The sequence below is a fragment of the Perca fluviatilis genome, chromosome 6 (genome assembly GCF_010015445.1).
Source record: "Perca fluviatilis chromosome 6, GENO_Pfluv_1.0, whole genome shotgun sequence".
In the NCBI taxonomy this organism is placed as follows: Eukaryota; Metazoa; Chordata; class Actinopteri; order Perciformes; family Percidae; genus Perca; species Perca fluviatilis.
Genome location: NC_053117.1, coordinates 18,216,006 through 18,781,974, shown reverse-complemented (window position 1 = coordinate 18,781,974; position 565,969 = coordinate 18,216,006). Strand labels below are relative to the sequence as shown.

General features: G+C 40.8%; 45 protein-coding genes and 1 pseudogene across 93 annotated transcripts; 25 read left to right on the top strand and 21 right to left on the bottom strand.

The window, feature by feature from the left end:
- Positions 1-39,575: 39,575 nt before the first annotated feature.
- mvk (mevalonate kinase) lies at positions 39,576-44,457 on the bottom strand. The gene is made up of 4 exons (XM_039803155.1): positions 44,087-44,457; positions 43,582-43,729; positions 42,975-43,119; positions 39,576-39,735 (listed from the first exon to the last, which is right to left on the bottom strand). Exons 1-4 carry the CDS (start codon positions 44,162-44,164, stop codon positions 39,576-39,578), a joined length of 531 nt encoding a protein of 176 aa, XP_039659089.1. The 5' UTR covers positions 44,165-44,457.
- A 111-nt stretch (positions 44,458-44,568) lies between these two features.
- Positions 44,569-46,553, top strand: mmab (metabolism of cobalamin associated B). 2 transcript variants are annotated; one of them, XM_039802314.1, is made up of 9 exons: positions 44,569-44,750; positions 45,096-45,154; positions 45,253-45,346; positions 45,441-45,498; positions 45,599-45,671; positions 45,768-45,865; positions 45,947-46,011; positions 46,114-46,173; positions 46,281-46,553. In XM_039802314.1, exons 1-9 carry the CDS (start codon positions 44,647-44,649, stop codon positions 46,333-46,335), a joined length of 666 nt encoding a protein of 221 aa, XP_039658248.1. In that variant the 5' UTR covers positions 44,569-44,646; the 3' UTR covers positions 46,336-46,553. The 2 variants fall into 2 exon arrangements, with proteins under 2 accessions (XP_039658248.1, XP_039658247.1); XM_039802313.1 differs by having other exon boundaries at positions 44,570-44,750; positions 46,255-46,553.
- aldh3b2 (aldehyde dehydrogenase 3 family, member B2) lies at positions 45,500-51,759 on the bottom strand. Of its 4 annotated transcripts, none has more exons than XM_039802310.1 (10): positions 51,429-51,759; positions 49,673-49,868; positions 49,468-49,578; positions 48,722-48,842; positions 48,540-48,625; positions 48,117-48,198; positions 47,615-48,004; positions 47,361-47,527; positions 47,161-47,260; positions 45,500-47,067 (listed from the first exon to the last, which is right to left on the bottom strand). In XM_039802310.1, the coding sequence occupies exons 1-10, from the start codon at positions 51,482-51,484 to the stop codon at positions 46,868-46,870; spliced, it is 1,509 nt and encodes a 502-aa protein (XP_039658244.1). In that variant the 5' UTR covers positions 51,485-51,759; the 3' UTR covers positions 45,500-46,867. The 4 variants fall into 4 exon arrangements, with proteins under 4 accessions (XP_039658244.1, XP_039658243.1, XP_039658245.1 ...); XM_039802309.1 differs by lacking the exon at positions 51,429-51,759 and adding an exon at positions 49,957-50,073; XM_039802311.1 differs by lacking the exons at positions 49,468-49,578; positions 51,429-51,759 and adding an exon at positions 49,957-50,074.
- A 275-nt stretch (positions 51,760-52,034) lies between these two features.
- On the bottom strand, positions 52,035-61,241 carry ube3b (ubiquitin protein ligase E3B). Its single transcript, XM_039802306.1, has 27 exons — positions 60,680-61,241; positions 60,340-60,507; positions 60,059-60,176; positions 59,791-59,850; positions 59,596-59,700; positions 59,405-59,501; positions 59,213-59,298; positions 59,007-59,089; positions 58,763-58,868; positions 58,542-58,662; positions 58,241-58,418; positions 57,633-57,799; positions 57,341-57,508; positions 57,061-57,232; positions 56,859-56,977; positions 56,646-56,760; positions 56,433-56,532; positions 56,231-56,350; positions 55,963-56,139; positions 55,754-55,864; positions 55,507-55,644; positions 55,356-55,421; positions 55,207-55,265; positions 54,890-55,072; positions 54,526-54,637; positions 54,341-54,433; positions 52,035-54,267 (listed from the first exon to the last, which is right to left on the bottom strand). Exons 2-27 carry the CDS (start codon positions 60,498-60,500, stop codon positions 54,076-54,078), a joined length of 3,207 nt encoding a protein of 1,068 aa, XP_039658240.1. The 5' UTR covers positions 60,501-60,507; positions 60,680-61,241; the 3' UTR covers positions 52,035-54,075.
- Positions 61,242-61,431: 190 nt separating this feature from the next.
- On the top strand, positions 61,432-66,554 carry kctd10 (potassium channel tetramerization domain containing 10). Its single transcript, XM_039802307.1, has 7 exons — positions 61,432-61,559; positions 62,815-63,028; positions 63,122-63,291; positions 64,607-64,693; positions 64,789-64,841; positions 64,959-65,154; positions 65,278-66,554. The coding sequence occupies exons 1-7, from the start codon at positions 61,557-61,559 to the stop codon at positions 65,494-65,496; spliced, it is 942 nt and encodes a 313-aa protein (XP_039658241.1). The 5' UTR covers positions 61,432-61,556; the 3' UTR covers positions 65,497-66,554.
- Positions 66,555-66,664: 110 nt separating this feature from the next.
- Positions 66,665-77,843, bottom strand: myo1ha (myosin IHa). Its single transcript, XM_039802308.1, is given in 33 exon segments — positions 66,665-67,032; positions 67,149-67,248; positions 67,331-67,428; positions 67,825-67,895; positions 67,986-68,121; positions 68,206-68,261; positions 68,332-68,425; positions 68,514-68,597; positions 68,687-68,849; positions 68,933-69,017; positions 69,102-69,170; positions 69,253-69,329; positions 69,412-69,525; positions 69,654-69,771; positions 69,860-69,965; positions 70,546-70,626; positions 70,951-70,997; positions 71,102-71,196; positions 71,683-71,774; positions 71,860-71,940; positions 72,066-72,138; positions 72,140-72,169; positions 72,390-72,457; positions 72,533-72,652; positions 72,763-72,834; positions 72,929-73,045; positions 73,124-73,222; positions 73,321-73,500; positions 74,216-74,296; positions 74,394-74,592; positions 74,697-74,812; positions 74,906-75,040; positions 77,784-77,843. Coding segments are annotated over 33 exon segments (3,090 nt in total). The 5' UTR covers positions 77,790-77,843; the 3' UTR covers positions 66,665-67,005.
- An 11,234-nt stretch (positions 77,844-89,077) lies between these two features.
- foxn4 (forkhead box N4) lies at positions 89,078-96,514 on the top strand. The gene is made up of 10 exons (XM_039802887.1): positions 89,078-89,904; positions 90,491-90,591; positions 92,941-93,107; positions 93,795-93,910; positions 93,999-94,109; positions 94,304-94,431; positions 94,549-94,645; positions 94,737-94,944; positions 95,059-95,451; positions 95,551-96,514. The coding sequence occupies exons 2-10, from the start codon at positions 90,512-90,514 to the stop codon at positions 95,799-95,801; spliced, it is 1,551 nt and encodes a 516-aa protein (XP_039658821.1). The 5' UTR covers positions 89,078-89,904; positions 90,491-90,511; the 3' UTR covers positions 95,802-96,514.
- acacb (acetyl-CoA carboxylase beta) lies at positions 96,512-120,818 on the bottom strand. Of its 8 annotated transcripts, none has more exons than XM_039802881.1 (55): positions 120,574-120,818; positions 119,719-119,885; positions 118,040-118,613; positions 114,748-114,880; positions 114,508-114,646; positions 114,170-114,279; positions 113,964-114,045; positions 113,763-113,861; positions 113,552-113,661; positions 113,329-113,439; positions 113,032-113,241; positions 112,769-112,939; positions 112,476-112,637; positions 112,227-112,390; positions 111,750-111,900; positions 111,552-111,655; positions 111,378-111,459; positions 111,143-111,288; positions 110,909-111,059; positions 110,678-110,812; positions 110,238-110,384; positions 109,973-110,161; positions 109,785-109,885; positions 109,595-109,683; positions 109,379-109,503; positions 109,177-109,290; positions 108,488-108,601; positions 108,308-108,397; positions 108,107-108,225; positions 107,717-107,740; positions 107,034-107,174; positions 106,829-106,928; positions 106,622-106,729; positions 106,463-106,519; positions 105,189-105,230; positions 104,849-105,064; positions 104,521-104,676; positions 104,112-104,315; positions 103,822-103,977; positions 103,618-103,740; positions 103,258-103,527; positions 103,031-103,128; positions 102,548-102,668; positions 102,352-102,462; positions 101,657-101,800; positions 101,432-101,552; positions 101,242-101,338; positions 101,037-101,133; positions 100,814-100,949; positions 100,550-100,727; positions 100,309-100,421; positions 100,022-100,176; positions 99,743-99,913; positions 99,292-99,428; positions 96,512-97,634 (listed from the first exon to the last, which is right to left on the bottom strand). In XM_039802881.1, the coding sequence occupies exons 3-55, from the start codon at positions 118,591-118,593 to the stop codon at positions 97,508-97,510; spliced, it is 7,305 nt and encodes a 2,434-aa protein (XP_039658815.1). In that variant the 5' UTR covers positions 118,594-118,613; positions 119,719-119,885; positions 120,574-120,818; the 3' UTR covers positions 96,512-97,507. The 8 variants fall into 8 exon arrangements, 7 of the variants coding, with proteins under 7 accessions (XP_039658815.1, XP_039658814.1, XP_039658813.1 ...); XM_039802884.1 differs by lacking the exon at positions 119,719-119,885 and adding an exon at positions 98,751-98,808 and having other exon boundaries at positions 97,513-97,634; XM_039802880.1 differs by having other exon boundaries at positions 119,719-120,818.
- Positions 120,819-122,145: 1,327 nt separating this feature from the next.
- Positions 122,146-139,104, top strand: pole (polymerase (DNA directed), epsilon). The gene is made up of 48 exons (XM_039802342.1): positions 122,146-122,441; positions 122,586-122,721; positions 122,831-122,911; positions 123,073-123,117; positions 123,201-123,293; positions 123,469-123,623; positions 123,707-123,851; positions 123,936-124,016; positions 124,114-124,221; positions 124,301-124,411; positions 124,533-124,618; positions 124,722-124,841; positions 124,967-125,099; positions 125,204-125,317; positions 125,398-125,610; positions 125,696-125,803; positions 125,942-126,070; positions 126,156-126,258; positions 126,416-126,562; positions 126,661-126,806; positions 127,043-127,191; positions 127,329-127,421; positions 127,787-128,089; positions 128,236-128,431; positions 128,599-128,813; positions 129,634-129,736; positions 129,845-129,925; positions 130,029-130,151; positions 130,394-130,603; positions 130,765-130,977; positions 131,080-131,223; positions 131,323-131,463; positions 131,594-131,747; positions 131,833-131,939; positions 132,054-132,230; positions 132,333-132,556; positions 132,737-132,957; positions 133,069-133,273; positions 133,402-133,575; positions 133,745-133,870; positions 134,711-134,843; positions 134,937-135,144; positions 135,219-135,350; positions 136,216-136,409; positions 136,512-136,712; positions 136,801-136,926; positions 137,602-137,691; positions 137,803-139,104. The coding sequence occupies exons 1-48, from the start codon at positions 122,374-122,376 to the stop codon at positions 137,923-137,925; spliced, it is 6,888 nt and encodes a 2,295-aa protein (XP_039658276.1). The 5' UTR covers positions 122,146-122,373; the 3' UTR covers positions 137,926-139,104.
- A 433-nt stretch (positions 139,105-139,537) lies between these two features.
- On the bottom strand, positions 139,538-144,281 carry p2rx2 (purinergic receptor P2X, ligand-gated ion channel, 2). Its single transcript, XM_039802345.1, has 12 exons — positions 143,975-144,281; positions 143,272-143,407; positions 143,068-143,139; positions 142,907-142,982; positions 142,724-142,820; positions 141,841-141,921; positions 141,493-141,646; positions 141,250-141,380; positions 141,049-141,139; positions 140,899-140,964; positions 140,719-140,796; positions 139,538-140,290 (listed from the first exon to the last, which is right to left on the bottom strand). Exons 1-12 carry the CDS (start codon positions 144,139-144,141, stop codon positions 140,192-140,194), a joined length of 1,248 nt encoding a protein of 415 aa, XP_039658279.1. The 5' UTR covers positions 144,142-144,281; the 3' UTR covers positions 139,538-140,191.
- A 652-nt stretch (positions 144,282-144,933) lies between these two features.
- Positions 144,934-152,008, top strand: pes (pescadillo). Its single transcript, XM_039802343.1, has 15 exons — positions 144,934-144,957; positions 145,185-145,264; positions 146,087-146,240; positions 147,450-147,559; positions 147,826-147,997; positions 148,089-148,178; positions 148,415-148,531; positions 148,746-148,823; positions 149,054-149,143; positions 149,645-149,775; positions 149,914-150,039; positions 150,382-150,566; positions 150,980-151,125; positions 151,215-151,382; positions 151,605-152,008. Exons 1-15 carry the CDS (start codon positions 144,934-144,936, stop codon positions 151,674-151,676), a joined length of 1,743 nt encoding a protein of 580 aa, XP_039658277.1. The 3' UTR covers positions 151,677-152,008.
- Positions 152,009-153,499: 1,491 nt separating this feature from the next.
- gal3st1a (galactose-3-O-sulfotransferase 1a) lies at positions 153,500-159,154 on the top strand. 2 transcript variants are annotated; one of them, XM_039802341.1, is made up of 3 exons: positions 153,500-153,944; positions 156,627-156,777; positions 157,044-159,154. In XM_039802341.1, exons 2-3 carry the CDS (start codon positions 156,650-156,652, stop codon positions 158,191-158,193), a joined length of 1,278 nt encoding a protein of 425 aa, XP_039658275.1. In that variant the 5' UTR covers positions 153,500-153,944; positions 156,627-156,649; the 3' UTR covers positions 158,194-159,154. The 2 variants fall into 2 exon arrangements, with proteins under 2 accessions (XP_039658275.1, XP_039658274.1); XM_039802340.1 differs by lacking the exon at positions 153,500-153,944 and adding an exon at positions 155,522-155,577.
- A 1,666-nt stretch (positions 159,155-160,820) lies between these two features.
- lztr1 (leucine-zipper-like transcription regulator 1) lies at positions 160,821-168,505 on the top strand. Of its 3 annotated transcripts, none has more exons than XM_039802338.1 (19): positions 160,821-161,494; positions 161,600-161,662; positions 161,753-161,809; positions 161,911-161,990; positions 162,120-162,228; positions 162,683-162,766; positions 162,849-162,906; positions 163,018-163,157; positions 163,232-163,433; positions 163,916-164,026; positions 164,192-164,284; positions 164,404-164,499; positions 164,745-164,916; positions 165,031-165,200; positions 165,352-165,635; positions 166,156-166,305; positions 166,633-166,738; positions 166,862-166,942; positions 167,382-168,505. In XM_039802338.1, exons 1-19 carry the CDS (start codon positions 161,343-161,345, stop codon positions 167,496-167,498), a joined length of 2,325 nt encoding a protein of 774 aa, XP_039658272.1. In that variant the 5' UTR covers positions 160,821-161,342; the 3' UTR covers positions 167,499-168,505. The 3 variants fall into 3 exon arrangements, with proteins under 3 accessions (XP_039658272.1, XP_039658273.1, XP_039658271.1); XM_039802337.1 differs by having other exon boundaries at positions 160,822-161,494; positions 164,742-164,916; XM_039802339.1 differs by lacking the exons at positions 166,156-166,305; positions 166,633-166,738 and having other exon boundaries at positions 164,742-164,916; positions 167,382-167,518.
- Positions 168,506-170,280: 1,775 nt separating this feature from the next.
- cldn26 (claudin 26) lies at positions 170,281-171,270 on the top strand. The gene has a single exon (XM_039802336.1). It carries the CDS (start codon positions 170,343-170,345, stop codon positions 170,997-170,999), a length of 657 nt encoding a protein of 218 aa, XP_039658270.1. The 5' UTR covers positions 170,281-170,342; the 3' UTR covers positions 171,000-171,270.
- Positions 171,271-172,032: 762 nt separating this feature from the next.
- Positions 172,033-269,466, top strand: LOC120560137 (apoptosis-inducing factor 3). 5 transcript variants are annotated; one of them, XM_039802324.1, is made up of 21 exons: positions 172,033-172,135; positions 179,083-179,273; positions 184,632-184,845; positions 186,165-186,274; positions 186,372-186,481; positions 186,585-186,629; positions 186,717-186,813; positions 186,935-187,047; positions 187,390-187,476; positions 187,587-187,678; positions 187,766-187,896; positions 188,495-188,610; positions 188,788-188,859; positions 189,625-189,688; positions 189,824-189,900; positions 189,976-190,093; positions 190,960-191,058; positions 191,233-191,308; positions 191,470-191,574; positions 192,625-192,645; positions 192,773-194,156. In XM_039802324.1, exons 2-21 carry the CDS (start codon positions 179,243-179,245, stop codon positions 192,813-192,815), a joined length of 1,821 nt encoding a protein of 606 aa, XP_039658258.1. In that variant the 5' UTR covers positions 172,033-172,135; positions 179,083-179,242; the 3' UTR covers positions 192,816-194,156. The 5 variants fall into 5 exon arrangements, with proteins under 5 accessions (XP_039658258.1, XP_039658257.1, XP_039658260.1 ...); XM_039802323.1 differs by lacking the exon at positions 172,033-172,135 and adding an exon at positions 174,840-175,128; XM_039802326.1 differs by lacking the exons at positions 172,033-172,135; positions 192,625-192,645; positions 192,773-194,156 and adding exons at positions 174,840-175,128; positions 269,415-269,466.
- On the bottom strand, positions 194,260-206,987 carry si:dkey-98f17.5 (uncharacterized protein LOC569123 homolog). Its single transcript, XM_039802331.1, has 12 exons — positions 206,839-206,987; positions 205,474-205,585; positions 203,798-203,891; positions 202,944-202,998; positions 199,647-199,787; positions 199,398-199,558; positions 199,198-199,296; positions 198,391-198,536; positions 197,833-198,004; positions 197,576-197,688; positions 196,643-196,730; positions 194,260-195,524 (listed from the first exon to the last, which is right to left on the bottom strand). The coding sequence occupies exons 1-12, from the start codon at positions 206,948-206,950 to the stop codon at positions 195,471-195,473; spliced, it is 1,347 nt and encodes a 448-aa protein (XP_039658265.1). The 5' UTR covers positions 206,951-206,987; the 3' UTR covers positions 194,260-195,470.
- On the top strand, positions 209,638-217,786 carry LOC120560140 (solute carrier family 2, facilitated glucose transporter member 11-like). Of its 2 annotated transcripts, XM_039802330.1 has the most exons (13): positions 209,639-209,769; positions 210,960-211,155; positions 211,275-211,373; positions 211,638-211,798; positions 211,898-212,022; positions 214,154-214,283; positions 214,390-214,538; positions 214,885-215,072; positions 215,900-216,010; positions 216,449-216,550; positions 216,688-216,763; positions 216,866-216,993; positions 217,129-217,786. In XM_039802330.1, the coding sequence occupies exons 3-13, from the start codon at positions 211,371-211,373 to the stop codon at positions 217,312-217,314; spliced, it is 1,359 nt and encodes a 452-aa protein (XP_039658264.1). In that variant the 5' UTR covers positions 209,639-209,769; positions 210,960-211,155; positions 211,275-211,370; the 3' UTR covers positions 217,315-217,786. The 2 variants fall into 2 exon arrangements, with proteins under 2 accessions (XP_039658263.1, XP_039658264.1); XM_039802329.1 differs by lacking the exon at positions 210,960-211,155 and having other exon boundaries at positions 209,638-209,769.
- On the top strand, positions 223,954-245,544 carry LOC120560142. 3 transcript variants are annotated; one of them, XM_039802333.1, is made up of 3 exons: positions 223,954-224,202; positions 244,240-244,501; positions 244,614-245,544. In XM_039802333.1, exons 1-3 carry the CDS (start codon positions 224,099-224,101, stop codon positions 245,091-245,093), a joined length of 846 nt encoding a protein of 281 aa, XP_039658267.1. In that variant the 5' UTR covers positions 223,954-224,098; the 3' UTR covers positions 245,094-245,544. The 3 variants fall into 3 exon arrangements, with proteins under 3 accessions (XP_039658267.1, XP_039658268.1, XP_039658269.1); XM_039802334.1 differs by lacking the exons at positions 223,954-224,202; positions 244,240-244,501 and adding an exon at positions 232,764-232,847; XM_039802335.1 differs by lacking the exons at positions 223,954-224,202; positions 244,240-244,501 and adding an exon at positions 232,867-233,268.
- On the top strand, positions 227,411-232,628 carry LOC120560138 (solute carrier family 2, facilitated glucose transporter member 11-like). The gene is made up of 12 exons (XM_039802328.1): positions 227,411-228,020; positions 228,139-228,237; positions 228,512-228,672; positions 228,775-228,899; positions 229,353-229,482; positions 229,604-229,752; positions 230,091-230,278; positions 230,915-231,025; positions 231,472-231,573; positions 231,706-231,781; positions 231,884-232,011; positions 232,147-232,628. Exons 1-12 carry the CDS (start codon positions 227,949-227,951, stop codon positions 232,315-232,317), a joined length of 1,512 nt encoding a protein of 503 aa, XP_039658262.1. The 5' UTR covers positions 227,411-227,948; the 3' UTR covers positions 232,318-232,628.
- Positions 269,467-269,697: 231 nt separating the features above from the next.
- Positions 269,698-274,488, top strand: LOC120560144 (annotated as a pseudogene).
- Positions 274,489-277,077: 2,589 nt separating this feature from the next.
- On the top strand, positions 277,078-284,012 carry LOC120560136 (probable RNA-binding protein 19). The gene is given in 27 exon segments (XM_039802322.1): positions 277,078-277,115; positions 277,201-277,314; positions 277,317-277,385; positions 277,475-277,588; positions 277,810-277,851; positions 278,075-278,125; positions 278,127-278,280; positions 278,808-278,857; positions 278,859-279,092; positions 279,188-279,247; positions 279,360-279,438; positions 279,575-279,646; positions 279,784-279,993; positions 280,087-280,217; positions 280,355-280,482; positions 280,626-280,722; positions 281,258-281,368; positions 281,469-281,669; positions 281,769-281,838; positions 281,957-282,099; positions 282,206-282,266; positions 282,469-282,548; positions 282,641-282,696; positions 283,005-283,121; positions 283,240-283,345; positions 283,451-283,571; positions 283,667-284,012. Coding segments are annotated over 27 exon segments (2,823 nt in total). The 5' UTR covers positions 277,078-277,079; the 3' UTR covers positions 283,783-284,012.
- Positions 284,013-284,113: 101 nt separating this feature from the next.
- On the top strand, positions 284,114-289,233 carry plbd2 (phospholipase B domain containing 2). The gene is made up of 12 exons (XM_039802320.1): positions 284,114-284,364; positions 285,282-285,375; positions 285,482-285,640; positions 285,722-285,822; positions 285,951-286,165; positions 286,799-286,893; positions 287,024-287,184; positions 287,588-287,683; positions 287,801-287,872; positions 287,955-288,107; positions 288,199-288,361; positions 288,526-289,233. The coding sequence occupies exons 1-12, from the start codon at positions 284,153-284,155 to the stop codon at positions 288,694-288,696; spliced, it is 1,692 nt and encodes a 563-aa protein (XP_039658254.1). The 5' UTR covers positions 284,114-284,152; the 3' UTR covers positions 288,697-289,233.
- A 334-nt stretch (positions 289,234-289,567) lies between these two features.
- zgc:158398 (uncharacterized protein LOC568894 homolog) lies at positions 289,568-293,813 on the top strand. Its single transcript, XM_039802321.1, has 7 exons — positions 289,568-289,760; positions 290,401-290,588; positions 290,789-291,044; positions 291,134-291,233; positions 291,375-291,516; positions 291,613-291,753; positions 291,938-293,813. The coding sequence occupies exons 2-7, from the start codon at positions 290,415-290,417 to the stop codon at positions 291,956-291,958; spliced, it is 834 nt and encodes a 277-aa protein (XP_039658255.1). The 5' UTR covers positions 289,568-289,760; positions 290,401-290,414; the 3' UTR covers positions 291,959-293,813.
- A 781-nt stretch (positions 293,814-294,594) lies between these two features.
- morc2 (MORC family CW-type zinc finger 2) lies at positions 294,595-311,820 on the top strand. Of its 2 annotated transcripts, XM_039802315.1 has the most exons (28): positions 294,595-294,720; positions 295,512-295,664; positions 300,350-300,403; positions 300,528-300,562; positions 300,662-300,730; positions 300,839-300,929; positions 301,026-301,134; positions 301,874-302,033; positions 303,652-303,763; positions 303,903-304,028; positions 304,109-304,188; positions 304,287-304,369; positions 304,559-304,644; positions 304,873-305,013; positions 305,120-305,274; positions 305,751-305,879; positions 305,966-306,071; positions 306,257-306,389; positions 306,465-306,548; positions 307,240-307,482; positions 307,582-307,851; positions 308,729-308,836; positions 309,151-309,208; positions 309,706-309,844; positions 309,932-310,099; positions 310,215-310,308; positions 310,520-310,708; positions 310,868-311,820. In XM_039802315.1, exons 2-28 carry the CDS (start codon positions 295,597-295,599, stop codon positions 310,934-310,936), a joined length of 3,159 nt encoding a protein of 1,052 aa, XP_039658249.1. In that variant the 5' UTR covers positions 294,595-294,720; positions 295,512-295,596; the 3' UTR covers positions 310,937-311,820. The 2 variants fall into 2 exon arrangements, with proteins under 2 accessions (XP_039658249.1, XP_039658250.1); XM_039802316.1 differs by lacking the exon at positions 308,729-308,836.
- A 458-nt stretch (positions 311,821-312,278) lies between these two features.
- LOC120560133 (acyl-CoA dehydrogenase family member 11-like) lies at positions 312,279-318,772 on the top strand. Of its 3 annotated transcripts, none has more exons than XM_039802319.1 (15): positions 312,279-312,348; positions 314,121-314,416; positions 314,534-314,757; positions 314,902-315,001; positions 315,655-315,772; positions 316,079-316,221; positions 316,314-316,466; positions 316,714-316,808; positions 316,907-317,006; positions 317,096-317,236; positions 317,323-317,415; positions 317,494-317,601; positions 317,702-317,873; positions 318,354-318,420; positions 318,507-318,621. In XM_039802319.1, exons 2-15 carry the CDS (start codon positions 314,138-314,140, stop codon positions 318,619-318,621), a joined length of 1,908 nt encoding a protein of 635 aa, XP_039658253.1. In that variant the 5' UTR covers positions 312,279-312,348; positions 314,121-314,137. The 3 variants fall into 3 exon arrangements, with proteins under 3 accessions (XP_039658253.1, XP_039658252.1, XP_039658251.1); XM_039802318.1 differs by having other exon boundaries at positions 312,342-312,440; XM_039802317.1 differs by lacking the exon at positions 312,279-312,348 and having other exon boundaries at positions 314,138-314,416; positions 318,507-318,772.
- Positions 318,773-319,645: 873 nt separating this feature from the next.
- slc8b1 (solute carrier family 8 member B1) lies at positions 319,646-326,748 on the top strand. 2 transcript variants are annotated; one of them, XM_039803231.1, is made up of 15 exons: positions 319,646-320,040; positions 320,985-321,137; positions 321,739-321,791; positions 322,214-322,271; positions 322,494-322,599; positions 322,764-322,931; positions 323,854-323,952; positions 324,036-324,107; positions 324,347-324,477; positions 324,589-324,730; positions 324,832-324,953; positions 325,545-325,698; positions 325,797-325,877; positions 325,987-326,051; positions 326,171-326,748. In XM_039803231.1, the coding sequence occupies exons 1-15, from the start codon at positions 319,894-319,896 to the stop codon at positions 326,360-326,362; spliced, it is 1,743 nt and encodes a 580-aa protein (XP_039659165.1). In that variant the 5' UTR covers positions 319,646-319,893; the 3' UTR covers positions 326,363-326,748. The 2 variants fall into 2 exon arrangements, with proteins under 2 accessions (XP_039659165.1, XP_039659163.1); XM_039803229.1 differs by having other exon boundaries at positions 324,033-324,107.
- A 150-nt stretch (positions 326,749-326,898) lies between these two features.
- tpcn1 (two pore segment channel 1) lies at positions 326,899-340,628 on the bottom strand. Its single transcript, XM_039803228.1, has 27 exons — positions 340,027-340,628; positions 339,469-339,470; positions 336,423-336,557; positions 333,501-333,677; positions 333,306-333,419; positions 332,987-333,117; positions 332,320-332,408; positions 332,116-332,150; positions 331,943-332,001; positions 331,653-331,752; positions 331,420-331,536; positions 331,110-331,234; positions 330,978-331,026; positions 330,825-330,888; positions 330,687-330,731; positions 330,533-330,589; positions 330,393-330,446; positions 330,179-330,251; positions 329,789-329,896; positions 329,450-329,611; positions 329,176-329,291; positions 328,710-328,756; positions 328,542-328,610; positions 328,272-328,368; positions 327,915-328,054; positions 327,740-327,820; positions 326,899-327,654 (listed from the first exon to the last, which is right to left on the bottom strand). Exons 1-27 carry the CDS (start codon positions 340,115-340,117, stop codon positions 327,508-327,510), a joined length of 2,484 nt encoding a protein of 827 aa, XP_039659162.1. The 5' UTR covers positions 340,118-340,628; the 3' UTR covers positions 326,899-327,507.
- iqcd (IQ motif containing D) lies at positions 338,957-344,299 on the top strand. 2 transcript variants are annotated; one of them, XM_039803233.1, is made up of 5 exons: positions 338,957-339,270; positions 341,653-342,280; positions 342,453-342,674; positions 342,861-342,932; positions 343,848-344,299. In XM_039803233.1, the coding sequence occupies exons 2-5, from the start codon at positions 341,654-341,656 to the stop codon at positions 344,127-344,129; spliced, it is 1,203 nt and encodes a 400-aa protein (XP_039659167.1). In that variant the 5' UTR covers positions 338,957-339,270; position 341,653; the 3' UTR covers positions 344,130-344,299. The 2 variants fall into 2 exon arrangements, with proteins under 2 accessions (XP_039659167.1, XP_039659166.1); XM_039803232.1 differs by lacking the exon at positions 338,957-339,270 and adding an exon at positions 340,864-340,975.
- A 485-nt stretch (positions 344,300-344,784) lies between these two features.
- On the bottom strand, positions 344,785-349,158 carry cfap73 (cilia and flagella associated protein 73). Of its 2 annotated transcripts, none has more exons than XM_039802175.1 (7): positions 348,986-349,158; positions 348,749-348,890; positions 347,749-347,841; positions 347,429-347,620; positions 345,454-345,675; positions 345,177-345,335; positions 344,785-345,087 (listed from the first exon to the last, which is right to left on the bottom strand). In XM_039802175.1, the coding sequence occupies exons 1-7, from the start codon at positions 349,012-349,014 to the stop codon at positions 344,953-344,955; spliced, it is 972 nt and encodes a 323-aa protein (XP_039658109.1). In that variant the 5' UTR covers positions 349,015-349,158; the 3' UTR covers positions 344,785-344,952. The 2 variants fall into 2 exon arrangements, with proteins under 2 accessions (XP_039658109.1, XP_039658110.1); XM_039802176.1 differs by having other exon boundaries at positions 348,749-348,878.
- A 13,602-nt stretch (positions 349,159-362,760) lies between these two features.
- tbx5b (T-box transcription factor 5b) lies at positions 362,761-374,627 on the bottom strand. Its single transcript, XM_039804356.1, is given in 10 exon segments — positions 362,761-364,488; positions 365,795-365,973; positions 365,975-366,046; positions 367,171-367,262; positions 369,163-369,315; positions 370,826-370,973; positions 372,433-372,552; positions 372,908-373,002; positions 373,242-373,415; positions 374,193-374,627. Coding segments are annotated over 9 exon segments (1,605 nt in total). The 5' UTR covers positions 373,410-373,415; positions 374,193-374,627; the 3' UTR covers positions 362,761-363,910.
- Positions 374,628-381,233: 6,606 nt separating this feature from the next.
- Positions 381,234-392,864, bottom strand: si:ch211-204d2.4 (uncharacterized protein LOC100003662 homolog). Of its 4 annotated transcripts, none has more exons than XM_039803607.1 (13): positions 392,641-392,864; positions 392,482-392,552; positions 388,087-388,234; positions 387,903-387,959; positions 387,276-387,324; positions 387,050-387,147; positions 384,878-385,009; positions 384,531-384,620; positions 384,308-384,376; positions 384,133-384,203; positions 383,301-383,364; positions 382,416-382,493; positions 381,234-382,306 (listed from the first exon to the last, which is right to left on the bottom strand). In XM_039803607.1, the coding sequence occupies exons 3-13, from the start codon at positions 388,225-388,227 to the stop codon at positions 381,854-381,856; spliced, it is 1,302 nt and encodes a 433-aa protein (XP_039659541.1). In that variant the 5' UTR covers positions 388,228-388,234; positions 392,482-392,552; positions 392,641-392,864; the 3' UTR covers positions 381,234-381,853. The 4 variants fall into 4 exon arrangements, with proteins under 4 accessions (XP_039659541.1, XP_039659542.1, XP_039659539.1 ...); XM_039803608.1 differs by having other exon boundaries at positions 388,087-388,231; XM_039803605.1 differs by having other exon boundaries at positions 392,482-392,864.
- A 2,857-nt stretch (positions 392,865-395,721) lies between these two features.
- Positions 395,722-399,026, bottom strand: si:ch211-113d22.2. Of its 2 annotated transcripts, none has more exons than XM_039803603.1 (3): positions 398,885-399,026; positions 396,998-397,138; positions 395,722-396,593 (listed from the first exon to the last, which is right to left on the bottom strand). In XM_039803603.1, exons 1-3 carry the CDS (start codon positions 398,931-398,933, stop codon positions 396,373-396,375), a joined length of 411 nt encoding a protein of 136 aa, XP_039659537.1. In that variant the 5' UTR covers positions 398,934-399,026; the 3' UTR covers positions 395,722-396,372. The 2 variants fall into 2 exon arrangements, with proteins under 2 accessions (XP_039659537.1, XP_039659538.1); XM_039803604.1 differs by having other exon boundaries at positions 396,998-397,111; positions 398,885-399,023.
- Positions 399,027-399,379: 353 nt separating this feature from the next.
- Positions 399,380-416,230, bottom strand: LOC120560725 (transforming acidic coiled-coil-containing protein 1-like). The gene is made up of 13 exons (XM_039803520.1): positions 415,706-416,230; positions 413,842-413,933; positions 407,682-408,102; positions 405,754-405,808; positions 405,565-405,646; positions 404,568-404,620; positions 403,341-403,475; positions 403,141-403,217; positions 402,953-402,996; positions 402,161-402,321; positions 401,697-401,803; positions 401,475-401,593; positions 399,380-401,304 (listed from the first exon to the last, which is right to left on the bottom strand). The coding sequence occupies exons 1-13, from the start codon at positions 415,810-415,812 to the stop codon at positions 401,234-401,236; spliced, it is 1,524 nt and encodes a 507-aa protein (XP_039659454.1). The 5' UTR covers positions 415,813-416,230; the 3' UTR covers positions 399,380-401,233.
- Positions 416,231-424,342: 8,112 nt separating this feature from the next.
- ddhd2 (DDHD domain containing 2) lies at positions 424,343-436,421 on the bottom strand. Of its 12 annotated transcripts, none has more exons than XM_039803104.1 (20): positions 436,302-436,421; positions 435,457-435,565; positions 435,167-435,356; positions 433,756-433,948; positions 432,669-432,862; positions 432,436-432,525; positions 432,168-432,288; positions 431,973-432,062; positions 431,742-431,883; positions 431,424-431,632; positions 431,272-431,333; positions 431,036-431,155; positions 430,727-430,822; positions 430,087-430,263; positions 429,954-429,980; positions 429,300-429,455; positions 429,010-429,112; positions 428,756-428,914; positions 426,367-426,535; positions 424,343-426,209 (listed from the first exon to the last, which is right to left on the bottom strand). In XM_039803104.1, exons 3-20 carry the CDS (start codon positions 435,272-435,274, stop codon positions 426,128-426,130), a joined length of 2,298 nt encoding a protein of 765 aa, XP_039659038.1. In that variant the 5' UTR covers positions 435,275-435,356; positions 435,457-435,565; positions 436,302-436,421; the 3' UTR covers positions 424,343-426,127. The 12 variants fall into 12 exon arrangements, with proteins under 12 accessions (XP_039659038.1, XP_039659039.1, XP_039659037.1 ...); XM_039803105.1 differs by having other exon boundaries at positions 436,395-436,413; XM_039803103.1 differs by having other exon boundaries at positions 436,244-436,388.
- Positions 436,422-437,451: 1,030 nt separating this feature from the next.
- On the top strand, positions 437,452-448,881 carry si:ch211-166a6.5 (clustered mitochondria protein homolog). Of its 2 annotated transcripts, none has more exons than XM_039803097.1 (28): positions 437,452-437,730; positions 439,299-439,408; positions 439,560-439,731; positions 440,899-441,036; positions 441,167-441,321; positions 441,411-441,565; positions 441,749-441,871; positions 442,003-442,135; positions 442,226-442,318; positions 442,444-442,610; positions 442,802-442,972; positions 443,081-443,518; positions 443,598-443,671; positions 443,779-443,883; positions 443,994-444,091; positions 444,199-444,351; positions 444,451-444,513; positions 444,643-444,878; positions 444,974-445,058; positions 445,220-445,373; positions 445,498-445,637; positions 445,963-446,043; positions 446,224-446,349; positions 446,463-446,572; positions 446,685-446,775; positions 446,865-446,990; positions 447,094-447,167; positions 447,969-448,881. In XM_039803097.1, exons 1-28 carry the CDS (start codon positions 437,685-437,687, stop codon positions 448,639-448,641), a joined length of 4,290 nt encoding a protein of 1,429 aa, XP_039659031.1. In that variant the 5' UTR covers positions 437,452-437,684; the 3' UTR covers positions 448,642-448,881. The 2 variants fall into 2 exon arrangements, with proteins under 2 accessions (XP_039659031.1, XP_039659030.1); XM_039803096.1 differs by having other exon boundaries at positions 443,991-444,091.
- A 4,556-nt stretch (positions 448,882-453,437) lies between these two features.
- Positions 453,438-455,011, bottom strand: srrd (SRR1 domain containing). Of its 2 annotated transcripts, none has more exons than XM_039803094.1 (6): positions 454,741-455,011; positions 454,605-454,645; positions 454,301-454,524; positions 454,101-454,199; positions 453,865-454,016; positions 453,438-453,778 (listed from the first exon to the last, which is right to left on the bottom strand). In XM_039803094.1, the coding sequence occupies exons 1-6, from the start codon at positions 454,887-454,889 to the stop codon at positions 453,538-453,540; spliced, it is 906 nt and encodes a 301-aa protein (XP_039659028.1). In that variant the 5' UTR covers positions 454,890-455,011; the 3' UTR covers positions 453,438-453,537. The 2 variants fall into 2 exon arrangements, with proteins under 2 accessions (XP_039659028.1, XP_039659029.1); XM_039803095.1 differs by having other exon boundaries at positions 454,301-454,509.
- A 45-nt stretch (positions 455,012-455,056) lies between these two features.
- Positions 455,057-460,421, top strand: tfip11 (tuftelin interacting protein 11). 2 transcript variants are annotated; one of them, XM_039803093.1, is made up of 15 exons: positions 455,057-455,275; positions 455,886-456,093; positions 456,414-456,585; positions 456,681-456,837; positions 456,948-457,075; positions 457,190-457,351; positions 457,588-457,779; positions 457,921-458,100; positions 458,226-458,360; positions 458,469-458,572; positions 458,672-458,840; positions 458,979-459,222; positions 459,354-459,496; positions 459,623-459,788; positions 459,929-460,421. In XM_039803093.1, the coding sequence occupies exons 2-15, from the start codon at positions 455,888-455,890 to the stop codon at positions 460,273-460,275; spliced, it is 2,505 nt and encodes an 834-aa protein (XP_039659027.1). In that variant the 5' UTR covers positions 455,057-455,275; positions 455,886-455,887; the 3' UTR covers positions 460,276-460,421. The 2 variants fall into 2 exon arrangements, with proteins under 2 accessions (XP_039659027.1, XP_039659025.1); XM_039803091.1 differs by having other exon boundaries at positions 455,057-455,392.
- A 404-nt stretch (positions 460,422-460,825) lies between these two features.
- Positions 460,826-468,600, top strand: thoc5 (THO complex 5). The gene is made up of 20 exons (XM_039803090.1): positions 460,826-460,946; positions 461,219-461,332; positions 461,847-461,990; positions 462,246-462,359; positions 462,734-462,831; positions 462,996-463,142; positions 463,242-463,356; positions 463,616-463,748; positions 463,853-463,930; positions 464,154-464,197; positions 464,887-464,986; positions 465,767-465,875; positions 466,081-466,182; positions 466,276-466,372; positions 466,460-466,571; positions 466,661-466,764; positions 466,872-466,959; positions 467,873-467,988; positions 468,109-468,299; positions 468,389-468,600. The coding sequence occupies exons 2-20, from the start codon at positions 461,234-461,236 to the stop codon at positions 468,450-468,452; spliced, it is 2,055 nt and encodes a 684-aa protein (XP_039659024.1). The 5' UTR covers positions 460,826-460,946; positions 461,219-461,233; the 3' UTR covers positions 468,453-468,600.
- Positions 468,601-470,341: 1,741 nt separating this feature from the next.
- Positions 470,342-475,077, bottom strand: LOC120560506 (neurofilament medium polypeptide-like). The gene is made up of 4 exons (XM_039803089.1): positions 474,292-475,077; positions 472,598-472,797; positions 472,363-472,487; positions 470,342-472,256 (listed from the first exon to the last, which is right to left on the bottom strand). Exons 1-4 carry the CDS (start codon positions 475,040-475,042, stop codon positions 471,011-471,013), a joined length of 2,322 nt encoding a protein of 773 aa, XP_039659023.1. The 5' UTR covers positions 475,043-475,077; the 3' UTR covers positions 470,342-471,010.
- Positions 475,078-478,112: 3,035 nt separating this feature from the next.
- On the top strand, positions 478,113-484,382 carry fancg (FA complementation group G). Of its 3 annotated transcripts, none has more exons than XM_039803087.1 (14): positions 478,118-478,297; positions 479,039-479,132; positions 479,248-479,373; positions 479,523-479,695; positions 480,166-480,319; positions 480,477-480,607; positions 480,734-480,880; positions 481,119-481,279; positions 481,558-481,624; positions 481,840-482,156; positions 482,241-482,281; positions 482,371-482,544; positions 482,961-483,075; positions 484,089-484,382. In XM_039803087.1, the coding sequence occupies exons 1-14, from the start codon at positions 478,217-478,219 to the stop codon at positions 484,189-484,191; spliced, it is 1,884 nt and encodes a 627-aa protein (XP_039659021.1). In that variant the 5' UTR covers positions 478,118-478,216; the 3' UTR covers positions 484,192-484,382. The 3 variants fall into 3 exon arrangements, 2 of the variants coding, with proteins under 2 accessions (XP_039659021.1, XP_039659020.1); XM_039803086.1 differs by having other exon boundaries at positions 478,120-478,297; positions 479,036-479,132; XR_005639489.1 differs by lacking the exons at positions 482,241-482,281; positions 484,089-484,382 and having other exon boundaries at positions 478,113-478,297; positions 479,036-479,132; positions 482,961-483,074.
- Positions 484,383-485,270: 888 nt separating this feature from the next.
- On the top strand, positions 485,271-494,686 carry LOC120560503 (valosin containing protein). Its single transcript, XM_039803085.1, is given in 16 exon segments — positions 485,271-485,424; positions 487,776-487,887; positions 488,043-488,215; positions 488,315-488,457; positions 488,584-488,900; positions 489,439-489,541; positions 489,804-489,937; positions 490,278-490,413; positions 491,473-491,585; positions 491,972-492,136; positions 492,245-492,367; positions 492,472-492,684; positions 492,867-493,175; positions 493,433-493,588; positions 493,717-493,871; positions 494,145-494,686. Coding segments are annotated over 16 exon segments (2,475 nt in total). The 5' UTR covers positions 485,271-485,407; the 3' UTR covers positions 494,251-494,686.
- Positions 494,687-494,692: 6 nt separating this feature from the next.
- Positions 494,693-499,605, bottom strand: akr1a1a (aldo-keto reductase family 1, member A1a (aldehyde reductase)). Its single transcript, XM_039803088.1, has 9 exons — positions 499,569-499,605; positions 498,812-498,909; positions 498,585-498,704; positions 497,838-497,989; positions 497,521-497,716; positions 497,346-497,395; positions 496,961-497,110; positions 496,701-496,860; positions 494,693-495,524 (listed from the first exon to the last, which is right to left on the bottom strand). The coding sequence occupies exons 2-9, from the start codon at positions 498,890-498,892 to the stop codon at positions 495,459-495,461; spliced, it is 975 nt and encodes a 324-aa protein (XP_039659022.1). The 5' UTR covers positions 498,893-498,909; positions 499,569-499,605; the 3' UTR covers positions 494,693-495,458.
- A 2,257-nt stretch (positions 499,606-501,862) lies between these two features.
- Positions 501,863-511,256, bottom strand: dnajb5 (DnaJ heat shock protein family (Hsp40) member B5). 2 transcript variants are annotated; one of them, XM_039804345.1, is made up of 5 exons: positions 510,930-511,255; positions 510,404-510,559; positions 509,231-509,508; positions 507,746-508,401; positions 501,863-503,926 (listed from the first exon to the last, which is right to left on the bottom strand). In XM_039804345.1, exons 3-5 carry the CDS (start codon positions 509,439-509,441, stop codon positions 503,693-503,695), a joined length of 1,101 nt encoding a protein of 366 aa, XP_039660279.1. In that variant the 5' UTR covers positions 509,442-509,508; positions 510,404-510,559; positions 510,930-511,255; the 3' UTR covers positions 501,863-503,692. The 2 variants fall into 2 exon arrangements, with proteins under 2 accessions (XP_039660279.1, XP_039660280.1); XM_039804346.1 differs by lacking the exon at positions 510,404-510,559 and having other exon boundaries at positions 510,930-511,256.
- A 2,137-nt stretch (positions 511,257-513,393) lies between these two features.
- Positions 513,394-536,474, bottom strand: epg5 (ectopic P-granules autophagy protein 5 homolog (C. elegans)). Its single transcript, XM_039803282.1, has 45 exons — positions 535,799-536,474; positions 534,773-535,429; positions 533,801-534,061; positions 533,497-533,695; positions 533,231-533,367; positions 533,006-533,113; positions 532,840-532,913; positions 531,688-531,796; positions 531,111-531,225; positions 530,731-530,881; positions 530,477-530,638; positions 530,231-530,388; positions 529,807-529,958; positions 529,351-529,491; positions 529,051-529,212; positions 528,843-528,965; positions 528,490-528,752; positions 528,256-528,396; positions 527,997-528,141; positions 527,671-527,868; positions 527,188-527,295; positions 526,966-527,088; positions 526,503-526,669; positions 526,047-526,283; positions 525,821-525,944; positions 525,556-525,700; positions 525,281-525,452; positions 524,960-525,122; positions 524,721-524,863; positions 524,424-524,580; positions 522,708-522,902; positions 522,409-522,622; positions 521,695-521,882; positions 521,379-521,562; positions 521,172-521,247; positions 520,598-520,701; positions 520,334-520,509; positions 518,757-518,981; positions 518,465-518,674; positions 516,812-516,956; positions 516,461-516,703; positions 515,854-516,067; positions 515,545-515,763; positions 515,342-515,456; positions 513,394-515,250 (listed from the first exon to the last, which is right to left on the bottom strand). The coding sequence occupies exons 1-45, from the start codon at positions 535,850-535,852 to the stop codon at positions 515,068-515,070; spliced, it is 7,740 nt and encodes a 2,579-aa protein (XP_039659216.1). The 5' UTR covers positions 535,853-536,474; the 3' UTR covers positions 513,394-515,067.
- Positions 536,475-537,201: 727 nt separating this feature from the next.
- Positions 537,202-542,667, bottom strand: LOC120560024 (protein limb expression 1-like). Its single transcript, XM_039802123.1, has 6 exons — positions 542,382-542,667; positions 541,649-541,845; positions 540,148-540,288; positions 539,957-540,052; positions 538,710-538,787; positions 537,202-538,592 (listed from the first exon to the last, which is right to left on the bottom strand). Exons 1-6 carry the CDS (start codon positions 542,455-542,457, stop codon positions 538,188-538,190), a joined length of 993 nt encoding a protein of 330 aa, XP_039658057.1. The 5' UTR covers positions 542,458-542,667; the 3' UTR covers positions 537,202-538,187.
- A 1,308-nt stretch (positions 542,668-543,975) lies between these two features.
- On the bottom strand, positions 543,976-549,247 carry riok2 (RIO kinase 2 (yeast)). Its single transcript, XM_039804525.1, has 10 exons — positions 549,038-549,247; positions 548,730-548,868; positions 548,511-548,627; positions 547,706-547,881; positions 547,483-547,571; positions 547,181-547,372; positions 546,990-547,082; positions 546,304-546,711; positions 545,932-546,031; positions 543,976-544,199 (listed from the first exon to the last, which is right to left on the bottom strand). Exons 1-10 carry the CDS (start codon positions 549,101-549,103, stop codon positions 544,038-544,040), a joined length of 1,542 nt encoding a protein of 513 aa, XP_039660459.1. The 5' UTR covers positions 549,104-549,247; the 3' UTR covers positions 543,976-544,037.
- Positions 549,248-565,969: the final 16,722 nt, after the last annotated feature.

The window sequence follows — 565,969 nt, the reverse complement described above, 5'->3', positions numbered from 1 at the left end:
ACTGATCCTGTGAGCTGAGCACATGTGGAGTGGACAACATGATTTATCCAGTGTGCTCCTCTGCTGTACTCAGCTGTGGCAGCAACTGGAGTGTTCAGATAGCATACATATATCCATGTTAAAACAGCAAACAGCCACTTCCTGGCATTCAAAAACACTTATCATTCAGGGACTGTCTGCTCAAGTCATATCACCATTACATCACCCAGTGCACAGGGTCGGGCAGACTTTGACATTCGATCACACTGAAAGTGTTGATGTTTTCTCGCTGTGTAAATCGACATTTGTGCTGACAAATCAACAGTAAAACCAGGCTGATTCAGCCCATTTCTCCAGTTTTCAGCTTCCATCCCCTTTTCATTTCTCCCCTCCTCTCAGGTATGATGACTGTCAGCCATAATGCCGGTCAGCGTGAGCCCGGCTGCAGTTGAGCAGAGTGCTGGAAGGCCTGTGCGATTACCCCTGCCCCCCTGCTGCGAGCACCGCAGCGGTGGAGGGACTGAGAGGGAGAGTGGTGAGCTTTTAATACCACGCACAATAGGGCACCTCAACCCCAGACAGGCACCATATTTACACTGAGCTAAGGCTCTCCCTGAGCCTTATGACAGAGCAGGCAGAATGATCACCCCTCGCCTTGCAGCCAGGGATCCATAATTCATGAGTAGAGGTGGATGGGGTGCAAACAGGGCATGCTTACAGAGGGGGGGGGGGGGCACCGCCTGAGGAGTGTGTCCTGAGCCCTGTGTGTCTAAGTAATTAAATGGGATTAGGTATGCGCTGAACCCATTTTCAGAGAGATTGGCTGGCAATGCCATTATTATTGGAAAGGATCAGAGGGGCTTATAGGCATTGGGGAGGAAGGTAACTGAAGAGAGAGGTTTGAGGAGATTTATTAAAAGAAAAAAAACTACTCTCTCAAATGTGGGTGGCAGGTTGGAGACAATGATCTTTTACGTCCCCTTCCCTCTTTGAGGGAGAAAGAGGTGAGAGAGACTTGAGCTTCCTGTGGAGGTGCGGAAAGAGACGCTAACACGTCAATGAAACCAGGCCTAACTATGTCCACAGACTCTGCACCTCTGCTCTGCCCGAAACATCCGTTTCTAATTTGTGTGACAATGCCACTGCGGATGGCACCTGATTTGCAAGAGGGTGCCCGGAGCAAAACCCATTTGAATAAGCACACATCCGAGTTATCAGGGATCAGGAGGAAGAGCTCGCAGGCAGACAGGGCGCTACCTCTTTCCTCAGTAGCTCAACACCTAGACACACTCAGCTAACAATGTGTCTCTATGGGCACCTGGACTTTAATCCCAACAATGCAGTTAACAAAAAGGTCCATACACAAATCATGTATCGTAACCCAAACATCTTATTCCTTATCGGAATGGATGGTAAATCACAGCTAGTGTGTCCTACTGAGGGATGATTTCCTCTTGCCAGAAGAGTTGAAGAAACTTCTTGTTTGTGCCTCCTTTTTCCCTTACAGAGTGAACCTTTTGGCGACAGCAACCCTGGGAAAGATGCAGAAAGCACGTCCCCTGGGGAGAAAAGCTGCCTCAGGCTTCAGAAAGCCTATTTACAACAAGCTGTGCTTGTTACTTTCATCAAAATAGAGCACTGAGCTTTTCTCCTGCCTTGTTGTTTTGTGCTTTTGGCAGGAGGTTGTTATTGTAAAGCACTGACTCCATTGTGCTCAGCGGTGCAGTGAAAGTCTAGCTGCCCACCGCCATGGAGAAGACAAGAGAGGAGAGAAGGTTGGACGGAAGATGCACCTTTTTTCCCCGAGACCCCGGCCTGTTTTAGAGACTCTGAAGGAGTGTCTTTGGGAGGAGTGGAGAAACCAGCTATGTCACCAAATTTTCCCAACCTTTGATCCTCAACCGTATTCCATCAAGTTCAATTAGAAGATCGGGGGTGTCTGGCGGGCACGTTTGTCATAATCTATTGGGTATGGTGCATTCCAGATGTTCAAGGAGAGGACAGAAAATCAATAAACTGGATTGGGCTGCCAGGCCCAGAGGGAGGTCTCCTTACCCCAGCTCGCGCGGCTCAGGCTCAACTCTCCTCCTCTGTTTGGGCCATCAAATTGAATTTCATCAAACGGTCTCAACGAAAAAGGGAAGACATATAGCATAAAGTCTTTTGTATTCCACAGACTCTCAATTTGCCCTCCAGACAAATATGCAATCGCATATAGTCAATGTTCAGGAAGGGCTCCTGTTTGCTTTTGATTTTATAAAAAGCAAACACCATCTGAGTTATCACTCCAGTAGTCTTTACTCACCAGTAGAGGATAGACCCTCACTTTTGTTTGTTATTGTCAAACACAGACACACATGGGGTTACGGGTAAAATTCTGAAGTATTTCACATTTGTGTTACATCTTAAATGTGTAGTGAGACAAAAAGTCTTGATCTGACAGATCTTTTGATGCTGCACGTTTGCTCTTATCAACCCTGAGCAGAGCGAACAAAAAGGAACTCTGGGAGGAATCAAGGTCAATGACTCCTTGACAACTGTTCCATCTGCGAAGTATTATCATTTCATTACCTGCTCACGTCAATAGGCACTGCTGTTTTCTTTTTGACTCCATTTCCATAGTAACTAGTGATTCATTGTTTGTAAGGGGCCAATCATTCTTTGACAATTGCCTCTTGATGGTGCAATATTGGTAGAAGTGTTCAGCTGTCTGACAACTATGAGTGTGTGTGTGTGTGTGTTCAGAGGACAAGGCTAAAGGCGATACATAGGGTCTATTGTTCCTGAGAGGTAATAATCATTGAAACAGTGCGCCATTCTCCCACAAGGCGGAGATTTTCATATACATGACTGACTGTGGAGCTGATCTGGTTATTGTCACTGTCACCATCAACCCCTGTGCTCCCTCCACCCTTTCTCTTTTTTGCCTCAAGTATGTAGAACAAAAGAGAAAAGAAATATCACCCAAAGGAGGTGGTCCACCTACAAAATCTATAAAGTCCTCCATCAAAATCAGCTCCCTCGCTTTATGAGGACATTAATCTGCTGCTGCAGTGCTCTGCTCTTCAAAGCACCTTGACAGTGTGATTGTCCTTTTTTTCTTCTTGTGGCTGCTGTTTCTTGTGTGCTTTGTTATACAAAATCTCAAAAGTTTATCAAACGAAGGGGAGGCTGTAAGAAAGAGACAGCGCCTCAGAGAGAAATAAAGGATGGAGATGAAGAGAGGACAGAGATAGATAGAGAGGAAGAGAGGAAAGAGCACCGCTTCTGAGTAACAGCCCTGCCAAAATAAATCCTCTACGGGAAAAACAAAACATCCTGTGAAATAAAACTCTGGCATCCCCTTCCAAAAATGCTGCAACCTTCATCTATTACTCTCAAGTGTCAGATAAATGTCTGAAAGAGATGGAGAAGTTGTCCTTGCAGTTGTGCTTTCTCTGCCTAAACTCTGCATGTACCCTCTCCCCCACAAGTACGCTACCCACACAGCATACACGCACACACCTGCATACTGTAGCTGGGTCAGTCGAGTGAGAGCATCCAGGTTGGACTGTATACCAATTTAATTGGCTGCCTGTAGGTGGGAAATGAGTGATATCTGTCAAACTAGTGAGCACAAAGAGGGGACAAAGTTAAAGATCCATCAGTCCTGCCGGATACTATTGTCTTCACATTGGTCATGATAAATGCAGCTCACGAAAGCTCCCCATCCGCTATTATAATCAGATTCATCTCTGGCTGCGCTCAGTGGCCCCAGTAAAGTCTGCAACAGAGATTCTTTACGACACACGAGGAAAGCTCTGCTCGGTTCTTTAACAGCTCTGACGGTGAGGAGAGCGTTACCGGGAACGTAAGCGGAGCTGAGCCAAAGGTGCTGCTCTGTTTAGTAAATAAATTAAGTGGGTAAATGAGATCAGCAAGCAACAAAAGTGGGACCCCACTCCTGTTAATTACAGCCTTAGCTGCAGCTCTGTTACTCCTGAGCTGAGAGGTAGGGTCTGGGATACTGAAGTTTCCAGGTGGGATTGCCAAATCAGGCCCCTCTGTGTGCTGGAAAGAGTGCTGGGGGATCTTCAGAAAGGATCTCAGACACATCGGCCTACAGTATGTGCTGTCAATGGAGAGAAGGCAAATAAAATGTGTGCAGAATAATCTTCACTAAGGAGGCTCCACTCCAGTCGTTTCATTTAACAGCCTGTCCTTTTTTTAAGATTCACTTCGTAATCACAGATGAGAGATGTGCACATCAAACAAGACGAGCGACTTTGGTCTACACAGCTGCCTTATAAAAAGCAAACAAGCTATAAATAAAAGAGAATTTTATAGAGGGGCGTCTGTCGGGCATGTGGGGTTGAAATAGAAAGAGACAAGTAGAAAGGAAAGGAAAAGGGGATCTGCAAGACATCAGAGACCGCAGTGCATGACATTACCTATTATGAATACAATGTGAAGCTATTTAAATGTGATGGTAGGAACAGGTTGGCTCAGGGTGGGGCTGGTGTCACAGCTCGTAATGAGATCCTTTGATGTGGCAGATAAGGGGGAACTGAATAAGGGAGAGAGGGCCCTCTGGGGAGGAGAGGTGAGAGGACACCCAGCCATAACCACCACAGCAAAGGAGAGAGGAAAAGGGGGAAAAGTGTGGGTGGAGACAGGAAGCAGTTTAACAGCACCCAGACAAAAGAAAGCGTCTAATTGTCTAGCTGGTGACTTTCGATTTCGTTGGCTGAAATGACAACTGTCACTGGCTTTTATCAGATGAAGCTAGCTAACTAATTACTTTAATGTTAGCTTCATGAGTTAGATGAAAACGCCCTCTCTGCATCTGCTGGACACATTTTTATATGTTTCCAGCAGACTCCTTTTAAAATGAGAACCATGTCAAATATGAACTTGATTGCTACATACATGATACCATGGTAACGCACAGAAGAAGACATGGAAATAAAGACAGTTGTTGGAGCTAATTAGTCTAATATACTGTAAGAATGATAAGGAAATGTATTGTGTATAGTGTAGTGTGTATTGTATGTATTGTTATTTAATTCTTCTTCATTTTAGCTGCTTACTTGGAGTAGCAAGAAGTTAAAACAGTATGTTTCCATTGTTACAAGAGAAAAGGCTTTTAGTGTGACGACTAACCAATGTTTTGGCGGATGTAACAGTCTTGGAACCTGTTTGTGGTTTCTGCTGGAGTGTAAACATCCCCAAATCCCATAAAAAGCAGGACAGAGCCGCTAATGTTACCCTACACTGGACCGGCTGCCTTATACAGTAGTGGGGAAATATTACACAGTGGATATGCTATATAGACTATCCCTTTAGTCGCTTGGCCTTTGAAATAAGACTTGGTTACTAAAAGTACATAGTAAGCTAATTAGCCGGGCACGCTAACGTTAGCAGCTTACGTTAGAGCAGAAAAGCACACAGTTTAATCCTTTCCTTAAACTACAGCTTTTTTTTTGGAAAGGTTGGAAAAAAGACGCCACCCTCCAAACTTTTAATATACTTGGCATCTTTCTTTCTTTGTACAGCCCCATGCTCACTGCTTCAACATGTGGAGAAATCAAAAGCTTGACAGACCTGCGGTGCCTAGTTATGGTTCCTAGACTATTTGCGGTTGAGAAAAGGAAGGGTTTTAGTTAACATCCAATTATCATTTATTCAATGAATGTGATGCAAAGAAACACAGCCTGTATCAAACATTATGCTATGCACTTTTTGTGGGTGTGTGTGTTTTGCATGTTGAACACACACACAAAGACAGGGGCATCAGTCTGATGGGAAAAAGGGACTGAGTAGGTCCATCATGTTAAGAGGGCCCACAAAGATACTAGAATGAATGGCCGCGAATGTGGGGAGGGGCCCATAGAGAAGGTCTATGTACTAAGCCCCTGTGCGCTTTATTTTTTGACAGAAATCAATCGTGCCGTCACAAGCCATCATCAGCTTGTGTTTAGGTGCACACCCAAGGTGCACATAAAATGCATGCACTCACACAATCACATATGCAAACACAAACAGAAGCCTGAAAACAACATGCGGGCCCCCTGCTTGATGTTTTTTTGATGGCAAACAAAGTGCAAAGACAGAGAGGAATAATTTGACAGAAAGAGAGAATGTGACAGTGTGTATTCGGAGGCCTTGTACTTTTGACACCTGCAAGTGAGGCAGTGTTATTGAAGCTTACTTTGAAGGCAAGGGCAGAACAATAATCAAGGCCTGTTTCTGAAAACACAGAGGAATTTCGGCACAAGATGTTCTTTCTGATTGAAAACAAATTGGTTTTATTACCAATGTCACCTCACATGATCTTACATACCAAAAGGCATTGGTGGTCTTTGATTTTTCGGTATGCATGAACACAGACTGCTTTCATCTCTAAGAAGTTTGTTTTCACCAACTGTTGTTCTTTAGATGATTTTAAGCTGAAGTATCTGCAGCTGATTAAGTTGCTTTTGTTTCTATCTCACCATCAGGCCAGGTGTGAGGTTATCGTGAAGGCGGCTGCCCAACAGAGCTTGTAATTCACTGGTCTACTGCAGACAAAGATCAAATGTCATAATCAATTATAAGCATCCTCCAAATAATCAGACAATCTCCTCTCATTGTTCCACGCAGACAGTCTAGAACACACAAAACAAAGGATAATAATCTACTGAGCTGTTGCTTTGTAATGCAACAAATCAGGAAAGTTTTCGGGAAGACGGTGAATAACACATAAGGTGAACTAACATGAAAGTCAAACCCCTACTTGTGTGGTGTAGACAACAGTAGGTTATTTACAGTCAACGTCTGGGACAAGGAGTTGCGTTTCACCTGGAGACCCATAAGCTCGCAGGATCATCAAAGCAACAACTGCCACAACCTGGCGTGTGTGGGCCCGTGTGTCACACCTCATTTCCCCCGAGTCTTCATGTCTGTTGGCAGGCAAATGACTCGAGGCAAACATTCACATTTACACACCAGAGGTTACGTGACTTTTCTTTATTTTACATCAGGAGCACATCATATGGAAATGTGACTAGTTAAAGCACTGTCAGCTCTGATTTAATAACTGTGTTGGTCATACCATTACAATGAATATTAATACAATTTAAACATATTTATTACTATCAGTAACAAAGAAAACATTGTAAGTAAATTTTGATTTCATTTGGATCAAATATTAGTACTCAACCCAATATTATCAGACTATATTGAGTTAACGGTTAAGGTGATGTTGACATTTAAGGATAAGGCTTTGCTTAGCTGCTACTCAATTGATCATTCTAAATAAAGTGTATTTCTATTAGCTTTTTGTCTTTTTTTTATCTTGTCTATGTTGTTATTGTATAATGATTATATGAGGATTTCATATGCTTATACAGAAAATGATACACGCTAGTGTCTTTTTGTCAAAGAAAATAGTGCTACATTTTGAAAAATGCCTTTTTGCTGACATCAACCTCATGTCTGCGCTTTAAAGTAGTGATAATCTATATTTTTATAATGACAATGTATCAAATGTACAATGTATGTGTGTCACTAATTTCCATTACCACCCAATCCACCATTCATTTCTTTAATTCCACCATCTTATTTCCGCCCACACTTGCTTTGTTACTTCCACTCTCCTTTATATACCATTCCTTTCTTTCATTTGCTTCCTAAAACACTTCCCTATTGTTTCGTGTAATCCATGTATATGTAGCACCAAACCACAAAAAAAAAAAAAAAAAATAAATCTTGCTGCTGTAACAAGAAAATCTGTATCTTAATCATTATCAACTTTTGCCTTAATTTATATCTCAAGTGTTGGGTTCACAACTTATCTCAACTGTGTGAAACACTTCTACTGCAGTTTTATGCCTAGGAAACTATGGATCGTTTGATATTTGTGGTAATATACTTACCATCTTCTTTCCAAGAGTTAGATGAGAAGATCGATAAAAAATTTTTTTACATTAATTTTTTTAAATTTCATTCTTTTGACAAAAAAAACTTTTGCTTCACAAATTTCTGTGTATCATAACTTCCACCAACTAATCAAAGTATTTTCATACAAAAAGAAAATTCCATTCAGAATCATTCAAATTTCAAACTATGTGTGTCCCTCCATTTCCTTAACTAATTAGCCAAAAGAATACTCCAATTTCTTTTCTACTATTTATGTAAACATGTTGTCTCATTTATCCATATTTGCATATTCTCTCCTACCAATTTTGAAAATATGTCTACCTATAATACCTTTACTCATGCTACTTTGCTGTCCTTCATTCCATGTTTATTTCATACTTCTCAAAAAAAAATATATATATATATCTCTCATACATATATATACACATATATATATATATCACATGCATATATATCTCACATATACATATATATATATATACATATATATATACATATATATATATAACATATATATACATATATATATACATATATATATATATATATAATACATATATATATATACATACATATATATATATACATATACATATATATATATATAAATATACACATATATATATATATAAATATAATATATATATATATAAATATACACATATATATATATATATATATATATATATATATATATATATATATATATATATATATATATAAAAACACAATCAAAAACAGAATCAGAATCAGAAAGGGCTTTATTGCCATTTACGTTTTTTGCACAAAAGAATTTGTCATGGTGTTGTTGCTGCATGTCACACATTCTCAAATATAAGAAGGATAAAAAGAATATAAACAATATAAGTATAAACATATACACACAGTATGTATTAATAACGGTAAAATAAATGTAAATAAATAATAAAATAAGTTAAACAGTACTAAAAAGGAACGCTACAGCAGAGTAGGTACAGTAGCATGAAGAGCCAGAGGTGGAGTGTGGAGAGAGTCAGGGTGGGTTCCGGGCCTTGTTGATAAGACTAGTGGCGGAGGGGAAAAAACTGTTGGCGTGTGGTTGAGGTCCTGATGGACCTCAGCCTCCTGCCAGAGGGGAGTGGCTCAGAGAGTTTGTGGCCGGGGTGGGAGGGGTCAGCCACAATATTTCCAGCACGCTTCAAACCTCTGTTGCTTCTCTCCTACGCTGTAAATATTGCCTTACACTATTAATCTCGTACAATATACAGAATAACAATAGCACTGATACTTTACTAACATTAGCTTATGCATATGTTTGGGAACCTGATAGCTGATGTTAGCAATGAAATGGTACCAAAATAACGTCAAACTATTATTACACTGGAAGGAACACTCAGGGACGAAGTCGTACTTCTTGTTATAATAAAAAGTAATTTTCAGTTGGTTGTCATATAGAATTTCACCGCTAGTTGGGAGAAATTCTTACACAATGTAGCTTTAACTATGAATCTAGGTCCAACAGGCACTTAGCATAGCTTGTCATAAAGACTGGAAACAGAGAATACAGCTAAAATGGTTTCCTGTTTCCCGTTGCATTGAGTCTTTATGCTAAGCTATATTTAAATGCAGGCATGACAGTGATATGAATCTTCTTATCTACCTCTCAGCAAGAAATCGAAAACACACAGTTCTCAAAATGTTAAACTCATACTAGCTAGCTAGCATTAAGACTGTAACGGGGAAACACCTAGCCTGGCTCTCTACAGAGTTACAAAAAAGAAAGAAAGAAAGAAAAAAGCCTGTAAGCACCTCAAAATCTCACAAATTAACACATATCTAAAGAAAATGTAAAATGCCGCAATTTGTGCTCTTAGGGGTGACATGTTGTCAGGCTTTAACCCATTTCCAGTCTTCATGCTAGACCAAACAACACCTGCTAAGGTTAATGATTCATGCACAGACATTTGACTGATATCATCATATAATCTCATATTTCTTCACCTGGATCTACTAATCTCTTACACTATATGAGTGACCCCTTACTCTTGCAATATGTTCCTGAATTGTCAGATATTATGCCAACATGGTAACTGTAAAAGCTTCTCTTATGATTGCAGAACATTTGCCATCTAGTTTTTATGTCAATACTTTGCTGCTCATGCAAGTCACTGTAAACACCGCAAAACCTGCAGCAGGAGTCAATGGGTCACAGCAGGGGAGGACAGAGGGGGGTCTCCAGCTGTGACGCTTTGGTACAAGTTTCACTTCCTGCCCTCCATCCTGACAGCAGGAGAGAATCTCTAAATCTTCCCTTCAACAAAACCCCAGGTTTTCACCCGGCCTGCCCTGAAATCCCCCGCACGCTGCAGCTGTGACCTCAGAGCTCTTTCTGCACCGCATGGTGGGAGGAGTGGCATGCAGGGTTGGTCTCTGTAATGTAGGCTATTTTTGTACACTCTCTCTTGATGTTCTCAGACCCTGCTTTTTCCAGAAATGTCACTGTTATGATTCTCTAATGTTACTGAAACCTATTCAAGTTTAAATTATGAAACAAAAACATTGAATCAAATGATTCCTTGAAAGTGGCTGGCACAGCTGATCCATAGACAGTAAAATAATGGACAAAGCGACGCCGTAGACTTCCACGGAGACCCGTGAAGTCAATTAGAAGCACTTTTCCGCTGATGGCTGAGCATTGCTGCGCAGCCTCAGACTGAGCTTGACAATGTAGATGTGACGTGAGCAACCTGTCTGAAAGTTGTAAGTCTTCTGGTTATGACACAATCGTTAGCCTATTTTTACAAAAACGTCTCCTCCTCCTAATGTGAGATACAAGGTGATGGAGCCTTTTATACATTGTCTCGTTTCTTTAGAAATAAACAATGGACAAATATAGTCTTTAAAAGCTTCAGATGTAAAGTTATTTGATGTCAAAGTGACACCAAAATGAATGGCAGTCAATGGGATGCTAGCGGCAGGTGATGGCTTGTCAGCCTCAGAAACTCCCCATTGGAGGTACGCTTTCCAGACGCTCGCTTACCCCCTTGTGCTGATCCCACTGAGGACAACAGTTTGTTGTTTTACAACAAAAAAACTTTTAGCTCATTGTTTTGGTTCACTACTCATCATTGGTGACTCAAATGGCTCTCATTGAAGTGTTTTTGTTTTTACAGGAGTTGGTGGACAAAAATGGAGCTGAAGTGGAGTGCCACGAGTACTAGACCTATTTCTATTTGTATACATTTGCAGAATCTCTAGTGAAACTTTGGCAACTCCTTGACACCACTTTTCATTAAAATGCAGTGCAATAGCTAATCATACATCTAGAGAGAGAGATCATCTAGTAGCAATCTACCATGAGTGGTTCACAGTTAATATTATTACCGACTGCTTTTATTAAAGTGATGGTTCGAGAGCACCATGACGCCGAAAGTTAAACACCTCGAGAGCTTCACCTGGTTAACTTGGCGAAGTTAGCGTAGCATTAGCCGCTGATAGCTTAGCGGGCTACTGGACTCATCGCTAGGTCTTTGTATACCTCAATAATTCCCGAAATGATACAAAGGTCTACACTAGTATATATAGGTTATGCACTCATAAAAACGATGGATTGGAAAGTTTGTTTGTACAACAGAAGTTTATGTAAATAACACTTGCTGCTGGCTGCTGCTCTCTGCTGTTGTTGTTGCTGCTGTGAGACGAGTGCCTTAGGGACATCTACAAATTACAACAACCGAAAAGAGATGCAACAAAAATATTTTTAATTTAACTTTATTTTTTAAAGTAAGTGCTGTAATATAACTAGCAGGAGACAAGTAATAATTGAGGTAAGTTTGGAGACATTACCTTATTTAATCATTAAATTAATTCATATTTTTGTTGTATCTCTTTTCGGTGTAGTAATTTATAGACGGCCCTAAGCACTCGGTAACTGCAGGTAGCAGCAGCAGCAGCAGCAGCAACAGAGAGCAGAAGAGAGCAGGCAAGTGTTCGTAAACTTCTTGTGTACTTACAAACTTTCCAATCCATCGTTTTATGAGAGCATAACCTATATATACTAGTGTAGACCTTTGGTATCATTTCGGGCATTATTAGTGGGGTCATTTAAGAGATACAAACGTGGGTCCATTAGCCCCGCGCTAAGCTACTCAGCGGCTAACGCTACTCTACGCTAACTCGCCCAGTGTTAGACCCAGGTGAAAAAAGCTTCTGGGGGGGTGTTTGGCTCGAGGTCATGGTGCAAAGGACCCTAGGGTAAATTACTCCGAACCATCACTTTAAGGTATACTTCATATATATCCATTAATAGAAATAGTCAATAATCAGTCTCTACCAACGTTTTTAAGCCAGTGCAGTTGTCAATAGTTTAGTGGACAAGCAGCAGAAACCTGTCAGCCTGTCTTTTTGTGGGAGTATCTCTTGAGTTGATGACCTCTGCTGCTAGATTTACTGTGGTGAAGTGAAAACAAGCTCCTTCAATTCCCACTGATCACCAGAGGGCAGAGCACGTTCCTCTCTGGTGGGTGGGGGCAGAGAAAGAAAAATAGATAATTCATCAAAAGGATTGTTTTCAGGTTTTGCTTGGAGACCAAAAGGTTCTGTAAATCATTACTAATCAGACAACAGAAAGCAAATTAAATCGGCGGAGGAATCAATGGCCTTGGATCGATAGGTGTAAAGGACAGCTGATTTGGCTCTAGAGAGTTGTGGAATTCCAAAGGCCATACAGAAGGCCTTGGATCTGTTTCCACTTTATAACCACAGCTGTCAGAGCTCATTCCCGTCAAGATTGGACCACCTTTGCTGAAGGTAGCTCAGCTGGGCTTAACTAAAACAAAACCTCAGAGGGCAGAGCAATATGGGGCACAAACCACTCTGATGGAATCTGACTGGATAGACAGAAGATTAAGGTAAGATTCCCCTCTGTCTGTGTCTGCCTCTCTGTCTCCCTCTCTCCTTCACTCTTCCTCTGGAAGTAGACAGATCTACAGTCTGCAGATGTGCAACAGATGGCTTCAAGTTCACTGATGGCTCATTTTCACATCTTTAAGGTCACATACAATGGCTTTACCAACAGCAAATGCAAACATTTATCACCATAAATGACCCCATAATGGTAGTAAAACATAATTTAGACAGATTGGTATGATATTTTGGCAGCACTGAGGATAACATGATTAAATTAATGATTCATCCCTCCATCCATCTTCCCATCTGTTTTGGATTTAAATTTTTTAGCCATGCTAGCGGCTCTATGGATGACAACGTCCATCTGTAAGTCGGTCGGCTGGTTGGTCCACCACTTTGGTCCAGAATAAAATATTTCAACAACTATTGGATAGATTGCCATGCAAGTTTGTAAGAAGATTCATTGTCACCAGAGGATGAAAACTTCTGTGATCCCTTAACTTTTCATTTAGTTAGATTTTTAGTAAAATATCTCAACACATATTGGATGAATTGCCATGAAATATGGTACAGATATTCATGTTCCACAGAGGATGAATCCATGTGACTTTAGTGATCCCCTAACGTTTGATTAAGCTCCACCATCAGAACAAAAATTTAATTTGTCCAAATAACTTGGGTTTATGACTAAATATTTACAAACTAACGACACTCCCATCAGCCTGAGCTGTACTTTGACTTTAGTGCTAATTGGCAAATGTTAGCTGCTAACACGCTAAAGATGGCAAAAATGAACAAATAAGTAACCTTATAGCTGCTAAACATTCAGCATGTTACATTAGCATTATCAGTGTGTGCATGCTGACATTAGCGTTGAGCCTTACAGAGCAGCTAACATGGATGTAAACGCTTAGTCTTGCTTTATACATCTTTTTATAGATGATATAACAGCCAAATTTTATTTGAGTAAACTATATGTTTCTGTAATGTATATGTGATCTATATGTTCGGTCAATATATCTTTACTGCACATAATCATAGCTAAATAAATGTTACAATAGCTTTAATATTGCCTCAAATGTTTAAGAGAAATAAAACTAAAACAACAAAAATAATTAGAAAAGTATACATAATTACAAAACTTAGACATGGAATTGCAGTATTGAAAATGGAATGTTACATTGCATTAAATGAAACATTTTTACAATAATCCCCCCACTTTTTCCATGACATGCTTCAGCATTAACCACAGGACATGCATGTTAAGTCCCACATATCAGACAGTGCCGCCTTCTCTATGAAAAATATAGTTGTGGATTCCATAAATGTTTCACCTTGTTAGGAGCTTACAATTATAGCACAGACCCCTGAGGCAAACCTAATCTCAAAGTGAAGGGAAATCTTCTATCATATCAAGTGAAATTGCTGTGAGCTTTTCTCAGCCTATTCCGATAAGATACCGATCAGCCAAATAGATTGGCTTTTCCATTATCTGGCGGAGATCTTGGAAGGCATTGGGTAGATAATTTGCTAATGTTTCCTGTGACCTCTCCAGATTTAAATTATGTCTTTGGCTACATGTCAACTCAATCCTTCTGTTTACCAGGGACCAAGCACTCAAAGAGCCATTAATATTCACTGCAACATAACTGTCTTTTCACATATTTCTCTGCTGCATTTACAGACTTTAAGGAAAGTGTTCTCCATGCTACTTGAAGGGTATGGATTGAGCTGGCTGAGTGCTTCACAGACCTTGTGGGTGTTCAGAAAATAAATGACAGAGCCTGAGAAAAGAGGAAAAATAGGAATAGTATAGAAGATGGGGACATAGGAATAGTAATATCATTTAGAAAGTGGAAAATCACCTTTGGCTGCCTTAGATGTTTTGGGGAAGTAAGTCCAATCCATATTTCAATGAACAACAGAAATCTACTCTGATATTTCTACATTTTGAAGTGAGGTTCAGTCTAGGTTTAATTAACAAAATGAGCTGCTTTGATGTCGGAATTTACAGAAATGAAAGTGGTAAAATAATTAAAATAATAGATTTACATTGTCTTTTTTCATTAAAGCAGTTGCTTAATTCCAAATGTGTTTTTAATACACGGCAGTGCTCCATAAACAAGAGAGGTTAGCTGCTTAAATGTTGCTCATAAACAATTTCATTTCATTAAAATATGCAAACATGTACACATTAAAAGCTAGGGTTGATTTGTTTTGTCATGTTCAATTGCTGCATTCCTTCACCTCAATATAAAATGTAGTCACTAACATTTACACCACACAGACATTTTGTATCAGATCAGTAGTGTTATAAGAGCAGACCTGTTATTGTTGGGAGTGTCAAAAAGTATAGCACTACTGCTAGCACTACTGGGAGTGAATGTCCTACCCCTGGTAGAGCATGTTCTCTGCTCTTGTACTGACACCTGCTTTACCTCTAAACAAATCCACCTTAATTACAACAAGGCCTTCCCCAGTGGAAACTTGTCAAAAACATCAGCAAGTCGGTCTGATCTTTCAAAGAGGACTTGAATTCCCACTGGCCCCAGCAGGGAAAGGGAAAGCAAGTAGTGTACTCTGAGTGCAGACAGTGCTGCATTGTGACAAACTACCAAAACTAGCATGACAATGACTGAATGACAAGCTCAAATTCAGCTGACTTGTATTACACAGCTAAGTAAAGGAACTCTGACCAAAGAGAAATAAGGGCAACTGCCATTTCATCCTGCAATTATATATTTTAAAACCTTGCTCAAATTTTCATTTAGCCCAGCGCCACCCCCTCCTTCTGGACTTATTAAATCAGCTTGAAGCAGTGCGGCTCTGTCACACAGTATTAGAACGCCATCCCCCCTCCTATTACCAGGTGCAGCCCTGTGATTTAAAGCTTTGATTCTGTTCAAATGACAACAAAGGTGAGCCCAGAGCTGACGCTCCTAATTCATCATTCCCTGCTTGATAAGAGCGGGATTAATGCTTTTAATGCGACGGTCGCAGGCAATCATCCATTTTAAAGCTGGCTCCCTGGAGGATGCAGCTAAAAAGGGAAAACACCTGAAACACAGGGTAGGGAGAGGGCACATCACAGGGATATTCAGAGTTCTATAGGGCCTCTTTATAGAGCCAGAGATGGTGCCGGTCTCCTCTTTGCTACCAGAAGCCTGCCCTGTGGCCTTGGCCTGCATCCCTGGAGCAGATGGTTTAAAGACCCGAGGTAAAATTTGACCTAAATGCTGAAATCCAAAATTAAAGAAGCACCAGAACTGCCCTCCTCAAAATCCATCCTCCGCATATCCTCTCCCTTGCCAGGACCACCGCAGGGGGTGAAGCTTTGAGATGGAGTCTTTGACCATTCGGATCTGTGTGCAAAATACCACCGTATTTAGGACATGTTTTCCTGCCTTAATAGCTCATTACATATTCACTCCATGCTTAATTTCACATCTGCTGACTCCTACACCCTGGCTCTCTATCCCCTAACTTGTGCAAACACATGGGAACTGGAATGAAAATGATCCATTATCCACATGTGTCTGGGCAGAGTGAGCACTATCCCAGCTTTTTTGTTCTGTAGCTGCGATCTCTGCTCTTCTAAAGACATCTTATACAGATTGAGGAAACAATAATGGGAAACAGGTCTCCTCTTCCTCACAACCCTTTACCTTCAGCCTCAAGAATGATAAACAAGTTGCAGAAGGATCAGACTAATGCCAATTAGTAACACAAAAGATGTTGTCATAGAATAAATGGAAAACAACATCCAATATTAGACATGCTACCTAGGGACAACCCTGTGATTATGAATATTATTATATTATCATCTTGAAGCAAATTCTTTTCCATTTTACATGATTTTCCTCTATATGAAACATTCAGTACCATGAGTGCCACTGTGTTGTTTTGTGGTTTATTTATTTCCATTTCTGAGAAGAAGGAAAAAGAATTGACTTGATCAGCATTTGATCCTGATGAATATGAAATGTAAGGATTTCTTCTCTGAGGAAACAGCCAAAACACAAAAAACATCACAGAGGATGAATACATTTGAATAAATGTATTAAATACATTGTGTGTCAATTACAAACTTGGGATTGTGATATTGTGTTTAATTCCATGAAATGAAATGTTGCAGATCTAAAGCAATCAAACCATGAGTTACAACAGACAACAGCTACGACTCATCTGTTTCACGATAGCCCTTATGCTATTGGCATTGGCCTATTTATAAAGAAGGGAACGACACACACCTTTGCTTTGTTGTTGCAGTCACAAATTATCTATAGGAAATGTAAAATCGTATTATTATAATTCATTATTATTTCAGGGACAAATTACTAAGTGTACTGTAAGTCTCTGTCTTGTGGCATTCATTTCTGTTTACCCAAACTTTACATCCAATATGACCGGAGTTCCATCGCATAGTTTTTCTTTTTACTTTTAGTATGTAGTGCAGTTGCACTTACAAAGTATGTACTGTTGCATGCAGTATGCATACTATTGGGACATACTACTTCTTCATAACATTGCACTTTGAACTTTGACCCTCTTGCTCATATGTGCTGCACAAAGGATTGTGGGTCAGAATAGGCAGAAAAGCATGCTCCGACCCGATGCAGTGGGACATCCTGATATTTTTGGTTTACTGCATTTGACATACTATGTATTGGGACATACTAATATTTTTTTTTCTGGCATACTACATAGTATGGTAGTATGGATATTGGAACGCATGGACTCAGCCGAGTCCAAAATGATAAGCACATGATGATGCTCTGACATAACAAAAAAACATTACTATCCCAATAATACATTTAGACAGGGTCACTGTCTGATGGCAGTAAAGTTCCGATGTGTTACAGTAAAAATGTCAAAGGAGGACCCACAGCTGATCTGACCCTCAATAACCTGCAGAGGGGAGACAGGAGGGCGCAGGTGTTTGGTTGACACCACAGTTCGGAGTCTGGATTCTATGTGTACGTCAGTCATCCATTTTATTCCATGCTGTTTCAAAAGATACACTTTGTTGAGCCCCCTGACATGTTTCAAGATGCAAGCAGTGACATTTAGGGCTTGCCAGATTATTTTTTAAAGAGGATAAGAGGAGTCAGGCAATGAGGATGAGTCACAGACTTTACACAGTTTTGTGTGTAATTGGCTTGTGTACAAACAGTGACCTAAGATAACTGTGATAGTTAATGTTCATTTACTAATCCTCTCAGCTCAGTTGTTATTGGAGGGGCCAGACAGTCTGTACTTTTGCCTGATGCATCATCTGATCAAAAATGTAAATTTTATGAGACACATCAAACATCAAAGGAGCCTGTGATCACCTAACATTTGAAAGCAGTAGCATGTTGGTGTGTGTTAGAGTATTAAGTATTGAGTCTAGGAACAACCTACAGAGGGACTGTGCTCCTAATCAGAGCTCCAGGCCAAAGTGAGGTGCTGCAGGCCCCAACTCTATGAGCTGTGATGTTTCATTATTATCCCCCTTTAGCTACATGGACAACACAGTAGGCTGCTTTAATTACTCTCCATCAGTAGGGGAGTCCAAGCCACTTCAGAGACACACTCTAATTCCCCCCCGTTCTTTTTCTCTGCAGGGCACTCATTGTCTCCTAAATATCATTTCCCTGAGCTTTATGCACACTATTGGATTAAAATGTGGAAGTTTTGCTGAAGGGGGTGAGGGAGTGGGGATGGGGGGGGTTGGCATTTGGGTATTTGAGCTTAGCCCGAGGATGTCTCTGGTAACAGCATTTTAGTTGCATCTGCTCTGCAGCCCACAGAGGAGACTCTGGCTCGAGTCGCTGTTCCTCAGTTAGCCCCACAGACACAGATTATGGCCCTTTGTGCACAAACAATCATTATTATTAAGCTCTTTGCATTTTAACCTCAGCGTTGTTACAGTGCAATTTTAGTTTTGAGCAACAATGTTTACTGTATTTCACTCAATATAGACCAATACAAGTATAGAGAGAAACCCTTAACATGTGTTTGTTTAAAGTTAGGCTTAATTGAAAGTGGGGAACAGTGGAGTAGGACAGATATCCTGTAAATATAAATGGAAAATAGACTGTTTAATGTCAATAATAATACCTATATCCACCCGACCTCCATCAACTATCAGCTGAGTTGTACAGCCAAGCTAGTGCTCATGTTAGTGCAGTTATGTTAACACTCAACTGAAGATTCTACTGAAGCGAAATCTTTAAATTGATACTTGATCACTTTACAAGCCTACACAGGCTTTGTTGTGTTTGACAGATTAATACATTGATTTTGGGCAGATTACCACTTTAATTTTCCATCAAATAGTTCACTCTACCTACAAACCAATGAAATTAAAAGCCAAAAAAGTGGAGGAAACATAACTGCAGAATCTTCCATACAGAGCTCGATGGTGTGAAAATATTATGAGTCATATTGCTATGACCTTTGCTGTCACCAGATTTTAATCTTACTGAACACCTATGCAGATTTGGGACTGATGTTTTCAGAGAGTCACCACCATTGTCATCAAAGCACCAAAAGAGCGAATACCCGTTGAACAGTTAGTGACAGACAAGCCCTTTAGACATACTGCTTTCATGAAAATTATGCGTATGTGGAAAGAGAAAAACATGATGAAATCAAAGTTGACATTTATAACCATTTACCACAACATATCATAAACAAGGTAATTGTTACGTGAGTGTAAAGATATAATTGTCTTGAAAAGAAAAGTGTGACTGTTGGTGGTATGGTAACTTCAGGGATAACGTACGATTTATCACTGCTACAGCTGTGCTGACTGATTCCTACTGAAGCAACAGTAGCAGCGTTGAAACAAGTATGCACTCATGCCATTATAAGCCACTTTGAAAAAAAAAGTCTTCTCTGTGAAATGGCTTGCAGGGAGTGTCTCTCTATAGAAGATAGGGATTTGAGTGTTCTAACATAAAACCGGTAGTAGGTCTGCATGTATCTATACGCATTCATTATCAATTCCCTATAGCAGCTCCTGTATGCTGCCCAGCTCGTATGCAGTCCAAGGCCTTTGTAACTGAATGCAGAGCCTATTCATCTCAGAGCGCACAACAGAACGCAGTAATAACACAGTCATGAGTTTTGACTGATGTCAGTGAGGCGCAGGGCTGCTTCTGTAAGCAGGAACCAGAGCTGCTATAGAGGCCCCTCTCACCTTCTCCTCATTGCTCATGTGGACCACCGAGGCTTGCTGACCTGTGCGTGGCCCCACTCCAACTTAAACGCTGCTGAGTCTTTTAAAGACTCAGAAGACCCAACAATAACAGCCGGGCTAATGCCAAATCCAGGTTAAACTCCCAGCCCCACTTGGCCCCTTGCCTTCTGTGGTCAAAAGAAGGCTGGGTTGATGTTTCTTGGAGCTATTTGTTCACAGCTAATGATGTGGAACAATATTGGTATTACTAGTCGTGAAGCATCAGCAAATCCATTTTTGCTTGGCAGTGTTGATTGCCACATACAAACAAAGAAATTACAGCTGCCCCAATTTTCTCCTAATATACTCTGCACATTGTATTCTGCTGTGTTTAGTTGCATAAATATGATGTTATGGCAGTATGGTAGCAGATGTTGTGAGCATCAAACAATAAAGAATGGGTTAGGAGCTGTCATTACTGGGAACTAGGTCACCATTAAAGCCGACTGGCTTGCATTGACTGTTTCGAGTGACTATTGATTTTCTGACTAAAGCAATGACATCATTAATATCACCATTAGTCTGCCATCTGACACAAATGGGTAGCTTGGCTGCTGGGCCAGACAATAATTCAAGTGGATATGAATCCGAGACTGGATGAATTAAACATACAGGCCATTTCAAAGCAAATGTGCATTACACATTGTAAAAGGTTGTAGAGCTCTTTCACTCGACCGTGTTCAAAACGAAATCACCAGAAAGAAACAAAGTCAACGTTACCTCCGCCTTAGCACGCACAAACACAAACAGACATTACCAGCAAATTCTCCTTTCGTCGTTCAATTTAAACTTAATCTATGAAAGATGAGAGATAAATCAACAGATCGCTTTTCAGCAGGTTTTTCAAAACAAAAACAACAATGAAAGAAGGATTATTTTCACTTTAATCCGGGGGCACCAGCTTAGCTAAAACAAAAGCATGACCATGGGAACGCATGGAGGAATAAGAAGGCTCACTCTACCCACCAAAGCCAGCTCTCCAGCAAACCACAAAAGAAGAACAATGTGTGTGTGTGTGTGTGTGTGTGTGTGTGTGTGTGTGTGTGTGTGTGTGTGTGTGTGTGTGTGTGTGTGTGTGTGTGTGTGTGTGTGTGTGTGTGTGTGTGTGTGTGTGTGTGGGGGGATTTGAGATCTATATTAAAACTGCAAATAGCTTTTAAAGATTAGTGACGGGCAGAAGGAGGTGACAGCAATGGGATATGTGAAAAGTGGATTGCCCCTCCCTACTGTGACTATTTTGATAGCAGACAAGCATCGACTTGATTGTGAGAAGGCAATGTACGCTGAAAGCCTTGACAAGTTTCTTTGAGGCATGTACAGATCTTTTGGTGACTGAAAGGAACACAAATCAGGATTATGCATTACACAGACACATTTAAACAGCTGGCATTAGGAGCTCTGAAGTGTCTGGCAAGATACTGTTCAAGGATGTGCCTTCCTCTTTTCTCTGTGTGTGTGTGTGTGTGTGTGTGTGTGTGTGTGTGTGTGTGTGTGTGTGTGTGTGTGTGTGTGTGTGTGTGTGTGTGTGTGTGTGTGTGTGTGTGTGTGTGTGTGTGTGTGTGTTGCGTGCTTGTGATGGCATGCAACCATGGCCTGAATACTCACATTCTCATACTCATAATCTAAATGTTTTACTGAACATTTAGTGAGCAAAATATTCTCTAAATTTGTAAAAAAAAAAGAAAAAAAAAGAAAATGTGACTGCGATTCTGTTTTGGGCCATTTTTATATTTTTAATGAAAATATCCAGATTTTCTTCACAGCACATGCAGCTTTGAATGTTAGTGCACGAGAGTACGTCCTGTACCCTGCGCTTATTTAAACCGATCACCATGGTCATCACAGGCTGTGTACAGTCGTTGCTCTGTTGTCAGAGATGTGTCTCACTCTGCAGCATTTGTCAGGATTAGACAGGAGTAATCCCTAACCAAACTCCAGAGGATGTAATTTGGAGATATGTGCTGGAACTGAAACTGTGTCGGCTTACTCCCACAAACCCCAACTTCCACCCAATCTGAGCCATCTAAGTCCTTTTTGCCAGGCCTCAGACACGTCCAATATTTTGAAATGGTAGAACATGTAAAAATATGGACAAAAAAAAAGAAATAAAAAAATAAAAAACTGAAAGAAGTGGAGCTGCCAAGTGCCCTTCAACTCACTTTCTCACCCCACTCCTGAACAAACTCTCCTCCAGGCAGGTGGGGTGCTCATGATGTCAGGCCCCATCGCTGATATCCGTTCTAATATCCCTCACAACACTTGGTTGTCGCATCACCACCCACCATTAAGTCATCGCTTGTGTCCGACACAGGGGCCGATCTGTGTGCTCTGGCCGACTCCCAGCCCTGTGCCTTTATCACACCCCAACCTCTCTGTGACAGACAGGACTGATCTCCCCTGCAGCAACCCTCCACCCTGCCAGTAAAAGGACAGCAGTGGAAAAAGCCCCCCGGGGCCCACTGAGGATGGACTCATGAATCAAACATGCGCCCGAAGCTTCCCTCTTATCACCGAGGTCAGCCCAGGCATTAATACGGCATGGCTCTAGGGAGCTACCTACTGTGACCTCCCCCAGTTTCCCTGAACAGAAGGGCACAGTCCTCAGGAGCCGGTCCAGTGAGAGAGGGCCTCCCTCCAACACAGTCACTTCACATTACGTCCACACACTGAGAGAGGGGGCGACGGAGAAAGATAGAGATGAGAGAGAACAAAAAGAGGTGCAGAAATGAAGCATGAAAAATCAAATAGACAAAGAAGGAGAGGAAAAAGAAAAACAATATTCGTTGGTGCAATGCTGTGCAGGGAGTAACACGTGGGTAAAATCGACTGTGTATACAGGCCCTTTCAAACACCACCAATCTTCATTGGCCAGACGGGGTGTGATATATGTGACTGTCTGCCAGCGTAAATTAGGCAGTCCAGCCCGCTGTGTGGTAAAGCATGACGGGGCCGGACAGTGCACTAACTCAGGCGGCCTGGTGCCATGCACACCAGCTTCTCTCTGCTTTGCTGTGCCATAAATCACCAGCTGGGGGAAATGAATCGCTGTCCGTCCGAGCTGGATGCACCAGCTGGCACCGCCATCACCTGACCAGCAGGAGCCCATGCCGACACTGGAGCGGCTGAAATCAAGAAAAATGAGGCATGGAGGCAGACGGAGCCATACCCCTGCGCTCTCTCATTAGTTTCCTCTGGGCTTCCTCCACACTGAGCTCGTCTGAAGTGAAAGGGCACACAAAATATATTTCAGAGTGTCACCTGAGGGGAGAAAAAAAGGGGGAAGAAATGATCACCCCTGGTCTCCTCACAAATCTATGTAGAAGTGAACTGGCAGACAGTATTAGTGTTTCTGAACCCAGAGCTCTGGGAGACAGCAGGAGGGACTGCAGCTTGGGGAAAAGTAGAGGCTGCATGTGGGGGACAGCTTGGTGTTCGCTCTTATTTAATGGAGTTATTTTACTGAAAGTAATGACTCAACCCTATTGGGGATTCCACTCTGCATTCAGATGTAGTTAACGGAAAAACATGTTGATGAATAGATTTTCACTTTTCAATATTGCTGAGTTGCTGGTGGAGGGCCCACTTATATGCTGACCGCTGCGTTTATGAGAAGCTGTGTGGGCGTCAGAACTGAGGCACTCATCAGGAAAATGGGTTGAAATTACATCAATAGAGCCACATAGAGAGTTGGAGAGATCTGGAATAATATATACTTGATCCTCTACTATGGACATAGGGATACTGGTTACCTCTGATGTTGAATTATGGTTTCAAAACATTTTCTGCATTAATCTCCACATCACGTTAAAGCAGCAACTTCTCAGCGAGAGGGCAATCAAAGTCAGAGATGGATACATTTGCATTATGAAAATAAGCCAGCGTAAATGAACAGATGCAGGCTAGATTGACATTAAATGTGAGGCCTGGGTTGCTGCGTATGATTGGCAAGGCCAATATCCTGTGAACCCCCCACAGCAGTTTTAGCCTAATTCCATTGGTCCTGTGGAGCAGCAAGTCTATCACTGTCTCAGATATAGAGGATTAGCTTCTCTTTCCTGCTCAGATGAATTTGCCTGTCATGGTGTGCTGATGAATGGCAGGAAGGCTGAGGAAATGTACTGTGGGCTCATTGGAAGTGGCAAGGTGAAGTCTGGCCTGGCAGCCTGCCCCAGGCTCGACCCTCACCACGGTTGTGACCGCCCACAGATGTCCAGGTGTACGTTCACATATCAGCAGCCGGCTCATCAGTCGGCTGGTCAGTCAGTAATGGACCACAGCATCAGTTTGACATCTGTTTTGACAAGGAATCCGATTCCATCAGCGTGTCTCAAGGTCCCCGGATACAGCAGATAGTGTCCACTGCTTCTGCTCCATTTGTGTGAAAAGGGTATGTTTAAAGGTCAGGCATACTTTAAGCACCTGCACCTGCCTCCAGCTTTAAAGCCATACATTTGATCTTATGCTGGATAACAATTAAGCTCAGTTGAACTCAATCTTTATTAAAACTGAGTCTTAATGAGAAAAAAAGGCTACAAGTTATGGAAATGTAATTACATCCAGCACAGTTTTATTACCGCTGGTGCAGAGGTATCAGTTCTTTTTCATCAAAACATTCCCATCACCTCTGTGGGTGTGGCTCAGTGGCAACAAAAACAACTGCTCTCCATTTCCTGTCCTCTTCTCTGCATCTGTTACTGTCACCACCTTCCACCCCCAGCCCGACCCTCACCACACTTCCATTTTCAGCTGTAATCATGTCACCATGCAAATGCTGTGCATTGAGAGGTTCATGTTGCCCTCTCCGGGACATCATTCCCAGCTGCCTGAGCCCTTGAGTTGACCACCCAGGGGAGGGAGAAGAGGAAGTCATTACTGCTATCAGAGTCAGGCACAGTCCCTATACTGCAAGACGGCCCCTCCAACTCATAAAGTCCTTGACGACTTCACTAAAACATCCAATTTCAGTCGGACCCCATTTATAATGACGAATAGAAATCAATCACTCCAACCACTGCACACTCCTACTGAATCTGTCTGCTTATTTGGCTGCCCAAAATGGCACAGAAAAAAAAAAAGAATCTTTTCCCCCCTAACGCTGGTATCCTATCCACATCTCCGGGATATTCATAATTCATCATGTTCGATTCCTGACATCTGCCACTGATTGTGCCGACGGGTTGGCTGGAATTAGCTGCTCCTGCGAGCGGCGTTAATGTGCTGGTGGGCCAGCACATGCACCCCGGCTGGGGAGGGGTTGCGGGTTGGGTGGAGGATTCAGGCCGGAGCGGCAGGAGCCTTTCACACTCCTAATGTGTAATTAGGAGCCATTTTGGAGCGCTGCCTTTTATTAATCACGTAGCCCAGTTCAATGGCACGATGGCTCTCCCTATAATCTAACACAAAATGTTCTTAATTACAGAGGGGGAGAGACAGCACAGAGAGGGGCTGCAGCTCCTGCACGATCCCCTTGGGTTAAATTTCTAAACTGCAGAACAAAGACAAATTGAACATCTACTGCAGCATAGCAGTCCACACGCTGTGTTAAAAATAATGGTCAATATTTTGTCAATCATTCTTTCAACCCGAGCATTACAGCCTACATTTGGCATGTTTTACATAATGGGTAGCCTATACATCATACCGAGCATGCAGAGAGCAGAACTCTCACAGCTCCCATTTGCATTTGCAGAATGTTAGCTCCACTTGAATGAGAGATCATACATATTATGTGATTACAAGTACCGGTCCTCCTTTGGAGAGTTAAGTGCTGTGACCCTGACCATGCTCATCAGTGCTGATGCCCTCATGACTAGATGAGGACTAAATACTTCAGTGTTCATCCTCAGTGGTTGTGTTTTTTTTTTTCGCATGCCACACATCTAATGGAAAAGATCACAAGTACATGAAAAGCAATCCAAGCAGGGGAAAAGTAATCACTGAATTCCTGAAGATGGATGTAATACATGATTGGTAAAGACAGGATGTTTTAAAATGTGTTCAGCAAGTGTTGAATCATTTTCCTGCTTAAAACAGAAATCAGTGGCAGTAATAATCTCTTGAACTGTGGAATTCATTATCACGTCCTTAAAAATGAATACATTTCTTTTCAAAACACATAGCAATGAAATAAACTGAGAGAGACATTGAATATGACATTTAAATGTAGTCCATTTAAAAACAAAACTACATTATTAAATAGGATATGCATGAGAATAACATACTATATTATATATAATATATATTATTTATACGGGAAAAAAATATTTTAATATTAATATTTCAAATTGAAATTATACTATTTAATATAATCAAAGTCAAAATGCGGTGAACGGTTATTCTGAAAATCTGATTTTCTGTTACCATTTTTTTATTTGTGTATAATCTGATGATAATCTGAACACACTGCATTATAGAAATCCTTCACACTGATTGCTTCCTGTCCTTTCCTTTCAGAACAGTCACAGATTTTGTGGCTAATCAGAGTTGATTTATTTCACAAGTATTTAAAATTGCTTCCTTCGCAATATTATCTTCCTGTAAGTAAATGCAATCATGCAAAATGGCCACTTTTGTGTTTCTAGTGTTTAACAAGGCCCGATCCATATTTATGAATATTGTTGTGCCAGCTATCCCCATAATGTGGAAAATGCATGAAATAAAACATGACAAAAACCTTAAAATAGCTATTGACTAAAGTTTCTCTGACGACCGAGGACCCTAACAGCGGAATAACAAACAATCATGACACCACTAATGTACAGCGGAGGATAAAGACCCTTTCCTGTCTCCCGATGGCACTGCAGCAGGACGATCACAGCACTGAGGTCATCTCTCACTGCAAGGCCGAGTGCTTTAGCATTCGACGGGGCGGCTGTATGAGAGGATAGCCTGCCACTCAAGCCTTATTGATGGTATCCAGTACAAAAAAAATCTGATGTAGGGTCAATGAGTGAAGGTCCTGGCCTATCTCTGCTCAGCTTGAAACGGTGTCCAGTGAAAACAGCAGCTGTCACAAAGTGCTCACACAGACATGGACAGCAGCTCTGAGAAATGGGAAAATGTCAACGCAATTTATGTATATGCAAGAACTGAAGGCCAAGCTGGGACTAAATTATACAACACCCTCTGAACATGTGTAAGCAGGGAGCCAGACTCATTTAACTTTTGAGTATTTTAAATAAAAAATAAATAAACACAATTTTGATCAAATAAGTAATCGATCAAACAAAAGCCAAACATAAGTGATCAACAAAAAGCTCCAACAATGTTTTTGATTTCCTACTGGATGACTCTAGGACTGAGAAATATAGCTTAACCCACGATATAAATATATATCAAAATATGGTACGTGTATCCAATATCACGTGGGAAACAATCAAACTGATTCAAGGTGAGTGGTGGAAGAGGAAGTCAGATCCTTTACTTCAAAGTTAAAGTAGAAACGCCATTTTACAAGTAAAAGTACTTTGACTTTTACTGGAAAATAAACTTTAAATATAAAAAGTAAAAAAGGTACTCGCTAAGTGTTATATTATTATACTATTTTTTGTATGCATCAAGAGGTGAACAGCATTTGGATGTAACAAGTTGACAAGGTACCAATTTTAACTACTTTATAAACTGTTGGGTAGTTTTATCTATAGCAAAGAATCAAATGGTATAAGTTGATATATCTTGTGTGCAAAATGTTTATCTGCAAATAAACTCATAAACTAGTAACTATAGTTAAAATGAAACAGTGGCATAGAAGTTCAGTGTAGCAGACAATGAAAGTAAAGATGTAATCAAGTAAGGTACCTGAGTAAATGTACTTAATACTTACCACCACATAGATTATAGATTACATGAGACTCTTCATAAAACATTCCACTGAATCAATAATTTGAACAACAGAAATTTGTAGAGTGATGACATAAGAATAAATGCTGCAACAACATAGAGATCTACATTAGATGAGAACTTTTGCTTAAAAAAAAAAAAAAAAAAAAAAAAGCTTCAGAAACAGTCATGATAATGGCACTTGCACTGTAGCAGTTGGAGTGTTATAATTAGCATTCAGAGTGAAAGCAGGTTCATATGACCATTGGCAGAGTTTCTAAGTTCTGGCCCAATGGACAGAGAGTAAACTCCACAGGGGAGTCCCCGGGGAGCGAGACATGCTGGGTGTGAGAGGGGTTATTGGACTGTGCTGTCTCTCTGACTGTGAGCCACTGGGGACCAAAGCAGAGCTGCCTGATGGTGCACTGAAGCCTGAGTGTGACACCTGGGCTGTCTGTCACGGCCACAAACACAGACAATGTGACACTTGACAGGATAGGAGTTGAGGCTGCAACACCAGAAGTCAAGACCCGGCTGACAGTAAGGATGAAAGGCTTGCAGTTCAACTCAATAATTTCCCCGACACACTTTAATCCAAGCCCGTTTGTCTCCTTCCTCTTTTCTCCTTCCTTTCACGTGTTTATGGCCCTTTAAATAAATTAGGGTACTGAGGAGGCTGAACCCATCAATTAGAGTCGTCTGATGAAACTGTGTGTGTGTGTGTGTGTGTGTGTGTGTGTGTGTGTGTGTGTGTGTGTGTGTGTGTGTGTGTGTGTGTGTGTGTGTGTGTGTGTGTGTGTGTGTGTTAATCAACAGTGTGAGGCTTGTGACAGTCTGAAAAGAGACATGAGGGGCTGCAGTGCCAGAGAGCTTTAAGAGGAGTTCTGACAAACAGGCTCTTACGATGAATTTCCCAGTCTGCATCGCTAAACTAAACTGATATCCAATTATGTTCCCCACATCGACAAGCTAACGGAGCAGCTGTGAGCAGCATAGGCTTGCAGTGTCAGAATTGGCCAGGCGCAAGACAGAGAAACCCAGGACCTTGAAGGAGATGTCACAAGGAGGCCGGAGTCAGCCGCTTGAGTGAGCGATGGTCCACACGCTTGCCTGAAAGCATGACATTGCCAAAGGGGGAAAAACACCATTTTATCATTCAGTGCGATTCGCACCCTCTCTCCCTGTCAAACATGCCATATGTCCCCGTCACAGGTCGTCTTGCTGGCTTATCGAGTGTGACAGGGCTATTCACACACTGCTCCCAATCAGACACCATCTCCTGCAGAAAAAAATCACCACCATAGCACAGTGACAGGCTGTCAGGCAGAGGGCACCAACCTCCACAGGGCCTTGGCTGAGAGTCTGCCCATGCGGGGGAGGGGGCAAAGGCCAGGGGTTGCGATGGGAGACACAACGCAGGCATCCACACGTCCACACACCTCCGACACACTCATGCTGTTGACAGTTTTCCTCCATTATTCAATCAGCAACAAGGCAAAGCTAAGCTCTAAGTCTATTTGATCAAAGCATGAAACAAAAGCTTTAAATGTTTTAATGAAGCTTTTATGTCTTCTCATTTCTTTACATGCTTTGAGAAATACATTTGACTAGATGATATAGATCATGTGAAACAGGTAATTTGCCTGGCAGGAAACAAAAAGGTGGTTAGTAAACCTCACCTGGGACTTTACCCTGCAAGCTGGTCACCAGCCTATTTTCCTAACCACCAGACCATACGAGCCCTTTATGTGTTATGCCAATCTGAGGCTACAAGTCAGAACGGCCAGAGGTCACTGAAATCAATGTGTAGGGCGCACAATCTCACAGCTTTGAGGAAGATTTGCTTCTCTCGATGCACTTCTGGAGTCTGCAAATGTTTACTTTGATGCCAAAGAATCTCAGTGGTACTTAGCCACTTGGCTCCAAACACAATAACACTGCAGATGCTGAATATATTCACTAAGTGAGCAATCAGTTGCAAAGTGGGCTGAAAATTACACTTATCCCGCACCCCATGATGATATGCATAGAGAAATAAATCAGAAAGCAAGAGAAGGAGCAGAGGGGAGAAGTGGTATCACCTGATCTGTCTTATCTTAAAAAGCGGCGGGATGTGTCACCTCAACTCTTCAGAAAAAGAGATAGAACCCTCCTGGCACATTTTTATATGAAAGATTTCTGTGAAATGATTGCTAATCTATGCAAAAAAGCAATCAGTGACTCATTCATAATGCATGAGCAACGAGATACCAATTTTGCAACGCTTTCAGATTATTAGATGTTATCGTGAATGCAGCAGATGAAATATGAACACTCCTACCTGTCCCATTGTAATTACATGACTGCAGTGGTCGAGAGATACACTGGAAGAGGGGAAAATGTGCAGAAAGAAACATACAGAAAGACAGACATCCATTATTATCTCACTGCAGATAGCTCTAAATGGGAATATTTGTTTCTAACAGCTTTATGTATCCATTTGTGCCCTATTTTATCAACCTAAAAGCTGTGGTTTTAAGTACATCTGGCTGACATTTTAATGGTCCATCAATCATGCGGTGTCATGTGATAACATTTTGAGATCATCCTCCTCCCCGAGCCTCAGAGATATAAAAAAAAAAAAACTGAATCCAATAAATTGGCTGCAATCCCAGGGAAATGATGAGAACCTATTTCTAATTCAAAGCAAGTTTAAAAGTATGAATGCTAGATAAGCTGCTTTTCAAATTAATGCAAATCATATTTCATTAAGGATATTTTTGTTCTATATAAACCCCTAATGCATTAAAAAATGTTATGTGCCAGTTTCTAAACTGCAGTTTAAAGCCTGACAAAAAGAAATGACAAATCCTGTTTACATTACTGGCGTCAGATTAATAAATGCAATATATTATCAAAGTATAATGTATTTCTTGTAAAGGAGCCATTAAGGCATACACATAAACAAAAAAAAAGAATTAAACCGATTTGAAAAATATTGCTAAACCTCCCAAAAACTGTACTTATTTTTTTTCTCCTAAAATCTCTTTATTTGAACAAAAAGAATCCAGACAAAGTGATGAACTTTGACCTTTCCAGTCTGATGAGGGTGTTTCCAACACAACCTCACATGCAACTGGTCCCATATGAGACAGAGCCTGGCACAATGTAGCACAGCCTCTCTTCTTTCTTCATCCGTTTAAAAAAAATAAATAAAAAAAAAACACAGAAGCCTGACTTTTTTAACTTCAGTATTAACGTGTATGGATTGCACCTGGAAGCCTTGTGAAAAGCGCTGACAGATTTCATACTTTTACATTCTGGGCAACTTCGACACAAGGGATTTGCTCTTAAAACGGAGCACAGCAAGGATGAAGGGTGGTATGAAAAATCAATGAGGCTTTTCAAAGGCAACAAGAAAAAGCAGCGCCTTAGCCTGCAATTAAACAAGAGCGCTCCTGGCACTGAGGGATGACAGAGTATGTTGCATGTGCCCTCGACTTCACAGAATCAATTACAGGATCGATACAATGACATGATACAATTCCATCATGGAAAATGGGACGTTGACTGGGATTCGCTCGGTCATGTGTTTCAGATGTTTACAATAATACAGCTCAAGCAGGTCTATACACTGTGGGCCCATTATGTAAACATGAGTGAAGCCCAGTTCTAGACCAAACAGATCCCCCACGTTTAAACTTCAGTTGAAATATTTTGTCTAAGGGAAGGAATGGGGAGAGGCTTTCAATCTGGGGGGGGTCGTGAGCACCACAATGGGTCAGAAAAAAAACCTGACGTGGCAGGAGATGACAGGACGTGACCAAATACCTGCAAAACTGATGACATTCCCATTAGCCTCAGCTGTACTTTGTATTTAGTCCTGGTGTATGTATATATATATACACACCAACTAATGATAAGGGGACCCAAGCTTCATTTTGAGGTCCAAGGTGGTTAATGCTGAAACCTGTATTCCAACTGCATATTTTAAGAAAAGCTTAGATGAAAAAACGTTATTTTGAGGAGCTGGGACTAAAGGAATAATTCAATGTTCCTCCCTAAAACTAAATCCTTTGGCAGCGCCCTTGTGCCCTGCTGTCTTAATTGGACCCCTGCTACTAACACCGCCCGCCACCCCCGACTTAACAAAAGGGCAAACACCCCCAGGAGGATCATACAGCCCTTCATGACAGAGAGGAGCTCATGATGTTGATGTCGCCTCTGTCAGTGCGGCAATATGAATTCTGGGAGTAGGTTTGCTCAAATCCTCCCTGCTGTGGCCAAATGCACATCCTCTTTCGACACAAATATCATGACATAAATTATAATACACACAAGTCATTTTCCAATATAACAACCAACGACATACTGTGATCCAGAGGCCTCTATATGTTAATGCAAATGCTCACTATAGGGAGTCAAACACTGAATCCTTGTTATTAAAACCAACGGCCAACAGCAACATGAGATCTTGTCAGTCAGATCTAATTCTGTGTTCAAACTTAATGGCTCCTGACAAGCAAATCACCAGTGGACTGAGGGACCAGAGGGAATGTGCCACAGTGAGCATGACCGCTCAACAAATTCACATTTAACATTTCATTCCTTCTGCTCGGACAAAATGAATTATACATCCTTGATTCTCCCACATTGATCCATCCAGAGAAAACTCCCTCAACGCTAAATGTTAAAGGATTTGTATGTCTCCTTCCTCACTACTGGGACAGCATCCCTCTCTCATTCTGACATTCTCCCTCTATCCTTGACCCCCTTTCCTCACTCCCTCTGTTATCTGAAATAATCTCAGGGCCTCTTTAGATTCTATTCATCAGAGCAGAAAGAAGCAGGCGCTGACATTGATAAAAAAAAAAATACCATCTGTGCCTTGCAGGGGTAAAAGGAGTGAGGGAGAATGAGACGGAAAAGAAAGAGAGGGGCTTCAAATGAAACAGGCTCTGTTGTCTCCCTCTTGTCCCCCCTCGTCAATGCCATTTCAATTGAAAAGCGCAGTGGTAATTAAATTCCAGCAGGGGTTAGGGGCAACTGTGCGGCACACTGACTGGGGGCTGCCCTGACATAAAGATGACACAATTCAAGAGGACAGAGGGGGCGCCAGGCGGAAAAGGAGGGAGGGTGACAAATGTTGTGTATTCACATACACTGCCAGATTCGTACTACTCAATCTTCATGACATTTAACAAATAGGAAATGAAATGGATATTCCAACTCAACTGAATCCCAATATGACCTTTTCCCCAAATCAGGGATATTCTAACCAGATCCGTCTTCTATATCTGCGGCATTTGCTGAATATTTCGTAATGCTTAAGAGGATGAGCAATTAGGTGGAGGAGAATTTAGTATTTGGGATGTGTGTGTGTGTGTGTGTGTGTGTGTGTGTGTGTGTCAGCACAAATGTGTGACTCACAGAAGGACGCTGGTTGTTGTTGATTCACATTATAGCGACGCTAATCCAGAAGCTCCAGAGAGGCCACGCACTCTCTGCTGTCCCCCTCTCCCCATCCTCTATTAGCAAAACAAAACAGCTAGTTGGTCTTTAACTGCAGAAACAAAAAGTGCGTGGCATGCATTATTTAGAAATAACATATTCACCAAACCCTAACAGATATTTCATATTATTTATTTTGAGAGATTTTAAATTCATAAAATCACTGAAAATGATTTGGTTTCGGCATTATTTTGCATTTAAACACTTTTACGTTACAAGTAGAGCATAGTAAAAACTGTAGGGTGGATGTTGATTCAAAGCAGTTGCAAACATCTGTCTTTATAATAATGTATGAGTGTGAAAGCTTTACATTATGTGCAAAATAGTTCTCAGAATATATTTATGACATTATTATTTTCTGGTTTCACCAGCACTGCTTATGATGCAGAGAAATATCAAAGCACAGTCACTTTGATAAACCTCTTTGTAAACTATGAAAACTCAAGAAAAAAAAAGAAGAAAAAAAGTAATTGGGTTTTGTTAAAGAACCAAAACACAATTTAATTTATCAAACGTTTACTATGCCATCATTTTCTGTAAAACGACCACTTTTATTCAAGCGGTTATCCACCAACACGTTACAATGCCAAGAGTGAGCATTAATGACTGACGGTTATCTAATCCATTAAGATATGTTGGCCCTTCTGCGTTAAACATTTGGATGAAAATATAAATGAATTCTGCCAGTGCTTCACTTACACATTAATTAATTTATCAAAGCCTCTTACCATAAATCCTGTTTCATAAAAAGCATTTGTGCAACTCTGATGCCATCTAGTGGACAAAGTTCTCAGTACATATAATTGTACCCATAAGCCATTTTCCCACAGTTCTAAATAAATATCAGTAATTTGTTAGAGATACAGTTGCATTGTTGTTAGTTTCAACAGGATTGGATTGTTTTTCAGTCAGGAAAACACAGGAAGCTCTGTCCAGCACCACTCAGTTGTTCCACACGGCTCACTTCATTGGTTGAACATACCTTCAGGTCTTGAGGTAAACAAAAGAACTGTCCTCTTGTTCAGCCACAGTCTCAGTAACGGTTTAAAATCTCCAGAACTTCCTCCTTAACAGAGAGAGGAGAGTGCTGCTGGACACCCGGCCCGCCAATACTTGTTTCCCAGCAGTCAAAGCCACAGTCCTTCAAGTCCTGCACAGTAGCCTGGACAACGGAGGAGTCAGTTTCTACAAAACAAACAAGCCATAATAAAGTTATGTAAAAACAATTAAAAAAAAAAGATATGTCAGGGTGGGCTATCGTTATACATCAAAAGATAAATGGATTGCAAGCTAACGAGACAGCTGCTGTTTCATGTTTAGTGTACACGACTAAACGGGCTACAGCGGTACTTTCAGAGATCAATGACCTAATAGATGTAGAACAATAAGGATTCTGCAATCGATGCAAACATCTGGCACTTCCCTGCTGTTTGTTGCAATGGAAATGGTCCAAAGCCCACTTTAGCTGCAGCTGCTATAACCACCATCTCTTCCTAAAACTATTCAGATGTTAAGAGGCGTTCACTTTTCAGTAAACCAACCAAAATTGGCCACGAAATTCATGATCCAATCACAGCATAACATCCTGCTTTAAATGTCTTCTCTCCTTGCTATCAGCTGTCTTTTCAGGCAAACGTGCAACCCTCCTCCTCCCCTTCCACCTCTGGTCATCTTCAACCACGGCAACCTGGGTCCCTTTCCGGCAGACAGCTCCTTTCGTTCGGTCTCCATGTTCCTCCTCTACCATCACCAGTGTCTAGGCTCCATCGGGGGGGAATACGTCTGGCTTCTCTACCCCTTTAAAATATTTTTAACGATGCAGTCTAATCCCCAAAGAATGTACATTTCATATTATGCTTATGTACAATAAATCTTTGCATATGTGCAACGAAGTCTCTCCTGATTGAAATACTAACGCTCACCACGCATCCAGCTAAATTTAAAGCTTCAAATCCAAGAGCAGCTTTAAAAACAATGATAAAATAACTCAACTTAGTGCTTGCTTCCTTAACTGAAAGAGCTTTAACACAAAGATTCTCTGAGAACATTAGAGACGACAGACACCAGATGATCCTTTTGGAAATAACTGCAATTCACACTGATGGAAATGCTTGCTAGGAAAACAAACAAAGAGCATTTGGAAATCTATTCAGAGGATTTTAAACTAAGAGAATTCAGTATGCTACAGGCTGCAGGCATAAACAAAGACTGAACTCGCAGGTTCTTTGATTGTTTTTTTTTCAAAGAGAGGTTGAAACAAGGTTTCCTTATAACCAATTCCACAGTAGTACCCACACACTAAAGGATCCTCCTAGTGCAGCCTTCTCATCATTTTCTGCCACTCAAATCATTGTTTCAGAGAGGAAGAGAGAGTGAGTGTTTGAGGATCACAGAACATTGAAGTCTGACAGTTTGGCTTATCAAATTCAAGACAAATCCATTAGAGGATGCAGTACAGCCTAACAAAATGTGTGATTAATTTCAATCAAATGCATAATTTAAACTGGAGAGGTAATTACAACAGCAGGTAAAGTAGGGCTTGGTATTTAATTAAATCATTGCCCATTTTTTCGGCTGTAGACCTTCCTCAGAGCATGATTAGTGATAGCCTATATCTACGACCTTCCACTTCCGGGATTGCTCCGTTGCCGCCGGAAATTTCACCGTATGTCCTTTTTTTTTTGGCCGGATGTCCGTTACCTTCCGCTTTCTTTGTGTTGGGATTTTAAACTCCAGTCGAACTATGAGGACCATGGTTAAGTGCTTAATGGCTTCTTTTTTTGGGGGGGAATTTTTGACAGGACAGCTGAAGACATGAAAAGGGAGAGAGAGGGGGAATGAGAGAGTCGAACCCGGGCCCGCTGCATCGAGGAGTAAACCTTTATATATGGGCACCTGCTCTACCAACTGAGCAATCCGGGCGCCCCCAGAGCACATTTCTCTTCCATCCCGGAATGCTGTGTGGACTAGCCAGACCCTCCTCCGCGGCACTGTGGAGGAAGGTCTGGCAATGTGAGAATAGTGATAACAGCAAATCACTCATCGACACGTTGTACAAGACAATAAATGCAATGACCTTATTCAACACAGGTGTTCAGCAGACTGCACCCAAAAGGGGCGCTAACCCTAAGATAGCCAGAAGAGGCAAGTGAAGGGACAGGGAGGGACCCAGTCTTAGTAACTATCTATTTATTTATTTATTTTTTTAGGAAGATTGTTTGGCATTTCTTCTTTTTATTCGATAGCAAGAGAGAGACAGGAAAGGCAGGGGAGAGAGCTGCGATAAATTGCAGCAAAGGGCCCTGGGCCAGATCTCAAACCTGAGATAGGACACCTAAATGGTACGCGCTCTTCCTGGTGAGATACTGTAGCGGGTGCCCGAGGGTTAATGACTAACAAAATACAATCTAGTGTAGAGAAAATAAATACAAGAATACAACAGATGTATAATGCATCAAATATTTAAAGAAAAACTATATGCCTGTGATTTGATATATCACTTCCTCTAATGAGACTCACTTTTTCAAGGCCAACGCAGAGAGGATGGTGAGCCATGTTTGGTCTCCATGTAATGCCAGGTTATTGCATAGTCCAGATTTCCTGCTCTGTTTGCTGTTTAATGCTCAGAAACACAGATTTTAAGAGCTCTTTGAAAGGCAGCTTCCAATTACCTTTGGAGGGTACCCTCTATTTCCAATCTGTTCACACATATCATTTGATTTTGACATTAAGTCAGCAGAAGATAAGCAGTCTCAAAAACCATAACTCCATGTAACCATACCCAACTCAGGCATACTATTCCCTTTGTGTGTTATAGGTGAACCTAGCCTGTAATGTAGAAGAGCATTATGGTACTGGTCTACTCCATAGCCTAAAACCTAATCATCCCTAAAAACACATGTGTGGCAACATGACATACACACACATACACATACATACACAACTCAACAATACAATACATATACCACACACACAATATATACAATATACACATACACAACACACATAAACAACATATACACACACATACACAAACACACACATATACACACACACACACACACATACACACACACACACACACACACACATACACACACAATACATACACATATACAAAAAACACACACACACATACACAACACAAAGAGAGCAGAGACAGAGAGACACAAACAGACAAAGACAGAGAGAGACAGAGAGAGAGAGAGAGAGAACACAACACACACACAGAGAGAGAGAGACACACAGACACAGAGACACCAGAGAGAGAGAACAGAGAGAGAGAGAGAAAGAGAGAGAACACACAGAGAGAGAGAGAGAACACACACACAAAACACACAGCACACACAGAAACAAAGATACACACAGAGAGAGACACAGAAAAAAAAAGACACACACACACACAGCGAGCACACACAGAACAAAGGAGGCAGAGACACACAGAGGGAGAAAGACACACACACACAGAGAGATGAAAGAGCACAGCAGAGGACACAGGACACCACACAGTGGACAGACACAGTACACACACGACACACACACCCACTGAAGGACGAGACACGACAAGTAGAGGAAGCATAGACACAGTGAAATTAGAAAAACAACAGTGGAACACACCAACATTACTAGCACTGAGACCAACACCAAAGAGAAGAAAATAACATAGAGGAGAATACAGATACACAAGACAGAAAAAAAAAAGATAACACAGAAAAAGAACACACACACACACACCACACACACACACATGCACACACAATGCATACAATCACACATACATACATATACATACATACACATACACATACACACACATATACATACACACACACATACACATACATATACATACATACACATACACACACACACACATACACACACACACACACACACATACACACACACACACACACACACACACACACACACACACACACACAAAAAAAAACAAACAAAAAAAAAATAAGAAAGAAAGAAGAAAGGAAAGATAGGAGAGTGAAAATGGCAGCACACACACAACAGTGAGAAGAGACAAAGAGACAGAGCCACATGAATAGACACAGATGAAACAGGGAAGAAACTGGAGGAATAAAAAAAAAAAAACACAAAAACACAGCACACACACAAACACGACACTAAGGAAAAAAGACAAAAACAACAACAACACAAAAAGCGCCAGCCAGACACACACAACACAACCCAAGACACACACAGCGAAACACCACCCCTCTCACTAAGCAACAGCACACAGGGGAAATAAATTGCAATATGGTGGAAGTGACACTCAACGCAAGGAGAGAGAAGTAAGGGGAGGAAAGAAGCATTAAAATGAAAGAAAAAACGGAAGTAACACACGGGGGAGGAAGAAAAATAGTAACAAACCAACAAGAGGAGATGGGAAAGGAAAGGAGAATAGGAGTTAGTGAAATACACAGATAGACTGAAACAGAAAATAGAGGAGAACACGACATTTAGAACAAGATATAAGAAAGGAACATGAAGGAAGACAATGAAAATGTGTACTCTTTAAAGAAAAACATATTAATAAAACAAAAAAAAAACCAAAGAAAAAACGCCAGTACACCCAACCCCCCCTAAGAATGAACGGCACACTATAGGGAAATCAAAATCATTAAATGGATAATACACAATGATAAAGAATAAGGGGAAAATGAAAGAGTATGGAGCCAAAGGAAGGTAGACCAAGAAACTATAAAAGGAAAAGTGAAAGGAAATGGAAACCCAAACAAACCAAAAAAATATTAGCAGGCCACCCCATCACAGCTTGCACCCTAAGGAACCAGGAGACACCCCAAAGCCCCAGCACACCAAACACCACTACATACATTAAAAAGGAGAACTGAAAAAAGGCTGGATGAAACGACAAAACTTACCCAATAGAATCACGTGAGATACAAAATATAGAGTAGCTACAAACAAAAAAAAAAAAAAAAAGGGAAAGCGAGACAAAAAACAAAAAAAGAAAAAAGGAATGCAAGCTAGGTAGGAGAACAGCGCGTCACAAACACCGGAAAAAACACAACGCAATAGGGCGAGAAAGCAAAAAAAACAAAAAACACAGAAAAAAACGCCCAACAAACATAACAAAACACACAAAACAAAAAAAACCCCCCCCGGCCACCTTAATAAATATTTTTATTTATTGTACTGCAGGCTTTTTGTATTGCATTATACTGCACAGGCATTCATGTTGTAGGGTACTGCACACAATATACATACACAGATCAGAAAAAAGAAATGTAATATAATATCCTCACCTGGCAGTGTTATCCCCCTCTTTGAGAGGAGTGGGGATAGTTCCACTTGCACAGAGCAGAGCAGCAGCTAAACACACGGAGTAGGCAGCACTTGACCCCAGTCCTGTTCCAGTCGGCAGCTCCGACCACACAGTCACCGACAAGCTGGGCAGCTCACTGAGGAAATAAACATGAAAACTGAGCCTTTGTTTGTATAAATTATACTGGATCTATGACCAACTTATTTAGTAATTAATGGATCATATCCCTTTCTTTACTTGTACTGTACTTAACCATATTGCTGGTATAGTTACATTCTATTCATAACTGTTTAATGTTAAGTAATCCATACACTGGGCGTCTGGGTAGCTCACCTGGTAGAGCGCCCGCCCAAATATAGAGGTTTACTACTCGACGCAGCGGCTGGGGGGGCTAGACTCCGACCTGTGGCCCTTTGCTGCATGTCATTCCCCCTCTCTCTCCCCTTTCATGTCTTCAGCTGTCCTATAAATAAAGGCCTAAAGTGCCCAAAAAATAATCTTAAAAAAAAAAGAAGTAATCCATACACTCCTCTATGCAACAGAAACTTGCTTGACATTGCTGTCAATGTCTGTCAGGGAAGCTGTCTTTCGGCATACTCTAAACTAATTGTCCGGCTTATCTCTCGAGGGAAAAACACATCCACACTTGTTAAAGGCTGCAGTGTGGCCCAGTGCCAGACTCTCATTAGTGGCCATCCTGTCAGAACCCATCACCTCTCTCAAACACGGCAGCACCATGTCAGCGCAGATTAAACCTCTCGACAACCTGCAGCTCTAATGTTCCTAAGCATCTTCCATGCTTGCAGCTGCTGGAGTCACTAAAACTAACATCTGGCCTTTCTGTCGCTCCCTCTTTACTATCTTCATTTATAGGTGGAGGCAATTTCTCAGATGCAGTGAAAATCACCCTCAAATCCATGATCAAATCTACATCAATAGTGAGCACATTTTTGCAAATAAAGCATTTCCAAAGGAGCTGGAATGACTTCTGCTAATGACCAACACATGTGACATTGTATAACCTTTTTATATTCTGCCAGTTCAGTATAATTTTATTTCAACAAAAACATCTCAACGTAAGCATGTACAGTGGTCACAGTACAACATGTAACATGTAATAAGCAAGGTAGCCCAACCAGGATATACTAGTACAGTACACAATACAGTACACCGTGCTACACATAATTAGCCCAATTAAATTTGAACTGGCTTGTAGCTCACACAATTCAGGTCTGGGAGGCTGTAAATGTTCCACAAGATTGAAATGTTTTGCCATAATAACATATTATTGTTATACACACCTATTGTCACACAAAGTAATAGCTGATGCAGTTTTAACAGTTGGGTCACCCGCAATGAAGGTTACAGCTGCAGTTTTTACCAGCCGCGACAGTAACACTGGTATTTTTGAGCGAGCGCGCGCGTGTGTGTGTGTATGTGTATGTGTGTGTGTGTGTGTGTGTGTGTGTTCATCGCAAAATGTGATCCTGGATACACCTACTGTAACAGGACCTGATGCAGTTACAAAACTTTAGGCTTAAAGTTATGGCCTTAAAGGTTAAAGAAGTGAGCTTGGAACCGGGAGGTCGCCGGTTCAATCCCCGGACCGGCAGGATAAAATCTGGGTGGGGAAAGTGAAAGAGCAGCGCTTGTCCCTCCCTCATTACCACCACTGAGGTGCCCTTGAGCAAGGCCCTTAACCCCAACCACTCCAGTGGAGCTGCTCAGTGGCCAGCAGATCAGACTGTGGTTGTACTGGGCAGCTTCCAGGTATTAATGTGGAACTGTGTGAATGTGACAGGTTGTTGTTGCAAATGAGAATTTGTTCTCAATCGACTTACCTGGATAAATAAAAGGTTAAAAAAAAAAAAAAAAGATGGGTGTGGTCCGAGTAAGGGCGCCGGAAGTATTGGGGTAAGAAGTAGGAAAGGGGCCATTGAGGGGGTGTGAGAGTCCTGTACAGTAAACATCACTGTCTCGTAGGGCTGGGCGATATGGAGAAAATCAAATATCACAATATTCTTGACCAAATACCTCGATATCGATATTGCTATCTTTCTAGGGTTGACAATTGGTGCTTTAACAAAATATCTTCACACTTAGATTTTAGATAAATAATCATTCATCATAATAGAACAGCTAGAACAGTCTGGTAAGTTCAGAAAATCACTTTACTGTAATGCAGCCTTTAAAACCAGTAAAAGACGACACTTATGTCATATCACGATATCTGAAATCTAAGACGATATCTAGTCTCATATCACGATATCAATATAATATCGATATATTGCCCAGCCCTACTGTCTCAAGAAAGTTTTAAAAAAACTGTGAGGGTAAAAAAACGAAACACAAACACTTAACTGCCCAAGGGTTTGTGTTCCTGCAAGAAGCTCAAGCACAAAGCACAGTCCCTCAGTCCTTTTTTCTCTTTCTTTCTACGTGAAATGATACTGCCTTCAAGTGTGGCCAGAAATGTCGAGATCATAAAACGATCTGACAGAAAACAATAATTGTAAAATATATAGTCTACTTGTGCTACATTGGGGGGTTAAAGAACACAATAGGACGACACACAAATGGGCCATTTAAGTGACACTCCCACTGCCGCACAACCCTGCGGCGAATCACTGGATCTCGGCTAAACACACCTTTAACCGTTGGGCAAGGGAGTCTCAAATCTAGTGAGGACCCCGTTCCTCCGGTTCTCCTCAAACTGCAACACTCATTGCCTGCAGGTGACGAAAGTTCCAAATCTGCAGGGCTAGGTTTGCGCAGACAATATTGCTTTCCATTGCCTGCAGATGGAGCACATTAAAGGTGCTCTAAGTGATGTGACGTTTGATGTTTTTAGGCTACAACATTTTTTGTCACATACAGCAAACATCTCCTCACTATCCGCTAGCTGCCTGTCCCCTGAACACACTGTAAAAAGACGCGGTCTCTGAAGAAGGAGTTGGTTGAGTCATGAATATGCATTGTGGAAGTAGCCTACGTGCTAACGCTGCTGCAGTGATGGCTCAACCAGCTCCTTTTTGTCGGTTATTGGCTGGAACACTGTTTGTTATGGTTCGTGGGGCAGTTTGTTTTTTTGCCGTTTGTGGAGCCTGGGCTGTTTACAGTGACCGCGTTTTTTTACAGTGTGTTCAGGGGACAGGCAGCTAGCGGATAGTGAGGAGATGTTTGCTGTATGTGACAAAAAATGTTGAAGCCTAAAAAACGCGTCACATCACCTTTAACTGGATGACATTTGCTGGGCCTGGCCTCTAGTTTTCCATAGTATCAATAAAATCTGTAAGGTGTAATGTGTTTTTTTGGCCATCTGAGCTTACTAGCTGCAATAATAAAATGAACAGAAGCTGAGAAGAACTATCTCACCCTGATCCAAACAGTGAGAGGTAGATGTAGAGGAAGGCTAGGATGGCCATGTTGCAAGTGTCCAAGTTTCCATTGGTGACACCAATAAATTCACGCAGTCTTCTTATAAGTTCCGCATCCAGACGTTTCGTCTCTTCCCTCTTACCTGTTAACATTAATTACAAGAAACAGCAATCATCAAAATCACTAGAATAATATCACAACAACTCACACTAGGCACTAGGTGTATGAAAAAGATACATGATAGTGTATATCTAATGAGAAATTATGATATTCATCTGGCAGAAGGAAAGCTGTCACAGTTAACGGTATGTCCAAAGACCAAAACAAAGTCCACAGACAATGTGCAGAAGATGGAGCTTATCGCTGCTTTGGAACCTAAATAGACATTATTTTAAAGCTGTGGTAACTAATATGATGATTAACGTTATATTGAAATGAAATGTTCATTAATACAAACACAAGTGTTTTTTTTGACATTGCAAAAAATATCAAAAGCAAAATGTCCCTGAGCGTACTGGACTATGGGATGCATGATGCAGATCCAACAGTAAAAATGACAGTGTATCTAGGCGTTAATGGTCCCCAGTGCGGCACCTTCCCTTACCACAGTAATAAGCAATAAGCTGCTTCAGTTCAGCTAGGTTCCAGCAGAGGAATGTGTCAATATTTGGGAGGTTGATGCAAACATTGCCAGTAGTGTTGCCTTTTAAATGTAAATAGGTTCTCATGTTCAAACTCACAGCAAGAGCCACCTGTAAAGGAGCATAGAACACATTGTGATTAAATGGTCAGACTTTTAGCCAATTTAGTGCACATCATTTCAAGCAATGTTCCAAGGGCATACCATAGTTTGTCGTCTATTGATTTTTTTACCTTTCTACCTTCCAGGATATTTATTCGATTACATTTATTTGCAGAAAGTAGGAAAATCAACTTTTAGAGATATAAAGTAGTTACAGCCTCTGGAGGGTAGGAAAAAAAATGCATGTGTTTTGTTGAAGACTGGCTAGACATTTGGTCCTGTATGGGTATCGTATCGTTTTTTGCTCTGATTGGTGTACCCATCTTCACTTTAAAAATCTCATACGTTAGCTGTATTTCCACGTTACCTTTCCGTGCACAACCGCATGCTCTCCGTGGAGGATCGCCTTCCCTGGAGCAGACACGAATACGTCCTTGAGTTGCATTTCGGTAACAGTTCCCAGAGTGTAAAGATCTGTCCACAACTGGGCAGCTTTAAGTTCAACTTGTGACTGACAGTTATTATTAGCTTGCTTTGCCACCTTTAGCTAATGTTAATCCTCTGAAGCACTAACCAGCAATTGACAAATCTGTCTCACAGCTCTACGTTTTTCATGAAGACTCGACAATAAAAGAGAGCTTAACAAAGCATCAGAGCAACAGAGGATCCTCAACGAAGCATTTTACAAACATGTTACAAACACAGACTGGAGACACTGAGGAGGGATATAGGTTTGGCTTCCAGTATCCAATCAGCGCAACAGCTAGTTGAACATATATTATTTTGTCCAATCAGCGTCCCGAGCTCTTAAACCACACGGTGAGTTGACCAATCATGCGATGAAAACGAAACGCCCATTAACTACGGACACCACGGAGGGGCAAAAGGCGTTTGTCCTTAAGCAGCTAGCTAGCCTTTAGCTTTAACATGGCATCGTTTGTTATTAAATCTGCCCACCTACGTTATGTTGTACGGACAGGGAAGCTCATGAACGGGAATTGGACAAGAAACACATTTTGTTCAGACAGAAGGTAGTTATACATCTCAGCTTATGTTCATGTCACTCATGTAACGTTAACTGTCTTGTGTATGTGAATAGGAAATATTACCAACTAAGTAACACTTACAAGGAATTTGCCTTGGTGGTTGGTGCATGCATACATAAACATATTAAAAGGAAAAATGTTACATATGTACATTATATACATGCATTGTTAGTGCTAGCGGTGTAGCTGCTACACAATGATACTTTAGCACAGTAGCTTAAGTCTTAGCTGTAGTTTTGGTTCTAACTTTAAAGACCCAGTTAAACGAAAAAATACATTATACAGGATTTTATCAAAGTCCTTCTCTTTTATTTTCCCTTCTCCCTACAGGTATGCCACTGAAGGAGACAACAAGGTACCCAAAATATACACCAAAACTGGAGACAAAGGTTGTTGTTTTAACTTAACTAGGAAAACAATACATGTTAAAGCACTGTTACCGTAGTGCTTAAAAAGTTGACTCCATTCTTGCTATACCCCCTAAAAGGTTTCTCCAGCACATTTACAGGAGAGAGGAGGCCAAAGGAAGATCATATTTTTGAAGCCTTGGGAAATACAGATGAGCTGTCATCAGCTATAGGGTGAAATGTCTACTATTCACCGGTCACAATTCACTTTAAAACTTAGTTCTATAATCTGCCTCACTTGAAATGACTGTTGAATTGTGCATTACAGCTTGGCCAGAGAATTTTGCCTTGACAAAGGTCACACGTTCACATATCAGTTGGACAAGGTTTGATTTTCATTTAGCATTTAATAACTTCCTTTATTGCAGACATTCTACCTCAGCCAGATATACAATTTCTGACGGTATTTTGCTTTTTTCATTGCAGATACAGTGCATTTTACAAGACGTGGGCTCCAATATTGCCACCCCTCAATCATCTGCAAGAGAAAGTCACATAAGTAAGCACTTGCTGGGTGGTCTAATGCAGTAAAATATTGTCTTGTTTGCTTGAATATCTCTTGGGTTTATTTATTTTTCTGTTCCGTTTTTGTAAGGGAGAACAAAATTTACTGCTCAGCCAATTGCAGACCTGGAAACCTGGATAGATACATTTACAGAAGAACTCCCTCCACTGACCAACTTCATTTTACCTGTAAGCAGATTTGTGCCTCTGTGAGACAAAGTTCTTATGAAAGTCCTGTTGTACTGATACTTAATGCTTTGTGTATCACAGTCTGGTGGAAAGAGCAGCTCAGCTTTGCACTTGGCTCGGACAGTGTGTCGGAGAGCAGAGCGCAGGTCAGTTGCAGCATGCTCCTTGCCTTTAATGGCGTAAAATTACCTCCTTTGGCTTGCTTTTCCAGCACAATACGTTCTGACAGAGCTTTGTTCTTACTTTAGTGTTGCTCCAATTGTGCGAGCAGGCGAGGCAGATCCAGATGTTGCTAAGTTTTTGAACAGGTCAGTTAAGTTCTTTAAAATAATATGAGAACATGGATCCTCTATTTAACATCTGATGAATATCCCAATATTTTCACTCAGGTTGAGTGACTATCTGTTTACCGCAGCCAGATATGCAGCCACAAAAGAAGGCAACGAGGAGAAAATCTACAAAAGACCTGAATGAACAGATTCTCACATGGGGAATAAGACAAACACCTAATTTGTTTTTTGGGGATGGTTGGTGTTGCAGATATTTCACTTTTATTGTTCATATATTAATAAATATGAATGTCTAAAATTGTTTTAATCAATGAAACTTTAACATAATGTTAAAGCATAATGTGAGACTACATGCAGTAATAAACTTCACTGTGGCTAAATAAACCATTCAGCCAATACATGTACCTCCTGGTTATTTAATTTTGCACAGGTAATGTTTCATCAAACACCTTTAGTTGAGTTTGTGTACAGTTATGGTACTGCAGCAGAGTAAATACTAGAGTTTTTCCTTTTTCTTGTTTGTTTTACAATTGTCATCACCCAAAAATTGAACAACCACTGTGTTTATAGCTCCTCCTCTGTTATATGTGGCTATACGCCATTAGGTTTTGTTCTCAGCTATTTATAATACATTTGCATATCAGGACTGTTGAGGGGTTAGGGGGCACTCTGCTTTCTTCCAACATGGCTCCGTTATTACCCTCCCACAGAGTCACAGGATCTGGCACCAGCCCTGGCTTCTCTGGGACAAGGTACAGGCCCATGACATTAAAGACAGATTGCGGTCCTCATAGGGCGGATAACGCAGATAGGTTACACACTCAAACCGTGTTCCTCTTAGCAGACATGATTTCCTATGAGAGAAGGTATCAAAGCTGTAGCGGCCATGGTAGGAACCCATTCCACTGGCACCTGTCAAAAAAGTGTTGGGACAGTTCATTTATAAGGCAATGTTATTCCACCACTATGTTTGGCATAATTTGTACACTGCTGCCACTGACTTACCAACTCCACCGAAGGGCAGAGCCACCATCAGACTCTGCAGGACGCTGTCATTAGAGCAAAAGCTTCCACTAGAGGTCTCACTCATTAGCCTTGAGATGACCTGCATTGTCAGAAAGGCCAATACATGATCAGAATACACTTCAGCAACACCCGGCTCATACAATGAATACAGAGTGTCTTAACCTGATGCTGTCATGTACCTCGTTGTTTTTGGAAAATGCATAAACACAGAGGGGTTTCTCTTGCTTATTAATGAAGACAATTGCTTCATCCATGTTGTTTACAGTCAGAACAGGAACAACTGGGCCAAAAACGTCCTGTTGCATGATGGGATCTGATTCCACAACCTCTGTCAAAATTGTTGGGGCTTCAGACAGAAAAAAAGGTCACAATAGTATTAAATTTATTGCGGATTGCTTTGTTTCAGAGAATCCCACACACACACGATGCTTACCGATATATTTCTCTGCTTCTATCACTTGCCCACCCACAGCCACTTTGCCTGATCTCCACAGCATGTCTCTCGTACGGTTGAAGATCTCTAGATTGACCATGCGGCCGTAACTGCGGGACTCTCTGGGATCAGAGCCGTAGAACTCTATCAGGTAGCACTTGAGGGCCTGCACCAGTTGTGCTTGTATATCAGTGTGGCACAGGATGTAGTCAGGAGCCGCCAAGCTCTGTCCAGCATTGTGAAAACGTGCCCAGGCGATGCGCTGTGCGGTGATGGCAATGTCACAGTGTTGGTCCACATAACATGGGTTCTTGCCACCCAAAATCAGGGTGACAGGTGTGAGTGTGCAAGCTGCAGCCCGAGCAATTCTGCTTCCCTCTTTCCTGTTGCCTATAGGGATTGACAGACAATTGACTTCAAGATTATTTCAATAAATAGATCACAAAATTATTTTATAGCTATAAAATCTTATAAAGTTAAACTAACATTAGTTTAGCTTTACCTGTAAAGAAGACATGGTCAAACCTAAGTTCCACAACTTCAGGCAAGTCATTTGCGCCTGCAAGAATCACATGGAAGCATTCCTTGAGGAAAAACAGGAATTTTAGATCAGACTTTACATTTTTATTGTAGCATTACTGCCAATTAATAAACGGAGTACAAATGCAGAATAAAAAAGTTGGAAATCAACTTTTGAGATAGCCTTTGATAGCAAAAGGTGGATGTTTCCATAGTCCCAGTTTTAACCACATCTGATCTTTTTAAAGTCTCATGTCACATTAAAACCGCTCATTTGAGTCTGAACGAATGACTTCTTTAAAAGCACAGATCAAAAGAAGTCCTTCTACTCAAAGTAAAAATAAGTTAGCCTTTGTGAGACCTTAAGACAAAAGTATGCCGTCTTCCCTGCTACGTAATTACTCACATTGTCCAAGTAGAAGGGGATAAGACGATGAAGAAGCTCTGCTGTGTGAGCGGTGTACTCGGAGGGGCTGATGATTGCACAGTTTCCTACACAAAATAGTAAAAGTATCATCACTAAGCCTGCGTGACGACAAATACTATAATTAAACTGATTATGAGAGGATATGTCTCGAGTCTCTGCACCTGCTGCGATGGCCCCTACCAGTGGCACCAGACACGTTTGGACAGGACTGCACCAGTTCCCCATGATAAACACCACCCCCAGCGGCTCACTAACCATCAGACACTCGTCCAATGTAGTGGACTACATCAGACAAGCTCAAAATTAGGTTACAAGTAAAACAGAACTCTCATGAGTGAAAGTTTATCAGGTTGACTTAACAGAAAGAAAAAGATGTCATTCAAAATACAAAAAGGGCAAGGCAACTTAAAGCTGCAGTAGGTAGTTTATTTTTGGCATCATTGGGAAACAGATTTATAATAACCTTTTAGCATATTGTAATTAAAGTGGCCTAAGAGAAAACTAGACTTCTGCAGCAACTCCTTGGCTCTGTTATCAGGCTTTAGAAAACCTAGCAGTCTCTGGAGACTTTGGCCAATCACAGGTCATTTCAGAGTGTGTTTGTATTGGCTGTTATGCAGATGCGTGTGTACGTCCCTTCGGTAAACACTCAGTTTACCATAGCAAATGGCTAAGGGCTGCAGCTCATTCAAGGCTAAACTATTAGGTATTACTTTAAATTCTGGTGTTTTTTTTTGCAAACTACCTACTGCATCATTAGGTTTTAATTTGCTTTGGCAGCCCGAGCACAATACTTTCACTTCTTTGTAATAGCGAGATGGAATGTGTAAATCATGAATAATCCCAATATTATGAAGAGGTTATTGGAAGAAAGAAAAAAAAAAAAAAAAAGGCAGCATGGTCTCACCAGGTTTCTTTCCACATACTGCGGCTGCATCCACTTCTTAAGGTTGTTGTTGGCATGAAGTGCCTCATTTTTGACAAGAATCAGTTCTGACACGACGGTCTCAAACTTTGGCTGGTTAAAAAATTTAAATTAAAAGCCTAATTGGACCATAGTCTCATGTTTTTAAACAAGCACAACCACTGTAGGGAACTGCTTCACCACTTACCTTATGAAGGTCCCTTCCAAGAGCATCCACAAAGCCACACTCGTGTTCCTCCAGCATCTGCACCACAGCCTCCAGCTGAGCCAGTCTGAAGCCCTCCTTGAGGGTGCGTCCAGCTTGAAAGGCGACTCTTGACCTCTTCAGCAGATCCACGCACTCCAGAGGATATGTCTTCAAACAGGGCTCCCCAAGCCTGGTCCTGAAACCACAGCCAAAATCACTAGTTTTTAACACAGGAGTACAATAAAAAACACATCCTCGGTCCTAGTTCATAACCATAGGCCTACCTTCTACATGTTAACCGGCCATTCCTCTGACAAGCATAGCATGCCCTTATTTTTCCACTCATGTCAAGAATTATCGACTGCTGGACTTTTTTCTGAATAGAGTTAGTGTGCAGTTAAGCCAATGCAGCAGTTAGCCTAAGTAAAAGCCCCACTGAAAGGGAGGGTAGTGAAAATCCTGACGAGTCCAGCCAATCAGGGAGTGACGCCCAGATTGAAAAGTGGCTGATGGAATGCCACTAGTGGTACAACGGCTTAAGCCGATCCCTCGAGTGGTACGCCACTCGTGTACCACCGGCCCATAGGCTATCGTTTCCTAACGGCACATGACACCATACAAAACGCTACATCGAGGAACATTAACCAGGCTTATGGCATAATATTTATTATTCACCATAAATAGGCTACTTTGAATGGTTTGTGGCATAAGCACAGATATAGGATATAAACCGCTAGGGCCGTAGCCAGGGTTTAGAAATTGGTGAGTTCCAGAATTTTTGTCTTTTAATAGTGCTTTTATTGCATTTCTGGATGAGCAAAATTCATACCAAAATGATACCTACAAACAAAACCCAAGCTATAAACAAACTATCTTTAGGGGGCCTGTTGGCAAAAATACTAACCCAAGTAGCCTACATTTACTCAAGTACAATGTCAGAGGGAAATGTACTTTTTACTCCACTAGGCTACATGTATTTGACACTAGTTACTTTTAATAAAAAAAATAAAATAAAAAAAAACATGATATGGTGCAGCAGTAGCCTACTACACTGGCTCCACAGTCCACACTGATGAACTATACAACAAAATGCTCTTACATGTATTTTGTTTGCAGTTACACCAGTATCCTATTCTATTTTTTCACTTTGAAAGGCGCCATTCTGCATAATGAGTAGCCTTCTTTAACTTTCGATACTTTAAGTAGGCCTACATGTTGTTGACAATAGCCTATTTACTTTTACTTTAGTAACATTTTGAATCGACTTTTACCTGTTAGGCTACTTAAGTATAATTTATATCAGTAGGCCTAGGCTCCTTTCACTACTGGTGACTTTGGCTAGTCTACATCGGTAGCCTACATAGGCAAGGATATCTGAAATGATGTTACGGTTTGTCACTTATAGCGACCTAACACTTCAATAATCAAGCCGTTAGAAAACGCCATGTGCAAGTGGAACACAAGCGGCATAGGCTACCACCACACAGGGTATGGCTTATGCCGCTGAAAGAGTAGCGGAATAACATCATCAGCCACTTTTTTCATCGGCGCAACAGGTAGGCCTAATGTATGAGTCTAATAATCTTTAACCCAGCTCCCCCCTCCCCAACGCATGAGGTATCTCATTAACTGACAGAGCTTGCACACAACACGTTAAAAAGCCATGTCGCCCACATAGACTGTAGACCATCTATGGTCGCTCCCAAAAAATTTAGGTCTAGGCCTACATTCGTGCAAACTGAATATTTAACGTTACCTTCGTAGCGCTTTGAACCATTTGGCTGGAGAAGGGCTCGTCGGCGGACTGCTCATGGCTAGGCCTACTCTGCAGGTTCAGGTGGAGAATTGTGAAAGTTCTCCCAGCACCTTTAACCTCTCATGAAAAGCCACAGGGACCGAGCACAATGGAGAATATGAATTAGGCTTGCGCATTTACACCGTAATCCGCCATGCACGTTTTTCAGGAAAACCAGAAAATGTGGTGTTATGAGACACTCTCAATCCCACAGCCATGTTGATGTTAAACGGAGTTTGCTGTCAATCAATAGGCCTACACTTTAGTCCTGTGCGCTGAGCCACACTGGTGTTGTTCAGACTCAGCAGGTGTTGGTAATAAACTAATTGCTTAAATGCAAAGAACTGAGCCAGTGCTTTGAGAGGGAAACACACTCATTGTGTTGTAAATAATTTAAAGTAAATTACTTTTATAATACTGGTGTATCCTATATGATTTAATAATTTTACAGGAGGGGGGGTTACACATAAACAAGTCTTACATGGGAATCTCCTTTTTCAACAACACGCTCCATACTGTAGTGCAGCCAGTCTCAGACACTTTAAAAAAGAGATGGAAACTTTCACAGGGTGGGAACATTTCCAGGATCATTTTTATTTTTTGTACTAAAAGAGCAGATAGTCAAAGGTCAGCTTTAGCAGTCCACTGTTACACTTAAAGTCTAGCCTAGTCTTGACATCATTTTTAAAACCGATGAGTGACCTCATCACGAGACAGACAAGCTTGTGAGGTATCTTTCATCTCTTTTGCACACTAACACACACCAGGTGTAGCATGTCGCATAAATCCATTCACAGTGTTTCCACTTCTTGCTGGAATAGATTAAAAGGAGAAAAGCTGGAGTAAGATCCTCAGGACTGATTTGTCAGATCTGAAAATAGTGTAATCTCATTAGTATACTGCAGGTAAATTCAATACAACCAGTCTTATATCATTATAATCACTTTTTTGTTGTTTTCCCACAAGTTAATCGCCATTATATTACTAGTTAGAAACAATAATGACCAGTATGCTCTAAAGCTTGTGTTACTTATTAACACATACTCATTCATGACAGAAAAAAACTTGTTTTGCATAATAAAGAACATGGTAAATATTTTCTTTTTAATCCTTTAAAAGTTACAGTCCTCTTTCTGCTAAATGACTAACTTCCTTTCCTTTATGATCTAATTGAACCCTGTGTAAAGTAGTATTTAGGCTGATGGGGTAACATTCACCCTCATGTCCCTTTTACCCCAACAGCCACAAACGGCAGAAAGGTGCGCAACATTTCCATCCAAGGGAACATTAAATCAAGCAGTCACATTTGGTTGACCAACCAGTCCATGACATCATGTTGAAAGGTTTTTAAACCTCAAAATTCATTTTCCGCATGGCTTAAAAAGTCCACAGAGATCCGAGGGCATCGTAGTAAAACCCTCCTCGGTTGTTGTTGTTCCAGTGGTAATAGAGTGGTTGGGTTTCTGCGCTTTTTTGTTAGCAGGAGCGAGAGATAAAGTCCAGGTACATAGCCCCCGTTTCTATGGCTTGTTTCCCATAAACGTGGTTATTGGTTACAATTGGAATACAGTCAGACGTGAGAGCAAAGGGGGGTGGCATTATATGAGGCACTCAGCGTTATACAAAGGTGTAGTGAGAAATCTTCAGTTTTTCTAGTATTTAGTATGAACACTTACATTATTGATTACCTTCACTACATATATTTTTTTTTTTTTTTTTTTTTTTAAGAGTGGTCAAGCACAGACGTGTTCCAATGAACAGCTGTATCTGCTTCGCTGGGCAGATACAAATAATGCCCAAACATTTCCAGTTTCTTTTTTACTCAAAAGCAAAAATGCTACAGCAAGGACATCTTTTCTAAATCAAACAGCATGATCCATTTTTTTTTTGTCAAGAAATTGTGCTGCTTCACCAGAACTGAGGCAGATGTTCAAACGAGAACATAAAAACCAGAGGGCGGACATCTTTCTCAGGGCACTGCAGCGTCTTGTAGTGGGGGAAAATGGAGTCAGGTCAAAATGATTCTCCTCAAAATGGGACATAATGTAATCAACACAGGATCACTGCTGTGAGCCACTACTCCATGGAGGTTGAACACAAGACATTGATTTGTCTTCCATTTATGAAAGCTGCATTATGTTCAGCAAAACATTTTAAGACTCATCCAATATCAGCTAAAAGTTGCTTGGATAATGGAGTCCGAGCTTGTAAGTATATTAACAATGCATCGCTTGGTTTTACTCGAGTGAGTTGACCACGTGTCTAATGGCTTGCATTGCATCTGTATTGCTTTCTAGTTCGCTTTAAATGGGAGTGCGAGCATGATTCTGTTAAGCCTGAGAAACAGAGATCTACCCACTGTATATCGATATTTCATCAAGATAAATAGGCCTACAAGACGTTGAATTTTGGCAAAGGGAGATGCAAAAAATTGGATTGTGCTGCAGAAACAGCATCCCCTTTAATGCAAGGGAGTGGGCTGATTGTTAAAAAAAAAAAAGAGACAAAAGGAGAGTTTGTAGGTCCTTTATGAATCCACTTTTGTTTAGGTGATGCCCCTTTGACTTGTGACTTTGACTCCTGTGAAGATTGTCCTGATGCAACTGAGTTAGGAGAGCTCAAAGCCTGTGTTCATACTGATAGCGTAGCGCAGCTTGTCGCGCAAGATGCTCTTCTTGCTGTAATTGGGCAATTTTAGCAGGTTGAAGCATGTTGATGAAGTGGGAAGTCGACCACCAGGCTCCTTCTTGCGGATTGTGAAAAAGCCCCTAAGAACACTGCCAAGGGTGTCTCCGGTGTCCTAGACACAGGAAATGCTCCGTTAGTACAAACGTAACACATGCTGCATCAATTTCCTCCTTTTTTATTCTTACCTGATCATCTGAAACTTCCACACAACGGATGGAGAAAGGTGGTTTGAGGTAGGCGAAACCTAGAAGAGGCGGCCTAGAGCAGCTGGTAACAAACTGTAAAAACACACAAGAATAAATGAGACCGTGGTAAACCACTTGGGGGTAGAGATGAACAGCTTTGGCTATGGCAGTTGCAAACACTTTACTTTAAGGAACATAGCCCTCTCTTCAGCAGTGAAGTCACTGGACAGGATGTCCCACAGCCAGATGATGACACGATGGCTGCTGTGAAAACCTCCATAGTAGACCGTGTGTTTCCTGAGAAAGCGAGGAGAAGACAACAAGGATGAGCATCTCTGTGCACAGGAAGCATAGATGAAGGAAAGTCTATTGCACCGCTCTAACAAAGTGTTTGGATTGAGGAGACTTCTGAATTAACAGGAACATCCTGCTAGATTTGGGACACATTTACTGAGGAAACATCCATTACAATGAGTACAACCGTTGCGGTGGCAACAGCAAGTAAAGAAGAAGAATTTAGTCATCAAAGATGTCTGAAATGTCACGTACTTGAGGTCATCCAGATCAATCTCGGCATTGTCTCCCGAGACAAGGCGCTGAACCTCGGGCGTGGAAAACATGTGCAGCCACTCTGGGTTAATGATGCTGCGGAAGCCTCGAATGAAAGCGCCCGTTTGCTCCTTAATCTGTGTGTGCATCCGGAAGTGAGCCATGAGGTGAATGTAGCTGATCCTGCAGGAAATGGTAGAGTTTACGTCAGAGTTAGACAGTGATCTCTTTGAGTACACGTCAAAAAAAGGACAACATTTCAAATTTAAAATGGGTCAGTAGCGTTATTTTTTCGATTGCATATAAAATGTACATACTTGTTTTCGTTGATGACTGGCATGGTTTTCCCCCCAGGTATCAACTCATGACACACAAGCTGTAAGGGAAGATAGAAAGCAGCTTTTAACTTGTGAATTTCCGGTATTTAACTACACTGTATCGTATCTTCCACATTTTCTGTTCTTACCTGCCCCATAACATCCTCATCATAGGATAATGTCAGTCCTAGATCCCCTACATCTCCATCATAGCGCTGAAGAAACGAATCAAATGAAAGATGTAAGATGAAAATGGGATAAATTAGTTCAAAAACAAAATTGTCTGTAATTCTAGCCGACCTTAATGGAAGTGAGGTTCTTGTAAAACTCAGAGTCCAGCGAGGGCAGCTCGTCGATGGAGCTGTAGAAAGTGCTGTGGTGGTGACCCAAGACTTGACTGAGGAAGAAGGAGGCAAAAGGGACGTCCACAACAATGCCCTGAGCATACAGAAGTTACAGTTACATATTTACCGAAGATCACCCAAAGCAGTGTTCAGAGTAAGATCAACAAATGGGGGCATTTTAACTTTTTTTTTAGAAGACATACCTCATATATGGCTTTCCCAAGCATCTTCCCCACAAACTCAAACAGCTGCAAATGATTCTCATGGATGTAAGATGTGGGTGAAGGATACAACCTTTCATTTCCACTCGTAGTCTACGGAAAATAAATAGCATATCATACAAAACAGTAAAATCAATGTCAGCAGCAGAAGTGTGATGATTTAAAAAAATAAATAAATTTGCCTGACTTACCCTGAACAGGTTGAGAGCAGGATTGAACACTTTCTTAATGATCTCCTCCAGAAACTCTTTGAACACACCATCCTGATCGATACCAGCCTCGTCTACTCCCAGGTCGTTGACAAACTTTACACGAATAACGCCTTTTATGGAATTTGCTGGTAATCTGCGGAGCTGGTCATATCCATCCTTTAGGACAGGGAAACACAAAGTGTTATTATGGAACAACTGACAAAGACATTTTTGCTCTCCTTCAAAATCTGATCTGTGGACTCCATACCTCTAACATCCGTGAGCGACGAATGGTAATATGGGTGACATGTGGTGAAGCAGAGCTGGTTTCTACCAATCCTAAACTTTCTTTTTCCTTTGTAACGATGTTCCTGAACAGCAGCACCCTCTAAAGTGAGAGGGAAAGTAAATATACAATTGAAAAATTTAAAAGACACTCTGCCTTAAAACAAAGGATCCTTTTTACTCACGTTTTTATGTGGAATGACATGCGGGATGTACTGTAGTAAAAGCTGGGCTCTTCTCTTGCCTTTCTCCAGCTCTTGGAACAACAGGCTGGGCTTCAGGTCCCTGAACGCAACCCCACAAAAGATGTAAAGGCGAGCTTTCAAATGTGACCACAAAGCAGAAACAGAAGGCCGATGTGTTTAGGATATTAACAACTATTCAGTGTTTGTATTTACTTGCGTAGCCAGTGATCATCAGGGGTGAATCGTCGCCTGCAGTCCCGCTCATAAAGCACCATCAACCAGCCATGAACACTGTGAAACAACTCCAGTTTCTCTCCTTTAGCGTTTTCTATTAAATACCAAACAACTTTTTCAGTAAAAAAAAAAAAAAATTCAATCAGGTGCCATCATCATATCCGTCAAGATTCAGTGAGGTCACGCACTCACCTAAGATGCCATCCCATATCATCTTGTACACAAATGTGTTCAGAAATGAAGAGATTGTGAGGAGTTCCTCGATCTTGAAAGATGTTTGTTCTTCATAGACTTCAATGTCATCCAGAATTCTGTAACACATTAACAGTGCGTCATGAAATATTGCTGCTACATTGGGCAACACATAAAAAAAAAAAAAACTACGTAAAATTACGTGATGAGGTGCCGTGAGCAGTCACAGAAGAGCATGAGCATAGCCAGGAGCTGCTTGGACTCTTCAGTGTCATTGTTCAGACACTCCATGAAGAGTTTGAGGCCTCCCTGAGGACCCAGCTCACAGATGAAGGCCCAAAGTTTGGGCAAAAGTTCATCGAGATGTGTCAGACCTGCAGATAATGCACAGTGACAGACTCCATGATGAACTTTCCAGGATGTTTCCCAAATACTGTATACGGTTGTATGACATTAAAAAAAAGAAAGATTCTGGTACTGACCGGTGAGTATCTGGAGTCGTATTTGCGTTAATGTAGACAGAGCAGTCTGGTAGAGCACACAGATGCTGCACACCTTCTGAACTTCAGCTGAGTCGACTCGCTTCCCTCCAACTGGTTTCAGGATGTTCCGTACAGAAGCCGACTTCTGAAACGCTCGCTTGAAGAGGTCTGTCAAAACACAGACACAATATATCGGGATGCAAAGAACCTTCAAGGACCTCTTGAAACCTTTTTTCAAACTCAACAGACTGTGCTTACCTTAAAATAGAATAGGTTTGGGTTTATCACTCACTTTTAACTGGTAGATTGTTTTGTGATGTGCTAGGCTGCGGGGGTGGGGGAGTGGGCTCCTGACTCTCCAGCTTTTTAGAGAGGACGTCGCTGAAGAGCGTCCGAATGACAGAAACACCCCACAGGTACTGGAGCTGTTTAGTGACCAGCGGCATCGACTCATTCAGACTACAGAGAACGGGAGACAGAGGAAGCAGAAGGGAGAAAAAGTCAAGTACACATATCTGGCATCCCTTTTTTTTTTTAAACAAAAGAATATTGAATCCACTTAAATACAAGTCAATCTGTTATTTGCAGAAAGGACACAAATAATGATGCTTTAAAAGGCATACAACACATGATGGCTTGGTATGCAGTCTACATAGACACCAAATTTCTAGCTAAAGCTCTTCCTCAGGAGGGACCAGGCAGTATATCAAGACATCTGTGTGTTCTGTCTTTTAAGCACAATTGATTTTTGTGCTTCCAAAGAAATTAAAATTTTAACTTTTGCATTTAAAAAGGGCCTAAAACCTTTTCTCTGTATATTTTTGGTCTCCTGGGAACCCCCTTTTCTGGTTAATATTAAGTTATTGGATTCATTCAAGCAAATTAAGGCATTTCACTGACCCGTAGTCTACAGTCTGAGAGAACCAGCCCAGGACAGGGTGCCAGTGGGTAAGGTTGGACTTCTTTTGGGATACATATCTCTGGCAGTAGGACAGCATGTCAGTCAGGTCCTTCACAAAATGATTGGCCTCCTCTTCAAGGACTTTCTCATTAAGGAAGCCCAAATGAATCAGATTGCCTATAAAACATGAGAAAGACGGCATCAGCAACTGTAAAATTAGCAATCCACAGGACACACAATGATTCTCCGTGCACAACTAGATTGCATCGATAAAGCGCATATTTATCCAAAATACTATACCAAGTAAGCAGAGTGTGTGGCTCCCCTCAAGACACACACAGATGTCCAAACACTGTTCTTCCCGGCTGAGAAACAGAATGAACTTCCGCAGCAGGTCATGCGTCTGGATGGACGCCATACACTGTGGAGACAGAGCCGATATTATAGCCTACTCTGAACTATCATTCAAACTATAATATACAGTACCACTATGCAACAACAGCACAGGACAGGGATTTTACCTCTGGAGTAAGCACATTGAGGTGAGATACAATGGCTGGAACTGACATGATGTGAAGGAGGAATGATCTTAGCAGGTTATCAGAAAAGTGAGCAGCAATGACTGGCCTGAAAAAAAATGGATTTAGTTAAAAGGACAGCCTGCAAATAAAAACACGAAAACACAAAGCTAAATGGATATAACTGAATTGGATATAACACGTCGAATAGCAGTTAAAACCATTACATTACCAGCTCTCGGCTCACCTTAATGACAAAGAGAAGATAGCTGTTAGAGTGCCTTTGGAGAGAGATGGTTTAGTACGAGCCAAGCCATTGGTCAGCAAGATCTAAACAAGAAAAAGTGAAGATGTCATACAATGTGCTTTTTTATTAAAATGACAGCTGGCACTGAAATAGAAAATAGGTGTTACGCTACTTCAACTAAAAAAGTATGAGCTGTAATACTGAACCTGGAGTATTGAATAGAATCCCTTTTGATTGAGATGGCCCATAATATTTTCACAAATCCTCGTCAAAGCGGGTCTTAGAGCTTCTCCTAAAATAATGAAGGGAAGCTATTATGTTTTTCTCTGCAGAAAGCATGTCCTGCAATAACAAAGTTATGTTTATAATAATGACCATCAGCTTGACTTTAGACTTACCCTTCCCTCGGACTATCCGCCAGGTTGAAGTGTCTGTGAAGGTCACCAGCATGGTGAGGTACAGCGTTACCAATTTATTGTCCTGAAGTATGTCAGGCTGCATATGACAAAACAGACGTGACGTGACACGTACAATTAAAGTCATGAAAAGAATTTCAAAACACATTTTCCAGCATCAAATCGAGACTAACCTTTAAATTTTTCAGTAGTTGACAGCAGGTCCACAGTACATCTTTTATCTGTTTGAGCCAAGGAATGGTGAGGTCTTTGGAGAGAGCCAAGGAAACATACCAGACCTGAGGGCCAAATGCAAGAACAGTCACTGAGAAAGGAATCACATTTTAAAGAATGCTTGGTATGTGGATGGGATGCATATGCACACTCACTTTCGGTTCATTTTCAACCTCCATGCTGGCAAGGATTGCACGACAGAGCTTCTCGAACCTCTGTGTATTGCACAAAATTACAGTCATTTGAGCCACACAGCACAAGAGACGTGTATAAACTTCTACTGTTATGTTTACAACAGTCTCTCAAATGTCTCCACAAAGGTAAGCATTAAAGGCTAACAGAAACAACATTAATATGAAAGTAATGACCTTGTGTACTAATGATTGTTATTAACGTAACCTGAATAGCATGGCTGCAACTCACCATCTTATCCTCTTGGCAATATACGAATAGTAATTTCCGAGCAATTTTGAAAATTGAAAGTGCATTTCTTTTTGATGTCCCAGTTTCAGAAGCTTGAAAATAGTCATCAACCTCTTTCCTGGTGAGACACAGACAGAAATTATTGAGCCAACGATTACATGAACATGAAACCAAATATTTATTATTTTACAATTGATATTCATGGCAACATACTGAAGTCAAAGGTCTTCAAATTGCAAATAACTAATACATCAGCAAAACATTTTAAGATTGGAGACTACCGTATTTGCTTCTGGAGTCTGCAGCGACAGAGAAATCTCCTGACCAGGGCTTGGATGTGGATTGCTGATTTTTCCTTGTCCTTATGTCCTCTCCTTTCCTCCCTGGCCTGCCTGGCTTTGTCCAGGAACTCGGACTTGGCGCTTTGAGGTACACTAAACATTGTGCACCTTGGAAAAAAAGAATTAAAAAGTACTTACTATACCCTGATGATCCGCATGCTTGTATTGATTACATTTTGACAGTGGCTTCGGAGCACATATTTGCGCTTTAAGAACATTGTGACTGACAGCATCCCAACAACTGCACATCATCACATTGCGTTGCTTTGAGTTAACTTACCTGCAATATTCCTCAAATTAAGATTTTGCCTGGCCTATAGGCGCCCCTGGCGCTATACCCCCTCAGTCATTTGGTTGTCCTTGAGATCCGAGCGGGCGGAAAACCAAACAAAGATGAAGACTAACTTGCCATCTCTGGAGCAGCGGGCGACACAGGAAAGATGGAGCTGGGATAGTTAGCAGACAAGGCTAGTTCGCCGCTGCTCCACTTGATACTGTCTTACAGAGAATCTCTTCACATTCATTTAGCGTTATTTATCATCATTGCGGGGTTAGGTTTGATCCCGTATCAATGACAGCCTAAAAAACACGGGTGACATACCGTTTAGAAATGTAAACAATGAGAGCAGATCCGTACATCGACTGCAGCCATTAATCCCTGTGCCGCACTAAATGCGTCCGGGTAGCGTTTGTCTAGAGATGTATAAATCGGGAGAGTATTTGTCGATAGAATGTCTAGCTATATGCCAACCTATCTTTGTTCGTTTTGTAACAACAACAACTTTGTATTTCTGCTGGTGGATAATGCTTTCGTCCAGTGTGTTAGGTCGGTGGTGGGGGGGACTGTTATCGCTGTTACTCCTTCAAAAACGGAAATGTGCAGGATAAGGCTAGTGTAATTAAAGCTGTTTTGCAATATGTTAATTAAAAGTAGTAGGACAGAAAGGGGGCTGAAGTGTGTTTAATTGTTACTTCTCATTTACCTCATATTGTACAACACTTTGTAACGTTTAACAAAATAATGTTAACGGTCCCTTTAAACAGAGAAGAGGAACGTTGACGTCGTGTTTATAACTGCGCAGCGTTGGACCGGAAGGAAGTGGGTGTTAGCTGACTGACGTTAGCAAGCTACAATTATAAAGTCTGCTGCGGGTTCTATGGTAAATATACTTATATTTGATCAAAGGCCAATTACAGACACGCTACAAACGTTATATAAAGTAAGATGTTTTAAAAGGCAGTGTCATGATATGTGTGACGTTATATTTTTCTTTTTACAATATAACGTAAGGTAACTTTAATTGATGCTAACTAGCAAGCTAACATTATAGCGGTGCTGGCTAAAATCAAATTACTAGCTACTTACTGGATTGAGTGATATCACGGATCAGTATTTTACCCTACAACGAGAAAAAAAGCCGTGGACAGTCGTACAAACGTAATAACGCGTGTTATTAGCGTTTTGAAAAAGGATAGAAGCCGCAAAGTAAGAGTCTTTAGTGCTGTATTTGACTTGTCCCTGTCCTGTTTAACGTTAAGCTTTAATATGGCAGCCATAATGAAAAGAGAAACGTCTCCTAAAATTGTACTAATAGTATGAAAAACCCCAGGACATGGATGGTTGTTTTTAAATATTTTCTAGTGACATATTGCGAATACACGTTCTATTATAGCTTATTGGACTTGCGATTTTGCCCCTAAAACCCATCATATGAATAAGACAATTGCGTCAGCCTTTATGACTTTTAGTGGTTTATTTTCGCTATCGGAAAAGTCTTGATAAAACTGAAGTATCAGAGTCCAGCGTCAGAAATGAAACAACGTTACATGAGTCAATAGCTACATTTATTGCAGTCATTTTGCAGATTAAAAGATTTAAAGGTGATATGCTATACATTTTTTTTCAAAACACTACCAACAATGAATTGATTGCCAACTGCATTGCAAAAGCCTGATATAGCTTTTTCCTCTGAGCCATAAACCTCTGTTGTTGCCTTTAAAAACATGTTCCTTCATCACAATGAACATGGACACATTCCAAGTTAATCCCACATATACTGTCCTGCTGGTATAAATACTTGCGCCTATTTTAAACTGATGATAAAACTATATTTGTGGCCTGATATAAAATAATTGCATTTTTAGTTACAACAAATGGTCTTGGGGCTGAGTGCCACAGATGGGTTAGGGAAGTCAGAAAATATTGAGAGATGGACTAGCGCATTGCTGGATTTGGTCAAATGAAATAGAATAACACTAGCCTTATACTTTTTAAAAAGGAGCTATCTACATTAACATAGACCTGTGTGTTAATATTCTAACTGTTTCCACTCACTAACTTAAACCAAGTTAATCCAGTGACACACCAGCCTTGATTGAGGTGTCACTCTATGTTTTTACCTTGTTCTGTCCCAGGAAGAGATGTCAGGAGAGAGCGTGGTGAGCTCGGCACTGCCGGCAGCTACAACCCGGACTACATCCTTCAAGGGCTCCAGCCCCAGCTCTAAATATGTGAAGTTAAATGTGGGCGGGGCACTGTACTACACTACAATGCAAACACTAACCAAACAGGACACAATGCTCAAAGCCATGTTCAGTGGCAGGATGGAGGTCCTCACAGACAGTGAAGGTGAGCTGTTGGTGAAAATGTTTAAGTTATATGCAGGTGTTGTGCTGGCCATGATCTAATACTAACTAATGTTTCACCATTTCATATCTATAGGTTGGATCTTGATTGATCGCTGTGGGAAACATTTTGGAACAATCCTTAACTACCTTAGAGACGGAGCAGTGCCGCTTCCAGACAGCCGACGAGAAACAGAGGAACTGCTCGCTGAGGCCAAGTATTACCTTGTCCAAGGCCTAGCTGATGAATGCACAGCTGCCTTGCAGGTACCATCAGCACAGAGGGCTGTCAGTTAGGCAGGGCAATATATTTGTACTTCATCTACCATCAGAATTGTTGTTAAATGAACTACACACAACCATTACCAAGTCATATTTCTTTGGAATGGTTTCTGAAATTCCTTAGCATTCCCCATATTCCCAGTGTACTGGACTTTATATCTGACCAATTTTGTCTAGTAACGTTTTTTGTTTGTTTTCTTAAAAATATTCTAAAATTAATAATAATGCATTTATTTTATATAGCGCTGTAGAGGTACTCTGAGGCACTTTACATAAAACAAAGACAGGAACAGTCAAAGCAGTAAAACGGAACAAAATAAAACTACAACAATGAGAAATAACAAAAATCATAGATGAGAAAATTAAATAGGCTGGTTTTGAAAGAGGGGAGTGGATCTGGGGTTGTTGGTAGCAGCATGTCTGTGTCAGTGGGGTAGGAGGGGGCGAGGTTGTGGCGGGCTTTGTAGGTGATGAGACTGTTTAACTGGATTCTTTGTTGAATGGGGAGCCAGTAGAGGTTTCAAGGACTGGGGAGATGTGATCTCTGGTAGGGAATGGGTGAGCAGACGGGCAGCTGAGTTTTGGATGTACTTTAGCTTGTTGAGGATTTTGGTTAATGTGCCGTACAGAATGCTGTTGCAGTAATCCAGTTGTAAAGTGATGAAGGTGAGGATGAGCATTTCAGCAGCTGAGAAGGAGAGGCGAAGAAGGGCAATGTTTTTGAGATGGAAGAGGGCAGTTTATGGAATATGGTTAACATGACCTTTAAAAGAAAAGGGTTTGATCAAAGATGACATAAGGTTATGGATGTGTGTGGAAGCTAGAACAGTGGAGCCATTAATGCAGAGGGAGAAATTATGGCAGGATTTGTTGAGGGATTTGGGGCCGATGACGAGGATTTCAGATTTCTTGAGGAAGTTAGCTTGCATCCAGGTTTTAATATCCGTGAGGCATTTATCTGTTTATTTTGAATGTTAAAATGGATTCATGGGTAAGAAAATCAAATGTACAAAACTACAGGTGAAAATGTTGTACTTTTTGTTATTTTAATTTTTCTACTACTATGAGGGACAAAAGAAATCTGGATGAAAGTGATTTGAAACCAATCTGCTTAAAAAGTCTAAAAAACAACAATCTTTAGTTATTGTTGGGGTGGGTGGGGGTTTCATATGCTTCATCCTCCTTAGCTATGCTGTTCCACCAGGTGGAATCCTTCTTTTTTATTATATACTGAATCTTCCAGTTTTTCAGGTGTAACATTTGTTAAATACAAAATTATTAAATAGTTTTTTTCCTACAGAACAAAGAATCGTATGAACCCCTTTGTAAAGTGCCTCTGATGACATCATCTAAGGAAGAGCAGAAGCTTATTGCAACCTCAAATAAGGTAGGTTATGTTGTTGTTTATAATGTGCTGTACTTCTAATGTTCAATATCAAGAGAAATTGTCCTTTCAAAATACAAACTTTTGTATCTTCACAGCCTACTGTCAAACTGCTGTATAACCGAAGCAACAACAAGTATTCGTACACCAGGTGAGTCCCTCTTCTACTGATTTCAGAAGCTAGCATGTCCAAATAAAGAAGGAACATAATGTGGTGAAATCATAAATGTTGTCTTAATAAATTATTATTATTTTTTTTTTCCTCCAGCAATTCTGATGACAACATGCTGAAAAATATTGAACTGTTTGACAAGCTGTCATTGCGGTTCAACGGTCGGGTACTGTTTATCAAAGATGTGATTGGGGATGAGATCTGTTGTTGGTCATTTTATGGCCAGGGGCGCAAAATTGCCGAAGTGTGCTGCACCTCCATTGTTTATGCCACAGAAAAGAAGCAGACAAAGGTAAATGTGCATTTGTAATATGCCCACTCTGAAGAGTTCTTTGCTCTGTTTTAAGCATAGAGCTACAGTATGTTGTTTAAATATCTCTTTAATCTCTTGTGTAACACTCTTCTTCCCTGCTAGGTGGAGTTCCCTGAGGCACGAATCTATGAGGAGACCCTCAACATCCTCCTGTACGAGTCCCATGATGGGAGGGGTCCAGACAATGCCCTGCTGGAGGCCACAGGCGGCGCTGCAGGACGATCTCATCATCTGGATGAGGACGAGGAGAGAGATCGAATCGAGCGAGTTCGTAGGATTCATATCAAACGACCTGACGACCGCACACACCACCACCAGTGACCTTTCTCCTTCGACCCGTCAGCCTGTGTCTCTGACCCTGGACAGTCTTTGCACCACGCTTGTGCCTTACATCACCCAGCGCCTCTCTGTCTCTCTCCCCAATCTTATTTTACCAGCTTTTCCTCCAGGAGAGTACTATGAGATGAGTGTCACACAACAGTGTGTAGTGGTGACGTGATTTTGTGTTTGTTTGTGTGTCATCTTTGTTGTGTGGTCTGACAGGCTGTAGTGTTTTGTTCTCCATTTGTTAGTCTTTATAACTTCTATTACTATGACTGCTAGTGTGCAGAAGCCCATAGACATGGGTGTTTGCATTCAGCACTGCAGTTGACCACAGTTTTACCTGAGTGTGTGAAAACAAAGAGTATTAAGAGCATTGTTGCAGTGCATCCAGGAGAACAAGAATTATGTCATGTAAGCAGCTAAAGATAAATGGTTAATAGTTTTGCTTCTCCTTACTATGGTTCTGACGGGTCCACTGTTAAAGTCATCAGTGGATTACCAAGGTGTTTCACACAGTGGGGCCACATGGTGGCACTATTTTACTCTTAGAAGATGTTACCAAGGCTATTTTGTAGCCTGCAGATAATGGCAATTAAACCTTTTTTCAATTTTATTAAGTTTTTGATACAGTTAAGATATCACAGGTGGATGCAAAATGTCACTGTAGTGCTTTTGCCATATTTAGTTTTAGCATTTATGCATTTTTCCCTTCACTCCACTAAATGATCATTATTTTCAGTGGAGGGAACTTGAGAAGTGGCATGAGGTGTTAAATGTACTGGGGTGATTGATGGATGCTGAAGCTGAAGTGAATGACTGTAACTGGAGATCTCCCTGGCAGGAAGGGAATCCTGTCTACAAGCTTTTAACACAGAGAGAAATTAGACCTGTCCATCACCACATTAATCAGAGAATGTACTGTCTGCACACAATAGGTTTTAGTTGAAATATGTCTAACAATCACAGTACTTGTAGGCCTGTTGTACAGAAGTGAACATATATGTATGTTTTATATTTATACATACTTTATCACAAATAAATTTCTACAAACATTCTTTTCTTCTGTTTTCAATTTGCATATTCCCATTATCAGTGAACATACAAAATGATCATGCATATGGCTTCATTTTAATAATCAGAATTGCACATTCTTTTAAGCTGTTCTGTTAAAGTGTTCTGTACATTAGAATAGTTTTGTAGATATGCAGTGCAATTTAAGGCTTTGCTTTGAACTTTAGTGCTCAAAACAGCAGATGCAAATCCTCAAACACAGAATTATGTTAAAACCTTAGCCTCTCATGAGAGGTTAATATTCTTTGGTGGAAAAGTAAAATTCATCATTGACTAATGCATACATGAGAAATGTGTTGCTGTACAACAAAGCAAGCTCATCCTGGGGTTCTCTTCTTGTCAGTTGGGTTTCCTGTATACACGTTGATCTTCCCTTAGGGGTCTCCTGATGAAATATGCAGGGGCTTCTTGTGTGTCTTCTCAACCCCACACACGTTACCGTGTCCGAGCCCGAGTGGCAACCTGCAGTGACAAACGGCTCGATTCATGTTGTATCCCTTTGTCTGCAGATTCATTCTAGAGCAGAGCATCATGTAACACACCAGGAGGCACACTCTTCGTCATAACACTCATCTCACCACCATGAGATGTCCGTTCTTGGCCTTGTAAACCATGGGTTCCTGTCCAGTGCTGAAGTCCACCGCACTCTCTTTACCTGCCTGGATTTCAATCTTGATGCTGAGAATCGATACACAAGAGTTTTAGATCGAAGCACGTATCACATCCAACCTCTTTGACTGTTTCTTAAACACAGACTTACCTGCCCTGAACCACTTTAATTGCATTCTGTTTGTTAGCAATGACAGCGAGTTTGGTCAAAGACTCAAACAAGTGGTCACACTGAATTACAAGGTCCCCCTGAAACAATCACAAAATAGTAAACAATCAATGTATGGAACCTACATTACAAAAGTATATTTTGTGTGTGGATTTAAGAAGCTTCTACCTGAAAATATTCTGTGTAAATGAGCTGTATGATTCAACAATTTACTTAGCTTTTTTTTTTTAATCCTTTCAACAATATCCAGTTGACTGAAGCTGCTTTAACACTGAAGGAAGTTCTCTCTTTATCTCTGGTAATTTGTACTTTAAATAGAATATCAAAAACCTTTATAAAGTTTTGATTTCTTCCGCCATATCTGATCATTTCAATTTACACTAAACAACTTTCCCAGTGCCATGTTTATGGCCCAGGTGAAAAAGAGGCACTTCCGACGAGCCAAAATATCTCCTGCGTGTTATATATTCACATACCTTCTGTTTACGGTCCTCGCATGTTATGTGGAATACAATCATGCCATCAGTCAAGTTACTGACCGAAATCCCTGCAATGAGTAAAATTGCAGAGACTTTTAGCCCAACACGAAAACATTATCTAATGATGTAATACTGTATGTATATCACATTGTCCTGACCGTTAAGAGAGGTATACAGAACTTTCTGTTTGATCTTGGCTTCCTCTATCACATAGGCAGCTGTCTTGGTGAGGATGAGCTGTCGTGGTCTTGGTTTGAAACCATTCCTATCATATTTAATCACCGGGACACTGTACTACAGCAACACAGAATACAATACAGTGAGGGGGGTTTGATGTGAGTTTGTATTTCCTCTGGGTGCATAATGACATTTTATTACCTTAATGTGCTCATTGCGTATCATCTGGAGAACCTTCATGTTTATGTCTTGTTCACCTGGAGATGTAACATGATGTGAAAATGTTGAAAAGAAAATGGGCATTATGTGAATGTATCTGATACTTACTGATTCTGGTGTCCACAAAAGGCTGAGCGACACTCTGTGGATAACTATCCTTTTTGGCCTTGAAGATAGAGCTGGTAAGAAGCTTCAGTTGAAACTGAAGGGACAACAAATACAAAGCTGATCACTGCAACAGAGATAATATGATGATGTAGTATTATATAATGTATTTTAATGTGTGTTACCTGAGCTTTTTTCTGGGGTGTGATTCCTCTCACATACTTCCGCACCATAAGACGGTAGTAAAGCTTACGCAGTATCTCTGATGTCTGACAAGAACAAAAACATGCACAGAGTCTAAATAAAAGCTAAGCTGGAATGTAATCGGTTTTGCAAAGAAGTTGGTTAATTATTGTACCTCTGTCAGCACAGCTGGTGGAGTTTGCCAGGTGGTTTTATCCAAAACTGTCTTTGGCAGGTTGCCTTTGAGCCTGTTTAAGTAATTTTGTCTCACAAAGGCCAGGTACTCCGAGTTATCTGTGCTTTTTGCTTGCCCTCTGGTCATGTAACCTTTGATGAATCTAAAGAAACAATTGCAAAATCAGTGAAAATGTGACAGTAAGCTTGAGAGGAGCTGTGTAATGATATTCCTCTTTTTTCTTACTTCTTGATGACTTTTACAGCCCAGGCTCTCTTATCTCTCTCCTTTCTAGCCTGCGCTCCTCTCCAGCAGGTTTCAATCTTAGTGGCTGAGGATATAAAAAAATATAATAGAAGGTGTGTAATTTCCTTTAACTCACATAACAAAAAAAATCATGCATTGTGGCATTTACCAGCTTCTTTCTGTTTTTTGAATTCTCCCTTTGCTTTGTATCCTTTGTATTTGGCTTGGAGCTTCGTCGCTGCAAATTCAGAGCATTACATTAACTCACTGTGTAACTACAAGTAATGACTAAGAATGAATCACACTAGATTTGCACTCACCCAGTTCATGTTTACATTTCTCAAAAGCATCCTCTGTGGCAAAAAGTGTCCTTGGATGACGGATGAATATTTTGGTACTATAACAAAGGAAACAAAAGTTTTTTGGCTACTCCTTAGAGTGCATACGCTCAGTTGTATTTAGGTAGGTACTGTCCTCACCGTCCCATTTTGTACTCATCTGGCAGGTAGCCCAGATGTTGAACCAGCACTTCTACTCCATCAGCAGGCACTCCTCTCCAGTGAGGCCAGGTGGCTGGGCACAGGGGTTTATATCTGCAAGATGCAGCAAGCAACCCACTCAGCATGTTTTAAATGCACTGGAGAGTAACTACTTAAACTGAGGGGTTTAATAACAAATTAAAAAAAATAAAGTGTAAGGTCTGAGCTGTGGTCCTTCATACCTCTTTAAGAATACCTCAAATTTGCGTCTGTATGCAAAACCAGCTCGTCTGACTCTGAGGTGCTCCATCAGGCCCAGGTATTTCACCTGGTGCCTGATCAGAGCTTCGTCAAATTGACCTGTGTTTGCGTGAGAGAGGCGAGAATCAAATCAAATCTCCATCCTGTTAAGAAAATAGCTTCATGTATTTTCTATTAATTCAAGTACCTGGCTGCTTGGACTCATTGGATTTTAGACAGCGTATGTACCAGGCCTCTTTAGCCATGAGGATCTCTGTCAGCTTCAGCAGGCTGCTCTTAAACTGGGTCGCCACCTACAGACACAACATGACGGTCGTAATCCCCAACAGTTCATCTGTCACATGCATATGGCTTATTGATGTCAGACTGCTATTGACAGAGCAAATTGACTTGCCTTTGTCTCAGTGTTCACTCTATCTAGACCACTTACTGATTAGTTTCTTCTCATTTATATTGATATTTATGTTTATTGTGCATGTTTTTTCTAGTTAAAAGTGTATCTCATATGTCCTGTATGGGCTACAGTCCTTTCTTTAGTACATTATGTGTCACATATGTGAATAGTACATTGTTAATCTGATAATGGGTGCTAGTTTGTATTATGGGATTTCCTAGTTGTAGATGGAGCTGACATTTTTGTCTATATGTATATATATTGTAGGTCAAAATGTTGCATCAATAGAAAATATTTTGGGTGCTTGCAAATTTGAGTGTGAAAAAAAACTATATATACCACTCTAGATAATGGCCAGAAAATGAATGCTTATACATGGCTTTTAACTGAGTCACAGCATACCGCTGATAATATATAACATCGGCTTCATTAGTGATACAGTTGAAGGATGTGGAAGGTCCAACATGGTGAGAACTCACTGTTTCTGGTCTTCGCCTGCTGTCTGGATCCATTGTGGAGAAGCACTCTCGGACAATAGCATTTTTAGACTGACAAATCAGCTATGAGAAGGTGGGATAACACACATAGATTATAACCAATTTGTATAGTAATGCGTTTGCCAACCCCTCCTGTATCGTTTACAGCAGTGGAAACTAAAGTTGAATAGACTTTTTTTTCACACTTGTCAAACACAGGTGTAACTAATAACACTGTTCATTTTTGCATTGTAATTATTAGAAACTTCTAAAATTATTAGAAACCAAGTTTGGAAACTTTACTGTAGATCCACACTACTGATATTAATGAATGAATGAATGAATGAATGAATGAATTATTAATTGAAAGAGTTCCCTCCAATATAAAATTATAATTTGCAGACTTACATCTTTAATGCTTTTATATAACAGGTCATTGTTTTTGTCCACGAAACCTAGATTGTCACACAAAAGCAAAAAGCTGTCAGTTTAAAAAAAACACACAAAAAAACGGTTTAGATGTTTGAGTAACAGGGTCTGACATTGTGGTTTCTTTTACCCACAACGCAGTAGGTGACCTCCCCGGCATAATGCAAGAGACGGAAATCTCCCCTCTCCAGAGTCTTGCGTGTCATTTTGTCAGCCAGTTTGTGCCTGCAGTGAAAGAGGTGAAGAGAGATAGAGAGATGAGCAGCTTTACAGCCCTATCCTAATCCTCCGTCTCTATCGGAGTGACACTGTCGGCTCACTCACGAGACACCGGTGAGCAAAACGTTTGATGAATGGGATTAGACTTTAGTTTTGAGGAGAAGCTTTGAATTACACAATATTGTTCAGCTGGATATCCTACTTAATTAAAACAGATAGTTAAAGGTCCCATGACATGGTGATCTTTGGATGCTTTTATATAGGCCTCAGTGGTCCCCTAATACTGTATCTGAAGTCTCTTTCCTGAAATTCAGCCTTGGTGCAGAATTACAGCCACTAGAGCCAGTCCCACAATGAGCTTTCCTTAGTATGTGCCATTTCTGAGACGGGGGTGGGGGACAAGGTGGAGAGTGTGGCCTTGACCAACTGCCACTTTGCTCTTTTGAAAGCCATGGTGTGTGTGCAATGTTAAGGTTAAAGGTTTTAACTAACGTGACAAAGTGAGGATGATTTCCCATCTTTTCTTCCAGTCTCTCCAGGAAGGTGAGGTCTGTGACATCTCCCGGCCTGAGACACTCCTCATCCTGCAGGATTATCATCAACACATGATAATATGTCAGCTTTACTGTTGTCTGTTCAATATACTGTTCTACTCCACTAAATACACACCAATATTGATATGATCCCTCTGTGTTTCTCCTCAACCAGGTCACAGATGATCTTGTTATTGAAGAATTGGACTGGCTCCCACTGGGGGTGGGGGGGGGGGGGGAATCATAAAAACAGATTGTGAATAGAAATCCATTCAACACCAGTCAGTGTAAACAGTGTAGTGAAATCAATAGTCTTTGATTCGTTATCCATCCCAGGTTTACCTCAATATCTTCTGCTTGATATTCCTCCTGCTCAGCCTTAAGTGTCAACTGGATAAAAAGCTGCTGCAGCTTCGTTGCAGTAGTTTATACAGAACTGCTCAAAACTGAGGAAATGGGTTGTGACAAACAGGTCAGGCTCAGTAAGAAATCATCACCACAGAATCACTCATGAGTTTGCAGTTATCCCAATGCGCTTCGTGAAGTGTTCCATGCAAATTTCAGCTGCTGTTGGTTAAAAAAAACTTTACAACAGCCTTCATGAGGGTGTCAAACATAATCAAAGAAGTGCCACAATGTTAGAATAGGAAGGAATGTTTTGCCTACCTGTTAACATAGAAAACCTCAAATCCATATATGTCCAAAAGCCCTATTACAGTCTTCCTTGAAGAGTCCTGGGAAAATAATATGAAGTCTGTACATATACTCATCCTCACTGCCTGGAATTGTTCACACACCTTTCTCCTCACCTTGTTCTCTATGGACTCGTTGATCCTGTTGACCAGCCAGGTGAAGGTCTGTCCATATATGGCTTTGGCCAGGGCATCCCTGGCATAGATGGCATGATCGATTGTGAATGGGCTAAGGATCTTTACAGTGAGACAAAATCATAGCTACATTTCAAACACTACAAGGGAAGTTTAAATAGAAACACAACCTTATCATAAATACAACTAAAGGACAATTTAACATGGTGCACCTGATCTTTTTGGGCTTCAATCTTCCTGTATGTGAGTCCCTCTTGGAGACGGTGAGCATCAACTCCTAGTAACTGTAAGAAAAAAATAACATTAAGGGAGTTTATTATTTGACTTTTTGTAATAATCCTGGATATCTAAAGACTTTTTTTTTTTCTATTATCTTACATTTGAGACCCAGCGCAGCTCTGAATTGTTGCTGTTCAAGAGGGCATGGCCTTTACTGTCGGAGTCAAACTGCACATTCCCCAAGTGGAGAACGCTTGCAACGGTCCCAAACAAGTGCTGCACAGAATGAAACTTTGTAAGTCAATGCAAAACTAGTTGAGAAGAGTGAATGGTTTAAATCAGCGTCCAACTTACATTAGTGTTAATCTCATCAATGTTGATGATTTGAAGTGCGTTTTTGACCGTTTTCCAGTCATTTCTGTCATTAATGGAAGACACAATGGCACACTCTCCCTGTCAGAAACAGCAAACATAGCAACATATTGTCAGTCTGCTATTGTCTTATAAATCGATTTTATTAAAACAGGATCACTGGGTTATACAGTATATACTTGGGTTAGGTAATTGTAATGCTGGCTGTCTCTCTCCAGGCCCAGCTGGTGCAGTAGGTCCTCCTCTCCTCCCTCCACTAGCTGGTAGAAGATGTGGAAGTTTCTCTCCCCGTGATTTTGATGCACAACCCTCGACTTCTCCAGCATGTAGTTCAGGATATGGCCTCCGACAGCATCCCCCTATGGGCATCATGATCCTAAAGACAGCAGCTCTACAACTTGCAGAAAAAACATAGCCTATGGTCCCGTGGACAGATTTTAAAAATCCTCTTTTTTTGTCTTATAAAAGGACTATTAACTTTCTCCTGTCATTTTAAATTTGTTTGGATGAAGAAATTATTCCTTGAGTTTTAAAAATTGCCCTTTCATTCCTTTTTTAGGCTTCTAATACATTTTTACAAACATTTTTACAATTAAATTTAAAACACTTTATTATTAAAATTTGCTTGTCAGTTTTATTTTACATATTTCAACCACCCCAAGTTAACATACATACTGTAAATGCACGTTGGGAACTCCCCCACCCCCCCCCCAGATTTTTGGATGGAAGTTCAATAGGTTGCATGAGAGTACTGCTGATTTTAAAACAGGAGAACTATGTGGCTGGGTTGGATCAGTGGTAGAGCAGGCGCACATATACTGAGAGGTTTATGCCTCAACGCAGAGGTCCAGGGTTTGAATCTGACCTGGGACAATTTCCTGCATGTCTTCCCCCTCTCTCTCCCCTTTCTCACATAGCTGTCCTATCAAAATAAAGGTGGAAAAAGCCAAAAAAATAATCTTTAAAAAAACAGGAGAACTATTACCTAAAAGACTTCTCATAGCTCTTTCTTACTTATAATCTCTTTATATATTTCTTGGAAGCCCTTCTGTGAATCTGTCCCTTGATTCTTACCTGGCTGTCAAACTGAATGTCCATATACTTCCCAAACCGACTTGAGTTGTAATTTTTCAGTGTTTTGGCATTGCCGAAAGCCTGTGGGGAAACACCAAACCACATTAAATAAATAATGTTGGCATGACATGCTGTTTGGTATTTCATTACAATGATGTTACATAAGTAACAATCAGACCTCGAGGACAGGGTTAGACATGAGCATTTTGTCCCTGACGGTGTTTAGCAGAGTGGTGCTCGGACAGCTGACAGCGTAATACTGCAGAATCTTTTTGGAGGCCTCCGTCTTCCCTGCTCCACTCTCTCCAGAGATGAGGATGAAGTGATTGTTGAACTCTGTCAGCATGGTGTGGTAGGCGTTGTCTGCCAAGGCATAGCTGTAGGGATGCAGAGCAATCACAATATTTCACAGATGAACCTAAGAACACTTGACACACACATGCGCAAATACTCATAGTTTTCATACAGATCATACACTCACATGTGTGGTGGAAGCTCAAAGAAGTTGACACCCATGTAGAGATCCATCTGTTTCATATTGTAGATGTCCAGCTCTTTGTATGGATTCACAGACACTAGCAATGTGCCAATATAGGTCTAAAAGAATGAGGTTAAATGATCATAGTAGTTGTTCAGATGCATATGTACTTGTTGACAACAGGCTTTCGAAAAGTCTTTTCCCAGACTCACATAGATGAGATCTTTGCTGAAACGTTTCTTGAGGTTACTGAGGAAGGCTGCCTCTGTGGTTTCATCCAGGAGGACAAAATCCTGGATTCCAACCCGGTCCCTGGCAGTCAGGGCGCCCTCCATGTCCAGCTGACCCTGTGCAACAAGTTGTATCAACCATAAGGTAGCCAAATGCACAACCTAAACGTAAAAGTCAAAATTCTTGGTGTTTAGCATCATAAACTGAGGGTTTCTCTATTTCACATTCAATATTTCACAACACCTAATTAACAACTTAGTCTATTTATTATTTATTTTTGCAAACTCTGCTGAGGTAACAATAACAAGTGTTTCACTTTTTACATGCATAATAATGATATTCAGAATTCTCCACCATGTATTTTGACAAATGCGGCTAGATGAATGCATGTTTGTATAAATGGCTCCATGGGTGAGTACGGAGCTGAAAAAAAGCACAAACATGGTCCCTGTTAGTTCTATTGAAATAAGAGGTCTAGAGGTCCTATGTGTCTTTGAAGCAAAGCTCTGTGATTGTGCAGACGAACAGACAGAAGCTAATGATCACTACACAGCACACAGGGACCTTGGCTGGCAGCCCGTAGTTCACTAGAGCTGACACACCAACCAAACACAACACACTGTGCAAATGGACTCGGGGAGCCCAAACCAGCGGCACATTTAAGAGGCATAGTGGGAAAAATTCCACCAATCTGTTTTGCATTCTCAGCACCAACACTAAGACCAAAGGTTTTCACAGCTTTTGTTGGTTTTGTATTTTTTTCTCTCCCTCCTTTGGAAGCAGAAGTCCTTTGATTCTCAACTCTCTCTGTAAAAACATTAAAAAAGATAATCCATTGGATCTAATTGACACAAAGCCCTCCGTCCCCCCTCCTCCCCTGCCTCTATCCTCCGCCTATGGCCCTCATTTCTTCTGAGAAAGGCCAAGTGTTTTTGTCCTGTAAATACCACGGAGCAGAGACAAAAAAGACGTCTTTAAAATGCAGTCTACAATCCATTACACATATTCCCCCTGCATATCCATTCAGTAATTATTCATTAGAAAACATTTAACGTCACAGTGAATTTCACACTAGGCAGTCGAAACACAATAGAGGAGATTTGGCCTATTTTGGGGTGAGGAGTTGGGGAGGGGTTGGCTGTACAGAGGAAGGGTGAAGGAGAAGGAGGGGGGAGGAGGGGAGCAGTATTTGTCTGATCTGAGAACCTCTGAAATGGGGCCGTCTTGAGACAACAGGACAGACTAAATAGTGCAGTAACGGTCTGTGCCCCGCTGCTTGCTGTGACACTCATTTAGTGTGCCCCGAGGGCGAACAATAGAGGCTTGTTCTTAGCAATCCTGTGCTGTAATTTGGACTTCATTACTTTGCTCACACGGGGCCCCATGGAAGGATAGAGGAGGCTAGTCAGATGAGAGTGTTTTTTTCCACCTGTCAGCCCACACCCCCAATGCTCTCACCCCTCTCCTCAACAATACCCCTCACCCCGTGTCCCCACCAATAACCCTCACCCGACCCCCTTCCCATAGCCTCCGCCCTCCCACCCACCCACTTTAAGCCAATGAGACAGGTGAACAATATCATTGAAGGAACCCTTTTTTGGACGTCAGAATCAATCTGGCGATGTGATGGTAGTGGTGCTGATGTGGGGTATCTGTGACACCCCCTTTCTTCATGGGAACAAACTTCTCTCAGGGCAGCACAAGCAGACAATATGCTGGGACAGCGTGACTTAGGGATCTGCCATACAGTATTACAAGTAATAACATGAACAGATAAGCTGCTGTCAAGAGGAGGATTAATGAATTCAGGGGAGATGATAATGCTAATGTTTTATGATTTCATTCTGCGCACTGACAACATCTAAAGGTTTGTTGATTTCCATTCAGGTTTCCTTTGGTGTTGTGCAGGTATTTCTTTTTAGAGAAAGCTGTCTGCAGCATGCACAAGTGTTTCTAATGACAATGTGCTAGAAAGGCTGAACATTAAATGGGCGTTCTTATTCCAGGAGGACAAGAAAAAAAAGAGTCAAAGAAAGCTTGACCATATTAAAAAAAACGTTCTCCTTTGCAAGTGTTATTTGTAGCTTTATACAATACAAAGTGCACTGGGTTGTAATTGTAGATATAATTGAACAATTGACAGCCCAATGAAATGCACAACGGAAAGAATGATTATGTAATGAATCCACTAAGCCATTGTCAGATCAGGTGAATTGCCTTGTTACCTCAGAGCACAACCAATAGTATTTTAATTAAGAGATGGTCCCTCATCTTGGTCTAGAGTGTCAGTGTTGCCTGAGACAGAGTGACCTCATCTGTGTGAGAAGTAGAGGTAGCTTTAGATGCGGGGGGGGGGGGCGTGCTAAAACACAGCAATTAAGCAACAAAGTAACAGGAAAGTTTAACACGATTCTGTCTGATCGTCTCATTTCTTGGTAATATTTCCACTTAAGCTGACCAGGGCCCTGTTTCCAAAAAATAACTTAAAGCAATATTTCACAACATTTTGGGAAATATGAATATTTACTTTCTGGTGGAAAATTTGACGAGAAGAAAGATACTACTCTCATATGTGACAGTGGTCCATCTTCTCATCTAACTCTCAAAAAAGAGCATATTTTGGAAAAATCAACTTTTTTTTTTTATGTGATCAGTAGCCCAAAGACTTGGGACAGATCATTCTAGCCTTTAGATGCCTTTGGAAAACACCACTCAAAGAACATAAATTCACACTGAACTGTCAAGCTTTCTGTACCAACATTGAAACTCTTTGACAGCATCTGATATGATGACTTGATATAAAAACTATAGCAAGTACTTTGAAATGCAACAAATTACAACACAAAAGAAAACTCAAACCTGCATTTCTGAAGTTGTATTGTTCTGCTGTCAGATACAGAATTTAAATGAGGATCCAAACTGTGAAAAAAAAAAAAAAAGAAATCTCCCCAGAGAAGTTAGACAAGAATAGCGTGTCCTCCTGTGTCTGCTTGCATGGAGACAATCAGAGTACCTGTAAACACTGGATTGTTGACAGCTTGTTGGCAAAAGTCCAGCTTTTATAATAATAATGAAAAAATCACTTTTACTGTCCTCTCCCCTGGTTTGTCTATTAGCTCATTCATCCAGTGTGCAGTAGTATTAGTGTTGGTGCTGCTGCTGCGTGGAGGCCTGTGTGCACATATGTTTCGCCACATCATCCTGACCCAGGCTCAGGGCACTGTGCCGGGTGCTTAATCATTCATGCCGTGGGAGGTGGAGGGACAGGGGGATCTTACTCAGTGCTTACCTGGGTATCTACTGCTCTACTGAGTGTAACATAACGATACAGAAACAAGATCCAAACCACACCAATCCAACCATCCCCCTAAGCTCCATTACATCACTACCAACAGCATAAATGCCACCAGTCTCCTTCTCCCTGCTGGCACAGTCTCTGGTCAGATCTGGTTACTGATCTTTGATTAGATAGATACATTGTGCAAGGGAGCGCTGTTGTTTGGAGCGTCAGTCTAAGCTGCCAATGTTTAGTGCTTCTGTACAATGCTACTGAGTTGATGGCCAATTGCAATTACCTCATTTTCTGCTTGGGTGTAAACAATTATCAACTAACAACTAATAATTCAAGTTAATCCGAAAGCATTCAAATTCTAAGTCTATAATTCTTGGTTGTTTGTTTTTCAATTTAACTCTCTTTATAAGAGTTGGCGATGAAGAAGGGACAGGAAATGAAGGGAAAGAGAGATGTGAAATGACAGGTAACAAAGGTCCTTGGCCGGACTTGAACCAGGACGTGGCGATTTGTGGTGATTTGTGGTCAGAACCTTAAACCCATAGGCCACCTGCGTGCTCCTTAAAGGGGAGTTACGCCCATTTTCAAAAATCATATGTTAATCCTATGGTGTTAGACAGTCCAGAAATATAAACTCTCTGCCAAATCCAAAAACTAGAGTGCTCAAAATTGTGATGTCATCAAGTATAAAGTCTGGAACTGCTGCATAGACAAGGAATGGAAAAGAGTTTCACACTGGCCGCAAGCAAATATTCTTGTCGCTTTAATGGCGTGAGTTTGCTGCGAGATCATATTGGGATAATTTTTGTTTAATCACGTTACTCGTGCTACTCATTTTACTCAAGCCGGTGTAAAGCTGAAGGCACGACGTTTCTTTCCATCATTAATATGGCCAAAATAACCGTGCTGCTCTGAACCGGTTGTGGAAGTCTCAGATACATTAGAAAATCAAACAGCATCATGTCTGGATTAATAACATCATCCGGGACGAAAAAAAGCGTGGTGAATTTAACTGGCCCCTCCAGGAAGTAGAAAGTATGACTGCTGCTTGATTTGTTATTGCAATAAACAGATAAAAGGTATGCCGAAATAACAAAATCATGATGCCAATTTGTATAAGTTCTGAATTTATGCTTGTCTTGTCCTCAAAATGACAAGCAAACAACTTTACAAATGCATATTTTTTTATTTTTTATGCTCTCTGTGTGTTGCTGATCTCACAATCCCTTCGTTACGGGAAACATCAACAAACTTCAAGTTACACACTGAAAACGGCAAGTTTTAAAGAAAAAATTGATCATGCAACAAGGCATGCATGGGTCTTTAGGTGAATAATTGTAAAGATATGCAAAGATATACTCTCCAGCTGGGACGTTTTGGGACCGATTGGCAGGATTGCTGTGGATGAAGTACACAGAGCAATACACTGATAAGAGCAAATTACATTTTAATGAAGTTGTATCCAGCTAAGTTAAACTTCTAACACTGCTCCGGTCAAAAATTATCGATTTACACATTCCCTGTACCATAAATATGGCATTATTCATCAGATTGCCTGAAGACCTTATGATATCCTTCACAAAAGGCATTTGAACACATAACATTCATTGTGACTACTTTCTTTGAATTTTGAGTGATTTATTCAACTTGGTCACACTTTTTTTGTTTACGGTCAAAGAAATGAATTGGAAAGAGTATAATTTTCATCCAGGAGATGAAAGGCATCTCTATACACACACTCCTACAACTTTCCTGTGCTTGTGTGCCCATTCTACACACACACACACACACATACACACACACACACACACACACACACACAGTTCATGTTGTCAGTTCATGTTGTCATGTTGTCACTTGTGCATGTGAACCACCAATGTTCGCACACACATGCATGCACGCACACACAGAAACACACACACATGTAGATGTTAATGTTCTAATAAGGTTATTTTTACAATAAATGTTCTATTAAAAATACTTTTTGTCATTTTTATTGCTATTTATGTTAAAATAAGAGCAGTTAAAACTGTCTGACTGCGAACAGTAAATTAAGGGGGGTAGCAACGAACGGTGTTTAAAGGTTAAATACCTCACCATCTCTCACCTCTCATCTCTTTCAGGATGCAAATGTTCCGCCAAAACAAGAGACTATTTTACAGAGCCACCGTTGAAGCGTCAACGATTGTGATTGGTTTAAAGAAATGCAAACAACCCAGAGCATTTTTCTCTCCCATCCTAGAATGCATCTTTTTCTTTCATATGGTGGTGAGTGTAGGAGACATGTGGCAAGTCATCTGCAGAGTCGGCTCTGCAGAGTCGGCTCTGCAGAGTCGGCTCTGCAGAGTCGTGTGAAAGAGATTGACCATCTGATGCAGGAGTTAAGCAGCCATTTGGTAATAAACCAAATGGCAATCCATTAAATAGAAGTGAAGACATATAAAGCGGAAAGGTCAACGTCATGGTGGCGCTAGAGGAAAAGTCAGGGGATCACCAAAGTCAGTGGGATTTATCCTCTGGGAACCATGAATATATGTACAGTAGTTGTTGGATCAGTCTGGACCAAAATGGTTGACCGACCAACATTCCCATCCCCATCAAAAATGGCCATGCCTTTATGTAGCTACGTCTTGTAGAGAGAGACCGAGTGGGAGTAAAAATGTGTTTACTTCTGTTACCTTGCAAACACCATTACAAAACATACACCCTCCAAACACAGGTGTCCATTTTCTCTACTCTGGTGACCTTAATGTGAGGAAAGATCAGGTTTCCTTTAATTTATGGATTGATTAATATTTAGAAAGCTTTCAGTCAACTGTCTGTGATGGGTGTTCAACACATTTGAATTATTCACTCTCCACTCCAGAAAAGTTGTCAAGGTTACTACCTCTGCCGTCGCCCCACCTCTCCCCCTGGCCCAGCAGCCCAGCAATGCTTGTCCAATCTTAACAAGCTTTGCGCTACCCACTGGGTTCTGATTCAGCACGAGACTCAGCAAATCCAATTACACAGGAGTCAGAGAGGTTGATTTTCCCATTATAGATTCCATGCTGAGAATGAGAGCTGATGATAACACTCACATCACACCACTACTGCCCCCTCTCTCTTCTCTCCTTCTCATTTTGTCTCCATTTCACTGTTTCCCTCCCTTTATATCTCCCTCTCTTCCTATCTAATTCCTCTTTTCCCAAAGACCTTCTTTCTTCCCCTGTCCCTTTCTTTGCATCTCTCCTTCTTTCATAGTGCATTATTCTAATTTTTCAGAGCAGCGTAACGAGGCCCGGACCCCATCATCATTTCAGTCACAAAATGCTGGTGTCAGTGCGGTTACTTCGTACCCCACATTAGACATTTGTTTTATTATATAAATTTATTTCTGATTTGCTTTAGAGACAAGAAGGATATACAACATCATTATGTCCTTCTTGTGATTAGGATTTTGTATTCTGTCTCATTTTTATGCACTGTACCTTTAAAATGTTTAATTACATTGCACTGGATTTCCAATCCAATCCAATCCACCTTTATTTATAAAGCACCTTAAAAACAACACTGTTGACCAAAGTGCTGAACACAGTCTAAGAATAAACAACATACAACAGAGGCACAACACAAAAATAATAAAACAATAAAAATAAATACAGCAATACAAAACTCAAAGTCAACCCTCAAACTGAATTAAAAGCCAAAGAAAATAAATGAGTTTTAAGACGAGATTTAAAAACAGCAAGAGACTCAGTCAGTCTGATGTGCAAAGGCAGCTCATTCCAGAGTCTCGGAGCTGCCACGGCAAACGCACGGTCACCTCTGGATTTACGTTTAGTCTTGGGGACGACCAGTAGTGCCTGGTCAGCCGAACGGAGCAAGAGAGGGTGTAAGGGACGAGACAGATTAGACAGGTACTGGGGGGCCAGGCCATGCAGACATTTAAAAACAAATAACAGAATTTTATAATCAGTGCGAAAGTGCACAGGGAGCCAGTGGAGTGATTGGAGGATGGGTGTAATATGGTCAAATTTTCTAGTTCCAGTTAAAAGACGAGTAGCTGCATTTTGGACTAGCTGTAATCGTGCCATATTTGATTTGCTAATACCAGTGTAAAGTGCATTGCAATAATCTAAACGAGTGGTGATAAAAGCATGGATTAAAATTTCAAAATCATGTCGAGATAGAACCGATTTTACTTTGGCTATGGATTTGAACATTTTCTTTACCTAATACCGCTCACCCACCAGGAATAAAACATTTGTCAGCTTGGATAACCTCTGAAAGTAATAATAACTAAATGCACAGTAATTCAATCAACTTGACTTTAGGGGTGTCTGAGTGCCATCCTATAACGGGACACCATGTGCCTGCTGTGACATGTAAAAAAGTTACTGAGAGCTCTTTTGAAAATGAAGCTCTTTTCCACTCAATCGGATATGGAAAAAGAAGTGGACTTTTGCTCCATCTTTACCCTTTAGGGCACTGAAAAGGACTGACCTCGCCTCAGACCAGAGGCTTTAGCGTTGACACAGGTCACTCAAAGGTCAACACCATTGACCTCTCTAAACCTTCAAGATACATTTTTCTGTGATCCTGCAGGACAATAGGATTGACAAGTCCGGCAGTCTGTCCGGAGAAGTCGCCTACCTTTAGGAAAGGCTGTATTGGACCTGCAGGGGCATTTTTGCAATACTGCAATATAGACTAATACTCTGAAAACTCATGCTTTTTAAATCTGGCAGTGGATAAACAAATATGTATATATTTTACTTAAGTGAGATTTTCAATAAGACACTGTGAAAACACTCCACCCGAAGTAAAAACCGTGTGTCTAAATATTACTGAATAATTACTTAATAAAAGTAAATAAAAATGTGTAGCAAAACATAAAGTATCAAAAGTATCCATAATGCACAAAAATGGTCTCTGTTAATGTTCCTATTATAAATTATGTTTATAATTGTTGGACAGTATAATCTATGACAATGCATCATATTTTATAAACTGATCATACATTTTGTATTAAAAATCTTAATCTGTATACAGTAGTATCTAGTAACTACAGCTGTTACGTGCTGGAGTAAAAAGTAAATTTCCCTTTGAGTTGCAGTGAAGTTTTTTTTTTTTTTTTCGTTTTTTTTTCTTTTCAGGACAATGCACATTTAATGAACATGTACAGCAGTACATGTAAAAGTGCCAGATTGTAGCCCAAAGGCTAATTTCCATCTGTAGTCCCATTTGGCAGATATAGATTACAATAACAGGGCATAAGAAAAACACTATTAACATTTGCTATTTAAATTAGGATAAAACAGAATGAAAGAAAAAAATAACAGGACAAATTAAAATACAAGTACTAAAAATTTTCACTGAAGTAAACTACTTGAATGTAAATGTACTTTTTTGTAAAATGCCAGCACAGTGAAGTCTGATAATACAATAATTAGTCACTAGGGCTACGTTCACACTGCAAGTCTTGCCCTTAGTGCATTTGCCCATATAGTTATTTTGTTCGGCTGTTCACATTATTTTTTAAATTCAGATTCCAGTGTAAACCGTGGTGGGTCGGGATTTGAATGGCTTCACTGAAACTGATTTCATCCAAAAATGTTAGGATGTCAAGGGCTACTTTTAAACACATCTGTCAGCATCTCCCCACAAAACTCTCGTGGCAAGACACTGAGTGCATGTGGCCCTTCTCCCTGAGAAAGCGTGCAGAACTTATGTTGTATTGGCTGGCAACAAGGCCAGGTAAGTGTGTGAGTGAGTGTGTAAAACTTGCTTGAATTCTGATATGACTGTGAAGACTGAGGTCGCATTGCAAAAAATCATATCTGTGATTTGTGCTATTCACAGATCTGAGTCACATATGAGCAAAAATCATTTGGGCAGCTTTTACATGTGTGAACATGTTCAGCTCATTCTCTTCAAAAATGAATGACGTCTGAGTTCCATTTAGCTGCTTCAGTTTTAGCGTCCAGGTATTGAGTAGCAATGCAATAACATGAGTGTAAACTGCATTGAATTAAGTGCATTTAGTGGACATCTGATTCCAAGTAAAACTAAACCTGTCTACATGGCTAAACACTGCTAGGGATTGATTGTTGCTTATTTTTTTGTTTGGGATTTGGGTAAACCGACTCTCTAATGTAAGTTCATCATATCATAACTACAAAAGTGTTGAGCTGAGAGGATTTACCTGCTCAGTTTCAAACTTCTTCTGTATAAAGATGTGAAGGGTACACATAAATGAGCATATGATTCACTATTAAATGAACGCCTTAATGCTGATGTTGTTGTGATATTTAATCATTGTTTTGTTGTGTCTTGCCTCTGTAAAGGTGTAAGTATACTGAAACCTGTTGTAAGTCGTCTCCGACTGACTGATGCTGAAGCTTCACTGAGAAAACAAAGTCTTTGGCAGGTCACTGATGCTGCGCCTTGGCTAAGCATGGCTGACAGCAGCTTCCTCTGTGTGGCCAAAGGGTCACTCTGGGTGACACGCTGTTCTGGGGGGACACTGTGTCTCTGCCTGCAGAGGAGATTAGAGAAGCGACACAGCTTCGCTCTGTAAAGGTACTTTGGGTGACATGCGTATGAGTAAACAACACACAGGAAAACAACACAGGCTACACACGCCGACCCACCTCTGGCGGTGATTCCATTGTTTTTGTTTTCCATTACTCCTGAACAGGCATGAGTGAGAAGGGCTGTCACTGTGTGTTCCTGAGCTGCAGAGTACTTGTGCTCTCTCCTGAAAGCATCACACACGGCCAGGACAAGTTCTCAGAGACATTGCCATTCCCAAACATGTCACTACCTGGCCATAAATAAATAGTTTGATATATATATATATATATATATATATATATATATATATAAATGAAACAATAAAACAAATGAACAATTCAAGTTAAAAAAGAAATCATGGAATCAATTTATAAACCAAAATGTATTCTAAATTTTTGACTCATCAAAGTAGCCCCCTTTGGCAGATATAACAGCTGAAGTTCTTCCCAACTCTGTTGCAGAAGTTCCCATAAATGTGTGGCACTTGTAGGTTGCTTTGCTTTTACTTTTCTGTCCAGTTCATCCCAAACCAGCTCAATGGGGTTTAAGTCTGGTGACTGTGCTGGCCACTCCATGTTTTTAATCTTACCATCTTGTTCTTTTTTGCTAAGGTAGTTCTGGCATAGCTTGGACTTATGTTTTGGGTCATTATCTTGCTGTAGGATGAACCCCTCACCAACTAGGCGCATACCAGAGGGTACTGCATGGCGCTGCAAAATGCTGTGGTAGCCGTTTTGGTTCAGGGTGCCTTTCACTGTGTACAAATCACCGACCCTGAATCCAGCAGAACAGCCCCAGACCATCATGCTTCCTCCTCCATGTTTGACAGTTGATGTCACACACTGAGGAACCATCCTTTCGCCTACTCGACGGCGTACAAAAATCCTGCGTGATGAACCAAAGATTTAAAATTTTGAGTCATCAGTCCATAGCACCTTCTTCCAGTCTTCAGTAGTCCATTGACGATGTTTCTTGGCCCAGGCAAGCCTGTTTTTCTTATTCTGACGTCTTAGCAATGGCTCTTTCTTACTATAACTCGACCTATGAAACCTGCAGCTCGAAGTCTTCTCTTTACAGTTGAAACTGAGACTTGCTTATTACGACCACTATTAAGCTGTGCTTGAAGCTGTTGTCCTGTGAGCTGCCTATCAAGCAAGCATTTGACTCTCAGAAACTTGTCTTCTGATTCTGTTGTGGCTTTGGGTCTGCCAGACCTCTTCCTGTCAGAGTTTCCCCAGTTTCTAAGTGCCTTTTGATGGTGAAGAATACTGTACTCACTGACACCTTGATTTCTTTTGCGGCAATTTCTCTGTAGGAAAGACCAACATTCTTAAGTGTTATGATGGTCTGTCTGTCTTCCATTGTTAATTGCCTTTTTCCCGCCATTTTTTAGCTAGCAACACTACTTTCTGCAGTACAATACTGTTCAAATAATGCTCACGAGGGTATGGTACCACAGTGTGTTCCAACAATACTTTTATACAAACAGAGGGGGTTGTAAGTAATCCAGACAAGTTGGAACACCTGTGGGAATTGGTAGCACCAACCTTCAAAGCTTGATCAACCTCCATTGCTGCAGAACAGCTTTACGTTGTTAACCCATTTCTTGTTCCCTGAAAAAGGCCTTTTTTTAGGTGTTCTAAAACTTTTGAACAATACTATATATATATATATATATATATATATATATATATATATATATATATATATATATATATATATATATATAGGTTGCCCACTAATGACAGGGTTGGCGGTTCAATCCCCAGCTCTTCCTATCCACATGTGAAAGTGTCCTTGGGCAAGACACTGAGCCCCACCTTGCATGGTAGCTCACTTTAGATGTGCTATTTATCATCAAGTGAACAGGGACAGAATAATAAAATCACCTGACAATAAAAGAATCACAATAGTTTTCAGAAGTTCATAATGTTGCTTTTCTATTGCGTAACAAGTTATGTAATGCAGTGAGGGGAAAACACAAGAACACTTCACTGGCAAAGAGAAACAGTTGACACAAGTCCAGTAGCTCCTCATGACTGACAATTTGCTCATCAACATCTGAAACTGCAGCTGTCGAAATGACCACTGACCTGACACAACACTTCTAGGACTTTTTTTTCTCATTTAAGGCTTAAACAAGCAAACAGCTATCTATTCTATTGTTTTTTGTAAGGTGTTTCTGTTATTGTGTATTATCAGGATATATATTCATGGGTAGATAGTATTATTTTACAGCTATAACTACTAAGGCTGCACTTGGTCAATAAGATAGTTAAGATAGTTAAAGTAGGATCCACTCGTGACCACAGTCATTCTTTGTTTTCTTGTGTTTTCCGTATGATGTCATGACTGAACTTAATGACTGCAATTGAAGATGAAAAGTGTAAATCACAATCACAAAGATAGCTGCACAACGGAGTCATATTGAGTTGGAAATTAATTAGCAGTAAGTGTCAGTTTAAACATACAGTAGTTCTGGCAATTACCATTTGTATATGTGAGTATTTGAGGCAACATAACTTAACATGACTTACAGAGGTCAGACATCAGTTGCAAAACACTGCAGGATTATGTAATGTGGTGGAGTTAAGAATGACCCAATCTTATCCTGTGCATTTACAGGGGTCACAATGCAATAAACGTACACCAGAGTGTTGCTTCACAACACTACAAACAACAAAAATGGCCGTAAAGTTGAATGGAAATCCACTAAAATCTCACTAAAACCAGTTCACATAAATTTGGTTTTGATTGCAGTGCTGCTACATTGTATTTCCAAGAGGGCTGCATTGATCAATCTTCCAAGTAGTTTCTCCATTAATCAATTAATTATTCATCCTTGGTCCATAAAACAGTAAAAAAAAAATAGTTGATGTAAAACCAACACTCCTAAACGTAAAGATATTCAGTTCACATAACATAACACAACACAAAGAAAACTAGCAAATCCTCACAAATGAGATGCTCCGACTAGAGGGGATGTTTTGCTTTATTACTTAAAGCAATACTGAAATTATAATCAGAATAGTTGCACATTGTCTCACTGTTAATCGACTAATTGTGTCAGCTGTAGTAAGATGTTTCTTTTTTGTCCAACCCTTGCATCTGGCACTAACAAACTGTTAAAGGACACTTTGGCTGATTGGCATTTATAAAGTGGTCATACTGCTACTGAAATTATGTCATCATCATCATCATCATCATCATCACCACCACCACCTATTGACCTACAGTACCTCACACAGTATGAGCACACTCACCGTGTTTCCAGATCCTAACCCTGCGGGCTTTAGGACCTCCAGGATCTTCTCTCTGAGGATGGTCTTGTTTTTTTGTCCGTTACGTTCATGCATGTAATCATTGATTGTGCCTATTGTGACAGGCCGATTTACCATCTGTAGGGTCCCATGGGTCTGATACTGCTGCTGTCACTGCATTCTCCCTACAGACTTTAAGGAATTCCCCTTTAATTTCCGGCTGCAAATTTTAATCTCCAACAGGTTTCACATTTAAGTCTGCTATTAAAAGACCATATAGCCTACCTGCTTGTGTTACCTCACATATATGTTTTCACTCTAATCCAGGAAGATTTCTGTCTTTCTATCGACTCATAAAACAGTTTAAAGTGAGATGTTTAATTTGGAAGACAACCCATTAAATTTCTCGTTAATTAAACAATGGATAAAAAGTAACTTTTTTTGTTGTTGGGGACCCCCTAGAGTCCCCATAAGGACCCCTGGGGTCCCAAACCCATGAATGCCAGTGATCAGTTACTAATGTATTTTATTCAGAAATGGTGGAAAGCTTAGCCTAATTAAACAAATACTAATGCAGAGAGCTACTTTTCAACACCAAGCGTCCCTTTTCACACAAAGTTAAGAATGAAACCTCTAGACTTCAGACATGGGGGAAAAAGTCACTTAGACTATAAAAAAAATTCTTGATATAGCTAGGCAAATGGATACTGATATTGTGTGTGTCTTATTGTGTAAAATAAATGATTCTCTATTTTGCATACAACTCAGAGAAATGCCTATTTATAATGAAAATCGGCAGTTGGGAGTGCTTTGTTTCTTTTCCTACACTTCAGCTCAAGTGCTGACAGAGTAAATTTTTATTTTCTGGATTGGTAGTGTACTGAAATGCGTTACCAACCCTAGTTTCATGCCACAGTTTTTTATATAGTGAAGTGGACCTGCTTTGTAGAAGAGTGTGTGCCTTTGCCGCCTCCTGCTGCAGCCCCGCCGGCCCCCTGCCCTCCCTACGCGCCTCCCCGGCTCTGTTTCCCACTGCTGAGAGGAGCAGGACGCGGCCACAGCGGCGGGAAGCAAATTATCTACAAGCACTTCCCTTAAAAAAAAGTTCACACTCACATACAAAGATGCCACCACAAGTAGCGACTCACACCGTCTTAGACCTGATCGAGGGAACTTACTTGGAATAACCTGACAGGAGAAACGGATATTTCATGTTAATTCTTTCATTACGCTTTTGTTAAATTTTTAATGTTGCTTTTAATGCGCTTATAGGCTGTTTTTTTTGTTGTTGCGGTAAATAGCCTCAACATGATTTGGGCCTGAACTTATGTAGCTATTTTGTGTTTTATTAAGACGCACCTGCGTGCCACTGGAGGAACAAGCGCACAGTACGGTGTAAGGCAGACAGAATAACTTACTTTATATATAATGTTATCTTTTTAATAATCATCTTATAAGAGGACTACAATGTCTGGATGGAGTATGACCTTACTTTAAATACAACAAACGTGTTGGATGCAGTGGAAGAGCGCGCCACGACCGCACTGTGACACTTAAAGTCCCCGCCATCAAAACGGAGAGAAAAATAAAATCTCGACATCGCTACTCCTACACTTGCTGACTGAAGTGTGGATGTTGTCGGGACTGTTAACAGGCACTGCATTAACAGCAGCTGTCAAACTCATGGGATCCTCCTGCCCCCCGGGCGACTGGGAGCTCTGTTGAAGTCTTCACTGCGCATGTCAGAGCGCTGGACAGCTCCAGAGAGGGAAATTTAAAAACGGTTTTTGGAGAATCAAATGCAACACAGTGAAATACAGTACAGGGGCTCGCGACCAGCTGACACATTCTTCAGTATCATCCAAAACAGGTGATTATTTTATTATTTCTCTCTTTCAGCACCATAGTCTTTGTGGGATTGTTGGTTTTTATGAGAATATTGACATTTTGATGATTTTTAGACTTGAATATAATTTTTCTATAGGCAGGCTAAATGACAGTTAAGCCTGAGCTAATGTGACCAAACTGTTATGTAAACCTTTGAACTGCGTGCTTATTGAAAGCAAGCTATATTATTCTTTGTATTTTTTATTCCATTCAATTAGGGAGAGTATGGGGAACCAAAAGTTTTCAAACGGTAAAATGGGCTTCAGCTACAACAAAGGCACACTGTTGCCAAATTAAAAAATTCTATGTGCTAGTATTATTTTGAATTTGTTTATCCTTGTGTTAAATGTTCATTTAACTTTAATTTGAGTTTAAAATGTTTGCTTTTTGTTGAGCAATATTATATTTTCAGATATAGCACATGCTGTTCCACCATATTTATTTACACAATAAATTGAAGTAATGTGATTCATATTGTGATCATCTTGTACATAGATTGTTTATCAAAGTTTGTAGACTCACTGGGGGGGATAACCTACAGTGTGTTCATTTTATTTATTAAATTGCAGTGGTATCACATATCCCAGGAAATGATAGAAGGTGGAATAACATCCAGGATGTCAGGAATAATTGAGAATGCTGGGCATCATCCGTCTCCACAGGACTACAGGTAAGACTTGTGATTTAAATTCTGTTCAGTTATATCAGGACTCTAGTTAAAGAATCTTCTAGCACTAAACAACATATTCTTTTTTTCTTGCATATTGTCAAACAAACTCAGGTTCAAATCTGTGACGCCTGAATAGATGAAAGGCATATTTGTTATTAATCAAACCCTTTAAGGTGTTTCCCAAATGGTCATGGAACAAACTGTCCAAACCCAGTGTGTTTAATCTAAAGGTAGATGGACAGCTCTTTTTGTGCATGGGGGGTTTCATGAAAAAGGAGAGAGAGAAAAAAAATCCTGAAGAATAAATGATTTTCAGTCTGAATGGATCTGTCAGAAACCATCAGCTCTGTTTACACTCCCGCTGTCGGCACACGGAGAGCCTGAGCCTCTTGGCCTGCCGGCTCAGGGGGAGATGGGCGCTCTGGGTCACCAGTATGCACAAGTGGCTCCCAATTAGAAAAGGAGGGAGAAAAGGAGGGAGGTAGGGAGGAGGAGGTGCAATATTTTGTGTTGTTAAACCTCTGGGAAGGCTTGGATGATACATGGAGACACCAGCTCAACATTTTTTGCATCAGTGAACAATTTCTATGCTGCTGGTAGGGAGAGAGGAGGGGAGGTGGGAATGCCCCCCATGTATCATCTATATGTTTCTATCAGTTTGTCTTGGGCTTTTAAAATGGGAAATTGCAAGCTTTGATTAGATTTGTCAAACAAAAGTGTAAAAGACCAGCTATAGTAAATATTGTACATAGTTGTATGCACACCTACTTTTGTGCTTTTCTTTAATACAAAACAAAAAGGAAAAAAGTCTCATCAGTCACAGACTCCCAGATTATTTTTATGCTGGAACATTATTTTTTCATTTTGTCCGAAGTGAAAGAAAACTCTCAGCAGCAAGCCAGAGAATAGGAAAAAAGAATGAAAGTCAGTCTCACAAATGGTACACTAAAATTTCAATGCTCCAGCTGAGATAGTGTAACACTTGACAATTCCACCTGCTGCAAAAGGATGATCACTCTAAATCATTTACTGGCACATGCAAGGTGTTTGAGGACATGTGCGGCTGATTCCTAGCGGCAATGATGTCACTTATTCAGACGGCAGACACAGAGCCCTGACCTCAAACTACACTTGCACCCCCTCTGGCCCGAGGCTCCGTTGATTTCCCCATTTAGGGAGGATAGGGCGGTGAGGGGGGGTGATGGTGTGGGTTAGGGATAGAGGCTGGAAAGGGACAGGGAAGCAGATGGCATCCTATTTGTCCCTCCTATGTGAGGGCTGTCATTCCAACAGATTAATGCAAGGGCTGTGTAAAGAAAAGAAACGACAGAGACAATCAAGGAAGGGTCTGGGGAAGACAATAGAGCCACGTGCCACTGGGCAGATTTGTCGTTTGGGACACAATAGGTGATCATTTTTCAATAGACAAGGCCAACTGTTTCAGGCAACATGTGCTGCAGTCCCATGTTTCAAACGATCTCATGCGTTGTTTACTTATGATTCAGCCAATGGTGTAAGGCCAGACCGTGGTCACCTGACACAGGGTTGATTTTTTTATTAGGAGATTTGGTGTGTGTATGAGAGGGGGGGGGGGGTACTCTTACACTGTCCACAGACCCTAACTGAATAGTATGTGTTGTCATAGAGACCCCAATTACTAAACCCTTGCACAGTAAGTGTGTGTGTGCAGAGAAGACTGGAGAGGATTCAAGAGGATTCCTCTCTTTTCTTTCTCTTCGAGGCTCACCACATAAAAGACGTAATGACTGAAAGCTGATTGGTACTGGCAGTGCACTGGTTAAACAGCAATCCTATATTTAATCCACTTTATAGCACATAGAACATTTATAAAATTCTGAGTTGAAAAAATAAATTAAAACATAAGTAAAACATAAAAGACTACACAAATTGATTTGCTATTTTGCATTTATTTTATTTATCAAATTTGTTTTCATCATCATCAAAAAAGCAAAGTATTAACCATGAGAAAAACAAAGATCAGTGTGCCACTCCTAGAAAATGAAAAACAATCTCAACAGATAATCAATTCTGAATGGAAAGCTTGTTTAACTCCTTCATTGTTGATTACAACTGTCACTGCTAAATAACCCTTGTAGTTAATCTACTTACGGTAAATCCTGGATGGCATGGGTAATACACGGCTTTGCTGAGCAGCTTTCATCTCTGTTTGCCCATATTCAGACTCATTACAGTGGTTTTGACTTTGAAGGACAAATTGTTCTATCAAGTGTTTAGATTTAAATTCCACTTGCGGTCTGTGTGTGTCTGAGCTTACAGCCGTGTTAACCCCCCCTCCCCAACTTCCCCCCTCCTCCTTCTCTCTTGAAGGCTTCTGACCACGGACCCCTCCCAGCTGAGGGAGGAGGACCTCCCTGGGGACCTGCAGTCTCTGTCATGGCTCACCTCTGTGGATGTGCCCCGACTACAGCAGATGGCTGATAGCCGAGGCCACAGTAACGGGCCCTCCCAGGGCAGCTTGTTGGAGCAACAGACAGGTGAGGTGAAGGGAGGGGACAGTGCAACATTCAAAAACCGCATCATCTCTCTGATTGGATAAATCAGGCCTGCTGAATTCTTTTGGATTTCTGGCCTCTGCATATATATGCACAGCTTTATAACAAAAGATAAAGACAAATGAGAGTACAAGATTGCTGTTTTTGCTATTGGTAATTGTTCTTCACTAAAAACCACATGCATTTAAAGTAAAAAAAAGAATCCAGATGGATAGTTTTAGTGGGTGCTGAAGTCTAAGGTATATGAAAAATCAAAGTGCAAACAATTATACTTGAAAAAACTCCAATACCTTACATTTCCAAACATAAGGAACTTACAAGACAATCCACAGACCTTAGTTGAACATATTAACATTTTTAAGTAACAATTAAGTAACAGTATTATTGAACAGTTTAATTGCAAAAAACTTCTCCTTTACTGTGGAGAAGACTTTAAACTTTAACTCTGCAAATGGTTATAACTTCTAAGTATAAGTGTATTATATTGTTTGTGCTATTAGCACCAAAAAAAAATGAAGCCCCATTCTACTGTACGCTCCAGATAACATCTTCAAACCGGAAATCAAACCATAACTCTCTGGAGTCAATAGAAAGAACTTCAGGTGGGGGCGGACAAGTTTTTCGGGGATCTTTCCTTTCTAATAACAGTCTTGCTGCTCCTTTTCACAGCTCAGCTGAGCAACATGACTGCGATGACAGCGGGTCAAGGCTCCATGCTCCACCTCCAGAGCAACATGCAGCACAGCCCTCTGGGAATCAGCATCATCAACACCCACAGCGGAAGTGTGAGTTTTAACAGCATTGCAAGACAAAATGTGTATGTGTTATGTTAAATAGGGTTGATTGACAAATATCCCTGTATCTGCTTCACAGATGTCTCCATTCTCCATGAATGGGCTGCCCTCTCCGAGTTACCAGTGCCCTACCTCAGTCTACCAGCCTACACACCAGCAGGTGTACTCTCTAACCCAAACTGGACAACAGGTACCAAACTAATAAAGCTAATAAAGTACTGTACTCATATTTTTTGTTGCTGATTTGTTGGTTTCCTTTTGCTTCTTGTGTAGATTGCTTACATGGACCTCTGTAGTCAATGCTACTTGATAAAAGCTAAATTGGTCACAACGGATAAATGCAAATGATAAAGTTCCTCATTATTTTCTCTCCTTTTCTCATAGTGTTCAACTGGTGGGCTTTATAGCAATGTATCTTTCAACAACCAAAGTCTATTCACACAACCTCGTCTGGCTCCACAAGAGCAGGAGCTGCAGCCCAAGTCTTTCCCCAAGCCAATCTACTCCTACAGGTCAGACCTCTTTTATGTAGCTAAAATATAATAAAATTCAATAATAGAAAAATTAGTTTTAATGTATTTCACCTTCTCTGCTTTGACCTACATTCAAATAAAGATTTTTTTTTTCAGCTGTTTGATTGCCATGGCTCTGAAGAACAGCAAAACTGGCAGCCTCCCTGTCAGTGAGATCTATAGCTTTATGAAGGAACACTTCCCTTATTTCAAGGTATGATACTATTAATATTACAGAAAATGACTAAAAAATAAGGTGCATGTAGATGAAGAGTGTGACTCATACCTCACCTCTCTCCCTGCAGACTGCACCTGATGGATGGAAGAACTCAGTCAGACACAACCTGTCCTTAAACAAATGCTTTGAGAAAGTGGAGAACAAGACGAGCAGCTCGTCCCGTAAGGGCTGTCTGTGGGCGCTGAACCCTGCCAAAATTGACAAGATGGAGGAAGAGATGCAGAAGTGGAAACGCAAGGACCTGCCAGCCATCCGCCGCAGCATGGCTAACCCTGGTTAGAAATTTATTTTGTTGAATATAAAAAGGTCTACTGCTCAAAAAGGCAATGAGTCATCAAAATTGGACGTCATGATGTAACTTTGTCTGATAATCTGCGTTTTTCCTGCAGATGAGTTGGACAAATTGATCACAGACCGCCCAGAGAACTGCAGACGTAAAGCTTTAGAGCCCGGCATGACCCGTCTGCCCAGCTGTCCCACTGGCCTTCCGCTTCCCGTCCCAGCACAGATGCAGCCTCAGCCAATAGTCACACTGTCCCTGCCCTGTTTACCTATGCACCAGCACCACCAGCTTCAGGCACAGCTCCACGCTCAGGCCCGCCTGGCCCCCATGTCCCCTGCTCCGGCCCAGACACCTCCACTCCACACGGTCCCTGACCTTTCCCACAGTCCACTCACCCAGCACCACAGCAAGCTGCCGGACGATTTCTACAGTGTGCACGGGGATACACACACAGAGGTGGATGCACTGGACCCGAGCATCATGGACTTTGCCCTTCAAGGTAAATAAATTTTTTTAAGTGTCATCCATGTTTTTTGTTTTGCTATATAATCCAAGGGTTGTTGCATCAGTACACTAACCTCTCTATCTATCTGCATAGGTAATCTGTGGGAGGAAATGAAGGACGACAGCTTTAACCTGGATGCTTTGGGTACCTTCAGTAACTCCCCCCTCCGACTATCAGACTGTGACTTGGGAACAGCCCACCTGACTCCTGTCTCCACTGGAACGAACCTGCAGCTGTCAGATGTGCAAGTGACGGGTCTTTACACCTCCTACACCTCCCAGGATCACCTGTCTTCCCAGTACATGGGCGCACCAGCCAACAGCAAGCCCATCGCCCTGTTATAAAACAGTCTCCGACCTGATTCATTCAGCTGTCTATGGATATATGTGGACGTCAGCTGAAGAAGGCTTAAGGCAAAGTCTGAATTGTGGTTTCTTACAAATCACACTGCTTTCCTACGGTCAGCTGGAAACTACTTGGAGAAGGATGTTTAAAAATCATTTCATTCTCATTAAGAACTAAAACTGCTGATAAATAAAGAGGTGGCTGTAAGAAAAAGTATGTAAGACTTAAAATATCTAGCTTTGCCAAGCAAAGACTCAAAGCTTGTATGAGTACAAAGACTCTATGTGAAGATGACCGTGTGAGTTAACAACCGCCAGTTTTTATTGTGTTCACTCGCGTTTTAAAGCCCTACCATCCTGTAGCTCCCTGTCTCTTGTCTGTTGTATTGTGGTAGACATTATTGCTGTGATGTTTTATTTATATTTATGAAAAGGCAGCTAGAGAAGGTGATGACTCTATCAATCTTTTGCTGTATATATTTGAATGTTTCGAACTGCTATTGCCACAGAAAAGCTTTCTTTCGACTGTATTTACCCACTTCTTTCCAAAATGCCGATGTGTGCCAACACTTTGAGTAATCCAGATTTTAAACATTATTCTTTTACGCAATGTGATTAGCATGTCTCAAAGTCAGATGTATATTATGTTCATTAACTTGATCATAATACAAATCAAATGGGTGAATAAAAGAAGTTTGTTTTGCCAAATATATATATCAATGACATTTATTAACAAACAGTCTTTGGTAGAATACAAGACACAGGAAAGTGTTTATATACATTCAAATGAAATGTCATGGCTTATGTTTTGATCAAAGGTGAGGCAAATGAAGCCATCACTTTGGCCATTATTTTCCAACCTGAGTCTTAAGAATTACTGTATTATATCGGAGATATATCAACAAAAATTAAAGAAAAGCTCAGAAGTATCACATGCAGTGTCACAGTATCTCCTATCATTCATAAAATTGTCTTAGCATACAAAACTACAGCATAGACACACATAAACAGACCGAAAGTGACAATGAAAAGATAGAGGTCCATAATACTTATTAGAAAATACTTAATCTGTTTCTATATTTCTGCATTACAATACTGGTAAAAAAAAATCATATTTTTAGTCAACACAGAAATGAAACAGAATTAATTATCGGCACATTTTTTCAATTCAGATATAGGATTTTGTTATTTTTGAAAATTCATCAAAATAATTGATCAGTTGTTTCAGCTACATTCAAAGTTTAACAAAGATTCTCTATTGAACATGACAACCAGCACCTAAATAGGAAGACTCCTACTTCAGGAATCTTGTATAACTGTGGCCTCAATAGACTAAAGAGCCTAGTAAGGCAAATTAAACACAGACAGACTACCTGTATTATGTGCAAATACAGCCAAGTGAAATGTGCGTTACAGTCGTAGTTTCTTGTTTGTGAACAAGAAAGTTCCTGGGTTGAGCAGCGGAAATGACTGACTGCTTACCTCACAAATGTAAGACAAACTCTCTGCCTGTCAGTCAAGAGTGGAACGGATTACGACGTCCCTGCGAAGACGCCACTCAACAGCAATGTTTACAACAGACAGAGCGCTGTAGTGGTTGTGTGGTTGCTGAAAAATAAGTCACTTTTCACCTCTATACAGTACAATCAACTATAACAGTGTTTTTAGTTCCTATCAATAATATAAGCTGAACAGGCCCCTTTGGCTTAGCTGGTGCTGGGGCTGTCCATAGTTGCCAGCAGATGCGAGAGCTTGGCCCTCTGGGATGGAGTGATATTCTGGCTCATGTGGATGATGCAGTCCATGGCTACATCAGGGTTGGCCTGCACCAGGCTGGAACACAAGATATCATTTAGCTATTAAATATGCTGGACTAATTTATTGTAAGTGGTGAAAATGCAAAGATAGTAAAAATTGGTTTAAACTGGTCTGCAGTTTATTCTGTCAGAAAATCAGACGTGTCTGACTCTATCAATATTAGAATACCTTGCCAAGCCCAGCATGCGTCTCAGTGAGGTTTCAATTATAGGATGGACATAACAGTTAATATATGGAAACTTCTTGCTTTACTTAGCCCTTAAATTATTTATGAAGATATCTGGTCAGTGTAGCTGCGGATTTAAATTCCTCAGGCCATGTTAGCTAAAACTGACCAAACTGATAGTCATTGTGCCTCTCTTGGCTAGTGCTTCATCCATTTGTTTAATGTATAAGCTAACATTCCACAGCTAAAATCATTCTAAGATTTATCATAGGGCTGGGCAAGTTAACACGTTATTATCGCGTTAACTCATTAATTAATTAACGCAGACAATTATTTTATTGCGCATTAACGCTGTTTTTATTATTTCTTTTATTATTGTAAAAGTCTTTTGCTCACAGGCTTTTATTTTGTAAAAGTCTGTGCTGACTGCTGCCGCGCTTACAGGAAAGAAAAGAATAAACAAACCAACAAACATGGAGAAAGGTACAGAACTATTACATGGCCATTTTCATTTTTAAGTTCTTCCAGACGGCACAGTCGACAGAACCAAGGTTATTTGTAACCACTGCAAAGTTGAATTTTTTTATCACCAGAGTTTCCAGTCTGAAATATCACCTAAATGCAATACACACCGTTGATACCAGCAAATCATTCAACGAAACAAACAGTGGCGCGAGGCTTCGGCAGACTACGTTAGATGCAGCGTGTGGGAGAAGCATAGATAAACAAAGGCAAGAGAAGCTAACAAATACCATAGCGAAGTGGATAGCTACAGACTGCATGCCGATTAGTGTTGTGGAAGACGTCGGTCTGAGAATTGCAACAAATGAAGGTAGGTATGAGATTCCCTCAAGACGCACCATCACAAGAAGAATACATGAGTTGTATGAAAATGAGAGGACTGCAAAAGTGACACCTTTACTCTCACTGGGGACTACTGGACATCACTGGGTAACCATAATTACCTCGGAGTTACAGTGCATTATATTGATGAACAGTGGGCGCTGCATTCACATGCTCTGACTGTAATGAAAACAGAGGAGAGACATTATGCTGAAACGTTTGTGCTTCACCTCACTCTAACAGGGACATTTGGTACTGAACATAGACTGGTTATGCTACTCCCTGATAAAAGAAAAAAAAAAATTTTCTGCTGTTTTAATGTTATGATTGCCGCTCAGGATTTTGTGGGCAGTTTTATTACAGATGTTAAGCGTTTGCAGAACAAATGTTATGGCACTTTCATTCGTATGGCAGAAGATTTAAAATAAAATTGCGCTATACAATACTTTTGAATTCATTATTGGATTTTGCGTATAACAATGCGATTAATCGCAATTAATCAGGGAAATCATACGATTAATCGCGATAAAAAATGTTTTTATCGTTGCTCAGCCCTAATTTATTAAGATGTGACCCTCAGCTTTTTGGCATTGGTAAGACTATGGCAATGAAAATAAGCCCACATCAATAGGTCACAAAATGTGTGTGAGTGTATCTGCATACCTGCGGATGTGTTTCAAAGTGTTTTCTCTTTTCAGGTACTCAATGTTCTCTCGGATGCGGGATCGAGTGCCATCCTCCTTGGTCAAATGCTTCTCAAGCCACTCAACTACTGCTTGGTTATTATCCCAGAGGTAGGCCTGGAAAAGCAGACAGAAGCTTTAAATCTCTCATCAGTTTTAACTAAAAAAGTGCTCAAAAACAAAAGCAACCACATGATTTGTGGGCCACAGGCAAAAACTGATACTGAATTTAGAGTACGCGTACGTACGAGTACGAGTAAGTGTTGATAATGTTCACAGTAATTAACTGGGGTAAAGAAAATAGCATCACTCCACAACTGTAATGTCACACAACTATTCCCCCATGCCCATAAACTTTGATAATTAAAATGTTTTGGGGCAGAATTTGAACCAATAACCCTACTTCAGGTGACAGTAGTCGCTTAACATACCTTGACTGTTCCTTCGGTTTCAACAAACCAGCGTCGCAGCATGGACTGCATGTGTCCGTCGCCGAGGTCCTTGGTGGCCTGCAGAATCTCACACTTCACCACCTGCTCCAACAGGAGCCGGCGCAGACGCCAGTAGAAGAAGGTCCGCACTTTCTTCCAATCCAAAATATCCTGTCAAGAGTATCAATGTAAAGTAAGTTTAAAAAGAATGAATCGTCTCTAAATACAAATTTATTTTCTGCATCTAATGTTACAGACACATTGCCAGTAATCACTCACAGTGATGACACCCTTCTCCTGCATCCTCCCTGGGGTGTCATGGAGATCTACGAACTGCACTGCCACCTGGTGGTAGATGGGCAACAGGAATTCCTCCCTGGCTTTGAGCTTTGACTCAAGCTCTCTGGACTGTTTGTCAGACAGCTCTGGGGAAGCTGAAAAGACAGAAATGAGTTACTACGTGACTCCACGTCTTGCCAGTAACGTTATGAACATCCCAGCTTTATTGCAATTAAAAGGAAAATAAATGCATGTGGTTCAGTGAGTTGAGAAAGAAAAGTCTTTACCAAGTTGCTCAACCAAACTAGCATAGACTGAATCCAGTCTTCTCATGGTCTTTAGCAGGTCCTTTCTCCTGAATTTGATCTCCACTGTACCCTCAGCCTCCAGCACACCACCTCTGGACACAAAAAGCACAACAGCAACAACAAAGGCAGAAACTGGTTATTCTCACACACACCTGTTGGTTTTGTTGGGAACTCCATAAAATAAGCATTAGAAAAAACATGATTGCTTCATGTACTGTACCTGCTCTCCCTGTCTGCATAGAGCTCCATACACAGTGGGTTGATGGTGGGGTCTATCACCACCCATGAGCCTCCTCTCAGCTCAGCGTGTGGAGGGATGTACACCAGCACCGGCTGATGAAAAGTCCGCAGGGCATCCACAATGTAGGCCCCAAACTTCAGTACCTGGTCATACATATCTGGGCAAAACAGAATTTTGTATTTAATGACAAAAGCTCTTGCATGTAATGCAGTCTCTCTGCAAAGTGTATTATTAATCGAATACCTTTCATTCCACCAGAGAAGCCCCTCCAGTTGGCAAACACCATTAAAGGCAGACGTTCCCGGTTGAAGTCACAAATCGCCTGAGCCGTTTTAAAGGCGGAATCTGGAAACCACACCTGGCCAGCCTGCTGCAGAACCTGACATGAACACACAAAAACATGGGCAGAGCTTAAATACTGTAATGTAATGTTTTAAATCATAAACACGTGGTGATATTTACTCACTTTAGATTCTGAATCCAGGTTTGCTGGATCTGCTGGGACAGTGAACTCAACTGTGCGCGTTTCAACGGCAATGACACCAAGGGGAATTCCTCCTAACCTGTTTTCATTCAACAGATGTATTAGGCGATTTAAATGTAAGGTTTAAAAAACACATACATATACATAATATTTTATGAGTGTGTACATTGAGTGAAAACAGATTTACCGTGCTCGGCCCACTACCACCGTCTGAGCCCAAGACTCCATGATCTCCATGAAAGAGCCGTGGTCGAAGAATCCACTCTGCCAGGCACCTCTCACCTCTCATGACACAAATGCAGACAAAAACGGAAATTAACAGGCTGATTACTGAAATAGAATGCTCTCAAGAGTGAAAATCGCTTCTTAGCACTCACTGGGATGAGGTCTCCCAGCCAGCATCCAGCGGGGGTCGTACGGCGCTTTTGTAGGAGTATATTCTATCTCTCTGTCTACCGGATCAGTAGTTGATATGACAGGCACAGGGGAGTGTTTGTTCTGTAAGGAGGAGAAGCATTATAGTTAGTGATCTGAAGGGTTATTTGGTTACTTTTATAGACCTAAAAGCCAAACTACATGAACTTTCACACATTCAGCGAAACCTTTGGCATATAGGAGAGCCACTGGAGGATGGTGAAGACGCCTTCAAAGTCATCCGGCACGGTGGTGTGTGTGACTCCATTATTATGCATGATCTGGATCCCTCCCAGCTGGTTGTTGGAAGTATAGACCTCTCTGCCCAAAACCTGCACAGAAACAGGGACCTCAATGACCACGGTCAGGGATTGTTTATATTTTTTTAACTGACCACAAATTGGGAAATTGCACATCAGCCACAAACATGTCATTCAATACTGAAGAGTTAAGGCGACAGTTTGCAGCTACAGTATAGTTTGTCCGGTCTTCCTCTTTCTGAAGTGTTCACCACCTTCTGTACCTCAAGTTGCTTCTGACCATTTGCCTATCTTGAAACAACCCCTAACCTGAAGTCACCAGTATCCATTAAGCCAACAGTAGATGTTAAAGGTTCTTAAGGAGACTGACAAAGTAATCTCCCTTTAGATTAGATTTGTCTGCAGCATGTTTTGTCTAGTTATTTCTCCAATTTGATGAACCATCCCACTGCAGACAACATTCACAACAGATGGCATGCATAGCAAAATATCCTAACATCTTGGGAAAGCCAATTTCTGGCACACAAACCCTGACGAACCAGGTCTAATATAACAAGTGTGTTTATTGTAAGGACTATATTTTGTATTTATCAATATCAGTCGCATTTGTTAAACCAACTCACCTTGTTAAGAGCACCTGCTCCAGTCAGGATAATGTGAGAGTTTTCCACCTGAATCACTCTCTGTCCCAAACGAACCAGATAGGCTCCGATTCCAATAGCACGACACGTCACCTGCAAGAGCATAAAAAGTGACTCAGGAAGACTTTACAGAGGATGGGCTTATTTTACTCAGATTTAATCAGATCCACATTCTCACCATACTGATTGTAATAATCTCATCATAGGCCTGAGAGGATTCTCCAGCAATGGTGCCAGAACCTCGCAGGTTCTCAACCCCGAGACCTTCTTCCTTCCCGATGACGTCAGTGATGATGTACCTGTAACAGATGGGCACAGTGATGAAGACCAAGAAGAACTAAACTCTATTATCCCACACGACTTAAGGGTGTCAAATATTTAAAGGGGCTGCGCTCGATATTCAGAACATTAATATATCAGTAAACAAATTCATCCTGACATCCTGAGCAGAGAATGAAGTCACACTTCCTCTGTGTGTTGTAATCCGCGCTTCTTTGTTCTTTGTTTTGATAGACGGGCCGGCCGCGCGGTCATGGGAGTGCCTTGTGCCTTGTGCCTTGGTATCTACTGCCAATGGCCATGACAAAGCGTCAGTATTTGACGAGTTGGGGTACACTCTGTGAGAGCCTACTTCATGAGAACAACCAGCGATTTCCTGTACCTGGACTCTCCTCCTTCCTCTACATGGTGACAGTGAACAGCGTTGGTGGAGCTGATCCGTGTGTAGTCCTGCGGTGTCAGGTAGAGGTACTTGAAACCCTACAGAGGAATGGAAATAACTTATAAGAAATGTGAAACTGGACAGATATTTCTACAGTATTCCCCAGGGGTCATTTCCTCCACTACTGTATAATGCAAACGTTAGGAGAAATACATTTCAGGGGTCACCTTGTAGGGGTCAGTGGGGTCAATCCAGGCCACCTGGAACATGTGTTTGATCTCTTCCGCGAGGCCGATGCGTGCTCCACTGTTTGCTGCGACGTAAATGCGGGGGATGCCCTCGGCCCGAGCCAACTCAGACGCCCTGAGGAACAGCTCATCCTCTTGAGGACCAAATGAGCCGATCATGTGAGTGATGTCATTGCAGATGACGATGATATCTCTGCCCTCTGGGTACTCCGGAGTCTTCATCCTCATCCTGAAGGCAACCATTCCCACCTGGTGAAAAATGGTTATAGTGATCATCAGCGTCATCGCACTAAGAAAGCATGGACATAAATGACATAAATGCTCTAAAAAGCGTCCTACATCGTTGTCTCCAGGCAGGCGGTTCATCTGCACAAGTAGACCTTGATGGTCCAGAACCAGCTCGGTGCACATCAGCACGTCTTTAGGGGACTTGTCCCCTGGACCCCACAGCTTAAACAGTGCCTACAGGGATATTTTTAGTAGGAGTCAGACACCTTAGGAAGAAAAAACAAAAAATAACCCTAATTCAGTGAGTTAGCATACCTGTCTGAACATCTCAGGGAAGTCATAGACGTATGTAGTCCCCAGAGTTTGAGCCTGGAAGCGCTTGGACTGAAGCAGGTCTTTGGTCACATACGGAGTGTTGATCAGCATGCCATGCAGAGGACCCTGCTTATCTCCGTATGACTCGAACATGGTCTGAAAAAGGAAATTAGTGATTCATTTGACCAAAAAGGACAATAAAACAACCTCCTGCAACAGACCAGATGTTTTGGTCCGCATTTCATTTCTCAAAATGCTTAAAAGGAGGCCACTGCAGACGACTGTCTCACCTGTCCAGAACTGGGGTTGGTGACTTCATTGTACAGGCTGATGTCCAAGTAATAGCCAGACTCATTAGTGAGGAACAGGCGGACAGGAATAGCATTCCCAGTTGGTGTCAGACGGATGTTGATCTTCAGCTCAGCCTGCAGGACCCGCAGCTTCCAAAGACGGCTGCCGTAGCGCATCACCATGGAGCGAACAGACTCCTCTATCTGAGGGTCCCAAGAAGAGGATGTTAAAAAAAAACTGCAAGTTAAAACGTTGTACATGAAGAAGTCATATTAATGTTATAGGGAACATAGAATGACACCTCTAAAACAAAAGCAAATTGACATAGATTGTGAGACCTGTGTGCAACCATGAATAATGATACTTGTAATACAGCACTATGGTAGCATAAACGTGCTGGACACTGACTTTAGAGGGGTCCATAATGACAGTTGGGACGAAGTTAAGGAAGATGTGGTTGCAGTCTGTGCGGACACTGGTGTTACTGAAGGCAACCTCCAACTCATCCATGGCTTCCAACAAAAGACGTTCTCCTTCATTTTGAAGGTATTCAAAGGAGGCTTCCTGGTTGTGTATAAAAAAAAAAAGAGTAATTAAATCCCCAAAATATCTACTACTAACCAAATATTACAACATTTTCTTTAATCAGGCAATAATAACCCTTTCGCTGTGGGAAAACATCATATCTATTTGTTTAAAGAATCAATAAGCTTTACTTTACCGTTGCTCCGCTTACCTTTGTAATGAGATCTGAGTGGCGGATAATAGCTCGTATGAAGAAGCGGTAGTCTGTGACTTCAGCCCCCTCCTGAACACGAGCAGCACCGAGGTACAGGTGCATCTTGTGGTTGGCACAGGGAACAGCTGTCATTTGAAAGTTCCTCATGCGGTTGAGCTCCAGCTGAAATGCTAAAGCCGGCTCCAGATTGCGGTAAATACGATCCTCCTGGAACTAAGGAGAGGCACAGATTGACACACACAGCTCCTCAAACAGCAGCATATCAGTTCATTAACTAACTGCAATCTGATTATGAATTCTACAATTACATGTTCTTTAATGACGAAAAAAAACTTACCCCATCTCTAGCTCTGAAAGTGAAGAACTTGGGGAATTCTCGCTGTTGAAATGACATTTAAAAATAATAATAATCAGATACCAAGCAAGGGTACTTTCAGAGTAAACGTCTACTTGTCAAAAGCAGTTAAACTGGGAACTTTACTGAGCGAAAAGAGTGCAGCAACTAAATATATTTTAGTATAAAAAGGGTATGAACGGACACACCATGCTGCATTACCTTTAGCTTGAAGACAATACAAGAATTTAACTGGAATTTGGATATATGGTTCACAAGAGAGGACAACTATGCTAAGAACAGAGTATCTACATTACACTATACATTAGATACACCTTTATTGCTCTCAAGTGGGAAAATTCAGTTGTTGCAGTACAACAGAAACAACATAGATAAATACAGATAAGAATAGAAAGTAACGGACACATAAGAGGTACATACACTAAAATAGAATAGAAAAAAAGAGATTACTTTAAACTATACAACGCATTTGGAGATAGATGACGTGATAAAGTGAGTGGTGTAAATAATAGCAGCAGAGTTTTAAAATATAATAGAATATATTGCAAGGGTAAATGTAACATATTAACATAGTATATACACACTATAAAAATATATATATACACCGTAGTATAGTATAGTGCAGCAATATAAAAATATAGTATAACTTTGTGATATAATATATGTTGTATAATACAGCTATATTACAGAATATAATATATAGATGTATGTTAGATATGAAGCAGTACAACAGAAACGACATAGATAAATACAGATAAGAATAGAAAGTAACAGACAAATAATAAGAGGTACATAAACTAGAAAAAAAGAAATAACTTTAAACTATACAACGCATTTGGAGATAGATGTCCTGTATCTCTTGTATTCTTGGTGAAACCAAAGAATAATGTTCACATCTGTGGATAGTTTGAGACAGGAAAGGGGAGAGAGAGGAGGGACGACATGCAGCAAAGGGCCGCGGGTTAGATTCGAACCCGGGCCGCTGCCAAGGCCTACATGAGGCGCACACTCTACTGGGTGAGCTAGAGGTCGCCCCACCAATTTTATTTTTAACGTTGCGTTACGTGCGTTTTGTGTCCAGTTGGCACATACTGTATGCATCACTTTTGTTTATCTGTGTTTGTTAAAAGAAAACATAATAAAAAGTAAATAACAATAAAAATTATTTAATAATAAATAATAAAATCTGAATACATACAAGTGATACAGTGGACCCAATGACAATAGTGGACCTGCTGAGATTGTTGTTGAATTACCTTCTGTGCAATCAAAAATGTGATTCTCCTGATTCCATATTCAAAGAGGACAAGTCTCTGTAGTAAAAAAACAACAACACAATTTTCAATTCAATATTAAATACTGAAACAATATCTCACATTTATAAGAATCAGTCATGTGTTAAGAAGCTAGCTCACCTTTGACTGAGCAAAAGCAGTTAAGGCTGTAACCAAGGCGTCGTCATCTTCTGCATCGGCTGTTTTTATGGACACGTTAATGATGTGGATTGGGTTCTCCCTTGTGTTCTGTAGAGGATGTAGGAGAAATTGGTAGCTGTAGAGATACAGATGAAAACAGACTTTTTATTGAGAAGTCAGTGACTCTTACACACCCACCATACTCACCTTGAAGTTCTCCTCCTCAAAGAGACTGGAGCAGGACTCTGAGAACGGGGCACTCTCCAAGACGGGTTCCGCAAAGCTGGAGAGAACTTCATCAAAATTCCTGCAAAAGAAACAGAAACACATCAGCATGCAATACATCATTTTTTACTTTGATCTATACATCTTTGCCAATGACAAATAGGAGAGAAAGACATATTATAGTGACCTTTTGAAGTCGTCAAAACACTGGAAAGCCACCATGGCGCCCATGCGCTGGCAAGGTGGAGACAAGGCTCCCTCCAGGAAGAGCTCACTGCTCTGCCGCCTCATTTGAAAATGGCTTGATCCACTCACTGGCATTGGAACCCTGAAAACAGGACAACAGAGCCACTATATTAGCACATAGAGAGGTTTGCTTTAGCAAAAAAAACACTGACCAGCCAAGAGTACAAATATTCTTACAAAGAGCAATTAAAGCAAGTCTGGATGTTCTTATCTATTTGACAAAAAGAAAGTATGATTACATACAGTTGATAGGTATATTTCATATATTCGATTGAATTATAAGAGCAATTGTTTCTATATCTGTCTGATGCTGGAGAATACAGGCTCCCCATTTGGTAGCAGTCAACAAAATCTCAGGATTTGAGGTTTTTAAGAGGAACATGGAATATATAAAGGATGAACCTCTCAAAAAGCTCAGTATTGCTAAGCAACAAAAATGAAAAACATATGGAGAAGCTCAGCTAAAAAGTGAATTAAAAAGGACTTGATAGAGGAGTCCTCAAAGAAATGTTTCTGGTTTCACAGAACAGAAGGGAAGAAGCAACACAGTGCATTGTGCATGCATTGCTGTGAGACATACACACGATCAGATGGTTTGGCTGGTTGGGAGGAGCTTTACTCTACCTGTTCAGAGTAGGGCTGCTCCCTCTGAAATCAGATGATTGACAGGTGAGTGTCAGCAGTGGATGATCAAACTGTAACTCTACCTCAAGGCATTAATTAGATCAAAGCACTTAACAAGACGCTGTGCACAATCACATTAATGTCCAGTGGGTGAAGGCATTTTGCATTCAATGTTAGCCATAAGCAGTTACAGCTGCAGTTTATAGGACTCCCAAGTTTGGTTTGATGAAATCCTGCTTGATCAGTGGAAGCACACACATCACAGCCTTTGATGCTGTGTTGAGGCAATACAGTGTCGGTCCAGTTTTGGAAGTGATAATGATTGAATGTGAAAAATGTGTTATTAAAATGGAGTCCTTTCAGCATAGTTTAGTGAAGGAAACCTTTTACCTGTTTGGATGGGATGATGGCAGCATAAACTGAAAGTCTACAGCGCAAGTTCCATCCTGCAGCTGGTGATGCTGGATGCTATTCAGCTCATAGGCGATGTAACCTCTGCGCACATACACCTGAAAGTCAAGACAGAACATGTGATTATCACTAATAAAGAAATAAAAATGCATAATAAATGTGTGAATCTACTGACCGTACCTCCAAGGCAGCCATGCAGACAACTTGATTGGAGTGATAGAAGAAAGTGGGCAAAACATCAAAAATGGAGGTTTCGGAGAGAATGAGTTTCTGTGCCAAAGAAATAAAGACAATATTCATTTGACATTCCAGCTGCTACAAAAAGATGATTGCAATGAAATTCCTGCACACAATGCTAACCTTTAGGTTTTCTGGACAAAACTGGTGGCCATACATGTCAATGGCTGACAGGAAGATGGACTCCACCTGGTTGTGCCTCAGTTCGTATGATGGTAAATGGGAGGCAATCAAGACCTACGACACATTTACAAATATAATATCAAGTCCATACAGATGGAATAACCTGATTGTTAAAAAGGGTGCATACGTTCATGAAATTTGAGAAACATTAGACAAGACTGATAGGGCTGGGTGACATTAGGATATATATCGTCAAAATGATATAAAAATGTGTCATCATTTTTTTTATATCGGTTTTATCGTGATGTCGAAAAACCAGCAGCCGAACTGCATAATGCTTTACGTTCTGATCCTTGCACGTTATGTTCATTTTGCACGTTTTGCAAGTTCTTGATACAATAAGAAAATACTCAGTACTTTTCATTTGTCAAGTATTAAATAAACACAAGTATACAAAAATAAATAGAAAAAAAAAATATATATTAAATTACCATTACTACTATACTTACTATAATAACAATTGAACATTTTGGCCATAACGCCCAACCCTTACTGATGGTCTCAAAAAAAAAAATCACTTGAATCCAACTTGAGGTGTCCTGTCTGCCAGCTTACCTTGATTAAACAATATACTCAAAACAGACAGAATAGTGTTAAACTGACACTTATCAGGCGGTCTTAGATGTTACCTGTCTGGCTCTCAAGGCCACCTTCGAGTTCTCCATCTTGCTGAGCTGTGTGAGCTCGTTCATAATGGCCATTAGCTCATCTGCCAGCATGGGATCCCTTCCACACAGTTGGTCCTACACAATGTTCAAAGTCTTTTCATTAAAACCTAAGTGCTGGAGGACTGTTTCATTTACTGTATGCATGCCAGTGTTGAGGCCTTACTATGAGCATTGTGACTAGGATGTTCTTCTTGGAGACCTGGGCATGAGAGAAGATGTACTCCAACACAGGATTCATGTCAGGTTTGTGCTGCTCTCTCAGGTTGATAACGCACTTGTCATAGTGAGCTGTTTGTGAGAACAAGAGTAAAATGATGACAAACAAACCATAGTTATTAAAGAAAATGCCTCATCTAGAGTATCTAGAGTATACCAGTACCTTGCTGGAACTGCATCTCTACTTGCAGGTATCGCGTCAGCAGATCGAGAACCACAGACTTCATGTAACCACGAATTCCACTTCGGTACCTGGACCAGACATATTCAAACATATGTCAATCAATGCAAAATTGTTCTATTTGTTATTACTGCTGTACAATCCGCATCTGACAAAAAAGAAAATAACTAACCTCTGTACCAGCTGAACGATGCTCTGTGTGTTCATGAAGAACACCTCTCGGTCAGCCTTCCTCTGTAGGGTTGCTGCGTGGCTGTCTAGAATATTTGCAATCTGAAATAAACAAAGAGAAACATGATGAGATTACATTGTATTTAAAGAACTGCTGCATCCAGCAGAATGTCACTGTGCTTCTCTCACCTTTTGGCTAGGGAACTGGCAGAGGACAGAGGTGATGTTGCTTGCGTACTGTGCCATGACTTTACGGATATCTTTCTCCACACTGGACGGAATGCGACTCGCCAGGCTCGTCATGATCTCCTGGAGTTCCAACAGCGGCAGTGAGGGGTCCCTTAAGGTCTTCATCAGCGTAGCCACCCACTGTTTCAGCTGCAGACATCAACATGCACATATAATTAATAAAACTGATGATAGAAGAATCTGTGGCAGAAAGCCTGCTGTGTACCTTGCTGCTGAAGAGGGGCTCTTCAAGGCAGTAGCCGTCCATGACTTTAACCAAGTTTTCCAACACACAGTGAAACACCTGGTGAAGCTTTTCCCCAACAATGGGCAGTGGTTGTTGGGGTGGCAGTATGGCCGTGTTGAGCTCCACCTATGACAGGAGGTGAAAGCAGGAAAAAAAATATTGAACATTAAAACATGGGACACATAATATAATCATTTGATTATCAAGCAGAGCTTAAACAAAAACAATAAACACTTTAAATATACCGTTTTTTGAGTAAATCTGGACGAACTCAGGCCAAAACGTGCCAAAATGTCTAATTTGATACTTTTTAGCAAAGACCCAAACATCAGAAGAATGTTATAAAGTTTTGTAAATTATGAGGCACAATTAAGAGAACAATTTATGCACTGGAAGATGTAATTTTCCAAATAATTTACTGGATGTATACTGCTGGGGTCATCCAGGTCTATATGTGCCACCACGCAGCCAGGCTGCAGAACCGCTCCAGGTCTCTTGACAAAGTGGACGCAACCAGACTGCTGCAAGGTCAACGTCATCACCATCTTCATCACCTGAAATCATGGCGCAAACAGCCAGTCAATAAAAAATACCAAAAGACACAGCATGCCTCAAGAAATCAAATGTACAAAAAAAGCTGTCACATTCACCTCGATCTCTGCATAGGTCTCTCCTGCATTAACGTGGCCTCCATCTTCGACCATGTACTGCAGCAGTTTACCAGCAGAGGGCGACCTCAGCACCGTGGGATCCTTCTCTTTTTCAAAGACACAAGTCTTGTTGCCAACAGTGACGCGGTAGCTGTGGGGATAAAGTAATTCAGAAGAAAATGAGTAAAACAAACACACAAATAAGCCCAGATCTACGGACTTAAGAGCTCTTGCCTATCCACTTCCTCCTTCATATAGCTGGTGTGGCTGCTGCCGACGTAGGACAGCAGGAGGCCGCCATCATTCAGCCTGTGGACATCTATCTCAATGTTGGAGCCGTTCATCATGATGACATAAGTTGTTGGTGATTGGCGAGCCACCTGCAGGCAGCAGAAATGATAATTTATTAATTGCAAAAGTTAAGAGGTTGAGTCAAACAAGGAACGTGTGAAGGGAACAAAGCAGATACCTTGAGGCAGAACTTGACTCCTTCATATATTAATTCCACATTGACAGAGTTGAGGAGACTGGCTGCAGGCAGTACTTGGCCTCTATAGATGCAGAAGTTATTATAAGTCAACTATATAAACATACAGTAAGAATTGTAGTGAGACATTAATAAGAGAGCACTGTGTCGACTGACCTTTCCAGTGAATGCAGGTAGTCAGACATGCTCTTTCGGAAGCTTGAATCAGCAACATGCAAAGCCCCACAAACAATACCCAGCATGGTATCTGGTCTCTCCGCCTGAAGGAAGAGCATGTGGCTTCATGAAACAAACAAACTACACACAGGTACCTATCCGTGTAATGATTTATGGCACAGGTCTTCAGTCTCCTACCTGCACTTTCTCCGCAATGAGATGATCCAGCCAGCCCGTGTCGATGTCATTGTTTCTGAAGCTTTCTGTCTCTAGTAACTTAATGAGGTATTCAACCGTGGTCCTGAAGTCACCTCTGATGGAAAGCTCCTTCATAGCCACCACCATGTTCCTGAAGCACATGGCAAATATAACACTTGATAAACACATGCATCCTATGGGATTTAGATTTTTTTCAAAATCAACCCTCTATTTCCTATAAAAACGTTGTGTTAGTTGCAAACGTATATTACACAATTGCCTTCGAAGATTGTATTATATTACAGTTGGCAGGTCATTGCATTTCCCACATTGTTTTATTACATCATGGGCAGTTACAACATTAGGACGTTACTGGCTTTTGCCTGAGAGGTGACACCTGAAAGCTTAATGGCTAAAGATCAGATATGACGGTATCATTGGAACAAAACAAAAAAAAGAAGAAAATAAATGGCTTACGAAATGGCTTCTTCGCGATTCTCGCCCCAGGAGAAACAGTGTCCAAACTGGGAGTCTGCAAATTCATGCAGGCCACCAGTTGCCCCCACGCTGAAATAACCCCAGACGTTTTTACTGCTGTGGAAGTTCAGCTCCTGCACTGTGCCAGAACTGGGCTTGAACCCCTGTGAGAGAGCGCAAGGATGACGAGTCAATGGTGCAAATCAAAAGAACATAACAAAACGGTTTGTTGATGAAATTGAGCTTTACCTCATCAGGGTTCTCACTGGTGATCCGAGCAGCTATGACGTGCCCTCTTGGACATGGCATGCAGTCTGGAGTCTCTAGGTTAATGACGGTGTCGCCCCACGGAGCTTCTCCATAAAACAAGCGGATGTCCTTAATTCTATAAAGGGGGATGCCCATCGCAATCTATGTGAGATGAAACAAAAAGTTAAAATGGAATGATTGGATCTCTGTCTATAGTCTCATTTGCAAGAGAATTACTCATTTTGTTCCTTTGGAAATAATTCTGCTTCTTCTTTTTCCTTTTTTTCTTTTACCTGAAGCTGGGCAGCTGGCAGGTTTACATCTCCGATCATCTCTGTACAGGGATGTTCCACCTGGAGGCGAGGATTCAGCTCCAGGAAATGGAAACTTCCATCTTCAGAGTAAAGATATTCCACAGTACCTGCACTCACATAGCCCACCATCTTGGCCAGTCGCACAGCACACTGGGACAAGAAAGAAGAGACCAAATGTCAAGTCTCAACCAAAGGAGCTAATTAGGGTTGGATAATAAACACATACGGTGACATAAACTGACCCGTTCCATTTGCTCAAATGTTGAGGGAGCAGCTATGGTGGCAGGAGCCTCCTCTATGATCTTCTGATGCCTTCTCTGGATGGAGCAGTCTCGTCCAAACAAAGAGATGGCGTTTCCATACTCATCAGCCAATATCTGAACCTCAAGGTGTCTGGCATGCTGAGCCAGCTGCATGATGAAGATAGGCGAGCCAGGTACCTCTGTTTGAACCTGCATTTAAAAAATAAAAAATAAAAAGTTAGCTGTAAGAATTAAATCAAATTCAACTGTATAAAATGGGTATGAATTACATCAAACCTGTCTAAAGAGACTTGGAAAATCCTCAGAACTTTCTACTTTGCGGATACCCTTTCCACCTCCACCCTCAGAGGCCTTGATAACAACCGGATAACCAATTCTCTCAGCCCCCTGCAAAGAAAAAACAAATAAAATATAACTCAGCAAAAGATACTTGCTTGAAGGGAATCATATTGGGGTAAATAAAAAAAACAAATGTGAAGGCTTTGCTTAATATGCTTACTGCCAGCCCATCGTCTACATCAAGAACGCAGCCCTTTGTGTAGATCTCTGGAGGAACACTGATTACATTGCCCAGGAATTGGTCGTCCTCTTCCCAGTCTACGCTCAGACCTAGAACACCACGACACACACAGAACAGAACATAAAAACACTGACAAATACTGAGTAGAGTGAAACAGTATGAAAAAACAGTGCGAGAGTTAAAGCATCACCTGAGCCGGTCCATGGTAGTGTGGGAATGTCAGCACTCTGAGCCACAATGGCAGAAGCTACTTTATCCCCAAGAGCCCACATGGCCTTACTGGACGGCCCTAAAAGAAATGCAGTCAGTTACCAATGACATCTGACACAGGTGCGAATAAACAAAATAAAAAATAAAGTTGAACTTTCTGTAATTTCAAAGTGGATTTTACCTAAGAATGATATTCCTGCTTTGTCCAGCAGCTCAGGCAGTTTGGGATTTTCTGAGGCATGACCCCAACCAGCCCACACAGCCTGTTAACAGTGATGCACACAGACATGTCATTTATCCCAGCTTTTTACAGGTAGGCAGGCAAGGTCAAAGAGAAAAAAGGTTACAGACCAGAAAGATGTTGTTTAGATGAATGGTGAAGAGTACCTGCACTGGGATTCTTTTTGCGATGTCCACTATCAGCTCTACGTTGGCGTAGTTGTTGTTGTTGGACCCACCGGGTACAGGCACATAATGGTCTGCCATTTTAATGTATTCTATAGGGGGAAAAAAGAGTAACATTTAATTGATGATTAATTCTAATAATTTATTTATTCAGTACAAGCTTACAGAGATCACATTCCATGTCCCTTTGGTCAAACAGCTTACAGTTAGGACACAGTTTATAGTGTTCGGACCGTAGAGGCCAGCGCTATAAACGTGAAAGTCTGTCACTGAGTCACTGAGTGAGTAAAAACAAACCGAAGTATCATGTTCACAATGACCTGCATTAGCTTTCAAGTCTTCAGGGGTAACCATGACGACAAAACGGATGGTCCTTTCATTGCGAAACATTTCGTAGGACCAGCGACGGATAGAACGCATACATTTGACAGCAGCTATCCCGTTGTTAGCAATCAGCACCTGTAACAGAAACAGAAACCACTTGTGAAGCTTTAAAAAAGGAAATGCTGCAATTATCATCAAGCAATGAAAAATAGAGATTGGAGGACTTTCATTCTTACTTTATCGATGACGCGGTTGCCACCAAATCGGGTGACAAACTCAGCAGGAGAGGCCACGGTGAAGTCCCTCTGTAGATCCATCTTTCTGTGTTTATGTCCTTTATTCACCAAGTGAAGACCAGACATGCTAGGCCTGGAGTATAAAAATCTTGGTTAGTAGTCTTGTCCAATAACACAGCAAAACACAATGACCTGGGTGTATTCTGCTCTGTTTATATCAGCTGAAACGCATGTCAAATAATCCAGGAAACTGCAGGCTGCATATCATCCTTCCTAACGTCAGACCCGAGCAGGTAAAACAAGCATCAGACTATAGGGCTCATCTACAGCCATGGTGGCAAACAGCAGTGTAGGGGAGTAATTAGTTACCAATTAAAAAATAATACCCAATAATAATAATAATAATAATAATAATAATAATAATAATAATAATAATAATAATACGTAACTGTAATCCGTTACAGTTACTGGGAAAATGTGTAATTGAATTACAGTTACCTGTAAATAATGTTCATGATTACATTGGATATTTTGGTATATTTTCTGTAAAATGCTATAGGCTATACTGTATGTTGAATAATATTTATGTTGTTGCTTTGCATGTTTTTCATGTGCACAATGTCTTCTTATGCCATTTCCAGCCACAGCTGTTTAGCAAAGTTTGATGCTATTCTGATTGGTTCTCCGGTTTGAATTTGCAGCGCTACCCATCTGACAGTTAAATTGGCTCTCAAACTGTCTGAAAGTTGCCACTATGGCTACGGATAAAAACATGTTCCAGTGCTGGAAATATTTAAAAAAAAAACTTTCATACAGAAATCTGAGAAGGGTTTGAACATAACAGCGGTCAAATGCTATTAATGTCAAAAGTGACATGAAAACATCTGCAGGTAGCTTACAGTAACTGCAAGCAGTCATATTAGGATGAGAGAGAGAGAGAGAGAGAGAGAGAGAGAGAGAGAGAGAGAGAGAGAGAGAGAGAGATATTTGTTTTGTTATGATTTTAAATGTGTGACCTCCACCACTCTTTCATTTTAAATAGGGTAACTTGTAAATCGGTAACCTATAACATTTCCAAAGTAACCCTCCTAACACTGGTAAACAGTTACATAACAGTGCGAGTATGGGACTGTGAACAAACTACAGTAGCACCAACAAGGGATCAACAGTACTGAAAATGAAAAAGCCAACACAAAGTTTAGACCCTCTCCTCAACAGGCAAAGACAAACTGTGGACCAGCCCATTTATTTCTGACCTTATCTTCAAATGAACACTGTGCAACTGCTCTTCATATGAAAGAATGTAATCTCAACAAACTAAAATATTTGCTACAGAAAAAAGGCCCAAGCGGTTACTCATGGGGTTCCTTTTTATCCGATGTTCACCGATAAACAGAAGTAGAACTAATGATTGATAAAAAAATATATATTTCAAAAATATTTAAAAAGATCTCAAATGAACCAGCCGTGCAAGTTTTAGGAAACCTGGAAGTTTGAGTGAGTACGTTGTTGCTTCTATTGTGCCATTCTTGAACACTAGATTAGATCATTCAACGTACCATGATTATCAGCTGGCTCATACCTTGTTCATTCCAAACTCTTGTTGCAATTGCACCACAAGCCACTTCATAGAAATGATGACCCATGTTCAGATATCACAGAGAAACACCTGAGTTGAATCAGTGAGCGATATGAACTTTAAACCTAACTCCTCCATTGCTCAGGAAATACAGATTGCACTCCTTTATTGAGCTAGTTTCTGATAAACTTTTCCAGCTCGTTGTCATGCCCTTCTGATCCCCTTTCTGATATTTTTCATGAGGTAGGGGTTAATTTACCTAGACACATATTTTACTGGATTAATGACTTAGGGACTAAGTCTTGTTGGCTTATAACTGTACTGCTTTGTGAGTAAGTTATTGTGGTGTGTTTTACTTTTTTCTCCTCTAGAGGGTACTGGAGTGTTTTTTATTTTTTTATTTCCTCAAACTTAAGTGCACCAAGACAAGATCTGTTCAGTTACATAACAACAGAATGGCCACCGGAGCGATCCTCTCGGTTGACAAACGTGCAAAAGTTGCTACGGTATCTATTCTACTTTCATGAAGAGGAATTACGGTATGCATGTTTTCATTATTTCTGCAGCTGTAACATTAACCATGTGATAACTGTGCACATAAACACTGCAGCTGACGTATCAAATTACAAAAAACTGAATCCAACTTTTAAAAGCACTTACTTTGGAGATATGAGAACAGTTTTCCTCCTCCATTATCAACCTACTTTATTGTCCTTTAGTAGTGAAACTAGATTTTAAAATCTAAGACCAAAACAAAGAAACCTCTACAAAGTGCTTCCTCTCATGTGCTCCCTCCCTTCTCCCCTCCCACATTTGCAGCAAAATAATTTACAGATCCCCTGTGACAGATCACAGGCTGTGTCGTCTAAATATACAAAGACGCAAGGCCAAGACCAGGACAAAAGTGTTCATTCTACTTCACTTCACATAAAAGAAAGCAACTAGTGTCCGGGCAACATCTGTAGCCTAAGTTTTTAGACATGTAAGGCTGAAACCTTCATGCACACATGTACAAATAGATTTATTTTCCAATAAACATCTCGCAAAAGTGCAACTTCTGCTGCATTTTTTTCCCTTGTGAACTGCAGAAAGATGATTCTAAGGTTGAGATTTGGGAGAGGAAAATCACTTACCTTTTTCCCCTTCATGATGCTTCACACAAGTCCCGCTAGCACGCATAGCTTTATGCATTTGGTTAAGTCAATGCAACTAAGCAGGTCAAGTTAAGCATGTAGCTTTGAGCACCAAACAACCCCATCTGATCATATACAGTACCATCACTGGGTATAAAAAAAATAACTCTCCACTATGCACTGTAAAAATAAGTTAAAAAAAGTTAAAAAGTGTTTTTGTTTGCCGTGCTGTGACCGAGAGTCACACCACAGTTTTCAAAGTCATTTGGTTCGGCCTCTTGTTCCAATAATAGAGCCGCGTGTGTTTGGCATGCGGCAATAAAGCAGATCAACTCCACGCAGTCAGGTGATAAGACACAGATTGTGTGAGTAGGAACATAACGGCCACATTTGACTTACACATTTTAAGAAAATACAGCCTCTGCAGACCTAAGAAAACAACCCAGTCCAGTTCTTATTAGTAGCTCTTTTAGCTTTTTTGGCATGAGTGAGATGCTTCCATGTTTCTAGAAGCATGCCAAAGATGCCTGACCCATAAACAGTTGACATTAAATTCACTTAAATAGAAACAAGGTCTTACTTCATGCCTGAGGAGCTGGACTGTGGCACTGCAGAGGACGCCTGCTGAGGAGACGATTTGGGGGCAGAGGTCGGTGGCTGAGATGCACCGCTTGGAGGTTTGGTGACCCGAGGTTCCTCGTCTGAAGAATTATCCTCCGATGCTCCGAGAATAAACTTGAGGCGTTCCCTCGCCTCAGGCCCTGAGCTGAGCATTGGCACTTTAGTTCTGGAAGGTCTCTGGGTGGTCGCTCGCAATGATGGCTTTTCTGAGTTTACCTCAGAGGATGCCTGCAGAGCCTCAGTGTCCACGGTTTCAACTTCAAGACCCACAGAGGCACTGCTGGCCTGAGGACGGTTATCCTCATGGTGTGTTGAGGTAGTAGGGACTGTTGACAGGCAATGTTCGCCCGGATGAGGTGACTGTGTAGCGGGCATGCCCTCCTCGGCTGCAGGCCGACCACAGCCAGAAGGAGATTCCTCTCCTTTCACGGGCATCGCTACGGCCTTGGTATTAATCCTCCACAGTAGCAACAATATCCATAGGATTAATCCTAAAACTGCAAAAGGGAGCATTCATAGACATCCTCCTGAGACTGCAACAAGAACAAAGTGAACATTATAAGTCACATGAAAGATGACAGTATCTACAACATCATAACCGAGCCAACTTAAAAAGATCATCTTATCTCTTTCACCCCACATAATAATAACTGTTGTGGCATTAAAATTAAAACATGTTTGTAATTGATGTTAAGTCTATGATCAGTAATTTACCACATTCTTTTTGGTCATGCAGTAAACTTTACACACAAAAACATCTTTCATTGTTTCTCGGAGGCTTTTGTGAAGCGGTGGGAACCTGATCTGCTCATAGCCGTCCTTGGAGCAGCATCCTTATCTTTTGCGAATAAGTATAAAATAAATGGCAGTTTTGTTTGGAATGTTATTGCAAATAGGTTCATCTTGCGAGTGTTAAAAATGGGCCCTGCACCCACGGATGATTTGTGGTTGAGAGACACACTGCATCTGGACTGAGACTGAGCTTTTATAATGAAGAGTGAGGAGATGTGTTCGATAAGATCTGAGACGCTGTACTGAAATTCTTTCAGGGTGAGGACTAATGTGTTGCATCTAATGTAAAGCACCTTGTGGGCATAATCGCTTTTTTCCTTTAACCCTTGTGTTGTCTTCAACCATGGGAAAAATTGACCCAGTCTGTTTTGCCTGTTTTATTAAGCATAAAGTATAAATTATCACCTAATTATGTGTTACATCTTCTTAGCCAACTTCATTCCAACTTATCACCGCTAGTTTTACACTTTATTTTGGAAGTCATGGTCAATAAACCTAATTCATATTAAATTCTGCCTACATTTTTTGTTGAAAGACCCAGAAATTCTGAATTATTTTAGCTACTATTTAAGATCAGAGGAACGTATGTTGATGCGTAATTACAGCCCATTTCATACACACATACAGACACTTTGAAAAGGGGTCAAATTTGACCAGAGGACAACACAAATGTTAAGTCCTATAATTGCGCTCCATCTATTCAGACAACTTTTTTCTTATGTTAAACAGCTTTTTGTATAGATTTGTTTTCTGTATTTATTGTTTATTTCATATTAATGATTAAAATGTTATGTCTGTTATGTATGCACCAATCACCAAGGCAAATTCTCATTAAGTGTAACTTACTGTGGCAATAAAACTTTTTCTGATTCTGATAAATCAAAATAGCAGTTTAACTATGCCAGCAGGGCCTGGCAGCCTACATTTCCCAGCCAGTGTCTGGTAAACAGCCTGTCTGTAACAGCTGCCATGAGGGCCAAGTGTGGCAGCTTCATATGGGGTAAAGGTCAGCACTAATGGAATAAAAGAAGGAGAAGGCCCAAACATCCACACAAACAGCATTAGGCAGAAGAGCATCTGAAGGCTTCAAAATAAAGAAATATAAATAAAAGGGATATATTAATATGAAATCTGTGTTAAACAAATATGGATTCCTCGTGTCAGCTTGCATCTGCATTTCATAAAAACAAAGAAAAATATATTAATATTGAATTCATGTGAAAGATTTGTCTTCTAGAGTCACTTAACAGATGAGGCAAAATATTCAAGAAAATGTCTTCATAAAAATAGCTTTCAAGATTTTTTTTATTTCATGCCACTTTCAAAGTTTCCTTTAGAAGCTAGTACTGCCAGTGATGATAATTTCAATTAAAAGTTAGTTATTCTACTAAATAATAAAAGAGGATAAATATAGTGAAAGTGTTATAACTGTATCTCCATGCTGACCTAACGTGGCATACTGAACTAAACAGATGCCAGTGCACGGTTTCCTTGCAATAAATTATCAACTTATGTGACAGAAAAAAAAAAGACTTTAAGAAGTTAAAACCAAACAGGATGTTCAAGCAAGTCAATTGGGACAGAAACACTGTTCAATCTTAACCAATCTTTTACCCAACAGGAAAATGAACCATGCCCTTTTAGATCAAACATGAAGTCTATTTGCGTCAGCAAGTTGTAAAAGCACGCAATTACACTCACCGCTACAGATAACGGACAGCAGCTCAGTCTTGTTGTTGTTGCTGCAATACTCACCAGGCTAGCGAGTTAGCACTCACTTATTATTATTGAGAATGTTTTTGCAAATTCAGAGTTATTTTAAATGCAACTACATGCTTCGCTTTCTAATTATCTCCACCGAGATCTCAAACTCCGCACAAACTGAACCGGTCCGCAGTTAAGGTTTTACGGTTTAAATCATGATCATGACAGCAGAAGGAAATGACAGCACACGCCCCCCCCCCCCCCCCCCCCCCTCCCCCCATTTTCCCCCCCCCCCCCCACACCTCCTCCTCCTCGCTGGTAAACATGTGCAGGGAGGGATTTATTTTAAGCTCCTCCCAGGAAGGGGGAAATCTTCCGAAGATCGTGTATTAACCATTGGTATTAACACGATGTTTCAGTCTGTGGTTAAAATCAAATCAGCAAAAGACGGTCCCTCCCTGAGACTTCTGCTGCGTTTAATTCATTCAGCCATTCATGGTTGATATGGCAAATATTCCCATGGTTGAGGCTTGCGGCCGTTTGTGTTACACAATCAAACACAATTGCTTGACTCCATAGTGCATTATCAGTAGAGCAAACTATCCATAAAATGTGGCTCTAAAATTACCCTGAACAATGGACTTTGGCTGATATGTGCGTTTGTATGCCATTTTCAGACACTTCCATTCCATGTGTGCTGTGATTATTCAACTAAAAATCAAGGTTATAATGGGAGAGATTCTGGGAATCCAGTGAATTGTTTTTTTTTGAGAGCTCCGATTATCCGACTTCACGCTTAGTGGCCTAATAGGGCCTAAATATGGAAATAAACATGGATGCCCCATTGAATATTTGCCAAAGTAATTAAACCACATTACCTATATTACCTATATTGTCAATGTATTTTAACCCTAACTCGACCAAAAAAAAAGCCATCAGACAATATGTATTATAGACATAGCCTGCAGCCTACCACACAATAAATATACAACCTTCACTCTTTCAAATAGCTCACTATGAGGGAATGTTAACTTTTTGACATATTGGAAAAAAGGACCACAAACCCAAATGTCATCCTGCAAACGTATGTATATGGATGAACCACGAATTGAAAGCCAAATATCTATCAATCTGATTAAAAATAAATAGGATATCTCTTATCCAGCATCTATGAGAGGGAGGTGTCGTTGATTTCCAGGTGGTCAAATAGGCTATCTCTGTCCAATATTAAGAAAGCCGAAATGTGTGAATTACATCTGCTGGAGACTTTTGACACCTATATTACAAGCTGGAGAAACATTCTTCATTTTTCTAATAGGCTAAATAAAGTCTTAGTAAAAATGTACAGTGTATGTTTACACTAGGCTATACTGTGTCTTGCACAGATTGAGGATTCGTGTGCCCTACTGTACAGTATTTAAACATCGGACAATGCTAATTACAGTATCACCCAAATGTCATGAACGCCGCATTTACATGATTGGCAGTGCCGTGGTGGTTAACAACGCCTTCACTGACCGTGAAGTGGTGCAGATTTCTTGGTCTGAGTGATTCAGCATTTTAAAAACCTATCTTTGTTCTTCCTCCTCTCTGCGCTGCTCTCGCGGCAACTGCAGGAACGCGCCAAAATAAGAAAACACAAGCAGCGTCAGTGACAGTGACAGAGAAAACTAGACGACTATCCTTTGAAATAACTTCGAAATCTTTTTCAAATGCTGCTTTCCTGACAGTCTTATAAAAAGAGAGCGGGAGTTTATTTTATTTCGCCGTGTTGTAGCCCACAGACCGCGACAGGAGATGGTTCTGCAAAACAGTGGACGGTACAAAGCGGAGCGAGGACAAGGTGGAGGAGACCAGGAAAACCAGTAAGTAGTTTCACCTCACAGGCAAACTGTTTGGCTCATTTTAAATTACTCTGGACAGCCACAATATGCTGTACGTGATACTTAGTAGATACACAGAAGTAAACCATGAACTTAATGTAGCTGTTATGTGTGTGTTTAAACCAGGGACGATGGATCTTCCATGTCGGCCCTCAAGCGGCTGGAGCGCAGCCAGTTCACCGACGAGATGGACGCCCGCTTCGGTTTCGACAGGATGAAGGAGCCGGGGGAGAAAACAGGCTGGCTGATCAACATGCATCCTGTAAGTCTATACAGTACACACATTGTCATGTGTGGAATTTTTCAATGTCTTTAGGAGAAAATGGTGACAATAAATGTGACACTGTGCTGTGCTTTTTTTCTATTTCTAGACTGAGATCCTGGATGATGACAAGAGGATGATCAGTGCTGTGGACTATTATTTCATACAGGAGGATGGGAGCAGGTTTAAGGTGGGTTGTGCTGTGAGACAACTGATTCAAACTTGTTACCACCCTTACATACTGGTCCCTTATACTGTAGACAGTAATTACTCTGTAATAATAACACTTGAAAAATGTCCAACATTTCCACTGCTCTAACATATCCCTCCTGACGTGTGTCCTGTCTGTAGGTGGCCCTCCCCTTTAAGCCATATTTTTACATTTCCACTAAAAAGGTAAGTCTGTGCCTTTTTATTTGGTTCTTATGCTGTGTAATCATGTTCAAAAATTATCTCCTTAAACACAACTTTATTTCCAGAACTGCGAAAGAGAAGTCATCTCATACATGTCTAGGAAGTTTCAAGGAAAGGTGGCGAAGCTTGAAGTTATCCCAAAAGAGGACCTAGATCTGGTGAGCTTTGTTTTTAGTGTCCTTTGACCGCATTAAAATGTTTCATATCATACTACAAAAATAAAAGTTGCCAAAGAAGATTTAAACACAGCAGCCACAAAAAAACACTCCTTATTGTACAGTTTGTTCTGCAACAAGACAAATGTGTTGAACTATGCTGGCCTGTTCTCCTCAGCCAAACCATCTAGTTGGACTGAAGAGAAGCTACATCAAGCTTTCATTCAGCACTGTGGACGAGCTCATCAAAGTCAAGCGTGAGATCTCGCCGGCTGTACGCAAGAACAGAGAGAGGGAGCAGTCCAACGACGTCTACACCTCAATGTTATCAAGGTACCACCAGTCCCAGTAGTTTCTAGCACACTGTTATTTCCAGCTTAATATTGACCTGCTGACTCCTTTGTTGGTTTTTGCAGTGCCTTATCGGGTGGCAATGTGACCTCAGCAGAGGAAGACGGGATGTCAAAGAATATTTCGGACCAGTTAGACAACATATTGGACATGAGAGAGTATGATGTGCCCTATCATGTGCGATTGTCCATTGACCTCAAGATCCACGTGGTAAAGATCGATTCCTGTCGTCCCAATGTTTGAGAAGATCTACGTGTTCTCCCTGTTCTAATCTATTCTGTGTTCATTTCTCAGGCTCACTGGTATAATGTTCGATACAGAGGCAGCGCCTACCCACCAGAGATTGTACGGAGAGATGATCTTGTGGAACGCCCCGTATGAGGATTTTATGAATTATGTTGCAACATCTGTCAATAATTCAGGTTCATGTGTGCCAGTGATTTCATTAAGCATTGTTTCTTGTTTGTTTGAGGACCCTGTTGTTTTGGCTTTCGACATCGAGACCACCAAACTTCCACTGAAATTCCCAGACGCAGAAAGCGATCAGATTATGATGATCTCCTACATGATTGATGGACAGGCGAGTTGTCTTCATAATATCTATTATTCTTTTATTAATATATGTGTCAGTTTGACTAACTTTGTGTTTCCTTTTAAAGGGGTTTCTAATCACAAACCGAGAGATTGTCTCGGAGAACATTGAAGATTTTGAGTTCACTCCCAAACCGGAATATGAAGGGCCTTTCACCGTTTTTAACGAAGATGATGAGGTAGATATACTGCCGTGTAAATAGAGATTGAAGCAGTTGAAGATCTGGTTCAGTATATAAATGTAATGCTCTGTGGTTGCATCAGCGTAATAACAATGTGATGATGTGACTTTGGCTACAGGCGGCTCTCATTCAGAGGTGGTTTGATCACGTTCAAGAAACCAAGCCTAACATCTTTGTAACCTACAATGGTGACTTCTTTGACTGGTGAGCTGTTATTTAGCTGCTTCTATAACATTATACATGAATTACTCATATACTATGATGTTAAATATCTTACCTCTCTCACTTTTGTTTCCACTCTTTCAAGGCCTTTTGTTGAGACTCGGGCCGCCCTTCATGGATTGAACATGCATAGGGAGATTGGTTTCCAGAAGGATAACCAGGGAGAGTACAAGTCCAGTCAAGCTATCCACATGGACTGCTTAAGGTTTGTATGACTCTGACACTGTTAAAATGATATCAGTGTATTTTACGTAAACTACCCTTTGGGATTCATTTTAGAATGAATGGATTTCTAACATCATCATCCAACCTGCTTCTCCTCTGTGTCAGGTGGGTAAAGAGAGACAGCTACCTGCCGGTGGGGAGTCATAATTTGAAGGCAGCAGCGAAGGCTAAATTGGGCTACGACCCAGTGGAGCTGGACCCGGAGGAGATGTGTCGCATGGCAACTGAGGAGCCACAGGTACAGAAATAAACTTCAGTTTTCACAGCTCGGAAAATAAAGGATTAAATTGTTTTAAAAGTTGCCATTTTGTTGACTTTTTCTTTTCTCTACTTTTCTGTTAGACTTTAGCCACCTACTCTGTGTCAGATGCTGTGGCCACATATTACCTGTATATGAAATATGTTCACCCCTTCATCTTCGCTCTGTGCACCATCATCCCCATGGAGCCTGATGAGGTTTGTCTTTGTGTGACTGAAATCTGAAATCCCCTAAATATAACATGCCTTTTGGTAATTAATCCTCTATTTTCTTCCAGGTGCTGCGTAAAGGTTCTGGGACCTTGTGTGAAGCTCTGCTCATGGTGCAGGCCTTCCACGCAAACATAATCTTCCCCAACAAGCAGGAGCAGGTCTTTAACAAACTGACAGACGACGGCCACGTCATGGACTCTGAGACGTACGTGGGCGGCCACGTGGAGGCGCTGGAGTCAGGAGTGTTCCGCAGTGACATCCCCTGCCGTTTTAAGATGGTACATCTTAGTTCAACTTAACAGCTGGTTCTTTGCTTCACAGCTGTTAGTGTGTTTTTAGAGTGACAGTCTGGTGTTTTGACAGAACCCAGCTGCGTTTGACTTCCTGCTGCAAAGAGTGGAGAAGACCATGCGCCATGCCATTGAGGAGGAGGAGAAAATCCCTTTGGAGCAAGTCACCAACTTTGATGAGGTATTTTGACTTTCCATTTTTTCCTTAGTGTTTCTTTTTTGTTAAGTTTCTCCAATTTGTGTCATTATTTTGAAAAGTCATACCAACTACTCTTAGCACTCTCAGCTTGAAGTTATGAAATGTCTTGTATTTTTTCAGGTTTGTGAGGAAATCAAAAAGAAGCTGACTTCGCTGAAGGAGGTCCCAAACAGGATTGAATGCCCGCTCATCTACCATCTGGACGTTGGGGCGATGTACCCCAATATCATCCTCACCAACCGCCTGCAGGTAAAAAAAAATCTAAATAAATATGCACGAGATAAAACCTTCAGAAAAGCATGGAATTAAATACTTTTATTTTCTAATTTTACAGCCTTCCGCTATGGTTGATGAGGCCACTTGTGCTGCCTGTGACTTTAACAAGCCTGGTGCCACCTGCCAGAGGAGGATGGCCTGGCAATGGAGAGGGCAAATCAGTAAGTTAATGGTGTTCAGTATAATTGTGTTCTTATAATTTGGATATGAGTCAAAGAATTGAGGTGCTAATAGAAAAGTATACTCACATCTTGCCAATATTGCTTCCACAGTGTTAATGTGGGTTTGAATACAGTAAAAGTTTATTTCTGTCTGCAGTGCCTGCTAGCCGCAGTGAGTTCCACCGCATCCAGCAGCAGCTTGAGTCTGAGAAGTTCCCGCCATTTTTCCCCAACGGTCCGCCTCGGGCTTTCCATACACTCAACAGAGAGGAGCAGGCCAAACATGAGAAGAAACGTCTGGCAGGTGCTTTCTTTTTCTCTGGCTCCTTAGATTTCGTTTATAAGCATTCTAAATTACGTGTTGCTTAAAGCATAGTTTGACTTGTCCTGTTGTTGTTTCAGACTACTGTAAGAGGGCCTATAAGAAGACACACGTCACCCGGCTGGAGGAGCGAGTCACCACCATCTGTCAGAGAGAAAACTCCTTCTATGTCGACACCGTAAGAGCCTTCAGAGATCGTCGTTATGAATTCAAAGGACTCCACAAGGTATGTTGTGGTATTTACAGAAGTTGAAATGACAGTCATCCCTATTTTTTACACTATTTTCAATTCATTACATATTTCTATATGTTTTTCTAAAACAATTGTTTTTTTTTCCTTAAATGTTCTAGCAGTTCAGCCTTTAAACACTCACACATTTGTAATTGCGCTCTGTACTTGAAATTCTTCTTGCCCATCGACATTATATGCTGTACTTTTTTTTTTTTTTACTTTGCTTTAAGGTGTGGAAGAAGAAACTGTCGGCAGCTCAGGACAGCGGAGACGCTGCTGAGATAAAGCGCTGCATAAACATGGAGATCCTGTACGATTCTCTTCAGCTGGCGCACAAGTGTATTCTCAACTCTTTCTACGGCTACGTCATGCGGAAAGGGTAGGAGTCAACTTTTTTCATCATTCAAATCATCAAACATCCTTTTACTTGCACTTTTACACTGTTACATGAGCTCTTAAGCCTCAACCGTCAGTGCTACCTAGTGATAACCGGCACTTTGTGCTGCTTTCCATCAGGGCGCGCTGGTACTCCATGGAGATGGCTGGCATCGTGTGCTACACTGGAGCCAACATCATCACTCAGGCCAGAGAGCTCATCGAACAAATAGGGTGAGTGTCCTATGGATAATGAGATACTTCATCGCAGAAATTACTTTTTTGGTCAATGCAAGGTCAGCTCCAGCTCAGGAAAGATGGAGCTGGAAGGGATCCACCGCATTGTTAAACAACGTTTCATCAGCCAACATTTGGGCTTGTATCCAGCTCCTGCAGTACTGTGTTTATCTTTCTTTTGATCCTACCCCACGTTTACATTGCAGGTCAGAGTTATGATTACATAACTGAATTAACCTCGAACAGCGGCGTGTTCTTGCCTGTGGAAATGAAAGGAATCAATAACCTTTCTAATATGTGAACTGAAAGAAACGCCCATTTCACACTCATCACGCTTTCACTTCTACTTCTCTGTGACTCAGGAGGCCCCTGGAGTTGGACACTGACGGTATCTGGTGTGTCCTGCCCAACACCTTTCCTGAGAACTTTGTGGTGAAAACCAGCAATGAGAAGAAGCCCAAGGTGACCATCTCTTACCCAGGGGCCATGCTGAACATCATGGTGAAGGAGGGATTCACCAACGATCAGTACCACGAGCTGGTGGAGCCCGCGTCCGTCACCTACAACGTCAGGTCGGAGAACAGCATCTTCTTTGAGGTGGATGGACCGTACCTGGCCATGATCCTGCCTGCCTCCAAGGAGGAAGGGAAGAAGCTGAAGAAAAGGTATAGCAGTGGAGGATTTTAGGCTTCTGACCCTGGACGATTGGATGGATTTGTTGTTACCGACATTAATGTATGAGCAGTCTAGCAAAGTTCATATTCAAATGGGCAGTGATTATGATGATTTAAGGTTTCTCTGTTCATTTTAGGTACGCTGTGTTTAATGAGGACGGCTCTCTGGCTGAGCTGAAGGGATTTGAAATCAAGAGAAGAGGAGAGCTCCAGCTCATTAAGATTTTTCAGTCGTCAGTGTTTGAGGCTTTTCTCAAAGGTACCTCTCTGGAGGAGGTGTACGCCTCTGTGGCCAAAGTGGCTGACTACTGGTTGGATGTTCTGTACAGCAAGGTAAAAACCTGTCATCACATGGTGTAAAACGTCATTCTAGTATTACAAGATATTTATTGTCTATCGAATATTTTAAAATACATTATCATTTGCGGAAATAGCTGACTCAAAATGAGTCCTTCTCTTCTTCACAAAAAGCTGACTGATTTATTTCACTGGTTTTCCAGGCTGCCAACATGCCAGATACGGAGCTGTTTGAACTTATTTCAGAGAATCGTTCGATGTCCAGAAGGCTGGAGGACTACGGAGAGCAGAAGTCCACTTCTATCAGCACAGCTAAGAGACTGGCTGAGTTCCTGGGAGACCAAATGGTGAAAGATGCTGGTCTGAGCTGTCGCTACGTCATCTCCCGAAAACCAGAGGGTTCACCTGTCACAGAAAGGTGGCTCCGAAAATAAGATTTTATAACTCAAACCGTTACAGTAGACATTCTTTAATGTTATGTATGTATATACTATATATTGTATAAAATATTAAGGTTATACTAATGTTGTTAGTGTAATATTTAGTATTACATAGTTGGAAACCCATGTTCACCCTTTCATATCGAAGCCAAGCGGTCTGAGCAGATTCAAGGCGAGACAGTCGACCGGTGCGAGTGGCTGTTTGTGGGCTCCGTCTGTCTTTTTCACAGCAGACATTTGACTTGTCATAAAAGGAAAAGCACAGGTGTTACTAATAACATTAATGATGGCTCCGTTGTCCTCAAAGTGTCCCAGTAAGACATGACAGTGATGTAACAAGGAAGATACAATTTCATCAGTCTATCTGGATGTACAAGAGAAATTCTATTGCAGAAAGGGTTATTCCATAAGGGCATCAGTACGCTCCTAAAGGTGTAAAGGTCACAGACTTTGGGGGCGTCTGGTGGTCCTGTTGTTTAGATGCAAACCATGTAACTGCAATGTCCTCAGTTCGATATTGGACAAAGACCTTTGTTGCATTTCCGTCACCCCTCTTTTTCCATCTATATCTACACAATATTTTTCCAGTTGTCCAATAAGGACACAAAATGCCAAAACCAGTAAAAAAACAACTTGCCATGAAAATACCACCATGATAATGTGAATTTCTGATGTTGGTGGGATCAAATAAAGTGATGTCAGAGTTGCCTTCCCACTGTTAAATGTTTGTGGAGAAGAACTACTGAAGTAAAAGCCTTGAATTTGACACTGATTGATTTGTGTGTCTGTCTCCATCAGAGCCATTCCTCTGGCCATCTTCCAGGCAGAGCCCAGTGTGAAGAAACATTTCCTTCGTAAGTGGTTGAAGATGCCCAGCCTGCATGACTTGGACATCCGCTCTGTGAGTTTTTAAGATTGTGTGCACTTAAGACGCAAGCTTTTGGCTGTCTGTGTGAATTTGCTTGTGTGCTCCCTCTGACATAAACATTTTCATTTGTTTCCTTTTCAGATCCTTGATTGGAGTTATTACATAGAAAGGTTGGGTAGTGCCATTCAGAAAATCATCACAATTCCTGCAGCGCTTCAACAGGTAAAACTTAAACATATTTCATAGGGCTGGGCTGGGCTAGTCTCTCAGTCTATCCTAGGTTTATGTACAGATTCCATTCCCAATTGTTTCTGTTCATCATCAGGTGAAGAATCCGGTACCCAGAGTAAGGCACCCTGACTGGCTTCACAAGAAACTCCTGGAGAAAAATGATATCTACAAGCAAAAGAAAATCAGTGAGCTGTTCACCAGTGAGGGCAAGAGACAGGTTTGTTTATTTCACAGCAAAACATTCTGTCACACTGTCAGCACAGTCCTCTGTCCCCATCAGTGGATTCATCGTGGGTTTGTAGAGATTCACTGCTTTAGTCAGACACTCTTGGGATACCAGATGTTTACCAAGCTGAGTTTCCTTTGGTTAAAGGACAGTGTCTCCAACTACTAGCCCACCCTGCTGCCCCATTATGCACTTTTTTTACTTCTCTAAATGGCCTCCTCCTTCTTTTTCAGGTGGCCCATCAGCCTCTTGAAGCAGGCCAAGCCGCAGACATAGAGGACTTTGGGATGCCAGCCAGACCTCTGCAGCCAGCCATACTCATCAGCACTAAGCGGAAGCGGGCTTCTCAGGGAGAGGACAGCCAGGTGGAGTCTCAGGATGTCGAGCTCACTCAGTCCTGGAGAGAGATCCTGGGGCCACCCCCACCTATGGGAAAGACACGGGTAAGCTTGCAGCAACGGGCACAAAGTGTTGCCTGTTGTGTCAGTGATTCCTAGTCTTTTCTCTTTTTTTTCATTTCTAATGCCTTCTGAATATACGATTTCACATTTGTTCCCTTATTCTGGGATATTACAAAACTAAAAAAACAATTGTCTGTTTGCAGGAGGAGCGTCTAGTTTGGCTGCGTTACCATAAGAAGAAGTGGGAGCTGCAGCTGAGGCAGAGGAAGGAGAGAAAGAAGAAGAGGAGGCTGCTGGATGGTGAAGCTCAACCCGTAGGGGGAGGAGTGATCCGAGGCGGACCCACCACCGGCCTGGGAAGTTTCCTCCGCAGAACAGCACGCAGCATCCTGGACATGCCATGGCAAATTGTGCAGGTGAGGAAAAGCCACTCCATTATCATCCTCAAGTCAATTTAAAAAATCAAGCAAATCATTTAACATGTTCTCTCATGTGATGTCCTGTTCCCTGCTTCTCAGATTGCAGAGACCAGTCACCCTGGTCTGTACAAGTTGTGGGCTGTGATTGGACATGACCTCCATTGCATGAAGCTCAACATCCCACGTGTCTTCTATGTCAATCAGAAAGTCCCAAAACAGGAAGAGGGAGCCACATACAAAAAGGCACGCAATAAGAAAATGCAGTAAAAATGCATTGCAGTTATTATAAATGTGTGGTAATTATAAGTTGACTTAATAATCTTTTATTTTTTTTGGCTTCAGGTGAACCGCATGCTGCCTCGCTCTAACATAGTGTACTACCTTTATGAGTACTGTGTGCCAGAGGACATGTACCAGGAGCACATCAATGAGATCAACGCTGACCTGTCTGCCCCAGACATTGAAGGAGTCTATGAAACACAGGTATCATATATACACCTCCAGTGTTTCTATAACCTCTCTCATGATACGCTTTATGTGTGTACAGTGTGCCTGTGAGTCCAATTTATTTGCCATTGTAAACAGAATGCAGCATTAACACGATCTCTTTCAGGTCCCGTTGCTGTTTCGTGCACTGGTGCAGCTCGGATGTGTGTGTATGGTCAATAAACATGTTGTGAGGGATCTGGCTGGCAGGGAGGCTGACACTTTTGACCTGGAGCATCTGGAGATGAGGTCTCTGGCCCAGTTCAGCTACCTGGAACCTGGTAAGACTGCAAAATGATTTTTTCTTTGCCTCCAAACTAATATTTGCGCTGATATCACAGAATTATGTTTTCTCTCTCTTCTCAGGGAGTGTTCGCCACATGTACCTTTATCATCACAGTCAGGGTCACAAAGCTCTGTTTGGCCTCTTCATCCCTTCTCAACGCAAAGCCAGCATCTTTGTCCTGGACACAGTAAGAATTATATAAGTTTCCTTATTTCTAAGTAATGCTGATATCAACTCCAATGCATCCCTTCCCAACTGAATAGAATAGCACTTAAGGTCCATCTTTATTGTATCTCCAAAGGTCAGAAGCAACCAGATGCCCAACCTGACTAACCTCTACACAGCTGAACGCACTGCTCTCCTAGAGAAGACAACAGAGGAGCTCCTGCCTCCAGAGAAACACAACTTTGAGGTCCGAGCTGAAAACAACGCAAAGGCTATTAACCGCGCTCTGCAACGCATACTGCTAAACTACAAGGTAAAACACACTGGAGCTATTTAGATACCTAATTAACTTCTAGTGATTACATACACATACATTATTTATGTTCAAGTGTCTGCTTTGTGTTGCTGATTACAGGAGGAGCGCCGTGGACCCACCCTCATCGCGGTGCAGTCAAACTGGGATTTGCGGCGGTTGGCAGCAGGGATGCCGGTGCTTGAGGAGTTTCCAGTCGTTCCAGTACATGTGGTTGATGAGATCAGCTATAACGTGCTGGACTGGCAACGCCACGGTGCCCGGCGCATGATCCGCCACTACCTCAACCTAGACAGCTGCCTGTCACAGGCTTTCGACATGGCCAGGTACGAACTACACACGGTTCCCCACTGGCATGCGCACTTGATTGCTTTAGTCTCTAATAAAGTCTGTTTTCAGTTTGCAATTTTTGTTGACAGCATTCAGATTTTGTTTCCACTTAAAAAAAATAATTCTTGAAACATTTTGAAGCTTTACAACTTGAATGAAATATCTCTCGCTTTTAGGTATTTCCATTTACCTGTGGGGAACTTGCCTCAGGATGTGTCCATCTTTGGCTCAGACTTGTTCCTGGCAAGACATCTACGGAAACACAACCACCTGCTGTGGCTCTCACCCACAGCCAGGCCCGACCTCGGAGGAAAAGAGGCTGATGACAGTCGTCTAGTTATGGAAAGTGATGACAGGGGCTCTGTGGAGATCAATGCTCAAGGATGCTATTCCACAGGTACTCGCACACTTAATCTGATTCCAAGAAGACTCCTCACACAGCAACTGTACACCTTTTTGTATTTTCTCTGTATTTACGGACAATCCTGTTTCTCTTTTTTTCTTTCAGTGTGTGTGGAGTTGGACCTGCAGAGCCTGGCGGTGAACACCATCCTCCAATCACAGCATGTCAATGACATGGAGGGCGGAGCTAGTCTGGGTGTCAGTTTTGATGTGATCCAGCAGGCCTCGTTGGAGGACATGATGTCAGGGAACCAGGGAGCCAGCGCTCTCGCTAGCTATGATGAGACTGCTCTCTGCTCCAACACCTTCAGGTATAAACATCTGTAGTGCATGACTATTTAAACCCACATGCATATGGTCTAACAATACAGGTGTGACAAGAAAGCATGTCATGTTTTTTTTTTTTTGTGTTTTGCTCACCTCTGTGTTGTATGAGCAGGATATTGAAGAGCATGGTGGTTGGATGGGTCAGAGAGATCACCCAGTATCACAACGTGTATGCAGACAACCAGGTGATGCACTTCTACCGATGGCTGCGCTCCCCCAGTTCTCTGCTCTATGACCCCGCGCTGCACCGCACCCTGCACAACATGATGAAGAAGGTGTTTCTACAGTGAGTGCCACATCGTCCTCTTTACTGTTAGAATCTATTGTATATTTAGTCTTAAAAGCTTTATTTTAAAATAATATTAAAATAAAAATTGTGTGTAATGTATCAGGCACCTGTTGATATCAGAGAGCATTTAGGGTCTTCTTTCATCATTCTCTCCTTCTGCTGTCAGGTTGGTTTCAGAGTTCAAACGCCTGGGCTCGACGGTGGTGTATGGCAACTTCAACAGGATCATGTTGTGCACAAAGAAAAGGAGGATAGATGATGCCATAGGCTATGTAGAATACATCACCAAAAGGTCAGACATTCACCCTTTGCAGGTGTTGATACATATTTGCATTGTAAAGGAATGTTGTCACTTGATTTATGCAATTAGATTTTATTAATAAATATGATCATTAACGAATACAAAATTATGGACAACCAAATTCATAACTACAACCATACATAAAAAATATAAATAAAGACAAATACCTGTAATAAGAAAATGATAATAGATAGAAATAATATTTATATGATTTTGTCTTCAGTAGTCTGAAGTAAAAGCCAAAACACTACTAAACCATTATTACCCATTAGAACAGTTGTCCGAGATGGTGTTGCAGTCTCCATTATGAAAAGTGAATCCTATAAAGCCATCTTAAAAGAGAAGAACCACCCATTAGACTAATGGAGGAAAGAGATTAATCAGGGCTCTGGAGTGCAACCAATTTGGTCGCAAATGCGACATTCAGTGCTAATGGCGACGCAAGGAAAAATTTGGGTGCACCTAAATTTTGTGCAGGTGCACCTAAATAAAAAAGTTAGGTGCACCAGTGCAACCAAGGCAAAAAGTTAGTCTGGAGCCCTGTTAATAATAGTGAAGTTAGGCCAATTTGTCAATAAATCAATAGTGTAACATGAAACGAAATATCTAATGGAATTGTGTTAATTGCAATATTCAGTGGTTACACCAAATGTTGTTCTGGCCTTCAATGCAGCATGATACTGGCATTTCTGAACGTTTCTGTGGCAAACAATGCTTTTAACTGATTGGTCAATATTGCTAATGATCATTTCTGAACATCTTCCTATGTTTTAATGTCTTTTGAAAGTACAGTTGTCATGAAAATCACCTTCCTAACTGTTTCTTCTGTAGCATCCACTCCAGAGAAATCTTCCACTCTTTGTCCATCTCTTTCTCCCGATGCTGGGAGTTCCTGCTGTGGATGGATCCGGCCAACTACGGCGGCGTGAAGGGCAAACTGCCCTCCAGCATCATGTATGGAGAGGTAATACTCTGCAATGTCTGCCTTACAATATATTTGCATTGATTAAAGTAGCAGAACACAGAACTCATGCCTCCTCCATGGCCCATTTTTTAGGAAGGAGCCCAACAGAAGAAAAAGAGCCGAGGGGAGGGAGATGAGGAAGGCAGTGATGATGAAGACGAGGATGAAGCTGTTGTGGATGAAGATGAAGGTGACGGAGAGACAGACGAGGTGGAGGAGCTGATAGAGAGCAACTGGAACATCATGCAGTATCTGCCCCAAACTGCCTCCTGTCAGAAATACTTCCTCATGATTGTCTCCGGTAATAATACATCTATATACACAATAGCTTTGGTTTTTCTTTCTACCAAGTCTTACACAAACTTTCCATGCCAGCCTACATTGCAGCCGTCTACCACAGCATGAAAGAGGAGCTGAGACGCAACGCTCCTGGAGCAACACCAGTTAAGAGACGTGGAGGCAGCCAGGCTTCCCAGCAGGCCGTGGGGGATTTGAGTGCTCTTCCTGGTAAGATGCTGTTTAGGAAGCGGCTTTAGTTACTTAAGAGGTGCCTTGTATTTTTTTAGAAACTTCACATTGCACTCATTAGAGTCACCGCAGACTAGTGTCTGTTACGCTTACGTGAACTTATAAAGGGGAACTATTAATTGTATTTAGATAGATTTTACAGTCAGATGTGAGTTTTTTTGTTTTTTAACTCTCCCCTAGGGCTGCTCGATTATGGAAAAAATAATAATCACGATTATTTTGGTCAATATTGAAATCACGATTATTTAACACGATTACTCATTAACATTTGGATATAATGGATAGTGTCCAGGGTATAATCTGTCCTTTATCTCACAGAAAGAGTCTTTGGATCAGAATAATCAGAATGTGAGTTGGTTCAGCTTTACAGATATCACACAATATCAACAATAATGTTGCCGTCAGTGGGCTTATTTGCTAGCTAACCTTAGGAAAAATCCAGCACATAGACTGTACCTTAGAGTAACGTTACGTGAAAACAGGTGATTTAACGTCCCTGCTCATTTACACACAGTTTTAACTGCAGGGTTAGCTGTTCCCAGACAACTGAGTTGGTTTCGCCTTTTTTTGCTCACCAAACGCTGCTGCCATCTTTACTCGCGCTGAGTTTTTAAATTCCAGCGGATGATATGCACAGCACACGACTTGCTTCCCTGACTGGCTTCGGCAGGGGCAGATGTGCGCATGCGGATGCGTGTGTTTCAGAACACAAGACAAAATAAGAGTGTTCTTGCAAAACAGAACATGGCAAAATAATCGTTTTTTCTCGATTATACTATTTTGGTGATCGTTGGGAGCCAAAATCGAAATTCAATTAATTGCACTGCCCTACTCTCCCCCACAGGAATGATCTCCTTCTCTCAGGAATATGTGTCTAGTGAGTTGACACAGAACTTTTTCACCATCACTCAAAAAATCCAGAAGAAAGTGACAGGTACCAGGAGTGTCAACCAGCCCTCAGAGATGTTCCCCGTCCTTCCTGGATCCCACCTGCCACTCAACAACCCAGCACTGGAGTTTATCAAATATGTCTGCCAGGTATATTACTAAGTACACAAACTTACAAAGCTCTTTTCGTGTGTGGCACATTGTCCTGATTTTCCTCTCACCACACGGCAATTCCATCTTTTGTGTGTCCAGGTCCTTTCACTGGACGCCAACATAGTCAACCAGGTGAATAAGCTGAAGAGAGACCTCCTGCGTCTGGTGGACGTGGGAGAGTTTTCCGGGGAAGCCCAGTTCTGTGACCCGTGTAACTCCTACATCCTGCCAGAGGTCATCTGCCACCACTGCAATTTCTGTCGTGACCTCGACCTCTGCAGGGACCCATCTGTGGCACAAGTGAGAGGAAATGCACTGATAGGCATAATATTTAATGCTGTTATTACTCCTAATTCCAGTTAGATAAACTGTGTTTTCCTCTCATCAGGATGGATCAGTTTTGCCTCAGTGGTTCTGCTCCAACTGCCAGGCGCAGTATGAGACGGAGTCTATTGAGATGGCTCTGGTGGAGGCTCTGAAGAAGAAACTGATGAGCTACACTCTGCAGGACCTGGTGAGTAAACAGTGCAGATGTTTTGTGCTGACAAGATAAAACATCCTAACAAAATAACAGTTTTGGGGTTTCAGTTGTCTTAGTGGTTAATTCATAGATCATAAACTGTTATGTTTACCTTTGTTGTATGTCATCACTATGGATGGGTCTCGAGACCCGGTTCCAAATTTCTCAAAACCCAAAAATCAATAAGGTCCGAGCATATTATGTTATGTCTAAAAATACAGTATATACGTGCGCAAACGGGAAAAATGATTTACGAGCACAGTGTGTGCGTAAAGACTAGCCTCCCCACCGCAAATCATTCAAAACATAGTCGGACTGGCTACCGAGAGCACCGCTCTGTGGGCTGATTAATAAGCTCGTTAAAACAGTGACAGAGACAGAAGAAATCAAACAGTCACAGACAGTTTTTGCAATAAAAGCAATAATAGTTCTGTTAAGATTAAGAATTTGTCGTCTCTTCTTTCCACCAAATATTAGACAAATATCGATAATGGTATTGATAGACTTGAATCGTTAAGCAGTCTGTTGCAAAGGTTTCACATCAGTCTCAACATATTAACCTATAAAATATTAATAATGAAGAACTTCATTAATGGTCCGCATCTGTTATACAACACCTGATCATTTTCCTAAAGCTGCCTCACTGCTAAAAACTCTGTGTGATTTTAGGTGTGTACAAAATGTAAAGGAGTGAAGGAAGCAAACATGCCCCTGTACTGCAAATGTGCCGGAGACTTTGACCTCACTTTCCCAGCCAAGGTTTTTACTCTCAATTACATTACATTGTTCAATTTAGTGATGAAAGCTCAACGATTGTTCCCATTTTACATTGTTCTCAAAAAAAAATTCTACTTTTTTCCATTTTTAAAGAGCTTCTTTGAGCAGATCACGGTGTTTCGGAACGTAGCGTCCCACTACAAAATGAGCTTCCTGGACGAGACCCTTGACTGGTTGCTTGTCATGAGCCCACAGATCAGCCAGAACGCTCACTGAACGTCACATCCGCCACAGAGATCCAACCCTCCTTCAGCTGCATCTGAGAAAACACTTGATTCTGAAACGTTTCTGCCCTTGTTCATCAGCCTTGGTAATGTCAGTTTCTATGCTGTTTGATGGTTTGGGATCAGGACATTGGTGAGGCAGGTTGGAGGAGAAATATGTGGACTGTAGATATGTCTGAAGTCTTGATTATGTCATAATATAAGTATGTATGTTTGTGAATTAATTTTGTTACTGTCAATAAATATTTTTCGAAGTGTTTGTACAGTGAGCCTGAATGTTTTTACTGCTTAGTTATTGTAACTAGTGCTGTAGAAATGGACTGAAGTTCTGCCTCAAAGGAAAAAAGCATAAACATCCTGAGTGCAAATTTTGGGGCCCTTTACTGTAATCAGCAGATTAGTTTCATTAATCAACAGTCACATGTCATCTGAGCTTCCTCCTCACTTGGCTACTAATGTGTCTGTTATGCCCTGTGATCTGAACTACTCCGACTTCACCCCCATTTATTCTGTCAACTCGCAGTGAAACACGTTAAGACATGTCTGATGCTGCTTTATTGCAAGTTGCAAGTCAAGGTTTTTATTGGTGTGGCAATTGTGAAGATAATTTTGGTTCTCCGATTTTGATTTTTATGTTTGATGAACTATCGGCCAAATGTGAACCTTAAAGTCTCCATCTGTCTTTTAATTCAGGCGGAGCTGTTTTCACAATGACCATATGAAAAGATCAGGAGTTTCTGGCTAATTGTGAATCCAGTTTTTACTATTATTCAATGTGTGAAAATCATTTGGTGATTACTGTGAGCTGGTCTGGATCAAAATGACCTTACCCATGCACATCCATCACTCTAACCTCATTGCCCCACAGATGCCTCACTTTGCCTGCTGATGGGCATCTCCCAGACAAGTAATCACATTTCAGACTAACCTGAGACACAATTAGATTGGCTCCTTAGAGCTTCTCACTGACACATTCTGTACATGTAGGTTGATAGATTAAGGAGCACTTAGAGGGCTTGTGACTACATTTTTAATCAAAACATATATCAGACAGCAGTTATTTAGCTTAGTAGTGGAATGGATTAACATACCCACTACCTTTTTTATATTTAAACATTTTTATTAATGTAAATACATATACATTACGTATAATTTTTCTGTAACATTTTCTTTGAATTGTGCTCTTCCTGTCTTTTTGACATAATGTTATATGAAAAAGAAGCATGGCAAAACCTTGTTTTGTTATGTTTGAAAATGATGATTTACAATAAAAACATTTGAAACATAACCACTATGCTTTAAGATATAACATTCTATGGATTTTCAGCTCTTTACATGTCGTAAACACAATTTCTAAACTGACCTGTGCTCCTCCAGCCACCAAGGTAGATATCAATCCATTAGACTTTATCCTTAAGTCATTTTTCACTGCTGACATTTGTATTGCTCTCAAGCGTCCCAGTGGATTCACACTTCCCCGCAATCTTGTTAGAGAAACCATTTTATGGGAAATGTCGGTGTTATTTGATTACTGCTCATTGCTCTCCTTGTATGTCTCTTGGCCGTCTCCTCCTGTATCTATCGTGCTGAACGCATCAGGTTGAAAGACAAAGGAAATCATATTTCCTTATATGTATATATATATATATATATATATATAAATACTGTATATAGTATATATGAAATATTTAGATTCTCCAAACGTGCAGTTTTATATCTGTAATACTGCAGATTTTTAAGAGCAGATGTCAGGGTTTCATGAAATAGGCTACTGTTCAGTAAAAGCTTGAGTTGATAGAAGACATTTATTGAACTGAATGTCTGTGATACATTGATAGAAATGAGCATAGTTTGTAATGTTTCTCATTACTGTGTATTTTTTTTCTGCTATGAAAGGGTTTTGTTTCTTTTCATTATTAGAAAATAAACACATGGTGTTACACAGTGGTGTTGCTGCAAGTCATGTCACGTGAAAGAGAAACAATTTACAGTAATTGTCGCACAGTTGGGGTACATCAAGGTTTGAGATGATATATGAGCTGAATCCACTGCACAGGCTGAGACTTTGAGACAACCAGCTGACCTCCAGGTGATGTCCTCTGTCCCTGGTTCTCTGTCAGTTTATGTCCTCTAACAACAGCATAGCAACTGCTGGCAGCCCATAACTGAGCTGTTGCAGACACCTGAGGATCCACTCAGTCAGCTGATGGAGGACTCCACACCTTTATCCAGCGAGGACTGAGGCAACTGTGACCACATTACAGTGGTACACCGTCTGACAGGTCTGAATGGTTTGAGCCGTAGCTGCTGATGTAGCTGAGCTCCGTGGGAATGGGCACCTTGGGCTCTTTGATAATCTGTGGACAACAGATATCCTTCACTTAGTGAGCCAGCTTGCACTCTACCAAGGACCTGAAACTGCTGCTGCTAAATGGAATTCAGCCATCATTGAGTTTACCATTTATTTCTGTGAAAAAGACGCATACACTAGGCTTCTCAAAATATGGAGAATCTTTCTTGAGAGTCCTGGTGTCTCTGCATTATCACTCAAGAACTAATTTAGAATGTATTATCAGTTTGGTAAAATGATGTTCCTTTGTGAAACAAAATGTTTTTAGTAAATACCATGACCACCAAGTTGGTAAAAAAAAACCATTTAATATATATATATTATATAGTAGCTGTTAGTTTTGTTCTTAAAACATGCAGCATTGTCCACTTTATAGACCTAGACTTAGAGGTATTCATATGAGTTGAGGTTGAATATATGATGCCTTTTACTCACCTCATCAAACTTTCTCTCGCTGTAGACTTCATTCTTGTCAATAAATGTCAGCATGATCCAGTCACAGATAATGGTACACTAGAGGGGTGACATGAAAAGGAAAAAACACTTTGTGATGCAAAGAGCCACAGTGTTCAATTCAAAGTCTCAAGAAAAAAAATGAATGTAGCAATTACTCACAATCCCAACTGAAGTCATTGCAGTCACCGTGCTGATGATGGTTGGGATGGGACTGAATTTACCAGCCTGAAAAAGAAATGACATGCGAATAATATAATGACATCCACAGTAAGTTGAAACCGTAGTGATGATGATGGAGTATCCACTTACATGTCCGTGAACTATGACATCCAGACGGATGCCGTAGGCCTTGATGAGCGTCCGAGACTCTACCCCATCCTTATTGTAATATTTGGCAAACCTAGAAAATTACACAGAAATTACAAGGGTTAAGGCTGGGAAAATTACCACAAGCTAAAGTGACAAAAGCAGTTTCAAATGCTGAACAAAATAGTCAGTGTTGGAGCTCACCTGTAATAGTAACCAGAGCTGGCCTGGTCCTTTCGGAGATCAAGGCGACGGAAGGAATATGTAGGTTTACAATGGGAAGGATCCAGGTCCAGGTTACACTTCCAGTTAATGAAAACCCCTATCACTCCTCCCTATCACAAAGTAGATCATTTTTTAACACATCCATCCTTAAAATATCATAGAGACAGTATGTGTTGTTCAAAATAAGATATGTATGGTTAAAGGAAGACATCTTTCACTCACAGTCCTGCAGAGCTCACCGAAATTCTCCCTGGCTTGATCTGCGATGTAGCCCAAACGGAAGTTTGGACAGTAGGCCTCTTTCTCTTCATTATAATGACACTTACTGAGGTATTTCTGCATGTCACGTTTGTTTGAAGCATCTTTGATATTTCCCCTGCCAAAGACAAGAACAGACATTTTAGTAGCTCTTCTAAAGCCCATACATTGGCTCCAGTGTGTGTGTGTGTGTGTGTGTGTGTGTGTGTGTGTGTGTGTGTGTGTGTGTGTGTGTGTGTGTGTGTGTGTGTGTGTGTGTGTGTGTGTGTGCGTGCGTGCGTGCGTGCGTGCGTGTGTGTGTGGGTACTCTACCTCAACACTTTAAATCTGGGGAAGTGGATAGAGTTCCTGATGAACACTGTGAAATTGATGGCCTCCACTAATGCTGGTTCTCTGTTGAAGACACCAAATCAGAATAATCTTATTCTTACATCTTATTATGTTTCAGATAAATATGTGCAATATGTTGCACACCTAATAATCTGTCCTTGGTTCTAACTATTGTTTACAGCAGCGGTTCCCAACCATTTTGGCTTGCGACCCCTTAGACACAAAGCTTTGTCTGCTTGTGACCCTTCATCACAAGTTGCATATCATGGGGGCGGCCTCTAGCTCAGCGGCGCAGGGTTCGAATCCGACCTGCTGCCCTTTGCTGCGTGCCATCTCTCTCCCCCTTTCATGTCTATCCACTTAGGAAAAAAATGAAGACTAGAAAAAGTTACAAAAACTAAATACAATTTTGTTAAACAGAAAAATGTTTCTTCTGATTTCCTATTCTGTTAATCATCTCACAACCCCTCAGGTTGAAGTATATAGTCTTTTTTTATGTGTAATCACTATAATTAAATTTTCGTCCAATACTGTTTTTCACAGTTTCCCATTTGCTTCCAGTAAATCTTCAAAGGCCAACTGCTCTCTTTATTAGACGTGTGTTTAGCTCACTGCAGCTCTGAACCTACTTGCATAATGACGCAAGAGAAATCTCTTGTATAATACAGTATTTATTTAGCTTTGTCCAGACCCCCACTATGCCTGGTTTTAGAATTGGCATAGTGTTCACAAGGTTTTTCTTATTTTGTTTATTGGTTTTAAGATATGTGGGGACTTTTTTTCCCTTTCCTTTTCTTTTGGATGATCCAAATAAACCTGACTTGAACTTGCAAACTTGAGGGCGATTATCCATCATCTGCCTTACCGTACTACAGCATACTCCTCAATAGGACACCAGGTTTGGATCTCACAGGTTTTGAAGGTGTGGTTGTAGTACTGAACACATCTGCCGGTCCTTCTGCCTGAAAGTGTTTAAAACAGACACAAACTGTGGAAAATACACACCAACGAGGCTTGAAGAAAGATTTCGTAAGGAATGAAACAGTACCATGGCCATCAAAGTTGACCTCTCCCTTGACACAGTCTGAGTCTCTCGTACAGTTGGCATTGGCAACGTTGAAATACTGAAGTGGAATAAAACAGATTATAGCATTGTCTGTTTTTGCATACTAGCAGATGTTATTGTTGAGAAAGCTTTTGTTCTCTCACCTCAGCGCAGGTTCCTTGCCTCTGATCATAAGTAACTTCTCGTCTCAATATTGTGCTAATCACACCACCACCCTGTGAAGAAAATGCCACCAAAACATTATTTTTCAGTGGGGTTTACTCCGGTGTGAAGACATAAAGTGATGCTGACAGAGTACAGGAGGTGAGACTTCCTTGATTGTATTGCAGCATTTGTTCTGGACTCACCTCTGATGGCCGAGCATACTCCACAGTGTCCAAGATATCATCTCCATGAACTGCTGTGCCTTTCATGAGCGTGTAAACTGAGCTCTCTGGACGGGTTTCACTCTCTTGGTAGGCTTTCTGACTTATGAAGACATACCTTCAGGATGGTAGAACAGACAGATGCAATATCACATTTTCTGTTATAACGTTGATTTATATTGGAGGTATCAGATTACCCTGGATCTGTTCAGCCCTCTTTGCTGAAGCCAAGACAAGAAGAAAAGATGACGCACTTCAGTCATAAAACTGAAGACATGTAATCTGAGAAATTATTTAAGATTTGAAACAATAAGATGAATAATAATATCTTCACAAAATCAAAGTCTATGAAAACTGCTCTCCTCAGTTCAAACTACATGTCTAATAATGGACAGAGAGAATCAATAGACACCTAACCCATCGACTGTGTCTCCATCAATTATGCTGTTTATTTGTTTCTAGTTAATTGCAAATAAAAAAGTATTTCCTCAATGCTTTTTCAATCCTTATACACTCATTTACACACATTACTGGCAAACACATAATTTTATACTTTACTTTTTTACTTTTTTTCTGGTAAAAAACGCATTAAAACTAACAGATGGCACATGTGATAACAAAATATGTAGATAGATTTTCTCTTTAGCACACAGTGGCCAGGCAAGTACACAAATATGAAGCTTACCAGATGAAATAGGTGATGACAAGAAACTGAACGCTTCTGTATATGACTCCAAGAGTTGTGTTTTTAACCACCATCACCTTTGGTGTCTCATAGTCCCAGAAACCAAGAAAATACTCCTTTATAAAGTCACGTAGCCCCATGATGAACTTGTGAAATATTTCACACATGCTGAGATGTCCTTGTCCTTGTGAAGTAAAACAATTTCTCTCTGATTCTGTCTCTCTGTATCTAGCTTTTTATTCAACTCTGACGATTTTCTTTCTCACTCTCTACTGCTCAGCTCCAGTCTGCATCTCTCTCAAGCATCTCTGGCACCAACCACAGAGAGGTAGGGGGTGGGGTTCAGCTGTGGTTAAATCATGCATTTTATTTCATGTCAGTTTATTCTGATGATTGTATAAGGTGTAGCGTTATGGTGTTTTAAGCGTTTCAGACTTAAAATCTGAACAAAGTGCATCTACAGTTCGGCACATGAACTTATTTGGTAGACATTTTAAACAATTATCTCAGTTTTTTTCTGACAGGTTGAACATATTGTATTATATTGTTCTCTGCCATGTCTGCATTGTGTTACAATTGCATACAAATAAAACCTTATTTTGGAGGCACTGGCGTATACAAGCTAGATGTAACAGTGTATACTGTTGATCATAGCAGTTGATATATAGTCAAGTCAAGTTTATTGATATATACTAAAAACGGATGTGCGTGTGCACTGTGCATTAATATACAACACAAGTTTGAAGAGCAAAACGAGAAATTGAGCTTTGATTTTGTTTTTTATACAGGCGGACGAAGGACCACCATCTGGGTCCTCCTCCATCGCCTTCTCCGCGCATGTCAAAGACACGTGCATCTGCTGCTGATCGTAGCGAGCGTTGTGTTCGCTTCTTAACAGCTTACTTCTTTGACAATTCCATTTACCTAAACTTGTGTAAAGGGTCACATATCCTTTGTAAATGGGAGGTCTTCAAAAGAAAAAGGTAAGAGTTGACGTCGTGTTAATGTCAGGCTCAGGCACGTTAACTCCAATAGTTACCTGGCTAGCTAGTTAGCTAACGGAGCTAGCTGAAGTTTGTTTTTCTGAAACAGTAAACTCTGTTGGGTGCAGGTTAGCGTTTTTAGGTCAAAGCATCTACTTAACCTGACTATGAATTTAAGTCTATGATTTATGTGGAATTGAATGTGGTCGTCTGCCCTTGTTTTCCAGTATGAGAGGGGCTCTGCCACCAACTACATCACCAGAAACAAAGCTCGCAAGAAGTTACAGCTGAGCCTCCCAGACTTCAGGTAACGCTGACTGTGTTGTTGATTGTTAGAGGATTTGGCGATATGTACTTTGTAAAATACTACGAGATGTTTGTTATATTTTATATTCCATCCCATTTATATCGAGGGTAGACAAAATAACAGAAGCAGCTCTCAGTATAACGCAATACAATTCAACAGCACTATAAACAGCATGAAGTGTCAATAAAGACAAGATATCACCTCTATAAGACAACAAAACACAACATCCTTCACGAAGGTAGAATGTATTGCAGCCGAGGCTATTGAACTGGCAGCTGGATGTAGGCTAAAATTAAAATCATTTATAGACCAAATAAACAGATGGAGTCTTTTTGTTTTGAACTAATCCTGTGAATTGCCACAAAACAGTCCTGTTCATTGATTTGCAACTATGTCTGCAATCTCCTTACAACCAGAGATATTAGGGGATTTCTACCTCTACCTTGTATAAACAGATATTAGTAGAAAACTGCACTTTAAAATCTACCTGTCATTCTTTTTTTAGTGGTGCCTTTTTATATTGAATTCAATGTTTAATTTATTTAATACAAATTTAATTTGTTTTAAATTCAACAAGCAATTTGTTCTATTTTTATACTGAAAGCAGCAGAAATGCAGAGCTGAGTACACTTTAATATGCGTTTATTATCGTAAGTAATATCGTTATCGCACATTTTTCTTATATCGTACAGCCCTACTCCCTAGCACATAAGATTGTTGAAACTCAGCTCTATATCAAGACACCTGAATGGGAACACACCCCCAAACAGCAGATATGTCACATACAAATAATTTCTGATCTCCCTGATTTTTTTCTTTAAGGCGACTGTGCATCCTTAAAGGCATCTACCCTCATGAGCCCAAGCACAAGAAGAAGGTGAACAAGGGATCTACAGCCCCAAGGACCTTTTACCTGCTCAAAGACATCCGCTTTCTGCTGCATGAGCCAATTGTTGGCAAGTTCAGAGAGTACAAGGTATCAAAGGCATATTTTTATTTTTTTCTGAAAAGGATATATTAATTGTATCGTGTTAAATTGGGGTCCTGTTGTGGATGAATAACTTCCTCAAATACAAAGAGAGTCCATTTTAACATAAGGGAAATCAATCTGTCTGAGTATTTTTCTGAAATTAAATGGTCTGTTTTTGCTTTTTTGTAAATGTAATTTGTTGCTTCTTACTGGTGTGACCAAACACTCAGCTCACGGGACGAGATTGGGTTCACGAGACAGGATTTTAACACTATTTTAAAGAGAACTTCAATGACGAAATATGATTGTGAAAATAGTCTTATTCAATGGAAAGCCACAAAATGAAAAATGGGCACTGTGAAAGGTTTTGCCACAAACTCAAATGACCGGCTTCTCTCCTGTATAACCAACAGTTACACCGTTACTTTATTCTATATGCATGGTGGCGAGAGAGTCTCTTCACTCAGAACCAAGGTTACGATACCAAGCATTTTAAGGCAGTAGTTGAGACCATTTGTTTTGTACTTGAAATTGTCATTGTACAGTAAAGAGAGAGAGGAAATAAAGCTTATTTCATGATTGTTTCCCAATAATAACTCTTTAAAGCACAAACAAATAACTATCAACAGATGATTTTTGTGGAGACGGATGCTCTTTTCTCCTCCCCTGCATTTGATGCAGCAGTAAACAGGGAAGTAGGCTGCTCTAGTATCGCTTTAAGACGAGGGGAGAGCTTTTTTATATTTAATATTAAAAGTAAAGTGAGATTTTGCTGTCTGCTTCCAACTTCCAACTCTTTTCCAAAAAGAGCGATTTGTGAAGTCAGCAACAAACTGAACTGCAGGCTGCAGTCCGTGTATCTCGGGCAAGAGAGACAGAGACCATCTAATGTTCCAGCGCTGGGTTTTACAGGCAGCTTTTTCCAATTGAAATTCGCTCTGCAAAAGTTAACTCTGAGTCTTTGGAGAATGGACAGGGGCCATCTTCTATGCTAATTTCGAGGTCAAGGCCAGACTCCGTCATGCTGGTTGTGTACTGATATCAACTTTTCGCCTCAATGAGAAATCTCGTCACGTTTTTAATATCGCAAGATCTCATGGGACGGGATGTCGTCACTCCTCTACTTGTTATAAGAAAACCTTGTTGTGGTTTTTTTTTTTTCTGCAGTAATGTTAGAAAATGTGAACTTATTGTCAAAATGTTTTATCTTAACAGGTTTTTGTACGCAAACTTAAGAAGGCTTATGGAAAAACAGAATGGTCTTCTGTGGAGAGACTGAAGGAGAACAAGCCAACCTATAAATTGGACCACATCATCAAAGAAAGGTGGGACAGTGTTATTCTCCTTACTCAACACAGGAGGGTGATGTTGAGCTTAACTGACTGTGTGTGTGTGGAGTCAAACTAGAGAGTATCAGCAGAAATGACAAATTGCAAATTGTGAGAAACACTGCTAGTATTTAAAACATGTAAAAGCATGTTTGCCTTTTAATTACTAATTAACTCATTTTATTTAGCTTTTTTTATGTGCCAAGTTTAAAACCCCTATTTTTCAAGTTTTGTTTCCTCCATGTTGCTCCTCCTTCTGGCAGGTACCCCTCCTTCATTGATGCTCTCCGTGACATCGACGATGCACTCTGCATGTGTTTCCTCTTCTCCACCTTCGCCCGAACAGGAAAATGCCACGTTCAGACAATCCAGCTGTGCAGACGCCTCACTGTGGAGTGGATGAACTATGTGATTGCATCCCGTGCTCTCAAAAAGGTGCCACTTCATGCTGCACAGTATAGTGACATGTCTTGGGTTCATTGACCTCTGTTCATTAGTGAACTTAACACTTGTCTGTTTGTGATAGGTTTTCATCTCCATCAAGGGGATATATTACCAAGCTGAGGTGATGGGACAGCTCATTACATGGCTGGTGCCATATCAGTTCTCCCATGATGTAAGTAAATGATGAAATGCAGTTCATAGTGATTATGCTAACCATAAGCAGTTACTTAACTTATTATAGGATTACACTGCAGGGCTCCACAGTGCAAGTCGCTTATAGCGAAGTTACTCTTTTGTGTAAATTGCGGCTGTTTTAAATGAGTTAACTAACTGTGCTGAGTTCGTTGTGTGCTCCAGAGATTATATACTCTATTATATACTTGAGAAATGCTGTTTTTTGCTCTTTAGCACCCAACAGATGTTGACTACAGAGTAATGGCAACATTCACAGAGTTTTACACCACTCTTCTGGGGTTCATCAACTTCAGACTCTACCATTCCCTCAACCTGCTCTACCCACCAAAGGTATCTTGGACTCTGAAACAATCACAAATGGCCATGTTGTATTTTAGATGAAAATCAAAAAAATTCTCTTATTGTGACATATTTTAGTAAGATTCAACTTGTGATGATATGAAGTGATAAACAGTTATGCTGCGTGATTACTGTAAGGATGTATTGCTATTTGGTCACCTGTTAGCACACCTGTACTCCATTAATGTCTTCCCTTCTTTTGCAGCTGGACGTTAAAGCAGAGTCTGAGCTGAAGGAAGAGAATGATGATGACTATGCCATGAATTCAGAAAGCTACTTAGAGGTGAACAATTTTAACCACTTTCCCTCTTTTATTTTTGATAATATCTAGGGTACCACATATCCTTCTGGACATTATCAAAAATATTATGTAAACTTGTGGTACTGCAAACTATGTGGTTTCTTTAACTGAACTAGTACCTTTTTATCTGGTTATGTAATGATGAGCAAGGTGGCATGTAAATATCAAAATTAGGAATTGTTGTTCTTAACCTATGGTTTTTGGCTGTGCAGAAACTGTCAGCTCTGAGTGCTAGTCTGGCGCGGGTGGTTTCCACCGCAGAGGAGGAGGAGGCTGAACTCGACCAGTTTCCTGTTGAAGGGGTAAGAAAATCAGTTCACAAAATATGATTTGCTCTATATTTTCTGTTTTGAAAAACAACAGTTGATATACTAATTGGTCTCTGAGGGCAGAGGTGAGAGTCCCAATATATCTGTGAGTGGAGTCGAAGGCTATCGAGGTGTAAGACTGGGGATTACAGCTTCATCTTTGGTTGCTAAGGATGTGAGGTTTCTCACATTGGGTAGCTATTTGTGCCCAGCTGGTTTGATATTCTCAACTAGTGGACTTGTATAACCACATGGACTTTCCAGGATCCCAAAAAACTTTTTTAGAACTCAGAAACTTCTGCATTTCAACAACATGAGCCTAGTTCCCTGATGGGTCCCTGAAGCCTTTAAAACTGCTGCAACTTGTGTACATCATTCTTTCAGACATTGCACAACAGTGATTTCAAAGAACTTAATGACTCTAACAAAACAGTGGCTTTTTAATCCTCCAACCTTTACAAAAACATGTTTACCTTTTTTAATGCTTCTCTTCAGGAGGACATGGCCAATATGGAGGCCAGGGAAAAGGAACAGAAACAGGAGGAAGCGCAGAAAAAGCTTTTTGAGGGTCTCAAGTTCTTCCTCAACAGAGAAGTGCCCAGAGAGTCGCTGGCTTTTCTCATCAGGTGAGTGAGAGCTGCTGCAGTGAAACTGACAGAAAAGTCAGACATTTTTATAAGGAGACATAAATAAACCATGCGCATACACCGCAAACTGATGTAAAGCTCCTTTTCTGTCTTTTGTGTGTTGCTGCTGACTTCCAGGTGCTTTGGTGGTGAGGTGTCTTGGGACAAGTCTGTTTGCATCGGCAGCACATACGAGGTGACGGATGAGACCATCACGCATCAAATTGTTGACAGACCCAACATCGGCAAACAGTATATCAACAGGTAAAGGAATGTTTAACATTTTCACAACAAATTAGATTTGCAGAACATAATAAAAATAAATACAAGCTGTCCATCTAAATACAAGAAGCTGATTAGTTGTGCTCCTCTCCTCTTGTACATGGCGATATCCTCTACAATGTCTCCTTTCAGAGTCGTCTTTCTGTTCTCGAAGCAACCCTGTTATTCATCATGTTTTGAAAGACCTTGTTCTTTCTTTATCTCCCTCTTCATTTCAAATTTCCATCATGCCTGCCAACTCCCTCATTCATGTATTTAGCAGAGAGGTAAAACCCTCACCCTAATGGGAGATGCACTGTTCTACTATGCTACTATTTGTTTTAGGTACTACATCCAGCCCCAGTGGGTGTATGATTGTGTCAATGCCAAAATCATCCTGCCTGTGGAGGACTACTTCCTTGGAGTGACTCTGCCCCCCCACCTCTCTCCCTTCGTGGAGGAGAAGGACGGAGACTACGTGCCCCCTGAAAAACTAAAGATCATGGCCCTACAACGAGGAGAAAAACCTGGTACAAACTCAAGCATTTTCTCTTAACGTCTCGTCTTTCACACAGTGCCTTTTTTATTTATTTTTTTTCGACAGTGTATCACAGTGTTTATAATTAGGGTGTATCTTTATTTAGGTCACACCTCAATTACACACAGGTGATTTCTATTCAGGTATTATGTACCTGTCATAAATTGGGTGCATCATAGTAGGGGGTGGGTACATGTAAAATAAAATTGATATTTGTGATACTTTTAGAGCAGTTTAAAGAGATTTGATACTAAAGAATATTTCTTCTATTGATCATAGTTTAAAAAAAAAATCCTACTCATGTCCCTTGAGAGTCGGTGTTGTAAAATGTAAACCTCTAAATGGGCTGCATGATAATTCAGAGACCATGGACACATCATTTATATATATTTTCTTCCATCATAGCCCATGAACAGGAGGACGAGGAAGAAGAGGAAGATGAGGAGGATGAGGAAGAGGAGGAAGATGACAACGAAGAAGAGGGAGATGACGATGAAGAGGCAGAAGAGAAAAATCTGAAGAAGATGGAAGAACAAAGATCCCAGGGCAAGGTAAGAGACTTTTGATCCCTGCCATATTTGTCGTTTTGCTGTTTTTAGAAACCGGTGGAACCTTACATCAACTCCTCTCGTCCTTTTAGTCTCTGCCAGTCAAAGTGACAGCTGGGAAAGTAAAGGTAGAAAACCCAGCACGCTTGGAGCAGGAGGAGAAAGCCGAGGAGAAACGTCTGGCCATCATGATGATGAAGAAAAAGGAAAAGTACCTCTACGACAAGATCATGTTCGGAAAGAAGAGAAAAGTCCGAGAGGTTTGTTCGATTTTGTTATTGATTATGTGTAGATAATACTGTTTGTGCAGATAACATTCTTACATGTTTAACAATGGATCCTTTATTTTCAGTATCGGACATCTTATCTCTTTAAACAGTATTCTATAGCTGCTGTGTGTAGAGTACATTCAAGCCCGGCGGTGACCCCCGGAGTTCACTGACCTCTAAAATGCCTTAACGGCTTTCATTCTCCTCTTACAGGCTAACAAGCTGGCTGCCAAGAGGAAGGCCCATGATGATGCTGAAAAATCTAAGAAAAAGGCCAGGAAATGACTCATCTGATGATCTGTTTGTCAGAGTGACTTTATGTATTTAAATTCTTGAGGTAGAGTGTATTACAGGTTAACGTGTCGTAAAACCTGTAAGTGCATTGGAGAGCTCTGTGAGTGAGTTGCATGCACCGTGACATGGGTGCATTGACCTCTGCGTAATTTCACGCTGAAATGCAGGATGTTTCATATGCTAATTGTGTTATAATTAATGTAAAAGTAACTGTTTGCCTTTTATGTTTGTATGAACTATTCTACATCACACATGATATTTCTTTCACTTCATTTTAAAATGCTCTGTTTAAAAAAACTAAGTATTAAAGTTACAATTGAATATCTGTTTCGTTCTCTTTGGCGGCACCTATGGCGATACGCAGTAATTGCAGTTTTGTTGTCTGTAGTCATTGCTCGTTTGTTGTTTGTTCGACCAACCGTTTATTCACAACAGTACGCAAGAGTTAAAGGCATACTATGTAACTTTTCCCTCTTCGGTCCCCCTACAGGTTGTCTCATGAGACAAATGCAAGGGCTTTAATCACTGGGCCATAGGCTCAATCACCATTGTGTTACCTCATTTGGCAATAGTGATTTAACAGATCTAAATCCAAAAAGATTTAAAGGAAAAGATTATTTCAAGCCTGTTACCTGTGATCTTGCAACATTAAATAAATCAGGTTTCTTACATTTTCTTTTTTAAACTATTGTGCGTGTTTCTCCACACTGCACTACTGGGCAGCATATTCAAGAAAGACTTTTGCTTCAAGCTGTCAGTCTCTAACTTGAGTTGCCCTCGGTCGTCACTTCACACAACTGTGGGATCAGAAGAGATGGCTCACAAAACGTGAAAATACATTATGTCCCATAAGACCCAGGAGTCCACATCTGTGCACTGGGCACAAGTTGAGGTCACTGTGCTGCTGTTGGTGGGTCATCTTGAGTGGTTTGTCCACACATGGGCAGTGGGCGTTGATGACGAAGGAGCATAAGCCCCTTTGCCCTCTTGAGATGCTGCTGTGATCGTGGTTCAAAGGCCAGGCCAGTCATGCTCCACTCCTCAATCTCCTTATTCAGTTTGTGACACTCCCTGCCCGCTCTCACCCTGATCTGCATTCCACGCATGCCCACCCAGTTCACGTCTCAGCCTGGCACTCTGGGGGCCTGCAGACTAAGGCACGCCCGTCTAAACAAAAGCAGCAGTGTTGTGCCTGAGCATGACGAGTGTGGGATGAACAGCACGAATGCAGTGTGCTTTCCAAGAATCAGGGCCACAGTATCGAGAGAACTTTCACGTAATGAATGGATGGAACGTTATGACCACATATTGCTACATTCTGCCTAGCTGAGCCAAATAGACTTGTCACTCGTAGTTGAATGTTCATTTCATTCTCTGTTGAAATGTCTATCTTGCACAAGAGATTGTATTGAGACTGGCACTTTTCACGAGCATAGGATACCATGTTTACTGTATGTCATGTTTACTCCCATTCTTAAAATATTGACAGCTTTTAATGCATAGATTAGAGAAACAAATTTAAACCATATTTCAGGCATCTACACAGTATTGCATGACAAACCAGGCTCTGTAGGTTGCTCAGTTTGTTTTGATGTTTTTTTTTTTTGGTAAACGTGGTGCAACAGGTAATAGCTGTCTTGTCTGTCTACATTCCTCCTTTAGCATGTATGTGTTCACACAGCTTGCTAAATAAGCATTATAAACAATGTAGATACAGTGGTCTTGATCAAGTGGTACAATTGGAGCCTTTGTGCTTTGGCTTTCTGCATTTGTTCTTTTTATGCTTTTCTCCACCCCACCTATCAGCTTACAGCTCAGACTCCAGTGTCTCCACTCAATAGCCCTCTGTATGTAGACACAGAATGGGAACTATACAGCCCCTCTCGTCTCCTCCCTTTTTGTCTTTCTCCCTGCCCTCTTTCTTCACATTGAATGACAAGTGCATGTCCCCTGACACACTTCCTGACGTCACAGATGGATAGATGAGCCTCCCTGCAGAGCTTTATTCAGCGAGGTTCGTTTTTAGAATTGAAAGTTGAGGGGGAGGCGGCAGGTGGCCCAAGGCATCAGGTGTGCATGTAGAGAGGCAGCAACCAGATGAATGAGCTCCGTAGTGCTGGGCATGCGACAAGGGAAGCACGGGACTGTGCTGCAGTATGTGCATGTCGAGATCTGACATAAGAACGGCTTGGGAAAAGAAGAGGACAATGCAGTTGGACAAGAAACACTTTTAGTTTTTCTTTGGATTTATGTATGAGGGTAAGACAATCTCCAGTGTTTTGTTTGAATGTGCTTTCTCTGCAGTATTATTTTGTCCTTGTAATATTGCTTATGGTCTTTGTCAAATGTTAGATCAACAAGTTAGTTCAGTTAGTTCATGTAATCACATTGAATGCCTACACGGAAAACTGTTAAACATTATCCTAAATGTACTCTTTATATTTAATCTTTAAACAATATTACTCTTGATCAACTAAGCTCCTACCATAACAAAACAATAAATCAGAGTTTGGTGTGCAGCCATGCAAAGCTCAGGGTAAAAGTGGACTGGAAAATTGCCTAAAGGAGGTCCTAATGTTTGAAAGGTGATTTTAGTAGGTGAAATTTCAAGATAATGAATTACAATTAAGTTTGTCCAGTGGAATCTCAGGTTTGAAGGTTATTGCAGGCATATCCCTGAGGCAGGAGAAAAACATGTCACTTGAAATTCACTCTGCATTTGCAGGCTAAAGTTTTCCACCTGAAACTAGCCCTGTCCTCAAATGTCACACAACAGAGTGGCTTCTGATGGCAGAGAGAAAGAGCTCTCACATGCCTCCATAATAGACCCTCATGGAGTCCTAACAAAGAGCAGACATAACCCTTTTAGCTGTATTGGTTGAGCAATGTTTGTATAATGCTCTGATGATAAGACTGAAATGTAACTACAATTTATGGGACCAAGGTGTGCACAGTAACTCAGGCCAATATGAAGGTTTAAGACATCAACCTTAAGCCATAACCCAAAGCTTTACTAAATACAAAAATGAATAATAAATGACACACTGGATACCATATAAAGGACATCATACTTAAGACTAGGATGGGATTACGTCTGGATTTTTCAAAAGGTTAAAAGGCTATCATAGTTTCAATTCATCATGGATTCATTAAAACTGGTGTGTGATTTGCAAAAAATGATCATGGACGAAAGTATTTTGCTAACAGAAAAGGAGGGTAAATGCCCCAAACATCAGATGATGTACAACAAACCCAACTCCGAACACAGACAGATACACACACACACACACACACACAAACACACACACACACACACACACACATATAGAAAGAAACAGCGGACAACTTGCACTCTATTTAAATTCTTTGTCTCTCCCATTTTTCATCTCACGACCACTCAGATTAGACTCAATTAGATCTTGTGATCCTTTGGAGAACTGAACTATATAAGTATTTTAAACTACGTCCAGCTCCAGCAGCCTCAACAGTAATAATACAGTATATACACAGTACTTTTACTTTCAACACATTTAAATTAAAATACTTATATACTTTTACTTAAGTAGGATGCAGTATTTTTACAATTTAGTGTTGGTTTGTATTTAATTATATTATTTTTATTTAAGTAAAGGATCTGAAAACTTCTTCCACCAATGGTTGTACCATATAATGTCCTCCAACCTCAACTAAAAAATGGTAACAAAGATATTTTCACTTTTTAATGATTTTAACTTAACTGAGCTTTAACTGATTTTAAGATTATTTGTTTGTGCCATTTTTTAGGCCTTTATTGGACAGGACAGCTTAGACATGAAAGGGGAGAGAGAGGGGGAATGACATGCAGCACTGCGTCGAGGACTGATCCTCTGTATATGGGCACACACTCTACCAGGTGAGCTACCCGGGCGCCCGAGCTTTAACTGATTTTAACTTTGCTCTGTTCTCTGCTGCAGAAGTATATTTTTCATCACAGTTTACAGTAATCAGGGTCCTTTCTTGGTGAGGGAAGCTCAGAATGTCATTTTTTCTGAGAGGAATTGAAGAGAGAAATGGGGAGGAAACTTAACTGATCTGCTGTGAGAAAAAATAAATTTAGAACACTTTCACTGAAATCTGATTTTCAACCAATTTGTCTGCATAATTGATTCAAAATATTAATAAACTATAAATTTAGTTATAAAAGCTAAAAGGCCCTCCTCAAACCCTGCTGTGTATTGGGGTCACATTCGTTCACATAATGCTGAAAATTCCAGGTGGTCAGTGACACTTTTTAACTGTGTAGCTGAGTCAGCAGGTGGCTCGTCTTACGGCAGTCAGCAGGGGGGAATGCAATATCACTTTCCACAGTAATGCATTATTTATTTTATGGGACAGCTGAGAAACACTATGTTAGTCATTTCATTTTCTAGCTCACCATACAATTTAAAGTACACCCTGTGTTTAAAATGTTTTTGAAGTAGACAACTAAGTGAAATGAGGCTAACTGTGAAACTGGTCAAATACACTGAAAATGTGCCTCCCTGTGGGTAAATAGTCATGAGTACCTTAAATGATGATGCACCTGATGACAGCACTGCACTGTTTAACAGAATACTTAAATCACCATATAGTTAAAATGGACACCTTACTGTTATATTACAATTTTAGGCTATTGCATTAGATTGCTTGCTGTATGTTATTTTTTCCACTCCAGTAGAAACCAGAGAGCAAAGATTGTAATCTATAGGGTCACTTTAATTTCCAAATCACCATCTAAATAAATCATTTAAAGTGGTGTCAATGTGTCCTCAAAGCTTGTTTTCTTAATAACAGAGATAACATAATAGAGGTAGAATAGAATAATAGAGTTTTTATTGTATCTATCTACTAATAGAAAATGTCTGGGCAGCTAGCAGGTAGAAAATGCTCACCATAATGAAGATGATGTTCTGTGTTTTTAAGGTAATCCTTGATTCTGCTGGACCATGGCTGGCAAGCAAGGGAGGCAGTGGAGGTCCATGTGCAAAGGCCTGGTCCTGGGTACCCTCCTGACCAGCTGCATGATCCTGCTTTACTGCCTCTCCACTCCCCAGATCCACTACACTCTGCCTGAGTAAGACTCATCACACTGGTGTACACGCGTTCTCTAAAAAACATAATGTTAAACATACAGTATGTCAGATTTATTCAGCAATTACTGTATTTTAGAGCTGAAATGATTAGTGATAATAATTAATGTCATTTTTCAATCAACATTTTTTTAATACAGCCTCTCAAATGAGATGTTTTGCTGCTTTTCTTCATTTTGTGTGAGTACATTTCATCAGCATTATCAGCACATTTATCATGTGATAGTTTTCCTTGTTTTCGTCTGTGTAGAGTTCCAGTGCCTTATTCCTGTGCCCATCGTCCATCCCAGCTCCATCCCAAACCAACCACAAACAGCTCACAACAAACCCCGGGTCAGACCTGCACTCCTAAGGTGGATATCATGTTCATGAAGACCCACAAAACAGCCAGCAGCACCTTCCTAAACGTCCTTTTTCGCTTTGGGGAGAAGCACCGGCTCAAATTTGCCTTCCCTGACAGCAGAAATGACTTCTTCTATCCATCTCTTTTCCAACGCTCCCAGGTTAAAGACTACAGACCTGGGATGTGCTTCAATATTATCTGTAATCACATGCGCCTTAATGCACCTGAGGTGGCCAAGTTGCTACCTATGGACACTTCCTACATCACTATTCTGCGAGACCCTGCAGAGCTTTTTGAGTCATCCTTCCACTATTTTGGCCAGCTGGTGCCTTTTACCTGGAAGATACCAGGTGATGATAAGCTGACTGAGTTTCTACGTGACCCCAATTACTACTTTGATCCACAGGGCTTCAACTCTTTCTACCTCAAGAATCTGCTGTTCTTCGACTTTGGACAGGACAACACTCTGGAGCTGGATGATCCGCAGGTAGAAGAGGTAATCAGATTCATTACTGAGCGTTTTCAGCTGGTCATGTTGGTGGAATACTTTGAGGAATCACTCATCCTTCTCAAGGATGCCCTCTGCTGGGAGCTGGACGACGTGCTCTTCTTCAAGCTTAACGCCCGCAAGGGATCCACTGTGTCTAAACTCACCCCTGAGCTGAGGGCCCGGGCTCTTGAGTGGAATGCTATTGACTGGAAGCTATACCAGCATTTCAACCACACCTTTTGGAAAAGAGTAGATGCATATGGACGGCGGCGCATGGCTGAGGATGTGGCAGAACTCAAGAGAAGGAACACGGAGATGGCATCCATCTGCATTGAGGGTGGTCGTGCTGTAGAAGCTGGCAGCATCCAAGAGACTGCCATGCAGCCCTGGCAGCCCATCGGACAGAAATCCATCATGGGCTATAACCTGAAGAAGAATGTGGACAAGGCACATCGAAAGTTGTGTCGAAAGATGTTGATGCCAGAGCTTCAGTACTTAACAGAGCTTGGGGTTAACCTGTGGATCACCAAGTTGTGGGGCCATGTCCGAGATATCCTTAACTGGTGACTAGACATGTGAGCAAGGGGGCCAACTCAACTCTGACAGAATGTATTGAAACAGACTGTGTGGCTAATAGAGTGAAATGTTTAAGTTTTCTGTCACATTTCAATCCTATGACCTGTCTTGTTTTGTTTAAATGTGTCAACATTGACTTGTTTGCTTTTCATATGATTGTGTGCTGTAATGTATCTGATGGATGTTTGAGAAAAACACTTCACAATCTACAAATACTGAACCAGTTTCCTAAACGCAGATGAGGCCTAGTATTGTTCTCTATGTTTGTGAGTCAATTATACAAAATGTAAATGTTCTTACTCTCAGATGTGAGCTTGTTTTAATGGAGCAGATGAGGGAACAATGACGTCTGGGACTACTTTGATAAGCTTTTTAATGGAATAAAGACAAAAATGTTGCCATCCCTGCCAACTTTAAAGGTTCTTTGAAGGCACAGAAAGAATGGTACTTTGCTTTGAGCTTAATATTGTCTTTGATGTCCATCCCTCAGAGTTGAAACATCTAAGTTCTAAGAGACTGAAAGACCACTAAGGGCTGAAGTACAGATGTGAAAATAGTGAATGTAAGTACTACATCCTACTTTACTGTCTGTGGAGGACAAAAACATCCATCGTTTTTAAAGTAAGTGAACAAATACAGACGTTTCTAATGGCAGACGTTTTCACATTCACAAGGAAAGCACAGGGGCAACAAATGATCATTCTGTTCCTACAGCTAGCCATCGTTTTTGTTATTAATTACACCTGTGCAGTAACATGTCAAAATGTCTGTCATGAAATAGGTCTGATCAATAATATTTAAAGGAATCAATACATTAGAAGTACAGCACTATGCATTCAAAAAGAAAAATAATTTCCTTATTCATTTACTTTTCTTATCCATTTTTATAGCATATAATGTGTTGTATGTTGAGCTTTCTGCCATATGATATAAAATGTTCCCTTCTTTGCAATTTTAAGCCAATTCTCCTTTCTCCTGATATCACAGTGTTAATCCTAGGAACATTAGCCCTTGCCAGGTGTTTTGGCAGGTACATTGATGATGTGGTTGAATAGTGAGCCAAAGAAAATCATTGCCAGCCAAGTATGGTAAATCCTATCAAGAAAGCTACTACGGCAATAACTAACCGTTAACACCACCTACATGTGTTTACACCACAGTTATGAAATATCTAAATAAATAAAAATATCGTTATTAAACAAACTAAATAAATAAATAAAAACAAACTAAACTGAATACAAAACTAAAGTAAGATGGTATTGCCTTATTAAAAAAATAATAAAGGTGAATGTCAAACATTTCAGTTTTTAGTTTTTTAGCTTTAATATTCCACTGCCGAAAAAAAGGAGACCTCATGAATTTCCGTTAACTCTCGTAACATTGAACCGCAGAAATTGAACGGACTGGCCATTCTGGCCAGGAAAGAAATTAAAAAGTCCAAACTAGGGCGCCCATATATAGAGGTTTACTCCTCGACGCAACCGGGCCCGTAGCCGACCTGCGGCCCTTTGCTGCATGTCATTACCCCCTCTCTCTCCCCTTTCATTTCTTCAGCTGTCCTGTCAATAAAGGCCTAAAAATGCCCAAAAAAATTATATATATAAAAAAGTCCAAACTAAACGAAAATAAAAGCTAGTAATTCTAAACAATTATTATAAGAAATACATCCATGTTTTTCTTGATAATGCATTGTGCTACTCATTTATTTCTTAATTTGTGTCCACACACACACACACACACACACACACACACACACACACACAACACACACACACACACACACACACACACACACACACACACACACGTATATTTATATGCATTTAATGTTTTGTTTATGGTTTTGCATTTAATAATGGATTCAGTTATTAATTAATATATCTGTAGTGTAATGATTTTGTCCTCCATACACCTCCCCATTATTTTTTATCCTCAAAATAAAGTAAAAAAAAAATTGCCTACATGTAAAATTGCATGTATTAGCCTAAACGTTCTGATTCATAAAATTGATAGTTTCCTTTCTATCTGTGACTGTGACTGTTTCATCCTTATTACTGTATTATAACAATTACCAAGATTGTTCTTGTTTAATAGTGTATGAATGTATATGACGTCACAACATTTTTGAATAAGTTGGAAAAATATTTCATTATTAAATTATGGACCAAGATAAACCACCAATGCCAGTGTTGGCAGGGGCCATTTGGGAATGAACAAATGTAAGAGGATTGTCCTGTTAAAATTAGTTTGGGATGCAGAAAATACACCCAAGTGGAAAACACGGATACATTCTCTAAAGGTTATTTAAAGCTTTAAATAACCCTTAGGGAACCTTTAGCTAACATTCCCCGAAGGTTACTTGTTTTGTTCGGTCACTCATCTCTATTCATTGATGGCACAAACATGTGAATGTGCATAGTGATGCCTAGTGGTAGCACTGGTAATATAACAAGCAGGCACAGATTTGGAAATAATTTATATTGATACTGAATGGTATAAAAAGTGCATCATTATGAAAAAGAAATAAAGCACTAAATAAATAAATGTCCTTCTGGTTGTTGATTTTTACATTACAGGAAGTGAGGTACTCACTGGTCTCGCGCTCGGGGGCGTGGTTGGCCGAGAGTGCTCTTTACCCACAACACTTGTCTGCTGCTCATACTTAGCTAAGTGCAAATGACGTTAGCTTTTGTGGCTACTAGTGCCTTGCTGCGAACTCATTCACTTCGTATGCATACTAGCGGAATGGTTGAACCGGATAAGGCAGATATTTTAGTGTGACGTTGGTAGCTATCCGTTAACTTTCTATTCGCTGCAACTGTTCGCTGTTGCTTGTTTTGCAGATTAGCACAAAGCTGGCTAGCTGTGCGGCTAATGTTAGTTTTTAGCATCGCGTCCTTTTATATATGTCAATGGTCGCGTCGCGGATAGCTAGCTAACTGTTGTTAGCCATCTGACGTAAATAACGCGGACTTTAGTTGTATCTTACTTAAAGCCAAGGTAATACTAGTGCACAGCTAAATTACAAAAAAACATTAGCTGTCACACTGGATGACTAACTTTTAACGATGGCGTTAACTGTGGAAGTCCCTGCTGATGAGTGGCCCTGAGAAGTGATTCCGCTGGATGAGTTAGCAACAATGTCCTGTAAATCAACCAAAGTGGCCCCGAGTGTTGATTTTGACCACAGTTGCTCCGACAGCGTGGAATATTTGACGCTCAATTTTGGCCCATTTGAGACTGTTCATCGCTGGAGAAGACTCCCTCCGTGTGATGAGTTTGTTGGTGCAAGGTAATATGTTGACAGATGAGTAGGTGCAGCTTTATCTGACTCCACTGGCTTAATCTTCAGGTTTACAGCCTTTTAATCACCCTGAACTTCATTTTCTCGGTTTAGGCGCAGTAAGCACACTGTTGTGGCATACAGGGATGCCATTTACGTGTTTGGGGGAGACAATGGGTGAGTAGTAGTGGGCAGTGACTGGCATTCTAACTTCATAATTATTGTCCACCACATCAAAAGCATTAAACATTTTGTGTCCTCTAATAGGAAGAACATGCTGAACGACTTGCTCCGTTTTGATGTGAAGGACTGCTCATGGTGTCGGTAAGATTGCATCAATGCACTATTCCACCTTAATTAGCAATTAAAGAATTTACAGACTGTGAGATATAATGTATTGTCCTTTTGTATGATATTCACTACAGAGCCTTCACCACTGGAACTCCACCTGCTCCCAGATATCACCATTCAGCTGTTGTCTATGGCAGCAGCATGTTTGTTTTTGGTAACTACTTTTTTTTAATTTATTTTTTATTTTTTAAGCTTATGTTCCTCATAATCACATGTCATTTATGCTACCCATTTTAAACTCGGGTGATATTGATCCTCTAATGCTTGACTTAATATTTTACAGGGGGCTACACCGGAGACATCTACTCAAACTCGAACCTGAAAAACAAAAATGACCTTTTTGAGTACAAATTTGCAACAGGGCAGTGGACTGAATGGAAAGTGGAGGGGAGGTAATGTGTGTTTTTAAGATGTTTTAAATTGTGTTTCTAGGATAGATGTTTTTGTCTTTTTTTCACAGCCAGTTTATGTTGGATTGTTTTAGCCTTTTCTAAAGCAAATCTGGAATTTATTGGTGTTTATTTTGGATTGTTTTTACAGGGTGAAAAAGGACACATTACCAGCAACGCTGTTTTTTTTGTTTTTTTTACGTTTCTATAATTAAAGGTTATTGTGAGCTGTCTTCGTTGTAATATGACCTTGTTAACTACAAATTGCAGGGAATAGTCTCTTCCTATACCTGGAAACATGACTATTTTGGGATGGAGGCATAGAATCTATGAGGAAATCAGTTTAAACCAAGCTGTTCCTTTTCAAAATGTTGGGTGTTTCTAGTGTGAATCTGTAAAAACCAAAAGCTCAGCCAGTTGAACATCAGATTTCACCCCCACTTTATCTCTGTTTCAGCTTGCCAGTAGCTAGGTCTGCACACGGGGCCACTGTCTATAGTGATAAACTGTGGATATTTGCTGGCTATGATGGGAATGCCAGGTATGTTTGACTTTTTTATGCTTTTGTCACAACTGACACATTATTTGCATAAAATGTTGACAGATATTTCCCCCTTGTGCAGGCTGAATGACATGTGGACCATCAATCTGCAAGATCGAGAACATGCGTGTTGGGAGGAGGCCAGTATAATACATTTCAATATATTATAACCAGAAGGACATTGAGAGGAGAACGCTCACCAACACTACTGTATGTGTAAACGTCTCTTCCTCTGCCTTTGGTTCCATCAGATCGAGCAGAGTGGTGAGATTCCTCCATCTTGCTGCAACTTCCCTGTAGCTGTTTGCAGGGACAAGATGTTTGTGTTTTCTGGTCAGAGTGGAGCCAAGATCACCAACAACCTCTTCCAGTTTGAGTTCAAGGGCCACATGTGAGTACACCCTTTGCTTGTGCCAGTGTTACATGCCAGTGTTACATGGGCTAGTCATTACTCCATCTTCTCAGGTGGACACGCATCCCGACTGAACACTTACTGCGGGGCTCCCCTCCACCTCCCCAGAGACGTTATGGCCACACTATGGTTGCCTTTGACCGCCAACTGTATGTATTTGGAGGTGCGGCCGACAACACTCTGCCCAATGAACTGCACTGCTACGATGTGGACTCTCAGAGCTGGGAGGTGATCCATCCCAGCATGGACAGTGAGGTATGAACCAAATGGATTTACAAAGAACTGTCAATAGACGATGGAAGTGGTTGAATGATATCTTAAATATGTGACAGGCTGAATTATAAAACATGTTGGTCCTTAACTTACCACCCCTACTGTAGCATTCTCTGTTTTATGTTACTGCAGCTGTTTAGTTGGATTAAATGTGTGTAAAAACTATTTATTTTTTTAAATTAATTTTTTAGTTCAGCTACCCTTCAAGCAACATTGTAGGGGACAAACTGCATTTTATTGTTAAAACTTATCTAGAAAGCCTGGTGATTGTATGATTATATCATATGTCTGGCTAAAGCACGAGTACATGGCAGCAGACTCGGTGCTTATCACATTAGTATGGGAGCTTCTTTAATGCCATCCTGGATGTGCATGCAAATACATCTGTTATTGAGTATTTAACTACTAAAAGTAATATTTTTGAACAATCTCCTTGCATCTCTTTTACTTCCCTTCCCCCTCAGATGCCCAGTGGGAGACTGTTCCATGCTGCTGCTGTGATTCAAGATGCCATGTACATCTTTGGAGGAACTGTGGACAACAATGTGCGCAGTGGGGAGATGTACAGATTCCAGGTTAGTGTCAACCAAAACCATTGTTAATATTTTGTTAAGCACCTGCATCATTTTGGACACTGGTCAAAAGCCTTCCCTGTCTAAAGAAAATATTATGGACTCGGTGTACTTAAACTGTCAAGCTTGTCTGGACAGTAGTTTTAATAGTTATGTATTTCCTCACAGTTTTCCTGCTACCCAAAGTGTACACTCCATGAAGACTATGGCAAACTGTGGGAGAATCGTCAATTCTGTGATGTGGAGTTTATTCTGGGCGAGGTGGGTTTGTATTACCGGAAGGCTAAGCCTCTGCTGATTTGAAATTACAAGGTGACATTCACATTATCCAACTAAAATGATTTCTCCATCTGTTTGACTCCTTGTTGTGTTGTCTACAGAGGGAGGAGAGAGTCTTGGGGCATATTGCCATAGTGACTGCAAGATGTCAGTGGCTGCGGAAGAAAATCCTGCAGGCTTGGGATAGGCAGCGACAGGTCAGTACAAGTACACTTTGTTTCCTCTGAAGGGAAGACAATCGGTGTTGTCAGATGATATTTATTTACACATTTGATAACTCAACTATCACATGTTGGTGTGATAGTTGAGTGAAATGATGCTAGCTAGTAAATGATTATCAAATTTCCCGAGGATCTTTACTCTATCACAATACTGATATTGTTTTGAAGCAAATAAAGTGGTGTTACAGTTTTACATAATCTTCTGTCTCTATGTGCAGAAGACTAAACAAGACAGCTGCGAGGAAAGTGACGAAGGGGCAGCTGGAGGGCCGAGGGATATCCCAGCAAGCAACAGACCGATGCTAGAGGTATCCATCAGGGAAGCGGAGGCCCAGCCTTTTGAAGTCTTAATGCAGTTCCTCTACACAGACAAGATCCAGTACCCACGCAGAGGTACCTCTCTCCTCATGGTTGCCCTGTTTATCACTTGTTAGATTCCAACTGCAGTAATCCCCAAGAGCGACAAGAAAAACTGATAATTCTTCCTTTCTTTGCTTGTCTCCAAAGGTCATGTTCAGGATGTTCTTCTAATTATGGATGTATACAAACTGGCCCTTAGTTTTCAGCTTTCCCGCCTCGAGCAGCTGTGTGTGCAGTACATTGAGGCTTCTGTCGACCTGCAGAATGTTCTCAGTGTTTGTGAAAATGCCAATAAGCTGCAACTGGACCAGCTCAAGGTACGTCTGGTTAACTGTTAAGTGTCATTTTTACTGCCCTCCAGTGGTTAAAGTTCATATTGTTTTCAGCACAATAACATGTTATACTTTCAATCAAAAGAGATCAGTAAAATAATCTATTCTTACGTTAACCATTTTTCTCTTCCTCTAGGAACATTGCCTTAATTTTGTGGTGAAGGAGTCACACTTCAACCAGGTGATCATGACGAAGGAGTTTGAACGTCTGTCCACCCCACTGATCGTGGAGATTGTGCGACGAAAGCAGCAACCTCCTCTCCGCTTGTACTCAGACCAGCCCGTGGACATCGGGACCTCCCTGGTCCAGGACATGAAGGCGTACCTGGAGGGAGGCGGCTTGGAGTTCTGCGACATTGTCCTGCTGTTAGACGGACAACCACGGCCTGCTCATAAAGCCATACTGGCAGCCCGATCCAGGTAGGGACAGCGCCGGTTTCATGATCCGCTTCGTGCACATGCAGCAGCTAGAGCAAGTTATCAGACCCCTGGATTTTTGTACATTCTTTGTTTATTTGTGGGAAGCACGACTTTTAGCTCTACAATTGAATATGCTTCATCAAAAAATTTAAGCTGCTCCTTACTGTCACAAGAGAAAAACACATTATCTCAAGCAGGTTTACCTCTCATTTTCATAAATGTGTTAGGCCTTTGCTGTCATTTGTGTTTGTGTTGTGATCCAAGGTTTAATAATAATTACATTCATGTTTATAGTAATTTAAAAAAAACATATTTTACGCTATACTTTATGCTTCAGTAATAAATGTGTTGTAAATATTTTTGGTTGAAAGAAAAAAGAAAGAGGTTAAAAAGTAAAAAATGTATTTTGCATCATGTGCAAACATTTTAGACCTAATTTTTTTTCTTCTCATTGCAGTTAATTTCAGTTTAGTGATTTGTCTGACACTTTTTTTTTAACATTTATATTTTTACCCCTCAGTTACTTTGAGGCGATGTTCCGCTCCTTCATGCCCGTGGACGGTCAGGTTAATATCTCCATCGGTGAGATGGTTCCAAGTAAGCAGGCCTTTGAGTCAATGCTGCGTTATATCTACTATGGCGACGTTAACATGCCTCCAGAGGATTCCCTGTATCCTTCTCAAATTTAGACTGCTTTATATTCATTCACCGGATTAAGTCTATTAAGGGGCCATTATTGGAACTGCACTTGTGTGTTGGACTTTATTCAGCCATTGCGGTCACTTCTTGCACAAGATACTATGCAGCAACAACATAAACATTTTGTAATCCTTTCATTAGCATTATAACTGTCTTCCTGTCCAGTGTTAAAGTTGCTTATGGGTTACATTTAATGAGCAAATACTCTGCTGTCTCATTCACATGAAGGTTATGTGCAAAGTTAAAATCACAAACTTTTTCACTGGAATGTTTCACTTCCTTAACCTGTGATAAACAGCTATCTGTTTGCTGCACCATATTACTATGGGTTTTCAAACAACAGACTGCAGGCTTACTGCAAGCAGAATCTGGAGATGAATGTCACTGTGGAAAATGTCTTGCAGGTATTTGTTTTCCCCGAGCTGGGGGGAGCAGTGACCCAATTTGACAATGTTGTCCCATACTTGAAGGCATTTTCTTATGCAGAGTGAATCATTTACTCACTCCTTTCTCCCTCAATACTTCAGATTCTGGAGGCAGCTGATAAGACCCAGGCTCTGGACATGAAGAAGCACTGCCTGCACATTATTGTCCACCAGTTCATTAAGGTGGGTGGGCTTGTATCCGGAGCCCTGGGGGTTTGCTGCCCAATCACTGCAGCTGAGCTAACCCTGTAGGCTTGTCTTCTTTGCGGGAGACTGACACCGTTGGCCTCCAAGTGGATCACCCTTCATCTTCTATGTAGAAAGAAGACTGTTTACAGCCGGCCGGCTGAACAAGCACATCATCACATAGCGACGAGGGTCATAGTGCCACTCTGGATATTGTTTGTTATTCAAACTAACAGCGAAGCACTCAATTCTCACCCTGCTTCACTGCAGTGTTAGCTATTGTTAATGTTTCTGCTTCTTTCTGTTTATCTTTATTTTTTGTGCATGAGCAATCAAGTGCTGCTTATTCCTCATTTCACTCTGTTTGACTCATTGTCTTGTCTTGATTTGTGGCTCATTTTTTCCCCCCATCTTTTGCTCTCCTCCCCTCCCAAAGGTATCCAAGCTCCCCAACCTGCGGTCTCTCAGCCAGCTGCTGCTGTTGGACATCATTGAGTCTCTAGCTACACACATATCAGACAAACAGTGTGCTGAGATGGGCTCCGACATTTAAGAGGACGCCAAGAGTCGGGCTCTTTTCTCTCACAGAAGCCATACATCTCTGCTCCACCTACTTCTAGTCATTCCCTCGTAAAAAAATGTTTAAGATTATTTTTTGGGCATTTGTAGGCCTTTTATTGACAGGACAGCTGAAGAAACGAAAGGGGTGAGAGAGGGGGAATGACATGCAGCAAAGGGCCGAAGGTCAGAGTCGAAACCGGGCCCGCTGCGTCGAGGAGTAAACCTCCATATATGGGCGCCCGTTATACCAACTGAGCTATCCGGGCGCCCAGTTCTTTTCTTTATGTTGGCCCTCGCATGTCTTGACCCACAAACAGTAGAAGGCTTTCATTCACACAGTATCAAATTGTTCTCACTCTGTATCTCAATGAAGAGTGAAATCATGGAAGAAACCGGATTTTAGCTCAGTTACAATTTGTTAAATGGTCTAAAATTCCCTTTTATGTTAAGTTAGTGATTTATTTATTTTGATTACAGAATTAAAACTTTTGCAAGGTTTAATTCTGCTCAGTATTGCTGCTGCATTTTTTTTAATACATTTAGATATGCAGTGGACTGTAATAACTCATACTTGTGACACTAGAAAGGTTCAAGTGTGGCCATCAGCTGTTATCTGCTCAGATACATTCTAAGTCATCTAAATGCAACTTGAATAAAGTATACTATTACATGGATTATTTATCTATAAAACTGTATTCATCACTCGCAGTATTCTCAGCTCTTACTCAGTTAACAAGCCTGGATAAAATGTAAGGAATCAAAATCATATGAAAATAATTAGAATGTATGTCTGTCTTAAAGCTCTTTGTTTTTGTTTAATGTTATTGTCACTGGTACACATCTTTTGTAATATGTATCACCTCTTAACCATTACTAACAGACTCTCTCTATCCATACAATATAGCAATGTGTATTTAGTGACCTCAGTATGCTGTTATTAAATATTTAACCATACGGATTTCATGTATTTAAAGCCTTAATAAATCTTATACAAAATGAGTCATGCTATACTGAGTCTCTATGGCCCCTCTGCACTCTGGACCCCTGTCAAGTACAGAGCCAGTGGAGGCTGAACTCACTTGATACCCACTCAAAAGTCTCATTTTCTTGGTTCCAATATCCCCCTTTGCTGTCTTTTGTGAGTAAAATACATTATGTAATTAATGTTTTTGCACAACCATCCTTTGGCAGTTTGCAATTAAAAGTAAAGTGTGCCAAAAATGTCCTATGGAAGCTCAGTATTCATATTAAATGGTGCTTTGACATACAGGCCCTGCAGTGGACATCAGACTGTGTTGTCATAAATCTACTGGACCCTCTGACCTAACTTACCTTTAAGATGAATTAAATTATACGCTCACCCCAAACAAAGAGCAGATACATGGCGAACTACATTGTATCTGCTTAGGCTATACTACAGTACAGTTGCTGGCCCCGCTGGCTTGAGTTTCATTTAAAAGCCATGGCCGACTCTACTCCAGCTATCATCTAGCTGTGAGCTACAATATAAAGTGTTACAATAGGCATGGATTAAAACCGATGTCTAAAAGTAAGCAATTTACAGATATGTTTTAAAAATCAATGCAGTTTCTCCCAAGTCTCACAGTGGAGTATTCACAAATATTTCTATATGGCTGATTTGCACAAATCTGAAATTCTTTCACAGACCTTTGCCATACACTAAAGCCATTGTAACCTATGTACATTGTGAAAAAGCTGAAGGTTAATCCTTGACCTTTCATCAAATTAGCCACGTCCTTCAGGGGTTTCAGTTTCCACAGATCTAAGGATGATAAGGTCAGACAAAGCTCCTTGGTTAGAGAGGGCGAATGCCTTTGGCTTCTGTAAGGTTTTGCAATTTTGATTGTGATTAACTCAAGTAAGCTAAATTAAAGTTGAATAGGTTAATTTGATTATATAAATAGCAACTTCTTTTTAAAATACTTGTACAATAGTCAATCAGGCCAGAAAGATGGTTAGGCCAACCCTAAACATTTAAACTACATTAAGTATAATTTGAATAAAATGGAGAGATTGTAAGAAAATGTTGCATTTTGTAAATGATTGTGGGTTTAGACCATTTTATTTCTAAGTTATATAGTACATTTTGCTCATGGGATTGAGAAATAAACGTTGACCTAAATTCTGAGGCGGTAGATTGAATTTTCTGTTAGCTGCCAGTTGTACTGCGAGATCTGTAAGGACCCTCAGTGGAATTCACAAAGTGTTGGACTCTTTTGGGCTCTGTTGTAAGTACCCTTGCAGTGAGCACAAAGTGCTATTCATGGTCCAGATACTTGAGACACTTGGCAAATCGAAAGCTCGTCCTTTGATTTTCTTAGTGTAAATGTCCTCACTAAATTAATGGCAAAGTCTCATCAGTGACATCAGTAAAACAACAACTCATCTGAAATAATCACAACTTAAACTAAAACACAAACAGGCCGCTATAGTAATTCCTGGAGTAGATTTTAATTCTTCTTCTTTTTTGAACCTCCAATGCCCAGCTTGCTCATGTTTCATTCATTTAAGTTCACTTATGCGCACACAGCCCAGACTCCCGCTGGACATATTTGGTTTCATCTAAAAACAGACTTCATTGTTCACTGCAATGATATTGAACACAAACAGTATGTCTGTTGTCATGCCACAGTCCCGGATTATCTCTCACTTATCAGGTGCATTTTATTAGGAGGCTGAATAAGTGGGCTGGCCCCGTTGGTCCTGTTAGCAGGTGGGGCGGGCCACAGAGCCACTCTGGATCTCCCAATCTGTTACATAGACCTGCACACTTGAGCAGGAATCACAGCACAGTGTGTATGTGCAGAGGCAGAAGATGGTTTTTCTAACAACTAAAATGATGCAAAGGACTGCACTTTTTGTGACGTTTGGGGGTTTGGTCACATCTCTGATCACCACCTTCCTTCCACTGTGGAAGACAATGAACTCTGACCTGAACGAGGTGGAGAACTGGTTCTCTGGACTGTGGCACACCTGCCTCTACACTGAGGAGGTGGGAGTTCAGTGTAAGGCCTACGAGTCCATCATGGGGCTGCCTATGGACCTGCAGATCTCCAGGGTGCTCATGTCAGTGTCTATTGCCACTGGAGGGTTAGCTCTGCTGGCTGCCTTCCCAGGACTGGAGGGGGTTGAGATGTGTGTGGGGCAGCCTGTCCTGAAGAGACGGCTCCTCATCCTCGGCGGGGTGCTGTCCTGGGTGTCGGGGCTCACTACCCTGGCTCCCGTCTCTCTTGTGGCCTACACAACTGTGGTGGACTTCTGGGACGAGGGTTTTCCTGATGTGATGCCACGCTGGGAGTATGGAGAGGCAATGTTCTCTGGATGGTTTGGAGGTTTGGCTCTGGTCATCGGAGGGACTCTCTTCTTTGTATCTGTGTGCATGGGGGACTACGACCAGAGGCCGCCAAGTGTGCCAAACAGCCCGCAGGCAAAGCACAGGACAAAGCACTACCTGAAGACAGAGGTTTTATAGATGACATATGCACATTCATATACTTCATATGGAGCTTTGTCAGCCTGTAGAGTGATGACATAATGACATTACTTGTTAAATACTTAAATACTACAGTAGCTCTATTTGTATGACAAAGACAGGAATACAATTTCTGACTGAAGTAACATTAAAGCCACATGTGTTTTATTTGTTAATTTCTAAGTCAAATTGTAGACTACATCTTTTCTTTAATCTCTGTTTCTGGTTAACTATGAGATTGTCATCAGGTTTTGACAACTATTAAAGTAATGTGACATAAGAAACTCCAGTAGTTGTTATTCCTTTGAAGTCTACAGAGTCTGGAAAAATATAGGAAGGCTTTAATTACCAGTAGACAGGCACCTATATAGTGTACATAAAACTTTTCTTTATAATACAATGGATAATAATTACTCAAAAATAACCTGTTAATTTTTTAGTTAAAACTAGCTGTGGTGCCATGTTAATGTATTTCAGTCCAGTTAAGTCTGATTATCAGGCCACTGACTCCCAAATTGATTGACTTTTAATTGAAGGAGAACTGACACTCCAGTCTGTAGTACATTAGTAATGCTCAAAAAACAGGCTTCAAGTGAGAAAACTACAGTTTTTCCACATATATGCTGATTAGCCTACATTACATACATATATGTGAACATATAATTGTGATTTAGAGTTGCATTTGTAATGATTTCTTTCTGTTGACTTTGATTTTAGAGGTATGTTTGAAGAGTACAATCTGGTTAAACTTTCATCACTGTAGCTTTCAAGAGATGAATAGGCACCTGAGCAATGGGGCAAGTGGAGCAAATGCATCCCCATTATTTAATTAGGGGGAGCAAAGTTATAGTTTTGCTGCATCCCACTTTTTGTCTTTTAAAAAAAAAACTATCATCAGTCCCTGCAATCAGGTGATTATATTTAAGCAGCCTATATCAATGATCACTTTACTATTTGCAGCAACTAACAAAAGCCAGTGACTAATTAAAAACAACAACAACAACAACACATTTTTAGACCACCCTTTGAGTTGGTTCAGTCTAACCCGTCACTGATGATCGCTTGCCACAGCGTGCTTTGGCTGTCAATCACAGTCTGTCAATCCCCACACGAGTCCGCTGAGACTGTTTAGGAAGGTAAGAAACATGCCTTTTAGCTTAACTCCGATCATGGACTGAAAATAGAACATAGTAAAGGGGTGAAGTTTAATGCTTGACCATTGTTGGTTTCCGCGGCTGTTACCTTCAATAGCACCGCGTCAAAGCGTCTATTTCCCCCAGTTTTAGGGTATGTTGGAGAGCCTATTTAGGCAGACGTTTCACAGTTTTGATCAGCTCAAACTCACCAAAAATGACGATGTCTTTCTAACGTCACTATGTAGTTTAGGGACCGTCGTAAAGTGCAATACGACACATTTCAATCTTTGATAGCTTTTTATTATTATTTTTTTTTACATAAATGTCTCAAACTACTGCCAAGTGTCACCCTTGAACATGTCACACTTGTGAGTTTGTAAAAATAAAAAATAAAAAAATATAAATACTCTTATCAGTAATCTATTGCCTAAAATATGCATATTTCAAGCATACCATAGCCAGCGATGAGGTCACCGACTTCCAGATCTCTGTAATTATTTCCTTAAAAGGAAACCACTTCAGCTATCAATGAGCTATCTGTGCAGGAGCCACACGCCTACCTGAGCAGCGCAAGTTGAAGTTAGCTAACCTTGCCACACAGTCCACCTAACGTTAACTCGCTGATGGGACAATGGTTCGGCTGTGGAAATGGGACGTTTTAAGTGTAACATGGCTAATATTTTGCATTAGCCCTGTTGATTTTATTATTTATGATAAAAAAATAATGTAAATATGTTATTGTTTTTGTATTATTATTTATTTACTATTTTGGGATCTAACGTAGACTGCAGGTGGCTGTTTCTTTAGGTGCTCTTTAGGGTGTTCAAGAGGTTAGGTGGTTTAGAAATACAGGAAATTTGATTTAAAATACACCCCCCCTCCAAATCCCCAGTTTGCTCCCCCATTTTAAAACATAGCAAGGCACCCAAGACATCATGAGTACCAAATTTAGTTTAAAATATAGCAAAAATAACAGTAACTTCGAAGAAAAAAAAAGTTCTTAGAAAATATGCATAACGATATACTGTAAAGCAGTACACTAAATACCTTCTCTCCAGCCCCAGGAGCAGGAGTCAATAGTTTAACAGTAGTTGCATTACAGTGCTGCAGCTCCTCTGTGTTAAATTTTGTTTCAGGGAGGGGGAATTTGGGACCGCCATTTCCCAGTCCTTAATAGACTATTTGGCTTTGGTATACTGTTGTACATTGTCATGATTATAAGTGATTTGGACATGTTTTGTCAGTTTCTTGGACATCACAACAAATCATGGAATGGTACAGAATAAATTACTGAGATCAATTTGAATGAAGCTGTGTTGTGAACAACATGCCCATTTGCTTAAATGACACTTAGATCTACTGTCAGGTTGAATCTACCCTAATAACAGCTGACAATAATGTTTTGGCAGGCCATGATTTTATATTTTAGCCCATGAATGATTCATTTCACTCACACTCGCCTCTCTCAATCTGGGTTTTTGGATGCTGCAGTTCTCTCTGGCCCCTGCAGAAGAGAGTCCTCCTGTAATTGAATTAAACTGAGTGATGTAGCAGTGCCTTTCTATGAGACCCTGATCAGTCCTCTTGTTGTACATGCCGCCTGCCCTGGCTTCCTCTCCATTGTTTTTACATGTGCTTGAACACACGTAGAGAGTAACACAAACATACTGATGCTGGAGCACATGTGCACGTGTCAGCTGTCAGCACACTGTAGAAATACAATCACTCCATGTGGCCAGTAGAAATCCCATCTGATAAATCTCAATTGTTATTATCGATTGATGGTAATCAAATATCATTTACTACCGGTTATCTTTTTTTCATTTGAACACATTAGAAAACAACATAACGGTTGTTAATTTAGAATTCAAAACATCATCCTGGGTCAATGCTGCCATCATTTCCATAGAAATGAATCTGAGATTATCGGGTGAATGACCTTGTCCCAGCAGTTATTTAAAGGGGAGGCACAGTTCCTCCCACAGTGGGAGCATAAGGAATGGAAATATCTTGGGAGCTCTATAAGACTCAGTATACCTTTTTAATCCTGCTTCACCCAACCCCCCTGACTGAAACTGGAATTTACTGCACCAACTGCACTTTAACTCTTTCTCCCTCTGCTGCACACACTGAAAGAAGTGCAGCACACACATACTGTAAGTTCTTATAGTGTTTTTATAGTTTGCAGCAGTCTGGAGATTGGTTTTATATGTCTCCTCGTGGGCAGTATAAATTCAATAAATGTCACTCTGGTAATTTTTAGCAATAGCTCATACTACTGCAACATGCATCACAATGCATGCACAGTAAGCAGGCAGTGTGATAAGAGGACAGTCAGACCGGGAGGGCAGCAAGTCTTTGATCAGCTTAACTGGCAAGTCAGGTCTTTGAAATCTGAAGGCGAGGCTGAAAGGGTCTGGACAGAAAAGCAAACAGCTTCAGAGAGAGAGAGAGAGAGAGAGAGAGAGAGAAGGGGAGGAAGAGAGCAGGGTACGGTGAGAATTCATGCTGTGTTAGCATCCCCTCAGCAACTCCATCAATACTGCATACAGCTGAGACACTGGCAAAGGTCCTCTGTGCTGCATTTGCAGGCTCGGCCACAGAAAGAGAGCAACTCCCACGACCGGTCTGCTCAGTCTGCTGCTGGAGGGGGGTTCTGCGAGGAGCTGAGCACACACACACACACACACACACACACACACACACACACACACACACACACACACACACACACACACACACACACACACACACACACACACACACACACACACACACACTCTAGAGCCTTTGCTGCATCAAGAGGCAGAAGAGGAGAGCGGAGGATTGTACGGAGGGAAACACAGACTGGGAATACTCCAGTGGACAGAGCCAATCCCAGAGAGGGACAGGATTGTTAGGAGACTCGTGCTATTATGCTACTGTGCTCCGCACTGGAAGCTGAGCACCAGGGAGTTTGACAGGATCTCAGTGCACCTGCTCCAAGCACATTGGTAAGGTTTATTTATTCCTTTTACAGTCAGGGAAATATAGCTCTGTTTTATTATAGTAGTTCCCAATATGATGTGTTTATGCGATGCTCTGTGTACAGTCAGACGTATGTTGGCTGCATTTGTGCCCATACTTGTATGGAAGTTGTTTGCTCTTTCAGATAACAGATCTTCCCTGGAGAACAATGTAGTGGTACAGTAAATCACAATACCAGAAACACAGAGTAGATTTACATTTTTATCAGTTCTGTTACACAAAATAAGACCATGTACAGGGCTGGTTACGATTTTAATAGTTGGTACATCATTGTACCTTATACCATGTCATGTGACAAATATATTGATTGAACTCTTTAGAAAACTGGGAGAAAATGAAATATCACACAGTACATCTCACATTCTATTTCTTTCTATTGGCGTGTGTGTGTGTGTGTGTGTGTGTGTGTGTGTGTGTGTGTGTGTGTGTGTGTGTGTGTGTGTGTGTGTGTGTGTGTGTGTGTGTGTGTGTGTGTGTGTGTGTGTACATGCTGAGAAACCGGTCAATAGCAGACTTATTATATGGGAGCACAGCTCCTCCTCTCTGTGTACACCTCTCTGTAAACCACAATTCTAGTTTCCATGACATCATAGACAGGTTATCGCTTAAAGCATCAGCAAATTGACCTGATAGATGCTGGTAGTTTTTGTTAACCAGCTTTAGCTTTACAGAAGAATATAATATACTGTACAGAATGTTAAGTTAAGGTCAACTTTTTAAAGAAAAAAATGGATAAAGTAATGCAAAATCTTTCACCTCGGTGAACTCCTTTGAGTGCCACAGTAAACAATGCTGAATGACGGTATAAGCTTTGTTTTCTAGAGCCACGTGGCATCTAACACTAAAGGTCTGGTTTTGAATTCCATTAAAAACTTAACCATATGACCTCTGTAGCCTGTTAAAACGTAGGTCAGACTTAAGAAATATTCCATCCTTTTCAATTTTTTTTACACCCTTTACATACTGTATAGGACCTTTATTAGCTGTTGTCAGCTCTCTTGAGCATGCCTGTAACATGGCAATATCCACTAGCATTTGTCTACAATAAACAATACAAACATTCGTAGAAACTCGGTCAAGAATGGTGTGAATGAACTTGCTCACGGTGTATGATTGTGTCACGTACTAGAGCTTCTTAATGGGGATTGTGGTAATCCAATCCATTCTTTTATATTTAGACACGTAGACAATGGAGTAAATAGAAATTAATCAAAAGCTTGTTGGCACATGCTGGTGACTCCATTCACGAAGGTGCACAAATCTAACTTCAATCGTGGAATGAAACGCGTGTCTTCTTCTACTGTGAACGATCAAAATAAGAAATACAGAAATAAGATCTTTATTGCATTTCAAAGACCCTCACAATTCCACCCATTTGTCCCTTAGATTGAATTCTTCCTTAAGATGACAGTAAACAAATAGATAACCACTAAGAGCCTGGTGAGAGAGCACTTTTGCTCAACTGTTTTCTTTTACGCAATCGTAAGAAAAACATGCAAACTGAGTGAGGGAAAGAGGTGTGGTCAAAATGTCCTTTATCAACAGAGGATCAGAGAGTCCTAATCGTTAACTCCAGGCTAACATACCTACTAAGCAAGTGTTTGAATAAAACAGAGACCACCAATTTGGATTGTTGGAGGTGAATGAGCCACTGAACCAGCAGCTCTTCTTTTATTCAGTTGCTGCTGCAAATCCAGTATTTATTGGTGGATCAGGTTTGTCACTGGCTGGGAGGAATATGGGACATTTGCTGTATCTTTGCATTACAGAGCAAAGGTCTTCAGCTGCAAGATGAGTTCTTTCTAGAGATTTGTGAAGAATGATGTCCCTTTTTGACAGTCTTTGTAGAGCAATATTCTTCTGCTGTAGAATAATTTTGTAGTTTTTCAAATGATGATGGATGTAGTGCTCAACATTCCTGCTTTTTTCACTCACAGTCAGTTTATAGATCGACCTGCTCACCACCAGCCAGAAGCTGCGTTTCGCTAATTCTCCCCTCTAACATTCCAGTAACAGGTATTACATTTGTAGGGAAATGAGTGAAAGTGACAGTTTGTTTGCAGGCAGGATTAAGCACTGCTTGGGGACAGGCCCAACAGCGAGAAAGCGGGATCTGCGTCATATGTTGGGAGGACCAAATCTGCTTAACCTACTTTAGTTTTTCACAAAATATCTCGGTGCTTGCTGGAACTCCAGGATGGCAGCTATTTGTGATCCAATTTGTTGTTCATCAAATGTATTAATTGACATGTGAGAGTGAAGCCTTCTCTCTTCGGGAAGTGGTTTGATATGTTGCTCTCTGTATTTAGTGAAACACAACATCACAGGGTCTGCTGTGTTAGCCTGCCTGTTAACTGAATGCGGTAAAATGTCAGTGCTTGGCACAGATATGTGGATGCATATCACAGGAATACGGACCAAAAAGACATGTTGTGGGAGATGCTAAATTTGGAAAATCTGATGTGATATTAGAGCCAAAAATCATCATTTGCTTTAATTAATTTTTTTGACTTTACATTACTTCCAGCAAACATGTTCAGCTAAATATGTCTCAAACTAACAGTTGTGAAAGAAGTATTTAGATCCTTTACTTAACTAAAAGTACAAACAGAACAAAACGTTATTTGTTCTGCAGAGGAATGGCCCGTGTGACTAATTTATTATTATATACAACATAATGAGATTGTTGATACTGATGCATCAGTTTTACTGTTGTAGCTGGCTGAGGTGAACTAGTTTTAACTACTTAAAATCAGGCAGGCAGTTGAATCCAGATGATTAATGATGAGAAGAAAGAGGAACAAACATCTGAAATATCACAAGACACATTGCTTTTTTTAAGAGGTCACAGGCCAAAAAGGGTTGGGAATCACTGATTTTAATTATTAGTTATTATTTTTTTATTAGTATTTATTTTATTTCATTTTACCAACAATCTTAATCTGCAAAGTCACTAGTAATTATAGCTGTCAAATAAATGTAGTTAAGTCAAAAGTTCAATACTTTCTTTTGAAAATATTACAAGTACCTCAAAATTATACTTTAGTACAGTACTTGAGTGAATGCACATAGTTACTTTCACCCACTGCAGTGCAAACAGATACATACAACTTTTTGTGGCCAGTCAGAGATCTTTCCATTTCTCATTTGTTCTCAGGAACTTTTTCTTAGCAGTGCTCCATTCAACACTGCACACTTCTTCTTTCAAGGACATTAAGATGTGCTCAGAATATCAAGCAGTCCTTTTGGTTGTACCTTTTAAAAAGGATCTTTTGGTGATGAATTGCACCATGTTGAGCCATACACCTTCCATCTTGGGTCTTCTCAGAATTATAGTAGCCAGTGCTCTGAGTAACTAACTACTGTATGTGTGGGTGAAATACCAGAGCTGGCAGAAATGTGAGGGCAACGTGGCAACAAAACAAGGGGGATTTTGAACCTCAAGGGGCCCCTGCTTCCCTTTAAAGCGCAGTGTGACAAGAAAGTTAATAGGTGTCGAAGTGTAGTTAATATTTAACGGTTTCCCATGCAATATGCATGAACAAAGGTAACAATGTGTGTGGAAATGTTCCTAATTAACACAATTGCTTCCTTTAAAGCACTGACATGTTTTATATAGACACACACAGAAAATAATCTGGCAGTCTAATCCAGACACTTCAGAGCAATATCAGCCACTTTTTGTGATAAATAACTCAAACATAGTCAGTGACTATGACTGATTAGAAGACCCAGGACCATAAAAAGTATGGAGACTAATGGGTGCCAAATGTTTTGTCAATTTGAAAGACAAAATTGTAAATGAAAAACAAAAATTTGAAACTGAAAGCATTCAAAAAAACAAACAAATACATCAGTCTGGTGTGTGTGTGTGTGTGTGTGTGTGTGTTTTGACAATGTCGTTCCCTATCTCCGTGTAGATTATGTGAAGCAGCTGACGTGTGCGATGGCCAGCCTGTACCTACAGGTTCTACACACAGCTCTGTGTTATTGTTACCTCCCAACCAAGCAGCCCAGCCCAAGGATCTGACCGCACCTCCCCCTCCCTCCCCCTGGGAGTCCCTCAACCCTAGGCCCACCATGGGAGGATGCTTCTCCAAACCCAAACCAGGTAACCAACATTTCTTTCCCCCAAATCTCAATAAGGGGTAGATGGGTTTAGTTTGAAAGAAAACGAACACCAAACAAGCACAATTACAGCTAGTTCAGATGAGGAAAAAACGGTGTTTCTAGAGTACTCTCACCTACTGTTAAGCTTACACTTGAAAATAGAAATGAACCCACTAGGTAGAGAAAGGCAGTTTTAAATGGTTTATTACCAAAAAAAGGAGAATTGCAAAAATGGGGATCAACGGGGAAGCTGGGCGAAGAGGACAAAAACAGAGCAACAGGTCAGACAAGCTGGGTAACAAAAACAAGCAGTGAGCAAAAATGCAAGCTAGCAGGAAAAAAGGTTTAAAGATAGGCCGAGATACCACTGTAGGTACAACGAACCAACGAGGAGTGGAGTGAGAGACCGGTTTAACCCTCTGAGGACTTTATTTACTATTTGATTCAAATATTACACTATTTTTGTGAACCCAATACAACCCAAAAATTCATTTCAAGCACCAAAACAATTGAGTTCAGGTTTGTTTTCACAGGAGATTTGAGAAATTTCAAAAAGCGAACATCAACCTTTCAGCTTTGGGGACAAATGATCTCTTTATACATCGCTCTGGAACAAATTTGGGCCTCACTTTACATAAAAGCTGAGTTTGTTCTGAACATGTTGATATGAAACACATGGGGATCAGTTGTATACAAATTCCCCTAAAAGGTGAATTAAAAAAAATACCCTTAGAGCTCAGAGGGTTAAATACTGCAATCAGTGCTGAGGTCTTGCAGGTGGTTTATTGAACTGGCAGGTGAGTGGGCGCAGATTGGCCACGCTCAGCCTCTCACAGAGACACAAAAAAAAAGGGAAAGCTGCAGATCCTAAAGGCCGTTTTATGCTTCTGCGGAGGCTCCACGCAGAGCTTTCGCCGTAGCCTACGTAAGTGGCCTGGTGTTTAAACTTGTGCACTGGTGTGTGCGTGGAGCCAGCATGTGTGTGTGTGGGGGGGGGAGGAGTGTGTGGTAGAGGTAGAAGTGAGAGAGTGACGGCGATTAGCTTCGGAGCGAGTACCGACTCTAGAATCATAGTGAGAGAAACAAAGTGTCTCCCCTGTGCTTCCCCTGTGAGACATCTTTAGCAGGACAAGTTGTTGTTTATGTTTACATGTTGTTTATGAAGAAGGAGAACCAGGAAATGAGTAGGGGGAAATGCAACGCTACCAAGCCACAGCCAAGAGACGTGCGTCGCTGCGACGTGTAGTTACATTTTTCGAGAGGTGCACATCAGGCTATGGCGTAGGGTCCGGCGTAGGTTTGTGTCTTCACATACCTACGTGCGTAGCAACGGCGTAGATTTTACGCAGAAGCATAAAACAGCCTTTACACCCACAGAGGGAGGACAAAATAACTAACTTGCTTTCAGTATATCTAGTAAGGCTGGGCAATATTGTTGAAATAATTCTCACAATACTAATAAAGATATTTCCACTCATTAATATGGAAATGTCAGCAAAATCACTTATAGGATACCATAATCAAAGTGACGCTCAAAGCAATGAACAAATTTATAGCATGAAACTTAAAAACTGATTTTGTTAATTTCCTTCTTTCTTTATTTGGACAACATACATTTGTAGAACAACAACATGGTAATATAATATCATCACATTATTATTCTACTAAAAAGTCAATCAATTATAATATTGAATTATAGCCCTGATTTGCTGTGTTGTGTGCAGCTGGATTATTAGTATTATTTCTTCTATTTATTTAAATAAATGTAGAGTAAACTAAAATTCTGAGTATTTAAAAATGGAGAATCCTGAGAGTTTAGTGTAATTTGCAAAAGTGGCTTCTCTTACAAATATTTTCAGCTGTTAATGTTATAATACAGTGATAATAGACAAATACATTGAATCCATTGAAATAATTTACTGTTCATACAGGGAAGACACTCAGTCAATCAAAATTTTTTTAATGTCAGTGAATCTAGCTGAAAACAGGTTTCCACAGTATTTCTTAAAAAAAAAAAGATTTATTTAGAGTTTGATCAGTTTGCATCATTTTCAAAGCTACATACCGCCTCCAAATCCTTTTATACATGTCATCCCAAATCCAGCCTCCTCTGTTTGTACCATGTTTTGTGTGTGGGAGGAATTTTAATGCTTCCTGTGGCATTTTTGGTCAAGAGGATTACATACTGAGACATGAATATCAAAATACGACACTGTGTGTGTATCCATATCAGTGTTAGCATGGCTTGGAGCTACCACGCTTTATTGTGGTCTTGCAGGTGATAATAACACACTACTTCGTACGTACTTCTGACTCAGGTGTACTTTGAGATCAAATCATCTGTTCAATGCATCATGTGGAGGAGGAGTGAGAAAGATGAGGAACTAGTTGTCTGCATACAAATGATGGAACCGAGGCTGCTGACTGTAAAAAGTCAGTGTCTACTGTAGCGTTTTTCTTGAATTTTTGAGAAAGGAGAGGCTTGGCCCAATGAACATTAACAAAAGGATTTAATAAGAAAATTGCATGACAAAACAAGTTTTACGCTGCAGTGGACTGAAAAGATGATTCTGTCTTGTGGATTCACATTTTACAGTTCCTAACGACCCTCCGCTTGTTCACTATATTCTCCTGGACATGTAGGTGGTTCCTTTTCCCCACGTGGATTAAAACCATTCCCATTGGTCCTTCGATGGCACGGTGGCATGTTGGGCGCATCTCATTGGTTTTCTTCGTCGCCCAAATAAGGAGGGCATACCTCTAACATAATGCATGTTTGATGTTACTCTCAGACATATATGAAAGGTGCTAACGTGTGGATGTCCATTCCTTTGAAGCTTACAAAAACAAATATCCCCGGTCTAATCTAGTCAGCACGACAGCAGGGGTTGGCTCCAAGACAGATAAGCAAAAGGTTTCTACCTGCCGTGTGATAAAAGCAGGGCTGCCCCCTTGACCATTTGGAACAAAGACCGACATGATCTAATTATCTTGAGAAACTTAGGAATCAGTATGAAACCGAAAGATATTGATTGGGTCTAACAGTATTGATACAGTCCTTCCACCTTAACCCAACTGCAGCGTATATTGTGAATACATCAAAACATAAAAGTACATTGATATCAAAGATCAGCATTGTTTTAACTTTTTAAAACTCAACGCTACTGAAAAACTAACAATCGATAACAAGTCAAACTTAACCGGAATGTCATATGAAAATATCTTTCACGCAGTGGGAAAGGTTTTAGACAGTTCTACAGATTGTCTTTATATCTTCTGGGCCGTCTCGACCATCAAGCGAGGGTCAGATCAAACAGAGTTACAGGAAGTTACAGGAGCCCGAACTGGAGCAGAACGCATGAAAGAAGGTATCTCTTCTGTTTTATAACGTTTCTAGGTTGTGTGTGACTTATGATTATTTGGGCAAAGGAGGACACGGCAGAGCAGCTCAGTGCTTTATAATTCTTCTGATCACTGATACTTCAATGGTATCCATGTTAGAAGTTAACCAAGTCTTACCTCAGTTTTATAGTAGGCCTATATTTTAAGTCTCATAAAATTCAGCTTAGACATATGTTTAATATGAATATCCTTGCCATCAAAGTGTCAAAATAAAGCAGCGATCCGGGTCCGTTGTGATGATGTTTACTATCTACAGGTATCTGAGGAGAGAGATTTACTGCTCAGTGCTGGAACTGAGTTTGTGAATGAATGAACTATCCAGCTAAAAATGTTTCTCCAGCATCTAAAACACAAAAGTCCTAGTCCAGGGCTGAAGTCACTTATGGGTTCAAATCAATCAAAGAATTAGATTGATCAAAGATAACATTAATATTTTGAACTTTCCAGAAAGAATATAAAAGCCTATTCTGAAACCTAAAATTGAAATAAAAACTTGCGTATTAATAGAAGGAATAGTAGTATTAAAGTTATCTCCCATACAGTAAATCTAGGGTTAGGGTTAGTAATTTGGCACCCTGACAGGGTGTTCGAGGGAGAGAGAACTTGTCGACATAGCTCATCGCGCTCCTCAATTGCATAAGAATATGAAGAAATTAAGAAAGGTTATACTGTGATATTATACATAAGGATCTAAACACCCTCTGCTCACTCACAGCTTAATACAATGTCCTTATTAAAGCTCTAAACACTACATATACAAATAAAAGCATTGCAGAAAATATTTTAGTACACATTTGGTTCCACACCAGATAATATTGTAGCACGGATCAAATGAAGCATCAGTGTGGTGAGGTCCCATTTAGCAGCAGATATTACAGCAGCATCTAGAGATTCTCTTTAGCTGTGGAAATCTCTCTCTTTCTTTTCTCCTGCAATTGCTCTCACTATTATGATTTTCCATTGATTTTAATTAAGACTTGCTCAGCAGGAGAAAATTCCAGCCAGATTACTGTGTAAGAACCGGATGATCAGCACATTTTTCCAGCCGAACAGATAAAGCCTGCTGCAGTGAAAAAGGAGTTACACAACCATTTCTTAATGTTAAGAAATATAAGCCCAACAGCAGCGCATCAGATGTCCTGAAAGAAAACTGAATATCTCCACAATACATTTACTAATCTACGTAATAGCTTGTTTTCGTTAAGCAGCAAAAAACTGTGTTTTGTTTTTTTGTCAGTTTCTTTTATGGAAATCCCATTATTTAAGTGATCATTACCCTTTCAAAATCTACATTTTGCAGCTTAGTAAATTGATTTAGATTGAGACAGATTTAGATGTAAATGATAAATGTGTGATTTATTTTAGAAATTAGTGGCAAAAAGTTGAGCTACCTGTCTAAATGTATTCTGATCTTCCACAACATAACTCTGGTAAATATGCAATGAATAGCAACAGCTTTAAAGTATGTTTAGCACTGCTCTGCATAGGAACGTTTTGGTGCTTTGCATGACTGATGTCCTGCTACTTAGAAGACAAAGTGTGGTGTATTTTAATAGCAATTAGAAAATCTGGATTTATATTGAATGTTGTACAATAGAATGATTGCTGTAATTATACTCGCTAGAAGCTAGAAAGGAAAAGAAAAGAAGACTACTAAGTTGCTCTCACACGTCTCCTTTCACCTGCTTCCTGTTTTCATTTGTTTCAGTTGTGGAGATGTCAGACTCAATTTGTCCCAAAGTCTCTCCTAGCTGAAAGGCAAAATACTTTTCCAAAGCAATGGTGAAGAATATTAATACAATAACAGAAGACAGGTATACAGGAATAATAGTGCAATCCACTGGTGATAGTCTGCCAGTGTTACTTAAATAAGCATCACAGCATCATTGCTGACATGCAAGTGTTCAGTCATGCAGTTTCAGACATTTTCTGAGTAAGATGTGTTTGTGTTGTGCAGTTGAAGTTAAAGTGGAACTGTCTCTCCTGGAAAAAGAAAAAGAGGTGGATGGGCTGTCACCTAATGGCAAAGCGAGTCCCTTTGCTGACAGCAGACCTAACGGGGCCCTGGGACACGGCTCTGATGATGACTCCACACCGCTCCCCCTCTACCACAAACCACGGGACTATGTGGAGGCCTCCGTCTGTCATGTTAAAGATCTGGAAAACGGACAGTAAGAAAATAAAAAACACACATACTCACGCACACATGCATGTTGAGGTAAATAAGGTGTTGCGTACTCTTATGATGTACACCAAACACACGTTAATTTTAGGCCAAAAATATATTAGAGTGAAATGAAGCTCAAGAAACCAGAAGGATATAAGGTCACATCCTAAAGGGACACAAAAACACAAATATTTTCATGCATCAGAGATATATCTGATATGTTGGCTATGTAAAGTTTGCTAATAATAGCCACCACAAGCTACTGGTCATACCAGAACAAGATAGGCTGTATCAGCCAAGCCACTGAGTGTATTGGATTTAATAAGGTGTGTTTTATTGCTAATAAATTCAACTTTTCAGCTAAGAGGAAGATTTTGTCAGTCCTTCTACAAAAAGTTACATTGTCTTGCCTTTAATCAGTCCTTCCAGAAAAATGCGGAGTTTTTTTATGATTGTTGCGGGCAAAAATCCTTGATTATGCGGCACGTTTTCTTAAAAAATGCGATGGAATATGCGGGATATTTATACAATTTTATGCGCTGAAATTGTGGGAACTTGCAAAAATTGCGGGAACTTGCAAAAACTGCAGTTTGATTAAAAAGAGAAAAAAAAAGTGATTTCCCCAACACTGCTTTTCGATGATGTTCACGTCGCGTAATTACGTCACGTTGCCATGGCAATAGGGGAAAATGGCTGCTCTTGCGTGAAGTAAACGCAACATTTTTCAACTTTCTGCTAGGATATATGTGACTTTTTTGCAATGGAAATGCGGGAATTATGAAATCATGCAAGCCCTGCATATTTTGTGCTGAAATCAGCAATTGATGCGGCGAAAGTGCGGTGTATTTGAAAAAATGCGGCCCCCGCATAAATATGCGGACTTTGGCTGATTATGCATTGAATTATGAGATCGCATAATCGCGTTTTTCTGGAGGGACTGTTTAATGCACAAATTACTTTCATGATTGACATTCAAGTGTTTTTGTGTGAACTGTTACTTTAATTCATGTTGTTGTTGCTACCAGAGTGTAGCTTAAATAGATAAAGGTAAGTTGTAGCTGTAGTTCTGATGCATGACATTTTTCTTCCAGGTTGTTTTTCACCTGTCAACTTTGTTTCCTCGGAAGGATTTAATCATAATACAGTGAATTTGTGTGTGTGTGTGTGTGTGTGTGTGTGTGTGTGTGTGTGTGTGTGTGTGTGTGTGTGTGTGTGTGTGTGTGTGTGTGTGTGTGTGTGTGTGTGTGTGTGTGTGTGTGTGTGTGTGTGTGTGTGTGTGTGTGTGTGTGTGTGTGTGTGTGTGTGTGTGTGTGTGTGTGTCAGGATGCGAGAGGTTGACCTGGGAAGTGGCAGAGCTTTGTTGATCAAAGAACACGGGGAGTTCTCCGCCATGGCCCACAAGTGTCCACACTACGGAGCACCTCTGGTCAAAGGTGAGTAATATATATATTTTTAGGTATGATTTTTTTTTTAACAAACTTAATAATATACATTATAATATACTTGATTTGTAATTTGCTGTCCTTCCAGGTGTGTTGTCAAAAGGACACGTGCGCTGTCCGTGGCACGGTGCTTGCTTCAACATTGCAACAGGAGACCTCGAGGACTTCCCCGGGCTGGACAGCCTGCCTACCTTCCAGGTGACCTTCCCTGCTGGTGCTGTCTCTTAACACATTCCCTGCTTTATCATGTCTCTAAGCACCATCAAAAAGTGTACATATCGCTCATGTCTGTTTGCTCCAGGTCAGAGTTGAAAAGGACAAGGTGATCATTCGTGCAAACAAGCAGGTAACGAGAGGAAGAATGTGGAGAATTTATGCAGGAAAATAAACGAACCACCAGATTAATACTTTTTTTTTTTTCTTTCATTTCCAGGCTCTTCAGTCACAGAAAAGGTCAAAGCCCATGGCCCGATGCTCAGCAGTTATTAACTCCAGCATGGGCTTCAGCCATGTTCTCATTATTGGCTCAGGTCAGTGTGTTTCTGTCACTCGAACAACAAGATTCCAGCTGTATTTGACTCTCTGATTAGCAGCATCTCCCTTCACTGTCTCTTTTCCAATATTATTTTCTTTGTTTATTGTGACCTACAGGTCCAGCAGGTCTGGTGTGTGCAGAGACACTGAGGCAAGAGGGCTTCACCGACCGCATCGTCATGTGCACCATGGACAGACATCCTCCATATGACAGGCCTAAACTGAGTAAGGTTTGTACACAGACCCTGAACACATAAACTGAGACAGAACTGAACTCTGCCAAGAAAGTTATGTAACAGACTGCACAGGAGCTGCTTCGCTCAGAGGTGCTGAAACAGGAGCTCTTACGGGAATAGCTACACAGCAACAGAGATTTAAAGAACCTTGACTTGTGCAGAAGTAAACGGACACAACTGAACCCAAAATGATGTGACTTTCCATTGCCATGAAAAGCTTTGAAAATGATTGAATATTAATAATTGGCTTACAGTTGTCCAGCTTTTGGAGATTGGAGATTGGATTCAGGGATTTTTGTTGTTTGATGTACTCAGCACTAACTTGCTGACCCTTAGTCCTTAGACAGCACAGCAGAGCAGCTGAGATTGCGCTCCATGGAATTCCTGCAGGATCATGATATTGAACTGCTCACAGAGAAAGAGGTGAGAGGCGGTAACATCAGATCAGTCAATTCATTAATTAGATCTAGATCGGTCTTTGGCAATTTCCACACAACGCATAAACCTGTATGACCCTGCCATGTGTGTTTTAGGCTGTGGCGATAGATGTGAAAACACGTTCTGTGACCTTTGAAGATGGCTTGAGGATGGAGTACAGGAAACTCTTTATTGCTACAGGAAGCAAGTAAGGACAGAAATGTTGTACGATACTTAAGCAGCTGAGATGAATGATTAAACTGACATCCGATTGCTTCCACTTCTTGCTTGAAAGACCCAAACCAATGATCTACAAAGGCAAGGACGTCAGGAACGTGTTTCACCTCAGGACGCCCGAGGACGCTAACAGCATAGCACGGCTGGCAAACAACAAGAACGCTGTGATTGTGGGAACGTCATTTGTTGGTGAGAAAAAGACACATTTATAAACACATTCTTCTCATTTGTGTTGATTAAGAGGAGAGACAAATTAAGGGAATAAAACACCAGAAAGTGAGTTAGTAGTGTCACAATGAGATCTGGGCTCGTATTTATGAAACCTTGAAAAATTACACTTAAGAATTGTCTAAAGAACCACATTAAAAGTAATATCTTTCTTTCTAATCTAGTATAATCTAATCTTTCTTTCTTCTTCTTTTTAGATTTAAATATGTATATATGTATGGAATACATACTTTAAATGCCCTTTTCTCAAAATGAGTTTTTTATCATACTCTGAGCCAGAAATTTCCACTTCAGTAGAACTTACATGCATCCAGTTCTATTCCCATCTATATTCTGAAGGTTTATACAGAGGGGTTTGTTCATATATCATTCATAGCTGGATTTATAGAGCATTTTATTTCTAAAAACATGGCTGTTGACAGTATTTTCTGATTTATGAAGTGATGAAAAGAGATATCCAAATTATTCCATTCATTTATTGATTTTCTCTTGTTTTTGTCTGTATCATCATGCATTAATTACAAGACATATGAACTGTATCCTGTTATTGTGTCGGCAGGTATGGAGGTGGCTGCAGCTCTAACTGACAAGGCCCACTCTGTCTCTGTCATCGGGATCGAGACAGTCCCCTTTAAAAAAGCTCTCGGAGAGAAAGTAGGGAAAGCCATAATGAAGGTAGGGACACAGTCTTGGTACAACGTGAAGCACCTCCAGAATACTATCATCGTTATTCTCTCATGGGGAACGAAAAGAAAATGGCACTACTTAAAATGCAAATCATCAGTTTTTCTGGGAAATACCCCAGCAAGACCACATTGTAACTGTGTTTGTGTTGTGTTTTGTCTTCGGCAGCTGTTTGAGGTAAACAGGGTGAAGTTCTACATGCTGAACGAGGTGGCAGAGATGATTGGCCATCATGGACAGGTATTCAGAAAGTGAGAGAAACAGCATGACATGATGCTCAGCAGCACTACCCTCGCTTGTTTAAAGCTGCAGCTGTTAACCTTTTTAAAAATAATTTTTTTTGTCATATATGCTGAAATTGTCACTATATACTATGCCTCCTCCTGGTGCTTCTAATGGCATTTGCAAAATTCCAATGCACCCAAAGGAAAACAAGCAATTACTGTTTAGTTGGTGACCAGTGCAAATCTACAAAGTACAGTACACTAGAATATGTTTCTGAAAACATTTTGACACTGCGTTAGGGACTCTGATTGGTTGTTTCCTTCGGGCACAGTGGAATCTTGCAGATGCCATTATGAACACCAGGAGGAGGCAGAGAATTACAGATTATCTGTCTCATGTGCTGTCAGGATAAAGTGACAGTTTTAGCAAATATGACAAAAAAGTTACCAACTGAACCTTTAATCCATGATGAAAATGAGTCGGAAAAAGAAACAAAAGAATATTAACCAAAATAAAAACTATTTGGTGTGTGTCAACTTTCAAATTATTCCAAGATTTTGATTCAAATGCTTTAAAACTCTGAGGTTGTGTTTGAAATCCCTCCCTATTACTATATCATGCACTAGATACTCAGTAGTTTACGCTATAGTGAGCAGCAAATTTAAGAATTAAAGTTTTTAGAGGTTATAAGAGTAATCTCCTGAATAGAAGTGTCAAAGCTGTTTACATTATTTGTATTTAGTACATGGCCTAGACATTTTGTTTTTCCTGTTTACACAGCTAAAAGAGGTGGTACTAAAGAGTGGGAAAGTTCTGCGGGCAGACGCGTGTGTCATCGGAGCAGGTGATGTCAACGTTGATGCAAAATGTACCTTCTTTAAAAATCTGTCCTCATAATCTGCAGTGATAAGGGATGAGACTCCCTTTTGATAAACTGTAGCAGCTCCATATTTAATCTGTTTTCTCTTATGTCTCTCAGGAAGTATTCCTGCAACAGGCTTCCTGAAACCGAGCGGCATCCACATGGACTCCAAGGGCTTCATCACTGTCAACAAGGTACCTTGCAAAGGACTGAAGCCTCAGTGAGTGTTTTGACCCATGTTGTTAATTAACACCTTTACTTTCTCTCAGATGATGCAAACAAGTGCTGAAGGGGTCTTTGCTGGAGGAGATGTGGTGGTGTTTCCTTTCCCACCACGCAACAACAAGAAGGTGAACATCCCTCACTGGCAAATGGCTCATGTACATGGTGAGTGTGTTATCCTGACTGCATTTCTACTGCATATCTTATCTATCTATCTATCTATCTATCTATCTATCTATCTATCTATCTATATATATATATATATCTATATATATATATATATATATATATATATATATATATATATATATATATATATATATATATATATATATATATATATATATATATAATGGTGCCCCATTTGTAAGGAACATGCATTTGTGGGATGATGTGGGTTGCGCCCATGAAAAATTTGCTATATCTTCTCTGCCAATGCCAAACAGCTTATTCTGCCATTGACTCTGGTGTTTGGTGGATTGGATGACTGAAGTTTGAAGAAAAAAGACATATTGGCAATTTAACAATTTATTCATTTCACAAACAGGAGCCTCAGTAGCGTGTGGAAGGAGGTGCCAGGCTGTTGTGGCTGTGTATGGTTCTTCCACAAACTACTGAGGCTCCTGTTTGTGAAATGAATGAATTGTTAAATTGCCAATATGTCTTGTTTCTTCAAACTTCAATCATCCAATCCACCAAACAAGTCAATGGCAGAATAAGCTGTTTGGCATTGGCAGAGAAGATATGGCAACTTTTTCATGGGCGCAACCCACAAACTCAGCGCTGCTGCTCATCCCACAAATGCATGTTCCTTACAAATGGGGCACCATTTGTAAGGGAACTAAACAGGCTTTCCAACGGTATAAGATTTATTGCCAAAAAGCATTGTTACCACAGAGAAATAATCTACCAAACACAAAGTTCCTTACTTTTTGTGCTAAGTTTATATATAATTATAATTGACTGTGATAAGGATTTAGGTGCTGAAAGACAAGCATGTAAATGTGTCTTGTTTTCAACCTTACTGACAGGAAGGGTGGCAGCTCTCAGCATGATGGGCAGAGCCGCTGAGATCCAAACTGTGCCTTACTTCTGGTCAGCCATGTTTGGGAAGACCATACGCTATGCAGGTAGATATCTGTCCATTTTCAAGAGTGTTGTTATGACGCAGACATGCTGTAAGAGAATGATCAGAGGTGACACCACTGCCATCTAGCTGTGAAAATATGAATAAAGACCTAAAACTGAGTGGACTGTTGTTTACAAATACACACATATAAGTGTATACTTTTTAATTTGTGAAGGTTATGGTGAAGGATTCGATGATGTCATAATACAAGGAGATCTGGATGAACTGAGATTCGTGGCATTTTACACTAGGTAGGTTTTATTTTTTACAATCTTAAATAAATGAAAAATGCAGATGTACTGTAGATGAATATTTGGTTTTAACGTGTTATCGTCACTCTGTATTTATTTTAGTCTTGAATTGTGACTTCCCATCTAGTTTCTGATTGTTTCCTCCTCTGGTCCACCCATAGGAGTGAGGAGGTGGTTGCTGTTGCTAGCATGAACTATGATCCCATTGTATCCCGAGTGGCAGAGGTCTTAGGATCTGGAAAGACGATTAAGAAACGAGATGTGGAGTAAGTCTCCTTCAAAGATTTAAATCTGGTCACGATTACAATAGCCGTTATGTTCTTTAGGTTTCTCAGGTCTCACTCTGAAGAAAAAACACGACACATGTTATCACTCTGACTGAAAACTCAGAGTTGTGGAGCGTGAGACTTTAATCACATGAAAAGTATTATAAGACTATGGCTTATCGAAACTACACGTCGACCGAGTACTACAGAAAAATAATTTAGCTTAATAAATACAGTGACGCTTTATTTTACATGTTACTTAATTTCGTAAAGATTTCTGCAGATGTTCCCTGGGAAAAAAAACTATGGCATTTAGTACTTAGTATAGGGAAAAGAGTAGGCAATAGTATAGACAAAGTTCTAAAACTGTATATTAGATACCCACTAATTTATTTGTTATAAAGAGGCAGTTATTAATTTCTAGAGAAATTGCTGATAACACTTAACTTTAACCCCCCCTATCAAGGATTAATAAGCAAATATAAACACTTAATACATTATTTATAATACACTATAATGTTGTTGTACACATATTAAAACATTTTTAAGTGTTTATACATGTATTATAAATCATCAACAACTGTCAACCAATACATTGATAAACACTAAATATTTGCATTATAATATCTTTTAGTGTGTTAGAAAATATTTATTAATTGTTTATGCTAATAAATGCTAAATTGGGAGGGAGGATTAAAATAAAGTGTATGTGAAAATGAATTGCTCAGCAGACTCGCTGAGCACTGACTAAAAGAATCGAGGTTCCACTAGGAAATAATTGTAATCAATTAATTTCCCATATAATTAGTATGACATGACATATTTCAAAGTTATTTAGATATCTGTTCCTTCATTATTACATTTGTAGATTATTAGCAAACTGGACCTGTAACATAAAGTGTTACCACACTGATATCATGTTGCTGTACTTATCTTTATAGCATACATTTCTGCCTGTTTTGTCACTGTGTTTTTGGTCTAATTTGACTGTGGTGTCCCTCCTGTTTCTCATGTCTTTCATTTCTAATAATGCAAACTCAATATTTGAAGGATGTTAGCACGGCTTGGCAAGTACGGACAAATATGAGCTTTTTCTATTTTCCATTTCACTCATATTGACCATGTGTAGGTAGCAATTGACTTGATAAACATGTATGTGTGGATGCTTGTCTCACAGCTGTTTTTTGGGGGTTTGCAGGACTGGAGACATTTCCTGGCTGATTGACAAAGGCTCTCAATGACTTCACATCTGAAGGACAGACCCAAAATCCACTAGACACCTCAATATGGACACTTATGGTGCTGAGACACTGAGCAGCTATCCCGGTCCACACACACACACACACACACACACACACACACACACACACACACACACACACACACACACACACACACACACACACACACACACACACACACACACACACACACACACACACACACACACACACACACACACACACACACACACACACACACACACACACACACACACACACACACACACGACCGTATCTGTTGGAGACACAGTGAGGACGACACTGAAACCTGCTTTTGTCCCTGAGAGACACTCTAACGTGACAAACAGAGCCATACACGTTTTGAATACACCGAATCGCTGTGTTGGCAGGTCTTTATGACAATGTTGTAACGCTTCACAAACAAAGCAATTTTGGATTCTGCCTCTGTGCTGCTGCAAGACGTATCTACTTGTACACTTTGTTTATAAGATGCCAGGGATGGGTATTGGCATTTTTTTGTACAAATAACATTGTATATAGATATAATCCTGAATGCACTGTAACAAAATAAGAACATACAATTTGAACTGAATTTTTCTAAGTTTTAAATAACAGCTTTGGTTGTATGCTCGCATACATGCCTTAGATCTGCATGCTATAATTTACTATAATAGGAGTTAAAAATAAGTCCCTAAACAGAGAGTTTTCAGTCTAGATGCATCAGCAAACAAAGTTTTTAAATGCTAAAAACAAACTGCAAGAACCGTGAATGCGGCTTTAACAGACTCACTAACACACACTTGCAGTTTTAATTCGTAATAAATGACAATTTCTAGAATTACAAAATATTTGTATTGGTTGCCATGCTGCTGTAGTAGATTGCACAAATAAAATTCAAATTATACTTTGATCAACCACTAGTGCTTGCACGATAGAATCATGAATTTTCTAAAGAATATCACCCCTTTAGACAAATCCAGTAGTAGTTTAAGGTAGCAAGTAGAAGTAGTTTCGATAGCGGTCACCTCCATTGGGATATTCTTTGTTACTAACTCAGGGAACTGAGGGTTGTCGCCTGGGCTTACAGGCAAAATAAGCAAAAATGAATTTGTGCTTTAATATTTTTTTCCCAGTTATTGTAATTTCACCGCTTCTCTCATGTTCATTCAGAACGGCTTGGAATGGTTGTAACATGGATGCTTGATTACATCCTGGCGTGCTGATCCCTGACACATGAGTCAACTCAGCGGTTTAAAAAGCATCTTTCTTCCTACAGAGAAGCCTGGAAGGGCATTTTTATAACTGAACTTTGAAATAAAAGTCTTCCAACAACAGGTAGTCACTGCTTTACAAAACGTCTCATTCTCTATGTTACTTCAGCTGTTGTTTATGTGTGCATTCTTAATTTTATTATAACCAGGAAAACAGTAAATAGTAAGAGTAAAAGTCGGTAGAAAATGTTTAATAATTTTCAAGGAAGTGACAGAGCATAGTTTGCAGGTTTATGACAAGTTTCATTCTTTGAGTCGGGATTACTTGAAAAAATTCTAGTCAGTTGAGCCTCGGTTTCATACAATAAAAATACATTATGGAAAAATTACACAGAATAGATAAATTCACACACAAGTTTCACAAAGAGACACAGTAAAAACTGACAGTGTTCACAATGATATTGCAAACAGCCCATAGAGGGTTTTCTACATTATTTGGGTAAAAAGCACTTTGAAGACTAAAATATATCTTAAAAACACTGGAGTGAAGGCATTACATGGTGTTGTAGTCATAAAAGATTTGAGTGACACCGATCTACAGACAACATGATTGAACAACATGAGGTTGAACTCAGAGATACACATCAGTGCAGTAACAGACTTCATTGCTCACCACTTTTCTAAATCACAAGTCTGACTGGTTTGTATAAATACTATCACATAATAATGCCTTGTCTAAGAAAATATCTGATGGCTGTACAAATCACGCAACAAAACAAACGTCTAATAGCAGGACAGAGACGCTTTGTAGGCAGAAAGGAGCTTGCAGTCTTATTGGTATGAAAGTAGTTTATAAAATGTCTGAACATAATGCCCAAGTGTCATCACACAGCATTGGTTATTGTATTGCTAACAGTCAAACACAAGTGTAGGACATTCTGGTACCGTATAAAGACAACATGACAGACTTCAGGACGGTGCTGTTAGATTCAAGGACCTTGACTATATGAGAACGGGCTTTACAGAGGACATTATAAAACCTTTTGCTGGCAGAAAGCAGCTGCAAGTTACTTATGAAGAAATTAAGAAAAAGTTTGTAAACACTTTGTATCTGGCATCAACCTATACTTACTACAAAAACTGAAAAAAAATCTATTCACATTATGAAATAAGTTTCTCCTGTACTGACTAATAAAGGCACTTCCTCTTTAATCGAAGCTCTTGAGATGATAAATATTGGCAGTGATATCTGCTGCATTTAGAGGTTACACCTGCTCGACTGAGAAGAGAAAAACCTGACCATTTGGTGGATGATCACAAGTCCCACTGATTCCACCATAAACACTAAATGATGCCCCATGGCAGATGATCCGCTTTTCACAAAATCTTGTAGCAATACACCGACATACAGTACGTGTACGTGTCTTCAGCTTACCCAGGCTCAGAGGTCATATTCTGCTGCACACTGCTGGAGGTACCATTCATACAATTTCCCCTGTGGATTAAAATTGACTGTGTGAGATTCATAAATTTTGACAAATGAAATTTAGTTAGTTAATTTAAACCTGCATTGAAGTTATAATCATTTAGATATTTATGACATTTTGGGACTGGATATGGTCTGCTTTTTTGCAATAGCCATTCAATATATTTACATTCTGTAATGATCACTCTACATAGCGGTTTTATATTACTAACGAGTCTGCCATTCTTGCGCTGGATTCAAGTCGCCTTCCTATTAGAGCTGGGGTGGGGGGAATCCAATTTATGTCCAAACTGTGCAATTTTTTTTTGCAACAATTTTTAAAATGGATTCTTTTCACTAGAATCAATATTTTTATTTATTTATTTTACCAATGATTCACCTAAATATTCTGTTTATACGGTACCGCTGACTAGCGACTACATCATATCAGTTTCCAGCAAAACAGACCGAAAGCAGAAAATGCTGAAAATACGTGTTATGTTCTTTTGTTACAAATGAAATAAATGTCAGACTGACATGTGATGTGCATTTTTCTTAGAATACTGTTTGTTTTTAGAAATGTCTCATGATATATTGTTTCTACAAGTGTATTATTCAACTTCTGTTTTTGTTGAAGGAAAAGAAAATCACAATACTTCTAGAATCGCAATAAATGAAAATCGCAACACAAATCGAGCTTGTAAGCCAGCGTTACCCTTTGTAATTACTTTTTAACTGATAGAGAGCTGCAACGACGATTAGTTGTCAACTAAATAACAATCAGAATCGTCATGGGCGGCGCTAAACCACTGCAAAATAGCCTCGGAAAGGAACTTGTTTTGGTGGAACATGTGTATGTTCAAAAGCTGTTTTAGTCGTGCAACAGAAAACTCAGATTGGACAGATAGTCTAGCTAGCTGTCTGGATTTACCCTGCAGAGATCTGAGGAGCAGTTAACCATAGACCTCATAAATTCCAACACAAAGAAAGCGGAAGGTAACTGACATCGTCGAAAAGACATGCATCTTGCGGAATTTCCTGCAGCACTGGAGCAATCCCGGAAGTGGAACGTTGAGGATATAGACTACTGCAGCTTTAACTTTTGTACTAGACATAATGCATAATGGCACAAAGTGGAATAAACTAACCTTCTTAGTTTTGACGATATCCTGGATATAATCACTGTACTCTGCCATCGTCCTCTTCTCCTTCTTTGTCAGAGTCTTATTCCCTCGGCTAAGAATGAAAAACAATCACCACAATGTTCACTCAGAATTTCAATAATCACTTAAGTGTGTGTGTGTGTGTGTGTGTGTGTGTGTGTGTGTGTGTGTGTGTGTGTGTGTGTGAGAATATACAAACATTCTCAGGTAAAACCATCCATGTTCCAGCATTGCAGTAGTAATCTTAGTACTTTCTTACATCTGGTTGCTAATACACCAGATGTAGTTATTATCAATGACGAGTCCAGGGAGGTGCATATTTTGGAGGTAGGCTGCAGCTTTGATTCCAGCATGGAGGAGGCTTTCTACACCAAGGTAGTTAAATACCAACCGCTCCTAAACACCATCTCAGAGCTGGGCTATAGGTGCACACTACTGGTTTTCATATGTGTGTGTGTGTGTGTGTGTGTGTGTGTGTGTGCGTGTGTGTGTGTGTGTGTGTGTGTGTGTGAGAGACAGAGAGTGATGTGAATCTACCTTAATATAAAACACAAAAGCTCCTTGACAAAATCGAAGAAAAACTTATTTAGACATTTCTCTGAGGGTTAAGGTTATTTATGTTTAGGGTTTCATTTAAATTACCCTGGTTCCCATATGGACAATGTGTGGTGCATGTGTGCAAATCTTTAGGGCTGCAATTTACAAGTTATTTAGTTTATAGTTATTTAGATCACTTGTTCTAAAAGAAATACAGGAAACAATTCATTTTTGGCTCTTTTTTTTGTGGAAGAAATTACTTAAATAATTAATTATCAAAATAGTTGCGGATTCATTTTCTGTTGATCGACTAATTGATAATTAAATTATTTGTTTCAGCTCTGCGCGTGTATATTTGTATTGCATATTCGTAACACTCACCCTGCAAAATACTTTGCTAGGAAAAGCAGGAGGTAGCAAAAAGCTCCAAAAAAGATGACAAACACTACTTGTCCATCTTCTGGTATCCAGTCCCATGAATACATCACTATTCCCTGTGAGACAAACGTCGAGAGACACTCAGAAAATCAGGCACACTTCAAATTTGTTTTTCAAAATATTGAATGAGATGATTATATTTCATTGCAATGCTATTTGTTATTTCTACAAATATCACCTGCGTGACTGTCAGGACTTACTGTAAAGATGGAGAGGGTCCGAGCCAGTCCTTCACCCAACAGTTCTTCCAGCTGCTCTTTAGAGAAGGTGTTCAAAATGAAACTGAGGATGAAGAGGGCGGGAAGGAAAATACCCAGAGCGCCACACAAGAACGAGTGAAGACGGACGCTTTTGTTGTGAGTCACATCAGCCCTGCATGCACACGGAGGAAATCTGGTTTCAATATCACATTTTCTACTGCAGAGAATATTATCAGGTGACTCTTATCTCCTCCGTATACACCTGATATGGTTTAATAAGGGGGTAATTCAAACACAGTAACACATGCTTTATGTTTTCTATACTGTTTGGTTCTGCCTTACATTTGCACTATTTAGAATGTATTACTGTATTGTACATATTACTTATTTAAAAAAAAAATTGTATATATATTTTATATTATACTTGTTGTACGTGTCCTTATTGCACCATGGGTCGGAGAGAAACGTATTTTCACTTGCTCTGTATGTCTGGCACATATTGCAGAATTGACAATGAAGTCGACTTGACATGCTATGCTGTAGGTTGAGAGGTCAAACCTGTCCTGCTCTAGTCTGCTGCTGATGGTGGAACAAATAAGGTCACAGTCTTTCTCCAGCTGATCCAAAGTCTTCTGAACGGCCTGGTTGATGGTCTTCTCGATGGTCTGACACACCCCATCGATCTGGTTCACACAGCGACTCGGCTAAACAAGACAAAGGCTCATAAGCGCATCGATTTTTGAATAATTGTACACACATGTACAGTACAGCTGTGCATTTCAAAGAGGGAAGGTCTGGACAACAAATCCTGAGGGTATTTTGACTGACAAGCCATGTGCACTTAGCAGGAAGTGAAGCTACGCTTACTCAGCAAAAATAAATTGGAGGTCGGGAGGTGTCCACAAATCTACCATGTGGAGTACAGCTCTGTGATTGTGGATCACAAGATGGCGCAGCAATAACTCAGGACTGGGGCTGCCTTTTTCAAAGGTGGCTTATAAAGGGCCATGGTTTACAACCCTTGCCCCCTCCTCCTCCCTCCGCTCCATGGACAACTCTCTCAGTCATCATACTGCAAAATGAATCATCCTGTTTCAGCCTTCAAGAGCCACCAGGAAACCTGGAGTAGAGAATTTACATTTAAGGATCAATGGCTGTTAAACCCCCAAGGTAGCAGAGAGCTTTAAATCTAGACCCAAGATCAGCCTTGATATGTTAAAGGAAAACACCAGAATCAGCTCCAATCTGCTGAGGGGACTGCGTGATATAGGATTTTAGGATATAGGATGATTTTGACTTCAATTTTATTTTTAATAACGCACCAATGTGTCATCAATGTAACATACAGCAAGCAAACAGCCTTACCCTCTGTGGGTTGGGGATGTATATTGTAGGCATCTCAAAACCACATTTGTTGAGACCTGGACGGCGACACAGCTCCTGGACTATCTGCATCATCACCCTCTGCAGCAATAAACAAATATAAGTGATATTTTTATAATTAACTTGACTTTTTCTTGGCTACAAATATATTGCAATTGAAACCACTTATTAAGTGAACTTACCTGTCTGTCTGTTTCCTTGCCAGCTTCATCTGCCTTGCTGAGGTAGAACAACAGTTTGTCTCCGCATTTCTCACTCAGCTTCTCCACGATGTTGAGTGTGCGTTTGCAGAGCGCCTGGCCCATCGGGTCGAAGAACACAAATACCAAGTCGGCCTGTTCTCCTGCACAAAATAAACAAACAAACATCCATCAGAAAGAAACACAACAGCTTTAGCGTTGACAGTAACACTTTAAGCTGCAAAGACATACCCAACCAGGTGATGGCGCTGTTGACATCAAAAGGGTAGACCATGTCCCCGTCCACCAAACCCGGTGTGTCCACAAATGTCACCAGACTGAACTTCTTCTGCTTGGAGGTGGAGATCTCAGCAGACAGATAGTCCATAAGACCTGGAATATACAAACGCTGTGTGTGTGTATAGGTGCATCTTTCAGGATAAATGAATAGTAACAAAGACGGTTTTGAGTCCCCTGCAGGAAATGGTCACCCCTAATGAGTATATTATTATGTGCTAGTGGAAGCCGCAGTGCGGTCAATACTTGGGAACCTGAGGGAGGCCAGTGACATTAAAGATCAAGAACACAGTTAACTTTTTGTGCTTGCAGGTTTGCATAAATTGTGATTGAATTGCAAAAATGTTCAGGATGACCTGGATAAAGATGTATGTGGGCTGCACACATGCATTAACACATTTGACAGAAAGCATTAACACATTCTGGTTAAATTAAAACAGCGGCCACACCCTCACAGATAAAAATGTCTTCTTCTCTCTTTTTTTTTTTTCACGTTTGTTAGGTGTCAGTTTTTCTCACCGTCCCCTCTGCGGAGCGGTCTGTTGTCATGGTTACACACAACAGCTCTTCAACTGGCAGCTTTAGCGTGGGGACGTGGGACATAAAGCTAGCCAGTGAAGAACGACTGTGAGGCAACGCGCTGTGAGGGTTTCAATACTTCACCACAACCACCACACACGAGTCCCCCTCAAACCCCGACTCTAAGCACCAGAACAGGATCACTATTTGGAGACTATTGACAAAATAACCCCACTCACCAACACGCACCATCCCATCCTCCACACACACACACACACACACACACACACACACACACACACACACACACACACACACACACACACACACACAACACACAACACACAACACACAACACACAGGCCTGGGATGACACTGAGGCTGTTTCATAGGAAGAGGCAGGTGTTAACAGCCAGTACAAATCCCATCCTTGTGCTGCAGTGAGCAGGGCCGCTACTGCTGAGGCACATTAGCATTCCCTTATGTTTCTCTTACATCAGCATGGTCACAGTATCAATACATCTGCCTCCTATGACATGTCTTAGAAGTGTATTCCTACAGTCTTGCAATAACAAGCCATTATTGTCACGCCCAAGGTGACAGGATGACTGTTGCTCTCGTAGGAAAAAGATCATATATATGCAGATGTTATCAAGCAGCTTCATGTCAGATCTCCATAAGGTCTATACTTCCCTTACACATGCATGCATGCATCTTCGCATTACTAAAAAGTCAATTAAAAACTAAGTAAATTAAATAGCCTCAATACAGACATATTCATCCACACAGTTGAAGAAAGTCCTCGGAGTCTCCTGAAAGGTGAAAAGGAAACAAGAGCAATACTCGTCGATGGGTGCTAAGTTCCGTGACTGTAAGTGAGAAGGCTACACTGGAGGTCCTGTGCACGATGAAAAGGGCAAAGGCTGCAATAATGCTGCATCGACCTAGTCTAAAAGAGATCTTGTTGGACTAAACAGGTCAAAGCAGATGCAGAGCAAATATATCTAAAGGAAATGAGTAAACAACACGGCCAAAAATCTTTGTTGTCTAACAATATAGAGTCATTTGTGGATTCCCATGCAGCATGTAGTCTAAACTCTTGACAACAGGTTGATAAGATAAAGACAAAAAGACAGATTTACATCCTTTATGTAAGTCTAAAACAATATTAAGAAGTATCTCCAGGCATATCCCAAAGGAGACCAAACTGTATAATCAGCAGCTACTCCCACATAAGGATATATGGTGCTTTTCTGATGAGTCATCCTCAGTCCATGTGACAGGTAAACAAACGCCTGTTATAGTGCATTTCCAGAGGTGGCGTTGAAGTTCAAATAAAAAGCCTGCTTGTATTCCAGCAGCAGATGGTTGGTGTTGCTCAGGGCCTGCAGAGTGGAGCTGCTGCTGCTGCTGCTGGGCTGTGCCGTCTCGAATGGCTGTGACATTTCTCAGCAGCTCCTCCTGACTCCACTGCACTGCTGTCGATGGGGCGTGTGACTCACAAGCCATACCGTGAGCGCTCTGGTCCGCACCCAGTGAACCCTCACTCTCTACACTACACACTCACTGTCAAACGCACGCACATACATTAACCCCCTTCCCCCCCCAAGAAGGCACACCCAGACTTTCTGCACGACCACCTCAACATCCAGAGGCTTCAGAATACTGCTGTCGCACACAGAGCCAAGACCAATTACCTTACAACAATATCCCGCTAACTACGTCTCTTTCTTCAATGTCAGAGCAATCTCGACTGCCATATCACAAAAACAAATGGCACAAATGTAATGACAGGAGTGTGGTCTGAAAAAAGAAAACTTAATAAGTCAAAGAGATGACTCCGCGTTGACTCATCAAGGTGAAGCACCTAAACTCAAATTACAAAAGACTAACGTGTGATAGCCAGAAACATATAAACAACAACTCATGGTTACATTTCATGAGCAACACACAGGACTTAACAGCCAGAATTTCAGTCAATGCTATAGATGAAATGTATATTTAAATTGCTTTATCTAAAATAGCAGAACTCATAACTTCTGAACTTGAGCTGAGTCTGTAACGTACGCTTAGATTAACTTTAACAGTTCCTGGTAGGAAATATTAATGGGCCACACAGCAGAGCACTATCTTAAACCTCAAAGGAGCAAATCTCTGGCTGCAGCTTATGATTACATTCATCTCCTGCTCACTATTCCTTATGCTGCTTCTTCCTGCTGTTCTAGCAAATTTGAACACTTTATGCTCTCTTTGATGTTTTCCATCATGATGCCAGAGCAGGAAAAAAATAATTAAAAAAACACACAATCACATGCATTTTCTCCATTGCACACACTACAAAAGGGATGATAAAATGTTTTCAGCATTATGGACAAGTTAATGAGCACGTGTTGTGCACTAAGACTGCAGTGCTAATCTTCTCATCACACAAAAGGAAGGCATACTTTATGCTTGTTTCAGTATCAGAAGCAGGGAGATGCAACCCCACTAGATTTAAGTGATTATCCTCGCATGGATTACATTAAACATGTACTTAACTGTTCTATTGTGTGAGATATGTGATGCATCTTATTAGAAACAGAGCAACATGTATACATTCTGGTTAATTTAGGAACATAAAAATGGATTTCAGTCACTACATTATCAGAAGAACCATTGCAAATACTTTTAACAGTGTAATTTTCAGAAACCCATTATTAGTTACAGATGCTAGTATAAGAAGAAAAGGCTTACCTTTGAACTCAAGGAGTGGTCGAAAGTGAGGGTAGAGATGTAGCGTTGCATTCCCCTGTGAGAGTTAAAAAGACACTGTGAGAAATAACCTGAGGAGACAAATATTGATCTGCAGTCCGTCTGAGCTCCCACCCCACTACAACAGAGTCCTCTCTCTTCTTGGTATTTCACACTCAGTCTTCCACTGGTGCAGCTCAGTGCGCTCACTTTAGGCTTTTCCTGTATAAAGGAGATAATCCTTCCACTCTGCAGTCCTGCACTGCAAATACATTATTCATCTTCATCACCACAGCAGGATATGAACAGAGAGGCAAAAGAATAGAGAAAACGGAGAGACAGGTGTCTCCAAAGCCTGTTTATATGCTGCAAAGAGGCGTCCTCTCTCGTGTGTGTGTGTGTGTGTGTGTGTGTGTGTGTGTGTGTGTGTGTGTGTGTGTGTGTGTGTGTGTCTAATCAACAAAGCCCCTCATTGGAGCAGCATACAGAATTAGAAATCACCACTGACTGAGGGAGTGCCTCCCCATGCAAGCTGACATCGAACGCATCGCCTCATCAACCTTTATGACGGGCTGCAGCTTCAGTTCCCATTACTGAAGTTAGAAATTCATAAAAATCCCTCATCCACAAAACTGAGAAGTACCATCTGAATATGAAATACTGTTAATTAACAAACATTGATAGGACCTGGAAATAAATTATAAAAGCATTCAAATGAAGTGTGCAGCACAAAGCTGGTTGTATTTATAATGTCTCTCTTTTCAAGCATTAGCTGGTACTTTTGTTAGAGGGCTTTTCATTAGATCTTATGCACAATAAGTTCTTCTGTATGTTGCCCGTCTTCATGCCGTTCTTACCGTCAATGACTCTTTTTTGCGACCACTTGTGATGAATGTAAACCCCTGCGTTTCAATGGCGACACCTGTTTTCTGTATGTGCTCCTCAGCATACCTTAAATGACAGCAAGAGGCATCAAATGCATCAAAAACGATGTTGCATTTAGAAGTGCACAAGATCTAAAGCACCGACCCCTTATTCCTACATTGGCAGGTCTGCAACTACCTTAACAATTATAATTTCACAACTAATCATTAATAGTTTAGCATTAAATGTCAGAAAATAGTGAGAAATGTGGCCGGGTTGGTTCAGTTGGTACAGCAGTTGCACATAGAGGTTTATGCCTCGACGCAGAGGTCCAGGGTTCGAGTCCGACCTGTGACAATTTCCTGCATGTCTTCCCCCTATCTCTCCCCTTTCTCACCTAGCTGTGCTGTCCATTAAAGGCGGAAATGCCCCCAAAAAAAGTTGAATTATCCATTATTGCTCTTCAGTACACAAAGTACTATGCAAATATTACAGATATTAATCATAAAAACTGTAAAGTAGTGCTTCCTGTCAGAAAGAGTCCCAATTATTTCCCTAACCAACAAGTGCTGCCATACAAAAAAAAAAATACTGATTCAACCAATTTAACAGCAGCACTGGAAATAAAATAATAGCATATCAATGAGTACTAATTTGTCTAATATTTCCATTTCTGTTGACTCTCAGCCTTAAACACAGCACATCACCACACCCCCCACACAAAAATTATAAATATATAAAATATGTGAGGTCAGCAACAATTAGCATGATTGACAGCTGTGCTCCTTACGGAGGCATTTCAAAACACATTCCTGAATTAGCTGAGAGGAACATTTCAAATATAGCTAAGAGTTTTTCAACCCCTCAAACAGACACTACAGTAGGGCTGTGCGATATAACAATATTTTACCAAAAGTATAGCCAAAACAATTAGTCAATTAATCATTTAGAGGGTAAATTTAATTAGCAAGAATCTGGTAAGTGATTAGTTGTTTAATTTGTTTTTCTACATAAACGGAATAACTTTAGGTTTTAGAAGTTTTATTTATCCAACTAAAAAAGCTATTTCTATTTCCCTTGAGCTCTAAGAACTTGTGATGGACATTTTTCAATATTCTCTGACAATAAAAATAATAGTGCACCCCTAACTACTGCATACCATAGATATTTTGCTAATGTGTTGTTAATAACGTAACTATAGTGGTCCCTATCACAATATTTCTTAGGTTGTATTAGACTATTGTGGCAAATGTTGAATATCAATATCACAATATATAAGGTTCTAGAGACATCAAATTATGTGATAGAGGATTTTCAATCATACTGCCTACTTCTTAATGCCCATGTTCAATCAGAGTAGCTCAAAATGGTAAAACTTTTAACTATTTTCTCCCCTTTTTGTTTTCTGTAGCCTAATTCTGCAAGTAGCTTTTGTCAAAACACTCAACTGGCAAACAAACTAGACTAGATTGTTTTCCCCTGTCAACTTTGTAAATCTAACAAATCCACATTTCCTGTGTCTAAACTGCAATACAGCATCCAAACCACTGAGTCATGTGAGAAGATGATATTTCTGTGTCACTCGTTATCAAACTCTTTATTTACACATGGAGCAGAGCATGTGAAGCCAAATGGTACTGTAGATCCCATCAACTATAATATGTGTTACCAGTTAATGAAGGAGCTTTTCCCTGCTGAGTGGTTCCCCATTATCATCACAATGATCTTCTTTCTGGGAGGCAGGAGACGGACTCCGAGGCTGCTGGCAATCTTCACCAGGCCTGAAAACACCCACACACACACACACACACACACACACACACACACACACACACACACACACACACACACACACACACACACACACACACACACACACACACACACACACACACACACACACACACACACACACACACACACACACACAGTAAGCAGGGAATGCAGCAATTACAGTTGGATCATCACAATGCAATGTGTGTAAATGTGTGTGTTAATGAGTGGTCCTGAAATAGAAAGCATTGCTCTCATCAATAACCTTGTGGTAAAACTTTATTTAAGAAATAAGAGGTTTCCTTGAAAGAAAGATGTAATATTTACAGGGAAAACAAATCCAATGAATTGCTCATATAACCCTGAAAGTTTTCTAGTCAGGACAGGGCATGTTATGTGTATTTATTTGTCTACAGGTAAGCCTAAAATGTAATATGAGAAATACAATTTCTAGTCATGAATACAAGTACTTACATGGGTATAAAATAAGTGTTTCCTACAAACTAATTAGTGCTAAAACAATTAATCGATTAGTCAAACGACAGACTATTTTAATGATGTATTACTTTAAATAATTCTTTAAGCAAAAAGAGTGAAAAAATGTCTGATATTCTCTGGTTCCAGCCTCAACTAGGACAATTCATTGTTAGATACTTCTCATCAGAGAGGCCCGTTCCTGTTTCTGCCTCCTCTGTTATACCAGAGTTTACTACTGGGTACTAAATAACTCAGACAGGACCTATGGACAGGGCACATGCTGTAGTGAGATAACTCATTGACCTGCTATAAGACCAAAGTCTGAGGACAGGACATGGTGAACTAAGCTAACTGTTACTCATTGTAACAGGATCATTGTTGAGGACAACAGAGTTCTCCAAATATTTACCAGGACCATAAAACCAAGCGCACCCCCAGGGCCTGGGCTGAACACCTTATTATACAGTATATTACAGGGGGGCTTTGTTTAAGCCCTCTACCTCGTCTTTAAATCAAGTCATTACAAATACAAATACGCGCTGCCCTTCGGAGCTGCAGAGGAGCCACACCAGTGTTCAATGTCATGTTTGACACTGACAGACAGCTGCTGCACACCGACACCTACTATACACACCAACCGAGCAGCGTTTAAACTTCAAATTTCAGCCCCACCAACCACTAACTAAAGTTACATAACATCACAACTATGCGTGCTTGGATCTGCATACGGTCCAAACTTCGCTACAACGTTGACTCATATTCATCCACGTTATTGATTATTTACCGTTTTTGCTGTCGACATATAAACTGTGGCATTCTTTCAGTATCCTCTCACTCGGTGTGGTGATCGCAGACTCCAGAGGGTTTGCCACAGACCGGGGCTTTCTGCCCGACATTATGAACACAGCCACCAGCCGCCTCTCTGTTGTTTTCTAAACCACCAGGGGAAGAGTTTCAGTGTTGCACAAGGACTGTCTTGTGCGGATAAAGCGCCCTCCTGCGGTCAACCACTGACAGGACATCGAGGACAGACCAGACAGGTCTTGAAATACATCCATGGGACAGATTCACTGAACAGGCAACATGACTGCTTTTTAAGGAATTGAACTTAACCCTTGGACCTGCCTCGAAAATTGCTGACTGGATTACCAATAAGGCAAAGCAGGCAAATGTCCAGCCCCCGGCCCTCAGGGGCCCAACTAGTTGTCAGGTATCGTATAGGCTACCAAAAAATGGTGTAGCCTACTGCAGTGTAGTACTGAGTGTATTTTGTGCACTAGGCCTACTATTGTAGCACAGTACTCATTTCTTGTCTTTTTTTACTTGTCTTGGTCATGGAGTAGGCTAAACGTGGAGTAAACATTTTCCTCTGAAATGTAGAGGGTTAGAAGTATAAAGTAACTAAATATGGAAATACCCAAGTAAAGTAGGCTACAAGTACATCAGAACTGTAGCCTACTTAAGTGCACTATTTTAGTAATGTACTTACTTTCCATCACTGCTTTTACACCATGTTGCACACAGAAAACCAGGATTCTACTTGCTTATCAATATCAACTCTGTGTGCATAATTATTTATTATATAATTTCATGCTATTGTATAGCTTCAGCTGCCCACTTTTAACATCAACGCTTTATTAAGATGATTTTTGGTCAGCAACAAATGAAGGAGTAAGGGTTAGATTAAAGAGAAAGTCCACCCAACACCAAAACTAATATTGTTCTTGACACATGATTTTGGAAAGTTGTTTATATTATTTATTTGTGGTGTGAACATACAAGTGCCCAGCCCACATGGACTTACATAAAGGACACTAAAATAACGTTGCAGAAGTGAAACAACATTATAAAACATATAACAATTACTTTGCAAACAGAAACTCCTTGCTCCCTTTCTAAAACTTATCAAAAGTCTTTTATAATCAAGAAGCCATGCAGAGATGAAGAACATTTAAAGTTATACTACAGCACTTACTTTAAAAAAAAAAAATTAAGTGCTGTAGTATAACTAGCAGGAGACAAGTAATAATTGAGGTAAGTTTGGAGACATTACCTTATTTTATCATTAAATTAATAAATATTTTTGTTGTATCTCTTTTCGGTGTAGTAATTTGTAGACGGCCCTAAGCACTCGTCTAACTGCAGGTAGCAGCAGCAACAGAGAGCAGAAGAGAGCAGGCAAGTGTTCATAAACTTCTGGTGTACTTACAAACTTTCCAATCCATCGTTTTATGAGTACATAACCTATATGTACTAGTGTAGACGTTTGGTATCATTTCGGGCATTATTAGTGGGGTCATTTACGAGATACAAACGTGGGTCCATTAGCCCCTGCGCTAAGCTATTCAGCTGATAAAGCTACACTACGCTAACTCTCCCAATGTTAGACCCAGATGAAAAAAGCTTCTGGGGGGGTGTTTGGCTCGAGGTCATGGTGCAAAGGACCCTAGGATGAAATTACTCCGAACCATCACTTTAACTAAAAACCATAGCCCTTAAATTATCATATAATGGCCAATAACACATAAAACACTGTGTCTTCAGTCTCACCTACATCACAGGCTAAATAATAAAGCCTATTCTCTTTGGAGATTAAAACTATGTGTTGCTGTGGATAATGGTGTACCTGAATGTAACTGTGCAAACAGAGAGACTCTACTACAGTTGTTTTTTGAGACAATGTGTTAGTAGGGTAGGTAAAAGTCAATTTATGTATTACTGAGTCTGGTAAGTCAAACATTTTTTGTTTTCTATTACACCCAAATGAGGTTTTATTTGGAAGAAAGGCTTTCAGCTGTGAATCACAGTGTTCCTGGAGCTCCTACAATTACATTTTTAACTGTGGAGCAAGCTCCAGGATCTGTCTGAGGATGACATCATCATCACACACTGCCTGCTGCTCACTCGATATACAAGAGTGGCGATATAGAATTGTGTAATTCTACTTTGGGGTGGATTTTTACTTTCAGGCTAAAATTGCCAGACTGTTGCATAAGGAAATTCTCAGAGACTCCTGTAGGATTAAAAGTTTTTGGCCGATACTCTTTGGGTCATGCATGCATAAGAGCATGCCGTTAAAACCCCTCATAGCTGATATTAGGAGCAATTAAGAGTAATTTATGTTGAAAATGTACTCGTGTTTAGCTATAAGTTGTTCTATTATATACCTAAAGCTATGTAACTCTTTGATGTGTTATAGAAGGCCATAAACAGAAACATGCATTCATGTTTTTTATAGTAATCAAATTTGATTTATTCTTACATTTTCTACTGACTTGATAGGTTGAAAGCACCTAAACAGACCTATTTATATGTCCACACATACAATGTATTAAACAAAATATATTATGCTACTAATTCCAAACTTGTGTATGAATCTTAGTGTACTCTAGTAGTCTAGTGCTCTGCTGATCATAATTTTTTCTGGCACATGAATGGAGAACATATGTAGGAATGGGTTATACATCAAGTAATGTGTCCCATTCAGTCCATTTAGACAACAAAGAAATTTTCTTTATTTGGGTCAGCAGTCTTTAAGGAGTTAATGAGTCTACCCCTCTGCAGCAGATTATATGCTGCACCTTACAATAGGCTGCCATTATGCAAGTGCTTCGACTGAAGTGGAACATCTATTATAAGTAGTCCATTCAAACATTATTTTACGACAGCTTCCAAAATGAGCATCTATGAGGAGTCTACGCAATCAAAGAAAGAGGTGAGTTCAAATCGACACTCAAAAACCATTTAATAATACCAGAGAAGGCTGCAAAGGAAATGTGTGCTTTGTTTTGAACTTCAGCTAGTTTTGTATGTTTGCCATTCAGACATCCAAAATAATTCTTTTTTTACTGCGATGAAATGTAGGCTATGTGGAGTAGTGGGAGGATTTGCATGACAGGTGTTGGGGTTTATTTTTATTTATTTATTTATTGTTATACTAATTGGATAATGCTCAAATGAAGGGTCGAAGAAAGCAGCGGAGCTTTGGCAGCTAAAATGTGAAATACGCCTCAGACCAAAAAAATTTGCAAAGTTGCACTACTTTGGACTGTCTTTGACTCTTTTCCTGCTATTGGTTGCTGTGAGCATTAGGCAGAACATAAAGTAATCTCTGAGATTATTCCTTCACAGTGCTGTGCAATGCGAGAAAATCTCAGAGCTGAACCGGGCAAACACAACACTTTTCATCAGACTCACCCCGGGTCAATTAAGTATAATGCTAACTAATAACATTACCGTCGCCAAAATACCCCCAAGAATCAAATCCCCTACTTCACCGTTATCTTCACCTCTGCTGAAATGTTAAATTCGTTAACGATCATACGACACAATGTCTCTCTCTCTCTCTCTCTCTCTCTCTCTCTCTCTCTCTCTCTCTCTCCCCGGCACACACACACACACACACACACACAAACGGTCCGGTTCTGGTGGTTGATGAACGGAGATATGTGCTGTTCAGCTCTCATAACGGGCCAGGTGGGTAGCGCACCGCCGTGAGTCAATGTCTGATTACTCCACATTTTCATTGTGATATTTTGTGATTACATTCTGAATCTGCCCGTTCTCTGTCAGGTAAACAGTAGTAGGTAGGCCTACAATGTCTTCCTCTGATGTAAGTAAGTGATTTGGGGTCCTTCTGTAAGTAATTTTGGGGTACAATTTGGTTTTGAAGAACACAAGCCAATCAATCGCCTGTTCCAAACAGGCACATTTTCAACAGACTCTGTAGATGTTGTCTACACTGAATTAACCTGCATTAAGAACTTTAAATTTTATTTAATGTTTTTTGGGAAATCGTAGTCTATGATGCAACTTTAGAATGCGTGAAATCTTGATAAAAACAGAATAATGGAGCTGATTCTCTAAGGACACTTCATGACAACAGATCACTTGTATCACCCTCAGGATTAACTCATCCGCCCGTCATGATTTAATTTGAGAGCAAACTCTATACATGGATACAAGGATAGACCTACTCAACGACAAACTACAAACAATATTGGACTTTAAACAAAACATCAGCAACAAAATGTTAAAAGAATTTGCGGATGAATATCAACCTTTGCTTATTAAAGAAACCAAAGATTAAAAGCAACCCAAGGTATGTGGATTATCAGAAAATAAGAGTTTTAAATTATCATCTGTAGACACGCAATGATGCAGCTTTCTATCCATGATTATATATGTAAATACTTGTTTTGTATCTCTTTTTTATTGCAGTTTCCCAACAAATCACTTCTGCTGGCTGCGTGTGCTGCGTGTATAGGGGGAACCTTTCAGTATGGATATAATATATCTATCATCAATGCTCCCACAATGGTAATAACCCTACTCTCTGTCACTGGACAGTATTAACACTATTGTAGCCTACTCATGTTACAAACCTAATAGATTAGTCAGTAGTTAGTTATTAATAAATGACACATAAGTGACACGTTTTCCATTATTTAGTAGGTCTACATATCCACTACATGTCTGGTAAATATGCATGCACAAATGTATCTTTTTAATATTTTAGATCAGGGATCATCATTTTTATTTCACCTGCTCAATGTGCATGTTGTGTTTTTCTTTTGTCTCCAGCATGTGCAGAATTTCATCAACCAAACCTGGAGGGAGCGTTACCAAACTGACATATCAGCAGATGTTCTCACCCTGCTTTGGTCCACTATTGTGTCTATATTCACCATAGGAGGACTTCTAGGAGTGACAGTCGGTGGGACATTATCTGTGAAGCTGGGGAGGTATACAGAAAGATGATATGGCATATTTTGGCAAAATTATCATATTTTCCATAGCCTATTGTATTTCAGTTATAAAGCTGTAATATAATGCTTTTCCAGGAAAGGGACGCTGTTGGCCAATAATATATTTGCATCAATGGCTGCTCTGCTAATGGGTCTAAGTTACCCTACAGGATTATTTGAATTACTCATCATTGGACGTCTTCTCACTGGAATTAATGCAGGTAAATAATCTAGAAATGCATTTAAAGAGTGTATTTATACATGCCAGTTATACACATCTCCCTATTTAAATAATCGGTAACACTTTACTTGACAGTACCGACATAACCATGACATGACACTGTCATAACTATGATATGACACTGTCATGAATGTGTCATAAACCTTATAAACAAGTCATCAACGTTTATGACTTCTGTCATTAAGTGTCTTTCGTTTTTTGTCATGACAAGTTGACATTGTTGGGCTTGTCTTGGTCATGACAACTTGACATTAAATTTGTCTTGATTATGACACTTCGACATTAATCAAAGTGTCATTACCAGAAGTTGTCTTGGTCATGACAAGTTGACATTAAATTAGTTTGGGATGTCTTTGTAATGACAACTTGACATTAACCAGGATGACATTACCAGAGGATGTCTTTGTCATGACAACTTGACATAAACAGAAATTCACCTCTTTTTGTATTCATGACATTTTGACCTAATGATTATTATAATTAGATGTGCAAGATTAGAGACCAATTCTAGCACTTTTTCAGATAGATGTCTGACAGGAAATTTCACAAAACTGGGTCTCATGACACTGTTATGACAGTGTAACTAATAAATATTTTGACCTCAAGTAGTCGTACCAATTGTATTTGTCATTAAGATATCATTGATAGGACTTGCTGTCATGACAACATTATGACAGTGTAACTAATAAATATTTTGACCTCAAGTAAAGTGGTACCAATTGTATTTGTCATTAAGATATCATAGATAAGACTTGCTGTCAGGACAACATTATGACAGTGTAACAAAAACATTCTTTGACTTCAAGTAAAGTGGTAACATTTTTATTTGTCATTACCATCTTATGACAGTGTAACAAATACATTCATTCATGACAGCAAGTCTTATCCATGATATCTTAATGACAAATACAATTGGTACCACTTTACTTGAGGTCAAAATATGTATTAGTTACACTGTCATAATGTTGGCATGACAGCAAGTCTTATCTATGATATTTTAATGACAAATACAATTGGTACCACTTTACCTGAGGTCAAAGAATGTATTTGTTACACTGTCATAATGTGGTAATGACAGCAAGTCTTATCTATGATATCTTAATGACAAATAAAAATGTTACCACTTTACTTGAGGTCAAAGAATGTTTTCGTTACACTGTCATAATGTTGTCATGACAGCAAGTCTTATCTATGATATCTTAATGACAAATACAATTGGTACCACTTTACTTGAGGTCAAAATATTTATTAGTTACACTGTCATGATGTTGTCATGACAGCAAGTCTTATCTATGATATCTTAATGACAAATACAATTGGTACCACTTTACTTGAGGTCAAAATATTTATTAGTTACACTGTCATAATGTTGTCATGACAGCAAGTCCTATCAATGATATCTTAATGACAAATACAATTGGTACCACTACTTGAGGTCAAAATATTTATTAGTTACACTGTCATAACAGTGTCATGAGACCCAGTTTTGTGAATTTCCTGTCAGACATCTATCTGAAAAAGTGCTAGAATTGGTCTCTAATCTTGCACATCTAATTATAATAATCATTAGGTCAAAATGTCATGAATACAAAAAGAGGTGAATTTCTGTTTATGTCAAGTTGTCATGACAAAGACATCCTCTGGTAATGTCATCCTGGTTAATGTCAAGTTGTCATTACAAAGATATCCCAAACTAATTTAATGTCAACTTGTCATGACCAAGACAACTTCTGGTAATGACACTTTGATTAATGTCGAAGTGTCATAATCAAGACAAATTTAATGTCAAGTTGTCATGACCAAGACAACTTCTGGTAATATCACTTTGATTAATGTCAAGTTGTCATAATCAAGACAAGCCCAACAATGTCAACTTGTCATGACATAAACCGAATGACACTTAATGACAGAAGTCATAAACGTTTATGACTTGTTTATAAGCTTTATGACACATTCATGACAGTGTCATGTCATAGTTATGACAGTGTCATGTCATGGTTATGTCGGTACTGTCAAGTAAAGTGTTACCAAATAATCTTTATACATATTTGTTTTGAACATTGCATGTCAAACCTCTCATATGTAGCTTTAATCATGTTTTATTTTCACAGGCATTGGCCTTTGTGTTCAACCTCTGTATTTGGGTGAAATAGCTCCAACTGCATTTCGTGGTGCCATGGGAATGGGAACTTCTATTTTCATCACTGGTGGGATCTTGACTGGACAAGTGATTGGCCTCAAGTAAGTTAACTCTAGGCATATTTGATTTTCACACAAAATATTAACCTTTCCGTAGCATCTGTGTTTGCAAGATTGATTTTGTTTAGACATGTCTGTGATTTCACAGAGAGCTCCTGGGTAAAGAAGAGCACTGGCCCATCCTGCTCTCCACCACATGTATCCCAGCATTGCTGCAGCTCCTGATCCTACCCTGGTTCCCAGAGAGCCCGCGCTACCTGCTCATTGACAAAGGAGATGATGAGGGATGTAAGAAAGGTAAATTTACACTGCAACTGCTGCACAGTTACTTCCTTTTCAAAAATATGTGTGATTTTATATTTGGCCTGCAAAGCTGGATGTAGTGCACATGACAGCGTAGTTTCAAAGGCTGAGGACTCCCTTTGTCTGGAATCACCAGAGGCAGAGAAACATTTGTCCTCATGGTAGTGAGTTCAAGCATGTGATAACATTCTGGTAACACCAAGATGATGTGAAATGGTTTGACGCTGGAAACCTTTTAACCAGATTCTCAATAACAGCCCCTGTAGCCTGACCTGATGACAAGAATAGTGTATGTGGAGAAAACTACAAGCACGCTTGTCATGTGTTTTCCTGCCTGCAGCCCTGAAGCAACTTCATGGTATAGCTGGCTGTGATGGCGAATGGGCGGATATCGAGAAGGAGAAAAATAATTTTGTGGATTTCCAAGCCAAGAAACCCTGGGAGCTCTTGACTGATCGTAGTGTCCGCAGGCAGCTTCTCACCATCTTGCTGCTCAACGCTGCACAACAGCTGAATGGCATCAATGCTGTACGTACACGATCATATACCCTGTTGTCTTTCAATATCCTCTGTCCTGCTGTCTCTCACAACGTGGAATCTATTTCTCAGTGCCAACATTGCCAACTATTAAGAAATACCAACAAAGATTACTAAAAGATTGTTTTTTTTAAAGAAAAAAATCTTTTTTTTGACTCCATGCGGGCGATAGCCGTGGCCAGAGACTAGATTATGTTTTTGGGTTATCCGTACTATTCCTGTGAACGCGATATCTCAGGAACGTCTTGAGGGAATTTCTTCACATCTGGCACAAATGCTCACTTGGACTCGTTAGATTTTGGAGGTCAAAGATCAAGTTCACTGTGACCTCACAAAACACATTTTTGGCCATAACTCAATAATTCCAACGCTAATAATGACAACATTCTCACAACTAATAGGATAAAATAATGAAGTGATGAGATTTTTTATCCAAAAGGTCAAAGGTCAACTTCACTGTGACATCATAATGTTCTGCGTAAACACTTTTCTGGCCGTTATTAAATACCACAACTCAGGAACAGAAACTGAGACATTTGTCAGATGGTGAATTGGTAACACTAATCTTAAACTGTGGTGATTGTTTGGATCTTCTGTGCTGCTGGGTTTAAGATGTGTGTGACATATCCACGTTTCGCCCAATAATAAACTTATACCTTTTGTTGAATTCCTTCCATGTCTTCTCTATATATATATATCTTATATGAGTCTGGACAGACATGAATGTAAACTGTGACTTGACTGGTTGGCAGAGGCAAACAACCGCTATTTCTAGTTTATTTGTAATGTGTTTTTTTTTTGGTCTATATTTCCTGTAGATTTACTTCTACGCAAATTACTTGTTCAGACAATCTGGTATCCCCGCTGATAAAATACCATATGTGACCGTTGGCACTGGTGCCTGTGAATGCATCACAGCTTTAACATGTGTAAGTATGAGTTTTAAATTATATTTTTGTGTCCATTACTTTCTTACAGTTCTGATGTTCCTTCATGCTACAGAAAAAAGATAAATAACAGTAGGTGCCAAACAACAAGGATAAAACAGTCAAGACCTTTCTAATAAATACATCAAGATTTGGACTAAAGTTTGGAAAGTTAGAGCACTTCTGAAATAGAGTAAAACAGAACACCAAAGTGGAAAATTTTCTTTTTTAGAAATACAAATAGAACAGGAACATGACATAATACTGTACATAAAGGAAACAAAACATAAAACACAGCAAGGATGAATAAAATTAGCAAAACGGCACATACAATGTAAAACAGGACAGAACAAAACTGACAATATCCCATAAAAGGTCAAAGTTAAATTCAGAGAAAGCCTGGAGAGTCTATTTAGTCTTGTGACATGCTGTGTCTCACAGGGTATGCTCATTGATCGTCTGGGAAGGAAAGTGCTCATTACGGGAGGATACACACTGATGAGTATCTGCTGCATTTTATTCACGCTGACGCTCTCTTTCCAGGTGACTAACCTCATTGTACAAAAATAAGATACAGTATTTAAACCATTGTTTTATGCAATATCTCACATTTGACCATTAAGAACATAAGACTTCTACTTTGTGCTAACATTTCTTTCGTGTGATTTTCTTTCTCTCAGGATGCCAGCCCAGTATTTCCATACATGAGCATGGTGTGTGTATTTGCTTTTATCCTGAGTTTTGGCTTAGGACCAGGTAACTAACTTTTTCATCCATTGGAGTCTTTCCTTAGCAGCTGCTGTTGCACCACAGTTATAACTAATGGGATTTCTTTTGTTGTTTGTTGGTTCTGTGAAGGTGGCGTGACAAACATTTTGACCACTGAGCTATTCACACAAACGGCACGGCCTGCAGCGCACATAATTGCAGGATCATTGAACTGGTTGAGCTTCTTCTTTATCGGCCTGGGCTTCCCTTTTATTGTGGTAGGAGTCCAGAAAGTATATCTTAATTTTTAAAGGTTTTGTCATTATCTTTGAAAATTTGGAAACAAAACTTAAAAGCTTGGATGTTTGAGAGATTTGGACTCACTTGTGTTTTATTCTGTTTTATTTGCACAGATTGGGCTGCAGCAGTACTGTTTCCTGGTGTTCCTGGCCGTCTGCTCCTTAATGGCGATATACATTTTCCTTTTTGTTCCTGAAACCAAGAACAAAACCTTCGTGGAAATCCAGAATGAGTTTCAGTCCAGAAAGGCCCGCAGTGCTGATGGGGCAGGGACGACACTGTTATCCACTTTTATATGAAATCCATCCATCCATCTTCGTCCGCTTATCCGGTGTCAGGTCGCGGGGGGAGCAGCTCAAGCAGGGGACCTCAAACTTCCCTTTCCCGAGCAACATTAACCAGCTCCGACTAGGGGATCCCGAGTCGTTCTTTTATAGGAAATCAATTAAAAAATGTTATGTCTCACAATATTTACATTATGTCACAAAGATGAGTAACTAAAAATGAGGATTTATAGTCCACATACGCACAACAAAATAGATGAGATACTGTGAATTTCAGAGATGTAGGCTTTACCGGGTAGCCATAATTACGTCTTTTTAGTTCACTTACAGATATAGCCGCATAAATCAAAGTTATCTTAATTTGTAATATTTTGGTATGATCAATGTTGGTTTGTATAACTTTTATAAAGAGTGCTCTATTGAGACTTTTCAATAAAGATCAATTTATTAAAAGCAAGCTTATGCTGTATTAGTGAACTTACAACTACTACAACTATGTCGCGACTCATTATTAAAAACCTCCATAATGGGTAAGTAGCTCGCCCGGATTTCAGCAGACATTTTGTTTCGTTTCAGTCCTGTAGATAACCTAACTGTATCTTGTGCGCAGATGAAGGAGGAGAGGTTCAGGACGATTTTTGCTGCTTTTGGCACCGTTACAGACTTCTCTCTGAAGTTTACCAAGGACTGCAAGTTCCCCAAGTTTGGCTTTGTGGGTTTCAAAGTTGAGGAAGATGAGAAAATATGTGTTTGTATGAATCTTAGTGTACTCAAGCAGTCTAGTGCTCTGCTGATCCGGATCTTTTCTGGCACATGAATGGAGCACATTAGGATTATGTCTGTATGTTTGAATAGGTTTCCTATTTAATCCATTTAGACAACAAAGGGTGAATATTATTTCTGTATTTGGGTCAGCAGTCCCTTGTTTAGCCTCAGCAGGAATGTGCTCTAAGAAGTTAATTAGCCTACCCCTCTGCAGCTGAGATCATATGATGCACCTTACAATAGGCTGCCATTATGCAAGTGCTTTGACTGAACATCCCTTATAAATGGTCCATTCAAACAATATTTTACAGCAGCTCCCAAAATGAACTTCAATGAGGAGTCGACGCAATCAAAAAGAGAGGTGAGTTCAAATTGACCCCCGAAAACCATTTTTCTAGCAAGGAACACACCATCAGCTAAAATATGTTTGAACAATTTATTTATGAAAGATGATTGCTGCACGTGAAGTCGCTTGTAGCTAGATAGATAGATACATTGATTTTTATTGATCCCAAAAATGTGAAATTACAGTGTTACAGCAGCAAAATATCAGACACACAGCACACATACAGAATATACATGAAATGATAGAATATAATGTACATGAAATAATGAATAGGATAGAATACAAGAACAAATATTTAAAATATATACAAGCTAGTTATCCGTTGTAGGGAAGCTTCGGTAGGGAATTCCCCGTAGCACCCAGGCACGACAGACTCTCTTAGGACCTTAAGGAGAGGAAGAAAAAGGGTGGTAGGGAGGGGCACAGAATGCAAAAGAGAATGAGAGGAGAGGGTTAGGTGAGTATTTATAGGAAACTGGTAGAGGCATGGCTGAGGAGTGGCCTTGCTCCCGAAATCCTGCTATGTAACTTTCATTCACAAGCAAGGACCACACTATCAACCATTTTTCAATGAAAGATGATTGGCGTGCGAGGCGTGAAGTCACTTGTTGTTATTGGTTTGCTGACTGTGTTGTGGGGAAGCTTTGGTAGAGAATCTGCTGTAGCAGCCGGACATGACAGACCCCTAAAACCTCCACTTACTTGAAAGGAGATAGAGTGGATCTGAGACGTTGTGATCTAATCGGATGTAGCAATGAATGACTGGGGGACTAATGGCCCATGATTTGTATTAATTGTACTGGTATGCCATGTTACATTACATTACATGTCATTAAGCTGACGATTTTATCCAAAGCAACTTCCATTAAGTGCATTCAACCATGAAGGTATAAACTCGGGACTCCATGTGGAAGACTAATGACGAGCTAAACAGATGTGAATGATTGTGAGGATCAACTGTCCATGATTTGTATTACAGTAAGTGTTCTGGGATGCCATTTCAGGAGGTTGAAATCGTGGCTCCAATCCTGAAGGAATGTCCGAAGTAATGAACTGGAGAACTGAGTACATGGTTGAAGTGCTGGTGGAACCATAATCGAGTAGTCACTTGGGCTGACGCAGAGATGAAGAGAGGCTCTGTCAATGTTATCTTTGGAATTTCCAGAGTTGCGAGTAGTTTGCAAGAGTCTCGAAAGGATTCAGTGATTGGACTTTGAAGTAAAGGCGAGTGTAAGCTGACCGGATTGATTGGCCTAGCTTGCTTTAAGAATAGCCTACCATGGAGTCGTTTGAGAAATAAGACTGGAATGTACGTGTGACAGCATGGCAAAGCAGTTTTGCCGCCTATCAGGTGTAGGCGGCTTAAGATGCTTTTGCTGCACCTTTATCCAACGAATCTAAATCTGAAATCCCAAGAATATAAATGTATTGATGTCGCTATACTACAGGCAATATATATTTATATCTATAGCTCTCATCTGGAAGAAATTGGAGGCACCTTCAATTGGTGCTTGGATCAGTATGGCGGAATATATGTCCATGGAGGGATTGACTTAAACTAAAAAACTAGGGATGCACCGAAATGAAAATTCTTGGCTGAAACCGAAAACCGAAAAAGAGGAAACCAAGACCGAAAACCGAAAACCGAAACACCGAAAGAAATTATGCCAATTATTAGTACCATTGCATTTATGGCTATGACTGTGTACTAACTTTACTAAAATCAAGGCATTGCAATTGTATAAATTAATATTAAAGTTTAATTAAAAAAATATCTAGCAGAAATATGGCTACAATCTGATAGTCACATACAGTATATAGTAGCCTAAGAACAGAATAGCTTACCTATTGTTATTATTATTTGAGGCACTTTCTTGCAGGATTTCACTGAACATATCAAACAACGAGGGTGCATGCCCCTCATCTGGTGCAGAGAGACGAGTCTTTTTGTCTGCGCTCTGAGCTCCTCCTGCGCTGGGCGCTGCTCCGTGCGCGCTCCGTCTCCACGCGGGTTCTCCACATCCATCGCGGCCTGGATCATTTCTCGTGCGCCGTGCTTTATTTCCGCATCCAAGTAATGGTCTTTATAATGTGGATCAAGTACAGTCGCGATGAAGTGCAGAGGATCCGAATAGATCTCACTGAAACGTGTGCTGACAGACTCTAAGGGCTAGATTTATCAAGCCGTTTGCGCCTGTTTCCAGGCGCTAATTGGTCGCAAAAACGGACGTAACCGATGCGGGCTATTTACAAACAAGGTGCACTTGGGTAAAATCGCAGATTGTCTGCCACATAAGCGAGAAGAGACAAGTTGCGCTTTCAATATGCGTTCGTGGGAGGGTCGTGGGGAAAGTGGGAGTTCCACCCAAAAAGGTGGGAGGATAAGCGCAAAGTGCACCTAATTATATATTCCGTGGTATTTACAAAGACTGTCAGTAAGAACGCGCCTCTATTCTGCGGGGGAAATTCTCCGCCTCTTAAAAGCAGGTCTAAACCAGCCGCAGTCGAGTTTCCTCGTAGAACTTTATATGCCGCTGGTGAAATGGCAACAGTAATTTGAGCAAGACGAAGACATAGGCGAGGCTGAAAATATTTTTAACACAAGAATCACACTTTGTCAGTGAACACAACATCATTTAGCATTACAGATCAAGCAGCCATGCAATATTAGAGTTACTGGAAGAAATCAAAGATGAAATTGCATCTCCCACTCAGCGTTCACATCCCATTCCAGCAGTTGTTAAACTCCTCGCTACATTACAAATATTGGCATCAGGATCATTTCAAACAGTCATAGCATCAGCAGTGGGAATATCGCAGTCTGCACTCAGCCGTATCATAGCACATGTACCGCTTTGCTACAGCGCAATTTACGGTCTAGTGGGCGGAGAAAGACGCTGATTGCCTGATGGGTGTCAGGGTTGATAAATACTACGCAAAATGTGGAAGCATAGCGTGCGCTATTACCGAACTCGCATAAACAGACGCAGCGCAAACTGCGCTAGTGTTAGTAAATCAGGCCCTAAGAGCGTACTTTTCATTGTTTTCACTCCGTGGTCCGTCTCAACCTCTTTGCTTAGGAGACGCTTTGCAGGTGGAACGGATCGGGTACTGACACACATGCAGGTCGCGGTTTCTGTTTGCATCATCACAACATTTCGGCCGTATTGTTTCGGTGATAAAAGTATTTCGGGCGAAAATTTTCGGTGGCCGAATATTCGGTGCATCCCTATAAAAAACTAATTGGGGGTGTATGAGAAAATTTGGAAACCATTTGACCAATTTATTTTTTTAAAACGTAGGGGAGCTACAGAGGGAAAATACAGGATAGGAGATCTAATATTCAATATGTGGTGAACCCCAGAAGGGCAAAGGACTGGGGCATGTCTTGGAGGGTAATAGCAGAGGTACAATTCTTGTGTATCATAGCCTTGTTGGAGGTGCCATTGTTCTGTGCATATGATACTGTCATATTGTTTGCATTTTGTTTTTTGGCTTTTGTAATACAGAAGATGTTGGAAGAGAGATTTTGTTGTGGGATGGGACGAGGGGTATTATTGTATTGCAGAGAAAACAATAAAAACATTGTTAAAAAAAATTACCGGAAAAGGAAAGTAATATTTAGAAATGTAAATTGAAAAGTATTATGTTAAAGAGCTGTTCGGTGTCCGTTTGTCTGTTATGAACATTGTTACTACAGCATTGCATTGTGGGATATGTATGTCAGCGTTGTGTCCAGTGTTTGCATGATGTAATATTTTACTGGAAAAAGTATGCAATTCACGTACTATTGGTTTCATGATAAGGTGTCGGATAAGGCATGGATACCCGGGCCGGGTTCGGACAGATATTTAGAAATTATGGTCGGGGTCGGGTCGGGTCGGGCTCGGTCACATCAGCGCGATAAGGAATTTGTTGTAAAATGGTGCTGCGGCTCCTTTTAAGAGAGCTTATTGCATGTGGGTTTGTGTGTGTGTGTGAGTGTGTGTGTGTGAGTGTGTGTGGTAAGTGGGCAGAAAAGAGATAGAAAAAGAGGAAGCAGACGTGTTGTAGATGCAACCGGAGCAGAGTTAGTGGTTATTCATGTTCTAACGTCGGCCCTGGAGGTAATGAGTCTCCCCTGGTTTTCTGATCATGGTCGGAAACGAAGCGATCAGGAGAGGTTAACACATTGAACATTTTAACAGCTGATTAATGTGCGCTTGTTGCCCCGTATGCGCTGATGCGCTCATCTGTTGACATTTCCGAATGCCTTCCTACAGTTGCTTAATAAAAAAGGGCTTTCCACACAAATAAACGTAGCCTACATGTGTCATTAGTATGAGAGGAAAAAAGATGAGATTTTAACTGTGTCGGGCCCGGGTCGGGCTCGGACATAAATTTCTTAATGCCTGTCGGGCTCGGGCCGGGTTCGGACACGGCTCTGTCGGACGTGGGCCAGGCTCGGACAGAAAAATTCGGCCCGATCCGGACTCTAGTGTCGGACATACTATAAATTTAATATCACCACATTGATATGTACAGTATTATGTCACTCTTTGATAAAGCTTATAGTTAGGGACCGTTCGGTATTTATGGAATGGACCACCGGAGGAAAATAGGGGAGGGTCATGTCTTTTTAGTCTTTATTGAGGGGAGGGTTATCCAACATTCTTCAGTCCAGAAGGGGTGGGGGGGGTCACCCAACTTTTGTATTCATGAAACAGCAAAATTTCAAAGTGGCTTGTTTGGTGCATATGTTTCCATGTAGCTCTTAATTTCCATGTTTATTGTGTTTCCACAACAATGTTAGTGAGTAAATCTACTGAAATGGCCACCACACCATAACAGAGAAGTGTGATGCGTCAGATCATTATGCAGAGGTTTAGTCACGTATGTCCTGGCTGTAAAAAAACAATGAGAATCTGTATATATTTGCCAAGCGCAAACCAGTACAGAAGGTATCGATAAGTTATTGGGGGAGGGTCATGCCTTTTTTGGCTAAAGGTCCCAAATCTCCTCCGGTGGCCCCTTAAATAAATAACGAACAGTCCCGTAGGTGTTGTGAGGAGTTGCAGCGTTCGCCTAGACCGGTGGGGGAGGGTGTATAGCTACAGACACGGCCTTCTCTTCTTTGCTTCTCTTCATATTCGTCAGATTAATCTACCAACCCTTATAGAACTGGCTCAGGTTTGCCTTGCACCAGCTCTTAATTATGCTGTTATAGTTTTAGACTGCTGGGGGACTTCCTTTGACACACTGAGCTCCTTTCTCCTCTCTCTTTCCATCTGTGTGCATTAGAGCTTAGATCGGGCCCAAAAAATCAAGATCGACCCAACCCGAGCCCGTGCACGTTGTGTCCAAGCCCGGCCCGGCCCGACATCTTAACTGTAATTATGAGCCCGAGCCCGATTTAAACCCAACACTTTAATATGTGGGTTATAACTGACATTCTCAACTACCGTTCCGAGTTGTTTGAACTGCAGAAATCTGTTTAGAATTATCTCAATGAATAATGCAACAAGGAAGAAGCATGTAAACTGTGTTGTTTGTTTATTCAGAATGGAATGGATAGCAAATGGATCTGAATGAAGAAACATAAAAATAAAACTCAACGCATTTCTCTGTGAGGGCTTGCCTCGCCCTCAGGGGTATGCTTGGATAAGTAACAAAAGAGGACGTTGAAGGCTGACTATCATCTTTTCTGCCATGGCAAGCCTGCTTCATGTGTCTGTTCATTGTCGAAGTCCCCATTTTTTTGCTGTCATAGGCGAGCAGCGTGCCGCACTTAATGCACTCGACAAAGCCAACACATATGTTATCACTGCGCACGACTTGTTTAGAATGGTTCCATACCTCCGACTTTCCTCCAAACTTGCACAAAGTTAATTCTCCTGTTTTTCTTTTTTTCTTTACAACTTAAAGCTCCATGTTGCACTTAAGCTACACAATACAGCACAGCAGGCCCGGTGTGAAATAACAGCTCGGGCTTGGGTTGGGCTCAGGCTGAGAATCTAAACTCTAGTGTGCATCCATGTCCCAGAAATGCTTGTTACTAACTTAACTCTGGGGAGCTTATTCTCTGGAGTCCTTATGTTTTTTTGCCCAGCAGTTTTCCTTGGATTATGGTGGCACCTAAATCATGGTTACAGCTGTCGCCATGGTCCTGCTCTGCTACACCCTGCTATGGTCTGCAGTGCCCTGCTACTCCCTGCTACGCCCTGCTATGTCCTGCTATGCCCTGCTACGTCCTGCTATCCCCTGCAGTGCCCTGCTATACCCTGTAACGCCCTGCAGTGCCCTGCAATGCCATGAACTACTACAACTATTATTTCTAGTCATAGTTCCATTATCTTTATTGTGACTATTATTGCCACTGTTCATCACACCCCCAACCGGCACCGTCAGACAGGAGCCAAGAGCCTGGGTCTGTCTGAGGTTTTTCCCTCAAAGGAAGTTTTTCCTCGCCACTGTCGCACTAAATGCTTGCTCTTGGGGGAATTACTGGAATTGTTGGGTCTTTGTAAATTATATTGTGGTCTAGACCTATTCTATCTGTAAAGTTTCTTGAGATAACTCCTGTTATGATTTGATACTATTTTAGCCTGTAAATAGCTTGCTAGTATGGAATTTCAGACGTAACCCCAGTGTTTTTTTGTTCTGGCTGGTGCCTCTGTTTGCTTTAGTTGCTGTTCTTTCTATAGCCTATTCTTTAAGATGGAGGACGGGACATGTGCCTTTGTTGACGTAAAAACGTTGAGTTGTTGTGAATTGCTTTATTTCGGGTTGCCAGGTTGTGAAAAATCTCTATGGCTGGTGTTTATCCTCCTTTAGCAGCACACTTATCTTTTTCATCATGAAGACTCCTCCGATGGACCTGCTGGGAAATATTAGCATAACATCTGGAAAATCAATTTATTAATTGCTTCTCAACATTTAAAACTGAAGAAATGATGAATAATGACAATCTGAGAAACCAATAAGCATTAACCAAACATTTCACCTGCATAATTACCGGATACATAAGATCAACACTAACCAAAGGGATTATTCCCAACCAAGCAAAACTTGTTCTTATTTAATAGACACGTGTTGGGCAATACTTGCAAACCCTCCCACTACTTCACATAGATTTTATCACAGTAATAAAAGGATGTCTTTAGATGTCTGGATGGCAAACATATTCACACAAAACTGGCTGAAGTTTAAAATAAAGCACACATTTCCTTTGCGGCCTTCTCAAAGGATAAATGGTTTTCGAAGGTCGATTTGAAATCACCTCTCTTTGATTGACTCCTAATTGAAGTTCATTTTGGAAGCTGTTGTAAAATAATGTTTGAATGGACCATTTATAATGGATTTTCCACTTCAGTCAAAGCACATGCATAATAATAGCCTATTATAAGGTGCGGCATATGATCTGATGCAGAGGGGGAGTATTATTACAGTTTTTTTCGATTGCTAAAGGACAGTGGGCACAACTGGAGTCACATGTGCAAAACTCTAACTACAGTCTGCAGCAGCAGTTCATGTGGACCAATCTCTAGTTTGTTTTGCATTGCTTGAACACAGTTTTCAAAACTCTACTCACTTATCCCATGACTTTAACCACAATGTGCACAACACTGTAGATTTACAGCACTTTGTTCAAATGCTAACACACTGCTGTCAAACCTGTTAACCTCACATTCAAAACAGAATAGATTTCAGTCTGGTGCCTATCAAACACTGCTGATTGGAATTTTAGCTGAAAGCCTAAGCAGGTGTCTTGTTTTAGACTAGTTAGTGAACATATATGGTATTTATACAGAGAAAGCTCAGAAAGCCTTTTTTGTATACAAACACCAAATAAGAATGAAACAATTATACACTGTACCGTTTGAGAGAAACAGGTAAAAGAGCAAATATACCAATATGTCCAGGTAAGATGTCTGAGGTTATGTACACAGCTATAAAAAAAGTGAAAAACACTATATCTTTACAATAGTAAAACTGCGTTGTTACTGTTTTTTCAGAAAGTAATGGAGGTGAAAGCAATGGAAACACCACATTCATTTGTATTTAGAGATGATGCAGACATCCAATGTGATGAAGAAAACTTGCTGCATGGTGCTGGAGAGAGGCAGGATTAGTCACACTATTGTTACTGTTACGTATGTACCTTTAGTTTTAAGTAATTCCATAAATTACCAGAGACAAAATACCATATTGAAGAAAACTGCTGATTTTCATTCCTTCTTGTTTACCTTACGCATAAATTGGTATATTATACAATCTATATCTTTTCCTTAAATAAACTATTGAGTAGTGTAAAGTCACTCAAATTGTTCAAACTGTAAAGATGAAAAAGTTTGTAATTTTTGTATTGGTGTTTGACGCTAGTGTTTTTACTCTCAGTATGTTCTGAGTTACGGTGTGTGTTATCTCAGTGAGGATTATTCATAGTGTTTGGCTGCACTGAGCCTGTTTTGAGACGTGTGTTAAGAGTTGTGTTGCTTTGAATGAGTTTTGGAGGTGATGTGAACTGTTTATCTAAGGTGACTGCTGGTAGTGCAGACTGTAGTTTGAGTTTTGCCCATGTGACTCCAGTTGTGCCCACTGTCGTTTAGCAATCGAAAAACTGTAGTATCACATGACATACTTCAAATTTATTTAGATGTCCATACCTTCATTATTAAATTTGTATATTATTAGCAAACTGAACCTGTAACGTAAAGTGTTACCTGATATGTTGCTGTACTTGAATTACCTAATTGTCATTGCATACATTTCTGTACAGTGGCCGAGACGGTTCAACACAAACACAAAAGCTACAACACAAACGCAAAAGCTACAACACAAACGCAATAGCCACAACACAAATGCAAAAGCTACAACACAAACGCAAAAGCTACAACACAAACACAAAAGCCACAACACAAACACAAAAGCTACAACACAAACACAAAAGCCACAACACAAACGCAAAAGCTACAACACAAACGCAAAAGCTACAACACAAACACAAAAGCCACAACACAAACACAAAAGCTACAACACAAACACAAAAGCTACAACACAAACGCAAAAGAAGACCAGTTATGAGTGACACAATTTTGGTGACACTACTCTGTGTAATAATGAAGCTATTAAGTTTTTATGTTGTATCTCTCTTCGGTGTTGCACTTTGTAGACGGTCCCTGCGCAGCGCGCACTCTTCTCCCAAGCCGGCTGCTTATATTTCAATTTTATTTGTCCAGGTCTGAGGACGACTCGTTTTGATGAAAACCAGGTTCTAGCTCGTTGTCTACCTTACGGTAGGAAAGAGGCGTCGTTTGTGTTTTGATAAGTTATTGATGACGGAAGTTTTGTGACTCATTCCAACTCACCGGACATGATGGGTTTATGTATGGTGTTAAATGGAGCCGATTCTCCTCACCTCGCAGTCACTCTATATGTCTTGACAACAGATCACTTCTCCTCAGGATTTGTTGAGAGCAAAATCTATACATGAAGGATATACCTACTCTGTGATAAACTACAAACAATATTGGACTTTAAACAAAACATCGGCGACAAAATGCCAAAAGAATTTGCGGATGAATATCAACCTTTGCTTATTAAAGAAACCAAAGATAAAAAGCGACCCAAGGTATGTGGATTATCAGAAAATAAGAGTTTTAAATTATCATCTGTAGACACGCAATGATGCAGCTTTCTATCCATGATTATATATGTAAATACTTGTTTTGTATCACTTTTTATTGCAGTTTCCGAACAAATCACTTCTGCTGGCTGCGTGTGCTGCGTGTATAGGGGGAACCTTTCAGTGTGGATATAATATATCTATCATCAATGCTCCCACAACGGTAATAACCCTACTCTCTGTCACTGGACTTATTGCACAGTATTGATGCACAGTATTAACACTATTGTAGCCTACTCATGTTACAAACCTAATAGATTAGTCAGTAGTTATAAATGACACATAAGTGACATATTTTTCATATGTAGTAGGCCTACATATCGACGACATGTCTGGTAAATATGCATGCACAAATATATCTCTTTAATATTTTTGATCATCAGTCATTTTAATTTCACCTGCTGAATTTGCATGTTGTGTTTTTCTTTTGTCTCCAGCATGTGCAGAATTTCATCAACCAAACCTGGAGGGAGCGTTACCAAACTGACATATCAGCAGATGTTCTCACCCTGCTTTGGTCCACTATTGTGTCTATATTCACCATAGGAGGACTTCTAGGAGTGACAGTCGGTGGGACATTATCTGTGAAGCTGGGGAGGTATACAGAAAGATGATATGGTATATTTTGGCAAAATGACCCTATTCTCCATAGCCAATTGTATTTCAGTTATAAAGCCGTAATACATTGTTACTTTTCCAGGAAAGGGACGCTGTTGGCCAATAATATATTTGCATTAATGGCTGCTCTGCTAATGGGTCTAAGTTACCCTACAGGATTATTTGAATTACTCATCATTGGACGTCTTCTCATTGGAATATATGCAGGTAAATAATCCAGAGTGTACATACCAGTGAAACACATCATTGTATTGTATGTGTAATAATCTTGATATATATCTTGTTTGGCTATAAGAAGCTACCTAGGCCAAAACTGAATACTTAACATACGTACTGTATACACCGGTACTAAGCACTATATACATACATACATACATACATACGCATGCACGTACATACATGCATGCATAATGTCAGAATGTATGAGTATGAGGTATATATGAATGTATGTATGTGTGTTTAAAAAGGAGGTTGGGGTGGATGGCTGGGGCAAACTAACGTGACTTTTACCCAGGAGACAGGTGTTCGTGTCATAGAACCTAGTACCGGTATATGTATCTGTAAGTGAAGTATTACATTTTGGCCAAGGCAGCTCCTTACAGTTTAAATGTTGCATGTAAAAATTCTGAAATCTTCTTTAATCATGTTTTATTTTCACAGGCATTGGCCTTTGTATTCAACCTCAGTATTTGGGTGAAATAGCTCCAACTGCATTTCGTGGTGCCATGGGAATGGGAACTTCTATTTTCATCACTGGTGGGATCTTGACTGGACAAGTGATTGGCCTTAAGTAAGTTAACTCTAGGCATATTTGATTTTCACACAAAATATTAACCTTTCCGTAGCATCTGTGTTTGCAAGATTGAATTGCTATATTGTGATTTTGTTTAGACATGTCTGTGATTTCACAGAGAGCTCCTGGGTAAAGAAGAGCACTGGCCCATCCTGCTCTCCACCACATGTATCCCAGCATTGCTGCAGCTCCTGATCCTACCCTGGTTCCCAGAGAGCCCGCGCTACCTGCTCATTGACAAAGGAGATGATGAGGGATGTAAGAAAGGTAAATTTACACGGCAACTGCTGCACAGTTACTTCCTTTTCAAAAATATGTGTGATTTTATCTTTGGCCTGCAAAGCTGGATGTAGTGCACATGACAGCGTAGTTTCAAAGGCTGAGGACTCCCTTTGTCTGGAATCACCAGAGGCAGAGAAACATTTGTCCTCATGGTAGTGAGTTCAAGCATGTGATAACATTCTGGTAACACCAAGATGATGTGAAATGGTTTGATGCTGGAAACCTTTTAACCAGATTCTCAAAAACAGACCTTGTAGCCTGACCTGATGACAAGAATAGTGTGTGGAGAAAACTACGCTTGTCATGTGTTTTCCTGCCTGCAGCCCTGAAGCAACTTCACGGTGTAGCTGGCTGTGATGGTGAGTGGGTGGATATCGAGAAGGAGAAAAATTATTTAGTGGATTTCCAGGCCAAGAAACCCTGGGAGCTCTTGACTGATCGTAGTGTCCGCAGGCAGCTTCTCACCGTCTTGCTGCTCAACGCTGCACAACAGCTGAATGGCATCAATGCTGTACGTACACGATCATATACCCTGTTGTCTTTCAATATCCTCTGTCCTGCTGTCTCTCATAACATGGAATCTATTTCTCAGTACTCACATTGCCAACTATTAAGAAATACCACCAAAGATTACTAAAAGTTCTGTTTTTATGACTCCATGCCGGCAATGGCCGTGGCCAGAGGCATTATGTTTTTGGGTTGTCCGTACTATTCCTGTGAACGTAATATCTCAGGAATGTCTTGAGGGAATTTTTTTAGGTTTGGCTTAGATTTAGGAGGTGAAATGTCACTGTGAACTCACGTCTCTCCCATTCTCATGACCGCAATATCTCAGGAACACCTTGAACAATGCCATAACTCAGGAATAGAAGGGAGACATTTGGTCAGATGGTGAATTGGTAACACTAATCTTAAACTGTGGTGATTGTTTAGATCTTCTGTGCTGCTGGGTTGAAGATGTGTGTGACACATCTACGTTTCGCCCAATAATAAACTTAATACATTTTGTTAAATTCCTTCAACGTCTTCTCTACATATATTATATGAGTCTGGACAGACTGTGATTTGACTGGTTGGCAGAGGCAAAAAAACGCTATTTCTAGTTTATTTGTAATATGTTTGTTTTTTTGGTCTATATTTCCTGTAGATTTACTTCTACGCAGATTACTTGTTCAGACAATCTGGTATCCCCGCTGATAAAATACCATATGTGACCGTTGGCACTGGTGCCTGTGAATGCATCACAGCTTTAACATGTGTAAGTATGAGTTTTAAATTATATTTTTGTGTCCATTACTTTCTTACAGTTCTGATGTTCCTTCATGCTACAGAAAAAAAAGATAAATAAGAGTAGGTGCCCAACAACAAGGATAAAACAGTCAAGACCTTTCTAATAAATACATCAAGATTTGGACTAAAGTTTGGAAAGTTAGAGCACTTCTGAAATAAAGTAAAACAGAACACCAAAGTGGAAAATTTTCTTTTTTAAGAATACAAACAGAACAGGAACATGACATAATACTGTACATGTGGTAAAAGGAAACAAAACATAAAACACAGCAAGGATGAATAAAATTAGTAAAACGGCACATACAATGTAAAACAGGACAGAACAAAACTGACAATATCCCATAAAAGGTCAAAGTTAAATTCAGAGAAAGCCTGGAGAGTCTATTTAGTCTTGTGACATGCTGTGTCTCACAGGGTATGCTCATTGACCGTCTGGGAAGGAAAGTGCTCATTACGGGAGGATACACACTGATGAGTATCTGCTGCATTTTATTCACGCTGACGCTCTCTTTCCAGGTGACTAACCTCATTGTAAAAAAATAAGATACAGTATTTAAACCATTGTTTTATGCAATATCTCACATTTGACCATTGATAAGACTTCTACTTTGTGCTAACATTTCTTTCGTGTGATTTTCTTTCTCTCAGGATGCCAGCCCAGTATTTCCATACATGAGCATGGTGTGTGTATTTGCTTTTATCCTGAGTTTTGGCTTAGGACCAGGTAACTAACTTTTTCATCCATTGGAGTCTTTCCTTAGCAGCTGCTGTTGCACCGCAGTTATAACTAATGGGATTTCTTTTGTTGTTTGTTGGTTCTGTGAAGGTGGCGTGACAAACATTTTGACCACTGAGCTATTCACACAAACGGCACGGCCTGCAGCGTACATAATTGCAGGATCATTGAACTGGTTGAGCTTCTTCTTCATCGGCCTGGTCTTCCCTTTTATTGTGGTAGGAGTCCAGAAAGTATATCTTAATTTTTAAATGTTTTGTCATTATCTTAAAAAATTTGGAAACACAACTTAAAAGCTTGGATGTTTGAGAGATTTGGACTCACTTGTGTTTTATTCTGTTTTATTTGCACAGATCGGGCTGCAGCAGTACTGTTTCCTGGTGTTCCTGGCCGTCTGCTCCTTAATGGCGATATACATTTTCCTTTTTGTTCCTGAAACCAAGAACAAAACCTTCGTGGAAATCCAGAATGAGTTTCAGTCCAGAAAGGCCCGCAGTGCTGATGGAGCAGGGACGACACTGTGATCGACTTTTAGAAGAATCAGTTTTAATTTTGTATGTCTCACAATATTTACAGTATGTCACAAAGATGAGTAACTAAAAATGAAACATACTCACAACAAAATAGATCACTGTAGACATACTGTGAATTTCAGAGATGTAGGCTTTACCGGGTAGTCATAATTACATCTTTTTAGTTCACTTACAGATATAGCCTCATAAATCAAAGTTATCTTAATTTGTAATATTTTAGTATAATCAGTGTTGGTTTGTATAACTTTTATAAAGAGTGCTCTATTGAGACTTTTCAATAAAGATCAATTTATTAAAAGCAAGCTTATGCTGTATTAGTGTACTTACAACTACTACAACTATGTCGCGACTCATTAAAAACCTCCATAATGGGTAAGTAGCTCGCCCGGATTTCAGCAGACATTTTGTTTTTTTTCAGTCCTGTAGAAAACCTAACTGTAGCTTTTGTGCAGATGAAGGAGGGTCGATTTTTGCTGCTTTTGGCACCGTTACAGACTGCTCTCTCAAGTTTACCAAGGACGGTAAGTTCCCCAAGTTTGGCTTTGTGGGTTTTAAAGTGGAGGAAGATGAGAACATATGTGTTTGTATGAATCTTAGTGTACTGGAGCAGTCTAGTGCTCTGCTGGCACATGAATGGAGCACATTGTGAATATGTCTGTATGTAAGAATAGGTTTCCCATTTAATCCATTTACACAACAAAGGGTGAATATTATTTCTGTATTTGGGTCAGCAGTCCCTCGTTTAGCCTCAGCAGGAATGTGCTCTAAGAAGTTAATTAGCCTACCCCTCTGCAGCTGAGATCATATGATGCACCTTACAATAGGCTGCCATTATGCAAGTGCTTTGACTGAACATCCCTTATAAATGGTCCAATCAAACAATAGTTTATAGCAGCTCCCAAAATGAACTTCAATGAGGAGTCGACGCAATCAAAAAGAGAGGTGAGTTCAAATTGACCCCCGAAAACCATTTTTCTAGCAAGGACCACACCATCAACTAAGATACGTTTGAACAATTTATTTATGAAAGATGATTGCTGCAGAGGAGCTCGGAGTAGAGCCGCTGCTCCTTTGCGTCGAAAGGAGCCAGTTGAGGTGGTTCGGGCATCTGGTGAGGATGCCCCCTGGGCGCCTCCCTAGGGAGGTGTTCCAGGCACGTCCAGCTGGGAGGAGGCCTCGGGGAAGACCCAGGACTAGGTGGAGGGATTATATCTCCAACCTGGCCTGGGAACGCCTCGGGATCCCCCAGTCGGAGCTGGTTAATGTTGCTCGGGAAAGGGAAGTTTGGGGTCCCCTGCTGGAGCTGCTCCCCCCGCGACCCGACACCGGATAAGCGGACGAAGATGGATGGATGGATGGATTGCTGCATGAGGCGTGAAGTCGCTTGTAGATAGATAGATTTTTATTGATCCCAAAAATAGGAAATTACAGTGTTACAGCAGGAAAATATCAGACACACAGCACACATACAGAATATACATGAAATAATAGGATATAATATACATGAAATAATAAATAGGATAGAATACAAGAACAAATATTTTAAATATATACAAGCTAGTTATCCGTTTGCTGACTGCGTTGTGGGGAAGCTTCGGTAGGGAATTTCCCCGTAGCACCCAGGCACGACAGACTCTCTTAGGACCTTAAGGAGAGGAAGAAAAAGGGGGGGAGGGAGGGGCACAGAATGCAAGAGAGAATTATGGTGGAACCATAATCGATAATCGAGTAGCCACTTGTGGTGACGCGGAGATGAAGAGAGGCTCTGTCAATGTTATCTCTGGAATTTTCAGAGTTGCGAGTAGTTTGCAAGAGTCTCGAAAGGATTCAGTGATTGGACTTTGAAGTAAAGGCGAGTGTAAGCTGACCAGATTGATTGGCCTAGCTTGCTTTAAGAATAGCCTACCATGGTGTTATTTGAGAAACAAGACTGGAATGTACGTGTGACGGCGTGGCAAAGCAGTTTTGATGCCTATCATGTGTAGGCAGCTTAAGATGATTTCGCTGCACCTATATCCAACAAATCTAAATCTGAAACCCCAAGAATATAAATGTATTTATGTCGCTATACTACAGGCAATATATATTTATATCTATAGCTCTCATCTGGAAGAAATTGGAGGCACCTACAATTGGTACTTGGATCAGGAATATGGCGCAATGTATGTCCATGGAGAGATTGACGTATACTAATTTTTTTTTTAAACGTAGGGGAGCTACAGAGGGAAAATACAGGATAGGAGATCTAATATTCAATAGCGTTCGCCTAGACCGTGGGGGAGGGTGTATAGCTTCAGACACGGCCTTCTCTTCTCTGCTTCTCTTCATATTCGTCAGATTCATCTACCAACCCTTATAGAACTGGCTCAGGTTTGCCTTGCACCAGCTCTTAATTATGCTGTTATAGTTTTAGATTGCTGGGGGACTTCCTTTGACACACTGAGCTCCTTTTTCCTCTCTCTTTCCATCTGTGTGCATTAGAGCTTAGATCGGGCCCAAAAAAAATCAAGCCCGACCCAACCCGAGCCTGTGCACGTTGTGTCCGAGTCCGAGCCCGGCCCGACACCTTAACTGTAATTATGAGCCCAAGCCCGATTTCAACCCGACACCTTATTATGTGGGCTGTTATAACTGACGTTCTCAACTACAATTCCGAGTTGTTTGAACTGCAGAAATCTTGCTAGAATTATCTTAATGAATAATGCAACAAGGATAGATTTGTTTATTCAGAATGGAATACATAGCAAATGGATCTGAATGAAGAAACGTAAAAGAATTCTCTGCATTTCTCTGTGAGGGCTTGCCTCACCCTCAGGGGTATGTTTGGAGAAGTAACAAAAGAGGATCTTGAAGGGGATCACATGACCGATGGATCGCATGGCTGCTCAGAACTGAAGCTTCTAGCCCCATCTCCACATTCTCTTTAAAAACAGGTGTATTCTTTTTTACTCTACGCCAGCTGTTTCGTTTATCACCACGGTAACTTAGTGAAATGCTTGGAGGAGTGAAAAAGCTGACCCTGCTGCCGTTTACCCGAGCAAAGAATTCTACCAACTCTGCTAACATGGCATCAGCTAGCGAGGTTTCGGATGCTAACGCGGACATACGTATGGAGGCATAGGCGCCGATACCGTGGGTGCTCCAGAGCTCGAGCACCCACGGAAAATACTGAGCACCCACTTGTGCCAGGCTGCCAGTAGGCTACATTCATTTAAAATAAAACATTGCAGTTGGTGCTGAGTGGAGCATCTGTCATAGTGTGATTGGTTATGTCGGTGGCATTGATTCTTAATTTCCCACGAAGCTGATCGCGGTTACGTGTCAGTTAAACTTCTCATCTCCAATCCTATCTGTATTTGTGAGAAGTGGTGCTGTCCTGAGTTGAAAGATATCCTACTTTACGGCTTTGTTATCGAGTTAATAGGCGCCGTGTTTGCGTCGGCTGCTGTCCATTGGTACCAGTGTTTCCGCTGGTAACTCTCTGTTATTGCGGCCACCACGGCGAAAAACACATTAGAAGTTATTAAATGCAACCAACTTCAGTTCGTTGAGTAATAGCGTGTAAGACGGAGCCTGCTGGATCATAGTTCATAAAAATGCAGCACAGTGACGATACAGACATTTCATAGCCTACACAAGACGTGTGTAACGCCGCTGATGAGTCAGCCGCCACTCTCTGAGTCAGCCGCCACTCTGAGTAGCATATGCTTCAGTCCATCGCGCTCCCCCTGTCTTTTGGTCGTTTTTTTTTTTTTTTTTTTTTAAGATTTCGGCCTTTATTTTGATAGGAAAGCTGAAGACATGAAAGGGGGAGGGGGGGGGATGACATGTATGAAAAGGCCGCAGGTCGGAGTCAAACCTCTATATTTACCAACTGAGCTATCCGTCTGTTATTGTTGTTGAAAACAAGTGAAGGAGCTTTCTCATACATACACACATACATATACATATATATATATATACACACATATATATACACATATATATATACACACATATATATATACACATATATATACACACATATATATACACACATATATATACACATACATACACACATATATATACACATACAAAAATTATATATATATATATATATATACACACATACACACATACACATACACATATATACACACACACATACATATAATACAGCAAGATAACATTACATTTCATGTATATTTTAAACTGGTAAAGAAACCCTGTTGAATTTAAACAAGTTTAATAAAGAGCTTGTAAAGTGGTGACTTAAAACACAACATAGCCCACTTTGTAAAAAACACAGAGCATATATCGTATCGCCATTCAGCTTAACGGCAGCGAGGAAAACTTTGGGTGCACCTAAATTTTGTGCTGGTGCACCTAAATAAAAAAAAGTTAGGCACACCAGTGCAACCAAGGCAAAAAGTTAGTCTGGAGCCCTGCTGCATGTAAGTTTGGCAACCTGACTTTTAAAGAGATGTTTGATGAGGCTGAAAACATGACGGACATGGACTGCTCAATTTACACAGCCTAAGAACATGATAAACACATGACTTACACTTATAATCTATATTTACTACTCTTACATGGTTGGTTACCCACATAGGCTATTTCATAGCGTAATAGCTGGTCGAATTACAATGTATGAGCTTGGGAGCCGAGTTATAAGGAGCATTTGATTTTGGCTACATTTTATAAGCTATGTCTATTACTCCTACACGGCTCCTTCATACAGTTTATTTCAGAACTTAACAGATGGTTGGGACTCAGTTTTAAGGTTTATTTGTAACATTGTTCATGTTTAACATAGAAAAGCTTTAGACCTGTTTCAATTAACCAGTTAACCTGACTTCAGACTGCCTGCAATCTTCACAACATAAGGTTCATTGAAAATTTTTATCTGTTTTGGGAACGTGGCTCTCTGTTCAGCAGGGATGGAATTCATCCTAACACACGGGGCAGCCAGATGCTATGTGGAAATATGCAGCATGCCCTGCAAACGAAGTGGAATGACTGACTGTTCACATCCCAAAAAAACACGCTCAAACACAATTCCCAGATGCGCTCTTCCATAACCTCCTCCTCCTCTACAACTAACTCTACTAGTCTGCAAAACAGCTATATCATTCCAGTTATTATTAGAAACAGACCACACAAAGTGGTGAAGCAGCAATACAATAAGACACATTCAACTACTAACATAGTCAATTGAGCGCTCATTCCCCGTCAGCTACAGCCTGCCACAAAAAACGATGCAGATACTTTTCTGAACACACTAACAATGGCTTTATTAAATATCAGATCCTTAGCGGGAAAAAAATTTTTAATCAATGATTTTATTATTCAACACAATCTTGATTTTATGTTTTTACCTGAAACCTGGTTGGATCAGAATAATAGCGCTGCTGTCCTTATTGAGTCAGCCCCCCTGGCTTCAGTTTTATGAATGAGAATAGAGTTAATAAGAGAGGAGGTGAGGTCGCCATTTTGTTTAAAAACTCATTCCTATTTACGCAAATATCCGTTGGAAATTTTGCTTCCTTTGAGTATGTGGCTCTTCAGCTAAGGTCCACTACTAGAGCTATATTTCTAAATATCTACAGACCACCTAAGTACTGTGTAGCCTTTTTTGATGATTTTGCTGAACTACTGTCTATGATCTGTGTTGACTTTGACTGTATAATTGTTGCTGGTGATTTCAACATTCATGTCGACAACCCTGAGGATAGAGGTACAAAGGAACTGTATTGTATCTTTGATAATTATGGGCTGACTCAATATGTGACTACGACCACACACAACAAGGGTCACATCTTGGACTTAATTATCTCTAAAGGTTTCAACATTTCCAAAGTTGTGGTGAATGATATTATTCTCTCTGATCATTCATGTGTGTTTTTTAACAGCTCTATAACTGTAAAAAAATTGTTCAAACAGAGGTAATCAGAAAACGATACATCACTGAACGCGCCAGTGAAAAATTTCATTCAGCTTTTCTCCTCCACAACCGCCCCCTCTGGAGCCTCAGTAACTATAATAGCTTGTAGATCATTTCAATTGTAGAATATCAACTATTATTGACACCATTGCTCCCGTTAAGGTCATAACTATCTCTAGCAAGAAAAAATCTCCATGGAGAAATGTCGCACCTGTAAGATCTGAAAAAAGACTGCTGAACGCAGGTGGCGAAAAACTAATTTCCAGGTCCATTATGAAATCTATAAAGAGAGACTTTGTATTTATAATGTGGAACTGAGGAATGCAAGGCGGTCATTCTTCTCTGAAATTATTGCTAAAACACTAATAATTCACATGCTCTATTTGCTACTGTCGATAGGTTGTCAAACCCTCCAGTACCAGTAGCATCTGAACTTTTGTCCACCAAAGCATGCAATAACTTCGCCATCTTCTTTAGTGAAAAAATTCAGAAACTTAGACTAACAGTCAGTGCATCCATATCAGGTAGATATGTCAGGATATGTGTTGTCTCATTGTTCAGGCAAAACAAGTTCCCATGTGACACAATTTCAAATGATTCACCAAGGTAACCTGGCGGATATCATACAAAATCTGAAAACCTCTCCCTGTTGCCTTGATATTTTACCAACTGGGTTTTTCAAAAATGTTTCGAATTGTTTGGTCTCAGATCTTTTACAGATTGTAAACATGTCTCTTAAAGCAGGTATCTTCCCACATGCGTTAAAAACTGCAGTAATCAAGCCACTCTTAAAAAATAACAACCTAGATACGTCACTAATGGACAACTACAGACCTATATCAAACCTCCCATTTTTAAGTAAAATTATTGAAAAAGCGTTTTTTCAACAAATAAACCTTTTATTGTCCCAAAACAATATTTGTGATGCCTTCCAGTCAGGTTTCCGACCACATCACAGCACTGAGACAGCTCTTCTGAAAATCTTTAATGACATCCACTTAAACACAGATAGTGGCAGAACTACAGTCTTAGTATTACTAGATCTCAGTGCTGCATTTGACACGGTTGACCACGACATATTATTAAACATACTGGAAAACTGGGTAGGCCTTTCTGGAACAGTACTAAAGTGGTTTGAATACTATTTAAAGAATAGAAATGATGTGTCAATAGGTAACTATGCATCTGAGCGTACAAGTTTGACATGTGGAGTTCCCCAAGGCTCCATCCTGGGGCCTCTACTGTTTAATATCTACTTGCTGCCCCTAGCTAAAATCATGGACAACAACAACATAAGCTATCACAGTTATGCGGACGACACACAGATTTATATAACCTTGTCACCCGGGAACTACAGTCCAATACAACAACTGGCCAGGTGCATTGAACAAACCAATGATTGGATGTGCCAGAATTTCCTAAAATTAAAACAAAGATAAAACGGAGGTGATCATTTTTGGACCAAACAATGAACTATTAAAAGTCAACGCTTATCTTCAATCAACAATGTTAAAAACAACAGACAAAACAAGAAATCTTGGCATAATTATGGACTCTGACCTGAATTTTAACAGCCACGTTAAGTCGGTACCAAAATCTGCCTATTATCACCTCAAAAATATAGCAAGGTTAAAAGGACTTATGTGCCAAGAGGATTTGGAAAAACTTATGCATGCTTTTATCTTCAGTAGACTTGACTACTGCAACGGTGTCTTTACAGGTATTCCTAAAAAGTCTATTAAACAGCTGCAGCTGATTCAGAACGCTGCTGCACGAGTCCTTACCAACACCAAGAAAGTAGATCACATCACTCCAGTTCTGAAGTACTTACACTGGCATCCTGTGCACCAAAGAATAGATTTCAAAATACTCATGCTAGTTTATAAATCACTAAACGGTTTAGGACCAATTTACCTTTCGAATCTGCTAATACACTATGAGCCGCAGAGATCTTTAAGATAATCAGGATAGGTCTGCTTGCCATCCCCAGTCGGAACAAAAAAGGGGGAAGCTGCGTTCAGCTTCTACGTTCCGTACATCTGGAACAAACTACCGGTAGGTTGGCACTAATTTCAGCTCTTTTAAATCAAGGTTGAACACCTTTATTTTTAACACTGCCTTTCCTTAATTCATTGCACTCCATTGCGAATTTACTCTTGTATTTAATCTACTTTTAATTGTTTTAAATTTAATAATTTAAATTTTTTTATCGTTTATATTTTCGTATTAACTGCTTTCTATTTGTTATCAATTTGTATTATTTTTTGACTGTGTCTTTATGTCTTAAAGCACTTTGAATTGCATTGCTGCTGAACTGTAGCCTAGAAATCTAGACGCACCCTAGTGGCAGCAAATTTATTCGATAAGTAGGATTTATAAATGCACGTTAGCAACATTAGGCTAATTCACGAGGGTGCTATTTCATGTTATCTGTAATATTTGCGCATCTGTTCATGTGCGCTTCAGGAGTTATGTTTCTGTTTGTTGAATTATGAATAAATATTTCCTCCATAGTTGAATGCGTTATTCAGTGCAAATATAACAGTGTAGTTTAATCTCAACAATGGTACAATGGGTTATTACTGTCGTTCCGTTGGAGGCAAATGTTTCACGTTGCTGTAGTTACGCAGATCACGGAGATTTTATTGAGTGTAGACTTGTGAAAGTAGGTCAAATTGTAATTAACTGCCCCTACCAGCAGGCGGCAGCATAGCCATGTAATACTGTCAATTTACAGAGGGCATTTGAATGTATGTCTGATAGTTTCTATGTTAATGTTAACTTTTAGCCCATATGCCTATAACTGGTAAGGATTTAGATATACAGATATACTGAATGCTGTCTACTTAATTTGGGACTAAGTTAATGGTTTATTTGTAACTTAGTTATAGGATCATACACAGTATTTACTTTGTACTTATATCATTTCAGAACTACATCTCCATGTAGGCATCCACATACTGTTTGAGAAATGAGCGTGTGTTGATTGTGAGGCAATAAAGGATAATTAAGAAGTGACACTTCTGGTTCTTATCAGACCTCCTTCAGTGGACTCGGATTCACTACTAACCAGTCAGTTACCGGTAGGTGGGTAGCGCCATCGTGCACCCGTATTTTCAATATGTACTACGATAAGGAGTAGGAAAATAGCATTTGTCTCAGTATATGCACCGGCTAGGCTACATATGATGAAATCTTTTTCCCACGCCTAACCAATGAATTGCTTTCTCTCTCACTAATTGTAGGGGGAGACATGAATGCGGTAGGCTACTAGACTTAAATCAGGATAGATCAGGGGTCAACCATGCACACGAAAGCCCCAAAACACATATCGGACATGTTTAATGCAGTTGTGGAATCCCACGATCTTACAGATATATGGAGAATGCACAATCCTACTAGCAAGGATTACACCTTTTTTTCCACACGTCACCATACCCACTCCCGCATTGATTATTTTTTGTGCTCCAGTGAGCGTATACGTTCCACACAATTAAGGCATGGATACCCGAACCGATCCTGATGGATCCCGACGGGTCCCGACCAGGTCCCGACGGGTCGGGTTTGGACAGATATTTAGAAATTATGATTGTGTTCGGGTCAGGCTCGGTCACATCAGCGTGATAAGGCAATTGTTGTAAAATGGTGCTGCGGCTCCTTTAAGAGAGCTCAGTGCGTGTGGTGGTGTGTGTGGGGGGGGAAAGTGGGCAGAAGAGAGATAGAGAAAGAGGAAGCAGACGTGCGCAACCAGAGCCGAGTTGGTGAAACAAGTTAATGTTTTGTACACAGTGTTTGCGGTGTCCGAAATAAACCACAGACTGAAAGCCAAGTTCATTCATTTGCTCACCAGAAACGGGATTTTATTCATTTTATAACGTCGGCCCTGGAGGTAACGAGTCTCCCCTGGTTTTCTGATCACGGTCGGAAGTGAAGCAAGCAAGAAAGGTTACCACATTGAACATTTTAACAGCTTAACGTGAGCTTGTTGCCCCGTGTGCGCTGATGCGCTCATCTGTTGACATTTCCGAATGCCTTCCTACAGTTGCTTAATAAAAGTGGGCTTTCCACACAAAAATGTAGCCTACATGTGTCATTAGTAGGCTATGAGAAAAAAATTGATTTTGGGCATCACCATCCACGCATCACAGCGAGTTGTCCAGGACAACTATGAAACTATACTAAGTAGGCCTAGTGTTCAAAAGGGATCTGACTAATTGGTCTGCGCTGCCGGCATCGCTACGGTCCAGGATTGCTGTTGTTAGAATTCATAGTTCCTTGTGTGAACTTCTTAAGTACAATTATCCCCTTACCCCCACGATACATTTCTGGAAGAAACTTGATACTTTTATATTTGGAATAGTAAACAACCTAAGCTAAAATACTCTAACCTTAAAGTGTACCACAGAGCCTTTCAGCTACGGGCCCTCAGAGTGTGGATGGACCCCTCATCTACAGTCCCATGGAGAGAAATAGACCAAAACCTTACTGGAAGTCTAAGACTGCAAGACCTCGCCTTTGCAGGTGTATGTCCAAAAAAAGTGTATGCTAGCCTGTGGCCGTATTATCACCAACACATTGACTAACTTTAAACAGGTGGAGGAGCTTCCCCTTAAAAGATTCGACAGAATCCACACCACGTAGCGAGAGAGGCAAGTCATTCCACAGCCTAGGAGCCACTGCTTGGAATGACCGATCACCTCTAGTTTTAAAATTAGTGCGGGGAACCATTAATAGCATCTGACCTAATGATCTCAGACTACGGGTGGGGGTATGTAGCTGTATCAAATCAGAGATGTATGAAGGAACCTGACCGTGCAAGGCTCTGAAAGTAATGACCAGGATTTTAAATTGAATTCTATACTGGACTGGTAACCAGTGAAGAGCTGCTAAAACAGGCGTGATGTGTGCTCTTTTGTTAATGTGCATTAAAAGCCTTGCAGCAGAGTTCTGAACAGTCTGGAGACGATAAAGCTGATTCTTACTCAGACAAGTAAAAAGACTGTTGCAGTAATCTAAGCGTGAAGAAATAAAAGCATGAATGATCATCTCTAATTCATCCTTAGTGACAAGTGGTCTTAACTTAGAGATATTTCTCAGGTGGAAGAAACAGTTCCTAACTAATAGTTTAGAGTGGTGATCCAACGACATAGCTGAGTCAAAAACCACACCTAAGCTCCTGAGACTCGGCTGGACAGACAAGCCTAAGTCCCCAATATGATGCTTTATCTCAGGGATACGACTTTCAGGGGCAATAATTAGAGTTTCTGTTTTTTCTGAGTTCAAAAGCAGAAAGTTGTCACATAACCACTGTTTGATACTAGACAAACAGCTTATTAAAGATGACAGTTTGGAGAACTCAGTTTCCTTAAAAGAACAGTAAAGTTGGATATCATCCGCATAGAGATGGTACGATATGTCTCCAAATTGACTAATTATCTGTCCTAAAGGAAAAATATACAAGAGGAACAGAATAGGTCCCAAGACAGACCCCTGAGGTACCCCACACGACAACTCTGCAGTTTCAGACAATATCTGATTAACCTGAACACTAAAACGTCTACCAGAAAGGTAGGATGAGAACCATTTTAAAACTGATCCAGACATAGCAACCAAATCACGAAGTCTATTTATCATAATGGTATGATCTATAGTGTCAAACGCATCATAAGAAGTAGAGGAGGGAGACTAGGCAAGGTGTGATTTCTGTTTGTTTTGTTTTCTCTTTCTTTTCCTCGAGACCACGGAGGGTGGGGGGTGCGAGACAGGGGTTGTTCTTGTTCAAGTGTGTTTGTCTGTTCTGTTGTTTAAAATGAAAAAATAAATAAAAAATCTTAAAAAAAAAAAAAAAAAGGACGTTGAAGGCTGACTATCATCTTTTCTGCCATGGCAAGCGTGCTTCATGTGTCTGTTCATTGTTGTAGTCCCCGTTTTTTTGCTGTCATAGGCGAGCAGCGTGCCGCACTTAATGCACTCGACAAAGCCAACACATATGTTGTCACTGACCACTTGTTATGGATCAGTGTATGTCTCCCTGTCCTGCTTGTTTTCCTCTTCCCTTTTCCGCTGTGTTTGTTGTCCGTGTGTTCGTTCCCACCTGCTGGCGAGAGGCGTGTCCTGGAGAAACTAGGTCAAGAGGCGTGGCCACTCTCCGTTTTCCAGCTCAGCTGCAGCACATCACCACTAATCACTCAGCAGTTATCTACCCGGGCTGTCCACCTCTACAGCGCCAGTTCGTTACAACCGTTCGTGGTAACGTGGCTCTACTCAGTGCACTAGAGAGTCTGTTCCTGGTTTCTCAGTTTCTAGCTTTATGTTTGTTTGCCTCATTGTGCTTTAGTTTACGTGTTCCTTTTCTGTTCAGATCCTGTCTCTGGACCTGCTGCTCACCTGCTGTCATCTGCTTCCTTGCTGCCTGCTCGCCTCACTGCTCCGCTCTCAACCAGCCATTCCACCCAGCCCTCGTCTTCGCTGCCTGGCCGCACACCCGCCTTCTGATCTCCGGCTTCAAGTGGCGCTGCAGTGGAGTGGGAGAGACTCATCACAAGGATCCATGTTCGCACTTCAACTTCAGCCCAGCAGAGTGCCTACAGGAACCCAGTCCGGGTTCAGACGCCGACGGAGAGAACCAGCGGTGCTGACTTCTGCTGACTTCCTGCGTGGTTTCCTGACAGAGCAAGGAGACTGGATCCCACCCCCTGACCCTGGGCCTGCTGACACACCAAAAAAGCTAAGGATGGCTTTTTCCTACAGGATGCAACGCTTGAATGCCAGCACAGCAAGAAGGACACCAACGCCAACAAGGGGAGCGAGGAGAATTGGGTCAGCAGTAAATCCACAATGAGACCCTGGGCTCCCCTCTGATCTGTCACCTTCCAGTCAACTGTTAAAGGGCCAGAATGTTCAGCCAATTCTTCGGACAGAAAGGATGAGGGCATTTTTTACAGCAGCTGCAGCCAAGCTAGGCGTGCAAATGTGACGTCAAGAGTGCGCCATAGCCTGTTAAGGTTTTTGGTGACGTTGCCCCCTGGTGCTTGTCAATGCTGGTGCTGGGTGCATGAGAATGAACCAGCAGCGATCTGAGATTTTGTCCCAATTTTCAGATTGGACAACAAGGAACTTTGAAAATCTTGATTTCAGACTCTTTTTTTTTTTTCCCCAGTGTGCATCTTTCACTACACAATGATGAAGAATGTTTTTCTGTGCTCGCTCCATCTGAACTGACAGCATATATTTAAGTATGTGTGTATCAGTTTTTAACTCTTTTGTGATTAGGATCACAAAGATCAAACCTAATGCATTTCTTCCGTAGGCCAGATAAAAGATATTTTCTGCCATTGAATAGATTTCAGCCCACCTGATTGCATTACAGATTTGAGACCACCAGTTATAACTTGTGCAGTATTTGAAGTGCAGTGTGGAATGTAGAATTTGGTTTTATGTTTTTTCTTTGATTTCTAAGATTTTTAAGATTGTTTTTACCTGGTCAACAACTTTTAACAGCTTCTGATTTAATTAAGTGTATCTGTTTTTGCTTCAATAGAATCACAGACACAGATCACTGTGTAAAACCAGCTAACATATTTTGTTAAGAGAAATAACCTTCTTGATGAGGAGACAGATGAGGTCAGAGAAGGACATGAATTTCTTTTATAAATTATGATTTTAGTTCTTACTTTTGCTAATGTCTATATTTTTGTTCAGTAACTTTTATAGTGATATTCACACATTTTTAAGGTGTGAAGGGGTGGACTGTTAGGTTGTAAAAGTTAAAACCATGCTTATGTTTTGAAAACATTGTTTAATGGGGCCAGCAGCTAAATCTAATCAAGTAACTACACTAATCAGCATTTGTCTGGCTCACACCAGGTCATATCAGTCATTTAGCATACAGGAGAAAGCTCCTTGTCTCCACACATGGAGATCTATTGTATCTGTTTTTGGGGAGCCACCCCCTGTTGGGCCAGACTTGTTTAGAACAAAGAAAATGTGTATCTCTGTAAACTTGAATATAATCAGCACTACCATGATAATTGACCTTTGTCTGTGACCTGGAGTTAATCTAATCAGAGGTGTGTCCTTAATCTGAGAGACCTCTGATCAATAGGGAAAGATTTAATTTGAGGAACCACCCAGGTGTAGGGAATAAATGTGGAATCCAGGGAAGGTCTCGGGGCTTCAATCTGTGACCCCGCAAGGGAAGCATTTTGAAGACCACTGTTTACAGTGTATTGTTTTGTTATGTCGCATGGCTGCTAACTGTGACCCGACAGGGGAAGCATGTTTTGCAGTCTGCTGCTGGCAGTGTTTTATGTTTTATGATTGATTGTGTTTTGACTGTTTATCGTGTTTTATTAAACCTTTTTCTTAACTTTCAATTCGACCCCAGCCTCTCCTTCCTCCAGAAATCAAACGATCACGTCTTTTAGAGATTCTCTACAGTACAGTATTACTGGTAGATTACAATAAGAGCATACAGTAGTTATACCAGTATCTGATTAACGTTACAGACGGTAGCTAGCTACCGGTAGCTTTGTTTCTAGCTCCAGGCTAACTTGTTTCCTCCCACCTCCAGCTAGCTAGCCGTGCTCTGCTCTTGTCGGCTAATCTTGTCAGCTCATCCTTCTGTTTCTTCCAGTATCGGATTCTCCTGGGGTCAATGTCGAAACGTCCCGCAGCTTTTTCACCCGAGTTTTCCTCCGCATACTTTAAAACTCTTTTCGTTTTGTTGTTGAAAAGTCCGTCACTAGCACCAGAGTCGGTCTTTCTCTGCTAGCACTAAATGAGCCCCGTGTTACATCCAATGTAGCTACTGCCATCTATTGGCACCTGTACGTTACTGCACACTACACCTGGCTGAGTTACACATACAGCCGCATAGGACAATAATCCAGAAAAACAAAGTGTGGAAAAAAACATGAACATATTGTTGAATCTGTTAAATTAAATTGGTAGAAATGTACAATGAACTTGAATTTTATTTTGACTTAATATTATATGAAAGGCATTTAGGAGATTATCCACACTATTTTTTCCCCGGCCTTAATTTGAGACCGGCCTTTATTTGTCCGTGTTGACCACGCCCCGCACACTAATAGAGGGCCCGGCTTTTAATTGACTCCGGTTTTATTTGAGGAAATACACGGTAATTGCTTTATTTGGGTTGCCAGGTTGTGAAAAATCTCTATGGCTGGTGTTTATCCTCCTTCAGCAGCACACTTATCTTTTCATCATGAAGACTCCTCCGATGGACCTGCTGGAAAATATTAGCATAACATCTGGAAAATCAATTTATTAATTGCTTCTCAACATTTAAAACTGAATAAATGATGAATAATGACAATCTGAGAAACCAATAAGCATTAACCAATAATTTCACCTGCATAATTACGGATACATAAGATCAACTCTAACCAAAGGGATTATTCCCAACCAACCAAAACTTGTTCTTATTTACAGTTTTTTTCAATTGCTAAACGACAGTGGGCACAACTGGAGCCACATGTGCAAAACTCTAACCACAGTCTGCACTACCAACAGTCACCTTAGATAAACAGTTCACATCACCTCCAAAACTCATTCACAGCAACACAACTCTTAACAAACGTCTCAAAACAGGCTCAGTGCAGCCAAACACTATGAATAATCCTCACTGAGATAACACACACTGTCACTCAGAACACACAGAGTAAAAAGCATCAAACACCAATACAGAAAATACTAACTTTTCATCTTTATAGTTGGAACAATTTGAGTGACTTCACACAACTCAATAGTTTCTTTAAAGAAAGGATATAGATTTTATGTAATATACCAATATTTACTTACATAAGCAAGAAGGAATGAAAATCAGCAGTTTGATTCAATATAGTATTTTGTCTCAAGTCATTTATGGAATTACTTGAAACTTGTGACTAATCATGCCTCTCTCCAGCATCATGCAGCAAGTTTTCTTCATCACATTGGATGTCTGCATCATCTCTAAATACTAATGAATGTGTTGTTTCCATTTGCTTCCACCTCCATTACTTTCTGAAAAACAGTAAGAACACAGTCTTACTATTGTAAAGATATAGGCCCTCATTTATCAACCTAACGTAGAAACAAGCGCGAATATGAGCGAAGAAATCGTCTTCACGACAGGCTTCACGTGTGATTCATGAAAGCGTTGTATCACACCAATCAGAGCGTAAGAATGGTCGTACATTGATAAATGCAGCCGGCTGGAAACGATCGTAATTTAAATACCAGCCCCAATATATTCTTAGTTTTGGGGCCCGCCCTACAATTTACAACATGGGCGGGCGTAATCCGGGCGAAGCGGCACTTTTCAGAGGTGGAGACTGAAACCCTGATATCTCAGGTTAATTTGCACTAACGTGTGTACTTTTTGGCAGCCTGAAACTGTTATTGAAGGCTTTAGAAAGAATGCGGAATGGAAAGAGATCACTGATGCGGTCAACATTGTTGCCGTAGTAAATCGGACTCCAGCTGAAGTTTATTTAATTTATACATGCTTGACATATATAGTCCTAATAGTAATACAAGCTTATATTGCAATATCTTAGGCCTACTAGGTGTACTTATATTTAAATAAACACAGCTGAGGGAGAGTGCGTGTCCCCCCCCCCCCGTGCTGGACCACCACCTCGACCCTGTCTCCAAAGCCAAGCCGAAATAACTCGGTCAATGGCAGAAATAAATTATTCACTTGAAAGAGAAACAAAAACCTGAAGAATAAATAAAAATGTTGTGCATCGTCATGTTTCCTAGAATATCATTGCCAAACATAACACTATAGGCTACCTTTTAAAAGCGAGGAATAATATCCTGTCTCCTTCGTATAGCCCCCAGTTGGGGCGCCGTGCTGGACACTGCTCTCTGGGCATCGGGTCATCTGGCTCCATCACTACATTTATGGCACCCTGTTTTCCTGTGCGATGTTGTGCAGAACCCCACAGGCTAAAACAATGTTGCAGACCGGCGCATAGATGTCTTCTAAAAGAGCCAGATCTGCCATTGCTGATAAGTGATCACCTGATGACTTCTCCTTCTCCTGTTAAACTGATTATATGCTGCACCGCAAGTCCACACTGACTCCAAAACTTGCGTACACGAGTTCAGACCAGACGTGAAATTTTTTCGCAGCCTAAGTGGGTTTGCCTATTACATTTCGTCTTCAAATTGTATCTCGGGGTGGGGGATACCACTAGTTGATGCTGTGATTTTAGCAAGGTGTTAACAATCACAAATTGCTGTAAACATAAATACTGCGGTGACCCCCCTGTGTGTAATGCTGCATGATGGCACTGCTGGCCCTGCAGGAGGACTGGAATGGAAGAATCAGGAGCGAAAGAGACTTCAGGAACCATGACGATGACTGGCTAATATGCCGATTTAAATTCCCTAATATAGCTGAGCTCTTGGATCCATGTACTGAATTGGGTGCAGTAGAGGGCAACGCGCCGGAACCATCCCGGTCAAAATACAGGTCCTCGCCACTCTGGGGGAAACCAGCTGTTTCCAGAGGGAAATGTCGGACAGCTACTGTTTGTTTGTTTGTTTGTTTGTGTATATATATATATATATATATATACTAACTAACTGTAGCTGTCCGACATTTAGGATATTGATTTTCAGCCATAATGTCTAAACCATCCAAGTTAGATTGACCACGAGCTACGAGGTTGTGAAAGGAAAGTTTCTGCTCCTATAAAAGCCACAAGGTATGAAATCAACCTTGTTATTTGCAATCTTCTGGAGAAATACTACATTACCCAGAATTCTTAGCAAAACACTGACGTCTCTGATTGGTCGAACTCGCGGTTACCATGGCGACGTTTACCGCCTCCGAGAACGGCTGAAGCGATCTGAAGTATAATACCGGTAGTTTATTTGTTTATATCTTTGCCTTTTTGCCGTTAGGTTAAAATGTTATTTTGAAGAAAATAATTTTAAGAGGAAATGAAACGTACATATGCCAGTGGTGCTGAAAAAACGAAAGATATCGGACAACAAAAGAAAAGCTTTATTCAATCTACCAAAAGTGACCTCTTTCTTTGGTCCAGCATCTGTAACCCTACCGGCGACAGCAGCGGCCGAACCCCCGTCACAGGATGCTCGCCAAAATACAGATTATCCGTCTTCAACTGAAACTGATGGCAATAATGATGACCAAACATTGTTAGTAGAACAAGAACATGACGATCAAGATCCTACCGCTGAGACAGGTGAGGGAGATGCCAGGGAGAAAGCCCCGTTTACAGAGACAGACCCGGGGTGCTGGCCGGAGCATATTGCCGATGACCAACGAATTGATATTGTTAGGAGTGGTCCCGTTCAGTTCAACTTCCCACAAAGCCAATCACACTGCCGTTTTACCAAGGACAGATATTTCATGAAGATGAAAAATGGAGAAAAGATACGCAGGTCATGGTTAGTGTACTCAAAATCATCCGATTCAGTCTTCTGTTTCTGCTGTACCTTATTTGGCAAGCGGACGAGTAGTCTCACTCACAGAGGCTTCAGAATGTGGGAACGACTCACTCTCACACTCCAGGATCATGAAAAATCGAATACACACCGTGCCAATATGGACAGCTGGCGCGAGCTGGAGAAGCGCGTAAAAACGCACAGTACCATTGACAATACCTATCAAGAAATGCAAATGTTGAAAAAAAGACAGTGGAACGACGTCATGAAAAGGTTAATTGCCATAGTCTGTCACCTTGCAGAACGAAACCTTGCTTTCCGTGGCCAAAATTCCAACCTACATGAAACCAACAATGGAAACTTTCTAGGTGTGGTGGAGCTGCTTGCAGAGTTTGACCCGGTGATGAGCGAGCATGTCAGACGAGCGGAGACAAAAGAGATTGCTGACCATTATCTGGGGAAAACGATACAAAATGAACCGATCACTCTTATTGGAGACAAGACAGTGGAAGCCATTATACAAGGAGTAAAACAATCCCATTACTACTCTGTGATAATGGACTGCACCCCGGACGCTGCACACATAGAGCAGCTCTCTGTGACACTGCGCTTTGTCAAGTGCCAAATCGGTTTCGGGGCTACTGTTGGAGAGCATTTTGTCGGTTTCCTACCAGTGCTTGACACATCAGGCGCAGGGCTAACAGATGTCTTCTTGAAGCATTTGGAGAAGTTAGGCCTGGATGTCGAAAAATGCAGGGGACAGTCGTATGATAACGGTAGCAACATGCGGGGGAAAAATAGCGGTGTGCAGAAAAGGGTGCTTGATATCAACAAAAAAGCACTGTTCATGCCATGTGCCAGCCACAGTCTAAACCTCGTCATTGTAGATGCTGCAAAGTCAACAGTGGAGTCTGTGAGCTTCTTTGGGGTGCTGCAACGTCTGTACACCATTTTCAGCTCCTCCACACAGAGATGGGAGATTTTCAAGACAAACGTACCACAGATGGCCCTAAAGGCCATATCCAACACGCGATGGGAATGCCGCGTGGAAAGTGTGAAAGTGCTGCGCTATCAGCTTCCTGCTGTCAGCGAAGCTCTTCTCTCACTGGTCGATCATGCAACAAAAAAAAAGGTATGTACGAGTTGAGTGTGTGTTATTTTGCTTTGTGACAGACAGTCTTGTATGATTTTGACTACTTATTATGGTGTTTAACTAATTTACGAACTTAAACCAGAGCCGGTGCTAGGATTATATTGAGCTGTTTCAGTACAATGGACAGCGGCGCAAGGCATTGTAAAGCGTCTTTAAATTGTTGAAATTAAAAAAAACAACATTATTGTTATTGTCAGGTGACAGTGAGACTACGTCTGCTGCCAGAGGCCTTGAACAGGAGATAACGAGCTGGAAATTCCTGCTTACTGTCATCATCTGGCACAACATTCTACATGAGGTCAATCGTGTCAGCAAGCTGCTCCAGAGCCCACAAGTTGGGATTGATGTGCTACAGTACGAGGTGGGATATGTTCTTAAATTCCTAAAGGAATACAGAGAGAACGGCCTTTCATCCGCCCAGAAAGATACTAGAGACATCGCGGAAGAGATGGAGATGCCAATGGTCTTCCCCACTACACGAGCCCCAAAATCCGGATCCTTCCTTGACAGTGACACCCGAGGAAAAGTTCAGGAGAGATGTTTTCCTCCCACTAGTGAACTCTGCCATCACAGGCACTAGTGAGCGCTTCAAGTTGATGGAGACATTTCATGGTCCGTTTGGGTTCATTTACAGAAGAGAGGAAATGAAAAGGGCCGTCGAAAGTTACACCCGCAAAGAAAGCTGCGCAAATATTGAAAAAACTCTCTGCGATGTGGATGCTGAGGACCTTGTGCGCGAGATCTCGGCTGCTGTCACTGCCGTGCCAGCAAAAGAAACCACTGGCCTTCAGATTCTGAGCTACATCTACAGAAACAGTTTAGTTGAACTGTATCCAAACCTCAGCATTGCTCTCCGACTCATGATGACAGTGCCTGTGACTGTAGCGAGCGGAGAGAGGTGTTTCTCTCGCTTGAAGCTAATAAAAACACACCTGAGGTCAACAATGCTCCAGGAGCGGCTGTCAGCTCTTGCTCAGATTTCCATTGAGCACGAGGTGACAAAATCGCTGGACAAAGATGAACTTAATCAGGGCATTCTCAGCACTCAAACACAGAAGGGTAGATTTCTAAAAAGGGCTCAGGTGAAATATACGCCCGCCGCCCGGTGAGCTGTCCACGGTGCTGAAAAAACGCAGAGCCCATCGTTATTTATAAGTTCGGTTCATTGTCCGTCAGACACTTTTTCTTCTTTGCTTTTGTTAAATAATTCAAGTTGAGGGGATGTTTTAGCTGTTTTTTTTAAAGTCAGCTCAGACAGCTGGAAATATACTGCGCAAATCAACAGAGAAGTTGGCGTCCGTGAAAGGGCGAGGCTTATTCCAATGTAAAAAGCTGTATTATTGTATATAGTTTTAATCAAATAAGGTTGGATTATTTCTATGTTGAGCTGCCTGTTTGTGAAGCTGAAAGTGCACGTAATAAAATAATATAGCCTACCATTTATGCAAACCAACAGGAATCCTTGCTTTTTCTGCTCCATTATGTTTATGTTTTACGTGGGTAGGGCCCCATATTAGTTATTGAAACGGGCCCCCAGATGCTTAAGGCCGCCGCTGTGTACAATATATAGTCAACCTAATAATTTTGCTTGGAAAATTCTTTATTCAAAAAAATCGAAGTTTATGAAAAACAAATCCCTTTTCAGTGTTTTTAAACTTGACTTAAAACAATTCTATAGATTGTATTTCTGGATTAGAGGGTGCAATGCTTATCTGATTTAACTTTATAATTAATTGAACTGCTATTTACTGTCCGATACTCTGGCTATGTACTTTTGTTGTTTATCATTTTTTTACTGACTACTTTTTTTTTTGTATAATTGTATAATTCTTACTTATTTTTTATTCTTTATGAAAAGAAAGAAAATGACGACAATGGCAACAATGACAAAATGATTAGTGTTCTACAAGTTCAATTTCCTTTTTTGACAAATAGAAAGAAATGTATTCTAAAAAAAAAACGGGCAAGAATAAAAAAAAAAAAAAAAAAAAAAAAAGGCCCCCCCCCCCCCCCCCAAAAAAGCTAAGCCGCGTCGACGTATCATTACCAGGAATAGCAGCGGCGAGGTGAATCATCTTGACGTAATTATACTCTCTTTGGTCAACACGGTGGAGTTTGGATATTTTGTCAACATACCGCTTCTCTTTCTGACTACAGCAGATAGGTAACGTAGGAAAAGAAGTGAATTTAACAAGGACATTCTTTTACATTTGGCTAAAAGTTAGTGAAAATGTAGGATTACAAACAGCCGAACTGGATGCTGTGAATGGGAAGCTGACTTCAGCGTCGTGTAAATGACCATATATAAAAAAGGTAAGATAAGGCCTCACTTACAGCTTTAAAATATCACGTTCCAGTTAACTTGTTACACACAATATAATTGTCTAAATGCCACTAATCAATGGTGGTATGTGTTTTATGTGTTACACGTTTACAGTCGTCAAGCACATGCACAGGTTTACAGCCGGCTAACGCTCGCTAACTGCTAAGCTAATGCAGCTAACACAGCTAACGGCATGTAAACCCATATACCGTATATAAGTGTAAACCGCTGCAGGATTTACCAAGAAAGCAACTACCGGAAGGAGAAACAGAGTGTTTTAGCCCAACGAGTGAGTGTTGAAGATGTTGAGCGGATAATTAGCAGCTAAAATAAAGAGAAGAACTGAACGAACCGAGAGCAGCAGCTCTCAACATGCTACGACCCGGAAATGAGACAATTACCTTACCGTAAGACAAGAACCGTCATCTCATTGGCCCCTTGTCTCAACATATTTATGGAGAGCGATACTCGGTTGTGATTGGTTAATTACAGCATGAAGGTATAGAAATAGCCCGCCCCGCTGCCTCTACTAGGGATTGCATTTTCATCGATAGCGATATCGATACCGTTACCGTTAATTTCTTATTGGCAATTTTTGTCAGTAAAAATATTATTACATTTAAGACAAATCAGAAGACAAATACAGACCATTTATACAAAATGTATTATGGTCAATACATAATAAAATTAAAATAAATAACATAAATATGAATGAAATAAATTAAATATGAACAAAAACATACATATTTTCACTTTTCTTATTTCTCAAAAAAAGACCAATCTTGGTAGTGCTGGGCTGGCCTTGGCTGTGTCGCTGTCGGCTGTGTCGCACGTTGACACTCATTCGCTCGTCTCCTGTCACCCTGTGTTCTATTAATACATCCATGGTATTATCTTAGGATAAATCTGAGGGATGGCTGCTGTAAAGCCTGTTACATGGATTTAAAATCATTAGCGTTTCCCAAAACTGCCGGGGCTATCAAGCTAAACAATGGAGTTAGTTAACTAGCTAGGTAGCTAGCTAACGTTAACGTAATATCTTACATGTCCCTAAGAGCCGATGTTGGTTTAGGTTTAAACACTTATCTTACGATACATCCGAGGGCTGTATGCTGCAAAGCCTGTAACGTGGATGAGAGATAAAGCCATGGATATATTAACAGAAGCTCTGTTCACAAAACTGCAGGCTAACCTAGCATAACATAATGATTACACCTCCTTGGTTGTCTAAATACATCCATCGTTTATTTAGATAATCATGGTAAGACCTTAAGTACAGACTACATTATTTACACTTCATATATTCTTTTTGCAATCAGTACAAATTGTATGGTCTTTTATTTCAGATGAATCCATTCCACAAGCAAGAAAGCATTTCAGGACAGAGCGTAAGTTAACATTTATGCATGCATTTAAGAAACCAGTCATATTTCCTACCATGGAACTACTGAAATTCAACCTGGTGCATATATACGTGACTGTTATAATGTATAACAACTAAAACCATTAATTATTCCATAGCCATGAGGACCCGCGCATTACCCGCATGGCACAGCGGATGGACACATTTGAGGAAACGATGGATGAGCTGCTCATGCTCTTAAGGAGCTCCCAGTCACCTCCCTCTGCCTTAGTCGATTATGTGTTGCTGTCGCCCCTGCTCAACAGTCATCGAGCTGCAGGAGTTCAACAGGAGTCTCGGTCAACAGGAGAGGAGGAACAAAATGGTAATTAAGTGGCCCTACCCTGCCCTAAGATAACACTATATAATTGCATAAATTAAAATATAATTTTAACTGAACTGACTTCTCTTACAAAATGAGATTGTACAAGCTCTCCACTTTGTTCTACATGTGTAATTTGTATTTCTATATTTGTTTTACAGCAACTTTTTCTGACAACCTTTCAACCAATGACGTAAAACCGAGTATACCTGCAGGGCAGAAAGACAAAGGCCTTCCAGGACCTGACAATCTGTAGGGTATAACAGGCAGGTGTTATTTTATTGTTCACATCAGTATTATGCGTAGCTTGGCTGATAAGGGGTTTTAATTTGACTTGTAACGTTGCTTCTTCTTGCTACTCTAGCGGCCTCTCAGAAAAACTTCCCCGCGCTGACTGCAGCAGACGTGGAGGACCCCCCAGTGCTCCCCCTCACAATATCCAACAGCCTAGTGTCAAAGGTCGACTCATTCAAGTTTCTGGGCTCCATCATTTCCCAGGACCTGAAGAGGGAGTCCAACATCCTTAAAAAGGCTCTGCAGAGGATGTTCTTCCTACGGCAACTGCGGAAGCATGGCCTACCACAAGAGCTGTTGGCCATCTTCTACACTGCTGCCATCCTCCTGCCTCCTCCCCTCTGGCAGGCGCTACAGATCCCTGTACACAAAAAACCAGACACAAGAACAGCTTCTTTCCCTCTGCCATCACTCTCCTGAACTGCTGATAAGTGGGGTTGTAGTAGCCTAAATGCAGCTAACTGATAAATGATTTTAATTTATGTGTTAAATGGTAATTTTCATTGTTCATTTATTTTGAGGAAATTAGGGGTAATATTTTTAGTTAATATTTACAGTAATGCAAGGAATTGTTTAATTATCTAAAATGTTCGTGGATAATTCAGAGTGCATTTATATTACATTGGTGATATTTTGGAAATATTGCATTGTTACTTTTAACCGTATACACCTTTAATTACATTGAATACTCTGCGAGAGTTCGTAAGTAAAGTAAGAAAAAGGGGTTATCCGAGTGGTCAGTCAGGCACGGATAGAGTGGAGCCTCACAGTTTTTGACCTTCTCTTTCTATTTTTTCCCTTTTGCCGTTAATAATCATTTTTATTTTTTGTACTACTGCTGTACTGAAGTTTATGTTGCTAACCGAGTAACCGGATATATTTTTTTCTGCAAGTGGTTTCGTGGATTTATTGATGTGGATTCGGAGGCAAAGGGAGTGGACAAAGCGTCAAGCTAGGGGCTTTACTCAGTGGAAATCTAATTTTTAGTCAAAAAACTTCGCTCTGCACGGATTATTGGACTTTGGAACTGCCTGACTGGAGACAAATGTCGACAAAGATGGAAGGAGGGAGAAACTTTCGCCGTTGAAACTGTAAGTTGAAGCCTTTCATGCTCTGGCGCGGATCGTTAACCGAAATACACGAGGAGGCGTTGGTGCTGCGCACCCGCCGTAACAGAGAAATAAATGGATAAAGGACGCCCGTTCGGCTGAACGGCGCAGTGGCGGCCGCTTGTGTGTGTTAAGCTCACCCTACGGTTTGACATTTGCACTATTAAGTGTGGAAACATTCGGTTGTTATGGATGAACAAGACAGTGGAAAACGGACAGTAAAATGACTGAGAAGGCTGTTGAGGAACACAAGTCTAGACAACTCAATGCACGCGAGTGTAAGCTAACCCAGTTAACGAGCATGGTAAAGCATATTGAGCAATTAATGGAAGATGACGAATGCTGACATGGTTAAAAATAAATTGCGTGTGGACTTCAGTGGTTTGCAGCAAGAATTTTCCGACTTAAATTCGGGTTTGAGAAGATTTATGTCTGAAGAAGAATTCCTGGATAATCAAAAGAATTGGTTTGATCTTAAAAATAAGTCAATAAATGATTTCTTCTGGAAATGTGAGGAATGGATGAAAGACGTCATGAAACGCTCTGAGCAGGCTGAAGAGTGTGATAAATAAGTGTTGCCCACAGATAGTAGGTCTACTTCATCAAAAACCACCACGAAACGCTCAAGCAAATCTGGATCACAAAGTGGAAGTGTGTCATCGTCATCCTCAATCAGAATAAAGGCAGAAATGGAGCGTTGCTTCATTAAAGCAAAGGCTGCAGCTTTAAAGAGAAGCTAGCAATAGAAAAGGAAGAAGCAGATTGGCATGCTGAAAAAAATGCAGGGAAGCTCAACTGCAAGCAGAAGAAAAGCGGCGAGCGGGGAGTTTGAGGCTGAACAAAAAGAAGAGAGGCTGCTATAAAGGCTAGAAAGGAGATGCATGCAATGCAGACAGCTCTTGCAGAGTCAGATGCAAAAATGGAAATTTTGCAAAAATATGAATGCACACAAGCAGCTGAGAGCAGTAAAGAAGCTAATGAACAGATTGCTGAAACAAAGGTGAACCCCATCTACCAACCACCTACACAGCACACTCCGCCTACATCCAACTTTGAGACCAAGGTTCAGCTAGCACGACCACAAAGAGCCCTGCCTGCATCAAACATGGACCTCAATGATGGACCAGTGCTTGATAGTTTATGCAAGGCTATCTCTCAGCAAGTCGACGTCACTGAGTACCTTGTGAAAAATCACAAAGCCGCGTACTCCCTGAGCTCACTATTCCAACATTCAAGGGTGATCTGCTTGAGTATAAATCCTTTATCAGATCTATTGAACATGGAGTAGAAGGTCGAACTGGTGACAATCGTGATCGCCTACAGTTCTTGTTGCAGTACACAAGTGGACAACCACATGAGTTGGTAAAAAGCTGCATTCACATGGAACCCTCAGCAGGTTATGCTAAAGCGAAAGAAATGTTGAAGGAGTTTTTCGGTAATGATTACAAGATGGCAGAAGCATACATGAAGGAGGCTTTGGATTGGAAGACAATCAAGCCAGAAGATGGTGCTGCACTGCAGTCTTTTGGATTGTTCCTCACAGGCTGTTGCAATACAATGACTGATATAAGCTACATGGAAGACTTGGACAACACAGCTAACATAAAGGCACTGGCTAACAAGCTGCCATTACAAACTCAAGGAAGCTTGGAGAAAGTCTGCATGCGACCTCAAGAAAAAACAAGAAAGAGGGTTAAGTTCAAGGATTTTGTCGAATTTGTCAACAAGCAAGTTAGATATATACTACATCCACTTTATGGGAACATACAAGAAACCACCACCAGGACAAAACATCCAGTACAACAGAAATCAAATCAACAGTATGCAGACACATCCAAACCAAAGAGAGTTTTCACAGCGGCCATTGTCTCCTCCCAAACTGAAAACAAATTTAAGACTGAAAATGACAAACAACCAATGCCAAAAACACAAAATGTATCTGTGGACACAAACAGCAAGCCTTGTGTTTATTGCAAGGGAGAGCATCACAATCTCATAGTCTGCAAAAAACTCAAAAGCAAGCCGCACAAAGAAAGATTGACTTCCCTCTCGAAGCAAGGGTCTTTGTTTTGCATGTTTGAAACATGGTCATATGAGCAGCAGCTGTAAAGAAAGGCTCAATGTCAAGAATGCTCTCGACTGCATCCCACACTGCTCCACATGAATACTAAAGGCTTGCGAAGAAACAGCAAGTGAGCGTTGTGAGCAGCAATCTGTTTCAAGCGCCCTTGTACACATGAAAGAAACTTTTGCTGTCACCGGGGCCGGTAAGGAAAACTGTGCTCTTTCGATCATTCCAGTGTGTGTCAAAGCACAAAAAGGGAACCAAGGCAGTGACAACGTACGCATTTTGGAACCAGGTAGCTCAGCTACTTTCGCTACGGAGTCATTAATAAACCAACTGAGCATGAATGGACGCAATACTAGCATTTTGTTGCAAACAATGGGGAACAAATCTGTTGTTAACACTTGCATTGTGAATGGCATGGAAATCAGTAGCTTGGATGGCAACCACTTTATTGAACTTTCAGAGGTGTTTTCACAGAAAAACATACCTGTAACCAAAGACAATATTCCCCGCCAAGAGGATATTGACTGTTGGCCTCATCTGAAGGAGGTGAAACTCCCCACTATCCAAGCAGAGGTTGGATTACTCATAGAAGCAAATGTTCCCCAAAGCGATGGAGCCACTGCAGGTGGTAAGGAGCATGGATGACGGTCCTTACGCCGTAAGAACAATTTTAGGCTGGACAGTAAATGGGCCACTCAGAGGTGGAAGCGATACGAGGGAGACAAACACATTGACAGGAGTCACCACCAATCGTATCTCAGTAGCCAAGCTAGAAGAGCTCTGGCAGCTGCAGTTCAAGCAGGACTTTCCTGATGCTGGACATTGACGACTCAGAGGTTAAAAAGGTAGTTCATGCGCATGTTATTCAGACGCAAGACCCCAAAGATGAAATGGAACAGTTGATGACCTACTACTCATCCTGGACAAAACTTAAACGCGCTGTGGCATGGTTTCTGAAACTTAAAGATTTGCTTAAGGAACTGAAAGCAAAGAGAAAGGAATCAAACTCACACGGAGAAAAACAGAATTAATCAGTTCAAGAAAGATTACAAAGGAACACACCTAACCTGTGAAGGTTTTGAATGAAGCAGAAAGAGAGATCGTGAAATACTGTCAAAATCAAAGTTTCAACGAAGACTTGACTATGTTAAAGAAACATCAAAAGGGTAAAGAAAAGTAGTTCTCTATACAAGCTGAACCCTGTACTTCAAAACGGAGTTATCAGAGTTGGTGGGAGGCTGAGCGCCGCAGCTGCGCCAGAGGATTCCAAGCAGCAAGCAATCTTGTCAAAAGATTCACACATCACAATGCTTGTGCTGAAGCACATTTACGATGTTACAGCTCATGCCGGGAGAAATCACATGTTGGCAATAACCGCGGCAAAGATTCTGGATTCCCGGGGAGCAAACGGCGCTATTAGAAGGTTTTTGTCCAGGTGCATCAGCTGTAAGAAACTACACGGAACGGCTGGTAGGCAACTCATGGCTGATCTACCAAGATGCAGAGTCCTGCCTGACAGTCCTCCATTCACAAGAGTCGGCGTTGACTACTTTGGTCCGTTTCTGGTGAAAAGAGGAAGAGGGAAAATAAAGAGATACGGTGTCATCTTTACATGTCTTGCCATACGAGCCGTACATCTAGAAGTCGCATCTTCCCTTGACACTGATGCATGCCTCAATGCAATTAGAAGATTTATTGCAAGAAGAGGACAAGTCAAAGAGATGTACTCTGATAATGGAACTAACTTCAGGTCGGCTGACACTGAGTTAAAGAAATCAATAAAAGAATGGAACACCAGTAAGATAAGAAAGAACTTCAGTGGCACTTCAATCCGCCAGCAGGTTCTCACCATGGAGGAAGCTGGGAGCGGCTGATCCGTTCAGTGAGAAAAATTCTGAACATCACAGTGAAGGAACAGCTTTTGGATGAAGAAGGTCTCCATACCTTGCTGTGTGAAGCTGAGGCCATCATAAACAGCAGGCCAATCACCCAGGTATCTTCGGATCTCAACGATTTGGAGGCCTTAACGCCCAACCACCTGTTGCTACTAAAGGTCAAGCCTGAGTTACCCCCTGGAGTGTTCAGCAAGGATGACCAGTATGCTAACCGCAGATGGAGGCAAATCCAGTACCTCGCGGACGTCTTCTGGAAACGCTGGTGTAAAGAATATCTTATGCAGCTCCAAGAACGTCAACGATGGTCCACTCCTGGAAGAAATTTCTGTGTTGGCGATGTAGTGCTGATTGTGGATGATACATCGCCCAGAAATTCACGGTCAATTGGAAGAATTGTGGAGATTTTTCCTGACAAGAAAGGTTTCGTTCGGCCGTCAAAATCAAGACTAAGAGCAACGAGCTTTGTGCCCCTATAAACAAAGCTATGTCTTCTTCAAGGGTCTGAGGACAATGTATAAGCTGTTCCAAAGGAAAGACCCTATTTCGGACAGGGCGAAGACCAAGAAGATTTCTTTAGTTAGGTAGCATGTAGGCTCCTTTTAATTTAAGTTTTGAGTAATTGTTTCAAGGACATTGATAACAATTAGGGGCCGGTAATGTAGTAGCCTAAATGCAGCTAACTGATAAATGATTTTAATTTATGTGTTAAATGGTAATTTTCATTGTTGATTTATTTTGGAGGAAATTAGGGGTATTATTTTTAGTTAATTTTTACAGTAATGCAAGGAATTGTTTAATTATCTAAAATGTTCGTGGATAATTCAGAGTGCATTTATATTACATTGGTGATATTTTGGAAATATTGCATTGTTACTTTTAACCGTATACACCTTTAATTACATTGAATACCTCGCAGAGTCGGAAGTAAAGTAAGAAAAAAGGGGTTATCCGAGTGGTCAGTCAGGCACGGATAGAGTGGACCCTCACAGTTTTTTGACCTTCTCTTTCTATTTTTTCCCTTTTGCCGTTAATAATCATTTTTATTTTTTGTACTACTGCTGTACTGAAGTTTATGTTGCTAACCGAGTAAACGGATATATTTTTTCTACCAGTGGTTTCGTGGATTTATTGATGTGGATTCGGAGGCAAAGGGAGTGGACAAAGCGTCAAGCTAGGGCTTTACTCAGTGGAAATCTACAGGGGTCATCCCCACTTTGGCCATTCACCTACACATTACATACTTTATCATTCCAATATGCATCTTGCACACTACATTTCTGCCCTGCAAAGGCAAAAGACCTTAACTTGCTAGTGTGAAACTGAGAAAAATGACTTTAAAGTTTCTGTTTTGTCCAGACAAAAGTATTATAGGTAAAACTCCCCAAAATTTGACAACTAGTTGCTATAATTAAATGTTTGTATGCAAAAAAGCTTGAGCTCAAAATTGACCTTTGACCCTTGTTTGGCAGTTCCTGTACTCTTCCTTTGTATCATGTGCCAAAAACAAGGAGTCATGCAAAGGCAAAAGGCAGTAACTGACATATACTTGCATCCGTTATAAGAACACCTAACCAAGGTCTAGTCATCATGGTATTTGTTTTAAATTATATAGAAAACCTTTGCTTGTTCCTATTTACTGCTATAATGATCAGGATAGTGTGGCAACACTAACGCAGTTTAACAGTAATGACAGATAAGTAACTTTGTGCAGTACAGTATGAAAAAATACAAGCAAAGTATTTTCTCAATAAAGATAATTTAATTATAATTGAATACAAAGGTATATTTATTGTTTAACAATAAATATGTAATGTTTAACACTACGGGCACCGCAAACTGCTTAAGATGCACAGTCAACAAGCTCGACTTGGATTACTACTTTTTAATTCTGAGATAACATTTAGGTTAGCATACTTTGTACGGACGTTAGCAATAACTAGCTTAGTGCTTTTATGCATGTGTGAGATTTGACATGAACACCTGCAAGAAGGAAATATAGCTCAAACATGTATGGATTGTTGTGGATACAGCAGATGACGTGTATTGCTATGGATTATATCTTCCATGGATTATATCGGATTGCATGGAAAGGTAGGATGCCAGCTGTGTATTTAATAATTGGTTTTCAGCGTCTAATGTGAGGCTCCGCCAAGTGAGGAGGTGTGTCAGCATCAATGTTAGCGCTGTAGCTAGAAATGTAGCTAGCTCCGGGCTGTCACTGACAGAATAGGAATCATCACTTTATTTGATATGTCATGTGTAACAGCTGTTACGGCGTTCTGCTGTGGTTTCTCGTATGGTTTTGGATGTTACGGTTGTCTTTATTTTCTTGTTAAAACAATGAAATTGACTCACGATATTTATTCACATGATAAAGGAGGTCTCAAATACCCCAAAAGTGACATTAACTAATTTTTGCCCAAACATGTTTTTCCTTTGTAGGGCAGATTTGCATTCTACATTTATACAATATATTGTGTTAATGTGCCTATATGTATGTTGTGCAGTATGTGTCTATATGGCAAATAAAACGGATTCTTATATAAAAATGTTTTTTTTTATTTTTTGGTACCATGGTTGTTAGTTTTTTAAAGGTTATGGGATTGTAAAAAACAACGTTAGGGGAACGTACCAATAAGGTTGCAACGGTGGGGGAACTTTAGGGGACGTTATCTAAAGGTTATAACGTTAGGGGAACGTTCTCTAAAGGTTACAACGTTAGGGGAACGTTCTCTAAAGGTTGCAACGTTAGGGGAACGTTCGATGTAACCAAAAACGAACGTTCCCAGAACGTTCAACCAACTTTCCATAATAACCAAAACACAACCAAAACCTAACCAAACCTAACCTTCAGGTAACGTTTGCGCAACCAAAAACGAACGTTCCCAGAACGTTCAACCAACTTTCCATAATAACCAAAACCTAACCAAACCTAACCTTCAGGTAATGTTTGCGCAACCAAAAACGAACGTTCCCAGAACGTTCTGGGAACAAAAAATTGTTAGCTGGGAGCTCACGTTCAAATTGATAAATGCCGAGCTTTGCGTAGGAATCGGCGTACGCCCGTCCTACGCCTGTTTTAGGTCGTACGCACGTTTCATAAATGAGGGCCATAGTGTTTTTCACTTTTTTTTAGCCATGTACATAACCCCAGACATCTTACCTAGACATATTGGTATCTTTGCTCTTTTACCTGTTTCTCTCAATTGGTACAGTGTATAATTGTTTCATTCTTACTGTATTTGGTGTTTGTATACAAAAGAAGGCTTTCTGAGCTTTCTCTGTATAAATACTAACTATTCTAAAACAAGACGACAGTGGGCACAACTGGAGTCACGTGCAAAACTCAAACCACAGTCTGCATTACCAACAGTCACCTGAGCTAAACAGTTCACATCACCTACAAAACTCAAAAAAACTAAAGGTGCAAAACAGTTATAAAGAATAGTGTGACTAATCTTGGCTCTCTCCTATGGGGTCATCAGTGGTAAGTTTTCTGTAGTCTGCATCGTCTCTAAATACTAATGAATGTGGTGTTTCCATTGCTTTCACCTCCATTACTTTCTGAAAAACAGTAAGAATGCAGTTTTACTATTGTAAAGATATGTATTTCACTTTTTTATATAGCTGTGTACATAACCTCAGACATCACAACAGTTGTTTCATTCTTATTTGGTGTTTGTGTAAAAAAAAGGCTTTCTCTTTATAAATACCGTATATGTTCACTAACTAGTCTAAAACAAGACACCTGCTTAGGCTTTCAGCTAAAATTGCAAAAAGCAGTGTTTGATAGGCAACCGGAAATCTATTCTGTTTTGAATGTGTGGTTAACAGTTTTGACAGCAGTGTGTTAGCATTTGAAAGAAGTGCTGTCACAATGTTGTGCATGCTACGGTGGCCGGGAAGTGCAATGCAACATTACAAAGAATGAAACACTTTTACAAAGCTTGAGACAAATTTACATTTTGGAAAACAAATTTACATTTTGGAAAACAAATTTACATTTTAGAAAACAAATTTACATTTTGGAAAACAAATTTACATTTTAGAAAACAAATTTACATTTTGGAAAACAAATTTACATTTTGGAAAACAAATTTACATTTTAGAAAACAAATTTACATTTTGGAAAACAAATTTACATTTTAGAAAACAAATTTACATTTTGGAAAACAAATTTACATTTTGGAAAACAAATTTACATTTTAGAAAACAAATTAACAAGATGCAAAACACTTTTACCAGTCCTGAAACAAATTTACAAATGACAGATTCTTCACGGAAAGGGAATGTACCACATACCGGAAGTGATGAGGTGTTGTATACATGTAGCCTTGACTACGGCAGTTATGGATCGAATCCGCCAATAGAGCGCCATCTTGGAACAGGGAGGCGCACTCCCTTATATATACTGTCTGTGGGCCGTCTTTAATGCATCAGCGTCAATGTAGGCAAAGGTCTAACGGAAATAAAATCACTATAAATCGTCAAAATCTCATGCGATGTTGTAGTTTTTTTAAACAAAAAGACAAAGAGACTAATTAAGGTGTTAATACAAAGAATATTTATTATAATCAGTTCACAGATATGAGTACAAACGGAAACTTCACCCTTCTGAACTAAGAGGTTCTGCTTCAAAGTGAAGTTTAAACAGACTGAAATGTCCAGGCTCACTCCCCACTAATGATTCATTTATTTCTGCATGTAGTTATTCATTTAACGAGACTTAAAGTCATGTTTCGTCATCCACAGTCCGAGTCCGCCAGACTCCCTTTAGGAAACCTGTGATTTAAACTTCAGCAGGTTGTGACAGTCCGCTCGCTCAGTCCTGGATCTGATTCTGCCGGGCTTCCCTTCCCTCCAGCGGGCCCAGCAATACGCCTGGGTCTCCAGCTGCGTGGTTCGTTTTGGCTCCCAGGAATGGGCAGTGAGCTCCAGGTCCTGCAGCTGCAGACGGACTCAGCTGCCCCCGCTGTAGCCCGATCCGGCCGCGGCGTCGATCGTTCCCCGTTTTTCCAATGTTTCTGTCAGGTTGCCGTCATATAAAACTCCAAACACCGACCAACACGTAAAGTCACCATAAACTTCATTCACGCCATATACTCAACAACACAAATTGACTGGCGCTCATCAGCAACACCCGCAACACCTCATCACTTCCGGTATGTGGTACATTCCCTTTCGTGAAGAATCTGTCATTTGTAAATTTGTTTCGGGACTTGTAAAAGTGTTTTGCATCTTGTTAATTTGTTTTCCAAAATGTAAATTTGTTTTCTAAAATGTTATTTTGTTTTCCAAAATGTAAATTTGTTTTCTAAAATGTAAATTTGTTTTCTAAAATGTAAATTTGTTTTCTAAAATGTAATTTTGTTTTCCGAAATGTAAATTTGTTTTCTAAAATGTTATTTTGTTTTCCAAAATGTAAATTTGTTTTCTAAAATGTAAATTTGTTTTCTAAAATGTAAATTTGTTTTCTAAAATGTAATTTTGTTTTCCGAAATGTAAATTTGTTTTCTAAAATGTTATTTTGTTTTCCAAAATGTAAATTTGTTTTCTAAAATGTTATTTTGTTTTCCAAAATGTTAATTTGTTTTCTAAAATGTAAATTTGTTTTCCAAAATGTAAATTTGTCTTGAGCTTTGTAAAAGTGTTTCATTCTTTGTAATGTTGCATTGCACTTCCCGGCCACCGTAGCATGCTGTGGTTAAAGTCATGAGATAAAAGTGTAGAGGTTTGAAAACTGTGTTCAAGCAATGAAAAACAAACTAGAGCTTGGTCCACATAAACTGCTGCTGTGCAGACTGTAGTTAGAGTTTTGCACATGTGGCTCCAGTTGTACATCTCTAAATACAAATGAATGTGGAATTGCTTTCACCTCCATTACTTTCTGAAAAACAGTAAGAATGCAGTTTTACTATTGTAAAGATATAGTTTTTTTTTATAGCTGTGTATATAACCTCAGACATCTTACCTGGACATATTGGTATCTTTGCTCTTTTACCTGTTTCTCTCAAACAGTACAGTGTATAATTGTTTCATCCTTATTTGGTGTTTGTATACAAAAAAGGCTTTCTGAGCTTTCTCTGTATAAATACCGTATATGTTCACTAACTAGTCTAAAACAAGACACCTGCTTAGGCTTTCAGCTAAAATTCCAATCAGCAGTGTTTGATAGGCACCAGACTGAAATCTATTCTGTTTTGAATGTGAGGTTAACAGTTTTGACAGCAGTGTGTTAGCATTTGAACAAAGTGCTGTAAATCTACAGTGTTGTGCACGTTGTGGTTAAAGTCATGGGATAAGTGAGTAGAGTTTTGAAAACTGTGTTCAAGCGATGAAAAACCAACTAGAGTTTGGTCCACATGAACTGCTGCTGGGCAGACTATGGTTAGAGTTTTGCACATCTGGCTTCAGTTGTGCCCACTGTCGTTTAGCAATCAAAAAAAACTGTAATAGACATATGTTGAGCAATACTTCTGCTTTCCATGCAAACCCTCCCACTACTTTACATAGATTTTATTACAGTAATAAACAGATGTCTTTAGATGTCTGGATGGCAAACATATTCACACAAAACTGGCTGAAGTTTAAACAAAGCACACATTTCCTTTGCGGCCTTCTCAAAGGATAAATGGTTTTCGAGGGTCGATTTGAACTCACCTCTCTTTGATTGCACAGACTCCTAATTGAAGTTCATTTTGGAATATGTTGTAAAATAATGTTTGAATGGACCATTTATAATGGATTTTCACTTCAGTCAAAGCACATGCATAATAGTAGCCTATTGTAAGGTGCAGCATATGATCTGATGCAGAGGGGGAGTATTATTAACATTACTGCACGCTGCTGAGGCTAAAGGATTCTAGTTTCTCATTGTTACCTACTCTGGTCCACCTAGAAGTGAGGAAGCGATTGGTGTTGTCATCAGAGTACTATAGAAAAATAGTTTAGTTTAATTATTACAGAGACACTTTATTTGTATTTTTTTTTTATGATTTCTATAACAACTATGTTATTATATAGTAATAAAGTTGTGTAGAACAGGGATCTTCAACAGGGGGTCTGGGATCCCTAGGGGGTCCTCAGAGTCAGTGCATTTGTATTTAAAGATGATGCAAATATCTAATGTGATGAAGAAAACTTGCCACATGATGCTGGAGAGAGGCAGGATTAGTCACACTATTCATTGTTACTGTTATGTACCTTTAATTTTTTTTTCCAGTAATTCCATAAATTACTAGAGACAAAATACTATATTGAAGCAAACTGCTTATTTTCATTCCTTCTTGTTTACCTTACGTAAAAATTGGTATGTTATACAATCTATATTTTTTCCTTAAATAAACTATTGAGTAGTGTAAAGTCACTCAAATTGTTCAAACTGTTTTTACTCTCAGTGTGTTCTGAGTGACAGTGTGTGTTATCTCAGTGAGGATTATTCATAGTGTTTGGCTGCACTGAGCCTGTTTTGAGACGTGTGTTAAGAGTTGTGTTGCTTTGAATGAGTTTTGGAGGTGATGTGAACTGTGTAGCTCAGGTGACTGTTGGTAGTGCAGACTGTGGTTTGAGTTTTGCACATGTGACTCCAGTTGTGCCCACTGTCGTTTAGCAATAAAAAAAACTGTAGTATCACATGACATATTTAAAAGTTATTTTATTTAGATGTCCATACCTTCATTATTAAATTTGTATATTATTAGCAAACTGGACCTGTAACATAAAGTGTTACCTGATATGTTTCTGTACTTGAATTACCTAATTGTCATTGCATTTCTGTACAGTGGCCGAGACGGTTCAACACAAATACAAAAGCCACAACACAAACACAAAAGCTACAACACAAACGCAATAGCCACAACACAAATGCAAAAGCTACAACACAAACACAAAAGCTACAACACAAACACAAAAGCTACAACACAAACGAGAAAGCCAAAACACAAACGCGGTGGATGAGGAGGAAAGTTTCGTTGTCACTCACTTCCGTTGTCGCTTATGTATTTGTGTTGTGGCTTTTCCGTTTGTGTTGTGGCTTTTGTATTTGTGTTAAACCGTCTCGTATTTCTGCATATTTTGTCGCTGTGTTTTTGGTCTAATTTGACTGTAGTGTTCCGCATGTCCCTTATGTCTTTCATTTCTAAGAATGCAAACTCAATATTTGAAGGATGTTAGCACGGCTTGGCAAGTACAGACAAATATGATTTTTTTTATTAAGTGTTTAGTACAACCAGCAGGAGAACAGTTAGTGATTCGTGAATTTTTTTTTTAGTTTTTGATACTCTGTATAATAATTAAACTGAATACTCTTTTACAAAGTTATGCATACAGTTATTTTTTTCAAAATATTGTTGTAGTAACCAGCAGAAGACCAGTTATGAGTGACGTAATTTTGGTGACACTACTCTGTGTAATAATGAAGCTATTAAGTTTTTATGTTGTATCTCCCTTCGGTGTTGCACTTTGTAGACGGTCCCTGCGCAGCGCGCACTCTTCTCCCAAGCCGGCTGCTTATATTTCAATTTTATTTGTCCAGGTCTGAGGACGACTCGTTTTGATGAAAACCAGGTTCTAGCTCGTTGTCTACCTTACGGTAGGAAAGAGGCGTCGTTTGTGTTTTGATAAGTTATTGATGACGGAAGTTTTGTGACTCATTCCAACTCACCGGACATGATGGGTTTATGTATGGTGTTAAATGGAGCCGATTCTCCTCACCTCGCAGTCACTCTATATGTCTTGACAACAGATCACTTCTCCTCAGGATTTGTTGAGAGCAAAATCTATACATGAAGGATATACCTACTCTGTGATAAACTACAAACAATATTGGACTTTAAACAAAACATCGGCGACAAAATGCCAAAAGAATTTGCGGATGAATATCAACCTTTGCTTATAAAAGAAACCAAAGATAAAAAGCGACCCAAGGTATGTTGATTATCAGAAAATAAGAGTTTTAAATTATCATCTGTAGACTATAGATGTTTATATATGTAAATACTTGTTTTGTATCACTTTTTATTGCAGTTTCCGAACAAATCACTTCTGCTGGCTGCGTGTGCTGCGTGTATAGGGGGAACCTTTCAGTGTGGATATAATATATCTATCATCAATGCTCCCACAACGGTAATAACCCTACTCTCTGTCACTGGACTTATTGCACAGTATTGATGCACAGTATTAACACTATTGTAGCCTACTCATGTTACAAACCTAATAGATTAGTCAGTAGTTATAAATATATAACTTTATATGTATTTTTCATATGTAGTAGGCCTAGCTACATATCGACGACATGTCTGGTAAATATGCATGCACAAATATATCTCTTTAATATTTTTGATCATCAGTCATTTTAATTTCACCTGCTGAATTTGCATGTTGTGTTTTTCTTTTGTCTCCAGCATGTGCAGAATTTCATCAACCAAACCTGGAGGGAGCGTTACCAAACTGACATATCAGCAGATGTTCTCACCCTGCTTTGGTCCACTATTGTGTCTATATTCACCATAGGAGGACTTCTAGGAGTGACAGTCGGTGGGACATTATCTGTGAAGCTGGGGAGGTATACAGAAAGATGATATGGCATATTTTGGCAAAATGACCCTATTCTCCATAGCCAATTGTATTTCAGTTATAAAGCCGTAATACAATGTTACTTTTCCAGGAAAGGGACGCTGTTGGCCAGTAATATATTTTCATTAATGGCTGCTCTGCTAATGGGTCTAAGTTACCCTACAGGATTATTTGAATTACTCATCATTGGACGTCTTCTTATTGGAATATATGCAGGTAAATAATCCAGAGTGTACCAGTGAAACACATCATTGTATTATATGTGTAATAATCTCAATATATATTTGGTTTGAGTATAAGAAGCTATCTAGGCCAAAATTGAATACTTAACATACATACTGTATACACCGGTACTAAGCACTATAATATACATACATACATACGCATGCATAATGTCAGAATTTATGAGTATGAGGTATATATGAATGTATGTATGTGTGTTTAAAAAGGAGGTTGGGGTGGATGGCTGGGGCAAACTAACGTGACTTTTACCCAGGAGACAGATGTTCGTGTCATAGAACCTAGTACCGGTACATGTATGTGCAAGTGAAGTATTACATTTTGGCCGAGGCAGCTCCTTATAGTTTGAACGTTGCATGTAAAACTTCTGAAAACTTCTGAAATCTTCTTCAATCATGTTTTATTTTCACAGGCATTGGCCTTTGTATTCAACCTCAGTATTTGGGTGAAATAGCTCCAACTGCATTTCGTGGTGCCATGGGAATGGGAACTTCTATTTTCATCACTGTTGGGATCTTGACTGGACAAGTGATTGGCCTTAAGTAAGTTAACTCTAGGCATATTTGATTTTCACACAAAATATTAACCTTTCCGTAGCATCTGTGTTTGCAAGATTGAATTGCTATATTGTGATTTTGTTTAGACATGTCTGTGATTTCACAGAGAGCTCCTGGGTAAAGAAGAGCACTGGCCCATCCTGCTCTCCACCACATGTATCCCAGCATTGCTGCAGCTCCTGATCCTACCCTGGTTCCCAAGAGCCCGCTACCTGCTCATTGACAAAGGAGATGATGAGGGATGTAAGAAAGGTAAACTTAAACTGCAACTGCTACACAGTTACTTCCTTTTCAATCTATCTTTGGCCTGCAAAGCTGGATGTAGTGCACATGACAGCATAGTTTCAAAGGCTGAGGACTCCCTTTGTCTGGAATCACCAGAGGCAGAGAAACATTTGTCCTCATGGCAGTGAGTTCAAGCATGTGATAACATTCTGGTAACACCAAGATGATGTGAAATGGTTTGAAACCTTTTAACCAGAACTCAAAACAGACCTTGTAGCCTGACCTGAAGACAAGAATAGTGTATGTGGAGAAAACTACAAGCACGCTTGTCATGTGTTTTCCTGCCTGCAGCCCCTGAAGCAACTTCATGGTAAAGCTGGCTGTGATGGTGAGTGGGCGGATACAGGGAGGGAAAAATTATTTAGTGGATTTCCAGGCCAAGAAACCCTGGGAGCTCTTGACTGATCGTAGTGTCCCGGCGGCAGCTTCTCCCGTCTTGCTGCTCAACGCTGCACAACAGCTGAATGGCATCAATGCTGTACGTATTAACGATCATATACCCTGTTGTCTTTCAATATCCTCTGTCCTGCTGTCTCTCATAACGCGGGAATCTATTTCTCAGTGCTCACATTGCCAACTATTAAGAAATACCTCCAAAGATTACTAAAATATTATTTTTTTAGGCAAAAGCTCTGTTTTATGACTCCATGCCGGCAATAGCCGGCCAGAGGCATTATGTTTTTGGTTGTCCGTACTATTCCTGTGAACGTGATATCTCAGGAACGTCTTGAGGGAATTTCTTTAGGTTTGGCTTAGATTTAGGAGGTGAAATGTCACTGTGAACTCACGTCTCACCCATTCTCATGACCGCAATATCTCAAGAACACCTTAAGCAACGCCATTTGGTCAGATGGTGAATTGGTAACACTAATCTTAAACTGTGGTGATTGTTTGGATCTTCTGTGCTGCTGTCGTTGAAGATGTGTGTGACACATCTACGTTGCCCAATAATAAACTTAATACATTTTGTTAAATTCCTTCAACGTCTTCTCTACATATATTATATGAGTCTGGACAGACATGAATGTAAACTGTGACTTGACCGGTTGGCAGAGGCAAACAACCGCTATTTCTAGTTTATTTGTAATATTTATTTTTTTTGGTCTATATTTCCTGTAGATTTACTTCTACGCAGATTACTTGTTCAGACAATCTGGTATCCCCGCTGATAAAATACCATATGTGACCGTTGGCACTGGTGCCTGTGAATGCATCACAGCTTTAACATGTGTAAGTATGAGTTTTACATTATATTTTTGTGTCCATTACTTTCTTACAGTTCTGATGTTCCTTCATGCTACAGAAAAAAAGATAAATAAGAGTAGGTGCCCAACAACAAGGATAAAACAGTCAAGACCTTTCTAATAAATACATCAAGATTTGGACTAAAGTTTGGAAAGTTAGAGCACTTAGGGAAATAAAGTAAAACAGAACACCAAAGTGGAAAATTGTATTTAAGAATACAAACAGAACAGGAACATGACATAATACTGTACATGTGGTGAAAGGAAACAAAACATAAAACACAGCAAGGATGAATAAAATTAGTAAAACGGCACATACAATGTAAAACAGGACAGAACAAAACTGACAATATCCCATAAAAGGTCAAAGTTAAATTCAGAGAAAGCCTGGAGAGTCTATTTAGTCTTGTGACATGCTGTGTCTCACAGGGTATGCTCATTGACCGTCTGGGAAGGAAAGTGCTCATTACGGGAGGATACACACTGATGAGTATCTGCTGCATTTTATTCACGCTGACGCTCTCTTTCCAGGTGACTAACCTCATTGTAAAAAAATAAGATACAGTATTTAAACCATTGTTTTATGCAATATCTCACATTTGACCATTGATAAGACTTCTACTTTGTGCTAACATTTCTTTTGTGTGATTTTCTTTCTCTCAGGATGCCAGCCCAGTATTTCCATACATGAGCATGGTGTGTGTATTTGCTTTTATCCTGAGTTTTGGCTTAGGACCAGGTAACTAACTTTTTCATCCATTGGAGTCTTTCCTTAGCAGCTGCTGTTGCACCACAGTTATAACTAATGGGATTTCTTTTGTTGTTTGTTGGTTCTGTGAAGCTGGCGTGACAAACATTTTGACCACTGAGCTATTCACACAAACGGCACGGCCTGCAGCGTACATAGTCGCAGGATCATTGAACTGGTTGAGCTTCTTCTTCATCGGCCTGGTCTTCCCTTTTATTGTGGTAGGAGTCCAGAAAGTATATCTTCATTTTTAAAGGTTTTGTCATTATCTTTGAAAATTTGGAAACAAAACTTAAAAGCTTGGATGTTTGAGAGATTTGGACTCACTTGTGTTTTATTCTGTTTTATTTGCACAGATCGGGCTGCAGCAGTACTGTTTCCTGGTGTTCCTGGCCGTCTGCTCCTTAATGGCGATATACATTTTCCTTTTTGTTCCTGAAACCAAGAACAAAACCTTCGTGGAAATCCAGAATGAGTTTCAGTCCAGAAAGGCCCGCACTGCTGATGGGGCAGGGACAACACTGTGATCGACTTCTATATGAAATATTACCTAAATGGTCGAGCAATTAAAGCATTTTTTATGTCTCACAATATTTGTGTCACAAAGATTAATAACTGCCATGAGGATTTATAGTCCACACACGCACAACAAAATAGATCACTATGGAAATACTGTAAATGATGGTACCTTGCTTAAACTTCAGAGATGTAGGCCTACAGAGTAGTCATATACCTTTTCAGTTCACATACAAATATAGCCTCATACATTAAAAATTACCTTGATGTGTACAGAGCTGTATAGTAATGAAGTAGAACTACTTCACTACTGTACTAAAAGGCTGTATCTGTACTCTACTGGAGTATTATTTATTTCTCCTACTTCCACTTTTACTTGAGTACATATTTTCGATGAGTTTAATACTTTTACTCAGATAGATTTTTTATGTGCTGCATCGTTACTCGTTACTGTTGTGAATGCCTCTCTACGGAGACTGTGTAGGTTACAGTGTGTTTAGTTACGGCTACGTTAGTTACGTACGATAATTACGTAAAGAAATCCCCAAGATAGCGTCTTTTCATTACGGTTGCCTGTTCAGAAGTCAGAGACAATGTAAATTTGTACTCTTTCTATTTAGTTATTGTTGCAGCAGATGAAGCTATTCCTGAGTTGTTTCAGTCTGCCATGAGTACTGAATGTTAACTGTTTGACCCTGTGATGTGAAGCTGCTAGTTTATCTGTATTTTGCTAGCTTGCTAACTTTCCACTACATCACACATTTTATTTCAGTATTTGTTAATAAGTGATTAATAACCTACTGTTATATCAGATAATAGTAGTTATAACAGCTGTGACATTAAAGTACCTTTTGGGGTTTATTTCAGAAACTTCCTTCATATCCAGCAATGAACAGCTTGTAACTGCTTTAATACCAAGTAAAAAGTTGAACTCCAACAATATGATATTCAAAATTTGACTGCTTTCTTTAATAACTACATAACACAATACTTGTACTTTTACTTTTAGTACTTGAGTAGTACATTTTAAAATAAACTACTTGCAATACTTTAGTACAAAAAATGTTGAATACTTTAGTACTTCCACTTAAGTGTTGTGCTTAAAGAGCACTTCTACTAAAGTCACTTTTTTGATAGAGCACTTGTACTTTTACTCAAGTATGGGTCTCAAGTACTTTATACACCTCTGGATGTGTAATATTTTGGTATGATCAATGTTGGTTTGTATAACTTTAATTAAGAGTGCTCTATTGAGACTTTTCAATAAAGATCAAGTTATGAAAAACGTTTCCTAATCAGTGTGAACAACCACAACATTGTATGCCATTTAGGCTGCCTGATATTTGAGTTTTCTGACCTTTCAGTGTGGCATGTGACCCAAAGAACAAAGGATTCACTGAAGTGTGTATCATGCATGTATTTACAGGGGCCGGAAGATTATTAGAAGTATTGATTTGCCCTGAGTATTACTCAAACAGCCAAAATATTATATGTATGAAAAATGCTCAAGTAAAAGAACTAATGTCGTTTTTGGAGAGTACAGTTAATAAGTTACATGTTTACTGTAAAATAGCTTGTGTGGCATCCTAACAGTAACTATTTCAGTATAAAGACATGCAGCAACCAACAAAATTTGAAGAAGTTTGACACAAACTTAACTGCAATATCCTAATAGTACAACAAAAGCATAAATGTAGTCCACTCTGTCATTGTTGCCTGTTTCAAAAGCACCATACTCTTTCTCACCATAATTATCTGTATGAGTGAAAGTAAAACTGCTAGAGAATATACTGCACAAGCAGGAAAAGGGGTATTTTCAATTACATTGCACGTTGTTGTCTCAGTCAGGAGCATCAACCATGCAAGGCCAGATTAAACCACAATGGTGAGATCATTTACTAAAGAAAAACTAGCAAAAGCCTATAGCAACATAAAAATAATCTATTACAATTAAAAGTTGTGCTCTATTAAGTCAAAAGTACTTCTGTATCACTAGCGAAATGTATAGTATCAAAAGTCCCTGGCCCCTATATTAGAAATTATTTGCGCTATACAGTATATATTATATTACTGGACTATTTTACTGATGCATGTATGTATGTACTATTTGGTAAATCTTTGTAATACTTTTGTAATCCGTTTGTCTCTCTGTAACTGATGTGTATTATTCCAAACCGGTCTCTTTTGAGAATGAGCGTGTGTCTGAATGATTACCTCGATAAATAAAGGTAAAAATTAAATTAAAAATAGCCTTAACACAAAGGTTATGACGGAATGAAAATACTCAAGTAAAGCACAAGCATTACCTCAAATGTAGAGCTATAATGTATGTTATTTTAATGCACTTTTACATTCACCATTGATCAAGGACAATATACAGTAATTGAATTACCAATTTAAAAGAAGCCGGTTTAGCAGACGGAATTTAGGCTACTTTGATTCTTATAGACTGTCTATGACTTTGATGCGGATATCTTGTCCTGCACGCTGCAGTCCAGCAGATGGCGGTAATGCGACTATACATTGTAAGACAGCGAAGTAGAAGAAGAAGAAGGCTCCTCCCATTCAACATGGCGTCCTAGAGGAGAGTCCACGCTCGTTTGTTGACATATATTTAAAAACAAGCTTATGCTGTATTAGTTTACTTACACTACTACTACTACAACATGTCGAGACTCATTGTTAAAAACCTCCCTAATGGGGTAAGTAACCCGCCCGGATTTCAGCAGACATTTTGTTTCGTTTCAGTCCACCTGTAGATTTAACCTGCCTGTATCTTGTGTCCAGATGAAGGAGGAGAGGTTCAGGTCGATGTTTGCTGCCTTTGGCACCGTTACAGACTGCTCTCTCAAGTTTACCAAGGATGGCAAGTTCCGCAAGTTCGGCTTTGTGGGTTTTAAAGGATGGAGGAAGATACAAACCAAGCCCTGAAACATTTCAACAAGAGCTTCGTGGACACATCCAGAATGACGGTATGGCTTCAGTCACGCTTAAACAAGCGTGTTGTTGACATTATTGTTGCTTTTCCAGATGTGATCCCCATGGTTGTCATGTATTCCAGGTGGAGATGTGTAAGGCCTTTGGAGACCCCACTAAGGCAAAAGCCTGGAGCAAACATACCCAGAGCTCAGGCCCGGACAAACCTTCCACTCCTGCTGACACTGACAGCAAAAAGGTACTTGCAGACACAAAATGACTTGGGAGAAGTTACATGAAAGTCATTATCAACAAAAGAAACAATAACAATTTCACATTTACATCTGCAATGACCAACTTTATCCTACTCGCAATCGTTCCTATGTTACCTTGCACAGTGCAATTTTCTTAGTCGAAAATCATGTCGTTAAGTTCTGCAGCACTGTCACTGCTATAACATGTTTTTGTTTCTGTCTCCAGAAAAAGAAACAGAAAAAGGAAACAGACAGCACACTTGGAAATGTGAGTAAATGTGTCAGTCAGCAACTATGTTTGTCTGCTGTTAAATATTGATTATATAAGATCGTGAATGTGGATAAGATGGAGCGAACTTCAGGATGCTTATCAAACGTCAATACTTCTTTGGTACCAACCAAAATGTGTTGTATAACAGAAAGTGTTATTTTAATTTTTTCTTCATGTGACATTTTAATCATTGCGCACGTTTACGTGGCGTGCGTCTCAGCTGGAAGAGGACCAGGGATTCAAGGAGTTTCTGTCAGTACATCAGAATCGGAAGCCAAGCACCGACCTGGGCGAATGATACTGTGCAGCAAACAACTGATCCTGACAGTGGACAGGCAAAGGCTCAGGGCAAGAAGAACCTTGCTTCAGATGACTACCTCAACTTTGATTCAGACCAGTCAGAGGATGAGGAAGATGAAGATGAAGGTTGGTAATGGTGGTCCCTTCTCAGTGTAGGTAGATGAAAGCTGTGTCCCAGCTTAGGGTCTGCATCCTTTGATGTCTGGATTTACACTGTGTTGTAGAAAAATAAGTTAAAGTATACATTTACCATAAACCAGGTACACTATCTGTCAGTTATCCATCATGTGTTTGCTCAATCTGTTTGTATATACTTCCCAATATTATGACTTTTCCCTGTTTACTACCAGTATTTACACTTTTCTGGCATTTTAGGGCAACTTTATAGCACTAAACCTGGAACACAATTGATGGGTATAATATAAAATTAAACGTCCTAATATACATAGCTGTATATGAATGAGATGGTGACAGATTAAGGAACGCGTGTGGGGAACTGGTTACAGTGTTCCAAATGACAAGCAATAAATACATGTATTACTATGTTACAAATACTTCACATCACAAGCACGAAATATACACTATGAATGAAAAAGCAAAGAAAAAAAAGGCTGTGCATGATTGACTGGTCTTAATTTTGTTGTTGATTCCAGGTGCCACTAAAGAAGCACTGAAGTCTGGCTTATCAGATATGGAGTACCTGCCGCTCTAAGGTGGCACAGACAGACGACACCATGGAGGAGAGTGTAGAGAAGGATGATGGAGAAGGGGGTGATGATGAAGACGAGGGTGATGATGAAGACGAAGTTTGTGGTCCTCGTGCAGCACACCGAGACGCATATGAGAGTGGTGACAGAGAAAACCTGTCAAAGACCAATACCTCAGTTGCCTCTGAGGATAAGAAGCAGAGCAAAGCGAAGAAAGCTACCAAACAAGTGGTGATTATTTAAACACATCTACACATTAAACATTACTGTTCAATACAGCACAATGTTTGCTTTCTGATTTACACACCCACAAACGTTTGTTGCAGATGGAGCCGACGACAGAGTTCACAGTGAAGCTGAGAGGAGCCCCTTTCAGTGTGAAAGAGGTGAGTGAACAAGAGCTTCCTGGTTTCAGAGATGCAGTGACGATATTCCACATTATATATTTCAGTGTCTGCATCTATGACACAAACATATTTTTATGTGTTACGTCAATAGCAACAAATCCGAGAGTTCATGACGCCGCTGAAGCCTGCAGCAATCAGGATTGGGAAGAATGAGAGTGGAGATAGAACAGGTGTGTTACTGAAAGCCGCCTTCTTAGCATAATGTACGCTGACAATATTTTTTAGGTATACAATCCTGTATGCCACATATCTGGTGGGTATGATAGTTGCCTTTATGTGTCTATGTTGACTGTTTGTGTGTTTCAGGTTATGTATATGTGGATTTGCACTCTGATGAAGAGGTGGAAAAGGCCTTGAAGAAGAATAAAGACTACATAGGTGAGAAATATTATGTCCTATTCTTATGTTTGTGCATAATTTTAGATTACATATTAAATTATCACCAACCCCTCTCCCCCGGGTATATGAAGACTGTTCCTGGCTGCCTGTGACATACCTCCTCTCTGTGTTTTCAGGTGGGCGTTACATTGAGGTCTTCCGTGTGGATGCCTCTGGGGGTAAGGGCAAGAGAGACAGAAAGGACAAAGAAATTGACAGAAACTTCACCAGGAAGCTGAAGGAGGATGAGGAGGAGGAAGATGTTGCAGAGTCAGGTCGACTCTTCATCAGGAACCTCCCTTACACCTGCACCGAGGAGGAGATCAAAGAGCTATTTGCTAAACACGGTGAATTTAAAAAAACAACAACTTTCATACACATCCAAGTTCACACGTTTGTTCACTCTTATCTGAGTGAGAATCATTTTACAATCTTTACAGGTCCTTTGTCTGAGATGCTCTTCCCTATTGACAATCTAACCAAGAAGCCGAAAGGATTCGCTTTCGTAACCTACATGATACCAGAGAATGCTGTGACAGCTCTGGCCCAGCTGGACGGACATATATTTCAGGTATTTGATCTGCAACTGGTCTTTGAGATACCTCTTTACACCACATGACCAGTAATGGCTTCTGGATTTAGTAGTACAACTTCATTTTCACATGATGCTGAGGCTGATTAGAAACATTCATCCTCTTGTGCTTTTAGGGCAGGATGCTTCACCTGCTTCCCTCCACATTGAAGAAAGAAAAAAATGACTCTGCAGATGCTGGTGGTCCTGGCTCTTCGTCTTACAAGCGGCAAAAAGATGCCAAAAATAAAGCTTCAAGTTCCAGGTAAATATCACTTTAACCCTATGCTTCTGTGTTTGTGGTTTCACTGAATATTTATTTACATTTCTTTTTAGTAATTGACCAGTGTCTGATCAATTACATAAGCCATCACTCATTCCTCTTATGAATGTAATGTTTCCTTCTAGCTCCCACAACTGGAACACCCTGTTTCTGGGCACAAGTGCAGTGGCAGATGCCATTGCTGAAAAATACAACACCACAAAAAGCAAAGTCCTGGACCACGTGAGTAACGCTGCATCCTCTTGTTTTACATGAATGCTCCCAATAACATGTTCCTCACCTCCGGCTGCAGGTGGGTGCTCAGACCGAATACATTCCGAGTGAGAGTGAGAGGATGAAGTACGCTCAAGGTCCTCTTAGTCCAGTTTGAGTAACAGATCCTTAAGTTTGAAGGCATTTTCAGATGCCCACACACCTGCCTATGGATTTACAATATTAAGGGAAAGGATTTTACTGCTCATCATTGCTGACATGTTTTATCTTTAGAGGTAAACATTAGAAACATGCATTTCACATTTAAAAAAGAATCTACCAGGAATGCATGCTTGCATATATTGGATTGGCCAAAGTAGGACCTTGCTGAATGATGTCTAATTTTTTTCATGTTTTCACACAGTTTTCCCATTCAAAAGAATGAGAGGGCAGTTGTCTGTGTGAATGTTTACTTCTTGATCTCTTGCAGCTACATCATCATGTGATCATCATGTGCACATTTAAAGTTTATTTGTACTTTTATGGTCCTTGCCTTCCTCTGCAGGAGTCAAAGGGAAGTCTTGCAGTGAGGATGGCCCTGGGAGAGACACAGATTGTTCAGGAGACTCGGCAGTTTCTACTAGACAATGGTGTCAGTCTGGATTCCTTTAGTCAGGTATGCTTAACACAAACTCCAATTTAATTGTTGCTAAATTGTCTATAAACAATTTACCTTGCCCGCGATCCTTGGTTAAGATAGTTTCCTGCGTGTACAGGCTGCAGCAGCGAGGAGTACAACTGTCGTCCTGGTGAAAAACCTTCCAGCTGAAGTGACGGCATCAGAGTTAGAGGAGCTTTTCTCACCTCATGGCTCTTTGGGCCGAGTACTGCTGCCGCCCTCAGGCCTCACCGCCATTATCGAGTTCCTAGAGCCAACGGAGGCGAAACGAGCATTCACTCGGCTGGCCTACAGCAAGGTGTGTATAGCTTCATACCAGCAAAACCTGCACATGCAGCATATGTTTCAGGCACTTTAAACGCGTTTACTGTACTGACTGTATCTCCGAAAACCGTAGTTCCACCACATCCCACTGTATTTGGAGTGGGCACCTGTGGGGGTGTTTGTGGCAGCCAAACCAGAACCAGGTTAGATCCCTTTAACACACTCATAAACATACAGTACTATAATAATATGAAACAATTGTAGTACTAATTTGTAAGTACTAATTTTAATAACTGAACTATCTTTGATCTGTCCACCAAGTTTTAGAAAAAGATGAGGCAATGAAAGAGGAGAAGAAAGATGAAGAAGAAGAAGAGGAGGAGGAGGAGGAGGAATCTGCTCCTGGTTCAACACTTTTCATTAAAAATCTAAATTTCAGCACGACCGAGGAGAAACTACAGGAGGTTGGTCAAATCATAAATTCAACCTTTAGTTACGTTTCATCATACTGAATACAGGTTTAATCATAGCATTAGATTTTTTTATATTGTTTTTCTTCATTTGTTGCAGACATTCTCCAAATGTGGCAAGATCACGTCCTGCACCATCTCCAAGAAGAAAGATAAAACAGGTACTAAACATTAAAAGTAGGATCTTTCACATACATAAATGTAACATGACATAACAGTGTATACCCTGGTTTTGAAACATTGATTTATAGATTTACCAAGGTTACATATGACATATTTCAACTCATGGGGTAGAATATCTGCTTTCTCAAGTTTTGCAAGAGCAGTTTGTAAACCACCTGACCATGTCGGTTTGATTTCCAGGCATGATGTTGTCCATGGGCTACGGTTTTGTTCAGTATCAGACAGCAGAGGCTGCGCAGAAAGCCCTGAGGCAACTACAGGTACCATCCCCATTTTCTTGTTAAAACTCTCACAGCCTTTCTCTACAACCTGGTTCTTGTCTAAAGTGTTTTCTTTGTCTCACCTCCACCAGCACTGTACTGTGGATGAACACCAGCTAGAGCTGAAGATTTCTGAGCGAGCCACAAGGTAAGAAGTGCACCAGAAGGGTTTTTATTGAACTTTGTGGTGAAGAATTAAAACAATGGTGGTCCTTTTTAATTAGGTTTACAAGGAAGTGTCTAGAATTTAAAATTATTTAATAAAGTGTATTAAATGTAAAATGTTAAGTAATAAACCAGGACAGTGTGAAATTTGCATGGGAATATCACTTATTGGTTAATGTGTATTCTTTCAAATGTTGACTGGGACTGTGGGGCAGAATTTAGCTTGCAGTTTGGCATGTGAACCTCACTTCTGTTGTCACGACTTACTCAGTCCTTTTCCACTGTGTGCAGGACTACTGAGGTTTCACGCAAGAAGAGGCAAGACGAGAAGAAACAGACAGGATCCAAGATCCTTGTGCGGAACGTCCCCTTCCAGGCCACTGTCAGAGAAATTAGGGAACTCTTCTGGTAACACGCACCAACACGCAAGCACGCAAATACAGTTTTTTTATTCACACCTTGTATGGAGAAAGTTTGGAGTAAGATCATTTAATAATACTACCATTTATTCCTTCTGTCCTTTCAGTACGTTTGGAGAGCTGAAGACAGTCCGTCTTCCAAAGAAAGCAGCTGGTTCAGGGAACCATAGAGGTTTTGGCTTTATTGACTTCCTCACCAAACAGGACGCTAAGGTTTGTGTGCTATTTAAGCTTTCAAACATGTATTTAGGAAATCTATTGTCCTCCATTGCTACATTAAAGATGGTCATAATTGCTATGCTCCTGTTTTCTCTATAGAAAGCATTTACTGCATTGTGCCACAGCACCCATCTGTACGGAAGACGCCTTGTGCTGGAGTGGGCTGATGCTGAGGAAACGGTAGAGACATTGAGACGGAAAACAGCCGAACATTTTCATGGTAAATCCACAAACTTTTGGAACAACATGCAGAAGTGAAAGCATCTATGCGGTTTATTCATTCATTTCTTGCATGTTATTTATCCTCTGTGACAGTGGCCACCAAAAAGAAGCGAAAAACAGAAGTTATGGAGGGAATTCTGGAGACAATGGAAACTGGAGGGGGAGGGGAGGGGAAGACTGAGTTCCCTGAACGCTGTTGTCTCTATTGAAGCCTCTACACAACTCTGACCAGTTTGCATGTGTTTTTGGGAACAAAATAAGGACCTGAGTGGCATGTGCAGAAGGAGCAATTGAATTGATGAAATTAACAGCTGGTCGAAGTTTTGGAGGTTTAAAAACCTCTGGATTTCTTACATTACACATGTTTTGTACAGAATTATGCCTCAAAGCAATATGATTTGACTGTCAGTTTTTATATAAAGTTTTATTTCATGCCTCATGATCTGTGTGTTTGTAGTGTGACTGACATAATGAGTCTTTTATTTTGAAAATAACATCTCTGATATTGTCATGTGACTAGTCACCCTTGTTATCATGTGACTAGTCACCCGCGTTATCATGTGACTTGTTCATGTAGACATGGCGTCCGGGCAAAACAAGACGTTTGCTGTTGGACGTTTTACAAAGGTTTTAGCAGTTTTATCCAGTTTGTCTTTTATCTGTGCCTCTGTTCGAGCTGAAATAAGAACCGCTGTTATTGACAAGCAAACCGGACAGCTGTCTGTCATTGAGGGCTATCGAGCAGATTTTGTGGCTTGGGCGAACTTCACTGATGACATTAAAACATCAGGGTGAGTTTTCATTTAGCGTCTTTTAATTAGTTAGATGGCCTCTTTAGCTTGGGGCTTTTGTTATAGAATGCAGCTGTATGTTGTTATATAGCCTGCAGCTATTAGCTATAGCTGAAACTATTAGCCTAGCTACATTAAATGGGTAAGGTCAGGGCTGCAAAGATTATTTTCATTATCTTTAATCAATACATTTTCTGTTATATAATATAACGGAATGTTTTGCCCAACGTAAACTCTTCAGTTGCTTGTTTTATCAAATCAACCAAAACATAACGAACTTACAATGATAACCGTAGTCAAACATCATACTTTTGAAGCTTTAACCAGAAAATGTTCATTTTTGCTCGATAAATGAGCTACACCAATTTAATTAGCTCACTATCAAAATTGTTACCTGTTTGTTTGACTCATTACACAATCAACTAATCGTTTCAGCTACAAATTCTAATTGGATCTTTATATTGCGCGTTTACACGTGGCATAAAAACAGATGTCCGAATTGAAACACATGACAGAGAGGCCAAGATAGCCATAGTAGACTTCTGTGCAAATTAAGAATAGTAAATAAAAAAAATAGGCTAAGGATACAAAGACAAAGAGGAAAAATAAGCACATTTGATCAGCTGAAAATGTATACTCTTAAAACAAGAAGAATAAATACTGATACTACATGTCTGGTTTAACAAAGAGGAAGGTGAACAATTCATAAACGGCAGTGATTTCCAAGCTGAGATCCAAAGACCTTCACTGGCCTGAATAGTTGTTGATACAGCCTAAGTATGTTCTCTATCATCTCACCTACACTGCAGGCAATTATTCATTATATAGTTTGAGCACCCAGACCTGCATTCTTTTGAGCCTGGACACAGATAGTATGTTTAATGTTTTTAGTTTATTCACATGTGCTCTCTTTTCAGCTGGTCTTTCTTGGAGATCACTACCAGCAGTCAGTACAATGATAGTATCCAGTCTTATGCTGCCGGTGCAGTGGAGGCTGCAGTCACATCTCAGGTCAGCTTCATTCTACAGACCTGTTGGTGTTTTCTGGAGTCAGGATGTTTTAGTCACTTGCTGTACATTTGACTGAATCTAAAGACTTGATCTATGTTTGTTTTAGCTCATCTATAAGCACTGGATGAACACTCTAATGAATTACTGTGGGCCCTTCTCCTCTGAATCTGGTTACTGCGAGCGCCTTAAGGCATTCATCTCAACCAATCTGCAGTGGGTTCAGGAGAAAATAAAGAAGCAGCCTAGTTCACCCTACTGGTACCAGGTAATGAGCGTTTGTTGGATGAAAAAAAATCCCTTGCATGGATACAAAAATAAGAGTTCACAATCTGTTTCTGCTTTTCAGGTGCATCTGGCACTGCTGCAGCTGAAAGGTCTGGAGGACAGCTTCAATGACGAGCTGTCATTTCCACTAGGCTCGTTCTCCCTAAACCCACTTGGCTTCCTGTTAGTAGTTATATCCATTTTGTATTTATTGTTGTATTTATTAAACAGGTTTCTTCACAGTTTTTGAGATCATAAACTTTGTTTCTTGCTGTTGTCTCCTACTTTCCACTGTTACTTTGTTCAACCAGACTTTTCCAAATGGGCGGGGATCTGGAGGACTTGGAATCGGTTCTTGACAAATCCGACAAAACTCGACCGCTTGGATCTGGCTCCTGTTCTGCTCTCATCAAGCTGCTACCAAACAATAAGGAGCTGCTGGTTTCACATGACACCTGGAACACCTACCAGTCCATGCTGCGCATCATGAAGAAATACATGTTTGCCTTTAGAGTTTCTCCTTTAGGTAGTTTACTGATGCAATTGTGTCTTCTGTTCGTCATTGCTCCTGCTCTGGAGTCCCTCATTATTTACATTAAAGGAATAATTCAACATTTTGGGAAATGTGCTTATTTGCTTTTTTAGATGAAAAGATTAATAGCACTCCCATTTCTGTACAGTAAATATGAAGCTACAGTTAGCAGCTAATTAGCTTAGCTTAGTATAAAGACAAGAAAATGGGGAAATGGCAAGCCTGGCTCTGTCCAACAAAATCTTGACCTCTAAGGGAACTTGGCTAGTTACCTGGCAAACTCACAGTGACAACAAGATTCCAGGAAATAGTCCGGCACATGAAATCTCAGTTTACGTTTTTGTAAGGATTAAACCAATGAGATACGAAGTGTTAATTGGTGAGTTTCAGAGGTGCTAGTTGTCACTGTTGGACATAGCCAGGCTAGCTGTTTACCCTTGTTTCCAGTCTTTATGCTAAGCTAAGCTAAATGGCTGCTGGCTCAAGCCTCCTATTTAAAGCCTCCTTTTCAAAAACATAATTTGTTTTCAAGTTTGAAGCCCCAGTATTGGTCTGTTAATGTTGTCTATGACGTGAATACATATTAATCTAACTTTTATGTGCTTGATTTTTTTTTTTTTTCTTCAGGAGACGATCTTCTTCCTGGAGGAACTCAGGCCTTCTCCTCTTATCCTGGATCAATCTTCTCTGGAGATGACTTTTATATCCTAAGTAGTGGCTTGGTGAGAACTCTTACTCTACCTGCACTTGGCATAATAGAGCTGAGTGTTAAGAATAAACTGCAGTATTTAAATGCTTTGTTAATATTTTATGCTTTTGGTGACAAATTGAGTTTCTTTCTTGTGTCTCAAGGTTACCTTAGAAACTACCATTGGCAACAGTAACCCTGCTCTCTGGAAGTTTGTTCAGCCCGAAGGAACTGTCATGGAGTGGTTGAGGAACATTGTGGCTAATCGACTGGCTGCTACAGGCAAGGAGTGGGCCGAGATATTCAGCAAGTACAACAGTGGAACGTGAGTTTTACACAACAGAAAAAAAAAACTGCCTCTCGTTACTTTTTAACCAACATTATCACCTCTTTGCGCTAATGAAATCCAGGCTGTGTTGTCTGCTGCTCTTTGCCCTTTCAGATAAGATGTGTGCGAGTTTAGACTGCTATGTGGATCAATATGAGTAAAGGAAGCAAAAAAAGGCCATTTATAATAAGGAGTTGCATGAGAAGTCCGTTGGGTCGTACAGCTGTAATGGGGTCACCACCAGGCGTGTTGGTGTGAAATGCTGAATCAGTTATTTTATCAATTACTTGGATATACATTAAATTAATGAATAAACAGCAGTGAACAATAGTAGGATACAGGTTGTATGCTCAATTGGGTCTGTGTTTGGACTGTGTGTGTGTATGTGTGTGCTTTGTAGGTATAACAACCAGTGGATGATTGTGGACTATAACCACTTTACTCCAGGGAAGACTGACCTTAAAGAGGAGCTCTTTGTTGTACTGGAGCAGATTCCGTAAGTCTTTGCACCAGATCCTCAATCAAAACACAAGATTATTTCAGTATTTATATTTATGGCTTCTAAACTTATCACTGAAAATAATTGTTCTAATATTTTTTTGGAATGCTGCAGGGGACAAGTTGTTTACACTGATAAAACTCAGGAACTGCTGGAGAAAGGGTACTGGGCAAGTTACAATATACCGTAAGTATCCAGTTTGAAAGGTTTATGTTAACATATACTTTAAATTACATGTGTTCTAATTCTGTTATATGAAAAACTGTAGGTACTACCCGGACATATTCAATGCCAGTGGCTGCAATGAGCTGGTTGAGAAGTTTGGCCCGTGGTTCTCTCTGGACCAGAATCCTCGGGCTCAGATATTTAGGAGAAACCAGACAGCTGTCACAGATGTGGACTCAATGGTCCGCCTTATGAGGTACAAACAAACGTTAACGTTCAATTTAAAAAATGTATAGGCTAATATTTAAAACTTGATTTTATTTATGAGATGCAGTGTCTCTCCTCAGGTATAACAATTTTAAGGAAGACCCATTGTCAAAGTGTGAAGGCTGTAATCCACATGCGAATGGAGAGAATGCCATCTCAGCCCGTTCAGACCTGAACCCAGCTAATGGAACATATCCGTTTGGTGCCTTAAGGCAGAGGTCACATGGAGGAACAGACATGAAGGTTTTGATTTTTCTCATTTGATTTCTTGCTATCACCCACCTCTCTGCCCATACTTTTATCCATCATGCTCCCCAATTATGTTCTGTGTTTGCCTCAAATGAAACTGACTAGCACATTAAAGAGATGTTTGCTAAATCTGATGCATTGTCTGTGTTCCTGTGCAGTTGACCTCCTATGAGATGTTTCGTGACTACTGTATGCTGGCAGTAAACGGACCGACATGGGACCAGGTGCCACCCTTCCAGTGGAGCACCTCTCCTTACAAAGACCTGATACACATGGGCCACCCTGATACTTGGGCATTCAAGCCTATAAAAGTCATCTGGACTCCTTAATTGTTATTATGATGTATATACAAGTGGCATGATCAATGTCAATACTGCCAGCTGTTTGAAGTTTTGACAAAGGGAAATTATTTGTGTGCGTGATTCAGTGTGACATGACTTTTATGAACAAAATAGTCATGTTATTGATTCTCAGGAGAGTGGCAATAATATTCAGGAAGTATAGCAGTTTTACAGTAACGCACTATTTGCAGTTAAAGACAGCTTTGAATGTGAGGCAATAAAAATAACTTCACAACCATGCTGTTATAAAGTGGAAGCTTCTACATTAGATTATATCAGATTTTCATGTTTTGTTTGCTTAATATGTGGAAATGTAAATTCCACTTGTTTCAATACTGATGACTTTTTGAGTTATCGGAGCGGTTTCCACAGGACTACACCTTTCTTTGGAGAAATCCCTAAGTATGATTATTGATACGAATTGATGTCACTGTAAATGCAAATGTCTTGATCATGAGTGAATAATTCTAATATGATGCATTGTATGATTTGAAATATTTTCTAAATAAAGTGCGCAGATCATCACCTTTTTCAAAATATAATTTCTTTTTCCCAGTCTGCTTCCATTAAATGCACCATGTGGTTCTGTTAAAATGATGTAAGAAATCTAAAATAATAATCTTGTAGCACTTTAGCTAAGTTCCACTTTATAAACTGTGATGAGAATTGAGTCACAGCCCAAGCATATTGTTGCAGAAACAGAACAAACGTACGTAATTCTTTGTTGGTTAATTCGAAATATTAAAAAGTGATTGATGTAACTTATAAAATAATTTTAGAAAGTGTCTGGTACATCCATGTCTGGTACCAGCTTTCAGTCACGTGATCCGCGTCACGGTCGACGTCATGGCCCCGTAGCTATATCTATGAATGCACCGATCGCTGTCGTGCTCATGGATGTATTAAGAGAACACTCTCGTGATGCTACCGTTGTTGCGCTTTAATGTAACTTTAAACATCTTAAATGTCGAACCCCGGTTCGCTTAACGTCAAGAAACTCTGTCATTTACCAAAACTGGCGACGTGATCAGAAAAGACTGCTCAAATTCAAGGTATGAAGTTATCATTCGTTAGCAAGTAAGTTAGCAACATTAACGTTGCATAGACAGATACCCTTGCAGAAACTTCAACGTTTGCTTTCAATGGAGCTGGTTGACTGATATGGTTGACAAGTTACACGTCAGCTGTTGCTCTGTAGTAAAGACTGGCTAATGTATGTTATCCGTCGTCAGGGTCCAAAATTAGCACCATTTACCAGCCAAATGCTGGTAAAATATTATGCAAGTGTCAGTCGTACTGAAAACCTCAATGTAAAGGTGGTTTTCCGCGTCAATGATTCTAGAGGTTCAACGTTAAAGCCTTGTTTCTGGATATCTAGCTACAATTAAAGTCATAAGACATATGTCAACTAAAAGCAGTTTGTTTAATCCTGTTAAGAATTTCACTATGCTGAAAAGAGGTACATACACCTAAAGAAATATCTGAATGGTAGTCATGTGGGGATTGTTAAATCCTTCTGAATTACAAATGATCAGTGTCTTAATGAAACTTCTTTCTTTAGGTTGAACAAATGTTTTGACCCTGGTCCAACAATGGACCAAAGTTCATGAAACAGACCCAGTAGCACTACCAAAAGTTACTGAATGTGGATAAAAAGCTGTGAAAACCAAAGTAACTGATTTCTGTTTACAGCTTGGCCCAGGTGTATGTGGAGCTGGATGATGGGTTTCTGGCAGCCGGTAACCAACCTTAGAGATTATGTATCCCAAAATCCTCCAGGGGTTACATTCTTCCTGTGTCTGTTGACTTTGGCTATCTCATTTATCTGCCTCAGCTCTTATAGCTACACTCACACTCTGCCTAACCCTGACACAGCAAAGGTAAGGACTAACTTAATTGAATTCATTTTGGAGAATGGAAGTTGTCTGATGTTCTACAATAAAATCTGTTCACAATCCTTTTAAGAGGACAACTTCTTGTATGCAAATAAAACACAATGTTGTGCAGTCTGTTACTGCTACGGTGTGTCAGTGTGTCCTGAATACTGATGTGCAAATCATACACCTTTTCTTCTTATAAGGACTGGAACCATCTGCTGGCCTCCTTATCTAAGTTCCAGCTGTGTGTGAAAGCCAATGCAAGTACATCTGAGCTTGTCTCACCAGTCCCCTCTCCTCTGATAGATAGAAACATTTCAGTTGACTCTACAAAGACTCCTTCTCTCACCATATTGCATCTCAAGGTTCCTCTGGCTGTGACTACCCACTCAAACAGTGGCTCTCTAAAATACCTTGGTTTGCAGACTGCCTTGAGAGCCAGTCAATTACATCTTGGAGGTTGGTATTGCAGTGCATTGGTTTTGTCGTAACATGAAGTAGTGTGTAATCTTAAATTCTCACCCATGATCATTTGTTTTACTCCCCAGGCAATGAAATTGTTAATGTGACTCTAGAGGTTTTGTCTGGAAATGATACCTACACCTGCCTCACCATTAATGCCCAAACACACCTCCTGCCCATGAGCCTGTAAGTTCATTCACACTCCAAAGTGTGGGTTTTCTAAGCTTCCTTAATTGAAATTACCAACTACTTAGGTACATAAACAGAATGTCTGTCTGTATTTCTTTTGTTTTGTTTTCATGCATATACTGTGTACTTTTAATGAAGACTTCCGCCAGAGTGCCCTGCATCTGAGAACAACATTTCACCCATCCATGTGGAAGCGAGCAACCAGCTGCCTACAGCATCACAAACCTGCTACAGTCTACGCTCCAAGAACGATCCTACACTCACAGTCATGTTAACACCGGTACAGCGTGTTCCACATAAACAACATAACTTGCTCAGTTGTAATACAGGTACCGTCTTGTAAACCTGTTAGTCATGCTCTACTTTTATTCTTTAGGTGGAGCAGAGCGTGGCGGTGCGACATCTGTTGGAAGTCAGTGTGTGTCTGCTAGGAGTTTGTTTGTTACTCTGTGTAGCTGCTAGTCTGACACATCCAACCCTACGCCGCTACCATTGGAATGGACTGGATCTACAAAATGTAATAGTCATATCCTATATTACCATACCACTTTGTTATTGTATCTCTGACAATGGTAACGATTATTCATTTTGATAGAACATCTCGATATCTAAGTAGCATCTAGATGACTTGGTGTCTACACATGTTGTGAAACGTGCAGATACTGTCTTAATCTAACTGTACTGTTTTACTTTATTTGCAGGAGCCCTTGATAGACCCCTGAACATTTTTCATCTGCTGCATCCTCAACAAATCAGTTGGTGTTGGAGAGAGAAGAGCGATATGTGTCACTACTTTTTAAAGGGGTATCCCACCAATTTGACAAAAGAAATCGTTTTTCATGTCTTCTTTTGGCAAGACCTCCAGGCTCCCATATTTTTGGATTAATCAATAATAGTTAAGTTGTGAATAAACTTTAATTTATCAAATGTCTGTAGCGGAGCGCTTCCTGGACTCAAAAAGTTAGCTTGAGGTGCTCTTTGGATGGGATAATCATAATGTGGAAACTCCAAGGCACTCTCTTTTAGAAAAATACTAAGCCTTTATTTATGGCTTTGTCATCATAAATCTTAAAGTACTCCGACGCATTTCGGCATACAAGCCTTCGTCAGGGAGTCAAACTTTAATTTACTTCTAACTAAAAAAATAAAATGTCATAGGGAGTTCTGAATAGTTTATGAAAACTGTTGTATAACGTCTTCAGTAGCACTGGAGGGAGCTTGTTAAAGAAATTAACCCTGGTAGTTATCTTTGCTTGGGATTGGAGACAAGATATTATGTAGCATCCAGCGAAGTGAAGATATTTAATCTTCTGCTGCATCAATTCTGAACATTTTTAATCCGCCTCTTCCAAGTTTCCCAACTTCATGAAAGTACAATACTTAACCAGTGGAGCATGCTTGTAATAGGGGACTGAAGTATTATATGATATCCAAGTGAGTAACTGGGTTGTGATAGAGAAGAGTATATTTGTTATGGGAACAACTTTTTAGCTGGTAATGCCTACACTGATGACTGGTAATACATTCACTGTACAGTCTCTTATATGCAGTGCATGCCATGTTTACTTCATTTCCCAGAATGACTCTCAATGACTTGTGGAAAATGGACAATAATGTGTTGCATTCACCAGAGTGAGATCAAAAAGCTAAATCTAATATTTTTTTAAATTGGGAAAGTAGTTTTTGTAATAATGTATTCCTATCAGCAGATGTTTTTTTCTTTGTAAATGTTACTGGACCAAAGTTCTTTGGGTATTCTAGGCTAGTTTGTCTGTTTTAAACTCAAATGTACATATCTGACACTGAAAGCTCATTGCATCCAGATGCCAGATCTACAGTTCCACAAGTATTCTTGCATCTGCCTTCATTGTGTTCTATCTATAGACAAAAACAAAAAAAAACTGGACGTAGCAGCAGTTACATCCCCCATTGGTTTGTGGAGTACCGTTTTAGCAAAGAGGTTATAATAGTAAGAGGCAACCTCTTATTATTGTAACACTTGGTTTTAGCCTGGAGTTGGGCTTTTGGCTGTTGCTATCTTGGTCTTTTGAAACTGGACGTGACCATATTTGGCCAAGAGGATCGAGCTGGGGAGGATGATACAGCTAGGCCAGTGTCTTTTGGCAGCGTTTTAAGGCACTTCCGCATTGGCTACAGTTATTTAGACCCGGAAGCTACGTCCAGTATTTAGTATTTTTTTACAGTCTACGGTTATATTTCTTGCAGAGTAGTAGAAACTTTAAAAAGGGAATGTTGAAGAAACACCCAAAGGTCTCCTTCTAACGTCTATTGTTAAAATGAGAAAAAGAAAAGGGATGTAACATCTGCTGCTATGATAAAGATGTTTGTAATAGTTTAATAACGAGTTAACAGGACACTAAACACAAAGTGTGTGCATCAAAATTATCAGTGTTAAGAACTGCCGTCTTTCAGACTCTGAGTAAATGAGTTTCCAGGAGCTCAGAAACCGATGACTGCGGTCAAGAAGGCATCCTGTTTTCAAACACTGTTTTCCTAGTTTTAGAAAGAATGAAACATTAATAGTGAAAAATATAAATACTAGGTTTCCAATGTGAATTTGACTGTTATTGCGAATCTGACTGAAGTTAAGGAACTTTCATCAAGTGTATTTATATATATATTTTTTTATATATACAAGTAACCAACACCTGTTTCATTTTTGGTTCTGCCAAGTCAAGGAATGCTGTTAATATAACCGTTTAGGTTTGACTTAATGCACACACACAGTCTTTTTGCAGTTACACATCTAAATGACGACAAACTATGAAACCTTACAAACTTGTCTACATTACCTGATCATAAAGGTTTTTGTTTATCTTATCTTACATTGGTTTTCCTTGGAGCCCAGGACCAGCAATGGAAGACGGCGATCAAATGTATTAATTCTTGGCTTTACTTTTTCTTTAGAAAGACCAGAACAATTCAAATATACCATAACACTTTACATTACAGTTTAACATTCCAAATAATTGATTATTGGGATTTGAATTTGTTTTTTTGTTTGAAGTCATTGGTGTCAATGGTTTAGTTTAGTATACATTATGCCTGGTTCATCATTATTGTCTAGAAATAAACAGAAAGGTCACAGTGCCAACATCATCAGTTGACAAACACAATAAACAAATTTTTCACAATAAACAAAGTGTCTCCTGTAAGTCAGTGTTTTCAATTTATACATGAAATTACCATTGGAAATTACCATTGACATATATATAAGGAAATTACACAATTCATTTTATGGCTGGCTGACTGATGTTCCGGACTTCGTCTACGTAGAAGGATTTCTTCTCCAATCATCGTTAGGAATCTTTACAGAATGCTTTCCTATTGGTTGAGTATAGAAAAAATATAGGCGGGATTTCTTCAGACCACAGGAAGGGAACCAAGTACGTCGAAGTGGTTGGATTCTTCGCGGCCTGGCGGATTGTTTTATGTTAGGGAAACGGAAACATAACGTTACAAAGTATGTATTCTTCCATGGACGGAGTATTACACTAGCGCGAAACCACTACTAAGTCACCGTCATATGAAACGGTCTGCGAAGTCGGTGAAAAGTACTCGTTAGGGCTACATGTTTCCACAATGTGAAGCTAGCTAGCTAGCTAGGGTTATCCGCTAGCTAACGTTAACTTACCTAGCTAGCTAGATATGTTAGCTTAACATTAAACGTTAGTAACAGTTGCTGCATAACGTTTGAAACGTTTATGTCATACGCTCTTCACTAAACTTTATTTGGCCTTACTTCACAGAGACCTAGCTAGACCAATAACTGACTTCTGCATGAATAACGTTACATAAACGTGAACGTCTTCATCAGGGTTCTAAATTAGCACCGTTTACCAGCCAAATGCTGGTGAAATATGCAAGTGGCTGGTAGATTTGCTTCACTCACCAGCCAAAAAACCCAATGGTAATCTATTGAATGGCTGGTAATATTTGAACATTCATTAGCCATTTGGCTGGTAGACGAAAAAGTTAATTTTGAAGCCTGGTCTTCATAGCTAACACTGCCCAAACGCGGTATTTGCTCTTTGCCATAAAATCTTGTTATTCCCAAGTAACGTTAGGCCTCCCACGTGGTACCCCTCACATGGGGCAGGTTTTAATAAAGGTGTGGGTGTTACCTTGTTGTGAAGTGTCCACGTTAACTGCTGTCAGATCATGTGCATGGTGTCAATTATTGGAGTATGGCACCTTGTAACGTTAACGTTAGGTAAATATACACAAGACCTATGATTTTTTTTTCCTCTTCAGGATGAAAGCTCTGGAATAAAGTTTGATTGGAAAGAAAGAAGATAAACAGGAGACCAGGAAGGAAACAGAAAATAAGTGTGTGGCCATGTCCTACTCCAGCTACAGCAACCTGAGCAGGGCTCAGCTTACCTTTGAGTACCTGCACACAAATTCGTAAGTACCGTCATGCTGGTAATTAATAGCCTATGTGCTTATGAACTTGGTACTAAACATGACAGTGAATATTATAGAACACCAACTAGAGGATAGATACAACATATACTAGTTTATCTATATGAACATTTTTTCAAGGCCCACAGATGGCTGAAAAAGTTACAACAGATCAACACCTAACATTGTTAGTACAGTTAGCACTACACCTTAACTCTATAAATATCCCTTACACCAACCTATTATGTTACTTGAATAGATAACCAGATTAAATCCTGTTAAACCTGATCATCCGTTTAAGAAGAGGAGAATATACTCCCATGTCAGTGTAGGGCTGCTCCCTCTTAGTCGATTAATCGACTAATCGGTTGTTTTGGTCTTAGTCAACTTCGATTTCTTTAGTCTATTAGTCATGTTTTATGCTTTTTTTCATGCTGAATGACTTATTTCCAAGAAACGTACGAGCACATCTCTGGTAAACACAAGAATTAAAGTGGTGCTTTTGCATGACTCTTTGTGGAGAAACTCAGATTTACAGACCTGTTGATTAAATCAACTAATCGATTAGTCGATACAATTGAATGAGTGTTAGTCGACTGAGAATTTCTTCAATCGAGCACAGCCTTATGTCAGTGTAGCCTGTTATATTTCTTCTTTATTATGTACTGTCTTACACATTGCCTACATGTTGCCTACTTGACAGCATTTGGAAGTCGTGGCACTTATTTCCTTTTTTCCAGCCATGGCCACATCAGCCAAAGGCCAAGCTTTTTTAGGAGAGTGGATAGCTTGTGACATCATCTTGTTTCCCAAGTTGGACATTTGGCCAGGAAAACTACTTGCGTATTTAAAGCAGCAAAGTTGAGTTAACTCTATTAGGTTCTATCAGTCCTGACTTCTCTTGGGACTGCTACTTGGATGGTATCTTGACCGCCTGAGCTAACTTTGTCATTCTCATGTTTAGGTTCTGCTTTATGATCAGATTAATAAATGGCACATAAACTAATTCCTGATCATCAGTAGCTTCAGGTACATATTCATTTCCAGAGCTGCTGTCATCAAAAGCCTCAAATATTGGTTTCAGAGTGCATTAAAATTTGTGCGCACTCTACCTGGTAAGGTTGTGTGTCCACCAGAGCGGTTTTTTTATTTTTATTTTTTTTCTGATGCCACCCAATATTTTGAATTATTTGCAATGGGAGAGCCACGTATTTACACTATGCTACAAACACTAGCACTGTGACTAGGCGCAAAGTGTCTTTTCTGCACTAAGGGCGGCACTTTTGCTATTTTTTCTGAGTTGAAAAATGTTCAACTTTGGGTAAAAAGCTGCGCGTGTCACTGTCATTTTCTTTCTGAACCATCAAATCACAATGGAGGAGGGGCTGGACAAAAACCACAAAGACTAACCATCACATTCTCCTGTACAAGTGCTGAACAACATCAACAATGGAGGAGAAATTAATACTGGTGGCCACATAGACCGGAGGGTCTCTCTCTCTCTTATCGTGCTTCAGCCTTAATCCAAAGCAAGGGCCAAAGCAAGTACTCTTCCTCATGTCAACATTTTTACTTCCGTGGAAATTTTAGGCCCTTTCAGCCGAGCCTTTTCAGTAGAGTGCCTGGTGTTTCCAACTGGGACAAAACACTTTAGTGGAAACGGGGCCTTATAATGAATGTAGCACTAGAGATGGTCCAACCAATGAGAATTTGAATAGCCAGTTGACCAAGCGACCAAAAGGTGCCAGCCCTAGTTACGGTAGGGTTCCACACAGCGAAATACCTCACGAATTTCGGCCAACGAAAGTTTGCCTCGGGGGCGTGGTTGCAAAAACAACACGCAAGTCCGCAACATTTTTTTGAATGTCCCGGGCTGTCAGAAGACAGGGCGGTAAAATTGCACAGCAGCAAACCATCGGTAAAATGTTAGCTCATAAATGCTCTGGTAACCTGGCTATATAGCCTAGCTGCCTTGCTATGCTTACAATGAAATGCAATGTCCGAACATGCAAGCGGTTGACCTGTCGGCTTGCTGAATCATTTTGAGTGTTTAAACTATCTACAGTGGTCTATTTGGTGGTGTGTTTGCCCTGTTTAAGTTTGTGTGACATATAAACAACAATCCGTGTTGCTACAAGTGTCAATGTTCGCCAACAAAACATGTAATCAAACAAATGCACAAGTAGCCTAGCTAGCTAGCTGCCTGGCTAGGCTACAATGAAATCCAATGTCCGAACATGCTAGCGATTAGCCTGTCGGCTAGCTGAAAAGTTTGAGTGTTTAAACTAACATATACAGTAATCTATTTAGTGGTGTATGTGCCCTAACTAAGTTCATGTGTCATATAAAACACAATTCGTGTTGATAGAAGTACCATTGTTCGTGTAGAAACATTTTAATCGCATCAAAATTTTCATGACACGGCACTGATAACCTCCGCCATCTTTGTCAGACTTTTTTTGTAACTCCCGCCTCCAAACACAAACGCACAGACCTGATTGGTTCTCGAGTGGTCCTCATTTGAATAAAGTTAAACTTTCGTCAACTTTATTTCGCTCCCCTCTGCGATTCGCTCTCATCTCGCTCAATCAGGGCGAATTTCGTCTCCATTCAACCTCAATGAGAGCAAAGCGAAATTTCGCTGTGTGGAAACCTACCGTTAGGGGTGCACCGATCCGATATTAGGATCGGCCCCGATATTGCAAAAATAGTTTTGGTTTTTTTTACACTCCGTCGCAGCACCGGGGCCTCTGTTAACTGCGTACCCTTCTCACTCATGGTAGTAACTTTATAACACAACAATTAATAACCCACAACTAACTCTCTTAAAAGGATAAAACACCAAATCATATAACAATTTGAGACTTAAACAGTTTCTAACACCAATAATTTTACATTTACAAATGTAGCTACACCGCCGAATGGCAAGTTTGGTAACATTACAGCTGCTAGCCTAGCTAGCCAGGTAGCATAACAGTCTGTTAAGCTGGGAGAGGCTACGGTTGCTAATGCACAAGAACCGAGAAGAAAGTTAGCTAGAGGATGAAGAAAGACCGGAGATACACCAGAAGAACATGTGCTCAAGAGAGGAGCCGTCTGTTCCCAAGTTTTTTCTTTCTAACAAATCGGACATTTTTTTTATTTTATTTTTTATTTATCCTTTATTTTACATAATTTAGCCACTGTTGTTGCCCGTCGCTCTAACGTTACTCGGCCGTGCTAACGTTACTGTGCTAACGCTAAAGACCTGTCACTTCAAGCATGCAGCGGAGCAACGTTATGAACACAATCCACCTCCGGTCCCGCTACAGACAGTTGAGAAAGACGGGTTCAGAGCAATGACTAAAACTCTGGATTTAAGATGTCTTGCCTCGCTGAAATACGTCCGCCAACCTACTAACGTTATTCAAACAGCGGAGGAGGCTGACAGCGGAGCTCCATTCAGTCGCCCACTACAACCACACTACAACAACCTAACTTACCTGTGGCCAAGGTAGTGGTTATACAGTACTAGCTTACAACTATTTAGTTTTGAAAGGGAAACCGTGTTAAAGTTTTTTGTATGTGTAGGCTATTCATTCGATTTGAGTTTATTTTACTACTTTGCAGTTTGCACAATACAAATAGTTTAGCTACTGTAACTGTTTCATGGATTCCCCTTCATACAAAGTTATTGTATAATTCCGTGGAGCCAAGCAAACCCTTAATCAAAGCTTTTAGTAAACATGATGACATTAACATTTTTTGTGATATTCTATGTACTCCTGACAGTAGAATAAGCCATTATAAACCTATATGAAGGTGGCCCATTATTGATGGCCCATTATGTATTTAAATTTATTTTAAGAAGTTTGATTACATTATATTTTCGATTTGAATGCACAATTGTTTTTTAAATAAATAAATAAGAATTCAATACATTACATCTGTTATTTTGTCTTAGTTAGGAAAGTAATGTTTAGTTAGGAAGGTCTGGTGCCTTTAGTGTCTTCCACATGGTGGAAGGAAGGTATGATGTGGAAGGTATACAGTTTATTATTAATTCAGCAACGGTATCGGATCAGTATTGGGTATCGACAGATACACAAAGCCCTGGCATCGGTATCTGTATCGGGACTGAAAAAGTCGGATCAGTGCATCCCTAGCCCTAGTGAGGGACTCATGTAATATTGCTAATTTGAAATTTGTCTGACAAACTAAATTCATTGAACGGCAGTCACGGTTGGTCTGAAGAAAACAGTCACTTATGCATGACGTGGTTCACTACATTCCCTGTCATGGATTTAAAAGGCAGTTGCATTTTTGTGCATAGCAGGAGTAAAGATGGGACAAATGTTCCTTATCTTGTCATTGCTACAACAAGTAGACCTAAACAAATTCTTGTGATATAGCCTGACTGAAAAACCCAGACCATGCTTGAAATGTTTTGGTGACTAAATGAATACATTGTTAAATGACAATCCTTTGTTCTGTTTGCATTAATGCATATCTCTCAATAGACGTGAGGAAATACAGGTTGTGTAATGGAATAACAATCTAACGCATAATATTAATGTGGAGATCCGATCCTGGCAACAAGTATCTCCTATACTTTTTCAGATCATCTTGCCCTGTTAATTCAAAGTTATATCACTCTTTACATTCAAGTACAATATATTTAATTAATAAAATGAGTGGTCTGTTTTCAGGACAACCCACGAGTTCTTATTTGGAGCCTTGGCAGAGCTTGTGGACAATTCAAGGTACTGATTTGCAACATAGCATATCATTGTTGACAGATTATACAGCCTGGAAAACTTTGTCAGTAGCCAGTTATCTTTCTTATATTAAGTAGTTGGTCTCACAGTTTGTTTGTTTCTTTTACAGAGATGCCAATGCCACACGTATAGATATCTACACAGGTACACTTCAGAATAACTGCCCCAGTTTCACACACTGAAGCATGCACATTCATTCATTGCTTCTAACATGTCTTTTTTACCTTCCTGATTTGCTGACAGAAAAAAAGCCAGAGCTGCGGGGCGGCTACACGCTCTGTTTTCTGGATGATGGTATTGGAATGGACCCTCGTAAGTGCTAACTTATTAAATCGCTTAAAGCTAAATGATTAAAGGTTGCTTTGTAGTAGCTCCGTTGTGATTTTTTTTTCATAATATGTATTTTGTTTTTTTTACTAGATGAGGCAACTCATGTGATTCAGTTTGGAAAGTCAAACAAACGGTCCCCTGAGTCCACTCAGATCGGCCAGTATGGAAACGGGCTGAAATCGTAAGACCTTCTCCTAATTTGTGTGTGATTATAACATTGTGCATTTAGTAAACTGTTTGAATTATTTCACATATTAAAATGTGTTTGTTTTCACAGCGGCTCTATGCGTATTGGGAAAGACTTCATCTTGTTCACAAAAAAAGGCAACACGCTGACTTGCCTTTTTCTGTCAAGGACTTTCCACGAAGAGGAGGGACTAGATGAGGTCAGAGTCAACCGTTGAATAGAGGTTGTCATTGTTATTAGGGATGTGTACAAGTAACTTTATTAATAGTTATGCCTAATTGATAGTTTTGAAGTGCAAGTGGAAGAGTGAGCAATGCAGTTTAAGATCTGTTTCATCAAGCTCCCTTTTCTGAATAGTTAACAGCAATGTATTGTGAATGCACACAAGAAAGAGGTGTAAATGCTACACAACCTTTGTAAACCGTAGCTGAGAGGCCCCTGACTCAGCTGCATGCTGCTGGAAGATGCGCAGAGAGAATTCAACTCTGTGAACATCAATCAATAACAATGTGACATTAAAACAGATGCCCAGTTCAGTAAGAAGTCATATCTCTGTATATTGTGGAGAAAATGCTACACCCACAATATGTAGATTGGGTGATTTTTATTTTATTTTTTATTTTTTTCTAAACAAGATCAATGAGATAAAGAAAATTGCAATCAGTGTGTTTTAATTATATGATTTTATTTCTTCATCATATCTGTGAGACTTTATTTTAATGAAAAAAACTTAACATGTTCACTGTCATGTGTTCATTTATTTTCTCTGCCACACAGCCTAGAAGGCGATATAAAACTAGATTTCTTCCTCATGCGTGTACTTAGTCTGTAAACAGGTATATTGAATATTTATGAATTAGGTTGCTGCTGATGAGACTCATTTGGCTACCCATTTTAATAAATTTTTTACTTTTCAAACATTTCGATCCTCTCTTCAGGTGATAGTGCCCCTTCCCTCCTGGGATCTAAAGACTAAGGAGCCGTTGACCTCTGACCCAGAGAAGTACGCCATAGAGACGGAGCTGATCTTCAAGTACTCGCCTTTTAAAAATGAACAGCAGCTGATGGAGCAGTTCAACAAAATAGAAAGTAGCAGTGGTAAGTATATGACATTTGTCTCCATGTGAAGACATTAATTTCGTGATGTCCATCAGTTTATTTCCACCACTTAAAGTAAAACATATAATAAATCCCTCTAAAAACAATGGGCCTCATTCACCAATATCTTCCTACGTTTTCTCTTAAATATGTTCTTAAGAAGGTTCCTAAGAGAAGTCTACGTCGGATTCATGACGTGTTCTTAAACAGCAGAATTGTTCTTAGGATTGATGAATCCCACGTCTTCGTAACTGAAAGCTCGTGCCAGTTGTTGCTAAATATACGCATAAAGAAAAACGGACATTGACGTTCCTGGGTGCCAATCGTTATGATGAACATTACTGAATCTCAAGTAAAACTACAAATAATAAGAGACATATTTACTTTAGTAAAAGTAGAAGATGTCCACTACCACAAACAAGGCCTGGTTTTTATAAGAAGTTCCTATCCTAACCAGCATAAAACGGAAATGTGTTGTTAGAATCGGAATGCGGTTGGTTTTATTCATGGATGTATTTTATTTTCTCTAACCATGCAAGTAAGCAAATAAAGCGTGTGAAGCAGCGGACATGAGGAGATGTGAAGAGGTTCAGCCAAATAAATAAGATATGAACGCGTTTTACGCAGTCTGGCGGAGGAGTAAACGACGCTGTAGAGACGCAACTATAATTTTAAAAACAGGAATAATAAAAAACAAACATTTTCATTTTCACTTTTCCGGAGGCTGTATTACCGAGGGTCAGCGGCGCTGCGCCCGGGCTCTGGAGCACCGGAGCTGGCTTGGATCGGCGGTGACCCATATAAACAGTATCTATGGCAACCAAACTTTACTGGTGAGACAAACGTGGGACGGTCAGGAAGACGTTTTGGCAGGGGGAAACTGATCAGAAAATGTAACGAACGTTGTAGAAATGTAGTGGAGTAGAAAGTATAGATAATTGCTGCACAATGTAACAAAGTAAAATTCAAAAGTAGGCTATGCACTATTGAGTCTACTTAAGTAAAGTACAGATACGTGAAAAATGTACTTAAGTACAGTTACGAAGAATTTGTACTTTGTTACATTCCACCACTGCATTTTGGCCCTATAAATAGCGACCAATCACCAAATAACGCAGGATTTAATCAGTTTAATTACTGATGTAAATTGCAGTGTTAGTGTTTTTTTGCATATTATTTTTGTTTTCAACAAATGATCAGAAATACATTACAGTACAATATTATCATTGTAAACGACTGTAGAATTAAATAAAATGCAGTAAGCAATCATTTGGAGCAAATTGTCATCACTCAAATGTGCGTAAGAGTGCTTTTCAGTGTTCGTAGATTTTGGTCTTAGCTAAGAACAAATCCAAGTTAAGAAAACATTAGTGAATGCCAGAATCTTCGTAAAAAGTGCGTAAGAAGGGTTTAAGAACACATTTCTTCGTAAGAACGGTTGGTGAATGAGGCCCAATGTCTCCTGAGAATGATCATTAAAGTGTCTCTGTGGATGAAGGTATCTCTGTTGTGTCAATACATTTTTTAGTAATTTTGTTTTTCTATAAGCATGTTTTTTGGGGAATGACAAGTTTGATATTGATTGCAATGCTTACTTTTGTGTTTTTTTTGTTTAAAGGCACTCTTGTGATCATCTATAATCTGAAGCTGATGGACAACAGAGAACCAGAACTGGATGTAGAGACAGATCACCAGGACATACTGATGGCTGGGACACCTGTTGAAGGAGTGTGAGTGACTCTATTAAACCATTTACCATGGGATTACTAACTCATGCTGAAAGGAATTATATTTTGTAAATTAACTTCATTTTATGTTGATTGTATTGATCAGAAATGTTGTGAATGTTGATGCCCTTCCCTCTCACAGGAAGCCAGAGAAGAGGTCGTTCAGAGCGTACGCCGCTGTTTTGTACATCGACCCACGCATGAGGATCTTTATCCAGGGACATAAAGTCAGGACCAAGAGACTGTCCTGCTGTTTATATAAACCAAGGTAATATGATAACTAACTTATACAGAGTCTGTAAATACTGTAGTCCAGTGACAAGACTTAGCATTCGTTTTTGTTAATAGGGTTTATAAATACACATCGACTCGTTTCAAAACTCGTGCTGAGCAAGAAGTGAAGAAAGCAGATCACCTTGCTAAGATTGGTGAGTCACTGGTGAAATTTGCTGTTTTTATTTACATTTTGCTTTCCTGTTGTGATGCCCTCACGCTCATTGGGTAACAATTTGGTTATTTATTTCAGCGGAAGAAAAAGCCAGAGAGGCAGAGAGTAAACAAATGGCTTTGGAGGCCAGATTAGGAGACGACCTTTCCAAAGATTCACGGGTAAACTAAAGAGGATATTTTGATTAATTTGTATAATGCAAATATGGTTTTGTCTATGTAAACAAGCTTTTAATCTAAAACAGGCACATCATTCTTTTGTCTAAAAACTGGATTATAATTTGAAACCTCTGCCTTAACCTAAGGTTGTGTGTCTCAACTGATGTCTCCTTGCGCCCTCTCTTCCTTTAGGCAATTCTGAGAAAGGTTCAAGATTCAGCCATGATGCTTCGACGGGATTGTGACATGAAGAGAAGGATTCTCGAAGCCAAACAGAAGTACTATATACAACTTTATTTCTCCTATTTATAGATTTACAAACAGTTAATAGGATTTATGCTGGCCAAAATGATTGCTGTGTAAATTATATGTAAATTTGTCAACATGTGTTTGTTTTTTGCATGTAAATAATATAGAATAGTATCTTGAAAAGATAACGCAACCCTTTGTTTTTGCTGGGCTATGTCTATTTACTGTCAGTCTCCCAACACTTTCTTGTTCCTCAGAGCATTAAAGGAGCCCAAGGAGTTGAATTTTATATTCGGAGTGAACATTGAACAGAGGGACCTGGATGGGATGTTTGTGTACAACTGTTCTCGTCTCATCAAGATGTACGAGAAAACGGGACCCCAGCTGGAGGGAGGCATGTGAGTAATATGCACACAGTGATTGAAAAGTGACGATGCTTGAATGATTAAGAGAAATATTTTTACAGTTATGTGATTTTTTTTATTTTTTTTTGTTGTGTTTTAGGGCCTGTGGAGGTGTGGTTGGAGTAGTTGATGTCCCGTATTTAATTCTAGAGCCTACTCACAACAAACAAGACTTTGCAGATGCTAAGGAGTATCGACATTTACTTAAGTCCATGGGGGAACATTTAGCTCAGTACTGGAAGGACACTAACATTGGTGAGTTTCTCTAAACTGCCAGAGTTCCATTTGTCGCCAACACCTGACCCGCACAGTTCAAATAATTAAAACAAATCATTATCCAGGTTTGTCACTATTTGACAAGTTGTCAAATGAGAAGGGATAGAACAAATCCCTCTGCTCCTGTTGCTAGAAAAAGTTTCAAGTTGAAACTCTTCTCTGATAAACAGGTCAGTAAAGATATAATAAACAATGTGACAGCATTTTATTTAAAAAATGGTGCACAATGGCAACACTTACAGACAGGTCGAAAGCCTACCATCATAGCCCATCCTGGCTGCATTACACTGCTTTCCAAATCACTTTCCAGTGTGCACACACTTGTACAGCTGCAGTTAGGAACAAATAGGGAAGTGTTGACTTCACGAATGCCCACTTTACATTAACTTATTTTTTCTTTTCATTAAATAACTTATTGCTGTATGAAATGCTGAGTGTCTGTGTGTGTTATGCAGCTCAGAAAGGCATCGTGAAGTTCTGGGATGAGTTTGGATATCTGTCCGCCAGCTGGTCTGCACCTCCATCATCAGAGCCGAGATACAGGAGACGTCGCGGCATGGAGATACCACTTACTATTCAGTGTGGTAAGTTACAGATCCATACACACATAAAACATGCATACTTTATCTCAAAAACGTACACTGAGGCTGATTCTGGGATTTATTTTCAGATAAATGTTTAAAATGGAGAACGCTGCCATTCCAGATGGATGCCGTGGACAAACGCTATCCAGACAGTTGGGTGTGTCTCATGAACCCCGACAGCACCCAGGACCGGTACAAACAAAATGTTGTTTTATAGTATATGGTTTTATGGTCTTTAAGTTGCAATTCACACTAAAGTATTAGTAAAATATATTTAACTGTACTGCATGCCAAATTGTGATGCTGTCTCACTACGTTGCTGTTTTCAATGCAGTAGTGTTCCTACATGCTATACATAGTGTGTATTTTGTGTTTAGGTGTGATGCTACTGAACAGAAACAGAATTTGCCATGTGGTGTTCTGAAGAAAGACAAGCAGACAGCTGAAGACAAACGGAAAGAGCTGGAAGAGAAAATCAAACAGCAGCAGGAGAAACTAGAGACCTTGCAGGTACCTCATTGCTCTCTTTCTGTCACTCTGTTTTATGTACATCAGGACATCAGACATTGTTTTTTCTCCCATCAGAAAACCAGCACTGTAAAATCTGCAGCAGATTTAAAGAAGCTGCCACTGGAAGTCAGCATGAAACCAACAGAGAGCTCCTCTCAGGTACAAACTCCACCAACTGTGCTACTAGAAATATGAGCAATAACTTTATTGCAGGTGTATAAACACAGCTGAAAATAAGCTAGAACTGATTTGCTGCTTTTTTATGTCCCCACACCATAATAGTTTCCTGTTGTATTTTCTTTAATAGTGGAAAATGTCCCTGTAAAAAGACACAACTCAGAATATGCCGCCATTTACTGAAAGTTAAGTCAAATTGAATCAGCTAATTTTACAGATTTTGTTTTTTACAAATAAATATATAATAATATGACCAGTAACCTGCTTGACAATATTTTATTGCGTTGTGAAAGCCATTCAGTATAGATGACCTGGTGCCTGTACTTGATGGCCAACGTCTGGTTTGTTCATAATGACAAATGAAGCACACACTAGCTCACTAAGGCCCCAATCAGACAGACAAACTTAAAGTCATAGTGAAAAAACACCTGATGTCGTTTAACTTCACAGCAAAATAAAGGTTGGCTGAGGGCGAGTGATTCGAAGGTTGCATAGCAAGAATAACAAAAAGATGCAACTGGTCTGATCGGGGCATCTTCAACAAGAAAGGCAGTACCCCCGCAAACGCCCCCCTGTCTGATTGCGGCCTAACACTGCTGTTGGTGTTGATCTTGCTTTTCATTTGTTATCTCACTGATCTGTTTGTTGTGTGTTTCACATGTTGTCGCTCCAGGCAACTAGGTCTTCTGAAAGGTCCATAACACGGCCCCGCTCCCCACCGCTCCCAGCTCACTTAAAAAGCCCCCCTCCATCCCGTGCAGCTTCTCTGCGCCCTACACGAACTCCTGCCCCTCCGCCACCACCACCCAAAGTCGAACCATCAAAGTCCAGAGGTGCAGCAAAGCCTCCTCCACCTGCAGCAAAGCCTGTACCCAAAGCTACTGCCAAAACCCCCCCATCCAGCCGCAGCTCACGGGTAAGTTACAGGGTTTAGGTGATACTCCACCAATGGGGGGGAAGTAGTAAATGTGTCTGCAGAGTAGTGTGTAACAGTGATATCTGTCTACTTATCTAGTCACCTGCCAAAGCATCATCAGCCAAACCAGCAGCTGCTGGACAACGGAAGAGAATCGTAGAGCAGGAGGCCAGTGAGGAAGAGGAGGAAGAGGAGGAGGAGGAAGAAGAAGAAGAAGAAGAAGAAGAGGTGGAGGAGGATGAGGACAGTGAGGAAGACAGTGAAGAGGAAGAACCTCAGATAAAGAAATCCAAGATGGCCGCAGCAGCTGGTAACCGTGGGAAAGTGATAGAGAAGGCCTCACCTCCCAAACGTGCTAAGTTGGACGAGGTAAACGCACAACAGAATTCACGAGCTAGATTAACCTTTCCTTGGCATCACGTCAGAGAGATGGTATCTCAAATGTTTAATTGTACAACTTATAAATATATCAATACTACAAAACCTACACATGTATAGAATAAAATGACCGCATTGGCTGCCTAAACCATTGAAGCATTCACCGTAATCTTGTGAATCAGCCCGTGTGTGTCAGTACTGGGATAGTGTGTGCTGCTGTCTCTTTCTGCTGCTTGTTGCTTTTTCTCCTTTATTGCCAGTTGTCTCTCACAAAGGATTAATTTCTAGAATGTGAGTAAATGAAAAGGACAAAGAGAATGAGAGGAGAATTTGAGCAGTTATTTGTTTACAGTACCGTAAAAGTCTTCATCCATTACAGATCAAGTGTCTAACACAAACGTAAATCCAAAAGCTTATCAGGATATAGTTATTTTTGGGGGGGGGCTTTAGATTATTTTAGGCCTTTATTTGATAGGACAGCTTAGACATGAAAGTGGAGAGAGAGGGGGGAATGACATGCAGCGGCCAGGACCGCCCCCAGGTTACAACTCTTCTTATCAGAAGTGACGCTAAAATGAGGCTTATATAGTGAAGAAAAGTAACAGGATCCGAGGTAAAACTGCAAGGTAGGGCACAGAGCATTCAGCATTCAGAGGCAAAGCGCAGCGCAGGTAAACGTCAATATTGCTGCCGGCCACGGAGTCTTAAGAGGTCAGCGGCACGAGGTCGGCTGCAATTTCGTTCCGCTCTCCCCATAAGAAAATGATGGCAGAGCCAGCGCAGAGCGTTTTTACCGCGGCTCGCGTGTAGGTGGTTTAATTAGGTCACTAAATCTCCAATCAGAGCCCCTCTGCTCTTGACCTTGCAGGTTAACACCCAGAAGAAAGGAGTTCCTACTCTTATACGGCAGACACCAACGACACCACTCTCTATCCCTAAACCCATTTCCATGCAACAGCATGGGGGTAAAGCAAAGGTAGCTCGGTCCCTCTCTTGACTACCCTCAAATAAAGCTGGGCTGAATCTGCTCTCACAACCTTAACCAATCATGACAAATTAACCTTTCATCTGATCTGGGTGTATTGTCCGATTATCTTTCTCTCTTGAAACTGAAGTTGTCGTACTCTTTTAACAATCAAGCATGACGTTCTCACCCAATGCATGAGATCACACTGGGACTTTCACTTCTTTCATTAACAGGGATGCAAATCATTTCTTAACTTTTTTTCTGTCTTTTCAGTAAACGGTATTTCACTCACTGCAGTGGTGGTTAACATTTTGTTTTTGCAGGCACCTGAGAAGCACCAACAGGAGGAACCAGAGATTGACACTAAAAATGCTCAGAAAGGTGAGATGTTGGACTGCTCTACACTAAAGGCCCTGACGCACTAAGTAGATTGTCTGCTGTCGGTCCAAGTTTGGCTGCCTAGTTGTTGGCTGTCTTCCTGACAGAGGGCCCATAGGCTATGTGCTGCTGATTTGGGCAAATGTGTTTTAATTGTGGGTATCAAAGCAACATTTCTATCTCGTTTCCCTTTTTTTGAAAGACCAATAGAGAACCGCCTGGAGAACTGCTGGCATGAAGAGTTATTTCCTCTCACGCAGGCCCAGAATGTACGTGGTAGTTGGCCGTCGACTGTAGTCTTTGCGGCGTGTTCAAGTGCAATTTTTTGGCCAGACGAAGGTGGCATGGGGCTACATGAGGCGACTCCACAGTCAGCTTTCATCGCCACTAGTTCTTGGCCGTCTGCTTGGTGTTTCAGGGCCTTAACATGTATAACACATTCAACTGGAAAACGAAAGTTCTAATAGAATAATTTCTACCTATGTATTTGTTTTCTACAGATAAGGGTCTGCTGGTTGAAGTACGTGTCAACAAGGAGTGGTACACAGGCAAAGTCATCGCTGTGGAGGCAAATAAAAAGAGTGTTCGCTGGAAAGTGAAGTTTGACTATGTACCTAGATCCACCCCTAAAGACAGATGGTAAGATATTGTCTGTGTTGTTGTTCAGGGCACATTTATTTGACTTTGACAGATAATGAATATCCTATGTTTGTGTGCTCTGTGAAGGGTGTTCAAGGGTAGTGATGATGTCCGGTTGATGCGGCCGCCATCTCCAATCTCTCAGACACCTGACACCCAACAGGAGACCGAGAAGGGCCCTGCACCCATGGAGCCTGACACTACTCAACCAGGAACCAGTCGGGAGGTGACCGATAGTCTCGTCACCATGTTGAGGTGAGCTGATTACAATGAGCTGGTGTTGTTTCCAGTCACTGTGTTAATTGTGACAGACAGGGCCCATCGTTTTTATAGTACTGTGGTGTGTTCATTGTGTAGTTTGTATTTCCAGGACAATGCTGCGTTACTTCTTCCCTCCTGCTTTTCGGATCCCAAAGGATGATGTTAACAGCATGACCGCTGAGGAGTTGGTGTCCTTTCCTTTGGTGAGATAGATAATAGATGGTTTAACAGATTGACCCTTAGACTAGAATACATTTCTTTTATTACATTGAAAGCAAAAAAAAAGGTTTACATTGAAAGCAATACAATGATTAGAGAATGCAGAACTATATCTGGGAATGTGTTGACTTGTTCTTACTATTGTGTTTTCTTGTCCAGAGTATTAAGTGCCTGTGTATTTCCTTCTCTATTTAGAAAGAGTATTTCCAGCAGTACGAATCAGGTCTCCAGTCGTTGTGTAACTCGTACCAGAGCAGGGCTGACGCCAGGGCCAAAGCTGTGGAGGAGAAGAGCAACAGCAATGAGGTCAAACTGAAGGAAGCAGACGAGAAACTACAGAAACTACGAACAAACATTGTAGCACTCCTGCAAAAAGTACAAGAGGTAAGACTGCTTCATCTGTACATGTTTAGGGTCCGAGAAACAGGACCTATTCAAATAATCAAAACAATATACCACTCCCTCTTAGCTGTCTGTCAAATAGAACATTTGTTATATAATTGTTGTTTGCAGTAAGTAATATTTTTTTTTTTACACTTTTAGGACATTGACATAAACACAGATGACGAGCTTGACGCCTACATAGAAGACCTCCTTACCAAGGGTGATTAAAGAAGACAGAAAAGAGAGAGGAGGATATTCACATAAACAGGCTGGCAGTTTTCATTCAGCTATTACTTGCTGACCACTCCCCCGAGGACTCGTGCTTATGTGCAGAAATGGCCGTTAAATCAGATTGACACAGGTGTGATCTTTGATTTTGATCGTTCCAACGCTTAGTCAGCACAAGTGCACTGTTTTTGTTAGGGCAGGTTTTCTCGTGATCTACATTATTGGGTAGCCTGTGGTTTTCTCTTTAGTCCTTTTTATATACCTGCTCATATATGTTAATCTATGTTTAAGCCATCCTATCCTGATTAATCTTTTGAAATAATTTGTGTAGGTTTAATACATTTATGCTCTCTTTTATATACTGTAGTCGGCTTATGCTGTGACATACTGCAGACTTCATTTGTTCCTCATTTTGGTCCATCGTCGGGTGAGAATTGGACACACCAAGTGACTGGGCTGTGCTCTGTACTTAAACATTCACTTTTATTTTTGTACACTAAACATATCAGTGTTGTCCATTACCTTCCCCCATCCTGGTCTAACGAGCAAACAGGTTAATATTTTACGGTTCTGTGGTGTGCCACACCCACAAACAAGAACAACTTACTGGGTTTTATCAGTATGATTATTCCCTTATATCCCTCCACATTTAAGCTACGACTGTTGTGTTTATTTTTGGAAGAAAAAAAAATTCATTTAAATGCAAAAGTTGTGTGTTCATAATTATTCAGTGCCTGTGTACTTCCTTTTCAACAGATTTTTAACATGTCATGGAAATGTTTTATTAATCGGTGCATGCTTTCAGTCTTTTTGTTCCTGGAACAAAGGATTCTGTATTTTTGACAAATCTTTACTTAGAACAATAAAACAGGTTCAGAAACACCTTTTTTGATAAATGCATTTCTGTTATTTTGATACATTGTCTGTAAATGCTAAATAAGATATTGGTTGTGGGAAATTGACATTTACAATTACATTTTAGATAGTCCTCAGTAAAAGTAAAAACAATCATAATTATGAGTTTCTGTAAATAAAACTCTTGAAGGATCAGTTCACAAAAAGGATTTAAATTTTCCCACTAAAATGAAGGAAAACGGATTTCCCGTTTGGTGCTCAGAGCATTGAAAAATGTGTCTTGTGAAAACTGTTGACAGTGTTGTGTATGGATTATTCAGAGTACCGTGCACTTGAATGAGAGTATTTCTTTAATGTTAATTTTCAATGCAGTGTATAAATGAAATTCCATTTTAACTCAATTATATATCAGAAAGATAATATCTTGGGGATATTAAATGAAAACTATTAAGTTAATGTTTTATGTTATTTGAGTGAACGGAGCCTTCAACAACAGGACCTTTATTTTGAAGGCGAAAGTTTGCAGCTGTGGTGAATGTAAACAGTGCTGGGCTGAGGTAAGATTACTAATTTATTTTTCTTCCATCAACGAAGCTTCTTCGCACCTGCGGCACGCTGAAGATTCAAAGTTCTTCAAGCAGTTACCAATGTAAACTGGCTAAAAAGGGTTTTTAATGAAACAGATAAAAGCCTCATAACTTTTACCTCGTCAGCTGATAACTGCAGTTGTAGCTGAGCGGACAAGCTGGAGAATGGAAAGGCTAACTGTCAGCTTGGCAACTTGTTGCCTGTATTAATCATTAGACTAAATCAAATGAAACGAAATAGCTTAAGTTAACTAATATATGCACAAAAAGGGCAGCCCTAGCATTTCAACGTTTATTGACTGTTGAAACAACCTCATGGTTATAGTTGAATCTGTTGAATATGGTTTCGATTTTGAAAGGCGAATCAACGTTGATAGCCATAGCATGTAGACGTTGTTTTAACGGTGTTTCACGGTTGAAACAACAACTGACGTCATTTCAACCACATTTCAACGTTGAAGGTTGTTCATGTGCAGGCTGTGGCAGAGTGAAATGAACTTTGACCCACTTGGTGATCCCGAGTATGGATGTTAGCTTTCCAACTAGCTTGCTTTAACTAAAATGTTGCTGGACATTTTTTAATTATTAATTAATTTAAAAAAAAAAAACTTTATTTTGGGTGTATTGGTTTTTCTGCTTTTGTGTGTTTTAAGTTATGGGCAGAACTAACTAACTGGCGTCAAAATACTACACTGAAGTTGGTTTCCGATTTGCAGCTTCTGATTCGGCAGTTAAGGGGAAATTAAAACTGTCCGATTCAGCATGGAAACATAATCTGCATTGCTAAATTATTAATTATGTCTAAAACACAGTTTCAGATTTGTGAAAGCATTTATTGTCTTTATGAGAACGCAATAAAGGGAGATGTTACTGTATTTTTCATATGTAGACCACATAAGACCAGGTCCAGATCCCAAACCACTACACCAGTAAAATCTCCCTTTATTGCATTTTCACAAATAGAATAAGGCTTTCACAAATCTGAAACTGTGTTTTTAAGACTCTTTAGCCTCTCTGGGATAATTCAGTCTACATTTAACAAGTTTAGGTATTGTGGTTTTGGATCTTGACCTGGTCTAATGTGGTCTACATTTGAAGAAAAAAAAAAAGGTGAACTCTCCCTTTATTGAGTTCTCATAAAGACAATAAAGCTTTCACAAATCTGAAAGTGTTTTAGACTATTAATAATTTCCCTTAATGACTTAGACGCTTTCAATACAGTAATAGGTAAAAAAAAAAAAAAACGCAGGATCAGTCACTCAGCAATGTAGATTATGTTCCCCTGCTGAATCGGACAGTTTCAAGTTCCCCTTAAATTTCACCTTAACTGCCGAATCAGAAAGCCAACTTCAGCGTCAACGTCAAAATAGAGTGTGGTTATGTAAGTTAGGTATATTTAAAAGAAATACATCATGTAGACATTTTAGCACTTCTGTTTTGAATATACTAAATGTTTTCAAACATTTGCAAAAATACTAAAAATGGGTTCCACAATAGCCAGCAAGTTCTAGTATTCAAGTATATCAAGTATTCTATTGTAGAAAGGGAAGTAACAACACAGACATACAGTTAATTTGTGTTTTATATTTATATTATTTTCTTTTTGTGTTAAATATATTTTGGATTCTAGAAAATCCTGTAAATTGCTGAATGAATTAAAACCAGCAATGTTTCTCTCCCTGCTGTGTTCTCACATTCAGTTCATCTGTCGCCACTGCACTGATACTCTTTTCTCACCTCAGACTGCAGGTTTTAATCCATGCCAATGTGCTCAGCCCTACTGACCTGCCGTGTAGCAGGGCGCTGCTCCAGGGTGTGGTGTGGTGTTCCTCCAGCGCTCGTACACATCAGATCAGCCAGTGTAGCTGAGCCAGGCACAAGAAGATCTAATGAAGAACAACTCTGGGAGGCAGCAGGGTACCTGCCGTTCTCTAGAGCCAAGATAGGATCTTTCTTTCAGGAAACGCCAGTGCTGAAGAACCCATTTCTAGAGGATGCCTTGCTCAGAGGATACCTGAGGCGACACCTGCCCCAGGAGGTGAGGAGGGAGCACAGCTGTGCCTTCAAGTGCTGTTGAAAATGTATAGCCTACTATACATTAGCTGAGATCTTGTTCATGATCTGTGTGACCGTGTGTGTGTATACTTGTTCACAGGCTGCTTTCTCAGACTTGTGTGCCTTTGGAGAGCGTGTGGCAAATGAAGTGGACGGCTGGGGTAGAGAGTGTGAGGTTACTCCTCCACGTTTGGTGCACTTTGACCCCTGGGGTCGCAGAGTGGACCACATCGTGACCTCCCCGGCCTGGAAACGCATGAAAGACCTGTCTGCACAGGAAGGACTGGTTGCCATTGGTTATGAGAGGTCATTTGGGGAGTGGAGGTTAGGAGAATGTTGAACTTCCTTTTTCAGTTTTGCTCACGTGTCATATTTCAGTTCAATAATCATGTTTTGGCAGTTTCTAGTAGGATAGAGGTTGTTTTAAATTAGAAACTAACAGACTGTGTGTGTGTGTGTGTGTTCCAGTCGTGTGTACCAAATGAGCAAGTTGTACATCTTCTCTCCCTCCTCTGGTCTCTACACCTGTCCTCTGGCAATGACTGATGGAGCTGCTAAAGTCATCCAGGTGTGTCCGAAAAACAAATTATTTGGCTTACATTGTACTACTGTCTGTCTTAAACCAACACCACCATTATTTTGGTGGCAAACCAAAACTTTGATCATTATGCTGCATTTACAATCATGTATGTAACCAGATTATTGCTGGTTTTCTGCAGTTCCATACTAATGTAGACAGGAAGCCTGTTTTTCACGTTTTATACAAGGACACGTGCATGACTGTAACGTGGCAGCAGTGCAGCAGGATGAAAGAAAGATCCTTCTTTGTAGCTGCATCCACAATTAGATTACAGCTGAAATAAATAAGTCTAAACCTGCGTTTCCACTGCTGGAAAGTAGACCGTTTGTAAAGCTTAGACAAATGCTTACAGTCAAGAAAAACTCTGCTCTGCGATCTTGTCAAATCCTCTTACCATGAAATATATTTTTTTTCCAAATAACGTTTCAATCTGCAGCATCATCATATATATCACAAATACATTTAAAATGCCATCTGAAGTGTATAAATAAGGATATGTAGTTGTAGCGAGGGAAGAAATATGAATACCGTACAGCTGCATGTGAACGTAGGTGTACACGTTCTTGTTTTAACCTGATTTCTGCCTCTTTTTTTTTTTTTTTTTTAACACAGTAAGTGATTTTGTAGCTGTGTATTTGAAGTCCATAGGTGTTTCATGGCCGGTAGACGAAGCCTACGGTCGTTTGACCACCCGTCAGCCTGAACGTTTCTGGACGTCCGGACAGTGGATGACGGAAAGACAGGGAGGATCTGACGTGGGTCAGTGTTGTCTTTCATGAAGCAGTATCAACTTCTGCCTACAGATTAAAGGCTTTAGTACAACACTGGCCACTGGCTGGATTTGAAAGGGCTCATTACAATTGTTAAGATTTCATAAAGAAACATTTCAGGAAATGTTATTAAATGTTATACTATCCACTTATGTCCCAGTGATACTTAATGTTACTGGAATTATCTGTTGAGGAAATGTGATTAAATACTCGCACGGTTTCTGCTTTGTTGGGCAGAACAAGCCTCAGCTGTTGTAATGCGTGAGTTGCCTCTCCCTGTCTTGCATCTCCTCAGCCAGTGGCACAGAGACGGTGGCTGTTCCCCAGACAGATGGTTCATACAAACTCCACGGCTTCAAGTGGTTCACCTCTGCTACAGACGCAGACATGACTCTCACGCTGGCCAGAGCGCAGGACAGAACAGGAGCAACCACGCCGGTACTGCTGACATGCTCTAACAACAGTCATCACTCCTCTTGCGTGACTTTTAGTTTCATTGCAATGTGTGTGCGCGTGTCTCCGTCCCGCAGGGCAGCAGGGGTTTGTCTTTGTTCTACGGAGAGGTGAGTAGAGATGAGGGTGGACGACTGAAGGGTATAGAGGTTCAGAGACTGAAGGACAAGCTGGGCACAAGACAGATGCCGACTGCTGAGTTACTGCTGGACGGCCTGCCGGCACACAGGGTCAGTTACACATCATTGTTCATTACAGTGATGATAAACTGTAGATTCCTTCTCTGATCTGTGCAGATGTGATCAATGCCTGTGTTACAGCGAAGCCACACTGGGTCGCATACAGCTCACAAAAAAGACACTGTTGAAATGCCTTCTCCGTATGATTTCATCTTTCTGTTGAGACAATGCCAATTTGTTTTGACATCAAATAAGATCTTCACTCTCTCTCTCTCTCTCTCTCTCTCTACATTTACAGCTCTCAGAGGAAGGGAAAGGTGTGGCCTCCATAGCTAACATGCTGACTATAACCCGGATCCACAACAGCATTTCTGCAGCGGCCGCGATGAGAAGGCAGCATACTGCTCATACTACTGCACTGAATCCTGCACTGATTTCTAAGAATATGCTAATGATAAGCTGATTAATAATGTGTGTTTGTGTGTTCACAGGGTGGTCCAGTTAGCTCGTGACTACGCCACTCGCCGCACTGCCTTTGGAAAGCTTCTTAAAGACCACCCGCTGCACATGCAGACTCTCGCTAGGATGGAGGTGAGCTGGCAGGGGGGTGAACAAACTGCTCAAACTCCATACAAAGTTTCCCATCATGCCTCACCCATGCCTGCCTCTGACATGGACAGGTGGAGACTCGTGGAGCGTTCCTTCTGGTGATGGAGGTGTGCCGTCTGCTGGGCCGAGAGGAAAGCGGCATGGCAACGCAACTGGATGCACACCTGCTGCGTCTGCTCACTCCTGTGGCCAAACTGTACACTGGGAAGCAGGTGCAAATGGCTCGTACAAATGTGATAAACTGTCACCTTGCTGTTTTGACGCTGACCCTTACCGCCTTTGCTTTGTTTTGTGTCAGGCGGTGGCTGTGGTGTCAGAGGGTTTGGAAAGCTTCGGTGGACAGGGCTACATTGAGGATACCGGGTTGCCTGGTCTACTTCGCGATGCACAGGTGAGGTCAATACATGAAAACCGACAGTATTTTACAGTGATAGCCATTTTGAGTCTTACCGGTCTCTTTCTTTCTCAGGTGTTGAGTATATGGGAAGGTACCACAAATGTTCTGTCTCTGGACGTGCTGCGCTCTGTGGCTCGTAGCTCAGGAATGGTTCTTCACGCTTACTTCACCCATGCCAAGGTACGGGGCCAGGGAATGAGCCCGTCAAACAAGTTCAGTAACTCATCTATGACAGAGTTCAACAGAAATGTGATGTGCACTTGTTTTCTTCTCCTTGTAGTCCCTGCTTGCAGGTGCATCAAATGCTTCTTCATTGGCCCCGGCGGTGAAAGCAGTAGATGGTGCTCTCTCTGAGCTGGAGGACTTTGTTCAGATAGCAGCTACAAGAGCACCCGGCTACCTGGAACTAGCAGCCAGAGACCTGGCATACAGCCTGGCTCGCATCTACACGGGTAGGTACCACAATCACACATACACTCTTCTCCCTTAAAAGAGTACATCACCGATTTAGCATTGCACTCAATTGTCTATAACATTGTTGGACTCTCGATAGACAGTTAAGAAAAAGAACCATCTAAATCGATGCTGTAAAGCCCAAAGATATCGTCTTTTTTATTCCATTCATCCTTCTTCCCTGTCATAAACTGGCATCTACATTACCCATACCCACAATGCAACTCCACCACCAGCAGCTCGGTCAGAGCTTTGGGTGTGTTATGCTTGTAGTGGCTAATTTATCTACGAGCTTTTAGCCTCAAGCAGAGACAAGGAGTGGGCTACGGAGGTCTTTCCAAGTTTACATCCCCGTATATTTTCATTTTCAAACGTGTAGTCTTCAGACTCACTTAAGGCAATGTATTAAGTAAGTAGTAAACAGACTTTGATGTGTAGAATCTGTGGGGGTTCCCCTTTAACTATCTGGATGTTAACAGGTGCGCTACTCATTGACCATGCATGTTGGAAGGGAGCCTCTTCATCTGACACCTATGCAGCTCTCAGGTAAAAGAATTAAAAGACAAGGTAAATGTACACTTCTTTCAGGTTTAAAAAAAAAATACAACACAATTTTTCTTTTTCTTTATCAGGTGGTGTGAACACGACTTGTGTCCTGTGGCAACTAAACAGGCGAGAGGCTGCTACGATCTCAGCACAGCACCACTTGATGCTGCGCTGGTGTATGACCGGCCCATCCAAGGCTGAATGAGTGTTCACTGATGTGAGGCCATTGCTGTGCCTCACTCAAAACTCAATTATGTGGCAGATCCACTTACTGTATCCCACTCTTTAAATTGTGTAGATGACTGAGACCATGTTTTATTAAAACAAATTAAAACCCAGAAATGGAACCGAACATGGAGCGTTTTAATACAATGTAACGTGAAGCATTTATGTGATTTGGTAATTCTGATATTTACTTATGTATATAAAGTATCTGCAAATAATACAGATACTTTGTAGATTCATAATTTTTGCAGTATAAAAATGTTTTTTGGAGGCCTGGATGCTTATAAAGCGGATAAACAAAACATGAACCCAGGCTTTTCGACTTCACAGTTAAGACCACTCCCACAGTTGGGTGTAAGCAAAGATCAACAAACCACAGATCAACAAGAGCACAGGTCGGTCAGAAGCAAGAGGAGCCCTGACTGGCTCAGATGGCAGGAGGGACTGCCGCCTTCTTGTACTGTTGGAAAAATGTTGTGTTACGAGGACCACAATGGAAATAAGTTTGTAACTTTCTTGTGTTATCCTCGACACTGTCGAGGATAACACAAGAAAGTTACATTGTACATTTATCAGAACTGTCGAGTCGACAGTTCTGATAAATGTACAATGTCACTGTGTTGGCATTTTTGTTATGCATTTATTTCTGTTACTGTCTAATAAATCAATCAAAAAAAAAAAAGCTCCAAAATTACGAACTTTTTGCACAATTGATACACCAGCTAATTCTTATAAACTGTACTAACAATAATTCTCTTGTATGTTTACTGTGTTATTGTGTTTTATTGTGCCAAACTGTATATCTTAAAGAAAGCAAAGCATGCTAACAATGCTATTTTTGGAAAGAAATGAATAAATAATATAAAATATACAGCCGATTTCTTCCAATTATCTCTAGATTTCAGTGTCCGTTTTTCTAGTTATTTAATTTGAAATTCTTATTTTACGAGAAGTCCTTGAAGGCGGCACACGTCTGGTTGGAAAAACAGTAGGTGGGGTTTCAGGGTTTCAGCAGGCGAGGGTGTACACAATGTACACGGACATTGAATCTGAGCGGACGGTCTTTAAAAGAGGCTTAAAGAAATACATCATAGATGTTAAGGGGAAGCTTCAACAACGTTAATTTTCAACACAATTATGTCAGCTTTTCCCGGTTTCATTTAAGTTGATAGGGCCGGATTCCAGGACTAAAACAACCCACCCAGTCCTGTCCACCAGTATGGACGCTGCTCCAGGATAAAGTGAATCATGTGTTTTGCCGTGTACCTGTCACTGCTGGTGTTCTCGTATCACCAGCAGGTCACCTCGGGCTCCCATGTCCTCAGGAACCAGCCTGCTGTCGGATTATCTAAAAACACCTCACTACCCATGATGTTTCAAAACAACAACGATGAGGTCGGTGAGATTAGTACCTAATTAATATGTTCACTGTCATTCGTGTGAAATTTGGTGTGTGTGTGTGTGTGTGTGTGTGTGTGTGTGTGTGTGTGTGTGTGCGTGTGTGCGTGTGTGTGTGCGCGCTGTTTAAATGTACGCCGAGTTCCAGTCTGGATGTTGTCAGCAGGTTTTTCCAGCTGTCACATGATTAGGAGACCACAGTGAAGTTTGACTGATCTTTTAAATGTGACACGTGCATTCTCACATCATGGCAGATGTCAAGCTCCTCCAGGAACAAAATGATCATATTGAATTATGGCCCAGCCCTAATCAAAACTGAAGGTTATTATCTTTGCAAAGGTAGAATTTATAACTGAGCTGTTGTATATGATTGCATTATATTTTACAGGTGTACCTTTATAATAAAGTCAGTGTGGTAACATTTTCTTGTGTGTTTTAGGTCATTGCACGAAATGTTGCAAATCAATGAGCAGGACTGCTTTACAGCAGCATAGGATTTTTATATAATTAATTTCAACAGTGCAATGAAGCGGTATATTATTTGCTGGAAGATTTTCTATTTTATCCTTAGCGCCCACTCTGTGTTAATATGCTTACTTGCTGCATATCCCTTTTAATATTTTAAGTTTGAATCATTACAGCAAACTACCAGCATAGAAGTACTGGTTGGTTTCTTGGCTTCTGGGAAAATATTGCAAAGCTGCTTAACACAACAAAAGATACATACACAGTGAGAAAAGGAGAAAATGGGGGTCAGTTGGGACCCACTACACACTCACAGTGATGACTTTAACAATACTTTGAATTTATGAATCTTTAACAAGTATAATTCACTATAATTATGAGCAAGAGATGAATGTATGTAATTTGAGGCATTTAGACAAGTAAGTAGAAAAACTGATTTCTTTGTTTGTGTGTTGTGTGTGTGTGTGTGTATTCAGTGTGACCTTGTGATGAACCTCAGTGCTGCAGACCGCTGTGCGTTTGTGAAGAACACACCAGACTGTAACATGGAAGATGGCTTCATCAACTACCTTCAAGTGGCCTTCTGTCTGCTTCCTCCTAACCTCACACCTCTCACCATCACTCTCTGTGTAAGATGTGTGTGTGTGTGTGTGTGTGTGTGTGTGTGTGTGTGTGTGTGTGTGTGTGTGTGTGTGTGTGTGTGTGTGTGTGTGTGTGTGTGTGTGTGTGTGTGTGTGTGTGTGTGTGTGTGTGTGTGTGTGTGTGTGTGTGTGTGTGTGGACAGCATGAAACCGCATGAAACCGCATGAAACTGCAGCTCAGCACCAGCTGATCTTTTGAGGAAGATGTCTTTGCTGTGTTAGTATCAGGAATGATCAAATTTTGGATTCGGTCATTTCACTTTTTGCTAACTTACAAACTTCTAAATTTCCCTCATTGCAACATAACAACTCAAACTGTCACACTGAAAATACCATTAGGCACATTGTTGGTGGGGAAGTAAAAGTGAGATTTTGGAAAATCAGTGTACAAAATAAATGGTTATGCTACAGATTAGGAACAATAGGGTTAGTGTAGTCCAACAAGGCCATGTTTAACAGGGTCAACTTAGTTCTTGTTTGTAGAGCATTTGTCTGCGTACGACAGACTCAAGCAGCACTTCGGTCTCCTCTGAGTGTGTGTGAGATAAGAAAACTGGTCAGCCCTTAACTTTCTTCTGCTTCTCCACAGGTTATATGGCTGATCCTTTTGTTTATCATTCTTGGACTTGCAGCATCTAAGTTGTAAGTGTCTCTCATGTTGCCAGTGTCAATATGTGCATCCCAAGTTCCCCTTTACAGTATGTGTCATGCAAGCAAGCCTAAATCATTCATTGTTTATTAATTGGTTTCAGCTATGGAGAGTGTAACAGCATATAAGAAGCCCACATGTGCAGACTACACACACATTAATGCCCTCAGTGCACTCACATGGAGAAGATTCACATGACTGTAGCAAGCTTTTCATCATTGTTGTAAGATTGTGAGATTTCCTCATAGGAAGGACAGTTTGTACTGCTCTTTTACCCCAACCACCCACCCCCACTTCACACACTGAACACAAGTTCACTACAGTAGCATATTTACCATCCAGCTGCTGTTTCTTCAAAACAAAACACATTTCTAATGAGCACACTAATTTCTTCTTTTTCACTGTTTCTCCCCAGTTTCTGTCCCAACCTGTCAGCCATCTCTACTAGTCTGCACCTCACTCACAACGTGGCCGTATCCTTTATCCACATCTTTATCCTGTACTTCCCTCAGAAGTTCTCACTCTGTTATATTTGTGTACAATCAGTACAAAGTGATCAGACTGATGAATCAAGGGCACAGTTCTTCTCTCAGAAGGATTTTTGGCGTTTCTCTTTCTACTTTTTAGGTTTTTGTTGATGTTGTTAAATGATCTTTTAGTGAAGAATATTTTCCTTGACTGATGTTTGTGCTGAGGGTGTGACGTTTCTGGCTCTTGGTAATGGAGCTCCCGATGTCTTCAGTGCCATGGCAGCTTTCTCTCACCCACACACCGCTGGGCTGGCTGTTGGAGCCTTATTTGGTAGGCATAGTCTCTCTCTCTCTCTCTCTCTCTCTCTCTCTCTCTCTCACTCTCACTCTCACTCTCACTCTCACTCTCTCACACACACACACACACACACACAATCAACAACTCAAGCTTTTTAATATGGAAACCTGGTTGATCTTGTTCCCTCCCCTTCACAGGAGCTGGTATATTTGTCACCACAGTAGTTGCTGGCAGCGTGGCCCTGGTCAAGCCTTTCGCTGTGGCCTCCCGTCCATTTCTGCGTGATGTCATCTTTTACATGGCGGCAGTGTTTTGGACTTTCCTTATGTTGTACAGAGGAACCACGACACTGGGAGAAACACTGGGTACACACACACACACACACACACACACAAACACACACACACACACACACACACACACACACACACACACACACACACACACACACACACACACACACACACACACACTCCACATCACTACACAGCCACACATACATGCCACAGTTTTTCTGGAGAAACAATGAAGATTTAATGGAAATAAATTAAACCGATGGTTTTAACTGCAAATACGACCTGGACTTTCACTGATCAAACAAAGTAAAAAAGTGTGTCAGTTATTCAACCCATGGTACAGCACCTTAGGGGCTTAAAGCTTAGCCTCTACAGGTCCTTTTTGGGAGGCATTTTAATGAAGTATTTGCATTGTGTATTGGTTAAAAACAAGTCTTTTGTATAATTAGGATGTATCCTAAATAATAATGTACCACATGTAACATACTTCAATAACATTGGTAGACTAGCAGTTTATTATCTTTGCTTCAGAGTAATTTCTTTGTTTGGTTTGTTTTAGTTACCCGTTTGTGATGCACTTAACCTTTTTTTTCAATTTTATAAATCTAAAATCTTATAAATCTAGTTTTTATTTTGTCATTTATCCCATGATTTTTCATCTAAACAATCTCTTTTATTTACTTTAAAAAGTTGGAGATTTTTGCAGGGTGGTGTGTGTCTGAGCTCTGTCTTGTTCTGATGCCAACATCGGCATTCAGCAATTTTCTGACTGAAAACAATCCCAGAATGCAGTTCAGAGTCACCCATCCATACTTTTCTGAGAATCACCCACTCTCTGGTGGCATTTTACATATTTCCAGACAAACAGTATACTGTATATACAGTATGCCGTGTGTGCATTTAGTTTCAATAGCATTTATTAAAATCTTCCACTATTTTCACACACACTGTGACATTTTTATCTTCACTTTGCTTCATTTCCTTTTTCTAGGGTACTTGGGCCTCTATGTGGTGTATGTGTTGACTGTTATCATCAGCGCATACATCTACAACCGGCAGAAACATTCGATGAACGTTGCTCCTATTCCAGGTTGAAACACAAATTCATACACACACAAATTAAAAATATGTTTCCACAATTGCCAGTGATGATATTATTTGTCTTTGCAGCAGAGTTTAACTCATCTGACTCGTCTGATGATGAAGTTCCCTGCCTGACTGGAGGAACCATCCAACAGGAGTATGGTAGGATGTAGCACCCTTTTATTAAACACAATATAAGTTCATATACACCTGGATTTTCTGCACGATCAGGACCATAACGTGTGTGTGTGTGTGTGTGTGTGTGTGTGTGTGTGTGTGTGTGTGTGTGTGTGTGTGTGTGTGTGTGTGTGTGTGTGTGTGTGTGTGTGTGTGTGTGTGTGTGTGTGTGTGTGTGTGTGTGTGTGTGTGTGTGTGTGTGTGTGTGTGTGTGTGTGTTTCAGAGTCGGAGTACAGGCCGCTTCTTCCTTACTCCGAGTCCACGATTAAGATCCTGCTGAGCTCCCTGAACCCAGTGGACAACAGGAAGTGGAGGAGGAAATCATGGAGCTGGAGAGTCCTCAAAGTACTAAAGGTGTGTGTGATACAAGGTGCTGTGTAAAAAGCTCAATGTCTCAATGAATCTGAATGGTACACCAAGTCAAAGGAGTGAAAAGCTATTTACAAACTGTCCTGCACCCATCAGACACCTCTAGAGGTCCTACTGCTGCTCTGCATCCCTGTGGTCGACCCTGATAAAGAAGACAGGAACTGGAGGCGCCCACTGAACTGCCTTCATCTGATCACAGCTCCTCTGGTGTGTGCGCTTACTTTCCAGTCTGGGATATGTAAGTGCAACATGACATACCGTAGCACCCATAATCAGATTAAATATATGGTTTCTTTTTTTTTTTTTAAATATACTTATTTTCCTTCAATAATTTTATAGATGGAGATTATATGATCCAAGGACAGTTTCCACTCTGGCTGCTGATTTTTCTGCTGGGACTTTTCGTGTCTGCTATTGTCTTCTGCACCACCACTAATGAGTGTCCTCCCAAATATCACCCAGTAAGTATTGACAGATTACAGCCATGCTAGCGGTTCTGTGAGGCTACACTGAGGCATAGCGGTGCTTTGAGCTAAATGCTGACATCACAACATGTTCACCATCCTAGTTTAGTGTGTTAGCATGCTAACATTAGCTAATTAGCCCTTAACATAAAGTACAGCTGAGGGCGATGAAAATGTCATTCGTTTTGCAGGTATTTGATCATAAACCAAAGTACTAGACAAATAAAAAATGTGACCTGATGGTGGCGCTAGATGATAAGTCAGGCAATCACTAAAGTCAACAGGATTCATCATCTGGGAAAGCACAAAATGTTATGTAAATACAACTTGCAGTCATTGAGTTGTTTTACATAACAGGTCAAAACTTTGAACTGAAGGTGGTGCTAGAGGATCACCAAAGTCAGTAGGCTTCATCCTCTGTACAATTACAGTTCAAGGCTATCCATCCAATAGCTGTTGAGATATTTAAGTCTGGACCAAAGTGTTCGACTGACCCAATGACTTTTTTTTTAATGTAGTTTTTTATGATCAAATTTCTTTTCTTGCATATGTGCATGCAATTCTAAGGTTGTCTTTTCTCCTCTCCAGCTGTTTGCTCTGTTGGGCTTTGTTGTGAGTGCTGTGTTGATCAGTGCAGCGGCCTCTGAAGTGGTCAGTCTTCTGCACATGCTTGGCGTGGTGCTGAGTCTCAGCAACACTGTGCTGGGGCTGACTCTGTTGGCCTGGGGCAACAGCATAGGAGGTGATATTTGTGAACCTATTTCAAAACATATACAAAAACTGTATATGCTTGTACTTAAAAATCTTATCACATGATTTGTATGCACCTCTCTTTTTCAGACTGTTTCTCTGACATCACCATCGCCCGGCAGGGTTACCCACGGATGGCCATATCTGCCTGTTTTGGAGGCATCATTTTCAGTATCCTTATTTTTTTATAGGAGTGTGTGTTGGTATTAAAACATAACTTATGGACATGTATACTAGCAGTGGCTGTTAATGACTGCATCCTTGACTGCATTTCCCTCAGACATGCTGTTTGGAGTGGGTTTAGGATGTCTGGTACAGATGGTTCAAACACATTCTTATGTGCAGGTAATCTTCTCCTCAAACACACAGATCAGGAGTTGATGATTCTGCTTAAACGTAATATAAAAGTCATAGATACATGAAAACATTTATGTGATGCATCTTTTTCTCTTTCTCCTCCTCAGTTTGAAGCAGAGGGTTTATTGACGTGGATTCTTGCAGCATCTCTGGGTTTGTCTTTGGTCCTGTCCTTCGTCATTGTTCCCCTGTGCCGGTTCCACTTGGGTCGGGCATACGGGATTTTTCTCATCGTCTTCTATGCCATCTTTCTTCTCATTGCACTACTCACGGAGTTTGGGAAGATCCACATTGTGTAGATCTGACTCTCAGGCCAGTTTGAAATGAGGGATGTCCTCCCGTAATGCAACATGACCCACTGGAACAGAATTACACCCTCTTCTACACATATTAATGCACTATTTAGAATGGACAGTACATTTTGTGCCCTTGCGTTCTACCCAGAGCCACCTGAAACCAAGCAGGCAAATGAATGACAAACTGACAAAATGTTCTGCTCAGGGAGAACTGTAACTTATCACACTGTGCCTTTATTCAACTTGTTGTTTGTGCTAACTGGAGCTGTGATGGCACTTTGTGAGTCCAGAGGGAGAACACAGGTTGTAGAAATTTGTACTTTAAAACATTGTGAATGAATTAAATGTACTGTAAATCAAAATTGTTAAAATGACTTTGTACAAAGCTGCTTTGGGGCATTAAATAATTTTGGTATTTGTTTTTTTGTTTTTCAGGTCGTAGTAATGCTATGCTGGTCTGTGTTAAATTATACATTGTAAGTAAATAACGTAAGCAGTTACCAGCAGTATGATAGTACAGCAAAAATACATTAATGCACTTGACAATTCGAGCAGTTTATTAAAATTCCTTCTTAGCTAACTCAAATACATCACAGAATAAGAAGAAGCTATATAAAAGTTTAATACTTTGAGTCTGTTGAGACATTAGTTAGGAGATACACCGTTGGGTTGAGCTGAAAGGAGCGTAAGTGTTTGGGTCTTTAGAGAACTTAGATGTAGTGTCTGCGGTAATACGGATCAGATGAGCCATTTAACTAAGGCATCAGGTTTAAGTACTACATGATTTACAAGAGGTCACAAAAGTCCTACAGCAGTATACGTACACGACATACTGTAGTAGTACGGGTTCGCTGGTAATATTTGCTGGAGTCTTTGAAAAGGCCAAAAGAGGGCGACGCTCCCACCTCACTGGTTGAGCAACAGACCTGCACTGCTGTCTTTCTGTCTGTAGTGACGGCTCTGAGAAGGAGTCATCTTTAACTCGTCTCACTCTCACATCAGTCCAAAAGGAGGCCCCGGACTAGTTTCCCACTGTGGCAAACGGTGAGCGTGGGGAAACTGGAGAAGAGCTGGAGTGATGGGGGTTTTCTTTGCATTTAAAAATGCTGAGATGTTGATGGTGGTGTATGTACTGCTTTTAAACTGCATTAGTTGACCCCGTGAGGTCCAGTCTGTGCGTTGAGCTGAGGCTCTGGGAAGGGAGATGGGTCAGAGACGGGACTGTCCAGCTCCCGCTCCAGGCTTTGGTCTTGCTCAGGCAGGTTTTCCCTTGAATACTCTGCATACCACTCGTGCTGAAACAAAATGTAGAGAAGGTGAAGAGATTACAACAGATCAACTACTGTCATGGTATTCAGGATTATTTCTTCAGTTTCTTACCTGTATCTCCTCCTCGTACATTTTCATGCTGAGGTCACTCTTCGTCCTAGACCTGCGACCTAGGTACACCAGAGACGAGTGCTGTACACACCAAAGCAGGACGGAAAGCTGGTTAGTGGGACATCACGTGATATGAGAGAGAGAGAGAGAGTGTGTGCGTTTCTGTGTTTCTCACCCCTCCCCTGTCCATAGTTTGTAGGACTCCCTGTAGAGAGCTGAGGGAGGACAGTCCTGGGCAAGTCTGTTTGTACAGCTCCAGAGTGGACAGAGCCTCATCACGACTCACCTCTACTTCAAAAACTATCCCGTTCTCATCTAGAGCATGTGCACACACAGACATTAAAATGACTCTGAACACTAATTCACACTTCATCCTGTCCTTTCACACAATTATTCAAATATGCATTTCATCTGATGATCTGTGCAAGAAATATGGCAAATACATGAAGGCTTTTGTTCCTAAAGTCCTATACATTCTGTAAATATATATACACAATTATCAACACATGCACCCACACACACTCAATCTCACCCTCTGGGTTCTCCACTGGTTCCCGGTTCTTGCGGCTGTAGTTCATGCGGAACACAAATGCATCCAGAATGAACGCCACGATGATGGTCATCACCACCTGGGAGACACAAAATATCACATACATACACGGTCACGTTAAGGAAAATTGAATTTCCCCAAGAGGGATTACTAAATTATACATTATTATTATTATTATTATTGGATAAAAGCAGAAATCCATTACATACTTCCACACACATATTACAAACACATATGACTGCACAGCCTCACCATGGTAACTATGTAAAATGTCATGAAGTAGAGCCGGCTCCAGTGGGTTGTCATAGAAGTGACTCCTTCCTGTAAGAGAGTGAACAAGGCAGCAGTGAAACACTGATCAATGACAAGACTGCAGAGTGGTGACTGATGAAAGGCCACAGATAAATGACTTAATCTTACCATGGTAATGTACCAGTTATTGACTACAGTCAGTTCAAACAGAGTCACTGGAGAAAAAAGAAAGAAGCAGCAATAAGTCAAATTACAAAACAGGAAAATGAACAGATTTTGAGAAATAGTCCCAGACAAATACACGGTTTACTCCTGTTTGTTTGTTTTCTTAAAAACTACAGTGAGCAGCTGTAATAAATAGATAGATAACTATTGTTATCAAAAATATACCATACATATCAACATTAACTTGAAATAAATTGAAATTATTCAGGCTTTAAAAAAAAAAAGAAACTATATATTCTGTTTTTCGTGTTCAGTAGGAACGAATAAGCTGCAGAGAGCTAGAGACATAAAAGTACTGAGAGACGACCCAACGCACATTTGGTTTTGGTCTTTTCATGGGATTTGTTGACAATAAAAACGAACAGAATATTTCCAGGCTCTTTTTTAAAGAAAAAATGAGAGGAATTACCAAAGCTGCTGAGGATGTTGTTGAAGTTATTGAGATAATAGTAGCCTTCTTCCAACACTGTTTTGTTGCCATAGGTGACATTGATCTGTCTGTAGGAGTCTGCCACTGTGCTGGTGCTGAGAAGAAAAAGAAAAATCGATGGAGTGAACTACACGTAATTTATCCACTTGTGCCACAAGGTAAAGAAAAAGCAGAAGACCAGAGTTAATGCAAATACATCCCAATCAGCCAATATGTAGAATACTGAGAAATAAATTGCAATTGCTTGACTCACTTGCAGCAGTTGGGGTAAACCACCTCTGCAAAGAACTCCATCCCAACAATGGCAAATGAGTAGTAGAAGATGATTAAGGTCAACCCCAGACTTGCCATCCTGGGGAAGAGCTCAAACATGGTGTCCAACACATTACGATACCTCTGCTTTATCTTAAACAACCTGTGAGAGACAATAGAACAACATTTTAATATTAAAGAAAATAGGAAATATAAGTACATGTACATTATACAGTACCAGCCAAAAGTTTGGACATGCTTTCTCATTCATTTGAATGGGGAAGCGTGTCCAAACTTTTGACTGGTACTGTACTCTTAAAAGTAAGAAATAAAAGCGTACCGGAGCAGCTGAAGTGGTCTGAGAACTACGATGAAGTAAAACGGCTCCATATCGAAGGCAAGAGCAGTCAGGCCCAGGAAGGCAAACACTGTCACTGAAAAGTCAAACCTGGACAGATGAGAACATTGAGCATTAACGCCAAGAACACAGAACCAGTGTTTGGTTCATGTTGAAATTCATTTTAGTTGTGTTTTTAACAAAATAGCCACAAGAAAAGTTTAATTTAGAGTACTGAATCCAAATGTACAGACTCGAACAGAGGTCTATGGATTTATGCAGTCTTATGCTCAATGTGGTGCTCGGCATAACCCCTCTACAAGTCTGAAGTTTATGATTCAGTACTCATTCAATACGTCAATCAATCGACCCAGTATCCAAGTTATTACTCACAGATTCCACCCAGAGCTGAAATAAGCCATTGGCCCCAAACCAGATATTTTCAATAACACCTCAACACCATAAACTAAAAGTGGAAGGACAGAGGCAGAGTTAATATTGGTATAAGTGCATGTAAACAACTTTAATTCTTCACACCCTCTAGGACTAGTTTTACAGCATATGATGATTTTCTATGTGAGTGCGAGACTGCATCAAGCCTACTCACTGGTCAGAAAGACAATGTAACTCCAGGGAACAAATCTGGACCATGAAATTCCACCTGCAGAGAACAGGAAGGTGAGAGATCTGTGGCGCAAAACACTTTCCTTCAGTCGCATGCGTTTATGTCATCGGGAAAGATCTTACTGTTGAGCGTGTACGTCTCCACGAGGATCCACACGCCATTGATGGCCACCACCACATCTGCAGCCACGAGAAAAAGGTTAAAAAGGTTTATGATGAGAGACTTTGCCTCTGCATCTCTGAGGACAGCTGGGAGAACATAAATGATTACACTTACACATTGCATATTGGAAGGCCTTTGACTTCACAAGCAGGTTAATGCCTGTTAAAGTAGAGAAGAAAGTGCTGACAATAAGGACTTGAGAGACAGATTTGTTTAGTCTGATAAACAGAAGTAGAGAAAAAAAGAACTTGCCTTTGAAAATGAGGAAGGTTGTGTGTGGAAGGTCGTCAAACCAATGTTCTCCACTGCGTCGTGCCTAAACAACACACACATATGTACATGTACATTAAAGGACACAAAATAAAGTGAATTATAACTGCACAGTACAAATGTAAGGCTACGTACCTTCCATTTAAGGCCAGTCACCTGATAGAACTTATAAAAGTCCTGTAGACTGTGGCAGAAAAAGACAGAATGTAACAACGCAATTAAAAGCAGAAGGATTTTAACTGAAAAAAGTGTATGTCAGGCAGTTACCTGAGCATAGGAGCCCCTGAGGTGTTAAGAGCTTTATATGTGAGGAAGCGGTCTCTTGCAGACATCCGTGGTCTGTAAAATCGCATCAGACCATCAAACTGTTTCAGCGACACACCCATCGGCCTCTGGAGAGAAAACAACGGCAACACAGAAAAACGCATTGGTCGGGAGTGCTTCATATTGTTGTGTGTGTGTGTGTGTGTGTGTGTGTGTGTACACACACACACAATATGTGTATAATATGTATATATATAGTTTGTACCAAATGTACCAAATATACATTACACTACATAGAACGGTGAGGTCGTACCTGCCGGCTAACTAACAGCTGAAAGGCATGGTCAATAGCGGAGCGTTTGTGGAGTAAAAGAGATTTAAACTTCATCTTCTCAACGTCATTAAACGTATCAAACACCACTGCCAAGAGCTGGAGGAGGAGAGAAGTGAAGCTGATGAGTGATCATGTAAAAAGGCTAATGGAAGCCATGTCTATTATGAATAGGACTGAAATGTTAGAGGTGGTGGAAACAAGGCTATTTGTACCAGGTTCATGATGAAGTAGAGCTCTATGGAGAGGTAAACAATGAAGAAAACACAGGACCATCGGTTCTTTGAGTACGATGGCATCATCACATCAGGGAAACTACAAGAAAGGGGGAAGCAAGAGATACATACACAAGTCATAAAATCTGTGGAGTCTGCCTAAACACACGTGGTGAGGAAAAAAAACAGCTTTCGTGAGGAGCTTTGAAAGTAGGAAGTTAGCTTGCATGCCATCCATGTGTGTAAAGATGAAACAGAAAACTGAACAGTATGTCTGCTGCTGTACTTACTTTGCTGTGGTCAGCAGCACAAACAGACTGACAAGGCTGTTCTCCAGAGTGCTGAAGTACTGCGGTGAGAGGAAAGGGCTAAAGTCAGGAAATCTGACCACTACAGACACAAAAATCCCCCAAACATATGTAACTCACACAAACTAATGTCAGGCACTAAAGACTCAACGTACCGGGTCAACAGTGTTTGGCGAGAAGAGGCAGAAACCTGGGAAGAGACAACAGGATGGTCAAGTACGGAGTAACAGGAAACCCTGTTCCTTCTAAAGACAGTAGAGGGTTTACCCTGAACGATTTTCAAATTTTCCGTAAAATAAAAAATGGCAAGAAAAGACAAGCCAGCCTTAAAAATACATTAAAATAATAAGCATTCTTACCCAACATAGCAAATATAACCATGAAGAAGAGCAGCAGTAGGAGGATGTCAATAAAAGGTGGGAGGGACTGGAAGATCTGACGCAAGTTTCTGATTGGATGAAAGAAACCTTGTCAGTGATGACTGCCTTCAGCAGTTAAATCAGTGGTGTCTGTATGTTAATGGCGTGGGACAAAATCATGGAAAACATGGGGGAAGGGATATTAACCTTGAAATAACCAATTCAAAAAGTAGCTACATTAAAGCCGACCATCAGGTAGCAGTAGATGTCATTTTTGGAAGACATTTTACAACTATGCTTTTTGAAAATTTCAGACGCAGGTGACTGGTAATAGTAGAAGACACTTTCAAAGACATCTCAATGGATGTTTTTCAAGTCAAAATGCACAAATCTAACCGAGTTTACAAGATTTTGTCTGGCTTTGCCAGCTTACAGAGTAGCATCATGGTTTTTCTTTCATATGAAAATAATTACATTTAGAAGGGATGCTTAGCGGCTCTGTGTGGTCTTTCCTTTATTCTTACTAGTGTCTTCCATTATATAAACAGGATTTGGTGCGGGTTGTTGTGAAAACTTGTCATTTGAGGAATCTGTAAATTATATTTGGCCATGATGACTTTGACCTGACTGTTTGAATCTCTGTGTGTTTGTTTAGGTCATTATGTACCTGCGCACGGCACCGCAGTATCTACAGTCCACCAGGAAAATTGGTCTGAGAGCTCTGGTCACTCTCATGTGAGACGTCTGTCTGATTAGAACCACTATGGCCTCCACGAACTGTAGCAGCAACACACACATCTGAACAAGGAGAAGAGACAACATGAACAATATGCAGTAACAGAAGCTGAATCACAAACTATGACATGAGGCCTGCAGACAGCAGGGTGACTGCCTTCCCTCAGTGGACCCGACTCTACGAGACAAAGCATCCAGCATGCTGAAGTGGCTATTATGCCATCAGTAAGTAGCCATCATGGATCAGTTACCTTCACCATGGTCCTCTTGTGTCGTATGAAGGTGTGGAAGCCTAACCAGCGGAGTTTCATGCATAGCTCAAATGCCACAATAACCAAAGCCAGCAGCTCCAGAGTGGCATGGACCTGCAGAGGTATCAAATACACAGGTGCTTTTACAATAAACTGTGTGTATAAGCTTGTGTTTGCATGTAAATGTTTACTCACGTAGACATCCAGGCGCAGTGAGGGCACAGCTGGAGCTTCACACAGTGACAGCATCATCAGCAGCAGGCCTGTCAGAAGCTCCATCATGTAGAACAGGTGGTTGTGAGCAAACAGGTACGCTGCCAGCGCTTTTGGGTTTCGAGGATGGGTGAAGAACTTATCATTGTTCTCTCCCTCCTGTACGTGAAATTAAAAAGACACATTTAAACCACACAATATAAGACTTTTTTGTATTTAATTCATTGGATTTCAGCTGATTTAAAGGTCCCATATTGTGAAAAGGTGAGATTTCCATGTAATTTTCTATTATAAACAGAATATGTGGTCTGAGACACAAATCATTAGCATAAAGTAAATCTGAGGTATTGATATGATAAAGCAATGACTTGATGTAAGAAATGTGGTGTGTGTGATGGGAAGCTGTCATAACCCAGACTTAAGACCAGCTACCGAACAAGAACCATTTAAAGGCAAAAAGGGACCAAATACTCATCATCCTTTTCACTGTGTCCAGGAGTGTGGTAAATGTTATCGGTCTACAAAGTTGTACCTTTTCTTAAAAGGTACCCTGTGGAGTTTTTGACGGATTTCATGCTATGCCGCTGATCACCATTTGGTAGCGGTAATGTGCAAAGAAGCATAGTAATCCACCAACAAAGGCAGTGACGAAGAAGACAGAGCAAATATTGATATTAACAATTCCCAATTTATAGTATTTAAAAAAATTGTCTTTGCAAATATGGTATAAGGAAGGAAATGCATATAACACATTGTCAGGCCTTAAAGGTGTAATATGTTGGAGGCATTAAGTTGGCCCCACCTCCAGAGAGAGACAAAGAGCAGCGGTGGGCGAGCGAGCTAGAGTTACAGTTTTTTTCAATTGCTAAAGGACAGTGGGCACAACTGGAGTCACATGTGCAAAACTAACTACAGTCTGCCCAGCAGCAGTTCATGTGGACCAAACTCTAGTTGGTTTTTCATTGCTTGAACACAGTTTTCAAAAATCTACACACTTATCCCATGACTTTAACCACAACGTGCACAACACTGTAGATTTACAGCACTTTGTCAAATGCTAACACACTGCTGTCAAAACTGTTAACCTCACATTCAAAACAGAATAGATTTGAGTCTGGTGCCTATCAAACACTGCTGATTGCAATTTTAGCTGAAAGCCTAAGCAGGTGTCTTGTTTTAGACTAGTTAGTGAACATATATGGTATTTATACAGAGAAAGCTCAGAAAGCCTTTTTTGTATACAAACACCAAATAAGAATGAAACAATTATATACTGTACTGTTTGAGAGAAACAGGTAAAAGAGCAAAGATACCAATATGTCCAGGTAAGATGTCTGAGGTTATGTATGCAGCGATAAAAGAAAAGTGAAAAACACTATATCTTTACAATAGTAAAACTGCGTTCTTACTGTTTTTCAAAAAGTAATGGAGGTGAAAGCAATATAAACACCACATTCATTTGTATTTAGAGATGATGCAAACATCTAATGTGATGAAGAAAACTTGCCACGTGATGCTGGAGAGAGGCAGGATTAGTCACACTATTCTTTGGTACATATGTACCTTTAGTTTTTTTCCCCCAGTAATTGTATAAATTACTAAAGACAAAATACTTTATTGAAGAAAACTGCTGATTTTCATTCCTTCTTGTTTACCTTATGTAAAAGTTGGTATGTTATACAATCTATATTTTTTCCTTAAATAAACTGTTGAGTAGTGTCAAGTCACATAAATTGTTCAAACTGTAAAGATGAGAAAGTTTATAATTTCTGTATTGGTGTTTGATGCTAGTGTTTTTATCCTCAGTGTGTTCTGAGTGACAGTGTGTGTTATCTCAGTGGGGTTTATTCATAGTGTTTGGCTACACTGAGCCTGTTTTGAGACGTGTGTTTAGAGTTGTGTTGCTTTGAATGAGTTTTGGAGGTGATGTGAACTGTTTAGCTCAGGTGACTGTTGGTCGTGCAGACTGTAGTTTGAGTTTTGCACATGTGACTCCAGTTGTGCCCACTGTCGTTTAGCAATCGGAAAATACTGTAATGACGAGAGAGAGTGCTGAACAAAGTTATACATCAGAGGAATAAAACTTACGTTCTAAAGCACAAATAAACACACTCTTACCTCAACAGGAAGGTACCACATTGCCATTTTTTGCAAATACAGAACTTCATCCTGTCTGTGTGTGTGTCAGTTAAATTTGTGCGTCGGTATGAGACGCAGAGAGGCGTGACAAAGTAGCTACATTTCGGAATGAGAAGCTGCATGAGGGCTGCACAACCTGCACGCTGTTATTGGCTGGGGGTTACACACCTTCATTGGGCCCAATAGCTCTTTTATGATGCCCATAAACGTCCCGTACACAGAAAAATAATAAGAAAAGAGAAAATGTAGGGCAGAGAGCAGGGTCTATACAGATACAGATACCGCCACACACGTATAGTGGATCATCATAAGTGATAATTGAGAGGGATTATTTTTGTACTTGTCTATACATTGTTTTTTTAGTAAAATATTGCATATTATACCTTTAAGGATACACACAATGCATTAAGGTAAAAACACTGAATGTAAAATATACTGTATATAAACATCTTTAACATCATTACACATGACCTGTGCAAATCCAATGAAAAAGCCTGTGAGTAAACTTTTTTTTAAATAAAAATTGGACAACTATTGGAACATTCCATATTTGTGACTCCCTACTTTTTTTTTATTTTAAAGTTCCTTGTATATTAATTGATTTATTACTTCCAGCAGATGTTAATGCTGTAAATATAGCCCAGTAAAAGAGCACAAAGTGTAACCATCTACAGGTAATAGTGTGTCATAAAAACCATTATACACTATGTTAACTTAGTTAACCCTGTGCACTCAGTACTAACAAATGCCACTGCGTGTGAATACCTGCAGGTAGATGGCTGCTTCTTGGTAGTTCATCTCCCAGCTTTGCCGTAAGGACACGTTTTGGGCTCTGTGGATTTGTGGCCCAGGTGTTGAGATCACAGCGTTGTTCACTATGTCATAATTGCCTCCTTCTTCCTTTGAAAAATTTTTTTTTTTTTTTTCACAGTGGTGGAAGAAGTATTCAGATCCTTAACTTAAGTAAAAGAACTAATACCACACTGTAAAAATACTCTGTTACAAGTAAAAGTCCTGCATTGTTGTAAAATGCAAAATGTTACTTAAATAAAAGTATGTAAGTATAATCAAGAAAATGTACATAAAGTATAAAGAGTAAAAGTACTTCCTGACATTTAAAAAAATGGAAACGATCAAAACAGTTGTGTCAATCAACTAAGTGTTAAATTGGCTAATCACCTCGGATTAAAAATAAAATGAGATATATATATATATATATATTCTTTAAGCTGCACTTTCATATGTCTCTTAGTAGTAGTCAGCTAAATGACATGTAATGTAATCATTTCAGCTGTACTTGAAGGCCTATATATTGTTGGGTAGTTTAATTTATAATAAAACATCGAATTGTATAAACTACATGTCTTCTGTGTGCAAATCTTAATTTGTAAAGTAACTAAAGATGTTAATGTAGTGGAGTAAAAAGTACAATATTTCTATCTGAAATGTTGTGGAGTAGAAGTAGAAAGTGGCATGAAAAGACTCAAGTAAAGTACAAGTACCTCAAATTTGTACTTAAGTACAGTACTTGAGTAAATGTACTTAGTTACATTCCACCACTGATCACACATACACACACAGTACATAAAGGGGTATGGGCCTACCAATGCTGTCTAGTTCTAACTGTAAGGCATAGGAGGAGATCACTACTGGAATCCCATTGTGGATCTGATCTTCATGGGAACCAGCTGTCTGTCCAGATATGCACTCCATTGTCAGTTTTTGTCTGTGTTCCCCAGCGGTGTGATTGAATCGAGAATCCTTAAGTCTACAGCACAAGTGTGTGTGTCATTCACAGTGCACTGTTCTTGTTCCAGCATCCACACACATCTGAAGATACAGATGGCCACACATTCCACTCAGGCCTGATGCAAACTCCAGAAACACAGTCCAGATGTGAGTCCTTACAGATCCAGAAAAATTCAGGCCAAGCTGGAGGATCAAAGTAATAACGAAAACAGAACACCATTCGAAACAATTGACAATGCTTCTGAAACTCAGTACTTTTTTGATCGGATACTTTTTTTTTTTTTTTTTTTTTTTTTTTTAAATGTCTCTTACAGTTGTCTTGATGAGAGATACTGTCACCAGTGACAGTGAAATGTAACTAAAGCTGCCTTAGCGACAGAGTTTAAACTTTGAACCCACTCAGTAAAAGAGTCCAGTGTTTGCACTGATATTACATTATCTATTACGTCCACTTCCTGCCACAGACAGGATACAGACAGAAGCCAGATAAACCACAAGAGGAATTAATCCTGCACTACAAGAGGGAGAGCGTCTAACTTCCAAAGACAGGGAAGACATGTAGATATCAAATAACACTGAGAAAGCGGTATTCCATTGTAGGACGTAATGCAGAACTAGGTAATGACTTTCTTTTAAAAATGCAACAGATAGTGCAGGTTTAAGAAAAATGAACTCAAAAGTACAGCTGAAAATGATTAAATCCAGATTAATTCAGTATTCTCTAATAATCTTAAAGTACAGATTCAAGCAGGATCCCTCAAAAATATAAATTACAGTTTATTTTTTGAATAAGCAAACCCTCTATGTGTCTTTCAGCAGCTGCATATTTTAGTCCTATCTGGGTGCTCTTCCCACGTACTGTACATCACATGTTTCTGCTTCAGGCATGTCTCCTTAGATTGAAACGTAGCGGAGACCACGTGAGTCTCTGAAATCCAGTCACAGACTGTTCCTGTCCACCTTGACAGTAGCAGATTGAGCTGAAGTGTGAAGATCAAATTCCAGTCCAGCGGCAGCCTGGCTGTTATCCTGACAGGAGTACACCCCGTGTCTGCCGTGTGCCACTCCAACCCCTCATTTGTTTGAGAACAATAACATGTTTGGAGCGCCCAGTCAAAAACACAGTGGGGTTAGGCTCACAGAAACACAAACAGGCTCAGCAGTCATGACCGTTTCTCCCAGGACAAATAAAATCTAGTTTTGTGATGATCTGGAGGACCCGTCCTGACCACCAGCAGTAAAACTGAACTCCACACTTCTATCCAAACAAGTGATTTGTCACTGAGGTGATACAACGCAGCCTTCTTTCTCAGTGTCCAGGTTTAAACTCCCTCTTTTTCCAGAAAGCTCACACAGCAATCAGCCAGAACAGTATGATACTTCCTCCTTGTCCACCACTCCCAAATATCCTGAGAAAACAAAAACTCCTCTCCTCTTCCTGTTCACCTCCAGAGCCAGAGTAAATGATCTAGTACGCTCACACACAGAGACACACTTAACACACAGGCTGCAGACATTCACATACACAACACACACATGCGGCCCATGAGCACCAGGGAGGGGCTGAGGGGTGTACTGGTCTGCTGAGGCAGCAGTTTCTCAGATGGGTCATTTTGTAGCTTATATGTGAGGAATACAAAGGCAGCAGGATTACTATGTTGAGTGGATGCATGGATACCCATACGTTCTGTACGTACACACACAACACACACACACACACACACACACACACACACACACACACACACACACACACAGGTGGACAATCTCTGCTCTCCATTAAAGCAGTGTGGCCTGGACGTGCAGCATGTATGCAGCCTGTCAACAACATTAAATGAATTCAGACTGCGCTACTGCACATCTGGTAAGTAGACAAGCATTAACTTCATATCACAAAATATACTGCTATAACAACATACAAAAATACTAGACTTCTATAAATACTTACACAAAACAATGCAAAAATGTAGTAGAATGATCACCAGGCAAGAAGAATAACTTTTTTTTTTTTTTTTTAAACAAACCTTTTTTTGAGCTACAGTATGGCTTAATGAGAATTTACATCTGTCTTTCTGTTCACTGATTCCCTCATACAGAAGAAACCAACCACCAAGCAGATACTCAGTTGCCAGTTTATTTGGTACACCTAACTTTAACTAATTTTGTTGAAACTGTTTAAGAGAATTGTTGATTCAATTTTATATCATTTTGGAAGCTGTGTTTTGCTGTGATGTTGCCTACCCAATTTATGAGGGTAAACTATAGAATTAGAAACCCCTATCAGTATAATACAATGCAAAAGCAGCACATAATACAGTCTCCAAAAAGGACTACAAAGTTGAATCAACACCTAAAACTATTATAAATCATCATAATATTATAACTTTAATCGAGGTGGTATTTATTGCAAGGCTACTGCATTAGTTTTAGCTGTGTGTAACTTACCAAATAAACTGCCAACTGAGTGTATTTTCTCACAAGGAATGTTGCTTTAATTGTATATCCAATACTATGCCACAATAATAGCAACACTAAAACCGTCCACGGTCATGGGCCTAGCCGTACACATTAGTTGGCATGACTCCATTATGGCTGAGAATGAGGACATGACAGAACTTACTTTCGCCTCCTCTCTCAGTCTCCTCGTTGAGCAGACCGTGGTTGGCTTCGTCCCAGGTTAAGATGAGAGGCACATCGTCGTCAGACTCCATATTAGCAGATAAACAGGCTGCACAGCCTTGAGTTATAATGTTCAATAATAGTTAATCTTAGCTACCCACTAGCTAAATAAGTGCGCGGTTTGTTCCGCAGACTGCAAGACAACTGCACATCATGGATGCTCGCAGCTAACGCTAAAACCGAGTACTTGTTAGGCTGTGCTAACTCAGATGACAGCTAAATACTGCAAAACAGGAACTAGCGAAGGAACTTGGTTGCAAATTTGGTCTTCGTCCTGTTAGTATCTGTCACCGAATCAACTGGTTCACTGTCACTCAGACTAACAAGCTGAGACTGTCTGTGTCCATCACGGCATCATTAACACAAACAAGGCTTTCTGCTGGATAACAGATGTTGTGCTTGTTCTGATAACATTTAACCGATACGTACACCAATTCTAAATCTAGATACATTTTTCCACAAGCAAAAATATCTGTTATTAACAATACTACAAAGGCTCTACAGATAACGTTACAGCTGGATCAACAACATTTGCGACACTGAATCAATTCACGGCAGGCGGAGTAAACCAAGTTGCCCCTTTTCAAAATAAAAGTCAAATCTAAGATAAGATCACATTCATTTATTTATTTATTCATTTATAAAAATGCATAATCATGCATACATCTATTTTCTGCATCATAACATGACTATGAATAAACAGGCGCCAGTGGTTTAACGCTTTCTTAATACATCCATGGGTTTAACACATAGCTAGGTTTAACACTAACACCGTTAACACCATGTACGGCATCCGCATTAGTGGTATCTTAGCAACAGAGGAAAAAATGTCAACAATATTTCTGCTTGCAGCCAACGTACGATATATGTCAATGCGTACGAGTCGAAAGGTAACTATGTAACGTTAGTACATCTAAACTAACACAAGCTAAATTAACTACTGTCATTCTTTTCAAAAAACAATATGAAGCGTTTTTTAAATCAACGTTAAGTTAAAAAACTAAGCAACAAGTGTATGTTTTTAATTTAACACACGCTAATGCTTACTAATATAACCTAGCTAGCGTTAACTAGCTAGCTAGCTACTGTCGTGGATAACGTTAGCTAGCTAAAGTTAACTAATGTGATGTGCCAATATACCAATGTTAGCCTACACGTTGTAAAATGTAGACGCTATACAGGTAGTTCCTAAGGGCCAATGACTTAATTAACAGAACATCATTAAAACACACAACAGACAGGAATAGTGCTTTTTTTTATTATTTGTATTTATATATTTTTTACTGCTTTTAAATGTCTTAGTACGGTGTCCTTGAGTGCCGAAAAAGGCGCCTTTAAATAAAATGTATTATTATTATTATTATTAGAACACAGTCCCATGAGCCAAATTTGCCCTCTTTCAGTGCAGTACAGTCCAGCTGCTCCGCCAATATAAACAAACACTGTAGGTTCATATGTAACATAATTATGGTACTGTTACAACTATAGAAATAGAATGACGACAATGACGATGTTACAACACTAATCTTTTGTTATGGTTAACTGTTTTCCTGCCATCCATTGACAGTATGTCTATAAAGGGAGCAATGGTGCTGGCGAAGACAAAGACCCAATCAGAAGATGCTCTAAAGAACAAAGACATGTCACAGAAGAAGCTGCTCTCTCTTGAGGCTCAACGCATCTCAAGCATATTGGAAAACTGCATTAGTCAAGTTGAGTTTGCAGCCGCTCTGCCTACTGTCCTCCCGTTTAACAGTGTGTCCAGTGTTGTGGACAAGGAGTTGAGCAGGGCACTTCAAGACCATCAAATATTAGATAAAAGTCTGGAGGGGCTAATAGGTCTCAAGCAGTCAGATGAGGAGCAAGGAGGAGAATTTGGAAAAGCAAGGGCTCAACTTGAGAAGGACATCAAGAACTCTGTCAGGGATCTACTCAGGCTTGTCCGAGCCCATCCAGATGCCCTTTGTGTTTTGAGGACAGAGCTAGGTATGGAATTAGGGGAGAGCGAGTACATGCTAATTCGAGGACTTAAGAAGTTCCACAGCCACGTGGTAGAACAGTTGCTGACTAGTCCGGATGAGGAGCTGGAGCTGCTTCTCCACAAGCAGGTGTCTTCATCCCCTGCCCAAGATTCGGAGCACCTGGTTTTATTGGAAGAAGAAGTAGCTACAAGCATGAAGCAAATAGATGCGATGGTGAGCCACTACTGTAAATTGGATGTTAAAAAAGAGACCCTCACTTTAACTTGCTTAGATGCAGCCAGAGAAGAAAACAAAAACAAAGATTTCTTATGGAAGCCATTATATCCTCTGCTCTTGACCTTCTTCCTGTCTCACATCTCCTATCTATCTTTTTTTTTTTTTACAGATTTCTGAGAAAAATGTTGAGATCCAAAATTTGCAGAGTGGTTTGAATGGGAACATCAGACAAGACGCAGGTGTGTCCCTTCTCGTCGAGAAGCAGTGCCAGTCACATATCAAGGCAGCAAAGATAAAGCACACCAGTATACAGCGGGAGATTGATCGACTGAACAGTCAGCTCAACAATTTGATCCTTGAAAACAGGCAGGCAGAGAGAGTAATCCAAACGGTAAGTTTAGTGAATCTAACGTTTCACAGTAAATTTAACATTTCACAGTAAATGTACTTGCGTATATATATATATATATATATATATATATATATATATATATATATATATATATATATATATATATATATATATATGTATATTCATAAAACTCATGTCACTGTTACTGTTTGTTTTTCTTGGCAGAAAAATGAAAAGGTGGAGGCAGAAATTGAATACTTGCTCCAAACTTTTGACGATGTAATAGGAGAAAACCAGGTACCATCTTAGACAAACTTGCCACCACAAAGTGCCAAAAGCTACTAGAAAAAAAAATACTCTGGACCGCTTGTTCATATGCCTGTTGAGGCTACATAACTAGGGTGTTTAACATGGCAATCTGTTCTTGACCTCCATTATAATAATAATAGTAATAATAATAACAACTTTTATTTATATAGCGCCTTTCAAGAAACCCAAGGACACTTTACAGAATTAAAAAGGTGGTGTTTCAGGAGTTTTTGCAGAATATAGTAGTTATTAATCTGAACAAAGGGTTTTTAATTTACTACCTTTTTCCCAGAGCCTTCACACACATCCCAGTCTATATCAGCTGATTGAATTTGGTCAGTCTATACACAGATAGAGAATGTTTGTTGAAAGATTAAAACAAATAAATTATATTCAGGATATTGTGTATGTGCATCATCCTGCTCTAAAATATAGTACTATAAAACACAGACAATCTTCAGATTAGAGAAACTAAAACCAGTGAATATTTGCCATTTTTGCTTAATTAAACTGTAACGATTAATAGATTATCAAAATCTTTGCCAATTTAATTCTCATTTATTTTATAAGCTCTAAAACACCAATGTTTTATTTACACCTGCTCATTTTACGCATTGTCCTCAGGTGTGTCTTTGGTTTGTAATCGAGGACAGATGCATTCACACTTGTATAACTTCTGACAACAACGTGTATGTGTATCAGACTGCCTATTTATCAGCATGACATTAGAGCATTTATACCTGCTTGTTGAATTATCCCTTCCCTGATTTCAGGATGCTCAGTATCTATGAAATTACCAATGGGGTCTATCTATGTTTAGTAACACTTTTTGTGACATTTCTGATTTAACTTCTTTTTTTCTTCACTATCCGCCTCCATCTCTCTTTCTCGTCTCCATCCCAGGCCGACCTGGAGTTAAATAAAATGGATTATGAAATGGAAGAGGAGGAGCTGATGAAGCTGAAGTCATCCTTTTCTACCCTAGAGGTTGAGTGCAACCAGATCCAGGAGAAGCGTCGACTTGCAGATGAGAAGAGAAAGGAGGATATGAGGGAGCTGGAGTTGAAGACCAAAGCTGCTATTTTTGCCCAAGCCTGGTGGAGAGGCTACAGTACTCGCAAGGCCTTGAAGAACAAGGGCAAGAGCAAGAAGGCCAAAAAAGGCAAAGGCAAGAAGACCAAATAAACAACCACTGACTAGTTTCATCACTCTGGTACAACAACACAAACTGTAGAGCATGAATGTTTTTGGATGTTTAAAAAAAAAAGAGAGACTGTTGAGCAAATACTGTTATACTCCATATCCCGTGTGTGTTTGTCATTTATGTGCTGTTCTCAATAAAGTTCTTTATGTTATAAACTAGTATTTACTATTTTTGTGAACAACACAATCTAAAAGGACTGCAGCACTTTCCAACTCTTCTTGAGCAACATTTAATATTTAGATACTGTCTTGCTGCAGACAATATTAAACTAATCATAAATGTTATAACAGCAGCAAATAATGAAACACTTTCGAAAAACTATGATTTAAAACCAGTGGACATCCACAGAAATGTTTTGACATATGGCTTTAAGAATAACAACTTTATCATTGCATGGATTGGATTTTAATGACTTTAGCAAGTCTCCAGCATAGCCCTCCTCAACTTTAAACTGAAAACACATCAGCTAAAATAAGACAGTAGTAGTAAAATACTACAGGGACTGATTAATTGGGTGTACCAGTTGCTGTTTTCTTTATTGACCACAGGGTGGCAGTACAGGACTTTATGTTCTGAGTAATCAACAGTCTACATTACATTTCATTCATGTGTCATGTGGACAGGAGGAGCTGGGGATTGAACCACCAACAGTATACTTTATTGGATATTGCTACTAGATACGGTATTTATCAAGTTAAAACAAGTCAACCTCAAATGTATAGTTAGCACTATCAGATACATTTCAGAATGTATAATCTGGCCATGTTAATGAGGAGCTACATGAAAACAAATCAGTGGTTGCACTCAGTGCAGTTTCTTACAATGTTGAATTACAGTATTAAGCTTTTTGGCCTTTTCTTTTTTCTGTCCTTCATGTCTCTGTGAGGAAGTTTGATGTTGTTTTACTATGTCCTCATAGTCCTGGATGAACATCTTGACCTAAGAAGGAGACAGTAGGAAACAGTATGTTGATCGTTTTCTGTTGCTCTGGCTGTTTATCACCATTTCTGCTCTGTCAGGGTACATACCTTGTCCAGCTGTTTCTCTGTGTCATTCATATCCACAGCTTCCTCCTCTTCTAATATGTCATCTGTCATCTCATAGAGGTTGAGGGTCGCCATCTTAATCTGTCCCAGTAGGAGTGTTTTCTTTGCTGCGGTTTCCTGAATGTGGGTCCACTTCCTTTCCTGTGTGAAGACAGGGACAACTACACTTCACACAAAAGATGGTCGTTCAATCATTAATCAACATTTCATCTGGTCTTAGCTCTGATGCCGGCCTTTGACCCGGGGTCATGTCTGGTACCCATGTTAGAGCCTCAGAGCGCGTCTTCTCTAGCTCGGTCTGAAGCTGGGACAGCTGGTTGTTCTTGTGCAGCCGCAGGAAGTGATGCTGGTCCTCCAGTGTCAGCAGTGCCTTTCTCTGCTGGCTGACCTGCTCCTGCGCCTTACTCTCCCTCTGATAGAGATGGTCTCGAAAGTGGAGAAGACTCTCTAAATGACCTGTGAGCGCCTGCACTTTATCAAACTGGAACACACACACACACACACACACACACACACACAAAAAGTGTAGCTTCATAATTAAACTTCATTATCTACTTAAAATGTGCATACATCACCCCTGCAAACATCATACAAATTATTGCACGTTTCTGAAATAAAACATTCACCTTTAGGTAGAAAGAGCCAGAGGTGTTATTTCACACAGCGATGTCATACTGTATATTTATTAATGAGTGTGGCTACTGTTTAGGCCATCATCAAGACGAGTCAAGATATAAGGAGGCTTCCCACCATGACTAAACAATTCCCAGGGGTAAAAAATGAGCGGTTCAGTTACAAAATACTTGCATTTTGGGGTCGTGTGAAGGAACTTTTTTTTTTTTTTTGATTGATTGATTTATTAGACAGTAACAGAAATAAATGCATAACAAAATGCCAACACAGTGACATTGAACCTGTTGGGCAGTTTATGCTTTCAGAGCAGCAAATATACAAAGATAATGTGGTTACAGTTTTTTTCGATTGCTAAACAACTGGAGCTACGTGCACAAAACTCTAACCATAGTCTGCCCAGCAGCAGTTAATGTGAACCAAACTCTAGCTCGTTTTTCATTGCTTGAACACAGTTTTCAAAAATCTACACACTTATCCCATGGCTCTAACCACAACCTGCACAACACTGTGGATTCACAGCACTTTGTTCAAATGCTAACACACTGCTGTCAAAACTGTTAACCACACATTCAAAACAGAATAGATTTCAGTCTGGTGCCTATCAAACACTGCTGATTCCAATTTCAACTGAAAGACTTGTTAGTGAACACATACTGTATATACAGAATATAGGGAAAGCTCAGAAAGATTTTTTTTTTAAATAAATAAACACCATTTACTGTAAGAATGAATCAATTATACACTGTACTGTTCAAGAGAAACAGTAAACAGGTAAAAGAGCAAATATACCAACATTTCCAGGTAGGATGTCAGAGGTTAGACACACAGCCATAAAAAACGTGAGAAACACTACAATTACTATAGTAAAACTGTGGACTTACTGTTTTCCAGAAAGTAATGGAGGTGGAAGCAATGGGAACACCATGGTCATTTGTATTTATAGATGATGCAGGTGCATGGCAAGCCAGGACATCCAATGTTCTTTTTTTATTACGTACCTTTAGTTTTTAACTTTTTTTCCAGTCATTACATAAATTACTACAGACAAAATAAAAATATGTCTATTGAAGCAAACTACTGATTTTCATTCCTGCTTGTTTACATAAAAAACACTGGTAGGTTATAAAATAAAAATGTTCATGTGACAGAATTTCACTCTTTTCTTTCAATAAACTATTGATTAGTGTGAAGTCACTTAAATGATTCAAACTGTAAAGATTAAAAGTTTGTATTGGTGTTTGATGCTGGTGTTTTTACTCTCAGTGTGTAATCTCCATGAGGATTATTCATAGTGTTTGGCTGCACTGAGCCTGTTTTGAGACGTGTGTGAAGAGCTGTGTTGCTTGGAATGAGTTTTGGAGGTGATGTCAACTGTTTAGTTCAGGCGACTGTTGGTAGTGCAGACTGTGGTTAGAGTTTTGCACATGTGGCTTTAGTTGTGACGACTGTCATTTAGCAATCCAAAAAAACTGTAAAAAAGATATTAACATGACAGATGATTTAGTAAAAAGGATCATTTTATGATACTATTCCTGTACAATAAATACATTTACATTTAGTTCTTTTGCCATGTAAAAAAAACCAAAAAATCTTTGCAGTACCTTGGTCATTTTGACCACCCGCTCCATGAAGTCCCAATACGAAGAGTGTCTCTGGACCTGACGCTGTAGCTCCTGTTTCCTCTCTATCAGTACAGCATACTCCACCTTTAGCCTCTCAAGCTCTGCCTCCAGTTGAAGCACCTCTTTCCTCTCCCTCTCTGCTTTCTCAGCCGCTTGATCAGCATCCTCATCCTGCAGGGAGGGAGAGAGTGGGATTTAGTTTGGCTGTTGCTGTCCAGTTCTAGCCAAAAAATTTAAATCCAATAAAGTTATGTACAGGCTAATACAGGAGTTGTGTGTGAAACGGTCCTCTACTGTACCTTGAGAAACTTATCAAAGCTTAAGTGTAACTCCTTCACTTTCTTAGCCTCCTCGTGCAACTTGTGTATTCGCTGTTGCAAACGCTCCAATATCTACATAAAAACACACACAGACAGCAGACAAAAACTCCCATTTCAGATATATACAATCCAGATGTTACTAGTCATAATTTTAATTTCAGTTATCCAAAATGAATAACCATTCATAATCCATAACCATCAACAAATATCCACAAAACATTTGTAAATATATCTGCAATTGCATTTTTACTAGTCACAATTCCAATAGTAGATATCCCTAATGACATTAGAGATATCCAGAAAATGCAATTGTTTTTTAATTGTCTTTTTTGATTAATTGTTTTATTTTTATTCAAAACTTTATTCATCAAAAATTATAAGGAAAAATGACGTTGTGGATACCAAAAAATGACAACTGTGTTTAGAATGAATGTTGTTAGATAATTAATAATGTTGTTAGTTGTTGAAGATAATTGTATGGCTTAAACATGGTACAATTAAAAAAGCAAGAATATGTCGGTGTAAATGTCTGACATGTTCATTTTGAATAGGAATGTTTAAGATATGTTTTTAATAACACATCACATGACCATTCGCATACAATGGGCATGCACGTGCTGGTGTAAACAGGAAGCAGACTGTCTTACTGCGGTTGAAAATCATGGATGTAGAAGTTAAAAATACAGAAAATACTTTAGAGAAAGAACAACAATGGCGAAAAGGAAGACCAGGGATTTATTTGCCTGGACCAACAAGGTGGAACTATTATTGAAAGATATGTAAACCTAATTAACCAAGGGTCGTTTCTGCCCATCCAGACTACAACAACCCTGGAGTTTTTTTTTTTTTTTTTTAACTCAGCAGTGTTTCCAATGGACCAGTGGACCCGAGGCATAAATGTCGCAAAAGATAGCCTATTCGTTTTTAAACGACAATGTAGAGCTAGCTAGTAGTGTGGAAGACTAACTTTATATTCTACCTGTTTGCATTCCTTTTGCTTTGCATCAAGATCTTCGTCTTCCCGGCGTTTCTTCTGTAGATCAAAAAGGGCAAAGCTCCTGTCACGTAGAGGTCCTCCTATCACGTGGCTCGCCCCCGCAGGAGATCTCCTGTTCACACACCAGCATAGCAGAAAGGTTAGTAACACTGGCCGCTCAGATGGACTCTAGCTGGGCTTCACCCACTCCGCCAGGGACAACCACTCCAAAAAACTCACTGTGAAACCAGCTGCTCACGGACGCTCATGACTCTTTGTTGTCTCTGGGAAGTGTTCAGACAGAGTTAATGGTGATCATCTTCATGTTTTACTCTTCCTCCTGCTGTTGTTGGTTAGTTTTCCAACTTTCTACGAGAGCTCGGACCATGGACAGCGGGCCTTCCTCCCCTCGTTTCCATGGTAACACAAACCAGGAACTTTTAAAGGCACAGTCCAAAGAAAAAAAATTCCAGCGCAAAGAAAAACAACTTTCAAAACAAGATCTTTTATTTTCATTCAATCTAGTTAGTCCAGAAAAATTAATCAGCAACTAGAATTTCAAATGTAAAAGATCTTTCTATAAGTCAAACTCTTGTATTATTTCAATCGCTGAAATGAAAAGCAGATTAATCATTTAGTAGATTGATGCCAAATTACTGCTCAACTATTTTTGATAATCAATTAATCATTTAAATATTTTTTCAAGCAAACACACCAAACATTTGATGGTTGACGCTTAGCATTAACATGTGTGTATATTTAAATAGGAACAGGTTTCTGTTTCAGTGTCAAGTGCACATCATCACGCAGCTGGAGTTAACAGGTGTGTTGCTTTAGCAAATAAGCTATTCTTCAAACTTCACAATAGAAATAGGAGGTTATTAGCCTGGATGCCAGCCGAACTTCGCCCCGCCCACAAAATTCGAGGTCGGGAAGTTCGGTCTGGAGTCGCTCCGTTGAGAAGAAATTATTGCCCGAACAGGATCTGTTCGGACCAATCAGATTGTCGGACAGATGATCAACAGTAACAGAATCAACCACGTCACCAAAGAACGCTTGGGTTGAATTTGTTGAGATGTGTAGATTCCACCATCGCGTCTGTTACAGAAGATATCGACAGCGCATTCATTTTAAAATCCTCAGCAGAGGAGCCTCAACAACTGCCCGAAAGCATGGTAGCGTTATATGGTGGAGCGAGATGGAGAGAGACTGAAGAGAGAGCGTTATATGGTGGAGAGAGATAAAAAGAGAGAGACAGAAAGCGTTATATGGTGGAGAGACATAGAGAGACTGAAGAGAGGGACGCTCAGCAGAACAAAGCCGTGAATCAGAGAAATAAAACGTGTTTTCGACGATTCATCTCTAGAAATGCGACTGTAGCAAGCATGTCACTATCACTAACGTTATCCACATTTATATTTAACGCAACAAATGATATATCCAGCTTCTTCAAAAAGGTCTAAAAGTCGGAAGTTAGAACGAATGCATTGTGCAAAGAGTGGTTGCTATGGAGACGATACACAGTGTTGAGTTCTGTTGACAGCTGAGTTGAGTTCCGTTGCTCTGATTGGATGTAGGTCTATCCAATGAATGCAGAGGCATTTTTTTTTCCTGGTTCGGTTGGAACACGCCCCATAATCACAGCCCAATGGAGCGGTTTCAGACTCATATTCTGACTAGAATCTGAGTATGACCACGTCAGGTTATAGTCTAGGGTTAGCACTATTGGAATATCAGCTGAACATACTATGGACTGACTAATCACAGGTTAAAGGTCCCATGGCATGAAAATTTCACTTTATGAGTTTTTTTTTAACATTAATATGCGTTCCCCCAGCCTGCCTATGGTCCCCCAGTGGCTAGAAATGGCGATAGGTGATACCCGAGCCCTGGGTATCCTGCTCTGCCTTTGAGAAAATGAAAGCTCAGATGGGCTGATCTGGAATCTTGCTCCTTATGAGGTCATAAGGAGCAAGGTTACCTCCCCTTTCTCTGCTTTGCCTGCCCAGAGAATTTGGCCCGCCCATGAGAGAGAGACATCATGGTTTGAAAAGGAGCAACGGGGCAGTTGGTCAAGGCCACACCCCCACCCTCCACCCTGCCCCCTCCCCCCTCTCTCCTCCTCAATAGCTACAGACACAGAAATGGCACATACTAAGGAAAGCTCATTGTGGGACTGGCTTTAGTGGCTGTAATTCTACACCAAGGCTGAAATTCGGGAAAGAGACTTCAGATACAGTAATAGGGGACCACTAAGGCCTATATAAAAGCATCCAAAGAGCACCATGTCATGGGACCTGTAAAAACTATTGTAACTGTAAAAGTTAGAAGACAGTGTGTGTGTGTGTGTGTGTGTGTGTGTGTGTGTGTGTGTGTGTGTGTGTGTGTGTGTGTGTGTGTGTGTGTGTGTGTGTGTGTGTGTGTGTGTGTGTGCGTGTTTGTGTGTGTACCTTCAATCGAACCACTGAGTAGACTGCAGAGGGCCCAAAGAAAAAACAGGTTCCACAAAATATTGTAGTTCAATAATAAACAAGGGTCACGTACTCTTTTTTGGACTGGAAAACAAATTTAAAACCAAAGGAGGTAAAATGGGTCACAACACTACTCTCCCCTGTCATTAAACACTGTGAGGACATCATGGAAGTTGGAATCATTTATTTCTTCTTCTTAGTATTTCAAATGTAAATAATACATTTGGCGTCTGAATTATACTGTTTTAATCAATATAACAGGGGATTCCAACTTTTGAACAGTAGTATATGATTTAAAAAAAAATGAAAATGTGTGTAAAGCAGACATGAGTTTTCAGGCATTTGATTGACAGATGTAACCACAGGGTGATGTGTGATGTTTTCACGTTAAGCACAGAAATCACACTTAATATCACACCTTTCTGCTGCCGACACTTTGAATGATGCTGGACGGTTCACGCAAGCTCGTGGTTACACACCATGCTCCTCACCATGCTGACAGAGAGACACAGGCAAACATGATGACACTTTGCTGTAAACATGTCAGAAACAAGATCGGTTGTGTGAGGTCATTAAGGCTACTACGGATGAAAAGATGTTAGGGTTTATTGGAGTCTGAAAAGTTGTTTAATTTTAATTTCAGGCTGCTGAAACATGTTTGAAAAAAAAACAAAATCCTGACCTGTCAGTGGTTCTGTCGTTTCAAACTCATGGTATGCAGCCAAACATCAGCATTTCTACCTTTTTTGATTAGAAATTTGGGACTATTAATGATTAATTATGAATTGGTAATTATTACGAACTATTTCCTATATAGACTTTTTTATATATGTTGCTGGAAATTGTCTTTGTAATCCGGCAGTAATAAATAATTTATGGGTTCTGAAAAAGAAGCGAAAAAGACCGTCATTGATAGCTGCTGTAATCCTGTAAAAACAACCACCAATCAATGCTTCGCGGTCCGCTTGGAAAGAACCAATGAAATGCCTCCTTACGAGCCTGAGCTCAATGCGCGTTGCCACCGCATAGCTAACATTAGTCATGTTAATAATATCAGGCTCTGAAGCAGCGACGCAGCGGTGCTCGTGCACGTCTGTGTGTGGTTCGGAGCCCCGAGGGCAGGGGGAGGGGTTAGGCCGAGCCCGGGGGAGATGATACTTTTAAATCTTGCTAGCTTTTCAAAATTACCAACCCTACCTTTAAGAGGTTTTGAGTGCCACTTCTTTAAAGGCCCTGGGCATTATTTTCTCAATCAGCTTATGAGCAATGGGCTTTTTCCATTAACTCTCTATTTTCTGCCAAAGTTAGGAGAGATTAGGTTATTTCACATGAGTGATTTCTTATTTAGTCGTGAATATTTAATCTATAGAGAAATACTTTAAATGTAAAGGTTTTCAAAGGCTTTAAAATACAACAATAGCAAAATGTGCATCCTTGAAATACTTGAATAATGACTTAATGTATTACCCTGGTGCATTGTGGCCGAGATCCCAACTGAGGGCTACAGTCTTTGAGTCATTTAAGATGCATTTTCGGGAAACAAGTATAAATAAATATATGAACTGGTTGCGTGTCTATAAAAGTCCACTAAGACGCACAGTTCTTGAGAACTGATCTTTAAAAGTGAGGTTTTGCAAAGTTGATCTCTGACAATGGAAGCAGCTGTTGACCTCAATGATGACGATCGAAAGCTCCAAGAACAGACTTTGAACCTCACCTTTTAAGCCAACATGGATGAGAGGTCTTTGAAGTGCTCAGGAAGAAATGGAGAAACATCTACAATTCCACCTGCTGATAAAGATCATGTGAGCTGATCAAAAGCTCCAAAACAGCCACTAAAATAGACCTTGTGGTGAAAAAAAGCAGATGATAGTAGTGTCTTTACAGTAATATTTGCTTAATACCTTAAATATCTTGTTATCACCTTTTAACGTAAGTAGGAGCTATATAGGATGGAGTTAATGGTTATTTGACATTAAATGTTCATACTGGGAGCACAGTGCCACATGGTGACAGCAAGGTGGCATTAGCACGCTTAATGGAAATGTTGTGTGCTGTTATTTTTGCGTAATAATTGCCAGGTGTGGCGAAGATAGTGATGCTGAAAGTGAAAGCAGCAGAACCAGAAAAATGAATCTGAAGTAAATGTGTGTCACACACACACACACACACACACACACACACACACACACACACACACACACACACACACACACACACACACACACACATACACTCTCACATACATACACAAAATGAGCAGAGAAAATAGGAGAGAAAGAAAGAGAAACAGCATGACCGAAAGGCAGTCAAGGGGAAAAACAACAACACAGATAGCTGCGGGCTGAGATGCCGCTGTATCCATTTTTGATGAATGAATGGCTTGCCGCACACTCACACACAGTACTTTATTAATACTAATGGAATGATGCTATTATAATAAAAGCATGTTGTGTCAGGTGATGGGCACAGTGTGAGGCTGAGGAGATGGAGACATAACACCCATGTAAACACCAGCAGACCTTTTAACAGCTGAGAAGGATGAGGAGAAGAAGATGAATAGGTCAGAATCTATAATGGCAGGCATGAATCCAATGAGGCCAAACCCTAATGTACCCATTCCACCTTAAACATCCTCTTAAGTTGCACATATATTGTTTCAGTGCATCACAAAAGCTAAATCCTCTCTTAATCCAAATATCCGCATTTAATATCTTTTTTTTAAATCAATGTGCTATTACAACAAATGGAAAATAATGCTGTCTTTCTGAATAATTTATAAAAATAATTTTGTTCTTAAGTGTTCATATTTGAGGTATTTAGATACCACTGGATCTTAGCTAATATCTAAATCAAAGTTGTGTACTTGCACATCTAAATCATTGTCATGTCAATAACTGTTCCTTTTTCATTTAGCCTCTCTGTAAATTCTTAACATTTGTATTTATGTCTTATTAGATATGTTACTTATTTACTGTATACACTTATTGACTTGCTCTTTTCTTACTCTTATTTTATCTTGAATGTGACTCTGAGCAACTGCAAATAAATATTTTCCTTGAAGGGATCAATAAAGTATTCTGATTCTGATTCTGATTCAATTCCTCTTTCATTTTCAAATATTGAATCACAGAACATTTTGTAACACAAATCTAGGTTGCGTGCGTCCTTTGTTCTTGATGCTATGGAAAGCAGCTTAGAAATTGTTTTTTAACATTTGCCAGGGCTTCAGGTCTGTGCTGTTTACACCATGGTTATGTATCGTAGAATAGATATTTGATGTGTGTATGAAACTGATATGTTGATTAAATTATGTGATCTGATGAGGCCATGCTAAAGATGTGATGTTTGATGTACATGTCACTGGACAGGTTTTCTTCCCATTGTAATTAGATCTGCAGTGTTAGTGACTGATGCTTCTTCATATGTTAACTATTTTTTGTGTTTTTTGTGTTGTCAAGTTGTTTTTCTTGTTTCCATTTATGCTTACTCCCTACATATTCTGCTCAACTGTTCTCTCCTGTGGCTCTGACTTCTTATTAGCACCTTACTCAGAAAAGTGTTTTTATGATATGATTTTTATGATTTTTTAGTTGTATTCTGCTCTTGTTCTCATTGTCAAGCCTCTGTTTAAATTCTTAAAATGCAAAAATAAAAAAAACCATGATTGAATACTAAAACCTGAAAGCCTTGACTTTTACTGTAGCTTACACACACACACTCACACACACACACACACACACACACACACACACACACACACACACACACACACACACACACACACACACACACACACACACACACACACACACACACACTTGAGTGGACAGGTAACAAACATTTAGGCATCCATAATTAAAGGTCAACAGTGTGGTGCAAACAGATATTGAGAGGAAGTCTGTGTTTATGCTAATGCCTTGTCAGACAGAGAGGCCAGCGACTCTCTGACACCATCTATTATTAATGAGACAAGATCGCAGAAATGCACCGAGTATGAACAAAACAATGCTGCTGCTGGCAAGCAGTGGCATCTGACAGCAGGCTGAGTGAGTGCTTTTAAATCGGTCTGCGTGTGCACGCAGTGTTTTGGAGGGAGTCGGGTGTGTGAATGGATTTGTTTGTTTATTGATGTTTGTGTTGTGTGTTTGTCTCACAGCAGTGGTCTTGTCTGGCCTGTTTGCAAACATGCTTGTACACAAGTGTTGACAAGCCTGCAGGAAAGCACGAGAAACCAAAATTCAGGGAGAGAGGGAAGCCTGCTAGGAGATGCTGGGGCACATGGGACCGCTACAAAGGGCAAATGAAAGCATTTATCAGTTCTTAACACAACCACATGTTAAATATATTTTACAGATTTCTAAACTTTTGTTCTAGCTGGGACGCATGATATCGGTTAATGTAATCAAATAAGACATGGTTGCCAAGCTGGGGTCAGGACTACATGAGGGAGCTTAACAACAATTTACCAGATAGGCCTACATCTGATTCACAAAATGATGTCCATTCTTTCTGATTCTCTTAAATTTTGTATTTTTCTTGTGAAATGCACGATACTTTCACCTCTTCAGGCAACTAAAAATCCTTCACATGAAACAATTTAAGAAGGGAAACCACTTTTTTGGTTTAACCACAGTATGAGGAGGTTGGGAACACCTGAAATAAAGTAGGCCTATACCTAAAAAGGCACAAGCAGAACCAAAGGACACAGGTCATGGCCTCAGCGTTAGCCATGCTAGCAGTTGGGCACTAGGGATATCGATGTCAGCCTGTTGGTTGGATGGAAAAAAGAGAGTCTGCACGCTAAATAATGCTCCCATGAACATATATTTAATTACCACCAAGTGACTTTTCAAGCGTCAAGCTCTTCTTCAGACCGTGATAAAATAGCCTAAATGTTCACGGGAGCATTATCTAGTGTGTGGATGTTTTTTTTGTCCAGCACCTAGTATTCATCGTCGGTCCACAAATTTGGTTTGGACAAACATTTGGTACACATACTGTACGTTCCCCTCAGGATGAACAGTATTAACTTTGGTGATCTCCTGACTTCTCATCATCAAGTTAAAATGTAAATTTGTCCAATACGTATACTACTACTTGCATCAACCTCAGCTTTGTATTTAATGCTAATTAGCAAATGTTAGCATGCTACCATGCTAAACTAACATGGTGAACTTAGTAAACATTACAATAGCTAAACATCAGCGTGTTAGCATTGTAATTGTGAGCATGCTGATGTAAGCATTTTGGCTACATTCAGACTGCAGGCAAAAGTGGCCCAAATCAGATTTTTTTTGGGGTCAAGTGTGAACACTCAAATATTGCCCAGATCTGATTTTTTTCAAAACAGATTTAGACCACTTTCCATATGTGGTCCTGAATCAGACCCAGTTCTGATGTTTTTCAATGCGGCCGCAGTGTGAACAACCAAGGCGGATTTAATGCGACTTTTACGTCAATCTACATTGACATTTGTCATAATTATGCGCCGGCAGGAGTTAGCCCTAGACACAGACGGTAAAATTAAAAACTTGACTAGGCCTACAAAATGGAGAACAGTGATGGAGCAAGTCAATGGAGGGAGAGTGAGGTGTTAGACCTAATTAGTGTATGCTCATTAATGTTACTAGCCTGGGTAAACCCTAACGAACTTCCAGCAAATTTGAGATTTGCTCTACAAGTCAGTCTGGCGAAGAGCCCATTCAAACCCATTTCCAATGTCCCTAAAATCGAGGCACCAATCATAACCGCTGAGGCGGGCTTTACACCAATCACAACCGTTGAGGCGGGCTTTACGTGACGACGATAGCGCAGCGACGGCGAGCAGCTTTTTACATTCAACATGACGGCTACCGAAGCGCAGCGTCACCCGGATCGTTGGTCTGATTGGTTGGACTATCCAATGCGCCCAGAGGCATTTGAGCGGCGTCCGTTGGTGACGCCCCTTTGGAAATGAACTGTCAATGAACCTTTCCCAGACCCACTCTCAGTTACAACTGAGAAGGGTCTGGTGTCAACCAGGCTATAATGTTACGGCTGTCATTACACAAACATTTTGAAATAAAAGTGAAAATGCTTAGGCTACTTCCTCCATAACCTCCCTAACTTTAGTGCAACAGCGTGCTGCGTCTGATGTCATTGTTATTGTTCTTTGGTTATTTACACATCCAGGCGATATGGAGCAAATTATCTTTTATTAGGGCCTGAGTGCCGACAGCGGCGAAGGAATTATTATTCTTCCAGCAAATGAATTGCTTTTTTGATGGGCTCAAAAACTCACCAAAATTGGCAGTTCCATCAAGCCTGGTGAAAATTTACATATTTTAAGGGTTTCGGGAATAGGCGCACAAAAATGGCTCGGTAGCGCCACCTTCAAAATAAAGAAATTGAGCCCCTGCAGTGGGTTTAACTTAGACTAACGAAACTTGGTACACATATGTAGCATTTCAAGACTTACAAAAAAGCTCATTGGAGCCATACCCTAAACCCAACAGGAAGTCCGCCATTTTTAATTGAAAGTTCAAAATTTTTGCGATTTTGGCCATTTCCACATGTCGTACTTTAACCCCAAGGGGTTAACGAACTCCTCCTAGAGATTTCATACGATCAACTTCAAATTTGGTCGGTGCCATCTTAAGACCTTAAAGTGATGGTTTGGAGTAATTTCACCCTAGGGTCCTTTGCACCACGACCTCGAGCCAAACAACCCTCCAGAAGCTTTTTTACAACAAAAATATTTATTAATTTAATGATTAAATAAGGTAGTGTCTCCAAACTTATCTCAATTATAACTTGTCTCCTGCTAGTTGTACTACAGCACTTACTTTTAAAAAATAAGTTAAATTAATAAATATTTTTGTTGTATCTCTTCACGGTGTTGTAGGCTAAGAGAGCAGATGCCAACAGGCAAGTGTTATTTAAATAAACTCCTGGTGTACTTACAAACTTTCCAATCCATCGCTTTATGAGTACATAACCTATTTGTACTACTGTAGAAGTTTGTTATCATTTCAGACATTATTAGCGGGGTTGGTGATGGCGCAGTGGTTATGACACGGGCCTTTGGTGTGGGAGATCAGGGTTCAATTCCCACTGTGATACATGATCCAATGTGCTCCTGAGCAAGACACTTAACCCCTAGTTGCTCCAGAGGCGTGCAACCTCTGACATATATAGCAATTAGAACCAAAACAGTGAAGTTGGGGGCCAAACAGGTAAACGAGTTGAAACTCACAATAATTCTACATAGAGTCCATGGGAACTGGAGATTTGGGTGATAATTCTCTGTACGTTCATCACTAAAAGTGATACCTTTTACGTTTTCATTTTGTCATTTGATGTATTGTTATACAAATATTGACTATAGCAGCTTTAAGGCCATTAAAACAGTCATAAAAACGAATCAGTGCTTACCCACCAAACATTTATTCCTGACACTGTGGACTGGGAGTTAAACAAACAAAAATCTAGATTTTTTTTTGTGGAAGTCACAAAAAATGTTTTAGAGAGGGGGTGATTTTGCAAGAATTTCACTCAGTATTATTTTGTAATTCCTGGCTACGGTCCCGGGTACATGCACGATAATGACTTGACAACGTTCCTTTATTCAAAACTGGGAGACTGTGAGGGGCCACGGTCAGTCTTTACAGTGAGCAAACAAATAGATCGGCAAAGTGAAGTCCTGCTTGTAGTGACATCATTGTCAAGGGGGCAGTTCGGGGATATTGGGTGTAATCTCTTGACTGAACAGGTTTGTGTGTGCATGTCTGTCTGTCTTTCTGGTTGTGTGTCTTTGTCTCAAATAGTGTTTTTGTGTATCTATATTTGTGTGTGTGTGTGTGTGTGTGTGTGTATGTGTGTGTGTGTGTGTGGAGGATTAGCGTGCCTCTCCAGTCCTCTGGCTGTAATCAGACGGGACATTGGCTCCATGACGTCCCACAACCCCCACCACCACCCACTGTGGGAGCGCCTCTATCCCTTTCACCCTTTCATGTGTGTTTGGCTGCCGGTCTTGGGACTTTGTCAGTATGTTAGGAGTTAAAACAATTATTCTTGCTCACATCAGTGTCCTTTTTAAAAGCATTGCTTCCACTGGAGACTGTGACGGGTAAATTAGGGAGACAAAGACATGACGGCCACATGGTGTGGCCAACAAGATATGATGATATGATGTGTGCATGTTTATTTCTTTTAAGGGGATCAGCTATTCTTCAAAACTGGCTCTGAGTTGTTGAACTGGTCTAAAAGCGAGAGTCCAGCACAAGAGGGAAAGATCAGGCAGCTCCATCAGGGTGACGGTTCGAGGGTGGCCAGATAAACAGCCATCACTGATCAAGTTAGTCTGAGCCCTCTGACCCTGGACTACCCTGTCTGCTGTTAGTTTGACCCATAACCTTTCCCTTTGTCTTTTAGATGCAACATGCAGGACAACCCAAGCACACACAAACCCACACCCAACCCCCCCACACGCACACTCCTACTTGGCCTCTTATCCTTGACAGCCCTTATGCTCATATTAAGATCTACTTCAGTGATTTCAGGGCTGTTTCAGCCATAAACTCTCATTTAGGGGGAAATTAGCTTTGAGTCTCAGTCTTGTTTCTATACTGTGCTTAACAACATTAGACCATTCTTGTGGCTTTTAAATAACAACAAGGATGGATAGTATCATTCAAATAAACCTCCACCATCCTACGTTGTTGCACCATATGTAATGGCCAAGCATTCATTGTTTTACATTATTGTACTGCCATTGTGCTGTCCTCTTCGTGCCATACAGTGCTTACAGATACTAATCACAGTTACTTATGGCTTATACCAATCTTTTTCAGCATATGTTAATATACTAATATTAACATATGCTGAAAAAGATTGGTTTGATGCATCCATCAACCAATTTCACAACAATGCCCTCTCAATGTTCAAATCGCACTTGGTCTAAAGAATATCTAAAAACACCTGAACAAGCTTTGGTGCGTTGTTGTCTCAAGTTGGCTGCTGGAAAGCCAGAACCCTTAATCCAAATTTTTGAAACATGAAAACTGCCTAAAGCCAAGCTTTCTCTAGTTCCTGTGGCATACCAGTGTAAAGGTTATTTAATTAACTAGTGCCATGCTAGTCAAGAGGGACTGAGCTGTCGCCTTTTACTGCCACAGAGACGGAGCACCATCAGACCCATAGAGACGAACCATAATCAACTTTACCAATTATACTCCATCTCAGACCACTTATTCCACACAAAATGGCATCACTAATGCTAGACATCACACAAATGCATCTCAGTGTCCTGCAAGAGACTCCAGATACACATTTATAGATTCAAACCAATAGTTCAGGCTGTAATGAAATAAGATTTAAATAAGTCTTTGATGCCTTTTAAAAAAGCTTACTTTACAAGAGATATTGCTTTGCGCAACTGGTTAGCTGCTTTAACATACAATATAGCAGAAACATGAGCCCTCCTTCGCAAGAATCCCAGTGTAGTTGCTATACAAACATTTAGGTCTGCAGGCAAAATATGTGACATTTAAAAATGTAGGTGGTGTCTTGTCTGTGCACACCAGAAAAAAAAACAATGTGTGTGTATGTGGTTGTTTGTGCTCTGCATCTGTTAGAAACCATTTTGGACTAGTAAATTTAGTAAAGATAAGGATGAGAAAAGGAGAATCTGTAGAGGGGTTAGTGTGTGTGTGTGTGTGTGTGTGTTGGGGGATGGGGGGGGCGATAATGATAAGCACCACTTAGGCTCTTTGATCACAAAGGTTCATCAATCTACTGTCCGACCAGTGTGTCTGAGAAAGTCCTCCACTGATGGATTAAGGCCCTTCACACACACACAAACACACACACTCTGTGTTTAATATTACTTTACCACTTTACCCAAAGCTTTATTCTCCCAGCTAACTCCCAGCCATACAGAAGTCATCACAGAGCTCTGTTACTGTACAAGCCAACATGAAGCGATGCAATCCATCTTCAGAGTTGGAGGCCCCTGCATGGGACCTCACTCTTCCCCCCTCCTCATCCTGGCCCGAGTTTGTCTGGAGACGAAGGGTTAAGGAGGAACAGACCCTCTGAAAAGCTGCCTGCTTAACCTCTGACCTTATGGTGTACGAGAGAGAGAGAAAGGAAGGAGAAAAAGAGAAGGAGAGAGAGGGAGGTCTGACAACTGACATTTAACTATGCAATTAAATGTATATACACCGGTTTAGAAGTTTAATGATTTAGCAGCCTTTTCTAAATAAATCTCTGCATGTTACGTCCATTTGTTCTTTCAAAATAAGTGCGCTGTAAACTCTGAGCAGGTGTAAGGTGTAAGAGGTTAACTTTGCTGTGAGAGACACAGAAACATGAGATGTCAAGAGAGAGGAGGGAGGGCGAATGTCAGTTTGGATGGGAGTCTAAGAGAAGAGAAGAGGGGAGGACCACCAACGCACCCCCACCTTTCTTTGTCCTGCATCCTGGCAGACCCCACCCCTCTCTGGGCATCAGTGAGGGGGTCCAGCTGGTGGAGACTGGAGATGCCAAACAAGCTGTCAGAGATAAGAGGAGGCGGACAAGGTATGCACAGCACCCACACCACTCTGGGGGGGTTCATTGCTGAGTGGAAGAGTTAGAGACACAGGGGTCCCTTATACTTGATAAGACAGCATAGCACACACACTTTAAACAATACTCTCAATAGACGTGGTTGAATGAGATCTTTGGACACTTTTGGAACATTTGGGAAAAGGTTCCGGCTGCTGTTATCAGGTCCTTCATATTGATACATGCATTGAAACTGATTAACTGCACCGCACTTAAAAGATTTTCCACTCCGGAGGTGCTGAACGTACTTTAAATAACCCACTGGGAATGTTAATAGTTTGTCTCTGCTGTGTTTGTTGTCTAATCACAAAAGAAGAACACTATATCCAGTTGACTTATGCAAAATTATCTAAAATTCCATCCATTTCTGTATATAAATCTTTATTTCCATAGAACAGAAAATTTTGTTTGTTTATCACAACTATTTATCACCACTTGAAGATGAAGGGTGAAACCAGAAACAAACCTTCAAAGAGAAACAAATATCTCTGAACAATATTGTCTTGTTTCACAAGTTAACAACAAACTAATTTGTAACTTTACAAATCTAGAGTAATAAATACTATAACAAGAACAAGGCTATAAAAAAAAAAAATCTCGGAACACACACACATACTCACACACACAAATCAAATACATATCAAGGAATGATGAGGATTTCCTCTTTACATACTGATGGTTTGTTTTTGTTAGAGCACCTTCTCACATTACTGCATGTAAAACACCTGGGCAGAAATATAAATACTGATTCATTACACTACAATCAACCAAAATCTCAGCTTGCACAGTAAGTGCCAAACATCTTTCTTTACAGTTAGCTAAAAGGAGGAAAGTCATGCGACCCAAATCTGCAGGGAAATGTATTTAACACAATCTTGTCAGTGATTAATGGAGAAATGCTGTTTGGACCTGACAAGGAGCATTTAGATTCAAAATAAAGAGACCAAAAAGATATTTTAACGAGTTGGTGCATCAATATTATCACGTTTACAGCACTGTGATTCTTTATATTTGCTGAGCAATCCTTGCATGTCAAGGATCACCACTGGATGCATGAATAATTCTGAAACAAACAAAAATGGGCCAACACACACACGCACACATGACACATGCTGCGCTCCAGCTCTGAATGGTCAGCTGGGGATAAAAGAGAGGTGCATGTTCATTGGCTGGCTCTCAGTGCAAGGAGAAAGCTGATTGGTCAGCTGGGGGTGACTGAGAGGACAGCGGTGGCAGCTGTGTGACGCTGAGTTGTGCATTTACCCAGAATGCAGTGGAAGCCGTGTTTACAGGTCCTTCAGCCTGTAGCATGGTCTAAACAAACTGTTTATTTCTATGGTGCAGTGCCTGCAGCTACTACTGGCTGTCTCATTGAAAATGCACTCATAGTATCCTTGAGCTGAGCCGACATAGACTTTATACACACACACACACACACACACACACACACACACACACACACACACACACACACACACACACACACACACACACACACACACACACACACACACACACACACACACACACACACACAAACTCATGCCTTTTCTCCTTCACTGAGACTGAGCATGGAGCTGTGCTTTGCTCCACTTTAGAAAAAAAAAGTTTCCCTCAGGCTGCTGTGAGAGCTGAGATTATTTTGGTCAGTAAATATTACTGCCTGTCTGACAGTGTGTCACAATTTACATTGTTCACAATGAAGAATGTGGGATTCATTGAGAGGAAAACAGCCTAGTGCTGTTCACGGCCTGGCCTTAACAGGGCTCACAGTGCAGACAGTTGGATGATACCAGTCTTTGGGTTATGGAAAGGTGATAAGGTACAACTTTGATTGTGCTGCTCAGACTCTTTTTTTCTGACGCTTCATGGATGTCCAAGTACAGTTTTTAACAATCCACTGCTCCATCCAGCACAGGGGAGCAACACGAGGAACAAATGAGACCTCTTCACACAGCATAAAAATCACACTTTTAACAATTATTTTACAAAGTTAAAATCATATTTAGTCCGTATATGGCGCAGCATCTTTCAGAAGTGCAGAAAGAAGGGTCACTGAATTTGAGACGAGGAATCTCTCTTTCGGGTATGTCCTCTGGTTCAGTTAGGAGGCTGCACTCCATTCTGGGACGCCACACCTGATGTGTGTGTGCGTCTCTAGGGTGTGGTAGAGAGGAGGAGACAAGTTGCGCGTGTAGCGAGGATACTCTCTGAGCGGAGAGCTGAGCTGCCTGCTTTGAATGTTTTGGGAGCTTTGGGATGGAGGTCCAGAGCTCTGGCTCTGATAGGGGTCGTAGTCGATGTGTTCTCCCAGCGGCGGAGAGTTCTGGTGGGCTATAGCGCTGAGTCGAGAGCCCTGAGGGCTGGAGCTGTAGGGAGGATGAGGGGTGTAAGGTGGATAGGGTTTCATGGGGGTCATGGCAGAGGGGAGTGGGCAGGTGTATGACCAGGATGTACAGTTGAGTTCATCCAGTCTGGGCTCAGAGCTGGCAAACATGCACGCCTGACGCTGCACCATGTCTGAGCTGTAGGGGGAGTCAGTGAGTGGGATGTCGGACAGACCAGGTGGAGGGGGAGGATAGGAGGAGGGGTGATAGTAAGACTCGCCCTCACTTGGAGAGCTACTGGTGAAGGGTTTCTTGTACGGGTGCTGGTGGTTTCCTGAAGAGCAGTTCTCCTCCACTAAAGAGAGAGACAGACAAAGAGAAGATATTGTGTTTATTTTTCATTTAGCATTAATGTCAAGTGAGAACTGGGAAAGTTTCAGATCAGAATTTTCGACCTCAAACATCAGACAGTTCAAGAAAACAAACAAATAATGCCAGAGTTAAAGTGCAGTTTTTTGCCAGAAGAAAAGGGCCACGTTTTATCCCATTAACTATTAGTAGTAGTAGGCTATCTACCTAAATGTGTCCAAATCACAGTGTATCAAAAACCTTCAAGTTTACTTATTCTTTGATCAGATAGTTTCTGATTTCAATCATAATTTTACCAATGAAAGAAGACAGTATTTTATTTGGGCAAACTGCTTATTTGGCTCCTTGAGTTTAGAGTTTTTTCAAGCCAAACGCTTGAAAAAGGGTCATGTAAAAGAAAAAAGGTTTATACTTTCCTACCAATAAGTTATTGAAAATATATGTATTTGTTCTTGATGCATACAGTAAACATAGAGTAGCCTAGTATCAGTATTGCAATAATACATTTAAAACCATACCCAGTCCTATTAACTACAAAGTATATAGGCTACCGGTATACTTATCATCAATGCAGACCATTCTGTAAAGTAGCATATTCCAGATTTAAAAGGCCTTTTGCATTCTTCTCTAGCACAGTCTGATTTTCTTTTAGCTGTTGATCAATATGTCTGAATTAACCGTATAAATGACCAGACATGAGAATAACTTCTTTATTCATTCATTCAGCTGCTACCTTATTAAATCTGATGCCAGTAACAGCCCAGCAGTAATTGCATAACTAAGAGGATGCTGTGACTTGGCTGTAATGTAACTGATTAACATAAAGATTACCAAATAAATATTCAATGATAGCCAGCAGTAACAGAATGTATGTATATTTGCACTCAATGGGCAGAAAAAAAGTTAAAAACACTGGACTGGTCCTTTAACCGTCACATTTTGCAAGTAACCTGCAACAGAAACGTATTATGACATTCACACAATGCTGTTTAATTTATAAAATAATAATAATTTGGCACAGAACCACAAGTTGGAGAAATGACCAGTTTTAGGGTCGCTAAAATGGAATAAGGAAACATTGGGTTGATATGTGAAGTGAGAAAAATACACAATTATTGCCACTATTACATAACATATTACAATAATTAAATGAAAAATAAATAGGTCATAGCTGCACTCCTGTGACAGGGAGTTAACTCAGGGCATTGCTTTTTGTTTTTACATCTTGAGATAGGCAATCATTTTCTTCTTACACAGTGTACTGAGGGCAGAGACACACAGCTTCCTCCTACCTTTCCTCTTGGTGCAGTGGTAGACTTGTGGCTGTTGGCCGTGCTGCAGGTGGAAGAGTGAGTTGGGGGGGCCGCCCGTCTCAACGCGCCGCGGGCGCGCTGCGGTGGGCAAGCCGTTCTCACAGCTCTGCGGTGGAGGGACGGCGGGGCTTCGCGGCTTCGACGCCGCGTTACCGCCCCCCACTGAAGGGACTCCCGGTGGAGCAGGCTCTCTGACGGACAGTACTGCGAGGGACCACAGGGTAGTCCTTACTGAAACAGAGAGGTGGAGGTCGGTTGAGAATTACAGCAGAAGCAACAATTTGCATCTAATGTTATGGACTCAGGTGTGCTGCACAACACAACCTCTCCTGTCTCTGTACAGGTATTTCTGTTACATTCATTTCTGCCTGGTTGTATTGTGTGTGTGCTTTTTTTTTTTCTCCCTTTCCTTTCAAGTCTACTTAGCTGTCCCCATCCTTTCAGCTCTGATCTCTCTCTGTACACACTGCCCTATTGGTGAACTCTGTGGTATGTAGGGGACAGCGGGCCACATCTCCCTGACCCTCGCTGAGACAGTGACACACACTCATGCACACACATGCTTGACGCACGCACGCACGCACACACACACACACACACACACACACACACACACACACACACACACACACACACACACACACACACACACACACACAGAGTCCTGTTGTTGTGAGATAATACGGCGTGCTAAAAATAAACATCCATCCGTGTGTCACTTCAGATAGACTCTCCTCTGCTCTCCACCAACCACAGCAGCACAATAACACAGGGGTGGTGCTGCAGCACCCCTGTGTTATTGTTACACTGCAGCATGTAATACCAACCTCTCTTCCTCCTCCTCCCTTCTCTTTCCCCCCCCCTCTTCCCCCTGCCCTCCTCTCAGCAACAGGCTCTCCCATTGGCTTATTAAAATATCTTAACTGCCTGCCAAAGTGCTTGAATGGAGATTAGTTTAACATGCAAACAGACACCATGTAGGGCCATCAGCTGATCCGTAGTGACAGTCTAATAGACCAGCGGCAACGTGATCTTATCTATCTATCAATGCAAGAACTGACGCCCGGTGTGTCATGTTTGTGCTGCACGCTCTGGTCCAGGTTTTAGGCTAAGATCAACCTTTAGGTGACAATGGCACACACACACACACACACACACACACACACACACACACACACACACACACACACCACACACACACACACACACATCTTAGACCATATGTACCCCATCATAACAATCCTCAGTGAAAAGAATGGATTGGATTATTTCTTATGAATACTGACAAGCACGTAGATACTGGAAACACGCACACACTCATGCACAAACGCAGGCATCAACAAAGCTGCACTCACCCTTGTAGCTTGGCCATGCGGTGCAGCTCATTGTCGTCGCTGCCTCTGAAGCCCTTAGCAAAAGGATTATTCTCTATCTTCAGCTGTGTAATCTGAGCACAAAACATAGAAAAGCTCAGACACGAGCATTACACCACAAGAGGTGCCCAAACAGGCCCAAACAAACACAGTTTCATTCAAGTATAGACACACAAAGGCACTTTCAGTTTTTAAATCATTCTTTTCATTGACTGAAAGTCAACAGTTCACTATTAGTGAGAGGCCCTGCAGATGTTAAAAGCAGCGCTGCTGAAGCTGTGCATGGCCAACATTCCTCAGCCGCTGACGTTTCTAACGGAGCGGACAGTGTCCTCGCCAGCTGACACAGAATAAACTGTTTACCCAAACAGTCGCCAGGTTTAAGGATTTCAGGCCAAAGCTTTTAGAGGTCCAAAGCCGCGAGCTTTGATGTTTAAGTCTTCAAACCTTTCTCAGTGATGTCATGGAGGGAAACTATTGCACAGTGTGTCCATCACACAGCAGCCAAGTGGACTGGAGATCTGACACGAGCTCAGGTCCAAACAAACTTTGAAGTGCCGATAATACTGATAGCCTCCAGCAAACTACTGGCTCAAATGTTCTACACACGAAGGTTGGAATTAATAGTGGGATTTCAATAGTACTTTTTATTGAATGTACGATTGAAATATAAAGTTTAAGATTTTCTTTTACACATTCAATTACACATCTGTAATAGCTCAGAAAAGTGAAAATAATTTTCTAATACTCAAAAGCAATTCAATGGTCACTTTGTCTACTACTACTTCTGCTACTGCCGCTAATAATAGTAATACTACAAATTAGTAGTAGTAAAATACAAACTATGAATTTATTACATTACACTTAAGTATTTATATAGCCTTCATAAAGACATTTTGATAAAATAGACAGTTTCAACAATTACATTTAACTACTATTAACAACTATTACCAATAAGTTTATACATAAAAATATGAATAACTTTTTTTTTTTTTTACTTTTTTATAAACTAAAAACTGTATCTACTATTCTAAATAAATGAATGTGATTACGTAATGGATGAAATACTTGTTTTATACAATAAATAAAAGAACACCATATTGAAGCTGAAGATAAAAGTGTGCAAAATGAAGACCTCTCCTTTTTTAAGTACTAACAAGGTATATTATCTAAAAATTATAGGTGAAATGTATTTATTTATGTTATTAATGTTTTGTTAAGAAATGTGATCAAATCAAAGTTATCTTTTGAAAACTTAACCAGCAAAGCAGCTTTAGCAATCTGTCTTTCTAGGAGACTTCAAGAAAATGGGATCACCCAGGATCAAGGGAAAGAAACAGATCATTACCGACTAACACTCACTCTCACACATGCTCAAACACACACACACACACACACACACACACACACACACACACACACACACACAGATAACTTATTTTCGGACATATTTACAAATACTGAGTAAGGGCCACATAAACAAAGAAGAATCCAAATTGACTTTCTGGATACAAAATACAGACAGTAATACAAACAAAGAAAAAGTGTGCATGTGAGTGTGTGTGTGTGTGTGTGTGTGTGTGTGTGTGTGTGTGTGTGTGTGTGTGTGTGTGTGTGTGTGTGTGTGTGTGTGTGTGTGAATGTGTGGGAGAGACAGAAGTTTGTGTGGTCAGTGACCAAAGGCAAATCTTTATACACTCATCTAAATAGTCACAAATTTAACAGTAGAACAGATCTAATTTGCACACATAGGACTTTGAGATTCATAATTAATAGGTTAATTAGGAGGTAGCCTTCAGCCTTTTAAAAAAAGCACCAAGTAATGTCTAAATATGACTTTTTGTATTGTATGCTATTTTTTAGAACTTGCAATCACTGTATTAGTTTTACCCATAAAAGAGATTTAGGTGGCAGTGCACCTTTCTAAAATGTGGAGTTTTACAGTAGTTCCTATATTTGAACAGTAAAGCGTACCTTGTGGTTCTGGTAGGACGTCACAGCAATGAAGGCCGTCTCAGGGAAGACGTGGGTGCAGAAAGCGGTGTTTTTTGAGCCAAAGCCGTTGTTCTCGTCCGCCTTGACAATATGGAGGCGAGGCTGGTATTTGTGCATGGAGTTGAGTATTATCTGCACAGCGATAGAGGAGATTGAGGAGGTGAGATTGACAGACCTGTCATGTTTCCCACCAGCAGATGCTGGGACCTGGACTGGAGGCCAGTTGGAGCCTAAACCCAACTCATGTCAAGGTACCCAGATTTCTTGGAAGACATTCATCTTTATGACAGATTTTCATTCACATCAGTAAGATCAAACTGATCTCCCCCATGAACAGACAATGTATTTTGTTATAGCCAGGATTAAAAAATATATATAGATTGATGTCATAGTTTCTGCATGAATGTAATAAACAAAATGTGCCGCTTCAGATGTGTAGCATACAGGTAAATGATTTATGTTGATATTTGTTTTGCTTTTTATCTTCATGTCAATGAAAACCCATGCATGGAACCAAGGATATGTAGCCACCTTAAAACTAAATGATTAGTGAAGCAAATTGTACACACAGTTAACTTAATTTCGCCCGTGCCCATTTCCTTTCAACCACAACGAAATAAAACATGGTTATGTAGTAGACTCCTAGTGATGTGACAGATTGGTAGGCCTACATTTTAACATACAATTCGATGGAATCACTGATGATTAACCTGGCAGACTAATTCAAATGGTTTTCGGTGAAATTAAGAGTTACTGAAAGTTGTATGAGGTCACACTCGGTGACCACTTCAGCCCCAATCTTAAGTATTTCCCACGACACTGCAACCCCACAAGGGGTTTTATTTTTTATTTATCTTTTTAAATTGGATCACGGCCCTCTGTGCATGCGCACGCACGGTCGCGAGCACGTTTGTTTATCCAGGAGGGCTCAGTTTAATCGCAGTGACGTGTCCACCGGTGACGCGCATTAGCTAATGGGCGTAAGAGTCATTGAAATCATTTCCTCTAATTTAACTAGCCTGAAAAGATTGTTTCTGCGCTCGCGCAAAAACAATCCGTGCTCACCTTCTCTCGCGCTGTAGCCTACACCATACATCCTCGTGAAATAGGTGTATCTAGACTCTGACTGGAAGTATAGGCGTATAGGTAACTGGAGCAATAAAGGCTGGGCATGGCGGGAATGAGTCTCTCTGTTGAGTCTGAAGTGTGGCCGCTCTGCCCTCGTGCTGATTGGTGTTGTGTTATGATGTCTGCTGAGTTATTCACGAGAGTGAGCTACATGTGGCTATGCCTGCCTGCCTGCCTAACTGGACCTGTAGTTTGTCTGATAGCTTAAATCAAAAACATCACTCATGGTTGATTATTTAAAATGCATATTATATGGCTTTTTAATATGACCAATACAACATTTTTATTGGTAATTGTAGGCCTTTGTCTGTTGGTGTCTTTTTAAATGACGTTTTATTAGGCCCATATTAGTCTCGCATTGCCAGGCCTAGGACTTTATGGACTAAAAGTACAGGTCCAGCCATTCAAAGGGCAAACAAATATATGTTTTAAATCCAAGCAGACCAAGAACATGTTTCCTTGTTCAAAAGAAATACTCCACATTAGCTAAATACTATTAAGAAGACAGACTCACATGTCCGAAGGGGTCCAGGTGGTTGTTGGTGAGTTTGAGCTTCTGAAAGGAGATGAGCTGGCGGCTCCAGTGAGCCCCGGTGGCGGGAGAGTCCGGATGGACGTAGAGCCTCCCGGGCATCGCGGGCTCTGCCTTCCCCGTTACCGACCTTTACAGCAGAGGAAATGCAACAGATCAGAAAACGGTCAGACATTGACACTTAGTGGGTCACAGTGGCTCGTCTGACCAGCCTACAGTTCTGTCCGGCGCCCCGTGGCGCAGGAGGCCTGCACTGCCGCCGGCTGCAGAATGCCTGGTGCTTTAATTAGACAAACAAAAAATGCACCTTGTTTAGTTAAAGTTTACACAGATATCCACATCTGGACCTTAGCTTGGTCGACCTAAATTATTTCGGTCTTACAAAGTTGCATAAGTGTCTGTTAGGCTGTTATGTGCCAAAGTATGTTGTTAGGCGCGTGCGAGAAAAACATGCTGAAAAAAATAAATAAAGAAATAAAAAAATGCAAGGACCATAAACATCCAAGAACATTTTAACCATCTAATCTGTGAAGGATTGGACTATTTTCTCGCTTTTTAACAGCAGCTGATGAGCAGACAGGGCAAACCTATTTGAGAAGTGTTTGAATTTTTTATCAATGTAGCCTTAAACGTTTGCAGGTGAGTTTCTCATTATGTTTACATCTGGCGTTTTCTAGGTCATACTAAATAATTAGTGGGCGATGTGATCAATAAAGCCAAAGAATAAAGGCCTTTAATAAATATTAGCCATGTAGCCTATGTCGTTGTGATTAAAGGTCAAATGACTTGACCTTGCAAAAAAAAAGAAGTAAGTTGATGGGATCAATCACCCACTCCCACACAAAATCTTTAAAAAGGTTTTCTATTAAAAATGCCTAAAGGCCATATCGTATCTCTATAAACACCGCTCGCCTCCATTACGCATGGGACTTTGTGTCACGGTACTCGTGCTTCCGGCCCCTTACATTGTGGAACCGTGTGCCTGATGCTCTGAAGAGGCAAAGCATTGACGGATCTCACTATAGAGTCGGATTTCCCCCCCAGCACAACAAACCCGATTTAATCCGGTCTGTGCCGTCTGTCCGCCCGGTGAACCCTTCATACTCATCATATTTAACCGGCGGGCAGACACACAGGGAATTAGGCCATCCCAGTCTGCAAGAAAGACACGACCTTTAGAGGCATGGGAAGGAGTGGAGGGTAAAACCACAACAGCTTGATTTCTTTTTACAGAGGTTTTAGGCTGAGGTTTCTAATGTTGAATTCATAGGGGGCCTAATAACGAAAAAGTAAGGAAAGAAAATTTTCGGGGGAATTTTTTTTCTCTCTCCAAAAGTATAGGAATATGCTATTCTTTTTTATTTATTTATTTAAAATAGTGGTGGTTGTGTTATCGTTTATTCACCATTTACTCTGTAAACGATGTTTAAAATGTTACATATTAATAATCAATAGGGTCTATCATGGGAAAGCTGACCTGTGCACTGGGACACTGGGGATTGATACTTATTCGATACTTTTTTTTTGGTGTGGGGTAATTTAAGTTTGGATTTCGTCCATTGCACACGTATACATGTTGCTAAACGAACCATTTGTTGTCTGCAAATTTGTAGCGGTGGTCGTCCCCGGGCACAATGTCCATCAGGAGTATGTACTTGGTTTTTGGGTTGAGTCCTGTAACCTTCACCTTGTAACTGGGGAACATCCTCCTACAAAGAGCACATTCAGAAAAAAAAAAATCAATATTCCCTTTCAAACACAGACATATTTAGATTCCAAAAAATACCTGAAGTTATAATAAACTAAACAGCCAGTCTCCTCTGAGACAACGTCCCCTGAGGCCTGGCGACGACGCAGGCTACATGTTGGTCCCAGAAGTATTGAAACAGACATGCGGCTCATAAAAATCTATCTCTTTCATTCAACCACAGCGTTTTAGTAAAGACTTGGCTTAATAATATTAATAATATGGCTTAATTGATAAATCAAATATTCCAAAAAAAAAAAAAAACTATTATAAAACTATAATCAACACATAATTTATTCTTCCTCCGAAGAGCTTACCTCCCAGCCTTGGTGATGATCATTTCTGTTCCCACTTCATCAAACTTGGTCCAAAGTTCTCTGTCGTGGAGGAAAACTTTGATTCCCTCCATCCCCTGCAGCAAAAAATATAAACAGTGCTCACAACAACTAACGAGGAAGTCTTCTGGAAGTGAAATTAAAGCATTATGCCTATAGCATACATATAATTGTATTCAAATAATGAGAGGTTTATGAAATAAACCTAATCCACGGTAAATTATTGAGGTGAATATTTAGTCTACAGTTTTGCGGTCCAGGATACTTCAAACTTCTGGATAGCTGAATAATGATAATGATGATAATGAATATTTACATTCTGATCCGTAGTACAGGCTGATACCTGCTGGCTGGACGCTGTCTGCGGGGAAACTGGTGAGTTTAATGTGTAGCTGGGATGTTCCTGTTTGGTCTCTTTTGGGGAATCCATGCAGTCAGAGTCCGGACGCTCTGCAAGGCCGAACTGGTCCCCTCCGTTTGCCATGTCCCACTGACACACACACACACACACACACACACACACACACACACACACACACACACACACACACACACACACACACACACACACACACACACACATACAAAGGTTAGTATCAAACAAAGGTTGTGGTGTAATTCAATCAAGGCAAATTGAGGTCAGTCTCAACTTAATTTAGATCTGATTACAAAAAAATAGCCTATTTATTCTAGCCTATTTATGAGGAACTGATTTTGTTAAAAGATACACAAAGAGGCGGTTAACGTTGGCTTCTATAAGCACTTTGTTATTGTGGTGAAAATCCACAAACAACGTTTGGTCCACTCTTTGCAAAATAGCATAGGCTAAAGATAATGACTTACATTACGTTACATTACACTGACTTACACTGTAATAACTTAATCACAAACGTCCACTTAAAATAAGATTAAATGTGCATGAACATTGTTTTTTAAAATGGTGACATTGATCATGCATATTTATTTGGTATTACCAATCCAGATGTCAGAGTGTATTATAACTACAGTGGTAGGCTAGTATAACTTGCATTAATATTCATATTTTGTATGTCAACTTTAATGCATGACAATAACTGGAGCTTGAAGTTCCACAGTGTGTTAAGAACTGAATTATGTCAAACTACAGCAGTGCTGTTTAAAAATGGAAGTGCATATCACTGACATAAAATAAGATAATCACAGTCTGTGTCCGAACGGTGTGTGTGTGTCTCTGTGTGTGCTTGGATGTGTGTTTAATTTTGGATGGTCTCCCCGCGAGGGCCTTTACCTCAAATGCACTGCTCTGCTCTCCATGCACAAAACACGCTCATCCTGCTCCTGCGCGCTCTGCAGCCTGCTCGTGTTTTTTTTTTTTTGCTTGCTTGGATTTCCACCAGATTATTAAAAAAAAAAAATCAACTGTCCAAATGTTGCGGTTTCGATTCTCAAAAATCCACCATATTCCCGGTGCAGCTCCGAAATATCATCGGGTTGTTTCTCGCTCCGCTGTCCGCCTCCCTGCGCGCAGACCGCGGCTTGTCCGCTCCGCTGCCTCCCCGTCACCGCCAACTGCAGAGGCTGAGATCCGTTCAAAACGGATGTAATCTCTTCTTCATAATATCGCTCCTCTCTACATTGCCCTCGCGGACTCAGCGGCAGCCCTGATCTGAACCCAACTCATCAGATCTTTCATTACAAATGGAGTCAAGTCCGCCTCAGACACTTTGCCCTCCCCCTTCTGCCTTCCCTGCGCTCCCATAGGTCTGCACAGTGCATCGGTATCTGCAGCCCAAATCACGGCTGTGACACCGGCCAATCAGACACACACACACAAAAAACACGCGCGCGGGCGGGAGCGCGCGCACACACACACACACACACACACACACACACACACACACACACACACGCACGCACACACACACACAAACGGTTGAGGATAATTTAGTTTTCAAAAGCATTTTAATAAATTCTCACAGTGTCACTGAGAATGAATCCTTTATACAGCCTGCTCATTGGATTTTACACCACACAAAAAAATGGATTATCCATCTAACTGTCCTGATTGATCAGATAAACTTGTTATTGTTAAAGTCAGAGAAAGTGGGAACATTTTACTGTTTCTGTAAACCTTCTGACCATTGCTGTGAGATGAAGATGACTAGGCCACATTCAATGACAGTGCCCTGTAGGCTATATGTAACTTGCTAACTACAACACACCCAAATGTGATGAGGATTTGGTTGGTGCATGTCCTGAAATCAAAACCACAGGTCTACTCTCGCATAAAAGACACACACATATTATCTCATAGTATTATGAATACGTGAGGCCTATATCAACAGCAGCAGCAGTAGCAGCAGCAGCAGCAGCAGCGGGTTGACGCGAGCGCGCATGATTTTGATTGGATTACTGTAGATCCTGATAGCCAGAGGCATCCAGAGTTTAAAGTTGAAGGGGTCACTGCGAGGTCAACATGCTGAATCTCTCGACGCTCACCCATCTCTACCGATTTTCTAGCGCTGTGTCCTCGCGTTTCTCCTGCACTCAATCCAGCCTAACCACAGTCCATATTTATTCAGAGTGTCTGTGGACAGATTTATTTAACCATTCTCTGGTTAATTTGTATTTCATTTCGTACACGAAAGGTACATTATAAATACTGTGTCAAAAAGAAATTAAATGTTATAGCCTGCTGGGGATTCTCGTGCATTTATAAATGTGCAGCGTTTTGCGCATTCTGCCTATCTTTTGTTTCAAAAATCATCCATTACTGCAGCTCATACCGTGTTTAAATATCGAATTCCCCGGTGATAGACCTCCGGTTACCGGCAGTTCGTAGTACAGCCCAAGCATAAGCGTGAGTGGGAGAGACTGGATCTGTGCCCTGTGTGTGTGTGTGTGTGTGTGTGTGTGTGTGTGCGCTCTGTGTGTGTGCCCTATGTGTGCACTGTGTGTGTGTGTGTGTGTGTGTGTGTGTGTGTGTGTGTGTGTGTGTGTGTGTGTGTGAGAGAGAAAGAGAGAGTGTGTGCCCATCAAGTTTTCGATTTGCTCTGATATCAATAAGCTTATCAATTTACACAGACACTCGCTGACGCACGCGGTGGCGTTTCCCGTTTTTAAGATGATGTAGGCCTAGGCCTAGCTCACACACGCGGTGTTTGAAAGTTAAAAGTGCGATTCAAAATACACGATTTAGCCTACTGTTCTTCTACTGATGGTGAGTGTATAATAATAAAGTCGAATTTCAGCAACAAGCAACAAATCTTAACTTTGCTGAAACGAATTTTTATGACTAATTTTAAAAGGCAGCTAAAATAACAATTAGTAGCTAGTTTCACTAATGTCGATTATCAGACCATACCTAGACATATTACTGTGTTGCTGCCAGTTTAGAAGGATTACCCTGAAATACGGATATCACATTCATTCTAATTGTTTACAACAGGTCAATGATTTGACTTTGCAAGCATGAAGAGAAATAAACAGACGTGGCAAATCAAAATGCAGACCTAAATATTGTTTTATATATAAAGAAAGACTACTTTGTAATAAAACATTTTTTTTAATTACATGATAAAGCAAATTAAACAAATCCAAGATTAATGATCATAAATGGCTTTGTTTGATCTTTTCTTGACTCTGAAGTTACATCCAGAATACGTTGAAAACGTTGACTCATATTAGCCCCTAGGTTTTTTTTATTATTATTATTATTATTATTATTATTAATACTACTAATAATAATAATAATGATAATAATAATATTTAACAGACGAAAAATGTTGCCACAGGGTATAGGCTAGTTACTGTATCCTGTAAAATAAAAATTATGTTTTTTTAATCTAAAAACAAAATGTTATTGAGGAAAAACACTTTTTAGTCCAAATGAGTGATTTGGAAAAACTCACTCGTCTGTTTATTGTGCCTTCAACCACAGAGTGTGACAGATATGTTTCTGCAATCTGTTAATTCAGTTTGAAAATCAAAATATTGTCGTGTGTTCTTGAAAGTTATCAAAAGATCAAATACAATATTTCCGAAAAGTTCTGTGACACTTCCTCCGTTGCAAGTTACAATTACACAATCTAATAATATTAATAATGATAATGAAATATAATAAATAATAAAATAGCCTAGATGCTCCTGACCTGATTCATTCGGTCGTCTTTTACAAACGCACATTTTTAATTTGGCAATCAAAAACACAAATTCATCAATTTTGTGGCCAGGCTATAAAACGTTTCGAATTTGTCCAAACTCTATTCTGCTTAATAATAACACAATATATTGACAAAAACGACTAATTACGTAAGTTTTTGAAAAATCTGTTTTGGTAACGATTCAGGTATACACCGCCTTAGTATGCAAATAATCAACCCAGTGTTAATAAATCATACAAACTTTAGTTGTAGTTAAAATAATTCTTCCATACAACTTTTAAATCATTTTCTTATGTATCAGAAACCTGATCTTAAATGTTTCATTATCTTTATATCTGATATACTTTATTTATATATATATATATATATATATATATATATATATATATATATATATATATATATATATATGTATTGGCCTGTATAAATCCCCTTTCCAAGATGAAATAAATATTGAAAAAAAAAAAAAAACATTTTTACAGTAGCATCCTAATATTGGGCATGACGCTAACACTCTGTGCTATATACACCACAGGTTAAGGTTAGTGTTACATTTACTTAGCACCATTTATTTTGTCATTTAAATCTTTAAAAATTCTGTAATTTTTTCAAACTGGGCATTGCCTTTTGTATTATAACTCTTCACATTGACTTAAATCCATCAGTTGGTTGGTCTATGCCAAAGAAAAGTGAGAGGCGAAGGTTTCAATAATACCTTAAATGAGGTGGTGGTGGTGGCTGGAAGGCTCATTATTGTCCCATCCTGGCTTCAGCTGACTGGATCCTCTGTTCTCTGTCTGGAGGAAGTGGTGACGGGGTCCCAGACCTCCTGCACTCAGCAGGTCTGTCTCACACACCTCCAGCTCGGCCAGAGTGAGTGTGTGCGTGTGTGTGTGGCATTAGAGGGCAAGGTCAACCCATTTCTCTGCAAACAATCACATCACACAGGGCAAAATACATTCCAACCCCCACCCCCAACCTCCAGTTTGTAAGGTGGTCTGATGTGGGAACAGAGGAGGGTGGGGGTTTGGCAGCGGTCCAGACGGGGCCTCCGAGTCCAGATGAAGGAAAAGCTGTTCCACATTAATATGACTTCATAATACACATGTTAGGGAGACTCTGCTTTCTGCACAGGCTTAGTTAAATGTTACGCCCTTCTTTAAAGTCAGTGTAATCTGTAAATGTGCCTTCAGATCAGATCACTTGGTGGTTTAGTGGCAAGTGAAGAGGTTTAGATATCACACATCAGCGGTCAATGTTACTCAGAGACCTCTAGAAACCCAACATACAAAACAAGCCCTAATCTTTAGTCATTACTTCTGGTAGTTTACACTTAAAAGTAGTAGTTATTGGCTCAAGTGTTGTGACCATACACTGTGAGTTGTCACTTAAAATTATGAGCTGTATTACAGCAATATTCTTCTTCTAAACATTCAACACACTGATCAAATCCATTTACATGTAATTGTAGCTTATTGATATGCATGGGTCAACTCTCCAGAGACCTTGAAAAACTCTTTAAAAAGTGACTCAATCACCATTATGGCTCCAATCAAAGCGCTTTTTGTCCGGTTCGGGACATTTTTTCTCCCATGTTTCACAAATAGCCACAGTGTCTAGCTGTAGCATTCATTGTGCTTTCATTGATAGATAGATATACAGATAGATAGATAGATAGATAGATAGATAGATAGATAGATAGATAGATAGATAGATAGATAGATAGATAGATAGATAGTCTAGCCACCAGAACTACTACAGAGAGCTGTGATTTTACAACAACTGAACAACTGACACTAAATTCTCTAGACTATTGAATAAACAATAGTAAAAAAATAACAAAAGAAACTAAACTTCTTATTTGTAGCTAACTAGGGATATTTTTTTGGTTAAATAGTCAAGAGTTTTCATTCTGATATAACAAAGTTAATACATGTTTATTTACTCTACACTTCTTTTCTCTGATCTGTGCCCTCAATTGTATTATCATTGGAACTTTTATTTTGAAGGGGACATACAACACAGGGAACTATTGTACTTTGTTATTGTTTAGCAGCTGGCTTGTTATCCACAATTCATAATCATGCGTAATCAAACTTATATTATGATAGATATTAAAAGGCATCTATGAATACTTTTCTGGTGTTTTAAAGTGACAGTCAGAGAGCGAGCAGAACTGCTTTATGAGCTTGTAGCATCTTCAGCTGCATGCAGGCTGATACTAAATAATGTGGTGAATGAAGTATGATGTCTTGCAGCTCCCTCTAGTGGCTTTCATCTGCAAACAAGGAAATAACAGTGGAACAGTGGAAAAGCAAAGAAATAAATGCGACAAAGTTGTCTTCATTATATACCTGCTTGAGCTCAAATCATTGAACTAGCAACATAGCATAACCATCCAGCGATAGCTGCAGGAACATGACTATATTTAGGAGCAACATCTAAAATCACCAGAGTGTAATGGCATCAGGAAGAGGCAGAGACATGGGAGAGAGCAGTCTGGTGCAGATTCATCCATGTGGGAACATTAACATTTAGGGAGCAGTCTGCCCTCAGAGCTGCCTGTCACTCACAGGCGTCAAACTGAAGTGCTGCATGACCTTTACATTATGATTGTGCACACACAGAAAAGAAATGTAACCTCATGGGCTTATTGTGTGTTGCCATTTTTCAGACCTTTTTCTCTTTATGGTCTCTCAACCTGTTTGCACGTAAAGGCTGTGAAACAATATTCATGGAGCTATGAGAAACTCCTCAGAGAAGTTGATTATATTGTTGGGAGGTTTAAGATCAGTGTGTCAAAGCCTCACACTTTAGAGTTTTTTTTTTAATCGGACCAAGAAGTACAAGATGTAAAGTTTGTTATACACAAATAACAGTCCCCAACAACCGTATCCTCCCATCCCTCTCAATTGTTTTCTTTTCTTAAACTTTCATCCCTCGCTACATCACCACTGGTCCTGCCACATGTTTCTGCTTGGGTTTCTCGCAGTACCTGGAGGAGCTCTGTCTTTAACAGACTGAAAACTCATTTCAACACAGCTGACATTTCACAAGCACTCAGGGCCTTTTTCTTAACCCACGACACAATCTAAACTGTTCAGTGGAGACATTTTATTCTCGTCGGTCCTGCAGCCACACAGCTGCACTGCGAGGCAGAGAGGGGAGTGGACGAGGTCAGGACAGAGTTTCAGGCATTTTACCTAATGGACCTTTGTACTGGACGTGTGAAACACTTCACTTAACACAGCCTCTGGGCACTAGATTGGCATGTGTATGGCATGCATGCTTGTGTGACCTTCATAGCATGCATTAGTTTAAGGTGACAGTGTTAAAGGTCTTGACCCTCCGCATGCCTGGCAGTTGGGACATTTCTGCACTTGGGAGAGAAAACACAGATAGAACTTCTATCAAAAGCTAATTTAGAAAACTCTTCAAAGTTAGTTTGGGCTACAACTGGCGTAAAATGTGGATTGACCCCCAGCAGCCACTAGATGGCAGTGAAGAGTGTGAAAAGTCAAACTGAAACAAACTAGGAACTTTTGAGTTGATCAAAAACAACCCAAACAAGATGAATAAAAAGCATCATTTAATGTACAAGAAAGAAAATTGACATTATACGCAGAAAGACGAGTGCACACAGCTTCAGAAAACGGAAACAGGTGTGAACATGGTACCACATCAATGAAGTCTTGAGGTGAACCTGAGGAGGGCTGAGACTACCGGTGTAACAACACAAAGTGTCTGAGGCATTATCTGAGAGGAAGCTGTAATATCTGCTGTGAAAGCAAAAAAACACAAGTAAAAATGAGAAAAGCAAAGTGCAGAATTACAATTAAATCACCAGAAGTAGTGGCACATTTTCCCACATAATGCTGGAATGCTGTCAACCAGCTGATCAGCTGTACTTTGATGTTGGCAGTACATTCTACGACAAGTACCATCTAAAACACTGCTGTATTAATGCGGTACCCTGTTACAAGCTAAGAGAGGAGTCACAGTTTACCGACGAACTATCTTTAAGCCAAGTATTAAAAGCTCCTGTTCAAAATCTAGGGCGAACACATAAAAGCTGCTGCTGACAACAGAAGAGCCAAGAGCCGTCAGGCAGTTTAGCATGTGAGTGCATGTACCTTTTTAACGAGACCTCTACCCTTATACTACCCCGCTGAAACCTGATTAGACGTTAGTAATACAATGTTTGTTAATTATTAACGAAGGTAAGTTAATGTCACATAATGTTTGTCTCAGGAAGAAGGAGGCAAGAAAAAACTAAAAAGACCCACCTTTTTTAAAAGTATTTTGTGAACATAAGCTTGAATATAAAAACGATAGACTGTAATGTGTTTAAATGCCTTTAAACACTTCTTGGTGAATACTTCTAGCGGGGTTGAAAACACGTTCTTTATGATTTATATCTCCGAGGGGAGCCAAGTGCAACCGATCGAAAGCATGTGCCATAATTTGTAAGTCTGCAAGAACAATTAACAACAAGATTATTCAAGTTTTCAGAGGAAGTTAAACTAAAAATTCTCCATCATACTTCTTCACAGTCCTGTGAACAACAAACACTGCGCCTCTTGGTCCCCTTCCAGCTGGGTCCATCCTTCGTCTGCATTACAGCTACAAAACCAACAGGAGACCCCAATCTCACGTCATGGCATCCGGGCAGATGGTCACAGTGTCACTTCATTAGCAGGGAATACTATTATTAATAGTCACATTCATTTTAAAGCAAGTACCAACACTCAAGTCCACACAGGAGTCTGGACAGATTTTACTGAACTTAGACGTCCGTGGTGCGGAGGCTGTCGTCGTCCAGGCTGAAGGGGAAGCTGCAGCCGGTGTGAGGCTGAGGCTGCGAGCGGTGCCTCCGACGCCCGCTGGCCACATCTCCCGACGCTGTGAGGATCCCCAGTCCGCTGATTGAAGCTGCTGGAGGTGCATTGGGGCAAGGGATCGGGGCGGAGAGGGAGTTGGAGGAGGAGGAGGTGGAGGAAGAGGTGGAGGAAGAGGAGAGAGAAGGCAAGGTGGGCACAGAGCTGAAAGCACTGTCTTCATCCTCTGCATCCAGGATGGAAGGCTCACACGGAGGGACAGGCGTCCAGGGCTGCCAGCCCGGCGCCACAGAGCAGGACTTGACCAGTGGAGGTCTGCGCTCATCACTCTGTTGGCCTCGAGGCGCTGAGGAGGCATTGGGACTTCGATAGAGAGAGGACGCACGTTTAAATGAAAAACCCTGCAATGAAAAAGACAAAGAAGTAATCAGTGCTCGTCATATGCTTATATCAAGTTTTTCTCCTCCATGAACATGACATGTGTGTCAAGGGGAGAGACAACAGAGATACCTTAGGGGGACCTCTGAAGTCCTGGATCTTCATCTCAACGTCCCTGATCCAGCCATGCATCTCCTCCGGAGAGTCTGTCTGTAGGAAAACATAACCAGAAGATACAGTAAATATCTGATCTTCTCTCCTATCTACAGTTATTTTCACACTAGCTATTGTAGTGGTTTGTCCTATTGTGTTGTGTCACTGGCGATATTCTAGATTGTTCTTACTGTCAACAAAAAACTAACGAAAAATGTATCCTAATAACTGCAGCCAAAGAAATAATCATCAGTCACCCTATTTTATGAAGTCTTATATGTTTAACATGAACATCGGCTATCTGGTTTTTAAAACTTTCAAATATCAATAACTCTAATAGGCTCTAATTTAAATTTGTAATTCAAGTTTCATTTTAGTTTAAGATGATTTTTTTATTTGACCATGATCATGTTTTTTTCAGTTTACCAAATGTTTGTCATGCTTCCTTTTTTTTCTTGAACAGACAAAAACAAAACGCGCTCATGCTTGCAACCTCTCTCTCTCTCCCAGCACTTCCCATCTGATCTGACCCCCAACATCTCAGTCAGCTGTTCTCCCAGGAGGGGGTGGCAGGATGTTATTGTTGTTATGGTAACAGATGGTGTTGCCCGTTCCACAAAAACAAACTTTTAATGCTCCTAAAAAAAGAGCCTGTGCCACACATCAGCAGCAGAGCATTTAGAGAGAACAACTCAAAGCATCAGGTCAGAATCACCTGCGACTATATAAACCCTCTCTGCTCCGGCTAACAAGCTAACTTGTATCTAATCATGTTTTCACCCAGAGCCAGAAAGTACCCAACAGATTTTATAACTTGTGAGGAACGAAGCCTCTGATTGGTTGGTATTTAAAACGGGATTGTACCTGAATGTAGAAGGTTCGGGAGCTGGTGATGATCTCAAACAGGTTGTCTCTCAGCAGGAGATCCCTGATGGAGACACATAGTGAGAAATTATCATGCTGAATAATACAGTGGCTAAAGGGTGGGCCAAATATCATCAGTGTGCCGCAAATCAAATTTGATTATTTTCTGTATTCATATCTTTATTGGGAATTATACAGGAAGTGGCCAGGCGTACATTAGACATTGTTAGAAATTGTCACGACAGCCTCATCTTCTCTGTTCAGTTGTTCTCTTTTGTCATTTATTCTCCTCATGCGTTTATGTGTATGTTTAGCTGTTGAGAAAATATGCAAAATAACATTGTATTTAATCATGTACCTACATTAATCAAATAAAGCGCATTACCCCACCTTTAAAAAAAGATAAAAGGTCGAAACTGAGTCTAAATAAAATAACTGTTAATGAAAAAAGTTGGGGTTGTGTATTTAATAGGGGGAGGACCTGTCTATGATGAAAAATGAGAAAGCAAAACAATAGTAATAGTTCATTTTTGTGGAGAAGGTCCAGATAAAAATAAAGGTTGTTTGAAGTGTCTATGAAAAAAGAGATATAATGAGAAAAGTCTGAATAGCTCTCTTCAGAATAAACTTCCCTGAATTTCTGAATATCAAACTTTAAACTATTGACACTTCCATGTTAGCCTTTTTGTTTGTGCACTGCACAAATGTGGATGTTGTTTGTATCTGTTCAAGTGTAATCTGCTGTTATCCAAATATTCACTAGAGAGACAACCAGATGGAGAGAAAGTAAAATGGTGGGATAAGTTGACTCAGTGATTCACATTTGACTCACCCTGACTTGACGAGACATTCATGGACCTTCTGAATGTCCCTCAGTGGAACGGCTCGGAGAGGCTCCTTATCCTGGGACACACATAAGCACAATTCAGACATGGATATAGACAAAGACCCCAGTCACACAAAAACATCCACACGTGAGAGGAAATACAAAACGTCTGTCTCTGCACCATTTCAGACTTGTAGTAACTGACTGCATTGTCATCTAGGGTGAAAAACCTCCTTTTCCAGCTCTTCCTCTGAAAAACACACACACACACACACACACACACACACACACACACACACACACACACACACACACACACACACACACATTACAGTTTATTTTCCACATGCAGCTTTTTTTATTTAAACACAGAGTTTATCAGTTAGAAGTTGCTGGGTACTCACCACATTTCCCTGTTTGACACAGTAACCGCACCTCAGCACGCCTGGCCGGTTGCCCTTCCTCTCTCTCCCTTCTGTCTCTTCGCACTCATTCTGAAATATTTCATCATAACCATCTTCAATTTCCTTACAACAACTGTGGTCAATGTTACCACCATCGTCCAAATACAGTACATCAGATTACACACAGAGTGGTTATGAAGGCTGAGAGCAAGCTGTACTCTGCTTTACTTTGCTGAAAAATATACGAAAACAATGCTCATTAATGCTAATTCTGGCTTCTAGCATCATCATTGTCACATGTATTATCGTCATAGTAACCACATTGGTTTTAACCTCCTCTTTATTACCTGGATGGTAGTGTGCACCACCACGCCGCCGATGATCTCAGTCTTGTAGGCGTGCTGTCTCTTCCCTCCCTGAGTGTCGCTGATGACTGCGGACACATCGGACCTTGGAGGTGCAGGGCCAGACTTAGGAACCTGTCAGCACAGCAGCAGTTAGGAGAATATTAACTAGCATTGCATTAAAAAGTACAGATTAGTGGGTAAAGCTTGCTACTAATTGCCAGGGGTTAGAGGTTTATTTCCCACTGGGAGTCTCCATGCTGCAACAGTGCAACTGTAATATGTTCTGCATGAAAACATCCACCCTACAGTCTTTAGGGTTGTTCCAATTTTATCATCCTTTAGCAGCAAGGCACTTGACACAAACCAGGGAACAGATCTCGCATGGCTGAAAGACAGGTTATGGTACAATCTATTAACTTTATTTGGAAATACAATAGTTTTAAAACAACCAAACTACTTGTAATCGAAAATAAAAAAAAAATCTGGAAGTAAGCACAGTTATCAAACAAGGAAGATACACGGAGGGGTCACGTTACACTTCCTCAACCAATGACAAATAAAACACAACAGTTACTTTAGTTTTGAGAAACAACTTAAGAGGTTATTCTTGAAAACAAGTCAGCAAAAATCAAGAAGGAAGATATGTATTTTGTGATCTACAGTATGAATGTGCAAATTAATTTAGATTTCTTTCTTAAAGTATTACTGGTAGTTTTACTATTTAGTGTCTTTTATGTCATGTTTGGTTTTGATGTAATTTTATTGTGATGGGTATAATAGTGACATTGCAATATTTGTATTTACTTTATGTAATGTTGAGTGTCTACATTTGTTGTCTATATTACTGTATATATTCTAACATGGACCCAAGAAAGGGTAGTTGTTGCCACAGTAACGAGTCCGACTAAGGATCCAAATAAATAATTAACCATTAATAACTGAAAACAATATCATATAGTCACAAGGTAGCTCATGAGTTAACAAAACATTATTAGGATATGAATGTGGAGGTTATTCGTCCATAAGAAATGCATTCAGATCGGCACTCATAATCAAACACTGTTGCACCTCAGCTGTAAACTGTGTTTTCCTCTGTCCATTAGAAGTTTGCATTTATTTTGTTGTTCAATTATCCATTAACAAGCATGCAAAGAAGGAACAAAGAAATCATTGCTACTCCCTTGCTTTGTTAAAAAAAAATATGCACAGCTGTTAACCTCGTATGTTACTGTACAATACATTCATTTTGTCCAAAATGACTTAAGATAAGTCCCTCCCTTTATGTCATGTCTGTTATTTCACTATAAGATGCCCAATAAAGGCAAAAATGCCCGATAAATCATACCAAATAATAAATGGCCTCTCTGAAGTATGAAATAAAATATATATGTTGATGTTGGAGCAGACCATGCAAGCAAAATTCCTGTGTGAACAAACAATAAAGTTTTATCTTAAAATTATAAACTCCTCCACCCACCGATGTGTCTGGAGAAGAAAAAAATAATAATAGAAATGTCATGTGAAGGGCTTTATTGTAAGCATTCTATCACTTGAAAATAACTGTGTGGGATGTTTTAGTCTGTGCTTTGCTTTAATTCCTGCATTTACATTAGGTCCATTCTGTCTTAGGAAGTATCTCATTGAGGCCAAGTACGCTGAGAAAAGGCAACAGAGAAGCCCTCCCATCAAAGAGGAAGTGAAAGAGAGAGTGAGCGGCGCTGCTTCCTGTGTCAGTGTGCAGGTAAGAGAAAAAGAGAAACACTTCTGTCATCTGGAATGTTGTCAGTCAACAAGACCCCGGTCATCTCGCTGAACACACAAATATTATGCAAATTTGCAAACTGTGCATGGCATGCTCACTTACACACTCACAATGGCGTGTTTGACACCTCCACCACAGTGACGTTTGAGTGTGTGTGTGTCATCGCTCGTATTCATGCACATTCACAATTTCCTCATTCAACAAGTGTGTAAGAGGGTATTCGTGGGCAGCGTGCTGCCATTTGCGCCCGCTCGGGACAAACTGGTTTTAGTCACGTCACCGCAAACTGCAGCTTCCGCTCAGGTGGAAACAAACCCCTTATCTGCTAGTTAAGCCTTTTCCTCATGCTAGACTAAGACATCTGGTTATAAAATCATGTATGTGTGCAGGTTTGTGTGTGTTGCACTCACGGTTATCTTGCTGGCTTTGTTGAGAGCAGCCACCCAGTCCCTCATGTCAGTCACATCGTTGGCTTGGAGGAAGTACCTCCGGGAAACTGCATTGATGACTACAGAAATCAAAATCAATTTCATGAATAACCACAATAAACGCATTATATCATTATATCACATGCGTAAATAAAATGAATGCCATTGTGCGCTACTGCATAAGCATGACTCTGTGATTCTCACTCACCAAAACAGAACTCTGTCTTTGGCTTTTGCTTTGCTGTAGCTTCGCTCACCTGAGAAGAGGAGAACAGAAGAGAAGAGGAGACAAAAAGAAAGGAGAGGTGGCAAAGGGAGAGAAGAAAAGACAACAGAGGGAGGCAAAAGGAAAGGAAAGGAGACAAAAGGGGAGAAGAGGAGACAAAAGGGAAGGAAAGGAGAGATAGAAGGAATGGAAAGGTGACCAAAGGAGAGAAGAGAAGAGAAAGGGGAGGGAGAGGAGACAAAAGGAGAGGAGATGAAAGGAGAGAAGAGGAGACAAAGGGGAAGGAAAGGAGAGGAGAGACACAAGGAAAGGAGAGGAGAAAAAGAGAGAATAGACAAAAGGAAAAGAGGAGACAAGAGAGAGTAGAGAAGTGAAGAGGAGAACCATTTTAATAGCTTTGCCATCTATTTGACTCAGAGTGTCCAGGGAGGAGCTGTCAGCATTACAGTGCAGTGCAGCCAGATGTCATTATCTCTGGTTAGCTCAGCGAGCGCACTGACATCTGGAAAACTTCACAAAGTCTGCTTCTGCATGTCTCCCAGTTGTCTCCTCTCCTGTACGTACATGTACGTAGTTCACTACAACCCACAGCAAAGTAAAATGGTTTACCTTAGAGATGTAGGTTAGTTTCAGGCTGCCAACAAAGCTCGCTCCACTGGGCAGGTTCTGCATGCAAACACAAACAAACAGACTCGTCATTGTCTCAGAGTCCAAGGTTACACAGCTCCTATTGGTCAATTTAATTTCCTCTTGCTGTTTGTGCAAGTGTGTGTCATCGGTATGTGTGGAGCACCTGAGGGTTGTCCATATACCACAGAAGAGCATTTTCTTGCGTGTCGAGGATGAAGTATCGCCTCTGGAAGCGGCAGCTGTTCTCCTTCTCCTCGATGTCCAGGAAGCCGCATACGCGGTTCAGCCGGTCCACGTATGGCATGCTGCTGCTATCACATATCACACGGACACACAGACGGACAGATAGACAGATACTCAGGTCAGATGGGCAATGAGAGGCAAACATGTAAACAGAGCAACAGAAGGAGATGGACTCATAGGACAGAAAGGCAGTCACAGGCAGATGTGTGTGAGGATAAACCAACTTTCATTTACTGTTCTCACACACACACACACACACACACACACACACACACACACACACACACACACACACACACACACACACACACACACACACACACACACACACACACACACACACACACACACACACACACACACACACACACACACACACACACACACACACACACACAGGAAGAACGAGACCCGCTCGCACTCAGCAGTTTTTCATGTGACGTGATTGAGGCCGAGCAAACCCTGAAGCCAGAGGCTGAGCTGAGGCCCTGCACCACAGCCAAAAATTACAGACTGCACTCAAGATCTGCACACACGCACATTTCCACTGGCCAGGGAAGAGAGAGAGGAGAGGGAGGGAGGGAGGGAGGAATGGGAAAAAGAAGAGAGGAAATGGAAGAGAGCTGATGAGATGTATTTATTAAGATGATGCAATGCATGTGAATCACTGAGCTGCTGACTGAGAACAACATAATCAAGATTCATTCAACTCAGACATTCAGGTATGCTGATGACATTTCAATAATGAATGCTTTCCGGTACAATTTTATCTAAGACACACATCTGCCCATGAAAGTACTTTATTTTTTTATTTTTTTTGTGGGGGGGGAGGAGTCAGAATACTTCTGGCATAATGAGAGCTCTATTTTATGATCTCCTCCTGCTGAAGTTGCTAAGGGAACTTTCATTCCCTCCACTGTTGTTTATTTTGCATCTCTGCAGACTAAACATGAAGTAATCACATGACATACTGCACATAGATGCACTGAATCAAAAGATGCAAAGAAATGTTTAGCACATTTTCCTTTTCATAAGTCCTCACTTTTCTCCGTTGAATTTACTGAGAGGACTTGTGTGTAATAAATAAATAAAATGTAATGTGGCCACAAAAGTAAATATGATGGCTAACTAGGCCACATCTGTGTCTGATTTTTAGTTATTTATGAGAACAAAAAGTATAATGTAAGTGACAGTCATATAAAATATATAATCAGGACTGAATGGCTGAGCCCTCTGCCAATACTTTTACAGGACTGTCGTGAATTTCCATGAACATTTCCATGAATACACTCATACACATGACCCAGCAAAGCACAGACAAACAGAGACACGAGAAATGACAGCAGACTCAGTCTGCATCTTCACTGCGCTGGTGCAACTCCAGTGAAACTATTCTTAAGTCAACAGTCAGGAAAATGCTTCATTTTTAAAACAGCTTTGAAAAATTTGTGGGTTGTGTTTCTGATGTGTCAGTCGTGCAACCTTTATTTCTTTTTCCTGTAAGAGGTCAAATATTTAAACCATTCAGAAGCCTTTCACAGAAACTGAGTGTAATGGAAAAGAGAAAATGATGCCGCAGAGGTCACACAGACACCCATACCCACACCCACACCCACACCCACACCCACACCCACACCCACACCCACACACCCACACACACACCATTTTTGGTATCTGAAAACAGGTTCGCAACAGCGGTGCGTTTGTGGCATTGTTGGCAAAATACCAATAAATATCAGTCCAATAACACTCTTTAGCACATTTCTACAAAATTTTAAGTACAGGATAACACACACATATTTCAATGACTGTAAATACAGTTTGTGTGCACCAGAGCAGAACACAGTGTACAGATCACGGCAGTGATATCAGTTTCACTGTCTTAACAACATCCAGGGCAGCGACGTGAAACCCACTGACACTCAGTTACATCTGCTTTATTTGTGACATAAGGTGAACATCTTTTCTAAAACAGAAACTGATTCAAAATTATGTCAGTTATACTATTCAAAAGAATGGGCAAAATCAAGGCAAACCAAATCCACGATATGTAGCTAATTTTCTCAGATTTGAGTTCTTTAAATTATCTATCTATCTATCTATCTATCTATCTATCTATCTATCTATCTATCTATCTATCTATCTATCTATCTATCTATCTATCTATCTATCTATCTATCTATCTATCTATCTATCTATCTATCTATCTATCTATCTATCCATCCATCCATCCATCCATCCATCCATCCATCCACCATCCATCCATCCATCCATCCATCCATCCATCCATCCATCCATCCATCCATCCATCCATCCATCCATCCATCCATAGAGGCACAGAATCCTTTAACTTAGAGCTGAATCGATTAATTCAGTCATCTGAAAATGAACCGGCAACTAATCAAATAAACTAATAACACTCCCTAGCTAAAGATGCTCGACTGTGAAAACTGACAGTGGTGAAACGTTCCTGACATTATTGATGCATTAACATGTGAGTGTCACTTAAGAGCTGTAGTTTGTAAAGGTAAAGCACATTTTTAAAGCTTTGTATACTTTCCATAACTCATATTTTTAGGGATTGTACAAGATAAATATAATTTTTAGGGGAGGATGTTGCAGCTTTTTTCTAACACAAGGGGAGGGAGGGTCTATTTAACATTTTAATAGAGCTGGGGAGGGCCTCATCTTTGTTAAAAAGTGGACCACAAGGTTCAGCCGTCCTCTGCACCCCAATAGTAACTAGTAACTTTAGCTGAAAAAAGTACAATATTTCCCTCCAAAATGTGGTGGAGTACGAATATAAAGTAGATGAAATAGAAATAAAATACCTCAACATTTAACAGAAAATGTTATATCTTTGGGTTTTGAAATGTTGTTTGAACACAAAAAAGCTATTTGAAGACGTTACCTTGGGCTCTGGGAAGTTGGGACAGGCATGTTTCAATGGCGTTGGATATTTATGGACCAAACGATGAATCACTACTTTTTTCTTCACTGCTTTCCAGAGGTGGAATGAAACCAAGTACATTGATTTAAGTATACTTAAGTACAATTCTGAGGTACTGGTACTTTACTTAAGACTTTTCATGCCACTTTATACTTCTTCTCCCATACATCTCAGATGGAAATAATGTACTTTTTAACTTCAATACATGTATCTGACAGCTTTAGTTACTAGTTACTTTACAGCTTAAGACTTTTGCACAGAAAACATATGAAAAGTTTGACTATCGGAGCAACTTTCTTGATAATCATTTGTCATTATTCATACAAAAACACTTTATGGTTCAAACTTCTCAAATGTGACGATTTGCTGATTTGCCTTTAAATTATTGTAATCATTTGAATGTATTTTTGTATATAATGTTGAGGGTTGTACTGTTGGTTGGACTAAACAAACATTGTGGAGGTGTCACTTTGGGCTCTGGCTAATTTGGCATTTCTCACTACTTTCAATGTTTTTACAATCAATCAATTAATATTGAAAATAATCAGCAGATTAATCCATAATGAAAATAATCTTTAGTAGCAGTAAAAGCCACAGGAGACATGTTGAGTAATTTTACTTTGAATAGGCTGCTTTAAGTGGGCTACATTTTCCTGATTACACCTGAATTACTCTTAAATAGGCTTTTTTTTAATATATATTATTTTTGGGGCATTTTCATTCTTTATTTTGCGGTATGAAAGAGGAGAGAGAGGGGGAATGACATGCAGCAAAGGGACGCATGTCGGAGTCGAACCCGGGCCCGCTGCGTCGAGGAGTAAACCGCCTAGAGTCTAGGCTATATATGGGCGCCCGCTCTACCAACTGAGCGCCCACATAGGGTTTTCTTAAGTCATATTTCCAATGCAGGACTTGTACTTGTAACAGACTAGGCTATGTTTTACAGTGTGGTATTATGACTTTTCTGAACTAAGGGATCTAAATCTGATCTTCCATCACCAGTGCTGCTTTCTAATGACAGCTGGATAGTCACATTTCTGACCACAGTGCAGGCACGAGCTTCACTGAATGACCAGTCTGAAGATCATGGGCGTGCACATATAACGTGATTATGAGCATGCAATAAAAAATTTCAATTTGATCTGGCAGAATTACTCAGTGACACCTGACAGAAGTTACATTAGTTCAGCTCAGATGACCTCCTGCACTGAGTCACCAGATCCAACGACGCAACGGCCTGCCACACCTACAGTAGGCTACTGTACCCTCCGCACACATATAGGCTATCACACACACAGGCAAAGAGGCAACATACACACACACACACATACAGTCACAAAGTGCCACTGTCGACTGACTACTCACCCGCTGTGGAGTCAGTGTGCGCCACAGCCAGCGCCCCGCACGGCTCCGAAGCACAGAGGAGAGACCCGAATCTGGTAAATAACGAGCATGTTAGACAAACTTTCAATAACTTTTACAAACAGCGGACATTTACAAAGCCGGCATGCATCAGGCTCTCACACTCTTGTCTGTTTGTTTGTGTGATCGGATTACAGAAGAGATATCTTTTTTTCCGGGTTGGACGTTTGGTTATTAGAATAAACCAGCCCCGGATGTGATCTATGTGTCCTCTGCTCCGGCCCGGGTCCTCCTCCTCTATTCTGCTTCTTTTTGGGTTTCAACGGCGCTTGGCAACCAGCGTATTAAAGTGCATTACCACCACCTTCTGCTTCGGAGTGTGGATCAGAGATTAGACAATATGATTCATATCCAATAATCCGGTTACTCTGACAGAGAGAGAGAGAGAGAGAGAGAGAGAAAAAAAAAAAAAAAAAAAAAAAAAAAAAAGAGAGAGAGAGAGAGAAGCCTGTCTTTAATTGACAGGTTTATTATTGTTTTTATATTAAGAGTATGAGTTCCAGTCTAAATACATGCGCAGTATCTTTCTTCCAGCAACTGCATACTATCTCTTCTCTCAGGTGGCAACTTGAGAACTGGGTCAAACCCACACACACACACACACACACACACACACACACACACACACACACACACACACACACACACACACACACACACACACACACACACACACACACACACATATAAAAGAAGGGAGTGTAAACCTGGATAAACAGATACACGGTGAAGAATAGTGTCATTCATACATGTGCTATGGGAGGTGAGTGGTAACAGGTGCAAGATGATGTGCCAAAAGCAGGGGTCACAAAAACATTGACTTCCTGTACTTTAGCAATAGGACTACAAAAATGTAATATGTTCCACTAAAAGGTTATGAGTCTAAATGTTCGCAGCACTACCCCCCCACCCTATACATCTTTTTACTAGCCACCAAACTCTGTAACAATTCCTGAGCATTGTTTTTTTTTTCACTTTATTCATTCATTTGACTGTTCAAATATAGTTTATTTTCATATTCCTTCTGAAGGTTGTTGCAAAGCCTGCTTTACATTGTCAAGGGGTTTCCTATGAGGAATACTAAATTCCTTTAATTTAAATGGATGTAGTTTTATGCCTAAAACAGCTATAGATATCTGATCCAAAAAATAGAATCAGCCTCAAAACCCCAACATATGTAATCTGTAAGTATTTGTAGGATGTAACGTTATAGCTGCAGCCCCGAATAAAAAAATCTAGCAGTAATTTTGGTAAAGATGGGATCAGGGGCGTCGGACTTGGGGGAAAAAGGGGACTAAGTATGTGAGGAGGGCCACAAAAGATGCTAGAATGAATAGCTGTGGATGCAGGGAGGGCCCTATAGAAAATGCCTTTCTACAGGGCCCAGAATTTTGTGCTACGCCCCTGGATGGGATATCTGGGGAGGTCAGGCTCACTTATAGCCTAATATATTCCTCCGCTTTGTGCAAATTTGATATTGTTTATTTATGCAAATATGCTTAGGGGAATAATATACCATACATATACAGTACAGGCCAAAAGTTTGGACACACCTTCTCATTCAATGCGTTTTCTTTATTTTCATGACTATTTACATTGTAGATTCTCACTGAAGGCATCAAAACTATGAATGAACACATATGGAATTATGTACTTAACAAAAAAGTGTGAAATAACTGAAAACATGTCTTATATTTTAGATTCCTCAAAGTAGCCATCCTTTGCTTTTTTGATAACTCTGCAAACCCTTGGTGTTCTCTCAATGAGCTTCATGAGGTAGTCACCTGAAATGGTTTTCACTTCACAGGTGTGCTTTGTCAGGGTTAATTAGTGGATTTCTTTCCCTTATTAATAAAAAAGCAAAGGGTGGCTACTTTGAAGAATCTAAAATATAAGACATGTTTTCAGTTATTTCACACTTTTTTGTTAAGTACATAATTCCATATGTGTTCATTCATAGTTCTGATGCCTTCAGTGAGAATCTACAATGTAAATAGTCATGAAAAAAAAAGGAAACACATTGGATGAGAAGGTGTGTCCAAACTTTTGGCCTGTACTGTATATGGTTGTAACACTGCAAATAATAACTTTTCTTTAGCTGTCAATTACTTGTTTGGTTAAAGCCAACAGTTTCAGCAAAGGGTTGTCTGCGATTGTTGGGTTCAGTTTAACATGTAGTGATCTCACAGTGTCAACCATGACAAATACCTTATAGCTCAAATATATTTCAGTTTAAATTTACCATCACAGAGAGAAAATACATTAGAGATACATTCAATATTAAGAAACAAACCTCAGAAACTTCTACTTAGTGAGCAAGCAGTAGCATGAAGGGGCCGAGGGTCATCACTCAAAGCCGTTGGAGGAACTTCAGGTGTTGCTGATGCAGAATGGTCCTTTTCAGAGAGTTACATCCCTGGCAGAATAATATGTGTTTTAATGTTGTTGGTGATCTAGGTGGTTCTTAGCTTTACTATCCTATAGTTTAATCTTCAGCAATGCATTTTATTTTCTGATCTTATCTTGTATTTCTACGTAAAATCTTCATCTGCAAGAGTAGCAACTTCAACATCGGACTAATGTGGTGTAAAAAGTACTTCAAACAGTAGTTCAGTATTGCTTCACACAAAGGTTTTACACAGGCTTTACACAAAGGTGACCACAGTTTGAGTCCTGTGATGTAATATTGTGAGTGCTTGGAGGATGAACTGACCTGTCCTCCTGGTTTTAGCACTCTACGTCTAATCATGAATCTGGGTTTAGAGTTTCCACACATGTATAATCTTCCTCGGTGCTGAGCCTGTCTCCTTTATAACAGCTAAAATAACAAATATCTTGTACAGGAGTTATTCGGTATTCTGTTTTCTTTTTTAAGCTTTAGGCTAATTTGTGTCCTCATGTTAAGAGGAAGTGGTTGCACGTCATGTGACCTGCCTGAGGAGAGAGACCTACCTCACTGATTTCATATCCTGTGGCGACTGCACACGATTCAAGTTACACAGTTGCAGAAGGAAGTCCTGAAGTTTCCACAGACCCTCCTGCTTCTGTTGAATATCACAGACTATTTTCTTTCTACTGTATGCATGTTTTTACATCAGGGACAACATAAACACACATTTCTATCAAATGTCACACCAAGGTGATCTCAACCATACACAAATACACACCGTACACAGACATAAATAAGGGTGTGATTGTGTCTTTTATCAGACAAGCTTGCATGCACACAAAAATTAAGCACTAAACACATCATTAACATATTTAAACAATTCATGAAGATTGTGATGTTATATGTTAAATACTTTACTTTCTGGTAACCATTTTAACAACCCAAGTGAATAATGTGGTTCTATGGCATCAAGTGAGCTGCACACCAGCTACCCACTGAGGCACCCTAGCACCTACCGAAACCACACCTGCTTTAATAAAAACCATGGCTAAGTCTACTTCACTTTGCGCACACGTATTCACCACAAACACTCTTAAAACTTGAAATCACCTGAAAGTGAACATACCACTATAGATAATCGATAGATAATGAGGTTGCTATTCAAGTTCTTGATGATAATTGATAATAATAATAAAAATGACACAATTAAAGTGCTGAAACTTGTATTTATGGGACAGACATCCTTCACTTCACCAACAGTCATCAGAAACCAATTTTTTGTTGTTGTCTTAAACCACGGGAAATCTATGCCACTTAAATCCTTTTCGTAAACTTGGATTGAAAATCTCTGAGGGGTACAGAGTGACAAAGAGGAGAAGGTGGATGGATGACAACCCAGCAAATGAGGATGAATGAATTCCTGGAGGAAAGAAAAGTGGAGGTGTTTACAGCTGACTGACGGCCACACGCAGCAGCAGGGCCGTGATCAGCAGGACAGGGCTGGAGGCCACAGCCCCTGCGCCGTTGCGATGGTGATCCCCATGGCTGTGGCTCCGGTGGGGCCCATTACAGTCGTCGCCAAAACAGCAGTCCATCTTTGCTCCGGAGCTGACGCCATGAGCCTTGTCGCAGAAAGCCTTGTACGTGCACGACTTCATCACGGTGCCTGGAAAGAGAGCGAGACAGAGAGAGGGATGCGTGGGGCCGGCAGACGTTCACAGTTTAATTGCCTTGAAGTCATTGAAGACTGGCCACTTGTATTCATTTTGTATGACGCTGTGAACCCTGGGAACGTCCTCGCACACTCAGCTTCTCCTCACTCACACACACACACACACACACACACACACACACACACACAAACACACACACACACACACACACACACACACACACACACACACACAGAAGAAGATAATGAATGTATGTATCTGACTACCTCAAACAAGCATTTGTCAGTGTTATGATTGTCAGTGTTATGCTGACCTATATTGAGGATTTTACTATTATTCAACCAAATCCTACTTGAGTTGCATGTTTTCCTGGGTTTGTATGTGAGCGTTTACTCACTGGGTCCTGTGATGGTGGAGCAGGCGTCAGCGTACTGAGGGCAGGAGGTGGAGCCCTGTCGATTACAGTCGTCATCATTGGACGCCACGCACGTGTGACATTTGAGGGTGTGGCCTTTACAGACAGAACAGGAGAGAGCACCTGACTTGAGACTAAGCATATATGTTCACAGGCAGGTGTAAGCATGCAGACACACAACCATATGCTTTTCTTAATAGTCCATTCACCCCAGACTGCATCCACGCACACAGGCACACATGCTTGCAGGTAGATTGAGTTGAGAGCTACGCGTGGCTGTCAGTCCCTTCCTGAAATTTATGACTGGGACACATTTTGGATACAATTCCAGTTTTTTTCCCAATTGTTACGACAGTGGTCACAACTGATGCCACTTGGGCAAAACTCTAACCACAGTCTGCGTTACAGTCATCTGAGCTAAACAGTTGACATCACCTGCAAAACTCATTCAAAGCAACACAACTCTTCACACACGGCTCAAAACAGACTCAGTGCAGCCAAACACTATGAACAATCCTCACTGAGATAACACACACTGTCACTCAGAACACACTGAGTGTAAAAACACTAGCATCAAACACCAGTACAGAAATTACAGACAATTTTAATAATTCGAGTGACTTCACACAAATCAGTATTTTCTAGGAACATTTTTATTTTAAAGCATACCAGTTTTTTAAGTGAACAAGAAGGAATGAAAATCAGCAGTTTGCTTCAATATAGATATATCTTTATTTTGTCTGTAGTAATTTACATGATTACTGATAAAAAGTTACAACTAAAGGAACATAATATTAATAAAGAATTGTGGGGCTAATCCTGCCTTTCCAGCATCAGGCCACAAGTTTTCATCAACATCACATCGGATGTCTTTTCTTGCCATGCACCTGGCAAAGAACCTTCTAGAGTGCCTTATCCATCCCTGGCAGTCCTCTGGACTTGTGTCCCCACATCCGGTACTCATAGCGACATTCGGTGGATCATTCGCATTACAGATGCAACTGTAGATCTTTGCAGATTGGGTTGCACCCTCAACCCTGCCTCTCAAAATGAGAGACCATGATTCACAACATGGTCTATAAGTGTAGCCCTTATTTCATCAGAAATTACAGCTCTTTCTCTTCTTCTTGGTCTTCCTCCATGCATCTGCACACTCCCTGCCACTCTTCTCCTCCTTCCTTGGTCCATTTCCAAAAAAAGTCTTTCTGAGCTTTCCCTACATATATACTGTATGTGTTCACTAACTAGTCTAAAACAAGACACCTGCTTAGGCCTTCAGCTGAAATTCCAATCAGCAGTGTTTGAAATGCACCAGGCTGAAATCCATTCTGTTTTGAATGTGTGGTTAATGGTTTTGATAGCAGTGTGTTTGAACAAAGTGCTGTAAATCTACAGTGTTGTGCAGGTTGTTGTTAAAGTCATGGGATAAGTGTGTAGATTTTTGAAAACTGTGTTCAAGCAATGAAAAACCAACTAGAGTTTGGTCCACATGAATTGCTGCTGTGCAGACTATGGTTAGAGTTTTGCACATGTGGCTTCAGTTGTGCCCACTGTCATTTAGCAATCTAAAAAAAATGTAAAGCCATGCCACAACATATACTGTATATCATTCGACCTTTGCAGGTTTAAATCTGTGACAGAATAATGTGGAAAATGCCCCAAATTGTGCAGGTCTCAAGCCAAAACTGCTTTGCTACTGCATAAATTAACAATTTTCAACCACGGTCTGCTTTTAGGACACAAAAATCCTGGATCCTCTGTATCACAGTGCTGTAACCTCTCAGCAAATTGTTTGCCAGCTGCTGATCAACAAATTACTTCCCCTGAAAACTCCAAAATCCAGTGTTGGAATCAGTTGTAGAAACTTACTGTGGCAGGCCAGAGAGATGAGCAGCAGCAGGACCAGGGCAGTCTTCATGGCAGCTGGCCAATGGTCACTGCGTCTTCCAGAATCCAGAGAAAGAATGGATGAGCGGAGTATCTAATGGAGGGGACACCGGGGGTTGAGGTGGAAGACGAGGGGGGTTAGGCACGGGAAGGTGTTTGAGCGCATTAAGGTCTTATCTCTGTAAGCTCCATGTATGCTGCACAGCCAGCAGCCTCTGGTAATAGACTTAACTGAGCGAGCTTTAACAGGGAGACACAGTTACAGTTCAGTGTTATTAGCAGAATGTTGAGGTCATTTGTTTGAGTATTGATTTTACAACACAGTTTTTCAAAATGAAGCTGAAGCATCATAAAATAGCTCAAGTGCACTATTCACTCACGTCACCGCTTCAGCGCACACACACACACACACACACAGTGATACTTTACTGCTTTGAGTCAGTGGTAAAGAAGTAAAAAAACTAGAAAAACCTTTAGTAGAACAAATTATATTTTTTTATTTTTATTGAGGCAAATGTACAAACACCCACTCCTCAACACAAGTGAAATCCTCATTACAAACAATAAGGGGCTAAAGTGACAAAACAATATTTTGTGAAGCAAAGACAAAGCTGAGCACAGCTGAGTAACGAGAGGCAATGTGACATTAGAATGGCATATATATATAAACTGTGGCACATAAGTGGGTTTGTGTTGTACATGGATATCAGACATTAAACTTTTTCAATAGTGACTGACTCCATAGAACTGAGTATTAAAACCATTTGAACTAAGTTTAGTCAGATTTTCAGCCTTCCTTCAATTTCTACAAATATTGCCTCATTTAAATCACAGATTTGCAAATGTCCTACTGTATTATATTGAGGCAAATAGTAGTTTGTGTTAAGCCTTCAATAAACATCGATGTGGCAGAGACGTTTGGCCTATTTTGTTGAATGGAAAGAACATTTCTACAACAGAAAAAGGCAAGTAATGATACAAGTGTTACCGTTACTAAGTCACAGCCTCCTAAGGCATTACTATACAACTATTTTTACTGGTGTCTTAAGAAAACAATCTGCATTGTGAGAAAGACAAAGCTATGAAAATAATCATGCAAATAAAGAGATTTATGTGCTGAACAACTGTAAATAAAGGCATGTTAGCTCACATCTTCATCACGCATAAGCAACAGACATTACCTTTAACAAAGCTGTCAAACACTTTGTTTCCTTCGTGGTAGGAGGTAAATGTGATTAGTGGTCACTCAATCTGTGCAGTGATGGTTAAAAAAAGAAAAAAGAATAATTGTTGACATATTGCAGCACTTGCTAATCTTATAATAGTTTTAAATATCTTCAACCAAAATATAGTCATGTCTATGTTTTAATGTTTTCCAGTTGTTCAGGATTCTGAACACAGGATAGTTAACGTAAAGTGGTTGATTTAGCGTTTCACATTTTACACTTCAACTGACTTTGTGGATCAGACGAGACAATGCCACAAAGTTTATATAACTTACAGGATAGTCTCTGATTGTCAGGTTACTATACTTCTCTGTTAATGATAAACATTCTGCAACTATTTGAATTGTCCAGAATCCAGGTAAAGCAAATGCTGTGAATTAATTGCAGCTTTAGTGTCACGGACATGTAGTCCAGACTCGTTATGGTTTCAGTGTCTCTTCTGAAGAAACCACGGCCTTCGAGGACTTTTAATGTACATCCTCAAACAACGCTTAATCCTTTCCTCCAGTTCTTGTGCATCCTGACTTTGACCCTGACCACATTCTGCCCCACACAAAACCCCTGAGCTTTGCTCTTTCAGAGTAAAATCCTTGTTTACTTCACAGAAAAAATTAATTGCTTTAATATTAAACAATCCTTGCCCATCAAAATACACTGTATGCCTAAATGTAGCTCTACAACAAACCCCGCCTGCATGATGTCATCCTGTCGATGATGTGTTGCTGGGAATTTAGCTGTTAAGCTGCGGAGAATTTAAGTTGAGTCACAAGCAGGTAGTTGCTCGCTGGCAAAATGGGCGAAAGAGCTCCAGATGGCCTCATATAATGGGCAAAAACACAAACAAAACAACGTGACCACATACAGTACATAAAACAGATTCCCACTAAAACAATTATTAGCATGTACAGAACCTTCTTGATCCAGGTCATGAGTAGTGCAATTGTAGTATACAGGAAGTTACTTTAGACATCTGTACATAAGCAGTCTCTGTGATGCAGGGCTGGCAGAGGGTATGAGAGCTGCTTCTTGGCTGGGGGCATGCACAGGGCGTCGCTGTAAGGCAGGACCGGAGGGACGGTAGTGGCTGACTGACAGGGAGGGGCTCTCAGTCTATTTTTCCCATTTTGGCAATCAGCTCATCACAGATCTTGGTGAGGTCCTCGGTTTGTTTGTTTTAAAAAAAAAAAAAAAAAAAAAAAAAAACAAAAAAAAAAAAAAAAAAAAAAAAAAAAAAAAAAAAAAAAAAAAAAAAAAAAAAAAAAATAAGGTAAATATGTTGTATTGTGTATTATTAAGAGCTTAAAGTTTTCATCTAGAATGCAGAAAGATGAGGATGCCGGTTACCTTCTGCTGCAGAGCTTGTTCTAGAGACTCGTTCTTCATCTGCTCCTTCCTCAAACTGGCGGCCATTGCCATGTTCTCGGAGCTCAACTTTGCACGCACCTGAGCGATCTCCTCATTGGCCCTGTGAGATGCGTGGAATGAGGGAAATTAACAGCATCTCAAACCCATAAAAGTTTATAGTTTGTTATAATTGACATGATAAGAAAATTAGACTTTCTACATACTTGTCTAGTTTCTCCTCAGCATGGAGTTTAAGTGTCTGGTATCTCTGCTCCTCCTGCTTGACTCTGGCCAGATACTCCTGAGCACACTTCTTCAGCACCTCCTCATTCTATACGAGAAAACAAAAAAAAACAAGCACTGTTATTGCTCCTCTAAACCAGCTGCGAGTCAAGAGTTGGGAGTAAACTGCTTTAAACGCAGGGTTTAACTCTGTAGCAGTTGTTGAGTAAAATAACGTATTCATTGAGATAAAGGCCAGGTTTATCTAGTGACCTTCGATGTTAACCCCTGCTGCTCTTACCTCGAGGCGACCACTAGCCCCTAATCACAGGATACTTTCCAACCATATTCTGATCCTCTTACAGTCCTCCGATTTGTGCTACTATCAACTGATTGCGTCAGCACTTGAAACAGACACTTTCTTTGAGCAGTTATCTGGACATGAACTAGTCCTATGACCGCTTACTTTCTTAAAGCCTTCCAGGGTGCTCTTCAAATTTTCATAACGCCGAAACACGTCGGAGAGAGATCGCTCCACGGAGTTCAGGTCAGCCAGGGCGGCTTCCTTCTCCGTCGTCACAGTCTGCAAAGCCTTCTGGGAACTCTGGTTGCTGCGCCGCTTGTCCTCTGAGAAGAGTGAAGAAGAAGACATTCATTTGGAGTACTAAATAACTTACTGTATATATTGTATTCAGTCTGGTAACAAATCACATTACATTAAAGGAATACGCCACCGTTTGTTGAAATAGGGCTTATCACTGTCTACCCTGGCTGTAGATAGGTGGGCCAACACATTTTTTGTCTCAGTGCAAGTAATTAGGTTTTTTTTGTTGTCTTTTGTTGGCTCACTTTTACTCACAACATGCTAACCGGCAACACAGGATTCCATTCACTACGCTAAGCTAACTAGCAGCGATGCTGCCGGTGTTGCACCGGACTAAAACGATGCATGCACCCATCTACAGCTAGGGGAGACCGTGATAAGCCCTATTTCAACAAACGGTGGCGTATCCCTTTAACCATATAAAACAGGGATACAAAGAGAAAAGACTTGAGTGAAATGTGTGTTTTCTAATTGCTGCTTTGTCTCTCCTAATACAGGACAATGTGGACTACCGTTACTACATCTAAGTCAGTAAAACAGGAAACAGTACAAGATTACACAAATCACACTGTAGCACTAAAATCCTTACAGCAACCAGTGAAATAAATGGTTACATGAAAAATAGAAGTCCGCTCTTCTAACATTTCTACTCACCGATCATCTGAGCGATTGTCTTCTCATATTCTGCAACAATCTTCCTATAATAAGACATAACACATGATAAGCCTTACTTAACCTTATGACAGAATGCTTCAGCTTCTCAAAACCTCACATGAGCACCTTGGAAGTCAAAAAAGTCAGTGATATCTGAGTAAAGAGAATGCAGCAACACGTTTTCTAACCTCATCTCACTGACTTGTTGTCTGCTGTCCTCGTACTTCTTCTTCCAGTCGTTGGCTTCCGTCTCTTTAGTGATGATCTGAAAAGAGACGTCTACTATGAACAGAACCGTGCATTCAAAGAAAACACCTAAACATGATTGCTACTTTAGGAGAAAACAAACACATATTTCATGTTGGATGAGGGTGATAAAACTGCGCACCTCCTCTCTAATGAGGGTAAGAACGGCCTGTTTTTCTGCCTCACTGATACAGATGGAATCCAGGACCTGACTTCCTGTTTTCTGCATTTCACTTCCCTCCGACTTGTTCTTCAGCTTGCATGGGTCCTCAAACTGCTGAAGGTAGAAGGAAATCAGTTTTCTTGTAAATCCAGTAGTATAATGGTGGGTGAGTCTACCTAAACTTTTCAAGAATGTACATATGTAAGGTATTTATGACAAAAACACAAGTAACAATCACCAATACTGCCATACATTTACACTAAAACAAACACTTTTCCCCCAGTTTTTCTCATCATTTGTTTGTTGTTTAATACTGTGTCTTCTAATAATGTTCTTTCACAAGTATAGAATGCATAATTTTCTGTGCAGCAAATTTTTCTTCTTCTGGGAAATGGAAAACCCATTATAATGTAGGTGCCTGGATAGCAAATCAAAACCCTTCATGTTATTTGTTACAAAATACCAATTAGTGAGAGAAAGTAACAAAGGAACATTTCATTTTGTCATAAACTGCATATTATGATTCTCTCTCTTATCCTTTTTTCTTCATTCTCACAAACTTCTCTCATTCTTATTTTTTACCCTGTACCCCTCTTGCCTTTCAATCAGAGTTCTAACACATCTCAATCCTTCTTCTTCTCCTCCCTGTCTCTCTCCCCTTTCATTTTGTCCTTCCATGGATTATGACAGTCATATTCTAATCTCCTGAATGTAATCTAAATCCATCTGTCACCTGAGTACATGAACATGGTGGCAGACACTAAGTTCCTCCTGCTCTCCTACAGCATAGTGCAGTCATCTTATCAAACAAACGATCATACATAATGCAGCTTTAGAAAAAAATCACGCAGGTAGCTCTAAACACAAAAACTGGGCACTCTATTACATCTTTAAGTCACATCACACTTTACTTGAGTCCTTTGCAATTCAAATCAGAAAAGAAGTGCTAAACACAATGTGCCAATATGACCATTACAGTGACCAGTGAAATGTAATGCTGGGACACGTCTGGAAGTCTGAAAATAGTGCTTCAGCCCCATCTAATGGTCACTGAGGGGCATCATTTTGCAGTTGAATTACTTCGATGACAAATGTCACATGCATGAGAGTGTACAGCTATGATGATAGACAAATAGATTGCATATGGGCCTGACACAACACATGTAGGGGAAATGACATGAATGATCAATTGTGATGTTAACTTACCAATGAGCAGCAGTCTGAGTCCTCTGGCTTTGATGACACATGGCAGTCTGGAACTGGAAGAAAGTTATACACGTGTTAATAACAAATTTAGGGTGAAACATGCTGCGGCCTATAATGTAATATGGTTTACCATGATGGCCTTCAGGTGGCAATACATGAGAAGTGTTGCAATATTTCTCAGAATATATTTCTTATAAGAAATATAACTATTACCACCAGATGTGCTCATAGGCATATATATATTTTTTTTAGATCTAGTATTACGTTGAACAATTTAGTTTCCCTGCCCACAGGATGAGACATGATCACTTATTTCCAGCAGTTAGAAGTATTACCTATGTAATATTATCTTTTTAATGTGTAATTGTAAGTTTTACTTAAGTCTTGCTTTTAAATAAACTCATGCCACTGGCAGTTTGTATACACTTTAGTTATGACTCACAATGAGCCTAAATGACTAGTTAGGGCATATGTTGCAGAATGTTTTAAAGGCAGGCACTTCCTCTTACAATGACAGACTGACTGAGTTCACGGTTTGTTCATATCTCAAACTCATATACTGTAAATATCAGCTCAGTACAACTTTAAGAATTGCCTTTCCACAGTAAAAAACAACAACAACAACAACAACAACAACAACAACAACAACAACAACATCATGCTTTTAGAAACAATATAACCACAAGTGTAACAGTGCATGTTTTATCACAAACCAACCATACTGTCATGGGGCTCATGACTGACACAGTCACAAGTTTCAGTGCACAATGATGTGGAAAGTCAATGATTAATGTTGTGTGTGTCTGTAACAGTAAGGCAATGACTGGTACTGACTGAGGGAAGCTAAAGAATGCTGTCTAAACTTTAACATCCAGTTATCTGAACTCTGTACTGTAGAGTCCCCTCACTGATAACTGAGTTATTCACTACTGGATCAGTGTGCACTGTAGCTGGGCACAACATTAACATGAAAATCTTCATTGATCCTGTTACTCACCGCTTTGATCCTTGTCTGGTTTGATACCAGCACTGCTTGCCAACTTCTCCTCATCTGTGGCGTGTTCGCCATGATGGTCATCCTTTAATAGCAGCACATATAATCAACCACGCTGACTGTACAGAGCTTTTCTAATTCTTATACTACCACATGGGTCAGATGAGCAGCAGACACTTTCTCAATTCTTACCTGTCCGCTGAAGTCCTTTTGCATCGGCTGGTTCTGCTTCATTTTACAGGAGTTCCTGAAAATGAAGGTCAATAACAACGTCAGTGTCAACACTAACCTGATCATAATTCTGCATGTGTGTACATGTGGGCAGGTGTGGTGATGAAAAGAGGAAAGCAGGAGAGACAGAAAGCCTTACAGCCAGACCTCATTGCTCTGCTCTGTGTGTGCGCTAAGTTCGCATGCTCTGCTTAAAGCGCTGAGTTACGCAGGAGAAAAATCTGATTAATCAAAGAGATTATTTTCAAACTGAAATAAGAGCAAGAACAGTTGCTCTGAGCATTAGAGGGAATTACAGGGTTCCCACTAACGCTCTTTCTCCTCTACTTTCTAAATCTACTTCTACTTTTTAAATTTAGGTCAGGTGGATGTGAGTGAACCTGGACCTGGACTTATAAAAAACAGCAAGGACGGAGGTTACAAATATACACACGTCTGCACACACAGTTATACAGTACTTACAACAGAACACAGAGGAAATGGACTTGCTCAGCAGTCCTGATGCCACACAGAGAGAAGGGAAACAGAATGACAGGTGTGGAAGGAAAAGGTAGGAAAGACACAGGAGAGGACGGGACAGGGGTTAGCTCAAACACAAGGTGAGTGCAGGGTTATTATAGTTTAGTAAAAAATAAGACTCAAAGTAGACAGGTAAGAGGTTTTACTTAAACTGGAAATTAAAACCTTGTTGAAAACTAAAAATATTGAAATGAACGTGAAATTAAAGTCTTCCATAACCTCTAAACCAACTTCCAAAAATGATAAAAGTATAAAAAATATAAATTGACAATAGAAAACAACTAAAAGTATTTCCCAGGGTTGTCATTTACTCTTTTTATATGGCAGGAGATTCATAAAGAAAAGATATTTAGAATTATGGATCACTGCTCTTTTGTTACATTATTATCTGGGCAAAATCCCGGATAAACTTATCACTCAGGATGAATATTTTGGCTACTAAGTGAGAAAGCCATCACATGCCTGATTATTATTATGATTATGATTATTATTATTATTAGCCTATGAAATGTAATCCATTACATATGTATGTCATTGAAAGACCCTGTTCCTGTACAAGTATTGTGTTGCCCATGTCAAACCACTCATTAACTTGAAATTATCAATAAAAATAAAAATAATCTTTGTGCACAAAACACACACAAACACAAAAAAGAATTTGCCAAACCACAATGGTTCTTCTAACAACAGGAGTGTGTAGTACTTAGTGTAGTAGTTCAGTGGTTCTTGGTAAAAAAAAAAAAAAATAGAGATGTGAATCATGATTCTTTTTTAGCAAGAACAGAAGAACGCCACAAGAGGGCATTGTTTTACACTTTAACTTCTCTTTAACATTCAAAAAAAAAGTTCTGCCAGCAAACACAAAATATTTGAGTGTTTAAAATACTTTATCAAGCTATGAACACTGAAGAAATCCCCTACATCTGGAATAATCCAAGCATATAAAAAAAAAATCATCCTGAAAACTGAACTGAAATTCTAAAAATAAAATGAAAAGCAATAAAAAAAAACAACATTATAAACTATAATAACACTGGTAAGGAAATTAATGAAAACTATAATAACACTGGTAAGGAAATGAATGAAAACTATAATAACACTGGTAAGGAAATGAATGAAAACTATAATAACACTGGTAAGGAAATGAATGGATGTGCAGGAGAGAAACAACAGCTGAAAGAACTTTTGAAGGTACACAACAAGTGGTTAAAAACACTTTGATCACTTCAGGTTGATTGTGCTCAAACGTGTTGTGTTCCCTACGGCTATAAGAGAGAGCACTGTTTGTTCAGTCATATTAGTTCAGCTTCAACCACTGAGTGTACGTTGAGTACACTGAGTGCCTTTGTGTACATTTGTGTTTTACTCACGTGGTAATTGTGCCGTTGGACTCGCAGGTCAGGTTTGTGTTTTGCGTGTTGCCATTAAGCAAGTCGGCATCCACACAAATGTCATGACTGGGGATCAAGTTTGAGTCTTGGCTGGAGTCAGATGTCACTGGAGCCTCGTCGTCCACCTCCAAAGGATCAGGTTTGTTTAGTGGGGAGAGGACGGACAGAGATGGGGGCCTGAGGGCTTGAGGCTGTGACAGAGGGCTGGATGGTGAGAGGCCCTCTCCAGGACTGGATATGCTGCTGAGGGTCAGGTTGAGGTTTTGGTCCAAACCAAAGCTGCGCTCATTAGGTAAGGAGCCGGTGAGGTTGTTTAGAGAATCAACCTCTTGTAATGAAAGTGGGGCGACATCCTGGTTGGAGTTTTTGTCCAGAAAGAAGTTTGTAACATCAGGAAGAACTGTGAAAAGGGAAGAAAAGTAAGTACGTACTGTATATAACTGAGTTTATACAGGACCTTTCAAGAGCAGAATGTCACAATATGCTTCCCAATAAAAAATGAGGCAACAGGCATATAATACAGACTTGAATGAACAAAAAGAGTGAAAACAACATCTATCTATTAATTGCAGGAACGTCTGTCTGTGTGTGTGTGTGTGTGTGTGTGTGTGTGTGTGTGTGTGTGTGTGTGTGTGTGTGTGTGTGTGTGTGTGTGTGTGTGTGTGTGTGGTGTGTGTGTGTGATGCGCATATTTCTTGAACCGTTAGTCCGATGGATTTCAAACTTGACAGGTGTCTTACAAGGGGCACGAGTAAGTGCCAAGTTTGACGTTGTTTGGATTAGAAATGCAAAAGATATTGTTAAATATATATCGGTAAAAGAAGCACACATTGAGTTTTGCCGCTCTAGCCGCTGGCCACTCCCCCTCTCACACTGTTCACTGACTGAGCTCAGCGCAGGACCAGAGACAGAGAAGGTCGAAGAAAGCAGCGGCGCTTTGGCAGCTAAAATGTGAAATACACCTCAGACCCATAAAAATTTGCAAATTAGCACTACTTTGGACTGTCTTTGACTTTGAATAAAGAAACGACAATTCCAGAATTTAAGGACGTTTCAGAATCCCACACATGCAAAGCACAACCAGCTACAGGGGTGATACCGCCTTTGACTCTTTTCCACTTCCAACTTTAGCTGATTGCTGGATATACCAAACTTACTTTTCTACACTTTCCTGGAGCACGAGCGGATAGCTGAAAGGAACATCGCGACTGTAAGGTTGGTGAAAAAAAGGCGCTACACTTTTCAGTGTCTATTTTTTCGCTAACAGGAAACTCAACAAAAAGCCATTTGCCAACACTATATAGTATTAAGTTGCTGCGAGCTGTAGCCTACATTCACCACTTCTAACCAGAGGCAGAACATAACGTAATCTCAGAGATTATTCCTTCACAGTGCTGTGCAATGCGAGAAAATCACTTTTCATCAGACTCACCCCGGGTCAAGGAAGTATACTGCTAACTAACGGGCCAGGTGGGTAGCGCACTGCCATGAGTCCATGAGGCTAATGTCTGATTACTACACATTGTCATTGTGATATTTTGTGTTTAAATTCTGAATCTGCAATGTTCTCTGTCAGGTAAATCAGTAAGTTAGTAGTAGGGTATACAGGGGAGTTGCATATGAAGTAATTTTGGGGTACAATTTGGTTTTGATGAATTCCACAAGCAGCAATACCACAGGCCAAGCAATCGGCCCAGGCACATTTTCAAATAGAAATAACTTAAAATTACCCAAAGGCAAATCTAAACATGTGGGTCTTTTAAAGATGCTTTTTTTTATTTTATTCACAATTTAACACACAAAAACTAAACATACAAGACATACTCCAAAACACAGCCACACAAAACAATAAAGACAAAAACAGAAATAATGATTTAATGAAGATGCTTTTTAAAGGTGTCCACAGATTGCCCAAAGTCCGAAGGGAGAGTTTCAAAGTTTAGATGCCACAACCTTAAAAATAGTCTATCCTAGTTTTAACTCTGCAGTAGATGTCTGATGTAGGCTGGTGAATGACCCTGAAGAGCTATAAAAGTCTTGAATTGAATTGTAAATATTAGAGTTAAGAAATTAACATTGGTGTCAAATAAGACCTTATTGAGGACCTGATCAAGAGCTTAACAGAATCATTTTAGACCACATGTAAATGATCCAGGGATGTTTAACTAAGGCAGTTGAAAGAGTTAAAAAAGTTGGGACGGAAGGAAAAAAAATTTAGTCCCAACCCAACACTCAATGGGCATGACATTTTTTCAGCAGGAAAAATCCTGAACAAAAGAAACACTTAACAATGAGCTGAAACACACTATAAAGCTCTGTAAAGCCGAAGGGAGCTGCAGATTCAGGTGGTCACTACTATGTGTGACCCCTTTCACTTTGTTTTCACATTGTCATTTGGTAACATAAAAATATTGATTATAGACACTTTAAGACACCAGAAAGGTTACACGAGATGCAAACTTGAATATCATCTACATACAGTGGGTATGGAAAGTATTCAGACCCCTTTAAATTTTTCACTCTTTGTTTCATTGCAGCCATTTGCTAAAATCAAAAAAGTTCCTTTTATTTCTCATTAATGTACACTCAGCACCCCATCTTGACAGAAAAAAACAGAAATGTAGAAATGTTTGGAAATTTATTAAAAAGAAAAACTGAAATATCACATGGTCATAAGTATTCAGACCCTTTGCTGTGACACTCATATTTAACTCACATGCTGTCCATTTCTTCTGATCCTCCTTGAGATGGTTCTACTACTTCATTGGAGTCCTGCTGTGTTTAATTAAACTGATTGGACTTGATTAGGAAAGGCACACACCTGTCTATATAAGACCTTACAGCTCACAGTGCATGTCAGAGCAAATGAGAATCATGAGGTCGAAGGAACTGCCCAAGGAGCTCAGAGACAGAATTGTGGCAAGGCACAGATCTGGCCAAGGTTACAAAAGAATTTCTGCAGCACTCAAGGTTCCTAAGAGCATAGTGGCCTCCATAATCCTTAAATGGAAGAAGTTTGGGATGACCAGAACTCTTCCTAGACCTGGCCGTCCAGCCAAACTGAGCAATCGTGGGAGAAGAGCCTTGGTGAGAGAGGTAAAGAAGAACCCAAAGATCACTGTGGCTGAGCTCCATAGATGCAGTAGGGAGATGGGAGAAAGTTCCACAAAGTCAACTAAAACTGCAGCCCTCCACCAGTCGGGGCTTTATGGCAGAGTGGCCCGACGGAAGCCTCTCCTCAGTGCAAGACATGAAAGCCCGCATAGAGTTTGCCAAAAAAACACAAGGAGGACTCCCAGACTATGAGAAATAAGATTCTCTGGTCTGATGACACCAAGATTGAACTTTTTGGCGTTAATTCTAAGCGGTATGTGTGGAGAAAACCAGGCACTGCTCATCACCTGCCCAATACAATCACAACAGTGAAACATGGTGGTGGCAGCATCATGCTATGGGGGTGTTTTTCAGCTGCAGGGACAGGACGACTGGTTGCAATTGAAGGAAAGATGAATGCGGCCAAGTACAGAAATATCCTGGAAGAAAACCTCATCCAGCGTGCTCAGGACCTCAGACTGGGACAAAGGTTCACCTTCCAACAAGACCGTGACCCTAAGCACACAGCTAAAATAACAAAGGAGTGGATTCGGAACAACTCTGTGACCATTCTTGACTAGCCCAGCCAGAGCCCTGACCTAAACCCAATTGAGCATCTCTGGAGAGACCTGAAAATGTCTGTCCACCAACGTTCTCCATCCAACCTGACTGAACTGGAGAGGATCTGCAAGGAAGAATGGCAGAGGATCCCCAAATCTAGGTGTGAAAAACTTGTTGCATCATTACCAAGAAGACTCATGGTTGTACTAGCTCAAAAGGGTGCTTCTACTCAATACTGAGCAAAGGGTCTGAATACTTATGACCATGTGATATTTCAGTTTTTCTTTTTTAATTTGCAAAGAATTCTACATTTGTTTTTTTTCTGTCGAGATGGGGTGCTGAGTGTATATTAATGAGAAATAAAATGAACTTTTTTGATTTTAGCAAATGGCTGCAATGAAACAAAGAGTGAAAAATGTAAAGGGGTCTGAATACTTTCCGTACCCACTGTAGCAGTGATAGGAGATACCTTTGAAATTACTTAATATCTGGCCAAAGGCAAACAGAATAGGACCCAGGACAGAACCTCGGGGCACACCACAATACTGAGTTTCAGTGGGACCCGTTTACCCACAGCAACTGAAATACTCTTGTCAGAAAGGTAGAAGGAGAACCACGGCAGGGCTGACCCTGAGACAAGCAGATCTTAATCCTTTCTTCAACTTTCTTCTGTCCAAAACAGTAACACATACCCCATCCTGTGGCTATTAATTTTTTTTCATTGCAGGATTTAACCTTGAAATGATGGCCTCTCCTTCTCCTGTTAGAACACTTAAAACGGCTGCTGGTTTCCTCTCAGAGACCTTCACATCCTGTGTCCTCACACATCCGTTAACTGCTAGCTAACGACCACAGCAGCAGGCTGGTCTCTGTTGAGTCACACTGCTGCTGAAACACAGGACTCTCTGTAACTGAAAAGTACACCCACTCACACTGTAAAACTTACACACCTACACAGAATAATAAAACTGAAATAACTCCTGTATTTCTTCTCAACTTGTACACAACATGAATTAAGTCATTGTGGTTAAGTCATGCTTCACCTTGGGCGGGTAACAGCTTCTCACATCGTTTCTCATGACTGACGGCTAATGTGCGACTTATTACATCATACATTTAATTAAGTTTATGTAAGCTTCTGCTCAAAATCTGGGTACTTTCAGACAAAACACACACCCTTCGGAGAAAGAACAGATGTAGAGGAACCACACCCAGTCCCGCAGAGTACACACCACCACATGGCCTAGCAACAAAGACAACATCAGGCTTTATTATAGTTTCACAAATCGACGAAAAAGAGGAAAAGGAGACAGAGAGGGAAGTGAGAGAGAAACAGATCGTATATAGACAAACGGCTGTCTAAAGTTTCAGCTACGTCCTGGTTTAACAGTACAGTTTGATTGTGGCCCATTGTTATTCCCATGAACAGACAGTGATTCCCCCTTGAGCCAGTATCATCTAATTATAGTGAACCAGAATATTGGTTTCTCCACACAGTCAATCTTTTATTTATGAAACTAACCCAGATTTTGTACAGAGCATGTGACTGTTTTAGCATGAAAAGGAGACAGTATTGTCTGCAAACCAGACTCAATAATAAACACATTAATCTCTCTGTTAATATCTGGCACAGCATCCCATATACTATGATCAAAACATGTCTAATTTTATCTAGCTGAGTTATCTAAAACATGTAGACCAATTATATCCTGATACATGTACAGTACACGTTAAAATCAATCATTTAATGAACAATGATGGCGATGGAAAAATAGAGTTTTCAAACATCAATGATATAAATAGCATTTGTTTCAGCACAGAAGATGCACTCCAGATTATCTATTACCATGGTGATGTGGGGTAGTCGTTGAAAGCAGGGCAGTGGGAGGGGAGGGTTAGCTTCAAACAGGCCAGATTGATCTACTACCCCTTTATCAGCCGATTTACTAGACTGTGCCTAACAGGATTTTTACAAGTTATTTATTTTACATTTAACTTTTCCTATGACACTATCTGCTGATCCAAGATCTGTGTGATCAGCAAAAGCAAGATGACACTGTGGCCGACACAGCGAACAACATAAACAAACAACAACATAGTGACACAAAGGAACATTGCACATTACGTAAGTTTCACTTTACACTTTCAAATTAGTGTAATTACTATGCTAAAATTAAAGTGTCAGTACCTAACCCAAATCTTAAAGACATACATCTTAAAAACTGGTCAAATAGGGTATGACTGGAGCCAACCAAACCCTTTAACATACAAATGCCAAAATCTGCTGGATTGCTTTACAATTTTTGGAATTACATAGAAATTATTTGATCAGAAAATAAGTAAACAATATACATTTTCACTTGGTACCAAAAAAGTATTGAGCCCTGCCTGAGAATATCCAATGGCATTGTTCATGTGTGACAGAGTTTAAAGTTTGGGTCCAGTATTAGAGCCCTGGGTCAGCCGAACAGCTGAGCCATCTCACCTGTGTGGATGGAGTTGTCCAGTTGGCTCAGTAGCTTAACAACACCTGGTGACTCTGCCTCTGGGGTCTCAAAGGTCCCTTCCGAGTCTGAACTGTGGAGAGAAAGAGAAAGGAAGACCTTAACAAAACATAATTTACAACAAAGAAAAGAGAGAGAGGGAGAAACAGCAGGAGAGAGGTCAGAGCTACAACTCAGAGTTTTTGGGAAGTTATCTAGAACTAAAGTTGAAATCTCCAGTTTGAAATTGAAAATGTGCTGAAACAGACAAATATGATCCAAAAACAACAACTATTCTCATGACGTGACTTATAGCATGTGATAAAAAACAAATCACATTGCCTGTTTTAAAGTTATAAGAACAACCGTCTACTGTCTTTGAGAACAATGAGGCATTGAAAATGTTTACAGTCTAAATAACTACATATTAATGCTACAAACAGCTAATTAATTATGCAAATGAAACAATGAAAGATTATGTGTTGTAGTGCAAAATTATTTCTAACAAATAGGCATTGGCTTTCTATCAATCTTCTGGTTTCTTAAAGTGACATAAAAACAATAGATTTCAGTGTTCAAAGCAGCTCAAAATAAACAAGCTGCTTTTATTTTAAAGGAAGTCAGGGGAAGGGGGAGGAGAGGAAGTGAAGTCCAAGAAGGCCACCTGCATCCTTTGCTCCTCAATAAGGACACACTGTGTACCCCCAGACTCATTCACACAAACACGCACACACGCACGCATACATACACACACACACACACACACAATCTTTTGGTCTGCTATGTCAGCTGCCAAGACACCCAGCACAAATTTATGCACAAACTGTGGAGAGACAAAAGGGAAGGGAGAGACAGGGAGAGTTTATGTGGTTGTGTGTGTGTGTGTGTGTGTGTGTGTGTGTGTGTGTGTGTGTGTGTGTGTGTGTGTGTGTGTGTGTGTGTGTGTGTGTGTGTGTACATTCCCAGCCACTTGAACACACATCAAAACGTCCGCACTCTAATGAAAAACAGCACGAGAAGGAGCAAAGCTCTCAGTGCCAATACCAACCACACTCCATCTCTGATACCAGTTCACACAAACACATTGACACACTCTGGAGCCAGAGCTAAGCCTTATATACATACCCACCCTGCACACACACACACACACACACGCGCGCACACACACACACGCGCGCGCACACACACACACACACAATCACATCCCAGTGATGGCCCCAGCTTACAGTTACTTAGAAACTAGAAATGGACAGAAAAAAAATCAAAAGCTTTGGAAACTATGGCCCTTCCCCCAACTTTCAGCAACTGTTCCCCAACTGCCAAACCGCCTTCAAACAAACAAACAAACACACACACACACACACACACACACACACACACACACACACACACACACACACACACACACACACACACACACACACACACACAGCCTAGACAGTCATATCCTCAGTGTTTGGTGCCTCATAAAGAAACAGGATGGTGCTCACAAAACAGTAGTTTGAGTGTCTGTATTTTGACTAAGAATCTGTTTTTAGCCAATGACAGCATGACCAAGCCACTGGGATCCACATAGGAAAGAATCCAAGATTATACCACCGTGTGTGTGTTGCTCTCTTTGTGTGTACATATATCTAGCACCTGTCAGTATGACTCAGGGGAATCTGCATTCATCACACAGACACACAATCAATGCTGATGTTTAAACTGAAGCAAATACAGAGAATTACTCTTTCTTTTCCATATATCCTCTTTTTTTCTTGTATAGACAAAATTATAAACCAGATGTCTGTCACTCTTTATTCTCTTTCTCGCGCGCACACACACACACACACACACACACACACAGTGGCCTAGCCCTCTTACTTGTCCTCTCTGCCATCCTTGGATCTGGGCTCCCCCTCGTCCCCCGCACCCCCAGTCACTGCTGACCATGTCCATTTGGCCCACTGGACCGGAGACAACCAGGACATCCCTGCACCACGTCGAGTCTTATTGTAAACCTGCTGCCACCTCCAAAATGTAATTAGTAAACTTCCTCTTCTACTGAATTCGTTAGATTGTCACTGCTGTCGATCAGGTTCAGTGATCTTCCATGGTCCTTTCTACTTCAAAAAGGAGACTCTCAAAAAGAAGCTGTCGATCTGTCTTTTTGCCTCTCTCGCTCCTAATGTCCCTCTTGCTTTCTATATGTCTTGCTCACTTCCTCCTCTTGCCGCTCAGCTTTCTCATTCTGCTCTTCTGTGTTGTTGACGCTCGTGAGAGGGAAACGTGTCTCGCGCTGCTGCTGTTTCTGCTTTGCTCTCCACAGCCCTGACTCACACAGCGCAGATTACTGGAGCATCAGTAGTCACTCCCCTCCCCTCTCCCTCTCCCTCTGGGTGGACGATCAGCTGGTTAACAGACATCGGCTCGCCCTGCTCCTGCATGTTTGCTAACTTGCTCACTCGCTCTCAGGAGTTGGCCTCCCCCTCTCCCCGATTCTGTCAGGGTTTGCCGATTGTGAGGGAAGAGCGGGGGGAGAGGAGAGGCAATGCTTCCTGTTTTAAGAGGCAAAGAAGCGTCCGATTTCTCCGGGGCAAACAGACTACCAGACATTTGTGTCTTGAAGAAAAAGTAGATGAAAAGAGAACAGGGGAGGAAAGGGAGGAAATGATGAGGCTAACGATGGGGATTGGATATACAGCTCATAACATTGAAATAGTCTAACCTTCTCAAATCTGCTGTCTTATAAGGCCCTCCCTAATTCCCTAAAACTTAAAAGTAAAATGCAGTAAAGCCCTACCTATGTACATATGTGCTGGCATGTTTTGGGTGGCCCACAATGAGTTTGAAAGAAAATTTGAGTTGTTAATGGTTGTTTTTTTTAGCAACTTCCAGCAGAGGCTGTGTATAACTGTGAGTGGTGACATAAAGAGTAAAGAATATGTATGCCTATATTCCCTGTTGAATAAAGGGAGCAACAGCTACAAAGTTGCAAAATTATGTTTTACAAGGACTAAGAATGTACCGTGTATTGAATACTATAATCCACACAAACAAAAGATAAAATGTGAACTGGAAATATAGCCATTAATTCCATGATGTTGTGTGATCAAACCTACAGAGGATCTATTGTTCACTGAAAAGATCCAGGTCAGGCAGCATACTAATCAATACAGCAAACCTAGATTCAGCAGTAATGGTGGAACTACCCATCAGACTGACAGAAACGTCATTTGGAGGATACAGTAGCTCTGATCACTGCATACACACACACTCACCCACACATGTGCTTCTAAGGCTGTTCACGGATGGCTTATATAACTCTAAGTCTAGGCTTTCACATTTATACATCACGCACACACGCACACGCACACACACACACAGATGAGATGAGTTCTTTCAAAAAACATGGGCCATGACTAATCTAATAAGGGGAAGATGGTTCAGCCACTGTGAAAAAGGTGAGCAGGGAAAGACAAGGGAAGCAGCAGAGACGTTTGCACTTTGAGGTTCTTTCCTGCTGTTTATTGCTCACATGTGAAAATCATGAAATGAAAGGCAGAAGCTTTACCACTACTGACAGCGAGTTGGTCCACAGAGACAGGCAGGCAGATAGATGAGTACATGCACGAACACACTCAAAAATAATGTCACACACTGTTGAACACAGAGAAAGACGCTCTGTTCAATCTGTAATAGCTGGATGGAAAAATGGAGCAATTAAAAATGAGGAGTGAGAGACAGAGATATAACAAGCATGAGAATAGCGAAAGTGAGTTTTTGGGAAGGACTGAAATCTAAAATGCAATGCAAATATTTCTGTAAACATTCCAAACATTGTCTCCTTTCCCTCCTTTGTTTCAGATAAGGATCTGCCAGTCAGTACAGCTGAGAGGACAAACCTGTCTGTCTTGCAGTGGACATGATCTGCCAAAATCTAACAACCCCCCTAAAGCAGTAAGAGATGTGTTGCACAAACTGTTTACTTTGCTACAACTTGAGGTTGTAAACTTACATCTGGACATATGATAACAAACAGAAAACACAACGTCTTTATGCAGACTGAGAGACAACATGCAGAAGTGGACAGAGAGGGAATAATCCCTGACTCTCTCCCAATGGATGAGAAATGAACCACAGACAGAGAAAAAGGAAAACAGAGAGCGGGAAAAGAATCAGCTCTTATGTAATACCTTGAAACCAAAAATAGCAAAAACCCACACATACAGTACAACCATATGATGCAATCTAGAGCTGCCATCTTAGCACACAGCAGTGGACATACTACACAACGGCCCCCACCCCCAGCTATTATCTGTTTGACGTCAGTTAATCCAGCAAGAATGCACATCCCTAATCATTAATTACATTTTGACTGATCGCAGCATGTGTGGTTTTGAGCTAAGAATAAATCAGCAATGATAAACTGTGAGCCACAACAGAGGTGATGTGAAACTGGATAACTGTGTGTGTGTGTGTGTGTGTGTGTGTGTGTGTGTGTGTGTGTGTGTGTGTGTGTGTGTGTGTGTGTGTGTGTGTGTGTGTGTGTGTGTTTGTGTACACTGAGAGGGAACTAGAGAAGCTTCTCAACTATCACAGACTGTATATCTCTGCTCTTACTTAATCCAATGTATGATGACAGAAGGTCATAAATCTGACATTTCATACCGTAACACCATCAGGTCATAATTTCCCCTGACCAACAATTTGGTTCATGACAAGTTATCTTAAAACAAATGGGTTGATGTACATTAAATTTGCGGTTATCGCCAGGGCTTTCCTCTAGCACCACCATCAGGAAAACTTGTATACAATGAAATAATAAACTAATGGTTGGATTTGCAGGGAAAGATCACAGAGGATGAGCCATTTTGACTTTTAACATCCTCACAATTCTTCTTGAGCACCACCCTGAAAAATCTTTCATTTTTATACCCAGTGCTGCTAAGAGTTGTCACAGTATGTTGCCTGTCCAACATTTTCATATTGTGGCATGTGAAGTTGATCTTCTATCAGCTGGAATCAGTCGGCCCATTCTCCTCTGACCTCTAGCATCAACAAGGCATTTTGGCCCCCCAGGACTGCAGCATCCTGGATGTTTTTACTTTTTCAGACCATTCTTTGTAAACCGTAGAAATGGTTGTGCGTGAAAATCCCAGTAACTGAGCAGATTGTGAAATACTCAGACCAGGCCGTCTGGCACCAACAACCATGCCACGCTCAAAGTTGCTTAGATCACCTTTCGTTCGCATTCTGACATTCAGTTTGGAGTTCAGGAGATTGTCTAGACCTGGACCACACCCCTAAATGCATTGAAGCAGCTGCAATGTGATTGGTTGATTAGATAATTGCATTAACGAGAAATCTTACAGGTGTTCCTAATAATCTTTAAGGTGAGTGTGTATATATATATATATATATATATATATTATATATATATATATATATATATATATATAAATAATATATATATATATATATATATATAAATAATATAATATAATATATATACACATACACACACAACAGACAGAAGGACTTGCTGTCTGTCTGTGTGATGATGACTCATCTAGCTAATCTAAAGAGAATAATATTGCTATGGCCAGGATAGCTCAGTTGGTAGAGCAGGCGCACGTATAGAGGTTTATTCCTCGATGCAGAGGGTCCAGGGTTCAAGTCTGACCTGTGACGAATTTCTGCATGTCTCCCCCCCTTTCTTAGCTGTCCTATCCCTTCAAGGCAGAAATGCCCAAAAAAATAAAAGAGAATAATATTGCTGGGTCATACAGTATTTGTTAGCTTGTTCTGTGACATGGCTCCACCTAGTGGCCATTATTGGACTCTCAGCCAGAGCCCTCACATAAAATCAAACTAATTAACATAAAAACAGCACCATCAATTCAGCTGCCCCTTCTGGGATATAATCACAGGATGAAAGAGCAAAGAAGACAAAACTAGCCGAGGGAAGAATAGATGTGAGAGACAGAAAGCAAGAAAGATACATAATAGGTCTGACGTCACCTCTGGGAGCTTAAACAGAGTTGACATGATCTCTAGTTCATCCATAGAGTGTAAGACTGTAGGTTTCACCATGGCAACTATTTGAGAAAGGGTCACAAGTGTATTATCCTACACTATGTAAACATATAGACACAACACACAGAACAGAAAGAAGGTAGCAATGCTGATATTTACTTTATATCTTTTGTTGATTTTTATATTTTAATGCGGCATTATCCAGGACACAGCAGTCCCACAGATATTACATATAAAGAGAGTCAAGTCTTTGATATGCTGCATAACTGTTTTTACATCCCTGAAATGTCTGCATTTTAAATAGAGAACACCCAATTAGCTGCAATCAGAGCAGAAAACTAGCACGGGGTGAACAGAGTATGACAGAATAGAGCCGAGGCACTCACCGTGCTACAGTGCACTAGAACATCTTAACTGATAGAGGCATGATAAACAAAAGAGAAAGAATGAGGGAACAAGGGAGAAAGAGAGAAGGGGCTTTACCCAACATGAGTCATGTACAGACACCAACTGAGCTATTGTTCCTGACTACAACAGGGACACAAGAGCATACAATTCCCAGACAATAGTGCTGTACATTGTACACATGCACGCACAGAACAGTGAGATAACACACCCCCTACTGTTCTACTTTATAATTGTTTCCATTTATTTTCTTTGCCCATTACATCAATTTCAACTAGATTTAATTTCCCTTTAAAATGCCATACACATTTGATTTCATTGCACTGTAATATAACATACATCATCTATAATAATATTGTGCAAGTGAAGGTTTTCAGTGATACACTTCAACATTATTCAGCAGTGAGTTTCACTTTCATCCTGGCAAGCCTAGTCAGCATAGGCTTATGCATAATTAAAAGATACATATTCACATTTTGCGCTTATCTTCATGTATTTACAATGTGTGTCTCTCTAAAGATTAGCAAAGTTTTTCAGCCTACACTGGCCTGAATTCGTACCACTGCAGCAAGAAATGAGTTCCAAATGCAGGTCAGCCTCGTCCCAAATGAGGAACTGTCTGCATGTTTAGGGGTTTTGGAGAACAGGAAGTCCACTGTACATCCAAGACTGCTCCAGTTAGGACATGAAACAAATGATTAAGCCAACTAAAACTAGACCAGAAGCGGAAAACTGAGATCCCACGGCACTGGTTGGCTTTCCAGTTTTCCCACAGGGAGGACCCCACCCCCCACCAACCCTAACACAAACACAGATGAAGAAGACTACAGTATGCTTACGTGATAACAATGAGTAATGCTTTAACATGGCTTTGTCTCAGTGTTAGTCCCTCTGAGCTCTCACGTCTTTGCCTTTCTGTCACTCGCTGTTTCCCTGCCATCTCCAAAACAACATCTGCTTCAGTAGAAGGCAGCACTCCTTCTCATATTAACAACCGCTGTTCTCCATGACTTGAATCACTGAGTGAACACAGCGACATGTAAGAAAAGACGCACATTTACGTGTGTCGAGAGAAAGTGTTACAAGGAGCTTCCGGAAGCTTTTAAGATATAAAGCATCGATGGGATCAGGTGGGAGGACAAAGTGAAGGACTCACTATATGTTAAAAAGGATTAAAGAAAAAGAAGTGGGAGCAGGGCGGTTAATTGCTTTTAAGTTGTGACGAATGCTCCAGCAACAACATCTTCATTCCCCTTCCCTTCATTTTGACAAGATGAAAGGCTTCATACATCACACAGAACTTTATGTCAAACACTGCATGAACAAGAACAGGAAGCTGTGCTATACCTGCTCAGAGAGAAATAAATTGTACCACGTGTATCATGATTAAAATACCACTTTAGAATTTGGGTCACAACTACATAATTAATAACAGGCAGCAGCAATTTTCTCTTTACAGTTGTAACTACAAAAGCTGGTGCTAAAATGTCAGAACCAATGACACTTGGACTTGGCTTGGACACTGCCTTAATTTCAGGAGCATGATCAATTTCATGCTCATTACATTAGCCTCTCTGCTTATGTCATCATCAGCTTTACCACTCTGTCTCTTCCCTCTTTCCATAGATTTGAATACCAAAATAGCATTCAAAATGGCACGACCAGAGAGGCTGTGTGCAGAGCAGTCTGATGGGCTCATGCTTTTAGTCCAGTAGGGAAAGCCCTGGCTCTAAAGGAAGCACCAAGGTCTCAGCACTGCCCTTCAACCCCTTACTGTATCTCTCACTCCTCTCTCCCTCACTGATACGGAGGCACTGGGTTTATACACACTCAAGACAACACAATCTCAAGTACCAAAGGGCTAAACTGATCTGCAGTCCTTGATCAAGTGCACCACCTCTGCCTGCGCGAGCTTTCCGTTTCTCATCAAGAACTTTCACACACAAACATACAAACAATGAAGGATCTCATCTTACATGCTGCTCTTCTTCCGAGGAGAGCTGACGGAGCCCTTCCTGTGCTGGCTGAAGGAGCCCCCCATGGCAACAGCTGCGTCTGTGTTTTAGGTTTATCACAGATGACGCACGTCCCTTTTCTCCTCCAAAGGTTCACCTCTGCCTCTCCTCCAGACAGCCTGGCTCAACATCAGAGCTGCACAAAGCACTGCTTCTCATGACTGACTTGTTATTATCTAACCAACAACCAGCCTCCCCTCTCGCAGTCCTTTCTCTTTCTCTGTCTCTGTTGATGCTGTACAGTGTAAATACTCAGGAGTACTACTGATAACACATAGCTAACAGTCCCGCCTCCTCGCTCTACTTCTCCTCTCTCTCTTCCTCTCTCTCTCTCTCTCACACACACACACCAGAGGAAGATTACATTCACTTGTCAGGCAGGCAGTGCATAGCCTTTAGAATGAAAAAGGCAGAGAGGTGGTGTGTGTGTGTGTGTGTGTGTGTGTGTGTGTGTGTGTGTGTGTGTGTGTGTGTGTGTGTTTGATAGGGGAGTTGTTTAAAGACCACTAAGTCCAGGAGGGGGAAGATGGAGAATATGTGTGTGTGTGTGTGTGTGTGTGTGTGTGTGTGTGTGTGTGTGTGTGTGTGTGTGTGTCATTCGGGGGTATCTAGCAGGGTGAGAGTATTGTTCAAGCGTGAAAGAGTCTCTTCTATTGTTAGTCAGCTGAATACCAGATCTGAGATGCAGGGGGAGGGATGGAAGATGATGGAGGGAGAGTTGGCGGCATAAAACACAGCCTCACTTGTTGTGCCACATTCCCACTACCTGCTGTGATCCCATATACCCACCCTTGCAGCCCCTTTAAGCTTTAGCATGACAACACACACACACACACACACACACACACACACACACACACACACACCTAGTTAGACATTGTTAAACCAACAGTGTAAGAGAATTCCACTGGTCCATTAATCATATTGAGTGTCAATACAGCAGAGCCTTGTAATGATTCAAGAAGGAAATCATACCTCCTGATTGAAGCCTGTTCCTTACTGTTGGGGATAAAAAGCCCTCAGGACAGGGCCGCCTTTGAGAGGCTTTAGTGCATAACTTCCTCCCACTGAGATGAATCACATGAGGCTCACTATGGAGGTCCTAATTTCTGAAGGACCTTTATAACATTTCATTCACAAACAGCGCACAAAAGAGCATTTGGGATAAATAGGTAGGCTACTGTTTACCATCAACGATTGTATGAATATGTAGCCTAACCTTTTAGTCAGTACAGCCACTTGAACGTTACTCTGACCACTTGTTAGCTTAACGTGTTAGCGCCATAAATTACGAATACATAGCTACATGAACAATTATTCAATGTAGCAAACAGCCCAGACTAATAACTTAAAAACAACTTGCCTCATGGTTGTTGTGCAAGGTTGCCAGTCAATTCAACCGCTGCAAGTGATACTGTTTTCCACACGACTGCGCATGCTCGAGTGACTTGCCATAGTAACGAGTGGCTAGACGTTGAGGCGTTGAGGTTGTAAATTAGAGAATTTAAAGTGACGATCCCTTATTTCATTTAATAGATGTCTCCCAAGTCACTATCACAGAAGGATGTACACAATGGTGATTGTGCCCATGGCCCACTGATGAAAGTACTACAATATCAATATATTAATATTAATATAATATTTGCAGTATTATAAACTGGGTGTCTGGCATGACATCTCCAAAAAAAAAACTGCATTACTGTTTTCCCCATTGCAAAGGCCTACACAACAAATGGAACTATGTACACAATTGAAAACTTAGCTTATGTATCAACAAGACCAACGTCCAAACCATAGAAATAGAGCATAATTCCATTGTTTTCACTCAAATACAAAATCGTAATCAGCCAGAGGACTGAAATCTTCAGGATTGCCACTTTAATCGTGAAGATTGTATCCATGTAATAATATATGAGTGAAAACAAAGGAATTGTGCTGAGCCTGGAACATAGAAATATAATTGTCAACATGATACAAATCCTAAAAACAAGGCTGCAGGTGATTTTATTGAGTTTTAAATTTATAATAAGCATGCTTTTTTGAAATCCAAAAAAACACAAGACACTTGTAATGTTTTATTATGGCACACACAACTTGTTACCATATTCATAGCGTATGTATTCAGAAAGGATTTGTTTTTGGTATGTATCAACATTTTAGTATCAAGTGCAAAAACAGTATGATAAGGGATTTTTTTCTGTGTTTAGACACAAACATTGCAGAAACAAACACAATGAAGAAGTTCAAGGTACTAACTGCAACATTACAAGTTGCATATGTGCATTTCTAAAAGAAGAAAAAGGAACACCATAAAGTTATTCATGTATTGTGCGGATGTTGCACCCAGAGGGCTGAGATAGGGCAGAGCTTTGGTGGTGGGGGCAGTGGTGCCCTGACAGTGCATAGTCTGGACCCCATGTTGCTTGATGGTGCAGATTTGTAATATTTATTATTAACAATGATATATTCATATTTGTTGCGTATATGTTTATATAAAATGAATGTATATGCTTTGAAACATATTTTCAAATCTATGTATCATGCTCTTTAAATCAAATGCATATGATTTCAATGTGACAACTCTCTTATTGCTGGATTCATGAGAATTATGAACATTTTGGGACCTAAGAATTAGGTCAGGACCATAAAATGTTGATCAGTCCTGCTCTTACATAACAAAGAAGTGCATGCAATACAAAACATGATTTTACAATACCTTCATACAAAGGAACAGATGAAACAAGTACCATTTGGCCCTTAGATTATACAAGTTTGAACAGTCTACATGTGAGATGCCACTCCGTTTTGGAATTAACCATATTATAGGATAAAGAATACATACTGTAGTCTCACACACATACAGTACATACATACACAACCGGCTTGTCCATTCAAGCACCTGCATCTCCCTCCTTTATTTCTGACACAAATGGTCATCTCCTTTTAGACACAGGTATAGATATGATAAAACTGAAATAAAAAATATTATGTCAGAAGGCAAGATGAACTTCACTTTCAATGATAGGGTCAGTATAGGACTACACCCGTGAAATGTTATATTGCACAAATGTAAGAGTAGCAGCTTTGGGTTTTAAGTGGCCTTAATGTTGACAGAAAAAAATAGAGCTGCCAGGAGACAAAATATCGACCTTCATTTTCCTTCAGAATCTAAACGTTTTATAGTCAACCAAATGAAACCACCGGACCTCCTTATTTATAAAGGTAAGATGTTAGACTAAGGGAGAGCTTCCTTGGTCAAGACAACTTTGAGTTTAAAGGGTCAGACAGAGATGCCCTGTTGAACACACTTAATTACATTATGTTAGTTCTTAATTTCCATTTAAATTCCAGTTTGTAATCCAATTTGATAAATTACTTGATACACAACTTGATGTCTTTTTTTCCATATTTGAAAAAGTACTACAAGTGTCTTCTGGTTATCATGATTCATGATAATTATGTTTTCAATATTATGCAGCTGCAGCTGTATGCATGATATGTCAACAGCAAAATTAAAGTGTAAAGCAAAGTAAAATAAAAAATGAAAAAGTGCAATCAGAAGCATGACACTGGTGTTTGGGTGGATTTGAAACAACTATCAGACACCAAACCCAGTCCTGCAATGGGAGTTTAGGCAGCACCAAGAAGTCACCCCTACCTCAAACGAAGGTTGACTGCAGCCAAACAGTCTCAATTGTCAAGGGAGGAGAGGCAGTCACATAATACCAAGAAAGTAAGGCATTCTGGAAGAGGATTGTGCAGCCTCTGGCTCAGATAGCTGTCCTTCATTTTCTCCCTTTCGGGTTAATGTCGTGTCAAAAAGCAAGTCTAGATTCAACAAACTTTATTACTGTTGTGGCTGTTCAAAGGCCACACCTTGCTTGTCATAGATCTCCTTTAGCAGCAGGAGAGCAGTATCCTCAGATTCCCTAACAGACAGAGAGAAGGGGACAACATCATTTATTTGAAGTAAAAATCAAAATCAGGGAAGTAAAATGGGATACAACAAAGAAAAAAATATCAGGAACACTTAATACAAAAGAGCACAATTACTGTGGTCCAACCGCAACGGTATGCATGACTCACCAGTAACAAAGATGAGACTGGATGGCAAACAGGTACTCATTGAAGCTCTCGATGGGTTTTTCCTGAAGTACGTAGTCAATCCTTCGTCCTCCGTTCAACATCCCCACTTTAATCTCAGGCTGCTCCGTCTGCCCTGCTGACACTGAGGACTCTGCCTCCTCACACACTCCTGCAGGAAAAGAATAAAAAATGAGGCTGTACATGCAGGTGAACGACAACAAAAACAAAGACAACAGCCAGCAGCTATCTGTTTTAACTCAGACTTTATGGCAAAACCAGAACAGATCAGATAATGGACGGGAAAGAAGAGATGGCCTCCTTTTCTGCACTGCAGCTGAATAACACTCACATTAGTCTACAAGCCAAAGTCTGTCTACCTCAGAGATGAGTCAGTGGCTGAATTTTGTAGTAAGAAGATTTGATTGGATAACAACACAATAGCACTTACAGAGAATTGGTTATACAAGTGTGTCATATAAGGACATTGTTTTTAATTAGCACTGAATAGATGTCTACTATATCTATTGATCATCGCAATGTTTTGCCTTTGACCTGATTATACACTTACCTATAGGTGCAGGTATGATATTGAGTAAATGTCAGTAAGGTGGGGCCATGAGTGAACGGTGTGTTACGAATGCGTTGTTGTTTAAGAGTGATCTCATGAGGGCTCTCCTCTAAGACCTAATGAACTACTGATGATATACCTGCTGCTTGCGTCTCATATATTTTTTATGACTATTTATGACAACCTAATTCTGCATTTACTGGCATGTAATTCAGAAATTAAAAGACGCAAATCTTACTAAAACTAACTTAAACTACATCCTATAGAGTCATGTTTGGGATCATGCACCACTATACTTGAAGTGAAGGGTCCTCTTTAAAAGAGAAAATGTAATTGTACAGTCTGTTCTAACAGCAGCTGTATTAACCGTGACCCATTTAATGAACTGACAGACTAAGTACTTGAGGTGCTGTAGAAAAGGGCAGGACATGTATCTGCACGCAGCTAGTGTAGGAGTCACAGTAGCTACATGCAGGTGACCTGCTACTGATGAATGACATCACCTGCTGGTTGAATTACTCTTGTTAACAAAACAACTGTGATCACTACTATTCAATTCATCCTATTTGTTATGCACATACGAGAGTGTGCCATGGGCCAGTTACTCAAGTGGCTTCTGATGTGGACAATCAGTGAAGGAGTAAATAAATCCAACCAATCAGAACAGACAGCAGGAGAGGAAGGGAAGGGCCTGAAGGGGGTGTCAGTAAATTGAACGTTGAGTTGAAGATAAGATGTATATTAGTAGAAGTAAAGTTAGGCATGGAGGAAGGAGGAGCAGGAGTAGGAAGAACCTGGGACATAATAACATACATTACATAACATTTGCTCTTAGCGCATAGTTTTAACCATTAAAACAGGTAATGAGAGTATTTCTGTTCGCCTCTTTTGTGCACGTTGACTTTCCGGATTCAAACAAGAATGAATGACAAGTTTGTATAGGCTATTAGGTTTATAGTTTATAGAGAAACCCAGATTGCAAAGCTAGAAAAGCTAGCTTTACCCATTTCTCTCATATATTCTAGCCAAGTGAAGGGTTTCCCCCAAAAAGTAGTTTAGCCCGGTGGCAAGTGTCTTTTTTTTTTTTTTTTTTTTTTTAACTAGGGCCTGGCTGGGGCCGTTCACAGACTGATGGCCGCATAAATGTAGAGCCCAATAGTTTCTGTGATAACAGAATCATGAAATTGAGAATTTAAAAAAGCTATAACACAGATTCCATAGGGCCCTACATTAAGTCAGTGCTAAAAGCTAACTGGAGATTTGAAAACAGTATGACTACGTCTACGTTTCCAACCGAGCCGCTCCACTGTAACTTGCAGTTTAAAAAATGTCTTAAAAGTACATTAAAAAATAATTCCCAGTGGCTTAGGCCTGGTGGTGGGGCAACTAAGGCCCGGTGAGCCACCAGGCTTGCAATACACTGGGGGAAACCCTGAAGTGACTATCCTGGCTTACCTTGGAAGTAATGCTTATGAAGGGCCCTGGGCCACTCCAGTATTTTAGTCCAAAAATCTGCACTTTTCTCTTCCCTCTTAGCAGAAGCAGTGACTGCCGCTGAGGCTGAGGTTCACGGTAAAGTAGTAAGGGGTGAGAGTAGGAGAAACCACCAGATAGAGTAGAAGAGGGGAGGGGAGGGTGGCAACATGCAGAGAGGGGTGAAAGGAGTATAAGCAGAGTGGGTTAGACACACTCTTGTGCTCACACACACACACACACACACACACACACACACACACACACACACACACACACACACACACACACACACACACACACACACACACACACACACACACACACACACAAGAATGCTTTTCCTACTGTGTCTCTCTTGAAGGTCTCTCTTTATTGTAGGGTCTCCATCCACCGAGGGCAGTGCAGCAACTGGTGGTCTGGCAAAGGACTGACATGCTGTCCGTAACAATCCCCAAACATTGTTCTTCAAATCCATGCCCATACGGGTCAAGCTGTCCTTTAGTTCTATTAGACAAAGACAAACAGAGATTATCATTAAGCCTACTAAACAAGAGCCCACACCACAATATTGTTCAACAAAGACACGGAGAAAGCCATACCCAGGTGCATTCTCTTGCGGCCTTTATGGTGAGGGATCAGCATGGGCTCCAGATCCACCTCTGTTACAATCATAGGCTCTAACCGATAAGCCACAGGGTCATACTACACAGTAATAAAGGGGAAGAAATGAACGTAATGTAATGTTTAATAGATGCCTCTTTTTTTGAATATGGGACAAAGAAAATCAAACTGTAGTTGGGGCAAATAAAAGCAGGAGTTATCTCTTTTTGGGGCTGAGCGCAGGATGTGTGCCTGAATGGGCAGATGCAGTAAATATGTAATTACTCACCGGGTGGTAGATGTTGTAAAAGCTCTTGCAGGTTGGGAAGGTGTAGTTAGGATCGATGTGTTTGAGCCCACGAACGGTCAGGAACATTCCAATAGGAGAGCCAAAAGCAAAAAATGTTTGAGGTTGGAAAGCCAGCTGTGGGTAATCAATGGATACCTGCGGAGAGAGGGTGGAGTCGGAAACGTGTGCTATTAAATTTGTTGAAACAAAAAAAAAAACTCATGATTTGAACACATTTCTGTTAAAAGAAGACACACTTATACAGACATAGAAACATTTCTCTGGTGCACTATGGTGTTAATATTTAACATTTAAACTACATGTCCTGACATCACGACAACAGCCAGGGACTATGAGAGCAGGTAAGGGGGAGACCGGGGAGCTGACCATTCATGCAGGACTAGATGAGCACAGACACAGAGTGTGGTGTTGGGTTGTACGACTTGATGGGACAAAGATGGTAGCCTCAAACACGGCACAATGTGACGTAGCCATGGATACCCTATTACTCATGAAAAAGCCACTATAATTCAAGTCAATTAGAGTTTTCCCTGACCAGAACAGACTGTATGGGAAAAGAACCCCCAGGCACAGTGAGATCGTGGAAAGCTAAGGACAAAGCCTGAGAGCATGGGGACACCATGTGAGACACACCTGTCCCTTGGCTATGCCTCCATTGGTCTGTCCAGGCAAGCAGGGTAAGGAGAGAAGCAGGAAGGTGATGCATCAAATCTTTTATCTACCGTTACTCTGGAGCACAACTTATGTCTGTGTCCATGAGCGGTACCTGTCCAATGCCAACGTCAAAGTATTCGTAGTCTACAGCACTGGTGACAGACTGCGCCCTGTGGAACTGGGACTGCTGCGTCGTTAATCCTGAAGACTGGTTACCATCGTGATCGCTGGTCACTTGAGGTGGAACTTGCAACCCAGGTGGCAGGCGTCCGGCCCTTTTCTTACAATCCTATTTAGATTGAGAAACATAAAAAAGTTATTTTAACAATATCTAAACTGTAAAAACTTTTAATGGTTACTGAGTGGTTACTATTTAGAAAGAAAGCCCCAAAGCAAAAGAAGAACCGGCCATGAATGAAATGAGTCACATTAGCCGCCTGTTTCTCACGGTTGTCTACAGTAAACAAGTTCCCACATAGCCAGCATCAGTTAAACAATCCACATCAAAGGTGTTAAAAAACATACACATGGCGACAAGAAGTTTAATATGTAGACATGTGAATTGTTTTGCAAAAAAAGGTGCAGATTATTGTGTAGCCTTGACATGGACAGTGGAGGTGTATTAACGCCAAGCATTAAAACCATCCAACTAAATTTTATTCAGACCAAAGAAACATATTAACTTAAAGGGATTGTAATGGTCATTTGTTCCAAAACAAGAAAACCCAGTATATAGTTTCAGGCGGTCTGACCTCTGAAAGCCATTTCCTCCTGACATAGTTCAGGATCTTCTTCCGAGGGCCAAGAGGAATTCCTAAATCTTTGAGATCACTGTCTTGGCAAAGAGCCTAAAAGAGAAGATCCATAAGTTTCAACTATGCGTCACACTTGAATCTCTGTGTGTGTCTGTGTCTGTGTGTGTCTGTGTGTGTCTGTGTCTGTGTGTGTCTGTGTGTGTGTGTGTGTGTGTGTGTGTGTGTGTGTGTGTGTGTGTGTGTGTGTGTGTGTGTGTGTGTGTGTGTGTGTGTGTGTGTTTGTGTGTGTGTGTGTGTGTGTGTTACCAGTGATTCCAGGTCTAGGTTTTCTGCCTGTAGTGTATCCAGGTATTGCTCTAGGCCCAGTCTGGTCAGAGTCTGCTGCAGTGTGTCACAGTTAGGACGAAAGGGCTCACCAGAGGGCACCTAAAGCGCAGGGAGGGAGAGAAAGTGAAGTAGATGTTCTTATCTACATATAGAGAAATATGCAACAAAAAATATCTGTATACTGATGTTATCTTTTACTGTGAATGTCATCATACCCCCTCTCTGGCTTCTAATCCAGTCCTCTGATTGGTCAGCAGGTCAAACAGGATCAGCGAACCTGAGAAACCAGAGACGAAGTGATAGAGTTGAAATTCAGCATTGCAATGAATTGTGACTGTGTGTGTTTCTGTGTTTGTACATGTCTTACCCAGGCTATGGCCCACTACTGAAACTGCCCCTTTAAATTCTGAGTGTCTCTGTTTAAAGAGGGTGTGGAGCTTGTTGATCTCTGAGGCCACTGTGTCCACTATGGTTTGGCAGTAGGTGGGGCTGTTATAGAAAAACAGGTCCAGCAGAGTGTCGTTGGTGAAATGTCTCAGCCTGCTGATGCTGGGTAGAGTGATCCTCTGGATGTCCCTGGAAAAGGAGGGGAAGGGAGGGAAGACAGAGTTTGACAATTTTCTGCAGGTATCTGAGACATATGTGGTATTGTACAACAGAGGAATCTTGTTTTCTCCACACTTACTCGTCCACACCAGTGGCATCACCGTGAAGAGCATTGTGCCAGTTGACTGGGAGGAACTCCACTCTTCCTATCTGGCCATCCTGCTGAGCATGCTTATAATGAGAGGCCAGGAGGGACAGGGAAGCACTCCTGAAGTCATTTACTGGAGTGAGGAAAGGAGAAAAAGGAGTTATACATACACATAAATATATGCATAGTATATGCATAGTACACACACACACACACACATACCACACTGTATGATGGATCTGAAGCGCAAGTCACATGCAGGGCCGATGCCATGGACCATAAAGACAAGGTGGTCTACCTTTTCCGGTTCACCTTAGAACACACACAGAAATACATGTAGAGTAACTGTAGATAATACTTTGTTAAATGAGCTTATAGTCTAGTATATTTCTTACTGGTACACACACACACACATACCATCAGGTATTTCTACAGAGATGTTGTCCACTCCCCTCTTGACTGTTTGAGGCCGGGTGTGCTCCGAGGGGGAGGACACCCAATCATCTTGCAATCCTATTGGCTGATACTGCATTATTAGCTGAGAGAAGAGCAGGGAAATTAAGGAGCAGGCTTGTTAGAAGGAAACAATGTAGCTAATTTAATATATACTCAGAAAAGCAATGATGTGGCTTTGTTGTGAATTTAATTATAGTGCAGATAGTGATATTTTAAAAGCAGGCCTTACCTTAGGATTGTGTAAGATGACAGTCTCTCCATTGGAAAACTCCAGTTTCCTCTTCCATTCATTCAAGGTCACTGCTATCATATAGGCCTCCTGAAAAATGTGTAGGATATGAGGGGGATGAATCAAAGACCAACATATTTGAAAAGAGTAAGTGAGGAACAGGCAAAGTTAGGTAGATAATCAAAGTAAGAAGTTGTAGGAATGAACTGGGTGAGGTTTCAGTGTCAGACTACCTCCAGACTCTTGCTGAAGTCCTCAGGGTAAGGCATGAAAATGGTGTCTTTGTCTCCTTTATAGAACCAGGTACAGCGGCGGACTTCAGTGGGGCCTTGCTCCCAGTACACAGCATAGCGCTTCCTCTCCTTGACATGTACGTCATACCGCTCTCCTTCCACAGCTATCACTACCTCATCCTCCTCGTCTTTTACTGCACAGTAAAAAAATACATACACAAGCAGATACAAACGTTTATGAGACAATTTTAAAAAGGCGATTTCAAGCAAAGATTCTATGAGGACATGCAAGTATGCTCATCCTGTGCTTTAGATCTGACAATGTTTATGGGAATAAGACTATAGTGATTCTGGAAGATGGTTGTTGTATGTACAAGCAATGTTATTAGTAGTTCCTTTTCAACCTAAAGTCTGTTGACTAAGAATTTACCCACAGGACTGTTGTTACTTTTGCTCACTGGCTTTGGACTTCTGCAGCAGCTGCATCACCAGAAGGATAAGTGTACTCTTCTGGAATAATATGGAAATACCTTCTATAGGAACTGCCATCCTGTCTCGCTTTGGAGAGACTTATATTTTCAAAAAGAAAGACAAGAACTTTGTTGATTAGGGAGCCCTTATATACAATGCGTGGAAAGTCATATCTTCGTATGATTTGGAAATTATTCACTGCTGTTTTTTGTTGTTTTATATTTTTCCTTTGGGTGGGGGGTGTGTTTGATTATCAGTGGACAGTAGATATAAAGGAATAGTCACGCAAATAACCTCCTATAAAACCTAAACATATATATCAAAATATATCAATTATGGGGCTCACCTAAAACGGGCTAAACTAAACTACCTGAAACGTTCTGTTAAACCGCTTGTAACGTAGAGCATGACAGGAGTCAAGAGAGCAAAGAGCCCTACTGGGCACCAGGCCAGTGTTGGCAACAGTAATGTTTTGACACTTTATCTTCTCACAGCTGTTGATAGCAAACTCGCTATGTTCTTACTTTTCACACACCTAATCACACACACCTTTTAACATAATGTACATGTACTGTATACTGTAAAATATACATGTAAAGCATATAAGCATGCTTACCAGTGTTGCAGGCATTCTCTAGTTTGTCAGAGTCTTCTCTGCTGAAAGGGAGCCAGGAGGTGTTGTCATCGCTCCGTCGACAGAAGAACCAGTGAGGCTGCACTTCTTGATAAGGAGCTGGGAACGACTCCATGTCAAGCATCTCAAAGGAGAACGTGGAAGAAGGAGAGGCCTCATCAACCACAGGTGACGCCTGGAGAAAAATGATGCTCAATCAACATTTCTTCTTCATATCAGCAATATTGCTCAGTTACTAAGTTAAAGGCAAATGCCTGCTATACACATGTGCATACATCTGTCCACTGTTCAACTCCGTAGCTTCCCGAATAAGTAAATATAGAAGTCTGATCTAAGTATGTGCCCCTCCATTAAGCTCCTACCGAGGAACCTGAGACCATGAGACGAGGCAAAGGACAGTCGGACGATGAAAGGATCAGGCCTCCCTTTGGCCAGATGCACAAAGCCCTGCTTCTTTTCTCCTCTACAAGCTGTCTCTTGTCTCTTCTTCTTTCCACAACTGATACAGCTACAGTGTGTAAACAGCCTTTTTCCACTGAGTATCTTGTATTCACTAACAATGCTTCCAGTAACACATTTGGTACTCCACTGCTCCTGTTTCAGTATTTTTAAAGAGAGAGCCTGCCACTGCTTGACACAACAACAAATCCCACATTACACACAGCTGCCAAATCAGCAATCAGACAATGTCTTTATAAAGCCTTTGTTGAAGGCATATTACAATGTGTCATATGGTAACTGCATTTTGTTACAACACTGGCACTTTTTCAAATTCATAACTCTATTTCTAACACTGTTGTGACAGAGGATTTTAGTACTGGCATGGCCTTGAAATTGTGCAAAAGGTTGTGGTTTGTTGCACAATTTTACTTTTATCAAATTGTGAGTGCCAGCTTAAACCTCTGAGGGTTTCTGATCAATGAGAAATGATGATATGATTGAAAATAATGTTTAATGTAGCTAACCCATTGACAGTGTAGTGTCAGACAACTCTGAGAGGTCAGACTTTGTTCAGTACAGCACAATTGATATTAAAATTCTTCTTAAACAATCTTCGTCAGTAAATCATTGTCAATTTATATCTATATAATTGTATATATTATAACTATAGGTGTTTCTTGTAACAACAACTTCACTGTTTGTAATGGGAAAAGACCATTCCACTCTGTGCAAAGCATGCACAAGGGCTGTGTGTTTGTGTTAAAGTCTGTTTCCCATTAAATGTGTTTCCCCTTATCTTAATTTAAACTCATACGAATCCCAAACAGTCATATCTGCAATGCTTAACCATTTTTTAACCTAACCCCTGACCCCAATCATGGAGCTAAAGGAAGCAGACTTTGACAAACAACACTGCTACACCCATACACAAAAATCACACATGCACCCTCACCTGATCTTCAGGTGTGTTCCCTGTTGCCACAGTCTGGATGGGGTTGTCTAGGTTGATGATAGGGGCAGCCTGAGGTAGACCCCCCTCCTCACCAGGACTCTGTGACATTAGCCCAACAGCTGACCCAAACCCTCAGCTCTGCCCTGACGGTGGCCGGGGCCACACAAACACAGGACCTGTAACAACCCAGCTGCACACAGAAAAAGACCAAAGGTTTAAAGACCATAACAACTATTACATAACATGATATAGCCTGTCAAGCTTGCAAGGGAATGACTAGTGATACCTACACCAAACTGTTGTTGAGTGGTTTAATGTAACGTTAGGAATACCAGGTCGTAGGATGTAACGTTACTAGCAGCTGTCTCATCCGCTGCTGGTCAGTAAATAAACGTTTAACTGTTAACGCAATGGAAAACATAAACAGTCAGGTTAATGTGACATCAAACCGTTAAGTCGCACAAAGGATGTAAAGGATTTCTTGACATTACGTTGAATAGTACTAACTAAGGTTAATGTTAACGGTTATTTTTCATGTTATCGGTGTTTTTTAAAAGAGTGCAACAAACACATCCAAGAGGCCACGGGTTGTTATCGTTGGTTGAGGTCAACGCTAGCTTTTAGTAACGGTGGCTGGACGGGATGCTAGTGCCAACTTCTCTTTCTTCACATCCTGTTGTTGTTTTGGATATAGGATATAGCACTAGCTAGCTAACTTTAGAAACACACAGTGTCAGCCTAGCTAGCTAAACTCACCGACAACTTTACATACAATTAATTCAGAGGGTTTGTATTGTCTTGTAAAACATCCATGGTTTGTTTTCGTTGTTTAGCTAGCTAGCTAGCTAACTCGCTCGGACTAGGTCGGCTAGCCAAGGACAGCCTTCTGTCAAACGGGTTGGTTACAGTGTTTTCGGAAATATGACTATTACGAGATTGACGTTAAAGAACGACCACACTAACGGACAAATACATGGTTAAAACAACGATGCAATACAGACAGAGTTTTCTGTGATACTCGAGTTTTCAAAGTGTGACGATTAGAGTGAGTGCGATTAGACAGTTAACGTTAAATACCTGAACACAGTGTCCAATAATAATAAAGAATATTCCTAATAAATTCATAAAATCCTACATTTTCTTCCGGTCAATATTCCGCTGTGACACAAAGCAAGTCTGTTAAACTCTAAATCAAACAGTCTCCGAAAACATCACCAAAGAACCAAACCTTCCTGCAGAGAAATTAAATGTACGAGGAGCACTCGAAGGCGACATTAAACAACGCAGCATTGCCAGGCCACCGCCCCCCAAAAATATAAGCAAACGCGGATTTGCTTTTCGATTATTGTTTTTCTGCAGTGGACACGAGGCGTACAAAGTTCAGATTTCACCAATGTAGTGTAAAGTTGACATAACTGTATATCTTTTCTACTTACGTTCAGTAATTGTAAATGGGATGTGTGTTGTTGTTAATTACCGTGTATATTTGTAGGCTATAGTAGCTAATATAAAGTAATATATTTTTTAAAATGATGTTTTTTGTTGTTATCAATTATGTAACCGATTTTATGAGGATTTTACATAATCTTTTTTCCACTGCAATACTCATATAATGTAGAACATTTAGGAATAATTAGGTGAATACTTTCAGCATATGCTGACTTTCCTGTCTTTCAGGGAGGTAACTTAAACAAGGGTCTAACATACTGTATGGTAGGTGGAATGTCAATCAATACAACATGGCATTCTAGCATAACCAAACAAGTGACCTGCTCAGCCTAACCCAGAAATGTTAATGTTTGGTTTGGACTGAGATATGCCCAGTATGTGTGAGAAAGCACATCTTGAGACACTGACACACCCATCTTTGGCAGGTTACCTGTCTCATAGATGTTTTTTTGGCTGACATCATTATTATGAGTGTAACATAGAGGATGGGATGTACCCATATGGGCTCCCTTGGCCCTGGATTAGAGGAATATGTATAGTTTATTTACATTTGTTTCTATTAAAGCATATATACACAGATATTCACAAAATGAACCATAACATTTGGAAGTACTTTATGTTAAAAGCAGCGTTGTTGGTAAGCTGAGGTCAAACCACAACCAAACATACTGCGTGTTTGATTTCACCTCATCTCCAGGGCTTGTGGAGTTACAGAGTGAGGTGTGAAACATGCGGGGGGGAAGGAAGAGTGAGTTGAGCTAGAATATGTAGACACACCCAGTCCAACAAAGTGTGAGAGGCACAGAGTCTGTGTGGAGCAATAAGAGGGTGTGGCCTTTATACTCAGGGAGGACAGATAAGCTGAGTTTGCCTTGGAGAGAGGGGCAGGATTCACAATCCTGTACGGACAGCCGTTTATTTTCACTCTGCTGGGCTCTCTTAACATTCAGCAACTCATTTCCACTCCCTCTCTTGTGCATTTCTCTAAAAGTTTGAAGGGGAAGTGGCTTCCAGAACAGACAAGTAAAAACCCAAGAGGACAGCTCAAGAAAAAGTACAGCACGCAGCCATGAAGGACAAAGTCAGGAGAGGAGGAAAAAATCAGGCCAAGGCTGGTGAGAAATCCCTACAATGTGTTTTTTCTTTTTCTTTTTTGCTTCTCTCTCTCTCTATTGTTGTACTTTCTTCTTCCTTCTTTTTTTCGTCTGGTGCGTGCCTCCCTCACTGGAGAATGTGAGGATTGTGGGAGATTTAGCACTGCACTGCTGCTCTGAACATGGCTGGTGCTATTCTCTGCTTTCACCAGCTTTTTAAACACTGGGAGAATCTGCTCCACACTTTCAACTTTTATGGTATATTTAGTTACACAAACACATGCTAAAATCAACCTGAAATCCATGGACAAACCGTACATTCTCAGTCACAATCTTTTAAAGACAAGCTTTTGTTCAAAACTCTGTACACAGCTGTTTATCCAAAATCAAAAACCTTCCATCTATTTTTCAACCACCTTATGTACCTCATACTTGCTATTCATTTTGCCACATTTTTTAGTGGACCTCGCGACTTCTTTGAAACTTTGTCACTCTCCTTTCACAAGAAAGAATTAAGGAAGAATTTGTGTTTGCGTGTCCTTGGGTGAGATTAACCTGAGTTGTGAAGAGATATGAATCTGTGGCACAGCATCATGCCTGACAGAATAATTCAATTTAATGTGATTTCACTATATGACCCTAAAGGGAAGCAATTCTCCCAGCTTGTTTAGTTTATAGTACAAGCTAACCTAAGAAATCAGTGCCAAAATAAACTTGTCAGGACGGAGGCTGTTTTCTTTGGTATTAAAAGGTAGCAACTCCAATAGAAAAGAGGCGGATGGCTCCAAGCCCGCAGAGAGGAGGGAATTTCTTCCAGCCAATCACTAACAGAGAAGCTATTTTTTGGGTGCTTTCCAGTGGTAAAGTGTTCCCAGATTGACAGCAAGAGCTGTGAATTTACTGTATGATGACTTACAATCTTCAGAGATGAGTGCAAAGTGGATTTTCTGCGTTGCCGTGTACATGGCAAAGGTGTTGTGTATATATTTATGCATTATCTGCATGCATTCATGAATGCAAGCACGCTCTACTGTCAAGCTATAGGTTTGCTAGTTTATTTGTTAAAGCATTCTGCCGTCTGCACATGCCAGCGCTGGGTGTGGTTGTCCCTTCACTGTGAGATGACATGAAGGCAAATTCAACAGGTTTAGTCACACTGCAGGCTGAGGAACAGGCTGGGACCTGCTCTCCCACTGGTTCTGCTGCGTGTGTGTAAAAAGGCAGACACACCCCACTTTCCCTTTCTTTGACCGTTTCTTTCATACATTCACTCTCACCCTCAGGCACTCTCACTCACACAGACTCATCTGTCCAGCTCATGATAATTTTAGAGGAGATTAACGTTCTTGTCTGATTCTGCAGCAAAGAAGAGATGATGGCATGTGAACATAATAAGCCACAATTATAATTATTTCATTTGTTTATTCATGCATTTTCTACAGCAGCATAGGTTTTCAGGGTCATACTGCACTGAAAAAAATCCCAGCATGTAATGAGCGGAAGGCAGGAAATCAACCTAAACTATTTGCTTGTCAAGTGCAGTTCTCTGTGATTATCCTCAGTTAGTTTTTGTTTTCGCCTTCAAACAGATGTAATGAGCCTGACTGGCGACAAGGATGCTGTTGGTATGAAGTCACATGAGGACACATCGTTCCCTGTGAAGATCCAGGGAGCAGGAGTAGAGCCATTTGAGCTGCAGGTACAAAACCTCATCTCAGTCCCCTCTTATTCAACCTTTTACTAATAAGATGGAAACTAACACTTTTACAGGGACTATTTTAATAGATAACTGATTTTATAATCTGTAATTGATGGCATTACTTGCAGTGTTCTACCATGTGTCTTTGTAGGTCCATGGATTTTGGCTTGTACAAGATGCAGTAATGACTCTGCTTTCGAGGGATGAGGTGTGTCCACGGTCAAACTTGTCGCTGGCACTAGCTGGTACGACTCTGGACCCCCTCGCAGAACTGCAAAGCCTCAAGGGGCTAAAACCAGGAGTCATCCTTCGCCTGGTGGAAGGTATGTCTTTTTGAGTCTTCTCCTTAAGTTCAGCTTTATGTCCAATCTAAATTGTTTTTCTTTAATAACTTGGATGTTATTCCTTAAATGTTATTTATTGGTGCTCCCCACCCAAACATTTTCTTTTGCATGCATTTTTACAGCATAACTAATGACTACTTTCTACAGAAATATCTCAAGATCTGTTTGCTTGAACAGATAGATGTTATTAGCCCATCTACGACTCCACGAATCTTCTTAAGAATTATCTCTTGACATCGGCCAAGCTACGACAGTAAAATGTGTATGAAATACGGTGTGTGTAAAATAATGACTTTTGATGCAGTTGTTAGAACTTTTAGGCAATACTGAGTTCTGTAATGCATTAAGTTGTTGTCTGGCCTTTTAACAATATAGTTTTTACTCCCTTACATGACCACATACGTACCTGCCTACATATCCCAGTCATTTATGGTTTAATGATTAATTATAGAATTAAAATATCAGACTAGAATGATCCTGTCCATTTCTTTCTCACAGTATCCCTTTCACACACAATTAAGTCTCTTTCACCACAGTGCAAATCGATGACTCGCCTTTTCTGAGTCATCATATCAAGGCTTACAGTTGCAGAGATTACAAGTGTGTGCCAACTATAAATCTGTCTCTCACCAGCTAGTTGTTGAAATATTAAAACAAACTATCCTGCAGTGCATCGGTTACTATATACAGTATATATCCTGTCAATATTTGTGTCTATGAGAATATGCATCATTAATAATTGGTACTCAATGTGCTTTAAAAATTCAAAATATAACATCAATATAAACACTTTTTAATGAATGTTAAGGGGATCATGACATCCTAGAGTAGAGTATTTGTTCTGTGCTTTCTGGCTGTTTAAAAAAAAGAGTGTCCACAGGGCGCCCGCATAGCTCAGTTGGTGGAGCGGGCGCCTATGTGTAGAGGTTTACTCCTCGACACAGCGGGCACAGGTTCGGCTCTGACCTGCAGCCCTTTGCTGCATGTCGCCCCCCCCCCCACACCCCCTCTCTCCCCTTTCATGTCTTCAGCTGTCCTGTCAAAAATAAAGGCAGAAAATTATAAAAAAAAAAAAAATCTTAAAGAGTGTCCACAGTTTCATAACGTTCAGTGTAACCTTTACAATACCACCGTGTGTCTTTCCAGAGCCCTACACCGCCCACTCAGCCAAGCTCCATCTGGCTCGTGTGCTGGAGCTGCTGAGAGCGTCTGGACCTCAGGATGCACTGAAAGAAGGACGCTCCCCAAGCATACTGGAGACACTCACACATACACACACATCAGGTACACACACACACACACACACACACACACACACACACACACACACACACACACACAAAGGGTAATACAAAGATGCAAAATTAACAATCAAGCTCATACTGAAAATCTCCCTTTATCACCGGTGTTGCAGACTCCAGCTTACCGAATGGAAAGAGCCTGAAACGCTCATTAAGCAACACAAAAACAGAAAAAAACAATCCGGATGGAGCTCCACCTGAGTATCTCCTCCCTGGTTCCTCAGAGAGACCACTCATGGCCCTGCTACCACACAGCTCCCAACCAGAGGTACATTTATTAGATCCGGTTTCACACTGGGCCAACCTTCATGCACACAGACACAATGACGCTCTGTGACTTTATATCCGTGTCATCAGGCCCCCAGCTACCTGAGGGACTTGTCTCTCAGCTGTTGGAACCCGGCTCCAGGATACAGGAAGCTGCAGGGAGATTTCCTGTATATCACTGTGGTGACAATGGAGGGACGACGTTTTGACATCACAACCTGTCCTAAAGGTTTCTTCCTCAATAGGTAAAGAAATAACTACATGATAACTATTTTTTGTCTATGGTTGCAATTAATTATAGTCTAAAAACTATCAAAGGCTAATAATGTACCTGTAGTTGTTTTATTTCCATTCTGAATTTAACTTTAACTAGATAAATGTTTCATCTTAATTATTAATTATTTCCTCTTCCCCCTTCTGCATCTCAGGTCTACAGAAGAAATGTTTGATCCTCGTCCTGCACAGTCTTCCCCAGTCTGTCATAGTTTGACTGACCTGCTCTGTCACATCAGCCCTGCCTTCAAACAAACTTTGACCACCCTCAAAAACAGGTAACCTTACTATACTTATGCATGAAGGAAGCACGAGAACAGTGGGGTTTAGGAGAGGTGTATATTCCACGTTCAAATCATCAAACGATCATAATAACTGCTATTATAAACTGTTGCATTTCTTCCTTTAGGTCTCAGTTACCTCCAGTAGAGGTGATGCCCACTCCTTACCACACCCTGAGCTGGCTCGGGCCTCCCTGTGGCTCTCGCACTCACAAAAACACCTTCAGCAGACTGGGAGTGGATGAACAGTCAGCACAAGAGGTTCTTTACACCACAGCATAATTGTTGCTATTTATTGAGTAGTGTGCTGCTGGCAGTGATGTTAAGTGTAACTGTGTGTGTTATGTGTAGGCTCCGGACTGGAATGAGGAGTTGCAAGCTGCCAGAGATCTTCCACAAGGCACTCTGGAGGAGAGGCTGCAGAGAGACAGAGCTCTGCTCCAGGTAACCAATAAAGGCTGTCATTTAGCTCAAAGCATCAGCAGGACAGTTCAGGACTCTTATCACCTGTTATTTGTTCGCTCAACATTTCCTCATCTCACCTTCATTTGTACCTTTTTTCTTTTCAGGTGAACTGTGGATTTGTTAGGGCTGTGAAGCAGGGGGCACAGACTGTTGTAGACAGCTTTGTGGAGCCAGTGAATGGAAACACTGAGGACCCAGCTTTTCTGTGGGGCGGCCTGTTCATGAGCCAGGGGGCAGCAAGCGCAATGTTTGGTGGGGACAGGGGTCGCAGGTGAGAGCAAACCACAAGTACAATGATGTGTTCCAATAGATGTAAAGCCATTTGCTCATAATTGTATACATTGTTTTATGGCTGTAAAGGATTACAGGAAGGACACTGTGACCCCATGCTATCTCTGTTTATAGCATTATAAATGGGCATTGATTTGACACTGATTATTGAAATGTTCCTCATACTTGCAGGGCTGCTCAGAGGCTGGAGCTGAAAGCAGTACAGGCCTACAGTAATATCGGGGGGCTGCACACTCTACCTACAGCCGTTGTGGACTACAGAGGAGTGCGTCTGTCTGCTCAGGGTCTTGCCCCAGGGTTGGAAGGCTCAGAGCAGGACCAGGCATCTGCTCCTGCCTCAAGGTAGTGGACTCATTTTTTTAACAATCCACTGTGGTAGTGTGTCACACTGTGAGGCAGGCATATTTGTGTGTTTTTTCTGCTAATTGTCTTTCTTCTTTTGTTCTATAGAGGCTTGCTGTACGGGGTAAATGCAGGACCTCAAGAGTCCCCCCAACGCAGACGGCTGCTAGAGCTCTTGGCTCAGGCTGCCAAATCTCTCTCCCTCCAGAGACATGTTGTTGTGGCGCCCAATGGTCACAAGGTACCCCTTTTCACCTCAGTGGAAGCTCAGGGGTTGTTGGGGGCTGATGGGAGGTTCTACATACTGGATGTGTTCAGGACCTTCCCAGCTGATGCCAACTTCTGCCAAGAGGTGGAGACAGAATGTCAGACAGTCAATGGAGAAGAGGAGAGTGATAAATGCTGTAAAGAGGACAAAGAGAAGAAGGGTTGTGTAAAAGAAGGTTGGCCAGAGAATTATCACTCAGACTCTGGGTTTCCAAAGAGCTTCCCTCATGGGCTCTGTAGACTGAGGCCAGAGCTGGTACAGGCCTTCATTCAGCACAAGTGAGTTCTGCATGAAATAAAACACTTTAAACTCAGTTTTAAAAGTTTTTCGGTGAAGTTAAAGTTTTGTTTCTCTTAGACATTGCCAGTTCACACAGCACGTCAGGGAGACGTTGGATGAGAATGGAGGCTTTGAAGAATGTGCAACAGCTTGTAAGAATTGTTTACTACAGTAGATCTAACTGAGTGGAAACCAAAATTATAGTTAATATATATATATATATATATATATTATATGACAAATGTTCATATACTTGCAGGTGACTCTCGAGCCACTCAGGCAGTACGAGCTGCTTGTAAAGAAGTGGGCTCAGTCAGTGACATCATCTTTGAGATGCGCTTCAACCCAAGCATCTTTTCTCCAGGTACCTATGAGACACTACACACACACACACACACACATACATACACAAAGTCAAATCTTTTTGCTGGAACACAATGTTGGAACACAATTCTTGTGCTTTGTGTTCAGAAGTGTCCTTCCCTACTGGTGAAAGTAAGTCGACGAATCTGCAGAAGAGGTTACTGAGGGAAGCAGCAGCTTTCATCATCACACATCAGATACCAGCCTTTGTAAGTGGATCCATTGTTTACATACTATAATAAGCACATCTACTGCAAACATGAAATCAGCTCATTCAGTGTATGCATGTGTGTGTACTATATGTATGTGTGTGCAGGTGGAGTATTGCCTACAAAGCAATGAGGCACCAATGGATGGAGTTTCTCTAAAACTGGCCCTACACCAGAGAGGCATCAACCTCCGGTATCTGGGCCATGTCATCACAACCATCAGCCAGTCAGAACACAAGGAGCGCCTGAGGCATATAACAGTGCGTTTGATTTACAAAATAGTCAAACTTAAACTGGTCTTGATGATGTAATCACTCTCGTAACTGTCCTTTCTAACATCCCACTTTCTGCTTAACCAGAGATCGGTCATAGGGGAAATTTTCACCCGCTCAACAAGAAGAGTGTTCAACAATTTCCTTCAGGTACTTTACAGTATTCTGTACAGAGCATTCCTATTCATTCTTATCTGTGCACACCTCAAATTGAGGTGCAGGTGTGGGCCCACATACCTCCGAAAGAATGAGCTGCAGCCTCCGGTTATGTCTTTGCAGGGTGTGGACGTGCCTAGTCTCTCTGCAGCTGTCAGTCACTTTCTGTGCTGCCTATTGGTTCCCCACTTCACACCCACTCCTGTGGGGGAGGAGACTAAGAAGAAGTCAAGGAGGCGTGGCCGAGGGGCTGGGGCCCCTGAAAGCAGCACGCCCTGGAGTACGCTCACAGGGTCTGAGCTGTGGAACCTGGTCTGCCAGGATGCTGCTGAAACATATAACATCTCTGACAGCCTTGGGTGAGGACACAGTGTTCCCCCCCCCCCTCATGTTTGTTAGTTATACAATGGCTTAGAGTCAATTTTAGATCAACTGTCATTTTTCTCGTCAACAGCTCTGGTCCGAACCACCTGGTGGAGCACTACAGCCTTCAGAAGCTCTCTTTGCTCAGAGAGTTCTGTTTAAAGACTGGAATACAGGTAACAGACATCTGTCACCAGATCAACTGAAACACATAAATATTAGTAATGCTGTAATATACACTAAGTTGTAATTGCAAAATGGCAGATACAAACCTGAAATAAGATACTGTATAATAAAAGGGGAAAGTATTTTTTTTTTTTGTGTGTGTCTACAATAGTTGAGACTGAGAGACTACGTCTTCGACAACCAAAACAAAGCTCCCATCGGTCCAGACGACGTCCTCAACATCTTTCCTGTTGTCAAGCACATTCACATGCCAACTGTGGATGCTTCAAAAGCATTTAGTGCTGCACAGAACTTCATTCAAAAGGGTGGGTCAATAAAGCCGGTTCTTGTGCTGCAAATCCATGTATCTGAATGCTCAATATGTGCTTTTGAACAAAATCTAAATGAAAAATAAATTATGTGCAATAATATTGTGTTTCCCGACTACAGGTCTGCTGGATCAGGCCCATGAGCACCTGAAAGAAGCAGCCTACTTGTTTGGTAGGGTGTGTGATGACCTGCACCCTGAGGCCTGTTACTGCCACAGCATGTTGGCCAAGGTGGCCTTTGTGCAGGGCAAGGCAGCTGAGGTAGGCTCACTGCAGCTAAATAAACACATTTTGCAGTGATAGATAATAACGTAATTACTTTAAGTACGTGCATTTTAAGGTACTTTATAACTAGTCCACTAAAACTGAGAAGGAAATATTGTACTTTTTTACTCCACTACATATATGACAGCTTAGCTATAAGTTACTTTGCAGAATATTTTACAGAGAGAATGTACTGTTACACTTTGGGAAAGGCTGAAGTGCCCGTGTCTATTTCATGAGTTATTGAAGTGATTGTAATTTGTAATATACAAGTAGCTGGCCATTCATTCTTGTCATCACTGTGACTTTCTCTGTTCTCAAGGCTCGCAGTGTCCAGCTGAAAGCAGTGGTCATCAGTGAGAGAGTGCTTGGCTTTGACCATCCAAACACTATCCAGCAATATGTGAGTATAGCTACACATTTTTCATCCAGAGGTACCGCTGCTGGAAACCAAAGCCCTGGTCACTGTGAGATATATATGAACTGTACATCTGGGCCCATAACTACACATTTCTATAGGATTTGTATGCCCTGTGTGTCTGTGTGTAGAGTGTGATTGTTTACATTTTGTTGTTATATGCAGGTACTCTTGGGTGTGTATGCATTTGCTGGAGGGGAGACTGCCCTGGCCCAGAAGTGTCTCCTCAGAGCTCGTCTGCTAATGCTAACAGTCCATGGAGAGGACCATCCCTACACCGCAACACTGGATGTAGGTTACAACACCTTGGTGTGCAACCCACGCACAAAAAAGGCTTTTCATAATAGCATCATAAACAATATTTCATTTTCAACAATAGCAATCATCTCATTGTTTCCTTGCAGAGCTGTATTGGGTTGGTGCTTACAGGAGATCAGAGAGGGCTGTTCTTAAAGAACGCCCTCAGACTCAACACTTCCTTCTTTGGCCCCTCACATCTGCACACTGCTCTCAGGTAAGACACCATTTATAGCTTGAACTCATATGTTTTATAAAAAGTAATGAAGTTGTTTGTCCCCTTTTCTAACATCATTACAATTTATCTCCTTGGTTTCTTGCCTGTGCAGTCAGCACCTGTTGGCCCACTGGATGTGCAGCAAAGGGGACTACCGAAGTGCTATGACCCACGAGAAAGAGGCCCTCACTGCTTTTACCATGGTCAGTATATCTGAATGTGAGAGCGTGCAAGAGAGAGATTGGTTATGTATGTGCATGTCATCTTATCTTAAGGTTATTTTCTTTCTCAGCTTGGAGAGGATCACCCTCAGACACGTTGCAGCAAAGAGTTTCTTTGCACCATAACCAAGCAAGCAGTGAAGGTGGAACGTTCTCTCAGACAGGCAGGAGCTGACTGCACGGAGCAGACAGTGGAGGTATGCCCAGGAGCTCATGTGATCTCTGATATCATTAACGTGTTTGAATCTTACAATGTAAAGGGAAAGTGTTTATTAATCTCCCTGTCCTGTCTGTCCTCAGTGTCTAACTTCCACATCTGACACTCTGCTGGAGCAAATGGTCCTGGTGACAGGGATCAGGAGCATCACACACAGGTAAACATTCACTGGATTAAATATATGCTTAAAACTTGTTGAAGCAATGTGTTAATGCTGAAATGTGGCTTGACTAATATTGGATTTTTTGAGCTGTTACCGATATCAAAATCTTTAAGAATCCAAACATCAATATATTGATCAATAGTTATTTTTTAACAATGCATAACATGATCAAATTTGTAAAATTTGTGCTAATCCAAACATTTTGCTGTTGAAAAATAAAGTTGTTAATACTTTCTGGTGAAGTAATACTGTTTCAGACATATTTCAGCATTTCTTGGTTAATTCTAAGCCAACAAATACTGCTATCTGTGATGTGACGATATCATTTCCCATAAATAATATGATGCAATAGATGTTAGAACACTTTGAAGGGGCCATTCTGCACTATGAGTACTTTTACTTTCTGTAATGTTTTTATTTTTTTTTTGGTTCTCCTGGATGATCTTGCTATTCCTCTCCATGGTGAAAACTATAAAAAAAAGAAGCATAGTGAATACAAATCTGACCTTTAAAACACTTAGTGATGTAGAACCTTTACCTACAACTGTAAAATGTTGAAGACGTTCTTTTAAATAGACTATCTGAATATTTACCACCCATTATTGCTGGTACAAAAATGTAAGAAGTGTGTTTTTAAAGCTAATACATAGTGTAAGAAACTGGAAACTTAAGAGAATTGCACTTACACTAAAATAATGCTCAAATCACTTTTGGTTCCAGCAGCATGCATGTGATTTCAATAATGTGTTGGTAGGTAGGACGTCACGCCACTAATGACTTCATTGTGTTTTACAGAGATGGCCTTCAGGAGTATAAGAAGAAACACAAAGAACTAAAGGCAGCGGTGGCAAAAGAACTGGGATTCATAGTAACTAACGAGCCCGTCGCCTCAGAGACTGTGAACGGAGAAGAGAAAGGCTCAGAGCAGGAAACAGGAAGCGGGAAGGAAGCTGAGGATGGAGGAAGCTCAGCATTAAAGAATACCAGCAAGAGCCAACAGAAGAAGCCAGTGAAAGAGACCTCGGTGAAGAGTGCTGCCATAGTTTCAGCTAATGGTCATGTGGTGGAGTCAGCTGAAGAGAACCAGCATGAGGAGAAAACAGATGTAGATGGAGGAGACAGTGACAGAGCAGCTTCAGATGCTGAGGTCAAGATAGTGAATGGGGAGTCAAAGGTAAGGGCTGCAGGAAAGGAAACTGAGACCAGTGCACCAAATGAAGTAAACAGCAACACAGCCAATGGGGAGATCAAATATGACGCAACAATTGATGAGATGAAGTCAGAGTCAGATGAGGTTAATGGTAAAATAAATGGAGCCTGTAACATCACTGTAAGCCCATCAGTCCTTAAAAGTAAAGGAACCTGGGCAGATGTTGTTTCAAAGGCCAATGGAGCAGGAGGCATACACACAGCAGTCAACGGAGTAGCAGATAATGTCACTGCTGATGAGCTGAAAGCTGAAGAGTGAAAACCTATCAAAACAGGAAAACAGTGTTGTAGTCAAGTTTTTCCCAAGTCACTGCTGTAATAATAAAACTCTCCCAGGATGCTAAATGTAATTTGAGCCAATGAACATGAAGCAGGGAACAGAGAGTAAGAGGATGAGGAGTATTACTTTGTGCTGGAGATGTTGTTGCTGATGCTGGGAGGGGGTTGTACTGTTGAGTGCTTTATTTTTTTTCAACAATAAACTTTTTACTCTGGTTTACCAGTGATGTTGCTTGTTTTGGGACATACATACATTGACTATATGCATGTACACTTGATGTGTGAAGGTATAATGCGACTAAACCCCCTGTAACCAAATAAGTGATGGTGCCACATCTGGAGAATCATCTAAATTTATACCATGGCCTGGTTGAATACTCAATTCTTATTAATGGATAGAGGCAACCGCCCAACGCGCACGGCCTCCTCCATCGTCCATTAATTCCTGACAATGGACACCTCATCAGGCGTTAACCCTTAACATAAAGGACGACACCTGTGTTTTTCTCCATTTACAAGAAATGTTGTACACATTACTAGTGATTTTACAAGAGATTTTGTGGACAATGGTAACATCAATCTGCACAGCCACAACCTTGAAAACCATCATATAAAAATGTTTTGTTTTCACGTAAAAGTAAAAATTGTACTGCATGTACTGTGTGATGCTCTCGAAAAGTGTCCTACCTGCTTAACAAGTTTGAGCCACGCCTAGCTGTACACAGAATCCCTGATAGGTGTGGCTGGGTGCGGTCAGAAACATATGGAATGCCATTTGTGCAAATAACAGATAACAGGTACAAATACAGGATATGCATGAGTGCCTGGCCACAACCAGAAAAGGCACGCTAATGCGTCATTTTTTATTGTATCAAAAATATGCCATGTTAACATGACACAACTCTACGTGTCAACGTGCATTTTAATGGAACAGTGATGTCACATTGTCCTGGAATACACCTGTACATTTACATTTTTATTGAATTCTTAATAGAGTATATAAGTACAGGGTTGGTCATACATTTCGCAATCTTGGCATAAACATACGACATGTCACAGAGGAAAAATAAAACTTGAAAAATAAAGTAAGAAATATAAGGGGGAAATCCAGTCTACAGAAGGATGAAGAAGCTATGCTGTATTTAGTCTCTGCTTTCTGAGGTTGAGTTTTCATTAGCCCTTGTGTAGGCCAAAAAAGATCCCAAGAGGTCATCCCATCCTCCTTGTTAGCCAACAGTTTGTGAAGCATAGAATGCTGTCACCACCATTGCATTAGTCCAGTCTTTCAGATTAGGAGATACAGCAGTTTTCCAGTGTCTTAAAATAACTCCAGAAGCTGTGACCAAGCCCACCAAAATGACAGAAAAAGTTATTTTTGATAATATTCAGTATTTGTGATCTGTCCCCTAGTAAACATACAGCAGGAGTCAGGGGAATCACTGAACCTGACCAGTTACTCAGGAAGTCCACAACTTTGACCCAAAATTGACACACTAATGCACATTTCCATACACAGTGAAGAAAAGTTCCTACCTCTGTTTTACACTTCCAACCCATATTATCATACATCAATTTCATTCTATGTAATCTCACAGGGGTATGATAATATCTAAGCATGATCTTATATTGTGTGAACTTCCCTCTTGCTTCCCTTACATACTTTCCACAGTCTGCTAGAACCCCCAACCATTTCTCCTGTGTAAAGTTTAATCTCAGGTCTCTCTGCCATAACAATTTCACATTAGAGGACTCACCACTTACTGAATAGTTTTTTCGTCTATAAAATTGTGAGGCCGTGCAGCGTTCCTGTGGCGCATTCAGATATTACAAAATATAATTTTCAGAACCATTACCAATTCGGGATTTTACACAGTCCCTGATTTGTAAGTATTTCCAAAAATGTTGTTTGCCTTTGAGTTTAAATTGAAGCGATAATTCCTCATGAGACATGAATTGTCCATTTTTGTACAGGTCTCCTATAGTACATACACCACTTGAACGCCACTGCCTCCAATACACTGACGTTTTACCAATATGTATGGCAGGATTAAACCACAATGAAGCATATATCTGTACATATTGCGACAACTTATACATTTTGTGTACCTTGGCCCACACTTCCTTAGAGTGCACAAGAATTGGATTTGTTGTTTTACTTCGTTGAGACAGTTGTTCCTTTGGACTAAATGGTAAACATAACTCATTCTCAATCTCCATCCAATCTAGCTTTTTGTCTGTCGTTTTCCCATATTTGGCTAATTTAGCCATTTCAAAAGATATCCCATATAACCTTGGATCAAGTAAACCTAATCCCCCTTTCTCCTTGGGGGCGCAGAGTTTACTTAGTTTTATCCTTGCTCTTTTCCCATCCCATAAAAACTGTTTAACTATATCATCATACTTCTTATAAATGGCAGGCGGTATCATGATTGGCAGCATCATTACTAAATAGTTCAATTGAGGAGCTACTATCATTTAAATATTGACTTTTCCCCACAGACTAAGTTTTATCTTTTGCCACTTCTCCAAATTGTTTTAATTTTTTGCAACACCGGGTTAAAGTTTAACGAGGGCATCTCTCCTAGGTCTTGACTGAGTTTAATTCCAAGATACTTCATGCCTTGAGGTACCCACTTACATTTTTTTTCACCATGTAATGGTGGCATGTGGAAGTCACAGGCATAGCCTCGGATTTATTACAATTAATTATATAACCTGACAGTTTAGAGTAGGACTGAATAGAATCCATCAAATGTGGCAAAGATGCCTCAGGGTCTGTAACTACAGCTAAAATATCATCAGCATATAGCAACAATTTATGTTCCTGTCCCCCACCCTCTACTCCCTTAATTCTCCCATTATTCCGGATACTAACAGCCAGTGTTTCTAGACAAATTATAAACAATAGAGGGCTCAAAGAGCAGCCTTGGCGAGTGACTCTAGCCAGGCTGAAAAAGGGTGATAGAACTCCATTGGTAATTACTGCTGCTTTTGGTTCTTTATATGTCTTTACCCATTGAGAGAAATAGGGACCGAACCCAAAATGTGACAAAACGGAAAAGAGAAAGCTCCACTCCACCTCATCAAAGGCCTTTTCGGCATCTAGGGAAATAGCAGCTATAGGCACATTTTTGGACTGGGCAATCCACATTAGATGTACAGTATCTCAAATAGCCCCACATCATCACATACCCTTCACCATACCTATTGGCATGGGGTACTTTCCATAAGATCATCTCCCAATGCAAATCAAACCAGCTATTAGGCTAACCGACATAAAACCATGCCAATCTCTAGGTATGGTGAAGGGTATGTGATGATGAGGGGCTATTTTAATTCCAAAGGCCAAAAGAACTTTATCAGGATGCATAGTATCCTGGATCCATGAAATAACTGGCCTTTAAAAATTAAAATCTGCCTGCCTCTATGGAAATTTAACATAAGGGTGTACTCACTTTTGTTGCCAGCGGTTTAGACATTAATGGCTGTGTGTTGAGTTATTTTGAGGGGACTGCACATTTACACTGTTATACAAGCTGTACACTTAATACTTTACATTGTAGCAGTGTAATTCCTTCAGTGTTGTCCCATTAAAAGATATAATTTTAACTTAACTTTTGTGAGATACTGTATTAATATCCTCATGTTGTCTGATGAGGATCTGTTCTTCATGAAGCCTGTTTGGTTGGAATGTATAATATTGGGTAAAACTTGTTGAAGTCATAGAGCCAGCACTTTTGTCAGTATTTTAAAGTCCAGATTAAGCAGGCTAATAGGTCTGACATTAGATGGGTCTGTTATGTATTTGTCTTTCTTTTGAATCACAGATATTAAAGCTTCATTAAATGTTGGCGGCATGTGGCCTTTTCAAATGCCTCTTGATACACCTTCACCAAGACTGGGGCAAGAATGTCTATGTACTCTTTATAATATTCCACAGGAAATCCGTCATAACCTGGTGATTTCCCGGTGTTCATTAATGACACAGCTTTCCTTATTTCTGCTACAGTTATAGGAAACTCTAACTTCCTTGTGTGATCAGGGTTAAGTTTAGGCATATTCATGTTAGAGAAGAATGAATTTATTTGGTTGTCATTGCAAGATACTAGATGATGTATATAGTTTCTTGTAATATTGATTAAATGTCTCATTTATATCTTTTGTTGAGGTTACTAATTTATCAGGTGAGAAATTGTTCAGCAAAAACAAGATTTTCAGAGGGTATTGAGAACAGGTCCAAGATGCTCAACCATACTTTTTTCTCCCAAATTAGGCCTTGATAGAAACTACCATGTTAGTATTTCAAGATTCAGTCCTTTGAAGCAGGGTTAAACGTCCCATGGCATGAAAATTTCACTTTATGAGTTTTTTAAACATTAATATGAGTTCCCCCAGCCTGCCTATGGTCCCCCAGTGGCTAGAAATGGCGACAGGTATAAACCGAGCCCTGGGTATCCTGCTCTGCCTTTGAGAAAAAGTAAGCTCAGATGGGCTGATCTGGAATCTTCCCATGTCGTCATAAGGGGAAAGGTTACCTCCCCTTTCCCTTCTTTGCCCATGGCAAGCTGGTCAAAGCCACACCCCCACCCTACCCCGCTTCTCTCCTCCTCTTTAGCATTTAAAGCTACAGACACAGAAATGGCACATCCTAAGGAAAGCTCATTGTAGGACTGGCTCGTAGTGGCTGTAATTCTGCACCAAGGCTGAATTTCGGGAAAGAGACTTCAGATACAGTATTAGGGGACCACTAAGGCCTGTATAAAAGCATCCAAAAAGCAGCATGTCATAGGACCTTTAAAAAAAAGAAGTTTAAACTGCTTACATCAATGCATCAATAAAAAACAAAGTACTGTCCATTTCTTGTTCATCTCCTGTCTCAGCTCTGTGTTTCCCTCTGAATTATCTCCAAATCAGGGCAGTGTTGGTACTGTGGTTCAGGCGGCTCTGCCCAGGTGGATTGTGGGAGTTTGTTTAGGCTGCTTGTAGGAAAGGTGATGACTGCAGTGTCACTGAAGATGTCAATCAGACGGGATGGACAAGGCAGCTGTCCCTCCTCACACACAGACACAGCCTGAGTAATGTAGCTGTAGTCCCGCTTGAACTCTCTCTCGATTGTTCTGTTGGGACGACAGACAGGAGACGTCACCTCACCTCTCCTCTAATTTCTTTAACACCATCTCTCTGATTAATGTCTTGTACTAACCTGTCCATCATGCCATTGAAGCTGTTTCCAATGATTATCATCAGAGGAAGACATTGTGTACTCCAATTTTTCCACAGAAGGTTGTTGTACAGGGCTTTCCCACAATGCATCAGGTAAAAGAGCGTGGGTTTAGTCACCAGACGCTTCCCCTCCTGCACAATACAGTGAGAAACAATGCTGTTGTTTTTTGTATTTGGTCTCCACACTGTATATCTGCTAACTTCACATTCACTGACCTCATTTTCCGTGAGTACAGTCAGACCCAGCTCTCTTAAGACATCCCTCTCTCCAGATGAGAACATGGGGTCATAAACAGAGCAGTCCCTTAGTGGAATCTAAAGAGAGAGGAACAGTGAGACACATAACTTATAATGAACAGGGCCTCATGTAGACGGTTTGTTATCTCATTGGATAAACAGTAAACACATCCTCCAACCTGTCCTGCATCCAGCAGCAGCAGCAACATAGCAAGCTGGAAGCGAGCTGAAACACAGGAGGAAAAGGAGCCAAGGCCATAACAAACACACTCCAGCTGTTGACATTGTCTGCCATCTCTGGGGCTCCCCAGCTGGTCGGTGGTGCCCTCGGTGTCCCTGTCCTCTGGAGGTTTTGAGAGGGCTGCTGATCCTGCCACAAGCACCTGCTCTGAAGACAAGATTCCTGAAAGGGTCACTGAGCTGCAAGCTAAATGATTTCACAGCCAAACTAAATATTTAACTCAACGTGTCCAGCTTACTCACCTTTCCACTGTTGACAAAACTCCTCGCATCTTAGCTCAGACCTACAGAGGAAGGATGGTAAGCAGAGTTAATGGACTCCATCTGAAAAATGAACGTTACAGGGAATCTGCTGCTTAACTGGACTTAGGCTTATTACACTGTGTCTCTGATTCGTTTAACAGTTTTCCCGATATCCAGCTGCTCCTGGCAGCATGTTGAATGTGAGGACCCCTGTATTGGTTTTGATTTTCGCGCTGCACCTTTTCGTCGCCGGGCCACCTGCCACTCCTCCCCGGTGTCAGACATCTATAATAATTCACCGGTGCCCTATATACACATACACAGATATGCGATAAAAAATATATTTATTAACAAAGTTCTAATATAAGTGCTGCCACGGGTTGGCGATTCTGAAGCAAATGGGACTATTTTCAGTGTAACACACGCATTTCCTCTTCCGGTTCTATGCCACATTTTGTATTCCGTAACCCCTGTCCGCGTGTTTTTCGCCACATGAACTGCCATGAATCGAAAAACCAAACACAATTCAACAACCTTTTAAATTATTTTGTTTTCTTCTGTATAATTGAGACACATTTACGCGTAACTTACATGTAAATTGAGAAAAGGGAAATACATTTTCGGGGTACAATATTTGGTGAAACACCGGCAACCGGAAGTACTGCATACTGGTGAGATAGCTAGCTAGCTAGCTAGCTGATTTCAGCTGGGTTACCCTTAATTACTGCCACAGATGAACATACTGTATATATAATTTCGAAGTAGGGGGGGGATAACGAACGTTTCAGGTGAGTTATAGTAGCAGTATTTTCGTTAGGTTTTTGGGTAACGTTAACGTAAAGCGAGAAGTTTACATTAGCTAGCTAACGTTAGCTTTTGCTAGTAAATATTAGCTTCTCTTATCACCTTGTTTTCTCCACAGCGGCAGTACGTAGAATTTTTTTACGAAGAGTATAGGTGTTGCATAACTAACGTTACTGTAGCTAACGTTAGCTATTTGAGATGATGCAGTTTTATATTAAATTGTTGTTGGCCTCATATATTGGCAAGATACCATAACCACATGATCACAGCTACAAAGCATTCAAAATAAATAAAACGTAACGTTACTGGATGAAATCTCAACTTACTTAACTAGATTTATTCGCGAGCATTCAGCCACCTCTCGTGACTTTCATCAGCAGAGATTGCTCGGTTGTCATAAAGATGGCTTCTTGATGTTGCTTATCATTTGGAGTTTTTACACTAACGTTACTTTAACCTTTGTTATTTGATATCCAGAGATGTCCATGTCCCATCTGTATGGGAGGAGAGAAGAGGAGGAGGAAGGTGTGGAGATAGAGAGCTTTGAGGTGACAGACTGGGATCTGGCCAATGAGTTCAACCCAGACCGCCGCAGATACAGGCAGACCAAAGACCAGGCTACCTATGGGATCTGGGCTGACAGGGACTCAGACGAGGATGAGAGGCCTAGCTTTGGGGGCAAGAAGTAAGGCATGGGTTTATTTTTGTTACTGCCCCAGTGATCCTGTTGTGTTACCTTAACCTACACCCAACCGTATCGCTAACCCCAACCAGTTATCTCTGCTACACCTAAACATAGCCTAACCTAAGCCCAAACCCAATGGGGGAAACACAAATCTAAGGGAAACTCTATTCAAAGGGGAACAGACTTCAATGCAAGAACCCATCATAGTCATCCCAACAGAAATGGTCCATATAAAAACCAACTGCTGCTTCTTTTTCCCTTTTCTTTTTTTCTTTTTACAATTGTCAGCAGAATTAGTCAAGTGTTTGTGTTTTTTCCAGATCCAAAGACTACAGTGCCCCAGTGAACTTTGTAAGTGCTGGTCTGCGTAAGTCTGCAGCTGAGGAGAAACAGCAACAACAAAAAGTAGAAGGAGACTCTGATGACTCAGAGGAAGATGGTCCTTCAGCACCTCCCCCTCCTCGTGGCGCTGCACCCAAAAAACTCCAGATGGTAAATTTTGTTGTGTGTATGTTCTTTGCCCCTTGCAATGTATTCTGTAACAGTGTTTTGTCAGAAACTGATTTTTTTTTTTTTTTTTTGGCTAGGGTAATTTCCGGGGGAACCAGTCTCAGAGGTTTGCAGGTGGCATACAGTCTGGTAAAGGCATTGGTACCTGGGAGAAGCACACAAAGGGAATTGGACAGAAACTTCTGCAGAAAATGGGCTACCAACCAGGCAAAGGCCTGGGCAAGAATGCTCAAGGTGGGTAGGACTGAGGAGGCTATGTTATTTAGACATTTAGTAGCGTGTGTTTTACAGGAGCAACAGAGTAGTTGGTATACTCTGACTCTACTCTCCTCTTATTGCTGCAGGTATTATAAACCCCATTGAGGCAAAGGTTCGTAAAGGCAAGGGAGCCGTGGGTGCTTATGGCAATGAGCGAACCCAGCAGAGTCTCCAGGATTTTCCCGTGGTCGACTCAGAGGAAGAGGAGGAGAAGGTAGAGTCTTTGCCTCTTTTTTCAACTCCGCCACTGTTAGATTATAAAGCAGAAGTGATATTGAAGAGTCAGTCAACATTATTTTGACATTATTCTTAATGTCTGTCTGTGTAGGAGTTTCAGAAGGAGCTAGGCCAGTGGCGTAAGGATCCTGCAGGCTCTATAGGAAAGAAGAAACCCAAGTACTCTTACAGAACTGTGGACGAGCTGAAAGCTAAAGGCAAGCTGGCAGGGCGCAGTACAGCGGCATCCGCTGGAGAGTTGGCACAGGTCAAGGTATGTTTGAAAAGACTTGCATTAACACTCTTTTGCATCTGTCTCATAGGAATGTTATCAGGGCACTATTGAATTAAGCTGTAATGTTATAATGAGCATTGGGAACATAAGTTAATAGCACTGGGGCACTCTCTACAAGCCCCTGTGGATGACATTATAATATGAATGTAAGCAAATGGTTGGCTGCCATTTTTGTCTCTAAATCTCATTTACCCCATATCTGTTCCCATCTCTAGGTTATAGATATGACTGGAAGAGAACAAAAGGTATATTACAGTTACAGTCAGATGTCCAACAAGCACAGTGTTCCAGATGAAGGTCCTCCAAGCTTGTTGGCTCAGGATCAGAAGGGATCTGGCTTTGCTCTCCCTGAACTCGAACATAACCTGCAGCTTCTGATAGACCTCACAGAACAGGACATATTACAGGTACGAGGGAACCAAAAATATATGCCAGATGTCTATGGCTACGAGTTTCTACAAGTTTTCTACGTACCATTCTGCCACTTCTTCTTCTACCACATACTTTCATGCTTTCTCTTATGCTATGTTATTTTCCGCCTCCTGTAGTCCGCCAGACGTCTGCAGCATGAAAAAGATGTGGTTGTGTCTCTGAGCCATGAGTCACTAGCACTGCAGAGCAGACTGGATGCAGAGCAAGAGTCCATCCGGAGAATGGAGGCCGTTTTGGCATTGGTGGGGCGTTTTCCTTCTGGGGAGATGGCACCTGGGGAGGGACCCACTCTGCAGGTACATATGCAGTGAACACACAGACTAACAGCTACATTTGTCAGGTTGTTTCAGTTTGTTAGTTCTTGCTCTGTTATCACATCGAAATATGTAATGGCTTTGGTGCCTTTCTTCTCTTTCTTCAGGAGTGTGCCCGGATCTTTGAGACTTTACAAACAGACTATTATGAAGAATACAAGACAATGGGATTGGCAGACCTGGCTGTAGCTGTCGTTCAGCCATTACTTAAAGAGAAAGTTCGTTCCTGGGACCCTCTGAAGGTAGAGTATGCTTTAGCATTTATCTTATTTTGAGGTAACTACATACTTTAATCATCAATAATTAGTAATGAAGCTACCACTTCTCATACTGTTCTCTAAATATTTCAGGACAGCTCTTATTGTCTTGAAGACATTGGTCAGTGGAGAGCAATCCTTGAATCTAGAGACCTCCATAACAGTGCCCCAGATTCAAACATGGACCCTTACCACAGGTAAAAAAAATAAAATAAGCTGTGCTCATCTTTACATAAATTAATTAATTTTTGACTACATGTGTTTGTGACATGTGTGTCCTATCGTTGTTGATCCAGACTGTTGTGGGAAGTTTGGATCCCAGTGATGCGGCCCTGTGTGTCAGGCTGGCAGCCTCGTATTGTAGGGCCAATGGTGGACTGCGTGGAAGTGTGGGCTCCTCTTCTCCCCGTGTGGATCCTGGATCACCTGATGGAGCAGCTGATCTTACCCCGGCTACAGCGAGAGGCAAGACACATCTCCATTTAAAGACACTCTTACTTTGATGGAGAGAAACTCACATGGTTTTGATCATTTCACATAATTTACCTGTGGATAATTGGCTCCTACACTGTGAGCTGTTTTCATTGATTTCTGTTTTGATAGGTGGATAACTGGAACCCTTTAACTGACACAGTGCCCATCCACTCCTGGATCCATCCTTGGCTTCCTCTGCTCCAATCACGTCTAGAGCCTCTTTACCCACCAATCAGGAGCAAACTATCCAATGCCTTGCAGCGATGGCATCCCAGCGACGCTTCAGCCCGCCTCATCCTGCAGCCTTGGAAAGATGTGTTCACACCAGGTGCATGGGAGGCCTTCATGGTGAAAAATATCATCCCTAAACTAGGTATGTCTTTTTCAGTGACAGCAATGGCAGTGGAAGAAAATGTGTATTCATTTATATTCTTATCCTTTACTGTCCCTCCTTTTCCCTCTGGTTTCTCTTCTTCATGTGATGGCTTCTGTGTCCCTCCTCAGCTCTGTGTCTGGAAGAGCTAGTTATCAACCCTCATCAGCAGCAGATGGAGCCATTTCACTGGGTGATGGACTGGGAGGGCATGTTGTCCCCTTCCAGCCTTGTGTCGCTCCTGGACAAAAACTTCTTTACAAAGTGGTTGCAGGTCAGTGAATATACTTACACGGAACAGAAAGTACCTAACCACAATAAATTATTGTATATACTTAATTTTATTAAATGTTTAGTTTTTTTGTGACTTTATGGCTGTTTTGTGTTTTGGTGATTATAGGTCCTGTGTTCATGGTTGAGCAACAGTCCTAACTATGAGGAAATCACTAAATGGTACCTGGGTTGGAAAAGCATGTTTAGTGACGCCTTGTTGTCACAGACGCTCATCAAAGAGAAATTCAACGAAGCTTTGGACATCATGAACCGCGCAGTGTCTTCAGGCATGGGTTGGTATTACACTCGGTCTTAGAAAATAAACATGAAAAATATAGAACAGTATTCCTTTTATAAAACATGATAATTCATCCCTTTTTTTCTCTGCTGCTACCAAAAATACTACAACCCTCATTCTTTTTCATATCCACAGGTGGATATATGCAACCTGGTGCAAGGGAGAATATTGCCTATCTAACACAGACAGAGAGACGAAAGGACTTCCAGTATGAAGCGATGCAGGAGCGCAGAGATGCTGAGAGCGTGGCTCACAGAGGCATCAGTGCTGGTGTGCCGACTAACTTCAAAGATCTTATCCAGACTAAGGCAGAGGAGAACAACATTGTCTTTATGCCCTTAGTGGCCAAACGGCACGAGGGCAAACAGCTGTACACCTTTGGGCGTATTGTCATTTACATAGACAGAGGGGTTGTGTTTGTGCAAGGAGAGAAGACCTGGGTGCCCACGTCTTTGCAGAGTCTGATAGATATGGCCAAGTGAGGGTGGGCTGACTGATTCCTTGGTCTGCTAAGTGTAAAAGAGAATAAGTAGCGCAAATGTTAACTTCAGTATGCTGATCCTTGTCATGTGTCTTTGTACATTTTTAAAGTATCACTAGAACTGTGAATAAATAATTTTCAAATGTATGTGGCCTATTTGTTTGCTGTTTTAGTTAGATGCGAAATGTAAATAAGTACGTTCAGTATAGAGTAGAGCACATGTATGATATTTGTTGGTTTTCATAAGGTTTTGCATTCAACACAGGCAAGGCAAATTTCTCTATAAAGCATATTTCTTGGCAATCAAAAAATACTTGTGTACTAATTTAGTATGAGTCCTTTTATTTACATGTACAAAAACATTGTTGATTTTTACGTACATAATTTTAATTTCTTAAATGATTATGGTATTGCTACGTTTAATGTGCCTTATATGTTTTCATCATTAGTGTTTTAGAATTTTTTTAGTGTCGTGAGTTCTTTTGAATTACTTTTTTATTCTGTAGGTGGCAGTGTAGCTGCTGATTCCTCTTTTGGCTCTATTTTGTTTTTTGGCACAGCAGAGCTTCCGTTCGTCTTCGGCGCTTTGCGGTTGAGGGTTAAACAAAGTATCCTGTGCATGTGCATTTGCGCACGATTTAAGGATTCCAGGTGTTTTTGTGTACCAAGAAGGTATGTGGCTATTTATAGATATCAAACTTAAAATACATTGTGTCTATCTGGTATCTATGATTGGAAACTTGCCTTTATGAGCCGAAAGGCTAAGGGCTGTTAGCCAAAAAGCTAGCTAGCTAACTAGAGCAACAGTGCTAGCTAGCACTTGCTAGCCTGCTAATAGAGAAATGTTGTTGGCACGTAAAGTTACTGTAACTCACGTCAAAAGGTTTACTCTGCTTATCTTAATTGTGTTGTATTCAGCCTAAATATTTCCCATCTTTATCCAGCCACCCCCCCCCCCCATGTCGTCGGACGCCCTGAAGAAGCGAAAGTCTAAGGTTCTCCGCAGTGAAGGAGGAACCCCAGAGATGAAGCGAGGTCGCGGGGAAGGGGACCACCAGGTAACGTTACCGTCCGGACACCACCGAGAGGGCCCGGTTGACGGGAATGGAGGGGCCGCAGTGTGCTGCAGTATGTAGGGAGATGTCCACACAGACCTAATTACTTTATCCGCTCTAGCGAATTGAAGAGTTACGTTTTGCACATCTTTCACGAAATATCTATATATCTACTTTAAGGATTGGGATAAAGGTCCTCGTGTGATTGAAACACAAGACCCTTGGTGATAAATGAACCATGAATACAAATACTAGGTTGGATGTACATCCACTATTTCTAAACACTATATTGTTACCAACCAGGTGATACATTAGGATAGTATATGAGTTATCAAAATTGAAGTTTGTGTTAAGTTCAGAGTTTTTAAATTCGGGACCTGAATTAACTCACCACTTCTTTGACCACAAGTCTGAGTCCCTGCTAGTTGGGTTATATTGGATTCAGGACTCTGACTTCTTGTTTTTATATATATGATACACTGTTCACATTGATTTAGATTTTTTTGTAATTTTCCAGGATATGCGAGTGTATAGTGAGGAAGTGGAGCTGGACAGCAGGGACCCTGAGCAGGACTTCCTGCAGTACAAAGAGTCATGCGAGAGTTTGGCCACACTCATGAGTGAGATCCAGGAGCTGAAAGCGAATGGAGCCAAGGAGGGGGTAAACATCATTCAGATTTATTACAGACTCACTGACTTCATAGTCTGTAATAATGTTGTCACGTTACAGACTAGTTAAAGTGTTGTGCTGGTTTGTCACTGACTGTAGAAATAAGTACATTCCTCCATAGCAGAAACTTTATACATACGGTTTTTGGTATTGGTAAATCTAATACATCACAATATGGTATATATCATCCTAGACAAAGTTGATTCTGTGTCTTTACTACAATAATGAATAAGTGTCCGTTCTTAGTGTGCTGAGGTCGAGCAGAGACGTATGCAGAGCTGCATCCACTTCATGAATCTGAAAAAACTCAATCGTCTGGCTCACATGCGACTAAAGAGAGGCAGAGACCAGACACACGAGGTAACACGCACACAACTCTCAAATGCTATCCAACTTTCATGACATATTAAAAGAAATACCAGCTTAGGTTAAGCTCACTCGATTCCATTCATTCGCTAAAAAGTGCTGTCTCAACTCCTTTTTGTGCTGATCAGGAAAGGCAAGTTAAACACCAAGCACTTTGTTTCTACTTTTAACACCTAACTGCAGTAGCTGCCACTGTCAGCAAACCTAGCTTATACACCCTCGGTTTTGTTTATATTTGAAAAGTTATCGATTCAGATTTGGATCCTGCGCATTGATCCTTGATCTTATTGAATCCTGGTTCTGATTCTTGACATATTGTTTGGCGTGTATTGTTTGTAAACCAACCGTAACCACCTTTTTTCATTCAGGCAAAGCAGAGGGTGGATGTGCTGCACCTTCAGTTACAGAACCTGCTGTATGAAGTTATGCATCTTCAGAAGGAGATCAGCAAGTGTCTGGAGTTCAAGTTAGTACATAATATATTGTTTAACTGGAACAGCTTTTACTTTGAACATACTTGAGACCAAGTCCACTAAATCCACTAAAGTTATACATTATTATATACAAGAACAAGTTTAGTTTAAGAAATGTTTAAAAAATGCTGAGTTAACATACCTTTACCTGATCCAGGTCTAAGCATGAGGAGATAGACTTGGTGTCTGAGGAAGCATTTTACCAGGAGGCGCCACAGGAAATTTCCAGGCCTCACATCACAAAAAATGATCCCCACCAGCTCACACTGGCACGACTGGACTGGGAGCTTGAACAGAGGAAGAGGTAAGCAAACTTGCACACACCATAGTGCATTAGTAGCATGCTGTGGTAAAAAAAAAACAGGGACCATAGAGCAGCTGTTAAGTTTGTACTTGGACACAGGTTGGCAGAAGAATACAAGGAGTCCCTGGCCACAAAAGAGAAGATCCATAAGAGCATCGAGGTGAAGAAGGAACATCTGACAAGCTTGCAGCCAGGACTCAATGCCATCATGCAGGTATAGTAACTGATTGCGTGCCATATTATAAAGGTTTTGAGCTTTGATAGGACAACACTTTTGTTTCAGTCGCAGCAGCTTAAAGCATTGATTTTGAAGGTGTTGAAAAATGTGTTCATTTATTATTTCATTTATTATATTCTTTTTTTCTTCATTCGTTGAGGTGAAGGTCCTAACTGCTGTATCACCAATGGACACCATGTATGTATAGATCCTCTGAATGATAATATGCTGATGTATGCTCTCTCTTCTTTCATAGGCCTCTCTCCCGGTGCAGGAGTATCTGTCCATGCCTTTTGAGCAGGCTCAGATACAGACAGAGGTTGCCCGCCACCTGCCTCCACCTCTCTATGTCCTGTTTGTTCAAGCCAATGCCTATGGCCAGGCCTGTGGTCAGTAGTCATTAGAGAATATCTTATGTTTCAAGACCAAGTCGAGTTTTTCTTTATGGGATGTAAGCCCTGGTTGTCAATGATTTCTTTTGTTTCCATGTCAGACAAAAACCTGAGTGTCTCAATAAGTGGTGATGTGGATGAGGCCAAGGCCCTGTCCAAACCTCCAGAAGATTCCCAGGGTACAAACACTGCTTTACATGCCTGCGATCACACATACAACATCTGCACAAATAATAATAATAATAATTTATACTTTATTAATCCCGCAAGGGAAATTACAAATCACACAAACTCTTTGCTTTGTTGTGCAGCTCATCATCTGTTGTGTTAATATTTCAAGATGTTGAAAGATGTGAGAGATGCATCTCCAACAAAACTATTTTGTGTTCTGGTTTCATCTAGATGATGAGAGTGACTCAGATGCAGAGGAGGAGCAAGAGAAAACGGTGAGTCTCAGGCCTGGCTTTACTCCCAACACACACACACACACACACACACACACTTCCCCACACACTCTCAGGAAGTTCAATGTTTTGTTAATATACCCGTCTTTGCAACGGACACAAATACTGTCCCTGAAGCCCCAGCTGTCCCACGTTGTGGTCTGACGGGTTTGGGTGCGGCAGCTGTTGATCGCTTCCTGCATCTGGACGGGGGCCAGCTGGGGGATTCTGGGAAATATATAACAAGAATGGCTAGGTGACCGTAAACTGAGCCCATCCTGGGCATGCACACTCAGCACTGAACCAGTGCTCGTTTTTGAGTGTCTGTCGGGATGTTTCTTGAGTGAAGTAAATATGTATTTTCTTAATTACCGATTTTGTTGATAAATGTTTTGTATTTTGTTGCCACCTCTGGCATATTTGCACATGACGGCTCATCTGAAACAACCCTCTTATTTTTCAGTCTTTTACTACTTCCAGTCCTTCTTTTGAACTGCCACCTCCTCCCTTTGTCTGTAACAGTAGAGGGCTGAAATGCTAGAGATGCTAAGTCACTATCATGTTTCTCCTGGAAGCAGCTGGAATGGATGCAAATCGTTTTCTAATTTATTTGATATGCTGCAATGTCAAACATGCATTTTGTCTTGCTTATTTTCTTTTCATCTCTTGTTTCAATTGCTTTTTATTAACAGAAGAGAAGAAGGCCAACTACAGGTGGCCAGCTGGATGAAAAAAGACGGGAGATGCTGAAAAAGCACCCTCTGTCTCTCTGCTTAGACCTCAAGTGTAAAGGTAACTCATTCTACATTCTTCATGACTTCAAATTTTAGTGTCTGTGCCTTTTGTGCCTTCCCTCTCTTAACACAGCACGGTTAAGCCTGAGTACTTACAGGTATTCTGTAATGTATCCATAGCTATACTGTTTATTGTGGTAACTCTATATCTACCTGATAGTAAGTGAAAGTGTGAGCGTGACCCAGTCTGCTATGATGTCATGACACCGCTTGACCCTCGTGTTCCCTCTGCTGGCAATGAAAGGAATGGTGACAGATTATAGAGAGATCTGCATTGCAGACGTTACTCTACCGAAAGGGGGAGGAGGGAGAGAGGTGAGAGAGCATTGTGCAGCATTGTGGTTCTGCAGCACCTCCAACATGCTGTAAGCATATTTTCTCATCACCAGACTTCTCTCTAACCTCTGCTTGTATTTCTAATTGCCTTCCCTCTCCCCAGTTGTCTTCACTGCTGCCAGCTCCGGCAGTCCGTTTACTGCAGTAAAAGCAAAAATTGAGCAGCATAGGTGTCAGTGAATGACAGAGTGTCACTGAGTTCACTGTGACTGCAGAGAGTGGTGTGTGTGTGAAAGATGACCATTAGTATAGTAGGTATCCCCTGGGTGCTGCTAGCGGCCATCGTGACCACACCCTGTTATTGCTCTCTAATGCGCTGCCATGTAAAGTAATCCCTGGGGGACATTCACTGGGAAGATGAATGAAAAGAGGGAGGTAGAGAGAGTATTGAGTTAGTAATGGGTTAGCTCATCACCATGTGTTATCCATCATGTCTCCACAGATGGCAGCATCCTCCATCTCTTCTTCTACTACCTGATGAATCTCAACATTATAACCGTCAAGACCAAGGTCTCCACCTCCACAGACCTCAACTCAGCCATCAGCGCAGGGTGTGTGTGTGTGTGTGTGCGTGTGTGTGTGTGTGTGTGTGTGTGTGTGTGTGTGTGTGTGTGTGTGTGTGTGTGTGTGTGTGTGTGTGTGTGTGTGTGTGTGTGTGTGTGTGTGTGTGTGTGTGTGTGTGTGTGCGTGCGCTTAAGCATCCCTCTTCCTCTCTGTGTCCCTGAAAGGAAAGTCTAATGATGTCTTCTTTTGCAGGGACCTGCTGAAATCAGACACTCTACTCAGCTGTCTCTACGCCAGCGACCAGGGACGAGAAACGCCCAATCCAGCTAATCGCTACCAGTTTGATAAAGTCGGGTGAGGATGTCAAGTAATTAAAGGAAATGAGAAGCTGTGTCGCGAATCACACCATTGAATTTCATTATTATTAACCCATAATTTCCCTTTTAGGATTGTTTCCTTTGCTGACTATTTGGAGGAGCTGGGCCATCCCTACATGTGGGTTCAGAGTCTAGGAGGACTACATTTTCCCAGAGATCCTTCAGAGGTGCGTGTTGAAATCAAGTATTATCCTAGTTGAGCACAGTTCCTGTGTTATGGTCTCATCATGCTGGTATATGCTCATGTTTTCCAGAGTGTGCAGGTGGGCAGTTCTTTGAGTGCCAGCCACATGGAGACCACCATGAAGCTGCTGAGGGGAAGACTCCAGTCTCGCTTGGCTTTGCACAAACAGTTTGCCTCTTTAGGTACATTATATGTTAACGACCATACATCAGATGCTGCTGAAGAAGCGATAGGACATTTTGACTGAGATTGTTTGTTCTCCTGTCCTCAGAGCACAGCATCATCCCAGTCTCCAGTGAGTGTCAGCACCTCTTTCCTGCCAAGATCCTCTCCCGTTTAACTCGCTGGACCACTACCACTCAGCAGGAGTACATGGTATACACATATAAAGACATTTATACAGATATTTTGTTTAAAAAAAAAAAAAGAAAATCCACCTCTTGTAGCATATGTCTCACTGTGATATTACTTTTTCTTGTTAGGATCTGCCATTTACTCGACATGTGACTGATGCCGGGATGGCAAAGGAGACTGATATGTACTTCATGGCTGTGGTGGAAAGGGGCACAGGTAAAATGAAAGATGATGATAGATAGGGCTGGGCGATAAATCGATTTTATCGATTAACTCGAATATGTAGTTAAAAATGAAAATGGATTTTCTCCTTAACATCCGCTGACGCTCCCCTCTGGGCTCCCGTTATTTATATATATATATATATATAGTGTATATATATATATATATATATATATATATATATATATATATATATATATATATATATATATATATATATATATATATATATATAACTAGTCGTTTCATTACTTACTCATCCGTAATCTCCGCCGAAATGACCGGCAGCTCGCGGTGCTTTGTCCCCGGCTGAGAGTCACCTATTCTGGGATAACTGAACCACCAGCTACCACTTACCTGACAGAGCACCATGCGGGGCACCAGAGGCGGTGTTGAGGAACTCTGTTGCGGCTCAACACATCTACTAAATGCCGCTGATACGACCGAGCTGTGACGGTTTGTTTTTACTGCTAGTTACTACGAAGGAGCTTGCTACAGGTATGCTACATTCAAGAGACCATGGGATGTTAATGTACGTTACTCAGCAACAGGTGAAAATAGGGGCAAGGTTGCACAATAACTGAACTTGATGAGGAACGAGAAGTGAATTTACCTGTATGTGTGAAAACAGCTTTATCTCACGCATCAGTTTTGTTGTTGTTGAATATGTAGCCACGTGTGTGTGTGTGTGTGCGTGTGTATGAGTCAAAACGAAATAAAGTTAAGGTTAGAAACTTGTTTTGAACAATTTGTCATCTGCAGATTGATTTAAATCGGGTTTTTTAAATCTGGGATTTTATTTTTAGGCCATATTGCCCAGCCCTAATGATAGAATTGGCCAATATTGATAACTTCGATTTTTCTTTGTTTCTTATAACCCACCTGCTTCGATCGTTTTCTTCCTCAGCTCATCTCCAGGCCGCTGTTGTGCTGAATCCCCGTTACCCAGAAATCCCTCCTCTCTTCTCACTCTCGCTCAGCTGGAAGGGAGAGCGCAGTGGACGCACTGATGACAACCTCAGAGTATGAGCTTTTTCCAATATTGATCACTTGTGTTCCATTAACTTGTGCTCTGTTGTTGCATAAGCTCATTTGACATCTAGGTATTCAAGACTTTAACTGACTCATCTTTTTCTTTTTTAGGCCATGGAGAGTGAGGTCAATGTGTTCAAAAAGGAACTACAGGGGCCACGTCCAGGACACCAGCTCCTGACCAATCAAATTTCACGCCTGTGTGTCTGCCTGGATGTGTATTTGGAGACAGAAGGACAAGATGACAGCGTGGAGGGACCACGAGAGTTTCCCAGAGAAAAGATGTGCCTGCGCACTGTCAGGTACACGGTCACAAGAAGCCATTAGTGGTCAAACACTTTTTTATCTGAATAGATTTACCGTATCTCTGACATCTCACTTTCTTTCTCAGGGGTCCAAATCGTCTGAAGCCATTCAAGTACAACCACCCTCAGGGCTTCTTCAGTCACCGCTAGATTTGTCCATATGATTCTCACTGCTGTACTTTACAACTTTAACTCCCTAAAGCTTACCTTTGTGGCTCTTTGACACACAAAGTATCTCTTTTTAAAAGTCTTTTTACCTGTTTAAAAATAAAAGAAAACACCATGTTATTTTCTTGAATGAGTGTGCATTTGCTCTATTTAAGGCTCTGTTGCATCCATTGTTTGTTGTGCACTCCATATTTCTCTGTTTTATCCCTCTGCCTTCCTCTCCACCCTCACCTCTCTCTGTGCTGCTCTATTTATAGGCAGTTCTTGCGCTAGCTGATTATTATGCCACTGGGGTTCAGTGCTACAGCAAGCTGAGTCATTTCCCCAGAGAATTGTGTCCATAGAATGATTTTTGGTATATTGTATAGTCAACAGCTGGCCTTCGACCTTTCATTTTTCATCCTTGATGCTTTAATGGAAGGTTGTTATTCAGGATACTGATGCCAATTCCATCAAGGATTACTCTCATTTTATGATGAGCTAGGAGCAGAAGTGTTTGACAAAAATATCACTGTTTTCTTGCACACTGGAGTGCAAATCCAGCAGCATTTAACAAAATCCAGACATTAATGCCTCGTAGATTTATAGATATATGTAATTAGAAGTAGAACACAAGGCCTCTGGTGATTACTATTTAAAATGTGTGTGCTGCAATCTGGGACTTCTCTCTACTTGTACCTTCCTCAAGATACAAAAAAGGAAAGACTAACTTTAGCTATTCAGGGTCAAATTTACTACTGTGAAAAGAAACATTGTTGGATGGGATTGTTTGGTTCTTTAAGGGCAAAATAACTACTATAAATAACTAATTGGAGGAACTCAAAATTATCAGTAAATAGCACAAACAAAATGAAACCAGATAGTGTGTCTTGGCAGAAGTGAATAATTCAGGAGAACAGTAAGACTGAGTTCTAATAAGTTAGTGATATTCAAATGCCGTGACAAGAAAAAGAAACTCGTAACTTCCACCTGATGTAATTTATAATGCGTTTGTTGATCCCATTAGTACAAAGTCATCTTTCAGATGCAAAGAGATGGATGTTAATGAAACACTGAAATCCTGCCAGGAAAGATATCTTTCCAGTGTCAGAAAAAAGATGAATGGCTTTTGTAGCCAGCTGCTGTACTCGCATTAGTAAATCCTATAAAAAATATAGCTACACCTTTTCCGTGAAAGAAATGAGAAATTTCTGTAGAAATCTATGAATAGCTTGAACAGTACTTTAAGTCATGACCAACAATGACAGGATTTGTATTTCCTCATTTTGTTTATTTTTATTTGATTTGATTAGGACAATGCACATTAATCAACACTTCTGTAAATGCGCCAGTGTTAGTCAGTCGCCAAATTTTCAACTGTAGTCCTAGTTACATGCATGTCTTTATGTCATTAATTTGGTATGGTTTAAAAAGTGGTCATCTTAAGCCTATACGTGATACTCAACCTATTACATAATTGAGTGATATTTATGGAAATTATCATACATATATATATATATATATTAATGTGTGTATGTATAGTATAGTGATATTTATGGAAATTATCATATATATATATATATATATATATATGTGTATATGTGTATGTATAGTAATGGATTACAAAATAATTGCTTCAGTTTGTGAACTTATCTCTGCAGTTATCCGAGTATAAGCAAGCAGCGCTGCTCCTGATTTATACACTAGCGTGGTCTCTGGGACTCGAGTAAGGGTGCAGTTACTGCTGTGGGTGGGTACAGCGCCCCCCTCCCCCCCTCCTTATCCGCAGTGCAGTGTACTTACTTGCAGCATTTACCTTTCAGGCCTCACACCTTGCATGATAACTCTTGACACTTCATTTTTTTTGCAGATTAAGAAATCTCCCAAAAGCATTTTGTGTTTGATTTTTCATTCTTTATTTATCTGTTTTATATTGCATATTCTCAGCAGTTTATACATAACACATAGTCATCATTGTCCTAGCATTGCAGACCAAAAAAGTGAGACAGGGCAGTTCACCATCAGGAGAAGCTGCATTAAACAAGCAAAATTCAAGTCTTTCTTACTGATGTATCTGTAAATATAATATATATATATATATTATAGACATTTGTATATCCTTAAATATATGTTTTTATATTCAATATCTGTCACAATCTTTAGCTTGACATTGTTTTGAAATATCTACCCTTGAAGGCTTGTGTAGGTACAGCAGGCCCCTGCGGTCCCCGTCAGTGGGATTCAGTTTAAATGCACTTGTTATTTATTAAGGGCAGTTATCACATTCAGATAAAGAGTTTAGAGCATTCTGCATTCACTACAGTCATACATCAGAAGCATCAGGGGTATGTAATGGCCATACTTGGGGAGCAGGGGGTTATTTGCTACAGAAATCACTATTGCTTACATAGCATCACCTGCTTTGCTTTGGACATTAAAGCGCCCATCTGAACAGCTGGGTGCATCCAGTCCCTTTCTCCTGCTCTTTACCCTGCCTTCCTTCATAGTTCTTTGGCATCTCCACCTCCTCTCGTCGTGCCTTGAATCACAGGTTATCCGTCTTACTTCTTGGCCTTCTCCTCCTTGCTCTCCTTTGACTCGGTGCCCGAAGATTTCTCCGCCTTCCCTCCATCCTTCACCTCTTTACTCTCTTCTTTACTAGTCTCCTTTTCCGCCTCTGGCTTCTTCTCGTCTTTCTTGCTCTCTGTTTTCTGGGGTTCGGCTTTAGGTGCGGACTTCTCCTCTGGCTTCTTCTCCTCTGGCTTCTTCTCCTCTGGCTTCTTCTCCTCTGGCTTCTTCTCCTCTGGCTTCTTCTCCTCTGTTTTCTCGGGCTCTGCTTTAGGGGCAGGCTTTGCCTCGGGCTCGGCCTTCTCTGATTTAGGAGTCGAGGGTTTCTCCTCCTTGGCGGGGGGAGCACTCTCTTTAGGCTCAGACTTGGGGGCAGGTTTATCCTCTGCGGGTTTGCTGGGAGCAGCAGGTTTCGAAGCGCCATCTGTCTTTGTAGCTTCATCTGCCTTGCTTTCTTTCTTCGAATCAGGTTTGTCTGCCTTCTCTGGCTCTGTCTCCTTGGGCTCTTGCTTCTTCTCTTCCTTCACGGGTTGTTCTTTCTCCTTCTTTTCCTCCTTGACAGGCTTCTCCTCTTTTTTCTCCTCTTTCGGGGTGTCTTTGGCGGTGGCAGGCTTGGCCTTCTCTTTTTCTGGAGACTGTGGTTCAGGGGTCTTGGGACGAGGAGATTTAGATTCAGGAGATTTGGGTGAAACAAGTGACTTTGAATCATCTCCTGCAGGCGACTTAGCGGGTGATTTGGGCATCGGGGATTTGGCTGGTGGTGATTTAGATTCTGGGGATTTTTGTGGGGATTTAGATTCTGGGGATTTGACCGCAGGAGATTTAGGCTCAGGGGATGCAGCCTTTTCTGGAGATTTGGACTTCTCTTCTTCTTCACCTGCCTCCTCTTCCTCTCCCTTCTCCTCATCCTTCTCCTCCTCATCCTTCTCCTCCTCTCCCTTTGCTTCCTCCTCCTTTTCTTCTTCGCCCTCTCCTTCCTCCTCCTTATCTTCTCCTTCCTCACCTTCTCCCTCCTCTTCTTTGGTTTCCTCATCGTCTTCTTTCTCTCCCTCCTCTTCCTCCTCATCTGCCTCCTCTGTCACCTCAGTCACCTGGGTCTCATCGGTCTGTTCCTCCACGATGACGGTATCTGAGATCTCCTCTCCTTTCACTTTCAAGTGGGAAGAGATTCTGCTCTCCAGGTAAGAGTACGGGCCTCCTCCTGACACAAAGCGATTCTCCTCTCCTTCCAGTAACTTCCTGTTTTAAAGACAAAGACACACTGTCAGTGAACATGTCAATAACCTTGGCCATTAAGAAGCCAAATAATCAATTTAATCCTGTTTAGTTTTTAACCCTGACCAACCTATAAGCAGCAATCTCAATATCTAAAGCCATCTTCACATTCAGCAGCTCCTGATATTCTTTCAGCTGGCTGGCCATCTCCCATTTGGTGGATTTCAGCTCATTGTCCAGCTGATTGATGGCCTCCTGCAAAAATAAAACGTGCAGCATGACAAATATTATGGTATGGAACAGAGATGTGAAATTAATGTGGGTTTCCCTGTGGGATGAGTGTGATTCTTGTGTTGATTTCCTGCCTGTAGTGAGTTGAGTTCATCGTGGTGTCTGTCTTCACTCTCCATACGCTGCCTCTCAAGTGAGTCCTTGGTTCCCCGAAGAGTCTCCAGCTCGATGGTGCGGCTCTGGAGCTGACGGCGGTAGTCTGCGATCTCGTCCTGGCTTCCACGAATTGCATCCTGGTTGGACTTAGCAGCTTCAGACAGATGCTCCATACGCACTGCAGAAATAGCATACACAATTATGTATATGATTTAGGAATCCCATTTGCTGTGTCATACCATTGACCGGCTCATGTCCAAAAACAGTTTGAGTGACCTGCTAAAGTACAGATAAGTTATGCATTCTTCTTCAGTCCATAGACATGCATTGTTGTTTTTTTTATCTTGGTACTGAGACATTTGACCTGTCCTGAGAGTCTCTACTGGGGGCCTGAGTAACCTTGGCAGTGTCCATCTGTCAGTCAGTAGTCTGACTCAGCTCCCTCCCTCCTCCAAGCATGAATGAGCCACAGTGCTGCAGTCAGCTGGACACCACCACGGGAAGGCCATTTTGTGGGCACCTTTCACTGGTTATATAAAGTCAGCATGTAATTGTGCAGCAAGGGTCAGTCTATAGGTCGTTCTGTGACGTGCAGTTCAGATGAAACCCTTCTTGGCTTTTAAAGTTGTCAATTGTGTATTTGTACAGTACCACAAAATGTGAGAAGCCTCTGTGCATATGGGTGTTGCCTCTATTTGCAGTATGATTGTGAAGAGGCTTGTCACAGGGTTTCATCCATGTCTATCCATCATATCTACATGTAAAGCTTACTTCCATGTCTTTGGTAAACTCCAATCACGACATCAGAGTGATGAAGCATTATCTGTCTTGTCTGCCTTCCACAAATAGCGACCTTGAAACAACTAGGCCTATTCTATTGGTTCAGGGCAAGAGAGACACACACACACACACAGCGCACATGGGGTGAAAGAAGAAACACACCCACTGTTACCCACAGTGAGAGTGCAAATGAGTCATAGTCTCTCTGTGTGCCATCTCACTCCTGCAGTGCTTGCCTTAAGTAAAAAATGATCCGTCTGCGGCAGCGATGCCCACAAACGCACCATTTACAAACTGGATGTCACATTATTTAAATATTGATCTTTGTGCATTTGTTCGTGATATCTGCCTTGACGTAGCGTACCTAATTTGCCTGCAATCGGCTATTAAACGTTCTCTCTTTAGTTTAATAATTGCGATCTGGTGGGTTGGTGGGATAAAGGGGACCAAGGCAGAATCTGTTAATCTGCAAGGTTTTAGAAGTCAGCATGCTTTGTCTAATAGTTTCAGTGTTGATGGTCTGATAACAAAAAGTAAGCGACCCTTACAACCCTGATATGAGCACGATACTGCAAACTCATTCACCTTAATCCAGTTTATGCATCACAATAGTATTTGTTTAAAACATGTAATTTATAACTTATAAGCGTGTTTGGTCTGGGCATATTTTTTATGCATGACACAATAATAAAATGATTCATTCATCTATTCATAGTGCTGCAATTAGGCTACAGGCTAATTCAAACGTTACTTAGACTTCAGCACCACGGACAGAGAACAAACACTATGCTGCACACTGAAAAGCGCACGCGGAAGTTTCTATGTGATTTAAAAACTCAAAGTTTTTTTTTCTTTCTTTTTTTTAACACGTTCCCCTTCTGACCCAACTCACCTTTGAACCATTCCTCCGCGTGCGTTGAGCTCTTGGATGCGTGACCGTCCAGCTGCGCACGGATCTCTCGCAGGGCGCCGGTGACGTCCGCCTTGAGCGCGTCCCGCATGTCGAAGCTTACCTGCGCGCCATGAATCTGATCGAGGAGTTCAGCCACTTCTTCCTCGTGGTTCTTCTTCAGGAAAACGGCCTCTTCCTCCAGGGAGCGGAGCTTCTTGTCCAGCTCCATACGCGCCAGCCGGCACTCCTCAGCATACTTTTTCATGGCGCGGGCGGCAGCCTCCAACTCATCCCGGTTCCGCGCCTCATCCTCCAGTCTGGCCCGTAGGTGCTGGATGTCCTCCTCCAGGTGATCGTGCTCCAGAGCTGCGCGGGCCTTCTCCCCGGTCAGCTGCTGCAGGAGACCCTTCAGGTCGCCCAGCTCTCGTTCGTAGTGCTCCCCAACCGAGGTGCGCCCGGCCTGGCTCTGCCGCAGAGCTGCCGCTTCCGCCTCCAAGTTGCGGTTGTGCATCTCAAGGTTGCGCACCTTGTCGATGTAGCCGGCGAACCGGTCGTTCAGGGTCTGCAGAATCTCCTTCTCGTTCCTCCGTGTCATGTCGCCGTTGAAGGTCTCCAAGCTGTCCACGGAGGATGGCTGGCTGTAGGTGAGGCGGCGGCGCTGGGAGTGAAAGCCGCTGGAGGACACGGAGGCAGGCCGAGCCTTGCGGTACGAGGTCGGGCCGAAGAGATGGTGCTCTACCGTGTAACTCATGTTGGCTGGGCCGGATGAGAACTGACTGCAGCAGGAGCGGGAGCGCTGGGCTTATATAGGAGGGAGGGAAAACTCACTCGTCAGCACCAGGACACACGTTTAAAGCGATATCTGTTCTTCAGAGAAGTACTGCTTGCGCAGGAATATATTCACCCTAATCAGTGTAGCACCTTGTGGATGAGTTGTATTTTACTTAAGGTGTTAATGAGGTGTATTTTATCAAAGCAACACACCTAAATATTGGTTTTATAGAATGTAAATTGTCAAGCATCACTTTTCACTTTCTATCTTAAGGCTTTTTGTGCGTAAAAAATCTTGGCAGTGTATAGTGTTAAATGATTAGGACATGATTAATTTTAGGCCTATTTGCAACTGCCATTGGCTCTTTTTAAGAAGCCCTGATACATTACTACTTTTGCACGGTTTTACACTTTGGAAGACATATTCATATTTTAGGTGTGCTGTGGCTAAAGTCTGTGCACTGATTTTGTGGATGTGCAGTGTGTTCTGCTGATTCTCTGTAGCTGTACTGCTGCAGTGTGAGTTTGCAGATCCATGAAAACCCCCTGGGACTCAACTGGTGCCCACACACACACACACACACACACACACACACACACACACACACACACACACACACACACACACACACACACACACACACACACACACACACACACACACACACACACACACGGACGCACAGGTTTGTTTCTCCCCTTATACAGTACTTCAAACATTACTTTTCATCTCTTAATTTCTTCTTTTTTGTTGCTGAATAAAAAAAGTATCTTGACATGTATGCATGTGGTTTCAGGCCAGACATGACATGTGACAGCACTGACATAAAAACCCCAAACAGAAGCATTATAGTGCATGCACATCAGGCTGCACTGAGCTAAGATGATACCGCACTCACACAAAACCAATCTGAGCTTCCTCTGCTGATCTAAAGGGATGTCTGCTCTGAGAAGAGGACCGGTTCTGAGGAGCACATATTGATTACTCAAACTCCGGGTGAGTGAGTTTACACTGCATGCCTTAAAGGAGCAGGGACAACTGTGTATATGCCTTTCCCTTGAGATGAATCTTGAAGAATAGATGGTTCAGCACACATTCATTTCTCTGTATCAGCCATTCTTCGTCCCTGTGAACATGTGTGTTGTCAGCCCAATGACACCCAGGACTGTGTGATAGCCAAGGCCCTTAGCCTGTCCTCCAGCAACCATGTCTGCTGAAGGTCCTTACATCTTATTTTTAAAGGTGAAAGCCATTACAGTTTATCATACTTTTTCTCAAATGTGTTGAAATCCATGTTGGAACGTGTTGGTTTGCTATTTGGGAAACACAGTGAGATGTGTTTTGCACCACATCTCACATGTTCAGGGAGCTGAGGGCCATGCAGGACAGAAATAACATGCATCACATCCCCTCCCTCCACTAGCTTCATGTTTTATAAATGAGGATAATGGAGCAGAGTAGGCAGAATTCAGTTGTGACGTTACGAGGATCTCAGTATAGCTCATGTTCCTCAATACCTTGTTATTTGAACCAACTAAGCAGCTGAAGTCTACAAGACAAAAGACTCAATTTCTCATTCTGTATAGAATATATCTGTTGGAGAAATATTACAAAAATGGACGCGTTTTGGGTTTTATCACCAGTGATGGTTGGTGACTATATTCGTAATCAGAACAGTATTAAGCCACACACTGGGGAGCTGTTAAATCCAACAAAACAGGCAGATTTCGACTGTTGTTGGGTTTTATCAAATAGAACACAATCTGCACTTGAATGCTGCCATGGGTGGATTTGTCGCACTAACAATTTTTTTTATAAACCTTTTTTTAATGAAAATTTGAAGTCTTGCCATGTGAATGACATTGGCAGAGGGACAACACAAAAGAAGAGGCTCCTGCCATGTTATGACCTTGTCCTTGAAGGGATGGATGGAGAGAGGGGAGACAGAGAGAGATGGAAAATAGCAGGATCGATGCAGAGGAAAATGTCACAAAAAACTGAAACCCATCCTATGAGGGGAAAAAAACACTTGGGGAACTGGAATGAAACACATCTTTTGTGTATGTTTGTGTGTGCATGCCTACAGCTACAAGTGTCTGAGTATATTTGGAGCAGTGGATGTCAGAAGTTTCACTTGTTTTTCTATGGTGGTATATTTAGAGTTTTCTGTGATTTGAGACAAAGAAAGAAAGGAGGAGTTGTGATAAAGACAGACAATGGAGGTTGCAGACAACAGGGAACAAGGTGATGCACTGATGGAGGGATGACAGAGATATGAGAAGAGAGGAACAGGGTGAGAAAAGAGGGAGTCACCTTGGGAGGGACAAATAGAAAAATGGCTGTCCTGGCAGTCTCAAGGATGACTCAGCTGCAATACAATTACGGCCTTGGCTTGCGTTTACTTGCTTTAGACCTGTATGTATTGTGTGTGTGTGTGTGTGTGTGTGTGTGTGTGTGTGTGTGTGTGTGTGTGTGTGTGTGTGTATGTGTGTGTGTGTGTAAGCATGTGTGTGTAAGCGTGTGTGTGATTATGGGTGGATATCACTGTGGCCGATGCACATTTTTGTAATGAGTGGTGTGGGAGACCCAGGTTTGATTCCCACTGCGATATATCAACCAATGTGTCCCTGAGCCAGACACTTAACCCCTAGTTGCTCCAGAGGCGTGCGACCTCTGACATATATAGCAATTGTAAGTCGCTTTGGATAAAAGCGTCAGCTAAATGACATGTAATGTAATGTAATGTAATGAGTGGACGCAGAGTCAAACTGAATACATAAATGTACAATGTACAACGATGAGTGTGTCTGTATGTCTATTTGGAGGGTTATAAAGCTAATGACAAAACACAAACAGCAGAAGCCCTTCACAGTTTTGTGGCTGTAAAAATAGAATCCTTAAGTTGAAGTTTCCAGAACCCAAGTGAGGTTGGCTCTTTTTATACAGTCTGTGGTTTGGCTCTGTCACAGCACCACCTGCTGGAGACTAAGCAGACTGCTGGTGTCATTTCCTGATGTGTCCACAGGGGGCAGCAGCACAGCCCCACTGCACTAAACTCCCACTGATGTTTACTTCCTGTGTTAGCTCCGCTCTTTGACAAACGAGGGGAAGTTTAAACAAAACACCAACAACTTTTCAGAAAACGGCGATGTCATGTCTGATCAAATGTGTCAACCGCTTTCTTTATTATATAGATGGATCCAGGAAAACAACGAGCTGGTAGACAAATGCAAGGTAGCAAGTTAGCTGTTAAGTGTCTCGTCTTTTCAGCGGTTAACGTTAGCTAGCCTATACACAATCATCTATGCACAATCATTAGCTAAATACTGCAACGTTAATTTGGCGTTATATAAATCTGTTTATGCTTGAAAATATATTAAGAGAGCAATAGATTAGTGTGTAATCTTTTCTAACGTTAAATGTATACTTCTGGTATCCAATCATACTGGCGAATACTATCCTTTTGTGACATTTTAACACTCTTCCACTGTTATGTTTATTTAGAATTTTTTAATCTTTAATGTAGCTATTGTAAATATATCACAGTATAACAAAGTCCTGCATTCAAAGTTTTACTTAAATGCAGGAGTATTGACAAATATTCATTCAGATTCAAATATCAAAAGTAAAATTATCCATTATGCAGAATATTGCTCCTCTTCATAAATATATTGCATTTCATTATAATTGTTATAACGCATGTTTTAACATGTAAGCAGCATTTTAAAGTTGAGGTGGAGCTGGTTTGAGCACATTTTATACAATTGGATAGTGTAATCTCTATGAATCATTGGAAAACTGATCATATGTTTTCTATAGAAAATGTTTTTGAGAGATAGTAATGTAAAGTAGCATACAATGTGAAAATACTCAAGTAAAGTACAAGTCCCTCTAAATTGTACTACAGTATAGTACTTAAATACACTTATATACTTGGTTACTTTCCAGTTTGCTTTCACTTCATTCTTTTAGCAGCAAGGAGGAGGAGATGCCTTGAGCCCGGACCAGAACAAGACCCATCTGAGATGGTGTTCCTCTGAGTTTCACAAACTTTTAAAGAAAATCCAAGGTGCTCTATATCCTTCATCATACAAATGCCTTAATTGTTGTGTTGGAGAGCTCAGCTGTTACCTTATGCGTCTTCTATCGCCCTCCTTTAATTTTCCCATGTCCCTCTCCTGCAGGTATCCCTCCTCTTGCAGATTATTTACAGTTGGAGCTGACAGTGGTGTACAATGCGTGTTTGTGCTCCACTGCTCAGTCTCAATTTTCAGAAGCTGAGCTGCTCCTCACACAAGCCACAGAGAGAGGTAGACCTACGCTGTGAAATGATAAATGACAAAACCTTACATGTACAGTAAATGACACAGGAACTTATAGCACACATTCAGTTTTACGTATATTAGTTTGAAATGATTGCTCAGCTCTGACTTTAACAGCCTGCTCCTGTTCCCTACAGTTCTACAGATGACAGGAGATGCCCCCGTTGCTTCAGACCCTCCTGTGTTTTGGAGAACAGTTCTCAAATCAGTGGGAGACACAGCTTTGAATCCCTGTGTACTGTACCTTCTCTGTCTGCAGTGGGCAATATGGCTGTCCACCTGCCAGCTGAAAACTATACAGGAATGTCAGGTAAGATCCTGTTTTAGGCTGTGTTCCCTCCTCACTTGTTTGGTGTGGTTTAATTTAATTTATACAGTTTATTGATCATAAATCAGTGGGGGATTACAATTTACACATTGTTTTTGAAATCATTACACACAGGCCTGAAATACACACACATGCTCAAATGGAGAGTCAGTCAGTTAGCCTCCGAGGTCAACTCCATAATGGTTTGTTTGTGACATAACCATGGAGAAGGCTATGTGATATATATATATATATAAAACCTAGTCTACTCATCATGTATGGCTGGGCAATATATGGATATTATATCGATATATGAGAAATTTAGGATATTCCCCCATATTCCCTCCAATCCCACAGATAAATTAAATATGTGGTGTTTATGTTTGCAGTAAAATGTATATATGCTGGCATGCTAAGTCCCCAACTGTGTGGCATACTGTAAAGCTACACTGTATTTTTTTCCGGTGATGCAGGATGAGCTGTTCTCTGTGTTTGAGACACTCTCTACCGGAGTTTGGGATGAAGGGAGGAGCGAGCTAAGGGGAAAGTCCTCTGACATTCCACTACTGGTGATGGACCCAAGAAGGCTTTTTGAATTATTGCAGATCTGCACTATTATTGCCCAAGGTCAGCAACATTCTTTCAATTTCTAAATACACAAGTCACCTTGGTATGAACTAAAACAGGAGGCAGACAAACTTAGTAGCAGTACAGACACTATTATCTGACTCCTTGTGTTTGAGTAATTTAATCATGTATTTTGCTGTCCCCTGTATGTTTTAAGGTGCAGAAAGTTTGAGTGAGGGCCGGAGTTCAGAAGCGCTGTCTGGTCTGCAGACAGCTTCCTCCCTGCCTGCTCCCAGAACTCTAATAGCATACACGCACCTCCTCTCAGGCTCTTGCCTTGCCCATATGGTAAACATGCAGACAGAGTCTACACAAACAGAACAGAAGCAGAAATTTGGCATGTTTTATGCGTTGGCATAACACGTTTGAGCATTTGCATCCAGTGAGAGTGTGTGTGTTTGCATTTGTCTTCAGAGCCGCCCTCAGATGGCATTGCAGTGTTACAGGAAGGCACTGGAAACAGACTCCCGATGTGTGTGTGCTCTGTACCAGAGCATGCTCATTTACAGACAGCTGGGCAACACACAGGCTGAGATCCAAGCTCTTTGTTTGCTGCATTCAGTGAGTAGCACAAGTAATCAGTACGTATAGGAAAAGCAAAAAGGTGTCTGTAAAATGTGTCTAAATGTTTGTCTTGTTGATGTAGATACATTATTTTGTATGTTAAAAAATAGTATCTGCCTGTGTTGTTGTAGAATTGCCCTTAGCAGGTGAGCCAAACGTGTATTTGGGACACTGACACATATTCACGTAGGTGTAGGCCTGCATACTGAAACATGAAGCCTCTCTTGTCCCACAGACTTTGATGTTGCCCTTTGCCACAGAGCCTGCTCTGGCTGGTACTCGCCTCCTCTCCCCGTCCTTACTGCTGCGCAGCCAATCCCTGAGCAGCCTGCTCTCAGTTCCCTCTGCCCTCTCTGTTCTTCACAATCTGGCCCTGAAGTGTGTGCACCATGAGAGGTGAGAAGGCCAGCATTGTCTTTTTTCTGGTACCTGACCACTGCTTAAAACCAGAAAACATAGATGGAGATGAGAGTAGTCTACACATTTATTTTTTATTTATTTATCCTTTATTTAACCCCCAGAAAGGTCCCATTGAGATACAATATCCTTTATGCCAGGGAGTCCTGGTCAAGATGGACAGCAAAACAAAAAGTTTCATATACAAGTACAGACAGGGACAGATAACATGCCACCTAGTGCACATTGTAGTTTTTGAATGGGTGCTTTCTCTTCAGGGTGTCAGATGGTGTGGAATATTATTTGGACCTGCTGGCTGTTCTTCACTCAGAAGATCAACATGGAGTAAGACTGAAAACACTGACAGACACACATGATAATTTAACAGTGAGCTCTGTATAGCAATAGCGAATTAGAACTCCGACAGGGGGATGCAGGACCCTGACTCGAAGCGCATGCATGTTATGAGCTCATTTGTGAGAAGCCATGATGTATTTCCCCTAGGGAAGAATACTTTAACACGTTAATTGACATCTGTTTGCTGTATATCTCTGTCTCAGGTGCATGCTGAGGGCCCTCCCCTCCCTAGCTTGCCCGAGCTTTACCTGCAGGCTGGCGCTGCCTTGCTCATGGCCCGACGGCCCGCTGATTGCATGGCGCTGTGCGATGAAGTCATCACTACGACACTGGAGCTGCTGCCAGAGAAGGTGGTGTTGGAAGAGCCAGAGGAGAAGTGTGAGGCTGAGACCAGGCCTCTGTGTGCAGAGGGTGACGATAGGGTGGCGATGCTGCTCTGGGCGGGGGCTGCCTACCTCCTCCAGGGTCACTGCCACACTCACCTGAAGGACTGGAAACAAGCAGTGACTCACTACACAAGGTCTGTAAGATGAAATTGGCTTTATTTCTGTCATCAGTGTTGGGGATTATAAACAAACACACAAGCTTGCACCCTGCATTACAGGTGTTTCAACCTGCTGGTAAAGGTGCGCTTTAAAAAGGGAAGTAAGTACTTTTCTTTTTTCTTGATACTTTCAGAGAGGAATCACACTTTTTTACTGTTACATTTTATTCTGTTTATTGTTTAATTACAGGTTTCCAACCACAGATTCCCAGTACAGATATGATTGGCAAGCAGGGAACAGATCTGTGTATCCTCCAGAGGCTGAAGGGGCTTTCACTCGCTGGTAGGGGCATCAGCTTCACCCAGACTGATCAACTGAGAGAGGCACTGAGAGACTTGCAGCTCAGCATGCAGGCATTCCCAGGTATACACACATTACAGCTGTAACTTAATGATATATAGAGCAGAGCTTGAAGCTATTTTTGATTTTGGACATAGGATTAAGGCCAGTGCACTAGGGCAGAGGCAAGTTAAGGTCAGTCAAATGGTCTTTAGGCCTATACTTAGCATTATGAACTATGATTTGAACAGTGTTTGTCTGTACATGTGTTGGTAATGACAGTACAGCAAAAGGGTCTGATTGGGTTAATAAATGTGAGCTTCAGCTATGATCTTCACATCATTTTTATTTTTTTACACACAACACCTACAGTCCTGCACATGTATGACCCATGAACTGTATCATTTTGACATGAATGTACCGTAGGACTGTGGTGAATCAGTACTTGGTTTGCATGGTCCTTCGTTAGATTGTTAATCACGCTGTATGTGCTGTCTCAGAGTGCACGAGTGCAGGGCTGTGGTGTGGTGAGGTGCTGTGGAGACTTGGCAGGAGGTGGGAGGCAGCAGCTTGTTGGGAAAAGACCTGGAGCTTCACCCCGCAATTCTCAGTGGAGTAAGACACTGTCATTCTTACTTACACTGCAATGCTAAGTTTGTGGTTTATAGTGTGCAATTTATCATACAGTATCTGCACATTTTACACCTGTTCACTCAAAATGCATCTCTGATGACCTGGTTATACATGTACAGATCTTAATACATGTGAATGTGCCCAAACCCACTGTGGGGTCATGGGATTTGATTGTAGCCACACTCAGAGGTGGTCAGGAACCCATGGGACCATGCACTGGGTAGAGTGGGGTGAACACAGATATATCCCCATTTGCTTAACTTTTAAGGTGCATAAAGCAATACAAATCTCACAAAACCAGTTGATTTGGATGTTGTTGACAATTTTACAGCAAAACGATGAAGCATTTAGTATTCCATAATATCACTTCCCTTCATTGTTGTTGGTATGCAGGGAAAATTTCATCACCAGGTAATGAACTCAAATATATTATTTACTTAAGAAATTAAGTTAGACAACTTAAAAACCACACCAACCATGATAAATGCATTATTTTAAGTGGTTCACAATATTCCACTGTACAGATTGATAAAATACCTACAATATATGTTAAATAAGAACACTTTAGTGATTTCAACTGTAGGCTTGCACCGGAGGTGATGCATCAAGTAAGGACTTCTATCGTTTTCTCTAGCTGTTTGGTCAAGATGGCCATGTGCAAATGTGCATTTTTTTCTCTTCAGCAGAGGAAACATTTTCCTACAGATAAACTCAAATATAAACAGGGAGGCTAAAATCTGATCATAAGTGGTTACTCAAAATGCATTTGAGATGCATTCTGATGCCACATACGAACTGGAGTCTGTCACAGTTGGATCTAGACACAATCTGAATATGTGCTGATTTAGAATACTATGTCTGAACAGGATTTTTTTTTTTAAGAAAATAACATGTAAGCCCTAGTAATTTAATCAGTCTCTTGCTGCTTTAGACAGAGCATGTTTACTATGCTGTGATATTACTCTCATAACTGGTATATGCCTTCTGTGTTGCAGGAGTCTATCTGTGTACCTACAGGAACCCCAGTCCGGCCCTCTGTTGGACTCCTCGGAGCTGCGCCGCAGAATACAGGAACTTGGTCCTCCATTGTCAGCCTAGAGAGACACAAAAGAAGTATACCCTATCAATTACTGAACAGGATCAACTTTCTCTGGCCTGTGAACAGAAACCCACACCCACAACAAACATGCATCTACTGGGACAGTAAAATAAAGCATCTTGTTTGTTTGAGACTGAGAACACAATGTGGGGTGTGAAATTAAGATTAAATTGAAATTAAGATTACTTGACATACTGGTCTGAACTGGTTTGTAGGAAATACAAAGTGTATGTTGGCCAGGCAAGAGTAATCAAGACAGTAACTTTAATAATTGATTATGGTTTTTAAGATAAAGCATAATACATACAACTTTAGAAGATACACACCATAAACTGTGTTGCAGCTCTAAAATGCCTATTTAAAGCAATTTTTTTATGGATTGCTCCTGCAAATAAAATGCACAAAATGTATAAAATAAATATCTATATATAAATATCTTGTAAAAAAGCTTAGTAATAGTATTTAATTCAAACCTGACTTCTTTCTTAGTTTAGAGGGTATGAATTAAGTTTTGTTTCATAGTTTTTTCATTATCAATTTAAAAATAACGGTATCCTGAATGGCAATATGTACCTGTGGCTAATAATAAGGCAAAAATACATCGGAGTGACTACTGACTGAAAGGATAAGGTACCAGGTTAGCTGCACAGAATAAATCTGGTAATTTATGTGGCACTGCTTTTCCTGAAACCGAATCACGGTTAAATTCAGCCAGCATAAATTGAAAATCCCGGGTTTAATCTGCTATCTATTTTTTGTAAAATAGCACTCCGTTCCGAACAGTCACGTTTCCAATGGGCACTGCACTAGTGAAGAGTAAAAGACCAATTTCATGTTTATACGATTCTTCAATAACAACGCGGTGCAAAGTAATTGGCTGTCAGAAGTTTGGCGACAGGCATAAATGACCAATAAGAGAATGGTTGGTAAAAATAGGAACATCCCACTCATTTGTAACTGGCCAAGTTTCAACAATATTCTTGGTGACGTCAGACTCGACATTATTTCATTGGTTACCCATTCTGATGGACAGCCTCCAGCCAATCAGAATGCCAGATGCGTCCAGCTCTTGGTATAATTGTAAAAGGAAAGCACGGAAACGGCTGGTCTTTCGTGTGAAATCACAGAGAACGTCGAGTAACGAGAACCGGTTAAGCCTCTTAAACATTTAGCTAGAATTTCTTTATTTATTAAAAGTAATCCAGGTGGACAACCATGGCCTCGGGAGGGGAGTAAGTAGACATATATTTAGTCCTATTAAAATTCGTTATTCTGAACAATGGTTATCAGCAAATGCCTTTTAAACGGTTAACGTAAGCTCAGAATACATTAACGTTAGTTTGTTAAAGTTAGCTCGATTAGCAGGAGAGCTAATGGGGTCAGTCACTGCAGCCTCCGCACTTTAGTCCGTTGGTGGAATAACCTAGCTAGCTAACTTAGCAAAACCCACTGGCTGGTGGGTATTATCCCGACAGTTGTCATCCACACGGTTGTCGTTGTGGTCAGTTAACCGTATTAAATTAGCCAGCGGTGTGACAGCGATAACTGGACAAAGCGCAGTCATCGCTGTCGTGTTTGAGGGCTAACGTTAGCTTAGCAACAGTGTTAAGGCCAAAGCCATCCACCGTCACACCGACAGGTTGGCCTATCCGCCGGCTAATAGCCTATTTTCAGAAGTGGTTTCAAATTGTAAACGAACAAATAACGTTATAAATATAACGAGCAATTGGTATAGACTTGTGTTATAGGCTGACAGTAACACGAAATAAACGTTAACGCTAGTCCTTTTTAGATGACGAGCTGTCAGCCGCTCTACACTGGGCATCAACGCTAACAAGCTAACGTTATTCATTCCAACGTTAAATGATCGACGCTTTACTTGGGCTCTATTTTTTTGTTATCTTAACGGACGTAAATTAACTACTTATTTCCTCATCTATGTAGGTCGTGCTAATGTTAACAAGTAATGTATTAAATGTCATGGTAGAGTTGTAACTTCAGTTTTTACCTAGCTAGCTAACAAAGTTTTTTTTTTTCTAATTCTTTTGCTGTGTCATCTGGCGAGCAGTTAGCTATAAGGCTAGGTAGCATTAGCATGCTAACAACATGAGAGAGAAACTACAAAACCAGTCCTAGACTTTTCTGGAAACCGGTCACCATGTTGAACCTTAGCGTTAACTAATTTAACGTTATTGATTATTTGGTGACGGTATTTTGAATGTACGCATGATTGTAGGTATTATCCGTAGATAACGTTATTCATGGTAAGTCGCGAGTTGTGTAAACTAGCTAGCTACCAGTTTTATAATAACTGCTTTATTTATATAGCTCCTTTTTAAAAAAAATAAAAATAAAATAAAAAAAAAATAAAGTTACAAAGTGCATTGCAATTAAAGATGGAGGTAAATAAGATCAAGTCTTATATTAATAAATACAATAAATGCCATCGGTTAGAAAAAGCCATACGATAAAAGTAAATCATAGCAAGAGATTTAAAGGTTTAATTAAAGGGATACGGAGTTCGCCAGCCTGAGATCCTCTGACATTGAGTTCCACAGGTGAGGGTCCTGGGGTACAGCAAAAGCCTTGTGACTTTTGTATTCAAGTGCGAGAGGATCTCAAGCAGCAATCAGTCTCATGGGGAATTAAAACATCACATAGGCAGGAGCCAAACCATTCAAGGCTAAAAACGAGCATTAAAATCAATTCTAAAACTTACAGATAATCAGTGAAAGGCAGCAATGATTTGTGTAATGTGATCACTTCTTAGTGCGAGTTAAAAGCCCAGCAGCAGCGTTTTGTATCAACTGCAGTCTTCAGATGTTTCACCAGATGATACCAGATGCTTTTCTAAGTTTGCAAAGGAAAGAAATGACCTGATCTTGCCTAGATGTCTAAATTGGGCGAAGCAGGACTGCACAATTTGTCATCTGGTTATCAAAAGACAATTCATAATCAAAATTTTACAGCATTCTTAGTTACTGTCATTGATAATCCATGGACATAAGAACAGAATATTAGGTTCCTATGACTAATGGCTAATATCCATTATCATAAGTTTTCAAAAGAGGACCGAGACAATGAGGTAAAAATACTTTAACTACCAATACAAAACCCAACCAATAGTCAATCATGCTTGAATACTCAGTATACCGGATTTCTCTTCACACTGTTTGATCTTGGTTTTAATATGATACAAGTAATGATCAATTTAGAGCTCTGTAGGTCTGGAGTCAACCATATTGACCCCCTGAACACAGAAAGCTCTCCTGCAAGGGATGTTTCACCAAATGGTGTTTTCCAATTCCCCATAGACAAACCAGACTAGAAACTCTGAGAAGTTTCACAGAGCACTTTAGGGGCCTGGTTTAACATGGACAGATTTAATGAAGTCACCAAACCTAACATTAATTTGATGTGGAATAGTGAGATGTTGATGGTTGCCTGTACAGATATTTCTATTACACAATTACTTACTAACTTGAGCAGCTTTATTATTGTAGGATCTGCATGAGACCTTGATGGTGCACAATAAGAGGTATTTTCTTTTGACCTACAATGTTGTATCTGCTTCTTTGCATAGATCCAAAAATGATGATCTAGCCACTGCAATTCTGAAACAGAAGAGCAGACCCAACAGACTGATTGTTGATGAATCCATCAATGAAGACAACAGTGTGGTCTCTCTATCTCAGGTAGACATTCAGAAGGCTTTATGCATGGCTAACGTATCTACAAATTCTAAACCCTGTGTTCTGTCATAGATCAGTTAAGTTACTATCTTTCATCTTTAAATTTAAATGTAATAATACTGCGATGCACAAAATAACTTTGTATAATGTCTCTTAAGACCAAGATGGACGAGCTGCAGCTCTTCCGTGGAGACACAGTGCTGATGAAAGGAAAGAAGAGGCGGGAGACTGTGTGCATTGTGCTGTCTGACGACACCTGTTCTGATGAAAAGGTTCGCATGAACAGGGTGGTCCGCAACAATCTGAGGGTCAGACTGGGTGATGTCATCAGGTGGGGAAAAAGCATACGCTTGTCTTAAATACTTTGCACAGCCCTTTTAAAAAAAACAAAAAACAAAACAAATGGTGTTAAGTCTAATATCTCCTTCAGCATTCAGCCATGTCCTGATGTGAAGTATGGAAAGAGGATCCACGTCCTCCCAATAGATGACACAGTAGAAGGAATTACTGGCAACCTGTTTGAGGTCTACCTGAAGCCATACTTTCTGGAGGCTTACAGGCCAATTCGCAAAGGTGAGCCTGATTTTCATTGTCAGAATAAAGCTTTTATTTTACCTGGCTGATCAAATGTTTTAATGTATACGGTGCAGCTCTGTTGGAGTGTAAAATTAACATGGTTTTTCTTTTACTTTTGTGAAGGTGATATTTTCCTGGTCAGAGGAGGCATGCGTGCTGTGGAGTTCAAGGTGGTAGAGACTGACCCCTCTCCCTACTGCATTGTTGCTCCTGATACAGTCATCCACTGTGAGGGAGAGCCAATCAGGAGAGAGGTGGGGGATGCATGGGTACACACTTGGGCAAAAAAATGAAACATGGGGGACCTGTTGTGTTATAAATGCAGGAAAGAGTCCCGGAACGAGGTTGGTTATGAGAATAGGAGGAGGAAGCAGCTCAGATCAAAGAGGGGGGGGGGATGCCTTCGACACCCTGCACTGTTCAAGGCCATAGGTGTCAAGGTAAGGCACCATTTTGATCTGAATTGAGGAACAAGTAAATGTGTTTGGGCTCCATTGTAGAATTTTTAAACTAAGCTTGTGTAACTAATGGCTTGTGCTACAATAATCCTTGTGCAGGAATGACGGTGGCAAATACTGACTTGCTTTAGCTATATATTGCTGTGTAACTGACATTATAAAAGCACTTGAGGAGTCTTCTACACCGTTGCTGTTGTGTTTAGTATGTCTGGTATAATGTAGACTCACTGTATTCTGGACACTTCCGACGCAGTAAGCACCATAAAATATCAATGTGTTAAAGGATTGAGGATGGGGCAAGGATGACGCGTATATATTGCCCATAAATAAGTATTTATAGAATTTGCGGAAAAAAGGTAAAGTGTCCGGAATACCGTGAGCCTACGTTACAGTACATTTACAGTGTTTTAATCGCAAGAAGTAGATGCACTACCTCATGACATGTTTCCTCCTTTTTTGGTTTAGTTTGGCTTACTTTGTTTGTATAATGTTGTTAATAAGGTTTTTTTCCTTTCTTCAGCCCCCACGTGGAATCCTGCTATATGGACCTCCTGGAACCGGAAAGACCTTGATTGCAAGAGCTGTAGCCAATGAAACTGGAGCTTTCTTTTTCCTGATTAATGGTATGAACACCATCTGTATTTATTTTCTGTAGACACTTCAAAGTATGGGCCATATCATAATACAGGGTTTGTCCCAGACTGCTTTGCCTTGTAATTGCTGTTGGTTATGTTTTTTATTGGTTAGAATACGTATTTATCAGAATCCTATCAGTGGTTGCTTTGATATACTAATTTATAAGGAATAAAATTAAATGTCTGTATAATTTGAGCTCAGGATTTACGTTTTTCTCTGAAATAAAAATGTTTGGCTTTCCGTTTATAGGTCCTGAGATCATGAGTAAGCTGGCAGGAGAGAGCGAGAGTAACCTGAGAAAGGCCTTCGAAGAAGCAGAGAAGAATGCTCCTGCCATCATCTTTATTGATGAGCTTGATGCAATTGCTCCTAAGAGAGAGAAGGTGAGCGGGAAGAGAGGAAAACTAAATGGATAGCTGAACAACTGTACAATGACCTAGGAGTGTTCTGAAATAATTGAAAATGGCTGTCATTGTCCATACCTTGGAAAGCCTTTGCACAAAAAGTGTAGTCTATTTATGTAAAATGTCTTAATATTTTGGAATTTCATTCTGACAATTAATCCTTCACATTCTGATTTTAAATATAGCTGCTGGGGTTTTTGTGATGTCACGGTCATCCTGATCACTTGCCAAAGTGCTTAAATTCAGACACTAATGTCTAACGTTTAAAATGTGAATTGCACAGCAACAATGCATGTTGTAATTTTTTTTTTTTTTGTAGACTCATGGAGAGGTGGAGAGGCGCATTGTTTCCCAGTTGCTGACTCTTATGGATGGCCTGAAACAGAGAGCTCATGTCATCGTCATGGCTGCCACCAACAGACCCAACAGCATTGACCCAGCTCTCAGGAGATTTGGTAAATTATCTGTTTACTCGGTGTGTTCAGTTACTGTAGTTGCTGCAGTGAAGTAGAACAAGCATCTAATGCAGGTCTCAGGCAATTTCTTTCGCCTAAATTCGCAGTTTTGAAACCAAAATGAGTCCCCTACGTGATTTGTGCAGATCGGATGAGAAAAATGGGGGGTTGGGGGGGGGATCTGGTCCGGCCACAGTTTTATAATTATGCAAAAAATCTCTTGTGTGTTCTGTGCTAATGCTTCCTGAATAAACGCCAACAAAGAAACTCTGACTCCGCTGTACGCGAGCACGCTCACACATAGACACTGCTAGGAGACATGCACTGTAATGTTCACATTTTTCTTCTGGGGGAGCATACCCCCAGACCCCCCTACATAGTCAGGGGTCCGCTGTATCCTTCTCAACTTTTTTACCCATGACTTGTTTGCATGCCTGAGGTCTATGTATGAAGTAGTCGAATTATAATACTCTAATTATAGTCCTAATATAGTTCAATTTGTATTTATTGCTGACATTGCACAGCACTCACACATTTTGTTTTTTTTCTCGCTACAGACAGCACTCCAAATTTACAAGCAGAGCTATGTGTTGAAATCGACTGGAATTCGCCTTAAGTTGACTTATGCACTTAAGAAATGTCACTAATAGACCCAATGCTACAGTTTTTATATAACCTGAAGCTGCTCTGTGTGCATGGCTTACTAAGCATGTTGTCATTTCACTGATTAAAACTGCTGGCTGCTGTTTATTTAGTATTCCGTTCAGTATTGGGCCAGTTTCTTACAACTCTGTACAGTTTCAAAGGCGTGTGGGATGTTTCTGACAGCCTTGACAACTGGTTGGAATTGGATCTTGCCTAGTCGTCAAAAACCGATGCTTTATAAAATGTACCTGGCTACTTTTTTTACCTCCCCATATGTGCAATCTGAAATGTTACTACTTCTGCCACACCATTACAGGGAGGCAATAAGTAATTATTCTTGCTGACTGCCTTATTGCTCTTAGTCTGTTTCAATTGGAACTAATAATAAGTTTGTTTGAACCTTCACTACCTCAGGGCGTTTTGATAGGGAGGTGGACATTGGCATCCCCGATGCCACTGGCAGATTGGAGATACTCCAGATTCACACCAAGAACATGAAACTGGCTGACGATGTTGACTTGGAACAGGTCTGTACACCATTCTCTCTGTACACATCATTCTTTTGCTGCAGTCAGGTGACACCACAACATACTGCTTCCCTGAAGAGAGGGAGTCATGTGGTTATTGCCTTGTCAGTTCAAAGTAAAACTACACAGGAATTTGCATCTAATTTTTATTTATTTACTTACATTGAATATGAGAGACTGTATTTAATATGGCTGTTATACTATCAATTTAGGTGCTGCAAGTTTACATTCCTTTTAAATAGAGGACTGTGATCACTCTTGGCCAAAGTGTGCAGCATCCAGTGTGTTTATTGAATTCAACATTTGCCATTCTACGTGACGCAAACATTCATTAGTTGACAAAAGAAATTAAATATAGTATTAATCTTGTGTATCTTTTTATATAGGTAGCCAATGAGACCCATGGACATGTGGGTGCGGATCTGGCTGCTCTCTGCTCCGAGGCTGCCCTGCAGGCCATCAGGAAGAAGATGGACCTGATTGATCTTGAGGACGAGACCATCGATGCTGAAGTCATGAACTCACTTGCTGTCACTATGGATGACTTCAAGGTAAAATCCGTGATTATAGTCTTTGGTATATGGTAGGAGTAAAATGTTTTCATTTGGCCTATATTAGCCTTCTGAGCCCTTACTAACATGCGGAGTGCTGTCCTGCAGTGGGCCCTGAGCCAGAGCAACCCATCTGCACTGAGGGAGACGGTTGTTGAGGTTCCCAACATCACCTGGGAGGACATCGGAGGTCTGGATGATGTCAAGAGGGAGCTGCAGGAGTTGGTGCAGGTATGAACCTCTTGCAGAAGTTTATCTGAAACGAATGTATCACAAACAGTGAAATTTGGAATGTTTTTATCTTGCGGCGTTTTTCTCCCTCTCCTTAAACGCAGTATCCAGTGGAGCACCCGGAGAAGTTCCTCAAGTTCGGCATGACCCCATCCAAGGGCGTGCTGTTCTATGGTCCCCCTGGTTGTGGTAAGACTCTGCTGGCCAAAGCCATCGCCAACGAGTGCCAGGCAAATTTCATCTCCATCAAAGGGCCAGAGCTGCTCACCATGTGGTTTGGAGAGTCCGAGGCCAACGTCAGAGAGATCTTTGACAAGGTAAGAATGTTGTTACAGGTGTCTGTCATAGAACTTGGGTGCAGAAAAAAATAATCTACACCACCTTTTTTAATTTCTAATTTACATTTAATTTGCAGAACAACCACATGCTTCACTTTTACTCTAAACATTTTCTACATCGTTTTGTAAGACCATTTTGTGTGTCCGTGTGATGATTCCAGGCTCGTCAAGCAGCCCCATGCGTTCTCTTCTTTGATGAGCTGGACTCCATAGCCAAGGCCCGTGGCGGAAACGTGGGAGATGGTGGCGGAGCAGCCGACCGCGTCATCAACCAGATCCTGACGGAGATGGACGGAATGTCCAGCAAGAAGAACGTCTTCATCATTGGAGCCACAAACAGACCAGACATCATCGACCCTGCCATCCTGAGACCTGGCCGTCTGGATCAGCTCATCTACATCCCCCTGCCCGACGAGAAGAGCAGGATGAGCATCCTGAAAGCCAACCTCCGCAAGAGCCCCATCAGCAAGGTGACAGTGCTGCTACTCGTATAGTTGCGGTTTCTTATATTCTTTTTGTTTGTATGCAAACAAAAAGTTTTTATATTTTTTTTATTTTTTAGTTCCAGGCTTCTGTCAAATGCTCATAATGCTCAAAGTTTGTTAAAATATCATGTTTGCTTTATGAAACTTCTGATTTTAAATAAACTTAATTAGAATTTAATCCGTATGTACAACAGGTTTCTAAATTTGTACTTCATTTTTTTATTTTGTAACTTGTTTGTTAGGATGTGGACGTGGACTACCTGGCAAAGATGACCAATGGCTTCTCTGGAGCAGATCTCACTGAGATCTGCCAGCGGGCGTGTAAGCTGGCCATCAGAGAGAGCATCGAGAATGAGATCCGCAGAGAGCGGGAGAGGCAGACCAACCCATCAGCTATGGTCCGTGCTTGTTCTGTCCCATTGGTCAATTTTCTCATCTGGATGAGCATCTCCACCCTACTGCTCTGCTGCTGCTTTAGATGTTCAACATGTTAATAACACATCTTTTTCTTTTTTTATTTCATTAGGAGGTGGAAGAGGATGATCCTGTGCCAGAGATCAGGAAGGACCACTTTGAGGAGGCAATGCGATTTGCTCGTCGCTCCGTCAGTGACAATGACATTCGCAAATATGAGATGTTTGCTCAGACACTGCAGCAGAGCCGTGGCTTTGGCAGCTTCAGGTATATTTTCTGACATTTTTATATTGGTGTTGGTAGCTGTCCACATAGGCATTAGAAATAATCTGCATGTTTTAAAAAGATGTTTGTGAAAAGCTTTATCATATTAGTCAAGGCATTTTCCTAGAATCACTGACTACAGAAAATTACTTCACACTGAAAAGTACTAAAATTACCAGATATATTAGTTGCATATCATAGAATAGCTCCCTATAGAAATGGTAAATTACCCTCCATTTATTTATTTATTTATTTTTATTTTTTTTTCTCTTCCAGGTTTCCCTCCAGTACTGCAGGAGGCAGTGGTCCAACCCATGGCTCAGGAGGAACTGGCACTGGTCCAGTGTTCAATGAAGACAACGACGATGACCTTTATGGATAAATGTACACTGCCCTACAGTGGTCAGTACTGGGATCACACCTGTACAAATTCTCACCAGATTCCACATTTTTAGGACTTTGTGCTTCTTTCATGTGTTCCTTTTTTTTGTATGACTTCCCTTGGAGAACGCATGTAGCCGCTTGGTTTGCCCTGGCTTTGATGTGGGTGGGGGTAAAGGGGTTGTTGGAAATGGAAGGTGAGTGTCTGATGCAGATTGGGGATGGGGGGTCTTAGTGAGTGGCCTCATTCTCAGTATATCACAACAAACATGAACGGCTTTAGTGATGGGATTCTATGCTAGACTATAAGAAAGAAAAGAAAAAAAAACATTGCTTATGACTTCCTCTTTTTTTTTTTTAAACGGTAGCATATAATGTATTACAAATTTGTCAAGGTTATGTTGTTGAAAATAAAATCTCACAAAATGGAAGTGTTATCAGTGTCCGTTTTGAAACTTCTTTTATTTATAGTTCATGTACATTTTTAATAATACATTTGATAGTTTTTACAGTAGAGACAGACACGAAAGAGGGATAAAAAGCTTAATCTCCGAGCAGTGCTGCTGTTCAGTGATTTACTCTTCAAAGAGTCTAAACCGGGGTCACCAACACGGTGCCCGCGGGCACCAGGTAGCCCCCAAGGACCACGAGTAGCCCTCAGGCCTGTTCTAAAAATGAAAATTGAATTTTGATATCCGTTTCCCACCTTGTTAAGTCATTGATAATTATTGATTGATAATTATAACATGATCAGTTTCTTCACATAGAGGAGTATCGTTAAGAATCATGTATAACTAAAGGCAAACAGAGCAAATTTGTTATTTCAGAAGAGTGTATCAAACTGGTAGCCCTTCGTATGACTCAATATTTACGAAGTAGCTCTGTTTCAAAAAGGTTGGTGACCCCTGGTCTAAACTGTAAAATATGCAGTTGATCAAAGCTATGGTCATTGGGCAGTTCTTATACTGACCACATAGTGTCACTCTGGCAGTGGCAGTCACTTTATTCTTCACTATAATCACACTAAAGAAGTGATTGGGAAAACATGATTCAAGCACTTTCTTTTACAAATTAAGTCATTTAAATATTAATATTCATCCCAAAGGGAAAATACATTTGATCATATTTGAGTTCAGTTTAGATACTTGGTTTCTTCAGTGTGTGTGACAGTCAATTTTAAAGACCGTATTGCATTCTTTGTGTGTAGACTCAGTAAGGATCATTGAAGGGGAAATGAGGATGTTCTGCATCTCTCCACACACTCTTGCCATCTCTCTGTAAAAAAAAAAAAAAAAAAAAAAATGAATTGGTTATGCTCACCTTATACATGAGGGTTTGTATAGAGTATGGTCTTGACCTCTATCTGTTAAGTGTCCTGAGATGTTTGTTATGATTTGACACTATACATCTTAATAAAAATGTGTTTACAACAGAAAACTTCAGGACTATGGCCCTGATTCTTATAGTCCAGCTCTCAGCAGAGATTCATGGAAATCTAAAACAGGCTGATGTGTCATCTGAGTCTACAGCAGTTGAGCGTTAAGTTAATTTTGGACTGTCATATACGTATATAAACATACACTCACCTAAAGGATTATTAGGAACACCATACTAATACCGTGTTTGACCCCCTTTTACCTTCAGAACTGCCTTAATTCTTTGTGGCATTGATTCAACAAGTTGCTAATAGCATTCTTTAGAAATGTTGACCCATATTGATAGGATCGCATCCCCCACACCATTACGCCACCACCAGCCTGCCCAGTGGTAACAAGGCATGACGGATCCATGTTCTCATTTTGTTTTTACGCCAAATTCTGACACTACCATCTGAATGTCTCAACAGAAATCGAGACTCATCAGACCAGGCAACGTTTTTCCAGTTCAACTGTCCAGTTTTGGTGAGCTCGTGCAAATTGCAGCCTCATTTTCCTATTTTTAGTGGAGAGGAGTGGTACCCGGTGGGGGTTTTCTGCTGGTGTGGCCCATCCGCCTCAAGGTTGTACGTGTTGTGGCTTCACAAATGCTTTGCTGCATACCTCAGTTGTAACCAGTGGTTATTTGAGTCAAAGTCGATCTTCTATCACCTGGAATCAGTCGGCCCATTCTCCTCTGAACTCTAGCATCAACAAGGCATTTTCGCCCCCCCAGGACTGCAGCATACTCAATGTTTTTCCTTTTTCAGACCATTCTTTGTAAACCCTAGAAATGGTTGTGCGTGAAAATCCCAGTAACTGAGCAGATTGGGAAATCCTCTAACCAGCCCATCTGGCACCAACAACCATGCCACGCTCAAAGTTGCTTAGATCACCTTTCTTTCCCATTCTGACATTCAGTTTGGAGTTCAGGAGATTGTTTAAAGACCTGGACCACACCCCTAAATGCATTGAAGCAGCTGCCATGTGATTGGTTGATTAGATAATTGCATTATACGTACGATCAGTGACTCACCTTGACTGCTGGGACAATGAAGCGCTCGTTGCGGTTGAAGGATTCGATCAGCTTCATGTCGTCTTCTGACAGAGAAAAGTCAAACACCTGCAAGTTCTGCCGGATCCTTGCGGGCGTCACACTTTTAGGAATACACACGACACCCCTCTGAACATGCCACCTACCAGAAGGACACCAAAGATTTAAGCCAAAGCGGTCGGGGGTTCGATCTGATTGTACGCCTGAGCTTACAGCTTTTACGTTGAGGTCCTGTGTCTTACCTGAGAATGAGCTGGGCAGGTGTTTTCTGGTATCTCTGGGCGATGGCTCCCAGTTGAGGATCCTGTAGCAGACTTGGTTCATCAGGAGAGGCCCAGGGTCTGTCCCCGCTGCCCAGAGGACTGTAGGCTGTCACACAAACCGCCACGGACCTGAGGCAGAGGTGTATGCACTGATAACTGACACAGTGGGAACAATATTTGATGGAATTGACCTCAAAGAAAATACATTTTGATAATGTCAGGGCTTAAAGATGGCAGGCACTTTTACATTTATATAATACTTAATTCAATACATTGTACGCATTTCCTCCAGGGCAGCATTTCAGGCTCACAAATGGTTTCTTGCTTTAACCCCTTTAATGTGTTACACTTGAGTTATACTTACCGACAGTGAGACAGGAGATCTGTTTGAGACAAATAAGGATGGCATTCCACCTGTGGCACAATGAGACACACAATTTGACAGTTTTTAAGCCTATTTCTGACTTGAGACATTCTCTATTGTCAATAAAACCTTATCAAATGTATTCATTTTGGCCTATGAGAAAGCCACATTGTACCTGGTTAACCACAGGTGTGTGTCTGGCCATGCTGATGATGTCATCAGTCTGCCTGGCATTGAAGTTGGACAGTCCTATAGCTTTGACCAGACCTTTGTCCACTAGGCTCTCCATGGCTGCCCAAGTATCTCTGTAGTGTGTGTCAGAGTAACAAACACTTCCATCTTCTCGTCGAGGCATCAGCTCCTTCCCCCGCCTAAGACATCCACATACACAGCGGCTGCTTCAGATAATGTTATTACGTCACGTCACATTGATCCACACGATGACAACCACTGGGAGGCAAAATCTGTTAATCATTTTGTGCAGCTGCTCACTGAAATGCCATGGGCCAGTGCATAAGGTACAGGTCCAAATAGGAGAGACCCAGGTGGGCCAGACTGGTCCTGCACGCTTCCTCAACATCCTCCGGGTCATGTTTGGTGTTCCACAGTTTGGATGTTACAAACACCTCCTCGCGACGCAGAGCCTGGAGGGAAAAGGATAATGGGCACAAAAAAACATTCGCTGTATCAAAACCTGGTAGTTGCTGTATCATGCCTGATAGTTCAAGGTAGTTGTGTATGTTTGAATCAGAGAGAGTAGATTTCAGGTGTATCATGAAAATGTTTCAATAACACTTTTTTGTTTTTTTATTATTATTAAGTTATCCGAGGTTTATGAGTAAACAGTGTCACCCAGCATTTGTAGACTCTCAATCTTAACCCAGAATGTATTTAAATCATGAATCCTCTGTTAATCCTAAACCCAACACTAACTTTATTAATAATTCATCCATCCATCCATCCATCCATCGTCAACCACTTATCCCGCGCACAGGGTCGCGGGGGGGCTGGAGCCAATCCCAGCATACGTCAGGCGATTAATAATTCATATTAATATAAATTAATCTTGTCTACACTGATGTTGACTGTTTTACAACTGTGATAGGGTTGAAAGCACCAGAGCAAGGAAGTACAGTAAGTGGATCTTGAGTCGAGATTATTTTGTCAACAGCTGTTTCCAAGGTCAAGAATGAGCTGTCCAGATCAACATGTGATTCACGCTGAACCCGAGTTCCTTACCTTCCCTGGGCCGAGCCTGGTAGACAGAGCCTCTCCCACCTCCTGTTCATTGCTGTATGCTGCAGCACAGTCAATGTGTCTGTAGCCACAGTCTAAAGCTGCCAGCACTGCCTGCTTCACCTGAGAACACATGGACACATACACAGTTTTAGTTGTATTTTTTCTTTTAAATCATTTAACAATTTCCAAAAATGTGATCAGCCCAAACAAAGCCTATTTAGTTCTACCTGTCCTGGGCCGCTCTTCCATGTGCCGAGTCCGACCACGGGCATCCTCTGGCCTGTTGAGAGAGTCACGAAGGCACTCATGTTTCAATCCTGATGATCTGATGGAGGAAAGACAGACAGAGAAGTGTGTGAGGTGTTCACATGTAGACTCCTATGGGACCGGACCCAGTCATCATGTCCCAATACTTTGTTAATGATTATCACTCACATCTGAATTCATTAACTCCTGCACTACAGCAGGGGTTGTGTGTGTAGGTCTACATGCACTCTAGCCTTTCACAAAGCAGTAGGCATCATACATGTAGATGAAAATCCAGCCCACAGAGCAGCAAAAAATACTATTTGGTGGCCTGCTTTTTTTCCTTTCTGTGTTTCAGTGGAAATATAAACCATCTGCGAACCCAGCCTTATTGCCAGAAATAGCTGATACAGGTATATGGCATTAGTCACAGTGTGGTGTTACTGCGGCACATCTCAGAGCCTTTCAATGGTTCACTAATTGTCTGCTATATCCTTACCATGTGACACACACACACACACACACACACAAACACACACATACACACACACACACACACACACACACTGCATTTGTTTCACATGATTATAGTCCCTTAACACCGATCACCTGGCCTGACTGCCTCCTGACCCAGCAGCAGAAAAGTGTGTAATTCACTAGTTCTCTAACACAGTACAGAGATTAAAAATAAATTAAATGACAGTCTCTTTATTTTTCATTCCAGACTTTAGTTCCTACCCGTGATCGCTCTGGTAGACGGAGCAGTGATCAGCTGAGGGTAGCTGTCCATCTGGATTTTAACAGGCCACTGAGATCAAAGTTCACCTTTATTTGTTTATCTGTAACTCAAACTGATGGAAAATGTTCAAACTCCACTCATCAAAATAACACAGTTAAACATATATTGTCAATGTTTGATCAGCCAGGATTCTTGCCTCCTTTTGTTGGTTTCTAAGACCTGATAGCAGATCAGTTAGTTCCTTTCACATGCACATCATTTCAGTTTTGAGTCTTATTGATCTTATTCAGGATATAATGTTTGGTTACACTTTACATGAAGGTATCTACATAAGAGTGACATGACACTGTCATGAACGTGTCATAAACATTATAAACAAGTCATAAACGTTTATGACATAACACTTCTGTCATAGTGTCATTCGGTTTTTGTCATGACAAGTTAGGGTTAGGGTTAGAGTTCATGTGTCATGTATTCACTGTCATGTCACTCTTATGTAGATACCTTCAAGTAAAGTGTTACCTAATGTTTATTCATATCCCTGTATGCATTATCATAATGGTATCCAGGTTTATGATCATATTCATTCCTAAACATGTCAGTCACTCATTTTTGTAGTAGCAGTGGTGGAAGAAGTACTTGGATGCTTTATTGAAATAATCTTGCCAGTACAACAATTTAAAAACCTACAGCAAAATTAAGTTAATGTGTCAAAAGTAAAAGGACTTGTTCTGCAGAAAAATGGCCCCTATGTGACTGAAATATTGTTATATGTGACATTACGTATTAGATTAAATACAGATGCATCCAGGTGTAAGCAGCATTTTACTGTTGTAGCTGGTCGAGGTAGGGCTTGTTTTAAATAGAGACTTGTTTTTTTAAATAGTGTTAAAAAAAATTCGATTGCTAAACGACAGTGGGCACAACTGGAGTCACAGTGCAAAACTCTAACTACAGTCTGCACAGCAGCAGTTCATGTGGACCAAACTCTAGTTGGTTTTTCATCGCTTGAACACAGTTTTCAAAAATCTACACACTTATCCCATGACTTTAACCACAACGTGCACAACACTGTAGATTTACAGCACTTTGTTCAAATGCTAACACACTGCTGTCAAAACTGTTAACCTCACATTCAAAACAGAATAGATTTCAGTCTGGTGCCTATCAAACACTGCTGATTGGAATTTTAGCTGAAAGCCTAAGCAGGTGTCTTGTTTTAGACTAGTTAGTGAACATATACGGTATTTATACAGAGAAAGCTCAGAAAGCCTTTTTTGTATACAAACACCAAATAAGGATGAAACAATTATACACTGTACCGTTTGAGAGAAACAGGTAAAAGAGCAAAGATAACAATATGTCCAGGTAAGATGTCTGAGGTTATGTATGCAGCTATAAAAAACTATATCTTTATAGATATAGTGTTTTTCAGAAAGTAATGGAGGTGAAAGCAATAGAAACACCACATTCATTAGTATTTAGAGATGATGCAGACATCCAATGTGATGAAGAAAACTTGCCACATGATGCTGGAGAGAGGCAGAATTAGTCATACTATTCTTTGTTACTGTTACATATGTACCTTTAGTTTTTTTTTCCCAGTAATTCCATAAATTACTAGAGACAAAATACCATATTGAAGAAAACTGCTGATTTTCATTCCTTCTTGTTTACCTTACGTAAAAATTGGTATGTTATACAATCTATATTTTTTCATTAAATAAACTATTGAGTAGTGTCAAGTCACTCAAATTGTTCAAACTGTAAAGATGAAAAAGTTTATAATTTCTGTATTGGTGTTTGATGCTAGTGTTTTTACCTTCAGTGTGTTCTGAGTGACAGTGTGTGTTATCTCAGTGAGGATTATTCATAGTGTTTGGCTGCACTGAGCCTGTTTTGAGACGTGTGTTAAGAGTTGTGTTGCTTTGAATGAGTTTTGGAGGTGATGTGAACTGTTTAGCTCAGGTGACTGTTGGTCGTGCAGACTGTAGTTTAAGTTTTGCACATGTGACTCCAGTTGTTCCCACTGTCGTTTAGCAATCGGAAAAAACTGTAAATGAAACCATTTTAGAAGTTTAAAAGGGAAAATCTCTCTTTGGTGGAACTGCTAAATTAGGGTTAGCTATTTTCTAATAGTATTCTAATAGCACATTTCTTATGTAAAATCTTCAATCTCAATATGATCTGTAGCTGTATAGTATACAAACATACTGCTTAAGGTGAACAGGCACATAGCACCTACGTCACACTCAGGTCATTCTTGAAAGAGAAACTCAAATGACACACACCGTTAAGTTCACACATTTGGTTTATTTGTTGCAATTATGAAAAGATCATAAATATTTTCAAATGCACAAAAGCAGTTACAGTCTTTCGGCAGCAGCCCTTGTGCATTCTGGTTGTAGCCACAGTCCAGCGTCCCCGGAGGTCATTCAAGTCTCTCCCATCATCACCTTAAAGTTTCGTCGGTATCTTTTATGACATAAAAGTGCATTTATCAACATGTTGGGTTCAAACATTTTTCCATACATGAGATATATATGACCTACTAGTGTTGGCCGCATAAACCATTCTCACACATACATCTTATCATTGCTGTAAACTACAGTAGGAAGAGCTGCAGAGAGCTCCCTGCAGCTGAGACAGAGAACGGCTGCTGCAATATTACAAAACCTGTTTCCCAAACAGGGTTTTCTACTCGAAAAAAACAGACGTAAAATTGGATGTGCACGTGTTACAGAGGACAGAAGCAATTATCAAATCACAAATTGAAACCATGAAACAAAAAAGTAGACACCAAGGGGGTCTATTTTTGACACTGCTCACAGTAGCACCGATACATGGCCTTCAAATGGCACAAGAGAAAGCAGAATATACACAACAAAGCTGGATTTCCCTGAGAAAATCTCTATTTACTGTGGACTTCCGATTAATTTCATGCTTTTATTTCTCCGGGAAATCCAACATGTACTTGTATGGCACTTTACAGGGATGCACTGGCAAAATTCATCAGTTTTGTATCAAATCTCTCCCCTAAAAATGTCCTTGCTAACATACAATATGGTGATTGACATTACATTGCTTACTTACCTGTTTTCCAAGATCACCAGCTTCCAATGGCAATGTCTAACACAGCATAGTGCATCATCTGTTGTGCCCCTAACATGGCTGGTTGTGTTTATTACAGTGTGACCTGTGTGTGAGTGTTCACATATGTGGCTAAGGCACCGAAATGTCCCTCAGATAGCGAGCCAGGCTATTCAGTTCAGAAGGGAAAGCACCCATATCATGTGCAGATTGTATTATCCAAGCTTACACTGCTGTTATTGTACATGATTGTCATTCCAAGATTTCCAATGCAGCTGAGATACGCTAATATTGTTTGAAGTAACACAGGACTTTAAGTGTGTGGTGGCATTGCACTCAGTACATCAATACAACTGATTTTAGGGGAGACAGATCTTACTAAATGGCCTACAGACTTCAAGCACAATGCTTTATTGGACTATAAGCATAAGAAAAGCAGGTGGCAGGTGGGGGGGCTGGGGGGTTATGTTAAAACCGGGGGGTTTGCACTGAACATACTGAAGCTGCTGGTACACTCAAGGTAAAAATAAATAATCATATTTGAAACTTTCTTTGGAAAGGAAAATCCTGGAAAAAAAAATATTTTAAAAAATATCTCACGATTCATCCTATCACAAAAAGACAAGGATCAGAGAGTTGGACAGCATATAAAACCACTGATGAATCCGTATAAAACAGAGTTAAGAAAGGACCGGTAAAAGCCACAATTGTGCTGAGTCCATCCTCAGCACTGCTCCGCTACTCAGGTGTCTGTGCGTGTGTGTGTGTGTGTGTGTGTGTGTGTGTGTGTGTGTGTGTGTGCTTGGGCCAAAAACAAAACAAACTGCCATTTGTCTAGGCATTCTTCCTTCATCCTCCCACTGTAAAGTCCTTACAAACAACAGTGTCTGTTCAATGCTGCGTGCATTAACTCAGGACATGGAGACTGGAAGTGGGAAGGAAAACTACAATGAAGGTATTAACGGTTGGTTTTCTCGATTTGGGCCATTTAGTCTGGAGTGTGTGGTGGTGGAAGGGTTGAAGGTGAGTCTTCCTATGACTGGGGGAGGTGTTGTCTGATAATCTCTCTGGACTGAGGAGGAATCCTGTCGGGAAAACGGACAGAAAACTCCACGATAAGGTCACCGCGCTGTGACGGGTTCTTGGGAAAAGGCAGGCCTTCCCCTCTGAGTCGCTTCACCGTCCCTGGCTTGATGATGTCATGAAAGGGGAGCGAGATGATGCGGTTTTCCAGCGTGGGAATGCTAACTGTGCAGCCACACAACGCCTGAAGGGGAGAAGAGAGGAGATTGAGAGGGTTAATATCTTTAGTAGGAATTAAATGCCAAAATCTCGGGTTTCCATGATCTAAAAACTTTAGTTTATCTTCTCTCAGTACGTCTTCTGAACAAGTCAAACTTCCCAGCGTTATCTGTGTGTGTTCATTGCGTATGTATGTGTGAGAGCAAAAGTAGGCCTTACTGACAAATCGTTTTAGTATCAACTGCAGCACTGTGGGGTCTAGAGAACAGCATTTGGAACAGGAGCATTTGGAAAACATGACTTGGCAGTGGAAAAGTTTTCCGGTCTTTGTGGCTGTGTGTAGGTGGAAGGGGTGTGTGTGTGTGTCAGTGTTGGAGGGGCTACACATTGCATAGGGGACTAATTTTAGCAACGGTCTCATAGCCGGGGCTAATGAAGTGCAGGAATCGGCTGAGCTCGTAAATAGTTGGAGGGCTTGTCAGATGGGCTGGCAGGACGAGGGGAGAGAACGCGCTCACACACCCACACACACACCCACACCCATACACGCACCCACACACACATACACACACCCACACACACACACACACACACACACACACACACACACACACACACACACACACACACACACACACACACACACACACACACACTAAGCCTCACCTCCTTATCACAATGCCAAATGAATCCAGTCAGAGCGTAGAGAGGGCTAAACTAAACATAAAGACCTGTGGTTATCACGACTTCACAGACTTTCCAGTGAGCATCACTCACCAGATTTGCGCTGAATAAAAATAACTATTTAAATCAACAACTCTGTGAATGAACATCTTGATTAATAAAAATGTTTTCTTATATAATGCATTTTCTAAACAAAATCAGGTCAGCAAATAAATACCATAAAGGTGTGGAAAATATAAGACGAAGAGCCATTGTGGATGACCTATAATTCACTAGGATTGAAAGGGTTTAGAAATGAGAGAAAAATAGAATCATAATTTAAAATGACCCAGGGGACATTAAAAGGTCCAAAAAAAAGTACGTATTTTAAAGAATGATAGTGGGACATCTTGTTCTTTGAAGGGTTTGGGACACTGACCATATGGTTGTGACGTAGCTGTTCAAATTTATGATTTGATTTGAAACACAAGGTGTTTTTAGTTTTACATCTATTTGTATTGAACACATAGATGAAAAGTCAGGGGATTATTACAATTCCTCCTGAGGGGAACATGAATGTGTGTAACAAATTTCCTGGTAATACATCCAAATCTGAATCTTCATTGAGCTATATTCTATTCGTGGCAACCATTTTGATGGAAAGTATTAGTAGTTCAACTTGCCCTCTCAACTCTTAATCTCAACTCTTAACACCAATCATCTCGAGGTAACCAGCCCCTCATGATGTAATAGTGATTTTGCATGCATTGGCACATGCTTAACCTCTAACACCCAGGCCATGTCATTACATGGCCAATCTTGTATTAAGACTGCTGAAGAATTTTTTCTTGTCTCGTCTAGTGTTTTTTTTTTAGTGGAATGGACATGTGGACAGTTGACGTCCGGTCAAGCAGAGCAGCTGCTTCAGAGGACAGACGGAGTTTTCCAGCCATGACATCAGCCTCCTTTAACCCGCGACATACATTAGGATGTGATTTAGCCTATGACTGTGATAGACACTAGTGCTTATCCTCTTGTTATGAACAATACCATTCACTAAAACGAGTCTTACACACAGAGACAGGTTGCCATGACACTACCAGCTGATCCGAGGGCTCGCTGAATGCATAAGCCTCAGCTCAGACAACATAGCTCTAGAGTTTGACACAAACACATATAATACACTTTGATTGTGCTATGTTTGTGAGAATGATCTGTAGATTTATTCCCGAGGGCAATATCCTAATGTTATCCCAGCCGTTATCAGTGATCAGCTTTTTTGCTGAAAGGACCAGTTAAAAGTGTCCTCATAATCAAAGAGTCCTCACAAGACTGTGGTATATAAACAGTATACATGCGTTTCTAATTGATATCAGAAGTGGAGCTGTAAAAAGCTGTCCACTTTGCCTTTAGAACCCAACAGCTACAGTTAGCACCTATGTGTGTTTGGACGTGGTTTTTGCTGCTGAGCTGAGTGCAGTGGTGACAGGAGCTCGAAAAGCACTGCCACAGACGATAGCGGCACACTGCAGAGGCATCGTTAACGCCAGAAAGAGCCAGACGATAGATCCAGTTATAGGTTGGTTTCAGGGAAATCAGTGTGTCAAATTTCTGCTAAGCTGTCTAACTGCTTCTGACTGCTGTCACAGTGAAGACCTCGCAGGGCTGGAAGATTCCTCTAGCAGAGTCTCCCAGGAGTTTATAGCTTGGTCAAACGAGCGTGGCGGCACTAAATGAAACTGCTCATAGGGGCATGCTTCAGGCAGTAAACTAAAGCCACCAAATAGCAGGGGAATCATACAGCAGTCAAAATAAGACAAACTATTACTATATCTGCTTTCTCTTCTGTTTTTGTACAACAGAATGCACAGAATGTTTGCTAGGTTATATTATCTTCTGGTGCATTGCATAACATTTGCAACATTATATGTAGCAGGTTGTCTGGTGTGCAGCATGTAGCTGGTGCTGTGTTTTCACTGCAGCATTTAGCATCACATCCTCAGGGAAGCAGAGCAGAGTGGAGCAGTGGAATATGAGCTCTTATTTGCTTTGGATACTGAATCATCTGACCCACTTTCATAATATTCCCCAGATACCCCCACCCACCCCATCCACATTTCCCCTTCTATCCCCCATCCCGTCTTTAGCTGCATCAGACTTAAGTCTCTTATCTGGCTGCCATAAGAGTGGGGGACTTAGCTGCGGGAGTTCTGCAGTGCAAACTCAATCATTGTGCAGGTTTGATCAAGTACCATCTCCTGCCTAATGTGACTCCAATGTGCTCTCATTAACGTTGCTGTCTTCATAGATGGGCTGTGTGCAGGCGCCCTTGTTTACCGGCAAATTACTTCTGTAGAGCTGGTGCTGCTTTTAGAGAGAAACTGTTCAAAATTGGCTTGAGTGGAGTTCAAACAACTCCCCTGACATCTCCTACTCTTTGAGAACACCTGTCGATAAGCCAACCATGTGGTGCGCAGGCCAGTGAGTGGCAGTGCTATTAGAAACATTGAGGCTTGTGTAATTCACAGACAGAGCAGAGCTGTGTTGGACCCGTTGCCCTCATAGGAGCGGCTAATTAAATGTCCTGCCAGTCACAGTAATAGCAGCCTGGATTGTCACCACTGTCACACTACAATCAATCTTTAACCAAGTGTGTGCAAACATGCTAGAAGATACAAGAGAGTGTGCATGTTTATTCCTGTGTGTCATTTAATGTGTGCCTGCTTGCATGTGTGTTTATGAATATGTATGCATACAGCAGTGCAGAAGAAGTGAGGACGATGGCTCTACGCCGGTCACACAAGGACACCACATTCCTGCTGCTTCTCTCACACTGCAGTGACAGAGACTCTGCTGTACACTGATCCTGCCCTGCAGCAAATTAAAAAATTACAGTCACACATCTCCATCTCATCCACCGTTTACCCAGGTACCCAGGACAAAATCATACGAAGAAAAGGAGTGGGGAAAAAAAGTGTGCCACTTTTGGATGTTCATCCAAGCCTTTGCAGCTCCATGAATGCATTCATTTTCTGCCTGTTTTGCTCCACTGGGAATCAATCTCCCAACCTCAGCAGCATCTACTCATCTACATGCAGAACCGTGACAAGGAGAGAGGACAAAAGATAGACAGATAGCAAGACCGAAGAGAGAGAGGTTAGATGAAAAGGGACAGACGCACCTCTTTTAGACTGATCTTGCAGTTAAAAATGATATTGGAACCATCTCTCTTGAAGTGGACGTGCCCTTTGTCTTTAAGCACAAAGGCTATATCGGCAGGAATGTTCTCAGGGGTCTCGTCCCCCTCCTTCGGGAAGGTGATTTTGGTCCCCTCCTTCCAGCCCTTCTTGATGATAATGTTAAGGATCTTGTCCTCTGTCCTCATGCTGCGCCCATCCGGGTTCAGCCTGCGGCGGGTGATCTTCATGCGCTTGGTGCAGCCGTGGAAGATCTCTTCCAGCGAGACCTTCAACTCATGGACCACCGGAGGGTCCTGGTGCTTTCGCCCGGTCCCCAGGCGCTCTGACGGCACCCCCCTCCTTCTGCGGCCCTCCCCTGGGAAGCCGTTGTTCATCCCCCCTGGAAAGCCGAACTGTCTCCCGATATGAGCAAAGGGGTCATCCTCGTCCATGTCCATGTCCTGCTCTGCGTCATGGTCGTTGTGAAAGGAGAAACCATTAGAGCGGCTGTGGCTGCGGTTGGAGCCAAAAAACATGTCGAAGGGGTTGGAGCCGCCAAAGAAGGAGGCAAAGGTGGCGTGTGGGTCTCCGTGGAAGGTGTAGTGGTACGTTGAGCTGCCAGGAGCACCTGAAGAGCTGCTGCCTCCTGTCCTCAAACCTGAGAGAGAAAGGAGAGAGAAGAATGTGAGACCTCACATGCAAAAGCACACTCAAACGTCCTCCGTGCTGAAGAACACACAGCAATACAAACTCAGATACCAGACACAGGACAATGTTCAGAATAAAAACTGTGTGTGGGTAACAGCACAGAGGAGAGCACAGCCCACGTGGTCGGGAAAAATCTGACAGCATCACTGATCTTCCAACAGCGCTGGTGGTGGAGGAACTCATAAAATACCAGGTCACTCTGTCCAACACACTCACACAAATACACACTCTAACCCACACTTTTTCAACGGAGACACATGCACAAAACACCCACAAATGCAAACTACAGCAGCCGCAGCTATTCCTATCTCAACCACGTAATGATCTTAAGCCATCTGTCTGTCAGCTAACACACACACACACACACACACACACACACACACACACACACACACACACACACACACACACACTACACTGGCAGCTGAGGTAGACTATAAGGTATTAGAGCTACTAAGTGATGTTGAAACTAAAGATAACAATAGACAAACACACACATTTCTGCACATACATACACACAATAAACATAGAAGAGACAGTATTATTACTTCAGTGACCACCAAAGCCCTCCACTGTGATATTAGATGCTGTTCCTGAGCTATTTTTAATAACAACTTAATACATAATAACGCCTGTTTAACAAGGCCTCACTGACTGGATCCTGCTCTGCCTGCACTCTCTGACCGCTTTCACTCAATGATCCTAGACAGACACAGACAGACAGACAGACAGACAGACACAGACAGGATCAAACCCAGACATGAACCTCCCCTCCTCACCTTCCTCTCCTAGCTGATCATAGACGACCCTCTTCTTGGGGTCGCTGAGTACCTCATAGGCCTCTGCGATCTCCTTGAACTTCTCCTCGGCGTTGGCATCCTTGTTCTTGTCAGGGTGGAAGCGCAGTGCCATGCGCCGGTAGGCCTTCTTGATCTCCTCCTCGTTGGAGCCCTTGGGGATTCCCAGGGTCTTGTAGTAGTCCTTCCCCATAGCTGCACACACGCATACACTCTCGGGATTGGGACCCCCCCTCTTCAGCTCAGGCCGTGGTCAGTCACTGGTGAGAGATACGAGGTTACTGTTAGTGTCATAACACTCCTCCCAGGCTGATGCTGGACAGACCAACAGACTATATATATAGGTGTCCTGCAGAGGTGCAGAGTGCACTCAAGAGCTCTCCTTTAGGACTTTACTGTGAAATCTATTTAGTGATAGTTGGAAATGGGAACACTGAGTGCTGGTTTTACTAGCTGTTGCTATGGGGATGTGCTTGCTGTGCTGATGTAGAGTCAGGTGGAGTGCAGAGGAATCCCCGTCATCTGCTTAGTGGCTTCTCCCTCTCAGCTCAGCTCAGCCCTGCTGGTATTTAGACAATAGGCTACCTGGGATAACTTATTTCAAATGCACTTATTTTGAAATGTGATTTTGTGCAATATACACATACAATTGACTTGGCTATTTGCTGATCCTACACATGATCTGCCGCCAGATCTGCGGTGTTTAACCTGCTGGAGACACACAACCTGTCAGACAGCACAAACCTCTTCACTGAGACACTGCTGTAGCCTACCTCTGAACAGGACACAGTGATCCTGTATGACTAGTCCAAGAGAGAACAAAAGTCGACGGGAAAAAAAACCCCGTTACATCCAACGTTATGACATTATGATAAGGCTATAATAATCTCTTTCAGACAAAGAGTTACCGTTTCGCTATTAGGTAGTAGGCTACAGTCCAACATCTTAAAAGCCGACAATTTACACCAATTTATACCATAATTTACACCAACTATTGAGTTATAGGCTACCGAATGATAAATCCGAGATAGGCTATTTCCCATATTAACCCATACAATGAATAGCAGGTTATAAAGACAAAGATAAGGGGATGCGCGAATGTATAGGACGATAATGAAAAGAAAATTTAAGAAAATGAAATAAAGAAAAGCCTACCAGAATGCTCAGCAATAAATTAAGAATATCACATCAACAGGGTCCGGTCCGCGATTCAATCTCTTTCTTTTCTTCAGCCCTTGTTATGTGCCTGCCGCCCCGGCACTGCTGGGTCCTTATAAATTGACGTCAGGAACGTCGGGAGGATCACAGGCTCTGAAATAACCGGTGACCAAACACTGAGGTGCATCATGACGTTTCAATGGAAAACCTCGGACAACTTCCAGCCTGCCATAAAACCTACATCCATCCATCCATCCATCCATCCATCACATAACCACAACTAGGCTATAAGAAGGACAAAAAGTTCATATATTGTGGCTCATTCATAAATATGCATACATAAATCATAATTCACTTATTAATCGAGGCTGTGATGCGAGGTAACAGTCATGGTCGGGAAATTTGTCTACTCCCCCATCCATGATCTCCCCCGGTCCGACCTGTGCGGTATAAAATCTGCATCTATAGATTTAGGCAGCTTTCGCCTAAACAAAAAAAAAAAGAAGAGAGATTTGTTTCTTACCGAGCCCGCTGCCTTGTGTCCGATATTAGTGGTCCTGTCTGTGTCTAAAAAATCCGTTTGCAGTCTGGAGAGCAAACCCTGCCCTCTCAACCAGCAGGGCTCTTTGTTCAACGTCTGCTCACGAAGAAGACTTTGGCTTAAGTTACATTTAGGGTGAAGTTTGATTTAAGAATTTGAATTAGAAACAGAGTGGCAGTGCTTTAGGCTACTTGTCTCCTCTCGTAAGATTGATCGGCCTGAGCAGCAGGCATGTCGGAGGCTGTGGTTCACTGTGCAGGGAAACAGAGTCATATTTGGAGAGAGAGAGCAAGAGAGAGAGAGAGAGAGAGAGAGAGAGAGAGAGAGAGAGAGAGAGAGAGTCCCGATAGTTGACAGAAAACAATCACCTGATAAAAAAATTGGTGCGTGATCGTGTAGTCGTGTCTGGGTTGAGTTGGTATTACACTACTGAGTCACTTGATGACACACGCATTTTGATCTTCTGTTTTTGTAAAGACTCACGGTGTATGTATTACTTCCCCCAACACCAAACCCTAAACTTAACCCCAACTTTAACCCTTTCTTTAACTCTAAACTTACACAGTGCCCCCAAAATAACCCAGCATGCCCTTGATTCAAGTCTCGACCTTATACAAGCCCTCCCCCCAACTGAACAGTAATCCCACGATCAAACCCAGGGATGCTGTGAGATACTCTGGCACTGAAAACATCCTTCCCTAACTCTAAACTTTCAAATTGACATCATTAACCCCTTTCCAGGATCCGCCTTAAGACCTTATCATGTTTACTGATATTACTTATTTAGTAGTGCTTAATTCCCAAATAAATATTCTATTAAATTGTAAGAAACCAGGCTGAAGCTATGGGACCCTGAGGCAGTTTGACTGGTTGGTAATGCAGCCTTGATCTGCCCCTAATTTACACCTCAACCTCTTTATCTGTCCCACAATCGAGACCAACATTAACTTCTTCAAAAGGTCCTGTAAGTTTTTCTCATCATTCATTGTAGGGATATTTAGTTCTTGCAACAAACTAAATGCAGATTATATCCTGAAGGCCAAACATTGACTTTACCACTCTTGTCAGTCCAGAGCAGACCAACAAGCAGAAATCACACTTAGTACACCACCGGAGGAGGTCTGAGTCATCATTAATGACTTTTATCAATAAGTAGGTACCCTTAGCGGGCGAAGTGCTTTGTGCTTTGCTGGGTTAATGCGAGAGAGAGCGAGAGAAAGAAAGAAAAAAGACTCATTTAAGCTTGAGTCATCACTCCCCACCAGGACTGGCGAGGAGGTGCTAGAAAAGTGGGTGTCTCAATTGGAGGAGCCTGTCTGACACACACAAATACACACTTGCTCTCACACATATGAATGTAGGCCTACTCACAGACACTAAACATTCAAAACAATGCAAGAGCACATAGAGAGACATTCCTGTGTGTCCAGCTGAGTGTGTGTTTTGGCAGCAGGGAGGGACTTCAGGCCAGTGCAGCTGCCCCAACTGAGCAACTGGTCATGCAGGGTCCTCTGTTCAGCCTGTGATGGACACTGGGACATGTTGAAATCAACTGCCATGCACTGATGGAAATCTGCACCTTACTGTGCCAAGTGTACAGTACACATGATTATACTATAAGCTTACTCATTACTGTCAACAGTTTTAGCATTACTTGTCAGATTTCACATCATATAATCACATTTCTGCAGTCTGCACAGTGGGTTTGTTTTGTGTCTGAAGCCAATGATGACTGAGGAGGGCTGATCCACCACGTGCTGCTCTGACTGCTGAGTGTGCACTCAAATAGTCTAGGAACAACTATCCCTGACCTGATGCTGGGTTTCCATGGTGTCACAGTAATCTGCTAGACAGTGATGTGTATGCCATTAATAAAATAGAATCAGTATTATCAATGGGTCCCCTGAGCATGTGGATACTGTATGTATAGTATGTGTGTGTGTGAGAGAGAGAGAGAGGGAACATGGGATGAGGCTCATGTTTGAGAACAAGCTGTCACATAAATATCGACTGCTCCAGCGTACTCCACCACCTGAGCTAAAAGACGCGAGATCAGAAGGTCGATTAGATGGCGAGAAGCGACAGGCGAGGGGCTCACAGAATACACCGGAGGCTGTTTTGGAGTGCGAGGACGAGGCAGCGATGATGAGCGTCTGTAAGCATCTCCCACCGCCTCTCTCATAGCCTCAGAACACCCCGTCCTTACCACCTCCTCTCTCACTTCTACCCTTCCTGTAACCATAGAGACCACTGTTGCCTGAAGAGAGTTTTTTTTTTTTCCCAGACAGACGTGGTGGTGTTAAATGAGGACGCTGGATCTTTGTGTGCGCACAGCTCAATTTAAAGACACAAACCTGAACAATTTTTTCCCAACTGGGGACATGTACTGTACCGTCGCACAGAAAGAACAGGATGCGGATGACAAGTAAATTACTAAGACACAATACACACTTGTCATAACAGGCTTCTTAGACAAGGAAGCTTTAATTTCAGTTTGACCTTCAGCAGCGTTATGCATGGAGAATGCAGATTGCAGGCCAGTTTTGTTGGAGAGGTTGCACAATGTGTCCTGTATTGCTGTCCAGATCTTTTTGTCTCTCTCACTAGTTCTTTACAGCTGGATTCATGAAGCGGTTACGTGTCCCTCCACGTGACCTGTCCAGGGAGTTCAGATCAGTCTTCCTGCTCTCAGAGGCTTCCATGTACTACATACAGTATGGTCCCCGATCACAGAGTTGAGTTATGAGATATTCACTTCCATTTATATACTTCCATAGCCTTGTCTCCTTTGTGCAGCCCAGCTCAGTAGCTCCCTCCTCCAGCAGCCCTACGGACCCATTCCTGATCACTGACTCATAAACAAGAAAGTCAAAACATAACACAGGCAATAAGGTGAGCAGAAGTGCAGCACAATTATTATTGAAATGGCACAGAGCAACAGAAGTGGTGAACTGACAAGGGTGAAATGTGAAAAGTGGTGGATGTATAGTATTGTGGAGGTCTGATAAATGTGAATTACAATCTGCCTTTGTTCTCAAATGACCAACACGGCTGTGTGTATAAGTCCAGTTATACTAGTTCCAACGAGGATGACGTCTTAGTTATACCAATGTCATCTGTAATTTGTATTACATTGCACACACTACTTTATAAGGAAGCCAAGTGGTGTGGGACATTGTAAGTGGTGCTTAGTGTATCTTCTAGTACTTATTCAGGCTATAGTTTGTCTACCCAACGGAGACAGATGAAACAACTAGAGTTCATGGTCAAGAAGGTTTAAGGAGCTGAGCAAATGAAAATAACATCTCTTTGGCAGAAACACCAAAAAGCACTTTTGGCTGTACATGAACATAATACTGGCAAATGTTCTGTTACTAAACATGATCACTTCATACAGGCAGCTGCTGTATTCATCTGTATGTGTACAGCATCTAGGATTGCAAGATTATAGCTAGATGCTAGCATTGACAGCTGACTTCAGGGAGATGTATAAGGCATTGAACCCTGCCTTTTAGCCTTCCTGGTATGCCCCCCCTCTTCCCCCATTTTAAGAAGGTACTTCTAAACTTATAGGCCTATTAGATCTGTACTTCAACTTCCTACAAATAATCTGTGGACCCTTCAATTTTTTTATGTAAGATTCTACATGCAGGTGTGAAACTGTGTTGAATTCTGATTCATGAATTCTGCTTAAATAAATATGTGCAACTTCCTCTCAAACCAAGAATAGAACAGATGTGTTAAAAACCAACAGGCAAGTTATATAAAAAGCAACAAGGCATAAACATAAGAGAGAAAGTAAAGTGCAAGTAAAGATAAGAGGTTAGCACATAACATTTGTCTCTGACTGGTTTTAGGACTCTTCATTGTCAAAAAGTATTTTTCAGAAATGCACAGCGAGCTCTGATGAACATTCAGCGTCTGTCACACAAAGCCCTCTCTGATAAAACATGTAGCTCTTGCTGATATAATAGCAACAGCAATTCAGTGTCACTACTTAAAAACGTTGTGCTCCAGAAAGATTTCCTCTGTGCAGAACAGAGGTTAACTGTCACTGTATTTGCTACAGAAGACTAAGATCCTCTCGGATCTCCAGCATGTATGTCAGGTTAAGTCATGGTTAACGGATAATGTGTAGGTATCTGAGGTCAGGGTATAGGACGTTGGCTAACAGGGCCAGCAGTCGGGGTCCATCTCGGAGACAGTGTCCTGGGTAGCGGATGAACTGGACAGCTTTATTCACAGAGTCCTCTAACTCGGCGTACTGCTTATTGCCGGGCATGGCCTCCAACACCCCCAACGTCTGCATCCACAGAAAAGAAACACAAGTTATTTTTAGGAGATAATTGCAGACCAGAAAAGGAAAACACTGTATTTGCAGTTTTGTTGCATACTTGCTGTGCTTTGGCAGAAAGCTGCAGGTCACTGGTGGGTTGGAGACGAAGCTCGGTCTCTGATGGCACCTGGATTGACAGGAATGCTGCCAGACTGCGTACCACCACCCTGAACCTTGATGTACAGTAGGCATGCATCAACAGGTGGTTTATGATGAATTCATATTTTACTCCATCGTGTTTTTTTTTGCATGTGAGCATACCTATTAGAGACGGGAGACCTCTTCCCCAGGCCGATAGCTCCTAACAACCCAGAGTTCAGTCTTTCTTCTCCCAGCTGAAGCAGCCTGGTTTGCAACCTCAACAGACCCATGACGACTCCTGACACTTCAGTCTGGCCTGCCTGCGGCTTCAGCTGCTCCGCTGACAGGCTCAGCGTTTTGTGCCACCAGAGAAACAGCTTGGCTTCATCACCTGGACCACTGGACACACAAAAGCACACATGCTAAATGGACTTTTAAAGCCATAACAAGCAACTGAATAAGATAATGATTGGGGTGGGAGGGTCAAACCTGGGAAAGACCTGGTTGGTCCATGTGTTAATTAGAGCCAGAGTCCTTCTCTCATTTGCTGCTGTGTATTCAGAGTTGAGGCGCTGCAGGATGAAGGCAAAGAGCGTCAGGAAGCTGCCTCCTGATTGGCTCTCAGAGAGGAAGTCATCCACCGTGAGCTCAGGCACCTGCAGCGATGCCAACACAGGACCCCAACCTACAGACTCCTCCTCAGCTGAAACGAAAACAGTGGAAGAAAAAACAACAACATGTGAATCCCCGATATTAAATTAAACTATATTAAAGGGAGAAATTTAAAGGACTAAACCAACTTTTTGGGAAAAAGGTAAACTTAAGACTTGTATGAGGAGAGTAAGTAAGTAAGTAAAGTTTATTTTGTATAGCACCTTTCACAGAGCAAGGTCAAATTGCTTAGAGGGGCTGGCAGTTAATAAATCAAACAAAAACTCTGGACTCAAATGTCTATCTTATGTAAGTTTATGCACAGGACAGAGATATCTACTAGAAGAGAATGCTTTAGCACGTTCCTCTTACAGGGAGCTGTAACCAGTACAAGCTTTCCAAAAATAAGTAGTTGCTATTGTCAGTTAAATAAAACTTTGGTTACCGTGGTTGAAGTACGCTGTAATGCATGCCTCCATGATCCGCGTCATGTGCCGTACTGATGCAAGACAGCGGGAGCAAGCCGTGAGAAGAGGCAGAATAGGAAAACCCCTCCCCTTCCTGTCCAGCCACGTAATCACATGCGCAGCAAGTGCCTCGCCCGTTGAGACTCCAACTCCATTCAGCAAAGCCAGAGCCTCGCTGAACAGACTGCAGAACGCCATGTGCCTCTGCTCCAAACCCCTCTCTGTAGAGGGGAAAAAAAAAAAGGAGGAAGTGGCAAGATTAGGCCAATGAAAGAAGTTATTACTGATGGTGGATATTGTTGTTGAGGAGGACGGTGAGGACGACTCGCCTGGTGGGTTGAATGTGACGATGCTCTCTAGAAGTGACTCCAGCTGAGCCTCCAGGCTGCTGAGGCTGATGCTGCCTCCTTGCTCCAGAGTCACCAAAGACTGCACACACCAGCACACATACGCTGCAGCCTTCAGCGTCTCCTCCTGACAGATGGAAAGTAACACAGATTATAGTGTTTTGTGTGTGTGATTAATTCTATACAGAAAAATATCGGCCTACATGAATACACTCTTTATTAGGTACACCTGTTCAACTGCTTGGAAACGGAAATATCTAATCAGCTAATCCTGGGGCAACAACTCAATGCATTCAGTCATGTAGACGAGTTAAGACGATCTGCTGAAGTTTAAGTCAAGCATCAGAATGGGGAAGAAGGGTGATTTAAGTGACGTGGCATGGATATTAATGGCTGAAGGGTTGGTTTGAGTATTTCATAAACTGCTGATCTACTTGGATTTTCACAGACAACCATCTCTAGGGTACAGAAGAGGAGATGTGCATCATGGATGTGCAGCTGACAAATCTGCAGCAACTGTGTGGTGCTATCATGTCAATATGGACCGAAATCTCAGAGGAATGTTTCCAGAACCTTGTTGAAGCCATGCCATTAGGGATTATGGCAGTTCTGAAGGCAAAAGGGGGTCCAACCCAGTACTACCAAGGTGTACCTATAAAAGTCACCGATGACTGTATATTTATTACTTTGTCATTTAGAATATTTTGTACGCATTATAAAAGATATTCAGAGTATGTGTCCCCAAACTAAGAGCTCCCGGCCCCTAAAACAGTTAAATAAAAAAGTACAATTTAGGTATTAATCTTAATTAAGATTTACACATTGCATCATTTATTTATTTATTGTTACTAGTTTACATGCGGTTTAGCTTACCCCAGATTTTTTTTTATGTTAGTATGAATGTATGTAATTTCCACATCTTTTCATGCATATTTGGGCTATAATCAGTATGAGCTATGTTTGACAGCAAGGCAATTTTTAGGATTGGAGTTGATAAAATGAAAGAGTAAATACATTGCTGGATCTTAGAGCGGTCCTGTATTTAGCCAAAATCCTACTTTGGAAGATTATCATGTGGTGTATAAACTTGCTCCTGCTGCAGTAACTGTAAGGTTTTAAGTGTTATTATTTATGTAATTGGGCTGAGTGATACAGAGCTGGCAGAGAAAAATGAACCGTTTAAGTCTAAATTTAAAACGGATGTTCCAAGCCTCCCACTCCTACACAAGATGTGTATCTGCCTGGGGCAGAGTTGATGTAGGAGATGCATTCATTCTTATATTCTCCAACATTAGGGCTCCTCTGTATAATACAGCTGTGCACCGGCAGTCATACTGTATCTAGCATCTTAATCAATTTATAAAGGTGAAGATATATATATATATATATATATATATATATATCTTCACCTTACAAATTGACTCTCATGAAATCTCAGCTGTAAGTGTAAGTTGAATTCATTCATTTATGGAGTTCTGAATTATTCTATAATAATTCATCAATTAACCAATTAATAAGAAATGTCTGATATACTACATGTATACTAAATCATCAGTGAGTATGTTCTGTCATACATTTCTGGGCTTGAAAGCTTGCCTGAGCTGTTGTAAAACAAACAGGTTTGTATTGTCTCACCCAGTGTGGAACTTCATTAGGACGAGGGTGGAGCCCAGCAGCGCTGCGTAATGATTTCAGCAGCAGCTGAGGGGCAGAATCAGCACTGAGCAGCAAAGACGGAGGGTAGTGCGTGCCGACATATCCCAGAATGCCCTGGTATGAGGACAGGTCCAGTTGGTGCCAGGGCAGAGAGGTGGATTGGACCAATAGACTGAGTAGAGGGGAATCCTGGAGGTTGAGGAGGAAATTAAATAAGAAGAAGGTACAAGAGGTCTGAACGTGATGGGAAACCAACATATTCTGGACTTACCTGTTGACTCAGGATTTGTTCCTCCTTTGCCAGAAAAACTAGCATGTATAGTAGATAGACTAACATGGTGTGTGACTCCTTCTGAGTACCCGTGTCTGGTAGAGTTGGATATGTCGTAGAGGTGGGGGGTGTTTGTAAGTGGTCACTTAGGACGCTGACCCAGTTGACTTCACACAACACTTCTCCCAGAAAGAGGAAGCAGCTCTTGGGACTTCCTCTCTCTACCTGCAGGCAAAGGAAAAAGAGAAAAATAATCAAAAATCCACTCACACAAAACACATAACTATAAACAAATCAAACCTCTTGGTTACCAACTGACTGTACTCAGAATATGTATTACTTTTGACTGTTTGACTTCTACCTAATGTAAGCTGCATATTCATGGCTAAATTGATAATCCAGTTATTTTGAAATGTAATCAGAATATCCTAACTATAAATCCATTGAAATGTAACTAATTTAATTTGGGAGACTGCTTTCATCTGTGCAGATTCTATACACTCACCTAAAGGATTATTAGGAACACCTGTTAAATTTCACGTTAATGAAATTATCTAATCTATCCAATCACATAGCAACTGCTTCAATGCATTTAGGGGGTGGTCCAGGTCTTTAAACAATCTCCTGAACTCCAAACTGAATGTCAGAATGGGAAAGAAAGGTGATCTAAGCAACTTTGAGCGTGGCATGGTTGTTGGTGCCAGACGGGCTGGTCTGAGTATTTCACAATCTGCTCAGTTACTGGGATTTTCACCCACAACCATTTCTAGGGTTTACAAAGAATGGTCTGAAAAAGGAAAAACCTCCAGGATGCTGCAGTCCTGGGGGGCCAAAATGCCTTGTTGATGCTAGAGGTCAGAGGAGAATGGGCCGAGTGATTCCAGCTGATAGAGGATCAACTTTGACTCAAATAATAATCTTTACAACCGAGGTATGCAGCAAAGCATTTGTGAAGCCACAACTTCACGCACACCTTGAGGCGGATGGGCTACACCAGCAGAAGACCCCACCGGGTACCACTCATCTCCACTAAAAATGAGGCTACAATTTGCACGAGCTCACCAAAATTGGACAGTTGAAGACTGAAAAAATGTTGCCTGGTCTGATGAGTCTCGATTTCTGTTGAGACATTCAGATGGTAGAGTCAGAATTTGGCGTAAACAGAATGAGAACATGGATCCGTCATGCCTTTTTACCACTGGGCAGGCTGGTGGTGGTAGTGGTGGTGTAGCGGTGTGGGGGATCCCTTTTACCTTCAGAACTGCCTTAATTCTTTGTGTCATTTATTCAACAAGGTGCTGGAAGCATTCTTTAGAAATGTTGGCCCATATTGATAGGATAGGGTCAAACCCGGTATTAATATTGTGTTCCTAATAATCCTTTAGGTGAGTGTAGATCCATGTGGGTCTTGAGAGACAGGAGCTTGTTTCAAAGAACAGAGAATCCAAGCTAATAATAGGAGCTAGGGGCCAAGGACCGAGGTCTCAAATTAACAAGCTCCCCTGTGTCATGCATGTCTAGACCAGTGTGCAGTGTCGAGGGTCAGGGATTAGGAGTCGGAAGGTAGAGTGTCTCACATTGAAGAGCTGCTCCATTAGCTGAGTGTCGGGGTGCAGGTGTCTCCAGGGCAGGCTGCGGAGGTGTGTATGGTACATGTAGAGAAGGTACTCGGGTGTACGTGGAGAGGTGCAGCTCTCACAGTACTGCATCATACACAGCCACAGTGTACCTCTCTGGCCGGGGAGCAGCCGATCTGCAACATACAAACAGACAAAGATAAAAGATAGTTTAACAACACAGACAACAAAGAGTAGCAGTCCTTAAATGCTCTGGGTACCCACCTCTGAATTTGTGATGCAGAGTTTCAGTGAGTTGAGCATACAGGCCAACCAGGCATCCTGCCGCACTCGCGTCTGTCTCCAGCCAGGGGTAGCACTTGAGGTTACTAAGACAAAGAGACACCGATATTGACATCCTCTTTGTTTTGCATGTTCCTTACCCTTTCCTTAGTGGGAAGCACTAAACTGCTCTCACCTTGTATCGACCGGGAGAATCACAGTACAAACCTTTGGCCACACGAGACCTTAGTGTGACATGGCTGACTTATAACTCCGAAGTAAACATCTAATGTCTTAATAGTCTTTTTTTCTCTGAGCAGTGTCGTGTTTGTTGGTTATTTTGTAATGTTTAGTGTGCTTCAGAGATTTACATTTTTTTTCCCACTGTTGGTTCACTCACCCGGAAAAAAAAGAGGCAAAGATTACATCTGAAACTATTTGAATTTTTTTGATATGTTGCCCTCTCTTGAGTCTGTTCTGTCTGTATTAACATTAGTCACATCTTCCTCACTGACAACAGTTCCCCACATATCTAAAACCAATGACTGCCCGAGAGCTGAGGGTGTGCCATGCTTACCCGCCATCCTCAGTGTCCAGAGGAAAGATCCAAGGCTTAAATAACTTCACAATCTTAGTGTGCAGGTCCAGCAGAGCTGTGAGAGTGCAAGATACATTTTTATTTCATACTGACAAATAACAACAAAGCATATGCACAAATTAGCTGTATTGTTTTACTGATCCCAAATATTACTGTCCTCAACATGTGCTGACATTAGGCAGTTACCTTTCTCTCTGGCACAGCTGCTGAGCTGTACGTTAATTAGACAACCAATCAAATGGTCCCAGAAGGAAACAACCTCATTAATGTAAGGACGCCAGGCTGAGTACAGGCCAAAACTGCGGAGGTCTGGTTTACTGAGACGACTCCGCAGGAAGAAATCACTCAACCAATCAACTGTCTCATCCACCTGTTGGAAACCAATTAAATCACACAGTGTCGTTGGAAAAATAATGAATGTTTATTCATCACACAGTTTAGTGAGACAGATAGGATGATATTTTTGCAAGAATCTTTAAACAACAACACCAGCATTAGTTACCTGCTGAGGGGAAAGGCTGATGGGGGCTCTGTAGGGAGAAGCTGCGGGTCCGACAGCTCGGCCGGAGATGTCGGTGGCGCTGCGTGCTTGTTCATCTTTGCTCTTGGTATTGCGGGACGGAGGCACGCAGCCCAGCACTCGCAGAGTGACCTTCCAGCACTCCGGACTCAGTAACTGGTTTGAGGAGCCTGGTAAGGTTAAGAAATGCCTTTGTTTGTTGGAGAAATTGTAAATCAAACACCTAAATCCAATATTCTTGGAATAATACTATACTAAATGCTAATAAATCCTATGGCAGATAATTTGTACCTTCATTTGGAATCATTTTATGTCAGAGTAACAACAATAAACCTAAATTCTGTCTTGATAAAACGCACAAATAAACACACTTACACAGAATTTGTCGACTCATATCTGATTCAGTAGCTTGATGGAATGATTCAACGTTAGTTTTGTTAATTAATTAATTCTATTTCTTGTTTCGATGGATCAATTGACTGAGCAACGAGAGGACGAAAACAGCAGTTGCTCCTAGGTGCATTACCATGTACTAATAATTACTTGAATTATCAAATTCAGTTAGGCAGCCAACACACACACACACACACACACACACACACACACACACACACACACACACACACACACACACACACACACACACACACACACACACACACACACACACACACACACACACACACACACACTTACTGGTCATAAGCAAACGCAGGCAGTCACTGTAGTGATCAGGGAAATGGTGGCGTAAAATCCAAGTCCAGTGTTTGGTGAAAAGGTGAAAAGGTGTGAGAAGTTCAGGCTCAGGTTTTCGACCGCAGACGCAGAGAGCTCCGTGGACCAACTCCAGCAAACGGGTTCTCTCCGAAAACACAGGATGGGCTTCATTCAGCCAGTGGGACAAATCAAACTAGACAGGCAGAACAGAGGTTGTTACTGTAACTGGACTGCTTTAAGTGTAGGTTATATTTCTTCACTGTGTTGTGTAAACTGACTTTTGTAAGCAGCATGAAAATGACATCAGCACTGTCAAGGTGTAAGGATGTCACCACGTCTTGGTAGAGAAAGACAAGCTGATTGGGTGCTGAATTGGGAGTGAAGAAGGGGGAAATGAGCGGGCAAAGACGCCTCTGCTCCAGGATTGTGTTCAGCACACGACCACATTCCTCTGCATTGCCCTGGATAAACACCTGGACACAAAACAAGAGTACAATGCAAGTCAATTCAAGCATGTTTTATTCCTTTAAAGGGGTGATAGAATGCAAAACCGATTTTACCCTGTCATAGTTGAAAAATTACAGTTTGGTGGGTAAATAGGACATACATAGAACCTCAAAATCCCAATGACACCTTTTTCCTCTGCTGCTGAAAACGGGCGAATCTGAACAAAGCTAAAAGTTGATGTCAACTTCTCAAATCCTCCTCATTTGGCTCAACCTGCTATCTTTGTAACGCCCCAAAATTTACATAGGCCACTAACTGATCTGAGGTCAGTTAGTCTTCTAAATCTAGGTCGTGCAGATGTCTGCTATTCCATTACAAAATTCACTTCTGAGACTTTTTTATGCGAGAAATCAACTATGTAAGCTCAAATATGGGCCGTTTTATGAAAATTTATGGCTAATTGCATATTTGGTAAGACAGTGTCGGACTTTACGAGCTCCACAATCTGCCAGGACAGGCGGCGGCTGCCGGCCGGGTTTGCTGCCTTCCCTGTCGGCCTCTCCCCCTTCACAGACCCGCTGAGCTGGAGCTCTGTCAGGATCTCCCACACGAGCTGCGCTGTGTACTTTAGAAAAGAAGAAAGTTTGGAGGTTTTGCAAGGATATTGAAAAAGAACCACGGTCGTAAATGCAGTGTTCCAGACTGTACAACGGAATAGCCTACTGGCGCAGAGAAAAGTGTTTAGAACGAGTATATCGGACGAGAGGGAGTTGTGGCTCTAAAGCAGCGCTGCAGAGGCACTGGCAGAGGACATGTTTGCAGGGGTTCACTCTCCTCTCCCCACGCTTACTAGCTAAAAAGGTGAGTTGTTATTCTTTGGTGGAGGTTTTTTTATGTCGCAAGAGTAACGTTAGAACAACACTAGTTATAATGAAAGTGTCAAAACTTTTTTATTTTGTCTTGGCTGCGGCTTGCGCCTGGGCTTGTCTGGGCATGTAACAGACAGTGTGCCTGTGTTTGTGTGTGTGTGTATCTATATGAGACCTGCTGTTGCTTCTCTAATGTGTGTATGGGGATTCGCTCAACCAATCAGCGTGCGTCTCTAATGTGTGTGTATGGAGATTCGCTCAACCAATCAGCACGCAGCTCATCTAAATATTCATGAGCATACCATATTTGGAAGAAAAGCTGTTTTTCCAAATAGAGCCATTACACAGGGATGCATAAGGGCCAAAAAAAATAGCACCTGGGCCATTTTCAGCCCAACCAATGTTAAATACCCCATTAGGAGACCTTAAGGAACAGTGTGAAATACCCTATATAATCATTCTATTACCCCTTTAAGGAGTTTACATAGAGTGTAACGAGAAAGTGAACCTGCCCCTTTTATCAATCAATCAATCAATCAATCAATCAATCAATCACAGCTGTGAGCAGCAGTGTTTCTGATTCAAGTAGGGTTGACAATTTTATATATTTACTCAGTTAACTTTATTTGGGCATTCCAAATAAAGCTAAACAATACTGCTATGTATGTGTATGCGCACCTGTCCCAGTATCTCCACACATGAGGAAAAGTACTGGCGTGTGGGGGGATGTCGCAGTGTGTCTTCACACACAAAGGAGACCACCTGGTAGAAGGCAGACACGCCAACATGCTGCACTGCTGGAGATTTCTGTGCTTTATACATATTCACCAGAGCCCTGAAAACATAAAAATGCATTAGTCAAAACAGGCCTATGTTAATAAATAGAAAAAAAACTATTCCCTTTCTTTCCAAACTTATATTTATTGTGATTTAGTTCATATTTTATTTTCGGTAGCACCATCTGTTTGTACTGACGTGATAAAGTTCTCAGTGTGGACAGCAGCCTGGGCCAGGCTTTCAGGTGGAGGAGCCATGGCGTCAGCTTGAAGCTTCTTGACATCCCTGCGTAGTGACGTTATCTGAGTCTGCACTGCATCCTGTCTCTGGACACGCTCACACTACACGGTTACAGAGAGAACACAAACACATTATTATATATTACTGCAAAGAAAATGTAAAAAAATATGGCTGGTATGCAGTTTTAGTGATCGTACTGTGACAGTGATGTTTGCGGGTCCCTGGCATGGCTGCCCACCCTTCCCTTTACACTCCAGGGCCATGGTGACTTGCTCTGGTTGGTTCTTATACAGCAGAGGAAGGCTCTCCAGCAGCTCTTGCTCCATCGCCACCTGCTGGGCTTCGCGTGCCACTGCAATCCTGACACCGAGATAAACAACAAGTATTTCGTAATTAGTCCGTAGCTTTGTATATGTTTTGATGTGTGGCGTTTGTATGAGTACAAACCCGAGTGAGCACCTTTCTGTGTGCCACTGATGATGTGGAAATGTTATAATGTGTGTGTGACCTCCATGTACCTGGCCTGGTCCTGCAGGATGCTGAGGTCCTGCTGCAGCAGTCCAGCAGCAGCTTTAGAGTCAGTGAGGCAGGCGGTGGGGACTTCAGCTACTGGAGCCTTCTGCTGCTGCAGCTTTGGAGCTGGACGGGGAGCTGGATGCTTCTGCAGGTTGGACAGGATACGCTCCCTTGCTGCACACAGAGAGACACAAAGGACAACATTAAAACTAGTAGCTACTAAGACAAAACCTGAGTTTTCCACTGCATGTCTAGAGTATCAATTTTGGCTCTGTACCATTGTTGAGGCTGGTGTAGTCAGTGAAGCCGGGGTTTTGGGCTTGCAAGAAGATTGGCTCACTCTGCACCTTTTCCCACAGAGACAGAACCTCTCTCTCATCATACTGCAGACGCTCCTGGTCCACATACTCGAGCCACAGTTCCTACAGCAAAACATGACAACACAATTTCAAACTCCACAACGAGATTTGCCTAACCTGTTACAACCACTGTACCACGTGTTTTTCATTCATAAATGTAAACACACATAAAGACAAACCCACCTGCTGCCGCTGCATGACCTGTGCCAGTCTGTGTGGTTCATAGTCGGGAGGAAGAGAGGGCAGGTACACTTCCTGCTTCTGCAGAGTCTCATCATCCAACCACACAGCAAATACACCAAACAACCTGTAGGGAACCAATCAGCGGAGATCGGAGAGCCTGTTATAACACAGGAACGGCTGCTACTACCTGCCAAACAACAGGAAGGAATGTATTTGAGTGACCTACCTGACCAGCTCTGTGTGTAGCTGAGGAGAAGTGAGGTAAGGGGGACGGGGACTGTCGGGGCTTTCGTCGCCCTGGCTGTCTGATGAAGGTGTGTGTGTTGGGGGCACCCTGAGGGCCTGGCTGGCAGCATGGTGGAAGTCCGACACCTCCTGTATTCTCTGTCTCAGGTCTCTGAGTAAAGCGGCCTGAGAAGAGCCCTGGAAGAACCTTCGGCCGATGCATCCACCTGCAACCAGCCTGGTGGAGGAAACATACAGAAAGAGACATGTGTTCTTCACATGGATTCTGCTTAATTCCTGGTTTCTCTGGCTAGGGATAGAACTCTGTGTGTGTGTGTGTGTGTGTGTGTGTGTGTGTGTGTGTGTGTGTGTGTGTGTGTGTGTGTGTGTGTGTGTGTGTGTGTGTGTGTGTGTGTGTGTGTGTGTGTGTGTGTGTGTGTGTGTGTGTGTATCATACCCATACTCAGGTCCTGGTTGTCTAAGGTAGAGCTGTAGGAACTTCTGCCAGACCAGGGGAAGGATGGGGTGGTCAGGAGGTGTGGCTAAGGCCTGACACGCCCAGCGGTACACCTGCAGCCGCTGCAGAGATGGTGCTACTGGCAACTTCAGCTTCTGCTGCGCCTTCTAGCTCAGACACAGACACACGGTTAACACCATCTACATACAGCACGTAGGATTATGAACCAGCAGTAGACCAGGCTGCTAAACACCATGTCACTGCCCTTTGACTTTTCCAAGGACTCTATATGTTTAGTCAAATGTCCTACAGTGAAAAGTGGGGCATTTTGTCCTCCACTGTGTCCTGTATTGTGAAATGTCTTGTAAATTGTCAATGCCAAGTGATACTGAACGCTTGCTGAAGCAATCCCAATATTTCCACCTCCAACAATGTATAACTTCTTGCATATGTGATTGTATACCTTTAAGGCTTGTTCTGGGGAAATGTTGGGCTCTGACAGGAGCTCATTCTCAACACAGCGTCTCAGCTGAGAATCCTCCTCAAACACGCTCTCCATATTCAGCACCAGCCAGGCGAACCAGACCTACAAACACACAGACAGACAACACCTGTCAGGACTGAGAACTTTACTTATATGATCAAGAGTAGTTGCACGTACTATTGGTACTTTGGAGACCCTTACCTCCGCACTCAGGGATTGGCCCTCTATGAAAGAGGGTGTGGCATTTCCAGCAATCCAACCAACCAGAGAGGAGAGCAGACCCCGATCTCCATGGTAACCCAAGGCATTCTGCATGAGGAATGAAAATGGAAAACTTTACAGTTATTGCTGGTGTCACTGTGCTTGTTCAGCCTTATTCAGGGGTCTTAGCTCCCTAAAGTTTTCCTGAAACATTTTGTAGTTGGCATGCTTCTTTATACTTTCACAATATACTCACTAATGATACCAGATCAATTTCCATTCATAGCTTAATGGGTTAAAGTGATTGCTCAGCACCCTTACCACCAAGCTCTTGCTGTAATATGCGACCCATTAATTTTAATGTAATATTTATCTTCATACTGTTACTGAAGGCAGTTTGCAGTGCTAAATTCAGCATCTGCACCTGTGAGACCTTAAAATGTCCCTAAATAATGCAAACCTCTAACACGACTGAGTAAATACCTTATGCTGTTGGTACAGAAGTTTCTGCACACAGTCCTCCTGATGCCGTGTGAATGCTGCACAGCAGATCTGATCCATGAGGAACAGGACTGTTTTGTCCCGGTACCACAGGTTCTGCTGAGTCAAAATCCCCACCCAAAACTCCAGCACCGCAGCAGCACCGACACGACCGGGTTGTGAGCTCTCCACCACATGACTCTGGAAGATAAAACACACACATGGTTATTTGCCAGCCTTTTTCAAACCATTATAAGAATCCTGGAATGTTAACAATTTTCTGTGATGGCCGAAGAACCGAAATACGATAAAAGCTTGCTGAGCCAAACCTGAATGACACTGTTCAGCAGTCGGACATTGTCTCCATAGATGGTTCCTGTGAGGAGTGGTGCCACCCGGTGAGTGACCTGCTGTGTCACACCTTGAGGACACACGCTGTCGTACTGCAAGAACAACTGGATACAACTTACAAACCTGGCATAAACAGAGGGACCACAGTAGAGGCAAAAATAAGCATTGAAGATACAGTAGCTAGTACAATAAATATCTTTTATGGGCTGTGTGTATGTAAGGATGCATCTTTCTTACTGAGGGTTGTTGAGCAGGTAGAAGCTGAGAGGGTAGGTTGGGGGTAGGATGTTGTCCAGAAGATGCACAGCAGCTCTCAGGTGGCGAGACTGAATCAGACTCTTCAACAACCCGACTCCATCGGTACAAAAGTGTTCTAGACTAGAACAAAAACACAGAACGGAAAACACAGGAGATTAGAGATTAATTTCATTCAAATGCTACATATCAGGCTTTGGGTAAGTGAGTACAAACCTATGCCCCACTGTTGTCATGGCAATGGACAGGTAGCATCCAATAGGAATGCCAGCTTTTACAGCCCTGATAACAGAGTGCATGCTGGGAGTGTGTGTAAGCTCTGGAGGTGGGTTGGACGATAAAGCAGGGACCGACCAGGCTCCTTTAGGGTTCTGGGAATTGCCATGGAGCTTCAGCCTTAGCAACAGTTGCCAAGCCCATTGACTAAAGGATGCTTCAGGAGATACGCCCAAACGAAGGACACTGGCAAGGTAAGACACCTGAAGGGAGGAGGTAAGAGAGAGAAAGATGGACAAACTAGCCATGGTGGTTCACACTAAACGTCTGTGAGCAAAGAGTGGGTGTGTCACCTGTTTGATTCCCTCTGATATGAGGCCACTGTACGGTTTGTCAGTTAGGTACTTTTGATAGGCTTCAGCCACCAGCAGGGCCACTTCACTGTGGAGAGATGACAACAAGGCCAAGGAGCCATCCTGCAAGAGGAAACAGGTTGAACTACAAACCCACAACCATACTCAAGACATCTGGACACAACATATTTAATGAATCAGTGACTACCTGTGTGTAACCCCAGTTAAGACCCTCCAGTATAACGCAAGCCAGCCGGTTCTCGACGGCAGACAGAGGATGCTGGAGCAGCCAGGCTCCAATCACACATATTTCCTCTGGCCGTGGCCGCCACAGACTCAGAGGCAGCTCTTTGCACAAGTACAAAGCCACCTAACACACACATTCACACAAATGTTTATACAGACGAAACAAAAAGGCATGAGTTTGAGCTGCATGCCAAATAAGATATTTTCCTCTCAATGTAGTCAACTACATGCAGTTAAGTCTTAATAGCATAGCAATACCAACCATTCCCACACTTTGTATGGTCTCTCTCAGTCTCTCCAAGAGCACAGAGATAACGTGGGGATGGGCTGTTGCTATGGTAGCCAGCAACTCCCTCCCCACTTTAGAGTACGTTTCTCTGGTAGACACACTCACATAAGACACCTGGAGCAAAAATAACAAAAGAGATGTCAAAGAATGAGATACACACTGTATGTTTTCTAACCAAGGGAACCAGGGTGATGAATCTTTTACCAGTCTTATACATCCTTGTTTTCTCAATGCCATGCCACCCTCCTATTTTTACTTTATTTACTTTTGGTTCTATATATGAAAAAAAACAGTGTTTTATTTGATGTAGTCTACAGTATATATAGTATCTAAGTAATGCAGTAGCTTTGTAGGACATCTAAATTACGATACGTCTTTATTTTGTACATGCATCTTCTAGTATTTTACCTCTGCATCTCCTTTTCATACCTGGTACATCAGCAGAGTTATGGTTGTGATGAATGCGGGGTCAGCGTGCTGAGTCGGTGTGGCCATGTGTGCCAGTGCGGTGAGGAGGGAGATGCCATCAGAGCTGTTCACTTCACACAGCCAGTGCTCAAACCTGTCCTGGTGCTCTGTGTCTGGCACATTCAATCAAATGTCAACATCAGACTGGGAAGATTAATAGAACACACATTTTTGAAGCTGGTTTTAAAATCCTGATGTAATAGATATGCTATATGTATTAGAAATTGAGTTTAAGTAGTTTGAAAAAAGTTTAATTCAAATGTTTTTAACTTAACTTGTGTGATACAAAATTGTGTTTAAGATAGATGATGCTGAGGGGCCACATCTAAGCATTACTACAATGCCCATGCTAATGTCGGTGCACGTTAGGAGCGTATAATGGTACCTCTAAGAGCCTGAATGCAGGAGCGTGTGTCACTAGCAGAGCCCAGTGTTTCCAGTCCTGCCGTCTCTGCACACTGCATAACATAAAGGACCCGCCACAGCATAGAGCTGGACAGAGTCCCATACGGCATCTCGGACATAAACAACCAAATGCCCAACCTATAAGAGACGACCACAGAAAATAAATGTGAAGCTCATAAAATAAATAATTTCCAGTTAAAATAAAAACTTAAGGCCAATTGCTCACCTTTTGTTTCTTAGAACATGTAAAACAGCTCTGAGGAAGAGATTGTCATATTCCAACTGCAGTTTGTCCAAAGACAGAGAGTGTCCATGAGAGCTTGATCCACCAGCCCCATTTACACTCACATATTGGGCCCAGTGATCACTGACGTAACACACTGTCATTCTGAGGAAAAAGAGAGAAGACAACATTATGAATAATAAATGTTATATACTGTATATTTGTATAGTTTTACTGTATATTACTGGTGCACTGACCGTATGATGTGTCCTATACGTTTAACTAGCTGTCTGTATCGTGCCCTGTTGTAGGTTTGCAGTCCAAGAGTGAGAATTTCGATGAGCGAGGAGGCAAAAGCAAAAACACGCATCATCTTCTGACTGGAACTGACCTGGGGTTCATATACACCTGGAAGGAAATGCTTTGTCAGTTCATAAAGTGAGTGATACAAACAGGGGGGAGCACAGAGTTTCTGGACCCTGTACATAGGAATTCACTATGTGCCCCTCTCATCCATGGCTATTAATTTCAGAATCTTTGTGGGGCCTCCTCACATGAGGCCCCTGTATACTCAGACAGGCAGACAGGCACACAGGCAGACAGGCAGACAGACAGACAGACAGACAGACAGACATACCCTGCTTGCTCATCCCCAGCATGTGTGAATAGAGCTGCTGGAACGGGAACTGGGTCAGCAGGGAGATCAGATCCTCCTCACAGAGCAGCAACCAGCTGCTCTCTGGCTCCTCATCCTTAACACAGAGAAGGACAATGCAGTTAGAGGATAAATGATCACATACTGGACTCTTAACAAAATTAGTCATGACAGTCTCTATTTTACACTTGTTGAAACTGCTGAAACAGTTTTAACGCGGGATGCAAAGTGGAGGCTGCTTACATTTATATATATATATATATATATATATATATATATATATATAAAATGGTAATAACAGTTTTTTTAAAGTAAGTTTTAAAAATACACACAACACAAAAAAAATATACACAAAAATGAAATTACAGTATCTTATGTGTTATGCTACTGTTTTGAAAAAGACTGTTTCTTAAAAGCTTCCCAAAACAAAGTGGTTTCTCTGCAACATAGTGTATTAATTTAGCCTAATCTTTTAGATAATTATTTGTTTTCAAACAGTGATGTAGGAGTTTTGTTTCTTTTCTCAACATGCAGTCATCGCCTTAGAGTCTACACATACCTCCTCTCCACCTTCATCCACTAGTGTCCAGTTGCCAGACTCAGGGCCAGAAGCAGCAGAGCTCTGGCTCTCACATGGCTTCAGATGTCCCAGAAACTCTGACCGGTGTCTGAGTCAAAACACAGAAGACACTGGTTAGAGATGTGAGTTTGTTTTTTTTTACCCTGAAACAATGACCTGGACTCTCAAGGAAAAACCAAAGACATAAAGCTAGAGTGTACAGTCCATAGTCAGTGGGCAAGAAAGAGTAATTGAACGAACTTGAGGAATGGTTGAACAGGCAGCTAGACTCAGAGAAGCTGATATCCTTCCTTTACAATGTCCTTCAGAACATAACCGCCCCTTCACCTGAGGTTTACAAGCGTGCCTGGGAGTGACGCTGGGTCAACAAATTTCCAATGAAATATGGGTCAAACATTTACAATATGTTTACACTTGCTCTATAAATGCCAGATGCTGTCTAAATACAATTTAAAGTGCTGCACAGGCTGCTATACTTCTCAAAACAAAATATTTCTCAATGCTTCCCCTCTCCGCAATAAATGACGCCACTTTAACCCACAGTTTGCATTTTGCCCAGATTATTCAGAATCTTCTCCAATATTCTAAAATCCTCACTGGAGCCAGACTTTAGAATGATAATTTGGGGATTTTCTGAGGCATCTAATAAACTAATAAACCAACTGCTTCTCAACAACACTTTGTCTCTTATGGACTAATAGTGGCTTCTGGAATTCTGGAAAAAAGCTGAAGTTCCGCCAGTGAAACTGTGGATTTCAGAATTAACAGACACATTGCGCCTAGAAAGTTAAGTTTATCTTGTAGGATAAACGGGAAGAATTTTCAAACATATGGTCCCCTATTATTTTGTACCTCGATCAACATACAAACTGACCACAAAAATCACAAGTAGTGCTGGATGGGCGGGTTAACGGGTAGTTAGACTGGAGTTATATATATATATTTTTTTCCTTCTTCCCTTTCTTCTTCTTTTCCATTCTTCATTAATCTGTACTTAGCTTGTAAAATATTTGTAAAAATTGAAGCAGTTCCATATTGCATAGAAATGTCAAGACTTATGCACAAATGCTTTTAATAAAAAATATTTGAAATAAGAAAGTAAGAAATTGCTAAAGGGGCTCCGGTATTTACCTTGCAGGGGACATTAGGATGGCCAGAGCTTGCATAAAGTGCTGTACTCCACAGGTGTTCCTCCAAACTTGGATCTGAAGCAGAAATTGGCAAGACAACTCCAGTCAGTATGTATAACCATTGACATGACAGCAATAAATTAAAAACGGCAGTGTCCCTAACTAACCTGAAGAAAGGGTGCGGCCCACTTGCCCACCCCGGCGGGACAGCACAGAAGATGGCACAGCAGGTACAGGTGCTCTCCTGACCCTCCAACATGCAGCAGGACTGCCACCTGGAGAGTGGCCCAGAACCAAGTGAGGAAACACAACACCAAAAAACCTCAACCAATGAAACTTGGGAGTAAGAAAAGTGGCACAGTGTGTTTGTGTGTGTGTTTATGTGTGTGTACCAATCTCTCCAGCCAGTGATGGATGTCTGTCTGGAACTGTGTGTCATCCAAGACTCTACGTGTGAAGCTAAACAGGACACTGACGGCCTCTTTCAAGGGTTGGAGAGAACAAGGCTGGGTTTTGCTGCCAGAATAATCTGATCACAAAAACAAACACAAAGCTGATGTAAGGGTATGTACTTAACATTAGTATTTTTATTATATTATAGTTTTTAACAGGGATATTATGGCCACTTCAAGGCAAGTAGAATGTATAAGTCTCTAACCTTTTAGTAGACGATACAAATATGATTCCACCTGGAGGCGTGACAGCAGAGCAGTGTACGCATGTAGCGCCACCTTCTGATGGAGCAGCTCACTGCGAGCTTCAAACATTCTCCTGAGCTCAGCCAGCACACTCTGACTGAACTCTGCCTGCTGGAAGCGATGGTACCCACACACCTTTGATTGATCTGCACATACACCCTGTCAGGAAGAAATTAAAAATTAAAAGTGTCCTTACAGCAGAAGATTTTAGTTAATAGTTTTCTATCCACACTATATTTCTGCTTTTTGTTTTAACCACCACACCTGAAGTGTAAGCTGTTCATCTTTGAAGCTCCAGAGACGATTCTGTGTGCTCTTGCAGTCAGAAGACTGTGTATGTAACTGTGTGTGTGACTGGGTCAGCTGTCTACGACAGCGCCAGTAGTTCTGGAGCAGTTCCGTCAGTTCATGGTTCTCCTGCCGGGCTAGAGCGCAGAACTGGGCTGCACACACTTCAACACCCTCTAACCAAACTTGCAAACCTCCGCCGGGCTCCCACACACTCAGCTGCTCCTGTGAGAATGGCTGCAGAAAAAAACAAACATCAGGTGAGAAAGGTTATCTCATATGTTAATGCATGTGTATATGTAAGGATACAATGATTTTAGTTACATAATATCTATGTTATTATCTGGGACAAAATCAAATATCACATTATATTGACCAAATACATATACCTAATGTAAAGGGATGACAAATTCTTTAGAGAAAAAAAAAAATCACTTATAATGTGGATACCGTGACCAAACAGGTAGCGGCAATTATTGTTCACACAGCTAGAACGGTCTGATAAGTTGCAGTTTAAAAGCAGGAAACATAAATTCACCTTATATCGTCACAATACAATAACCATACAACAGTTAGCTATTTTCATGTTAATAAATTGTGTGGATTTTCAGTTGAATAGATTGAAACGTCTGTGGAAATGGTGAATTCATGTGCAATTGTATTAGAAAAGTTAGCTTCTGAATATTATTTTTCCACCACCAATACATTCTCAATCTTTTAGGAACCTTGAGTCAAATTATAATGCACTCACTTTTAGATGTTGTCGTATTGTTTCAGGGGAAAGACATTGACAACATTTCAATACTGAGTTGTTCGACAACAAATAAAATGTACCAGTATGTATAATTAACACTGTAATTAAACCCATTCAGTGATTTTCCATTTGAAAAACCCAACAACTGTACTTGTATATCTAACTTAATGTTATCTCTTGGTGTATGAGATTACCTGAATTTCTGGAGCTGTCTTGGGTAATTCTGGGTAGAGGTTGCTCCCAGAAAGTTCAGCTACGGACTCCACAGGCTGCAAACTTGGAGGGGAAGAATCTTGCTCAGGAAGTGCCAACACTGCAGGTCCCTTTTGCCTACTTTTCACAGCTTCCTCACAGAGCTGCATTACGGGGCCCTCCTCCAGTGTTGGAAGAGAGGGGTACAGTGCAGGGGCACTCGGGGCTTTTGGGATCTGAAACTGAGTTGAAACACAAGGCGGATTCCACGACAGTGTGTCTTTTCCCAACTCAGGGGTCTGTGCTGCACCTTTAAGTTCACCCCCGGGAGCTGCCTCTCCACCATCCTCCTCTTCCTCATCTTTTGTCTCTGTCAGATGCACTGTATCCTGTGATGGCAGAGATGACTGTAAAGTCTTATCTAACACTGATGTGGATAAAGTATGCGATGAGGAGATCTGCGGTTTCTCAGAGGGCAGATCTGATGGCTGTGCTGTGGTCTCAGGGGGCTGGACAGGGTCCTGCTGCTCCTCCACTGGCTCCTCATATGGCAGACTGAGGGGGATGTCAGTGAAGCCAGAGATGGAGGCCTCATCACAGACAGCTGAGGGAGCTGTGGCTCTTTTGTCTTCCCCTGCCTGCTTCTGCTTCCTGACCAGCTGAAAACATAAAACAACAATCTGAGAAAAATAAATAAAACTATTTTCCTTGGTTATCAACTCAGCCTGTGCAGTAGTTTTCAGTGCAAACATTATGATGAATGTGGCAAAAAAAAGATGTCTCAGCACAGGGTCCCAGCGATTAACTCTGTCTTTTAAAATCAAGCTTTTTTTATTTATTTTTTGGATCCTGGGCCTTAATGTGAGATTTTCCAGTTTGCTCCCAATTGCTAAATACATAAAAGTGTGTTGGATTGGATACTAGAATTGTGAGAAGAAGTACATAACTGTCTTGCTCTGTGATGGACTGGAGATACCTGTCCTGCCCCCAAAAGAAGAAGAATGACAGTAAAGGACTTGTTTAATCACCTGAGATGTTCCACTGGCTTTTGCCTTGGTCTTCTTTGGTCTTACTGCCTCCATATTTAGTGTCTGCTCACATAAGCTTTTTCCACAACTCAGATCACACTGACAAACAGCTGACTGACATGTGAAAACGATGCTGATCAACTGACAACAAACACTCCTCCTACATAAACCGTATCCACACAAACAGCAACCATTAGCTGGAATAGCTAGCGAGGTCTATCCTGTGATAAGCAGCTAGTGGCTGGCTGTGCTGTCAAGATAAACATTTGTCACGGGTTGTAAACAAAACACTCTTGAATGGCCCGTTGAGAAAAGTCGCTGGCGGAGGATAGCAAGGCAAACACTAGCATAATATCCAGATGATATATTTTTGGAAAACTAAATCAGCCCCTGCAGATTAAACTAACTTCCACGTTAATGTTACATCTGAAGACGCTTTACCAAAGCTAAGCTAAGCTAAAGCTTAACGCGTAGCTAGCTGTTAGCCCGTTACGTTACGTCTTTCTCCTTAGTTATCTATTCACCAGCGGCTACACGTTTCCCGTATTTTTGTTCACATTATCAAAAGATTTCCACTCGTCGAGTGACATGAGGCCGTAGCCCCTTATGGTGGTCAGCTGTCATTTGTTTTGTTTGTTCAGGAAGTCCGCAATGACAATATTTGATCACGTCACTACTCCACCTCTCTACGGAAAGCCAGAGAGCCCAAACGGAAGATTACGTAAACACACCAAAAGTCACATTGGCAGTTTTCTGAAAGGTTGCAGATGAATTTCACTTATGAACTGCTGAATGTAATATGATTCATGAAGTCATACTCATTCAGAAAGTCTCATTGATATTAAGATATCATTTGAGGTACTTCTATTTTACTATTTCCATTTTATGGTACTTAATACTTCCACTACACTACATTTATATACACTATATTGTATGTATTAAACTTTTACTCCACTGTGTTCATTTGACAACTTTATTTTGTAGTTGCTTTGCAGATTTTAATTATTAATACAAAGTAAATCAACTAATAAAGATGATGTATTATTAAAGGTTAACCAACTCGGAAGTACATAAAGTAGTCACAATTAGCTCCACCTTTACCAGCTACCAACATTAAAGAGATGTAGGCCTACACATTGATGCATCAATAATTATAATCCAACAGTATAATACATATGATTCTGAAATGGGTCATTCAGCATGATTACTTTTACTTTTGGTACTTTAAGTATATTTTGATACTGTTATTTATGTACTCTTACTAAAGTAAGATTTTGAATACAGGACTTGAGTATTTATACACTGCAGTATTGCTACTTTTACTCAAGTTAAATATCTGAGTACTTCTTCCACCACTGTACAAGATCAAGTCAAACACACACACTCACACAGTTTCCCCCAGTTCAGAGTTGGTTTAATATGAATGCACATGACAAGTCATGAGTCACAGAAAACATTTATTTACAAATGTATATTATAATGATTTTTTTTTAAAACAAACAAAAACATTTCCCTTTAAAATGCATTTACACCCACCACCCAACCAAACCAAAGATTTTATCATGATCATTTATCATAATTATAGCTGCAGTTGACGTGACCAGCCATCCTCTATTTCATGATACTACAAACCAGATTGTATTGTATCTCCAGCTGCTCTCTGACATTATCAAATACATGTGTGTCACAATCATGACAAACTCTCATAGCATCCAGCCAACACGTCATCCAACATGTCACACAGTCAGTCAGTATGCTGAAGCGCCCTGGCAAGTAATTTCCATTTAGAAAATTGACAAGCCAGATGGCATGCTAGACAGAGAAGGAGAAAGGAAGAGTGAGGCATGAAAAAGTACTGAGTTGCTGGTAGATGAAGCAGTTCATAGGCTTAATATATAATTTTAAAACTCACATTGTGTATCATAATATACTTCTCAAAAAGACATCACTGAACTTACATAAAAGCTAAGGCAGTGAAATAGAATGCTCTTTGTACAAACATAGATAGATGGTCACTGCTACAGTTTACCAACATTCTCTGCTAATGGATTTAAATCATTTAACTGCTGTATTTCTTTTGGTTAAAGTTGTAAATACACTACACATAGCTTTAAGTTCTATGGTCACAAAAGAGTGTTAATAAGGTTAGAACAGTATTACTACAAAATTTAACACAATAGCTGTAATTCTTTTGCTTACAGAACACTTATGTGTACACTAAACCTGAAGACCATGACCATGCTTGATATGTTCTGTTCTCCCAAACAGATGCAAATTTCCAGTGGCAGAGTTTTAGCTCATTCAAATGACAACTTCCATCCTCTACCTTCTGCTTCAGTCTTTTCAAAGTCATTTAAAGGCACATAAGTCTGAGCACGGTGAAGGACTTTTAGTAGGGCATGTGTTTGCCAGAGGTTTGTAAGACTGTTTGCTTTTTATGGAGGGTTGGTGAAGGACTGTATGGTGGAGTTATCTGGACTTCCGTGTCCTGGCTGTATAATGTGTGTAAAGGAAGCTGCTCTTGCTTGTATGTGTGACTGGGCGCCTCGCTGTAGTCCTCAGGTGTGTGGTGAGTGTATGCTTGACTTAGAGCCAAGCTGAGGATCTCTGTCTTTTCCTTGTAGAAGCGCAGCTCTATGCCTCGCCGCCGGGCCAACACCAGCTCCCTCTGCGCCACCTGCAGCTCCTCCCCGAGTCGACCCGGTAACCTCTGCTCCCGTCCGAGCCAATCCAGAGCCATGCTGCTGCGCATGTACTCATCAAGTCCTCGCTGAGAGTAATAGGAAATCACACTCTGAGGGGGAGGAGAGAACATTAGCAATCATCAGTTTGTAGCAGCAGATATACTGATGCTTTAACAAAGTTAGCTGAAACCAGGGATGAGATATTATGTTCTTGGCAGGACCTGTACCTGTCGAGAGCACTGCCTTTCCCTCAGAGCCTTCAGTGTCCCGTTCCACTGCAACAACTGGAAAATTGTCATCATCTCCTACACAGGGAAAGGGGGAGAAAGTGGGTTAGAATGAGACGGGGGGAGAGAGAGAGAGAGAGAGAGAGAGAGAGAGAGAGAGAGAGAGAGAGAGAGAGAGAGAGAGAGAGAAAGAGAGAGAGAGAGAGAGAAAGAGAGAGGGAGAGAAAGTCTTGTGCAACCCCATGAGTAATGACTTGAATAACAAACCCAAACATCGAGCTCTGTGTACGTAGGTCTGACAAAGATAACATATTATGTGGCTTCTTCTTGAACCTACACCTAAACTGTGGATGATTGGTTTGAAAGGTTATTGTAAATCTTTATGCACCAGGTAGGTTTCACCCTGATTTATAAAACACTGTCTAGCTAAACAACTGCCATGTGTTAAGAGCTAGTGACAATAGTGTTAAACATACTTTAACTGAAATTGACCTCATAATACAAAGATGGAAAACATGACACAAACGTTATCTGGGGTTGAAGTCCATGTTGTATCTGCTGGCATGTTTGCTCTGTTTCCAACTGTGCATCTGCCCTATGCTACTTGTTAACGGTCCTGCACCAAACTGCAGACTGAATGTATAAATGATCTCAAGCACTGACAGCTGCATACCTCATTGTTAATGATGTGTGTGCAGATATTTTAATGTACTGTATTGTGTGTGTGAATACATTCACTTGTCTGTGTAGGTAAATGTGTGCACGTGTGGAGGTGTGTGTATTACTTGGAAGCTATTCATCTCTGTGAGCCATGGAATGATAATGAACCCATTTCCTCCTACTAATAACCCTCTGTCTGCAGACATATGCTTATTTACACAAAGGTAGAAATATAAGGTGTTTCATACCATGACTCCCTGCCGCAGTCTAACTGAGAGTGAGATGGAATGGGAATACATTAGCAAAAACATACTAGAGGGGTAATGATAACAATGGAGGGTGGAATAACCACCCAGTGGTGGTGATTCCTGTTATGTTTGGCTTAATAATTCCTAACTAGGTAAAACGATAATGCATGAATTCAGGGTCTATTAGATATACACTTTTTAAGATCCCTTCACAGACAAGTACCTCTTCACAAAGCCTGAATCCTTTGAAGTAAATAGATCTTTCATACAATTACTACATGATTTATAAGCACAGCTACAAGAACATTTAGCAGAATAGGCCTTGGCTTTATGTTTTACCTGGAACTCAAGCATGGTCCTTCCTATGTAGGAGTGGAGCAGCAAACTGTAGGTCCCTATACTGGTGCTTGAATCACAAGCATCTTCTATAGAGACCTTTACAGAGACAACAGTGCAGGTCAGCATTCATGTTGAGACAAAATTCTTGCAATAAGGTGCAATACTGTGCGTTTGCACTGGCTCACACTCACAGCACTGTCTGTGGCCGCCTGCTGTAAACTCTGAGCGATGAACTGAGGGTTAATACGTCGACACGGCAGCTCGTTCACAAGTGAGTTCATCAGGGCCACGCGAGCTGCATCCCTCCGAGCCTCTGCCTGAGTGTCACACACCTGTAGATGAGGAGATGATGAACGTGAAGGGTTAAAATGTCAAAAGGAGTGCAAAAAAATAGGGAAAGATTTATGAAACATTGCAACTTTAAACAGACATTTCTGAGTCTGCTGATATGTGTGAGTCGAGGGTTGACTAACTTGAGTCAATAAGTCCTGTCTGAATATGGGAGCCCACTCTTAGTTAAATTATGATGATTTTACACTTCATTTGAGCTAATCATGGGATCAGAACTTAAATCACCAATGAGATTAGAACATTAGAGGCATTCACAGATAACCAATCACATGCCTTCTCTGATCCGGGGGCTGCTGTCTGGGTCACAATAAGCCCATTGAAAGGCATTGTTGGATTTAAACAGAACATCAATTTGAAACAACCTTAAAAATGTGTGTAACCGTGTGTTTATTCCCACTGAATGACATTCAAGTGTTGCTAGTGAGCACTTACCTCTGAATGTGAAAGTTGATGTAATGCAACAAATGCTTTTGCTCAGAAACAGTTTGTAAGAAAGCGTGATTCTGTGGCTGTTATATTTTATAATTTAGTTGATCTGTGCTGTGCTGCTGCAGCAAAATGAAGAGAAGCAATTGGAGATTAAACTGTGTTTTAGATGGAACGGTGGATCAGTGGATGGCACTGCTGAGTACTAGGTTCGATCCCCAGTCCGGGCAGGGCCTTTCTGTGTGGAGTTTGCATGTTCTCCCTGTGCTCAGGTGGGTTTCTGGTTTCCCCCCACCATAAAGAAATGCATGCTAAGTAGCTCCTGTCATTGCCCTTGATGTAGGTACTGGCAGTCCCCAGGCTGCGCATTGCTTCTAATGAGTTAGGATGGGTTCAATTCAGAGGATACATTCCTCATATTTGTAAATCTACTTGGCAAATAAAATAAATATATTGTTATATTATATATATTATAGACCTTTTCATGGAATTCCATTGCAGCCTGGCCCTTACACTGCAACAGGAAATCAACTTGGGTTCATATAGAATGTTTATGTTTATATCTGTGAAAAGGTCTAGTATTATTACTACTATGTATTTGTAGTAAATTCAAAACAATAGCCAAACTATCCATTTACATAGAATAACAAACTAAATTTGGACATGTGTTTTTTATTACATGTACAACTGATGTTAGTGTTTCCACGCTCTCTGCAATTTCACCATCAAGACAGAAACATAAACGGCATCATGTATCTTTAAAAATACTAACTTTTAGCTTATTGCCGGTCAAGTATGTGTACTTCCAACTTCACATTAAGGACAACTGGTGTCTCACTGACACATTACAGGCATCTTAGATTAAATACCAAGTGTAGGAATCATGCCATACAGCACAGATGATGATAAACCCACCTTATAGTTACCAAAGCAGCTTCCTCCAGGCAGGGTGACATAGCAGACGTATGGAGGACCAGGGGACGGTGCAGACTCATACAGCAGCAAGCTCTCTGTCTGGATGGCTACAGAACCATCTGATTCACTGGAGGAACCATTTAACCCACCTGTCTGTCTCTGCTCCCAGAAGTTATGGAGCATGACCACTACATTCACTGCACACAAATGGACACATTTCATCAGTCATGATTAACTTTTTTTTTTTATATGTAAAATATTTTGATAACTTTCATAAAAGGTTTCTTCTTAGTGTCACTCTGAGTAAACCTGTGAGAATGTGTAAATTTGAACATAAATATACAAGCCAGAAAATGTAAATCAGCATTCTCAGACAGTGTTTATTTAAGCAGAATTAGGAGCTGTAAGTGCCATCCCATAACTTATACAAATCAGCATTTTGTAACCCTTTTCTGACCCTGAAATAGGTTTGAAAGTTGCCTGTGTCCTTCACTGTGTGCTGCATTTCAGTCTATGGCAGCAGGGATAAGTTGACTGACACTTGCAGGAATACTTTGCAGGAAATGTGACAAAGTAATAAGAAAATAATTTATTGCTTGCCTGTTTTTGTATCATTTACGACAGTGGTTAACACAGTTGTAACAATTGTAGCAATTTGATTCAGATATCTAAAACAAAGATGTGTCTATTTCCTGTTTAATTAAGTTTCTCACAAAGCTTCTCCGTTACTCACAGTCTTTGGGGCTGGTGTCGGTCTCACTCTGTGACAGGTATGACATGATGCTGTCCTCCACTTCCACGTTACTCATCTTTACTTCCACAGCTGCCTCAAACAATAAGTCCACTTGTCACATCAAAATGGTCCATCAAAACAGCAAACATGACCCTATAAATGAGCAACCACCACTGCCATCACAGCTCAGAATGGGAACATCATAAGGAATAAGCTCAAAATCTGAAAGTCCCTCCACTCTGCCTTTCTCCCCTCCTCCTCCTCCTCCTCTCCCGTGTGAACATCCCACCAGGGTTTCTCTTTTGAAGCGGACCACCTTTGTCACCCTCGCTGCCAATTAGCTCAGAGGGCCCCTCACTCTTTCTATACACACACACACACACACACACACACACACACACACAGAGGTGCCGAGCTGGAATGCTGAGCCCCTCCCTTCGTGCCGTGCAGCTGGCTAATCCCTGAACAGAGCTGGACAGTTAAAGACCTCCACAAAATTGCCAAATTGAACCACAGATGGCACAATGTACCACATTGAGGAACAGGATATATACGTTTTTGTCTGTGGAAAGGTATATTACTGGATGCTTCTTTTATATGAAATACCCTCAGTGCCCAGCATGTTAGGGACAATTCTACCAAAGTGTTTAAGATGTGTGGGGGTGGTATACTTTTGACTTCACACACTAATTTGAGCCCACGGAGGCCAGGGTCTCTGAGCTCCATTCACCCGCTTCAATATGAATGGCCATTGTTCAAGTCTGAATTCACCCGCTCTCTGAAAGCCTCTTACATATAAATGAACCAAATTCTCAGAAAGTTTTGGTTTCTTAGCTCCAAAGTCCTTTCTCATCTGTTACATGTCATGTCTCAGTTGAATCGGGACAGAGCGAAGGGGTATGTGTGTATTTCATGCTGAATGTATTGCTGCGTTCTGGAGAATGTTATGTTCCCACATGCTTGTGTCACTCTTCACTTTTGTGATTGGTTGCTGGGAGGGTGGATGTAGCTATCTATTCAAACCACCATAATAGTCGGGAGACCTTTGAACCACAGGAGTTTAGCATAAAACGAAAGCTCTTCATGAACTTGCATTCTGTTTGATTCTTAAATCCACATTAGTCACTCTGTCAGCAATACACCCAGAATGAACTTGAAACTACAATAATGGAAACACTTACTCAAAAGGTTTCTGTCTTTTGTAGCCATCTTGGAAGTTGATATGCGAGTATCAACTTAAAAGAATGAGCTCACTTGACTAGCAAGCACGTTAAGCACAGTTGCATATAATTTCCTGAAAGAAACAAATGTTAATTTTGCTTATTTCCTAAACCAGTCTTTTCATCAAACAGAGAAAAACACACATTTTGAGTAATGTTTAAAATGGTTTAATTATCAAACATACAGGTTTATTATAAGCAGTCGATATTTACATTAGACTAGATGCTGATCTTGATAGTTCACTACTGCTGCTGAATACATAGTTTGTTTTCACTCTTCTCTCGTGTATTGTAACAGTACGGCACAGTTGAGTTGTTTTTTCATCAACTATGATGTGTTTACAACTTTTCAGACGGAGCAGAGGAACAATGCAGCATGCTTTAACCATACAAAACAAAATGTTGACATGAATTCTGTCCATCTCTGCAGTCCCATTTATCCCCAGAAAGAGGCGGTCTCCATACTAGATTTGATGTTATCTTGGTTTTCTCTCCTGGATTTGGTCACTAAGTTGGCTTCTCCCTTCTGCAGACGTCTCCTCTGTGCCGTCTTCTGTTGTTTGGTGAGCTGCCTCCGCACCTTCTGACGGACTACCTCCTGCAGCAGACAGAAAAACGACAGCAGGTTACTACAGACGAATGCACTGTCCGTCTCTGCAAGGCAGACATAACAGTATCTTGACATGTCTTGACATGCACCCATCACATTCTTTGACAAACTGCAACACAATGTGAAAGCTCTTTAGCAACACCTACAGGACATTTCAGGGTTAGTCAAAACAGTTTACTAGGATTGCTACAATGTCTGGTGAAATGTCCAAACTTCCAAGTGATCACCTTAGAGTGTTAGTATTTTGTAACGGTACTGTATTAGGGCCCTATCTTGCAACCAGCGCAATTGACTTTGTACACCGACGCATGTATCATTCCTATTTTTCACCCGACGCACAGCGGACTTTTCCCTCCACAGACTCCCATCGCTAAATTAGGGAATGAACTTGCGCTCCCGGGGGCGGTTCAGCAAAAAGAGGAGGCGTGTTCAGTGGCACGTTATTCAGATGCTATTTTAAGGGTGCACGGTTGACCGTAATGTAGAGTGTGCACACCGCGCATACACTTCTCTCATCTCACGGACCCCGCAGTTCCCATTTTTGCAAACCATACATAAATACAGGGAAAAATATGACCTTGTTTTACACAACATTTCCATGAATCATGGATGTGTTGATGACATAAATGAGGAAATATTAGAGGACTTAAGGAGACGTGATGTTGAACTGCATGTGCCGATGCCACTTGACCCAAATGCCCCAGCATTTCTCTGATTGGTTTACAGAGGTGGATAGTAACGAGTTACATTTACTCAGTTACATTTACTTGAGTACGTTTTTGAAAAAATTATACTTCTAGGAGTAGTTTTAAATCACTAGACTTTTTACTTTTTACTTGAGTAGATTTGTGATGAAGAAACTGTACTCTTACTCCGCTACATTAGGCTACAATGAGCTTGTTACTTTTCTTTTTACCTCTTTGGTATTCTACGGGTCATTGTTTTTTATCCCCCCCCGCGTACGTCTCATTTTAATGTTTTATTTTGACAGAGAGAGAGAGAGACTTCCGCTAAAGGCTCAAAGTGCGTAACAGCAGCTACATTACCTTGTTCTAGTTCTTCCTGCAGAGCCTGGTAAAAAAGTATAAAGGTTTGGGAATTTGTGTTACTTGTGCTTTTTTTAAAAATGTTTAAGTACTTGAATTTACCTGGATTATTTTAACTTAAGATATTTAATTAATTAATTTATTTTAATTGATTATATTGACTGGATGAACTATAATTTGCCTAAAGATGATTATTTTGTATTTTTGTCTGTCTGATTGAATGATTGTGTAAAAAAATAAATCAGACGTTACTCAACAGTTACTCAGTACTTGAGCACTTTTTTTACTCTTACTCAAGTAATTATTTGGATGACTACTTTTTACTTTTACTTGAATCTTATTATTCTGAAGTAACAGTACTTTTACTTTAAACTTTTACTTTATTTTTTGCTACTCTACCCACCTCTGTTGGTTTATTGCACGTTATGCCCAAACCACACCTATGAGTAATGTAGCTACTTCAGACCAGCCCATTTTAGATTTGCGTCGGCCGCAAGAGTAATTTATCCCGCCGGTATAATAGCAACAGCGTCCGAGATCCGCCCACAAAGCTACTTGCATTTGATACTTGCGTTTCAGATCTTTAAAATAGGGCCCTTAGTGTCCTTCACTCTCACATTGACCCTTGTATAATACATTAACTGCAGACAGCTGTGTGTCGGTGTTTTACTTACTGGTGGTATGGTAGAGCAGCTCCCTATACTGCCCATTGTACCCTCACTGTCTGTCCTCATCCTCCTGTGTTCTGCCATATGTAGAAGACTGTCTGAGTCTCTGCAGGAGAAAACACAAATCAATTGCTATTATGGCACATTTTACAGCAAAAATAAACAACAAAACAGTAATTCAGCGTTGGGGTGTAATTTGCATATTTTTAACCACCCTGCTTAATTTGACACAAGTGATGCTATATTTTAGTCAAATGTCTCTGAAATGTATCGACCATTTCTCAAGATACCAGGCATTTGTATTCACAGACCTAGAATTATTTGTTGACTCTGTACCACAGCTACAGGTGGTTATGTTAACTTTTCCATTGTGTTTACCTGAAGGGTTTGAACTCTTTGTTGGAGGCGGAAAGGTCTGCCAGCTCTGGACACTCATCCTCTGCCTCATTCAACTCTTCCTCCAAGTCCTTGTCTTCATCACTTCTGCCAGTAGATGTCTCAGTTCCTTTTTGTTCTTCCCCTTTTTCACTCTCGTTCTCCTTATCTTCTATGTCTGCATGTGAGTCGCTGACTTTCAGTCCTTCCAGTTCCAGCATTGCATGCTTATATTCCTCCATGTCCACACTCTCTTTTTCTACCTCTTCATCTGTGGTCTCTTCGTCATCACCCTCCTCTTCGTCATCTTCCTCTTCCTCAGGTCCGGCTGGGTGTAGCAACGCAGCATCTCTCTCCAGATCCTTAGTGAAGCCACTAGCTGAGACTTCGACATCTAGAGAATAAGACCGCCTGTTGGAATAAACCGTGAAAACAAATCAGGTTTTTAAATAAATGTAGAAAAGACAATTACCATTGCAAAATATACTTTTTCTTAAGGTTGGGACAAATGTTGAACGAAGTACAAGTAAATAAAATCAAGTTGTTCCATTTCACAGGGCAGACAACATAAGAAGTTTTGGTCATGGTCACTAAAAAAAGCTTACAGACATCTAAAAAATAACCCCAACACATTTGTATTGTATTTGAAGGAGTTTTATTGCAACTGAATCATGAATATGAGCAGTTACCTGATATCTTTGAAGGTTGGGAAGACCGCGCTCTCGTAATTGTATCGTTTGGCAAAGAAATCTTTGATACATTTGACATCTCTGTCAAAATACCTATAAAACACAGTCAGGAAAAGGGAATAATGGATACATCTTTTTGTTTGTTTTATTAATTTTAGGGTCTTATTAATTTTTATAACAGAGACACCAACCATTCAGCATTAGGATGTGAGGTGGACACCATTTGAGGGAAGTCAATCATAGTTATGTGGTCGTGGTCGTCCAGCATAAGGTTGAACTCGTTAAAGTCTCCGTGAATCAGGCCGTGATTGGCCAGTTTGACTATGAGCTCCATGAACTCATTGTACAGTGCAGGTGGATCCTGCAGCTCATGCACCTGATACCTGGAAGACATCACACAAACAATAAACACAAATTATATAAGGAACAGAGAGTAGGAAAGTGTGCTATTGTATTATATAAAGCAAGAAAGAAGGATGGCTTGTTTACATACAGTGGATATCCATTGATGAACTCCATCACTACAGCATGTCTGTTATAGTCCACAGGTTTGGGAACAGGAAATCCCCGATCATACAATGCCTGAAAATTAGGAGATGACTCAAAAGATGCACCAGACAAAACTGGATTCCTACTGCCCATCTTATGAATTGCTAAGTGACAATTTTCTTTCAATACCACATAACTTAAATACTTTGTCTGATTTGTTCCATTACCTTCATGTAGGCAAACTCCTTCATGGCAGAAAGGCGAGAGAGGTAGAGCCAGGAAATGCTTTTCCTGTGTTGGTGGTAATCTCTCTTGTTCTTCAGGTTCCTGAAGGAGGTACGACCCAATCTGTGAAGCTTCAGCGCGTACTGCTCATTGTTTGGGCTCGCCACAATATATATATCTACAGGATGTGAGCACAAACAAATATTTCTATAAACATTAAAGTTTCTGATCTCGACTAAGCACCCTGGAAACCTGACAGAGAACAGATGTTATTTACATCAACACGTAGAGAATCATTACACAAACTACATTTGAAACACTACAGTTAACCCTTGTATTGACTTTGGGTCACATTGACCCGTTTTCAATTTTTGTTTTATATCAGAAAATATGGGATGTAGAAATAATCGCTGAAAATGTGTAGATGAAAAATTTAACAATTTAAAATGTTGGAAAAAGCTAAAACAAACTGTGAAAAAAGGCGTAAAAAAAAAAAAAAGAGAAGACAACACAAGGGTTAAATAGACATCTCAGCATTTCTTTATGGTTATGGGTAAGAAGAAAAAAAAAAATAATCACAACAGGGCTGAAAATAGTTAAATATTATTTTAAACTGTATGTGTGTATTTCTGAATGAATCTAATTTGAATCTGTATATACATATTAAAGACTTGACTTTGCTGGTGTGAAGCTTATTATGGTATATACTGTGTGCATATCAATGATAACAAACTCGTTGCATGCCATTGATTCTAACCGAATCACGCATGCCAAACGAGAGGTGGCTATGTGACCGTTTTTTCTTACCTGACTCTTTGCCCACACCCATCTGGTTGCCAACTGAAATGAGCACCTCTCTGGAACACAACGTCTTCAGAGCCAAGTAGTCATATCCTCCGTTATTCAACCTGTAACCCTGCACAGCTGAAATCCACATACACACGCAGCATTAGAAGAATAACCTACATGTGCCATCTCTGACAAGACTAGTGAGGGTTCAGGAAGCATTCCTGTGTGTTTTCTTACTCTTGTTGCGTTCATAGGCCACAAGTTTGTGTTTGACAAGCTCTCTGAGGATCTTGTTGCAGCCGCCGTGTTTGAGGCTAGCGATGGACGACAGGAGACTCACTGGGACAATCTCATGGTTCTTCATCCCCATCTCAACCTGTGTGAGGGGAAGTTCACATGAAGAAACAAGAATAGATCATTGGAGTGCTGAAATATATGACAAACCGAGTCTGACCAAAGGTAGCTAGCCTAGCACAGGCCAACTAGCTAGCTAGCTAGCTATATGGCACAGCACAAAACAGTTAGCTAGATAGCTTGCTACTTACCGCTGTGAGGACTCGGAAGTCATCTCGAGATAAGTATCTCAACACCACGACATTCAGCTTCCCCATGTTTTCAACCGGATAACAAACAGTTAGCGAGTGTGTTTAGAATATTATTACTGGTACTTCTTAGGCTCAGTAGTCCACATTTTTAGTAAACACACGTGCAAGGCGGAAGTTCGAGGAACGGAGAAACGTCACTTCAGGTTTACGTTCGAGGAACGGAGAAACGTCACTTCAGGTTTACGTTCGACATCATCTTGACGTACCAATACCACACGGTAATACAATATGTCAATGAATACAACACACAAGAGTTTACACAACATACGTTAACAATGTTTCAGCGTAAATAATAATAATAATGAAATTGAATAATAAAACAACACATAGCATTAACATCATATAAGCATGGATGTATAAAAAATGGGGTTTACCGTATGTTACCACCTAGTGGTAAAGTGGTGAAATAGAAAACGTGAAGATGACGTTACGCTGTGTTGAATTTACTAGAGGCACACATTACATTGGGGGGGGGGCACAGCTTGTAAGGACGCGCTCTATTTACATGTGGTCAAGGAAAGTAGAAGTATTTCTATTTTTACTTAATGTCTACGGTGCTGTGTGTCCCGATGTCATTCTAAAAACTATTTTACAGCCTACAGTTTTAACCTGTTTCCAACTTCCAAAATATTTCTGTAGCTGTTTCAACGCCAGCAATTTTAGGCTTAAAAAAGCCTTTAATAGGTTAATAATATAGGTTTAAATAATTAAAGGAAAGATGGCTGAATTTACTGTCATGTGAATAGAACAGATCCATTGTTTTTTTGTATTTTTTTTCATAACTATATTTTTATTTCAAGGACAAATGCTATTGTTTTTAAAGAGATTGTCTTTTTTACATTTTCAATCCCTCCCCGACAAACCCAGAACAGTCTGCCTTACATAATATTCATTAATAGTAATAGTACAAAATATGATGAAAATAATAATAATAGTAATAATAATGATACAATATTAAAAATAAAATAATATAAAAGTTTTTTTTTAAAAATTAAAAAGAGAGAGAAAAACAGTTGGACACCACAATCAAAAGTGTAACAATGATACAACAATAAACACAAGCCCTACATATTACAAATGTAAATAGCTGGAGAACACCTGGAGCACTTGTGCCGAAGCATCAAAGACCACAAGTTTTTCATACAGAGAGGTGTGTGTAGAAGGTACCAATGTAAGTCCCACTACGCCCCAGGAAGTAGATTTATGGCAGAGAAATAGGATAATAAGGGTTGCCAGACATATGAAAATTTATGGGAGCGTCTAATTGAATATTTAATCTTTTCCAAATGTAGGTATAACATCAGATCCTGAAGCCAATGCGATGCTTTAGGTGGGTTAGCAGATTTCCATTGTAATAACACCCGTCTGCGAGCCAATAAGGATGCAAAAGCAATAATGTTTAGTTGCCTTTGAGTCAGATTCGTTTCATCAGCTGGAGCACCCAATATAGCAAATTCAGCACTTGGCTTCAGTTGTATGTTACATACTTGAGAGAGTGTATCAAATATAGTTGACCAAACAGTAAGTGTAGGGCACGTCCAAAACATGTGAGTCTGATCAGCTTCTCCAGTGTGACATCTTATACAGGTCTTATCAAAGTAGGATTAAAAGAAGCAATCCTTGTTCTGCTTAGGTGCACACGGTGTAAAACCTTAAACTGTATAAGACTCAATTGGGCACAAGAGGTACTACCATTCACTCTATGGAGGGCATTGCTCCAGAACTCCTCTGAGAATACTGTTCCAAGCTCTTTCTCCCATGAGCCATTGTTAATGTTAGCCTATTGGTGACACTTTTTTTTTTTTCTACTATGACACGTCAAAATGTCTTCTGTGAAAAAGGCTTATGGATGCCAATGAGTTGTGGAGTGTATAGGATACAAATATTTGGGGGTGTGGACTGGATGTTTTGAGTGTGTTCTAAAATTGTTATTTGTTGTGAATGTGTTTGGTATTATTTACATGGATGGTTGGTTGATTTATTGACTTCTTTATAGTTATATTGTGTTTTGTAGTCATACTGTAGATCAGCAGGGATTCCAAGAGAAGTTTCCCCTCAGGGACAATAAAATATCTCATATAGTATCATAAAATGAAAGAAATAGTGATGCTACAGGAAACACTGCATAATCCCAGTCAAATGTGAAGGTCAGGTGTGTGTGTGTGTTTGCGTGCTGCATGTGTGTGTGTTTGTATGTTTGTGTTTGTAAGAGAAAAGGTGTTAAACAGAGATTTACCAACGGTTGCCATAGCAGCTGGATTTTGTGCATTCCATGGGCAGGTATGTTCTGAACAGAGTGTGTGTGTGTGTGTGTGTGTGTGTGTGTGTGTGTGTGTTTACTCAGGACTGCCCTGTGACAGACACCACTCTGTTCTGCTGCCAGTACACACACACACACACACACACACACACACACACACACACACACACACACACACACACACACACACACACACACACCACACACACACACAAACAATATGCCGGGCCTCAGTCTTGCTGAACTGCAGAATGTTAAATAAACCAGTGGAGGAATTCCACTGAGTCAACACAGCCTGTGGAAGAGAGCTCACTGTGACTGTGTGTGTGTGTGTGTGTGTGTGTGTGTGTATACACACAATTTAGAAGAGGTGTTTTACTGACCTTTGTAGAAGAAGAAGAAGAAGAAGAAGAAGAAGAAGAAGAAGAAGAAGAAGAAGAAGAAGATTGCCTTTATTAGGGGAAATTCACAATATTATAGTATAATATTAGCCTGGATGCCAGCCAAACTTAGCCCCGCCCACAACATTTGAGGTCGGGAAGTTCGAGTAGGACCACGTCAGGCTAGTATAATATTACTGTAGACTGTCAAATTTAATTGGCTTTTTTTTATAAGTAATTAAATTATTCCAAAACATTGGAAGTGTATTACCCAAGACAAATGGACAAGTCTGCAGACAGCAGGAGTGAGACAATGAGCTTTGTGTGTGTCACTTAGTGTCTGTAAGTGCTCTGCAAGTCTCATGTTATTACACTCAAGGCTCCTGACTGTACAGTTATGTCACTACAGTGTGCTGCATGCATTAACAGCTCCAGCAGGTGTGTCTTAGGTGGTAAAATATACATCTTTACCCACTTAAGCACAAGTAGTGGACAAAAAAACAGGGGGCCAGTACAATATAATGTATTCTAATAAAACAACACCACCACAAACTAGCCATGAAATGAACACAGAGTTGAAGGAGCATGTTTCTAACACAGCATCTACAAAAATGGAACATTAGTTGTTTTTAGTCAGTTACTATGTATTACAGGGCTATTGCAGTATAATATATTAGATTGTACAGATTTCCACTCCACTCTATAATGTAACACTGAACAATTTAAAATTGTATGGAACAACATGTCGCTTTGCTGGATTCATCCCAACAAACGTTAATGCAGTATGTCATCCTGTTGAACTGCATTATGTTAAGAATTTTCAGAATTTTCAGTTTTACAGTTTTAAGAACAAACATGTTTGTTATCAATTGACTGCAGAAAATGTCTTGCAGTTCTTCATTTTGATGCTAGATGGCACTGTGACACAAATGGATAACTGTAGCCGCTATCTTTCGTCTCATATAGACCTTTGTTGTCTCTGGTTTAAGAATTGAATATTGAATAAGATAGAATTGAATATTTTTTTCCTGTATGTGCACCTGGCCTTTTGTTTGAACCGAATTTGATATTATGCAGACACAGTGGTTCTAACAGGGTCAGGCCTTTGATTACCGGATGAGTGTAAGAGTGACATTGTTGGCTGTACAGTGGTATGGTCTGTCCCACATAGTGAAAAATACCCTAGATGTTATTCAGCTGAAAGTCTTGACAGCAAAACATGATTGGACTGTCATGCTTTTAAAAACATTTAAATATATTACAAGAATTGTCAATACATTTACTGTATGCTACTGTAAAAATCAATGCTCTGTAACTATTATTCTAACTATTTTGATTCCTAATAAGCTACTTGTCTTGAAAGTTATTGTTCTGGCTTCTTTGTTTTGTCCATACATATCTTTTTCTGTTCATCTAACCCTTGATTTTTTTAAATACTATTTTCTCTCTTATTCAATGCTGAAGGCAAATGGGAGCACATTATACTGTAACTCTTTCCCTTGATTAGATACTTGTAATAATAGATCAACTGTGATTATGATTAGATTATCAAATCATCCTGAAACACAACTTCTCATAGGATTTATTTTAATATTCTGCTGTTACAATGGCACGACTACTTTTATAAGATGTTTTAATGGTTCAGAGTCGAGGTAGAAGTCTGTAGAGATATGATTGGTTTGGCTGATAGGCTGAGTGTGTTTTTTACTGATAAAACTTGTGGTTTGCTCGTCTGGCTCTTAGCAGCTGCAGATTGAGAGTCTGGAGGCAGAATTTCTTGTTAAACAGCCTATGACAGACAAGCGCAGTCGTCTGTTTCACTGAGTCTGGACAGTTACACACAAGCACAGACTAGAGTGACCGATGGTGTGTTAGTCGAGCTGTGGACGGGAGTATTAGAGGGAGAGTGTGTGGACCCGCCTGTGTGGAATTATCTGGAACGTGGCGGAACGGCCATTCCTGCATGCACGTGCACAAAAACTCTCACACACACACACACACACACACACACACACACACACACACACACACACACACACACACACACACACACACACACACACACACACACACACACACACACACACACAGTGAGATAGTGTCTTCTTTCCAGATGTTCGAGTGAATTTTTTTTGCCATGCTTCGACACAAGGCCGCTCTCTTTTCAGTCTTCATACCATTCCATCTTTTTCTCCCTCATTTCTTATTTTCTTCACCTCAGTCTCGGCTGTATAGAATTCAATACATTTGATTGCCATAATGTTTTGAGACACAATCACCTGCACATTGTGTGTTTATGTGAGCACCATGTATGCCCACTGGTCTTTAGATGTATTGTTTAAATGTGATGACCCCATCCATTTTCTGCATTTGGAGGGCTGAATATCCTCAATGGACCTGCACTAAATCGAGATCCTTTGATTAGAAATTAATGAGCCCCTCATTAGCGTAAGATGAAAGTGAGAGCTGCATAGGTCAAAGTGATGAAAGGACCTTTGCAGTTCTGACTGAAGTGAAGTGATCTCTACATTTGATGTACACATGTGTATCAAAGCAATCAGCCCTTCCCCCCATTATTTCATTCACACGAAGAAAGAAAATGCTTATGTTTTAATAATACATAAAAGCTAAAAAGTGGTAGCATATCTACTACCCAATCCTATATTGACCCCCAACATCTATGTAGTTATTTTACAAATTGTGTAGCACATGTAAAAAAATATGTATTTAAAAATGTCTTTTACAGGATGATGAACAAATTAGGCAACTGAGAAAACTCAACTAACCCCAGAACAGCAAACGTCAACTATATCGTTTACTTCTGTACATATTTGAACATAATGCATCTTTCTAAAAAGATGGAGAAAGATTTTCCAAGCTGTTTTCAAAGGGTTGTTTATACTGTGTCTTGTTTGAATTACCTTTGCTGTGTTGCTGCAGAGTAAATGTGGGATCATGGGAGACTTGCCCCCTTCAGCCCACAGAGGATGAGCGTGAACAATTTTGAGGGTAATACACATACACACCTAAGCACACCCTCACAGTGTCAGCCTGTTAAATTGCGTTCTTGTTGTTTCCCAGAGTTAAGCTTCAGGGAGAGAATGCTAAATTGAGGCAGGAATTGGAGAAGCTTAGGAAGGTCTCCAACAACAAGCGTGGGCTTTGTTCCTATGGTATCATCGCTGTGCCTTTAGCCAGCTGCTGTGTGTTTGGAAACATCAAATTTGATTAGATGAGAGCAGAGGAGAGATCTTCTTACTCTGCCTGTTCTGCTGCAAGTCTCCTAAACAATAATCTGCTCTCAGGTGCCGGTACAAGCAGCAAATAAACAAGGGGCCTGAGGAGAAATATGAGGAGGGAAGGCATAACCTGTTCCAAACCCCACTGATACAGCTTCAGAGACAGACACATACACAAATGACTATTTTCCTCAGTTATCCCTTTAAATGTTCATGTTCTCTCTTTCTGAAGTTGTTTGCTCTTACACTTGTTGCAGTGTAGATGTGGAAAAAGACTACCACTACCACACAATAAGGTACAGACAAACCATAAATAAATACAGTGAATTTTACAGCTTACAGTTTATACAGCTTCATTTTACAGATAATATTTTGGCACAAATTGTATGCAGGATGTGTAACTTTGCATTTTCCCCACTAAAGTGAAATGAGTGAAATACAAACACATTTACTGATAAAATGCATGGACACAGATCAATTTATGCAATGTTTGCACCTTGGTTTTAACGCCATGGTTTATTGAATGTTTATCATACTGTTTCTGTATATGTGTTTGCACTTGCAATGTATGTGGATATGTGTGTCTGTGTGTAAGTATACAGTACGTGATCAGTTTGAGCTAACTAGACTGGCTGAATTGTGCTCCACTGTCAGGCAGGCAGGCAGGTTGACACTGCACAGGAATAACAAGGTACACGGAGGGAAGGTTTGCATAGAGATAAAGACTAGTTGGCAGTACATTGTGTACACAGTGCCACATCCAGTGTAATTCTTAAGGGATCTTGTTTTACTGCCATTCAAAACTGTTTTTAAATTGTGTGGGGATCTGTGTGCGTATGACCAGCAATGTGGACTTACCTTTTAGCTATAGTGGCACATTCCCAAGCCCACAAAAGGTTACTAATCATGATTTTTTTATTTGACTGCGCACATAATCTTATTAAGTAAAAGGGGAGTTTGAGAGGGGGTTTGTTCTTCTTGCACTTCTTTTGAGTTTTAAAAGTTTTTTTGAGTGAGGATATTGGAGGTATTATGGCAAGTCCTCACATCTTTAAGTGGCTTGTGACTTTGCAGTGACTTCTTTGAGTCTCGTCATCACTATGAAGTTGCCAGGCAAACAGCAGAGAGTAATCACTGTGCCTGGTCAATAAATAGTCCCAGCACGTAACTCCTCCTAAAATCACAAATTGACATTTCTACATTTCAGTTTTTAAAGGGATTACACAAACAATACATTACATGCCAATTAGTGAGGTTTAGATGTGCTGTTTTTCCCTTTGGACAGAGCCAGTGTAGCTGTTTCTGCTTGTTTTTAGTTATTATGCTAGGCTAAGCTAACAATATTTTTGCTCCAAATAAAGGAGTGATATCAATCTTCTCTTCTAACTCTCGGCAAAAGCTCAAATAAGGGTGTACAATATAGAACAGATGCATAAAATAAACAACAGATGCAGTCAATGGAGTGTCTTCACAAAAATAACAAGACAAATCTGTGTTTGCGTGTGTGTTTTTGCGTGCATGTGTACGTGTGTGTGTGTGTGTGTGTGTGTGTGTGTGTGTGTGTGTGTGTGTGTGTGTGTGTGTGTGTGTGTGTGTGTGTGTGTGTATGAGTAATGTAACATGGGACCTAGCCAGATAATAACATGCCACAGTGATAGAGAATGCTGCTAACTAACAGCAGGTCACAGATGATCCTCTCTATCACAAACACAACCCTTGCTTGTCTGACCCTTGTAATAGGATCACTGAGGAATTGGTCCTGCGTCAGTCACAGTGCAGGTGCAATGTGTACTCACACACAAAGGTTCAACCAGCCACCCACACACTCAAACACATCATCTAGAGGCTGAACATGGCAGTGTATCACTGGAACAGGAAAGCTGCTCTTTATCTCAGAGGTTTCTGTTGTTCGGGCAATCTGATAGCAGCTACATCTTGTGTGTGTGTGTGTGTGTGTGTTTGAATGTGTGCACATTTGAGTGTATCTGTGTGTCTAGTTTAATAGCATTAACTCCTGCAAGCGTGAAATGAGACAGTCTCCCACTATCTGTCTTTAAGAGCAGGGCTGAGAGAGCAGAGTGGCTGAAATGAACTGATGGATCATGCAGGCTTCTAGTCAGATGAGCCTGTTAGCTCTAATAGAAACTGTGCTGGTGTCAGTAGAGAGACATCTCACAGTGAACCACAAAGAATCCTCACATTGTACCTTAATATATATTCTGAATTTAATAGCAATTTGTAAGGTGATAGCTTGATGGGATATGGTTGTATATTAATTCCAAAGGGAACAATGACATATTTCTGACTGCTAATTTCCTCAGCTCATTTCAAAATCTTTAGGCCACTGGTTTAGTTTAGGTTAGGGAAAAAGACACTAGTAGTCACCAGCAAGCCAGCTATTTAAATGTATGTCAGCACTGACAGTTTTATTGTATTTTCCTCACAGTGTAGTTAATATGTATTGGACTTCAGATTGTTAGGCATTTTGTGTAAAATTGTTTTGCAGTGGTAGAAAATGTAAACACAAGCTTGTTAGATTCTCTTAAATTCAAACACATGCTGGGAAAATCTTCTGGATTGTCCTGACAGCAGCCTTGGCTAGCGATCGATGAGATTACTCCATAAAATCCTGAACATGTTTTCTAAGCCTCGCCGGCAGGTCAGTGGCCATGCTAACTGTGATAACTGCCAGAGATAGCAGATATCAGACTATCACAGACAATCTGAAAAACAGATGTTTTTCTTTTCCGGTTTGGGAGTTTTGAATCTCACTTGTTGTGTCCAAATCCATCTTCCAGTTCTGCATGATTGGTTGCTTTGGGAAAAGTGAAATAACACACACACACACACACACACACACACACACACACTTTACACACAAGCATCGAGACTGTGCATCAAAGTAATCACACCGCAAGGGATGCCGGGTAATTTGGTTAAAGATGTCAGGAACGTAAATCACCTTCAATCAGTCCTGCTCTCTCATTGGTCAACCCTCCCACCTCCAGAAAAACTTCATTGGTCACTCGTCCAGCCGGCTGTCTCTGTAGGTCTTGTACTGTTCAGCTGTTGCTCACCAGAAAACATTGGATATTAGGCAAAATTCAAGCTCCAGTGCGCATGTCAAAACAAATAACCTAACTATATATGATTGATGATATAAAAGACAAGGTTGTGTTTCTCTTTAGAGGAATAATTCAACAATATTTATATTTGTTTTCTTGCCGAGAGTTAGATGATAAGTTTGATATCCCTCTCACATGTAGCTAACCAGCCAGCAGCAAACAACATATAACATGGTAATAAGTGAGCTTTAGTTGTGCTGGTAGGCAGAGTGTTTTTATACCTTTGGACAGAGCCAGGCTAACTGTTTCCCTCTGTTTCCAGTGTTTGTGCTAAGCTAAGCTAGCTGGATGTAGCTTCATGTTCAGTGGTGTGATGACAACTACCTTGACCTCAATGTAACAACAACTAAAGAATTAATTATTGATCTAAGGAAGAATTGTCTCAAGCCTCACGCCAGCATCGTGCATGGTGGAAATGTTGAAATCGTTGACTCATATAAATACCTGGGAACCATATTCGACATTAATCTTAAATTTGATAAAAATACAGAGTCAATTGTCAAACAAGGACAACAAAGAATTCACTTGATGCAGAAGCTGAACTCTTTTAATGTCTCTGAGGACATTTTATGTAGCTTTTATCATTCCTTTATCGAAAGTCTTGTAACTTTTTCATTCATTTGCTGGTTGTATGGGTTGCCTGTGAAAAGCAAGAATAGCCTCATTAACATGATGCTCTAAGATCACTGGACTTCAGTTACCAGACCTGAGCTCCCTCTGGAAGAAACTGGTAGTCCAGAAAGCTAAGAGATTCATGGGTAGTTCTGGCCATGTTCTTTCTTGTAGATTCTCTTTAATGCCATCAGGGCGGCGCTATCTACGATGGTGTTTATTTTTGGCTGTTTTTTATGATACTGGTTAAATGCAAAATTGAATTGAATTGAATTAAAGATGCAGTAGGTAAGTCTTATAAAACTAACTTTCTGTCATATTTGCTGAAACTGACCCTATGTTCCAGTAGAACTACATGAATTATGTAATATAAAAAAAATCCAGCTCCTCTGGTACCACCTACAGCCTGTAGTGCGATTGGCAAAATTCCACCGCTCCCTGTTGATTTTCTCCAATCAGGGCCATAGGGGGTGTCTATCTGCCTGTCAATCACTGCTCATGCATGCACACGCATATAAAAGCGTTCTCCCCTCCCCCCTCCCTGCGCACGAGCTGCAGAAAGGTTTCCCTAAACTTGGGTGAATATTGGAGTGGCTTTTCAGAGGTGGCGTGAGCTCCGTGATTTTAAAGATCTGAAGAACGATGCAGATGTAGCCACATTTCTTCTCGACAGGTAACATAATTACCATAAATGATTTATCTTTCACTTGGTTATTAGTAGTCAAAAGTCCACAAAGCTACGTTGGTGAGGATAATAGTAACGTTTGCACAGTGGTCGGTCTGATATGATGCTGAAATGGCTACAGCTAGCCTGCTAGTTAGCATCGTTTTACGGTTGGTGAGTAAACATTGTGTTAGTGTTTAGTTATTGAAAATGTTGTCTGACATGCCAGCCGGCAGTTCTGTCAAACTCCCTTGTGTGGGAGGGGCTTAGGAGACGGTTTGGGCTGCAGCAGAAAGGGGGGAGGGACTGAGAAGTTGTCGATGTTCAAATTTGTTGGCAAAGTCCTGGCTCTTCACAATCTTACCTACAGCTTTAAAGGTCCCATGGCATGAAAATTTCACTTTAGGAGTTTTTTTTAACATTACTATGCGTTCCCTCAGCCTGCCTATGGTCCCCCAGTGGCTAGAAATGGCGATAGGTGTAAACCGAGCCCTGGGTATCCTGCTCTGCCTTTGAGAAAATGAAAGCTCAGATGGGGCGATCTGGAATCTTCTCCTTATGAGGTCATAAGGAGCAAGGTTACCTCCCCTTTCTCTGCTTTGCCCGCCCAGAGAATTTGGCCCACCCATGAGAGAGAGAGACATCATGACTTTCAAACGAGCAAAGTGGCAGTTGGTCAAGGCCACACCCCAACCCTCCACCTTGCCCCCCCCCCCCCTCTTCCTCAATAGCTACAGACACAGAAATGGCACATACTAAGGAAAGCTCATTGTGGGACTGGCTCTAGTGGCTGTAATTCTGCACCAAGGCTGAATTTCGGGAAAGAGACTTCAGATACAGTAATATGGGACCACTAAGGCCTATATAAAAGCATCCAAAGAGCACCATGTCATGGGACCTTTAAGTGTTAAACGTACAAACATGAGAGTGGTATCAATCTTCTCATCTAACTCTCGACAAGAAAGTGAATACACATATTTCTCAAAATGTTGAACTATTCTTTAGTGGCTGACTCATTGCTTTGACAAAGAAGGCAAAGTGTAGCAGAGTCAGCAAGGGACCCTACATCAAATTCACAGTGTGTGTTAGCTATGGTTTAATTGCTGTATCACGTTAGCTGCTGCAAGATGTAGATATTTATTCAATTTCAAATAAATATCCACACTCATTTTGTTTCTCATTTTGAAGAACAGCGTTAAAATTGCAAAGCAGTTTCTTTTACTTATTAAATCAAATATTGAAATTATTTGTCCTCCCTGCCATATGTTTCACATTATAAAACAGTGGTGGTGGAAAAGTTTCAACAACCTGACTGTAGTTTTACTGGAGCGTATATTTCTGTCTGCTATGTGTGGTGTAATGGTAGGAGAAGGCTTGTCACCTGCACACACACACACACACACACACACACACACACACACACACACACACACACACACACACACACACACACACACACACACACACACGCTTATACATACACATACTTTAGATGTTCAGGGCTTTGATTTTCTCCAGGGTAGACAGCTCGGGATCTTCAAACAATACCTGGATAACACTCTGACACCCTCACTGCATATCTAGTGCTAATGATTACTTGTTAAGCACAATTCACACACATACACACAGACATACACTCAGAGGCCTGAGCTCAGACTTAATGATTCTGTGAACGCTGCACATCTCACAGCCTTTTCCATTCTCTCTTTCTCCCCTCGGGCAAAGACCTTGATCCCTCCACCGACCATTGATTGGGACGATACACAGCATTAATAAATGAAATGAGTGGATGTAGCCAATAAAGAGAAGACACACGCACAGATAGAAATATGTATAATATCCCGAGAATGTCAAACTGAGTGCTGGATGAATGTTTGCTTTCGTGGACGGGGGCAGCGGAGGTGATGGACAGTGAAAGGAGCATACAAATTAACAGCCACCCACGGGGAAAATCATCCCACCTTGGATGTTTACTGCACAGGGACCGCTCTGTGTGAGACTGCGGTTCTCAGTAAATATTCCTGGTATGTGTGTATGTGGTAGTGTACACTCGCGAGAGGGGGTGCTGTGTGGAGTGGTGGAAATGTAGTGAAAGAAGAGATTTTGTGTGTGTGTGCACGTGCCCTGTCCAGGTGGATGTATTCTAGGTCAGGCTGTTTGTCAGAGCTGAGACCAGATCGATGTGGCTCTAATCTAAGGCAGTATGATGTGATTTATTACCTCATATTCTGAGGACCTGCACATATACCTCCACCGGTGTGATGGATGGACGCATGCACGCACGCACGCACGCACACACACATGCACTATGGTCAGTTCACCCAAGCAAAAGAATAGATTGGGATGAAATGAAATAAGAACAGATTGGTTTTGCTGGGCACAAGGCTGGACACTCTATCCAAGGGTCAGGAAAGATGATGGGAGCAGAAAATGTTCATTGATACCATCTTTCATGTGTGAGATGTTTTTCTGAAATTGGTTTTCCTTAGCTGCATTGGCTGTGCTATTTTTTATCTTCGTGTGTGTTAATGTAAATGTGAAAGTGCACGTTGTTGACAAGATGTTTGTTTTCGTAAAGCTGTGGTCGTGGAACACTGACCGATGAAAAAACAGTTCCGTCTGAGCAACTGGAGGAGTGTGTTAAATGAGCAGAGCTACTTGCCCCCATAGCGTGGCGAGGTGTTTGCATATTTTACATGTTTGAAATGTTAATGACAACTGTAGGCTACATTGTAGTGAAGCTACTCATAAGTGAATATAATTAGATAGTGTGCATATAATTGTTGGTATTTTTGTGAGTTAACAGATTTTCATATATGTGTGTGTGTGTTCTTGGTTATTTGCTCTGTGTGTATGTACAGCACGTGTTTCTGTATTTGAGTGTGTTTTACACACTTGGGCTTCAGCATCTCCTCATTGACATGCATGGTGTCAGGAACCTCATTTGAACTGCTGGTAATGGGCTTTGCTGTGTGTTTGCCTGCTGGGCTGTACTGCCCTGTCTCTTCTGAGAACTAATGTATTGTTTGAAAATTCACCATGAATCCCCCCTTGAGTCCTTCTCATTGCGGCTTGAAGCCTTCATTTTTTCTTCACTTGAAGTAAATAAAACTTGCATTATTGACATGTTGATACCAAAGTTTACTTTTCAAAAACACATTCTTATGTAATAATTTCACACTCAAGTGGGGCTGCAGCGACCTTAAGCCATTTAGGCCTATGGAGTCTACTGTTACATGATATCAGAATAAGTCCTTTAAAAGATAGTTTGATGTTGAAAAGCGTTGAGCTATCATTTTCTTCTCCCAATTAATTACGTTCCTCTCAGGGCTCAGCTCTCGCTCCCATTTCCTTGCTATTGGGAGTTCTCCTATGAATACTTGCTTCAGTTTAGCATAGATCTTGGACGCTAATCCTCTCACAGGAAAATCAACAAACTATTTAATGACTGGGTGCGCCTCAAGACTGTTCCCCCATGGCACTCCATAACATTTTAGGGCTGATCTTAAGCCCAGATACAAGAAGAAGGATGACCTCAAAACTAGCTCTCAGGCCTTCAAAACTCAACATACCTTTCTCATTGAATAGCTGGTTTACATTATAAATGCCTCTGTCACTCCACTGGTTATAAACAAAAGGTTTGTTACCAGACATTAAGTGTGTACTTTTTTGGACACACACCTACAAAGGCAAGGTCTTGCAGTCTTAGACTTCCAGTGAGGTTTTGCTCTATTTCTCTCCATGGACTGTAGATGAGGGGTCCATCCACGCCCGCCGATAGGGGGGGACAAACGGGTCTGTTGTCCCGGGCCCACAGTAGGGTGGGGGGCCCAGAACTGGGCCCTCATTAAATTATGGAAGAATTAAAAATCTTTTTTTTAAATAGGCCTATTTGTGGAAAAAAATATGTAGCATAATATTTGAATTACATAAAAGCGTTTTATTTGTTTTCTTCCTAATTGTCCTGGAAATGGTGGTCAAGAACCCCCCCACCCCCAACATAAAAATGGTTTGGCCACTGATCAAAATTTGATATTGTCACTTGATTTGAAGTTCAGTACGCTCAAAATGTCCGGTCAGCACAAGTCCGGTGCTCGGAAAAGGAAAGAAAAGAGAAGAAGAAAATAGAGGCCGTAGAGATTTTCTAAACAAATATTTAAAAAAATGTGGTGACGGTGAAGCTGGAACTGTCAACGTAGAGCAAGGTAAGAACCAGCGCAGCCAACGTTTACGAGTCATGTAACGTAACGTAACAGGCCAGCTCTCATGTTAACGTCCATTAGCTTGTATAAAAGCCTGACACAACACGTTCTCTTTTACAGAAAGAGTTGAGTTTGGTAGCTCCGTCAGAGAGGATGAGACAGAGAGAGATCCAGATGCAGTCAGGTGACAGAGAGAGTGATGCGGGAGGGGCCCGCTGCCTCGCAACGGAGGGACAGAGTCAGGCTACCGGTGAGAGAGAAGAGAGAGAGATAGAGAGAGAGAGAGAGAGAGAGAGAGAGAGAGAGAGAGAGAGAGAGAGAGAGAGAGTGATGCGGGGGGCTCGCTGCCCTGTCGGAGAGTCTGAGCAGGATGGATCAGAGACTGATTACACACTTAATTTCAGTGAGAGATGTGAGGAGAGGAAGAGCAAGGGAAAAGGAGAGATCTGGCCGCGAGGGGGGGGCCCATCTAAGATCTCGTCCCGGGCCAAGGCAAGACTGTCAGCTGGCCTGGGTCCATCCACACTCTGAGGGCCCTCTGTGGGCCATTTTAGAGGGTAGGAATACAATTTGATTCTGTTCCTTTTTTTTTTTAAAGATAATTTTTAGGCCTTTATTTATGTAGGACAGCTGAAGACATAAAAGGGAAGAGAGAGGGGGAATGACATGCAGCAGAGGGCTGCAGGGCGGAGTCAAACCTGTGGCCATTGCAGCAAGGAGTAAACCTCTATATGTGGGCGCCTGCTCTACCAGGTGAGCTACCCAGGCGCCCATTTCTGTTCCTTTTTAGTCAAAAATTAGTTAAATGCTCTTTACTGCATCACATTCAAGGTTACATGGTTGACACCTTACATCTTTCCTCTTTTTTCCCCTTTGCTATGTGGGTTCTGTGACTGTATTTAAATATATGCTGGACTTCAAACGCAGCATCACAAGAATCCTAACGCAGTTCAGGTTCGGGTCCAGCCACAACCCCTGAGGTGGACTATGAGCGCCTCTTGGCCTAAATACATATCTCCCAGTCTGCCCCTGTAGCTGTACAGGACCACACTCACCACATGCAAACATACAACTGAACACAGATAAACTCCCTCTGCTGGATTTATCACAGCTAGTCACTTGCCAAATGTGTGAACCACTCCCTGTATGTCCCCCACTTTCTCTCTCTCTGACTCCCCTCTTCTCCCTTTTGGACCTGCCTCCATGGCTCCCTATTGTCGTTTTATCTCTCTCCCATTTCTCCCCATCTCATTCATCACTCTGCCTCCATTGCACCATGGGAGGAGGAGGATGGTCCTTCATGTTGTTCCCGGGTTTGCTTCTCTGAAGTAACTGTGTGTGCGCTTGCATGAGGGCATGAAAGAGAGCATCTGAAAACACCATTACAGACCAGGTGTCCTTCCATCTGTGCTGATCATTTTTAACTTCTTCCTCTCTCTCTGAGTCTGCCTCTTTCTGTCACACCCATACTGTCCTCACATGACTCACATCTACACAAAGACATCCGTACAGGGCGGCATGACATTACTGAAATGACATTCTGCAAATGTGAAAATGAGTTAAAACAATGGAAAAAGAGGGATAGGGCAGAGTAGGGGTGCTGTTAAAGAAGAAGAAAAAATGGAAAAAGAGTAGGAAGTGACTGGTGGGCAGAGAGATAAGGAACAAAAGAGAACAAGACAAAAGACAATGCTACAGAGGGAAAATAACCAGTGTTTACAGGGATTAAGATGAAAAAGAAGGAACAAAGAGGTTTTATGTGCTGGTAGAAATTAGTATTTGAATAAAGAAATGGCATATGAATATTAAGGGAAAGGGGGAGGCTATGGAAATATAAATGTGGCAGAGGCATTGGTTAGGTCATCACTGCTGACATACATGCAATTTTATGCAGTGTTTGATGTGTGTGTGTGTGTGTGTGTGTGTGTGTGTGTGTGTGTGTGCAGGAGAGCCAGGGGAGTCTATATAGTTCAGGCTCACCATTAAAACATGTCTGAGGGCGGCAGGAGGCAGCTGAGACTCCCCCGGGGGAGAACAGCTCACTGCCTGGATGGATACATGGATGGGTGGATTAATGAATGTTTACGTGAATGTATGGATGGATGAATGGTACTGATATGTTAAGATGGATTGTCAGATTGACAGGCTGATGTATAGATAGAGATGTTTACCTGTAGATAGATTGGGGGGGGGGGACTGATTACTTAATATTAAGCTTCAAAACAGATATCAGTGTGGTGAGGTCTGTAGGCAGACATTTTCAAATATTTTTCAGCCCTGTCAAAAATATCTGTCAATGCTGCAATTTCAGAACCAAACAACAATGTTCACTGTAGCAGCACGGTTAATATATTTTGAGCATGAAAGTGGCAGTCCATGTTTAGTGGTGG

Excerpts from the sequence above, each read along its gene's own strand:
- mvk (XM_039803155.1), bottom strand. The coding sequence starts at position 44,164 with ATGCAACTCAAGGACGTATTCGTGTCTGCTCCAGGGAAGGCGATCCTC. Across the intron at positions 43,730-44,086 it reads ATGCGGTTGTGCACGGAAAG|GTGGCTCTTGCTGTGAGTTT; the intron begins GTAACGTGGAAA and ends GCTCCTTTACAG. Across the intron at positions 39,736-42,974 it reads CTCTCACTGTTTGGATCAGG|TGAGCTGCCCAGCTTGTCGG; the intron begins GTGAGATAGTTC and ends TTATTTCCTCAG.
- mmab (XM_039802313.1), top strand. The coding sequence starts at position 44,647 with ATGGCATCGTTTGTTATTAAATCTGCCCACCTACGTTATGTTGTACGG. Across the intron at positions 45,866-45,946 it reads TGACCAACTTCATTTTACCT|TCTGGTGGAAAGAGCAGCTC; the intron begins GTAAGCAGATTT and ends TGTGTATCACAG. Across the intron at positions 46,174-46,254 it reads GTTGCTAAGTTTTTGAACAG|GTTGAGTGACTATCTGTTTA; the intron begins GTCAGTTAAGTT and ends ATTTTCACTCAG.
- aldh3b2 (XM_039802309.1), bottom strand. The coding sequence starts at position 50,018 with ATGAGTGGAAAAATAAGGGCATGCTATGCTTGTCAGAGGAATGGCCGG. Across the intron at positions 49,579-49,672 it reads TTGGAAGGGACCTTCATAAG|CCAAAGTTTGAGACCGTCGT; the intron begins GTAAGTGGTGAA and ends TTTTTTAACCAG. Across the intron at positions 47,261-47,360 it reads CATTTTCCAAAAACAACGAG|GTCATCTCAAGGCTAATGAG; the intron begins GTACATGACAGC and ends CTGACAATGCAG.
- ube3b (XM_039802306.1), bottom strand. The coding sequence starts at position 60,500 with ATGTTTAGTGTACCTCAAAGCGCCAAGTCCGAGTTCCTGGACAAAGCC. Across the intron at positions 57,509-57,632 it reads AAACAATCTACCAGTTAAAA|ACCTCTTCAAGCGAGCGTTT; the intron begins GTGAGTGATAAA and ends GTGTTTTGACAG. Across the intron at positions 56,978-57,060 it reads TGCTCACGGCACCTCATCAC|AATTCTGGATGACATTGAAG; the intron begins GTAATTTTACGT and ends AATGTGTTACAG.
- kctd10 (XM_039802307.1), top strand. Across the intron at positions 64,694-64,788 it reads TTATTGCAACCTCAAATAAG|CCTACTGTCAAACTGCTGTA; the intron begins GTAGGTTATGTT and ends GTATCTTCACAG. Across the intron at positions 64,842-64,958 it reads AACAAGTATTCGTACACCAG|CAATTCTGATGACAACATGC; the intron begins GTGAGTCCCTCT and ends TTTTTCCTCCAG.
- foxn4 (XM_039802887.1), top strand. The coding sequence starts at position 90,512 with ATGATAGAAGGTGGAATAACATCCAGGATGTCAGGAATAATTGAGAAT. Across the intron at positions 90,592-92,940 it reads CCGTCTCCACAGGACTACAG|GCTTCTGACCACGGACCCCT; the intron begins GTAAGACTTGTG and ends TCTCTCTTGAAG. Across the intron at positions 93,911-93,998 it reads TCAACACCCACAGCGGAAGT|ATGTCTCCATTCTCCATGAA; the intron begins GTGAGTTTTAAC and ends TCTGCTTCACAG.
- acacb (XM_039802880.1), bottom strand. The coding sequence starts at position 118,593 with ATGCTCCCTTTTGCAGTTTTAGGATTAATCCTATGGATATTGTTGCTA. Across the intron at positions 111,060-111,142 it reads ATGAAGGAGGAAGTGGATAG|CTACCGCGTCACTGTTGGCA; the intron begins GCAAGAGCTCTT and ends TTATCCCCACAG. Across the intron at positions 100,177-100,308 it reads TAGTTTGGTTGAGCAACTTG|CTTCCCCAGAGCTGTCTGAC; the intron begins GTAAAGACTTTT and ends CTGTCTTTTCAG.
- pole (XM_039802342.1), top strand. The coding sequence starts at position 122,374 with ATGGTTCTGCAAAACAGTGGACGGTACAAAGCGGAGCGAGGACAAGGT. Across the intron at positions 124,412-124,532 it reads TTTTTAACGAAGATGATGAG|GCGGCTCTCATTCAGAGGTG; the intron begins GTAGATATACTG and ends CTTTGGCTACAG. Across the intron at positions 127,192-127,328 it reads GGCTACGTCATGCGGAAAGG|GGCGCGCTGGTACTCCATGG; the intron begins GTAGGAGTCAAC and ends GCTTTCCATCAG.
- p2rx2 (XM_039802345.1), bottom strand. The coding sequence starts at position 144,141 with ATGTGTGAAATATTTCACAAGTTCATCATGGGGCTACGTGACTTTATA. Across the intron at positions 142,983-143,067 it reads GGCAAGGAACCTGCGCTGAG|TATTTCAACGTTGCCAATGC; the intron begins GTGAGAGAACAA and ends ATTCCACTTCAG. Across the intron at positions 141,922-142,723 it reads GAGGAGTATGCTGTAGTACG|AGAACCAGCATTAGTGGAGG; the intron begins GTAAGGCAGATG and ends TGTCTTCAACAG.
- pes (XM_039802343.1), top strand. The coding sequence starts at position 144,934 with ATGGGAGGTCTTCAAAAGAAAAAG. Across the intron at positions 147,998-148,088 it reads CATCCCGTGCTCTCAAAAAG|GTTTTCATCTCCATCAAGGG; the intron begins GTGCCACTTCAT and ends TGTTTGTGATAG. Across the intron at positions 150,567-150,979 it reads ACAACGAGGAGAAAAACCTG|CCCATGAACAGGAGGACGAG; the intron begins GTACAAACTCAA and ends CTTCCATCATAG.
- gal3st1a (XM_039802341.1), top strand. The coding sequence starts at position 156,650 with ATGGCTGGCAAGCAAGGGAGGCAGTGGAGGTCCATGTGCAAAGGCCTG. Across the intron at positions 156,778-157,043 it reads ATCCACTACACTCTGCCTGA|AGTTCCAGTGCCTTATTCCT; the intron begins GTAAGACTCATC and ends TCGTCTGTGTAG.
- lztr1 (XM_039802337.1), top strand. The coding sequence starts at position 161,343 with ATGTCCTGTAAATCAACCAAAGTGGCCCCGAGTGTTGATTTTGACCAC. Across the intron at positions 163,434-163,915 it reads ATCCCAGCATGGACAGTGAG|ATGCCCAGTGGGAGACTGTT; the intron begins GTATGAACCAAA and ends CTTCCCCCTCAG. Across the intron at positions 166,739-166,861 it reads CTGTGGAAAATGTCTTGCAG|ATTCTGGAGGCAGCTGATAA; the intron begins GTATTTGTTTTC and ends TCAATACTTCAG.
- cldn26 (XM_039802336.1), top strand. The coding sequence starts at position 170,343 with ATGGTTTTTCTAACAACTAAAATGATGCAAAGGACTGCACTTTTTGTG.
- LOC120560137 (XM_039802327.1), top strand. The coding sequence starts at position 182,478 with ATGTCATATGAAAATATCTTTCACGCAGTGGGAAAGGTTTTAGACAGT. Across the intron at positions 187,477-187,586 it reads AACTGCTCACAGAGAAAGAG|GCTGTGGCGATAGATGTGAA; the intron begins GTGAGAGGCGGT and ends TGTGTGTTTTAG. Across the intron at positions 187,679-187,765 it reads TTTATTGCTACAGGAAGCAA|ACCCAAACCAATGATCTACA; the intron begins GTAAGGACAGAA and ends CTTGCTTGAAAG.
- si:dkey-98f17.5 (XM_039802331.1), bottom strand. The coding sequence starts at position 206,950 with ATGTCGGGCAGAAAGCCCCGGTCTGTGGCAAACCCTCTGGAGTCTGCG. Across the intron at positions 199,559-199,646 it reads CAGCGCCATCACCTGGTTGG|GAGAACAGGCCGACTTGGTA; the intron begins GTATGTCTTTGC and ends TATTTTGTGCAG. Across the intron at positions 195,525-196,642 it reads ATATCGTCAAAACTAAGAAG|GGGAAATTGTATGAATGGTA; the intron begins GTTAGTTTATTC and ends TTTAATCCACAG.
- LOC120560140 (XM_039802329.1), top strand. The coding sequence starts at position 209,731 with ATGAGCATCTATGAGGAGTCTACGCAATCAAAGAAAGAG. Across the intron at positions 214,284-214,389 it reads GGACAAGTGATTGGCCTCAA|AGAGCTCCTGGGTAAAGAAG; the intron begins GTAAGTTAACTC and ends GTGATTTCACAG. Across the intron at positions 214,539-214,884 it reads TGATGAGGGATGTAAGAAAG|CCCTGAAGCAACTTCATGGT; the intron begins GTAAATTTACAC and ends TCCTGCCTGCAG.
- LOC120560142 (XM_039802333.1), top strand. The coding sequence starts at position 224,099 with ATGGCAAGCCTGCTTCATGTGTCTGTTCATTGTCGAAGTCCCCATTTT. Across the intron at positions 224,203-244,239 it reads GCACTCGACAAAGCCAACAC|ATATGTTGTCACTGACCACT; the intron begins ATATGTTATCAC and ends CAAAGCCAACAC. Across the intron at positions 244,502-244,613 it reads GTTCGTTACAACCGTTCGTG|ATCCTGTCTCTGGACCTGCT; the intron begins GTAACGTGGCTC and ends TTTTCTGTTCAG.
- LOC120560138 (XM_039802328.1), top strand. The coding sequence starts at position 227,949 with ATGCCAAAAGAATTTGCGGATGAATATCAACCTTTGCTTATTAAAGAA. Across the intron at positions 228,673-228,774 it reads TTATCTGTGAAGCTGGGGAG|GAAAGGGACGCTGTTGGCCA; the intron begins GTATACAGAAAG and ends TTACTTTTCCAG. Across the intron at positions 231,782-231,883 it reads GAGTTTTGGCTTAGGACCAG|GTGGCGTGACAAACATTTTG; the intron begins GTAACTAACTTT and ends GGTTCTGTGAAG.
- plbd2 (XM_039802320.1), top strand. The coding sequence starts at position 284,153 with ATGGCGTCCGGGCAAAACAAGACGTTTGCTGTTGGACGTTTTACAAAG. Across the intron at positions 285,823-285,950 it reads CTAAACCCACTTGGCTTCCT|ACTTTTCCAAATGGGCGGGG; the intron begins GTTAGTAGTTAT and ends TTGTTCAACCAG. Across the intron at positions 288,108-288,198 it reads TCAATGGTCCGCCTTATGAG|GTATAACAATTTTAAGGAAG; the intron begins GTACAAACAAAC and ends GTCTCTCCTCAG.
- zgc:158398 (XM_039802321.1), top strand. The coding sequence starts at position 290,415 with ATGTGGAGCTGGATGATGGGTTTCTGGCAGCCGGTAACCAACCTTAGA. Across the intron at positions 291,045-291,133 it reads CAGTCAATTACATCTTGGAG|GCAATGAAATTGTTAATGTG; the intron begins GTTGGTATTGCA and ends TTTACTCCCCAG. Across the intron at positions 291,754-291,937 it reads ATGGACTGGATCTACAAAAT|GAGCCCTTGATAGACCCCTG; the intron begins GTAATAGTCATA and ends CTTTATTTGCAG.
- morc2 (XM_039802315.1), top strand. The coding sequence starts at position 295,597 with ATGTCCTACTCCAGCTACAGCAACCTGAGCAGGGCTCAGCTTACCTTT. Across the intron at positions 300,563-300,661 it reads ACGTATAGATATCTACACAG|AAAAAAAGCCAGAGCTGCGG; the intron begins GTACACTTCAGA and ends ATTTGCTGACAG. Across the intron at positions 306,549-307,239 it reads CAACAGAGAGCTCCTCTCAG|GCAACTAGGTCTTCTGAAAG; the intron begins GTACAAACTCCA and ends TTGTCGCTCCAG.
- LOC120560133 (XM_039802317.1), top strand. The coding sequence starts at position 314,138 with ATGCCAATGTGCTCAGCCCTACTGACCTGCCGTGTAGCAGGGCGCTGC. Across the intron at positions 316,222-316,313 it reads GAACAGGAGCAACCACGCCG|GGCAGCAGGGGTTTGTCTTT; the intron begins GTACTGCTGACA and ends TCCGTCCCGCAG. Across the intron at positions 318,421-318,506 it reads GACACCTATGCAGCTCTCAG|GTGGTGTGAACACGACTTGT; the intron begins GTAAAAGAATTA and ends TTTCTTTATCAG.
- slc8b1 (XM_039803229.1), top strand. The coding sequence starts at position 319,894 with ATGTGTTTTGCCGTGTACCTGTCACTGCTGGTGTTCTCGTATCACCAG. Across the intron at positions 320,041-320,984 it reads TTCAAAACAACAACGATGAG|TGTGACCTTGTGATGAACCT; the intron begins GTCGGTGAGATT and ends GTGTGTATTCAG. Across the intron at positions 321,138-321,738 it reads CTCTCACCATCACTCTCTGT|GTTATATGGCTGATCCTTTT; the intron begins GTAAGATGTGTG and ends GCTTCTCCACAG.
- tpcn1 (XM_039803228.1), bottom strand. The coding sequence starts at position 340,117 with ATGGAGTCTGACGACGATGTGCCTCTCATCTTAACCTGGGACGAAGCC. Across the intron at positions 332,151-332,319 it reads GGTTATATTTGCTATGTTGG|GTTTCTGCCTCTTCTCGCCA; the intron begins GTAAGAATGCTT and ends GTCTCTTCCCAG. Across the intron at positions 330,252-330,392 it reads TTACATTGTCTTTCTGACCA|TTTATGGTGTTGAGGTGTTA; the intron begins GTGAGTAGGCTT and ends TTCCACTTTTAG.
- iqcd (XM_039803233.1), top strand. The coding sequence starts at position 341,654 with ATGTCTATAAAGGGAGCAATGGTGCTGGCGAAGACAAAGACCCAATCA. Across the intron at positions 342,675-342,860 it reads CAGAGAGAGTAATCCAAACG|AAAAATGAAAAGGTGGAGGC; the intron begins GTAAGTTTAGTG and ends TTTTCTTGGCAG. Across the intron at positions 342,933-343,847 it reads ATGTAATAGGAGAAAACCAG|GCCGACCTGGAGTTAAATAA; the intron begins GTACCATCTTAG and ends TCTCCATCCCAG.
- cfap73 (XM_039802175.1), bottom strand. The coding sequence starts at position 349,014 with ATGAGCGTCCGTGAGCAGCTGGTTTCACA. Across the intron at positions 347,621-347,748 it reads GCTTTGATAAGTTTCTCAAG|GATGAGGATGCTGATCAAGC; the intron begins GTACAGTAGAGG and ends CCCTCCCTGCAG. Across the intron at positions 345,336-345,453 it reads GCTCTGAGGCTCTAACATGG|GAAAGGAAGTGGACCCACAT; the intron begins GTACCAGACATG and ends GTCTTCACACAG.
- si:ch211-204d2.4 (XM_039803605.1), bottom strand. The coding sequence starts at position 388,227 with ATGCCATACGTGGACCGGCTGAACCGCGTATGCGGCTTCCTGGACATC. Across the intron at positions 387,325-387,902 it reads AACTAACCTACATCTCTAAG|GTGAGCGAAGCTACAGCAAA; the intron begins GTAAACCATTTT and ends TCCTCTTCTCAG. Across the intron at positions 382,494-383,300 it reads CCCGAACCTTCTACATTCAG|ACAGACTCTCCGGAGGAGAT; the intron begins GTACAATCCCGT and ends GTTTTCCTACAG.
- si:ch211-113d22.2 (XM_039803603.1), bottom strand. The coding sequence starts at position 398,933 with ATGAAGACTGCCCTGGTCCTGCTGCTGCTCATCTCTCTGGCCTGCCAC. Across the intron at positions 397,139-398,884 it reads CATCTCTCTGGCCTGCCACA|GTGCTCTCTCCTGTTCTGTC; the intron begins GTAAGTTTCTAC and ends GTCTCAAGTCAG. Across the intron at positions 396,594-396,997 it reads CTCCACCATCACAGGACCCA|GCACCGTGATGAAGTCGTGC; the intron begins GTGAGTAAACGC and ends CTCTCTTTCCAG.
- LOC120560725 (XM_039803520.1), bottom strand. The coding sequence starts at position 415,812 with ATGTCCTGGTTGTCTCCGGTCCAGTGGGCCAAATGGACATGGTCAGCA. Across the intron at positions 405,647-405,753 it reads AAAAGGACTTCAGCGGACAG|GATGACCATCATGGCGAACA; the intron begins GTAAGAATTGAG and ends CTGCTATTAAAG. Across the intron at positions 404,621-405,564 it reads ACCAGACAAGGATCAAAGCG|TTCCAGACTGCCATGTGTCA; the intron begins GTGAGTAACAGG and ends ACTTTCTTCCAG.
- ddhd2 (XM_039803104.1), bottom strand. The coding sequence starts at position 435,274 with ATGTCACAGAGTCCTGGTGAGGAGGGGGGTCTACCTCAGGCTGCCCCT. Across the intron at positions 432,063-432,167 it reads CTCTGTAGAAATACCTGATG|GTGAACCGGAAAAGGTAGAC; the intron begins GTATGTGTGTGT and ends GTGTGTTCTAAG. Across the intron at positions 431,884-431,972 it reads CAGATCCATCATACAGTGTG|TAAATGACTTCAGGAGTGCT; the intron begins GTATGTGTGTGT and ends TCCTCACTCCAG.
- si:ch211-166a6.5 (XM_039803096.1), top strand. The coding sequence starts at position 437,685 with ATGAAGGACAAAGTCAGGAGAGGAGGAAAAAATCAGGCCAAGGCTG. Across the intron at positions 446,776-446,864 it reads CCCTCACTGCTTTTACCATG|CTTGGAGAGGATCACCCTCA; the intron begins GTCAGTATATCT and ends TTTCTTTCTCAG. Across the intron at positions 446,991-447,093 it reads GCACGGAGCAGACAGTGGAG|TGTCTAACTTCCACATCTGA; the intron begins GTATGCCCAGGA and ends GTCTGTCCTCAG.
- srrd (XM_039803094.1), bottom strand. The coding sequence starts at position 454,889 with ATGTCTGACACCGGGGAGGAGTGGCAGGTGGCCCGGCGACGAAAAGGT. Across the intron at positions 454,525-454,604 it reads GTTTTGTCAACAGTGGAAAG|GAATCTTGTCTTCAGAGCAG; the intron begins GTGAGTAAGCTG and ends TGACCCTTTCAG. Across the intron at positions 453,779-453,864 it reads TTCAATGGCATGATGGACAG|AACAATCGAGAGAGAGTTCA; the intron begins GTTAGTACAAGA and ends TCGTCCCAACAG.
- tfip11 (XM_039803093.1), top strand. The coding sequence starts at position 455,888 with ATGTCCATGTCCCATCTGTATGGGAGGAGAGAAGAGGAGGAGGAAGGT. Across the intron at positions 457,780-457,920 it reads CAGAACAGGACATATTACAG|TCCGCCAGACGTCTGCAGCA; the intron begins GTACGAGGGAAC and ends CGCCTCCTGTAG. Across the intron at positions 459,497-459,622 it reads TCTTTACAAAGTGGTTGCAG|GTCCTGTGTTCATGGTTGAG; the intron begins GTCAGTGAATAT and ends TGGTGATTATAG.
- thoc5 (XM_039803090.1), top strand. The coding sequence starts at position 461,234 with ATGTCGTCGGACGCCCTGAAGAAGCGAAAGTCTAAGGTTCTCCGCAGT. Across the intron at positions 461,991-462,245 it reads CGAATGGAGCCAAGGAGGGG|TGTGCTGAGGTCGAGCAGAG; the intron begins GTAAACATCATT and ends GTCCGTTCTTAG. Across the intron at positions 465,876-466,080 it reads AACTCAGCCATCAGCGCAGG|GGACCTGCTGAAATCAGACA; the intron begins GTGTGTGTGTGT and ends CTTCTTTTGCAG.
- LOC120560506 (XM_039803089.1), bottom strand. The coding sequence starts at position 475,042 with ATGAGTTACACGGTAGAGCACCATCTCTTCGGCCCGACCTCGTACCGC. Across the intron at positions 472,798-474,291 it reads CGCGGAGGAATGGTTCAAAG|TGCGTATGGAGCATCTGTCT; the intron begins GTGAGTTGGGTC and ends CTATTTCTGCAG. Across the intron at positions 472,488-472,597 it reads ATGAACTCAACTCACTACAG|GAGGCCATCAATCAGCTGGA; the intron begins GCAGGAAATCAA and ends TTATTTTTGCAG.
- fancg (XM_039803086.1), top strand. The coding sequence starts at position 478,217 with ATGTCTGATCAAATGTGTCAACCGCTTTCTTTATTATATAGATGGATC. Across the intron at positions 481,625-481,839 it reads ACTCAGAAGATCAACATGGA|GTGCATGCTGAGGGCCCTCC; the intron begins GTAAGACTGAAA and ends TCTCTGTCTCAG. Across the intron at positions 482,157-482,240 it reads GCAGTGACTCACTACACAAG|GTGTTTCAACCTGCTGGTAA; the intron begins GTCTGTAAGATG and ends CCTGCATTACAG.
- akr1a1a (XM_039803088.1), bottom strand. The coding sequence starts at position 498,892 with ATGAGTGCCTTCGTGACTCTCTCAACAGGCCAGAGGATGCCCGTGGTC. Across the intron at positions 497,717-497,837 it reads CACTGGCCCATGGCATTTCA|GCGGGGGAAGGAGCTGATGC; the intron begins GTGAGCAGCTGC and ends TGGATGTCTTAG. Across the intron at positions 497,396-497,520 it reads ACACACCTGTGGTTAACCAG|GTGGAATGCCATCCTTATTT; the intron begins GTACAATGTGGC and ends ATTGTGCCACAG.
- dnajb5 (XM_039804346.1), bottom strand. The coding sequence starts at position 509,441 with ATGGGGAAGGACTACTACAAGACCCTGGGAATCCCCAAGGGCTCCAAC. Across the intron at positions 508,402-509,230 it reads TGATCAGCTAGGAGAGGAAG|GTTTGAGGACAGGAGGCAGC; the intron begins GTGAGGAGGGGA and ends TTTCTCTCTCAG. Across the intron at positions 503,927-507,745 it reads GCAAGATCAGTCTAAAAGAG|GCGTTGTGTGGCTGCACAGT; the intron begins GTGCGTCTGTCC and ends TCTCCCCTTCAG.
- epg5 (XM_039803282.1), bottom strand. The coding sequence starts at position 535,852 with ATGGAGGCAGTAAGACCAAAGAAGACCAAGGCAAAAGCCAGTGGAACA. Across the intron at positions 529,492-529,806 it reads TAACTCTGCTGATGTACCAG|GTGTCTTATGTGAGTGTGTC; the intron begins GTATGAAAAGGA and ends TTTTTGCTCCAG. Across the intron at positions 521,563-521,694 it reads TCAGCCTTTCCCCTCAGCAG|GTGGATGAGACAGTTGATTG; the intron begins GTAACTAATGCT and ends GGTTTCCAACAG.
- LOC120560024 (XM_039802123.1), bottom strand. The coding sequence starts at position 542,457 with ATGAGTAACGTGGAAGTGGAGGACAGCATCATGTCATACCTGTCACAG. Across the intron at positions 541,846-542,381 it reads CGACACCAGCCCCAAAGACT|TGAATGTAGTGGTCATGCTC; the intron begins GTGAGTAACGGA and ends ATTTGTGTGCAG. Across the intron at positions 540,053-540,147 it reads AGGCGGCCACAGACAGTGCT|GTCTCTATAGAAGATGCTTG; the intron begins GTGAGTGTGAGC and ends GTCTCTGTAAAG.
- riok2 (XM_039804525.1), bottom strand. The coding sequence starts at position 549,103 with ATGGGGAAGCTGAATGTCGTGGTGTTGAGATACTTATCTCGAGATGAC. Across the intron at positions 547,572-547,705 it reads AGGAGTTTGCCTACATGAAG|GCATTGTATGATCGGGGATT; the intron begins GTAATGGAACAA and ends CCTAATTTTCAG. Across the intron at positions 546,032-546,303 it reads AAAGAGTTCAAACCCTTCAG|AGACTCAGACAGTCTTCTAC; the intron begins GTAAACACAATG and ends TTTCTCCTGCAG.